At 39.7% G+C, this 554,152-nt stretch overlaps 3 protein-coding genes and 1 non-coding gene across 16 annotated transcripts; 2 read left to right on the top strand and 2 right to left on the bottom strand.

The window, feature by feature from the left end:
- Positions 1-8,541: 8,541 nt before the first annotated feature.
- PTPRO (protein tyrosine phosphatase receptor type O) lies at positions 8,542-282,921 on the top strand. 3 transcript variants are annotated; one of them, XM_008259342.5, is made up of 27 exons: positions 8,542-8,801; positions 154,377-154,650; positions 175,187-175,345; positions 177,093-177,245; positions 179,027-179,467; positions 181,996-182,157; positions 187,062-187,258; positions 191,893-192,013; positions 192,696-192,889; positions 193,834-193,945; positions 199,005-199,156; positions 200,673-200,793; positions 210,904-211,043; positions 213,227-213,359; positions 215,416-215,536; positions 221,286-221,354; positions 223,814-223,897; positions 232,220-232,255; positions 235,606-235,687; positions 243,720-243,810; positions 244,275-244,351; positions 245,271-245,405; positions 245,618-245,740; positions 252,313-252,467; positions 255,124-255,259; positions 264,269-264,389; positions 265,700-282,921. In XM_008259342.5, the coding sequence occupies exons 1-26, from the start codon at positions 8,727-8,729 to the stop codon at positions 264,371-264,373; spliced, it is 3,648 nt and encodes a 1,215-aa protein (XP_008257564.1). In that variant the 5' UTR covers positions 8,542-8,726; the 3' UTR covers positions 264,374-264,389; positions 265,700-282,921.
- On the bottom strand, positions 121,864-122,112 carry LOC127492142 (short coiled-coil protein-like). Of its 2 annotated transcripts, XM_089304860.1 has the most exons (2): positions 122,092-122,112; positions 121,864-122,007 (listed from the first exon to the last, which is right to left on the bottom strand). In XM_089304860.1, exons 1-2 carry the CDS (start codon positions 122,110-122,112, stop codon positions 121,864-121,866), a joined length of 165 nt encoding a protein of 54 aa, XP_089160986.1. The 2 variants fall into 2 exon arrangements, with proteins under 2 accessions (XP_089160986.1, XP_089160985.1); XM_089304859.1 differs by having other exon boundaries at positions 121,864-122,112.
- LOC127492222 (small nucleolar RNA SNORD77) lies at positions 249,160-249,227 on the top strand. The gene has a single exon (XR_007921381.1). It is a non-coding gene; the product is annotated as a small nucleolar RNA SNORD77 (small nucleolar RNA).
- On the bottom strand, positions 282,550-471,022 carry EPS8 (EGFR pathway substrate 8, signaling adaptor). Of its 10 annotated transcripts, none has more exons than XM_089303878.1 (24): positions 470,783-471,011; positions 453,474-453,610; positions 413,233-413,303; positions 402,318-402,511; positions 350,547-350,619; positions 348,758-348,834; positions 340,235-340,302; positions 339,026-339,187; positions 338,748-338,897; positions 335,978-336,060; positions 335,367-335,503; positions 331,255-331,328; positions 328,864-328,990; positions 326,738-326,826; positions 326,300-326,374; positions 323,155-323,303; positions 318,926-319,109; positions 314,447-314,577; positions 308,494-308,602; positions 307,565-307,708; positions 297,437-297,659; positions 287,867-288,047; positions 286,208-286,337; positions 282,550-283,811 (listed from the first exon to the last, which is right to left on the bottom strand). In XM_089303878.1, exons 4-24 carry the CDS (start codon positions 402,331-402,333, stop codon positions 283,698-283,700), a joined length of 2,496 nt encoding a protein of 831 aa, XP_089160004.1. In that variant the 5' UTR covers positions 402,334-402,511; positions 413,233-413,303; positions 453,474-453,610; positions 470,783-471,011; the 3' UTR covers positions 282,550-283,697. The 10 variants fall into 10 exon arrangements, with proteins under 10 accessions (XP_089160004.1, XP_089160007.1, XP_089160003.1 ...); XM_089303881.1 differs by lacking the exon at positions 402,318-402,511 and adding an exon at positions 412,624-412,785; XM_089303877.1 differs by lacking the exon at positions 453,474-453,610.
- Between the last annotated feature and the right edge of the window lie 83,130 nt (positions 471,023-554,152).

Genomic DNA, 554,152 nt, shown 5'->3' on the forward strand with positions numbered 1-554,152 from the left:
ACCTTGCTGAGAAAGCAGTACTAGTAAAATCATGGGAGAAGAGTCTGGACAAAATAGTTGGAAGAATAAGAAGGTGGCCGGCGCAGCGGCTCAATAGGCTAATCCTCCGCCTTGTGGCACCAGCACACCGGGTTCTAGTCCCGGTCGGGGTGCCGGATTCTGTCCAAGTTGCCCCTCTTCCAGACCAGCTCTCTGCTGTGGCCAGGGAGTGCAGTGGAGGATGGCCCAGGTGCTTGGGCCCTGCACCCCATGGGAGACCAGGAGAAGCACCTGGCTCCTGGCTTCGGATCAGCGCAGTGCGCCGGCTGCAGCGCGCCTCGGCAGCCATTGGAGGGTGAACCAACGGCAAAGGAAGACCTTTCTCTCTGTCTCTCTCTCTCACTGTCCACTCTGCCTGTCAAAAAAAAAAAAAAGAAAAAAAAAAAAAAGAATAAGAAGGTGTTGAGAAATGAGGACAGAGAGGGAGCCGTACCACACTGTGGAAAACACTGCTGTGAGATGGGAAAGGGAGAAGAGGCAGCAGACAAAAGCGCAAAGGCTCTATTGAAGGATTACTTCCTCTCAATATTTATTTATTTATTTAAGATTTTTGTTTATTTATTTGAGAGGTAGAGTTAACAGACAGTGAGAGGGAGAGACAGAGAGAAAGGTCTTCCATCTGCTGGCTCACTCCCCAAATGGCTGAGCTGAACTGATCCGAAGCCAGGAGCCAGGAGCCACCTCCAGGTCTCCCACACGAATGCTGGGGCCTAAGCACTTGGGCCATCTTCCTCTGCTTTCCCAGGCCATAGCAGAGAGCTGGATTGGAAGAGGAGCAACCTGGACTAGAGCAGGCGCTCTTATGAGATGCCAGCACTGCAGGCAGAGGATTAACCTAGGGTGCCACAATGCTGGCCCTGCTCTTAATATTTATGAGGATAAAAGCATGGCTAAAAACCCAAGGAATCAGAGCCATTAAAAGGAAGAAGTGGAGAAAAATAAAGGAAGGAATGAGCTCAGGAAAACGACCGGTGGAACTAATCTGACATGGTATTATAGTTTGGACGGGGTTTGTCCAGACCAAAACTCAAGTTCAAGCTTAACTGACAATGAAACAGTCTTGAAAGTGGTGGGGTCTCTCCTAGGTGCTGAGTCAGAGGGGCTCCACCTTCATGAAGGAATTTATGCCTTTCTCAAGAGAGTGGGTTAGGTCTCATGGGAATGAATTGGTTCTTGTGAGAGCAGGTTGTTATAAAGCTAATCTGGCATCTCCCCTTGATCTCTCTCACACATCTACTCTCTTCACATGTGTTCACTTTCCTTTCCACGTTTCTGCCATACAAGGAGTACAATGAGGCTTGCACCAGAAGCTGAGTGGATGACAATGCCATTGCTCTTGGGCCTTCAGAACTGTGAGTCAAAGTTTGAGCTGTGTTCTTAAATTTGGATATATGAAATTCATGAACTTTGTGTACCTTAAATAAAAGATTTCCAGGTAAAAGAATTACAAAATAGATAGATGCAAAAACAAATTTGTGCTTTCTTTTTAATTACCCAGCTTTATGTATTTTATTTTTAAGAGATTTATTTATTTATTTGAAAGTCAGAGTTACACAGAGAGAAAAGGAGAGGCAGAGAGAAAGAGAGAGAGGTCTTCCATCTGCTGGCTCGCTCCCCAGATGGCCGCAATGGCCAGAGCTGCGCTGATCTGAAGCCAAAAGCCAAGGGCTTCTTCCAGGTCTCCCACATGGGTGCATGGGTCCAGGCACTTGGGCCATCTTCCACTGCTTTCCCAGGCCATAGCAGAGAGCTGGATCGCAAGTGGAGCAGCCGGGGCTCAAGCTGGCGCCCATATGGGATGCCAGTACTGCAGGCAGCGGCTTTACCCACTACGCCACAGCGCCGACCCCCAACCTTATATATTTTATTACAGCAACAGAAAATGGACTAAGATACATGGCTGCTGAGTAGGAGCGGAGGAGCTCCTTGTTTTCAAGAAACACAAGGGGATACAACAGTCAGAGATATAACTGGATTATGTTTGCTTTCAGGGAAGATAAAGAAGTGTCACCTGATGGCCTTTAGTTCCTCTAAAGCAGAGACAAGCACAAAGCTCTGCAGGGGTCTAACGGAAGGAGCTTGGACTCATCAATATTAAGATGAGTATAAAAGGTTGGAAATAGTCATTGTAGCATGAGACAGTGAATCAACAGAGAATGGCCATAGACTTGACATATATTGATCTCTGACTGGATTTCACTCAAATCATCCTCTAAACATATGTTAAATGCTTACCCTTGTAATTTTCCCACATTATCAAATTATCAAACAAAACTGGTAGAATCTCTACATTTGATTTCTTTTCCCAACTTGCTCCTTTTCAGATATTCACATTATACAGACATAATGAGAAACGAGTGACTCCACTGTTTTGTCTTTTCTTTGTCCTTTTATGAGGGCAATGCTTCAGGCTTCCCTTGGGCACTTGAAGTTTTTACCAAACATTCATGCTTCTCTCAAAATTATTTTCTTGTAGATTCTTCTGCAAAGAAATTAACTCCAATTTATCAGTGGCATCCCCTACCTCTCTTCAGACTATTACCATCTTCATTCCTTCCTCACAATTAGACTTGAGAATACCATTAGCTTTTAAAACTTAGCATGAAAATTTGTGCAATTGATTTGAAGTATAAATATCAGTGCAATACTATTATACCTATCAGTAGAATCCTTAGTTAAAGTAGTGCATTTTCAAAGCATGGAATTAATGTTGTAACAGTTTTTATACAGCATCTGAAATCATCAACATCACTAAGTTGTCCATAATTATATATTTATAGCCACTTTTTAAGTGACTCATATGTAGATACTATTTTAGTGACATAGATGAGACTATAAATGCTGCACCATAGCTTTAATCTGAAGGGAAGTAAAGGAGGAAAGACAGGAAGAATCAGAGATATCATTTCCATTAGCAAACAGTATGCCATACTTTAAATTGTGTTCAGATTCTGTTCTTTTTTTGCCAAGTTAAAGTGAATCTTCCCATGCAGGATGTAAATACTTTAAGTTATAATTGATCAAGAAAACTTGTTCTGAAGAAAAGTTAAGTAAATAGATGATAGCAATGCTAGGGATACTCAGAAAAAATATTTTAGTAGCTCATTAGCCAGGGCATCACATATAAGAAAAATCTGGGATAAAATTACATAGCTTGAAAGATGTTTTATGTCTTTTATTAAAGTTTTAGGGGAATTAAAGGAAATGTTTGCAACAAATAAGTGTTCTAGAACATGACTGAAGAAGGTAAAATATCAAAAAATTATCTTCTGGCTTCCTAATTTAGGATTGTTTATTTATATCCTGTAATGTGTGTCCACTGATTAGTAAATGCCCACATTTTCTATATATGTTTCTTATTCCTGTAAGTAGATGATTTTGTGTTATGAAATGTATGTTGTAATGTAACATTCTTATTTGATTTGCCTTAAAACCATGTAGGAGTAAAGTTTAAAAAGATATTTTAATAGAAATTATTTAAGGGGATAAAAGAAGTAATGGGGTAAAAGTCTCCGCACGGAAGCAAAAAATGACGTTGCTTTTTTGTGTTTGGCAAGAATAATAAGTCTTGGCAGTTAGTATGCTATTCACCTGAGGGCTGTCAATTACTCTCATTTTGAAAGACAAAGAATTTATGAATTGTCAACATGTCTTTTAGGTTAGAAACCAATATTCATCAGGAGAAAAAAGGTAAAACAAATATTCAAGTAAACTGAAAATCAAAATGCTGCCTGGTGTTGCCTTAAGAACACAATACGCATGGCCGTTGCCATGGCTCAATAGGCTAATCCTCTGCCTGCGGCGCTGGCACACCAGATTCTGTCCCGGTTGCCCCTCTTCCAGGCCAGCTTTCTGCTGTGGCCCGGGAGTGCAGTGGAGGATGGCCCAGGTCCTTGGGCCCTGCACCCCATGGGAGACCAGGAGGGGCACCTGGCTCCTGCCTTCAGATCAGCGCGGTGTGCCGGCAGCAGCGCGCCGGCCTCAGCGGCCATTGGAGGGTGAACCAACGGCAAGGGAAGAAAGACCTTTCTCTCTGTCTCTCTCTCTCTCACTGTCCACTCTGCCTGTCAAAAAAATAAAAATAAAATAAAATAAAATAAGATTTTTTAAAAAGAACACATTACACAGGGCCGTTTCTGTAGTGCAGTGGGTTAACGCCCTGGCCTGAAGCGATGGCATCCCATATGGGCACCTGGCTGCTCTACTTCTGATCCAGCTCTCTGCTATGGCCTGGAAAAGTAGTAGAAGATGGCCCAAGTCCTGGGCTCCTGCACCGACGTGGGAGACCTGGTAGAAGGCCCTGGCTCCTGGTTTCAGATCAGCGCAGCTCTACCCATTGCGGCCAATTGGGGAGTGAACTATCAGATGGAAGACTTCTCTCTCTCTCTCTCTCTCTCTCTCTGACTTTCAAATAAATAAATAAATCTTTAGGAAAAAAAGAAATTAATATTCATCAAAAGAAAAAAGGTAAAACAAATACTCAAATAAACTGAAAATGAAAATGCTGCCTAGTGTTGCCTTAAGTACATATTACACATATTCTACAGCTCTTATGCTATAAAAGTGGTAATATGATGGACAAAATGGTGACAAACCAAATGGCTATTACTGCGCTTCTCAAGCACAATACAGTCTAGAGATCAATGGCTTGAGATAGTTTTCTGCATTCCATATAAAGGAAATCATTTGTCACTGAAAGCCCCCACATATACCACTGTCTAATGGTGAAACTGCTGACAATCTTATAGGCTGTTCCAGCGGTAGAATCTAGGACTAAACACACTGAACTACATTAGAGTTGGTCCCTAGGGCATAGAATTATGCTTCATTGGCAAGGGCACTGTAGGAGTTCCATTTGACTCCTCATTAAACCTCTCCTAGGGATTCCAGCTACTTCTCTGTGGCTGCTCTTGCTCCCTTTTCTAAGAGGAGATAGATGTGAACCCCATAGCGCTGATACATTTTTACATATTTAGGAAATGATCGCATTTCCTGATAAAAACTAGGTCTCTTACAAATTCTTAAAAAGACCTCACAGTTTCTTGATCAGCGATCACCAAATTACTGTTTTCAAAGAAAGTTAGAGAGCTTCATTTTGATTTATGGGAACTCATTTTTAAATGTCTGTCTCTGGCGTGTAAGAGATTCTGTTTTGTGTGTGTTTATCTTTTCTCCAGGAAAAGTAACACTGAGGGGAAGTAGTTGGTGATAATGATCTCAGATTTCTCTACCTAACAGTGTGGCTGTGAAAAAGAATAGAACAAACATGTGGACACAATTGGTGAAACAAATTATTATTCACACTATATGTTGCCTTTGGCCATTTTTGTTGATTTGGAGTCCTGAAAATAGCATAAGACATACTTTGTAAGTACTGCATTGGAAAACCAATCAATAGCTCAAGGAAACATACAACACAGTGCACAAATTGAGAACTCTCACTACTAGTGACACAGTATTCATATTCTTCAAGGGAGCTCCTTCTAAGGAAATTCACAAGACTGTTAATGTCTTAAGTGCAAAAAAATGAACCTATTTTATCCAGCAATAGCTATGCAAAATACTCTCTGGAGAGGAAATTTTCTGTGATTATGAAATAATACCTTCAGTCTTGAGGGCATGTAATCACAATTTACGAATCAAATATTAGTAATGCTAATTACAAATGCTTTATTGGTTAATCTTTATGGGTACTGTTCTCCCAAAGTGAGAGCTAAGCAAATTGTAATGTAGGTGAAAACACGTAGCAAAATATGATTATCATAAGATATGTATCATTGTGAAGGTTTATTTTGCATTTACAAGATTGAAATATGGCCTGAATTAGTTTCTTAATTTCCTACATACATCAGGCAAGCCTTCATCCATGCACATACATACATATATGCACACATCTACAGATACATACATGAATATCCTCAGATGAAGAATCATCAAAAAGGTCATGAAAAATGTGTACTATCAAAAACTATGCATGAATTTCAAACTTTTTGCACAAAAGCAAACATCTTTTTTGTGATTATTTATTTATTTTGAAAGCCAGACAGATAGGAAGAGAGAGACAGAGAGAGAGAGAGAGTCAATTCCCATTTATTAGTTCATTTACCATATGCCTGAAACAGCTGGGCTGGGCCAGGTTGAAGCAATGAGAAGAGAACTTGTTCTGTGTCTCCCACGTGAAAGCAAGAGGTCCAACTATTTGAACAATCATCTGCTACCTCCAAGAATGCACATTATCAAGAAGCTGAAATTGAGAGGGAACTGGGACTCAAACCCAGGGACTCTGATGCGGGATGGACATGTCCCAGGTGGCATCTTAATTACTACACCAAACACCTGCCTGCAAAACTAATCTTTTAAACTTCATATTCCATGAACTTTCAGATCCATAATTCACAACACAGGCATACATCCTTTAAAACTAATCACTATTCATAAGAGGAATTGTGGCATCCTGTGAGGGTGACTTTGCTGCTAGCCTCAACATATCTTTAGTTCTATATATTAGATCATTTTAGCCACTTTTGGAGGTGTGCTGGAATAAAATACTATTTTTAGAAATTTCAAAACCAAAGGAAAATATATCAAACTCAAGTGTCTACACATGCACTTCCAAGGTTACAGTTTCCAGGTATTCCATGAATTTGTCCCAGAAGGAAGGAGAAGCAGCTAATATTTTCCAAGGCAAAGAGAAGAAACAGACCAATAAAGGGTGGACAGAGGGCACTGAAGCGTGTGCAAGGAGAAAGAAAATGCAAAGAGAAGAAGTTGCTAAGCGATGACACCAAAGATAATACTCTCATATAAATTCAGACTATCATTTTCTATTTTATAAATATGAATATTTAGTACACATACTCAATCTAAAGCTTTCTCAGATGATTAGTGTTTGGTCATTGCTCATCTAGCAAAAGGCTGAGTAAACAAAGCCATGTTTTTTTTTTTAATAAAAAAATGCTTTTAAAATTCATTTATTTGAAAGGCAGTGAGAGAGACTGAGACAGCACACTCCCTTCCACTGGCATCCACTGATTCACTCCCTAAATGCCCCCAACGGCTGGCAGGAACTCAATCCAACTCTCCCGGATGGGTGACAGGAATCCAATTACTTGAGCCATCACTGCTTCTCCCCTTGGGTCTACATTAACAGGAAGCTGGAGCCAGGAGCCAGAGCTGGGAATTGAACCCAGATACTCTTTTATGAGAGGTAGGTGTCTTAAATGCTAAACATTCGATCCAGCCCTGAGTCTGTGAGACTGGGACAAACTGGTGCCTGAATGCCTGCATTCATGACCAAGGTGACCTTTCCTGTCTTCTGGTGCCCACGCATGTCTCAAGGATAAATCAGAAGTTCCATTACCAGCAGGACACAGCAAGGATAATTTACATGGTAATAAGAAATGATTTATACCTGAACAGTGTACCCATAGTTTATTTTGACAGACTTATCTTTGAAAAAAAAAACACACACACACACATTCAACAAAAGGGACAGATAAGTATACTGGAGACACACAGCTTGGAACTCATTGCTGTGGCTCTACAAAGTCTCAGGTTAATTATTCACAGATAATTCAGAATTGTTAAAAATGTATATCTTACAAATATATGTCAAACGTGGTTTTCCGGTTCTATATTCCTTTTCAGGTAATCTGACAAACTCGTATCAAAGATAGTCTTTGCAACATAGGAGAACTCCTAATTTCAAATAGAAAACATACATAATTGTGCTGTTTCTTTCTAGCTGACTATGGGACGTAGAAAGTGAGTGTTTAAACAGGATGAAGAGAATGGATGGGGTGGAAGAGAGGAGGGCAGTGGGGGAAACACTCCCCATCACACACACACACACACGCACACACGCACATTGGCATTCACACAAACGCATTCACACTCAGATACTCATACACATGTTCACACACACATTCTCACACTCACGTATGCTCATATACTCTCACTCTCATGCTCCCACACACTCACACACTCATGCACGTGCATTCACACACACACACACACACACACACACACACACACCGCACACTCCATCTCAACAGTCATAGTCATCCCAACGTCACCGGTCCTTTATAATAACTACAGCTGAGAGTAGACACAGGAAAATCGGTAGGGAACTGAAATCTGGACCCCAGGATACTCCAGAGGAGTCAAGGCCACCCGCTCAACTCCGGAGCCCAGAGCCTGTGGGAAGGGCTGAGGCGAAGCCTGGAGGGGGCTGCCCAGCCTTCCAGGGCGGCGGGCAGACCCTTGTGGGAGGCTCGCCAGGCAGCCGGCACTCCCCAAGCCCCCGGCCCCGCGGGGAAGCATCCCTGCAGCCGGCGGGCCGCGGCGCGAGGCACGCAGAGCCCCCGCCTCTCCTGCGCGCGGACCCCGCGCCTCCTCCGGCAGCCGCGGTGGCGGCGGCGGCAGAGCCTCGCCCACTCCAATCCCCACCCTCTCTCCAAGCTTAGCCATTAAAGCGCAGCGGCGCCCCGCGCGTTGCTGGAGGACCCCGGGCGCGGAGGAGGACAGGGAGACGGCGCAGGGGGACTGAAAAGGCAGCATGCGACCGCCGGGAGCAGCTTCGGCGCCCACCGTCTGAGGCTGCAGCCCCAGTTCGCCTTTGTGAGCGGCCGCCTGGGAAGCCCGCCAGCCCCGCGGTGCCCCACTCCCGGGTTCCCGTTCGCTCTGCGATGGGGCACCTGCCCACCAGGGCGCGCGGCCGCCGCCGCCTGCTGCCTCTGCTCTGGCTCTTTGTGCTGCTCAAGGTAGGGGAGCGCCCCAACCCCCAGCCTCGTGTCCGGTCTCAGCCGCGCTCGGGCGCCCAGACTCTGCCGTGCGGGAGCGACGCGCCCGGGGCGCGATGGCCGCGCAGCTGGGCGCGCGCTTTGTTGTCCCTCGGTGTGAGGGTTCCAGGGATCTGGAGGGAAGGGTTGGGTAGAAGAACAAGGGAAGTTTGCTCCCTCTGGCTTTTTTCGCCTAAGCTGAAACCCTCATCAAAGGTGGGCTTGGTGGGTAGAGCTTTTTCTAGCAAAATGAGGTCACTTTCCCTTGTGTCCCCTACTGCGACCCACCGCTGCCAGTTAACCTCCCGCCCTCCCCCACCGAAGTGTGCTGCTGCTTTGTCTTAATTTACCTAACGCTGGATTCACACTCGGGCGCTGAGCCCCCAGCCACTGTCGGACCGCGGGGGTGGGTGGAGGGCAGGATTTTCTGTAACGAGTTGGAGTGTCAGGTGGAGCCTGGAGTGGACTCCTCTCCGCAAGTCTCATCTCCACCCTGAGAATTCCTTTTAAAAAGTCTCTGGACTTTCTTCACTATATTTACAGAGGATGCTACCTATAACTGTAGTGGTGGAGAAATATAGAATTCACTTTTCCCCATCTTCTTTGGAATGCGCTTCCTTGGGGTTTTACTTTGAGACAAATGACATTTGCTTTTTGAAATTCCTAGTTTGGCGGCCATGAGTTTCTTGAAGACTTTTAGCTAGATGTTTTGCAAGGTGGCGTGGAGTTTTGAAGTGATCCTCTATCCCTTGGGTCCTCAGTGGATCTACTTTAGGTCTCCTCAGTCCATCTTTTCTCTTCTCCGCAAATAAAACCGGGGAACGTCGACAGGTGACGGGGAGCTATCCTTTCAGCACCACATTGATACCTACACTAGAATGGGTGAAACGCTACGGGTGCAAACGTTTCCTTAGCAAAGAATCACCTCTTGCTTACGTAGCATCCATGATGAATGTTTGACCAAGGATACAGTGGAACAGCACCAGTGGCTTAAGAACAGCATTAATTTTAAGTAATCCACATTTTCATTTATCTTAATAGAAAATGGAAAGAAATAATATCAGGGAGAAACAGGAACAGAGTTCATAAGTAAAGTTCTAAATTTGACTTAGTATCCTTTACATTTTCTTAAGATTTTAATGGTTGTTTTATTTTAAAATCTGTTAAGTAATGAGCTTAGCCATGTATTTTCACTGCAGGGAGTTGTTTTTACTGCACACCACAATGTGTTAGGCCTATTGAGTTCTCCACTATTCTTGCTCTGGTTTTCAAATTTTGTCACAGCTGAATGTATCTATGCAATGCTTCTTATGGACCTAAGTGTGAAATGAATTCACTGCATATTCTACTGCGTATCTAGTACTTACATATATGACATCTGCCTTGAACCTAACCACTGACACAACTTTAGGCTTTGACTTGAATTCTTCATAACGGATGCGAATTCCAAAAGTGAGAGAATGATTAGTTTGATCATGGAAGTAGTTTTCTGTAATTAAAATGTGGCATAATGTTGACTCAAAATTCACTATAGGGTTGAGAAAATGTAGTTAGTGGTGGTGTAGTGGCAATAATAGTTCACCCTGTTTCACGCACTAGGTATATTCCTGAACATTTGTCTGTAAATGACAATTATGGTAATTGCATCACTTAGTATTTACATTGACAAAGCTTGCCACTTAAAGCAATTTTGTAAGGAAAATCATTAATTTTCATTTTATGTAAATGCAATATTTGTATCACCTGAATAAAAATATGCAAGAAGAAGGAAGAGAATATATCTATATATCTATTTCTATATCTGTATCTGTAACTATATAATCTCATGTGTGTGTATATGACTCTACTATGGGCCAGCTTTCCAGGGATTTCACATGTTATTTCATTTAATCCTATTTTGTTGCAGTTGACAAGAGATGTTCAAAGTAGTGTGTTGGGACAGTGGTCTGATGTCTTACATTTAGGTGATAGGATATTATATGGTGCATTGGGCACATGGTATAATCTATTATAATTTGAAAATGCCTTTGAATTTAAGGTCCTAATTAAGTGCCAGGAAAATATATATGACTATGCAGGCAGTTACAGGAATCTAAAAACAAAATTCAATTATTAAATACCAAATTTCCAACAGGATCTCAATGATAAAAATCTAAAAAACTCCATGTGTGATGAGTCAGGATTAAATAATCCCTTTCTCTTCCCCCCCAAAAAACTTAGTTTTCCCTATGGCCAATACATTTTTGTTGTCCTCTGTGAGTATCCTCCATATAAAAGTGAAAATCTCTAAGGATTATAAGTCAGAGAAATTTAACTATGAGGCAGGATTTATAGTTTTACATTTTACACAACTCATGAACAAGTAACTGGATACAAATGGTGGGAAATGGGAAAAGTTTGAGTCTGTATGAATGGCTATAGCAAATTTCATTAAATGCAACTGGTCATGGAAATGTTTGTGCACTCCTGGTTTAGTGATGAACACATTTAATCAAACATGTCAGAGTGTCTAAATAATCTATTGTACATTGTGATAATATCTGCATAAGTGATGTTGTATAAACACATAGTTTGTTATGAAAATGTAAATCTAATACCAATATTGGTGTATTTAGAAAGCAGAAACAAAAATATGACTCTGGTATTGAATGGGAGCCTGCTAATCTCAAAATCTTCTATCTATTATTTCAAGTGTTTATCTGACGTGACTCCTTCTTGGGCATTGTCCCAAAATTTCCAGTGAAAACAGAGCATCTTTTTCCACTTTGTACTAACCTCTCCCTTAAAATGGCCTTCTGTATTAGTTCACTTGATATCAGAGCTTTTGTCAATTAAAATGCAAATTTTAGGAGGTGACACAGCAATTTGAAGTCTTCCTTTCCTGAAATATTGTCATTAGTAGTCAACTGGAATGTTCCCCTAAACACACAGATTTGGTGTGTACCCTTCTTTTCTTAACCTTTTTTCACCTTCCTTCCATTTCTGCCTTTATCTCAGATATCATCAAAGCACAATAAATATGAAGGTAACTGTATATTTTTCAAAAGAGGCTTATATTTAGTTGTATAAAGCATGAATGTTATGCCATAGCCATATTACTCTTATTCATGAGAAATATCCACTTTCTACAGACTATTGTACTTCTCTGTGGATCCCCATCTGTATCTCTATTTCTGTCTCCTAGGAGTTTCAGTTTCTTTATTGAGGTTTCATACATATATAATGCAGTTTTGACAGATGAACTGTATTCTTTTCATTTTTCTGGAGGAGCCTAGACCATCCTACACAATGAAGTTTGCTGCCCTTAACTCCTCTGTCAGTTGATTCCTTTGATAAATGACATTGCCAACCTTTTAGAGAGCCCTTTTCACAAGTTGGAGAGGCTCGCGGGGCTGTGTTTCCACAGGTGATTGAGTGATAATCCTCCCCACTGTGAGCATATGTTTGCTTTTCCTCCTTGTTATATGAAAAACTGCGGTTGTATGAAAGAGCTATTCCCCTGTCTCACTTTGGCAATAAGAAAATGCACACATATATACTTAGGTGATTAAAAATAATATGAGTTATACTTCATTTTAAAATGAAGCCCTGTTTCTAATGTCTAAGCGTCCAAATTGAGACCATTTAAACTTATAGTCAGATTGACTCCTGAGTTTTGTAAACATGACTCTAATTTGAGTCTTGATGATTTTTGAAATGGACTTTGGTGTTTGATACAGTTGGTGCACCTGTATAAACACTGTGATTGATAGCAGTTTAGTACAATAGAAGACTTAACAGCGATGACCCCTGAAACATATTCATCTTTTTCTCCCTAATTTAATGCCTTCAGGTACAGAGTGACTGTGCTGATTTTCAGAAGCGTAGCCCAATGCGATGATGAGCTTCACTGTAAAGCACCAATGCTTCCATCTAATTACTCTGAATATGCTGCAAAGTTTTTTAAAAGAATGCCTGTTGTATTTTTATTGTCTACCACTATGCCTGGTATTTAGTGTTAGGTATATTGCAGACACTTGATAAATATGATTCAAATTTTCAGCATCATATAGTTTCTGAGAATTATGAAATATTGAAATATTAACTTGTGAGCACATCTTTAAGGAAAACATGAGAAAATTATCACTTGATTAAATAATCGTAATTACAGTGCACTCACAAAACATAATAAAATTTTGCCAGTCACTCTCATATTAAGATATTATTGGAAGAGAGGAGCTGGCAGGCTCCAAACATAATGAAAAGATAAGGAAATGAAGTGCTAATTGCCTGATTTGATCCATTTATGCTGTTTACACATGTTGAAAAATTGCACTGTGCCCCATAAAATGGACAAGTATTACATGTTAATAAAAATTATAATAAAAATTAAAAAATTAAAAGGTCTGGTTAAAACATAAGTCAAAACACCAACATGTCATTTTCACTCAAAATGCAGTACTCTCAGTTGCTAATTTTTTCACCAGTTGCCTCATCTGCTATTTAATGCCATCAATTAAAAAGTAGCAATTGACATAGTAGGGGAAACAGTTCCCTTGCCTGTATATATGAGCTTAAACTTCAGGCAAAAACTAGACACACAGGTGGTATTTCTGCTTTCTCTTCCACATCACCACTCTCCTATGGTTGCTATGAACGAGAACTGACCAAAGTTTCTACATTAAAAGTAATAGAAATCCCTTTAATTATTTGACAGACATTATCCTTAAGAGCTGAAGCCTTTTTTACACCCCATTTTGGCTATATCCATGGTAGTGTTTAATCCAGGATCATAACTCAGTGAGTTAAAGAATTCTTCTTCACTGGTCTCAGAGACCATTTGATAACAGCTCATCTGCTGAAATAAACATGTGAGAAACTTCTTTGTGCACTAATGTCATTGATTAAGAAATGAAAACGAGGTTAATGTGGAACAAGTAGAGTCAGCAAGAGTGAATGGAGTGGGATGGGACTGAAGACAGCACAGACTCCTGTCCTTTTCTCTCCTGCTGTTGTGGACTCTCTCAGGTTCCATATGGTTTCCATCAGCTGTTAAGAAGAAGAGTGAATACCTGCTTACACATTTCTCCTGAAATCAGTAATCATTTGTTATCCCTGATGCTGTTTCCTTTTCTCAAGCTGTACTAGATCTCCAGAGCACCTCCCGTTCCATTCATAGTTCTTTCAATTTATTTTTATCAGTAGAAATATTTCTTATCCTTATGTCAAAAAATCATCCTCAACTCTTTCAGAATCAAATTCTCCAGTGAAAGATTTCTTTTTTCCTTAAGCATTCTAGTTGCTTAAAGGCCAGCTCCTTCTTCTTCTACATTTTAAAACCACCAAACAGAGAATATTTGAAACAAGGTTGTAGGGGTTTCATGATAAAATATTTTCCCATTCCTTTTTGTCAGGAAATTGAGAAGAAATTGAGAACAATGATATATATTTGGAAATTCTTTTCTGAAACAGAGAACCAGAATTGAAAGTAGGACTTTAAGCTTGAGAATTATATAAATTTAATTATATAAATTATATATAAAATTTATAATATATAATATTTTATAATGTAAGTATACAATTTCTTTAAGAACATAGAGAAAATTAAAGAATCAAATAGTGAAAGTTTGATGAAAATATGCTTTCCTTCTATAGATATGTAATAAATATGTATCCTTATCAAATGCTCTTCATATATCTTTTTATGCTCTACCTAAATAGAAATGTTCTGCAGTACATTTTTCTAACAAAACTGTTCCTATCTTAAGTAAATTCAAATCAAATGATCTTGTTTTTAAACTGATAATTTCTGTACATTTACTGGCAAATTAAGAAATAACAATTTTCTCTATTGTAAAGATCCAAAAATTGGTATTATATAATTTAATGGTGATGTATGAATATATGAAACTTTTTTGTTATCCCATTTAAGTGATTGCCAGATTGCTGAGACTTTTTTTAAAGATTTATTTTATTGGCCGGCGCCGCAGCTCAATAGGCTAATCCTCCACCTAGCAGCGCCAGCACACCGGGTTCTAGTTCCGGTCGGGGTGCCGGATTCTTTTCCGGTTGCCCCTCTTCCAGGCCAGCTCTCTGCTGTGGCCCGGGAGTGCAGTGGAGGATGGCCCAAGTGCTTGGGCCCTGTACCCCATGGGAGACCAGGAGAAGTACCTGGCTCCTGGCTTCGGATCAGTGCGGTGTGCCAGCCGCGGCGGCCATTGGAGGGTAAACCAACGGCAAAAAGGAAGACCTTTCTCTCTCTCTCTCACTATCCACTCTGCCTGTCAAAAAAAAAAAAAAAGATTTATTTTATTTATTTGAAAGACAGAGTTACAGAGAGAGGTAGAGACAGAGAGGTCTTCCACCCGCTGGTTCACTCCCCGGAAGGCTGCAACGGCCGGTGCTGCGCCGACCCTAAGCCAAGAGGCAGGAGCTTTTTCCGGGTCTCCCATGTGTGTGCAGGGGCCCAAGCACTTGGGCCATCTTCTGCTGCTTTCCCAGGCCATAGCAGAGAGCTGGATCAGAAGAGGAGCAGCCGGGACTAGAACCAGCGCCCATATGGGATGCCAGCACTTCAGGCCAGGGCTTTAATCCCTGCTCCACAGCGCTGCCTCCACTGAGACTTTTGTATTGATTTTTTTCTTTGTGTCTACCCACTTTTTTAAAATCAGTGATTTATGGGTGGGTGATAAAGTATCAAGAGTCTACTATTCCCTTAATACTGTTTGTTCATCATTATTCCTTATTGTCCAAGTGCAGAAGAGTTTCTTTCTTTCTCTCTCTCTTTCTCTCTCTCTTGCTTTCAAATTATTTACTTACTTGAGATGCAGAGTTACAGACAGAGAAAGGGGAGTCAGAGGTCTTCCATCTGCTGGTTCACTCTGAAAATTGCTGGGCCAATCGGAAGCCAGAAGCCAGGAGCTTCTTTTGGATCTCTCAGTTGGGTGCAGGGGCCTGAGCACTTGGGCCATCTTCCACTGCTTTCCCAGGCCAGTAGCAGGGAGCTGGATTGGAGGTGGAGCAGCTGGGTCTTGAACCAGTGCCCAAATGGGATGCTGGCACCACAGGCTGAGGCTTGATCTACTACACCATAACACCATCCCCACAGATGAATTTTTGCCCCTGGTTCTCTTTATCCTTAACATATACGATAGCCCATTCTGGGCCTGTGAGCTGATCTACATTATAATTCCTTCTGATTCTGCCCATAGGAGTGTCTGACTGGCATGAATAAACCACATGCCATAGATTCACAGGATCTTCAGTGCCCTGTGCATCTTTGGGACTATCTGAATCTGATTCCTAGCTCCTTTGTTTTCTGAATCAGGATCCTATTTCTATTAGCTCTACCATTCATACCTGCTTTTGGATCTTGGCTGTACTTTCTAATTAATTTTTCTGATTAATTTCTCCTTGCCTTTTAGTTTCCTTAAAAGAATGTACTGTAAATATCTTTGGCTTACTAATTTTTCCCCAAAACTAAAATGGCAACATTGAGAAGTTACTTTTCTTCTCCAATATGAAGAATGTCTTTTGGATTCCAGTTTGATTTAATGCCCAATTCCATTCAGTCCATCAAACACTTATTGAACCTATATTATGTTCCAGGAATTGAAGTTAATATTGTAAATACAGGAATGAATACCAATTTGTTGGATTCTAGCAAATGACATAGTGGTAACATAGACTCAGAAAAAAATCATCTAAAAATGGTCAGTTTTTTTAAATAGACGGAAATATGTGGTATGAGAGGTTACTTGAGAAACTATCTGATGGTCTAGGAGATGATTTCTTTTGGATGATGCTGAGCAGAATCTGGAGACATCGATATTTGTTAGGTTTAATAATATAGAATATAGCCGGCGCCACGGCTCAATAGGCTAATCCTCTGCCTGCGGCGTTGGCACACCGGGTTCTAGTCCTGGTCAGGGCGCCGGATTCTGTCCCGGTTACCCCTCTTCCAGGCCAGCTCTCTGCTGTGGCCCGAGAAGGCAGTGGAGGATGGCCCAAGTGCTTGGGCCCTGCACCCCATGGGAGACCGAGAGAAGCACCTGGCTCCTGGCTTCGGATCAGCGCAGTGCGCTGGCCGCAGGGCGCCGGCCGTGGCGGCCATTGGAGGGTGAACCAACAGCAAAGGAAGACCTTTCTCTCTGTCTCTCTCTCTCACTGTCCACTCTGCCTGTCAAAATATATATATATATATAGAATATAGGCAGAGAAAACTGCATGAGCAAAGGTCCAAAGATGTAAAATCATGGCAGTATTTAGGAAAATGCAAATGTTTGGGAAAGGAAATGAAGTAGTAAGAGCCAAATCAGGGAGATTTCTATGTGCTGTGGCAGAAAGTAGGACCTTAATTCTCTAGGATCCTTAAAGGGTTTGATCAAGGCATCAGTGGGCTAGAATTTTCATTTTAGGCAGAGTTCTTTATTTGCAAGACAAGCTATCCCAAAGGTGGAACAGGTGTGGAAGCAGTTACACTGTTAGGTTATTGTGTGACCCAATTAAGATATGGCAAATGTTGACACAAGGGTGATGGTTAAAGGAGCTAAAAGAAGAGAGGCAATGTTGGAAAATAACTAAATTGACAAGACTGATTAGATATGGGAAATTGGGGAGAGAGGGGGAGTCTAGGGTAATTTCCACCTGGAAATTTGACTTCTTTGCCTGGGAGAAAATGGTTCTTATGAAAGTGTGTGTGCTGGGTAGTCACTGTTCCCCTCAAGATCAGCTTACTCCCTTCTCCAGCCTGTTCCTAGGAAGCTTCCTTCTCTGTACAGTTTCTTCAAGCCCTTTTGCTCTCTAGTGGATTCGGCCAATAGGAGGCACTAGCAGAAAATTGCTAGGAGAAGGAGAGAGAAAGCAAAGCATTTACTCTCCCAGTCTCCATCCTGGCCAGCTCTTGTTAGGTAGTGGCTTCATTACCTCTTGCAATTCTATAGCTCATTTGGCAAGACTGACATTGTGATCCCATTCCAAAAAAAAAAAGTCCTTTTCTTTTGTCCCATGGTGGCAGTTACCTCTCAGTACTGCCAATCCTCTGGATAACTTCTCATCACCGCTTAATACTGCTGTTCCTGCTCCACACCTTTGCTAGTAATTCCTTCATTAAATGCTCTGGTATTTCCCATCTAAGTGTCCGTTGAGACCCCGATGGACATTGGGTATGACGGGGTGAGTGGTGCACCTTTGAGCAGAAGAGGTGGCACGCCTGGAGATGTGAAGAGAAATCCTAGTAGAAGAAGAGGCTGGAAAAGAGCAGTGAGCCAGGGAGACATCTTGAGGAGCACCAACATTTATTGGCAGGCAAACAAGGAACCTAAGCAGATAAAAAAAAAAAAAGGCACAGCCAGGGAGGCATAGATGAAAGAAGAATCCAGGAAATCCAAGGTCTGGGAAATTTTGAAAAGTGGAGGAATTTGACAACAGCATCAAATGCAACAGAAAGGTCCATTTAGCTAAGGTCTGGAAACTATTTGAATTGTTTTTTTTTAAAGATTTTATTCATATATTTGAGAAGTAGAGATACAAACAGTGAGAGGCAGAGAGAGAGGTCTTCCTTCCGTTGGTTCATTCCCCAAATGGCTGCAATGGCCGGAGCAGCGCTGACTTGAAGCCAGGAGCCAGGTGCTTCTTCCCAGTCTCCCACGTGGGTGCAGGGGCCCAAGGACTTGGGCCATTTTCTACTGCTTTGCCAGGCCATAGCAGAGAGCTGGAATGGAAGAGGGGCAGCCAGGACTAGAACCGGCATCCATATGGAATGGCAGCGCCGCAGGTGGAGGATTAACCTACTGTGCCACGGTGCTGGCCTCTGGAAACTACTTGAATTGTAAAACAGACAAGCTACTTGTCTCTGGAGCTGAAGAGTAAAGAAGTGGCTGCTTACTTGTTAAGAGTGTGGATATCAGTGAGACCTGATTCCAATCTCAGCTCTCTCAGCTCAAACACTTATCAGCAGTAGAATGGTGGGAAAATTGTTTCACTTCTCTGGGCTCCCTTTTGGTAATCTGTTGTCTTTATCTCATAGGAACATAAATAGTTCACTGCCCAGCATACAGTAAACATGCAATAAATGTTAGGTACAAAAATAAAGAGAAGGCAATAAATAGTGCAGTAAAACTAGACAAGAGTAGAGAACAGAATATTAAAAGTGTATCTAGAGCAGCATTTCCCAAAATGTGCTCCATGGAACATTAGAGTTGTAATGTCAACAGATGGTATTAAAAACAAGTAGGGGCCGACGTAGCGGCTCAGTAAGCTAATCCTCCACCTTGCGGCGCCGGCACACCAGGTTCTAGTCCCGGTCGGCGCACCGGATTCTGTCCCGGTTGCCCCCCTTCCAGGCCAGCTCTCTGCTGTGGCCCCGGGAAGGCAGTGGAGGATGGCCTAAGTGCTTGAGCCCTGCACCCCATGGGAGACCAGGAGAAGCACCTGGCTCCTGGCTTCGGATCAGCGTGGTGCGCCAGCCACAGCGGCCTTTGGAGGGTGAACCAACGGCAAAAGGACGACCTTTCTCTCTCTCTCTCTCATTGTCCACTCTGCCTGTCAAAAAAAAAAAAAAAAAGTAGGGATATTATCAGTTTAATTTTGTTTTCACTGGTATTTATTTATTAGTTTGTGTGTGTGTGTGTGCTAGGGTTACTCAGAACCTTTCATATGTTATATGCATTATGTCCTCCAGAGGGGAAGTGATGTGTATTTCCTGAACTTAATTGATTATAGTATCCTTTTCCTATAAGATTCATGGGAATAGTGAATTATTCCAATAAATAGCATTTATGCTCATACACTAGATGCTTATTTTCTATTTTGAAAAAGCAAAAAAAATGCATGCTTGACAATAAGAAAAATACAGCAAGAAGATAAACTACAAGTTAAATTTCAGAATCAGGAGAAGTTGCTTGGAGATCAACCATTCCAACTTTATTTATTTTTAGCTATTTTTTAAATTTATTTTTCCCCTGAAGAACCTCTTAGTAGTTTTTTTTATCTGTTCTACTTAATATGACTGGTTTAGATCTGTAATTGATGCACAGTTATTCTTAAGTGTTGAAAATTAACTGAAATGTGATCCCTGTTGAACATGGTGGTGGGAATGGGAGAGGGAAGAGATGTATAATTTGGAACATGCTCAGGCTGACTTGCCCCAAGTGGTGGAGTTGGAAGCATACCAGGGGATTCCAATTCAATCCCATCGAGGTGGCATGTACCAATGCCATCTCACTGTTCCAGGTGATCAGTTTCAGTTCACAGTTGGTCATGGTGAAGGGACTGGGAGTCAAAGGGAGCACATAGACAAGTCTAGTACCTGCTAACGCTAACTGATGGAGTAAATAAAGGGGAGAGTGATCCAACATGGGAAGTGAGAATCTCAGCAGACTCATAGAATGGCAGATGTCCTAAATAGCACTCTGGCCTCAGAATCAGCCCTAAAGGCATTCGGAGCTGGCTGAAAAGCTCATGAGAGTATTTCAGGCATGGAAAGCCAAGACACTCTGGCAAAAGATCTCTGCGAGTGAGATCCCAGTGGAAAGGACAGGCCATCAAAGAAGGAGGTACCTTTCTCTGAAGGGAGGAGAGAACCTCCACTTTGACTATGAGCTTGTCTAAACAAGATAAGAATCGGAGAACTCAGAGGGCTTCCATAGCCTTGGAAACTCATGACTGGAGCATAGGGAGATTACTGATGCCATAGACAGGAGTGTCAATTGGTAAAGTCAACAACAGGAGTCACTGTGCACTTACTCCTCATGTAGGATCTCTATCCTTAATGTGCTGTACATTGAGATTTAATGCTATAACGAGTACTCAAACAATATATTTCACTTTGTGTTTCTATGGGGGTGCAAACTGTTGAAATCCTTACTTAATGCATACTAAACTGATCCTCTGTAAAAAAAAAAAAAAAAAAAAAAGAAATTATCAATTCCCAACTTGACTCTCACTGGGATTAAACATGACAATAGGTCTGCTCTGATTTCATCATCATTTTAAAAAATCATCTATTATTTTTCACTTTATGTTTCTGTGTGGGAGCAAACTGTTGAAATCCATACTTAATGTATACTAAGCTGATCTTCTGTATATTAAGATAATCGAAAATGAATCTTGATGTGAATGGAAGGGGAGAGGGAGTGGGAAAGGGGAGGGTTGTGGGTGGGAGGGACGGTATGGGGGGAAAGCCATTGTAATCCATAAGTCGTACTTTGGAAATTTATATGCATTAAATAAAAGTTAAAAAAAAAAAAAAAGAAATACAAATTTCATATATTCCATAAGTACAACTTTAGGAGTATATTGATTCTTCCTGCCATACCCTTCCTCCCACACCTCCACTTCCTCCCTCTCGCATTCCCAGTTCCATTCTCCACTAAGATCCATTTTCGATTAACTTTATACACTGAAGACCAACTCTACTAAGTAAAGAGTTCAACAATTTGCACAGAAGAAAAAACCATAAAATCAAAAACAAAACAAAACTATTCCTCAATAGTGGAGACAAGGGCCGGCGCCGTGGCTCACTAGGCTAATCTTCTGCCTGCAGTGCCGGCACACCGGGTTACAGTCCTGGTTGGGGCACCAGTTCTGTCCCAATTTCTCCTCTTCCAGTCCAGCTCTCTGCTGTGGCCTGGGAAGGCAGTGGAGGATGGCCCAAGTGCTTGGGCCCTGCACCCACATGGGAGACCAGGAGGAAGCACCTGGCTCCTGGCTTTGAATCAGCACAGCGCACCGGCCATACCAGCCATTTGGGGGGTGAACCAACAGAAGGAAGACCTTTCTCTCTGTCTCTCTCTCTCACTGTCCACTCTGCCTGTCAAAAAAAAAAAAAGTCATTGCATCTTGAAGTTAATTTCACTCCTTTTTTTTTTTTAGAAACTTAATTAACGTTAATGAAGCACTCAAGAATGATACATCTTTTACAAGTGCTTAGATATGTATGATTATAATAAAACTCTTTGAGGACAGAGGTCCTGCATGGGAGTTAGTGCAAGGTGTCTCCTTTTGTTAATTGAACAATTAACACTCTTATGTATGATGTCAGTGATCACCCAAGGCTCTTGACATGAGCTGCCTAGGCTATGTAAGCCTTGTGAATCCAGAAACTCTGTCAGAATTTAGACAAGGCAATAAGCAAAGTAGAAGTTCTTTCCTCCCTTCAGAGAAAAGTACCTCCTTCTTTGATGACCACTTCTTTCCACCAGGGTCTCACCCACCGAGGTCCCTCATGTAGCACTTTTTTTTTTGTCACAGTATTTTGGTTTTTCATGCCTGAAATGCTCTCATGGGCTTTTCAGCCAGACCAGAATGCCTTAAGGGTTGATTATGAGGTCAGAGTGCTATTTAAAGCTATTGTAATTCTATGAGTCTGCTGTGTGGACTGCTTGCCATGTTGGAACCTTCACTCCTTTTTAATTCTATCTATTATTATTACCAGATCCTTAATCCTATGATCACTTTAATGCTTAAGATGGCATTTTTACCACTTAGCTTAAGGGCATTTGGAGTCCCATGGCAAGGTTTTAAACTATGCTCTTAGAAGTAAGTCCATAGGAATGTATGCAGAACTGTAAATAAAGCTTTACCGTTACAAATTTCATACACTTCATAATTACAACTTCGGGAAAATGGTGATTCTGCCCACCCTGCCCACACTCCCACCCATACTTCCTAATCCTCTTCCTCCTCGCTCTCTTATTCCCACCCTTATTTTTTACTAAGATGGAGCAAGGACAGTCTCTTCAAAAAATGATGCTGGGAAAACTGGATTTCCACATGCAGAAGTATGGAGCAAGACACCTACCTTATACCTTACACAAAAATCCACTTAAAATGGATTAAATCTGCAACCTGATACCATAAAGTTATTAGAGAACATTGGGGAAACCCTACAAGACATGGCATAGGCAAAGACTTCTTGGATAAGACCGCAGAGGCACAAGCAATCAAAGCCAAAATTGACAAGTGAGATTCCATCAAATTGAAACACTTCTGTATTGCAAAAGAAACACTCAGGAAAGTGAAGAGGCAACTGACAGAATGGGAGAAATTATTTGCAAACTGTTCAACTGATAAAGGATTAATAACCAGAATATATAAAGAGATCAAGAAACTCAGCAACAACAAAACAACCCAGTGAAGAAATGGACAAAGGACTTAAGCAGACATTTTTTCAAAAGAGGAAATCCAAATGGCCAACAGGATTATTAGAAATCAGGGAAATGCAAATCAAAACCACAATGAGGTTTCACCTCACTCTTGTTAGAATGGCTTCATACAGCAATCAGCAAACCACAAATATTGGTGAGGATAAGGGAAAGAAGGTACTCCAATACACTGTTGGTGGGAATGCAAACTGGTAAAGCCATCATGAAAGACAGTATGGAGATATCTCAGAAAAAAACCCTATGACCCAGCCATCCCACTCCTGGGAATTTACCCAAGGGAAGTGAAATCAGCATATGAAAGAGTTATTTGCATCCCCATGTTTCTTGCAGCTCAATTCACAATAGCTAAGACATGGAATCAATCCAAATGCCCATCAACTGAAGACTGGATAAAGAAATTATGGGATATGTACACTATGGAATACTACACTGCAGTAAAAAATGATATCCAGTCTACAACAAAATGAATGAATCTGGAAAACGTCATACTTAGTGAAATATGCCAGTCTTAAAGGGACAAATACCACATGTTCTCCCTGACCTGTGATAACTAATAGAGCACCTAAAAGGTAATCTGTAGACATGAAATTGACACTTTGAGAAGCCATGTATTGACTATTGAGGAACAGTTTGCTTGCTTGTTGTTTTATACTATTTGTTGAACTCAAACTTCACTGTTAAAGAATGATGTGCTGGCAAACTCTTTTTTTTTATCTTTTATTTAATGAATATAAATTTCCAAAGTACGACTCATGGGTTACAATGGCTTCCCCCCCATACCGTCCCTCCCACCCACAACCCTCCCCTTTCCCACTCCCTCTCCCCTTCCATTCACATCAAAATTCATTTTCGATTATCTTAATATACAGAAGATCAGCTTAGTATACCTTAAGTAAGGATTTCAACAGTTTGCTCCCACACAGAAACATAAAGTGAAAAATAATAGATGATTTTTTTTAAATGATGATGAAATCAGATCAGACCTATTGTCATGTTTAATCCCAGCGAGAGTCAAGTTGGGAATTGATAATTTCTTTTTTTTTTTTTACAGAAGATCAGTTTAGTGTACATTAAGTAAAGATTTCAATCGTTTGCACCCCCATAGAAACACAAAGTGAAATATATTGTTTGAGTACTCGTTATAGCATTAAGCCTCAGTGTACAGCACATTAAGGACAGAGATCCTACATGAGGAGTAAGTGCACAGTGACTCCTGTTGTTGACTTTACAAATTGACACTCCTGTTTATGGCATCAGTAATCTCCCTATGCACCAGTCATGAGTTTCCAAGGCTATGGAAGCCCCTTGAGTTCTCCGACTCTTATCTTGTTTAGACACGGTCATAGTCAAAGTGGAGGTTCTCTCCTCCCTTCAGAGAAAGGCACCTCCCTCTTTGAAGACCTGTTCTTTCCACTGGGATCTCACTCACAGAGATCTTTTTGCCAGAGTGTCTTGGCTTTCCATGCCTGAAATACTCTCATGGGCTTTTCAGCCAGATCCGAGTGCCTTTAGGGCTGATTCTGAGGCCAGAGTGCTATTTAGGACATCCACCATTCTATGAGTCTGCTGAGTATCTCACTTCCCATGTTGGATCACTCTCCCCTTTATTTATTCTATCGGTTAGTGTTAGCAGATACTAGACTTGTTTATGTGCTCCCTTTGACTCTTAGTCCTTTCATTATGATCAATTGTGAACTGAAATTGATCACTTGGAATAGTGAGATGGCATTGGCACATGCCACCTTGATGGGATTGAATTGGAATCCCCTGGTATGTTTCCAACTCTACCAATTGGGGCAAGTCAGCCCGAGCATGCCCCAAGTTATACATCTCTTCCCTCTCTTATTCCCACTCTTATGTTTAACAGGGATCACATTTCAGTTAATTTTCAACACTTAAGAATAACTGTGTGATAATTACAGAATTAAACCAGTCATATTAAGTAGAACAGACAAAAAAAAATACTATGAGGGATAATGTATTAAGTTGTCCATTAGCAGTCAGGGCTATGCTGATCAAGTCACCATTTCTCATAGTGTCCATTTCACTTCAGGAGGTTTCCTTTTTGGTGTTCAGTCAGTTGTCACCGATCAGGGAGAACATATGGTATTTGTCCCTTTGGGACTGGCTTACTTCACTCAGCATGATGTGTTCCAGATTCCTCCATTTTGTTGCAAATGACTGGATTTCGTTGTTTCTTACTGCGGTATAGTATTCTAAAGAATACATATCCCATAATTTCTTTATCCAGTCTACCATTGATGGGCATTTAGGTTGGTTCCAGGTCTTGGCTATTGTGAATTGTGCTGCAATAAACATTAGGGTGCAGACCGCTTTTTTGTTTATCAATTTAAACTCCTTTGGGTAAATTCCAAGGAGTGGGATGGCTGGGTCGAACGGTAGGGTTATATTCAGGTTTCTGAGGAATCTCCAGACTGATTTCCATAGTGGCTTGACCAGCTGGCAAACTCTTGAAAGAAAAATTTGTGAAGATTCTATTTTATGGATATATCAACCCTAGTTTTGTTCATTGTATATACAAAAGTTTCTTTAACTTTTAAATGTGAGAAAAACATTATTTTTAAATTAAACATCTTAACATATTTATAAAGTACCATGTGTATTTCAATATATGTATAGATTGTGCCATCTCTGATCAGAGTGAATATAGGTCTTCAAACATTTAACATATCTTGATGGTGAAAACATTTAAAATCCTGTCTTTTAGTTTAGTTTTTTTTTTTTTACAGAGAAATATGCAGCACATTAAGTTATCCTGCTGTATACCAGAGCCCCAAAATTGCTTAGTTCTATCTAAGCATAATGTAGTACCCATTAATCACCTTTTCTAACCCCTTCCCTCCCCAGCCACTAATAATCATCATTATATTTTTAACTTCTATGAGATCATATTTTTTAGACTCCATATTTGAGTGAGATCATGCAATACTTGTCTTTTTGTACTAAAATTATTTCAGTTAACATAATGTTTTCAGTTTCATTCATGTTGCTGCAAATGACAAGATTTCATCCCTTTTTCTGTGGCTGAGTAATATCCCATTGTGCATTTTTAACACATTTTCTTTATTCTTTCGTCAGTGGGTCAGTGAGTGGACACTTGGTTGGCTATTGTGAATAGTTCTACAATAAATAACAGTACAGATGCCTCTTTGACAGATTGGTTTAACTTCTCTTGGATATATATCCTGTAGTAGGATTGCTGGATCGTATGGTAGTTCTATTTTTAGTTTCTTGAAAAACGTCCATGCTGTCTTCCACAATGATTATGAAATTTATACTTCCACTAAGAGTGTGCAAGGGAAGATATACATTAACACTGTTTTCCAATGTGACTATCTTAACATATGACACAAAATAACAGTGTATTTTACTCAGAACATTTCCTCGTATCATAAACTCTTTAAAAAATCATCTAACTCAGAATTTAAGCTGATATTGGATATCATGTCTAATATCACTGCTAATTAGCCATAAGTGGTGAGCTTACTGACAACAGGACTATAGCTTTATTGATTTTGTTGTTGTTAGGTTTGGCTTGTTTTGGATGAAGTGTTTTAAGTTGTGGCCTTCACACATTACCTTATTTCCATTGGATTTTGAGAGAGCACCATGTGGTGACTGTGCCTGCTCTCATGCATGTTATGAATAACTGCTTTGCTGACAGACCTGACAGCTGATAAAGAAAGTGAGAAGCTTATCATTTTGATCTCTGGGCTTCAGACTCCATCACACCACCTTAAAACTGTTTAAACACTCTTGGTTTTCTGCCTGTTACCCTTGTCTTCTCTTCATGGCCACAAAAGCCAGTTGGGGGAAAGAAGCTCTCTATCTTTCCCGGGGGATCTCATGAGGGATGAACCATTGGGAATGCTAATGGAAGAAAAATACGTAATACATAGGAAGTACTATTAAAATACAGATCTGTTTCGGTATGCTATCTGCTCAACAGGCATATCTTCAGCATGTCTTTCCTGAACAGCCAATCTAAAATCATTCTGTCTTCTAAAATTTTACCATTGTTACCCAAGTTTCTTTTCTTCAGAGAATATATCACTCGCTACACAACTTTTGAAAAATTATTATCACTACTTAGTTCCTCCATTGGCAGACTTATTGGTTTCATGAGAACAAGAACCTTGGCCATTTTGCTTTGTTTATTTACTTCATTGCTGTATCTTCAACCTCTGGAAACATGTCTGGGCCATCAGAGATGTCCAATAAATATTCGTCAAATGAGTGAGTGTTGAATGAATAAGTAGATTGAAGGAGAGCAAACAGAAGTTATGGAACACACTCAAAACAAGGAGGTGCAGGATGCAAGTACACATGCGCAGGGACTGGAGAAAATGCGCAGCAAGATGAACTGGTGGGAGATTTTTAGATAGTGCTGAGCCAGGGGTTGGGGAGGCAGCAGAGTCAGGATGGGAGAAGTTGCAGGGATCAGGCATTTGGTGTGCTAAGACAATGTTTAAGATGGCTGCATGTTCAAGCCCTGGGTTGACTCCCAATTCCAGCCTCTTGCTACTGCATATCCTGGGGGTTAGTGGTGACTGCTTACGTACTCAAGGACCTGGATTGAGTTTCAGGTGCTTGATTTTGACCTGATTCGGCCCCAGCATCTGGAGTGACCCAATAGATGGGAGATTCATTCTCTCTCTCTTATTAAAATAAATTTAAAAAATTTAAATATGCAGTGTTAAACTGTTCTCTTGTAAGAAAAAGAATAATTATCCGGAGATGCTATATTGGTCTTGTGAAAGGAAGAGAGGTTTTATTACCTGAAGTAAAAATGAACTCTACTAGACATCGTGATAAAGTTCCTCACACCTTTCTCTTGCTATTTTATTAGGATAGAGTGAAATACTCAGGACAAATGATGGTTGTGCAAGTGATAAATGTATCTCCTTGTCTGAGGAGTTCTCATCTGTAATAATGAAGTGAAAGCTTAACTTTTCTGATCATTTATTCTCTATCTTATTCATTGTGCATACAATTTAATTTCTTTTTTTAAAAAAGATTTATTTATTTATTTGAAAGGCAGAGTTACAGAGAGAGTAAGAGGGAGGGAGGGAGGGAGAAAGGGAGAGAGGGAGAGAGACAGAGAGAGATGAGGAGGACAGGGAATGAGAATCTTCCATCTGCTGATTCACTATCCAAATGGCCACAATGGCTGGAATTGGGCTGACCTGAATTCAGGAGCCAGGAGCTTCTCTGGGTCTCCCACATGGACGCAGGAACCAAGCACTTTGGTCATCCTCTCCTGCTTTCCCAGGCACACTATCAGGGAGCTCGATTTGAAGTGGAAGAGCTGGGACTCGAACGGGCACCCATATGGAATGCCTATGTTGTAGGCAGCAGCTTTTCCTGCTACTCCACAGTGCTGGCCCCAAAATTTAAATTCTAAAACAAATTTTTGTGACTTTTTAAACTCTAAAAATATGCATTTTTGGATCTACAATTCAAAATATCAAATTGGAAATAAGTTGTGAAATAGTAACTTCTTTCTCTCACCATACATGTCACTGTACCTAGATTGGCTCCAGACAGCAAAAGGCATTTCTAGAAATGCACTCTACTAAGTGAATCACAGATGATAAATTACTGTTTTTCTTCAGGAACTTAAAGCTTTTATATTTCTCTTTATTTCTTAAAATTATATTTTTAAATTCTTCTCAATATGTATGAATATTTCACAGAAATTTTTAAATGACTTTTTTAAAATTGAATAGCTTTTCAGGAGATGCTTCCATCAAGTGATTTTATATTGGCATTAATGATAATTTTAATACTCAGTTGAAATATTAGTTTATGAATATTTCGCTATGCCACAAGGATAGTGAAGTAAACATATTAATTAAATTAACATTGCAGTCACTAACGTGTTAGTATGTATGCATCAAAACCTGAATGACCGAAACCCCCCACCGATACACACTGGTACCACAGCCTTCCCATCTGGAAGACGGTGCTGGCTACAGTTAAAAAAAACCTGAATGACCAAGATTTTGCAATGACTAAAATATAAAAATGTGCATGTAGGGGTTGGCATTTTGCTTAGGGCTTAAAGTGCTGGTTAAGACATCTATGTGTCATATTAGAACGCCTGGGTTCAAGGTCTAGTTCTGGCTCCTGTCTCCAGCTTCCTCCTAACATGTATTCTGGCAAGCAGCAGGTGATGGCTCAAGTACTTGGAGACCCATGTGGGAGACCAAGATTGACTACCTGATTCCTAGCTTCTAAATTCCATCTGGTCCAGTAGTGGCCATTGTGATCATCTAGGGAGTGAAGTAGTGGATGGGAGGTCTGGGGAGATCTGCCCATCTCTGTGTCTTCACTGGGAAAAATATTACATTATCTTGAAGTACACTGATCTATTTCCAGAGTTAAGTAAAGTGCTGAAGTTTGGATTCATTGTGATTGCTGGATTTACCTTTGTTTTTACTGATTAGCAATTTGTTATATCCTCAAAAGCAAACAAAGAGGAGAAATTCCTATGACTATGATTGTTTATATGGCAGAAAGGAGTTTTGCTTCTCTATTCCATGAATTTATGATAAGGAGAACTTCATCTGAAGACTGTAACAAGAACATTACTAATTCCTTGATTAATGAATCATTTTTCTTAAGTTTAATCAACTTCTTTCTTTAGTATCAAATAAAATTTTTGGAAAACTCAGAGAACACCTTTTACTCAGTTTGTTTTTATCTCTGGAGTGATTGCATTAGAATTGGGTTGATTTTCATACCTCACTCTGTCTCCAAGATAAACCAAGAATTCCCAGTTCAAGTCAAATTGAAAGTCCACAAAATAGATATTCTACTGTTTTCTATTGTATTCCTATTTGATATTGTGCTGGGAGCTAACATGTAATCTTAATAGCAGGAGTGTGATTGACAAAGACCACAAAATATAAATATGATACTTCAACAATAAATGCCAAAATTGTTGCCATAAGAAACACCTTCTTATTTGGACTTATTAAAAATTCTTAGATTTTTATCTAAGAAAAAAATTGGCTTCTATAGTTTCTGAATATTAAGAAGATTAACAAGGGATTATAGATTTCCTGTAATGTCTGATGAAATGTTGAGTTATGTGGTCTTCTCTTAAGATATAATAGAAAATACAGATTACTATGTATTGAAATACATTGGTACAATAACAGTATTTACATATAAGTACAGTGATGAGATATAGCCAATTTGTTTTGCATTGTCATGGGTAATTTCCTCTACAATTTTACCTAACTAAATTGTACTTTTTAATTAGCATCTCAGTAGTGACTGTAGGCTTCACTCAAAGTGGTTGGACTCTTGGGATTTGTAATATGGAAATTATGGTGTTGTCAAGTTTTGCTAGAATGATTGCAAGGACTTATAATTAGCTATTTTAGACTTGATTCTAAAAACTTAGAAATATTTTTTCTTTTAGCAAAATCTGTTAGAACTCAGCCATCTAATTATTATTATTATTATTTGTATGTATCTCATAAATACAACATTAGGAACATGGTAATTCTTCCCATCATACCTGCCCTCCCACCCACTCACTCACCTCCCTTCCTCCTCCCTCTCCTGTTTACTCCTAGAAAGAGAAAAAGAAGAGAAAAAAGAAAATATAAAAAATTAAGAAAACTGTTCTTCAACAATCTAGACAGGGGCTATTCAATGTTACTGCTTCTAAAAGGTGATTTCACTTTTTCTCCCTTCCTCTTTTCCCTTCCTTCCTCCCCCTTCTTTCCTTTTAGAAACTTAACTACTTTTAAAGAAGAATCCAAGAATGATACATCTTTTTAGAGCTCTTAGATATAACTGTAACTTATGAGACATAATAATATCCTCCATTTAATACACTAAAAGGAAGTGAGTCTTGAGTACAAGTTTTACTATTGAGTCTCATGATACTTCCTGCATGAGAAGTTAATGCACAGTGACTCTTGCTGTTTATTTAACAAATAACACTCTTTTTAAATTTTTTTTTATTTAACAGATAGAGTTAGACAGTAAGAGAGAGAGAGAGAGACAGAGAGAAAGATCTTCCTTCCATTGGTTCACCCCTCAAATGGCTGCTGCGGCAGGAGCTATGCCAATCTGAAGCCAGGAGCCAGGTGCTCCCTCCTAGTCTCCCATGTGGGTGCAGGGGCCCAAGCACTTGGGCCATCCTCCACTGCTCTCCCTGGCCACAGCAGAGAGCTGGACTGGAGGAGGAGCAACTGGGACTAGAACCTGGCTCCCATATGGGATTAACCAAGTGAGCCACAGCGCTGGCCCCACAAATAACACTTTTATGTTTGACACCCAAGTGATCACCCAAGGCCATTGACATGAACTGCCTTTGCTATGAAAGCCTTTTGGGTCTACTAGCTCGACAAGGCCATGAGCAAAGTGGTAGTTCTCTCTTTCCTCCAGAGAAAAGTACATCCTTTTTTGGTGGCCACTTCTTTTCTCTGGGGTCTCATCCACAGAGGTCCTTTATGTAGAAAATTTTTTGCCAGGGTGTCTTGCCAGCCCTCTTTTCTTTTGACAGGCAGAGTTAGACAGTGAGAGAGAGAGAGACAGAGAGACAGAGAGAAAGGTCTTCCTTTTTCCATTGGTTCACCCCCCAAGTGGCCACTATGGCCAGTGCACTGCGCCAATCTGAAGGCAGGAGCCAGGTGCTTCCTCCTGGTCTCCCATGTGGGAGACCTGGGCCAAGGACTGGGCCATCCTCCGCTGCACTCCCGGGCCACAACAGAGAGCTGGACTGGAAGAGGAGGAACCAGGATAGAATCTGGCGCCCTGACCGGGACTAGAACTTGGTGTGCCAGCGCCACAGGTGGAGGATTAGCCTAGTGAGCCGCGGCACCAGCCAACAATGTTTTCAATAGTTGATCATTTCCAGTCCTCTAATATTTAGAACATTAAGCCATAGGTCTGTGGATCACTTCTATCTAATCTTCAGATATATTTACATGAGTTAAGAATATAGATGACCACAGATATTGATCATAGCCATAATACGGGGATAATAACTTGCAAGTATGCCTCCTATTAGAATGACTATATAAGAATGAATGACATAGAAACACTTCAGATGCTATATTGACAGGCATTTGTTTCTCATTTGTTCCACAAGTAGATATCATGCATTAGAAACTAAAGAATATAGCCCTTCTATAAAAATAAGTTATAGGATTTCATTCTGGCTGAGTTCCTTGCTAGCAGGGTGGCATTGGCATTGTCCTGACTCTTCCTTTGAGGCAAATGACAATGGCTACCTGGATCACCTTTCCTTCAGGGTCATCACATCTATCATCCTCTCACCCCCAACCTGCTATTGTTAGAGGAAAATGACCCTTATGATATGAAGGGGGTACCATACCCCTACTTAAAACTCAGTATCATGTCCAAAGTGGTCAGTTAAGGGATGAATACCTTACCCAAGCTAAGCCCATTTTGAAAACTGTACCTCACTGGCAATGTCTTTAGGATTGGCCTGTGCTCAAAGTTAAAACAATCAGAATCCAGTCCCACAGCTATTTTCAAACAGGCAATAAGGGAAAGTGTTCTGCTCTCCAGTTGTGAAGTTATGACATCAGCTAAGACAGCGATCTAAGACATGAGCTTGAAAGCTGTGCTCAGCCATAAAACTGACTCACAGGAAGTAATATTTTTTAGCAGAAAGGAGCAAACGGGAGCAGTAGAGACATCAGCAAGATAATCTTTCATTTGCAAGAATATGCATTTGTCAAACTCAAAGGATCACAATGGAGGTACTCAGAAAGACTACAAAACAGCAATCTAATAAAATTCAATTCCATTACAGCTGAGCAGGCGTAACAAAGCTGCTTGGGATCTTTAAGTAATCTGAATCAGAGGGATTACGTCATTTATCATACCAACTGGAGCAGTGGTATGAGAGTGAAGGGATTATTATGCCAGGACAGTAGATACAAACATGCCTGTTCTGGGAAGATTAGAACTGGTGTCCCCCTCCCTGGGCATGCTGCAGACATGCCTTATGAAAGTTGTAGTCACAAGGGCTCATAGTCTTTCTCACCCAACTCTGAAAACTTCTGCTCTAAACCCAAAGTACAAAAGTAAGAAGAATAACAGTATAAGAGGATTGTAATTATTTTCCATCAAAACTCAAACTTGTACACACATGGTAATAAAAGCTTTCTCTCTATCAGGTACAAACTGAAAATAATCAAAGTGTCCTTCAGGGTGTAGATGATTAACAGACTATGGTATTGCTAGTCAGCAATGAAAAGAAATTCCATGTAGTGCTACTCAGCAGTGAAAAGGGATGAACCATTCATGTACAAAGCAACTTAAATGAACCGCAACAAAATTATACTGCATGAGAAAAAGCCAACTTCAAAAGGTTGTATAACTGTATGATTCCATTGTTGTAACATTCTGGAAATAAAAACATTATGGAGGCCGGCGTCGCGGCTCACTAGGCTAATCCTCTGCCTTGCGGCACCGGCACACCGGGTTCTAGTCCCGGTCGGGGCACCGGATTCTGTCCCGGTTGCCCCTCTTCCAGGCCAGCTCTCTGCTGTGGCCAGGGAGTGCAGTGGAGGATGGCCCAAGTGCTTGGGCCCTGCACCCCATGGGAGACCAGGATAAGTACCTGGCTTCTGCCATCGGATCAGCGCGCGGCCATTGGAGGGTGAACCAATGGCAAAAAGGAAGACCTTTCTCTCTGTCTCTCTCTCTCTCTCACTGTCCACTCTGCCTGTCAAAAAAAATATTATGGAGATGGAGAACAAATTAATGGCTATTGAGTATTAAGTACTGGGAAGGAGTAGTAAGGAGGTATTATAGAAGGGTAGCATGAAGAAGCCTTGTAATGAGAGAACAGTTAGATATCTTGATTATGATGGCAATTGTATGAAGTGATGTGTGGTAAAATCTAAGATCTACTAATGCATACAACTCAATGAGCAAAAAGCAGTAGGTGAAATCTGAATAAGTTCTATGGATTTCATAGTTTGGATATTTTCTTGTTTTGATTCTATTTGATACTATTTAGGGAAGCAAGTGATGGGTGCATGGGACTTTTCTGTTCATTTCCTACAACTTCTTTACATTTCCTGCAACTTCCTATAACTACATAATAATTTCAAAGGAAAAGTTTGAAAAACTTGGTGAAGTTTATTTTATTTTGTTTTGCTAAATATTTTTTTTTTTTTTTTTTGACAGGCAGAGTGGACAGTGAGAGAGAGAGACAGAGAGAAAGGTCTTCCTTTGCCGTTGGTTCACCCTCCAATGGCCGCCGCGGCCGGCGCACCGCGCTGATCCGATGGCAGGAGCCAGGAGCCAGGTGCTTTTCCTGGTCTCCCATGGGGTGCAGGACCCAAGCACCTGGGCCATCCTCCACTGCACTCCCGGGCCACAGCAGAGAGCTGGCCTGGAAGAGGGGCAACCGGGACAGAATCCGGCGCCCCGACCGGGACTAGAACCCGGTATGCCGGCGCCGCTAGGCGGAGGATTAGCCTAGTGAGCCGCGGCGCCGGCCTTGTTTTGCTAAATATTTTAACTTACTATTTGACAGATATGGTCTCTGTCCTTTAAGAACTGTCTCAAAAAGACAATTATTATACTTGCACACAAAGTAAGGATGTCCAAGATTTGTGAAAATATGTAGGGAAATAGAAAAAAATACCCAAGTACCTCAATGAAACATCATGGGCTTAAATCTCAATCCATTGTGAGGCAGATTGCATATTGAACTATATTCATACACGATCTGTCTAGCAGATTCTAGAAAGGGTCCAGTGTTAAGGGACTCCCATTCATTACATGGAAATTATTAGTATTAAGAGAGACAAGAGCTAAACATCAGTTGATGGAGAAATATTCTTTCATCCTTTTAGCAGTTATTAAATAGCAGATCTGGGAGTAATATGAGTAAATTTTTACAAAGTAGAAAGTATAAGACAAATTTAAAAGGTTTGTTTGAGTAAAGCCGGTGGGATAGATGGGGGACTGATGAAGCTGAATATATATGGCAATATTTGACCAAGCATCAAACATGCATTAAACTATCTGGGTAAGGAAGGTACTGCACTCCTCATGTTTAAGAGAATAAAACAATATTATACTCTCAGGAAGTCTGTAATGTGACTGAAAATAAAATAAACATACAACAAATTAAAGGGTAGTATATGGCTTAATACTACCAGAGAAGTCCTAAAGTAGTAACTATTAGGTTGAAAATAAATGAGATGGACAGCTATTTTCAAACAAGTACTCTCACACTCAGATAAAGGAGAGAGCACTTGCATTAAAAGAAAGCAACACTGGTCTCATGGAGGAAGACAAATTTTTAGCAGAGTCTTGCCTAGCTAGAATAGGTTAAGGGAAATGTCATATTGGAGAAACAGAGAAACAAAAATAGGAATGTTAGAAAATATTTAATATGCTTGAGAAAAACAGTAAATAGATTTAGGTCCTGAGAAGGATCAATAATTGGAAGTGAGGTTACAAAGGTAAATATCATCTCACCTAAGTTAGAATGGCTGGTACCAAAAAGACAAAAATAACAGATGCTAGCAAGGATGTGAAGAAAGAGAAACTCTCAAACCCTGTTGCTGGGAATATCAAATAGGTAAGTTGTTATGGAGAGTAGTATGGAGATTCCTAAACAAACAAAAAAACTACACTAAAATAGGATTATATGATCTGGGGATCTGCTAGTGGGCATATATGCAAAAGAAAAGAAAGTATTCTATCAAAGAGATAGCTGCATTCCAGTTCACAATAACCAAGATGTGAAATCAACACATGAATGGATAAAGGAGTCTCCATTACCAGATGAGTCAATAAAGAAAATGATAGAATATTATCTATCTGTTTTATTTTGACAGGCAGAATTAGACAGTGAGAAAGAGACAGACAGAGAGAAAGGTCTTCCTTTTTCCATTGGTTCACCCCCCAAGTGGCCACTATGGCCGGTGTGTTATGGCCAGCATGTTGCGGCCAGCGTGCTGCGCCAATCCGAAGCCAGGAGCCAGGTACTTCCTTCCGGTCTCCCATGCGGTTGCAGGGCCCAAGCACTTGGGCCATCCTCCACTGCACTCCCGGGCCATAGCAGAGAGCTAGACTGGAAGAGGAGCAACTGGGACAGAATCTTGTGCCCCAACTGGGACTAGAACCCTGGGTGCTGGCACTGCAGGCAGAGGATTATCCTAGCGAGCCACAGCGCTAGGCCCTCTATCTGGTGTTTTTGTTTGTTTGTTTGTTTGTTTGTTTTTTGTTTTGTTTTGTTTTTTTTAACAGGCAGAGTGGACAGTGAGAGAGAGGGAGAGAGAAAGGTCTTCCCTTTGCCGTTGGTTCAACCTCCAATGGCCACCACGGCAGGCGTGCTGCTGCCGGCGCACCGCGCTGATCCTTGGGCAGGAGCCAGGTGCTTCTCCTGGTCTCCCATAGGGTGCAGGGCCCAAGCACTTGGGCCATCCTGCACTGCACTCCCTGGCCACAGCAGAGAGCTGGCCTGGAAGAGGGGCAACCGGGACAGAATCCGGTGCCCCGACCGGGACTAGAACCCGGTGTGCTGGCGCCGCAAGGCGGAGGATTAGCCTAGTGAGCCGCGGCGCCTGCATCCTCTATCTGTTTTAAAAAAGGATGGAATCCTATCATCTGCAACAAAATAGATGGAATTGGAAGACATTTTGTTAGGGGAAATAAGTCAAAGAAAGACAACACCACATGTTCCTCCTTATATGTAGAAGCTTTAAAAAAGCCAATGTGAACACAAAGCAGTGAATGTTAAAAACTGGTAGAGGGGCCACCACCTGCAGTGCTGGCATCAGGTATGGGTGCCGGTTCCAATCCTGGCTGCTCCACTTCCAATCCAGCTCTCTCCTGTGGCCTGGGAAAGCAGTAGAAGATGGCCCAGGTCCCTGGGCCCCTGAACACGTGTGGGAGACCTGGAATAAGCTCCTGGCTCCTGGCTTTGGATCGGTGCAACTCACCATTGCAGCCATCTGGGGAGTGAACCAGCAGCCAGAGGATGGAGGACCTCTCTCTCTCTGCCTCTGCCTCTCTGTAACTCTGCCTTTCAAATAAATAAATAAATCTTTAAAAAAAAAAAAAAAACTGGGAGGGGTAGAAAGGAAAGAAGTTAAAGAGAGTTTGGATAATGGGTACCAAAACACAATCAGATGTACGAGATAATTTCCAGTGCTCCAGGGTATAGTGCAGGGAATATAGTTCATAATAATCAGTTTGCATTTTATGAAGAAATAAAGGAGGGGTGATCATAAGCTCCAATCATAAAATAATGATAAGAAAATAGAAATACCCAGTTATTGGTCAGTACATGTTGCATATATGTATTGAAATATCACACAGTACCTCATAGATATGTACAATTTTTACATGTTAAAATAAATACAAATAGTATAAAAAACCAGTGGTTTTTCCCAATTACAAGCTTCTTTTCACAACCTTCTGTTCAATAGTATTCTATAGACAAAGACTGAAATGAGCTTTAGCTCAGCAGTGGCATGCAGGGAAAAAATTATCATACCTCATTTTAGCTTTAATTGCTTTTATAATTCTGAACTTGCTGCTAAATGCAAATGCTTAATTCTAAATACGTGTGCTCTGTCTTAATTAGATAAAATAATCCTCTGTTGCTTGGGTAGTTCAGCAAATTAGTCCCTAGACTTAAACTCCCTTGGATCATGTTGTTTATGCATTAATCTGTATGCACTCTTAGAGATAAACGGAAAATAAATGGATTTTTTTCAGACACAAGTTGTTACTGTCAGCATCCTTTCAAATTTATATTCTCTGCATGTGACTAAAGAATTGCCATTGTTTAATAATTATTACTCATGTATATATACTTGTAGAATTTTTCTGCAGGCATATACCTTATTTTATACAAGATAAAATTACATTTTGCTAGCCAAAACTAAATAGAGAATCTAAAGCTCATTATTATATACATAAACATACTACCAACTCAACAATTGAGGTCTTGCTAATAGAGCTATATTTGCATGTAAGGTGTGTCCCAAAAGAAATAACTAATGTAAAACTCAGGCAGAAGTTAGATAGTACATTCTTCCATACCTCTCTGCTTCTTTGATGATAATAATGATGATAACATTGCCCACTGTCATCTATGGGTGCCTCCTGTTTACTGGGGACTCTCCAGTACTTTATATCCTGTCCTTATATAATCCTTTACAACCTTATCACCATTTCTTTTTTTTTTTAAGATTTATTTATTTATTTATTTATTTGAAAGGCAGAGTTACACAGAGAGAGAAGGAGAGGTAGAGAGAGAGAGAGAGAGAGAGAGAGGTGTCTTCCATCCTCTGGCTCACTCCTTAAACGGCTGCCCAGATCCGAAGCCAGGAGCCAGGAGCTTCCTCTGGGTCTCCCACATGGGTACAGAGCCCCAAGCACTTGGGCCATCTTCCACTGCTTTCCCAGGCCATAGCAGAGAGCTGGATCGGAAGTGGAGCAACCGGGGCTCAAACCGGAGCCCAAATGGGATGCTGGCACTGAACGTGGCAGCCTTACCTGCTGCGCCACAGCATTGGCTCCTCACCATTTCTATGATGAGGAAACTTGAGATACAGAGAGGCACTAAGGAGTTAGCAACGTAATCCTGGTCTGATTGACCAAAGAACCTGTGCACACTATACTAGAACAGGTTTTTATCTCCCAACTCACTAGCTTAAAACCTCTCCCCCTTCTTACTATGAAAATATTTTGAAATATAGGTGGCTGAATCAGCTACTGAGTCCTTGATCGGAAATGTCATTTGGACACAAATGGAATAGAGGCTACTCCTGGAGACAGTTGGTTCCTGTCCTTCCATCTTTCCTACAGCTTCTCCTGTCAGTCTGTCAGTCATGCTTCCCCGACAGAGCCTGCTCTTGGATTCCTATACATTCACAAGATTAGGTTTATACCTTCACTTATCACCTTTTTCAGTTTAATGTGTCTGATGCTTCTGTACTTTGTTGGATAATTACACAGAGCTGAATGTAATTTAATTGCTAATCTGCAAAACTCGTGCTTTCAGTTCTTGTAAATGCAGAGCTGTTATGGTCTATGATGTAAGTGTCCAGGCAGATGTATGTCCTGGCTGCAGAAGCCTGTATGAGATTTTGTATCTTACTGGGTTTGTGAGACGTTCACACCTCAGATAGGCCTTGTCCTATCTGAGGAAGATACCACCTGGACAAAGCAATTTTTACACTAATGTCTTCCTTTTGATTGCATTAGATTTGCAAATTAAACAGATTAATGGTAGTATTCTGTGTTCCTCTCAGCTCTTCTGTTTAATACTCTTATCTGACAAAGTGTAAATAGAAGACATAATTAATTACTCCTGACTTGCATGTCAAGTTGCATAAAATGTTACATATCCAGGAGGCTTATTATTAGATATCTGTTCTGTGAAATTAGTTTTTGCAAAGAGAAATCATACCTGAATATAAGGGTCTTGTTTGTTTTCTTTTCTTTCTTTTATGCATGAGAATACATGCAAAAACATGTGGAATAAACACATTAACTTCATCAAATTTTAGGGAGCTTATTTCATTTGCCCAAGGATATTTTAATTTTCCTTATTTTATTTTTAGTTTATAACATCCAAAAGTCTACATGTGTAGGTTATAGAGTGATGATGGTTTAACAGAGGAAGTTCCCAGAAAATAACTATGGCCTCCTTAGAAAATGTCCTACCAGAAGGGTTACCAACCAAGCATGCTATGCTATACCATCCCCTCTGTGAATCTGTCCCCCTTGAGATAGGACATGATTAAAAAAATAGAATACTCTTTGAGGCAATCCTTCTGTTTTATCTGCTGAGTAGATCTGAAGGAAGTGAGGTCTCTGCTTTCACAGGAGGGCGCAGTGTCTCAGGTTTAGCTCCCAGACTGTTTCGTGAGAATTCATGTAGGAACAGATGGCTTCTGACAAAATGGACTGTGCTGTTATTAAAGGGGAGCTGTCTCTATAGATTTCTGTACTTCTGAAGAAAAGTGATAGCTGCGAAGAATTTTTGCATGAACGGATCTTCTGAGTTTTTGATAGATGTTTTAAAAATGTAGTATATGCCTGAGATCAGAGAAAATCAAGTACCTGGTGAAAAAAAGATGATGGCTGTCAATGAAGCCTGAGCATGTAAAGCAAAGATTGCTCACCCACCATCACTTAGTCACTTCAGTTCTCTGTAAAGATGAGAATCACAATCACTTCTACCTCCCGGATGCCTGTGAGGTCTAAATGAGATAATTTGTGAAAGATTATCTTTGTAAACTGTAAAGCACAATTAAAATTCCTGACACCATCTCATTAAAATGATTACAGCACCTGTTTTATTTATGCTGGGATAAAGGTCTTTCTTCTCCACTTGTGTGCATCTGTGCATGTGTGTAGACTGCATCAGAGAAAGCTGTAATCAATACTCTAGTGCATTCTTTTTCTTTTCCAAAAGTATGGTTTTTCCATAACCAAGTTAACTCTGTGTCACCATATTAATGGAATAACAATATATAAAGTTTGTAAAACATATTTGTCTAATTGCAAATATTTTAATGTCCACTCTAATTCTTAGCTACTGGTAAGATCATTCTTGTTAAAATAGTTACCTAGTTTTGCACATATATTATCATCAAGTCTTCTATTTAAACAATATTTATGTCTATGATCAAGCATCATTCAGTCATTTTTTCTGTGAACACTTATTGATCACCAGTTGGTGTCAAGTCCAAAAATGCGTGCTAGTCATTTCATTGATTTGTCAGTATTAATGGTGCATATGTATAATACTCGTTTTGATTGTAGGGCAGTTGGCCCCATCAGTACACATGAGCATCATCCTTTTTCCTATAAAGTTTCCTCTTGTTTGCTGATCAGTGTCCAGTGAAGCTTTTGCTAGGTGACTTTACCTTTTCTGGGTATAATCTGTGCCCTTCCAGGTCCTACGTTTTCCTATTTGACATCTCCTCTGTTCTACAGGAGCCGCCGAGCACTTCTCTGATGCACTCAAAATAATCTCTCCCCTGAAAAACCAAAACTTACTTACTGGGTCGAGCTTATATTTTGTTTTTCCCCCTTCAAGATTGTCAGCTGTCAGTAGGTTTCTGAAATTCCTGTCCCACTAATTATTCAGGTGTGTCTAAATTCCATTTAGACACCAACTAAGATCTCTACTACACCTGCACCCCATCACAGTAACTGTATCAAAATTCACCTAGCTAATTTTATCTACATCTCATTTGTCTGCTTTCTAGTGGAGTTAAATAAAACAGTAGACAGTGAAACAATTAAATGCCTCATACTATGTAGGAAGAAAAATACATGAAGATAAACTAACTGAAAAAAAAGCCCATGCTAAATGCATCCTTCTTTGTGAACTCTGTAAAAATTTACAAAGTTACATCTTAGCTGAATATAAAAGCAGGTATAAGATCAAGTTTGATACTATGCCTCAAATATTTATTTCTAAATTTCACAGTAGTTGCAATATTACAAATTGTTGAAAACACCATTTACTTCAAAATTATCTGAATTTTACATGCAGTGTTTCAAATAAACAGCCATTTAATATGAATTCAAAATGAAAATTTAAACAATAAACTCATTGCTTAATATGAGTATATGGTAAGATGATGGAGAGTTTTCATTTGAGTCTGTATAATAACTATCCATGTTCTAACTAAAATAGAAGATACATATAGAAAGTAGGCTTTCCTTTGAAAAAACAGGAACTGTTAATAAAAATGTGCACCACCTTAAAATTCTTATGTTAGAACATTGTTATTGTTGAAATTCCAGAATTACAGGAAGATATGAAACATGTTATCCTGAGAGCACCGAGCTTGCTGATTGTGTCATTTTCGGAATCAGTAGTGAGCAGCATCCAAATAGCTTTGTACTACATTTATTTGAAAATTTAAATTCAAAGAGCAGATCATCTTCAAGTAGTATAATATATTCCACAAACATGCTAATGACTCTTCATAGCTCTCTTCCCCAAAGGAATGATTCTGGGTAACTAAATTCCACTAGATTTCCCTATAAAGGAATCTTATGAAATGAAGATGCATGCAGATAAATCAATGAAAGGAATGTAATTTTCTTCCTCCCAATTCAACAATTTAAGATTAATAGGACAACTTCTGAAAAGAGGTGAAAGGATATGTGGTATACATTATTGAAGTTGTTCCAGAGAGAAAATCAAAACATTTTAAGATGTGATCCTTCAGATCAGATAAAATTCATATAAAATTTACTTAATGAAATGCTCAGAGTATTCTACGCAGAAAGGGGGTTTTAAATGTCTGATTTCATGGCTCTTTTCATATGCTGATCTCAGTTCAATATCAAGTCTCTCTCTTTTCACAAGCCATCTGGGAGATTGACAAGTTGCATCTCACCAGATGGCCTCCCATACCAACCTCTTACTTCCATGGCACCATTCCTCCATGATAAATCCTGGGTTTATTACAATGTTCCTGTTCACAGAGGATTCCACAACCCATGTGGCATTAAGAACAAGTTCATCATTACCTTCTTCATTCCCAAACATTAAAATTGTATGACATTTCCACTGGTGTGAGATTGTGGTAGGACCTAAAAGAATTCAGTGATTGCAGCTAAGGACATCCAGCAACTGCCTGTCTTTAATTCCTCTTCTCATTCTATTTTTCCATCTCTCCTCCTTGGTTTCTACTATGGGAGAGAGAGAAAGAGACAGAGAGAGCATATACTTTCTTCTATATCTCTCTTTCATCGATATATGAATTGGAATGTATACTGTAAAGTATCGGAAAACAAGTACATAATTTATGAGTTCTGAGAGGGGGATTATTTCTTCCTGAATTTAGCATGCAAATGGCTTATGGCCTGCAACATAAATTTTAATTGCCCATATCAACTATTTTATAATATAACTACATATTTAAAAGATGCTAGGGCGGTTTGATGTAGCTGTTTTGCCCACATCCCATCTCAGATGGCCAGTTCAAGTTCTGGTTCCACTCCTGCTTCCAGCTTATTGCTAATGTGCACGTGGGATGGCTCAAGTAGTTGGGTCTCCAACATTGTTGTGGGAAAACCAGATTGAGTTTCCAGCTTTCAGCTTTGGACTGGCCAGCACCCACTATTGCAGGGATTTGAGACGTGAATGGACAAATAGGAGCTCTCTTTTTCTCTCTGTCTCTCCCCACTGTATGTGTGTGTGTGCATGTGTGTGTGCACCTTCCTCTTCTATTCCTCTGCCTTTCAAATAATAATAATAATAGAATAATAATAATATAATTTTAAAAATGTGACTGCCTGTTAAGAGGTTCTTAAGTTATTTCATACTCCTTTTGGGCTTTATAACTATCAGACAGGCACGAAAGAATTCATAAAATACAAGGATGCGAAAAACACTCTTTTTGTTCCCTAAACTTAGAAATCCAATCTGACCTTCATTTCTTTTCCCATTCCTTCCCTTACTTCTACCCTCTGAGCCTCTTTCACAAGTTTTATAGATTCTTCCAGCCATTTAGTGTTCATGAAGAAAATGTGACTCAGAAAGTACCAAATGTGATAGATCTCATTTCTCTAGAGTTTTGAGCATATTTCCTTTCACCTATGGAATTTTGGCTTTCAAGTTTTTTTGCCTTCTTTCTCTTTCTTGAGGTCTAGGCTTTAGTGCCTTTACATCCTGTGACAACCCTCCCTATAGTCTCAAACTCCTTTTTTAAATGTCAAGCCTGAGTGCCTGTTCAAAGTCTCTTCTAATTTAGCAGTAATTACCTATGATTAATGTACTATCACTGTAAGAACAAGCTGTATCACAAAGAACTTTTACTCCAGAGTCTTCATTTCAATTCTTTTATTTAAGTTTTCAACATGTTACCTTATATGAGGATGATAAAAGAATACCTGCATCATCTTTCTGTGTGTGTAGGTCTGCATGCCCTTCCCACTCTTCCAGATGCAGAGCCATAGGAAGTTGTCCACTGTCTCTTAGGCACAGCAAAAACCTTGGATCAATCCAATCTGCCATTGATCCCAGGCTTCCTGAGGTATAAGGCTTCCCTGAGGTATAACAGTCAATCTCTTCCAAGAATCCTGCATGGTCTGTTGTGGATTGAAACAGAAATGGGATGATCAAAGAATGAGGAGTTTCATGATATAGAAAGAATATACTAATTATAACAGGGAGGTAGAAATATGTTGTCTCATTTTCTCTCCCAAAGCCTTGAAGTTAGATGTGAGTTGGGAGTTTAGGACTGGTTCATGGGCTAAAGACTAGGAATTTGAAATTCATCTCCCTGTTGGTAACCTCCATAGCCTAAAACATTTCATATTCAAACCTTGGAGAAATCTCTTACTTGTAAGAGGTCATCAGAGTCTATCCTTAACTGTGCTTTGAGAGAAACTCACCTGAGAGTACACGAGAAGATGGCTCAGCAACACCAATGTGCTGAATGCCTGGTTAGGGTTGCTGGCAGATTGGCAGAGAACCATGGTGCAGGGATGCTTCCTGTGTTCTGCCTGATGGGATCAGAACCATGCTCCCATGCTCCCTGCCCATTAGGTCCTGCAGGTTGACTACATCAACAGCCAGCAAACATGGAAGCACTTTGCCATAGCTAGTTTTTTTTTTTTTTAACCCCTTAATGAGCATATTGACTCCCCCTCCCCCCTCCCCCATTTAGTTGCATAGCACTCATCAATTAGCAGATTGACAGCTTAGCCAAGGGAACAGGGGAAGGTTGGTGTTGCAACAAATTGTTAAATCTGGCTTGAATTTACTATTGAAAAATTAGAGACATTTCAGGAAAATGCTGCATGCTTCCTCACCCCCCGCCCCCCAGATTGAAATCTTTTTAGACAAGGTAATTGTCATCAAATGTTCTGATTCACCATTTCTTGAAACTGCTTGGTTACTGTACTAGAGGGAGAAGCAGCCACTAGCTGCAAAAGACTACCTTTGTTGTACCAGACGCACAAGAAGACATTTTCACCATTGCAGAACTATTTATACACAGCCAACTTCTGTCCTCAGTTCACATACACACACAACTCCCATTGATAGTATTGGAGGCTGCGGACATGTGGCTGCAAACAGAACTTGGCCCGCTGAGCTGTGAGGCTTGGCATTCCATTGCTCACTATGACAACCGCAGAGCTGGATCCCTTAGCACACAAGTGTCTAGAAAAAGAGTTCTTGATGCTCCCCCCTACTCCCATCTTGGCCTTGAAATACAAAATGAAAACTTAAGAAACTACTGGCAGCAATGGGTTTCTTGCATGGCATCGACAGTGTGAGGGCCTTGGAGAAACAGAGAACTCACAGGTTCCTGGATTCTAAAACTTGACAAAATACTTTCATGTAAGTGTGCTGCAGTTCCTGGGATTCAGACTAACAGCTTGACTTCACAGTCATCCTGGAAATAGAAGCAAAAGATGCCTCTAAAATGGCTTTTGAATGCATAAAATTCTTAAATTCAACATACAATTTACAAATGCCATATTCCAGAGAATATTTGAAAATTTTAACTCACATTGTTTCTTCCAGAAAATGTTCCTTCTCTAATCCAAGTGATTCTGGTGGGGCTATCAAAAGGGCCTCTGCCTCATTTGTCAGAGTACAAGAAATCAGCATATTTAATCCTCCTAGACACAAAGATTGATGCAGCCGTGAACCAAGGAAAGAGCCAGCATTTGCTGTTTCAGAGGTTGTAGGGGACTCTGTAAGCTCCTTTTCTGAGATCATGTGAAAGCATACAAAACCTTTTACCCTTCTATCACATAGAGAAAACTGAAAAATAATGAAACTGAGAGGAATGGAAAGAGGAAAGCTCATTTTTTCTTTTCTTTTTTAAAGAATTATTTTATTTATTTGAAACACAGACTTACAGAGAGAGGTAAGAGACAGAGAGAGAGGTCTTCCATCCACTAGTTCACTCCCCAGGTGGCTGCAACCGGCAGGAGCTTCCTCCGGGTCTCCCATGCGGGTGCAGGGGCCCAATCTTCTACTGCTTTCCCAGGCCATAGCAGAGAGCTGGATTGGAAGAGGAGCAGCTGAGTCTTGAACCAGCACCCATATGGGATGCTGGCACTTCAGGGCAGGGTGTAAACCCGCTGCACCACAGCGCTGGCCCCGAAAGCTTATTTTTTCAATGATATCTAAATACCTGGGCCCAGCCATGTCTTACTGGATTTCTCCAGTATGAAAGAAAATAAATTTCTCATTTTTTAAAAATTTATTTGACGAGTAGAGTTATAGACACTGAGAGAGAGAGACAGAGAGAAAGGTCTTTCTTCCGTTTGGGTCATTCCCCAAATGGCCACTATGGCCAGGAGCCAGGTGCCTCCTCCTGGTCTCCCCTGTGGGTGCAGGGTCCCAAGCACTTGGGTCATCCTCCACTGCCTTCCCAGGTTACATCAGAGAGCTGGCCTGGAAGAAGAGCAGCTGGGACTAGAACCCGACGCCCATATGGGATGCTGGCACCGCAGGCGGAGGATTAACCTAGTATGCCACAGTGCCGGCCCCAAATTTCTCATTTTTAATGATTTGAGTTGAATTTCTGATAACCTGTATCCTAGAAGTTTAATGAAAAACTTTGTTCCTTCATGTTCTCTAGAGTTTCTTTCCTCAAAAATATTTTTATCACATGCAAACATTCATATTTCACCAGCCCTATATACATATAGACTTTCCTAATTAAATAGCCCTGGGGAAAATATCCTGTTTGCAAATTATTTGGATTCTCTGCACACTGGAAAATATGCAAAAAGATCATATTAGAAAATGCAATGTATGGGGCTGGCATTGTGGTATAGTGGGTTAAACCTCTACCTGCAACACCAGCATCCGATGTGTACATGGGTTTGAGTCCCGGTTGCTCCACTTCTGATCTAGCTGCCTGCTGGTGGCGTAAGAAAGGCAGTAGAGGATGGCCACGTAGGAGACCTAGATGTAGCTCCTGGCTCCTGACTTCAGCCAGGCTCTGCCCTGGCCGTTGCTGCCATGTGGGGAGTGAACTAGCAGATGGAAGATTCTCTCTCTCTCCTCTCTTCTTCTCCCTGTAACTCTGACTTTCAAATAAATAAATAAATATTTTTAAAAAGAAAATGCAATGTATGCATGATGTCTCCACCTCTATTCCGTAAGAACAGGAAAGGCCAGTAGAAGACCTTGTTTGTTCATATATTGTGAGGAAAAATCCATTTGCCTTAACTACTTACTGTTACCTACTGAGGTGCCCCGATTGGGGTTGGGGGAGTCTAAGCACAGCATATGGCCCTGGAAATTGATATAGTATCAGGTAGAGGGTATTACAGCTCTCATTCCACATGAGCAACTACCAACTTCACATCAGTTTTCCAAGTCTTTAAGTATTAATTTTAGAAAAAGTTCAAAACTGGTCATGGCTGGGAGCTACTGAAGTCACTATTTTCAGAGACATGAACACCAAGAGGGAGATATAGGGTGGAATTTTCAGAATTGGCAAGGAACGGGAATTGCTTCTGCAATTGTGAAGTTGAACTGCTTAGCCAACCTAAAGATAGAACATGTTTCTTACTTGAAACACATGAATTGGAGGAATAACTTACATGAGCAGGTTTAATTACATTTATTTAGCATAGTGATAAATCATGCAGAACCTTAATAGTTTCTCTGTGCAATAGAATTCCATCAGTCTTCTAGAAATAGGTGTATGAGGAATAGGTATCCATTAACTACTTCCTGAAGAATTTGGTTGTTGAGGAAGTTATTTGGTTTAGCTTGATTTAATTTCTGACATCCTTATCTGTGTGTGCTTTCTCATATAGAAGAGCTTATTTTCCAGACATTCATTTTAACACTTCCATTCATTGCCACCTATAATATCCACTTGACATAGAAGTTCCGCTTGCCACACGTGAATACACATATTATAAAGCAAATAATTATTAAAGTCTAGGTAGCTTCACTCATCTAAGAAAAATCACTAAGCATTTGTTTGGCTTTAGGAGCATTGTGAAAGCTTATTCTTCTGTTTTAAGGTGAGTATTTTTTTCTTACTGAGTATCGTAAGAGAAATCATTTTTGAAGGCCTTACTTTGTGCTGTAATAAGCACCTTATACACACTGTCTTACTGAATATTCACAAGAGCCATATGAGATAAGACAACTTCCATTTTACAATGAAAAAATAGGACTGAGAGATATGAAATACCCAGATAAATGGGTTTGACTCCAAACTCCATTCTCATACCACTAAGTAAATTTCAGTGTATCGTTATGTATTTTAACTAAATTTTACAAAAGGGTCTCTAAAGAGCCAACTCCTCTATGCATTGCAAGTATGACCATTACACCAGCCTGCATTAGTCTATACTCTTACTTTCTAGTTCTCTTGTTTTACACATTCTAAGCAGTAAGAGAATGCAGCAGAGAGGGGACAAATGGGGACAGAGAGAAAGAGAGAGGGCACATTAGTTGCAATGAATTTAGAAGTTAAGACACCTATGACTCATGCTAGTGACATTTCCCTCTGCTTTCCAATGCTCTCATAAGATAGACCTTTTTTAGATTGGGTTGAATATCTGTTCTGCAGTTAGTATTGCTGCATCCTCACTTTTTTACAAAGGACTGAAGATAGCAGAAGTCCTCCTTCCCATCATTGGTTATAGATAGCTTCAGGATTTATACAATAAACTATACTATGTCTCATTTCCTTCTCCCGCTGGTCTGCACGTTCTTGTTTCCTTGGTCAAATGATTCAGCTGCCAATCTTCCTGATGCTGGTGAGCAGCCCCGTCTGTTACTATAATGCCCAGCAAGATCATTGCTAACCAGCAGTGTTGCCTTTACATACAAGACACAGGATGTAGGAACTGTGATCTCTCATGTATTGCCAAGGTGAATCCAAATCCTATTTCCATCTATTTCCCCTTCTGAAACGTTAAAAAATTCTTGAAACCTTTCACCTGCAAATAGAGCATTATCTCACCTTTTAATCTGAGCGCCCTATGTCTTCATTAAATTACCAAAGAGTTTTAAAATTCACTGGAGTGAAGCGTTAGGATTAAAATTCCTTGCCAGTATAGACTGAAGTTTTTCATGGCTAGTTATATTACTATACAAGAGAGAAATAACCCAAAAGTGCTTTTAGTCACTTGAAGAGGTAGCTGGTATTTGCTCACACAGGAGAACTGCCATATAATTAACTGTGTCAAAATGTTTTCTTTGTTCACAGTTAATCTAACTGCAGCTGCTCAGAGGCAGAATGCATAAATATGACTGTGTACTTTTAATTACAGAAAATGACAGGCGTAAGTTGTGACTGGAGCCTTGCCTGAGATTGTCACAGGCAAGAATGTTGCTCACAAAAATCACTGAATCAATAAATAGCCTTTTATTTTTTATGAAGTCAAAATTTTATTGATGTTCATAGCAATCAAAGTAAAATTCAGACTCAGAATTTTGACCGACGAATGGAAATGTGAATAAATTCGTGTAAGATATGTGGAAAAATACGGCACACAATAACCATTTTATATCAAATGTTATCCAAACAGTAATATTTCGTAGTCATGACTCGTAGAAAAAAAATGCTGCATATAAGTGAAATTTCTAGAACTACCTTTAAGCATTCAGTTCCTTCTCCCAAAGAAATTGCTCTCAATTTTCATTAGATGTTCTGTTAGTAATGAAGAGAAAATACTTCATGTCTGATGATTTTTCTGTTTTTGATAATATGTGGTAGTTAAGACGGAATGGATGGTGGTGCTGGGCCCTGGAGTTTCCTCTCCTCTTGTATTTGTACCTGTGAAATAGATTTAATGAGAAATAAAGGGGCACTTCATTATCTGAACTCTTTTTCTCCTTTCTTCTGAATGTTCATGAGATTTTATGTCAAACACCATGTTTTATATTCTTGTATCCCTGAGCACCATATTTAACCTCCCTTAACATCAGTTTATTTCTAAGTATGAAATAGAATAATCAATGCTTAAATCTTAAACACATCCATCTTTCTTTTTCATTTCTTTCTTACGTTTTTTTTTTTTTTTTGAGTCATCTGTCTTATTCTTACCCATCTCTTTTCTGCCCTGTATTAGACAGGTAGGGAGTGTGGTTTGGGTTAGGAATGTTTAAGGGGTCATGGTTAATGGATGAATGCTGTTCTCAGCTGCCTGTTTGCTTTTATTCCACTGTTTATCGCTCTCTGCAGTCACTGTGGGGGTGGTTGTCACCTTGGTGACAGCAATTTTGTGTAGTGCATGTGGTGTGAACACTGGCCCAGCACAGAGTGTTAACAGGTCTTACTGCCTCAAGTCATTCCTGTAAGCAGTCAGGCTACTGCTTTTGTTCTCTTCACAGCTCTGCTGCTGCTGAAAACCACTAATAATAGAACACATTCATTGAACTTGTGCCTCTCTCTCTAATTACCGCACACCAAAGTACCTGACTGCTACCACTTCTCCCCTAAAACTGATGGCTGTGGGTGATTGTTTTAGGTTGTGCACAAGAGGTTTCTTCTGCGCATCCTGCCTTCATCTCACTGCAGAGCATTTGTGATTTGACAGATTCATGTAAACTTTGTGAATGGTTTGAATGAAATAGAAATGAATATGAAGAACATATTTTCGGTGACTGGCATTTGGCTTAGTGACCACGCTGTCAGTTGGGACATCAGCATCCCACATGGGAGTACCTGGGTTCTATTCCCGGCTTTAGCTCTTCATGCCAGCTTCCTGCTAATGTGCACCCTGGGAGGCAGCGGTGATGGCTCAAGTAATTGGTTCTCTGCCATCCATGTAGGAGACCTGTACTGAGTTCCTGGCTCCTAACTTCAGCCCAGTCCTGGCTTTTAGGGAATGGCTTAACAAATAGGGGAGAGCCTGTCTCTCTCTTTGCCTTTCAAATAAATAAATAAATTTTAAAGACAATATTTTCAAAAGAAAGTGGAATAGTCATGGAAATTGTGTAAGTGAAGACAATCTATCTATTCTTGGGTCCAGCTTTGCTGATCTTACTGATGACAACTATTCAACTCCACCCCTATGCCTCTCTATTTCTCTCATCTCCATACGTTTTAGATAGACCCTAAACCATGATCCTGCTGCACAGTAAGCCATGATCAGTCCAGCTCAGAGTCCTAGAGACTCTAATCTAGTTTCTAAATTGTAAAAATAAAAAAAAAGGCTAATGCTAAATGAATTGTTGAAGATGCAACTGTAATTAAACCAAAGACAGAACAAACCTTTAGCTTTCTTGCATGTTGATCATGTATCCTTTCTGCTTCACTTCATGGTCTGTATCTTGCTTGTGAGTTCATGTAACAGAGATTGCTGATAAAATGTGCATATGAAATTTTTACCTGTACCCCCATGTTAATTGCAGTTCAATTTATAATAGCTACTATGTGGAAACAACCCAGATGTCCATCAACTGAAGACTGGATAAAGACATGATATATATACACTATGGATACACAGTGATAAAAAATGAAATCCTGTTATCTGCAACAAAATGGTTGCAATTGAAAACCATTTTATTTAGTGAAATTAGCCAGTCCCAGAATACCATATGTTCTCTCCGATCAGTGGTAACTAATAGAATATCTAAAAGGTAATCTATAGGAGTGAAATTGACACTTTATGATACCATGATTTTGAACAGCCCTTGTCTTAACTGTTGCGGAAAAAATGTATTTGTTTGTTTGTTTTTAATTTATTTTTTCTTTATACTACTTGTTGAACTCTCTATTTAGTGTAGAGTTAATCTTATGTGCATGAAGTTAACTGAAAAAAGATCTTTGTTAAAAATAAGAATGGGAATGGGAGAGGGCAGAGGATAAAGGTTGAGAGTATGGGCGGGAGGTAGGGTAAGAAGATTCACCATGTTCCTAAATTTGTATATATGAAATTCATGAAGCTTGTATTCCTTAAAAATATTTTAAAAGAATTTTAAAAATGTGAACAGAAGTTGTCAATGGCAGGTACAAACCCTAGGCCAACATGGAAAGTTTGCCTCTGCCAGAATCCCTGTTCAGCATTAATCACATCTGCTAGGGATTCCAAGTTCAGTGTCCAGGAATCTTCCAAAAGAACTTGGGCACTTTTAAATAATTTTGTTTCTTCCTGACCAACACATTGTAAGGAATGAGACCAGGATGGTGAAGGCTTGTACAATGTACGTATTTGTATACTCGAAGTCGAATTTTAGGTACATCTAGAATTTACTCTAATTCTTGAAATCTTTACTTAATGTATACTAAACTGATCTTCTGTATATATAGAAAATTGAAAATGAATCTTGATATGAATGGAAGGGGAGAGAGAGCGTGAAAGGGGAGGGCTGCGGGTGGGAGGGAAGTCATCGGGGGTAGGGGAGAAGCCAATGTAGTCCATAAGCTGTACTTTGGAAATCTATATTCATTAAATAAAAGTTAAAAAAAAAATCTCAGTTGGAATTGTGCTCTGCTCCAAAGCAAGTTTGATACAAGTGAGGTACAAGATGACTGTGTATTTTCCAGATTATGCAAATCTCTATATCTGAATAAGTATATTAACTCATAGACTACAAAAGGCAAACTGTAATTTAATGCATCAATTTGGGGGGGAAGGGAAAATTAACATATATGATAAAATTAGTTCCTAACCATGAATTAATATGGATGCATTTTCCATTTATTCAGGCATTCTTTCAGGTTTCCTTTATTGTTTTAATGATTTAATGAATTTCTTATTAGTTCCCTACTTTTTCCTTCTACCTTTTTAATCTCATTTTCTACAGGAACTCCCCCCACCAAGCTCTGCTTCAACAACACTGACCTTTCAATGGTTTCTAGACTTCCCTGAGTATATTCCTTTACTTTCCCTTCTCCCAGTCTTAAATGTCCAGCTCTTCAAGTGCTTACTTCTTTTTTCTTTATCTTTCAAGACTCTATTCAATAAGCAACATATTCAAAGAGGTTGTTCCTAACCAGACCCTCCAACATTGGCTCTCCATCTGTCTCATTTTAATAAAGTTTCTGTTTCTTCACAAAGTTTATCACAAGCTGGACGTACTTTATTTACTTACTTGTTTTCAATTTTATTTGAGTTTCATCAGCAGGGAGCTTACTAGTGTGGCCCAATGTTGTAGTCTTAGCACCTAGAACAGTGACAAATATTAGATGCTCAGAAAATGTGAATACAGAGTGACTTGAGACCAATGTTGAAGAGCTTTGGTTACAGAGGAAAATATACATTTCAAAGCATTTAAGTATTATAATAGATATGCATTCTAAAAGCACACAAATAATACAAACCCTAATAAACATCCATGACAAAGAATAAGTTTGAGATTTTTTTTCAAGTACAATTTCCAAGTGCTATGCAGGAAAAATAATATAAAGAGTAGCATGATATGAGCCAGCTAATATACATACATTCTAACTGATATAGTTACATGTTGAAAATATATACCAGTTGATGACCATGACTGAGATATTCAATAGATAGTTCAGGAGCCAAGTGTTCAGCTCCAGGGTTAAGACAACAGTTGGGATGCTTACATTCCACATCACTAACTGAGTTCAATACTGGCTCTGGCTCCTGATTCCAGGACTTCCTACTGGAACGACTCTGTGATGCAATGATGATGGCTTGAGTAACTGGGTCCTATCATCCACATGGGAGACCTGGTTTGAGTTACCGGCTGAGTACTGACTTGAGTTACTACCCAGTAACCTGGCCATTATGGGTATTTGGATAGTGGACTAGTGGATAGGAGCGCCCTCTCTCTCTCTCTCTCATCTCTCTCTTTCATAAATTAATAAATATATAAATAAATAAATATCAGTTCAGGTATTGTTTGTTGCTGAATCTCAGAAGACAAGTCCAACATAGAAGAACAGGGTTTATTTAGTAAAGGGTCATTAAAAGGCTGTGTTCTGGTAATCAATCTTGAATCTGCCACAGGAAAAAAAAAGTTATTCTGATCTGTCAAATAATTGTTACCAAGTACTTGCTATATCCAGCAATGCATTTGTTTTTGTTGAAGAGTACACATTATTACATGAGCAAATGAATTAAAAAGTTGAAGGTGCAGGTATTTAACACAGTGGTTAAGTGCCCACCTCTCATATCTGAGTGCCCAGGTTTGAGTCCTTGTTCCTCTTCCAGTTCCAGCTTCCAGCTAACACAGACCTTGATAGACAACAGGTGATGGCTGAAAATGTGAGAAATCCAGATTGACTTCTGGGCTCTGGCACCAGCCTGTGCCAGCATCAGCTTTTGTGGGCAATTGGGAAGTGAACCAATAGATAGGTGAACTAACTAACTAACTCTCCTCACACCCCTTCCCACCACCCTCCTTCACTGTGACAAATTTTAGAAATATATTTAAAAAGCATTTTAAGTTGAGTTAGGGGACAATAGAAGGAAAAGCTGTTTGCAAAGAGATTGGTCAACATGTGGAATGTTACAGTTTGATAGGAGAAATAAATTCTGTTGATCCATTGCACAGTTCCATCTTCCAAGCTTAAGAAATATCCCTTAAAGTCATTAAGGACTGTGAATTCATCAAAAACAATGAATGCTACCAACAATTATAGAGAATGCAATGCAAATGAAGTGCATTTGCATGGTTTGGATGGTAGGCAGGGAATTAGGTGTTGAACCCATATTTCTGATTCTTGGTCAGGCATCAACATTGCATGTGGATTTTGTACAGAAGTATTACATTTATTTTTATTGCCACAAGTGGAATATAATTCCAGTGTTACAAGTTCATCTATTCCTAATACTGTTTTATATCAGGTTTACTTTAATACACTAGACTTTTAGTGAGAAATCAATAAGTAGAAAATTACTGATAATTATAGGAAGTTTTCTTTTTAAAATTATTTTATTAAAAAATTAACAGACATAAAAGTTGTACATATTTTTGGGGTACTGTGTGCTGTTTCAGTACATATGTACATTGTATAATGTCCAATCAGGGTGAATATATCAATCTTTTTAAGCATTTAGCATTTCTTTATAGTAAAAATATCCATAGATCCCATCTTCCTGCTTTCTAATAGAGAAATATACAGTAAATTAACATTACCTATCTTCACCCTACTGTGCAATAGAACCCCAGAACTTCTTATGTTGCTATGACCTAACATGTGTCAATCAACCTCTTCCCTCCCAAGACTTGGAAACCACTATTAAATTTTTAGCTTCCATAAGATCACATATTATTTTTTAGACTGCGTGCATGAGACAGATTATGTGATATTTGTCTTTCTGTGTTTGAAATGTAACTAGGAAGCATTATATTAAGAGCTTTCCAGTAAAAATTAATATATCTTAGTATTCCATGGTTATAATTCTACAATATAGTTTACAACATTTTAGAATTCATTTGAAAATAGATTGATAATTATCAACTAATTCTAGTAAAATATAAACCAGCATGCCAAAAGGAATGATCTAATCTAAAACTGGCTTGAACTATGGTATAAATCTTAGTTCCACAAAGAAAAAGAAAAGAAAATGAAACACAGTATGCAGGATCACATGAATTAACGGAAAGTACATGAAATCTTTTATTTATTATTATTATTTTTTTTTTGACAGGCAGAGTGGATAGTGAGAGAGAGAGACAGAGAGAAAGGTCTTCCTTTGCCGTTGGTTCACCCTCCAATGGCCGCCGCAGCCGGCGCGCTGCAGCCAGCGCACTGCACTGATCTGATGGCAGGAGCCAGGTAATTCTCCTGGTCTCCCATGGGGTGCAGGGCCCAAGCACTTGGGCCAGCCTCCACTGCACTCCCTGGCCACAGCAGAGAGCTGGCCTGGAAGAGGGGCAACCGGGACAGAATCCGGCGCCCCTACCGGGGCTAGAACCTGGTGTGCCGGCGCTGCAAGGCGGAGGATTAGCCTAGTGAGCCGCGGGGCCAGACTGAAATCTTTTATTTTAAATGTAGATCTGACTTAAGTGTACTCACCATTATAGGTTAATACATACAAAATTTTCAAATTCAAAATTGAGAATGCTAAACCTATGTTTGCAGTTGAAACATTTTTTAAATGGTATATTTATTCCATTAAAACTTGAACTTTTTAAAGTTATTAACACACAAATTTTGAAACGCTTGTGAAATGTGATTGGCATGAAACTTAGGAAAAACAAGTCATAAATTCAAGAGAGCAGAAATTTAATTTCTGTGCCAACCTTGAGTATGTCTAGGGAGGAAAATTGGCAATCTCTTAACAAAATAAACTGGAGATTTGTTTCTGTATGGAACGAAGTTTAAAATGAATATGAAATGAAAGTAAATATTTAGAAGATTAATTCCTTGAGCTTCCCCAATATCTTAGTTTTGCAAGACTTGGAAATTATCTTCTCCAGGGACAAAAGAATGTAATTACCTCTCCTCCACTTGGTGCTTAATCATGCTCTATTTTTCCAAGAACAGCTGTGTAACACTGGCTGGGCTACAAATTAAACACACCTTCAACTTGCCTCGATTTAAAAGATAATGACTATGTTGGGTGACAGAATCTGAATTCAAAAAGATTTTAATGGTCAGGAGCTATAGGCTGAAAACAAGATGAAAGTAATCCAGGATAAATGTGTGTTCCTATACTTGGGGCCCAGAAGCCAAATGAGCAAAGACAGGGTGGAGAAGATGTGGCTTAATAGCAACAAAGGAAATCAAACTCTGCACAATTTAGAACGCTCATTAATAAGAACCTAAATAGGAGTTGGTGGGTTGCCCATGCTACCCACATGAAAACATTCAAAGTTCAAGACCTAACCTAGGGTGACACAACATAAAATAGTTATGAAGGACTGAAAACTCCTGGCCAAAAAAAAAAAAAAAAAAAAATGCCATCACCTTTGTTTTATTGTTTGTGCAAGCAGAGATAAAAAAATCCACACAGATTTAATGTTCATTTTCTTATTAGTTACATTAAAACTCCATGAATCCATTATGACAGAATTTCTAATTGCTTAGTAGGTACTAGAGGGCATCAGAATATTATTTATATCTTAATATTTTTGTACACCACACATAAATCAGTGAAGCAAACTGCATCCAAATGAGATCACACTAGTTAAATGTAGACTACCTTCATAGCTGGCAAATACTGACAATGACCGTTATGCAAAATATAGAAGGAAAACATGATTTACATAAAGCTCACAGAGGATCTAGGGATATGACATATAAGACATTTCAAGGCTTCTGTCCAGGGCATAAATTGTGCAACATAATACATTACCAAGAAATAAAGTAAATTTCTAAACATATGTAAAAAACAATGTCATTATTATCTCTGTGAATATTCGTTGTAACATGAATTGGTACATTTCCCAGGTAGATAAATTGTTTTCTTGGCTTTTCTTTCTACAAATAAATCATTGTAGTAAAGCCTCTCAAAGGAATGTCTGGTGAGTTTTCTGGCAACCTTTACCATAATTAATTTCCATGGGTTTCTAAATTATTTAGTCCAAAACCTCATTTATCAATATTCTATTTCATTGTAATAGCATCTTATGACTATACAATAACAGATCAAAGTGGTGCTATGACAAGGGGCCCCTATATTGGGAGAGAAGTGCATTTCAAACACCAGTCCAGCAATCCAGATTTTAGATTGTAATTAAACTTACAAAAGGGAGTGACTCTTGTTTGACAAGGAAGATGGTGGGATGATGTGTAAGATTTATTAAGTACTAACAATGCTGGATACCTACCTCAAAACCTTCTTTGAGTTTTTGCAGTCTGTACACATTTGGGCTAAATTAGAAAAGATTGAAAAATTTGTTCTCCAAGACAGTGGTATACATATTTATAAAACTGAACCACATACTGGGTCCCAGAATCACTAGTCCTATTCACTGAACAATTGAATATGCTTCTTGAAGAAATTAATAACCAAATTGTGTTATTCTAATATCAGTGGGTTGCAGTCCAAGATTTTTAGCTGTGGATCTATAAACAATGCTGTTGCTATGGATTGTTTGCTACATTTCCTACTTTCCTCACTTTGACCCATTCTTTTCTTTTCTCCTTCTAAATTTGACTCTTTTTCCTTTTCATGATTAAGTTTTGTACTTGCTCTACATCACTGCCTCCAGCTTTGACCATTTTCTTCTGTTTTGATGAGTACTCAGAACCTCATTTTGATTAAATTTATTCTACTGTGTTGTACATATTTCCTTAGCACTCCCTGGAGGGTCTTTGGTGGTCTTCCTTTCTTCCCCACCCTCCTGTGCCCACCTTTCCCCTAAATCTGGCCAATTCAAGAAATCATCCCATTTATGTAAATGAGACTCAAACAAAGCTTAGAAAATTTAGTTTTGAAAAGGGAAAAACCAAACCAGAGTTCATTAGAAGGAAAAGTCCCTAATGTTACACAGCATAGAGGTTAAGTCTACAGTTTATAATAACCTAGTGTATATTTTGTGAGCAATTAGAAGAAAAGAACTCCAAAGCTCCAAACACTAAGTACTGTCAAAAAGGGGGAATGTTGATCCTCTTGGTGTCATCAGTACATGCTTTAACTATCCCATCTAGCCCATAAATACGCACAATTATTGCGAGTAAATCGTTCCTTTGATTGCTACTCCTCGAAATGCATTCAGATCCTTTGGAATTCCAAATTTTGCTCATTGCCACATTTTTTTTTTCTTTTGTGGCCAATGGTTTTTTAAAACCTGAAAAGCTGGCTTAATGCCGTGTGTGTCTCTTCTGTAAAAACTAGACTTCACCTTAGTAAAATGGGAGCAGATGGAAGTTGTGTTTTATCCAAGTAATACATTTACATTAGAGAAAGAAGGCCTAAGGAAAATCCATTAAGATAAGCTAAATAAAAACCAAAATAGCTTCATGTAGCTGAGCTAATCCCTAGATGGTGCGATTTGCATCATATTTATCCTTAGGACTGCAGGTTCCTCTAGACAAGGTGCTACAACAGAGGCTTTCTCGGATGCATGCATTTGGCCATAGAAAGGCCCAACCAAAGTGTGGGGCTGGGTCACTGTGCATCTGTCCCTGGAACTGAAAGGCTGTGAAGGGCAGTGTTGTTATTAGCAGCAAAACATGTTGCATCTAAATCTTTTAGGAGAAGTGTTAATCCTGGATCCCATTAGATGTTGGAGCAGCAGTTGCCAACAAAATTGTTTCTACCTTCAGGTAGCTCAAAGCTAATTGAAATAATGTGTAAAACTACTCTTAGGTAAACTGAGAAATGACTATACTAACTTACCAGTACCAAAACTAGCCAGGTAAACCTTAAGGCAAGATAACAGTGAGACAACGCTCATCTTCAAATTAAAAGTCAGAGAAGCCAGCTTTGTGGCTCAGTGGATTAAGCTTGTGACACTGGCATCCGTTTTTTTATCGGGTTGAGTTTGTCCACTAAATTTCTGATGCAGTTTCCTACCAATGGGATTGGGAAGGCATCAGACGAGAGCCCATGTACACTGGGCCCTGCTACCCTTGTGGGAGAGCAGGATGGAGTTCCAGGCTCCTTTTTATTCATCTCTTCTATTGAGTGGCATTTCGCAGGAAAGATACGAGGGAACCTAAGGTCCCTAACTGAGTGAAGGGGAAAAAAACAATCATCAAGCTCAAAATTCATATTTTGATTCAGGGGCTGGCACTGTGGCACAGTGGGTTAACCCACTGGTGCAATATTGGCATCACAAATAAGTGCTGATTTGAATCCCAGCTGCTCCACTTCTGATTCAGCTAACTGTTAATGTGCCTGGGAAAGGAGTGGAAGATGGCCCAAGTACTTGGGGCGCCTGACACCCACATGGGAGACCTGTTCCAAGCTCCTGGCTTCATCCTAGCACAGCCCCAGCCATTGTGCCATTCAGACAGTGAACTAGCAGATAGTAGATCTCTCTATTTATGTCTGCCTTTCAAATAAAAATTTTTTTTATAAAAAATATTTTGATTCAGAATATTTCAACTCTAACACATTGAATATCTTTTGAAAAGCATAGTGGAAATTTGGAAATTTAATTTTTCATAATGTTTAATAAAATACCTATAGGAATTTTAGTAAAGATTTTGGTTATAAAAAGTTATACATACATATCTTTGGTTAAAAAGATATAGGTAACATCTGATCCTTGTTATTACTTAGAGAAACATTCTTGTTTGTCACCCATTGGAATGTGTGTGTATGTGTCAGTTCTATAAACAACTATCTAGTGACCAAAACTCTGATGAATGATATGGCATAAATACATGTCAAATCTAGGTCAGGTATCAAACTATGCTTATTTCATATAGTACCATTGGAATATTTTAATTAAACAATTCACTTTTAAATCAATCAAAAGCTTTTATAATTAAAAATTTCAGGGAATCCATGCAGAAAAAGGAAAGGTTACTCATTAGTGAAGAAATTTAATCAAAGAGATAACAAAATATCTCCATTCTAGAATACAAAGTAAACACTATTACTGGAAGCAGGAGAAGAAAGTTGTAATGATTCATTTCTTAAAAATAGTGCAACACCATCACAGCTAACTTAAATCAATATACATCTTTTTAAAGATTATTTATTTGATTGGCATATTCACACACACACAGAGAGGGAGAGAGAGAGAGAGAGAGAGAGAGAGAGAGAAGCTTCCATTCTCTGGTTCACTCGCCAAGTAGTTAAACAGTGCCTTCTTAGTGTGCCTTTTCTCGCCACTTCATTGTGAAGGCTTAGTGAGACCATCTCCACACTACTGACGACACTCCCTCGCTTGCTTAATTTGCTTCCTTAGCGTTCCTGCCACTGAAACACGGCCTCATTTGCTTATTAGTGGGTCTTTATTGATTGTCTCCATTTCTACAGTGTAGCTGGGGGTTTTGGCTGTTCCCAATCTAAACCCCAACACTTAGAACAGTAGTGCAGAGCCCAGAGAAACAACTCAAGTTTATTTGAGTTATTGTTCAACAAATGTGTCACTTGAAACAAATGAATAAATATTGAGAAATGTAGATAAATATGAAGTTATCGGTGAATGTTTACTTTCTCCCAGCACATTTGATTCTCTAATAACGTGTCTCCCCAAGTGTCATACTAGATTGGATACTAGGAATGTTACGTCATATACTCCATGCTTATTTCTGCACCTTTAATTCTCGGAAGCAACTAAGTGGGCCTGTTATATTTCTAAAATGACATAAAGGCTGTCTCTTTGTGAAGATAAAGGATATCTGCTGCAGGGGTCAGAGAGAAGAGATGGCAGAGGTAACTTCCCAGTCTCCTTTATATGCGTCCCCCTGGGGCTGTGAGATCCTGGAGTGGAGAACCACTGAGGTGGCAAATTCTCTGTCTGCCAAAGTGCTGCTTCATAAATTCTCTAACCACTGTGAAGATGTGAAGGAGGTTGCAGGCTGCTTTGAAATGAGTCTTAAGTGGGCTTTCTGTCAATGTAGTTTTCTGAATAAAATGAAAAAGGAATTCCTTCAATGGAAAGGCTCAATGATATGTAATCTGCAAGGGAAGTGTGTATTAAGGGAACAGAGCCTACAGTGAAAAGGAATTCCTAACTGAAAAGGTGCTCCAGGTGAGGAAAGTAGCCACCTCCCCTCCTTGGCCTGAGGCGCTTCAGTCCACCTGCTTTTACAGACACACCAAGCACCAGAAGCACAGAGCTGAAGGGGAACCTACCAGGGAGGATGTGAAACCTCAGTAGTATCCTCACAACTTATTTATGTTAAATAAATTACTCAGCTTTACCATCTCTGTAAGCCTCCCTAACTCCAAGCTAAGTGATGGATTATTTGAAGAAAATATTCAGTTGGAATTATGAGATCATAAATGGTTCAAGGACTCGGGTCCCTGACACTGTGTGGGAGACCTGTATTGATTGCAGGTTCCTGGCCCAGCATGAGCTGGTGTGGCATTTGGGCAGCTAACTAGTAGATGGAGTTCTGTCTCTCTGTTTGCCTCCCTTTGTCTCTTTCCCTCTGGCTCTCTGCCTTGTAAATAAAATTAAAATAAATAAGTAAATAAAAATTTAAAAAGCACTCCACTCTAAAAACAATGTTAGTAAGTGCAAGCATGAATAGCAACTTCAAAACTGTCATAAGCAATGATTATAAAGAAACTGAAAGCATCCTATGAAAAAAAAAATTGAAAATAAGAAAGGAAGAAGGAGGGAGGGTGAATTTGAGGGGCAGAGGGAGAGTAGGGTGGGAAGTGTAATTATGCTCTTAAAATTTTACATATGAAATACAAAATTTGTTTCATTTATAAAAATAAAAAGAGAAAAAAAAAACAAAAAAAAACATTAAAAATCCCAAATGATTGAAGAAACTATTGCAAATTAAAACTGTAAAATAGCTAAAATAAACTATACATGAATTTTTTTTTTTTTTTTTGACAGGCAGAATGAATAGTGAGAGAGAGAGACAGAGAGAAAGATCTTCCTTTTCCGTTGGTTCACCCTCCAATTGCCGCTGCGGCTGGTGCACCATGCTGATCCGAAGCCAGGAACCAGGTGCTTCTCCTGGTCTTCCATGGGGTGCAGGGCCCAAATACTTGGGCCATCCTCCACTGCCTTCCTGGGCCACAGCAGAGAGCTGGCCTAGAAGAGGGGCAACTGGGACAGAATCCGGCGCCCCGACCGGGACTAGAACCAGGTGTGCCGGCGCCGCTAGGTGGAGGATTAGCCTATTGAGCCGCGGCGCCGGCCACTATACATGAATATTAATAATTATAGTACCTAGAAGAATTCTGAAAGGGCATGGACATTTAAACTCTCAGCATGTCAAACTCATTATAAATAAATTTAAAGGTTAAAAAAAATTAAGGCCATCGCCGCGGCTCAATAAGCTAATCCTCCCCTTGCGGCGCTGGCACACCGGGTTCTAGTCCCTGTCAGGGCGCCGGATTCTGTCCCAGTTGCTCCTCTTCCAGTCCAGCTCTCTGCTGTGGCCCAGGAGGGCAGTGGAGGATGGCCCAAGTATTTGGGCCCTGCACCCCATGGGAGACCAGGAGAAGCACCTGGCTCCTGGCTTCGGATCAGCGCAGTGCACCGGCTGCAGCAGCCATTGAGGGGTGAACCAACGGAAAAAGGAAGACCTTTCTCTCTGTCTCTCTCTCACTGTCCACTCTGCCTGTCAAAAAAAAAAAAAAAAAAAAAAAAGAAAGAAAGAAAGAAAAGAAAAATTAAGGGAAAAGGAAGATTGCAGCATATGTATGACAGGTGCCTTAATTTTACATTGTGGATGTTCTTTACATAATATATTTTTGTAAGTCAATATAAAAGAAGAAAAATTCAATAGAAAAATAAGTAAGTGAATTAATAAGTGACTCCAAAACAGCAGATACAAATTGCCAAAACCCATGAAAATACATTCTGAGTATTCTTAAGGTGTGTGAACTCTTGTTTTTTTTTTTTTTTTTTTGTCTTTCAGGATCATAAATAATGAAAATAAGTCATAATTCTTTTTGTTGGCAGTGATACAATAAAACTTCTATAAGCTTCTCTAGAGCAAATAGAATTAAAAATCTAGTCTTGAAAATATGCATTACTTAATCCAGTAATTCCACTTAAGAATCTATACTAACAAAATATTCAAAGAAGAGACAAAGCTTTTATTAAAGATGAATGCAATGATATATATGAAGAATGTTCATTGAAACACTACCTAGGTTATAAAAAAACAAACTGAAACAGCCTAAATTTCCAACAACCAAAGATTGTAAGTAATAGCATATTCTTATTTCACAAACCCCAACCATAACACTTCGTAAGATACATATCATGAAAAATTCTCATAATATATTGCTAAATTAGAAAATGAGTGGACTACGTTATACTATAGTGCAGGTTATAATAATCTGGAAAGACTGCCACCAAACTATGTGAGCTTTTTTGAGTTAATGAGATAATTGTTAAATTTTCTGCAATGAGCAAGTATTATATCTGCAATTAGAAAAAGGTGGTATCTCTTAAAAACTGGCAGTATGTTACAACCAGCTGCTAACCCCTTAATGTAATCTTTGGTAACAGAACACTGGTAATCCTTAGGCAATCACTAAACCCGACATACATTGTGTTTGTGTGTTTTATTACATATATATGTAATAATTACATATATATATACATATATACAGTCTTTTTTCAAAAAGATTTTATTTACTTATTTGAGAGGTAGAGTTACAGACAGTGAGAGGGAGAGACAGAGAGAAAGGTCTTCCATCTGTTGGTTCACTCCCCAATGGCCACAGCATCGGAGTTGTGCCAATCAGAATCCAGGAGCCAGGATGTTCTTCCGGGTCTCCCTCATGGGCGCAGGGGCCCAAGGACTTGGACCATCTTCTACTGCTTTCCGAGGCCACAGCAGAGAGCTGGATTGGAAGAGCAGCAGCCGGGACTAGAGCCGGCGTGGCACCCATATGGGATGCCGGCGCCACAGGCAGAGGATTAACCTACTGCACCACAGAGCCGGCCCCTATATACAGTCTTTTTAACTGGTGTGTTGGTGTGTTTTACATGTTAAAAAAGTCTTTTTTAACCTTAAAAGTCTTTTAAGGTAAGTTTACCTTGAAAAGTTTTTAAAATTATGAGCTCCCTTAAAAGACAATTCTGGGGGTTGGCGCTATGGCGTGGGGGGTAAAGCCGTCACCTGCAGTGCCGGCATCCCATATGGGCGCTAGTTTGAGACCCAGCTGCTCTACTTTCGATCCATCTCTCATCAATGCCTGGGAAAGCAGTGGAAGATGGCCCAAGTGCTTGGGCCCCTGCACCCATGTGAGAGACCTGGAAGAGGCTTTTGACTTTTGGTTTCCAATCAATGCAGCTCCAGCTGTTGAGGCCAACTGGGGAGTGAACCAGTGGATGGAAGACCTCTCCCTCTCTCTCTCTCTCTCTCTCTCTCTCTCTAACTCTGACTTTCAAATAAATAACTAAATCTTAAAAAAAAAGACCTCTCTCTCTGTCTCTCCCTCTCTCTGTCTCTTTCTGCTTCTGCTTCTCTGTAACTCTGCTTTCAAATAAATAAATAAATATTAAAAAAAGAATTATATCTACAGAGCACACTGAATCTGTTAAAAACAATGAATTAAAATTTTTTTTAAAAAATTGCAATTCTGTTTTCTAAATGTTGCTCAAGAATTCTCAACATGTGCCATTTGTGGTATATTAATGGTTGTATATATCCCTAATGAATTACTTCCTCATGTATGCCAAGAATATTTTTCTTACCTCTTAGCATGTTGCGATGCAGTTTACAACTTGGAATATTTGTTTAAGATGAATCTTGGTTCCTAAGGTGGATAAAGTAGGATAAAGCTCTTATTGAGCTTTCTATAGTAGGAACCGTATGCACAACACTCACCATTCTCCAGTTCTGTAAAGTCTTTCATCATAAAGACTGTAAAGTACAGAGCTAATTTTGAAAACTTTTGCTTATTTTTAAAACCCATTTGACCTGAGCTATTGCATAGCAATGGTTATGTCTTAGATAACTCCTTGTTTGCTGTAGGAGAGGAAGTAAAGAGTAACTTCTCTAATTAAAACCATAATGGTTTGATGAAGTTTTATTTTTCTTGAAGAGGGAGGACAGTGTAATTACACAGACTGGAATGCAGCCAAAACATTAAGAAAGGCTAAGTGCCTGAAAGTGAAGTATCATGCAAGAACTTGTCCACTTAATGAACTGTTGGAGGCGGGGATTGGGTTGAGAAGGCTACATAGGACACTCCCCTCTTTGCTTCTGAATTGAACCTACCACTAAAGGTAAGCTAGACAGTGGTGTTGAAATATAATTCTCCGTTTTCCTGTATAATTTAGCCTGAGAAATAGATGGTCTTATTTAGTGAACAGAATTTTCTCAAGGCTGCAGAGGATATTATTTGTTGCCGGATTCAGACTAAACCTGGTGCAGTTAGGAGGACCTTCTGTGTTTGTCAGCTGATTAATTAGAAGTTGGTTCTGAATCAGTTAATGACATGACTATCACAAGGGCAATTATAGGACAGGCAGTTATTAGTGTCTCCAAATGTTTTACATGGAATCTAGTTAAAATACATGGGGAAAGTAGAAATAATTACAATATCCACGAGATGCTCTTACCATATTCAGATCCATATCCACAATGTTAAGCAAAGTGGGCACCAGAGCTTGATAGAAATCAGGATAATTATGGAGTTACTTAGTTGAATGTAAGCTTTGCCCCTTCGGATTATTAACACCAGAATGGGGATGACAAATTGTCTGAGGATTACAACAGACCCTAGAGGAAAGCAGTTTGGGTACTGAGATTGGTGTCAACAGTGAGGCCCCTGAGAACAAGGCTTCATTGGCTGTTTTATATCATTTCATGCTGACAGATTTTTGAAGAGGCAAATCTTTGGAGTGGTGGACATTGAGATTCCTGGAGTTCCCAAACTCTATTGCGAAACTGTTCTTAACTTCAGCTATTCTGTTTCATCTTTTTTCCCTATCAGTCTGCTGTTTCCTAAGTTTATGATGTCAGACTATTCTAGTTCATTATGGGGAGTAATGTTTATTATCAAAAGTTGAGGAACAGGGAAGTAGAAATAATATATGTAAAATACCATGTATCCAAAATGTAATTATTTAAATCTTTTGTACAAACCATTTTTATAACAGGGATTGAAGCTTAAGAGCCCTCAATAAATACTGCTTTCTCCTTTTTGTTTACTAGCAAGGATACATTTTCTTGTACAAAGAAAACACAGTGGGGCTGGCGCTGTGGCCTAGCGAGTAAAGCCGCTGCCTGATGATAGTGTTGGCATTCCATAAGGGTGCTGGTTTGAGTCCTGACTGCTCCACTTCCGATCCAGTTGCTTGCTATGGCCTGGGAAAGCAGTAGAGGATGGCCCACGTCCTTGGGCCCCTACACCCACGTGGAAGACCCAGAAGGAGCTCCTGGATCCTGGCTTCGGATCAGCGCAGCCCCGACTGTTGCAGCCAACTGGGGAGTGAACCAGCGGATGGAAGACCTCTCTCTCTCTTTCTCTCTGCCTCTGCTTCTCTGTAGGTCTGCCTTTCTGCCTTTCAAATAAATAAATAAATCTTTTAAAAAAAGAAAAAGAAAACATAGGAACAATGATGATCAATCAATGTAGCACACAATTCTAAGGGAAGAATTAATAATCTGTGCTCGAAGAGAGCTAAAGGATTAATGCCTATGAATTTTTTTTTTTTTATTTGAAAGTCAAAGTTAGGGGAGAGAGTTGTGTGTGTGTGTGTGTGTGTGAGAGAGAGAGAGAGAGAGAGAGAGAGAGAGAGAGAAAGAAAGAGAAAGTCTTCCATCCACTGGTTAACACCACAAATGTCTGCAACTGCCAGAGCTGGGCCACTCTGAAGCCAGGAGTCAGCAGCTTCTTCCAGGTCTCCCATGTGGTACAGGTGTCCAAGCATTAGGGCCATCCTCCTTGCTTTCCCAGGCACATTAACGGGGAGCTGGATCGGAAGTGGACCAGCGAGTACTCCAACCTGCACCCATATGGGATGCCAGTGTAGCAGATGGAGGCTTTACCAGCTGCACCACAGTGCCAGCCCCATAAACTTTGGTTTCAAATGTGTATTTGTTCTACTCACACATGTATATTTTTAGGGGTGAGAGTTCTTAGTATTTACCAAATTTTTTCGAAGATTCTGCCACACCAAAAATGCTGAGAACAACTGGTTGAAGAAAAGGAATGAAGATATTTAGTAAGTTAGAGAATATGCTGATTGTCACAGACACTGCTAATAACTGCATTTTGAACATATTTGAAAGCAATTTACTTATTACTCAGGTTTGGAATGGCACAGAGGCACTAGTGCTATCCTTAGAAAGAGTTTTCTTCTCTTACATGGAAACTGGATCACTGAAATACTTGCAAGAGAATAAGGTACAAATAACATTCAATGAAGGAACTTGGAACTTCTAGGATTTCAGTGTAATGTAAGTGTATACCTTCTTCGAAACATTAGGAAGATTATCCAAGTCACCTTTTCCAGAAATTAACCAAAGGCTTGCAACAATCTGAGAAGTGTTTGCTCAAGAAAAATCAGTGAATCCAGGAACAACAAAGCTTGTTTCTTTTAATTTAGCCTCTTCTCATCCCCCTCTCTTCAGGTCAGAAGTCTTGAAAACCAATAGTCTTTGAGCAGCAGGGGTGGCAGAATAAATTGAGTTTCTCAAATAGTTCCATCCACAGGGCACCCTCATTAATTAATGTGCCTTGAAGTTCTCTGGAAAAGCTCTATTGACAGAGAATTGCCATTATTTAGGCCTGATTCAGAGCACAAAAACCCAATCTCTAGGGAATTTGTTGGAAATAATCGCTATCAATTGTTTAATGTCACAGCTGATTACCTGTTGGAGTAAATAAGAGCCTGGATAAAAACATAAAAGGAAGATCTATCAGTGAGATGTCCATGGGGTTTTTGGAAAGCCCTGACAAACGATTTGCATTTAGAAGTCATGTATACAGGCATAAACAGCACTGTATGTATCCTGAGGAAAGACCAAACTGTCTTTCTCATCTCTGACATCACAAGGCCCAATACAAGTGGAAAGTTAAGACAAAGAAAGAATCATATATAAAGTTTCTCGTCATTGCTGCCATGCCCCAACACACACACTCTTCCTTGACAATGGAGACTTATTGGTTGGTTTAAGGCATTTAAGAAAATTTCTGATTAATCATTAACTTAGTTGATCTAACTGTGACTTCAGTGGTTGTCCACTATAGCAAATGCAGACTCTGCAGAATTAGTCTCAGCAAAAAATTGTGCAATAATAACAAAAATTAACAACAATTGAGGCAGGTGTTGCGCAGTAGGGTAAGCCACTGCTTGGAATGCCCACATCCCATATGGGATCACTAGTTTAAGTTGCATCTCCTCTGCTTCTGATCAGGCTTCCTGCTAGTGCACCCTGGGAAGCAGCAGATGATAGGCCACATGCTTGGGGCCCTCCCACTCATGGGGAGATCTGGATAGAGTTCATGGCTCCTTACATTATCCTGGCCCAGCCCTAGCTGTCGTAGGTATTTGGGGAGTAAACCACTAGGTTGAAAAACTCTCTGTTCCTCTCTCTCTCTTTCTCTTTCTCTATCCTCTCCCCCTTCCTTTTAAGTAAATGAGAAATAAATAAGTGAACTTTTTTTTTTAACTTAACAACAACAAATCCTGGAGAAGCAATATAAATTCCAGATTTACTAATTTCAACATTTCTTTGAGAGAACCCAGATTTTAGACTTATATTAGAAAATAACTTTAAACAAGGTGTAAAGTGTTAGAACTAAAAGGAACCTTTATAAACAACTAAAAGAAAGTATGACCACAGTAGTTCACCAAATAAAGAATATCTGTGAAGAAACAGAAATAACTTAAAAATGGATATTATACAGTTGTAAAATACAGTAATAGAAATGCAAAATTCAGTAGATGGATTCAGAAGCAGATCTGAGCTTGCAGAAGAACGAATCTGAACTCTAAGATAGATCAGTTGAGGTTAGCCAGTCTGAAGAACAGAAAGAAAAACATAAGATAGATGAATAAAGTGCCAGGGACCTGCATACCAAAATATGCATATTGGAAGTTTCAAAAGCAAACAGAGAGAGAGAGAGAGAGAGAAAGAGAGAGAGGAAGGGGAAGAAAAAATATTTAGAGAAATCATGGTCACAAACCTCTCAAATGTGATCAAAATCATCAATCCACACATCAAGGAGCCTGATGAAATTGAAATGAAGTCAAGAAGACTCATACCTATTCAGATTTCAAAAGACAAAGCATCTTAAAATCAGCAAGAGAAAAATGACTTATCATGTCAAAGGGGTGCTTAATGAAGACTTATCACAAACATGTGGAGTCAAAATTCAAAATGTTGAAGGAGGGCTGTTGGCCAAGAACCTTGTATTCATCAAAACCAAGGTAGAAGTTGAGATATTCTTAGGTAACAAAAACTGAGTTTGTTATTAGCAAACCTGCTCTACAAATTTATTTATTGAAGAGAGTCTTCCAAGCTGAAATAAATTAGGTAGTAACTCAAATGCACCTGATGAGATAGAGCATCAATAAAGATAATTAGACAGTTGGTTTAGTCCATACAGGATGCTGTAAGAAAATTATCATGCCATTTTGAAAGATTTATCTTTGTTGAGAGTAGTCATCCTGTTTCTTCGTGTGTGTGTGCGTGTGTATGTATGCGTGTGTTTTCTCTTCTTTTTTTTTCAAAAATAGAAATTTGTTACATTTTCAGTGTAATTTAATAGTTGAATTTTTAAAAAATTATTTTTATGATATATTTTATTTTTTTATTTTTAATTAGTTTTTAACAGATTCACTGTGATATATATAGATACGACTCTTAAGCACATAATATTTCTTTCCTCTCTCCTCTCCTCCCTCGCCCTTTCTCCCTCCCACCCTCCTTCCTTTCACCTTTATCTTTTGTTTTGTTCTTTTTTTAAATAAATGTAGCTCATACCAATTTTTTTTCTGGATACTTTTTTTTTTAAAAAGATTTATTTGAAAGAGTTACACACAGAGAGAAGGAGAGGCAGAGAGAGAGAGAGAAAGAGAGAGAGAGAAAGAGGTCTTCCATTTGCTGGTTCACTCCCCAATTGGCCACAATGGCCGGAGCTGAGCTGATCTGAAGCCAGGAGCCAGGAGCCTCTTCCAGGTCTCCCATGTGGGTACAAGAGCCCAAGGACTTGGGCCATCCTCCACTGCTTTCTCAGGCCATAGCAGAGAGCTGGATAAGAAGTGGAGCAGCCGGGTCTTGAACCATCACCCATTTAGGATGCCAGCACTGCAGGCAGCAGCTTAACCCGCTATGCCACAGCACTGGCCCCAATTGTTTTGTTCTTTGAGATAACATATTTTAAATGTACTTTACAGTAGAAGGGCTTATAATAGAATTTGATCCAAACCATTTGTATTTTTTTGAATGCTACAATTAAAATATTTCTGCATGCCAACAATTTTGAGTTTCCCCCAAATGGTAAAATTTTCTTCTATTAAAAACAGAACTAGGAGAAATAGAAAATATTATTATAATTCTAAAACCATTGTTTCCTTGTCAATTTTTCAGATAAACAATTTTAAATATTCATACTTTCTTAAAATTGTTGCATTTATAAGCAAGCAATTGCATCTACACATTTATCTGAATCCATACATAGTATAATAACCTTAAACTGAATATATGTCATTAAATTATTTTAAAGGAACTACCTGTGGTTGATTCTCAAATGATCATTCCTTTAATCAGTTTGGCAACTTTTAAGACTGAAATTTCTTTTTTTTTTTAAAGATTTATTTATTTATTTGAAAGTCAGAGCTACACAGAGAGAGGAGAGGTAGAGAGAGAAAGAGAAAGAGAGAGGTCTTCCTTGCGCTGGTTCACTCCCCAATTGGCTGCAAGCCAGGAGCTTCTTCTGGGTCTCCCACGTGGATGCTGGGGCCCAAGCACTTGGGCCACCCTCTACTGTTTTCCCAGGCCATAACAGAGAGCTGAATAGGAAGTGGAGCAGCTGGGTCTCGAATCAGTGCCCATATGGGATGCTGGCGCTTCAGGCCAGGGCGTTAACCCACTGCGCCACAGCGCCAGCCCCAAGAGTGAAAATTCTAATCAAAACTGAAATCCACTTTATTTCCAGTAATATGGCAGATTTAGTCTCCTTGATCCCTTCACATACAAAATACTTTAAATGTAACCTTGAAAATGAATTCATGAACTGAAGAAAATTTGGGAATTTCCTAATGTCTCAAGTGTGAAAGTTTGACCACTCTAGCAGAAGCCATAGTGTTGCCATGGATAGGGGAAATTAACAGAATAAATTTTTCTTTTTTTTTTTTCACATGTGATTTTTTTACAATAAAATTCCCATTATTGAAGTCATCCAGTCTTTGATAATTTGCTTCAGTATCCCAAATAGGCTAGGCCAGGGTCTATTGGTCCCTCATTGGCTTCCACTCCATCTCTTTTCCCAACCACTGTTGCTCTGACTAGTTTTGTTAAATGCTTTGGCAGGGTTTAGCCTCACTTTGGGCCTAGACCATGCAACTCTTACTTCTTGCAATGGAATTTCTCTAGTGTCATGGAGTTGAACACCCATGAGCCCACACTTGTCTCCCATTCATGCTCAAACAGAAGCACATTACTTAAGCACCAACTTTTCGTGATACAGATGGGGACCAAGATATAAACGCCTTCCCCTTTGGCCCCTCCAAGCCAGTGGTTCTCAGAAAATTTCAGAATATGCTGCTGTGAGGCTGAACAATGAATGGTTGCTCTCGTAGCCTATGTGCTTTTCCTCCTTCTTTGGTCAAAATCATGCCTTAGTGTGTCACCAGTATATTTCCAAGTAAACCACTTTTATATAAGCTTTGGTCTCAGGCTCCACTTTTGAGGGCAATGTGGATTAAAACAGAGCTTGAAGAACTTTTTGAGGGAAGCTTGTATTTGAAGACCTTCTAGAAGCATGAAGGGAGGGGGCCAATAATTCCAGTCTTCCTTTCATTTTCTTTTGAATGTGGGTAATTATAGTTGTGATAAAGAAAAATATCTGATATTAGAAGGGGAGATATTTGGATTGGGTTGATCAAAATTTAATCTCTGATTGTGGAATTGAATACACAGAGAGTTCATCCAGAAGCTGTTTAGCGTTAAATGTCTGGATTTAAAGTGAAAGGGTAGAACTCTGTGACATTATTGCTGTGAAAAAGATGATCTTATCATATTAAACAGGTAAGAGTTCTTAGAGTTGTATCTCTATATCACAGTGAATCTGTTAAAAACTAATTAAAAATTAAAATATAATATTGTGGCAGCAATATTTGGGGAACATGAGACAAAATATCTTCATTAATAAGTTCAGTCCCCTGAATGTGAACCAGAAAGAAGTTGTTCTGAGTATCATTCTACACCGTCACATTTGCTGTACCATTTCCTTTGAGAGTTTATGTCATTTCAATAACAGTCCCTAAAGGAAAAAAATCTGTCAAAATAGATCTTACTTCAAGAAGAGAGAAAGAATCATCCATTTTCCTTTGTTCAGTCAGTCACAATAAGGAAAGCAGTTAATGATAGTAGATGTCTTTCTAGAATGGAGAAAAGAACAAGCATTTCATTTGGATTTTATAAAACAAAATAAACATATGCATTATGTGGTTACTAAACATGAAAATCTTCCATCCAGTGATGGCAAACATTTCAGAGAATAAATTTATTGTAAAGAGCTTTACTGTTAATGTTTATGGATAAGCTCTCTGAAAAATAATATTTTTTATTTCTCTGAAATTGATCAGATAATTTTAGAAAAATATACTAAAACCACCACTGAATTTACATTAAAATTGAATATGCTATTATCTAGTTACTTTAAAGAAACTTATGGTGTATCTCGTAATCACTGGTTGATGCTGAATATTAATACATGAACTTTTTCTAATTAAACATCTATTCAACTCAGACACTTGCACCTTATCATTTTAGGAGTTACATTACTCTTTTAGCTTTTGGTGATGGCAGGGCTCTCTATTGACAAAGGCCTTTCAAATCTTACAACTTCAGAACATTTTAAAAACATGGAAAGAAGAAAAGCTTCAATGTCATTTTAATTCAAAAACAGAATTTTTCCATAATACTGGAGGTGGTTGGGTGGCTATCCCTTTTATGTTCTCCTGATGAAGTGTATAAAATTTCTATGCAATATTTATTACTAATTTCCATAATTTTTCCTTGAATTTGTTTTGTAATTTAAATTTGTCATGGATAATTCATGCTCTTAGACTAGTTTCTAACATGATGGAAATTAATCATACTTTCACCAGGAAGACAAATCTGCATGTTGCCTTTAATAGTTTAAAAATAATTTATGCTTGTACAGGAAAAACTTCCCTATCTCTTTGGGTATTCCCCTAGGTCTTCTACATTGGTCCGGCTGGAGATTGTTCTATAGAGGTCATTGTTTACAGCTAATTGGATCTCTTCTTGCTTTCCCTATAGAGTGTCAAGATTCAAATAAATCAAACTGTGAGATCAGGAGAATAATTAGCCTTGTAGATGTACAGCTGTAGAAAGATTCTGAGTTCTGGCATAACAATAATAACACAGAGATTGTTCTTCTAAGGCTGGTGTCATCAGGGAGAGGCACTTTTGGATTTGAAAAAAAAAACACAAATTAAGGTTTTTCTAGTTTGTTACACAACAAAATATTAGTGTTCCAGTAGTATGTCTCATGTTTAGATCACATCATTTGCTATTCAACAGAAATACAGAGTACCATGCTATGCTTTAAACACTGGTGTGCTCAGATGGCATGATCCTGACAAAGGAAAATTTATAGTCTAGTGGCAGAGACAGAGATATAAATGAAGTACTTACGGAGAGATGAACTTTGGCCCAACTGTTAAGGTGCTAGTTGAGACTCCCACATTGGATTGCCTGGGTTTGATCTTTGTCTCTAATTCCTAACTCCAGCTTCCTGCTGATACAAAGCTTGGGAGGCAGTGCCGTTGGCTTAAGTAGTTGGGTCCCTGTCACCTGTATGGGAGACTTGGATTGTGCTCCTGGATTCTGACTTCAGCACAGTCCAGTGCTGGCCATTGTAGGCATCCGGGGAGTGATCAGTGGATGGGAGCGATCTCTGTCTCTCTCTCTCTCTCTCACACACACGGTCAGTTTATCAATTTCACTCTGTGTGTGTGTGTGTGTGTACCTCTCAAAAACTTTTTTGAAGATTTATTTTAATTATTTGAAAGGCAGAGTCAGAGAGAGAGAGAGAGAGAGAGAGCGCGCGCGAGCCTCTGTTGGCTCACTCCCCAAAAGGCAGCCATGGCTGGAGCTGGGCCAGGCTGAAGCCAGAATAAGAAGATTCATCTGAGTCTCCCATTTGGGTGCAGGGGCCCAGCTTGGGCCATCCTCCGCTGCCTTCCTGGGCATATGACCAGGGAGCTGGATCTGAAGTAGAGTAGCAGGGAATTGAACCAGCTTCCATATGAGATGCTGGCATTGCAGGCAGCAGTTTAACCCAGTGAGCCACAACGCCAGCCCCTCGAAAAGTCTTTAACTACTAAGGGAGCATAGAGCAAAGAGCGTTCATTTCTTTTGGGGACGTCAAGGAGTGCTTCACTGAATTATCAATGTTTGAAGCAGACAAGTAAGCATTGTTAGGTGGTAAGAGCAGCTTACAGGCAGGGACACAGCGTGAGGAAAGGCCCGAGGCCCTGGAACAAAGGAACGTGTCTGGAAAAGCAGTTGTGTGGGATAAGGATGCCTTGTTTCCCACACCTGCTTTCTATAAACATGCTAAGGAATTTAGACTTTTCCTGGAGACAGTAACAGAAGGAGGCTACAGATCTAACTTGGTTGAGAAGTAAAGTTACTAGAGGGTAGAATTGGAAATGAGCAATGGGGGCCCATTTCAGAATTGTACCACAGAAGAGATGAAGACTTTGAAAGTGAGCAGTGGGCTAGTGTGGTAAGGCAGTGTTTTCCTTGATATGTGTGCATATACAGAACGGTTTTTCTTTAGGTCGCTCATATTATTTTAATTCTGAGACAGATTTAGCTTGTGAGAGTCCATGTGTGTTTCATAATTTGAAAATGCAAAGCCTTCTTAGCTCTTATTTCAAGCTAGTCTCCAATAGATATTTATATGAGGAGAGTCTACCATCAGGTGTTACTAAGAAGTGATGGTCTAGATAATGGACAAAGAAGGCATAGCTATTTCTGCAAGCAGGTTTGGGAGCAACAAAAGCTTTGGGTCCAGAGCCTTGCCTGTTAGGGAGGAAGATGGGAAGATAAAAGCAGATGGCTGATGAAGCCTGTGAAGTATTGAGCATCATTATCATGAGCAGAGGTGAGAGAGAGAGAGAGAAATAGAGAGAGAGAGATGAATCCAATCCCTGATTCACTCCCCCAAATTCCTGTAACAGCCAGGGCTGGGCCAGACAAAAGCTAGGAGCCAGGAAGTCCATCTGGATCTCCCACATGAGTTGTAGGGATCCATGAACCAGGACCGTCATCCACAAGGAGTGGCTTAACCTCCTGTGCCACAATGCCATCCCTAATTGGTAGGCATGTGCCTTAGATTTAGGATACCTGCACCCCATATTGAAATGTCTAGGTTTACTACTTGCCTCCAGCTCCTAATAATCACCTTCCTGCTAACGCAGAGCCTGAGAGGCAGTGGTGATAGCTGAAGTGATTGGGTTCTGCCACTCGTGTGGGAGACCTGGACTGAGCTTCCAGCTCCCAGCTCCAACCCTGTCCATTGTGGGTATCTGGGGAATGAACCAGCAAATAAGAATCAGCGTATCTCTCTCTCTCTCTCTCTCTCTCTCTCTCTCTCTCTCCCCCTCCCGCACACACACTACTGGCATATAAGCTACTGGCTGTATGACAGAAATGTAAGAATGCTTAGAGGAAAGGGATTATTTTTTGCCTCTATATGCAAAGCAAGCAATATGTGGCACATCTTCTACCCAATATGTATATATAGGCTTATTCATGTGACATTGCCTATATGGTACTTTTTGGCACATGCCATGGCAATTTCATGATGTTCAACATGATGCCTATAGGCATACATGTAAGGTTGTATACATATGTCAGTATCAAGTTGTAAATACATTTCGGGTTATATTATCAGAGACGAGACATCCTTTGCCAGAGCAGTTGAAACAGAAGAGCAGGGTGGGTGTTGAGAGGACTCTGCATGGACTCTGGGGAAATATTAGCAGTGGATTTTAGATATTTCAGTAAGTTGGCCATTGAAAAGAGAAAAAGTGAAGGGATGATGGCTTCAAGGGGAAGAAGAAACAGAGCAAAGCTGTGGTGGTCATTGGTGATGTTGTTTAGCACTGAGACAGTCTGAATAATTTTTAGTCAGATGACAGAGATGAATCAGATGTAAGAGATGTTAAAAAGACCCTTCTCTCCTCCCCAAAGCCTTCATTCTTCTCATTCCGATGTGAATAATTTGAAAATATTCCCGTAGCTCTCTCTTAGAATAGAACCTTTTGGTCTCTTATACTGACTAATTTTATGACCAGCATTTTAATATTTTTTTCTTATGGCTGCTAGCTGAGTGTAGTAAGATTTGCAAAACAATTAAAAACAAGGCCTTGGCATGAGAGAAGAAATATTTCCACAACTACTTTTCCCAAATTGAAGCTGTCCAAATTTGAATTACTATTGCTTTTGATGAGATAACAACCTATTTTTTCTTGTGTCTTAATTCAGGACAGTACTAAAGAATTAAAATCACACACACACTGATGACGAAAATCCTTGTACTATAAAATGGAATATTCTTGTGTGCCTGAAAAGATTGATTAAGCAATGAATCCCAGACAAGTATGTGGTTGTTTCAAAATAATCAGGCCTTTGGGAATACTTAAAGTTATAAACAGAAGCAAGTGTCTAATTCCTCATGAATGAATTTACCATAGAAAACACAGATAGCTTGTGTATGTATGTGTAGTGTACTATATTTAGAAAGACCTCTATGCTATAGGAATTGATTTTCCTTATTTTTTTCTATACAACAGGGTGCCTCCTTGGATGTGTTCTTGTGGAGATATGTCTAAATATATGTGATGTGTGATGTGCTTGTGTATGTGTGTATAAAATTATACAGAAACACACAAGTTTATATACATAAATGCATGTATTTGGTGAATATATTTGGATGCTTATATGTGGAAATTACAGTGTAACAATAGATATGAACTCAATTGAATCACACTTCTATATTCAAATATAATAAAAAGTTTTCTTTGAAATGTGGGAAAACAATTCAATTAGGCATGCAGGATTAACTTTGAGAAACCATAGTATTCTGAGTAATATTGTAGACTTAAATATTACTGAATTACTTTTTAAAAATTCAATTGAAATTATTGGGAAGAATTTATGTTGTATTAGCACTCTCTTTATAGTGAAGAATTAACTATCAAGCATTTGATATAATTCTTATGATGCAACAATAATGTTTGATGAGGGAAAATAAAAAATAAATTCATTGATGAAAGAATCCATAGAGTTGATTGAGGTATCCATAGGCTCATTCCCTAAATTTTCATCCATCAGCCCACTCTTCAAAATTGTATGGATTTTTATGATTCCACAGAGATAGAACAAAATGAAAATCAGGAAAGCATTTGTCTTAAGCCACTTAATCCTCTTAACATGATTTTCCCTTTGATCATTTACAATGAAGTGAACTTAACCCTTTGCCTTCTTGTGGAAGTTGCAGAAAGATTACTCATAACATACAGTAGTTTCATAACTGCCTTCTCAGAAGATAAGTTAGTTCTATGGCTGGTGTCATCAAGTTATTTCAGGGAGTTTCACCATTTTTGGATAGCCAAGTACTTGGTTTTAGCATGAGTTATTGGATATTTTTCTTTGCTTCTAATGCATCCCTAAATTCTAAAACTGTTCAATATTTGTCCTCCAAAGAAAGATACACTGCAATAATATAATATTTTAGCCACCGGCCTACCAAGAAAATGTGTAATCTGAAGACCGCATTTCTTTCTAATTAGATTTTCTTTCCTTAGACACTGAGAACTAAGCAATTGATAATATTTATATCTCTAACAACTGTGTTTTATTTGTACAAAGGAAGAACAGGATTAAGATTTCATTAAACAACAACTATGTGCCAGTCACTATGAAATATGTTTTCACATGTGTTGTTTATTCCTTGAATTAACCCTACAAGATTAACATCATTATGCCCATTTTATGCGTAGTACAGCCGAGAAGTGACATTTTGAGCCAGACCTGTGTGATCAAGAAGCCCCTACCTTGCTCTGGCAGAGAAAACGAGGACTTACTTCAGTTAGATTGGTTTGAATTGGCCTCAGTATCTAACATTCTTCAAAACAGCCACCGTTGAATGATTTGGGGTTTTACAAGCTCATTTTTACAAGCTCTAGCTAAGTGCAAACATGGTCCTGTGCAGTCCTCAATGCCAGTCCTTGGGAAAGCCAAATGACCCAGAGGGGACAGGATTTGTGGATTTTGTCCTGGTTCATTCATCCATTAGTAAACTTTATTGAGCACCTATGAGCCATCTACTATTTTAGGCACTGAGAACAAATCGTTAAAAAGTTCTAGCCCTTGTTGCTCTTCTATTCTGTTAGGCTCTGTGTGATCATGGAGAGAGGGAGAATGCAGAGAAATGTACAAATGAAGCTCAGAACACTAATTGGCCAAAACAAACAAATATGTCCTTGTTTGAGAACCTAAAGTGGAAGTTGAGGACATGCATTATCATGGCATTGGATTCCCATCTCCTCTGACCCAAAACCCTGCTCTTAATCACCTAAAGAGTTTAAGAATAAGGGCTGCTATTGTGGCACAGTGGGTTAAGCCACTGCCTGCAGCACTGGCATACCATACTAGCACCTGTTCAGGTCCTGGCTGCTCCACTTCTGATCCAGCTCCCGGCTAAAGTACCTGGGAAATCAGCAAAAGATGGCTCAAGAGCTGGACCCCTTCCACGCACAGGGAGGATCTGGATGATGTTCCAGGCTTCTGGCTTTGGCTTAGCCCAGTCCTGACCATTGCAGCCATTTGGGGAGTGAAACAGAATGAAAGATCTCTCTGTCTCTCCTTCTTGTGGAACTCTGCCTTTCAAATAAATAAATAAATCTTTGAGGAAAGGAATTTAGGTGTAAAACAAATAAATCCCAAGTCAAAAACAAAGTCCAGAAAATGCAACATGGAGCAAACAGGGGTTAACTGATGCTTCCAACACAATGCTGCTCCCATTGTTAATAAATATGAGAGAGAAAAGGAGAAATCTAAAGTGTTCATGATAGGACAGAAATAAATGAATGGTGAATCACTGTAAATACTAACAGCATCATTAGCACGGAAATAAGCCTTCTACTGTGTTGGTGAAGTAAGTGGTTCATAGAAGTACAGTATTGTTGAAATGTTCAAATAGTCTCTTAATCTCTCTCTCTTCTTAACTTCTCTCTATAACTCTCTCTGTCTTCTCTCTCTCTCTCTCTTTTTAATTTTATTTATTTGATAGGTAGAGTTATAGACAGTGAGAGAGAGACAGAGAGAAAGGTCTTCCTTCAGTTGGTTCACTCCCCAAATGGCTGCTACAGCTGGAGCTGCCGTGGTCCAAAGCCAGGAACCAGGTGCTTCTTCCTGGTCTCCCATGCGAGTGCAGGGGCCCAAGCACTTGGGCCATCCTCCATTGCCTGCCCGGGCCACAGCAGAGAGCTGGCCTGGAAGAGGAGCAACTGGGACTAGAACCTGGTGCCCATATGGGATGCTGGTGCCACAGGCAGAGGATTAACCAGGTGAGCCATGGTGCCGCCGCCCTCCCCCCACCCCTAAATATTTCTTTGGTACATTGAAGTCAAGTCTTATTCCCATGTGCATTTTTGCTTTTTCTTGTTACTTTTGGCCTTTGGTACTTTGGACACAGTGGAGGAATCCGATTTAAAATGTGTTTCAATTCCAGGGCTGCTGTTTATAAACTAACTAGAACTGTATTTTCTCAGAAAAATTACTCTCAAAATGATGTTTACTCTGCTACTTCATCTTTATGATAAGAACTCTACCATAGAGTATTGTGAGACTCAAAAGAAATTTCAGCTGCTTAAATGCATAAGTTGGCATTCAGTAAATTTAGTTAAGTGCCTTGAATGTCTGTTCTAGTTAGTTTATACTTTGTATAAACTTTCATTTTTAAAAAGAAGTGTTATTATAATGTATGTATTGCACATACTTATGGGATACACAGTGATAATTAAATATAAGTATACAATGTGTAACGATCAAATCAGGGCAATTAACATATTCATCATCTCTAACATGTACCATTTCTTTGGATTAAGAACATTCAAAATCCTTTCTTCCAACTATTTCAAAAGTGCTGCTAAAGTGTAATTGTTTCTGAATTAGGCGGGTTCATTGTCTGATGTTCAGGAAGCCCACTTTGTTTTCTTGAGAAGAGAAAGAATCTATTTGTATGGCTGCCTTGCAAAAGAGGCAGGAGGTACAGCTCAAGTCTACCTTCCCTAGCTGGGGTATAGGAGTGGTTTTAAGGAGTCAAGGGACAAAAAAAAAAAAAAAAAAAAAAAAAAAAAGAGTGTCTTAGAAGGATTTGATTGATAGCCCTGTATCAGTCCTGATATGGTGTGGTAAGCATCTGGTCAATGGATCTCTCAGTTCTGAAATGATTCTGACATACATGTTATGGTTATGCTCTGGTCTCCTTAGTTCCTGAGGGAAGAACTTGGGATCAGGTTTCCTCTTTTATGCATATTCGGGAAATGGGCTGTATTATACCACATTTGTAAAGGGGCTCAACAGCTTACTTTCAGAATGAAGTGTTTCAACATCTGACTTTCTAAATAGTCTGAACAAGTTTGAATTGGTTCTGTGGTTACATAGTCACTTTTCGCTGCTATCTGCTGTTGTTAACTATAATGGCCTTACTGTGGTATAGAACACCAGACCTCATTCCTCTCGTCTAACTTTATATTTGTACTTGATAACCAATCTTTTTTTCTCTTCCTGCTACCATTCATCCCAACTTCTGGCAACCCTTGTTTTTTACTTGTAGAAACTTTCTTAATTAAATGTCTGATTCAAAATGAGTCCTCAATACATACTTGTGGATTGAATACTCAACTTTATACTTCAAATATTTTCAAAATATACTTAAATTGCCTATGTATAGCTTATCATGTTTTAGGCATACTGAATCATTGCTCCAGGTGTATTGATTCAGGTTGGAAATGCAATCTTCTTCATTTATTTATTTTTCTTATACTTTGGCTCCTTGGTGGGAGAACTTTCTAACCATTAAAGCTGCCCCACAATGGAATGAATTGTATTTTTCAAAAGTAAGCTTCAAATCTCTGCTAATATTAACAAAGAGGCTAACTGGGCAGCCATCAGTAAAGTGGTAAGGATTTCCAAATCAGTTGGAAGTTTTCTCAGTTTTATTTCAAGATCTCTTCTTTCTCAATGATGTCATAATTTTAAATAGTATACAGAGTTACATTTAATAACAAGAAGGAAAAAGGCACCCTTGATTTTCTACTGCATAGTTCATGGGGTATTTTGAGCATGATTACATTACAGATTTTCTTTATAAATAATAACATCTAACAATGAAATCAGCCTACTAGGCATGAATACTTTTTACACATATGAACTTACGTAATTCTCACAACAACACTGTGAGGTAGGTGCGAATAGTATCATGATGTTACATGTAAGGAAAGTGAGGCAGGGAAAAGCTAACTAACTTGCAAAGGTCAAGTAAGTGAGTGATGGAGCTGGGGTTCAAATCCTTGCAGTCCATCCCTGAAGCCTACTACTGTGCAGTACCAAGGATCTCCCACCATTCAGTCTTGTTTCTCACAGGTCAGACTTTGACCCACTAGGCTGGAAGCTCCATTAGGGCTGGGTCCATGCATGTTTTTTCTAACCACTGCACCTGTAGTACCTGTTTCATTATTGCTAACCAATGAATTTATTTTAGTGTGTGAAGATTGCCTGGATCTTATTTTGCATGCCTTCTAGAAAACAGATAATAGAAAAGTGTGCTGCTTACTTTTTATAGCAATGTTGTTATTTAAAGGGAAGGTTTAAAGGTAAGGAGCAGTTCAGAATGTTCATACTACATTTAGTGCCAGAGACTCTCAAATGACATAACATGAACAGAAAAAAACTGGGGAGGATGACCTAAAATAGAAAAAAGAACAGAAAGTAAACTGAATGGAAGAAACATCCTGTGGATACAGATTAATATAAATATGCATGCTGTCTGTATAGTTCCTTCACATGGATGACACACTTGTCCTGAGCTTTTCAGCAGTCACAGGAAAATGGAAATTTGACCAATTATAATTTTATCTGATCATAAAATATAAAAAATTCTTAGGAGAAATATATCTGTCCTTACTATCAAACTTGGAGTACTGTCCAAGCATCTTAAGAGACCCTTGTAAGGAAATGGGCAAAGTCTTCCACAGCATTCTGTGTGCATGTCCTCTGGCCTGTCTTGTTATATGAGGGGCCGGTACTGTGGTATGGAGATTGGACCTCCGCTTGCAACATTGGTGTCTCATATCAAGGTGCCCAGTTCAGGTTCCAGCTGCACCACTTCTGGTCTGGTTTTCCTGCTGGTACACTTGGGAAGTCAGTGGAGGCTGGCCCAGATGCTTGGTCTCCTGTTTCTCATGTAGGAGACTGTGAAGTTGTTCCTGGCTTTTGGCATCAGACTTGCCCAAATCTTACTGTTGTGGTCATTTGGAAAGTGAACCAGCAGTCAATCTCTCTCTCTCTCTCTCTCTCTCTCTTCTTTATCTCTCTCCTCTCTCTCTCTACACACACACACACATGCACACATATATACATATATGTATTATACATGTATGCATACACAATTTCTTCCTCTCCCTCTTTTGCTCTGCCTTTCAAGTGAATAGATAAATCCTTTAAAAAAGGGAGTGAGACGCAGGGATCACACCAAGTCGCTTTACTGGGGATGAACAGTGCAGATGGCAGATTCTCTTTGTGTAACAGTTTTTAGTCTTAGCCAAAAAAGAAAGACAAATTGCTAAGCTTTAAATTGCATTTAATTATGAGTTAGAGGTAGCAGTATCTTGAAGCCATTCCCACTCATTTTCTTCCACAACAACCTGGGTGTAACTTTGAATCCCTTCAAGCAAGGAAATAACCATTTTCCTAGGCTAAAAACTAAAGTCTCTAATACGATTGACAGGGCCCTGCATGATTTGACATCTGACCAAGGTGTGGATTCAACCAGAACACTCTGTACCACTGTGTCTGTTATCTTCTGCTCTTTATCTATGTCACTGTCATTACTCTTTCATGCCAGTGTCATCTGCATGTCAGTTGCTCTGCACATGGCACTCCATTTGCCTGGAATATGTTCTTCTCTCCCCTACCATCATCCTTATCTAGTTGATTCCCTCTTCTCAAAAGACTCTCCTGCAAGGATGTGGCCTCTCTTTCCCTTAGATGACTATGCACTTCATGTCAGTACAGGCTGTCTCCACACTCTGTACATTTGCACTGTGGAAAGCATCAATATTTTTATTAGCTGTTTTTATTTCCTTCTATTTCTTAAATTCTCAATATTTTACTTACTTGAAAGGCAGAGAGAAAGATAGAGGTATTTCATCTGCTGGTTTTCTCCCCAAATGCCTTCAATAGCCATGGTTGGGCAGGGTCCAACCAAAATCAAGGGCAAGGAACTCAATCTGAGTCTCCAACGTGGGTGGCAAGGAGCTAGCCTCGTAAGGTTCACATTAACAACAAACTAGACTTGGGAGCAGAGCTGGGACTCAAGGCAAGGCACTCCAATATGGGATATGGTTATCCTAATCAGCATCTTAACCAATACACCAAATGCTGCTCCAGCTAATTCAATTTTTATTAATTTATTCAACAGTTACTTATAGGTGAGCATTTCCTTTACTCTGGGTACTTTAAAAAAAAATTTATTTATTTATTTATTTATTTGAGAGGCAGAGTTCCAGAGAGAGAGAGAGAGAGAGAGGGAGAGAATCTTCCAACAGCTAGTTCACTGCTCAAATGGCCACAATGGCCAAGGCTGGGCCTGTCTAAAGCTAGGAGCAGGAGCTTCTTCTGGATCTTCTATGTGGGTGCAGGAGCCCAAATACTTGGGCCATCTTCTGCTGCTTTCCCAGGTGCTTTAACAGAGAGCTGGAGTAGAAGTAGAGCAGCCACGACTCCAACCGGAACCCAATATGGAATGCCAGTGTTGCAGGCAGCAGTTTAATCACCATGCCACTGCACCAGCCCCACACTGGGTACTTTTTTAATCCTAAAATACAATAATCAATAAAATATCAAAAATCCCTCCAATATGTAGCCTTAATTCTCATGTGTGGCACTAGGTGTCTTCACTAAAATATAAGCTATGTATAGTCAGCAAATATTTATGTCTTGTTCTCTGATGCGTCCCCACACTCATTACAAAATGCATGTGGTATGTATCAGTAAGAATAGACTGAATGATGGTATAAAAACAACTCTGAAATTTTAGTGTCTTAAAGCAGTACAGAGCTTTAAAGACTGTTTATTCATTTATTTATTTATATGAGAGATGGAGACAGAGAAACAGATGGACATACAGTCACAGAGTTCTCACTGGCTGGTTCATTCCCCAGATGCCCACAATGGTCCCTGGCTGGGGCTGAGGCTGGGAGCCAGGAACTTAAGCCGATCACTTACGTCAGTGGCAGGGACCCAATCACTTGAACCATCACTGCTGCCTCCCAAGGTCTGCATTAGCAAGAAGCTAGAAACTGGAGCCAGAGGTTGTTATCAAACACAGGCCCTTCAGTAGGGGATTTCTGGCATCTTAACCACCTGTCTCATGTTTATTTTTTTTAAACTTTTATTTAATGAATATAAATTTCCAAAGTACAGCTTATGGGTTACAATGGCTTCCCCCACAGAACGTCCCTCCCACCTGCAACCCTCCCCTTTCCCACTCCCTCTCCCCTTCCATTCACATCAAGATTCATTTTCATTTCTCTTTATATACAGATCAGTTTAGCATACATTAAGTAAAGATTTCAACAGTTTGCTCCCACACAGAAACATAAAGTGAAAAATACTGTTTGAGTACTAGTTATAGCATTAAATCTCAATGTACAGCACACTAAGGACAAAGATCCTACATGAGGAGTAAGTGCACAGTGACTCCTGTTGTTGACTTAACAAATTGACACTCTTGTTTATGGCATCAGTAATCACCCTAGGCTCTTGTCATGAGCTGCCAAGGCTATGGAAGCCCCCTGAGTTCACCAACTCTGATCATATTTAGACAAGGCCATGGTCAAAGTGGAAGTTCTGTCTTCCCTTCAGAGAAAGGTACCTCCTTCTTTGATGACCCGTTCTTTCCACTCATGGAGATCTTTCATTTAGGGTGTGGTTTTTTTTTTTTTTTTTGCCAAAGTGTCTTGGCTTTCCATGCCTGAAATACTCTCATGGGCTTTTCAGCCGGATCCGCATGCCTTAAGGGCTGATTCTGAGGCCAGAGTGCTGTTTAGGACATCTGCCATTCTATGGGTCTGCTGTGTATCTCACTTCCCATGTTGGATCTTTCTCTCCCTTTTTTATTCTATCAGCTAGTATTTGCAGACACTATTCTTGTTTATATGATCCCTTTGGTTCTTAGTCCTATCATTATGATCAATTGTGAACAGAAATTGATCACTGGGACTAGTGAGATGGCATTGGTACATGCCACCTTGATGGGATTGAATTCGAATCCCCTGGTATGTTTCTAACTTTACCGTTTGAAGTAAGTCAGCTTGAGCATGTCCCGAATTGCACATCTCTTCCCTCTCTTATTCCCACTCTTATATTTAACAGCGATCACTTTTCAGTTAAGTTTCAGCACTTAAGAAGAATTGTGTATTGATTACAGTATTCAACCAAAAGTATTAAGTAAAACAAACAAAAAAAATACTAAGAGGGATAACATATTAAGTTGCTCATCAACAGTCAGGGTGAAGGCTGATCAAGTCACCATTTCTCATAGTGTTCATTTCACTTTAACAGGTTTATTTTTGATTGTTTTCTATGCTCATCAGATTGACCCAGATTTCTTCCCACCTTCTCATAATAGTTGTTAAGGAACAGCAGTCACCTCAGCTATTGACAGTCTGTGTATATGTGTGTGAGAGAAATCTTTCTGGAGTGTGGGGAGCAACTCAGACTATACTGTTACTGGAATTAAGACTTATTCTATACATCTGCTCTCCCACAATATGGCGCTGGGAGAGGAGCAAACAGCTTCTACCCAGCTGCCTCTCACCAACTTGACAAGCTGCAGGAGCTGCTCCTGATTGGAGGAGAGCAGCGTGCTCAGCGTGTGGGTAGCAGAGCACGGATTGGTGGAGAGGACTATATAGGAGGAGAGAGACGGCATGGTGGTGTGGGTTGGTTGGAGAGTGCGTTGGAGAGTTTGCGGGGAAGTTCGTTGCTTCGTTCTTTCTCATTTCTCTCTACTCATTCTTGCTTTGGGAGTTCGCTGTTTACTTATTCTTACTTTACTATAGAAAGGACTTGTAAAAAAGGGAACAACAAGCGTCCGGTCCGGTGCGGCTCCTCTGCGTGCGGAGGAGCAGCACTGGAGTGTTAACCAGGAGTCAAATACTCCATACACAAGACACTTCGGGTTACATATCACTGACCAAAAATGGTCACCTATCTGTATCCAATTACAAGTGGTCAAAGAACATCAAATATTTGAGAGCTGTGTTACTGACTTTAGCAGAAAGAGCTAATGAATATAAGAGGAAAAGGTTACTGAATCACAGTGAAGAGCAATTGTGACTTGCTTCTGTCTCTGAGAAATATATGCATACATATGCTGTACATAGTGTGTATAGATTAGGCTAATGGCAATTTTATTATTTTACAAATCTATTTGAGGTTAATTAAACTCAACCAGGAATTATAGATTGACTATTCATAATATATGAAGTAGATAACCTACAGAAAACTAACTAAAAATACAATATGTATTAAAAATTGATTCTAAAATATCTCATCAGTTGGGTTGCATTAGACTCATTCACATAACTATTCATACTTAAACACATTCTGCAGGGTTGAATGGAAAGTACGATATACTGCACATCTGGTTCTCATTGATGAATGTAATTTTGTGTTTTGCCTGAACATTCAATTTTCTATATTTAATTAAAAATTAATTAAAATTCATTAGAGTATAAATTGCATCTTATCATTTCATTGAATTCTAACTATGAGTCATGCTTTTTAAACACAATTCAAAGTGGAAGACTTGTTGGGATTATTTTGGACCCAGATGGGGATTTAGCATTTGTTTGACTAAATTCTGTCATTAATTTTGGCATGAACAGAGTCCTTGGGACGTAAATTAGAAGAGTCCGCCAAAGTGATAAGGAATCCCATTAGGAATGACTCCTTATACGGATTTTGTGAAATTTGTTTGGTTCTGCTTAGTGGAATTAACTACAAAATTTTGATGATTGTGAGCTTCTCTGATAGAAAAATACGTAGTACTATGCCTCAGAACAGTTCTTCCCATTTGAGGTGCAGGAACATCTTGTTAGGGGCCTGTGAGTTCTCTGTGTAAATTGTTAAATGCTATGATTCTATTTAATAGCAATCCAAATCTGTACCTATACATCTATTTCCATCTTGCTGCTTGGCTATCTATATCTATTGTCTATATATCTATCATCTGTCTTTATATCTAATCTATCTTATCTATTATCCATCTATCATTATTATCTATTTATTCTACATAATCAAGATGACAAATGTTGGCATGTTTCCTTTTACTTTGCTAACACCAAGCACTACCACTTTGGCTATTATAACTGTTGATTATATGGGGTGAATAAGAAAATAGTGCATTCAATCCTAGTAACACAAAAATGGCAAGCTAGGTAAAAAGATCATTTCAAATATACCAAATTGAGATTTGTGTTAATATATGTATCTAAAAAGAACCTCCAGTGTCATAGTAAGTGTTAAATAGACCTATCAAATGCAATACAGTGTCAGAAAAAATCATCAGCCTTGTTATATTGATATTGACAATTAAAATAGCTAACAACTAAAATTTTGTATTTTATTTGGTAAATTTTATATTAATTCTATATGTGCAGTAAAAATATGATTTTGCATTTATTTGAGTGTTTCTAAAATGATTTGACTTCAATGAGGATAAAATCCAAATCACTTACCAAGATCTGTGAGACCCTAAATGACCTGGCAGCTTCACACCTGGCCCAGTGCCACCTTGCCAGTATCCCTTTTAACCACTAGGCTCCAGCCCCATTGACGTTTCTGGTAGCTGTTTTTGTACTTGATGTTTCCTCTTCCTGGGCACTTTTTCAGACTCTTAACAAAGCTAGTTACTTCTAATTCTCCAATTAGTTATTGCCCCCATCTTACCCTTCTAATTATTTTCCATCAGAGTCCCCTGCTCACTTCGTTTGTGGTATTAGCTCAATTTATACATTTGTTGTTTATTTTGTTTACCTCATTATTGCCTGATTTCCCTAAACACCATACAGACAGATGCACACACCCGAGAGACACAACTCAGAATGCAACATCCATACACATAGTGATCACATCACCTTTTCTTCATTTGTAGAACTATAAGCAATATATGAACAAAATCCACCTCTTTCTAGTATCCAGAACTCTTTTTCAAGGACTTTGCTAACTACATCAGTGGAAAATGCATGTTATTGTTTTAATTTGCCTCTGTGTTTATTCATAGCACCAGGCATTTTCATGTTTATTGTTCACATTATATTTTTGTAATGAATTTAATCTACCACACTTCACCTAATTTTCTGTTGAAGGATCTTTTTATTTATTTGTGTATGCTATTTACATAATCAGGACATTAACTTTTAACCAATTTGCCTATTGGGAAAATATCTACACTTTGCTCTTAGGCTTTCAATATTTCATGGTATTTTTGTACCCAGTTGTTTCTTTTTATGACATGTATACTGTCAAGGTTTTTCCACTGGATGTTGTTAATCCTCTTTCACAGATGAGTAGCCTGAGGCAGAGAAAAAAAATTATAAATGACTGATGTGTGATAAGATCTATGTAGCTCCCCAACCCATATTCTTTATGCCCCACATGTACACAGTTCTACATTTAGAAAGCACCGTGTCTCAGGCTTGGCAGCAGGTTCTTGTCTCAGTTTGGTTTGCTTTACTAAAATACTGCGGACTTGAATGTATTAAACAGCAGAAATTTGCTTCTTACATTTCTGGAGGCTGTGGAGTCGAAAACCAAGGTGCTCATCAGTTCGGTGCCTGGTGAGGGCTGCCGTGTTCCTGGTTTGCAAATGGATGCCTTCCTGCTGTCTCTGCACATGAAAGAGAGAAAGACCTCATTTCTCTCAGGTCTCTTCCTCTAAAGGCACCGATCCCATTCGTGAGGGTTTAAGTGACATGAGCTAACAGCCTTCCCACTTCAAATACCATCACATTGGAGAATAATTGTCAACATTTGAATTTTGGGGAACACAGAAAGTTAGGGAAATCTATAAATATATATATATTTAATATTTATTTATTTGAGAGGTAGAGTTACAGACAGAAAGAGGGAGAGACAGAAAGAGAGAGGTCTTCTATCTGCTGGTTCACTCCCCAAATGGCCACAATTCTTATTATTTAGCTGTATATCATATTGTACTTTGGGAGAACAAAGGATTCTGAAGTGACTGTTTCTCCTTTTTAATTTATTATGTCAATTGATTACTAGTGATATAAATAATATATCCTGAACTCCTGAACTACAAGCTTTTTTCATACTAGAAGATGACTATTCCATTTCATTAATGGACCTATATAGTTTACAATAAAGACAGCCAAAGGAGCAAGCCATGAGGACACAGGGGAATAAATGTGGGGGATGTGAATATGGAATCTAACAATTATAAGATCAAGTGCAAATTGAAAATATTTTTATCTCTAAGGTAATCTACGTTTTGGATTATGTCATTTAGGTCACCGAACTTGTTATTACTAGGTAATTTCATTATTTTATTTTACTGTGTGGTTCAATCACATTGTTTTTGACTATCTTCCCACAAGAAGTCAATGGCAGTGTTCAGTGGTCACCTGAGTCCATTGTGGTATTTTTTGGAACCATAGTTCACTTTTTCTAATCCAAAATTTGGTTTGATTTCTAATAATCACAATTACAGGCTATCATCTGCTGACCATTGTGCATACAGTCATTGTACGTGGAAATTGTTAAACATATATGGCACAAAACTGGTAAAGCCACTATGGAAGACAGTTTGAAGATTGCTCAGAACCTGTATATAGCCCTACCACATGACCCAGCCATCCACTCTTTGGAATTTACCCAAAGGAAATTAAATTGGCAAATAAAAGAGCTGTCTGCACCTCAATGTTTATTGCAGCTCAATTCACAATAGCTAAGACATAGAATCAACCTAAATGCCCATCAACAGAAGACTGGATAAAGAAGTTATGGGATATGTACTCTATAGAATACTATACAGCAGTAAAAAAATGAAATCTGGTCATTTGCAACAAAATGGAGGAATCTGGGAAACATCATGCTGAGTGAGTCCCAAAGGGACTGATATCATATGTTCTCCCTGATTGGTGACAACTAACTGAGCACCTAAAAGAAAATTTGTTGAAGTGAAATGGATACTGTGAGAAACAATGTCTTGATCAGCTCTTGTCCTGACTGTCAAGGAACAACTTACTATTTTATTCCTTTTAGTATTTTTGTTCTACTTAATACCATTTTTTGAACTCTTTAATTAACACACAATTATTCTTAGGCATTTAAAATTAACTGAAAAGTGATCCCTGCACCCGCATGGGAGACCAGGAGGAAGTGCCTGGCTCCTGGCTTCGGATCGGCGCAGTGTACCAGCCACAACACGCTGGCCATAGCGGCCACTTTTGGGGGGTGAACCAATGGACAAAGGAAGACCTTTCTCTGTGTCTCACTCTCTCTCACTGTCTAATTCTGCCTGTCAAAAAAATAAAAAAAATAAGAGTGGGAATAAGAGATTGAGATGTACAGTTTGGCACATGCTCACTCGGACTTACCCCTAATGGTAGAGCTAGAAACGTACCAGGGGATTCCAATTCAATCCCATCAAGGTAGATGTACCAATGCCATCTTACTTGTTAAGTGATCAGTTTAAGTTCATAATTGATCAAAAACATAGGATTAAGTGTCAAAGGGATTACATAAATAAGACTAGTGTCTGCAAATAATAATTGATAGAATTAAAAAGGAGAGAATAATCCTACATGGGAAGCAGGATACACAGCAGACTCAGAATGGCAAATGCCCTAAACAGTACTCTGGTCTCAGAATCAGCCTTTAAGGCATTCGGAACTGGCTAAAAAGCCCATGAGAGTATTTCAGGCATGGAAAGCCAAGTCACTGTGGCAAACAAACAAACAAACAACAACAACAACAACAAAAACCCTAAATGAAAGATCTCTGTGAGTGAGATATGAGCAGAAATAACTGGCCATCAAAGAAGGAGGTACCTTTCTCTGAAGGGAGGAGAGAACTTCCACTTTTACTATGGCCTTGTCTAAATAAGATCGGAGTTGGTGAACTCAAGAGGCTTCCATAGCCATGGCAGCTCATGACAAGAGCCTCGGGTGATTACTGATGTCATAAATAAGAGTGTCAATTGTTAAATCAACAATGGATGTCACTTGCACCTACTCCCCATGTAGGATCTCGGTCCTTAATGTGTTGTACTGTGTGAATTAACAGTAAAACTACTACTAAAACAGTACTCTATACTTTGTGTGTCTGTGTGGGTGCAGTCTGTTGAAATCTTTACTTAGTATATACTAAGTTGATCTTCTGCATATAAAGATAATTGAAAATGAATCTTCATGAATGGGATGGGAGAGGGAGTGGGAGGTGGGATGGTTGCAGGTGGGAGGGAGGTTATGGGGGGGAAAGACTATAATTCAAAAGTTGTATTTTGGAAATTTATATTTATTAAATAAAAGTTGAAAAAAAAGAAAAAATATATTGCACAACACATGTAGGGTTACTTGCAGGAAATGGTTGCTGCAAGCCTAGAGAAGATGTAAAGAGACATGAAACTTCAAACAAAATTCATGTTTTGGAGCAGTCAAGTTAATCATGAACCCCACCAAGAGCATGCTTTGATTAGTAACAATTTTTCTTATAGTTTTACATACTATGGCCATCTTACATTATTCTTTTTTTTCAAATGAATTTAGGTATTTTTAGGTATTTATTTCCTCACTTTCTGATTAGGCTGTCTTAGGTACATTTTTTCTCAATGGACCTCCTTATCAAAACAAAGGCAGTGATGGTGTGGTCTTGGGTTATGTATGGTTATAACTGTGTCCTCAAAGTCTTGAAATTCAGGCACTATGAAAAATTCTATAAATGCAAAATGTCCTGATATCACTAGAGAGAACACAAAATTTAAGATAAATGATGAGACTGACAAAAGATTATTATAATAGTTCGTTGACAGAACAGGATGCAGACAAAAACAGTTTATTTGAAAGCTCATTGGAACTAATGTTTTTTTATTTTTTAAAGATTTTATTTATTTATTTGAGAGGCAGAGTTACAGACAGAGAGAGGGAGAGACAGCGAGAGAGGTCTTCCTTCCTTTGGTTCACTCCCCAAATGGCCGCAACGGCCAGAGCTGTGCCGATCCAAAGCCAAGATCCATGAACTTCCTCCTGGTCTCCCACACAGGTGCAGGGGCCCAAGAACTTGAACCATCTTCTACTACTTTCCCAGGCCATAGCAGAGAGCTTATTTGAAGAGGGTCAGCTGGAGCTAGAACTGGATTGGAAGAGGCACAGCCGGGACCATGTGGAATGTCAGCGCCACAGATGGAGGGTTAACCTACTGTGCAATGACGCCGACCTGGAACTCATTTTTTATATTTTTCCCCCCACAATTCAGTTGATCACCAATTCTGAAAGTATTGATTGAATCCCTGGAATTGAGTAGCATGTCTAATTTAGAAGATCCTCCAAAATGCTAGTCTTGGGGCAGTTCTGGGTCCTATCAGAGAAACAGAAAAATCAGAGGATATATGTTGTACTTTCGGGTAACTTGTCATCAATTGGGGGCACCAAACCAGAACAACGGAAAAAACAAAAATTGGATCATGGTACTTGCTGTAGTTAAAAGTTTGTGGAAAATGGAATTAAAAAATAAGCTTATTTTGATTAAAAGCATCTTTAAAGTCCATATGTAGGTTTTTGGTTTTTTTTTTTTTTTTTTTTTTTTTTTTTTGGACAGGCAGAGTGGACAGTGAGAGAGAGAGACAGAGACAGAGAGAAAGATCTTCCTTTGCCATTGGTTCACCCTCCAATTGCCGCTGCGGCTGGTGCACCGCGCTGATCCGAAGCCTGGAGCCAGGTGCTTCTCCTGGTCTCCAATGGGGTGCAGGGCCCAAGCACTTGGGCCATCCTCCACTGCCTTCCCAGGCCACAGCAGAGAGCTGGACCAGAAGAGGAGCAACGGGGACAGAATCCGGCGCCCCGACCGGGACTAGAACCCAGTGTGCCAGCACCGCAGGCGTAGGATTAGCCTAGTGAGCCGCGGCGCCAGCCCATATGTAGGTTTTTTAAAATAATACATGTTATTCCATTAGATTTCTGAAGACCTCTCATATGCATGAATTTCAATTTTTGCACCAAAATGATCTTTAATTTCATTTTGCACAAGCTTTGTGAAGTAACATCATTGGTGCATTAAATAACCAGAATATATACTATAACCCTTCATTAACCTCCAACCCAATTACGGAAACCCAATTAGAGCTAGGATTAACTTTTCTCTTGCAATAACTCAAAAATATTTTTACATCTCCTCACTGTAGGAAAATTATACCACAGAGAATATTTTTTAAAAAAGGGAAAGGGGTTGGAGTCATGGCGTAGCAGGTTTAGCTGCCACCTGCAATGCTGGCATCCCATATGGGAACCAGCTGCTCCACTTCCGACCCAGCTCCCTGCTAATGTTGCTGGGAAAAGCAGTAGAGGGTGGCCCTTGGACCCCTCCACCCACATGAGAGACCCAGATGAAGCTCCTGGCTCCTGGCTTTGAATTGGACCAGCTCTGGCCATTGAAGCCATTTGGTCAGTGAACCAACTGATGGAAGATCCTTTCTTTCTCTTTCTCTCTCAACTCTGCCTGTCAAATAAATAAAATAAATCTTAAGAAAAAAGAGGGAAAACCGACAACTAGGAAGGAAAGGCATATAAATGACCATTTGTTCACATTTTTCGTTGATCTTTATGTGAGAGACTTGACAATCTATCAGACTCAATCACTTTACCTTTTTAGCAGTTTCAAAGTTGACTGCTTTCTACAAGATAAGAAAGCCAAATGGCAAAAAGAAAGAAGGCAAGTAGGCATTGATGGGCCAGGATGAGGGATTACAACTGATTCTCCTTAAAATCCCAGACTCTAGCTCAGGATTATTGTCTTTTGTCTTCTTTCATTTGGTATCTAGTTATTATTATTAGTCTCTGGTTACTGAGTTACTTATTGTTCTAAGAAAGATCACATATTTTATGGTAGCCATATGAATATTTTCCTACTTATTTACAGGGATCTTAAATTTTTTTTTTGCACGGAATAATCTTTTAATTCTAATACCACACACTTTCTGAAGTATATGTATATTATATAACTAATTTATGTACTAACCCATAACCACATCCAAACCTGCAATTACAGCTACAATTTCTAATTTGGGGTAAGGGCATTTTTAATGATATTAGATATCTGTTGGAATCACCATTCTCATTGTTTTCCATTGTCCCATATTATAAAAAGAGAAATGTGGTCATTTTTACTTTACTATTATATGAAAGGCCCTATTTCTAGTCTTTCTCCCTAAATAAGATCAGTGTTACCCTATTTTAATAAATGCTTGTGGTGTTAGAGAGTAGATCAGTCGTGGGAGTTCCAGCTTTTCTATTTGTGTCATCTTGAGAGTTTTTTCAACTAGGTGGAAATCAGTTTTTATGAAGTTTTTTCACTAACATCATCTCTGAGATGCAAAATAAAATGCAAGCATTGTAATAAGAATACAGTAGTCAGGGTATTGAATATCAGATGGTATCATATTTTCTACTTTAAAAATGAAGTAGAACACTGTTAGTTTCTCTTGGTCTTTTTTTCCCTGTAAAATGGCAGTACTAATATCTACCTCCTTGTGCTGTAAGATTGTTGGATATTCATAAAGCACTAAGTTTGGCACATATAAGTTTGGCACAATAAATACTACTTGCTGTTGCTAGTCATATCTTAAATCTGCTTCCCCATCATGGTTGGATTCAAAATGTAGTGCCTTCCACAAAGAACCCAGTCCTTTGTGATTATTTGCTACTCTACACTATTTTCTAATTGTTTAACCAAATGCCTGTGTGTGGGTTCACACACACACACTCGTATGTATATAACAAGCTCAGAAAAATGTTATAGGAGATACTCACAGTAATGACTGCCTGATTAAGTTATAATAAAGAAATATTAATAAAAGAATAATGAGAAAAGATAAACAGAAATGAGAAAGAAGATTTATAGATGTAAGTAAAAGAACTATAAATTCACACAACTGTTGCTGTGGATTCGTTCTGAGAGGAGGAGCAAAGTAGGGGCAAGAGGTGCCGAGTCACCACACAGACACTGGGAGTCGGGTGAAAGTGGGCCAGAGGCAAGCAGCCCGCAGACTCGTTTATTTCAGTTGGTACAGCAGCTTATATAGCCAAGGCAGGCAATCCAGTCAAGGGGTGGTTTATGCCCTAACCAATCACAGCCTGTTGCCAGGCAGGCTCCTTTGCCAGGTGGGTTCCAAAGCCATTCCTGAGTAACTGACACTTGCTTGCCAGTGGCCATCTTGGCACTGCCTTCTCATTCCATCACACACAGCAATGACATAATAGTTTGAGAGTCATACATTCATATTTTCAAAATTTTATTTATTTAATTTGCTTGAAAGGCAGTGAAAGAGAGGGAGAGGGTAAGCTCTTATCTGTTTGTTCACTCTCCAAATGCTCACAATCATCAGGGCTGGACCAAGCCAAAGCCAGGAATCTGGAACTCAATCTAGGTCTTCCACTTGAGTGGTAGGCACTCAACTCCATGCATCATCATCTATTGCCTCCCAGGGTTTGCACTGGCAGGAAGCTGGAATTGGGAGCAGAGCAAAGAGTTGATCCCAGGTACAACTTGAACAGGTACCTTATGTGCCACATCAAACACCACCCCATGCCATAGTTAATTTTATGTGTCACTGTTTCAACAAAATAAATTTATCTTTTTAAAAATATGTGTGTATTTGAAAGGCAGATACAGAAAAGACAGAGATCTCCTACCTTCCAGTTCACTCCACAAATGGCTGCAAAGGCCAGGGCTGGTCCAGGCTGAAGCCAGGAGCCTGGAAGTCCATCTGGGTCTCTCATCAAGGTGGCAGGGGTCCATCATCCCTGCCATCCAGTAGCATTAGCAGGAAACTGGAGCAGAAATAGGGCAGCTGGGACTCCACTGGCACTCTTAGGTGGGGTGCTGGCATTGCAGGCAGCAGCCTGACCTACTATACCACAACACCAGCCCTGAAATGAACCTATCTTTTAATTCTGTTTTTCCAAGAACAATTTGAAATTTATGTATTTCCATCTTAATAGAAATGTCAGTATTGTGATAGAGAATTCTGTGGTCAGGAAGTTGACATTTTGGGTAGCTCACAGTGAAGAAATTATAGTAGAAGGAGTGATTTATTACCGACTTCTGTCTCCAATGTGGCTCCTCGTCGTTGACAAGATGGAAAAGATAGTCGTTTAAACCAGGGTACGTAGAAATTATGTGTCCCTGACAGCTAATTTTCCAGGCTGACATCAGTATGCTGTGCAATTAGCTTCCTAAAGAAATTACATGGACAATTATGCAGTATCTTTGGTAACAAGGAAATGTTAGCTCACAAAATTACAATCTGAAGGAAGTCAACTGCTATGAGAAATATGCAGTTTATTATTATCAAAAGATGTTTGAACTTATGTCAAAGATAATGAATGCCATTTATGTAATTCAATAATTGTAAAGATTACTTAATTAGAGTCAGAAGAATGGTCACTGAAGATTCAGCTTTACTTCCAGAGTCAAGTAAAATGATTGTACAGATGTTTATCCCAGTACCCCCACATTGTTATATTCAGATAGCATAATATTGTCCGAGTTAATTATTTTTCTTACTTCTTCTGGATGTTGGTTATGCATAGATGTTAGGCTACTGTTTTATGTGAAAATGAAATTGAGAGGTCCATGTAGGTCTTCTTCCTGCTGAGGCAAGCAGGTTTGCTATAGAGGAAGCAGTCCTATTTTTTTTCTTTAAATAATCTACTTTCCTATGCCTCCTAGGCACATGCCTTACCCTTAGAAAGGGAACAGGAAAAGTGAGAGAAGCTGGAAGCAAAGCAGTGGGGCTCTGGGATTATCAACGTTATCAACAGTAACTGTGTGTTGAGCAGAAGATTCTAAGGCCTGCAGTTTCAACCCTCTTTAAGAGCCTGATAGACACATTGGCTATTTAAATGAAGAGCCCGAAGGACAATACTAAATACTACTGTGATGTTAAATTAGGTCATGAGAATATTTTCTACAAGGTAGTAGTTAAATAACATTGCACTTTAAAAATGTTAATTAGTCAATTAATTAATTAATTTGATGGGTGGAGAAACAGAGTGGGGCTGGTCCAGGGAGTGCAGGGGGCAGAAAATGGCAGACAGACAGTGAGAGCTCTTCCATGTGCTGCTTCACTCCTGCAATGCCCATAACTGCGAGGGCTGGGCTAGGCAGAAGCCAGGAGCCCAGAAACCACCCCCAGAAACCATGAGGGTGACAGGGATCCAAGCACTTGAACCATCACCTGCTGCCTATAAAGGTGAGCACCAGCAGGTAGCTGGATTCAGGAGCAGAGCCAGGACTTGAACCCAGCGTGGCAATATGGAATGTGGGTGTCCCAAGCACTGGTTCAACTGCTGCACCAATTTTGAAAGTTTAATGCTCACTTTGTGGTTTGCCACCAAGACTCAGAGCATTGTTTCTCTTTATTTCACTTAGTCATATCACAATTTGTGGGAAAATAAGTTATATTGCCCAAGCAGCACACTTCAGGGAGTCAAAAATGATTCAGTTATTATCACAGAAAGAGAAAAGAAAAGCACCATGAAGCCTCATTGAGGGGCTTGTTGCAAAGCCTACCAAGTAACTCGTTGCCATGACCTGCAGCCTCTTCAGATCTGCGTGTCAGTAAATTGCAAAGCGTCCTTGGAGTCATTGCCACGAAGTTCAAACTCTGACTCCATTATCTGGAAATGCCAAATTTTCGGTGGATGGGGAGAAGCTTTGGAAAATTGCTGTCCTGTGTTTCTAAAGGTATTAAGGGATTATGTTGTTATTTTCTGTCCTTAGGGATACTGTGTCTTTGGAAAACCAGTTTTTAGAAATTAAACTTTTTCTAGTATGTTGTAGGCATTCAAACCAATGTAAAATGTCAGCTACAATATTTTATATAAATTTCAAGACAAATGAAACCTTTTTCAAACAGTTTTATAAGTAGCTCTTAAAGTGCTGTCAAAGTAAATACTCCAGTGTAAGAGAGACTATCATGGGACCAGTGAATAAACCACCAGAATATTTTTTCTGTTTAAGACATAGTAAGTTTAGCTGCTACTGCTGTTGAAATAAAGAAAACCCTAATTAACATGCCTGTAACTTCTGTTTTTTTTTTTTTGGGGGGGGGGTCATCCTGTTTATAGTTGAGTCATTACAATGAAGCTGTAATAAATAAACATCTTAATTATTTTTGGATAACATTTTATTTAATGTGTTCCTATAAATGAATGCTAGGTGATCTTCAAATTTTCCTGAAAGATTTACACTTTTTTTTTTTGACAGGCAGAGTGGATAGTGAGAGAGAGAGACAGAGAGAAAGGTCTTCCTTCTTCCTTTTGCCCTTGGCTCACCCTCCAATGGCCGCCACAGCTGGCGCACCGCGCTGATTCGAAGGCAGGAGCCAGATGCTTCTCCTGGTCTCCCATGGGGTACAGGGCCCAAGCACTTGGGCCATCCTCCACTGCACTCCTGGGCCACAGCAGAAAGCTGGCCTGGAAGAGGGGCAACCGGGACAGAATCCGGTGCCCCGACCGGGACTAGAACCCGGTGTGCCGGCGCCGCTAGGTGGAGGATTAGCCTAGTGAGCCGCGGCGCCTGCCTAAGATTCACACTTTCAAATGTGAGTCATTAATTAGGGAAAACACTAAGGCATTTTACAAAACACCTTTAGCACTTACAGAAAACGCATCTAATGGATAAAGTGCTTTTGGTGCCTATAGAAAAATACATGCCAGTTTGTTCAGGCCTGCTTGTGGAACAGTGGGGTAAATTGCTGCTTGTGATGCCGGCTTGTGATGTGTCCCTAGTGCTTGAGCCCCTCCCACTCATGTAGGTGACCAGGATGGAGTTCCTGGCTCCTGGCTTTGGCCTGGCCCATGCCTGGCTTTTGTGACCATTTAGGGAGTGAACCAATGGACAGAAGTGCTCGCTCTCTCTCTCTCTCCCCCCCCCCTCTCTTTCTCTCTCCCTCTCTCTCTTTCTCTCTTATTCTGTGTGCATGTGTGTGTGTGTGTGTGTGTATGTTTGTGACTCTGCCCTTTTTGTTTTTAGAAAAAGATTTATTTATGTATTTGAAAGGCAGATATACATGGAGAAGGAAAGAGAGACAGAGAGAGAGAGAGGGAGGGAGAGAGATTTCATCTGATGGTTCACTCCCCAAATCACTGCATGGACCAGGGCTAGGTCAGGCAGAAGCCAGGAGCCAGGCACTTCATCTTGATCTCCCAAGTGGGTGTCAGGGGCTGAAGAACTTGGGCCATCTTCTGCTTCTTTCCCAGGAACATTAACAGTGAACTAGACCAGAAGTGGACAGCGGCGACCCATAGTGCCCATATGGGATGCCGCCCTGCAGGAGGCAGCTTACCCTCATACACCACAGCTCCAGCCTCTCGTTCTGTCTTTTAAAAATATAAACAAATAAATCTTTTTAAAAATACACTAGTATATTTAAAGTCACATTCATTTTGAGATTTAAGAAAATATTTTAAAACACTGAAATATTTTTAAATGGAAAAAAAAGTACATCATTTGTGCCAATGTTTCCACAACTAAAAAAAAAAATTAGAACTACTGACCTAGGATCAAGCAACATATTGAAAATTAACATTTAAGTCTCAATAAATAAATTAAGTCTCAATTTATAAACATTTAAGCCTCAATAAATAAAATTAACATTTAAGTCTCAATAAGCTAAATAAAAATCTCATTTACCTAAGAAATACAAAGCAGAAATTACCAAGTTATTAGGAGGGAAACCGCAACTTTTGGCCATCTGATTTCACACAGATATTTATCCAGTTTAGCAGGTTGTTTAATCTAATAAGACTCTCCTAGGTCCCTTGTGAAAATAGTGATTCCCAGAAGTAATTTAAGTGATGACATATTTAGAGAAAACACTGATCTGTTTGCATTAGAGAACTGTTCTTCAAACTTTAAATTACATGTGAAAGTTGTCCATAACATTTGGGGACCTGTTTGAAATGCAGAGTTAGATTCATTTAGCATAAGCTCCCAGGTGATACTAACACTATTCTGCAGACTATGCCTGAGCAGCAAAGGATTCCAGAAGCACAGGAGCTCCCAGCCCAGGGACGCCCCTCCAGCACGTCCTCAGTAGATGTTTATGCTCAGTCAGCATCCAGTGTGGTGCGCTGGCGTAAAACATCTCCTTTCCTGCTCCTTCATTCTCCCTCTGCCTGCCCCAGTTCTGTGCATGGAAGCTATTTCATTTTGTCCTGTTAAATTAAGCGCTTCCATATCTATCTGTTCTGTGGAGGTGTGTTCTTCCTGATGGATATCCGGCTATGAGTCATCATGGTCTGATTCATCTTTCGGACTGTTTTTATTTCAAGTTTTAATTGATTTAGCTGCTTCAATTATAATCAGAATTTACCATTTGGATGTCTTCTTTCTTTCACTCTTACTTTGGCCTAAAACCTAATTGTGTGAATATCTGTTATAAAACCAAGGAAGTATTGACTAACATTTTATTTTTAAAAACACAGAGAAAGAAAAATATGGATCCCTTTTTATTGAAAGAGGAAATTTGACCACTTAATATCATTACTAAGAAATGTACCATTTCCAGATTTATTTTGAAGACTAAACTGATGTAAATCTATGCAATGATTATACTGTCCATTACTTTCTTCAAGAATAAGCCAAAAAGCCACCAAGCTCAAAATTCCACTAAGGTGATATGGAATCTAGAAAGTGTTTCATGCATGAGAATTCTACTCTCTCTCTCTCTCTCTCTCTCACACACACACTCTCTCTCTCTCTCTTATTTTCATCACTTTGCATAGTGAAAAGGTATTCCAGGCAAGAAGTATGGTCTGCACAAAATCTAGAAGTTGAGAATGCTTTATGGTGTTCCAAGCAATGGAGGTGCGAAGTCTTAGTTCCCAAAGACTGAGGCAGTGGGCACTGAGAGGGAAGTAGGGGGACTATAAATGAACCAGATTTCCCCTTTAACATACTTTTTATAAATCTAATGTGCTTCTAAACTTGTCTCTTTAACAACATTCATAACAAAAGCAATCCTAAAAACCCCATTTTCCCATGTCCTATATATATATATATATATATATATACAGTCAATTAAATAGTTTCATAAAAGTAGAAAAATTGTGATGCTTTTTTAAGCTTTATGAGTAAGATCTTGCATGACAGGTAGCACATTTTCTACAATGTAAAATTTAGAGCACTACTAATGCATATTAAATATTAAATCAGTCTTTCAAGCTAGAGTACACAGGAGATTGAAATAGATGCAATTTTGAAAGAACAAAGTTGAACTTGAAGCATAAAAGGATCATGCATAGATTAGCTACAGTTTTTAGCAAATATTCATGTATTCATTGAGAAAATTCTAGTTTCCTCTTGATAGTGCCAACAAGTTCATTAATCCTTTCTAAGATGCTCCAGTAAAGATGGGGGTGAAGAGCTAATTAATGTGAACTAATTTTTCAAACTCAGGGGTTTTGGGGAAAGGTCAGTGTGGCAGTAAAGCCACCCATTAAAACCATCATTTATAAACTGTCAGAAGAAAGTACACACCAGAGGATGGAGCCCTTCAGAGTCCTCCTTTCCTTTTCCAAGACTGCTGGAAATAAATGCTTTTTACGTAGGCGTGTAGCTAAATACTCACGGAATTTAAATCAAAATCATTTTTCTCTAACAATTCAGGTGGCCTTCTACATCACAAATAATGGTGATCTCAAAATTGACCTGTGAGAAATTTTTTAATTAATAAACAGACTACAGTAAGAAAATTACTTAATGAATCAATGTATGTAATGACCTGAAAAATCATAACATTGTAGTAGGCACTGTGCACAGGAGAGAGAAAAAGTAGAAAAAAGTAAAAGCTGTTCTTCTGTTTCAGGGAAAAGATAAGTAATCTCATGTTGAGTGAAATTCATCAAAATCAATATAAGGGCACTCAAATCTTGCATTCAACACACAAGGATATTTTCTCTTCTGACTTAAACTCTTCAGGATTGCTTCAATGCCTTTTTATAATTCTATCATATAATTTTATACTATTGTCACTTTTCTGCTTGTATCCTGGTAATGGTTCTTTCATAACTTTTGGGACAGTGCATCAATTCCATAGCATGTCCTGAAGACTTCCTGATCCAGGTTCTGCCTGATGAACCAATCTTATCCTACACTCACGACTAATCCTCTCCCAGTGCAACCACCAGCATTGGAATGCAACCCATCACTTTGCATTGGACAAGACTCACACACTGCCTGGAATGAGATCCCACTAGGCAACAGCCATTAAGTTACAGAAATTCAGCTCAGGCATCACCTCATTCCCACCTTATCATGTTTCTTGACCAGTCAATGCTAACCAACACTGATGGATCCTTAAGACTCAAATCCTGGGGAGAACATTTGGCAAAGGGGTTAAACTTTCAATTGGGATGCCCACATCCCATGTTGGAGTGCTTGTACTTGAGTCTGACCTCTACTGTACCTATTTGCCCAAACCAAGTCAATCCAGGTCTCCCCTGTGAGTAGCAGAGACCCAAGTATTTGAGACATTACCTGATGCCTCCCAGCAGGTGTACCAGCAAGAAGCTGAAATCAGAAGCAGAGCCAAGACTTGAACCCAGGCACTCTGACACAGAATGCAGGTGTCCCAAGTAGCATCTTAACTGATATGCCAAGCACCCACTCCATTTAATTTACTGGAAAGGTGTTACGTCATTTTCTGGGCCAAGTTGACAAGAAAGTAAAAATAAGAGGCTGTTATTCTGTGTAACATGGGTTCCAGGGTGTTTATTTTGGAGTCTATTGCTTTCCACCCATAATACTCTATGATATTATTTATCATTATTAAAAAATATTAAGTTCAAAACCCTCTGTGTGAAGCACAAGAGTGTCCAAAGTTTAAGCTTCATATTTTCTAGAGTCAAATTCTGACTTGGATTCCACTAACTCTGTGACCTGGTCAAGTGACTTAGTCTGTGTGCTTCAGTTCTTCATTGATGAAGTGGGACAGTGTCAGTCCCTACCCTTAGAATTGTCAAGAAAGCATGATATGCTGAGAACAATACCTGGTACATAATTTTTTAAAAATTTGTCAATTATTATTTAGATGCAATAGAACAAAGAAATGATACAACTATAGTGCTTTTCCATTTCAGAGAGAGAGAGAGAGAGAATTTCATTTAAGGTACATCCTCTGCCACAGCATTGAAAATGAAGCTTTGAAACAATTCCAAAATAGCCTACTCAGGGAAGGGAATTTGAATACTGCCAAACTGAGGATTTAAGATCCTTCTTGGTTATAATTCATCCTCAAATCTGACCAATGTGATTCCAAATGGGAAAAAAATATCAGTGTTATTAAGAAGTTCAAATTTTTTTAACTTACTATTTTTTAGAGCATTTGAGACAGTCTTTAAAATTTGCACATGGTACCCAATACATAAATATTAAATTGATGACTTTACAAAGATGGCTTTATAATGAATGAAATAGAAAAGAAGCTCTGAGAAAGAATTGTAATCTTAACCTATAATGTGCCAAATAGTTCAGTTATTAGATTGAACCAAGTAACACGGTCAATATTTGATGTTTTTGACCTAAGAAATGGTGAAGCGATAAGATTCAGAGTAAATACATCTTTTCCACTCCTCCAGATAGTGGTGGTCTCATTTTCATGGAGAAATTGCTGCTTGGAAAGATTATGGGGCTGGACTTGTATAAACCACAGGTTACAGTGTGACAGCAGTGACGCAGGTGCAGGTTTTCAGGCTCTCCTCGTTAGTGAGTAATTCCAACATGCTTTGCATATTTCCTGTCATGTAAATAATATAATATATAAGAAACTTTTGCTATTATAAGTAAGATACTGGGCATTAACATTAAATATTTAAAAGACGGTAAATATTGAGTGATTAATCAAAGGCAGCACGAAACATCCGCTGTTTTGGAAGATGTGCATTACAGACGTGAGTCCCATATCTCACAAAACCAGAGAGCATTCTCCTCCATATAAAAGTGACCTAATCACCAAGTATCAACTGTGTATTGCATTGTACTTTTCTCCTCTGAAATTCCAGGAAGTTGATCATATTGATATTCAAAGGGAATTCATCTGTTTAACTTTTTTCAGAGGAAGATGATAAAGAGGAAATATTACATATTCAAGGAGAGAATCTTTTTAGAAAAATTGAAGCATAGACAAGGGATGCCGGGGTCACATTGTGGAAAGCGTCCCATTGCTAAGAGAAAGCAGGGCTGAGCCCTTGACCTAAGTCCTCACTGATTGCAGTGAACTCAGGATAAATTCCTTATCCATCCTGGGCTTCAGATTCCTCCTGTATAAAGCAAGATGGTTGGACCAGACACTTTCCAAGTTTTCTTAGAGATTTTAATAATTATTATTCGTGAGAAATTATTATATTTTTAATTTTTATTTATTTAAGAGAGAGAAACAGAGAGAGAGAATGAATCTTCCATCTACTCCCCAAATAGCAGCAACAGCCAGGCCTGCACCAGACCACAGCCAGGAGCTAGCAACTCAATCCAGATCCCCAACATGGATGATAGGGATCCAAGCACTTGAGCCACATCTGCTGCCTCCCGTTGTGTGCTTTAGTAGGAAACAGGAATTAGAGCAGAGCCAGAACTGAAACCCAGCCACTCGGGTTTGGCATGCAAGCATCTCAAGAAGTGGCTTAACTGCTTTGCCAGAAGCCCATGCCCACTAATAGTGTATTATTTTGAACATATGTTTTGCAAATTATTAAGATGGAAAAAATAAACTAGTAAAACATGAAATAGCTGGGGTAGACCAGCATTGTGGCATTATTAAGTAGGGCCACTATTGGCAACGCTGGCATCCCATATGGGCACCAACTTCTGTCCTGGCAGCTCCACTTTAGATCCAGCTCCCTGCCAATGGCCTGGCAAGGCAGCAGAAGATGGCCCAAGTGCTTGGGCATTTACCACCCACATGGGAGACCTGGAAGAAGCACCTGGTTCCTGGTTTCAGCCATCTGGGGAATGAACCAGCAAATGGAGGTCCCCCACCCCCACCTCTCTTTCTGACTTTCAAATGAATAAATAAATCTTCAACAACAACAAAATGGGGAGTGCCAGCATTGTGACACAGGGGTAAAGCAGTCTCCTGTGATGCCAGCATCCCATATGAAAAAATATAACTGTAATACAAAATGTTTTCCATACTTGATTATAGGTTGTTTCTCACAGAAGTGTAACCTGAGGTGGGATAAAGTTAACCCATATTGCTTCAGGGTTTGTAACAGCAACAGCAGGAAGCTAGCAATTACTTAGCCCTTACATATTTTTGGCAATTAGATGTTAATTCAGTATATAATTCAGTATATATATTCAGTATATTTAGTATATATATTCAGTTTTACCAATTGGTTAAGCCCTAAGACCAATGCATATGTACTAAATCAATCAGATCTTCAACAGAATGTAGAAGACCTTGAAGTTTCTTTCTTTTTTCTTTCTTTCTTTTTTTTTTTTACACTTGTGCAATGCCATTTCAGGTTTATTTTGTTTCAGAGTTGCTTCTTTGCTTTCAACATCATGCTGAGAACAGCAAGTAATAAAATCATCATAGGTTCATCATAGGTTCACCTGCAACCATTACTTCTGCCGTCAATATCCTAATTACTTCCCTGACCCATTTAGATGACTCAGAGCCAGTGCCTCGAATACTGATGATGAGAGATGATGCCGGAGAGAGAGAACTTGTTGGAGTTCTTTCTGTCTCTGTGTTAGCATTTTTCCACTGAGTATTTAAGGGCACAAGAGGAGAGTCTGGTCACCAAAAGAGAATTCATTAACACTTAAAATAAGGAGGCATTAACTTGCCAGACAGCCTTACCAATTATCAGCATTTTCCCAGAACTTTTAAGTTATAATGGAATATTTTCAAATAAATGTTGCCAAAATATGAAGTGCAGCATATGTATTAGCTGTTCAATGAAATACATTTTAATTTATTTATATACAGTACATTCTAATTTAAATTTTACATTAACAGAGCATCAAAAATCACTTATTAGTAAGGTAATTTTTTTCAAAAAGATTTTCAGTGGAGTAAGAAAATGGAAATTTTTTAAATGATAAGAATTGATTCAGATAATATCTCATTAGGCATTAATATTCCTAAGTGTTGTATGATTATGTTTTAAGTAAGAAAGGATCTGCAGGGTTACAAGAGTGATTCCTGCCCATAATAAAGGGGCACAGCCCACACCCCTATAACAAAAGACAGGTCATCAACAGAAACAGAAGGCAGGGAGAGGGTCAGAGAGTGTCCCTTGTTTCTCAGGTAGCCTCTCAAGAACGCACCTTGGAGTATCATTTTCTGAGCCCAGCAGAACTATGAAAGACTGAAATCGATTTGTAATTGTATGTGAAAATCAAAAGGACATACTTTAAAATAAATGTACATCATTTACAAAGATTTATTAAGCCTCTGCCATGTGCTGGTCCTAGAGAAATTAAACAAAGATGTCCTTGGTCTTTAAAGAGCTTACAGTCTTTTGGGAGAGATATTATGGACACTGAAGATAAAACACATCAGGAGATGGTGAGTGCCATAGTTGACATATAAACAAAAAGAAATGTGACTAGTGAAAAAGAAGGATCTTATCACTTCTGAGAAGGGAAGGAAGACATCTCAGGAGGGCAGACACCTCAGCTGAATGTTGAAAGATGAAAAGACATTCCCAGGGGAAGAAAAAGGAGATATGCATTTCAAATAGAAGAGATAGTAACAGATTTTTTTTTTCGAAAGGCAGAGTTAGAGAGAAGCAGAGAGAGAGAGAGAGAAAGAGAGGTCTTCCATCCGCTGGTTCACTCCCCAAATGGCCACAACAGCCGGAACTGCACTGATCTGAAGCCAGGAGCCAGGTGCTTCTTCCTGGTCTCCCACATGGGTGTAGGGGCCCAAATACTTGGGCCATCTTCTACTGCTTTCCCAGGCCACAGCAGAGAGCTGAGTTGGAAGAAGAGCAGCCGGGACTAGAACCGGGGCCCATATGGGATGCCAGTGCCGCAGGCGGATGATTAACCTACTGTGCCACGGCTCCAGCCACTACCTCTTTTTTTTTTAATACCTGTGTTTTCTATCTCATGAAAAGTCAAGCTTTGCCCAGTTAAGAGATTATAAAAATAGCCTCCAAGAGACATTCTTATAAAAATTGTGTAGTTCTGTAACTTTTAGGTTTAGAGCTTTGATCAATCTGCAATTTATTCTGCATGATTTGAGTTACAAATATTCCTTTCCTCTAAAATGTTTTATCATTTATCATACAATTACTTCCCTCATATGATTTGAAATTCTAAATTTTCATATATACATGACTTTCTTTATATTCTTTGTTTCTATATTTTATTAATTTTCATATTTACATGGCTTTCTTTATAGTCTGCTTCTATATCATTGTTCAGTTTATCCTTTGTTTCACTAAAAGCACACTTATTGTTCCAACTACTGTTACATTATGGCACTGAGATTGATTAATGTTAATCAATTTTTCAAATTTTTATCCCTGTTATCATTCTCTTATATTCCAAAACTGTGTAGAATCAGCTTCTTAAATTCTTAAGTTATAAAACATTGTTTTTTTTTTTTTTTTTTAGGGGCAGGGAGTGAATTTGATTTAGAATACAATTAATTATAATTAATTTGAAGAAACTAATGTCATCAAAGTGATTATCTTTTCCACACTAGAATAGGGTGTTCTTCTGTTTATTGAGGTCTTTCTTGTACGTCATTCTATTTTTACAGTTTTCTTCTTACAGGCCTTATGCAGTATTTATTAAGCTCATCCCTAAGTGCTTTATCATTGTTTTCCACTTTTAATGAGATCTCAAATACCATTAAAATTTCTAATTGGCTCCTGCTGATATATAGAAAAACCATTAATGTTTGCATGTCTTTCTTGTATATAATTACTGTGCTAAATTTTCTTATTAATTCTAGTAGTTTTTTAATTAGTTATCTTGGAACTTTTTTCAGGCAGTCATATCCATGAAAATTGTTAGCTTTATTGGTTCTTCTGTAATGTTTACACTTTTAATTATATAGTCTCATCTGTATGTATGTATGTATAATGGAAATTATGGGTGATAACATCCTTAATTTTCTAATTCCTGGTTTTAATTGAAATGCTTTCCACGTTTCATCATTGAGATTGTTCTTCCACAGGAGTGTGACTTTTATTTCCACAGACTTGTTTCACTCACATTTCAATGACACAAGCCAAGGACTTTAGGTTTGGAATCCTTTGTTCTCAGAACTTTCTAGCATCTTTCCAGAGTCCTGAGTTTCAGAGATGTTGGATGCAGATCAGATGTCATTCCTTTCTTCCACCTTGTTAGAGCTCTCCACTCCTTCCCTTGTTGGTTTTTAGAATAGTGTTTATCTTGAAAGTTCAAAAATTTCATCCAACGTTGATTTAAATGCATGTAGACTTGAAGTTAGGACTGTTAACACCCTGTTTAATTACAGATAAACAACAACAACAAAAAACTATGTCCTAAATGTACATATTTTTATTTACTAAATCAGATATTCCTAATGGGGTGTTTATTATTGTTATTAGTATAATTATTAATACTGCTGTCACTCATTGGGCTCTTTTGAATTAAGTCCTTTATTCAGCTCAAATAAAATGTTTTGTGATTTCTTGATACAGTGTAGTAGGTCAGAAAACTGGTTTTGTTTTAGGTTTTTTTGTTGTTGTTGTTGTTGTTGTTGTTGTTTTTTTTTTTTTGACAGGCAGAGTTGCAGACAGAGGAAGAGACAAAGAGAAAGGTCCCCCTTCCTTTGGTTCACCGCCCAAATGGCTGCTACGTGCTGTGCCAATCCAAAGACAGGAGCCAGGTACTTCCTCCTGGTCTCCCATGTGGTTGCAGGGCCCAAGCACTTGGGCCATCCTCCACTGCCTTCCCGGGCCACAGCAGAGAGCTGGACTGGACAAGGAGCAACTGGGACAGAACCGGCGCCCCAACTGGGACTAGAACCCAGAGTGCTGGCACTGCAGGAGGAGGATTAGCCTAGTGAGCCGTGGTGCCGGCCAGAAAACTGGTTCTTAATATCCTAGTGTGTAATTTGTATAGTATTACCTTCATCCCCCAGACAAGTTGTTCCATATTTGATAATGTGTCTTTAGCTCATAGGTGATCACATGATAGAACAGAAAAAAATTCTAGTCTTATTTCACCTTTATTCTCTATTTTCTTCTTTTTGTTAAAATTGTAATACAATCTATAATCAAAAGCTTAATTCACCACTAACCATAATAATCTTTTGTGTTCCTTTCTGGTAAGTCAAATATTGGAAATTCTGAATCCCACATCTCATAACTTTTCAATTAAATTCTTATATTTCTGTCTTTTCAATTAAAGTTTTGTATTTCTAGCTTCTATTCTATTCTATATTTTGGAAGTTCTCCAGCTATATTAATTTTGTTATTAAGACCTTTAATGAACATTTTAAATTTTGTTATCACAGTTTTAATTTCAAATTTTTTTAAATCTCAGGTTATTCCTTTTTCACCGAAATTTGTTCTTTCTCTGTGACTTTCAAGTTCATTGATATTTTTGCATCATCTTGGGTTCCTCTCTAATTCTATTTGATTGTCTTTCTCCTTTTATTTAAAGGTTAGTTTTCTTCAAATATCTAGTGACCTTTGGTTGTCCATTCATATTTCTGTATTATTAATGATTATAAAGGAAGGATTGAGGTTTATCAACATAGATTCCTATAGTTGTTTTAACAATAGTTGTGAAAGCTGGCTCCTGCAATAGCCCTCTCCCCTAATTTGGAGAAAATTTGGGAGCGCTGACCTGCCTTTGGGGATGTAAGAAGAAAGAGGCACAACAGCTGGGTCACCTTCATGCCTGTGAGACCACGTGTTCCCTTGGGAAGCACTTTCAAGATTGAGTGCTTTAACAAAGGATAATGTACATTTTGGAGATAATAACATTATGGGTTTTAGACCTTGACTCAGAGCCATTAATACAAATGGTTCTGGTGCAAGGATATTTAACACTTAGAGTAATGTAGTAGTTCTCATTCTGCTTAACATTTTCTGAACAAGGCAAAGAGAGGTATACAGATCATGCATGGTGCAGTTTTCCATCTGTGGGAAGAGAATCTCTTTTCCTATTTTGATATCCAGCTTAGAGAGATTAGTAGTCAACATTGAAATATAGAGCTTTCCTGTGTGAAAATTTCATTTGTTTTTTTTTTAATTATTTATATGAAAGTCAGAATTACAGAGAGAGAGGGACAGACAGAGAGAAAGAGGCAGAAAAATTTGGTTTCTTATAAAAGCAACATTGGGACTGATGTCACAGCACAGTGGGTTAAGCTGCTGCTTGCAACACAGGCATGCCATATGGGAGCATGAGTTTGAATCCTGGCTGCTCTGCTTCTGATCCAGCTCCCTGCTTATGTGCCTGGGAAGGCATTTACTTGGGCTTCTACCATCCACAAGGGAGACCTGGATGGTATTCCAGGCGCCAGCCCCAGCCATTGTGGCCATTTGGGGAATGAACCAGCGCATGGAAGATCTCTTTCTCTGTCTCTTCTTCTCTGTCTCTTAACTCTGCCTTTCAAATAAATAAAATAAATATTTTAAAAATACATCACATATTTAAGTAGGCACAAAACTACTTTGTCTTATACTTGTAATTTCTATAAATTAAAATTATTTTATAAACATTTTTTCAAAATCAATGACTCTAAAATGGAACATTTTAATTGACTTGGAGTGGTAGTAAACGCAGAATACTAGTGCTTCAGATAAAATAGGGTTTTACCTCTTTCTCATCAGTGAAGTGTGCCTCTCCAGGGCTGAATGGTTCTTTCCCAGGTGCCAGAAGCCTGACCGCCTTCCGTCTTGCCGCTTCTTCAAGCACAACTTCCATTTTCATGATCACTTCATGCAGAATGTCAGAACTTCTGTCCATATTCCAGCCAGCGGGGAGAAGATGATCGGGAATAAAAAGTGCATTTTCCTTAAAGAACACTTTCTAAATGGTGCATATTCTTCCTACATTCCAGTGGCTGAGAACGGGCCGCATAATCATAGCTAGCTGCAAGGAAAGAAGTAAAGACAACCTTATGTCTTGGCGTCCATGTACCCACCCTAACTCGGAAATTGCCGCAGAAACTAGAGAATGAAGTGGCTGTCACAGCACCTGAACAGGGCAGCGTTGTGTGAATCTCATGAAGCTCATATTCATTCATGTGTTACAGATGTCCCCTTGTGCTTACCATGTACCAAGCCCTGTGCCAGAGCCTCAAAGAAAGATTATGAGAACCATACACATGGTCCCTGCTGTATTGGAGTTTTAGATTCCTAGGTATAGCATGCATTCATGAAGTGGTGAAGCAGGTTAGGACATCATTATAAGCAGAGAGACTGTTATGAAAGGAATTACCAAATACCATAAAATGTTTATTAGGAGGGCTTGCCTGAGTCAGGACAGGGTGGTAGTAATCCCTACGACTTTGCCTTTACTCTCTGAAAAAATGGATCTGAGTTTAACGGAGGAGTAGAGTTAGTGCCATACCTGTGCATCTCAGACAGCATTAATTAGTGATTTTACTCACTTTTGGAAGAATTTTCCCTTAAACATCGCACCTTTCAGAAACCATATCGTGTAATAATCATCTCTCTCCCCTCAACATATCATTAATCATTTAATTTTGCTCTCACTCAGTTTTCAGAGGTTTCACAATAAGGAACTATGTTGGATTATCTCCTTCTATAATTAAAATATATTGCTAAGTGAGCAAATTGCAAACTAAGAAAGACCTTTAGTATTTTAAAAGAAAATGTAAAAGAGAAAACAGTATTTTACACTTTGTGTTTCTGTGTGGGTGCAAACTGATGAAATATTTACTTAATACATACTAAATCAATCTTCTGTATATAAAAATAATTGAAAATTAATCTTGATGTGAATGGAATGGGAGAAGAAGCGGGAGATGGGAGGGGTGCGAGTGGGAGGGAAGTTATGGAGGGGAAAGCCATTGTAATCCATAAACTGTACTTTGGAAATTTATATTTACTAAATAAAAGTTGAAAAAAAGAAAATGTAAGAGAGAGAGAAAGAAAATCTGTCTGCTGGTTTACTCCCAAAGTGCCTGCAACAGCCAGGATTGGGGCAGGCCAGATACAGGAGCTCAGAACTCCACTTGAGTCTCCTGTGTAGGTGGCAGAGGTCCAAGAACTTGAGCCATCTTCTGCTGCCTCACAGGCTGCATTATTAGGAATCGGGATTGGAAGTGGAGTAGCTACAATTTGAACTGGAATTCCAATATGAGATGCAGGTGTCCCAAGAGACAGCTTAACCCAGTTAAGCCCTCCCCTTTAAATTAATCCTTTTCAGTCCCAAAGGCCTGGCCTTTGACATGGCTGGAACAGAACTCAAACAAGTGTCAACATCAGAAAGTGGAAAAATCTTAACTGGAACATATTAGCCAAATCTAAGTTCGATGAATTTATGCCATCTGAGATGGAAAACACTAATGAAATCGCTATTTGTAAAATATTATTTGTAGCATATTAATAAAAAGCATTAAGTTCTTAAGTAGTGAGTCACTTAGTACTTTAATACTTCATTAATGCAGTATCAGTCTATTTAAAAAAGTGCAGAATAATAATGTGCTTTTTAGTAGATTATTCTATTATTATTCCATTTGAACAGGAATAAATAATTCCAAATCTTTTACTTAAATTGTTACGTATTATATTTCAAATTGTGTAAGTTTTGTTATAATTGCAGTTTCAGCTTTGCTGATGTATCTACCCTTCTGGGACTAAAAACTAATGATCAAGCTAAGAGAGTTATTGTAAGAAGCAGAAGCAGAAAAAAAAATATCGTTTAACACCTTGTAGTTCCTTTCCTGTCCACCCAAGAAATAAAGAAGTACCCAGAAGGCATCCAAACATCATCTGCTATAGCACCTAAAATAATGAGAGTGTCATTCACTACTCCCTTGTTTCTGTAGGGAAAGTAGGAAAAGATCCACCACTACGTGAAATACCGCAGAGATAAATCCCATTGTGCCAGCCGAAAGTGAGCGCGAAGAGGGTTACTCTCAGTAAGCTCTGAAAAGCAAGCAAAGTTGCACTTTTCCATTTTCTCATCACTGAAAGAAAAAAATAAATAAATAAACCAAGACAATAACACCTGCAAAAAGCCTACATTACTCATGTTTGAGATAATTACCACATGTCATTTAGCCGCCCCTTCACTGCATGTTGGCACACAAGGAGCACTCCCACCTCCAGTGACTCCTTTGTGAATCATCAGGCCTTCGGCAGAAGGAGTCCTGGGGAGACCAGGATTTTATTGAGGTCCAGCATTACAAACTGATCTTTGGTTCTTACCACACAGGTATATGACAGGTGGAACAGGAAGACCACCATTGGTCATGATTTTCTCTTTGTTGATAGATGTCTGGGGTGGGGAAGTCAATAGAAATACAAGTCATGAAAGATTGAGTGTTCAGCTCCAAAATTGTTCTTAAGTAAACCTGGAGGAAAAAAAAAGGAAAAAAAAAAAAAAGACCACAACAGGCTCTTATTGCTCAATCCCAGCCCATTTGCTGAGAATAAAACGAAAAATCTATGTGGCTGAAAAGTAATATATCTACCTCAGCAGGAGTTTGTCACCTTGGCTTTAAGTGTTACTACATTTTATAAGTTTAACTGTTTTGTCACCAGTCCTCACTCATCTCACTTGATTAAGACAGAGGGAATTCTGATGAACAGGATGGAGAAAAATAAAAAAATAAAAAATAAAGATGGCACTGACACAAAATCAAATCTAGGAATAAGAAAATATACTCCATATTATATCCATAAGTAGATTTTCAAATTTGCCACAAACTCACGCCCCACACTATTACTTTCCGCCAAAGTGAAAAATGATTAAGAGCCAAATTTTCCAGTTTCATGATCGGATTGCATTTTATTGTCTTCAAACAAAAGAGACAATTAGAGGTGTATTGAATGGCTTGTTCTTTTGAAATGAATGGCTCCGTTCTTCACTGATTAATGGTTCAATATCTTAAATGATATTCATTTCAAAAGGTTTTCTCTTTCTGAGAGAAGTTGTGCCTGTCATGTCAGTCTTATCAGGAAATATTTATTGTAGTTTGAAGTATAATTCTGGTTGAGCTGCCTAGCAGAAGAAAGTCAAAATTGTTTCTGTTGTCATTGAGATAGAGTGATTTTAGTTTTCAAAAATTCAAGTTGTGCTTACTTGTGGTGACTGTGACCACAGAGTAATAAATTTGCAGCAATATTATATCAATATAGAATACTCTGAAACATATGCTATGCATTCCATTTTTTAGTCTATAATATATTGAAATGCCAAACATTGCATATGGATGTACTTCCCCTGCTTAGCACATCTCAATGTAAATCAACTACAGTGTATTTTAAAAGATTTTTTTCAATACTAAGAGCTTTCCCTATGGAATCTTACTCCAAAGAATCCACTCAGAATTACAGTTTTAGTGTCTTCACTATTCTATCTTCCTCTGCCTAGCCAAAGACACTGAATGTCAATTAGCAAGAAAAGATCAGAAAATAACACTAATGCATACGCTTATAGAAAGCCCTTGCAGAGTAGACACTCATCAAACATCTATTGACTGGTATCTATAACACTTTATCCCTGTTGAGGTGGCTATTATCAAAAAGTCAAGATATAACAAGTTTGGACAAGAGTATGAAGAAAAGAGAATCTTTGCAAATTGTTAGGAATCTAAATATCCCATATTGTATAGCCATATGGAAGACAGTATGGAGATTCCTCAAAAAATTTTTACCATATGATCTAAAAATCCCTCTTCTGGATAAATATCCAATGTAAATGAAATCAGTAACTCAAAGAGATGGCTGTGCACTCATGTTCATTACAGCATTATTCACGCAGCCAAGATATGAAGATGGCCTACATGTTTGTCCATGGTTGAATAAACAACTTGTGAGATATGTACAAAGGGATATTGTTTAATCTTAAAGAAAAGGTCCAGTTACTTGTAACAACATGGATGAGTCTGGAGGATGTTTTTAAAAAAGTTGAGTATAGCCGGTGCCGCGGCTCACTAGGCTAATCCTCCGCCTTGCGGCGCTGGCACACCGGGTTCTAGTCCCGGTCGGGGCGCCGGATTCTGTCCCGGTTGCCCCTCTTCCAGGTCAGCTCTCTGCTGTGGCCAGGGAGTGCAGTGGAGGATGGCCCAAGTACTTGGGCCCTGCACCCCATGGGAGACCAGGATAAGTACCTGGCTCCTGCCATCAGATCAGCGTGGTGCACCAGCCGCAGCGCGCCGGCCACGGCGGCCATTGGAGGTGAACCAATGGCAAAGGAAGACCTTTATCTCTGTCTCTCTCTCACTGTCCACTCTGCCTGTCAAAAAAAAAAAAAAAAGTTGAGTACATAAAGAGTGTAATGTGGTTACTAAGGATGGGGAGGAGAAATATAGGTCAAAAGATACAAGCTTACAGTAATATGGATAAATAAGTTTAGAGAGTTAATGACAGGAGGACTAATGAACTGTCTAATAGGTGTCATTAGTAATATTGTATTATATACCGAAAATATGCCAAGAAAGTATTCTCTTTCTACCAAAAGAATAATTATGGGAGGTAGTGGGTATGTAAAATTACTTAGCCTGATCATTCCACTCTAGGCTTATATGTAAAAACATCATATTTTACACTGTAAATTCATACAGTAAAAACAGCATTGTACCAAGGTTTTTTCCTGGTTTTTACAAGTGCACCATGGAAATATAAAAGGATACACTAGGAAAATTGAGTCAAGAGCATAGAGGAACCCGCTTGTGTTACTCTTTAAAGTTATTGCAAATAGAAAGGCCCTTGGTGCATGTGTTAGGAGTGTCACTTAGGGCATTTGGGATGCCCACATCTCACATCAGAGAGCCTGGGTTTCATGCCCTACTCTGCTCCAGATTTCAGTTACCTGCTAATGAACGTCTTGACAAGCAGCCGATGATGACTCAAGTAATTGGTTTCTGTCATCTACGCGGGAGACATTGATTGATTTTCTGGCTCCTGGCTTCAGCCTGACTCAACTACTGGCAGACATTTGGGGAGTAAATTTGGGGAAGCATGGTCTTCCCTACCCTCTCCCCCTCCTGCCTTTCCTTCTTCTGCTCTCTCCCTCTCCCTCTTCCACATTCCCTCTCCCAAATAAATAATAAATAAATAGGCTTTGTACTTAATGCTATAATCTCTAACAGACTTTCCCCACCATTTCCAGCACCCCCAGACAATAAGACTAAGTAACTTCCAAAATCCTCTAATATTAAATCTATGTTTCATGAAAGTATCACTTCCTGTGTGAAAGATTCTTCCATTTCTCCAGCTAAATACAATTTTTCTTTTTTGTTTCCCCCTCTCTGTCTTTCTTATCATGTTCTGTAAGTTTATCTGTGTCCACTTCTTGTTTTGTGATACATCTGCAAGTTCTCTGAGTGTTGCTGCGTGTCTGACTTGGTGTCTCACACAGTCCCATGGCAATGTCCTGAACTCAGGAAATCCTCTAATTGTTGAATTGCAATGAAGTAGAAAAGCAATATCGCTGTCAACACAGGGGTGTTATATTGTGGTTTATTAAGGTTTCCTCTCCGGAGTGATGGAGACGCTCTGCCAGAAGCAGCTTAGGGAAGTGACTTCTTCCCCAGTGCTGACCAACAGCTTCGTCTTCCTTTGCCACTCAGCCTTTCTTGTGCGAGTCATTATGATTTGATGGCTTTACCAAAACTTTCTTGTTTTATCAAATGCAAGAATATTAACTCTTTATGTCCATAGTTGTTTCATGTAATTCTTTAAAAGATGTATTTATTTATTTGAAAGGCAGAATTAGAGGCTGAAAGAGAGAGACCTTCCATCTTGTTCATTCCCCAAGTGGCTGCAAAAACTCCAGCTGGACCGGCCAAAGCCTGGAGCCTGGAACTCCAGCTGGGTCTTTCACATGGGTGGCAGGGGCCCCAGCAGGGTGCTGGATCTGTAGTGGAGCAGCCAGGACTCAAAACTAGCACTCCTATAGGATCCAGGCATTACGGATCATGATTTAATCTACTCACTGTACCACAAGCCAGCCCCTCTGTGTAATTCATAAAGTAAAGGCTTTCTTTCTTCATTATCTGTAGTTTATAAACTCTGTATCCTACTATTTTTGTATCTAAATCTGATTCATAGCTAATACAACCCAGAAAACATAATAGGTACAATACTCTTTACTGAATCTTTCATAAAACATTTCCATTTCCATTTAATTGTCTGCTATGGAGGTGGCTTTGAATTTTCTAGACCTAGGGTGAGAAATACAGTATTCTGGACACTTAAAAGATTCACTTGGGGCCAGTGCAGTGGTGTAGTAGTTTAAGCCTCCACCTGCAGTTCTGGTATCCCATATGGGTGCTGATTCAGGTCCTGGCTGCTCCACTTCTGATCCATCTCCCCGATATGGCCTGGGAAAGCAGTAGAAGATGACCCAAGTCCTTGGGGCCTCCCCACATCTGTGTGGGAGATCCAAAAGAAGCTCCTGGCTCCTAGCTTTGGATCAGCCTTGCTCTGGCAGTTGTGGTCATTTGGGGAATGAACCAGCAAATGGAGACCCTTTCTCTCTGTCTCTCCCTCTCTCTGTCTGTAACTCTACTTCTCAAATAAATAAATAAATAAATAAATAAAATATTTTAAAAAAAGATTCACTCACACAAATTTCAAACATGTGTTCATCTATGTGTGTATACATAAAAATCAAAATTTTATCTGCAAAAAAACTGTCACAAAAAACAATTTTTGTTTTCTGTATTTGTACCTAGCAAGAATGATTTAGAAAATCTAGATTTGGCCTGCACTGCGGCTCAATAGGCTAATCCTCTGCCTGTGGCGCCGGCACACCAGGTTCTAGTCCCAGTCAGGGCGCCAGATTCTGTCCCAGTTGCCCCTCTTCCAGGCCAGCTCTCTGCTGTGGCCAGGGAGTGCAGTGGAGGATGGCCCAAGTCATTGGGCCCTGCACCTGCATGGGAGACCAGAAGAAGCACCTGGCTTCTGGCTTCGGATCAGCGTGGTGCGCTGGCCGCAGTGTGCTGGCCGCAGCGCGCCGGCCGCGGCAGCCATTGGAGGGTGAACCAATGGCAAAGGAAGACCTTTATCTCTGTCTCTCTCTCACTGTCCACTCTACCTGTCAAAAATAAAATAAAATAAAATAAAAATCTAGATTTAGAAAATCTGGACCGAAGTGTTAGACAGTTCTTAATTGGATAGGATTTAATTAGAGGCTGCTCATATTAACTATGTAACAGGAAAGTTGTAGACAGTGGTTGAATTTCTTCTAGGCAAGTGATCAGATTGAATTTCCTGTGACAAATTCAGGCAACAACTTCATCAGGTAACATAACATAATATAGCAGATTACTTTGAGTGAACAATACATTTTTATAGCAAGCACAACCTAACAGATACTACTGTTTGTTTATCATGGTAAGAAAATAACATGGGAGCTGTTATCCTAAAAATTAAGTGTACAGTGCTGTAATGTTGACTATAGCACTGTGTTATATAGAAAAGTCATAAAACTTACTGTCTTGCATAACTGAAGCTTTATGCCAATTAAACGACAACTCCTCATTTTCCTTCACCCCTACCCCACTTCCTGGCAACCACTATTCTGTTCTCTGCCATGGGTTTGGTTAATTTAGATACCTCTTATTATGGTAATTATACAGTATTTGTCCTTCTGTGGCAGACTTATGTCAGTTAGTATAATATTCTGAAGGTTAAGCTATGAACAGGATTTTCTGCTTTTTTACACCCACTTTTCTTTATATATTCATCTGCCAGTGAACAATTAAGTTGTTTTTACAACTTAGCTGTTTATAATAATGCTACAGTAAGTGTGGAAATACAAATATCTGTTCAATGGGCAGGTGTTTGCACAGTAGTTAAGATGCTGGATCTCCACATGCAGAAGTGTGAAGCAAGACCTTTACCTTACATCTTACACAAAAATCCACTCAAAATGGTCAAAGACTTTAATCTACGACCCGATACCATCAAATTATTAGAGAACATTGGAAAAACCCCACGAGAAGTTGGCATTGTTCAAATGACATTGACATTGGCAAAGTTCTTGGAAAAGACCCCAGAGGCACAGGCAGTCAAAGCCAAAATTGACAAATGGGATTATATCAAATTGAGAAGCTTCTGCACTGCAAAAGAAACACTCAGCACAATGAAGAGGCACCTTACAAAATGCAACTTATAAAGGATTAAAATCACATAATTAATAATTAATATCAAATAATTAATAATCAATTAAATAATTAAATATCAAATTAAGATCTAATTCTTTATAACTGTTTTCTTCCAGTGGTGGCTATGTAAGGTCAAACAATCCATTTTCATATATATTCCCCAAAATATCTACTCTGCACTAGAGATCACACAAATTGGGAGTGAAAAACATTTGGAGTTGTTTCACTACTGTTTACCAAGTACCTTTACACCCTATTTTATTTTTCCTCAAGATTTTCTACTTTTAAACACACAAATGACTCGAACTCCTGTCTTTGCAGATACCAAGTAGATTATCTTGAACAAAAGGAAGCTTTTATCAATTCTGACAATTTACTTTCAAGGAAAAATGATTTCTTTAGCCTCCATCTGTTTTCAATTAATTAAAGAGAAACCAGCAATCCTATTTTATTACTAAATATCACAAATGACAAGCCCTAGCTGAGAAAGTATCTTATTTTGGTTAAGTTTAAATAATTAGGGTTCAGGCTGCATCACAGATGATTAACTATTAAAAATACTTTTACAAATGTCAAACTGTTGTCTTTGGGAAAGGGAGTGCGAAGGAAGAGGCAAATGGAGCCGAGGCACAACATGGTGGACAGGTACATAAAGCTGTGAATTCAGGACTTGATTTTGGTCACTTTTTCACAAAATGGTGGGTTTTTCTTGTATATCTTACTAGCCCTATAATAAAAGATAGTGCAAAGCCTATAAATCAAAGTAAATTTGATAAAACATTTTTCTTCAAGTGTCATAAATACATTTGCACATTTTCATAGACTAACATAATGCATAAACTTGTGGAAATCTCTAGTTAATTAGTTAATTTTGCCTACATCTGACAATATCTTCAGAAATACTCAGTGAAGGCCGGTGCCATGGCTCACTTGGCTAATCCTCCGCCTGTGGTGCCGGCACCCCGGGTTCTAGTCCCGGTTGGGGCGCCGGGTACTAGTCCCTGTTGCTCCTCTTCCAGTCCAGTCTCTGCTATGGCCCGGGGGAAGGGGCGGCAGTGGAGGATGGCCCAAGTGCTTGGGTCCCTGCACCTACATGGAAGACCTGGAGGCTCCTGGCTTCAGATCAGCGCAGTGCTGGCCGTAGTGGCCATTAGGGGAGTGAACCAACAGAAGGAAGACCTTTCTCTCTGTCTCTCACTGTCTATAACTCTACCTGTCAAATAAAAAAAAAATACTCAGTGAAGCCACAAATAAAGTACGTAACTTTTGGAATCTATCAAGGTTTTAAAGGATAAAAAAAGTCAGCAGCAATTCCATGAAACAGAAGGGACATCAATCCCCTACTTTATCTTGCCTTCTGTGTCCGTTGTTTGAAAAACACTGGAAGCTGACGTGAGGTTTTGTATATATTGTCCAAGAACTTGGTTTTCTGATTTAAGCTTCGGATTTTCTTCCTTAACTGTATCTACTCTTGCAGAGAGATCTTCAAGTGTGTGTTGGAGTTCCAACACTTGATAAATAAGTCGCGTTTTTTCCTCCAGTTCCACCTGATTTTCAGCATCAACTGCATCCATGTCAGCATTCATCATCTTGGATAACAACTTTTGGGCCTTGGATGCCAAATCCTTAATGAATGTTCCTCCTTTTGAGGTATTGGGAAAGGGGAGGGAGGTAACACTTTCAAGAACTTCCTTTGGCGTTGCTTTAAGATGAATCTGGTGATGATAATATCCCCTCAGCTTTCATTTTTCTTGGAAGGTCTTTATCACTGCTTTGTTTTTGAATGACAGTGCTTCCCTATGTAATATTCTTTGTTGGTGGTTTTCTTTCAGAACTTTGAATCTGTCATCCTACTCTCCTAACTGGCGAGATTTCTGCTGGTAGTTTTAGGATTATTCCCTTGTACATGATAAGTCACTTTCATCTTGCAGTTTTCAATTTTTTCTATCTTTAATTTTTGATAATTTTTTTTTTTTGCCACAATGTGGATGTCTTTGAGTCTATCTTATATGAGACTGTTGGGCTTCCTAGATGTGGAAGTCCATTTTCTTCTCCAGACTTGGATAGTTTTCAGCCATTTTGAAAAATAAGCTTTCTTTCCCTTTCTCCCTTTTCTTTCTTGGATTCCCAAAATGTATATGTCAGTCTCAGATCCCATAAGTTTCCTAAGCTTTCATAACTCTTTTTCATATTTTTTTCTTTTTATGTCTTCAGCTGAATACAATTTCCAAAGGTATGGGCTCAAGTCTGCTGATTGTTCTAGTCTGCTGTTGAACCTGTGTAGTAAATTTTTTATTTCATGTATTGTGCTCTTCGGCTTAACTATTTCTGAGCTGAGTTTGTGGTACATTTTAATGTTTTCTAGCTGTTGAAATTCTCACTTTGTTTATGAATAAGGTGTTCTCTTCACCTTATCAAGCATCATTATGAGAGTTATTTTGAATTCTCTCTCAGGTAAATCATATGTCTTCATTTCATAAGGGTTGATTTCTGAAGATTAATATCATATTTTTGTTTCTGTTGCAATTTCTGTGTTTATTTTACTTTTTTTTTGGTGGTGGTGTATCTTTGCATTAGGTAAAACAGCCACCTCTCCCTTCATGAAAAAGATTGAAACAAGGGAAGCCCTTCACCAGTCATCCTAGTCAGAGATTCTGGGGGCTTTTCACTGTTGTCCAAACCACCAGCTTTTTTTTAACTTTTATTTAGTATATGTAAATTTCCAAAGTACAGCTTTTGGATTACAGTGGCTTTTCCCTCCCCATAACTTCCCTCCCACTTGCAACCCTCCCATCTCCCACTCCCTCTCCCATTCCATTCACATCAAGATTCATTTTCAGCCAGCACCGCGGCTCAATAGGTTAATCCTCCACCTAGCGGCGCCGGCACGCCGGGTTCTAGTCCCAGCTGGGGCGCCAGATTCTGTCCCGGTTACCCCTCTTCCAGGCCAGCTCTCTGCTGTGGCCAGGGAAGGCAGTGGAGGATGGCCCAAGTGCTTGGGCCCTGCACCAGCATGGGAGACCAGGAGAAGCACCTGGCTCCTACCTTTGGATCAGCACGGTGCACCAGCCACAGCGCGCCAGCTGTGGTGGCCATTGGAGGGTGAACCAACGGCAAAGGAAGACCTTTCTCTCTGTCTCTCTCTCTCACTATCCACTCTGCCTGTCAAAAAAAAAGATTCATTTTCAATTATTTTTATATACAGAAGATCAATTTAGTATATATTAAGTAAAGATTTCAACAGTTTGCACTCACACAGAAACACAAAGTGTAAAATACTGTTTGAGTACTAAGTTATAGCATTAATTCACATTGTACAACACATTAAGGACAGAGATCCTACATGAGGAGTAAGTGCACAGTGACTCCTGTTGTTGACTTAGCAAATTGACAGTCTTGTTTATGGCATCAGTAATCACCCTAGGCTCTTGTCATGGGTTGCCAAGGCTTTGGAAGCCTTTGTTCCTAAAAGCTCACAGATGTCTAAAATTTACTGAGTCCTGCCCATACTCTGAAACAGAATCCACTCCTTCCAGTAGATCCTGGAAAACTTGAAACACTGTAAATATGGCCCAACTTTTTATCTTCTCAGAAAAAGCTGGAATTTGGGGCTTTTCTCCCATGTTCTCCATGCTGTGCCAGGAGCAGAGGCTGTAGTAAGTGTTAATATGCTAGTTCAGACCGCCACATTTACTCTCAGTGACTCTCCACTGTCTGAAATATTGCAAGTTGCCTCAGCACTTCAAGATATAGGAGGCAGAAACCAGTGCCTCAAGTAGTCCCCCCTGCCCAAAATCAGAATGTTGAACACACCTTCCAGTTCTTTTCTCCTCTCCTCAGGAAGGCAATAGGAGCTGGGCATTTTCTCCAATATGACACTTTGTCAAGAGTAGGCATTATGGTTAGAGGATATCTCAGAATGTCCTATCAGCTTCAATATGGCTGGATTTGTGCTCATCCAGAATGAAGGACTCTTTCAGCTAATTTAAGGATTTTTCAAGAAGAAAGAAAGAAAGAAAGAAAGAAAGAAAGAAAGAAAGAAAGAAAGAAAGAAAGGAAGGAAGGAAGGAAGGAAGGAAGGAAGGAAGGAAGGAAGGAAGGAATTGCTATCTATTAAATCATTGGGTCCAATGGAGAAGAGAAGGTCCAGTTCTCACATTTACTTCTAACTCTTTAATAGCTTCTATATAACAGAACACTTTTAGTTCAAATATTCCATTGCCATTTCTTAATAGTTCTAGACATTACTGAAGCTTAATGTATAAAACTGAGGGAAAATAAGGCTAAAAATAATTAATTGCTTTAACCTAGGTTATAAAATTACTACCATGATTTGAACTCAGATACTCAAAGTAGAAAATGTAGTGCTCGTCTACCTGGGATGTCAGAAGATTGGAGAACAGTGGGTGGCACAAGGATAGTGTTGTCCTGGGTTAATTTAAAAACTCTGAGCCTGGGGGCCAGCGCTGTGGTGCAGTGGTTTAAAGCCCTGGCCTGAAGCACCAGCAACCCGTATAGGCACCGGTTCTAGACCGGGCTGCTCCTCTTCCATCCAGCTCTCTGCTATGGCCTGGGAAAGCAGTAGAAAATGGCCCAAGTCCTTGGGCCCCTGCACCTGCATGGGAGACCAGGAAGAAGCTCCTGGCTCCTGGCTTCGGATTGGAGGAGCTCTGGCCATTGCAGCCATCTGGGGAGTGAACCAGCAGATGGAAGACCTCTCTCTCTCTCTACCTCTCTCTGTAACTCTGTCTTTCAAATAAATAAATCTTTAAAAAAATGAAATAGAATCTCTGAGCCTAAACTGTGTGTTACTCTAATGGTAGAAGCTGCAGTCTTACTAAGAAGGACTCAGAATAACTGAGTGTTATATCTATTTCTGTGCTTGAAAATACCTCCCAGTTAAGAGGAATGACTTTCTCAGGTTAGGTTTAACCTAGGCAGGTCAGGTTCTTGCTTGTGAATTGTTTATGTCTGAAACCTATGAATTAAAACTTTGAAAACCAAGGCCTTGTTATTAAAGGGTGTTCTGTAAACCAGCAACATTAGCACTTTTTGGACCTTTGTTAGAAATACAGAATCTCAGGCACTGTTCTAGACCTCCTTAATTCATGTCTCTTTAGTTAGAAAAGCCCTATAGGAAACACAATATTCATTAGAGACTTCTGTTATGATAAAATAGTTTTGACATCCATAACAAAATGCAATGGGAAAAGCTTTAATTTTTGAAATTTTCATTTTTTTGTTCATTTGTTGCAAAAACTGATAAATGATGAAGTCAATCTTTGTTTTTACCACTAGGAGAGCATTCAGCTGTTTAACAATAGCTTCACAATTGCAATCATTTACCTAACTGCCCAATTTGCTTGCATTTCTACAGCATGTACAGAAAACCAATTTACAGGGACTTTTATTCTTAAAAGAGGAAAAAAACAAATTGATTTGGCTGGTTTTTGAAGTTGAATCATTATAATAGAAATATCACTGAAGTGGATTCGAGAACTACATTTAAGTAACCATCAAGATACAGCTTGGGAGGATCCTTCCCTCCTGGGACTTGGGGTTCCTCTTATATATTATGAAGTTTGAAGAACGTAATTCTCAAGACCTCTCCCTACTCTCAACATTTGGGGCCCTTCTTATACTTCCTCAGTTGATCTTTCGTTGTTACTCTCAGCGTTTTTAATGCAACTATTTCCTAGTCCAATTCAATCTTAACTGCAGTTATCAATAAGCCCTCTAACTGGTTTGTTGCTCCCTGTTTTTCTGGTCTCTTACTTCTCCCAACCCACGGTCCTGAGTATCCCAGTATCACTTTTTCTTTTGTTCTCAAAAGGAAAGCTGAGCATGCCCTTCTCATGTTTAGAACACATTAAGAGCCTCAGAGTCAGGCCTAAATATCTAAACGGGACCTTCAAAGCCCTCCTGTTTCTTGAACGTGTTGACCCCCACCAAGTATTGCCTGAAATATCTTATGCACAAAAGTCTCCTTTATCTTGTTCATCTTTCAAGTCTCAAAGTTACTATCATTAAAAAGATGCTACCACAGTACTCTGCATCTAGTCTTAATGCTTATTGCGTCTTATTGTTATTGCATATTTAGAATTAATTCTTTTTCAGGGTTGAGACCATTCTTCCTTGCTTATAAGCTTCTTGTAGATAACCCTAAGTACGCTGGCACCGCGGCTCACTAGGCTAATCCTCTGCCTTGCGGCGCCAGCACACCGGGTTCTAGCCCCATTAGGGGTGCCGGATTCTGTCCCGGTTGCCCCTCTTCCAGGCCAGCGCTCTGCTGTGGCCAGGGAGTGCAGTGGAGCATGGCCCAAGTGCTTGGGCCCTGCACCCCATGGGAGACCAGGATAAGTACCTGGCTTCTGGCTTCGGATCAGCTCGGTGCGCCGGCCGCAGTGCGCTGGCCGCGGCGGCCATTGGAGGGTGAACCATCGGCAAAGGAAGACCTTTCTCTCTGTCTCTCTCTCTCACTGTCCACTCTGCCTGTCAAAAAAAAAAAAAATAAGATAACCCTAAGTAATCACTAAAAATTATTACTTGGATTATTTTTATTTAATTCATTGTCTGATATTTTCTAGTTAATAAATAATGTTAATAATTTCTTTAAATTAATAAAATAATTTTAATAATCTGTTTAAGATTGCTTTAAGGATTTGGTGTACTTTATGTAAAACATCTTGAATAATCATTGGCATATGTTAGGCCCTAAAGATATGCTATTATTATTATCATTCTTTTCTTAATTATAGCAGTCAAGGTGGGCTTAATTATAATTACTTAATGACTAAAAATCTTTCATATTTTGAATGCTAAATAGAGTACACAAAAAAGTAGACACATTAACCTACTAAACAGATGCATCAGGTTAATGGCATTTCTCATTCCAGTGAAACAGAATCACACTGCTATGTACTAAATATATATAATTAATCATATTTATTATAAATTATTCACTAGTATATTTGGAACTCTTGTATTGAATTATCATAAAGTGTTATTAAAGTCTACCAGCAAATGGTCTCTGATTTGTCTCCCTGAAGCTTTAGCAAACGGAAAGGCTTGGGAGAAATTGTCATTTTGAAGAAAACGTTCTGTATACTTATGACCTAAAAGGAAATTTGGCATGCATCTCTCAGTATTCTTAGGTATTACTCATAGGTTCAGCTTTTATTAATTCATAACTCTTCAAAGTTATTAATTGAAAGGGATTTTAAAGTCTAATCTCCCATCCAATATTTGAATATCCAACACAGTATCTTAGCCAAGTGAGTGGATGGCTAGTGCATGGACAGTTGTATGATTAAATCTGTATTAGTTTCCATAGCAACATATGATTTATTAATAGTTTATCTGTAAGTTTTTAAGGATCTATTCCCTGCAAATCAGAAACAAATTATAACACAGACACAGGAGGATAATACAGACATAGGAAGAAAAAAAGGGAAGGTTGCCACTGGATAAGGAAAAAAGTGAAATATTAATTAACGTCTTGCTAGATTTGCTTCTCTGTCAAGAAGAAATAACAACACAGGTAGGGGTCATGGCCAGCAAAGATGCAAAGTACCAGTCTTACTCTGTCACTGTTCATTGTTCGCTGTCACTCTTATTCCCAATTTACAAGTTTTCTTCATTGTCTCTCAACTATTCCTTCTCTATGTCTTTTGATCTTTTAATGACTCCCTTTTCTTCACACTCTAACTCTTTTTCTTTGGCCAAGCACTCTCATTTTCATAACACAATGATGCAGTTTTGTGTAAGTAACTTGGAAACTGAGCTATAAAAATAAATATTTCAGGGAGCAGGCATTTAGCCTAGTAGTTAAGATGCTGATATCCCACATCAGAATGCCTAAGTTCCATTCCCAGATCCAACTCCAGATCCCAGCTTCCTGCCAATGCAGACTCTGGGAGGAAGTGATGATGGCTCAATTGGGTTCCTGCCCACACGTGTGGGTGTCCTGCACTGACTTTTGGTTTTGACCCTTCTTCACCAACCTTGGATATTGCAGATATTTGGGTAGTGAACCAATGTGTGGAAATTCTCTCTCTCTCCCCTCTCTTTCTCTCTCTCTCTCTCTGTGTGTGTGTATGTGCGTGTGTGCATGTGTCTGCCTTCCAAATATGTAAAGAAAAGTTTTAAATAAATATTCTGGCATGTGAACATGAAATATGTGGTTAAAATTTTAGTAAATATAGGGCAGACAGATAATTTTACAAATATGTATTAAGTATCAAATAGAAAAGCATTGTGTTAGGTTCTGTCATAGAAGTGAAATTTAGTTTATTTTCCTGAGGAGGCTAACGTCTACCAGGAAATTTATGTGAAGAACTAAGCAAACATGGCCCAAAATAAATTATGAAAAGAAATACAAGAGAAGAACAAACAGAGGAAAAGAAGCTACTGAAGATGAGAGAAGGGAATATCTTAGAGAGAGAGGAAATTCAAGTAAAATAGTTAGCCAGTGGAAGATCAGTATTGATTGCAAGTATGACGTTTCAGAGTTTCTTTCAGCAAGAAGGAAAAGGCATGTTTATAAATTCAAGGGGATTGACACTGGCATTAAAATCACATGAGTCCCAAATGTAACTTTTTAAATTTTTATTATAAATTGAATAAACACTTCAGAGATATTTTGTTTCACATGGACAGTAAAGATTATTGTAAGTTGGCATGGTGAACTTTTGTCAGGCCACCAAAAAAGGTTATCTGTATTAACAGAGACTTTGAAACAATAGGCGAATTTGTGAAAAGAGAGATAAATATTTCTGTAAACAATCCTGTTGAAAGGATTCATCATTGTCATTAGATTCTGTATCCTCAAAATTTTCTAATGATCAAAACCAATTAAAAATTGTTTCCGTGATACAGAATCTTTATTTCCAGCTGCTAAAATTCATATCATAATGGGCAATAACAAAATATGTAATGATGAAAACCAACTGACAAGAAGTTCAGTATGTCAAGTAAAACTAGCAAGATTTCCTTAACACTCAGCACCACAGTGAGATTTATATAAATGCCCATCTTTCTGAAGAATGAGCTCCTTTCACTTGGTGCAGTAAATTGCATACTGTCTTTTTACAGCTGTTCCCAAGGACAAAGATATTTTTGAGCTTCATTTATAAAATATAAATATCAGATCGTTGTTCCAACCTTCTTGTAATTCAAAATAGCACCAGTGCCGGCTGAACATATTACTCATGCAATGGAAAGTAAAAATTGTGACAATTTGAAGTTCACATTGAAATGAAGATGAATGTGCACATGTTCTAGTTTTATTCTGTTTTATATGAAAAATCTGAGCATATTTCCTCCTGTTATATTGGTTTAAATAGATGCCATAAATATCTAGCTTGAGGATAGAAGGATTTTGGTAAAGAAGAAAGACATTTGGATTTTCTGCTGCTTACTGTAGGAGCAATCTGCCAGTTCCTGGATTGTGTGATCTTACGTACATAAGTGATGTGTCCTGAGGGAGATGTGGGTAGAGCGCTGTGAGATCACAGAAAGAAATAGAACTGATCTTACAGCTCTCCCAAGGACGGGGCGTATGAACAGAAATATAGTGCCAGACGTTTGAAGTGGATGAGGGGGTGTTTCAACCAGAGTCACAGGGAGCACTGTGGAGACAGGGGAGGGTGGTGGTTTAGTAGACTTTGTAATAAAGAGGTACTGGTAGATAAGATGGAAGGTAAATTGGGGACAAACTGAGGAGAGTTGTGAGTGATAGCCTAAAGAATATAGCTTTTGTTTGGTAATCAACATGAAGTTGAGTGCTGCCCTTCCCCCAGGTTTTTAGACATTGAGCATCCACATGATCAGAGCTGGATATTCATTGGACAGTTAGACTGCACTCAGCTATGCAGTTTACAAGGATTATCCACTGAAGTTGTCTCAGTTGTTTTCTGGTCCTCTGACAGAATGCTCAAGACCAAGTAGTTTACAAAGGATAGAAGTTTGTTCTGGCTCATGGTTCTGGGAGCTGGAAGTGCAAGCATCTTCGGAGGGCGACATGCTGCATGGTAGTGAGTAAGTAGGCACATGGAGAAGAGACAAAGCACAAGGAATGGCCTTGAACTATGCACCCTGCGATAACTAATCGTGTCCCGTAAGAGTGAGACCTCACTTCTACAAGAAAGGCATTTGTCCTACCTAATGACCTAGGCATCTCTTCATGGTCCCACTGCCCAGACAAGCCGTTTTCAATAGCAGCAACAGTCATCACCAAAGTATAGTTGAAGGAAATATTAAACTTATCTTCCCAGTACAAAAACTGAGTCTCAGGGCTGGCACCATGGCGCAGTAGGTTAATCCTCTACCCGCAGCGCCTGCATCCCATATGGGCACTGGTTCTGGTCCCAGCTGCTCTTCCAATCCAGCTCTCTGCTATGGCCTGGGGAAACAGTAGAAGATGGCCCAAGTGCTTGGGCCCCTGCACCCACATGGGAGACCCGGAAGAAGCTCCTGGTTCCTGGCTTTGGATCAGTGCAGCTCCGGCCATTGCAGCCATCTGGGGAGTGAACCAACAGAAGGAAGATTTCTCTGTCTACTTCTCACTGTCTGTAACTCTACCTCTCAAATAAATAAATAAAATCTTTAAAAAAAAAAAAAAACCTGAGTCTCAGAGAGGCTACATAATTGGGCAGTGCTCAAACAATTAAATGAATTTTCATAAAAATTTTATGCCACATTATCTATAGTCATCTATAGATAGAACTCTAGAACTTCTTTCATATTTTATTAACAATAATTTTATAAAATTTTGGATTTTATGCAAAATATACTGATCAAAACAGGATAACCAACATTTTTGACAATCGTATATGATTGGAGGATTGAAGCCTCTGTCTGTTTGTTCATACCCTATATACGTGGTTATTGTGAGCTACGTCTCCCCACTATGCTGTGTGACGTCAGGAACTTAACCCTTCTGTAAATGACTCTAGTTTGGTATCATAGCTAGCTAGAACTTAACATCAACTAGTCAGCCTTTGCCCATATCCCCCTCCCCTCAACACTCCCCTGCCTCTGGTAACCACTGTTATTCTTTTCGCTTCTATGACATCATCGTTTTGTTGGCTCCAAATATGCATGAGATCATGCAATGTTAATGTACTACATATTTCTCTATTAAAAATAGCGTTTTAATGTTTTTACCATAAAAAAGTAAAATTGTTTGAGAAGATTTATATTTACTTCTTTTAGGCATTGTGCAATGTATACCTGTATTGAAACAGCACTTCTTAACCCATACATTTCTATAATTATGTGCCTGCTAAAAACACTTGTCAAATAAAACAAAAAACTCATTAAATTGAAAAAGTAAAGCTAACACATTTATGACTATTATAAATTACTGGGATTACTAACGAGTAATCAAATGCTGAATCTGACATTGTGGCCTGGCAGGTTAAGCCACTGCCTGTGACTCTGGCATCCCATATGGGTGCCAGTTCATATCCTGGCTGTGGCATTTCTGAACCTGCTCCCTGCTAATGTGCCTGGGAAAGCAGTGGAAAATGGCCCAAGTGCTTGGACCCTGCACCCACATAGGAGACCTGGAAGAAGCTCCTGGCTCCTGGCTTTGGCCTGATCTAGCCTTGCAATCATTTGAGGGAGAGCAGCATTTGGGGGAATGAGCCAGTGCATGGAAGATCTCTGTCTCTCTGTCTCTCTCTCTGTAACTCTGTCTTTCAAATAAGTAAATAAATGCTTTTTAAAAAGAGTAATCAAATGCCAAGTTACAAATTAAACTTTGAAAACCTAATGAATGCTTCTTTTAAAATGCATACTTACTGCTCTTCATAACCTTGTTGTTTTCGTAACATTGTTAGATGCACCTTCATGATCCTGTTACTCATCATGACCCATTATTTTGAAGAATAGAACAATAGGAGAGTCAAGACTAATCTAGAAATAACATTTCTGCCTGAAGTATGTTCATTGCTATTCAAATAACAGCAAACCTTAGTTTCCACTGTTCCTGAAAATTGCGCACTGAAAAACTATAATTGTTACTTTAGAATTTTATTGTGATGTTGAGGGTTCGTTTGTAAGTGAAACTTTTAAATTCTCTTATTGTGTTATCAGTTTTCTTGTGTGATTCAAAGAGCTTTACAATACCTCTAACAACAGCCTCTGGCAAGATTCATTAGGTGTAATTTCCACGTTTTTAAAATCATCAAACCTTAGTAAATGTAAGGCACAACATATGGCAAGCATCCTAATTACATTATTTTCATTTTCATCTCAAAGCAATTTTGTAAGTAGGCATTCTTTCACCCACATTATAGATGGAGACACTAAGACCCAGAGAGGTTTAGTCTCTATTGCCATCATCTCCAGCCCTATTTCTTTTTAATTCAGTGCTCTTCCCACTACAGCTGAATGCCCTGTAAATCCCCTTGTAATGAAGATGAGTGATCTTAAGTGACCTTTATGTCTCTTGATTGAAAAGGAATAAGGCAGGGGCTGGCCTAGGGTGTAGTGGGTAACGCTGCTACCTGTGATGTCAGCATCCCATATGGGTGCTTGTTTAAGTCTCAGCCTCTCCTCTTCCAATCCATCTGCCTCCTAATATACCCAGGAAAGCAGCACAGATGGCCCAAGTGCTTGAGCTCCTGCACCCATGCGGGAGACCCAGAAGACGCTCCTGGCTCCTGGGTTCGGATCAGGTCAACTCTGGCCATTGCGGCCATCTGGGGAGTGAACCAGCGGATGGAAGACCTTTCTTTCTCTCCCTATGACCCTCCTTCTATGTAACTTTGACTTTCAAATAAATAAATAAATTTATAAAAGATTTATTTATAAAATACGATGTATTTATAAATATTCATTATAATATGATTTATTATAATATTTATAGATATTTATTATAATATTATGAATATTTATTTATAAAAACAGAAAAGGAAAGGAAAAAGGCAGTGTGTGGCACAAGCCTGAAGTATATGGGGTGCATCACCAATGTTAATGCATAGACTTTGGAATCAAAGACACATGAGGTTAACTCTCATTACTCCATCTTTTAAATTTTTTTATTTTTATTTATTTGAAAAGCAGAGATGCAGAGACAGAGAGATCCTCCATACACAGGTTCACTCCCCCAAATGCCTGCAAAGCCTGGACTTGACCAGGCCTAAGCCAGGATCCCAGAGCTCAATCTGGGTCACAATGTAAGTGGCTGGGACTCAGCTGCTTGAGTCAACTCCTGCTGCCTCCAAGGATGTGCACGAGCAGGAAGCTGGAGTTGGAAGCAGGCCTGGGGTTCAAACTCAGGCACTCTGACATGGAATGCAATGTGAGTGTCCCAGGCTTAGTCTTAATCATGCACCAGACATCTGTCCCTCAAATCCATCATCTTAAAAGCATGTGACTTTAGATGTGCGACTCGATTTTTATGAGGTTCTATTAGTATATCTCTAAAGTGAAAATAATCATATCTACTTCAGACATTTGTTAAGAGGACTAAGTGATATAATGCCTAAAAAGTACTTAACACAAAATAGACTCAATAAAAGTAAGCTCTAGTTAATAGCTCACCATGGTGTCTCTCTGATGGCTGCTGTGTCAGCTACCATTTCTAATCAATCACATCAAATTTTAGGTCCAGATCTGTCTTCAGGTTTTGAGATCCATTTGAGCCATCACCTATTTGACGTTTGCACTTGGATACCAAACTGAACCTAACTAATGATACATGTCACTCTTTTGGTTCCCTGCCAGCATCTGCTTGCCTGCACTCTTTCCTCTATGTGGTGGAGAGGTGTGTGTGCCTATGCAGTAGCAACACCAAAGCCAGCCCCTTGTGAGGATTATCCCTTCTACCTTTCTCCTGACATCACCCTGACCCAAACTGCCATCATTTTTTCCTAGGCACCTTCAGTCCTACATCCTTCCACTTATCCTTACCATCCAGTTCTCCATACTGTAACCTGGAGATTTTTCCTGCCCCTTAAGACCCAAATAAAACTAGCTTTAAATCCCATTCCACTTTAGTGGATGTTCAAATGTCCTGTGGGAGGTTTGCTAATTTGGTTGAGACTTTCATTATAAATGCCTCTTCCCTCGGGTAACAACTTCACAATTGCTGCTTCTGCGCCCCAACACATTGATGTGAAACTCAGCCCCTTCATGAAGTTTACAAATGACCCACCCATACAAAATGTTTGTATGTTCAGTAAATATTTGGATGGAGAGGATAGAGAGTTGTTTACTATTGAAAATGCTAATGGCAAAAAAAAAAAATTAAAAAAAAAGAAAAAAGAAAATGCTAATGGCAAATGGAACGTTTGTCATTTCCAGTTTCAAAATGCCCCTTGGCTTCCCCCATCTGGATATTTCCCTTGGCTGAGGTCCCTTCTACGTCCCAGCATCATTCCATCTTGCTACCTTTTCCTCTTGTGTTTTTCTTGTCCCCTTCTCTCCCCTCACCCCCACCGTTTCTGGAAGAAAGCCATTCTTTTACTTATAAACTGCAAACTAGCTTAGCTCACTATTTTTTTTTATTTTTGTTTATTTGCCTTGGTTTCTATACACACCCTGTAACAGTGTTTTATTCATTTACTTTTCCAATAGAAATTCACCCAACTAGAATTCTGGAACAGGTGGCATAATCTTTTTGTATCTATTAAAGAATACAAACCTTATCATTTCACTCCTCTTAATAATATGGCATCCCATTGCTTTTAGCATTAATGCTCAACATTTTTTGAAATTTTTATATGATGATGGCTCTGGGATCTGGCTATTGGCCACACTGATATTATTTTGGTTTCTCAGATATTTGTATTTTCTCCAGTATTCACATACGCTGTTCTTCATAGATTCATTCCTTCTCCAAACTCATCTACCCAACTCTTTCTAGCCCTTCAAGGTCAGCTCACCTGGTGCTCACTCTAGGTTAGATACTCCCGTTACGTGCTCTTCGATCATGTACTCAGCCATTCTTCTTCCATTTGTAATTATTTAGTTATTTAGAATCATTTATTTCTTCTTTTTCACTGTATACTCCAAAACCACCAGGCGGTGTTTGTTTTCTTAATAGTTTTCTCTGCATCAAGTATACTGTAGGTACTCAATTTTTAAAAATTTGTCCAAAGGGAAACATGGATCAGAGCCTATGTATACTGAATTTCATTTCACCGTCCTCCACTTCTACACTTTAGTGTATCTTGTGTGTAGGGATCAGTCATCCAGGAGAGCCATGCAACCCTAGTGATGGCAGAGGGCGATTGAAACCATCTGCTTTGAAGATCTGGCACTTCCGTTGTTGCCGATGTCAACAACTCCTCAAGGAGGGCTATTACAGGGCCGTTCTTACAAAAGGGCACCAGAGGCTTGCCTAAATATGCTGTGAACCTGGTAAATAGGCAGCGCCCTGTTAGCTCTCTTCAGGATTTAATTAACTCGTGTCACAGCTGGAGAGATACTCTATGCCTGGGGGGAAATTTGACTGAACTCATCCTAAAATAAATCATTAGCACCACCATCACTCACATTATCTTTCAGTAAGTGGGACAGTCACGTATTACAAGCATCTTTCTGAGGTGAAATCATTTTCACCCTATAAATAATGGTAAGGATAGAAAAGAAAGATGTGGAATAAAAGATTCATAAAATTATGTTTGTCAATGCCTCATTTATGCAAATAACACTTTTCACAGGCAGAATTAACCTGTCTCCAAGAAATTGTGCTTTCTGCAGCCTTTATATTAAGCACATAATAATGTGTTTTTCATAACCCATTAATGCAGAAGATGTTGTATATTTTTAGAATTTGTCTGATCATTGAACTGTTGAAAATAAGTGTCTGTGGCTTCCTGGGTTGTAGACACATCTCTGCAGTCAGTCATCAGCCAGGCATAGCTTCCAGATCCCTAAATTTCTCAGCACAGTGGGCCTAAAACTGTTCCCATGGTAACTGTCAGTCAAACAGTGTAGCTCAGGCTGTCATACACAGAACCACTGAAAAAAAAATGGCTGCTCCTGCTCACGATGCCACAGAGGAGTAACCCTGTTGATTGCATAAGTCAGAATGGTCATGGAAACATATGAGAATCCTGGTGTTATTGTCCTAAAAAATGATACAGTTGTCTACATTTGCATGTCCCTAAGAAAATCAAAGAGAAAAGTCAGAAATATTGTAGTAAAAAATCGGCTATTGCTTTTGGGGACTTTACTAAATATTGGTTGCTGAGATAATACAATTTCATCTGTCTCTCCCCAGAAAACCCCATTTCTAATAAATTTTAGTATTCTCATGATTCACTTGAACACAGTGAGGGCCAAAGAATTGAAATGAGAGACTCTCAATTAAGTGGAATTTGAGCTGGGGTCTGTCTCCTGAACTTCTGCTTTGTTCATGATACCACTCTTTCTGATCATGTATTGAGTACCGGGTAATCTACAGGAATAAATCATAGTTTGTGCTGAGGGAATTAGCCATCAATTAAGTACAGATATGAAAGGTAGCACTTAGGGAATCAATTTTGCCCCAGGATCTTATAATCTTGCCACTGTAATATAATAGTCACAAAATTTGTAGTTAGAGTTGCCTCAAGTGCCAGCTCTTCCACCTAATAATAGAGTAGCCTCGAGAAATCCATTTAATTTCTTTGACTCACAGTATCTTTATCTGTGAATTAAGATAGTAAGGGGAGGTTTTGAGTATTAACTGCAAAAACGTATTTGAAAGTGTTTTAAAAATGTAAGATAGGATATATACTATTATTACTATCCTACATATCACATAAAATTGTGACACATCTCCTCAGCATACTTTCTTTTCCCTGAAAAATACTAGGTTGAAAGCAGCCAGGTAGGATGCACACATCCCATCTTGGAGTGCTTGGGTTGGGATCCTGGCTTTGCTCCTAATTCTAGTTCCCTGCTAATGTGCCCTCTGGGTGACAGCGGGTGATGTCTTAAATAGTTGTTTCTCTGCCACACAGGTTGGATTGAGTTACCAGCTGCTGGCTTTATCCTGGCCCAGTCCTATCTGTTGTAAGAATTTGAGGGAAGTAGGGGTAAGCCAGCAAATAGGATCTCTCTCTCTCTCTCTCTCTCTGTCTCTCTCTTTCTCTCCCCCCATGCCTCTCTGTAGTAAAATAAAATATGGAAATAACCAGACAGAATTCTTTTCTCTAACATATTCTGTTTAATTTCCAAAATTAATTGTCTTGCAAAGCTTCCACTCCCAGACATATTGTAAGTCAATAAATAATTCCTGCTTTATACTATGGTATATGTTATCTAAAGGTTTGTGAAAATTAAATTAAAGATAAGTTTATTTTGGTGCAGATAGCATTTTGAACCCCATGCAATTGTGGGCTCTTCAAAAAAATGCATGTCATGAAAAATATATGCATTAATTTCAATTTTTTGCACCAAAATTAATCTGCCTTCTCATATTTTTCTGTGAGCCTTTTGGAGTGCACTCCTGTTATAATGAACTGCCTTCTTATGTATACACAAACATCTGACAACTTGATAAGAAAATATCATTTATGTATATTCTAAACTAATGTTTAATAGGTAATTGAGGTTATCTATCATTCTTCACTCTGGTTGGGCAAAGCAGGTACAGTAGGATTGGAAGTTGAAGGGCCAAAGCTGAACAATTCCAAAGGAAAGAACAGTGCAGTAAATTCAAGGGTTTTTACTGGCAGCCTCCAGGTTAAACTGGCTGGTAAATGTGTTTTCTTAGGCCAGCAAAGCTCTATTTTGTTGTAATTATACTTTCTAATGCTGCTTTTAGACAATACATGTACTCTCCTAGTCCATCATTCAGTGCTGGTACTTAACTAGCCCACACATCATATACCTGGCTGCTTCTCACACTTACATGAGGACTCTTCAAAAAGTGCATAGAAAATGTTTATTATGATAAAACCATGCATGCCTTTCCAAAAAATGGTGCACCAAAACAAACTTATCTTTTAATTCCAACTTGTATGAATTGTGGAAGACCCTCCTGTTACCTCACAACATCTTGAGTTTGGATTCCCTTTATCAGGTAAAAGACATAAGAGATGAGTCCTTTGTGTTCTGAAATCACATAGAAGTGAATGCATCTGAGCGCTCAAAGGAAAAGCAGAACAGTGTGAACCTGGGCTCCAGCATGCGTCACATTCCACTTGCAGAGAGAACTGACATACCCTAGCTGAAAATATATATATTTAGGACACAGAGAAAGAAGTCTGATGTTATACAGAAGGTTTTAAATATATTCATTCAGTAAGCATTTGTCAAGCACCTGCTGCATGAGTTCAGACCCTGCTGTATGAGATTCAGAGCAACTTATTCCATAATAAGCATTGTGGAAGCCAACATTTTTTTATGATGTCATCATAGTCAATGCTTTTAGGTCAGGTGCAATGCTAGGAAGGCCGAAGGTCCAGGAGACTTATCTTCCCCTTGCTCCCAATATAAAGTATCCCCAGTGTCTGCTCAGTTTTAGATGCTTTCATGTTGCTCAACACGCAGCAGCAGAATGATTGAGTAAATAATGAAATATAGGGGCCGGAGCCATGGCGTACTAGGTTAATCCTCCACCTGCGGTGCCAGCATTCCATATGGGCGCTGGTTCTAGTCCCAGCTGCTCCTCTTCCAGTCCAGCTCTCTGCTGTGGCCTGCGATAGCAGTGGAGGACGGCCCAAGTGCTTGGGCCCCTGCACCCACATGGGAGACCAGGAAGAAACTCCTGGCTCCTGGCTTCGGATTGGCTCAGCTCCGGCCATTGCGGCCATTTGGAGAGTGAACCAACAGAAGGAAGACCTTTCTCTCTGTCTCTCTCTCTCACTGTCTGTAACTCTACCTGTCAAATAAAAAAAAATAATGAAGTATAAGGGTCAACCATCCCTTGCCTTTGAGAGAGCATCATCCAAATAATGCTCTGGCAATCTCTGAGAGATGGTTGTGAATGATTCTGGGGAAGTATCGGGAAGAACCTTTGCAGGGCAGTCCTGGACCTTGACCTTCCTGAAGGAACTCAAGGGAATGCATATGTAGCTGGAAAAGAACAGGATGTGAAGAGGATGAAATTACATAGTATCTTCACATTGTCAGGGCCATAAAGCAGCACTGGACGTCATTAATAGCACTGGTTAAAAGAGCTGAGCATACTATTTCCTTCCTATGTTAACCTTAGCATGGAAGGCTTTCTCTTAAGTGTTCCTTTTAAGAAGCCCTCTAATGAATCATTTATGGGGTTTCCATCTGAGGCACTGAAAACATCCTGCATGCATGTCACACAGGCAGATTTGGTGCAGCCAGCCCTTGCTGGGACTGCCATTATATCTCACCTGAGCTGCTGCCCAGCTTCCTACTGTATACCACCTTACATTAGCACAGGTGCCGACTATTCTCCTATACCCCACTATACTTTCTTTTCTAAATGGTGATTTAATCATGCTGCTTTTCTAAATTAAAAAAGTTCATGATTTCCTTTGATTTAAAAAATATCGAAACTCCATGGCAAGGGGCATGTTGGAATTGGGTTACCAGCTGTCACATGTGAGCATGCTATCACCATGTCACCACTCCCTGGGACTGCATCCCTTTTCACCCCCCAACATTTGGCTTTTCTGACCTGTGTTCTCCTGGTAAGTATCTCGGCATCTCTCAGACATCACTTCCTTCTTGAAATGGCCCCTCACACCCATCTACAAAAGCAGAATTAATGCCTCCTTGTCCATGAGGGTTCTCCCAAACATTGATGGAAAACATGGTTCAGCTTTTAATACCATGTTCCCACAAACTCTTTGAAGTACGCTCATATATATGATCGCATTGAAAAATTTTCTTGCATTGGCCAGGATCTTTGGCTACAAATTTTGAAAGTTCAGCTTAAACAACTAAAGTAATAAGCTGGGACTTATTCACTCATGTCACCAAAGTGCACAGTGGCTGGACTGTAGGATGACTGCAGCCAGGACCACAGACCAAATGGGGACTCCACCTCCAGGAACTGTCTTTGTGGAGCAAAAATTACGGACACTGACCTCCTCTGTTTTTAATCTATACATAGCTGAAACAAGAGAGGGGGAAAAAAGCTCCTTCCCATTAACTCTAGTTATAAAACTATAGAAGAAGCTTTCTGGTTGGCCTACCCTAGTCCACATGTGCTTTAAAAAGGAGAAGGAACAAGAAACTATCACTCATGCAACTGAATTAAGGTGTCTGCTGGGACCTGAGAGTGGGTATCAAGATTGGCAACCATCATGACATTTTACTAACATCACAGTGGGAAAGAAGCAAAAATCCAAAAGAAGGGGTACAATCTAAGTAGGGGTTCCAGATAGGCAAAAAACAAACAAACAAACAAACAAACCATGATCAATTGGACTATTTTTCAATGTCTGTTGCTAGTAACTCCTCAGATTGTATCACAACTATATATTTGTGCCTCTCTCACTAGAATCTGAGCTCCTGCAGTTCAAGTGCCTGTCTTACAAATGTACCTATTGCTACTCCCTAGCACGATGGCTGATGCCAGCTTGGCACTTAGCTAATTTTGTTTGTTGTTGAATTAATAAATGGATAGCTCTCTAGTACCCTATGAATCAAACATCATGTGGACATAATTACAGAATACTACAGTGTTTTGAAGTTAGTTAAGCAAATATTTATAGAACTTCCGTAATCTAAATGTCATTGAATACTTTGAACTGAAAAGCAATAACCTTCAAAATACAACCAATATTTTTGAGTCCGTAGTGTTAGCATTTTCACAAAAGACAAGTCATTTTCACAAAAATCTGTGAATGACAGGATTACTCATGCTGTATAAATTAAAAAAATGAAGCTAAGAGATCCTTTGGTAATGGGCCACAGAGTGGGAATAAAAACCCAGGCCTCTAATTCCAACACTATTATGTCTGTGCATTTAAGCAAATTATTTAAACTTTCTGGATAAAATGAGGATAACAATACTTCTGAGTATTATTGTGAGGAGTAAGAAAACCATATATGAAATGCTCAGCACAAATCCTTGTCCTTATTAGGGGACCACTAGGTGATAGCTTTTATATTTGTTAGGCACAGGTGAAGACTTCCTGGGGTTCATGACAGGCACACATCTCTGGCCAGTCTTTTCCATGTCTCACAGTGCAGGGACTTGTTCTGTGATTTTCTTCTCTTCAGTGATCTCCACACTGTCTCCAGGAACCTGTCCCCCTCCAGGACTGGCTCTCCCCTGGGCTCCCACCTCCCTTGCTGAAGCTTTTTGCTGCCCTCGGTAGCTGACCTCTAGCCCAGAAAAGATATATACCAAGACGCATAAGGAGACGCGGCCTCTAGACCCATGTCTGCCATCAATCAGCTGGGTGGCATTTATACCACTGTTCTCACAAGTGTAAAATTACTACAAAATGACTATAGGACTACAGAAATCACTATGTTGAATTTGTTCATAGAAAGAACATTTAGAATCAGGCATGTTGTGCAGTGGGGTAAACCAACGCCAGCATTCCATGTTGAAATTCTGGGTTGAGTCCCATATGCTCTGTTTCTAATCCAGCTCCCTGCTATTATGCCCAGGAAGGTAGTAGATGGTGACCCAAGTACTTGGGCCCCTGTCACCCATAGAGGTGACCCAGATGGAGTTCTTGGCTCCTGGATTCATCCTGGCCTAGCTGCAGTTGTCATGGACACACACTCTCTTTCTTTTCCCCATCACTCTGCCTCCAAAATAGTTTTTAGAAAGAAAGTTTAGTAAAAATATTTTTATTATAGAGTCCAGTTTCTATCACTTTAATTTAATAGCAAGATTAGGAAATTTATAAGCAAAGGGAGTTTATTTTTGACTCACAGGTCTCCAAGCCTATGGCACAAGCACCTGCTTGGCTTCTGGTGAGGACCTCATCTGCTTCAACTCCTGGTAGAGGCAGGAAGACAATTGGGTGCCTACAAAAGCAATGAATTCAAAAGCCAGCCACAAGGTTTGGCACAGTGGTTAAGATGCCAAGTGGGATTTCTGCATCCCGTATTGAAGTGCCTGGATTTGAGTCCTCGCTCCACATCCAATTCCAGTTTTCTGCTAATACAACACCCTGGAATAAGCAGTTGATGACTCAAGTAGTTGGGTCTCTGCTACCCACATGAGAGCCCTAGATTGAATTCCTGGCTCTTGGCTTCATTCTGGCCCATCTCTGGCTGTGGCAGGAATTTTGGAAGGGAGTAAGCAAGTAGGAGATCGTGTTCTCTTTGTCTCTCTTTCAAGTAAAAGACAACAAATCATTTTTTAAAGAGCAAGGCTTGCTTTATGAGAACATACCTCTTGGTAAATAATCAAATCATACAAGAATAAGAACTACACAAAAGAAAAGCATGCTTCTACCCATGAGGGCTCTGCCTCCATGACCTAAGCACTTTGCTCCAAATCCCACCTCCCAACACTGCCATACTGAGGAATTAAGATTCCAGCACATGAACTTGTCTCAAAAATTTTTTAAAATATCCTTTTAGTTACCAAATAAGTCAGCATTGACCTTGCCTATGTTTATCAGACCCATTTCTATTGCTTTCCCCTATTGCTTATTGCTCTACTTCTCAGTGGGTATTTCCTGCCTGTAGGAATTCAGAATTTTCGTCTAGGAAAAGCCTAGCCAAAGAAGACAGACAAGAAAACAAAGAGCACAGATGCCATCTCTTTTAGGCTCACTGCCTGGCTCTCACTTGGCCAGCTGCCTCCTTCTCACTAGCCCCACAACGGAATCTGATGAGCCCACTCTGATTTATTCTGGGCATGATGAAACACATGGGCCAATGCTTATTTTCATGGCTGATATCATCATCCGCGAAGCTGTCGTCAGCTTTTGGAAGATCAGTCCCCTTCTCTGGAAGGCTTCACTGTCTATGAAGCATTGTGACACATTAGGCATATACTTTTTAAACATTTTACTAAATTGAGCCTGTTTATTCCTCTTATTATCATAACCACTTTCAACTATTGGCTGCCAAAACAGAAAGCAAACATTTCTTAATAATGATGAATTTTATATTTTCAAACTCATTGTTTTCTTTTTTTAACTATCTTTATTTTCTGATTTAAAAATTATATATATATATATATATATATATATATATACACATATATATATTATGGGCCGGTGCTGTGGCTCACTTGGCTAATCCTCCGCCTGCGGCACCGGCACCTCATATGGGCGCTGGGTCCTAGACCTGGTCCGGGCGCCGGATTCTGTCCGGTTGCTCCTCTTCCAGTCCAGTTCTCTGCTGTGGTCCGGGAAGGCGGTGGAGGATGGCCCAAGTACTTAGGCCTTGGACCCGCATGGGAGACCAGGAAGAAGCACCTGGCTCCTGGCTTCGGATTGGCACAGTGCCGGCCATTGCGGCCATTTGGGGAGTGAACCAACTGAAGGAAGACCTTTCTCTCTGTCTCTCTCTCACTGTCTAACTCTACCTGTCAAAAAAAAAAAAAAAAAAAAAGAGCTTTGGGCTGAGATTTCAAACAGCCTGGGACTTGTCAATAGCAAGTGAGCCCCTGACTTTGCAACAACAACAACAACAAAATAAAATAAATAATATATATATATTAAATATATATAAATATATGTGAAAGGCAGACAGGGGTAACGGGAATAAAGACTGCACTGTGCTATCACAGAGACTTGAAATTCTAATCAGAAACTCATTGTTTTCTCAGTGAATTGGCTTCTAGAATCAATAAGAAATAAAAAACAGAATTCAGTGCTATTGGACATTCATTGTTTGATTTATCTACATTTTGGTTAAGAGGTTTCCTGATGTATTCTAAACACTACGACTTATGTAGTAGCATGTACATTGTAGAGATGTATCTTATATAGTATAGGTTAATAATAAGGAAAACCATGACAAGATTTTGTTTCCAAAAATTAAACTTGCAGATATTGAGCACAATATACTTTATATCTTCCATCTATGTTTGGGGCCAATAAAATGTATTAGTAAGTATTAGATCACTGAGCTGAAAAATTCTAAGATTCCAAGTAAATAGAATTCAATATAAAAAGTTATCATGAAAAGGGTAGCATATTTGGGCAAATTTTTAAATAAGTTAAAACAAAAAAGGTTTTCCCGTCAATCCTTGGTTAATCTGGAAATTTACTTATAACCAGAATTCCCTATTCACCAAGCATTTCATGAATTAAACACCTGCTAACAACCATCAAACTAAAGTTTCCAGAAAACTGGACTATAATCTGGATCTCTATCCCTTAGCAAATTATGTGGTACTTGGAAGGTTCTTAGTTTGTATAGACTGGATGAGTATATCAATTAATAACTTTTATCAACAAGAATGTTATTATTCTTTCTTTGTTCTATAGTCTACCCTGCCCAATCAGGATATTCCTGCTGTTTCAAACCACTCCTTGTAAAGTTTGTCTATAGAGAATTCTAAGGAAAACAGAGGGAATAGAAGAGAATAAAATGTAAAATTTGCAAACAGAGATTTAAATAAAGAAGGGATGTTTCAGAAGTATATTTTGGAGATCTTGTGTACAGTAGTTGCTTGGGCTTTACTTTTGTTGTTGTTGTTTTAGTACCATAATTTTAATCAGAATTAGACTAACACTGATGAATTCTCTGTAAGAGGAATGGGAGATGATGAGGCAGGGGATGTTGGAGTCAACCTACATACTACTTGTTTTCCCCACCTGATCCCCACACACCAGGAGCTAAAGAGAAGGCTCTTGGCTTTGCATTAAATGAATTTTATTCCACACACTAAAACAAGGTGGGGGTGGTAGAGAAAGACCTGGTGACTCCAATGAATAAAGGATCCAGCCCTGCGAGTTGGTGGAAAGCAATAGAGAGTAGAGCAGCAGCAGGAGGAAGAGTTAGCCATAAGAGTACAGGGGAGAAGGAAGTGTCAAGAGCAGGTACATCCTTGAACAAAGGATGACTTAAGTAGAATGGTTATGTGCACCAGATACACCTTGGGATTGCCCAGTGTGGGCACAGTCTGCACTGATGGACTCTATGGAACAACCACAGAAGTAAGAAGGGCATGACACCTGCCCTGGAGGCCTGACACCTCAGGGTACACGCACATCTGTGACCCACCCATCCCATTATATTTTGGTCAACAAATGCTTCTCCTGTGCAGAGCACCCAAAGCTTGGTCCTGGGTTGACCACTGGCACCGCTATGCCCCGGGGGCACTTGCAGCCCGGCTACTCCAGGCTTCTGATGGCCAAGAAAACTCTTCCCAACCCTCTCACTCATTTTTCATACCCACTATTGACTCAGTATACCTTTGGGACACTGACAGAGTAAAGTTGGAGGGTATGGTTTCAGGACCAGAGTGGTAATAGGGCCATGAGGTGTTAACAAAGCAGTATTTCCAGATGTGGCAGAAGAAGCTAAGATGTGCTGGTGTATGTTGGCTAGTAGGTAAGACAAAGCTATCTTAAGGGAACAGAGATTAAGCCTCTACAGTAACAACCTGAGCCATTTTAGTTTTCTAAGGATACCGACAATTGCCTGAATTACAAGTAGAAGTCTATGAATCTCACATTGTAGTTGACAAAATGTAGTTTCAGGCATTTTTCAAAGGATGAAATACCAATGGGCCAACAGACACCTGAAAAAATGCTAAGGCTCATTAGCCATCAGGGAAATGCAAATAAAACCTGTAGTGAGATTTCACCTCAGCCCAGTTAGAATGGCTATCATCTAAAAATAATAAATGCTGGCGAGAATGTGGGGGAAAAAGTACCCTAATACACTGTTGGTGGGAATGTAAACTAGTACAAGCCATTGTGGAAGACAGTATGGAAATACCTCAGACCAGACTCCCCACTCCTTGGAATTTACCCAAATAAATGAAATCAGCATATGAAAGAGTATTTGTACCCCCATGTTTATTGCTGCTCAATTCATAATAGCTAAGACACAGAATCAATCTAGATGTCCACCACCTGATGACTGGATACAGAAAATGTGGTATATATACACTATGGGATACTACACAGCCACAAGAAAGAATGAAATCTGGTCTTTAAAAAAAATGGTTGCAGCTAAAAACCATCATGCTTGGTGTATCAAAAAGACAAATATCATATGTTTTCTCTGATATGTGGTAGTTAATATGGAATACAAAAACGTATAGAAATGAAACAAATATCTTGAGATTTGATTGTTGTGTTTAGCCTTTCTTTACATGGAACAGTGGTCTTTCTACTTCTTTTTGTTGAATATTATGGTTAGTGGTGCAATAAGCCTGTAATAATAGAGTGGATTGAAATAATGTTTTTACAAAAAATTTTTAAAAACATGAAGGAAGGAGGGGGATTGAGCAGAAGGTAAAGGGAGGAAGGAAGTATTACTTTCTTAAAATTGTGCCTATGAAATACATGAAATTAATTTTCTTTATATTAATAGAACTTAGAAAAAATGCTTTAGTTGAAAACATCAACTTTCTTTAAAACTAGTATACAGAAGAATAAGCCTAATTCAGTCCTGTCTTCATGTACATTGATGTTAGTCCTAACATATCACGTAGGGGATAATCTAGTATTTATTTTTCTTTTTAAACATTAGGAGCATTTGTGCATGTGTATGTAATTTGGGTAAAGGGCAGTAATAAGAAACAGTTGGAGAACTTTTTTGTGGCCATGTTCACCCACTCCAGTGAGGAACAACACACTTTCACTCATTCTATTCTAGGGAAGTTTTGTACAAAGCCTGAGATGGTGAGAATGAAACACAAAAATACTGTTTATCAAGGGGAATTAGGCATCAGTGCTGCTATAAATGTCGGATACTGCCACTCCCATGCCCCTTTGATCCTCTAGAAAAAGCTACTGGGGACTGCAAGGTGTCCGGTGCGTAACAAATCTTCCCAGGCAGACGAATCAATTAATTCACAGGCTTTTATTGGGATTCCACTCCCGGGCGAGGTTCCCAGGTCCCAACAGAGCAACAGAGCGGGGGCCGGGGAAGTCTCATGTCAGAGATTGGGGCAGCTCCTTTTATAGATTCAGGGCACGGTTGTTAAAGGTTGAGGCGGGTCTGATCCTCATTGGTTGACCTTTAGGCACCCGTGGGTGACAAGGACTTTTCTTCCCCGCAAGTACAGGTAGGGACTTCTCCATTCCCAGAAGTATAGACCTTCCCTCCTTGCGGCTCCCAAAGCTACCATCGACGAGGTTCAAGTGCAGAAGAAGCCCTTCCTCCGGATTGGCACTCAGACCCCAATACAGAAATGAAAGCTCTGGATTAACTGAGAAACAGAGAGAAAATGGATAGCGCCTCAGACCCCAGCAGACAGAAGGATCCTGCACCTCATTACCTTGTAGTTGGCCAACCAGCCAGCCTTTGCTCTCCTGAGTCCTGTGTGAATATTGACTTTTCTGTTTAATACAGAGCCTCCCTCCCCTCCACTGGAGGCACTTGGTTCCTTGCTATTTCCTTCCTTCCTTTCTAACCTTCCTGTGGAATTAGTGTCAGGGGGTGGGGAGAGTGGGTGGGGGAGGGTGTAGTGAGGCAGGGCTAGCTCATCCCTTCCACCAGGTTAGAGCAGCTTATCCTTTTAGGGTTAAGCTCAGAGGAAAGTGCTCTAGTCCTTGGCTTGACTTCTTCCCCCAGGCAGGGCGAAGACAGGTAGATGGTCCAGTAGCAAGATACAGTGATTTTGATGGGTGATGCCTTTAGTACTGATCAGCAAGGAAGAATGGTTCAGGTAGGGCATGTCTGGTGCTGGTCTCATTCTGAAGTCCAAAGACCGGCCCTGCAGTATCTTCACCCTCAGATAAGGATACCCATCGCCACCCAACAGTCTTGTTCACTGTAGCTCTGTGTTCAGAGGGACCAGGCAGCCATCACATATGAGTTCTCCTTTCTTTCACATGTCTGAGAATGAGAAACAATATAGGTAAAGGGATATCTTAGAATTCAATCCATGGCCGGCGCTGCGGCTCAATAGGCTAATCCTCCACCTGCGGCGCCGGCACACCGGGTTCTAGTCCCAGTTGGGGAGCTGGATTCTGTCCCAGCCACTCCTCTTCCTGTCCAGCTCTCTGCTGTGGGCCGGGAGTGCAGTAGAGGATGGCCCAAGTGCTTGGGCCCTGCACCAGCATGGGAGACCAGGAGAAGCACCTGGCTTCTGGCTTCAGATCAGCATGGTGCGCCAGCCGCAGCGTGCAGGCCGCAGCGGCCACTGGGGAGTGAACCAACAGAGAAGGAAGACCTTTCTCTCTCTCTCTCTCTCTGTCCACTCTGCCTGTCAAATAAATAAATAAATAAAAGAAAAAAGAATTCAATCCATAACAATTTTCTCATACTACTGAAATGTGCCCAGGATCACCTACATCATGGTCCACATTGAGACCTACTGCAGGTTTTTGGGTAGAGGCAACACTCTCCCTGGGTTCTAGTTATTTGGAAATCCCTTTTGCTCTTTAGAAGTTAAGAATTCATATGAGAATCGAATGTTTCATGGCTATAGTCTAAGGGTTCCCTCAATTTACGAAATGAAAAGAAAAACCTTCATGACAAAATAACTCAGAACATATTCAGTTCTAGAATCTCTCCTTTATTTTAAACAGTTTGTTTCTATTGTGAAATTTTATTATACTGTCTCATTCATTGTGAGCATAATTTTTTGCACTACCAAATGTAGTTATAATATCTAATTTAGGTCACTTTATTTGGGTCAGGAGTTTGGCACAGATCAAACTGCTGCTTGAGACACCCACATGCCATCTTGGAGAGTCTTGGCTTAAATCCAGGCTCTGCTCTCCATTTTAGCTTCCTTCTAATGCACACCTTGGGAGAAGGCAGGTGACGGCTCAAGTAGTTGGGTTCCTGATACCCACAGGGAAGACCTGGGTTGAGATCTATGTTCCTGCTTCAACCTGCCTCTGCTCCTGATCTTGCTGGTGTTTGGGTAGTGAACCAGCAGGTGGAATCAATATCTCTCTCTTTCTCTCCCCCTCTCTCTCTTCCTTTCATTCAAATAAAACAAATAAATAAATTTTTAAAAATTAGGTGCTTGTTTGAAACTTGAACATCTGGAATGTCTCACAGTTGATTGCTGTTGATTGTTTATTCCCTTGAAAATTTATGTTTGGTTCTTTTTATATTGGCTAACTTGAGGTTATTTCTTGAATGTTGTGAATATTATGTTGTGGAGACTATAGATGCTGTTACATTTTTCTGATTTAGTCAATATTTGTAGCTGAAAATTTATTTGGTTGACTGCAAATGAAGCACTCTTTCTTGTGGTGGCAGACCAGCACTTAGGACAGTTCCTTAGGATTTGGCTGGGCCACGTGGCATCTGCCCTGCATGTGCATGGTTCAGTGTCAGCTTGAGGCTTGGAAACACTTTAGGAATCATTCTCTTTGACTCCTTCCTTGTCAGGTTTCCCCATTTACTTGCAATCAGCTGTGGTTGCCCAGATTCAGTCACCTGTTGTGTCAAAACAGAAAGATTATGAGATTTTTTTCATAGTTTTAACCATTTCAAATGGTGATGAGTATAGCCTCTTTCCTTTGGCTATAAGCTAAGACAGAAGATAGGGGCCACCGCTATGGCGTAGTGGGTAGGGCCTCTGCCAGCAGTGCCAGCATCTCATACGGGTGCTGGTTCAAGTCCCAGCTGCTCCTCTTCTGAATCAGCTCTCTGCTATGGCCTGGGAAACCAGTAGAAGATATCCCAAGTCCTTGGGTCCCTGCACCCATGTGGGAGATCTGGAAGAAGCTCCTGGTTCCTGGCTGCAGATCGGCACAGCTCTGGCCATTGCAGCCATCTGGGGAGTGAACCAGTGGATGGAAGACCTCTCTCTTTCCCTCTCTCTCTGCCTCTCCTTCTCTCTCTCTATAACTCTGACTTTCAAGTAAAAAAATAAATCTTTTTTTTTATTTGACAGAGTTAGACAGTGAGGGAAAGAGACAGAGAGAAAGGTCTTCTTCCGTTGGTTCACCTTCCCCTCCCCCCAAATGGCCGCTACGGCCGGCACACTGCGGTGATCCGAAGCCAGGAACCAGGAGCCTCCTCCAGGTCTCCCACATGGGCCACAGCAGAGAACTGGACTGGAAGAGGAGCAACCGAGATTAGAACCCAGTGCCCATATGGGATGCTGGTGCCACAGGAGGAGGATTAACTGAGTGAGCCACGGCGCTGGCCCCTAAATAAATCTTAAAAAAAGATAGATAGATGGATAGATAGATAGATAGATAAAACAAAGTAACTCCTTCTGTGCTAATACCTTTCCCATGTGCCAACTGTTCTTCAGAGTCTGTCTGCTTTTTTCCTGTTGCAGAGTCTTCAGTCATTTATTTGTTATTTTGTGTAAGTATTCAGTTATTATCTGCCTGAGCTAAACTCTGTAGGCGTTTAAATGGCTGTAATTAAGCCAGAACCCATGGAAGCATTTTCCAAAAGAAGGAAAGAGAAAAGGGGGAGATAATACTTATTGATCTCCAGGGATGTGCCAACACAGCAAATGCTTTCTATATTTTTTCTTTTTCTTATTTCTCCTTTTCACCTAAACAATGAAATATTATTATGACCTTTATGCTAACCTCACAGATCCACATGGAGCACTGGCAGCATAGAACGGCTCACATTTTATGTTCGGTCCCAGAAGTGCAGCACTCAGCTTAGAAGCCTGCCCATATATCTGAGAATGAGAGACAATGTGGGTAAAGGAACATTTTCAAAGTCACTTCACAATGCATATCTCATATTACAGAAATCTGCCTAAAACCACCAACATCAAGTAGAACCTGACATATGCCAGACACTGATGGTGAAGCTGGAGATGCAGCTAGAAATAACATACAGAACCTAACTTTAGAGGACTTTCAGTCTAGCATGCTTCAGATATCATTAGAACTTCTAATTCCAGGTGTGGGGAGCAGCCCGGACTGGACTGAGTTACTGGAATTAAGACTTATTCTATGCATCTGCTCTCCCACAATATGGCGCTGGGAGAGGAGAAAACAGCTTCTGCACAGCTGCCTCCAGTTCAACCAATAAACTGTGGGGCTTGCTACTGATTGGAGGAGAGCAGCGTACTCGGCGTGTGGGCAGCCGAGTTAGGATTGGCGGAGGAGGACTATAAAGGAGGAGAGAGACGGCATGCACCGGGAACATCTAAGGGGAACATCTAAGGGGAACACCTGTGCAGCCCCCGAGAGAGCCGGCCGGCGGTGTGCCGCTCCCCCGCGGAAGTGGGGAATGTGGCAGGGGGAACCGCCCTTCCACGGAGGTGGAAGGGTTGGTAGCCAACCCAGGAAGAACCAGCAGCAAACCCGGGGAGGGCCGAGCAGACCAAAGAACAGCGCAGGGTCCTGTGTCGTTCCTCCATGAAGAGGGGGAGCGACACCAGGTATTCTTTTTCATTTATTTTTATTTTTTAAAAAGATTTATTTGAAAGTCAGAGTTACACACACACACACACACACACACACAGAGAGAGAGAGAGAGAGAGAGAGAGAGAGAGAGAAAGAGAGAGAGGGAGGTCTTCCATCTACTGGTTCACTCCCCAATTAGCCTCAATGGCTGAAGCTGTGCCAATCCGAAGCCAGGAGCCAGGAGCCTCCTCCAGGTCTCCCACATGGGCACAGGGGCCCAAGGACCTGGGCCATCCTCCACTGCTTTCCCAGGCCATAGCAGAAAGCTGGATTGGAAGTGGAGCAGCTGGCTCTCAAACCGGCGCCCATATGTGATGCTGGCACTTCAGGCCAGGACATTAACCCGCTGCACCACATCACAGGCACCACCAGGTATCTTCACAAGTGCTAGAGCTTATAAAAACTACATTTCTTTTTACTTTTTTAAAAAGATTTATTTATTTTATTTGAAAGGCAGAGTTACAGAGAGGCAGAGGCAAAGAGAGACAGAGGTCTTCCATCCACTGGTTCAATCCCCAAATGGCTGCAAGGGCCAGAGCTGCACTGATCTGAAGCCAGGAGCTTCTTCTGGTTCTCCCACGTGGGTACAGGGGCCCAAGGACTTGGGCCATCTTCTACTGCTTTCCCAGGCCATAACAGAGAGCTGGGTTGGAAGTAGAGCATCTGGGGCTCGAACCACTGCCCATATGGGATGTTGGCACCACAGGTGGCAGCTTTAACTGCTATGTCACAGCGCTGCTGGCACCCCCCCCCAAAAAAAACTACATTTCTTAAAAAAAAAGAAACAAGAAAATACATCAGGTTTAGACGAATAAAGCCCTTTTTAGGATATTGATGTGCATTATATGCTTAGCAATATGTGAATTATCACAGTCAATAAGTATATTTTATTAATTCTTAAGAAGCTAGTGCCTACATATAATTAATGCAATTAGCAGTTCTTTTATTCATTTAACAGATACTTATCAGTTATGTGCTGTGTGACAATGTTAGGACCATTGTCAAGAACAGAATAAAGGAGCTCATTTTGTGGACTTGTGACCTTGTGTAAGTGACTTAATCATTCTAAGTTTCAGTTTTCTCGGCTATAAAATGAGAGTGAAAATAAGAATACCTAATCATTGAGGTCTTTTTGAATAATAAAGGAGTTAATGGTATTTATAGAATGCCTAGTATGGTCCCTGAGTCCTCCTAGATACTTAACCAGTTTCAGCAATTTACCTTCACATTATTATAGACAATCTGACACTCAGAGCAGGGAAATGATTCACGTGCCCAGGACAGCACATACTTAGAAGATAAATTGAAAGCAAAGCAGAAAGTGTTACAAAGTGCATAGGTCTTCTTTGACAGTGGAGTGTAGGACTAACTCTGCGTGTGGAATCCAGGACAGAATCAGGAAGGAAGACTTAAACCCACTTCGCAAGTGTTCATTCTAACATTGTCCATAAATATTTATCTAGAGATTTGGAGCCAAGTGTTCAGCCCACCAAAAGCTGACTTTCTCAAAGATGCCTGCAGATTTTCAATCTGGTCACTTTTTCCTGTAAGATTTATTTAATTATTTGAAATGCTGAGTTCGAGAGAGAGAGAGACATAGACAAATACAGAGACTTCTTCCAACCACTGGTTTGCTCCTCAAATGGCCACAACAGCCTGAGCTGGGCCATGTTAAAGCCAGCAGCCAGGAAATCCATCAGGATCTCCCATGTGGCAAGTACTTGGGCAATCTTCCACTGCTTTCTCAGGTGCATTAGCAGAGATCTGGTTTGGGAGTGGAGCAGCCAGGCCTAGAACTGGCACTCAAATGGCGTGTCATTGTCACAGGTAGTGGCTTCACCCACTTCGCCACAATGCCAGCCCCTAGTCAATCCTTCATCATCTTACCTTCTTTTATTAAGGGCTGGCTAACCTTTAATGAAAAGGTTTGACACAGGCTTCTCAATCTTGACTTTTTTTTATTTGCAAAACTAACAGGTGAGAAATGAGAAAAGAAATAAATTCTATGAAACCTTCTCCTCAAATTTTCCCAGGAGTACCACTGCTCTCTCAAATGCAAAAGAGTATTTCTTCAAACTGTGTAACTTCTTCAAGACATTTGAGTTCATGGCCTTCCCAGGACCCTGAGTGTCAATGTAACTTTCATGCATCCGTTATTCACTAACTCACATAATATTTTCTTTATTTATTACAGGACACATAATATTTCCTTTATTTATTACATGACACAATCTATGAACTCGTAGCAGCTTTTCAGTGGAGAAAAATCTTTAAAGTAAAATTCTGAGATCATTTGTCATAAGAGGGATAATCTCTTGTCTCTCTGATTTCCCTTGTGTAACTGAAATACTTATGGAACTCAATATTTTCAGAAATAATAATTATCCTAATCATTGGCTTTAGAAACAAATCACTTCAGTACAATTTCATTGCTAATAACCTGCATTCGATTTCTTTTTCTTGTCTCTCTTAAACAGACTGCTGCAGCCTTCCACGTAACAGTCCGAGATGACAACAGCATTGTTGTCTCTCTGGAAGCCTCCGATGTCATCAGTCCAGCATCTGTGTATGTTGTGAAGATAACTGGTGAATCCAAAAATTATTTCTTCGAATTTGAGGAATTCAACAGCACTTTGCCTCCTCCTGTTATCTTTAAGGCCAATTATCATGGCCTTTATTACATTATCACCCTGGTGGTGGTAAATGGAAATGTGGTTACCAAGCCATCCAGATCTATCACTGTGTTAACAAGTAAGCATGACGTGTAATGTCTCCTCTGTGTTTCTTATCAGTGTGTTCTCATGGGACTGTCACTGAAAGAGAATAATCCCAAATGGCAAGATTGCTCACCAGGAAGTCAAGAGATGGATCCAAACTTCTGCATTATATTAAGAATACAACTTCTGGCCATATTTTGGCAATACTTAACTGTTTGCCTTTTGTAAATAAAAATCTGTTTTAAGTCAAAAATAGCAAACCTCATTAAGGTAGTATATTTTGAGACTGCATGACAACTTTTAAAATATTTAATTAATTTGAAAAGCAAAAAGATAGACTAAAAAACTGGGGCAAGTTGGGGAGGGGTTTTCCATTTGTTGGTTTGTTCCCCAGATGTTTGCAACAACCAGGGCTGTGCAAGGTCAAAGCCAGGAGCTAGGAACCTTTCCACTTCTCCAACATGGGTGGCAGGGTTGAGCCATTACTTGCTGCCTCCCCCGGGCTGTGTTAGTTGAGAGTTGTAATGAAGAATGGAGCCAGGACTCAAACCCAAGCACTCTAATATGGGATGTGGGCACCCCAATCGGTAGCCTAGCCACTGTACTAAATGCCCATCCTTGAATGACAATTTTGGATTCATGATCGTACCATGAAATTTTCTGCTTTATTACTTAATAATGTGATAATAACTTGTTGATTTTTTTCAGAATATACATTCTTATAGCAAGAAGTTTGGTTTTTGAAACAGTGAGCTTATAGTATGTTCAGCATACTCAAATGTAATAAGAGATATTGACCTAAACACCCTCAAAAGAGCCTTGGTTTCCAGTGTGCAAGAAAAATGCCTAGGAAAAACATCACTGGCATTTTAACCTTCAGTAGTTTGTATCCTAAAGAGTTAGGAAGTTTCTAGGCTTGATTTTAACTATATGTAATTTTTACTCTATTCTCTGACATCAACATGTAATCTCAAAGTATGAAGCAACACTATGCATATGTTAAGGTTTAGAAGAAAAAAATGATGTCTGGAAGAGAGTAGAGTTTATAACTAGAGCAATTTAATGGCTCAGTGAATTTCTATTTTTCCCATAATCTTCAGTGTACGTTTTTCAATGGCTGCTATTTTTAAAATGCTTGCTAAATGGGATCATTCTGACCACAATTAAGGGAGAAGATATGGTGATACTGTCTGTTGTGATAAAAAGAGAGAGAAGCAGGAATTCAGAACCAAGCTGGAAGACACTTTTTAAAAATATATCTGTCAAAACTTAATTAAAATCTCCATGGCAGAGTCCCAGAATCAATATGGAGTCCTAAAAATTAGAAATGGCACAGACTAAGACCTTCAAGATTTATACATATAATGAGTAAATCGAGCAATTAGTGGAATTAAAATAACTTATCTGCTAAAATACAGTCTTAAACAAGTTCTAGAAAAATACCAAGTGGGAGAGAGATTCAGACAGTAGATTTTAGGTATACAAGTGGCTGTCAAAAGTCCATTGAAAATGTGTATTATAAAAAAGACTATGAATTTCAAAAGTATTTTGTACCAGAATAATCTTTTAATAGCATTTTTCCAAAATGTTTTAAGGTACCCTCTTATAATACTTACAATATAAAATCAGAAATTCTGCCTTGCTCATTTTCATGTTTTCATAAACACCTAGCCTGAACCATATGCTTAATGGGAGGTTAATAAATATTAGTTCAATTGGTTGAGCAAGTAACAGGAGGAAGCCAAGAGAAAAAGACTCAGCATTCATTAGCATGCCCTTAACCATTCCTAACTAGACAAAGATGGAGGATTCAGCTATTTAACTATTGAATCATGAAGAGACATAATAAGTAAGTAAATCTGAAAAGACCTCTGGAATAGCTCATTGACATTTCAGCACTGGCAGTGAGTTCTATTAAAATTGTATTCTGTGTTCCTTTGTGATTTCTCCTTTGACCTCTGTGCACATGTCCAAAAATTTGAACATTTTGCAGAGATTTTTCTTAAATTGATTTCTAGGCAAATGGTGTGATCAATGAACATACTGTATAGGAGTTCAGTTATTTGAGAATGTTGAGATTAATCTTCTGGGCTCAAATATAATCTACCTTACTGTGTACTGTGAATATTTGTTGGGTGAAGCTTCAATAAATGTCATTTGGGTCAAGTTGCTGGGATAAGTCTTCCATACCCTGACTGATTTTCTGTTTATTTGTTCTACCAATGATTGATGGAGAAGTGTGAAAGTTTCCTCTTACAGCTATGGATGTGTCTCTCTTCACTTCCTTTAGTTTGTGCTTTACATGGTTTGAAGCTTTTTTGTAATGTTGTTGGGTGCAATACTTTCAGGATTGCTATGCGTTATTGATAATCTGATTCTTCTTTATCCACATGTAATGTTTCTCTTTATCCCAGGTAGTAAGCCTGATGTTGAAGTCTTTTTTGTCTGGTATTAATATAGCTATTTTAGGGGTTTTATTTGGTAAGTATTTCCATGGCATACTTTTACTTTCAACATATTTGTGTCCTTGTACTGTAAATGGTTTTTCTTTAGACAGCACAGCATTGGGTCTGGCCTTTTCTCCAATCTGAAAACTTTGTGCCTTTTAATGTTAATTATTTAGATCAGCCGTATTCAATAAACATGGAAATGTTAATTACATACATAATATCAAATTTTCTGGTAAACACATTTTAAAGCTTTTTGAAAAGGAGAAATTAATTTTAATAACATTTTCTAATCATAGCACTTATAATCTTATTATTTCCACATATAATCAATATAGAAATTTTTAGATTGTTTTACTTTTGATCATAAGTTAATTAAGGTTAAATCAAGTTTAGAATGTAGTTCGTCAGTTGCACTAGCCTCATTTTAAGTGTTCAATAGCCACTTGGGGCCAATGGCTACTGATTTGGGTATAACAGCTTTTGACCATTTATATGTCATGTAATTCTAGTCATGCACCACATTGACAATATTTTGGTGAACAATGGCACTCTCATAAGATCCTAATAGAGCTAAAAATTTCTATTGTCCAGTGATACCGTAGCCATCATAACACCCTAACAGTTGTGATGATGCTAATACAAACAAATCATGTGTTATAATTAACCACAGTATTCAGAAGAGTCCCATGCCGTACAGGTTTGTAGCTTCGGACCAAAAAGCTATGGCATATATACTGGGTGTACAGTAGGCTATACCATCTAAGTTTGTGCAGGTATATGCTATAGTGTTCCTACAACAACAAAATCACATAGCAATGCATTTCTCAGAATGCATCCTGCCATTAAACAACCATGAGTGTATTCATGAGGTTTGCTTTAAATTCACTATACTTTTAGGCTAGTAGTTGAGGGGATTGTGAGGGTAAGTCAATCTAATGAGTAGTTCAGCAGGCTTAATTTGGTTCATCACAGATTTGAAATCCTTCCAGTGGTAGGATGGTAGCAGTGATAGAAGATATTTCTGTTTTCTAGTTCCATCTGCAGTGTTCAGCAAGGTTAGAACACCTGTTCCACAGATGGTCTCCCCAGCAACAGACTGCTGTTTCTCTTTACCCAGTACTATTTCTTGGGTCTTCTGGTCCAGCCTCAGGTTTAGACAGCCCCTGTGATCTTGGGTGGGGCATTATCAACATTCCTATCCCCTGCTTTACAGGGACAGCTGAATTCTACCATAAATCTATGCTCCAGGTGGTTTCTTGCTTCTTTTCCAGTAGTAGCAGAGCAGTGGACAGAGGAACGTATGTGCAGAGGTTGGACAGAGCAGTTCTAACCTATTGTTTAGACCACACTCGACCTTGTGAATTCAATAAAAACCTTTACCTTCTTCTTACCTACCTCCTCTCTTCCTGCCATGCTCTGTCAGAGGTGAAACAAGGAGTCACTTCTCTCCTGGGATGGGCTTGTCTCTTCTTGTATTTGCTTCATTTGACTTTTTTGCAATTTAACCTCTCTGATAAACTCAATAATAGTTATTATTTCAGATTTTGTTGTTGTTGTTGTTTGGATTAAAGGGAGAGAATTAGCATCTTGAATATTTCTACATCTTCATGGGGATAGGAAACTTGCATCGATCTCACAAAAGTAAAATTAATGATGGACGTGGGCATTTGGAATAGTGGTTAAAAGCACCATTTGGGGCACCCACATCCTATTTGAGAGTACCTGGGTTTGAGTCCCAGCTCCATTCTCAATTCAAAATTCCTGCTGGTTCACATCTGGGATGCAGTAGGTGATGGCAAAAGTAGTTGGTCCATGCCACTCAATGAGAAACCTAGATTGAATTCTTGGCTCTTAGCTTTGGTTTGGCTCAGCTGTTGGAGGAATTTGGAGAGACAGAGAAGCTCCTGGCTCCTGGCTTCTGATTGGCTTTCTCTCACTTCCTTTCTCCCTTTCAAATAAGGAAGTAGAAAGTAATATATGTAGATATATAGATAGATAGATGGTTTGTTGTATCTCATCTCCTGCTCCAGTTTTAATTGCTTGATTACATTATCCCAAACTTCAGAGGCCATGATAAGTGAGGAATATAAGAACTGGGAATTAATGTACAAACATTTCTGTGATGTTAGGCGCAAGGTGGCATTATGTGACATTTGGGTTTCAGCTTCCTCCTTTATAAAAGGGGGAATTAAAGTACATGATGACTAAGATTGCTTTTGAGCTCTAAAATTACCATTATTTATCAGTTAATGATACATTTTTGCCATCTTTATCTTTTGAATAGAAATCTTTTTAGAAGTTTACAGTGCATTTGTGGTATTTGCTCACTGAGTTGACACATTGCTCTTGTAGTCATTTATTGTGTGTTAGATGCTTGTCTGGATGAAATGAGCAGTGACAAAGCAATTGGCCCCGGGGCAGTCCTTTGATATTTTGCTATAGTTGTTCTCAGTCTGCCAGTTTCAGAGAAAGCTGAGAAATTGGCAAAGAATAAATTCAGCACAAGCAAGTCATTTGGCCAGTTCAAAGGAGTTTCACAACCCTTAGGCTCTGGTTAATATTTAATTGATTGAGAACCTTGAATATATTGTGTGCACTTCAGAGGGAAGAGGTGGTCTTCCAGTAGATAAAACAGTACCTGGCAACAATGGCTTAGAAACTGGGGAAATGTTATATGCACACAGTTGTATAGTTCAATTGTGTCAGTAAATGTGTGGAGGTAGTAGCTATAGACCTTGCAGGACATTCATGGAGACGCTGTGCAGAGCTCATATTCTCCATGAATTGACTAGAGATAACAAAAATGCATGACTTTTATTTCATTTATTGGACACCTTCCCTGTGCTGTGTTCTCAGTGCCAAAAATCAAAAGTAAATAAAATTACAAAGTTGTTACACTACAGTGGAAAGGGCAAACAAAACTATTATGAAAGATACAAATGCTAGAAAAGAATTATGTAAGGGAGAGTGCCTTCCCCCTGGAGAAATTTGGGAGCATACCACAATTAAAGAATCATAAAAATTAATGAAAATTTTCCAAAAGAATAAAGAATAGGACATGTTACAGTTAGAGTTGAAAGGAACGTGTGTGCGGAAGTTGGAAGCAGGCAGAACGTGGCTTGCATGAGCTTTGTGAGGAGACACAAAGGCAAGCATCAGCCACTCCAGACAATTCCAGGAAAGTGCCTGGAAATGCTGGGAAGAGCCTGAAGTATCTCTTGAAGGTGTTTAGACATTAGCATGAAAGTGACGAGGACTGATGACAGATCAAAGAACATCATCAGATTTGACCTGGGAAATGCTCTCTTTTGTAGTAGAACTGCAAGCCACAAGATCTTGAATCCCGGACAACTTCTTAAGCAGGTGGGATAGTGGTTCAAAGTATATTCAAAGAAAAATGGAAACCATGTGTGTAGACTTGGGTAAAATACTATTTTCTCTAAACCTTAGTTTTCAAACCTATGAGGTAGCCCAGGAATGAGCAAACTGAGTTTTCAAAGGTGTAACCAATAAATATGTTATACTTTGCAGGCCATATGGTCTATATTGCAACTCTTCAATCCCACTGTTGCAGTACAAAAGCAGCTAAAGATATTACATGTACAAATTAACATGACTGTTCTAGTAAAACTTTATTAAATACACCAACTGTGAATTTTTAATATGAATTTCATGTATCATGAGACACTGTTATTCTTTTGATTCTTGTCAAACACTTAAAAATGGTAAATCCATTCTTAGCTTGGAAGTTGTACTTTTAAAGACAAGTGGGCCAGCATTTTGGCAAAGTGAGTTAAGCTGTTGCCTGCAGTGCTGACATTCCATTTGGGCACTGGTTCAAATCCTGGCTGCTCCACTTTTCGTCCAGCTCCCCACTAATGTGCCTGGGAAAGCAGTGGGAGACGGTCCAAATACTTGGGCTGCAGCACCCATGGGAGAGACCTGGATGGAGTTCCAGACTCCTGGCCTCAGCATGATCCAGTCCCAGCTGTTTTGCCCATTTGGAAAGCAAATCAGTGAGTGGAAGATCTCTCTATCTCTCCCTCTCTTTCTGTAACTCTGCCTTTCAAATAAATAAATAAGTATTTTAAAAAAGATTGAGAAGAAAAGTAGAAGTGCAAATTGACTTTGCTGATGTGATCTGTTATATAATTATATAATATTGGGAGTATTCTGTACCTGTTTAGTTTGTGGTATTGCGAAATAATGCAAAGGTTTTTTTTTTTTTTTTTTTTACTGTAAAATAGACTCCTTAATAAAGTAGGTAGCACATAGTATAAGATCAATAATGATAAACTATCAATGGAATTAAATGGAAAATCACACACAATCAAGGAGCATTAAAACAGATTAGGCAGGGAAATTTCAGTGTGGTGGCGACAGCTGGTTTAAGAGGGTGGCTCTTACTAAAGTGAGATTATCAGATGACCCTAAGCAGGCAGAAAGGAAAAAAAAAATGTATGATGCGACTGGAGGCAGAGAGAATAATTTAGAAAGCTGTTGAAATGTTCTGGTAGAGAAATGATGGAACTTGAACTAAGGCATTAGGTTTGATGGGCACCACTGCTCCTGGACCATGGATTGCTGCCAGCCCCATCTCAGTACCCCTCAGATATAGCTGAGGTGTCAGGTCAGGTCTCAAATCACCATCTAAACACAAGGCAGGTGCTCTGGTCCGGGATGCAATATTTGGTCTCTTTTTCCTACTCCCGTCCTTAGATGCAAGAGTCTTATCCCAGGTCTCTCACACTACTCAAAAGAACCATGTCAGAAGAGATACATTTTTGGGGCTGGTGCTGTGGTGTAGTGGGTAAAGCCACCTTCTGTAGTACCAGCATCCCATATGGGCACTGGTTCAAATCCAGGCTGGTCCATTTCCAATCCAGCTCTCTGCTATGGCCTTGGGAAGCAGTAGAAGATGGTCCAAATCCTTGGGGCCCTGCACCTATGTGGGAGACCTGGAAGAAGCTCCTGGCTCCTGGCTTTGGATCGGCACAGCTCCGGCTGTTGCGTCCACCAAGGGAGTGAACCAGTGGATGGAAGACTTCTCTCTCTCTCTCTCTCTCTCTCTCTCTCTCTGTCTCTGTCTTGCAAATAATTAAATAAATCATTTTTAAAACGAGATACATTCTTAATTCAACCACATCAGAAGAAAAGGTTCTTGATCCCTTTCCCAACTGCTGCTTGAGATAAATTTGTGTTTATTTATTTGAGAAACAGGAAGAAAAAAGACACAGAGATAGAGAGAGGACAGAGAGAAAATAAGAGAGAGAGCCCTCCCATCTACTGGTTCACTTTCCAAATGCCCACAATCCTTTAGTCAGTGCCAGGCTGAAACTGGAAGCTAGGAACTCAATCCATGTCTCCCAAGCTGCTGACAAGAACCCGGTTGCTTGAGCCATCACCTGATTCCTCTCAGGGTCTACATTCAGCAGGAGGCTGGAGTCAGGAGCAGAGCCGGGTACCAAACCCAAGCTCTCCAATGTGGGATGTGTCTTAACTGGTAGACCAAGAAGCTGCCACTTCCTGAGGGCTTTTTTGTTTGTTTGTTTGGACTTTATTTATTTATTTGAGAGGTAGAGTTACAGACAGAGAGAGGGAGAGACAGAGAGAAAGGTCTTCCATCTGCTGGTTCACTCCCCAGATGGTTGCAACGGCCAGAGCTGGGCCATCTTCTACTGCTTTCCCAGGCCATGACAAAGAGCTGGATCAGAAGAAGAGCAGCGGGGACACGAACCAGCATCCATGTGGGATGCCGGCCCCACAGGCGGAGGTTTATCCCACTATGCCGCAGCACCGAACTCATCTTGAGTTCTTAATCCAGGAACTCAGACGAGCCTCTGAGAACAGCACCTCTTAGCAGTGAGCAGTTAAACACAGGGTTGCCTTTGCTATCTTTCCACAGTGCTTGCTCTGCATCTGCTGTTTGTGACCTCTCTCAGATAATCACATCAGAATGTGAAAGAAAAAAATGTCTGTCAAGATGTTTTATGAATGGCCCAAAGATAATTAAGGAGCATAACATATTCTTAAATTTAAACATGAGTTTCCATTACGTGGGACACTTGAGTAGGAAAAATGATCACACTAAATATTTTAGGAAAAAATACTTTTTTAGCTATACATTTTTAGCAAATGTTAGGATTTCTAGTCAAAATATTTCAGGATGTTCTTGCTTGTCATACACTTTTTGCTTCTACCACAAAGCAAAAGGAAAACCAGAGGTTACTGCCAGCCTCACAAACAGGACGGTGTCTCTATGGATCAGAAACAAAACAAAAAGCTCCGAGTGGGAAAGCCAGCTGAAGTAAAACACTCACCGTGCTGCAAGTCTGGAAAACGCAGCATTGAGTGTGGTTCCCAGTACAGAAAGGACCCAAATGCTCCACACTGGAGAAGGCACAGGTCCAGTGTTATTCATGTTTGATAAAAGCATTCACATACGGAGGCCTAGGGGACAGGGGACATCAGTTTCAGTATCAAGGACCAAGCCTGGGCACGCTCTGACTCAGTGCATCACTCTGTTAGCCACTATATCATCCACAGTATCAACAATCCCAAAACTATGCTACGTGTCTTGTTTTAGACATGGAACCAAAAGGATGCAAAGGCTTAACTATCTCAAAATCAAGGGATAAACAAGCAATGGAGGAAGGGCATTTGGTTCAGTGGATAAAACTCCGCTTGGGATGCCTGCATCCTGTATCAGAACTCCTGGGTTCAAGTCGCTGCTCTGCTTCTGCTGATGAATACCCTGGGAGTAGCTGATGGTAGCTCCAGTCGTTGGATCCCAGGACTCTCACATGGGAGACCAATGTTGGGATCCAGGCTCTGGCTTCAGCCTGACATAGCCCCAGCTATTACAGGCCTTAGGAAGATCCTCTCTCCTCTTTCTCTCCTCTCTCTCTCTCTCTGTGTCTATATCTCTCTCTGTCTCTCTCTCTCTCACACACACACAAACATATACACTCACACCTTTCCAAATAAATAAGTAAATTAATTTTAAAAAAAGAAATGAAGAATGAAACAGTGTAAAATGAGCCTACACCATGTTTTTCAAAATCAAAGAAGAAACCTACATTACAAGCAATAGGCATCAAAACAACTGTAACATTTCAGATGATATTTTGAGTGGAAATCTAACAAAAAATTACAGTATGATTTTGATGCTTGAAGATATAAATGTAAGAATCACATCCATTTTAAAAGGTCAAGGAATAATTAAAGAAAATTGGCAGAAATAAAAAGGGCAGAATAAATAACACTTTTTTGTGTGTGTGTTGATTTCTTTTTTTAATTTTTTTATTTAGTAAATATAAATTTCCAAAGTACAGTTTATGGATTATAATGGCTTCCCCCCCCATAATTTCCCTCCCACTCGCACCCCTCCCATCTCCCGCTCCCTCTCCCATTCCATTCACATCAAGATTCATTTTCAATTATCTTTATATACAGAAGATCGATTTAGTATATATTAAGTAAAGATTTCATCAGTTTACATCCACACAGAAACACAAAGTGTAAAATACTGTTTGAGTACTAGTTATAGCATTACTTCACATTGGACAACACATTAAGGACAGATCCCACATGAGAAGTAAGTACACAGTGACTCCTGTTGTTGACTTAACAATTTGACACTCTTGTTTATGACATCAGTAATCTCCCTAGGCTCTAGTCATGAGTTGCCAAGGCTATGGAAGCCTTTTGAGTTCGCCGAATTCGATCTTATTCCGACAGGGTCATAGTCAAAGTGGAAGTTCTCTCCTCCCTTCAGAGAAAGGTACCTCCTTCTCTGATGACCTGTTCTTTCCACTGGAATCTCACTCGCAGAGATCTTTCATTTAGGTCTTCTTTTTTTTTTTTTTCCAGAGTGTCTTGGCTTTCCATGCCTAAAATACTCTCATGGGCTCTTCAGCCATATCTGAATGTCTTAAGGGCTGATTCTGAGGCCACAGTGCTATTTAGGACATCCGCCATTCTATGAGTCTGCTGTGTATCCCGCTTCCCATGTTGGATCCTTCTCTCCCTTTTTGATTCTATCAGTTAGTATTAGCAGACACTAGTCTTGTTTTTGTGATCCCTTTGACTCTTAGACCTATCAGTGTGATCAATTGTGAACTGAAATTGATCACGTGGACTAGTGAGATGGCATTGGTACCTGGCACCTTGATGGGATTGTATTGGAATCCCCTGGCACGTTTCTAACTCCACCATTTGGGGCAAATCCGACTGAGCATGTCCCAAATTGTACATCTCCTCCCTCTCTTATTCCCACTGTTATATTTAACAGTGATCACTTTTCAGTTAAAATTTAAACACCTAAGAATAATAGTGTATTAATTACAGAGTTCAACCAATAGTACTAGAACAAAAAAAAAATACTAAAATGGATAAAGTATTACATTGTACATCAACAGTCAGGGCACGAGCTGATCAAGTCACCATTTCTCATAGTGTCCATTTTACTTCAACAGGTCTCCCCTTTGCTGCTCGGTTAGTTGTTGCCAATCAGGGAGAACATATGGTATTTGTCCCTTTGGGACTGGCTTACTTCACTCAGCATAATATTTTCCAGATTCTTCCATCTTGTTGCAAATGACCGTGTTTCATTGTTTTTCACTGCTGTATAGTATTCTATAGAGTACATGTCCCATAATTTCTTTATCCAGTCTACTGTTGATGGGCATTTGGGTTGGTTCCAGGTCTTAGCTATTGTGAATTGAGCTGCAGTAAACATTAAGGTGCAGACAGCTTTTTTGTTTGCCAATTTAATTTCCTTTGGATAAATTCCAAGGAGTGGGGTGGCTGGGTTGTATGGTAGGGTTATATTCAGGTTTCTGAGGAATCTCCAGACTGACTTCCATAGTGGCTTAACCAGTTTGCATTCCCACCAACAGTAGGTTAGTGTCCCTTTTTCCTCACATCCTCTCCAGAATCTATTGTTGGTAGATTTCTGAATGTGAACCATTCTCACTGGGGTGAGGTGAAACCTCATTGTGTTTTGATTTGCATTTCCCTGATGGCTAGTGATCTTGAACATTTTTTCATGTGTCTGTTGGCCATTTGGATTTCCTCTTTTGAAAAATGTCTATTGAGGTCCTTGGCCCATCTCTTAAGTGGGTTGTTTGTTTTGATGTTGTGGAGTTTCTTGATTTCTTTGTAGATTCTGGTTATCAACCCTTTATCTGTTGCATAGTTTGCAAATATTTTTTCCCATTCTGTCGGTTGCCTCTTCACTCTCCTGACTGTTTCTTTTGCAGTACAGATACTTCTCAATTTGATTCAATCCCAATAGTTAATTTTGGCTTTGACTGCCTGCGCCTCCCGGGTCTTTTCTAGGAAGTCTTTGCCGGTACCTCTATCTTGCAGGGTTTCTCCAATGCTCTCTAATAATTTGATGGTGTCAGGTCATAGATTCAGGCCTTTAATCCATGTTGAGTGGATTTTTGAGTAAGGTGAAAGGTAGGGGTCTTGCTTCATGATTCTGCACGTGGAAATCCAATTTTCCCAGCACCATTTATTGAATAGACTGTCCTTACTTCAAGGATTGGTTTTAGATCCTTGATCAAATATAAGTTGGCTGTAGATTTTTGGGTTGATTTCTGTTGTTTCTATCCTGTTCCATTGGTCTATCCATCTGTTTCAGTACCAGTACCATGCTGTTTTGATAACAACTGCCCTGTAGTATGTCCTGAAATCTGGTATTGTGATGCCTCTGGCTTTGTTTTTGTTGTACAAGATTGTTTAGCAATTCGAGGTCTCCTGTGTCTCCATATGAATTTCAGCATCATTTTTTCCAGATCTGAGAAGAATATCTTCGGTATTTTGATTGGTATTGCATTGAATCTGTAAATTGCTTTTGGGAGAATGGACATTTTGATGATGTTGATTCTTCCAATCCATAAGCATGGAAGATTTTTCCATTTTTTGGTATCCTCTTCTATTTCTTTCCTTAAGGTTTTGTAATTTTCATCATAGAGATCTTTAATGTCCTTGGTTAAGTTTATTCCAAGGTATTTGATTGTTTTTGTGGCTATTGTGAATGGGATTGATCTTAGAAGCCATGGCATTGCCTGTGTTTACAAAGGCTGTTGATTGTTGTGCACTGATTTTATATCCTGCTACTTTGCCAAACTCTTCTATGAGTTCCAATAGTCTCTTAGTAGAGATCTTTGGATCCCCTAAATAAAGAATCATATCATCTGCAAAGAGGGATAGTTTGAGTTCTTCCTTCCCAATTTGTATCCCTTTAATTTCTTTTTCATTTTTCTCCTGCAGTCTGTTAATGTGGTGTATCACATTGATTGATTTGCAAACACTGAACCATCCCTGCATACCAGGGATAAATCCCACTTGGTCTGGGTGGATGATCTTTCTGATGTGTTGCTGCATTCTATTGGCCAGAATTTCATTGTGGATTTTTGCATCTATGTTCATCAGGGATATTGGTCTGTAATTCTCTTTCATTGCTGCATCTTTTTCCAGCTTAGGAATTAAGGTGATGCTGGCTTCATAGAAAGAATTTGGGAGGACTCCCTCTTTTTCAATTGTTCTGAATAGTTTGAGAAAAATTGGAGTTAGTTCTTCTTTAAATGTCTGGTAGAATTCAGCAGTGAATCCATCTGGTCCTGGGCTTTTCTCTGTTGGGAGGGCCTTTATTACTGTTTCAATTTCTGTCTCAGTTATGGGTCTGTTTAGGTTTTCGATGTCTTCCTGGTTCAATTTAGGTAGGTTGCATGTGTCCAGGAATCTATCCATCTCTGATAGATTTTCCTGTTTGCTGGCATACAAGTCCTTGTAGTAATTTCTGATGATTCTTTTTATTTCTGTGGTGTCTGTTGTTATGTTTCCTTTTTCATCTCTGATTTTATTGATTTGGGTCTTTTCTCTTCTTTTTTAGTTAGTTGGGCCAATGGGGTGTCAATTTTGTTTATTTTTTCAGAAAACCAGCTCCTCGTTTGGCTGATTTCTTGTAGTTTTTTTTTTTTTTTTTTGATTCAATGCTGTTGATTTCTTCTCTGATTTTAATTATTTCTCTTCTCCTACTAGATTTGGGTCTGGTTTGCTGCAGATTTTCTAGATCCTTGAGATGAATTGAAACCTCATCTATTTGGTGCCTTTCCAATTTCTTGATGTAGGCACCTATTGATATAAACTTTCCTCTTAACACTGCTTTTGCTGTATCCCATAAGTTTTGGTATGTTGTGCTGTTATCCCCATTTACTTCCAGAAAACTTTTGATTTCTCTTTTAATTTCTTCTATGACCCATGTTCATTCAGGAGCATGTTGTTCAATCTCCATGTGTTTGCATATGCTCTAGGGATTCCTGAGTTGCTAATTTCCAACTTTATTCCTTAATGGTCTGAGAAGCTGCATGGTATGATTCTAATTCTTTTGAATTTGCTGAGACTTGCTTTATGGCCTAGTATGTGGTCAATCCTAGAGAAGGTTCCATGTACTGCTGAGAAGAATGTAAATGCTTTATGTGTAGGATGAAAAGTTCTGTAGATATCTGTTAGATCCATTTGGGCTATAGTGTCATTTAAATCTACTGTCTCCTTGTTGATCTTCTGTCCTGTTGATCTATTTCTGAGAGTGGAGTATTGAAGTCCCCCAGTACTATTGTATTGGGGTCTAAGTCTCCCTTTAAGTCCCTTAACAAATCTTTTAGATAAACCGGTGCCCTGTTATTAGGTGCATATACATTGATAATCATTATATCTTCCTGTTGAATTGATCCCTTAATCATTATATAGTGCCCCTCTTTGTCTCTCTTAACAGTTTTTTTTTTTTAAGTTTATGTTGTCCGATATTAAGATTGCTACGCCCGCTCTTTTTTCATTTCTGTTGGCATGGTATATCTTTTTCCAGCCTTTCACTTTTAGTCTGTATACATCTTTACTGGAAAGGTGTGTTTCTTGTAAGCAGCAAATAGATGGGTTTTGTTCCTTAACCCAATCAGCCAATCTGTGTCTTTTAACTGGACAGTTCAGGCCATTAACGTTCATTGTGACTATTGATAAGTAGTAACTTTGCCCTGCCATTTGCCAAAGATATTTTCTAATATATGCTTTGAATTCTCTGTGATCTTTTGCTGCGAGGTTTCCTTCCTTTACTTTCTTTCATATTGATGACCATGTTTCTGTGTTTCTGTGTGTAACACATCTTTAAGCATCTTTGGCAGGGCTGGATGAGTGGCGAAACACTTTCAAAATTGGAAATTGCAATTATTAAATTCATTAAATTTTAATTGATTAAGCTAGTTAAAATCAATTTAACTAAGTTTCAAATTAATTGAAAACATCAACAGATGGAAGAAATTATATAGGGATAACAAGTAAAGATAGTAAATGAAAAGGTTACAGTGAGCAGTTGCCCCATAATTTAGCCCTGAGAGACAATCCGAATGCATGGGAGTGGGACAGACTCTAGATAGGAAGACTTAGAAGTTCAACAAAAGGGGAGCAGAGGGAATAATTGGACATGGCATTAGAAGGGACAGTTATAAGAATCTCCAAGATGTGGAGGTTGATGTGACTCCACACGTTGGCAGAGAAATCCAAGTACCTGATATAGGGTTTTTAAAAAAAATAATACCAGCCCTAAATATACAACGATGAAACTGCAAATGACTAAGGCTGAATAAAAACAAGGAACTGAACTTAAAAGGTACTAGAAGAGGAAAAAATGATAGTATCTACAAGGGAATGTCCATTGGATAGACAGAGGAATGCTTTTCTACTGTAACTGGAGCAAGAAGACATTGAAACATCTTCAAAGTACCAAGGGAAAAATCTATGTCTCAGATGCTTCAGGAATGAATGAGTTACATCAAGAATAAAGATGAAACAATGAAAATTTTGTAATACACAAATCTTAGGATAACTTTAAGCACCAGAGCCTAACTTAAAGAAATATTAATAGGTATATTTCAGCAAGACAAAAAAAGTGACCCTGGAAGAAGGCACTTGGAACAATATAAAGATGACAATGGGAATGTGATATGTGACAAAGACTGTGTTACAAATTAGCAGAGGAAGATGGAAAAATATCCTACAAACAAGCAAAAGAGTCAAATAATTCTAAGGGACACACAAAAAAAACATAAAAAAACCCTCATCAACAGGAACTTAAAGAGACAAAATTTTTCACACCTTAGAGCAGCAAAAACTTAAAAAAATATTGATACAGGAACTTTCATTCACCACTGATATGTAAATCAGCATAATCAAGTTAAAGAGCATTTTGACAATATCTGATACAGTTGAAGATGTGCATACCTTGCTATCTGGGATTTCCAACCTAAGGTGATGGGTCCCAAATGTTTATTGCAACAGTATTTATAAGAGTGAATGATTTAAAGTGACCTTTTTACCAAAAAGAATAACAGATAAATTGAGCAATTTGTGTAGACACTAAAACAAAGTTCCTAAAGATGCTTGTAGCAGGATGAATCCATCTCAAATCTCTTAGCAACCTGCAGAATGATATGTACAGTTTGCTACCATCAACATAATATTTTAAAACATGAAATAATGTTGGATACATACAAGCATAAAAGTAAAATATGGGGCCTGCGCTATGGAGTAGTGGGTAAAGCCACTGCCTGCAGTGCCAGCATCCCATATGGACGTTGGTTCAAGACTTAGCTTCTCCACCACTTCCGATCCAGCTCTCTGCTGTGGCCTGGGAAAGCAGCAGAAGATTGCTCAAGTCCTTGGGCCCCTGCACCCGTGTAGGAGACCCAGAAGAAGCTCTTGGCTCCTGACTTCCGCTCAGCTCAGCTTCAGCTGTTTCGGCCCTGAGGAGTGAACCAGCGGATGAAAGACTTCTCTCTGTCTCTGCCTCTCTGTAACACTGCCTTTCAAATAAATAAATCAATCTTTGAAAAAAAAGTAAAAGAAAAAAGATGTATTTGACAATATACACAAAATTTGGAATAGTAGTTCACCTGAGACCGTGGTAGGGGAAGGATGGGGTGCATATCAGTTATATGTCAAGTTTCAACTCTATCTTATAATGCTTTATGTCTTTGAAAAATCAAAAGACCAGAAGACAAGAAAATAATTAATAAACAATGATGATAAATGATTCCTATTGTCTTGCAACCCCCTTACCCTGTCCAGTACAGCATGGTTCTTAAAGCAAAAAAGGAAGTACAGTGGAGTGACTGGCAGGGAAAATATTGAATTAGTCTAGGATTTAACCTTGTCATCACTAAAATGCATTGAGTAATTGTAGCTCTGGTTCATGCAACACCACTTAATTTCTAAAAGGAAAATTAATAAGGCAAGAAGCTGGAGTCAGAGCAAAATATTTTTAGACCGTGTTTTTGAGTTCCTTCGGAAACATTAATTCTTTGATTGACTATGCATCAATTATGTCTGGGGCAGGACTTTGGGATTGTGTTGAAGCTGAGTGAAATATATAAATCAAACATGTACACAGCCATTTAAGACTTTCTTTTTAAGTTTAAGTAGCTTGCTTCAATGTCCCCCTCTAAAAAAAAAAGAAATTTTAAGAATCCTCATGGATGTGTTGAGTTTCAAAAACTGGTGATGGCTCTGATGTGCAGCCATCAACCTCAAGGACATGAAAGATGGAGTGGCCCTCTAACTTAACATGTGAATTCTGGTGTGGGTGGCGAATGGGTGAGGCATGGAGGAGCTGAGCTCAGTGGCTGCTTGTTCTCTCCGATTCAGGGCCAACAACTTGGTTCGGTAGACTGCTTAAGTCGTAATTAGGCTGAGTTGAAAGAAAAACTTTCAAATCATTCGAAATTTCTTTAAAGGAGGCAGCTGTTTGAGCTGGTGGTTGATAGGCCCATATAGTGGCTGGGTTTGATACCTGCCTTCAGCTCCAGCCCCTGAGTCCAGCCTCCTGTTAATGCAGGACCTGGGAGACAGCAGTGATGGCTCAAGTAGTTGGATTTCTGCCTCTATCCATGAGAGGCCTGGATTGAGTCCCTGGCTCCTGACTTCAGCCCTGGCCCAGCCCCAATTATTATAGGTTGCTGATGGGATCTCTCTCTCTGCCTCTCAAGTAAATAAATATTTAAAAGTAAAAGAACAGGGGCTGGCACTGTGGCACAGTGGGTAAAGCCACCACCTGCAGTGCCTGCATCCCATAGGGGCACCAGTTCTATTCCTGGCTGCTCCACTTCTGATCTAGCTCTCTGCTATGGCCTGAGAAAGTAGTGGAAAATGGCCCAAGTCCTTGGGCCCCTGCACCCACGTGGGAGACCCAGAAGTTCCTGGCTTCTGGCTTCTGATTTCAGATCGGCTCAGCTCTGGCTGTTGTAGCTATCTGGGGAATGAAACAGCAGATTGAAGACCCCCCTCCCCTTCTCTGCTCTCAGTAACTCTGCCTTGTAAATAAATCTTTTTAAAAAATAAAAGAACAAACTTCTCTGGGAGTTTTCAACTCGAAGCTCAGTAACTCAAAGTTCAGTCTTCGAGGATTTTGTTTGTTTCCATGGAATCATAAATGAGTTCACTATGAAGCATTACCTTGTTTTGGAAGGGCAAGGATGAGAAAAAAAATACAAAGTTTTTAACCAGAGAATATGATAGCACTTCAAAAGTCGATAGAAAAAGTGGAATTGAAAGATGTTTATTTTGGTGCAAAAAATTGAAATCCATGCATTTTCCATGACTTTTTAAAATACATCATATATGGGGCTGGTGCTGTGGCACAGCATGTTAAAGTCCCAGCCTGCAGTGCTGGCATCCCAAATGGGTGCCGGTTCAAGTCCCAGCTGCTCCACTTCCAATCCAGCTATGGCCTGGGAAAGCAGTGGAAGATGGCCCAAGCCCTTACGCCCCTGCACCCACGTTGGAGACCAGGAAGAAGTGCCTGGCTCTTGGCTTTGGACCGGCTCAGCTCCAACCATTGTAGCCATTTGGGGAATGAACCAGAGGATGGAAGACACCCCCCTTCTCTATATTTCTATCTCTCTCTCTAACTGTTTCAAATAAATAAATCTTTTTAAAAATATTTCATATAGCACTTTTTTTTTTTTTGACAGACAGAGTGGACAGTGAGAGAGAGATACAGAGAGAAAGGTCTTCCTTTTGCTGTTGGTTCACCCTTCAATGGCCGCCACAGCCAGCACGCTGTGGCCAGCGCACCACGCTGATCTGATGGCAGGAGCCAGGTACTTCTCCTGGTCTCCCATGGGGTGCAGGGCCCAAGCACTTGGGCCATCCTCCACTGCACTCCTGGGCCACAGCAGAGAGCTGGCCTGGAAGAGGGGCAACTGGGACAGAATCCGGCGCCCTGACCGGGACTAGAACCTGGTGTGCCGGTGCCGCAAGGCGGAGGATTAGCCTGGTGAGCCGCGGCGCCGGCCATATAGCACATTTTCTAAACAGATCCAAAAATATACTGCTTTGTGAAGACCCTCTCAACTTTTCCATAGATGAATTATTTCTCATAGATGTTGGCATGATTTTCCAGAAAAATATCAATGCTTTAACATGTAGCATCAGTTCTCTTTGGATCTCTTCAATCAAAAGCAAGAAATGGTTTAAGAACTTGAGTAACAGAATTTAGTAACTACAGGTTGAGACAAACTAGAAAGTCAAGAACTATTTGTTGAATGAACTCAGTCAAATTTTGTTTGTTTATTTTTATCTATTCAAGAGGTAGATACACAGAGCTCTCATCTATCTGCTGATTCACTACCCAAAAGCTCACAATGGCCACAACTAGGCCAAAGCTAGGAGACAGGATCTAATCCAGGTCTCCCATGTGGGTGGCAGGAACCTACTTGAGCACCACTACTCCTCTTGGGGTCTGCATTGGCAGGAAGCTGGAATTAGAATCCAGAGCGAGATATTGAACACAGGTGTCTTAACTGGAGTGTTAACTGTTGGGCTACACAACCACCTCAAAACTGAAATCTTATTCCTTTTAAAGATTTGCTGATTTATTTATTTATTAGAAAAGCAGAGAGAGAGAGAGAGAGAGAGAGAGAGAGAGAAAGATCTTCCATCCACCAGTTTCCCCCCCAGAATGACTGCATAGCTGGGGATGGGCCAGGTCGAAGCCAGAAGCCAGGAATTTCATTTTAATCTCCTATGTGGATGACAGGGACCCAACTACTTGGCCCATCTTCCACTGCTTTCTCAGGCACATTGGGATACCTGCATCGCAGGCAGAGACATAATCCATTGTTCCATAACAATGGCCCTGAAACTGAAATTTCAAAGTGTAAAATTTAATCTAAGGATATTGTTTTAGTTTAGGCTGTAGATGATATTTATGTATCCTCTTAATTCTAAACCCTTGAATAAAAATTGTTTTTAAATAATATAATTGTTGACTTTAAATCAAAATATTTAAAATTCTTTCTAAATAAAATGTAGGTTAAAATTATCCTACGGCTTTTTCAGAACATTGAGGGAAACCTGTTATTTTATAAGAATGTTGCTGAAGAGTGGGGTGTGGAATATATGTAGACACTAATCAATCATAATTTTAAAATGTGTATTTTTAAAGTTTTGTGATGAATTAACAACTCAATCAAAAAAGAAATAATGTGTTTTAAACTTCTGTAAAACAGTTGCTTGATAAACACCATAAGTTATAATTTTCACATCACTGGATGGGTTGCAATTTTATACTTTATGTAGAAAATATTATCTAGGTTCACATGAAGAAATAAACAAATGCTTATCATGCTCAAAGTCAAAATGTGTTTTCCGTTACTGGTCTGTCATTACCACAGATTTTCTTGGCATGGGGAAAATGAGTGAGAAATCTGGAGATACAATGTTTCTCATGCATTTGTTAAATTTGCTATAACAGGTAATTTATAGCATCTGATTTATCATTGTGTTTGTCAGTTGAATGGAGATAATCTTTCCTCTTTTTAGATCTTGTGGTTGTTGCAAAAGGCAAATGGAAAAATTTATATAAATGTTCTTTAAAAAGCCAGAAGTCCCATATAAAATTACCTTATTAATTACTGTCAGGGAAAACTCATTTCACAGGAAACAGAGAGAGTAAAAACGTGTGTGAATTCTTCTAAGTGTAATATTTGGCCCTTCCAAGTGTTGATGATGCCTTTCTCTTTCCCTTCTCCCCTTTCTGCATTTACTTCCCCTCTGTAGAACCTCTACCTGTAACCAGTGTTTCAATATATGACTATAAGCCTTCTCCTGAAACAGGAGTCTTGTTTGAAATTCATTATCCAGAAAAATATAATGTTTTCACAAGAGTGAACATAAGCTACTGGGAAGGGAAAGCCTTCCGGACAATGCTGTACAAAGGTAAGCAGTAATGGAAGGCAGAATGAACAAGGACTCTTCCTTCTTACAAGACTTCTCCCCACTGGTCTTTCTTGGTCTAAGGAGGTTTTATAACTCACCTTCCAACCAATATAAACCATTAAAAACAGTATTGATTCACAAATTTTGGTTGTGAGGAGTCATAGAACATCTTGTTCATTAGTTAAGAATTATGAGTCATTCCCACACCATGAGAAATACTCAAATTATGTTTCCTTACCTGTTATTCTTGCCAAAGGCAGCAAATCTGGTGCCTGAAAACAAATGCAAACAAGGTGAGAAGCCATCTCACCTGTCTCCTTCTCAGTCTGATAGAAGGGCACCTCTAAGACTGGGAACTACAGGGCTGCCTTTCACAAAGTTGGAGCCGCTCCAAGAGTATTCTCAAATGCAAAAGACAGTACTTACCCATAGGACCAGTTAAATGATTACATTACTGTGCAAAAAGCGATTCTTCCATTTTTGCTGACTTGGTGGGGACACTGTAAGAAGAGGGAAGAAAGATCAGGGAATTAACAATTCAAATTATTCATTCAAATGAATGAAATCTGGAGATTTGAGTAAACTTGAGGGATAGGGAGGAGGAAGAGGAAAACCTAGAGAGAGCAATCCTTCAGCCTCATTGGGAGTGAATCCAAATTGATGCATTTGAATAACCTCCAAACACAACACCACAGCAGTTCTTTGTAGTTAGAGTATATACTGGTATCAAAAATTGAACAGCTATAACTTGGAACATAGGTGAGGTGGTGGAGAATGGGCACAAGTCACATAAGGCATGGTATCCAGAAGTGTCACTTGTTTTGCTGCTTTTACAAATTCTTTTCTACCATGTAATTTTTCCTTTCTAGAGACACTGGTTACAATATGTGCAGCAGATGTAGAATTTTAAATTTCTTTTTAAAAAAATCAAAGAAACATAAGCATGAACTCCATGATTTATTGCATTCTTTGTTTTCAAAGGAAAAATTCTGTAAACTAATGAATTGGACCTTATTTTCTTATAGATCACATGTAAATACAAATTCATGAATGACCACAAAGCAATTACCAAAAATTTCATTGAGTTAAAAACCAGGAATTTAAAAAACAAGTGAATTAATATGCTTCCATGTTTAAATAATTTGAAAACTATCTTTAGCTTTTAATTTAACAAAGTGGTACTTTTAGTTTCTTTCCCTCATTTTTTACTTGAATTGGATTTTTAAATTTATCATGATTTTATTTAATGTTTTCCAACTAGAATCTAAACCAATATTTTCTTCTTTTTAAGCAAGCACTAACTGCCAACTAGCAGATAAAACAGGCTACTTTTAAAAGAGGGTAGTTTTTGTAAGTGAAAACATTGCTCATAAAATTGATATTTATTAAATCATAAATGGCAAAATACCTTGGTTTTTAATCTTTTTGTGCAGAGCTAGCACAAACCCAATCTCTGCGTTTCCATTTATTGTCTCCATTTAATACTCCAAAAAAGGTTCTCACAATAAAAATATAACCCAGTTGTGTCCAAGCTCCTTAGGAATCCTGGTAGAAAAAGCCTTTCAGGGTTGAGTCTTAAAATACAAAGTTTCAAGCCTAGCCTTCTACTAATTTTTTATAAATGACCTGCCAGAAGTTGGGGAAATATTATTTTATGGATATTTAACTGGAATTATTTGACATTTTCTAGAAGCATGTGATATTTAGAAGACAATAATGTTAATGTCAGTAACTTTTCTTCTCCCAGATTTCTTTAAGGGAAAAACAGTATTTAATCACTGGCTGCCAGGAATATGTTATAGTAATATCACCTTTCAGCTGGTTTCTGAGGCAACTTTTAATAAAAGTACCCTTGTGGAGTACAGTGGTGTCAGCCATGAACCGAAGCAGCACAGAACTGGTAAGTCTTCTGAAGAATCAAACTCAGTGTATTAATAAATAAGTTACATGGCGCTGTGTGTTTAGGTTTATCTTTCTAAGAAATATGAGGATACTTCAAAAAGTTTGTGGAAAATAGAATTTAAATAAGTTCATTTTGGTGCAGAACAATTTGAAATCTATACCTATGAGGGGTCTTCAAAAGGTTCATGGAAAATGCACTTTGTGAAACAAACATATATTGATTTCAAATTATTTTTGCATGAAAATAAACTTGTCTTTTGATTTTATTTTCTATTTGAAGTACTCTTGAATTCTATTCCAAGTCTAAGAAAGTAAATATAAATACTTTTAATCATTTAAAACAAAATTTCCTGTCAATGGAGAAGGAACTGAGCAAAATATTAAATAAGAAAAATCTGAAATGTGTCTATGTAATCACTGATTTATACTTATTAAACTAAAAGTTATGTGACACTACCAAAAGTTATAATTAAGTAACTTAACTAGATGTAGTTTACATCAGTTGACAAATGCCAACATAGCAGAAAAGCAGAGGGAAATATTCTAGCACTAATCATCAGATTATCAAAGGAAAATACTGGGATGCAGATATATCTAAAACTCACAGTGCTTAATTTTAGCTTATTATTGGTGTGAAACACTATTAGAGAATGGATGGACAGAAGGAAGAATGGATGGGTAAAATAAAAATATACCTACTAAATACACTTTGCCAGCAAAGACTATACTGAGAGTGCCTAATGTGCCTGGTACCTGCTTGGTTGCTGGAGAGGCCACTCACACCAGCACTGGGGATTGGTTATGATAGACCACACCTAGAAAGTCATGCTTCTTCTTTACTAAGGCCAAAACAGACTCTTTCTCATGTCACATTAAGATTCTATTTGTATTTTTCATTTTGTAGTTCAAGTAAAGAAACATCCTTACCCGAGCAACTTCTACTTGGGAACTCGGGGACTCTGCTTTCAACAAATGTAGTACAGGTTTTGCACAAATGCCAGTCATACAAGGCAGAATGAGATACCTCTTATAAAAAAGATATAAACTTACTTAAAAGCACAGGGGAAGGAGGGATTAATTTTTATTAGAAATTCATGGATGAGATCTTAGTTGAGCTGCTGTTGACAGTTAGGTAGAAATTGTTGCAGACAGAGACCATGCAGTGTCTTCGTAATTTTCCACTTCTAGAAAAGTGTGCAAACTCATTTTGTGCTCAGATGTCTCATTTTATGTACATCGGAAGGTAAGACATATTTCCAACATGTGTGTTAAGATCTCCAAAGGCAAATCATGCGTGCAACTCTCCTGGGTGCAGCTGTGTCACATGGAGTATTTTTATCTTGGTACTAGTTATAAGTATACTATTGTTGAGGGATTTTGTTTTTTGTTTTTTTAATGTTTTTGTTTTTATAATAAAGATCAAGATACAGAGACACTTTTCCTGTAGTGAAGGTATGATAAAGTGAAAAATATTTTCATAACTTTGCTTTAGAAGTGGTTAAGTTACTACTTGACAAATACAAGATATTTTAAGTGTGATTGGTGATATGTTAGTATACACATATGTACATTTTGTGGATGACATGTCACTCACAAAATATTAGAGATATGTATACTTAAAACCACATTTGTTCTTCACATAAGTTTGTCTGTATACTAGAATTGAATTTTTAAAATTAAACTATTTAATACATATGCTTCTGTATTCAATTAATAGATTAAGTATTCAGTATAATAGATTTTAAAATTATTTGAAAATGAGCATCCTTTCTTTTACAGCTCCTTATCCACCTCGAAATATTTCTGTTCGAATTGTAAACTTGAACAAAAACAACTGGGAAGAACAGAGTGGCAGTTTCCCAGAGGAATCATTCATGAGATCACCAGAAACAATAGAAAAAGACAGAATCTTCCATTTTACAGAGGAAACTCCTGAGCCATCTGGAAACATTTCTTCTGGTTGGCCTGATTTTAATAGCAGTGACTATGAAACTACGTCTCAGCCATATTGGTGGGACAGCGCATCTGCAACTCCTGAAAGTGAAGATGAATTTGTCAGTGTACTTCCCATGGAATACGAAAATAACAATACACTCAGTGAGGCTGAGAAGCCCACACCAGCCCCTTTCTCTTTCTTCCCTGTGCAAATGATATTGAGCTGGCTACCCCCAAAACCCCCCACTGCCTTTGATGGGTTCCATATTCACATAGAGAGAGAAGGTAAGGCCATAGGAAATCAGAGGAATTCAGAAACGCTACAAAGGAATGGAAATTGAAATGTTTGTATTTTTGTTTAATTTTTACTTATTTATTTGAGAAACAGAGAGAAAAAACTCTGGTGCACAGATTCACTTCCCTAAATGCTCCCAAATGCCAGGCCAAACCCAGGATTCAAGAACCCCATCCACATCTCCCATGTGGGTGGTAGGGATCCAACTATGTGAGCCATCACCTGCCGTTTCACAAGGTGAACATTGGCAGAGATTCAAACCCTTAAACTCCCATGTGAGATGTGGACATCCCAACTGATGGCTTCACTACTAGGCCACACATGCACCCTAGGAATGTTTTTCAACTTGAGTTTAGAAAGAAAGGATGATTGGTAGACAGTTGATATCTAAACGAAAGGTAAAGAAAGAGGAGTTTAATTGAGTGTTCCTTGCAGACTAAGAGCAGAAAATAGATCAGAATCAAGTTTGTGTGATTGATGAGTTACAATCACTAGCAACTGTATACACTTCACTGCCCAACATTTCATATACACCAGGCTACTCAAGAAAACTTTATATTCAAAAATATTTTGGGTGAAATATCCGACCATTACAAATATTGTAGAATGTTTTTGAGAAATTTTGTTTTCTCGTATGCAAATGTGTGAAATATGCAGAAAATAATTTTTCTAACAAAATATACCACCAAGAGTGTGAGAACTGTGTCCTGCTTACCTAGCTACTCTGAATCCTCTTATGGTAAGCTCTCTGGAAGCAGCACCTACATTTTCCTAAAGAGGAGTTCATAGTCAAACAGATAATACACAGCAATTAATATTTCCACTGTGGCTATTCTTTGAGGCTTCCAAAAGTTTGTGGAAAAATGGAACTAAAAGATCAAGCACATTCCATGAACCTTTTTTTTTTTTTTTTTGACAGGCAGAGTGGACAGTGAGAGAGAGAGAGAGAGACAGAGAGAAAGGTCTTCCTTTTACCGTTGGTTCACCCTCCAGTGACCGCCGTGGCCAGCGCGCTGTGGCCGGCACACCACGCTGATCTGATGGCAGGAGCCAGGTACTTATCCTGGTCTCCCGTGGGGTGCAGGGCCCAAGCACTTGGGCCATCCTCCACTGCCTTCCCTGGCCACAGCAGAGAGCTGGCCTGGAAGAGGGGCAACCGGGACAGAATCCGGCGCCCCAACTGGGTCTAGAACCTGGTGTGCCGGCGCCACGAGGCGGAGGATTAGCCTAGTGAGCCGCGGTGCCGGCCCCATGAACCTTTCAAAGCACTCTCATGATATATCATGTATTCACTTATGCAGTATTTGGAATTTATTCTTCATATTTTAGTCCACCAATTTATGAAAGCAGAGCTATGGCATTCAGCAACTATGGGTCATATATCGTACATAATATCTCAATTGTTGCTTGATATATTTTTACTAAATCATTTTCTATTTTCCAGTTTAGTAACTTGGGCCATGAATCATATACCACTTGTGTTTAGTAGGTTTTTGTATTCATTTCTTTTTTGTTTTGTTTTTACAATAACTACTTTATTTTATACTTTGCAGTTAAGTAGTTTGGGTGACAAGAGTTGTCAGGTTGCCAAATTTGAATTATAGTGACAGCCTTATTGTCAGGATACGACATTAGAATCATGTAGTCTCACATGTGATGTACTTGTTTACTCCTATTTTATTAACAGAATGAGATACAATGCCTGTAGATTCTTCTATGCTTGGTAGTAGAGCAATCAATCATATCAAAATGTTACATAAAACTCAAATCCTTCATCATTTCCAATTATTTGAGTGAAAAGTAATTTGCCTGGGTTGCTTTATAATTTAAAAAAAAAAAAAAAAGCCTCCTTAGTCTGTTCTGTGGAAAATAGGATCTTGAAACAGAATATTTCTTGCTACTTTCAGGAAAGTTCCATCACGCTTTTATCTGACCACAGTGTGTTCTTTCAAAGGCTGCTGTAGTCACCAACTGATGATAACAACTTCAAATGAAGGGATAAACAGCAGGAGATGGGCAGTGAAGCCATGCAAAACTTAAAATTTCTGGAAGCAAGTAAATGAAGGATAAATAATGCAAATGTCCAAAAATATATACAGAATAGTTATTTCTATGAGAAAGTATTTAATGTATTTTAAAGCATTTCTGGGTATTTAATGCTACCACAAAGAACTTACAAAACATTTTATGCGAATTGTTTTTCTTCCAAAGCCAATGATTACCATCTTCTCAGAATGCTCTACTTCTGTTTTATGCACAGAATTTTGTTAGGGAAGAGTAGATAAGCATACAAAGTCTATACCCATTCCTAGCTTTATTGGTTTGAGATCATATTTTAGTTTTTTTTAAAATGTTGAAATGTGAAAATTTTGAGCTGCCCTTCATCTTTCTTGTTTTTGGTACCTTCAGAGGTGTAATTAACAAAAGAAGTAATTTTTAAAATAATTAATTGACTGGCCCTACAAGGAGGTGTTCTTTCATACATATATATATATTTTCCTTTTTATGTTTGGTTTAGAGAACTTCACTGAATATTCGACAGTGGATGAAGAGGCGCATGAATTTGTTGCAGAACTCAAGGAGCCCGGGAAATACAAGTTATCTGTGACAACCTTTAGTGCCTCAGGATCTTGCGAAACTCGAGAAAGTCAGTCAGCAAAATCACTAAGCTTTTATATCAGTAAGTAGCAAAGAAATTATTTTGCACTTACAGGAGGAACTAGCACAATGAAACTGGTGAGATTAATGATACTTGGTGGTCAATTATTCACAAACCTTAGGGACCCTGAGAAATTTTCAAGTTCAGGAGAGGCCCAGCTCCATGAGTATCTGACAGCAGAGAAAATGTAGGTATGTTTGATGGTAGCAACCCTATTCAGGGTATCTGACTTGAAGATGTTTTTATTGCTGTGATAATTGAACATTTATTAAACTGACCTTCTATTCTAACCATAACAAAGTCTCCAAGGACTTGGACATATGGTGTGGGAAATACGACTTTCTGTTTGAGGGCATAATGAAATCTGATATTACAGGATTGTGTGAAATATCTCAACAGAGTGTTGGGTCTGTAAAGCTGAGAAGACAGACAAGGATTTAAGCATAGTTACACCCAGGTGGAATCCATAACGTTGGCAGAAGACAAAGAGCATACTAAAAGCCACACGTTCAAATTTTAGGGCAACATTTACTGATTCCAGAAAGGATAACGGCAGAGAGAAACCAGATCTCTACAGCCTGCACAAAGAGTGCATGTCCCTAGATTGTTTTTACCTCAAGTATGGTTACTAAAAGTTGAGGTTAAAAATCATTTTCCTAGTTTATCAGCAGTTACACGTATGTCTCCATCAGCACAAAGAAAATGAGATGGCAATGGCCAAAACTTGTTATCAGGAAAGAACGACCACCATATACCTGATTGCCTTCTCTAAAGGCAAAATAAAATAAATAATCATCAAATAACCCTCAGTGGTGGGCTAGGGGATAGGGATGTGGACCTGGGGTGGGGAAATGAAATCAGTTATTTAGAAGCTTAAAAATGTCCCAAATTCCCCTCCCTCCATGTAACATTTTGTTTAGGAACCCAAAAATCTTACCAGGAGTGAAAGTCCTGAAAGACCCATCAGACACGCAGAAAGGGCATTTGTGACTGCCTGGTGTGACTCTGGTGCGGGGACCTTTGCCATGAGAGCGCTTGAGAGTGGGAGTGAAGTGGAGTGTTCAGTTCTTCCCACAAGGCTGAATGTTTCTTTGGGCCGAACTGTGGCTCACTTGGTTAATCCTCCACCTGCGGTGTTGGCATCCCATAAGGACGCCGGTTCGAGTCCCGGCTGCTCCTCTTCCAATCCAGCTCTCTGCTGTGGCCTGGGAAAGCAGTGGAGGATGGCCCAGGTTCTTGGGCCCCTGCACCCACGCGGGAGACCTGGAAGAAGCTCCTGGCTTTGGAATGGCACAGTTCTGGCCGGTCCAGTCAATCAGGGAGTGAATCAGCGGATGAAGAACCTCTCTCTCTCTCTGCATCTCCTTCTCTCTCTGTGTAACCCTGACTTTCAAATAAATAAATAAATAAATAAATATTTTTTAAAAAAAGCAAGCCAAGAACAAAAAAATTTAAATATGTATATATATATGTATATATAAATTCTGCAGACTAAATACTTAACTGGGTAAGTGAGCAACAAATGAAGGCATATTAGTTTCACTCAACACAGAGTAGTCACACATTAGCTAAATTATATTTGCAGCACATTGTTTCAGACATTCTGATACCTGAATTGCCACATAATTACCTTAAGATTTTTGTTTAGGCTGGTGCATTATGATTCATATTTATCACAAATGTGATAGTCTTTCCACCAGAGATGATAATTTAGGTCACTGTTTACATTAGGCACCCAACAGCCTTATGAAGGGACAGGACCATTTTTACCAAGTTTAATTCTTCTTTTACATTTTTAAATATTTACTTAATTTATTTGAAAGGCAGAGAGACATAGGAGATAGGCAGCTCTCTCCTTTCATCTTAGGCACTCCCTAAATGCCTACAATAGCCAGGGCTTGGCAAGGCCAAACCAGGAGGTGGGAAATCAATCCATGTCTCCCATGTGAAAAGCAGGACCCAAATATGTAGGCCATTCTCTGCTTCCTTCCCAGGTCTGCATTATCAGGGAGCTGGAATCAGGAGCAGACCTAGGTGTCAAACCCAGGTGTTTTGATATGCTATACAGACAAACCAAGTGATGTCTTTTTATTATTATTTTATTTTAAAGGCAGAGTTACAGAGAAAGGGAGAGACACAGAGAGAGAGAGAGAGAGAGAGAGAGAGAGAGAGAAATCTCCCATCTGCTGGTCAATCCTCAAATGGCTGTAGCACCCAGAGCTGGGCCAGTCTGAAGCCAGGAGCCAGGAGCTTCCTCTGGGTCCCCCATGTGGGTGCTGGGGCCCAAGCACTTGGACCATCTTCCACTGCTTTCCCAGATGTATTAACAGGGAGCTGGATCAGAAATGAAGCAGCTGGGTCTCAAGCAAGCACCCATATGGGATGCTGGCATCCCAGGCAGTAGCTTAACCCTCTATGCCTCAAACCAGCTCTACCAAGTGGTGTCTTAACCACTATACCAAAAGCCCACTCAAACGAACATTTTTATTATCCTTATTATCCCCTATTTGCATGCGGGAAAAATACTGAGTTACAAAATGTTCAGATGCTTCTGTAAATGTCAGAATGCAGACTAGAATTTAGGATTATTTGATAACAAAGTCCATTTCTGTGTAGCTTGCAATGACCCATTATCTTGGGTTGATTTTTCAGGTCAGCCTTTAAAAACTATTGAGTGCTTGAATTTGTTTGATTGACTCCTACTTTTTTCTGTCTGTGCCCTACTAGACCAGGAATATTCCTAATAGTAATAGCAGTTCAGTTATATAGTTCTTTACTATACACTATTTCATGTGATCACAACCACAGCCTACTGGAGATTAAGCAGGTGCTGTTATGACATGTTGTCACAAAACATTGACTTGGGAGGCAGGAGTTCTGGTTAGGTCACAAGAAGTTACTAGCTCTAGGACAATGGGCAATGTCTATGGGACTCAGATTCCTCACCCACAAAATAATTCTTTCCAATTCTAACGTTCCAAGATATGTCCATTTGGCAGAGCAAATGAATGAAATTCAGAAAAATTTGATCACTTGTCAAAGATTACACCACTAATTGTAAGCATAAGTGGGTCGTGGGCCAATTTTCCACCTCCAAACTGATGCTTTCACTATTTCATGGTGCTCCAGGAAGTCTCGTAGAGTTCAGAGCCTGGATTTTGGAATCATACTTCATGTGTCTGAATCCCAGCTATACTTGTCCTATTCCTGCCTCCATTTCTTCATATGAAAGGGAGATTTAATAATAATACTTGTCTCGTCAGCCGGCGCCGCGGCTCACTAGGCTAATCCTCCGCCTAGCGGCGCCGGCACACCGGGTTCTAGTCCCGGTCGGGGCGCCGGATTCTGTCCCGGTTGCCCCCCTTCCAGGCCAGCTCTCTGCTGTGGCCAGGGAGTGCAGTGGAGGATGGCCCAGGTGCTTGGGCCCTGCACCCCATGGGAGACCAGGAAAAGCACCTGGCTCCTGGCTCCTGCCATCGGATCAGCGCGGTGCGCCGGCCGCAGCGCGCCACACCGGCCGCAGCGCGCTGGCCGCGGCGGCCATTGGAGGGTGAACCAACGGCAAAGGAAGACCTTTCTCTCTGTCTCTCTCTCTCACTGTCCACTCTGCCTGTCAAAAAAATAATAATAATAATAATAATACTTGTCTCGTCTGTTTATTATAAAAATTAAAGGATTCAAATACTTGAACACATGTAAACTTAAAACAGTGCCTAGCATGTAATTGACTCTGCTCATCATTATTATCTTTTTTAATTATCATTTCCCTTGCACCATTCACACTGAGCATGAGTCTGCCCCCCGCATCTTCACCCCAGCAGAGCCACTTGAGCCCTTTCTTCTCCTGTCCCGGGATCCAGCCTAGGAATGGAGCTTCCTGTTAAGGAATTTAGAAATGCATCCTAAGCAAATAAAAAGAAGGTACACATTTGCATTTCAACAAAGAATTTCTGTAGTTAATAATCATCTTAACATTTCTTAAATCCTTAGTTCTCAGGCACTGTGCTCGAAACCACTTTAGACCCAAGTGAACAAGACCAGCTTTGGGCCCTAACATGGATATATTTTATAATAATACAAACCCCCCACATCCATCAAATTATCACCCAGGTTTTAGTTGGTCCTTTAATTGACCAGCTTGTTGTCTGTTCCTTCTCTCACAGTCATAGCCTATCTCCTTGATCCCATGGTTGCCAAATCTCACTTTTTCCACAAGACTGCAGTAGAGGCTGTTTTTGTTTTTGTTTTCGTTGTTGTTGTTTTTTGACAGGCAGAGTTAGACAGTGAGAGAGAGAGACAGAGAAAAAGGTCTTCTTTCCGTTGGTTCACCCCCCAAGAGTCCACTACAGCCAGCACGCTGTGCTGATCCGAAGCCAGGAGCCAGGTGCTTCCTCCTGGTCTCCCATGCAGGTGCAGGGCCCAAGCACTTGGGCCATCCTCCACTGCCCTCCTGGGCCACAGCAGAGAGCTGGACTGGAAGAGCAGCAACCAGGACTAGAACCTAGGGTGCCGGTGCCGCAGCGGAGGATTAGCCTAGTGAGCCACAGGGGCTATTTTTAATCTCAAGTAATTATTTCTGGAGACCAAAAGTCCTGGTAGCAAAGGAATTTGAAACACTGCTATTTCCACTTTGTTGAATGTAAAGGAAAGTCTCCCTACTGAAGATTCTGTCAGCATGCCCGTGACCACTGAGGTGGGACTCTTGTCTCTGGGTAGAAGTATTTTGTTGTTGCTAAGGCTACGGTTGTTCAGATCAGTGGGGTGCTCCTAGAGCTATAACTGGACAGAGGTTCTGAGAAGCTACCGGTTTTACTGCCAGTCTTGCTTTGATTATCTTTGTTAGGGCAAATGGAAAACGACATGATTTGTACAGCTAGCATCTTACCATCTGCAACTTTTCTTTTGTTCTGATTTGAAACATTCAGGTCCTACAGGAGAGTGGATTGAAGAGCTGACAGAGAAGCCCCAGCATGTGAGCGTCCATGTTTTAAGCTCGACCACTGCTTTGATGTCCTGGACATCTTCCCAGGAGAACTATAACAGCACCATTGTGTCTGTGGTGTCACTGACCTGCCAGAAACAAAAGGAGAGCCAGAGGCTTGAAAAGCAGTACTGTACACAGGTAAAGCACAGGGCACGTAGCCAGGCGCACCCGCCCTACTGAGGCAGAGCCTCACAGGGCAATGCAAGGAGGTGATGGCTAGAAGCCCTGCTGAGGTCTCCCAGGCAGGTATGTTGCAAGCAGCATCTGCAGGAGCCAGGAGAGGGACCAAGAAATGCTACAAATGGCCCTTCAGTTACACCACCATCTTCCATTTCCTTTCTAGGAGGACCATGTATGTGCCTTTCACCTTCATTCTTTATTTGAGAGAATTTGCTAAGCACTAACAATGTTTCAGGCAGTAGGAAACATGCTGGAGATCTAGATAACGTTTAAACATCCTGCTCTTGGCAGATCCTGTAATCTAAGAACAAGGGGTATGTGAACACATGATGACTGCACCATATAGAATAAGGCCTAGACAGAAAGTGAAAGACAGCAACGGGGTCTGAATTTACAGAAGTGAGGAGCTGGGCATGAATGATACAACTTCAGGAGACAGAAGATGTAGAAACTGGTCAGAAAAAAACATTGCCAAGAGAGGAGAGTTTGAGGATTTTTTGGCTTTTCAGTTTTACTTTTCCCTATTCTTTTCATCTTTGCCTATGAAAGTAATGCATGCTTGCTGGAACAACAATTGAAAAGCCCAAAGGACATAAAGCAAAAAACTCCTCCCCATTAATCACAACTGAGAGGAGGTGGGAGGGATTAAACATGAGTTAGCTGACCTGGAAGGGGAGCCAGGTTGGGGACAGGCAGAGGCAGCATGCCACCATCATCTTGAATGACTGCAGAATGCGTGCACACACCCCTCACCTGTCCTGAAAGAAACTGTACAACCCTGAGCCAGGAGGAGCATTGCTGTCAGGAGCCCTGAGTCCCCAGGCCACGCCCTGATCTCCTAAAATCTGGCTTCATTTTTTCATAAGGTCGTATTTGAGAGTTCCTGGTGTTTTACAAACACATTTTCTTCACTGCAGGCAATTCAAGTAGAGCAATTCATGTCGATTGATGTGGAGCAGGTTGGAAATGTAGTACTCAGAAGAATGTTTGCTATGGGAAAGTTATTTGGAGTGTTTTCATTCTGCCTAGGAAAATTAGGCATTTAGTACAATTCAAACAGTGGGAAATTTTAAATTTATAAGGCGGATGCAGGAATCAAGGCCCCCAGAGCACTAGAAGGCAGTAGAATGCTGAGATCAGACCATACTTGAAGGTGAGGCTACCCCTTGACTTGAGTAAATTCCCCAGTAAATGAGCTGAACTGATTACCTGCTAATCACAACTCAATGTGCAGCCTATCCTTCCCTAAGCATATCCAAGGAGACTGGCTCTTTACACCTGCAGCAATGTACCATTTCTCCCTTGCCCCAGCTAGTGCACATGTTACATATCATTCATGTAGAAGGAGCAAGGGGAGGGGATGAGGAAGGGGAGGAGGAAGGGGAAAAAAAGAAATGAAGAGACAGAAATGTGAATACAGGTTTGCAGATCAGCAGAAACTCAGAAATTGATGAGAAATTTTGTGCTTATAATTTGTCACCAAGGCAGGTAGTTTGTAATACTATTGCCCTCTTGTCACTCTTTAATGGATATTTGTCTACAAAGCTGCTTCTTATTTAAAAAATACAGCTTTCCTTGGATGAATTTATTATACTGGCAAATTTAAATGGCTGTGACTCCAGGTATTCATTTGAATGGACAGAATCAACTTTTGCCAAAAATATTGGACAACTACAGAAATTTTAGCACCATCCTGAAACAATCTACACTCTATGTCCTGTGTCATTTTAATATTCTAAACAAGCAAAATGGGTGATTAATTAACTAGGTCACCATTGATGGTTATGGGGGGATGTCTACAATTTATTCTTGAGTTTAAGGAAAAGTTTGGAGCAATATTTATGCAAATAGCACATATTCAGATTGGTATCATAGTATTTATGTATATGTGTTAGAGCAGGTCTAGGAGAATTCTTACCACAATGTCAGGATTTGTGGAAGGAGAACTCGAAGTTTTTCAATTTATTTCATTGTGACTCATCTACTATGTGAACTATTTTTACAATGAGTGTGCTCACTTTATCACTTAGAATGCATTTTGTCATTATTGTTGCTATTATTAGTTTAAAAGGCAGTGGGGAAAAATATCTAGAGAGCTCACATCCTTTGGTTCACTCACCAAATGTCTAGGCTGGGCCAAGCCATAGCTGGGAATACAATCCAAGTCCACATGGGTGGCAAGGACACAATTACTAGAGTCATCACCACTACCTCCCAAGGTCTGCATTAGCAGGAAGCTGGAGTCACAGTCCTGAGCCAGGTATCCCAGACCCACGTATTCTTGTATAGGACGCAGGTATCTTAGCTACTAGGCCAAACACCTGCCCTAGAAAGTTTTTTAAGGAAATAAGACAGTACTGCTTAGTAGAGGGTAGCATGAATGTTCTTATTCATGCTTAGTGTCATTTGGAAATGCTGTATCAGATGAGGACTTCCAGTTGATTAGCTTTGTCAATAAGGATTCCAGTAGAATTAAAAGTCTAAAACATGGGTAGAAATCTTGATAAGAAAGAATATAAATAGGAAAGGAAGGGTGGAAATGCTAACCTGTTAATTCAACTAATCTTCTCTGATAAAGCTCATTTAAAAGAAATTTGATATACACTGTTCCTTCCACTTATGTGTACGAGTTGTCCAGATGTGAATCATAGAATAATTCTGTGTATAATGAGTTTCTGATATTATAAAACTTTCAAATTCATATCATATAATCAGTAGTATTTTTATTCTCAAAATATTCATGAGACTTTTAGAAAATTGTATGGGGCTGACATTGTGGTTCAGCAGGTTAAGCTGACACTTGCCATATTGACATCTTACATCAGAGTGCCAATTCAACTCTTGGCTGCTCCAGCTTCCTGCTAATGCACCTGGGAAAGCAGCAGGTAATGGCCTAAGTACTTGGGTCCCTGCCATGCATGTGGGAAACCCAGATGGAGTTCTTAATTCCTGGCTTTGTCCTGGATCAGCCCTGGCTGTTGCAGGTATTTGGGGAGCAAGCCAGAGGATGGAAGAATGCTCGCTCTCTCTTGCTCGCTCTCTCTCTCTCTCCCTCTCTCTCTCTCTCTCGATATGGGTGTCTGTCTGTCTCTCCCTCTCTGTATCATTCTGCATTCATAATAAATATGTAAGTATTTTTAAAAATTTACAACATAAGTAAGTTGTCAACCAAATTGTTATACATTGATTTGTGTTCTTCCTGCAGCAATTCTGCAATTCTGTGTATCCCAAGTGACAAAATGTTGGTAAGATTTAACATTTATTGTTAATTTGGTTGACACAGTCTTAACAACTCTGTGAGACATATATTACTACTATTTAGCAATGAAGAGAACAAGATAAGAACTTCAAATAAAACATAAATAAATCCACATGCTTGATTTAAGGTGTTCTGAAAGAGAACCTATGTTATTCCAACTAAGCAAGACTGTTTTACATAATAAAGACACTAAAGATCAAAGAAGCACACTTCTTTTTTTTTAAAGACATTTATTTATTTGAGAGGCCGAGTTATAGATAGAGAGAGGTCTTCTATCCACTGGTTCACTCCCCCCAAATGTCTACAACATCCAGAGCTGGACCAACCTAAATCCAGGAACTGGGAGTTTCTTCCAGGTCTCCCATGTGGGTGCAGGGGCCCAAGCACTTGTGTCATCTTCCACTGCTTTCTCAGGTGCATTAGGAGGGAGCTGGATCAGAAGAGGAGCAGCTGGGACATGAACCAGCACCCATATGGGATGCCAGCACCAGAGGTGGAGGCTTACTACACCACAGTGCCAGCCCCAGAAGCACTCTTCTTAACATGTTAGTTGGATCATCAATCCTTCTGTATACCAACACTCAATTTTAATAAATGCATCTTATTCATCTATAGGTTTATATGCTTTTTAAAGAACAGTAATTATGAAAGAGCTCATTTAATAAGAAATGTTCTATACAACCATATTTCATGGGATTACAACAGCCTTGAGGGGTGATGATCACTGTCTTGATGCTCAGCCCAGTGACTTGTTCATAGTATACATTAGAAGGCACATTGCTAGGTTCTAGTTCCAACACTGAATCTAAGTATGTGACCTTGGCCATTCTTTGGCTTTATTTTCTCAATCTATTAAATGTGAGATTTGTCCTAGATAATCTCTGAGGTCATTTATGTCTCTATAATTGGATATTATATGCCTCTAAGTCATGAGAGACAAGACATCCCTGCACTGATCTTTGTACATAATCAGCTGACACTACAATTTAGGATGTCAGACTACCCTATGGTATTGCTGATTTGATTACGGCTAGAGGCTGGTGTGTCTGTCATGTGCATAGCTACAAATGACATTGATGGGTATAAAGCAGTTCACAGCAGGTCTTATTAAATCCAGCCATAGAATTCGAATGTTCTGGTTTCCTTTCAGTGTTTACATAAACTATAAATCATCCTGCTTTTAAAATCTGACCTTCCCCACCGTGAGGAAAGGATTCTGAATTTCAAAGTCCTCCGTGGTTCTACAAAAAGTCCTTGAACACAGCTTCAGCCTTGCTGTCGCATTCTTCAAGCCCAACTCTAAATAAATTTTTATTGGGTGTTTGATTTAAAGGTGAACTCAAGCAAACGTATTATTGAAAATCTGGTTCCTGGTGCCCAGTACCAGGTTGTGATGTACCTAAGAAAAGGCCCTCTGATTGGACCACCTTCAGATCCTGTGACATTTGCCATTGGTAAGTCCCTTGCCTTAAGAAAATGACTTATCTTTGTCAGGGTATTGGTTGGGAGGATGCAGTGTGCAAGCTTAAATCTTTATCATTGTCTGTGGAAGATCTATTCTAGTTTACCAATATTCCCTCTTCAGATTTCAGCCATCCTTTAGTGTCCATGGGGTGTTGGTTTCAGGACCCCCCTGCATATATCAAAATCCTCAGATGCTCAACTGCCTTATCTAAAATGACGTATTGAATTTGTGTATAACCTACATACATCCTGCCATCATGAATACTTTGAATATCTCTAGATTACTTATGATACATAAAACAATGTAAATATTATATAAATAGGTGTATAAACATTGCTTAGGGGATAATGACATGAAAGAAAGACTATGTATGTTCAGCACAGATGCAATTTTTTTTTCAGATATTTTCAACCTTGAGTTGGTTAAATCTCTGACATGGAAATCTATAGACGAGGATGACTAGCAGTCATAAATAACTACAATTATATAATTGGCAAACTATAATTATGTAGTTGGCAAAAATATAGAATTTACCATGTAGGGGGAAAAATCAGAGGCAAATGCATTTACTTTGGTTTTCAATGGTTATAAAGTAGTAGTTTCAAGTCATTGCTAAGATTAAACTTTCCTTTCTGGCTTTATTTTTTCACACCCATCTCTCTTCTTTTTAGTGCCCACTGGAATAAAGGACTTAATGCTTTATCCCTTGGGTCCTACAGCAGTGGTTCTGAGCTGGACCAGACCTTACCTAGGAGTGTTCAGAAAATACGTGGTTGAAATGTTTTATTTCAACCCTGCAACTATGACATCTGAGTGGACCACCTACTATGAAATAGCCGCAACTGTCTCCTTAACTGCTTCCGTGGTAATCTTCCTTAGCCGCCGCCATGCCACCATGGGTTCCTGTGTTGCTCTGTCAAAACTGTCAGAAAAGTTACCATTTTGTAGCTACACACAAGGGGTCTGCTGCACACACATGTTAGTTGTCTTGCTACTAGGTTTTTTTGGGTGTTTGGAGTTCCATTTTTGTTATGAGAGGGAGAGAGAGAAAATTGTGGCCAAGTACTAGAGGGAGAGAGAAAATTTTGAGGATGTAGTTTTCACTACTAGTTGAATTTGTTAGTCAACAATTCGTCCTAAGAAACCTGCTTAAGGCTGAGGGGAGCTATCAAGTGCTCTCTCTCTGCTCCTGAGTTTTCCCTCAGGCACTCAGTGGTTCACTGATGCTGCCTGACTAATGATGGCTCTTCTTGACAGCTACAAATCAGTTAAGCACCTGTAATGTCAGCCTATTAGAGAATGGTTGTCAGGAGAACAGGTAGTGATGGCTCTTTCTGGGACTAGAATATTTTTTTATAAGTATAGGTTTCACATAGGTATGCATGAAGTACGATTGTCCTCTGCCCAGGTGGATTCTAGGAAGCGCCACTCACACGGTCTCCTGCTCATGGTCCACCTTGGAATAATGCAAGCTGTGAGTTATCCGTCTTAGACAGGGGGATAGGTTCATCCAGTCACTTACTAATAAGTGTTATTTCACTTGCATAGTATAACAGGAAGTTGCAAAATGAAACAAAAGTCAGAAATATTGGGATCTTATTTTGAATCACCTTTTAAAAATTATAGTTTGTATTTCATTTTATTTATGCCTCACTTCATTCTAGAAAGAATTTTTTATGGACTATTTACTAGACATAAAAAGGTGCCCCAAAAAGGAAAGAGAAATTACTTAAAATGACCTAGTGGACATTACCAAAAATACTATTTTTCCCCTTTGTTCTCTGTCTCTTTTTTTGTTTCCTCATTCAGAGAATAGCTAATCTGTTGCCAGCATGGTACTACAACTTTCGGGTAACCATGGTGACATGGGGAGATCCAGAACTGAGCTGTTGTGACAGTTCCACCATAAGCTTCATCACAGGTGAGTGGCACTTGAGAAATGGTGCCACACTTCCAGAAAGCTTCAGCTACCCACCCAGCACTGACTGAGCATCAACTTCACGGAAGAGAATGTGCTTGTTTCTAATCATTATTTGTTTAGCTGATAATCTTTAAAAACTAAAATATCACTTTTATTCTGCATTCCTGCCCTTGGCTGATTTTTATTCTGAGTCACTGCCCTGGACTTGTGTGTTCCATATTGGGATTGATTGGAAAAGAAAGGTGGCAGGCAGAGTCGTCAGCTTCACATCACACATGCCATTGATTTCAGTCATGTGATGATTATATTTGTTAGATTGCTTCTATTTCCTTATTTATTAAGCCGTTTAATAAAGTTACCAACTGACTGTAGTAGGGTCCATTCAGCTGTTAAAAACATAGGCTCTGGCAGTGGGCATTTGGCCTAGCCATTGGGGCGCCTTTTGGAATGCCTGTGCCCTGTGTCAGAGTACCTGGGCTCAGAACCCTATTCCAGCTTCCTGCTAATGCCCATTGTAGAAGGTGTTAGGTGATGGCTCAAGGAATTGGACCCTTGTCTCCCAGGTGGAGATTGCATTCCTGGGGCTTTGGGCTCCACCTTAAACAAGTCCCAGTTGTTGTGGACATTTGGATGGACAACCAGTGAGTGGAAGCTCTCCATGTCTGTCTTTCTCTGTTATGTCTAAGTATCCATCACTATGTCTCTCATAAATAAATAAACATCTTTTTTAAAATTTTTTTTATTAGACAGGCAGAGTTAGACAGTGAGAGAGAGACAGAGAGAAAAGTCTTCCTTCTGTTGGTTCACCCCCCAAATGGCTGCTACGGCCAGCGCGTTGCGCCGATCCGAAGCCAGGAGCCAGGTGCTTCTTCCTGGTCTCCCATGCGGGTGCAGGGGCCCAAGCACTTGGGCCATCCTCCACTGCCCTCCCAGGCCAGAGCGGAGAGCTGGACTGGAAGAGGAGCAACCGGGACTAGAACCTGGTGCCTATATGGGATGCCGGCACCGCAGGCGGAGGATTAACCAAGTGAGCCACGGTGCCGGCCCCAAGAAACATAATTTTAAAAATAGGCTCTGAAGGCAGATAGTTCTGGATTTGAGCTGGGGCTCTGCCATGTACCACATGTAACCTTGAGCAAGCTAACTTTTCTAAGACTCAGTCTTGTAGACATGTGAAATAGGGATGATAATGAAAAGGGGCTCATTTAACAAACACTTGGCTATTTCAACTAAGATTTTGAGAACTTCTTGCTGGACCTCAAAGCTGTAGTTAGACTTGTACTGAGAAATCAGGGGAGAAAAATGGTTAGATGAAGAATAATTTTGGCAAAGTAGCATCCTTACTGAACATCCAATTTTGTTGAAACTTATCTGTTAAAAACATGGAAATAAATCTATCCCATGAATTTCTTAGACAACTTAGACGGTATGTCACGTTTCTGTACAACCCAGTATCCAGAGCACTCTCTGCTCTAGATGTTAATAATATTAGAAAGGAAAAGTTAAAGAATACCCCAAAAAAGAGAAAATACCATAAGCTCCTGACTACATACTAATTACATGTTTAACTGTAATTAAATTTCACCATATCAATAAGCCTTCCAGCTCATCACTGCTGAGGTTTCCTATCTGAGAACACTCCTTCCTCACAGATGGGACAACTGTCTGGAAAGGGCCCAGACGTAGCAGCTACACCTGGGCCTGCTCACTGTTCACAGTGGAGCTCCCAGCAATTATCTTAATGATCGCAGACTTCTATACCTACTGACAGCTGACTAATGGAGCAGACTGTCTCCAAACACCACCCTGACAGTCTTTGGTTTGTCTCAGAAGAAGGATGTCAGACTTTAAATATTAATAGAATTTGGTGCTCTGGCTCATAGCTTAATAAGTGCTGGAAAAGGTGGGGAAGTGACTGAGATGGGTTAGGTTTGAAACAATTTAGGTGGACATAGAAGTCTGGATAAATAAACTGTGATTTATAAATAATCTGTTTACCTTGGGAAGTGGTCTATTGTTTCCAATCAATTCATCTTTGAGAATTTCTTATCTTTTCCTGAGACAAACAATTAAGTCATGCTTAAGCAGTCTACAGTCTTATCTAAGCACATTGACACAGGTGATCTCAAATTCTCATTTCTATAAACTGGGTATCTTATTATCTCATAGAACAGTGTCAGAATTAAATTATACAATATAAATTACTACTAATGTGTAACTTTAATACTTTTTAAAACAGGTTGAAATTCTAGTGTGTGGGTTTTTTTTTATTTTTCATTTGTTTGAGGGGAGTTTTTTTTTTTTTTGCTATTATTACCTCATTCCAAATAAGAGTCTTATTTAAAAAAAATAAAGTTCTTATGCTTTGAATATCAGTCCAGATTACCAAATTTTGTAATGTAAAGAGATACAGAGGCAAACATATTTATTAAATATTATTTATTAGGACCTCAAGTCTATTCTCTTTGTTTGGCAACTTGGCAAGCCAAACTCAGTAATTATGCTAATATACCAAATGATGACTAATAAACAAATAGTGACATCTTGTGGCCTTTTAGTAATATGCTTGATTTTAAAGCAACACACAGTATGAAAATCTGAAGACTGAGAGCATATGACAGAAAGGTATGCGTTTCTGGCTTTGTAATTTTAAAATATTTATTGTCCTCTCTACAAGTAGAACATGTAAAATATACTTTGAAGTGTATGTATGTGTATATGATGAAACACTATTGGACTATATTAAGAGACTATAAAAAAGACAAATTTTGTGGGGAGCAACTCGGACTAGACTAAGTTACTGGAATTAAGACTTATTCTATGCATCTGCTCTCCCACAATATGGCGCTGAGAAGGGAGAAACAGCTTCTACACAGCTGCCTCCAGTTCAACCAATAAACTGTAGGACCTGCTCCTGATTGGAGGAGAGCAGCGTACTTGGCGTGTGGGTAGCAGAGTTGGGATTGGTGGAAGAGGACTATAAAGGAGGAGAGAGACAACATGCACCAGGAACATCTAAGGGGAACATCTATCTGAAGGAACACCTGTGTAGCCCCCGAGAGAGCTGGCCGGCGGTGTGCCGCTCCCCCGCGGAAGTGGGGAAAAGTGGCAGGGGGAACCGCCCTTCCACGGAGGTGGAAGGGACGGTAGCCAACCCAGGAAGAACCAGCAGCAAACCCGGGGAGGGCCGAGCAGACGAAAGAACAGCGCAGGGTCCTGTGTCGTTCCTCCACGAAGAGGGGGAGCGACAAAATTTATTTTCCTTTGTAGAATATTCTGAAACATGATGTGGATTTGTGTTACTTTTTAGATATATTGTTGGTATTTCAAGTTTTTATTGTTGAACACTATAAAAATGCTACTCCCTTGGGGGCCGGCGCCATGGCTCACTTGGTTAATCTTCCACCTGTGGTGTTGGCATCCCATATGGGCACCTAGTTCTAGTCCCGATTGCTCCTCTTCCAGTCCAACTCTCTGCTGTGGCCCGGGAGGGCAGTGGAGGATGGCCCAAGTGTTTGGGCTCCTGCACCCGCATGGGAGACCAGGAGGAAGCACCTGGCTCCTGGCTTCGGATAGGCGCCAACACCGGCTGTAGTGGCCACTTGGGGAGTGAACCAACCTTTCTCTCTGTCTCTCTTTCTCACTGTCTATAACTCTACGTGTCAAATAAAAAAAAATTTAAAAAAAGAAATACTACTCCCATTACACCTGAAACAAATGCTTTTTTTTTACTTTATATAAATGCTTCAGTGAAAAATTGTTTTGAAAGTATAGTTACTTTGTGAATGTAATAACTATTAGCAGAATATTAAAGAAAATAATTCTTTATTATTTATAGAAATCCTCCTCCAAATATTTTACATGACTTTGGTTTGAATTTCAGAATGAAGCATTTGCTTATCTTCCAACCAATTTATGTGTAGAATTTAAACTCAACTGTGTACTATATTCAGTATTTTTTCATCTTCAGCATTATCTATAACTTGAAAAATAATTAAAATATGCTTTCAGAGCTCATCTATTATAAAGTTTGTGATAAACTGCCTCCCAAGTAGCAAAGTTTTCACATTTTAAATGCAGGGCCGGTGCTGTGGCACAGTGGGTTAAAGCCCTGGCCTGAAGCGCCGACATCCCATACGGGTGCCGGTTCAATTCCACTGCTCCTCTTCCAATCCAGCTCTCTGCTATGGCTGTCCTTGGGCCCCTGCACCCTCGTGGGAGACCCGGAGAAAGCTCCTGGCTCCTGGCTTTGGATCGGTGCAGCTCCGGCCTTTGCGGCCATCTGGGGAGTGAACCAGCTGATGGAAGACCTCTCACTCTGCCTCTCTCTGTAACTCTGTCTTTCAAATAAATAAAATAAATCTTTAAAAAAAAAAACAAATTTTAAATGCATAAGAGTATAAAATAATGTCAGTGTTACAATTTAGTTACGTGACAGGATAAAAAGTAAAGTCGTTTCCTTCCTTCCCCTACTACTCCCTTCAGCAGCATTTATGAAGAGCCTGCTTGCTACAGAGCCTGGACCAGACAGTGCCAATGACACCGCCTGTTATGTTATGGAACCTACATTTGTCTTCCATCCTATTTATAATACTTTTGTCTTCTACCCCTCTATCCCACTGCTCTTTATTCCTGTAAACTTTTCACTGCCCCTCAATGAAAGAACACACATTTTCAAATACTGTTTGGGTAATAATTTTACCAATGTCTGTTAATATTAAATTAACTAGTGCAATAAATGTACCTGATCAAGTAAGTGAATAGTGTAAGAATCTTGTAACTGTAAAATTTATATAAAAGATCATGCTATACCCTCAGGCATAAATGGGTCTGGCTTTCTTGTGTATGAGATAAGCAAGGTGGGGTCCCCTGGATAAAAAACCTACCCTGTACCACCCACCTACCCTCTGCTGTGCAGAAGTCCATTAGACCCCAGGCCAACCTGTGGTGTGAATTTTAATCTCTAATTTAACTCTACATGTGATTTCATGTTTCACTGAGAAGTATTTTAATTTTCATTAGTGTGTTACACTAAATTATCCCGTTTTCTCCCTTCCAGCCCCAGTAGCTCCAGAAATCACTTCTGTGGAATATTTCAACAGCCTGCTATATATCAGCTGGACATATGGGGACGACACAACAGACCTGTCACATTCTAGAATGCTACACTGGATGGTTGTAGCAGAAGGAAAGAAGAAAATTAAAAAGAGTGTATGTTTCTTTGAATTTCAGCATTAGGCATCTGAAAATATAGTTGTGTGAACTATCAAATATCATTACATAAACATTTATGGAGATATTGAACAAATATTTGTATGCCAGATGGCACTGCTTTAGGCTCTGGAGATTGGACAGTAAAAATTAAATTCTTCCTAGCCTAGAGCTTACCTTGGAGTCTCTTAACAAGGTATTGAAATATTTGTAACTACTGATTTTATTTACATTTAAGTGTAAATACTCTCCCTATATATGTGGGTATTTTGGAAATATTGATTCCTTTTCTTCTGGTACATTAGACTTTTCAACATTATATTAATTAGGGTTCAGATGAAACTACCGTAAAACAACAAACAGACAAACAAAAGAAAGCGACTAAAACACAATATAAGCTTATGTTTCTCTTGTGATAGCCCAGGGCGACTAAGGCTTTTCTGTTGTAAGCAGTCATCCAGGAACCCAGCTTCTATTCCTCCATCTGCCACTATGTGGAGTCCTCATCTACACAGGGAAGTCATTGCAGCCAATTCCAGCCTGCAGGGAGGGATAAGAGAACGTTGGAAGTCCAGCACTTACAGGACGTAATTTGAACTCCAAGTTGTGCATGTGACTTCTGGTTAAAATCCATTGGTCGGGATTGTGTCACGTAGCCTCTTTGCTGCGGGAAGGATGGGATGTGTAGTCAGGACACAATAGATGTACAGGCACTGCTCAGTTTCTCCTGAATGTTCTATAACAACCCAGAAATCCCCTTTGCTTTCTTTTTCTTAAGATTTATTTTATTTATTTACTTATTTGAAAGGCATAGTTGCTGAGAGAGAGGGAAGGAGAGTCAGAGAGATGTTCCATCTGCTGGTTCAATCCCAAATGGCTATACCAGCCAAGGATGGGCCAGCTGGAAGCCAGGAGCCAGGAGTTTCTTTGGTTCTCCCACATAGGAGGCAGGAGCCCAGGGACTTGGAGCATCTTCCATTGCTTTCCCAGGCACACTAGCAAGGAGCTGGATGGGGAGTGGAGCAGCAGAGATTTGAACCCACACCCATATGGGGCTCAACCTGCTGCACCACAGTGCAGGCCCCAGCAACACCTTTTCCTAAAACCTGCTGTGACTATGTGGAAAACAGAGGAATACCCTTTTCTAAATAAGGAAATTTACTATCAAATTATTCTATCTGATATGTATTATTAAATTTTAGTGCTGCCTGGCATTTGGCTCAGTTGTTAAATTTATAGGGGCCAGTGTTGTGGTGCAGCAGGTAAAGCTACCATTTGTGACGCCCATATCTCTTCTGTTTCCGTCTCTCTACGTAACTCTGACTTTCAAAATAAATAAATTTTTCAAAAATAAATATATATAGCGTTCAGAGGATATACTGTGTTCATAATATAATCCATTATAGACTGCAGCAGAGAGGAAATATCTGCTATGGCTCTGTGTCTGTTGGAGTGTGGGTGGGCGCTGGCTCATTCACTAGAAAGATTAAGCTCTCAATTTTCAATATTCTTGCAGGTAACACGCAATGTCATGACCGCAATTCTCAGCTTGCCTCCAGGAGACATCTACAACCTTTCAGTAACTGCTTGCACGGAAAGAGGAAGTAATACCTCCATGCTCCGCCTTGTCAAGCTAGGTAACAGGGGTGAACAGGTGTGGGTGTGGCAGTAATCATGCTAAGAGAACAGATGCTGCATAGGTGGATTCAGCACAGGCTTGCCTCCATTAAATAACAACAAACCACAGCTCATTCTCTTTTCTAAGTGGAAAATAGACGTTTATACTACCAAGACAGAGCAGTTTCAATTATATATGTTTTTGTGAGCAGAATAGATACCATACTGGAAGACAGAGGTGCTTACCATCTTATTAAGGTGAGAGGAAGCAAGTAATGGTAGGATTTTAGAGATGGAGAGAGCTTAGAAAGTATCTAGTGTGATATTCTCTCAACATTACATTTTCAAATAGATACTACTTTAAATGTTTCTTGAACTTTTCAGGAAGGAAAAACAAGTTTCAAAAAAATTACTTCTACTGAATCATAGCACTGGGAATCAATAAGCTGTTCTCCAATGATATCTTAATGTTAGGTGAAATTTTGTCTTTATACTTCTCCTGAAAACATGACAATCTATATATAATGCAACTGTTTGTATATTTCTTCCTAAAAACTAAATAACTGTATATTTTATCCTATTGTCAAAAATTCTATTTTCTATTCTACTAATCATGTTATTGTGTTTTATAAGCTCTTTCAACTTTCTGTAACACAATGCTTTGCCACCTGTAACTGCTCAAAAGATACTGTTAAATTGAGTTGAAATTGCTGATCTCAAAGTGTAACATAATATTCCAGTTAATATATAACCAAAAAACAAGTGTCAGCTTTTAGGGAAGTAAAATAACATTTTGCTTTAGTAATAACTGAATTATGATTTGCAGTGCTTACATTCTAGTCATTTTAGCTTTCTGCACAGCATTCAACTTGGCATACGTAGAAGTCATATTAATTCTACTTTACATAAAAAATATAATTTTGGCACACAGATTTTTCAGATTGTTCCAATCAGAATGATATCATTAAAGCTATCACCACAACTGGCCCCTGTACCCACGTGGGAGACACAAATGGAGCTCCTGGCTCCTGGCTTCAGCTAGTCCAACACTGGCCATTGCAGTCATCTAGTGAGTGAACCAGCAGATGAAAGACCTCCCTCTTTCTGTCTCTCCCTTTTGCTTTGTAACTCTAACTTTCCAAATAAATAAATACATCTCAAAAAAAAAAATCCTATCTCACAGCAAAGTGCTTGGGGTTCCATATCTGACTTGGCTCCAGGTACTTTTTTTTAAAGATGTATTTATTGATTTATTGATATTTTAAAGATGCATTTATTGATAATCACGGTTACAGAGAGAGGAGGGGGAGAGAAAGAGACAGAGAGAGAGAGAGGAAGAGAGAGACTGGTGCTGCGGCGTAGTGGATAAAGCTTCTCCTTCCTTCTCTCTCTGTGTAACTTTGACTTTCAAATAAATAAATAAATCTTTAACGAGAGAGAGAGAATCTTCCATCTACTGGTTCACTCCCCAAATGGGTACAATAAATGGGTACAATGGCCAGAGCTGGGCCTATCCAAAGTCAGGAGCCAGGAGCTTCTTCTGGGTATCCCATTTGGGTGCAGGTGCCCAAGCACTTCGGCCATATTCTGCTGCTTTCCAGGTGCATTAGCAGGGAGCTAACTTGGAAGCGGAGCAAACAGGACTCAAACCAGCACCCAAATGAGGTGCCGGCACCACAGCAGGTGTCTTTTACCTGCTCAGCCACAATGCTGGCCCCTGGCTCCTGATTCTAGCTTTCTGGTAACACAGACCTGACAGGATCTCAGCTCTTAAGTGGGAGATCTAGATTGAGGTTTTGGCTGTTGGCTTTGGCCCTGGGCAGGTGCAGACATTTGGGGTATAAACCAGCTGATAGAAGTGTGCTCTCTCTCTGTCTCTCCCTCTCTCTTCCTCTCCCCCCCTTGTTCTCTCCTTTCTCTCCCTACTCTCCCTCTTCTCTTTCTCTCTCTCGCCCTATCAAATAAATAAGTAGAAAAACTAAAAGAGGAGTACATTTGGGATAAAGAACAAGGATTCTTCCTTGGATACACGAAGTTTGAAATGATTTGTGGACACTGAAGAGCAGATGTAAAGACATCATTGATCCATGTGCCTGGAAATAGGGAGAAATGCAGAGCTACAAATAAAACTTGAGAGTATCTGGATTATATCACAAAGCCATTGATAGCAACAGAGTAGAGAAGAGAAGCACTGGACGTAGGCTAAAAGAACCACTGCAGCATTTAGAGGTGGAGCAGAGGGGGAGGCAGCAGCGAGAGAAACTGAGACGAAACAGACAATGAAGAAAAAGAAAACCACAGAACGGAATTTGCACACCACTGCTCTGAAGCTTCTGCTTTACCCAGACCACAATCATATTCCAGCAGGTTCTGGATAAGGAATCCCTTGATCTCAGTGATTGCAGAGAGTTTGAGGTAATTTACTGCAATGTCCTCATTTGAGCAAGTGATCTCAGAGAAATATGACCCACTTTACACATTCTAGAGCCTAGTTATAAAACAGAAGTTTTATACTTTTACTCCATCTGTTATTTACATTTTCCTGGATTGGGGGTGTATTTTTTTCTAAAAATTTCAATTTTCTATGAACATGTTCAACAGAGCAGGGAGGAGCCCTATGGTTTTCTGTTCCCTATTCTTCTTCGTCGTTTTTAGATTTTAGTGATTAGGACAGTGGCTTGATTTTCTTAATCTCAGTTATGAAAACTTTTATATAGATTATAAATATTTAAAACATAATTTTGCTATAGGCAAGAGAGAATCAGAACACTTTGAGATGTTAGGAATTTAGGAAATATTAAATCTAGTTTTTTTCTGTTTCTTTCACTGTCATCTCTCATAATATTTTAGTAGATTATAAATAATGATAGACATTTGGTGAAATGTAATTTCTGACTTTAGGAAAACCCATACATTACATAGTGCTGCCTTTTATGGTCCTACTCCCAAATGAGGCCATTGCTTGCTATTGTGTAGAAGTTGGTGAGTTTACAGTTTTGGAAACAGTTGCTTGGATACATGTAGTCCCTATCTTTGGTAAGTGCTGTTAAATCATAGCACTGTCAAGTTTGACATACCTCTCCCTATCCACCCTCTTCTTGAATCCTCTGCTAGTGTGACAAACTTACTACCCTGTTTTCGGCCCCCACCCAAAAAATGAGTCCAATGAGATAGGAATGTGAATAAATCGTGTTAGGGTAGTGCAAAGAGAAATAAAGGACGATAAATGGATGAATGGAGAAAAGGGAAGAAGAAATATATATCCATTCTAAATGTAGAAGAGTAAGTCAAAAGGTTCATAGAAAATGGAATTAAAAATTAGGCGGAGGATTAACCTACTGCGCCACAGTGCCGGCCCCTGCAGAAAAAGTTTAATCCATGATTTTTTTTCCATAATATGCACTTTTCATTACTTTTCTAAGATCCCAAAAATGCAAATTTTTGTATAGGTGATGTTGGAGTTCAAGCCTGAAGCAGGTGAGTGAGCCAGGGGATGCCTGGGAGGAATTCTGTAAGCAGAGGGAAACCCAGGTGCACAGCTCTGCAAGCAACATGTGTCTGACAAGTTCAGAGAAAAGACAGGAAGTCAGTGTGGATGGAGTGGAATGAATAAGTCAGGGAGTAGTAGGTACCACGGCAGAGAGATAACAGGGGCAAGATCACGGCGGGCCATTGTAAAGACATTTTCACCCGAGTGAGAAAATATTCCGTGGGAGGGATTAAGCCAAGAAGTCACATGACCAAATGTGTTTCATAGAATTATTCTGGTGCAAATAGACGATTTGGGTTAAGAGCAAAAGTAGGAATCTAGTTAGATGAGATCACCATACATCATAATTGCCTCAAACAATACTGCATGACATCGATTATGGATCAGTTAAAAGCTAGTAATCCTCTCTCTGGCATCCTTTGCTTTTCAAGAGCATTTCAGTTTGGACACTTTCTGGAAATTACATCATCAACATTTAAGTTAGGGGATGCATATATCTGTCCTTGCTTGGATTGAGCTGGTAGCTGCAGAGGTGATTAAAAGTGATCAAATTAAAAATTTTTTTGAAGTTAGAGCTGAGAGAATCTGCTCACGGTTATGGACGTTGGCTATGAGTGGGTGTACAAAACCTAGGGAGACACCATGACATAGAGCCTGGGCAATTGGAAGGACAGTGATGCTATTTATTGAGTCACAGAAGATTATGAGAGAGATTGGTTGTGGAGGAAAATCAGTGGTGCAGGTTTGAAAGTGTCAATATTTGAAGGTGCCTATTAAACATTAAAGAACAGATACTGAGTAAGCAGTTAGATAAAGTTGCCTGAACTCTATGGAGACTTCACAACTGGGAATATAAATTTGGTGCTAGTTAGGAAATACATTTGATGAGTATCTTAGCCTGTTTTCCACTACTTAACAGAATACCACATACTGAGCAATTTGTAAACAATAGACATTAATCTGGTTCTGGAGGCTGAGGTCTCACAGGGTGTTGACACTTGATGAGGCTAGCATGCTGCTTCATCCCATGGCAGAAGGCAGAAGAACATAAAAACACCAATCAGACCCAACCCACAAGGCTCATTTTAAATTAATTACCTCTTGACAGGGCCTATCTCAAAATGCAGTCACTATCTGAAGTGCTGGGATTAGGGTTTCAAAGCATGAAATTTGGAGATACACAGTTTATCACATAAAAGAGGAGACCAATCACAATACTTTGGCGTGTCATTGCATTCCCTGTAATATGTTATTGCCTAAACATTGCTAATCCATTAACCACCTTTAGTTCTGTTCCTGAGGATGAAAAGGTGAATCATCTAAACCATCTGAGGTTTTGGAGCTGGGTTGATCTTGGCTTGTCACAAGAGGAGAAGTGGAGGAAGGGCTGCTCCACCTTCTAACAAGAGTAACCAGACTTCTGCTGTAGCAAACTGGAAGGAATGTTCTAATTCAAGGTAGCCAGCTGAAATATAAGGAGAGTTATGTATGTAATTTTTCTATTTTCTAATAACTACATTAAACCTTAGTAAAAAAAATAGGTAAAAGTGAGTTCAATACACTTTATTTAAGCAGATATATCCAATGTAGTATCATAGAACTATTCCAACCTGTAATCAATATGAATAATTATTGATGATATATTTTATTGCTTTTTCATGCTAAGTCTTTGAAATTCAATTGGTAATTTACATTGACAACACCTCTCAATTTGAACTAGCCACATTTCAAGGGCTCAATATATTTAAGACACAATGCTGTCTCAAGTAGTGAAATTTAAGTACAGTTCCCACCAAATCTAATAAATGATAATGCTCTGTACATATAAGAGAAAGTTATGGCCCTGACAAAGCCTCTCAGAAGTCAAGAAATTTATTTTGTCAACATCATCATTATAACAAAGGCAGAGAACATAAAAATTGAGCCCTCATATGTCTGTCTTGACTGATACTTGAATCCTGATGCTATTAATTAATAAATCTTGACTCATATTCTAAATCAGCTAATCAATAAGATTGCATGAATGCCTAAAGGTGGATAGTTAAAGGTGAAGACAAAATACTTTATAACACATTGTTCTTGTTCTTAAAGAATCTACGAGGATCAAGTAGAATCAGGACTTTAAACAAATTAAATAGAAATTTTTTTAAGAGCAGTAGGAGATCAGAGAAGGGATAGTCTATCAGGAAACAGACAAGGCTCTGTCTTGATCTTAGAATGAGCAAAATAAAGAGTACACTAACTCAGTGTACTTGAGAAAGGACTAAAGGTAAGAAAGTCAGTGAAAATACTGCCATTGCTAGGGGCAGCATGTCTGTTGGGAGGAATGCTGGTGAAGCTAGATGAGAAGCATGTAGCCAATTTAAGTAAATCTTTAAAACTTGGCATGTGCATGGACAATGCACAGGTAGGTTAGGGTTCAACATGAATTGGATTTGAAACTATCACTGTCCAAATGGAGAATGAACATTTTTGAGGCAGGCAAAAAGGAAAAAGAATTATTACAATGATCAATGAGTATGATGTCAAAAGTCTGGACATGTAATAAAAAAATTTAAAGAAAACAGGAACTGTAAAAGATGTGGGACTGGGAAGTAACAGGAAGGCCTTAAGATGATTGGCTTAGACAATTCAAAGAATGGTGATACTTATAAGACAATCAAGAGTAGTTGGGCTGACTGAACACCAAAAAGGAAACCTCCTGAAGTGAAATGGACACTATGAGAAATGGTGACTTGATCAGCATAGCCCTGACTGCTAATGGACAACTTAATACATTATCCCTCATAGTATTTTTTTTTGTCTGTTCTACTTAATATGACTGGTTTAATTCTGTAATTATCACACAGTTATTCTTAAGTGTTGAAAATTAACTGAAATGTGATCCCTGTTAAACATAAGAGTGGGAATAAGAGAGGGAAGAGATGTATAATTTGGGGCATGCTCGGGCTGACTTGCCCCAATTGGTAGAGTTGGAAACATACCAGGGGATTCCAATTCAATCCCATCAAGGTGGCATGTGCCAATGCCATCTCACTATTCCAAGTGATCAATTTCAGTTCACAATTGATCATAATGAAAGGACTAAGAGTCAAAGGGAGCACATAAACAAGTCTAGTATCTGCTAACACTAACCGATAGAATAAATAAAGGGGAGAGTGATCCAACATGGGAAGTGAGATACTCAGCAGACTCATAGAATGGCAGATGTCCTAAATAGCACTCTGGCCTCAGAATCAGCCCTAAAGGCACTCGGATCTGGCTGAAAAGCCCATGAGAGTATTTCAGGCATGGAAAGCCAAGACACTCTGGCAAAAAGATCTCTGTGAGTGAGATCCCAGTGGAAAGAACAGGTCTTCAAAGAGGGAGGTGCCTTTCTCTGAAGGGAGGAGAGAACCTCCACTTTGACTATGACCTTGTCTAAACAAGATAAGAGTCGGAGAACTCAAGGGGCTTCCATAGCCTTGGAAACTCATGACTGGTGCATAGGGAGATTACTGATGCCATAAACAGGAGTGTCAATTTGTAAAGTCAACAACAGGAGTCACTGTGCACTTACTCCTCATGTAGGATCTCTGTCCTTAATGTGCTGTACACTGAGGCTTAATGCTATAACGAGTACTCAAACAGTATATTTCACTTTGTGTTTCTATGGGGGTGCAAACGATTGAAATCTTTACTTAATGTACACTAAACTGATCTTCTTAAAAAAAAAAAAAAGAAAAAAAAGAAATTATCAATTCCCAACTTGACTCTCACTGGGATTAAACATGACAATAGGTCTGATCTGATTTCATCATCATTTAAAAAAAATCATCTATTATTTTTCACTTTATGTTTCTGTGTGGGAACAAACTGTTGAAATCCTTACTTAAGGTATACTAAGCTGATCTTCTGTATATTAAGATAATCGAAAATGAATCTTGATGTGAATGGAAGGGGAGAGGGAGTGGGAAAGGGGAGGGTTGTGGGTGGGAGGGACGGTATGGGGGGGGAAGCCATTGTAACCCATGAGTCGTACTTTGGAAATTTATATTCATTAAGTAAAAGATAAAAAAAAAAAAAAAAAAAAAAGAGTAGTTGGGGCTGGCGCCGCGGCTCACTAGGCTAATCTTCCACCCTGCAGCGCCAGCACACCAGGTTCTAGTCCCGGTCGGGGTGCCGGATTCTGTCCTGGTTGCCCCTCTTCCAGGCCAGCTTTCTGCTGTGGCCAGGGAGTGCAGTGGAGGATGGCCCAAGTGCTTGGGCCCTGCACCCCATGGGAGACCAGGAGAAGTACCTGGCTCCTGCCATCGGATCAGCGCAGTGCGCAGGCTGCAGTGCGTCGGCCACGGCGGCCATTGGAGGGTGAACCAACGGCAAAAGGAAGACCTTTCTGTTTCTCTCTCTCACTGTCCACTCTGCCTGTCAAAAAAAAAAAAAAAAAAAAAAGAGTAGTTGGAAAGTAGAAATGATTTGTGAGGAGAGGATGCCAGGTTCAGTTCTGACACTGTGAAGTTTGATTGTAATAGCAGTAAGATATTAAAGTAGGCATACATAATAAATGAATGGAAATGCAAGCATAAAAAGTCAGATCTGGAGATTAGAATTTGGGCAATGTTCAGACTGTATCACTAGGCTGATTTTATCTATTCTATAAGAGGAAATATATAGACAACCCAGGGAATTTGATCCTAATCCAAGAATTTGATCTAATCCAAGAGACTCACTTTGAGGAGCAGTTCTTGGTGTTATTTTTAAGGGAGGAAAAAACCCAGGCTCACAGGAACTAATCATCCATCTCTGCCCCAAATAACCTCACCCTTGCTTCCAGACCCAAGTTCTCCATGAGTCACAGTCACTGGAAGACTCCTTCCCTGACTCACAACCCTGTTAACAATGACAGTTTTGAAGAATGTGGGAAGAGGAAATGGACCTCTATGTTTCATCTGTGGTCTTCTTCAGAAGAGAAATGGGACAATGTCTGGAGGAGTAGATAATTAATTGCAAATGAAAAGGGGTTCCTGACGCCTACCATGAATTTTTGATTGCCCAAGACTAACTCACTTCTTCATTCCTTCAGCCCTTCTACCTAATCTTGTCAGGTTGTCTCTGGAAAAAAATACACTTTTTAGTTGGACATAAGCTTAGCATACATGAGATAAATCATGTCAAGAGTTATTTTTGACATAATCCTTGGTTCTGGACAGGACCATGAGTGGTGCAGACTAGAAAAAGATCATAATCTTCTCAGGACTTTCTTCAAGCACCACTAAAATGAAGCCAGGCCAGTCTTGGGAGAATGGAGCAGAAAATGAGAAGAAATACGAATAATAAACGATGGGTAGTTGTCTGATATGGGCATGGATGTGGGCAGAATAGGTTGTTCTGTAAACCTGGCAGCAAAGATACATGCCAGACAAGCAATGTCAGGGAAGTCTGACAGCAGCCAGCAAGGCACTGGGCTTAAGATTTTAGATCAACATAGTACTTTCCATGCTAGAGGAGCCAGAGGGATGGCAAGATCTGAAAGATGCCATCAAAACAGAAGACCCAAAGAAATTTAGGAATGGAGGAGCAAGACAGCAAACCCCATACTAGAATGGAGGAGAGAGAATAGGTTTGTCTTAAGCCAACAAAACCAATGACCCAATTGCTGGAAATGGGTATGAAGGGCCACAGGCAACATGGCTTCCTTGACTAATGCAGTAATTCACTGATCAAGATAAAATGTTTGGGGCCGACGACGTGGTTCACTTGGTTAATCCTCCGCTTTGCGGCGCTGGCATTCCATATGGGTGCCGGGTTCTAGTCCCAGTTGCTCCTCTTCCAATCTAGCTCTCTGCTGTGGCCCGAGAAGGCAGTGGAGGATGGCCCAGGTGCTTGGGTCCTGCACCCACATGGCAGACCAGGAGGAGGCACCTGGCTCCTGGCTTCGGATTGGCCATTGCGGCCATTTTGGGGGTGAACCAGCAGAAGGAAGACCTTTCTCTCTGTGCCTCTCTCTCTCACTAACTCTGCCTGTCAAAAAAAAAAAAAAAAAAAAAAAAAGATAAAATGTCTAAGACTACGAATCTGCCTCCAACATTTTTTAAATCATCCAATCCCTTTCTAACAATCTTTTCCTTAAAAAAGAAAGTCATCTGTTCAGCTCTCAGTTTTTCCTGAATTTTCAAGAAGACAGTCCTCTGCCTGAGCTATTACAAAGAGTCTTCAGAGAAAGGAAGACAGGTTATTGGCCAAGTACCAAACTCAAAGTCTCCATTAGAAGGGAGGGCATCACTTTTATTTTTCTCAGTCATTTTTAAGTACAGATTTATGTTTCTCACCCTGGAGGTTCTGTATTACCAGAGCAATGCTAACTCCAGTGCAGATGACACAAAAGCTATTAATAGAGTATGTCAATAATAAAGCTGAAGTAGAAAACAGAAGTGTCCCAAAAGGAGAAGTATCAAATGGAAGAGGGAAAAGGCAAAATATTCTACTTTCCTACTCAGATGATTGTCTATCTTCATGAAAGGATTTCTTTCCAAAGCAATATTAAACCTTATGGTGCTCTTAATTACCTACATTTGGATTTTTTATGTTTACTCCAATAACTAATGATATGAAAAAAATAAAACATCTAATTAAATTTTTAAAACATTCTTTCTTTACTCAGAACCAGCTCCTCCAAAATCACTCTTTGCAGTGAACAAAACTCAGACTTCAGTGACTCTGCTGTGGGTGGAAGAGGGCGTAGCTGATTTCTTCGAAGTCTTCTGTCAACAAGTTGGCTCTGGTCTGGAAACCAAACTCCAGGTATTGTACATCTTGATACTCTTTTCATGAATTAATTTTGATTAAGACTAATTATCTGAGAAAAATAACTCTTTTATTTCCTTGAACTATGGAAAATGAAAACCATTTGTTCTTTTTCTGTTTCAGTAATTAAAATTAACAGTGTGCTTTGAAAATAAGCCCAAAAGATGTGAGAACTTGTATCTTTTATTTTTAATCTTTTGTTCCTGCTCCTTAGCCACTCCAGAACATATGAAAGGGTAATGCAAGGTTCATTTTTCCTGTTGACCATTACATTGATCAAAGGGATGAAGATCTTGCCAAATAAATATAATTTAACAAATATAAATCAGTCCAAAAGGCAATGTGTAGAATGTAAATGGTATAATCAATGGTCTCCTTCAAAAATGTATAGTTGTAGATATTACATAAGTATAAAAATGAGTAAAGTAAAATATAAGTGCCACAAGAGAGACCCATACTATTAGAAAATTTCTTTTAAAATAGCATGCTTATCTTGTTAATAAAAAGAACAATTTTGTTGAAAAACCAAGCTGAAAGGTTATTGCTAAGCCTTAGAATAAAAAAAAATCAAAGAAATGATAAGTATTGGGTTGTTCTTCAGGTTGTGCTTAATGGAAGGACAGAGATGAACCAGCAGGTCTAAGGGTAACAAAGTCATAAGAAAAAAATGTTTTACAGCCAGAGGAGGAAGGAAAGGGGCAGTCTTGGGAAGCCCTTCACGTAATAATGGTATATGGACTAATACTATGAACATGAATAATTGATGCCTTTTAAATAATGAAGTTCATGAGATTGAGAAAAAAAGAATTGCCAGGAATATAGATCTTTTCATACTGAATGCTAAGATAATTTGCTTTGATTCTTTTCCCCTCTGGATAGTCCCTTCTACAAGCTTATCTCTTTTTAATCTGTTCTGAACAGCTGAATCTTTTCTTTATTCTAAGAATCCTTTTTGAAAATAACTGTTCTGCCAGTAATGGATTCTTTTCTCTGTAACTCCAGTGATGTCTTCCTTTAAGATCACAATGGTTAGTCAGCGGCTTATTATAAGTGAGCCCTGTTAGCAAAAACCTTTCTTTCCTTAGGATCATTATTTTTATAGAATAGTGAAAGAAGTGCTGATGGCTGTCATCTCTTTAGCCAGGGATGTTTCAGATCCTTGTTTTGAAAAAGGGTGTTATGCTGACTCATCTTTTTACATTGTACTGTAGTCCTTGTCACCCACCTGGCCATCAGTCTACCAAATTAGCAGCATGTTCTACTCAAGAATGGGATAACGCTAAGTGTTTCAGAGCACAAAGAGTCTCCATGCTTTTAGCGGATGCTATATAAAAGCTGAGGCTGTAGAAAAAAATTGTAGTCTTCTGTAGTGTTCTTAATGTGTAAAAAACTGCTACGAGTCAAAGAGGTAAAGAATAGTGCCGGCTTTGTTTCCCAGTGAATTAAGCTACCGCTTGCAATGCTGGCATCCCATACAGGAGTACTGGTTGCAGTTCCAGCTTCTCTGCTTCCAATCCAGCTCCTTGCTAATGGCTTGGCAAGGCAGAAGATGAAGGTCCGAGTACTTGGGCTCCTGCAACCCCTACATGAGAGACTCAGATGGAGTTCCAGGCTTCTGGCTTCGGTTTTACCCAGTCCCAGCTGTTGCGGGTATTTGGGGAGTAAACCAGTAAATGGAAGATATTCTCTCTCTCTCTCTCTCTCTCTCTCTCTCTCTCTCTCTCTCTCTCTCTCTTTCTCCATTGCCTTTCCTTCTTTCTACATCCTTCTTTCAAATACATAAATAAATCTTTAAAAAGGAAAAAGGAATAAAACAGCTTAATCTGTACTGATGTGGGAAGAGAGGCAAACATAGTGATAACTAAGGTAAAATCTAAGGTAACAAAGTAAACAGAACCATATGTAACCTATGTCATCACTTACTTTTTAAACTATGTCTTATATATTTATGCAATGGTAAATATATATGGGAAGGCAAAAAAATCCTGATGATGATTGCTGCTTCCATGGAAGAGAGTTGAGTAGATTGGGAGAAAGGAAAAAAGGAAACCGTTTCCCTGCTAACCTTTTTCATTTTGTGAATTTTTTTACTCTGTCTATAGATGACTTCAACCATGAAAAATAATTAAAAAGCAAAACAGATTAAGATAATAAAAATTTATTATTTTCTGTATCTGTAGGAGCCAGTTGCTGTTTCTTCTCATGTTGTGACCATCTCTAGTCTCCTTCCAGCCACTGCTTACAACTGTAGTGTCACCAGCTTTAGCCACGACAGCCCCAGTGTTCCTACATTTATAGCTGTCTCAACAATGGGTAATTATATGTTAGTTGAATCTGGCCTTTGCAAGTTATTTTTCTATATTGTCTACATATATTACATATACATATATATGATATATATTTTATATAATCTATCATTTTAATGGTATCAATATATAATCTATATATTATATATTGTCTATAGTCTATATATAATCTATATATATTATATATATAATCTATCCTTTTAGTGGGGCCAATGCTATGCTGAAAGATCTTAAGCTTTACAGTGCATGGGGTCATTCATTTCAATCCCAAAATGCACTTACCACTATTTGGTAGTTATTGTCTCTGAGCTTTTGTTTTTGTGTTCACCTGTAAAGTTGGACTAATAATAATATGTAGTTTTTTAGGTTGCTTTGAAGTTTAGAAATAAAATACATAAAACTGTAACATCTACTGTCCAAGTGCTATTTGCTATCATCAGCTTCATCATCATGGCCATCCTCATCTTTCACAGCTAGGCACAGTGCCCTGATGAACTCAGTTTCATCTGTCTTAGCCTTGCCCTCAACTGTCAATGATCGAGTAATGGCAATGCTATACTAGGTGAAAGCAGGAAAGTTTCCAATCCAGCAGAAAGAGTAGATAGGAAAATTAGAAACTAACTAAAGTTCTACCAAATTTTGTTTGTTTCCTTGTATTTTTTTTCTGAGTTGTATGATAGGATAAGCCCATGAAAATGGATTGAAGTGATGTTTATTTTGATACAAAAAACTTGAAATCCATGCATAGGAGGAGTCTTCAAAAAGTTCACAGAAAATGTGTATTATGAAAAATCTATGCATGGATTCCAATGTTTTTTGAACCAAAATAAACTCACCTCTCAATTCCAGTTTTCGTGAGCTTTTGAAGGTACTGCCCTATGCATTATCCTTTGGTTGGTTAGAGTCTGACTCTGTAGTCTGAGAACCTCTATGAAGCCTCATGTAGTAAAATTACTCCTACTATCACATTATCCATTTACAGAGTTCAGTTTCTTTCCTGTAATTTTAATCATATATTTAGCTGTTACATTCACTGATGGTTATAATGACCTCATTGCTGTAATTTTTATTTTTTGGTTGGTTGGTATTGGTTTTTAGTTTTAATTTTTGTGTTTTCAAGAAAATACAAAAATGGAGCTCAAAGATATTTTAATGTTCTTTTATTCATGCTTCCTTCTACACTTTTCTAATGCTACTTTTATGTCCATCATTTCTCATTACCTCCACAGCAACCAAGGGCAACAGGTGATATAATTAAACTTACTTGTAAGTGAGGTACATAAGCCCAAAAGAGTAGAAAAATGGCTGACCAGTTCCGTGAATTTATTATCAATGTAAAGAATGGCCCACCTTTAAGAGTTGTATAAAAATATCTAATATACTTTCCTGTTCAATACCATGTGAAGAACTAGGCACTGTGTTAAGTTCCACAGTAGCCTTCTCATTACATACAGTGGATGAAAACAACAGCCCCTATTCTTAAGGGCCCTACAACTTATTAATAGGTTTAATCTCTTGAGTTGTGCAGATGGAAAACCCCTAAACATATGGTCACAGATTATCCGAATGCCTGTTCTAGGGATGTGTTAAGTGATGTGACAGATGGTGGCTTGCTAATGCCTTTTTCATATACATTATTAGTTGTGAATATACAGTTGTGCTTTCTGAGTCTGAAGTCATAGGCATAAAGTGAGAACCTGCCACCCTTGAAGGTTTTTAAAATGTTAAGCAATGATAAAACATGATAATGACTTTTAGATCTTTTCATTTTCAAATGGATTTAAACTGTGGCACATGCATTCTTTATATTTTATAGTTTCCCCATATAAGAACATCCTGAATGTTGTAGACCATGAAAATGGACTCCAGGCTTCCAGACACCAGAATACCACTTACCAGTCTACTTTGTAGTTATAACTGACCAGAAAGAGCTCATTGTTGACTTGAGAGATATTTTGTCCTCATAAACTCACTGTTGTCAAGATTAGATGAAAAACAACTAATAGTTCTGTTAGTTCCCACATAGTGGAACCTGATAACAAATGTATGACTTCTTTTTATAGTTACAGAGATGAACCCTAACGTGGTAGTAATCTCAGTGCTGGCCATCCTTAGCACACTTCTAATTGGTCTGCTGCTTGTTACTCTCATCATTCTTAGGAAGAAACATCTGCAGATGGCTAGGTAAGCTACATTTTGTTCACCTTTTATCCATAATCGTATAAATATTTTTACTTATTATACATGTATGGTTTCACAGACCTAATTTGTATAAGTGGCAAATCTGATGTCAGTTCTTAATGTCAATTCTTTTTAAAAAATTTTAATTATTTATTTGAAAGGCAGATTTACAGAGAGGAGAGAGAGAGAGAGAGCGAGAGAGAGAGAGAGAGAGAGAGTCTTCTATCCATTGGTTTACTCCCCAGATGGCCTCCATGGCTGGGTGGAAGCTCCTGGCTCCTGGCTTCGGATCAGCACTGTGCGCCGGCCGTAGCAGCCACTTGGGGGGGGTGCTGATCTGAAGCCAGGAGCCAGGAGCTTCCACCCAGCCCCCCATGTAGGTGCAGGGGCCCAAGGACTTGGGCCATCTTCTGCTACTTTCCCAGACCATAAACAAAGAGCTGGATTGGAAGAGGAGCAGCCGAGACCAGAACCGCTGCCCATATGGGATGCCGGCACTGCAGGCAGCGGCTTTACCCGCTACACCACAGCGCCGAGTCACTCTCAATGTCATTTCTACTTTGTGAGTTTCCTAACTAGGCTTTTCAATCTCATTTTAGAAAATGCTTCCAGTGAAATAGTAAAGCAAAGTTTGCTTGTTTACACAAAGCCAGACCTCTTGCTATTGATCTTGGCATTTTAAGTAACACATATATAGAAGGCCTTTACTTTTGGGTATTTTTAGACACAAGTAGAGTTAAAGAAAGGTGTAAGTCTGTTCAATATGATAGTGAAATGAGTCAATGAAAATAGAGGTTAGAGAGAGATAACCTCTCACTACTTCTTCTTTTTTTTTTTTAGAATTATTTTATTTATTTGAAAGAGTTACAGAGAGAGGTAGAGACAGAGAGAGGTCTTCCATCTGCTGGTTCACTCCCCAGATGGCCGCAATGGCCAAAGCTGAGCTGATCCGAAGCCAGGAGCCAGGAGCTTCTTCCAGGTCTCCCACATGGGTGCAGAGGCCCAAAGACTTGGGTCATCTTCCACTGCTTTCCCAGGCCACAGCAGAGAGCTGGATTGGAAGAGGAGCAGCCGGAACATGAACTGGTGCCCATATGGGATGCCAGCGCTGCAGGCTGGAGCTTTAACCCACTGCACCACAGTGCCAGCTCCCTCACTACTTCTATTAAGCTGTAAATCAGAAAGCATTTATAGTGTTTATGGTGGCCGGCGCCGCAGCTCACTAGGCTAATCTTCCGCCTGCGGCGCCAGCACCCTGGGTTCTAGTCCCGGTTGGGGCACCGGATTCTGTCCCAGTTGCTCCTCTTCCAGTCTAGCTCTCTGCTGTGGCCTGGGAAGGCAGTGGAGGATGGACCAAGTGCTTGGGCCCTGCACCTGCATGGGAGACCAGGAGGAAGCACCTGGCTCCTGGCTTCGGATCAGCGCGGTGCGCCGGCCGTAGCAGCCACTTGGGGGGGTGGACCAACGGAAAAAAGAAAAACCTTTCTCTCTCTTTCTCTCACTGTTTAACTCTGCTTGGGGGGGTGGACCAACGGAAAAAAGAAAAACCTTTCTCTCTCTTTCTCTCACTGTTTAACTCTGCCTGTCAAAAAAAATTTTTTATTATTAAATATAGTGTTTATGGTTAGGTTCATTAGAGGTCACTGTTAGTTTTCTTCCTGTTGTTCAAAGTTGCAGCTAGTTTAATTTTTCTTGCAGTTAATAAAGCCTTTTGATTTATTATCTTAGTGCTTCCTTATCACAGCACATTCTTAAGTACTTTCTGTAGTCCCTTATATGTTGTCAGAACAATCCATCAGTTCCCTTAAGAGAGCTTTGTGATGTAGCAGGCAAAAACCTCTGCCATCTGTGACACAGGCATCTCCTATGGGTGCTGGTTTGTGTCCTAGCTGCTCCATTTCTGATCCATCCCTCTGTTAATGACCTGGGGAAAGCAGCTGAAGATGGCCCAAGTGCTTGGGCCTCTGCCACCCACATGAAAGATGGATGGAAGATCTCTCTCTTGGTTTCTCCATCTCTGTCTGTAACTAACTTTCAAATAAATAAATATTTTTAAAGCATTCTTGTTTGAATACTACCAGTTTTGGGAAATTTGGTTCAAATTTACATATTTGCCCAATGTTAGCCTCCTGAATTGTTCAACATCCTTCTCTGATTTAAATGTTCTATCATTCACATATTCATAGATAATGTCACTTAATATTAATGTAATCAGTGATTAATATGGCATATCAAAAAAATCAGACATTGAAGTCATCCATTGGGAACATACAACCTCACTTGAGATATGTACATGAATGGATACATTTAAAAGAATAAGCTGACCTATAACATAAGCAAGATAGAATTGAGAGCTATGAGACAAGGAAGATTAATTCTCAATATGAAATTCAATTTTGTGAAGATTGGCATTTGAATAAATCTTATAAGGACATGGAGGGAGGTGGAATTGCACCATGGCTATAGTGTTGAGCTCTGATATTACATTCTGTGAGGTCAAATATTAATTTACACTCTATGTAAATGCATGCAGGTCATTGAAACACCATCCATTTAACAAATAGAAAAGTATTTCCAAAAGGTAATGGAAGTAGAATTAAAAACTAAAGCCATTTTGATGCAAAAGATTGAAATCTATGCATAATTTTTCATCATATGCAGTCCATAAAGTTTTTATATTTGACACCTGCTGTCTGATGTCAGACTCCTCTGGTTGCTTGGGACAGGGAAGAATGTGAAACAGACAAAATGTTATATGTTCAGAGAGGTTATATTCTAATGAGAAAAGAAACAACAAACAATAAAGACTTAAGTAAAAGGGTCACATAAGTAAAAGGTTATAAGAATAAATACTAGGGGCCGGCACTGTGGCGCAGCGGGTTAAAGCCCTGGGCTGAAGTGCCGGCATCCCATATGGGCGCTGGTTCTAGTTCCGGGTGCTCCTCTTCTGATCCAGCTCTCTGCTGTGGCCTGGGAAAGCAGTAGAAGATGGCCCAAATCCTTGGGCCCCTGCACCCACATGGGAGTCCCAGAAGAAGCTCCCGTCTTCTGGCTTCGGATTGGCTCAGCTCCAGTTGTTGCAGCCATCTGGGGAGTGAACCAGTGGATGGAGTCACCGCAGTAATTTGGGAGGAGATGGTGATATTTCAGTTCAGAGTAGTAGCAAGGAACACAGAAAGAAACTTCCTGATTCTGGATATATTCTGAAAATAAAATAACAGGATATGCCAACAAACTGGGTGAGGAATGGGAATCAATAAAGAAGAAAAGAGGACTCTGGGATTTTGGCTCTAGCAACGGAAAGGATGGAGTTGTCATCACCTGGCACAGGATTCCAGGTGAACAGAGTTAGGGGACCATCAGGACTTCAGTTTCAAAAATACTAAGTTTGAGATGACTTTCAAGTGCAGGTGTGGAGGAGGCAACTAAACATGAAAGTCTGGTGTTTGGGAGAGAAATATTGGCTGAAGGTGAGAATTTGAGAGCTGTTAGCATATAAATAATATTCAAAACAGACTGGATGAAATCCAGGAAGTAGCTGCAAACAACAAAAAAGGGTCCTGTATTAATCACTAGAACAATCTAATATTGAGACTTTTCAGAGGGAAAACAAGATAACAGCAAGAGATTGACAAGAGGCAGTCAGGGTAGAAGGGAAACTAAGAAGTGTGAGGCCTTTCTGGAAGTCAAGGAAAGAGTGTGTACAGAGAAGAGACAATAGCCTCACATTCATGGGTAGTTAGGAGCAGTAGTGTGCAGAAATGACAGTCTTCAAAAAGTCCATGGATGGGGCTGGCACTGTAGAGTAGTGGGGATAGCTGGCACCTGTAGTGCTGATATCCCATATGGGCACCAGTTTGATTCCTGGTTGCTCCACTTTCGATCCAGCTCTCTGCTATGCCCTGGAAAAGCAGTGGAAGATGGCCCAAGTGTTTGAGCCCCTGCATCCATGTGGGAGGTCGGGAAGGAGCTCCTGGATCCTGGCTTCAGCTCTAGCCATTGCGTGGCCATTTGGGAGTGAACCAGCAGATGAAAGATCTTTCTCTGTCTCTCTCTCTCTCTCTCTAACTCTGTCTTTCAAATAAATAAATGATCCTTTTTTAAAAAGTTCATGGAATATATCTTATGAAAATATGCATGGATTTTAATTTTTTTTACCACATGAATTTTTAATTCTATGTTTCCATGCACTTTCTGAAGGACCTTCATACTCAGCTCATGGGAAGGAGGCCGTAAGTGTTAGCTCCCAGTAGTAACTGAGGAGGGAATGGTAATAGATATGGTAATAGAAACAGTAGTGTTTATGAAGGCATCATTGCAGGTGCAGATGATGACTGTAATTGTCATGAAAACAATGATTCTTAACATCTTGTTTTTTTGGGTGCCATGATCTTCTTAGGGAGTATGGTGAAATCTGTGGATCTCTTTAAGAATAATGCTTTCTTTTTTACATAAAATAAAGTATATAGACTTATAAAATTATATTGAAAAAGTGAGCATAATATTTCTAAACTGTTATATGCTTCTTTATTAGTACATTAAATATCAACATTTAACAATATATCTGGTAGCTCATATCATCTTAGTAATGAATATAAATAATATGTCAAGATATCTGTAACAAGTCTGTGAGTATTATGTAAAAATATCTGTAAATTCTATTGTTAGCAAGTGATGGGTACTGATATTAGTGTTTTGCTGACTACCACTGCTAAATTTCAATTACAAATTGTGAATAAAATTAAATTACAAATTATGAATAAAAAGATGTACTTTCTCTGATATGTTCTTAAAGTCCTAAAATTTATCCTTAGGCCCCAGATTAGGAACCTCTGAATAAGAGGGTAAAATAATCCCATAAATAACAAATTGACATAGAAAAATTTATTGATGGTGCATAATTGATAATACAATATGATATTATATTGGTGTGTTTTTCAAAAGAAGAAAGCTATTCTTAGAACACCCTAACTTAAAGAATAGGCACAGAGCTGAAGTAATAAGCACATCAAAATCTCTCAAATTGAGAAAAAGTGAGATGCATGAGCCCAAGCTAGCCATGTTATTTATGCATGATGTTAGTCAAGACATTGAAAAGATATGAACAATGAGCATATGCTTACCTTTTTCCCCACTCCACTTCCAGGAGGAAAAAAGCTCTAGCAGTGTTTTTACTAACAGATTAATGAGCAGCATTCTGGATAAGAAGCATGGCAGAAGCCCACCTGTCTCAATACACATCACTCTTTGATCTCAAGTGATGAACAGTGTGGACAACAGGATAGGAATGAAAGAGTTAAGGAAGCAAACAATCCAGTTTGAACCATTATCTATCTATCTATCTATATATACACAGTAAATCAAAATACTTTAAAACAAAATCCCACAAAGAAATTTTTCTGAAAGTTGAAAAGCCTCAGGTTTTGTAAGAGTTTCTAAACATTACTTCTAAATGTTTTATATAAAATATTATACTTAAAAGTACAAAGATTTATTTTGGATTTATTTGGAAAAGATTGTGAATTGAATACAGTAGACCTCAACTTGATCAGCAACCTTGCAAAATATCATTTCTTTTTTTTTATCTTTTTGTTTTGCTAAGTTATATACAAAAGAGTACCAAATGGAACTTAGGTTTGCCTTTTCTTTTCATCTTTTAATGATGTGATGATAAACCATAAGGCACTCTTATGTCAAGATGAAAAATGTATTGTCAAGCAATCATCTTGATTTTGTGGTTCTCTTCAAACAGGGAGTGTGGAGCAGGAACATTTGTCAATTTTGCATCTTTAGAGAGGGATGGAAAGCTTCCCTACAACTGGTGAGTATTGGGGATTTTTAATATAAAAATCACCTCCTTATTTCTTTTTATGTCAGTTTGATGAGTGAATGTTAATACAAAATAATTTTTAAGGAGGAACAAAGTTAAAAACTTAAATGGAAAGATAGTCTTTAAAAGACAAATCGAACAATTGTGTCTCTTGACAGATGTTAAGACCCCCATGGCTGAGTTTATATATTACCAAGTTACAAGTCTGTAGAGAGCTCAGCTATGATGTGAGTGCTTCAGACTGGATTTTACTGTCTTGTGAGAATAAATGGTTTTGTCTGGTTTTCCTTCCATAATTTCAGTGACAGTGAACTTTCAATGGCTAGATCTTTACAGGATATGATGGCTTATATACACTTAATACATAGAGAAACTGTCAGTGTCTGCTCCAAATTTTCATTATTAAACAAAGTATTCCAAGGGACCCAAAACATACTGAAGAAGGGCATAAGTGCAGGAGACACACTGAACAGGTGATAGGTGAAGGCGCAGGAGGAAAAACTCCCTGGAAGTAGGGTAAGATGAGAAGTATCTGCACTTGAAACTCACATAGCAGTACCTGAGGACGGAGGCCACTACTGTCTTAAAAAATGAAGTGCAAGTGTACAATGCAGGGCATTCAATTCTACTTACAGGTATAGGAATGTCAAAGCTGGGCAAATTCCATTAGAAAACATGGCTTCACTTGTCTGAACTTGCTTGTTAAGGACCTACTGGGAGGAGATGTTTTGGCAATTAAAAGAGTATTGTCAAGAGATTAAATTGGTTGACATTTTGTCAAGAGATTAAGTTGGTTGACATTATACCTAATATTGACACAGGTGAATGAACACTCCTATTCAGTTTAATCAATATCCAGCAAAATTACCAATTGAGTAAACATTCATCATGAAGTCAGCACAACTTAATCTAGTTTGTTTCTTTTGCAAGTAATCATGAAAAGAGTATTTGAATATAGATTTTTTGTTTTCTAACCTTAAAAATGGTTAACATCAAAGAAATAGACTTGTGAGACTGAAAAGTTAACTCTACAGAATCAAAGAGGGAAGGAGGGCTTTGTTTAAAATATCAATTCTACTTCTCTGAGCGTAAATGATGCCTCTGCTACATGAAAATCTAGTTGGAACAGGATTCTTTTGAATAAGACAGTGTGCTGTACCATTTCTAAATTTTATCATGAATGGAACTTTGCTATTAAAATCAACCCAACTGTGAAGAAAGAGAAACCCATCCATTCTTAATGAAAAATGAGGAAATGTAACTAGGTTTGTTCAGCTCTATTAGCAGCCTTTCCAATATTTAGGCCCACCCTTAACAAAGGCATAATCGAAGAGCAGTGGTGGTTGGCCTATCAAGGAACTGACCCATGGTCCTTATGACTCAGGGCAGCTATGTATTAACTAACTTCATAGTCAGCCAGTTTGGAGAGTTTATGGGAATTCAGTTATGGAGGAACTGGGGCAAAAGAGAATGCACTTTACGGCCTTTCTGTAAAATCCAGCAAAGTCTCCTGCAGCTCTTGGCAAAGACAATTTTGCTGTAATAGCATTTTCTGGCTGTGAATAGATATCTCAGTGGGAGTTTGTAATAACTAAAGTGGCAAGGTGACAGAACTTTTTCTCTAATTCTCAGAATTATTATAGATACAGACACAGACATATTTTAACTCTACATTAATGGAAGTTTTATTTTGTAAGTGGGCTGAATGTCTGAAACTGGATCCAAACCAGGCATTTTAAATCAACAGACTGAATTAGAATTACAGCTAAACTAGATAAATTGTCTCCCACTCAGCTGAGAATCAGTGAGATTACAGAATAGGCAGTTGATGAACCACTTCCTTTCAATGAATGATACCTGGGTATCATACCATATTTCTGTTTTAAGGGATATTTTTAGAAATTACATAGGAATTTAAACTAAAAATAATACTGAAAGCTGCACCTAGAAGAGCAACTTTACAAGAATGTATTCCTAAAGCTTATTCTTCAAAAGGATCAGTGCACACAAACCAGCCATTTCTATTCCCTCACCTAACTTCCTGTTCAGCTGTCAAATGATCTTCTTAGAGATTTCTTAAAATAGACTTAAGCTCTGGAAGGATACTATCCAAGAATAAGTTGCAAGATAGCTAATGAGGCGCTTAAGAGCCTCACTTAACGGAATACAAAATGCAATCACCTAATAGCAGACTAATTGACACAAAGCAAGTTGAAAGAAATATATCTGATTATAGTAGAGATCATGTGTGAATCAAACTGATGTCAATGTTTTAGCTCTTAAGCCCTCATATTTAAATCTTGCAGAATGGAGTAATATTTAATTGTAATTAAAGTGCTTGTCATATTAATTGATCATAGGAGGTAATTTACTGATATCAGTTCACGGTTTGTATTACTAACTCTTTCCACTTTTTCATCTTTACATCTATTGTCTATTAATGCTCACAGGCGTAGAAGCATCTTTGCTTTCTTAACTCTGCTGCCTTCATGTCTTTGGACTGATTATCTTTTGGCATTTTATATTAACCCTTGGTAAGTGATTTATTTTACTGTTTAACCTAAGACAAACTCTTTACAAGTTATCTTTCAAAAAGTAACCAAAAAGGAAAATTTCTTTTTGACTATTTCATGTGTTTGGCAGCATCTAAAAGTATTAATCACATACTGAAATGGATTAAAGAAGTTAATGGGATCAACATGCTAACTAGGTTTTCCCAATTAAATTTTCTTACTTTGATGTTCTTAACAAACTTTTCTTCCACTTATTACCAGTCATCGTTTCTTCATTCAGTCAATCTATTGGCCTCACACCTTTGTAAGTGAGGCTTTCCTTTTCCTTTTTATCTCCACCCAGTAAAGAGCCCCATGTTTCCAAGAAGGCAGAAATTCAAGTAGAGAAACCAGAGTCTGTGCTCTCTACTTGATGCCTTCTGGCTTTTATAATGATGGTAACTCAGACCAGCTATGTGCAAACCTCTTCATATAATTACTTAATTCTCTCCCATGATATTGCAGAGAGTATGAATAGCTCCATTTTAGATATGTAGAAATAGAGACTTAGGAAGATTAAGTGTCACATACTATCACATAGTAAACCCAATTCCAAACCCAGGTCTCTAAAATCTATTCTTTCCTCTACCTTAAATTTCTTATTGTCTTGATTTCTAAATCATTTTAATGATCAAATCTTGAAAGCATCTTTTTTCTTTCTAATGTATACTAATCATAATAATAACCTTAACTTCTGAAGCTAAAGAATCCAGATAGAAATATTTTCCTGAGATGTAAGAAGAAAGGTGGCAGTTTCCCAGGAAACTGACAAAAACGTCGTTAAGTATCAATATATGGTGTCTGGGGAAGGACCCAAAAATGTGGATAACTTGAGAAAGACCCAGAAGAAAGCAATAAAAATAGCTCATGGATTGAGGAAAAATGAGAGTAAAATGATGAATAGCAATCTGCAGAGTTATTTATTCAGAAAGACAATTGATCACATGTTCTTCAGCTCCTTCAAGGACAGAATAAATACAGCTGGCAGAATTTAGGATTTCAAGTTGCAATGGAGGAAATATTTTAAAAGGACTTTCTCAAGATAGAGATTGTTAAGACCTAAATTTTTACTTTTAAAATAAGACACTAGAGGAATGCTTTTGAAACAAGGTACACAATGATATGTAAGTAATAAAATTAGAGTACAGCAAATAATGGGGTCCTTATTCTCAGTTTGTATTTTTTTTTAAAGATTCATTTATTTATTTGAGAGTCAGAGTTACAGACAGAGAGAGGGAGAGATAGAGAGAGAGGTCTTCCATCCGCTGGTTCACTCCCCAAATGGGCTCAACAGCCAGAGCTGGGCCAATGCGAAGCCAGGAGCCAGGAGCTTCTTCTGGGTCTCCCACATGGATGCATTGGCCCAAGCACTGGGGCTATCCTGCACTGCTTTCCCAGGCTATCAGCAGGGAGTTAAATCAGAAGTGGAGCAGCCAGACACAAACCGGTGCCCACATATGCTGCCGGCACCACAGGCAAAGGCTTAACCTACTAGGCCACGGCACCAGCCCCTGTTTGAGTTTGTTATTATTATTTTTGTGTTTACCATAGGGTGTCATAATAGTCCACTTGATATTTTCAATACTCAACATTGTATAGTTTTTAGTAAGAAAACATAAATTCCATTTTGACCTTCAAAATATCCCCTTACTCAGCATCTTCTCATCATCCTCAACTACTCTACCTATGATTAGAATACTTGAGGCAAATACCCTAAAGTGACCTCCACACATTTACATTAAGACAAAGGAAAAATTCATATTCACTTCTCTACTTAACTCTCACAGACTTTCTTATTTTCCATACTTCGTTTTAAAGCTTCTATCAGTTGGGCATGTGCTTATTTGCATATTTTTCTTAGTAGTTTCTTAATAATCTTCAAATTAAAGCAACTCTTTCAAGGTTGCTATTTATAATGTTGATCAAATGGCATGAGACTCAAGTTCAGGTGGGGAATACTCGTCAGTAGTTTTATCTATCTGTCCATCTATTTTAGAGACAGAAAGCAAGAAACACAGAGCAAGGGAGCATCTTTCTACTACTTACCGAATGCCCACAATGGCCAGGCTGGGGCTGGGCCAGTCAGAAGTCAGGAACTTAATCCAGGTCTCCCAAGGGGGGAACAGGAAACTGATTATTTGAGTTATCATTTCTGTCTCCCAAGGTCTGCATTATCAGGAAGCCAGAGGCAGGTTCTCCAATATAGGACACATATGTGCTACCTGGCATCTTTAAAAAAAAAAAAAAAGATTTGTTTATTTATTTGAAAGTTGGAGTTACACAGAGAGAGAAGGAAAGGCAGAAGCAGAGAGAGAGAGGTCTTCCATCCGCTGGTTCACTCCTCAATTGGCCAAAATGGCTAGAGCTGCGCCAATCCAAAACCAGGAGCTAGGATCTTCTTCCGGGTCTCCCATGTGGGTGCAGGGGCCCAAGGACTTGGGCCATCTTCCACTGCTGTCCCAGGCCATAGCAGAGAGCTGGACCGGAAGTGGAGCAGCCAGGACTTGAACCGGTCTTGCCCGCTATGCCACTACCTGGCATCTTAACCACTAAGCTAAACACTTGCCTCTCTTCAGTAGTTTTTTAGGAGAATTGTCCTGCGATTGTAAATAGATATCCCCAGGTGAGAAAGTAAAACAGTTTTCTGTCCCTTTAAGTAAATTTTACACTTATCAACCAATGAAAATATATTGAGTGTAAACTGTGGTCTCAGCCTTAGGCTTGTGCTGCAGTGGGATGCAAAAAAAGTAGAAATCATAGTCCCCCCCCCCCCCCCTGCTCTGTATTCACACACGGACTCCAATTCCCTACTGTTTGCATCACCTAATAACTTGGGGATATTTCCCTACTCTTATTTGTTAAGTAGCCCTCTCAAATTCTTCTTCAGATATGTTTGTCTTCAAATTTCACTTAGCGCTGTGGTTAACAACAGCCACAAATAGCAAAGCATTCCCCTCCCCACACACTTCCTGATGCAATGTCCACCTTTCTCTGGGAACTCTTAGTTTCTTGGAAGAATATGTTTCTAAAACTTTCCTGGGAGCAGGCCTTTGGCATCGTGGTTAAGCCTCTACCCCACCTTAGAGTGTCTAGGTTCAACTCTGACCTCCGAATCCTCACTTCAGCTTCCCACCAGTGCAGAACCTGGGGGCAGCCGTGATGGCTCAAGGAATTGGGTTCCTGCCGCTCACACAGAAGCCCTGCCTTGTTTCTCAGTCCCAGCTTCAACCTTGGCCCTGGCCTCAGCCTTGGTGAGAATGTGGGGAGTGAACCAGCAAATGGGAACACTCTCCCTGTCTCTTCATCTCTCAATTATGCAGAAGTTGGCTAAAACAAATAAAAAACCCTTCTGATGCCTTTGGTGGTTGGTGTGGCAACCAAGAGATGTATAGTGTAGCTCAGATCTTTCCCACAGTAGTAGCTAAAAAAAGTGTGCAGTGCCAGTACCCAGTTAAGTTAGTCTCAATTTTGAATTCTACAAGGATTTCTGACTGTAATGAGCTTAGTATGTATTTCCTATCTAAAGAAATGTAATTGGAACTAGCTATACCTAGCTTCAAGATTATTTTTTTTTTAAACCACTGTAGCCACCCTCATGCCATATGCAAGTACTCATCTTGTAGTGTAGCGGATTAGGCCTCTGCCTGCCACACCAGCGTCCCAGAAAGGTGCTGGCGGGAGATCTGGCTGCCCTACTTCCAATCTAGCTCCCTGATAACATGCATGAGAAAGCAGCGGAAGATGGCCTAAGTGCTGGGCCCCTGCACCCATGTAAGAGACCCAGAAGAAACTCCTGGCTCCTGACTTCGGTTTGGCTCAGCCCTGGCCATTTGGGGAGTGAACTCATGGATGGAAGATCTCTCTCTCTCTCTCTCTCTCTCTCTCTCTTTCTCTTTCCTCTTCACTCTGTAACTCTGACTTTCAAATAAAATTTTTAAAAATCTTTTTAAAAAAAGCTTGAGACAATGTTTAAAGTTCTCACTTTCACTCATGGTCATTGCATGTACTATTTGGAGAATAATAAAACCTTAAAGACCTTTTTTATTTTAAGATTTGGGATGGCTTCAGTTTAACTCATGAAAGAGTATGAAGTATATGAAAGAGTTATGAAATTGAGGACTTTTAAAGTTCTATTCTGTTTAACCAGGAAACATCCATGTCTCCATGTCTCTGCCATTGCCTCATGTTCTTTGGGATGAATTCCCGTGTATCTAACTTCCCAAGACTGTCAGAGCTATGAAGAACCTATGGAGACTGCACCTTAATTTCTTTAAGTCATTAGGGTATTATAGCTTACAAGTATTAGTGAAAGAAAAAAAATTAAAAGAAGTTTATGATGCTGTGTGCATATGTACTGCATTTGGATAGGTGTTATCTATCAGTTATTTGGAAAATTTTTTTGCAATGGGAAGGTGATATCCTGCACATTGCTCCAAATTTTCACAGGAATATCTACCAACACTGCCTCTTTCCAAAATGTGCTGAAGTTAAAATTGCTAGCACTGCCCTTATTTACAAGTTTCCAGCCGAATTTCCTCCAGGATTTTAGTCTTGGAATTAGCATAGCAGTGAAAAATGTAGGAAACCCTTTCAGTGTCACTGGGAAGTCTCATAACCCAGTGCTGTCAGGTTATGCAGTGTTAGGATATGGGAACCCTTTGGAATCATCAAGAATTCATACAAACCTAATAAAAAATGCTAAGAGTTGTACACAGAGCATGAAAATATGCAATATATGACAATACATCATACAAAATATGTGGTAGAATTTGATGTTGAAAGTTCACTCAATAATAAATGGGATTGAAAGAAAAAAAGTGTGTCTCTCCTCCATGAATCAGGTTTCCACACAGCTGCTGAGTAGTAGCAGCTTCATATTTCAGCACTGAATTTATTCAGTGTCATCGTCTCACATGCATTTGTCTCTTTCTAGTTTCCCTTGCAATCTGCTCAGATAGGAAAGTATTTTTTGTTCACTCCGGATTACAAAATATGTTGGCCTCCTCCTGACTTTACCAGAGCTGGTAGCCATCTAGGCTGCTGTTCCACTTTCCTAAAGCACTGGAGTCATCCACTCTTACTACACCGAGTAAATGAAGGGTTTCTAAAGTCAGTTAAATTATTATTAGAGGGGCCGTCACTGTGCATAGTAGGTTAATCCTCTGCCTGCAGTGTTGGCATCCCATATGAGCACCGGTTCTAGTCCCGGCTGCTCCTCTTCCGATCCAGCTCTCTGCTGTGGCCTGGGAAAGCAGTAGAAGATGGTCTGAATGCCTGAGCCCCTGCACCCTCATGGGAGACCAGGGAGAAACACCTGGCTCCTGGCTTCAGATTGGCACAGCTCCAGCCGTTGCAGCCATTTGGGGAGTGAACCAACAGAAGGAAGACCTTTCTTTCTGTCTCTCTCTCTCTCTCTCTCACTGTCTGTAACTCTACCTCTCAAATAAATAAATAAAATCTTCTAAAAAATTATTATTAGAAAAACTGAATAAAAAGTGGGCTCAATAGACATTCCTCTGGTTTCCAAATGACTAAATAAGGTATCACTAGAATCACTGTGTGTGTGAGAGAGAGAGAGAGAGACAGAGACAGAGACGGAGACAGAGAGAGAGAGAGAGACAGAGACAGAGACGGAGACAGAGAGAGCTCCTATCTGCTGTTCACTCCACTTGCCCTGAACTGAGCTCCATTCAGGTCTCCCACATGGGAAGCAGGAACCCAGTGACTTGTGCCAGCACCACTGTATGCCATGGTTTGCATCAGCAGGAAGCTGGAGTTAGGAGTGGAGCCAGGCATCAAACTCAGGCATGCTGATGTGAGATGTGGCCATTTTTTTTATTTGCCAGGTAGAGTTATAGACAGTGAGAGACAGAGACAGAGAGAAAGGTCTTCCTTCCGTTGGTTCACTCCCCAAATGGTCGCTGTGGCTGGCGCTGCACCAATCCGAAGCCAGGAGCCAGGTGTTTCTCCCTGGTCTCCCATGCGAGTGCAGGGGCCTAAGCACTTGGGCCATCCTCCACTGCCCTCCTGGGCCACAGCAGAGAGCTGGCCTGGAAGAGGAGCAACTGGGACTAGAACTGGTGCCCATATGGGATGCCGGCACCACAGGTGGAGGATTAACCAAGTGAGTCACTGCACCGGCCCCGATGTGGCCATTTTTACATTTAAACCACTAGACCAAATGCTGTGTCCAATGTTGCAGTGGGTTTTTGAGGGGATGAATGAGAGGCAGAGTGAAAACAGGGATGTTTCCTACCTCTAAGTCCCAAATGTGGAAAATAAAAAGGATGAGGGAGAAGAGAAGAAGTAGAACAGCGACTACTGAACATGGGAATAAATGAGAACTACCTGAAAACCACAAACACCACGTGCCTTTACAAATGTTTCTTTACCTTTCCGCCTACATTGCTTCCTCTCCATCCACACATCCATTTCCCCACTGGAACCTGACAAGTCAAGTATCAATTTCTTAACTGAACTTGCAAGTAAAATTGTGAAGTAACATAATAAAAATATTTGGTTTCCAATCAATAAGACAAAAATTTAATGGCCACCCATGTGTATTCCACAAACTGTGTTCAACCCTGGAGGAAACCCTTTGTCTAGGAAGGAGGGTATGTACAACCAAGAATCACACAGTGTGAAAAACACTTCGTTTGCAAAGGGCTCTGAAAGCATGGATGAAATAGAGCTCCATTCTGCTGAAGGTGTTCCGGAAGTGGAGGCACCCTTACATCAATAATTTATATTTAAAATATAGTTTGGTGCCTGAGAGAACTCAGATCACAGCTGGTTCTTTACTACAGACTACTTATTTTCTGAAAACATGGAGCTTCCATGAAAAATATTTAAAGACCTTTGAGATATACTTATAAAAAAAACTTATTGGCATGTCACTTATCTATCATTTATATAAGACAATAAAAACATGACAACAAAGTATTTCAACAGACACTATCTCAGCATTAACTAATTTATCTTGTATGAAAATATCCTCTTCCATGCCAAAGCATTTATCAGCATTTCCTGTGTTTGAGCTTACACACACTAGTCATGAATTAAGACTAAGCAGGGGCAGGGCCAGCACCCTGGCACAGTAAGTTAATCCTCCACCTGCGGCACCGGCATCCCATATGGGTGCCGGTTCGAGTCCTGGCTGCTCCTTTTCCAATCCAGCTCTCTGCTATGGCCTAGAAAAGCAGTGGAGGATGCTGTACCCGCATCTTCACCAGGAAGAGGCTCTTGGCTCCTGGTTTCAGATCGGCGCAGCTACGGCCTTAGCAGCCATTTGGGGAGGGAAGACCTTTCTCTCTGTCTCTCCCTCTCACAGTCTGTAATTCTACCTCTCAAATAAATAAATAAAAATCTTAAAAAAAAAAAAAAAAGAATAAGCAGGGGCAGGGGAGGAGGATGTGGTAGGGGCTGGCACTGGGCCCAGTAAAGACACAGCTTGGGGTGCCTGAATTTTGTATCAGAGTTCCTGGTTTGAGTCTCAGCTCCTCGGCTTCTGATCCAGCTTCCTGCTCATGTTCCTCCTAGGTTTCAGCAAGCAATGACTCAAGTACTTAGGTTTCTGCCCAAACATTCATAATTGGGTCTTGGGCTCCTGACTTTGGCCTGTTCCCACCCTGGCTGCTGTGGGCGTTTGTGGAGTGAACTAGAGAATGGACGATATCTGCCTCTGTGTGTGTCTCTCTGCTTTTCAAATCATCTGAAAATAAATAAATAAATTGTACAAAAGAGCAAGCATGTCCAGTTTTTGAGATAGCATGAGAACTAGTTCAAATTTGAGTAAGAACAATGCCATGGTAGAATTTCATAAGATACATGCCTACTCTGATAACACAAATTCACATCCCCACTGAAAATGTCAGAAAAGGTTACTTTAGTCCCTGCAAACCAGCGTTGTCTCTCATCATTAGTTCTCACTTCTCTTTTCCAGTTCTTCCTTCTTGACTGTGCAGCTGGAATATTGAGGCATTAGGTACTTCTATATGTTTACAAAATGCTTTAGCAGCTCAATCACCATTAACTAAAAATTGTATTTCTAGAACCTAGTTTTCCCCAAAATGAATAACAAAATACAATTATGTTCCTATAATTTGTAGTTTTTAAAATGAATCTGAAATTATTATCATTATCTTCACTTCTAAAGAAAAGTAATTAAACAAACTGGAGATATGTTTGATGAAAATTAAATAAAATTGAAGTCCCTGACATAATTATTTAAAACTCTTCAAGTATAATCATTACATTAATCAATTATTTTGCCCAGATAAATTTGTCATTTTTTTTAATTCTCAGGAGTAAAAATGGCTTAAAGAAGAGGAAACTAACTAAGTAAGTTTTTCTTATGATTTCATTTAAAAGAATGTTTACCATAATGATCTTCACTTTCCAATTAAAAAGATTGCTTGACTTCAAATACAAGGGATGCCTTAAAAACAGGCTACTTTAGATTGTGATAGCTAAGTGCAGTACATGGTGGTGTGGCAGAGATCACTAAAGAGAGAGCTGTCACAGAAGCCAATCAGGGATGAGGACAATCCTCTCCATACAAAATCTGAAAAAGAATAGCTTGTTAACAGTTAGGAAGTCTTACAGGTATTCTAACTATTTTCAACTCTTATACTGAGCTATATCAAAACTATACAAAATTTTTTTCCATTTTGTATTGTGAAATTCTGTGCTTATTTCAGGAAGTCTTTTACTCTATCTAATGTTATAACAAATACTTTAATAATGTTGTCTCCAGAAACCTTTATAATAAGTGGAAAAGATAATTAGCTAGCCTGTGGCTTTACTTATCTACTGAACTGTAAAGTCATAAGATTTATGATTCTGGTGGATGAAAATTAACCATCAGTTGATTTCAAAATCCTATTAGAGATTATCACCTCCAGGCCTTTCCTTACTTAAAACTCCACACATAAAGAGTGGAACATTTTTTATAAATGGAAATCATTCTTAATACTTGCCTAGGGTAGGACATTGGTGAATTAGCACAAGGAAGCAATTAATGGAGCCAGCTGGGTCTATGGCAGCCAGGCTAGTGAAAAAGAAATCATAAAGGAATCTATGATGTAATCTAAAAAAAAGTCAGTGCAAAGTGTATTTCTATTTAGCATTGAGTGGTGCATAATTTTATGAACATTTAGACATAGAATACTCTTACTGAAGCCTATTTTGAGTCAGTGTACATTCTGTTGGCGTACACCAACCAATATAGAAGAGACAAGATCAGCCTAAACTGAAGAGGGGCTGTGTCACCTAGAAAGGTGATTTGAAAAACAGACTAACCGGTCCCCAGTAGCTCACCGTGATCATATAGTGGTTAGTACTCCGCGTTGTGGCTGCAGCAACCTCAGGTCAAAAGAAACAAACTATTGCCCAAACGTGTTGATTAGGTTTGTTAAGGGAGCTAGTGAGGCATAGGTTGAGTATTTAGAAGACAATGTCTCTGGACAAAAAGGGAGCCTCTATCAGGGTTTGTTGCTTTCCAGACCCAGACAGAGATGAAGAGATGCAAGACTTGGACCAGAGATCCGGCAGAGTTTAGGAGTACTCAAACCTTCCCACAATGCAGAACCTCACATCAAAGCAGCTTCCTCCTTTCCTCTCCTTACTTCCTTCAAACCTCCCTCCTTCTTGAGAAGCCATTTCTTTGGGGGGTTTCCTTTCACGTCCCATGTTCAGTGCCCTTTCTCTTTTACTCCGAATCCACCCCCTGCCACCCCACTGCTGTGTTCCCTTGGCTCCCCTTTCCTCTCTGGTTGCCTTCATGCCATCACTCATGCCTTCACCTTCTCTCTTCCCCTTTCCCTAGCAATCCTTGTCCCGCTGTTCTCTGCTTCAATCTGGCTTTCTTTCTCTCCTCTTTGTTATCCTCTTCCCTTTCCCTATTTATTCTTCCATCCCTGGTCCTTCCTTTGTCTCCCTTTCCCCAATGCTTCCTACTTCTGCTTTTCCTAATCCATAAAAAAAAAAAACTTTTTTGTTTGTCTTCCTTATACCAGCTCACATTTTCCTAGTAACAAGATAAAAACTAGGATTGTTCAATCCAACAGTAAGGTCAATGCACTGCTCAAAGACAGCAGCCGTAGAGGACAGTCCTGATGGAGTTCATTGGAGGACAGGACACCCACCTTAGCTGTTCTTTTGGAAGGATGCAAGCTTGAAGTGGGTGAAGCTTTGAACTCAGACTCACTCTCCTGGGGTTCCAGTCAGTGTTCTACCCCTCTGTAGCTCTGTGGTGTTGGAATATTCACGCACTTCCTTAGCCTTGGCCTTCTCATCTGGAGCATTTGGCTGCTATTATCCATGACTACCTCCAGATTCAACCAAGAAAGATAACATAAGGAAATATTTATTAACTGTAGTGCAATTCATGCATGAGTCACGGTTATTATTATTAAGTAAAACATTGAGGTTTCTTTGTGCCTTCCAGAAAGTATGAGGATACTTCAAATAGTACATGGCCAATTGTATAAAGACATATGACATGGGTGCAGTCTCTGCTTATATGACCCCATCAATAGGTGCCCACTGATTCTCAAGGTTGCACCTTCCATCCTGCCATCACATTAGAAAGCTTTTATCTTTATGCACCAAAATGAACTTATATTTTAATTTCATTTTTTCATTGACTTTTTGAAGTACTCTCCAACACTGTCCCTTAAAGTCTACTAAAATATAAACATCACTTAATTATAAAATTAGCTAATCAACAACTTAAACAAGTATCTATTAAATGGTATGTATTTTCTAACAATACATAAGGTCACAATCTTATAGATGACATGAGCTAAGTAGCATGCCACATGACTCAGAAAAATTTGAATGACATGGGCTCCTCCAAGGTAGAAAGGCATCCTGCAGAAGCAGAGAGCAGGGTGAGGAAGCAGGTTGGTGGAGGTAGACACTAGGAAAGATAAGTAACTTTAGAAAATTTTAGACTTAATTCTGATTCACCCAAAATAAGAAAAATGAAAACCTCCTCCACAGGTGCAGAAACATAAACTCAGGTATTTTACTTAACAGTATCACCGAGCCATTTCAGTGCCTTTCTAGATGTACAGACCGCTAAATGTGACTCTCAGGTTGGACCCAGGAGCTTTCTGAACAAGGGTGTCATCCCACTGGCTCAGGGAAGATTGTCCCTGGCAGCACAATGCCTTCTATGAGCAAAGTCATTTAAATATATAAATATTAATTGTCAATTTTGTGAGATAGTATTGTGAGATGCATGACTAAACCTTATGAGATAGAGCCAGAATGTTTTATAGGTGAGAACATTGAATCTCAGAAAGTTAAGTGATTCTCCAAGATAATATTGTAAATAAAGTTAAACTGTAACTCAGGTCTTTGGAATCTTTTTTCTTTCCCATACACATGCCAGAGTTTTCTAGAAACAACACATATACATGAATCTATATGAGAATGCATGTATGTAATATTTTATCGCTAGAATAAGAGCTAAGTATAAATCTAGAAATTTCCCCCAGTTCTAGGAAGTTTGATATGGAAGCCCTTCATTGTAATTACAATGGATTAGGGACTGGTGGTGAGTGCTAACCTTTGAGAAGTAGAACGTTACCTACTCCAGGAAAACTGCCAATGTTTGAAAATTTTGATGTGTAATATTTATCAACAAGATTTATAAAACATGTATTTTTTTGTGTTTGTCAAAGCCCAGTTCAACTGGATGACTTTGATGCTTACATCAAGGATATGGCCAAAGACTCTGACTATAAATTTTCCCTTCAATTTGAGGTGAGTTGGATAAAGCATTTCCTTCCTTCTGTCATAAACAGGGCATGAGGTTGTCAGGTTTGTCTTGGGATCGTTCCCCTGTTCCCCAGGTAGGCCTTGGGATGTGCTTTTCCAACTAAGCAGGATACGTGGGAAGGTAGCCTCAGGGTGCGTAATCTTCTGGTTCAGGTCAAGAGTCATTAGCCCTTGGTTAGTCAGCCAGGGTTTTGATGGTTAAAAAAAAATATGAAGGGAAAGAGAGAATCAATGCTATGATTGGGTTGAGCAAACATTGGTGTAGAGAAGCCGTTGTTGAAAAACCAGAAGATGGGAGATTCCAGTGTGGGAGAAGCAAACTGAGAGGATTTCACTTTCTGGGAGTTTGGAGTGTGTTTCTCAGGCTTTACTGTAAAAGGATGGTGGGTGGGACTAATTCCCTTTGTTTTCTGGACATATAACAGCTACAGGATTCCTGTTATGCTACTTAAAATGTCTTTGTGCAGCTCTTATCTCCTTGGAGAAACGCAGAGAGTGAGTTACAGGGGACTTCTGAAAGTAAAGAAAAAAAATATTGTCAACACCCCTTTCTTTCCTGACGTGTACATACATGTTTCTTTGAGTTTAAAAGCCTGCATCATAGTAGAAGGAAATGAGGAAGCCTGGGATATCAGCAGTGGAAGGAATATCACTGGGCTTGACTTGTTCTTCCCCTTATTTCATAGCTCATAACAGTCTGAGTGGGCATCACATCCTTCAGATTTCTACAAGAGGGCTTCAGGGGACAGGGATTTAGAGTAAAGGGGAAAATTGGCTGATTTTTCTAAATTCTGTAGACTTTTTTTTAAGATTTATTAATTTATTTGAAAGCTAGATTTACTGACAGAGAGAGAAACAAGATCTTCCATCCACTGGTTCACTCCCCCAAATGGCTGCAACAGCTGGGGCTAGACCAGGCCAAAGCCAGGAGCCAGCACCTCCATCTTGTGTCTCCACGTGGGTGGCAAAGGCCCAGGCATTTGGGCCATTGTCCACTGCTTTCCAAGGTGCATTAGCAGGAAGTAGAGCAGCCAGAACTCCAGCCAATGCTCAGATGTGGGTGCTGTCATCTAAGAGGTGGATGCCACAGGACATTTTAAACTTAATTGTTCTTCCCTGTTGAAGTAGTAGTTTTATTCCCGATTCTTCTTCCATTTTTTCTTCCTGTTCAGCCAAGCACAGCTTTAGTCTGTGAAATGCACCATTAGCCATGGTGTAGATTTTCTAATTAATTTGAGGTTGAGAAGAATCTTAGACACTGACAAATGCAAGTGTCCTTGCTACCACCTGCGTCAGGAGAAACTCCACACAGAAAGTGCCTCTTACCGATTGCATACAGGTGAATAAGAGACTATGATGCTACACCAAATGCTAAATCTCAAAGACAGAAATTCCATTTGAATTGGAGATGTGTGGTGAGGATGGCATCTCAGAAAATTGTACCAATGAAAGAAAGTGTTTAATAAGAAAACACAAGCCAAAACTCCCAAAAAAAAAGCTGATTTTGATAATGGTGATAAAAATAATGATGTCACTATGCCAACCTTATTGGAGCCACACTTTTTAACTTTCTCAGGATTATATGCCCTTGGTGGCACAACTGAGAGCATTACTTCTGCTGCACATTCTCAGCTGATACCATCAGACCCAAAGTTAACTATTTCTGAGTGTCTGAAAATGGAATAATTATAAAATGTAAATCTGGTATGTCATTTTCTGGTGGAAAGAATGTTCTTTTTATTTGTATTTATTTATTTGAAAAGCAGAGAGACAGAGATCTCCCACCCACTGATTCATGCTTCGAATGACCACAGCTGGTGAAGCTAGGAGCCAGTAACTTAACTTGGATCTCCCTCATGGGTGACAGGAACCCAAGTATTAGAACCATCAACTGCTTCCCAGTGTGCGCATTAGTAGGAAGTTAGAATCAGAAATGGAGCCAGAACTCCAGCTAGGCACTCCAGTATGGGACGTAAGCATCCCAAGCAGGGTCTTAACTGCTACATCAAAGGCCCACCCCCAAAAGATTATTTTAATTATGAGTGACAGAAACATAATTCAAACTAGTTTAGACCAAAGGAAATTGGGATTTATTCAAAGGGCACTAAGGAATGTCATGCATATAATGGAAGGGAGAATTAAGGAGCTGCACCAAGAGGAAGGAGGTAACGTAGCTGGTAAAACCGCCACCTGCAGTGCCAGCATCCCATATGGGCGCAGGTTTGAGTCTCGGCTGCTCCACTTCCGATCGAGCTCTCTGCTCTGGCCTGGGAAAGTGGTAGAAGATGGCCCAGGTCCTTGGCCCCTGCACCCACATGGGAAACCCAGAAGAAGCTTTTGGCTCCTGGTTTCGGATCAGCACAGCTCCGGCTGTTGTGGCCAATTGGGGAGTGAACCAGCAGATGGAAGAGTTCTCTCTCTCTCTCTGTCTCTCTCTGCCTCTCCTTCTCTCTCTTTGTAACTCTGACTTTCAAATAAATAAATAAACCTTAAAAAAAAAAAAAGAGGAAGGAAGGGCTCCATCTCAGAAATGATGGAAATCAGGATAGAGCCCCTAGGGGCCCCTCTTTTCGTTCCCACTCTGGTTCTCTCTGTCTTGGTGTCACTTTCTTTAACCACAAGCCAACCTCTTTTTTTTTTTTTATCATGGAAAACACAGCCATCAATCACCCTCTGGGTGCCAAGTGCTCTTATTTATGCGGTTTGCCTCAGGAGCTGTTGATTCCCTTTCTCATTTGCAGTATGAAAAATATCAGGGGAAGATTTTTGATTGGTCAATTTGGGTCATGGTGCCTATTTCAAATCAGTTGCACCTAGGACAGAATCATGTAAGCTCCTACTTCAGGGGCTAAAGTGACTAAACTATCTAAACCAAGGAAGTGCATTTTCAACAAATACAGCATCCTGGGAGAAGCAAACAGTAAATTATTAACATATCAGCTTCATATTTGTGTATTTGAATAGCAGAGTGACAGAGAGGGAGAGACAGACAGAGATCTTCCATCTGCTGTTTACTGCCCAAAAGGCTAAAACCAGAAACCTGGAAATCCAACCAGGTTTCCCACATGGATTGCAGGAACCCAAGCACTTGAGTTGTCACCTGCAGCTTCCCAGAATGCATATTATCAGGAAGTTGGATTTGGGGGCAGAGTAGCTAGGATCTGAACCAGGCTATCTAATATAAGATGTATGCATTTCAAGGGTTGACCAAAGCTACTAAGCCAAATGCCTGCTCCAGCATATTAGCTTTAAATCCTACAAAAACTTGAAAGCAGGATTGTAAGTTTTATATGCTACTAAATGTTCGATTTACAATATAATGAAGGTTTTTATACATTCAATCTGTAAGTGAACACATTAAAGTTTATTTTTTCCATTGCACTCTTTTTCTAATGTTACTTTGAAAAATTAATACTATTATTTTAATTGTAAATATTTATGGAGTACAGTGTGATAAACTGATATATGTATGCAATGTCAAATGGACAAATCAGGTTAATGAGCATTTCCATCTCTTTAAATGTTTTTTTATTTTTTATGAACACTTAATAACTGCACATATTTGTGGGGTACAGTGTGATATTTCAATAAATATATGCAAAGTGTACTGATCAAATAAAATCGGGATTATTAATGTTTCCATCTTTGGAAACTGTTATGTTTATTTTATGGATTTATAATGCAGAAAGGTACTAAACCGGAAATTTAAAGTCCTGGGTCCTCAACATCATTTTGCTTGTAGTTTGTATTTAAAAAGAAATCACATTCTTCATCTATAAAACAGTAGGTTGAACTAAATCATTGGTTCTTGCCTGTGCCAATGTCAGTCAGTCCCCTAGGGGGAGTTTAGGAGTTCAGGAGTGTGTGAGAGTGCTTCAGTTGGTTTTGGTTGTTCTAACAACTTGGGAGGAGGGTTCTAGTCGTGTTTAATGGGTAAGAGACAGAACAGATCAATATTTTCCATAAGTAGGGCAGTCCACACAACAAGGATTTGCCACAGGCCAGTAATGGTCCATTGAGAAGTGTTGGACTAAGTATGGGATGAGGATACAACCAAGCTTTATAATCTATGAGTATTAGGGTTCACCAAAGAAACCAACAAGATATATATAAGAACCAACAGGACACAAGTGTGAATAGATTTATTTTAAGGAACTGGTTCATGGAAGGGTGGAAGCTAGCTGGTCCAAAATCTGTGAGCTGGAGACCCACGGAAAGTTTATGTTGCAGCGTTGAGTCTTCCATCCTCCTTGGAGGACCTGTCTTTTTTCCCTTCAGGGCTTCAGCTGATGGTATGAACCCACCCACATTATTAAGGTGATCGTCACTCAAAGTCTACTTATTTAAAAATCCACAGTATTTTTAACATTAGACTAGTGTATGGCCAAGCAAATGGGCACTGTAGCCTAGTCACATAGACATATAAAATTAATCACAGCATCATTTGAAGACATTTTTAGTATTTTAAAATCTATTATGAAGTCTTCTCCAATTTTTACTCTTAGATCATCGTTGATTATATATTGGTAATTTATCTTATGCCAAGTCCTGACACTGAATTCATGTTCCAACAGGAAAATACAACTTTTTCTCTTGGGAGTCTGTTTTAAATCACGGGCTTGCTTTGTGTATTTTGGACCAACACTCCAAGCCACAGTGCACTGGCCTGACTCACTTTTGTTTCCAAATTACAGTCTCCAGGCATTTCCAAACCCTTGCTCCACCGCACCCATTTTTAGTCTCTGGTAGCCTCAGGGTAGCCTGGCTGGTAGCTGCATTGTTCCAGTCTCTGCCTCCATATGTACGTGACCTTCTCCTCTTATTCAGAATAATCTCAGAATATCCAAATACATCTGCCAAGACCCTTCTTCTAAATGAGGTCACAATGGACAGGCTCTGGGGGTGAGGAAGTGGACGTATCTTACTAGGGGCCACCATTCAGCCCAGTACAGATAGCTATGTAGCTTTGAAAACAACAGATGATAAATCATTGAAATAAAACTGGCAAAAGGAAATTTAAAAATGATTTATGTTGGTTTCACCCCGCACTTTGCTTCTAGGAAGATTTAAGCTTCTGGGTTTCCATATGTTGGAAAGAGAGTAACTGAAAAACTCCTGAGCTGGAAACAGAGTATTTGATTTTCTACTTAGTGACAGGCTAAATTACAAAGACCGCAGAGCATTTGGTGTATACATGCAGTTCCAGCTTTGCTCTAATTCAACTTTGGCAATTTACATTTACAGTGTTCAGCCAATTAAACCTCCCTTATCAACTCAGGGCATTTACAGCAGGGAGGCAACATACAATTAAAGTCCTATCAGTTAGTCAGCTTCCATATGCGCGCCAGTTCTTAGCCTCAATCTGTTTGCACAGTTTCTTTTGTACATGGGACTTTTCCTGTGGCTTATCAATCTGTCTCCAAAATAAGGGGACCGAGGGGAAGAGCTGTTGGTCTGTTAGCACAATTGGCAAAGGAGGGAGAAATCATGGCGCTGGGCAAAGCAAAACAAACAAGGACTCATAGGAGGAGCACTTCGCAATCATCCATGGTCCTGTTTTGGTGTTTGTTCAGTTTAATTATTGTATTTGGTAGTCATTATAAATAAGTGAAGTATGGAGAAATTAGCTTTTATCTTACAGATAATTAAACTGATTTCAAAGACCATGCAGATTATAAGGGGTACAGCAAATTAAGTGAGATATTTTGATAAATGATCCTTCAGAATAAGCAATGAAAGTATCATATGAATAAGCCTGTTACTGCCAATAGGAACGAACCTAAAAACAACACTAATCTGCTACAAGCCTGCTAAAAATAAGTTTTTGTTTCTGACAAGAACTCTTGAGAACTCTTAAAAACTCAGCTGGAAAGTAGCAGTGACAAGTTTGTGCTTCAAGGCATTTGGCAAGCGAGGGTTTTGTCTGAGGTGGAAAACTTCTCATTTTGTGAGCTGAGGGTCAAACTTGACATAGTTTGTCTTCATGACTGATTTCAACTTCAGCCGAAGAACTTGAGATTTTGTGATCTTAAAAAGGTAAAAATGCTGGAGAATCAAACGGGAAGAGAAATCTGGGAGATTTAGGTCAGCTTATCCGTGTTGACTGCAGGCGTGTGACCCTATACCATTAAGCACAAGGGAAGTTGCTACCGAGGACTGTTTGAAAGTAGAAAAAGACTCAAGACCTTGATTTCTAACACGAATCAAGATACAGGGAGGAAGCAGGAGCTATCCCTGTTCAATCTCTCAGAACATCATTAAATTCTACAATACCCTTCTAAGATTCTCAATTTCTTTCCCCAGAAAAGTATTCTCCAGCTCTTGAAATCATTATTGGGAGGCATTAAAAAGAGTAAAACTTGTGGGCAATTTTAACATCTTTTGAGTGTAAACAAAATTGATAGCAGATGGTTTCTCTACTGCCTCACTTACTAGTTATATAGAAGATGCATATCCTATAGGTAATCCCATTTGTAGATGATTATAAGTGCTGTGTATTAATGTTCCTCTAAAATTCTTATAGGGGCATAATTAGATCTACTGCCAGGGCTGTGCACTGTCCAACTTCAGTGAGCACCATTCACATTGCCCACAAGGTGAATATGCCTCCAGGAAATTCAGGTGGCCAGACTACAGCTCCCTCATTTCCTATCAGACACATGGCTAGCAGCTTAGAAACCTCCTTTTCCCTTAGCATCAACTTTTTGAAGTGTGATGGCTCTTTATCTAAATAGAAATTGTCCTATCAGTGCATTTCCTGATAATGGCATTTGTAAGAGTACTGATACATCCAGGCAGATATTTGTATTGTTTTAAGATTTTTTTTTTTTTTTTGACAGGCAGAGTGGACAGTGAGAGAGAGAGACAGAGAGAAAGGTCTTCCTTTGCCGTTGGTTCACCCTCCAATGGCCGCCGCGGCTGGTGCGCTGCCGCCGGGGCCACCGCGCTGATCCGATGGCAGGAGCCAGGTACTTATCCTGGTCTCCAATGGGGTGCAGGGCCCAAGCACTTGGGCCATCCTCCACTGCACTCCCTGGCCACAGCAGAGAGCTGGCCTGGAAGAGGGGCAACCGGGACAGAATCCGGCGCCCCGACCGGGACTAGAACCCGGTGTGCCGGCGCCGCAAGGAGGAGGATTAACCTAGTGAGCCGCAGCGCCATCCTGTTTTAAGATTTAAATTCAAAAGGCAGGGCACTAGACAGAGAGAGACAGAGATCTTTCATCCACTGGTTCACTCTCCAAATGGCTGAAGCCAGCAGCCAGGACCTCCATCTGAGTCTTCTACATGGATGGAAGAGGCCCAATTATTTGAGGCCCTATTACTTTTTCTAAGATTCATTGCCTCCAGAAAAAATACTTATTTTTTCTCATAAAATATAAAATATTTATGCAAGCCTCATAAGTTTCAGTTACCCTATTCCTGCAAAAAATCTGAGAAGCATATCTGTTTTCATATTTTTCACACCCTGTCTCAGGCACATAGTTTTTACTTCTCCAAATGATCAATCACCAAGTTATCCAAGGTGTTTGTGAGTTGTATTAGACAGCTATTTTTGCAATAATACTAAAGGAAACAACACCGAAATCTTGGTGGCTTACAACCACCTCTGTTTATCCTGCCTGTGGGTCTGTGGGACAAGCGAGGTGCTCCTGCCTCTGGCTGTGGATGAGAATCAGGTTTCCATATGTCTCTTCATGCTGAGACCAGCAACTCCCCTGAGCATATTCTTGTCATGGCAAATGGCAAAAGTACAAGAGGGCAAGCCCAACCAAGCCAGTGTATTTAAAGCTTCTGATGAGATATGAGTTCTGTGATTCAAGCAAGTTAACAGTTGGGGTAAAGTAAAATCTGCCCCAAGAGGGAGCTATTGCAACATCATATTGCAAGGAATATGTGACAGTTCTACTACCTGCAGGGAATGGAGTAGAATCCAATGTGAACAATCAGCCAATATGATCAATAAGCCAGCCTACAACGTTTATGGAAATCTCAAATCCATTCTGTATCATTTACAGGAGTTGAAATTGATCGGACTGGATATTCCACATTTTGCTGCCGATCTTCCACTGAACCGATGTAAAAACCGTTACACAAACATCTTGCCATGTAAGATGGCCGATAGTGGCAATCCTACTCACGTCTTTTAGGGGATGGAAAAATGTGACTGCAGATTTATCAATGCCGCTAATCTCTGACTAGAGCCAGCTGTGGTGTGGTTCTTAAGGTCATCTCTGGGGATGCATTAATCTTATTTCAGCTTTGATATTGTTAGATTCTATGCTTTCAGAGAAGATTTAATTATATGAAATGGAATCCATGTATTTAAGTTATATATTGTAGCTTTCCATACAATCTCCCAGATATTTTAGTTGTTGTAAATATTTTTAACAAGTTCAGTAAAAGAAAACTGGTGGTAGAAAATAATATTTGGGAGATATTTATGTATTTATTTCAGTAAGCAACTAGCTATCTCTTATGTGACTGAGTGCCTTAATATTGGAGAGAGAGGGTAGAGATAATCTTCCCACTGACCTGGTTTTTAAAAATTCTCTTCTCTTTCTTCTTTATAGATGACTTTAGCCGAGTGAGATTACTCTCCATGAATGAAGAGGAAGGTGCGGACTATATTAATGCCAACTATATTCCTGTAAGTAAAATAAAATGTCAGATATCCAAATGCTAACCCATCCAGGGAAAGACTATTAGGACCATATGGATGAGCCAGTTAAAAAGAGAGTCATTCTCCCAGCAAACAATAGTTTCCATTATTTCATTCCAGGAAGAAGAATGGTGTTAAAAAAAAAAAAAAGCCTATAGATTAGTAATGATGGTATTGCTTTGTAAAAGACTAGAGAAAGCAACAGTAGACAATTGTGTTAAAGATCATACTAGTATGGTATTTAAATGTCAATCTCGGCCAGCGCCGCGGCTCACTAGGCTAATCCTCCGCCTTGCAGCGCCGGCACACGGGGTTCTAGTCCCGGTCGGGGCGCCGGATTCTGTCCCGGTTGCCCCTCTTCCAGGCCAGCCCTCTGCTGTGGCCAGGGAGTGCAGTGGAGGATGGCCCAAGTGGTTGGGCCCTGCACCCCATGGGAGACCAGGATAAGCACCTGGCTCCTGCCATCGGATCAGCGCGGTGTGCCGGCCGTGGCGGCCATTGGAGGGTGAACCAACGGCAAAGGAAGACCTTTCTCTCTGTCTCTCTCTCTCACTGTCTACTCTACCTGTCAAAAAAAAAAAAAAAAAAAAGTCAATCTCAGCAACCAAACTGCTCTACCTACACACCTGCACTTTTAAAGTATCTGTGAAGTAGTGATGGTTGTCATAAAGGGGTATGGATGTGATTTTATAGGCAATGCTTCAAATCACAGATGTATGGAGTCAGTTACTCTTTTTGCTTCTTTGAAAAGATAAAAACACTACATAGCTGTGTGATCCTTGCCAGTTTTATCACTAGTAAATTCTGACCTTCCTCTTTCCCCCATCCCGCCCCCTACTCCCTTGTTGATATGGAACAACATTTGCTGTTGATAGTGGCTGGGTAAATGACATCATTTATCTTTCAGGGGTACAACTCACCCCAGGAGTACATTGCCACCCAGGGGCCGCTGCCTGAAACCAGAAATGACTTCTGGAAGATGGTCCTACAACAGAAGTCGCAGATGATTGTCATGCTCACTCAATGCAATGAGAAAAGGAGGGTGCGTACCTGATAGGGCTGTTCCCACTCAGGCCCCAAACTCGTCCCAGCCCCTGTCACTGATGAGTTGCTCACTGTGTAGCAGAAACTCCTATACTTGTATTTTTCTTCCTATGCAGTTCTCGTAAGGCAGTCCCTCAGTTTTCCCTAAGCAAGCACAGCCCACATTTGTCCACTGGCCTGCTGTGAAGAATTGTGCTGTCTTCACTCCAGGTGAAATGCGACCATTATTGGCCATTCACGGAAGAACCCATCGCCTACGGGGACATCACTGTGGAGATGATCTCGGAGGAAGAACAGGATGACTGGGCCCATAGACACTTCCGGATCAACTACGTGAGTCACAAGACTGACACCTCCACCCCATCCCCATCCCACCTCCTCATCTCCCTGTGCCTGTAAGTGTCAAGAGACCAACCCTCCACCACTTGAAACCAGGAGCTCTTCCAACATCGGAGCACTTCCTCCTTCAAGAGAAAAATCTCTTTGAGTATATTTACATTTTACTGTAGTTTTGGTCCCATTTCATGGAGGGAGGTATGGATGAAGTGGCTGGCCTGGGAGGCTGTAAAGATAAAATTTTTTTGAAAAAATCTGTGCTGAGGCCAACGCTGTGGCTCACTTGGTTAATCCTCCGCCTGTGGCACTGGCATCCCATATGGGCACCGGGTTCTAGTCCCGGTTGCTCCTCTTCCCCTCCAGCTCTCTGCTGTGGCAATGGAGGATGGCCCAGGTGCTTGGGCCCCTGAACCCATGAGGGAGACCTAGAAGAAGCACCTGGCTCCTGGCTTCAGATCAGCGTAGCTCCGGCCATAGTGGCCATTTGGGGGGTGAACCAATGGAAGGAAGACCTTTCTCTCTGTCTCTCTCTCTCCCACTGTCTATAACTCTACCTGTCAAAGAAAAAAAGAAAAAAATCTGTGCTGTTCTATCTCAAATTAGCCCAGGCCAATAGAAGACAACATTAATCACTGCTTTATCAGGGAAGACTGAGGAAGGAAGTCTTCTCATTATTTATATTAACCATATATGAGTATAATTAAGATATACAAGGCACACTGACATTTTAAATTAAACATTTAAACTATGTGTTAGTCATTTGGGGCTTGTTTATTTGGTTTGTTTTTCCTTATTTTGTTCTCATTATTTGGAAGATACTTCTGGCCCTAATTCATCATGGTTCCATGTATTTCTTCAAGTCCTATTTACTTCCGTTTGTTGGAATGTCAGCGAGTCTATTTATCTAGCAAGGCCTGCTCTCTCTCACATGACAAGTTGTTGAGCACATGTGCAACCTTTCTGTGCCAGGCTTAGGTGCTAATTTTGACCAAAGTCCCGTGTTGCTTTCTGCCTGTAAATAGTCCATAGAATATAGGAGAGAGTTTTACTAGCATTCTATGCTTGAAAATGCTGTCTACTAAAGACAAAATTAAATAGAGTAGCCTCACTGGAATATTCTTCCATTCTAGAAACATTTCATCTAGATGTGTATCCCAGGAGATGGCTAAGAGTGACCCATGGACCACATTGACCCTCTGCCTGTTATTTAGTGCATGAGCTAAGAATTAATTTTACATTTTTAGTGGTTGAAAAAAATCAAAGACTATTTCATTTAAAATAGTATATGTAAATTTTCTGAAATTCTAATTTCAGTGTCAACAAATAGTTGGACTGCAGGTCACATATGCGTGCGTGTTGTCTGTGACTACTTTTGTGTAGTATCAAGCTTCAGTAGTTGCAACTGAAACTCTATAACCTGCAGAACCCAAAATATTTACTATCTGGCTCTTTCCAGGAAAGGTGGCTGACACTTAATATAAATAATGGAAACATACATTGTCCATATCAATGACAACATAAGCACTCAATAACCATCTGTTTATTAATATTTGTAAGAGACAAGTGACCTCTTTTTATTCTTTGATTTATAGTTCACTGTATGGGGTACAGTGAAACAATTCACTACATATGTTCTCTGGGTGATCAAATCAGCTTAGTAATTAGCATTTCTGTAGCATTTTTTAAATTTGCTTAATATTTAATAATGAATATATATATGGAGTACAGCATGATAAATCTTTTTTTTTTTTTATTTTTGACAGGCAGAGTGGACAGTGAGAGAGAGAGACAGAGAGAGAAAGGTCTTCCCTTGCCGTTGGTTCACCCTCCAATGGCCGCCGCTGCAGCCGGCGCACCGCACTGATCCGATGGCAGGAGCCAGGAGCCAGGTGCTTTTTCCTGGTCTCCCATGGGGTGCAGGGCCCAAGCACCTGGGCCATCCTCCACTGCACTCCCTGGCCATAGCAGAGAGCTGGCCTGGAAGAGGGGCAACCGGGACAGAATCCAGCGCCCCGACCGGGACTAGAACCCGGTGTGCCGGCGCCGCAAGGTGGAGGATTAGCCTATTGAGCCACGGCGCCGGCTCAAGCATGATAAATCTTTTTAACCACTGGTAATTAAAGGTGGCTTTAAACTGGGATGAAAATGTAGGCAACTCTCTGCAGACCTGAACAGATCATGCTTCACGCTGTTCCACTCCTTTGGAATGCCCAACTGCTCTTTGTTCTTCTAGCACATTTCTACTCACGTGGTTTTAGCTGAAAGGTCACTTCCTCTCTCAGCCTTGCTGTCTCAGAGGCGTCAGCCCCTTCTTTCCACCTGCACTGCTTCTTCACAGCGCACTGCAGATGCTAACAAGTCCGTCCTCCTGTCTGCTTCCCTCAGTATCCTGGGAGTCTCAGGAGCAAGTACTCTATCTTCATGGAATGGATAAATCGGAGGATGAGTTATTTCAAAAGAATGAAGCATTGGTAAAGCATCAGCAGACTTCCCATTGGAGGAAATATTTCACATTGTTAAGGTCATTTAAACTAAGCTTTCTGGAATGGGCATTTGGCCAAGCCCTGAAAATGCCTGCAGCCCATATCAGCGTACTGTGGTTCAATTTCCAAATCCAGCTCCTGACTTCAACTTCCTGCCATTGAAAACCATGAGAGGCAGCGAAGATGGCTGCTCCAATAATGGGGTTCTGCCACCCATGTGAGAGACCCAGCTTGCAAGCCTGGCTCCCAGCTTCACCCTAGCCTGTCTCCAGCCATTTTAGGCATTTGAGGGGCTAAAGCACTGGATAGGAGTTCTCTCTCCTCCTTTTACTCTCAATCTTTCTCTTTCAAATAAAATTAAATAATCAGGGAAATCTTTCTTAGCCATTTCATCTAGAAACCCAGTGCCAACTACTAGGGAAGGAAGCAGCAAGTCTTTCCCTAGGTTTGCATCTAAGAGAAAAAAATTGCAAAGCATAAATGAGAGTCTGTTCCCATGTCTGTTCCCTCGACAAGGAAGAGTCTCATAGATCACTGCACGGTCAGTACTATGCTTCTTGTCCTTTGTCTTAAATGATGACCTGTCCGGAGGGAAAAACTTGTGAAGGGATTAAAAAATAGGAACAGAGCACTGAACATCAGTGTTTGCTTGTAAGGCATTGATGCAGAGGTTACAAGCATCTGGTACCAGAGTGCCCCCTTTTGGCCATAAGCATCCAGAATCTAAATTGTAAACTATTCTTCAGGCTAAGTTGCCTAAAAACTATTGTATGGTGTAATGGATATATTTTTCTATTTCATTTTTTGTTTGCATCCTTCTTTGTTTATATTCATATGGAGAAATGTTCAAGTATCAAAAGATAAAATTACATAAATGAGGAAATTAGGGTAAGAAACTTGGGAATGATTAAGTAAAATAAAAACAGAAGGGTTATACAATGATGGTGGTGTGGGTCATCGGATCCAACTCTGAAGAGATGGATCATTGGTCTGATGTATCCGGGGAAAAGAAGAAAACAGAAGGGTTTTCTTATTTAACAACACAGAAGTACATTACCTTACCACAGAACTTGCTGCTTTCCAGTATTTGGCACTTGGCATGAGCTGATAAGAGCTGGCAAAAGCTTGTTTATTTCCAAGGCTGTTAATGCCTTACAATGCAGTTGATACATCTGACTCCAATTGTAGGACCCCCACTTTGTAGCTGTGGAGAGATTAATAGCAATCTAATGGCTTCCAGATTTTTTTAAAAGAAAGTTTTATTTTATTTATTTGAAAGAATTCCAGAGAGAGAGAGAGAAGGAAAGAGAAAGAGAAATATCTTTCATCCACTGGTTCATTCCCCCAAAAGGCTGCAACAGCCAGGGCTGGACCAGACTGAAGTCAGGAGCCAGGAGTGTCATTTGGGTCTCTCATGTGGATTCAGGGGCCCAAGGGCTGGGGCCATCCTTTCCCAGGCCTGTTAGCAGAGAGCTGGATTGGAAGTGGAGCAGCTGAGACTTGAACTGGCACCCATATGCTATGCTGACATTGCAAGCAACAGCTTAACCCATTATGCCACAATTTCTGATTTTAAACTCCTTGTACTTTATAGCTGAACACATTTTCAGATTAACTGTACTGCAAAAGAGATAGAGATAGAGATAGATGTACAGATAGATAATTCAAAAGTTTATAGGAAATGGAATTATAAGCTTATTTTGCTGTAAATTTTTTGAAATCTTTGTGTGTGAAGTATCTTCACAAATGTAATGGGAGAGCACGCATTGTGGTGCAGCAGTTTAGGCCACCACTTGAAGACTCATGTCCCACGTTGAAGTGCCTGGGATCAAGTCCCATCTCCACTTCAGATCCAGTTTCCTGCTAATGTGCCTTGGAGACATCAGAAGATTGCCCATGTACTTGGGTTCCTGCCACATGATTGGGAAACCTAGATGGAGTCACTGGCTACCAGCTTCAACATGGTACAGCCCCAGCTGTTGCAGGCATTTGGAACGTGACCAGTGGATTGAAGATCTCTGTCTCTGTCTCTCTCTCTCGCTTTCTTTTCCCCTCTCTCTCCCCCACCCCCGTCATTTTGCCTTTCAAATAATAAGTAATGTTAAAAGGTTATGGAAAGTGCATATTTTGGAAAAAAAACTGCATGGCTTTCAAAAAAATCTTGCACTAAACTACTGTTGTAATTCCATTTTCCATAAACCTTTTGAAGTATCCATGTATTGGCTACCATGCACACATCTTATGCTAATTATGGTCAGCATTTAAACAGAGCATTTTTGGAAACATTTCTGGACAATTAAACGTATCTGATATCTGAGTACCCTTAAGTCCTTCAGGGTATTGAAAAAGTAAGTTATTTGGCACAATTCACTCTGTATGCCGTTAAGACAGAGCCTCTATCATAGCTAGGGAGGCACTGCATGCTCCTTAGGGGTGTATGACCCTGGTTGCCAAGGGGACAATGGGTATAGTTAAAGTGACAACTTATTTGCATTTATACAACTTTCATTATATATTTATTTATGCATTATATTTATACATTTGTTTATTTGGATACAAGTTTTACTCTGTCCAAGACCACTGACTCTGAAATTCATTTGTCTTTAATATTCGAACTTAAACTTCAGCACCAAACTCAAATCAGCGTCAAACGCTCCCAGATTATGGTAGAGTGTTCTATTCTCCAAGTGCATTCTAAACTCTTAGCAAGTTTGAAGAATAGGAGGTGAACCAAATCTTTGTGATGTCTGGGTTTGGAATATTGCTGATAGTTGATAACAGAAGAGAAGAAATCCTTCTTACAAATTAGTAGGGAGTAAAACAAGTTAACCCCAAAGGACCCAGCTCCTGACTGGTATCTGCTCAGAGAACACAGCAATATATTTGATGCACAGGTTACCATGAATGGGATTAATATACAAAACACACCAGAGGCCGGTGCCGCGGCTCACTAGGCTAATCCTCCGCCTTGCGGCACCAGCACACCGGGTTCTAGTCCCGGTCGGGGCGCCGGATTCTGTCCCAGTTTCCCCTCTTCCAGGCCAGCTCTCTGCTGTGGCCAGGGAGTACAGTGGAGGATGGCCCAAGTCCTTGGGCCCTGCACCCCATGGGAGACCAGGATAAGTACCTGGCTCCTGCCATCGGATCAGCGCGGTGCACCAGCCTCAGCGCACTGACCGCGGCGGCCATTGGAGGGTGAACCAATGGCAAAGGAAGACCTTTCTCTCTGTCTCTCTCTCTCTTACTGTCCACTCTGCCTGTTAAAAAAAAAAAAAAAAAAACACACACACACACACAACCCCTGGTATAGGTAGAAGTCCAGCTTTTCTGGGTAAATGAAGACTGAAGCTCAGTGAGTTTGTCTTGGGTTAGGCTCTCTAGTAAAAAAAAACCCCAAGGTAGAGATGGTAATGTATTTGATTATTTAAAAGTATATTCTTAGGTAAAAATCTATAACAGAGCAAGGGAAGCAGAAACAGGGAAGAAGCTACATAACAGTGGGTCCAGTTGGAGTCTCGCTTCTCTGCTGGATCTCAGAGTGGTGGGGTGTGAATGGCACCACAGTGTGGTCCTGTTCTGTCCCATTCTGGCATGGGGCTGGATTCTTGTTCCTTGGTATCAGAATATCGGTAACTGCGGGCTGCCCTCAGACATTTTCCAGCAAGGCAGCTAGCTCCCCGCAGCAGAGAGCGGCTATCAGGAGGGCTGTTCACGGCAGCTGGAAAAGGAGATCTGCGGAGGGCATCCACAGCAGCTTCCACGGGGTTTAATCCATTGGTTGATGAAGCTTCCAAGTGACAGAGCCAGGATGCAAACCTTATCTGCATAAGCTGTTGCCCTTTATATGCAGACAGATTAGCCTAACTGTCCTACTATTCAAAGCTTTTTACAAGTAGTCTTTCTTTTTTCAGGGCCTACTTTGTGCCAGACACAATACTCAGAACTCGGAAGGGAAGTGTACTGGCCAGGAGTGCAGTGACGTTCGATCTTCTTGCACCGTCAACGGGATCGTCATTGGAGGGCTGGCTGGGCAGCCCTGACAGTGCACCCAGAGATTAATGCTGGATTTTGTTTCTTTCCCTAAAGGCTGATGAGATGCAGGATGTGATGCATTTTAATTACACTGCATGGCCTGATCACGGTGTACCCACGGCCAATGCCGCTGAAAGTATCCTGCAGTTTGTACACATGGTCCGACAGCAAGCCACCAAGAGCAAAGGCCCCATGATCATTCACTGCAGGTGAGCACATGCGGCACATTTGCTGTTAGAAATCAGAGTTTGCTTACATAAAGGAAATAGCCCACCATTACCTAAGTGCTGATCAGGTGTAACTGACAATTAAATGAGATAATTTTTAAAAATCTACAATTAACTGATGTCTTACTATATACATTATTTACTTATAACATGGCTACCTTATGTCTCTTGCCTATGAGATGTTGTTATTCCCATTTTCAGATGAAGAAACTCAGTAGAGAGATTTATTTACACAGGTTCATATACCTAGAAAGTGGAGGAATTAGGATTCAAATCCAGGCATGTCAATCTCCAAAGGCCATTCCTTTAAGGACTATGTGATGCATCCTCCCCCATCAAGGATTCTGAATGGCTGTAACATGGGAAAACACAAGGCCAAATTATAATAGCTTATCACAGCTTGGAATAATGTAGGTAGAAACAAAATCAAGAAGAAAAGAAAAAATGAAAATATTCCACATATTAAGATAAATAAATCTATAATTTATTTATCAATTTACAAAAATAAATGGATCTGTAATTCATTTCTTTATAAAAAAGTGAAGGACCACATTAATTCTTTTTGAAAAAAGGGATTGATTGATTTATTTGAAAGACAAAGCAACAGAGAGAAAAGGAGAAAAAGAGGGGATGGGGAGAGAATCTTTTGTCCACTAATCCACTCCCCAGTGGCTGCAACAGTCAGATATGGAGCAAGTCTAAGCCAGGAGCCTGGAATTCCATCTGGATCTCCCACATGGGTGCAGGGTCCCAGGGACTTGTGCCACCTTCTGCTGCCTTCCCAGGCACATTAGCAGGGAGCTGAATCAGAAGTAGAGCAGCCAGTACTGAACTGGCACTCTTATAGGATGCTAGCTTAATCCACTGCCCCACAAAAATCTTTATGGGAAGAATTATCTTTGAATTCAGCCTTATATTTGCATCAAATGAACAAAGTTCCATGAACATTCATCCCTGTGATATAATATTATTGTAATTTTGCATACAACTTCGGAAGAACAAGGTACATAAAGAACAAGGGAAGCATTGGCAGCCACACCAACCTGAGCAAATAGATCTATAATCTCAAGCTTGCATCTTGGCCTTCGTGAACTAGAAGGACCAGTGTGTGTGTGTTTGTGTGTGTATGTGTGTGTGCACTCATGTGCACACATGCATTCATATGGGATGTGTCGCTCTTTTAAAGAAGGGTGCGTCTCAAGCTACTAAATTTCTATTTAAGGAAGGTGTCATTGCTGTCAATCCACTTTCTCATTCGTAGGTTAAAAGCTGTGCTTTAGCCAATGAAATTATTCCCAAAATGGTTCTTTCCAAGAATAGAAAACAAAGCTGTTCAACCATGAGGTCAGACCCGTGGATTCCTTTCATGGCAGCAGGCAGGTGCAGTTCTGAATGTAACTTCACAGGTGGTCAGCCAGTGGCAGATCATTTGATCTGAGAAGCTCTAGGGGCCAGCAGAGAAAGCCTAGTAGAAAAAGCCAGCTGAGCTCTGGACTCAGACTTTGGTGTTGGATTCTTCTCCTAGCTAATTCTTCAAATAAATTAACTTCAGCTTTCTGTCTTCCTATAATTCAGAATTCTGAATTCACCATAATTCAGAATTTGGAACCATTTGACTCTTCAATCTAGGGATGATTGGAAGGAAACAAGAGATGGATTTAACGTGGAGAATTAGTGATGGTGGGCAGCTGGCTAGACCCTGGCAGTCTTCTGCTGATTCTCATAGCATTGGGATTAGGGGACTGGACGAGATTGGGTCCAAATATTTAATTTGGTCTTAAGGCAGCTACCAAAATCCCTGGGAGAATAAAACAGGCCTGTGGCCCGCTGGAAGGGCAAACATGCCACACGGAGGCCTGGGATGATGAACTGAGCCCAGGGTGGCTGTGAGCCCAGAGCTAGAGTTAGGGTGGAGGCATCGCCACTGGACTTTGGAGCTGGATGGTAGGGCTCGACTCTGAGAGCATTCAGAGGATGGGGCACTGAGTACGTGTTCCAGCTCCCTAAGGGCAGGAACCCACTCTCCTGGGTGCTTAGTAGAGAGTCATTACTTTTCTCAGAACGCAGAGACCTGGGGGAGGGCATGGCCACCGCAGTGCAAACCTTATCTCTTTAAGGAAAGGAGAAGTAAAGTCAGAACTGTAACACCAGAAGGAGCACAAACCTCACCTGCATACTTAAAAGTCAGCTAAGTGAGGTGGACATTTGCTGCAGTCCTATCTCATTTAGGAGTACCTGGGTTCCAGTACTGGCTCTGCTTCCACTTCCAGCTTCCTGCTAACGGGTACTCTAGGAGACAGCAGGTCATTGCCTGCTCTAGTACTTGGGCCCCTGCCACCCATGTGGGACAGTCCGATATGGTTCCAGCCCTGGCTTTGGCAGGCATTTGGGGAGTGAACCAGCAGATGGAAGACCTCTCGTCTGTCTTTGTTTCTGTCTCTGTGCGTCTCTCTGCCTTTCAAATAAAATGAAAATAAACAAATAAATACTCTTTTAAAATCAGCAAAGTGGAAAATACCATCAGGAGTTTAGCCTTTTTGCACAGTGGTGCCCCCTGTGTTTGTGAGCACTGCCTGTTTATTTCTGACAGTGAGGAAGCACTGGCTGAGTAACATGCTGTCTGACCCTTCTTTTGCAGCGCTGGAGTGGGGAGGACAGGAACCTTCATTGCCCTGGACAGGCTCCTGCAGCACATTCGGGACCATGAGTTTGTCGACATCTTAGGGCTGGTGTCGGAAATGAGGTCATACAGGATGTCTATGGTACAGACAGAGGTAGGAACGGAATCAATATGTATTTTTAAATTGTCCTTGGCTGAGAAACTTGGCCTGATTCAAACTCATGCTTCAAAACAGTTGCCCCAACTATTAGTGCATCTGCCTTTCCCATTTCCTTATTGTATATGTTCAAACTGTCTCAAGATATAAAAGGAATAGGCATTGGCTTGTAGACATCCCCAGTGTGCAGAGATGAGTCTTTTATGGGTGTCACTTGCCCTTCCGGCATGCACAGCCCATGGGTGTATCTGTAATAGAGCACACTCTCCCACAACAGACTGTGAGGGAGTCACAGGTAACAGCCACTCTGGGTAAGTCCACCAAATACAGACTATGCAACTGCTGTGATTTAACTTATATTTGAAATGTTGAAGTTGATTCAATAAGTTTCCTATTAGTTTGTCCTCTATGTGACTTCCAGTTGCAATTCACTTTGCATAATGATCATGGTTGGATTTGCATTTTCTGTTCCCAATGATTTTAATGGTTCCCAGCCCCCAACCTACCAGCACTGCCTGTTGCCTTAATCTAAATAAATGGATTTTTTAAAAAAATTATAATCTATTTGAGAGGTAGAGAGACAGAAAGAGAGAGATAGAGAGAGCACTCTTATCTGGTGATTTACTCTTCAAATACCTGCACAGTTCAGGAGTGAACTAAACTAAATCCAGGAGCCTGGAACTCAACCCATGTCTCCCCTGTGGGTAGCAGTGACCCAACTACTTGAACCATCACTAGTGCCTCTAAAAGTCTGCATTAGCAGGAAGCTGGAATAGGCAGCCAGACCTGGAAGTTGAGCCAGTTATTCCCATGTGGGTTGAGAATATCCTAACCAGAATCAACTGCTAAGCCAAGATTCCGCCCTGGGTTTATTATTTTAATTATGGGATCAGCCCCAGACTATCCAGCCCTGGTATATGCTCCTCTTCTCTTCCCCGACTCCTCCTTTCCCTGGAAGCCTGGGAATTCACCCTGTTTGGAGAGGCAGCCCAGGGTGGTGCCTGCAGATAGCACCACACTGTCTCTGAACAGAGGTGGGAGTGCACGTGTGTGGGTGCAAAACCCAAGTACGATAGCTTATTCATGATCCTAGTCACCCAGACCTTCTTGTGACTTCTTACCTTCAGGCGTAATGTCCTTTCCCTGAAGGTGTGTGTGTGTGTGTGTGTGTGTGTGTGAGAGAGAGAGAGAGAGAGAGAGAGAGAGAGGAAGTTAGAACACAACCTGGCCTGACCTCTTAGCAAGATTAAAACACGCCTACACAGTAGATTCTTCCTGTAGGTCCCATCTCAGGTGTATGAGGTCAGGCCACAGAGAAGCAGGGACTTGCTATAGAGTTACTCCAAAACCCCTTTAAGCCTGAACAGCAGAACTTTGTCCTTGTCCCCCTGCTTTGCAAATACAGGTGTCTTCGCAAGTTGTCTGGGAACTCCTGTTACTCCCAAGGTAGCTCATCCTGGTAACATTGACTCATGTTATGTTTCTCTGAATGTCTGAAAAAACTCATAGGGGCTGGCACCATGGCTCAACAGGCTAATCCTCCACCTAGCAGCGCCGGCACACCGGGTTCTATTCCCAGTCGGGGTGCCGGATTCTGTCCCGGTTGCCCCTCTTCCAGGCCAGCTCTTTGCTGTGGCCAGGGAGTGCAGTGGAGGATGGCCCAAGTGCTTGGGCCCTGCACCCCATGGGAGACCAGGATAAGCACCTGGCTCCTGCCTTCGGATCAGTGCGGTGCGCTGGCCACAGCATGCTGGCCGCGGCGGCCATTGGAGGGTGAACCAATGGCAAAGGAAGACCTTTCTCTCTGTCTCTCTCACACTGTCCACTCTACCTGTCAAAAACAAAAACAAACAAACAAACAAACAAAAAACAAACAAACAAACAAACAAAAACCTCATAGGAATTCAGAAGACCAGAATGAAAGGTTTTCGGCCATAGCAGAACATTATGCAGTTTCATTGAATAGTCAAGCTCATTTGCATTCTAGTGAGGTGTCAAGTATATATGGGGCCGACGCTGCGGCTCACTAGGCTAATCCTCCGCCTTGAGGCGCCGGCATACCGGGTTCTAGTCCCGGTCGGGGCGCCGGATTCTGTCCCGGTTGCCCCTTTTCCAGGCCAGCTCTCTGCTGTGGCCAGGGAGTGCAGTGGAGGATGGCCCAAGTGCTTGGGCCCTGCACCCCATGGGAGACCAGGATAAGTACTTGGCTCCTGCCATCGGATCAGTGCGGTGCGCTGGCCACAGCGCGCCGGCCGCGGCGGCCATTGGAGGGTGAACCAATGGCAAAGGAAGACCTTTCTCTCTGTCTCTCTCACTGTCCACTCTGCCTGTCAAAAAAAAAAAAAAAGTATATATGTAAGGGACATTCAGGAAGCTCACAGAATATGGAATTAAAAGATACCGTGTGTTTTCTAGAAACGTTTTGAAACCCTTCATTTCTGTCAGTATTCTGCTGTTATTATATGGTATGAGTTGTTTTAAATAGTGGAGAACATTAATGGCTTTTAAAGAATGTCTCATCAATTATTATCTGAATATAATTAAGTCTTCACTGTGATGGAATATGGCTACAGCAAAGTACCATTACTTTCTTGAAATTATTAACTAAAATTAATTTCCAAATATTCACCTAGTAATATTATATTAGTAATTATATCTTTAACCAGATTAATTCAGTTGCTAGGCAAGAGCCTTCTATTTTACACAGAACCTTTCTTATACAAAAAGTAATGAGTCTTCATAGTATCATTTGAATTCATACACACATGCATCAAGACACACATGAGGATATGACTGTCAAATGTGTAATATTGAATATGTCCTTTAAGAAATAAATGATTATCAATAATAATAATAAAAAAAAACACGCCTAGGTGTTTCTTGCTTTTCCTATATACTACCACTAGATGTCAGCATAACTCAAAAAGCCCAGAGTAATGGCGGCATCTCTTCAGTCCTGTGTGCTTGTAGATTTCTCCTTTCTCACTTTCTACTTTTCTTTCTTCCTACTTCCTGGAGGTGAGTCCATTCTCATCTGACCAAAGACTGACACGACCATTCCAATCTATTCACTTGCGGGCTGGAACAGGATCATATTCCTTTGGAAGGATGCAATCTATTAATATTCAGTTGTCTCACTGATAATTAGGAAGCACTTTCTTGGGCCCACTCCCATCCCAGTCCTGCTGCCTTCTAATTTACTGTCGCGGGGACATGAACATTACCTTGTTATCATAAGTTCAAAACGTCTGGTTCCCCCAGAGAAGCCGCTAACTAGTGATTAAACAATGCTTTATTAATCGGTTCTTACTTTTGGCTTTCACTTCTATAAATTTCCAGGCTAATGTGTGATTAAAATGCCTTGTGAAGTATATTAATCCCCAGGCTTCAAAGAGCCACTCCTTTTGTCACATATTTTGGGTTTGCCCCATGTACTTAATGTATACCTTTTCTAACTTTATAGACTTTGATGCTAGCCCATATGCTTTGGACTTTTTTTCCAAGGACAGAACCTTAATCCCTTTTTAAAAACTACCTTCACCTGGTGGGCCTCTTGTCCATTCTCAGTCCCATCATTTCTTTTGGGTGTGGAAATCACACAGAACTGGAGGTGTTCTGCAAAGGCAGCAACAACAACAACAAAACACTTCCCTTTTTCTCCCTTTCTTTACTCAGATTTTGGTTGCTTGGCTTCCTTGTTCGTGGCAGCATCTCAGGTAGACACTGCCAGGGAAACCGTTTTGTTGAAGTACTGTTAGCTCTCAGGGAACTTCGTAAGGGCATCAAGTCAGCTTAGGGGGCAGCGACCACTCAAGGTCTTGGGTTTGCTTCCCAGATAACTTGTGTCTGCTTGGTTAGTTCTGCCTTAGAACACCTAACACCTCGTTTGTTTACCATTATTTTTCTTCATTCCTCTTCATTCTCCATGGTTCAACCTGTGTGTCTCACATACAGGTTTGATGTGCCTAACATTCTAAGTAAGCCAGTTGCTTCCAAATCCTGCTGTCTTCTAAATTACTGATATTCATGAGTAAGGAACAAAGTCAAAATGATTCTTCTCAAGTTTATCTTCCCAGAGTATCCCCGTGACACGAATGATTTTCAAAAGGATAGAGTGATTCTCTCGCTGAGTCGGGTCTTTATGTAGATAGCCCATGAATTGTATACCACATTTCCTCCCCTGATGGGTTTCTGATTTTCCAACCTTGTCTACATTGCCCACCACCTTCATCCGAGCACCTCATGTGGCCTAGAAGAGAGCAGAACTGATTAAATCAGCCATGTTCTCAGACGCATGTTTCAGTGTCTTTGCAACATGTTTCATGGGCTGAATTATTTATATATTTAAGAGGCAGACATAAGCAGACAGAAAGAGAGAGAGTTCCCATGACTATTTCATTCCCCAAATGCCAACAATGACCAGAGATGGCCAGGCCAAAGCCAGGAACTAGAAGCTCAATCCAGGTCTACCATGTGGGTGGCAGAGACCCAAATACTTGAGCCATCACCTGTTGCCTTCCGCGGTGTGCATTAGTAGGAAGCTGAAATCATGAGAGGAGCCAGGACTTGAACCCAGACACTTTGATAGATGATGTGGACATCTTAACCAGTACCCCAAACTTCCACCCCTGCATGGGTGGCAATTTTTTACCTGCCTGTTCTTTATCATCTGATGAAATACACTTCAGGGGCTTCTCTCACAAGTAGAGGGAAAGTTAGAGAGAGAACCAGACCCTAGGAGAGAGCCTGCATCACAGCTCTACCACTGCTTCATTCACACCACCCCCCACCCCCACCATTTCCAGTTCTCAGCCATGCAGTGACCATGACGACATCTGTAAACTGTTGAAAGCATGCACAATGGTAATAGATGAATGCTTCCAAACTGAGTGCTGCCTCTGGATGGCATTCACCTCTCTTGGGCCACTTCTATTCTGATGGAATTTGTGGACTGGTTTGTTTGTAACAGCCTTTCCATGGGGGTCAGGATGGGTTTTGCTTTGAGCAGCCTGTCCTCCTGACTGGTAGCTGGGGTTTCTCAGAGACTCGCCAGGATATGTTTTCTGTAAATAGTATTTTACTTTATTTACTCGCCTGTGGACTTTTTTTTTCTTTTTACACAAAGTGTGGCCACTGGATCCTTGTGGAGTGAAAGCCCAGACAATTCTTGGCTGTCTCCATTTCCAGCAATGACACCAGAAACAGTGGAGTAAGGTGTAAAGACCCCAGGTGCAGCGATAGTGTCACCTTAAAGGAGTGTATAGCTGTATTCTCCAAACCTGGTTGAAAAGCACAGGATAGGCTGAGGCATCAACTCAGTGTGGTTAGAAGTTATGAGATTTTTTTTTAAAGATTTATTTATTTATTTGAAAGGCAGTGTTACAGAGGCACAGGCAGAGAGAGAGAGAGAGGTGTCTTCCATCTGCTGGTTCATGTCCCAGAGGGCCACAACAACTGGAGCTGGGCTGATCTGAAGTCAGGAGCCAGGAGCTTCCTTTGGGTCTCCAGTAGCATTGCAGAGGCCCAAGCACTTGGGCCAACTTCAACTGCTTTCCCAGGCCATAGCAGAGAGCAGAATCAGAAGTGGAGCAGCCGGGGATTGAACCGGGATGCTGGCACTGTGGGAAGTGGCTTTACCTGCTACACCACAGCGCCGGCCCCTCAAGTATGAGTTTTATCTTTGGTATAAAGTTGTTACATGTGGTGTCTTCAAAAATTCATGGAGAATTCATATTATGGAAACATTGTGCCCGAATTTCAATTTTTTGCACCAAAATAAACTCATCTTCTTAAACACTTTGATTAATTCACTGATTTGAGAGGCGGAGAGCTCCTATCCACTGGTGTACACTGAAAATGCCTGCAGTGGCCCTCATGGGCCAAAGCCAAAGTTGGGAGTTGAGAATTCAATTCAGGTCGCCCATGTGGGTGGCGGGCACCCAGTTACTTGTGACATCATCACAGGCTGCCAAGGTCTGCATTTAGCAGGAAGCTGGCATTAGGAGCCTGGTATTGAATGCAGACATTCGCTATGGGACTCAGGTTCCTCAAGCAGTAGGCTAAATACCAGTCCCTAAGCTTATCTTTTAATTCCCCTTTTCTACCAACTTTTTGATGTATCATTGTACAAGAGGCTACTTCAAATCCTGTGGATGTCTTGACTGGATCTTCTTTAGAGGTTATTTCTAATGGTGTTACTCATACAGAAACTAGGAAATACAGAAAAAAGAGAAAGGCCACAAAATTACCCCTATTTTATGGCACAAAAATAAACTAACCTTAATCTTTTGATGGTTTCACCTCAGCTTTCATTGAAGTGTAACTCACACAATTGTGTTCATAGGCTATGTATATATTTAATTTTTTACACACACATATATATATTTCACTTAGCATTTTACTATGATCATCACAAATTGCCTAAAACTCTATGCATCTCATTTTAAGGTCTAATGTTTTGTTACAGATACACCATTGCTTACTGAAAGCATTCTCCTTTTTATGGAATATTAAATAAGATGCTTTCCCTCTTTGTACTCAGAACTGTGCCCATATCATTTATTCGCACTTTATTAATTATACCACCACCAGATAGTTGACTGCTTCACCAAACTCAAGTTGTCACCAAACATTACTTTTTTCTCTAGCTTTACTCACTTCATAGATGGAATATACTTGTTTTAATTTACATTTCTATCTTTTTATTCACCTTATGGCCTTTTTTGCATGTCTTAATAATTTCTCAGTTTACTTTAAAAATAATCTAATAAACACAAACTAAATGCTATACATTAGGAATGAAAGCATTGCCTCTACTTTCCAGTAATACTTGGTCTAGTGCTTGATGTTTGTTATTTATTTGTCTATTTGTGTGTTTTACTGATATATGGCTTTCTAACAAAAGTAAAGATGTAAAAGTGTTTTCATAATTCTAGGAACTGTTTTTCCCTTCCAGTTTTTGATTTGCTCTTCCTTTTGTCCTTATCTTTTTATGTACAGTTGTTTAAATATTTTTATTTGTAGTTTATTCCATTGCTTTAAATTTTAGAAATTCCTTCTCAAAAGTAGAGAGGAATTAATCACTTATTTTCCTCCATATTTCTATGACTAACTTTATCAAACTTTCTAGAACTTATTTCAGTATATGATGTGTCGTGCACTTTTTTCCAATCTAGCCCCATGATTTATTGATTGAATATTGGTTGCTTTCAGAATTAAGTAGTGATGCTCTGTTATCAAGTAAAGTTATTATAGTTACTAACACTGTGTTGCACATTGATCTTTGCTAAAAGAGTAGATCTTAGATGTTCTCACTACACATATACAGAAGGTGATAAATGTGTTGATTAATTTGATTGTGGTAATCATTTCACAATATACATCAAATTACCACATCAAACACCACAATTTTTTTTAATTTTTTTTTTATTTTTTTTTCTCATGTAATTTTCTTTTTTTTTTATTTTTTTTATTTTTTTTTAACTTTTATTTAATGAATATACGTTTCCAAAGTACGAATAATGGATTACTATGGCTTCCCCCCCATACCGTCCCTCCCACCCACAACCCTCCCCTTTCCCACTCCCTCTCCCCTTCCATTCACATCAAGATTCATTTTCGATTATCTTAATATACAGAAGATCAGCTTAGTATACATTAAGTAAGGATTTCAACAGTTTGCTCCCACACAGAAACATAAAGTGAAAAATAATAGATGATTTTTTTTAATGATGATGAAATCAGATCAGACCTATTGTCATGTTTAATCCCAGTGAGAGTCAAGTTGGGAGTTGATAGTTTCTTTTCTTTTCTTTTCTTTTCTTTTCTTTTTTTTTTTTTACAGAGGATCAGTTTAGTATGCATTAAGTAAAGATTTCAACAGTTTGCACCCCCATAGAAACACAAAGTGAAATATATTATTTGAGTACTCGTTATAGCATTAAATCTCAATGCACAGCACATTAAGGACAGAGATCCTACATGAGGAGTAAGTGCACAGTGACTCCTGTTGTTGACTTTACCAATTGACACTCCTGTCTATGGCATCAGTAATCTCCCTATGCTCCAGTCATGAGTTTCCAAGGCTATGGAAGCCCCTTGAGTTCTCCGACTCTTATCTTGTTTAGACAAGGTCATAGTCAAAGTGGAGGTTCTCTCCTCCCTTCAGAGAAAGGTACGCGCGCCTGTAGTCCCAGCTACTCGGGAGGCTGAGGCCGGAGGATCGCTTGAGTCCAGGAGTTCTGGGCTGTCGTGCGCTATGCCGATCGGGTGTCCGCACTAAGTTCGGCATCAATATGGTGACCTCCCGGGAGCGGGGGACCACCAGGTTGCCTAAGGAGGGGTGAACCGGCCCAGGTCGGAAACACCACAATTTTTTTAAAGATTTATTTATTTATTTGAAAGTCAGAGTTACACACAGAGAGGAGAGGAGAGAGAGAAAGAGAGAGAGAGGTCTTCCATCTGATGGTTCACTCCCCAATTGGCCGCAGTGGCCCGAGCTGCGCTGATCCAAAGCCAGGAGCCAGGACCTTCTTCCGGATCTCCCACGTGGGTGCAGGGGCCCAAGAACTTGGGCCATACTCTACTGCTTTCCCAGGCCATAGCTGGATTGGAAGTGGAGCAGCCAGGTCTTGAACCAGCACCCATATGGGGTGCCGGCGCTTCAGGCCAGGGCATTAACCCACTGCGCCACAGCGCCAGCCCCAAACACCCCAATTGTATACAAGTTTTATTTGCTATATACCCTAGTAAATATTTCAAAAAAATTCCACTTCCAAAAATAAATTATTGATGTTCTAAGTTCTATTATTAATCAAAGTACTTTTACTCTTGATTCTCTTGAATGTTCCAGTTATAAAAATCATGTCTTTATAAAAACTGTATCACTTATACATGATGAAAATGGCTTCCTTTTACAGCAGATCTTGATCTTTAGAACTGTCATAGCATTGCAGCGCGTATCTTTGCTCACGTCTCACTGAAACATGCTTTTGTCTTTTGCTCCAGGAGCAGTACATTTTTATCCATCAGTGTGTGCAGCTGATGTGGATGAAGAAGAAGCAGCAATTCTGCATCAGTGACGTCATATACGAAAATGTTAGCAAGTCCTAGTTCAGGATCCAGAGCAGTGAGTAGAGAAGAGTCCATCACAGGGGCTGTGTCTTGGGGAGGGGAGGGGATTTGACAGGATCAGTGGCAACCATTGGGATTGACTCTGACTTCACACTAGGATTTTGCACCAACTCCTGATGATGTAAAGTTGGTCATAGTGAGTAACCAATACCATGGCAGACCCCTGAGCTTCAGTGCACTGAGGGTGGTGGCAGGAAGAAGCAGGGGTCTCTGCCACTCATGATGATTGTACTCCATGCTCCCTGCCCAGCACCTTACATGATTCAGAGATGGGAACTGTGTTTTCCTGGGAACTGCTGTCATACAGCAAACCACCTTCCAAATGTATTTAGACATTTTGTGCAAATGCTTTATTGACTACATAGGAGTTTGAGATGATACCCATAGGAAGAAAAACAATGTTAACTTTAGAGTTTCGGGATAGCAGTATCTAACAATGTCTTTTTTTCCTAAAGATTTTATTTATTTATTTGAGAGGTAGAGCTACAGACAGTGAGCGGGAGAGACAGAAAAGGGTCTTCCGTCTGCTGGTTCACCGGAGCTGCACCAGGTGCTTCTTCCTGATCTCCCACGTGTGTGCAGGGGCCCAAAGACTTGGGCCATCCTCCTCTGCCTTCCCAGGCCATAGCAGAGAGCTGGAATGGAAGAGGGGCAGCTGGGACTAGAACTGGCGCCCATATGGGATGCCAGAGTCACAGGTGAAGGATTAATCTACTGCACCATGGCGCCGGCCCCCTAAAAATGTCTTATCTCACTGCTCACATAAGCACTCACTTGAGAGCCTCATGAAAAACATTAGTAACATCATGAGTACCCTGAGCTCCAGTGTTGACAGGAACAGGAACAGAACAGATTTTCGAAGGTTTAAGTATTCTCAACTGAGGTGACCTTGAATAAGCCCAGTGAGCCTCATAAACAGAGTCTGGAATATCTGAAGATAGTGCATTGGAGACATTGACAGGTTAGGGAGTGGATAGTGGTGCACTGTGGGAAACATATGTAAGGAGAGGAAGCAAAGACCTGTGAATAGCAGAATGGGACTAACACTACCTTTTACTCACCAAGAAAGTGAGACAGAGAGCATAGTGGGCAAGGAGGATAACGGGTAGGACAGAGGGAGACAAATGTGCAGGGAGAGGGAATGATATTCAGAGCCACAGAAAGGAGAAGACGCACAGAGAAATGCAGAGAAATCCCCAGCAGCATGCCTGGGTTCTGGAGTTGAGTATGTGAAAGTGGTAAAGAAAAGAGGAGGCTGCTGACGTGTCCCAGGCCATTCACTGGCTTTCTCTCTCTCATTCACAGGAGAGGACGTGATCTGCACCCATCCTCCCTTGCTTCCAGACATTTTGGGGAGCCCTGCTAGTCATTTTGCTAACAGGAGCCCCTGCTTTGTAGTATGTGGCCAAGGAGATAATTTTATCTCATAGAAGCACTGAGAAGACTTAGCCTTAAAGAGCCTACAGTGTCTTTTGGACTCTTTCACTTCTGGAAATTTAATAATGGACAAACCCAACAGAACACCTGAAAGGTCAAGATGCACTCTGCAAAGGGCAGCAAGTATGGCACTTCTCAAGACTTTCAGGCCCTTTGCTAGTTGGGCTGAGTTTTTTGTGTTCATTTTTTTAAAGTGCAATAATTTCTGTATATGATTTTATCAGACAGTTGAATTGTTTTCTGCCCACACCATTGACCGACCCCATAGCCCAGGAAGGAACAGGCATGGTTAGCATTGAATTATACCTCATTGTTCAAAAAAGCATGGTCACACATCAAGAAATAGCAATTCTACTTCAAGTAAATGGACCCAGCAATGTCTGTACTGCAAACCTAAGCTACCAGATCAGAAGCGGGGAGGGTGGATGGGTAAGAGAGAGGGCTTCTACCCACAGATCAACCACAAATCTTTTCCTATTCAAAATATGAAAAGCTGTAATTTAACTTCAAAGTAGAATAGAAAAATATTTGTATTAAGTGGTCTAGTTCTTGATGGTTTTCTTCCTTATTAACAGTTCGATGTTTTTTCCTTGGCCCCTTTGGAATAATGTGACTGTCCAGGTTCTTTTTCAAGAAACCAGATCTGGTTCAGAAGAGCGTCAAGTCTCATTCTCCAAACTCTGTTGCTGTTTGAGCAATCTTGGTGCCTACACTTTGTATTCCTTTCTCTGTCACTTGAACACCTGTGAAAGCTATTTCTTTGTGAACTATAGGCTGTGAAAATGCACTTTCTTTCCCCCCCCAAAGAGCTGGGAATTTATGAAATTATGACAAAGCATGCTAGGACAATTCTTTGGCTACATTTCCTGTAATATTGTCAAGTATCTCTATGGATTACCAAGGAGATTTCTTTTTTGTTATTTCTGTTTGACTGTCAGTTTCATTTTAAGCAATGTAACTAGTAACATTTCATTCTTTAGATTTTGTATAATTACAGTACATGATTGTGTATTGTGACATGAATGCTGTCAAAATGGACATTGATGGCATTGTGAAGCCTGTTCCTTTGTGTCACTTCCTGAGAAATAGGTGGTGGTATAGATATACCAAGGAAAACATTTGGAGTGGAAAGTAAACACAAGCTGGCCGCTTCCCGGTGGCTGTCATAGGAAGCCTTGCTTCTCTGTGTCTGATCACTGCCCATTCCTTGGCTTCCTGCCATTCCCGATCACCTTTATGAAACCGGGTATACAGGATAAGCTTAATGCGCTATCAGAGACGTTAGTGATGGTGAACGATGCCAAGTGAACAGCTCTGCACCCCACTGTCTCTCGTCCCGAGAAACCCTGTCCACAACAGACCTTGACAACATTCCTGGCAAGACGGTCAGTGAGTCCCAGTGTCACCTCGCAATGTGATTGGCAGAGGATGTGCACACCCTGCAGGTTAACAGCTTGGGCTCCTCGGGGATTGTCACTTCTCACTCACCCTTCCTCTACTTCATGCTTCCCTGCTGCTGCTTCCTCCTCTTCTCACCCCACTCCTTTATTTCCCTTCTTGGACATTTTAATCATCTATCACACCATACTCAACAACAAACATGATTACAGAAAGGCGGCAAATGTATGTGTGACATTCTTCTGTTATCACACAAGGATAGCCCAAGAGTGGAGCCTGTGACTTCGGAAGAGCTGGTGCTGTGTGTGGTGTGGGGTGGGGGTGGGAGAGCAGAAATGCAGTTCCAACACTGCCACACAGGAGCTTACAGAGGTTGTGTAACCTGGAACTTTACTTCTTGTGAAATAAAGCACTTCATAAATATTTCATGGTTTTTTTTTTTTTTAGCCCCCAAACAAGGTAGGGATCGAATTGTGCCAGATCCACATTCCCAAAAGAAAAGATGAAGTATCCAGAATTTGGACTTAAGACTCAGAGTTGAGAACTACAGGAAAGTCACACTAAAGTACTTGTCCAGAGCCTTCTTTCAGGGGTCTTTATGGTCATCACCTGTTCACTGGGACATTGACCCTCAAATTGTAGATCTTGTGATGGAAAAAGCATCCATCTATGGGAAGACATAGGCTATCACCTTGATGGTGATTTTGGAACTTGCCTCTGGAGAGTCTTAGTTAACAACTGTAGGGGAACCTAATAATAGCTCCATATTTTGCAGGAATAGGGAATATCAGATATAAAAAATCTCCCAAAGGTGCCTTTATCTTGTTCCTTCATATACTTAAGGCTACTCTAACCAGCTATGTTCCCACCCCAGGGTTCAACTTTACACATTCAGAAGGAAAGCTTCCAAGACCTCTTTATTATTAATTATTTTCTATCACCTGCGCAGTGCTTTGTGTGGAATGAAAACAGAGACATTTGCACATGCCGTTCATAAATAGCCTGTATGGCACATTGGAAGAGTTATAGAATCTAGAATTACAAAATATTTAACTCTGAGTGCTACTAAGATCAAATTCCTTGGTTATAAGAGATAATTTGTGAAGTTATTTGAGAAACCTCCATTAGGGTCTAATTTATAAATATAATAAACACCAGGATATATACCACTACATATTATTTAATTTTACTTAACTTAGAAAGAAAGAGTGATACATGACAACATTTATTTGGACAGCATTCTAATTCAGAGTCAATGGTTTCCCAATGCAGAAGACAACATTGCCCCCCAAAATTAATTTATGTCAGATTATATAATGTCTCTCTTTTAATGTCAGATTATATAATGTTTCTCTTTTCCTAAAAGCTGTTCTTACCCTCCCTTGTCCCCAAAAAGGGATATTTCTTTCAAACAAGGCTGTGGTGTCAACATGGAAAATAGAAGCCACAGGCTTTGGATCTGAATTTTTTGCAGGCCACATGAGAGCTGCCTGATGGAAGATTGGTCCTTAGCCAGGGAGTTAAAGTTACTGAGTCCAGTCTCTAAGAGCCAAAATTCTCCCTGCTTTCTAGCAAGGAGTCCTTCCTTTACACCTCAGGAAATGTCTGATGCAATGTGCTTCAAAGAGCTGGCTGGCTTCCTAGCTCACAGATCTCTAGTCTGGTACTTGGCACAGGCATGGAGACCAGGAGGCATGCCATGTTTGACTATAATATTCTCTTTGGCCAAAGGGGTTATAAAGCAACAAAAACATAGCACGCAAAAACTGCAAATGTCTACCCCTGGTTTTCAAGAGCCCCATTTAGATGCATTTGCTGGAAATTTCAACCGGGTACATTTCTGACCCCCTGGCCTTCCAGAACAGTAGGATTTTTGTTTTCAGGTTCAGCTGGTGCTCACCACAAGACCTCATGAGTTGGTGGATCACTTGATTAAAGACAGTGTGTCATGTTTAGCTCTGGGAGCCGCATTATAAGAGGGGCATTAACAGACTGAAGGCTGTCCTGGGCAGGGACACAAGAACCATTAGGAATGTGGAAAAACACAGGTCACGGAACAAAATCTGGGAAAACCGAGGCAATTAAACCTGCAGTAAAGGAAGAGTCATTCATTCAACAATGCTTGTGTACCTAATCATGCTGAGAGAATCGATCAATCAACGAAAGAGTTCCTGACCGCCTGCAATACACTGGACTCCATGATGAGTACAGACGGAGCAACGTGTCGGATGTTAAAAATACGTTAAGGTCAAAGCTTTTCTGTTGTGGGAAGGATACAGAAAGCACGAGTCAAGTTTTGGTCAACATTTTCTACTGTCTCCCAGCCACCAAGATCATGATATTAAGGCTTTTTTTTCCTCTTACTCTCATAGAACAGAAGCAATAGGTACTCATTGTTTTTGTCACCCAATAACCACCAGGCGCTCTGACATGCGCTTTCTTCCCTGGTAGAAATCCCCACGCCCTTTCTCACCCTCAGTACAGGGCTCGCAGCTCTGTTCCTGCTTGATGGCTATTTTGTTCCTACTGAACCCTTCCAGTGTGAGAAGTTTCTACCTCGCAGGGCAACACATACCTCCATCTTTCAGAAAGCATTTCTGCCTTTGTTTTTTTAAAAACATTTACTTTATTTATTTGAAAGGCAGAGTTAGAGAGAGACAGAGACAGAGAAGTCTTCCATCTACTGGTTCACTTCCCAAAGGGCTGCAATGGCTGGGGCTGCGCCAGGCCGAAGACAGGAACCAGGGGCTTCTTCTGGGTCTCCCACGTAGGTGCGGGAGCCCAAGCACTGGGGCCATCCTCTGCTGCTTTCCCAGGTGCATTAACAGGGAGGTGGATCAGAAATGGAGCAGCTGGGACTCAAACCGGTGGCCACAGGGGATGCCAGTGAAGCACTCGATCCTGTGCCTCTGGTTTGCACGTTGAAGGACCTTACTACCATTCAGAATGAATGAGTCTGTGTCTGTTATGGGTTCCAGCTTGAAGGTCAGACCTACTTCCCCATCTTGGTAAGTGGGCAGGTGCTGTGTGCACACTGCTGCCTATGACTGCTGGAGTAGAGGACAGGCTTCTCTCTTAGGCAGCAAAGGGAACAGCATTTACCCTGAACCCTGAGGAGAGCAATGGTGGCTTTTTCCTAATGTTCTAAGTCCTTCATATGCAGTGCTGTTAGTCTCAAAACATTGTTATGACATAAGAATAGACAGATTTGAAAGGCAGAGTAAGAGCATGGCTTACAAATTACAACTACTGGGTTACAAAGATGCAGAAGAAGGCTGACTCCAAAGCACACTTTTATCGACAGGTCCCTGCAGATGGCTCCTACCTCTGGGGAAAATCCAACAGACTATTGCAAAAGTGACAGTGCACATTGTAGCTCCAGTTTCCAGCTCCTCTGCAGTTGGGGCGGGACCATGTGACTGAGTTCTGGCCAGTGAAAAATGGGGTTCCTAGCTCCTGCCCATGAAAAACGCTCAGATGCAACCTTCTAACCTTCTCTCTGTCTCTTGGCTCATCTTTTCCTTTCCTCCCATCAGAGATGATGGTGCCAAAAGCTATGAGGAACCTGAGTTCCTGAGAGTCTGTTTAGAGGGACACCTGCCTGCCCTGTCCATGAGGCAATCAAGGAGATTTCTGTTGTGTTGTCACTGACACTCTGATATTGTCTGTTACAGTAGAACCTGCCCTTACTTAAATATGGCAGCACAAGAACATAACCATTACATTTCAGTTAAGATGGGAGTTTTCCCGAGCAGAGGTGTGTGACTAAGAAAATTCCCAGAAGACAGGTTAAAGAAGAAAGAAAGCAGAGCAAGGTTAATCACCAAGAAAAACAAGGATGCAGGAAAAAGGCTACAGAAGCCAAGGATGACTCTTTAAACAAATAAACTTTCTTGTGAAAATACACGTGTTCCTCTTCAGCATTGGTCTTCCTCTGAGCCAGATTTCTCCTAATCATTGTTACTGCTTTCCAACCCCCAGAACAAGGCCGTTATTTAGGAAACCTGCTAGAACTTTCCAGCCTTACATTAGGCTATCAGTTCTGACTCAGAGTCTTGGATTCCAACTACAGTAGACCCTAGGGTGATTTCCTATCAATAAAATCCCAAACATCAGGAGGCCATGGGGCTAGGCACGAGGCCTGGCATGTGGCGTGATGCTGGGCAACCAAATCCTTTGCTTTACTTTATGTGTGTCCTGAAGGGCTCCAGGGCTATGACCAGGAGGTGAAAACCAGCTGACAAAACACTTTGTTCAGTTCTGAGAAGACCAAAAAGTGCAAAGGGCTATTAGGAAAAGTCAAGTGCAACTGTGACTTCTTTTACCAGTGTCAAATAGAATGGCCTTGGAAGGATTCCTTTACATCCAAAACCAAACTAGATCATGTGATCCCTGAACTAGCAATCTTGGGAAGCAGCACAGGGTTGGGCCCTGTAGCAGAGCAGAGCAGGGACATTAGGATGAGGGACTGTGGATGGAGAGAGACTCAGCAAGACTGCTCCTGACCATGACTCAGTTGTCTAATCTATGGTATGGATGTTGTGAGGGTACCTTTCTCACTGAATGTTTCAGTCGGTTTGGACTATTGATAAAATACCATGTATTTTATGTATTAGGCAGCTTTTTGTCACTGCAGTTAACTACCTGAGACAACTAAGTTTAATACCAAGGAAAGATTTATTTAGTTCCCAGTTTCAAAGGCTCAGTCCAAGTTAGGCAGTCCCACTGGGTTGGCAGGCGATCAGGGCAATGGACGGCAATGGTGGAATGTGCATGGAGGAAGGATCACATGGCGAGCCAGTAAGCAGACTGGCTGGGCTGCACTCAGGCTTTCATAAACCACCCCGATGTAAGAGTTCAAGGGCATCATTTCAATTACCACAGATTCTCCCACTAGACCATGCTTCCAAAGAAAATAACTGAATACTTCTACTCTCTCAGTGCTATCAACCTGTGACTTTGGAATTAAAACATGAGCTTGGGTGCCACATCCTGCTTAGATTACAGCAGATCTGGTGGCATATAATCAAAAGAAATTGATATCTCACCATTCTGAGAGCAGGGTGCCTGTGAGCGTGGTGCTGGTGAGGGTCTCTACCACGCTGCCCACTGCTGACTTCTAGCTGTGTTCTCACGTGGAAGAAAGAAGGCAAGAGAGCTTTCCGGGGTCCCTTTGTTAAAGACACTAATCTAATTCACAAGGATTCTACTCTCATCACATAGTCCTATCCCTAAGGCTCTACCTCCTAATATCATCAGATTGGCAGGCAGAAGTTCAGTGCATGAATTCAGGGGGATACAGCCAGTCACTGAATAGGACTCCCAGAAGATATAGATGACACATATAATGATGCAAAAGCACTACCTGAGATAATTCAGGATATACCACATGACTCCATAGGACAAGCCAACCTCCCCAGTCTCCAGAGCCATCCTGGAATTCTACTACTGAATGGGCATGAATATCTGAACCTGGGATGTGAGCTGGGCTGACTTAGTTTTGCCAGGGTGACATCTGAATCCTATCCCCCACCCTCACAGTCACAGACCTTGGACTGCAAAAGATGCACCGTGTGATCATGCGTGGACCTTTGTGTTATTGTCACACAGTGTCAAAGCTGGAGTCGTTCATCCACATGAGAGTCCTAGCTTTGTGCTTCAATGCCCTGCTACCAAATGCATCAGCAGGGTGTGTGTCTGTAAACCCACACAAGTGGGTTTCCCAGCAAAGCAATGCTAGGGCCCAATTCACAATCAGTGAAAGTATCTGCAGTTGTACACATGATCTATGCAAATTCACTGCCCCAAAACTATATCTAAGAAGCTGGGTACTTCTAAAATAGAGAAGCCAGTTTGTACAAACCTTAATAGTTAAGTGTGATGGGTCCAGCTGAGAACAGAAACACAGAGTGAGCAGGCACCCCATGTGAATGCCACTTAGCCGCTCTGTGAACTGGTTTCCTTGTCTATTGATGGGAATAATCAGAGCTTCCTCCTCAGGGCTGCATGGAGGATTAGTGTAAAGCCCTTGGCACAGGGCCTGCTGGTTAGCAGATGCAGAGTGGCACAAAAGATCAAGTATAGTCCTTAGAGTCACAGACCCCGGCGTGCTGATGCTTACTGCAGTGTGACCTTGAGAAGTCACCTGCCATTTCTGAGTGTAAGTTCCCCCACAAAAAAAGTAGTATCTACTTTTTAAAGTTGTGGCAACACTGAGGACTGGCTTATAAAGCACTAGCTGAGTCAGCAGGGAAATGATGCTGTATCATTCTCCACATCTATGTTTGTCTCTGTCTCTCTCTCAGCATATTTAGACCCACAAAGCATCATCCAACCGTCAAGACATAGTCAGGGTAAGCTGCCGGCTTAATTCCCCCATCAACCATGGGCACAGCATCCACCAGGTCTGCAGCCCCAAGCAGCAGCAACAATCCCAACTGTTCCCTGCTGTCAAGCTTAGAGTCAGCAGAGGCCTTGTCTGCAATTATGATGTATATAGTGCCGCACAGTGGTACAGGAAATTCAGCTGGACTAATGCTAAAAGAAGTTGGAAGCATCAAGGTAATCACGGATCACTACTTTAATTTGCATTCTTTAAATTCACTGCATCATGAATGCATAAAACTAGTCATTTCTCCATTTTTTAAATAAATAAAATAAATAAATAAAATGAATTACCCAAATGCGTAAATTCTGACCTACAGTAAGATTGGTCTTGAAGATGAAGCAAGGAAAACCCCCCATGCTGTTTTCCTAACATGAAATGTTCTCTTACTGGCTACAGGATAGTGGGTTGCTATGCGTTATTAATGCTCCCAACCTTTTCACCTTGCAAAGCTGTATTTTGTGAGTTAGCAAACAGTCTATGTTCACTGTCTTTGCCTGGCAGCCAATAGCTCTGTTGTTTCTACTCATTGAGTAGTGCAAGGCAAACTGAGCCTTTACCACATGCCTCCCAGGAGCTGGAGAGCAACTTGTCATCACATTTTCTGGATAAACCACATCACAGATATGCTTGCAGCAAATGGGTACCTATTCCTGACTTTGGCCTATCACAGGGCAGACTGGGACTAGTATCAGTTAGTTTTTCCCCTGATTTCTTGGTATTTTATGACATTTTTACTCCAAGGCATAATTGAAGGACAATGAGAGGTTGTCTGAACATGTTTTTTCTATCTAAGCAAAAGGGAACTAGGGGGTGATCAACCATATTAAGATGTACATGACTGCTGAGACTGACAGCAATATTTCCTGATCTGCTATTAGGGAACCACCCGTGCCCAGTTTGCCTTCAAACTGACCTATGAGGGCCTTCATGGAGAGACCTGGCCGGACCAGTGAGTTCCACATGAGAGACCAAGCCTTCTCTCTGCAGCCTCGACCAAAGTCTGATTGACACAGTGTTATATCACAACTTATGCACTCATTTCATACAGTGCAATAGGGTGGCATAGTATATAAAATTTCATTTAAAAATATCTTTTCTGCTTAATTTTTAAAATACATTTATCTATCATACCTGAAAGATTCTCATGATATGGAACTCCAAAAGAGTCCAAATTTAGTTGTTTCATGTCTTGTGTGACCTCTTACAAGCCATGTAACTTATCTGAGCTCAGTTTCATCACTTGTAAGGTGGGGAGGATTCTCAGCATATGTGAATTCCGTTTTTTTTTCCCTTTTCCTTGACAACAGGTAGAAGGGTGAAGTTCTTAGCATATGACACCAGCTGAGAGTAGGAAATGATAAAACAGGTCTGTGAACGACCTATAGACTAATTCTTGTGTGTGTGTGATCATCAATTTTCCATGGACTGAAAGGGCCTGCGTGTTCATTTTCAGAGCTAACAAGAATGATGGATGCTGGGGAAATTCTCTTCCACTCCACAGACAGGTTTCAGGGAGGAGACTCATTCAGGGCTTTTTCACTCAGAAAAGCCCAGAAAAAGAGCAGGAACTGGACCAAGTACCTGGGGTATGGTCAGGAAGAAAACAGCCCATGGGGTCAGCCTGGGTCAGACCATGGGGGCCTGGCAGAAGTTCATTGCCTGGCTCACTGCCCACCTCCTCCCAGCCCCAGTAAAGTCAGGGTACCTAATGCTCTTCAGGAGGCACTTCAGCTGTTACATATCCAAAATCACACAGAAATACAGATCCATGGTCTTCATCCTCCCCCGAGAGCTCCTGATAGCCACCTCTCCCCTCAAATCAGCTTCATGTCTGCTGTATAGTTCTCAGGAATGCTGCTTATCACAACTTCACTGGCTTTTTAATCTTTCTTTCACAGATGTGTTGAGATACACAGGAACATGTCCTGCCTCTGCCCCACCGCAAATCCTGAGCACAGACCTTATTCATGTCAACTCTGAGGAAACAGGAGCTGAAAGGCAAGTAAAAGAAGCTGCGAGGTGATCTGGGACTGGAGAACTGGACCACGATGAGAGTGGGATGGGGGATGGAGGAGAGATCTGAGCACAAATTGAAATTCCTGTATGGGACCCAGACCAGCTGGGAATACCACCTTTCTCCGGGAGCCTCTGCCACCTACAGCAACCACACTTGAACTCTTGGTGTTTTCTTATGTGTTGGTTCAAAGGAATATAACAGAGTAAAACATTCATTCACAAGTGCTTCAAAAAAATGAAACTAAGTTTATTTGGGTGTAAATTTTTTGAAATACACACATGATTTTTCATAATTTGCATTTTCTATAAACTTTCTGAATATGCTTCATATACTCCACAATGTCAAATATCCAATAAAAAATTGACACAAATTTGGGAAAGGGCAGTAATCAGCAGAAACTGATCATGAGGTGGCTCAACTGCTGGACTTGTTGGGTGGAGATTATAAAGATGCTTTTATAAGTTATAGAAGTTAAAGAAAATATGTTCAAAGAATTAAAATTGGAGAAATAGAAGCTTTATAAATGCTAAATGGGTGTGCACATTTGGTTTAGCAGTTAACACACTGCCTGAGATGTCCACGTGCCATATCAGGATACCTGAGTTCCAATGCTGGCTCCACATAAGATTCCATCTTCCTGCTAATCTGCACCCTGGGAGGCAACACATGATGGTCCATGTAGTTGTGTTCCTGCCACCCATGAGGGATATCTCTACGGCATTCCTGGCTCTCACCTTTGGTCTGGCACACTTCCGCCCTTTGCAGGCATTTGGGGAGGGAATTAGCAGATGGGAGTTGTGTGTGTGTATGTGCCTCTCAGTATGACTCTCTTCCTCTAAAATAAACAGAAATAATTTTTTAAAAGAACTAAATTCTAGAACTGAAGATACACAATGATTAAAACAAAATATTCTAGGAATTGGTTTAACAAAAAATTGAAAAGCAGGTAATATAGAATAAAAAGAGCTGATGAAACTGATAGCAACAGAAATTTTAAAATTTGACAAATAGGGGGAAACATTTTTCAAAAATTAAATATTCAGGAATTTTAAGGGTGATATGGAATAGCCTAATATACATACATGCAATAGGAGACTGAAGAGAGGAAGAAAGAGTAAGAAAGGAGAATAAATATTGGTGGGATAAGGTTTTCTAATACTGGGAAAAACTGACATATGAGGTATCTGAAAAAAGTTCCTATAAAAATACAATTATTGTGCACATTTTCCATAACCTTTTGGAAGACAAACTTCTATATATCCAGAAACTCACTGAACCCCAAATAGGATAAATAAAAAAAAACCTACCATCTACTAACTTTATAACCAAGCTGTCAAAAACAAATGATACAGAAAAGCATCATGAAGGGAAACACATGGATGACGGCTGACTTGCCATCTGAAAAAACAAGAGCAAAAGCCAATGGAAGTGCTGTGAGCAAGGGGGTGCTAATGCAGGATTCAACTTTGAGTAGAAGACGCTTTAAAGAGCAACTTACTGTCACTTTTGACGAAAGTGGGGTCGGAGGGACTGGATTTATTCTCCAGCATAGAGAATTTTTGAAAATCAAACAATATATTTGAAAGAACAGTTTCAAGATCTTGGACACTAGGCAAGGGATGACAGTGATCATTGACAAATAGATCAAGCATGATCAAAGCCCTAGGATTGCTCCATTTTTCTGCCTGAAGAGTGTTTCCAGCTGCAATGCAGAGAGAACCTCAAGTCCAGCAGATTCCTTGGGAGGAGAACACAAACGTTATGGTGTGAGGACAAAGGAAGTAAAGTTCAGAGCAGAGAGTAGTGGAAGGGGGAAAGCTGCACATAGGGAGAGCTCTGAAGATCGGTACAGGGTGGTCCCAGTAGAGGCTACAGATGAATACTGATCAGTGCATTCAGATGTGAAAGCTACCCAGGGCTGAGAAAGAATGAGAGGGAACAACTCTCAGAGCTCAACTGGAACAGGAATTTTTCTCATTTCCATCGATCAGAGTGGAAAAACATTATAATTTATTGAACAATAGGTGTAGTATTCACAAGGGATTTGATTCAATAGTGGTATAAAATTAGCTCTAGTACAAATGTTGCTTTGGTATCATCTAACAAAGAGCTTATGAGCAAGATGAAGAAAGGATCAAACTATTTCCAAGGAAATGAACAGCATCCCACAATAAAGCTTAATAATACTTACAAAATACTTTGAAAATACAAAAATACCCAACACTTAAAAAAGGTAAAACTCACACAAAAAATTGTGAGGTATATAAAGCAGCAAAGAAATAAGTCATTTCATAATGAAGGGAAAAAGTCAATTTAAACAAAAGTTGAAAAGATGTTTGACTAAACAGGAAAATTAAGATAGATTTTTTATTTTTAAGATTTATTTGAAAGGCAGAGTTACAGAGAAAGAGAGAGAGACAGAGAGAGAAAGAGAGCACTTCCATCCTCTGGTTCACCCCCCAATGACAGCAGCCTCATCTGGATCTCCCATGTGGGTGGCAGGGGCCCAAGCATTGTACCATCTTCTGCTGCTTCTTCCAGGCCATTAGCAGGTAGCTGGATTGGAAGTGGAGCAGCTGGGGCTTGAACCGGCATCAAAGGCAGTGGTTTTACCCACTATGATACAATACTGGCCACAAGACAGATTTTTCTTGCAATACTGTATTGTCATAAAACATATAAAATATTTATGACTTTAAGTGTGTAATTCAGAGTTATTAAATACATTTGGTGCGAGCATCCTTGCCATCATTCCCCAGAACAATTTTTACCTTTAAAACTTAAACTCTATACCCATTACTCTGGATATTAATCCCTTATCAGAAACGTGATTTGCAAATATTTTCTCCCACTTGGTGGGTTGCCTTTTTTAATCTGTCGACAGTGTGTTTTCTATGCCTTTGGTGTCATATCAAAGAAATCACTGCTGAAACCAATACTGTTAAACTCTTGCCCCCATATTTTAAGAGTTTTATAGTTTTATGTTGTACAATTGTATCATGAGCTTATTTGAATTAATTTTTGTATACAGTGTTAGAATATATGGATACCCAGGCTGGCACTGTGGCATTGTAGGCTAAGTCACCAGTGGCCAGAATCCAATATGGGCCAGTTTGTGTTCTGGCTGCTCCTCTTCTGATCCAGCTCTCTGCCTATGGCCTGGGAAAGCAGTGGAAGGTGGCCCAAACGCTTGGGCCCTACACCTGTGTGGGAAACCAGATGAAGCACCTGGCATCCAATCAACTGGCTCCAGCCATTGCAGCCATTTGGGGAGTGAACCAGCAGATGGAAGACCTTTCTCTCTGTCTCTCCTTCCCTCTGTCTGTAGTTCTACCTCTCAAATAAATAAACAAAATCTTTAAAAAAAAAAAAGGATATATGGAAATCCAGTAACTGCTTGCCACAGGACTGGGGGCTTGGAAGTGTAGCTGCTACTGTGCTGAGCAAATTTTTATTGTTAATTTTGGTTGTTGACCAAAATCAACTACAATTTGCCATCTAAGTCTTCTGGAAGTTAAGAACTACTGCATTCCAAACTACTTGCATCAAACAGACACTGTCTTTGAAATTATTGCCTATATGGGAAGACAGATTTCTGTGCTAGCTATTGTGTTATCTTCCCAAAATCTCCGTTAAGACTGTTTTAACAGCATTAACTACATTGAAATACTGAGCAAGTAAAAACATGGAAGATAATTTAGACAACAAATTGAGGGTGGCATTTGGTGCAGTGGTTAAGATAGCACCTGGGACACCTGCATCCCATACTGGATTTCTGGAGTTTCAGTCCTGGCTCAATTTCTCATTACAGCTTCCTGCTAAAGCACATTCTAGGAGAATATGCTGGGGAGTATATCAGATGGAAGATCTGTCTCTGTCACTCTGTGTTTTAAATAAATATACATGTAAAAAAGAAAACCATGTAAAACTTAGAGACAAAAACAATAATGTCTAAGATGACAAATTACAATGGAAGTAAATGTACAGTACCTACCCAAAATGAGACAAAGAAACACAATGATAAAAACAGAGCATTGGTTGGGGCCGTCGCTGTGGCGCAGCAGGTTAATGCCCTGGCCCAAAGTGCCGGTATCTCATATGGGCGCAGGTTCGAGACCTGGCTGCTCTACTTCTGGTACAGCTCTCTTCTATGGCCTGGGAAAGCAGTAGAGAATGGCCCAAGTCCTTGGGCCCCTACACCCATGTGGGAGACCCGGGAAAGGCTCCCGGCTCCTGGCTTTGGATCAGCACAACTCCGGCCGTTGCAGCCAACTGGGGAGTGAACTATCAGATGGAGGAACTCTCTCTCTCTCTGACTCTCCTCTTTCTCTGTGTAACTCTGACTTTCAAATAAATAAATAAATCTTAAAAAAATTAGAGCATTGGTGAGATTGGGAACATTTCAAATGGGCTAACATACATGAAATTGGAAGCTCTGAAGAAAAGGAGGCAGGAGGGCCAGAATAAAATATTAAGCAACAATGGCTGAAATTTTTCCAGCTTTAATAAAAAGTATAATCTCATAGTTCCAAGAAGATCAAAAAAGAACACTACACACAGGCACACTAAAAGCAAATGGCTGAAAACCAGTGAAAAGAACAGATCCATATTCTGGAATCAAGTCTGACTCCAGTTTCTAGGTGGTTTAGAACCACCTCGGCTGCACCTACTCAGAGATGAGTCTCAAGTCCCCTCAAGGATGTCTGTCCCAGGGCTCCATGGGGCTCCGCTCTGTGTACCCCTCAGATACCAGCACCGACACGGACAGCCCCCTTCATCAGGTGCGAGCACAGCCTCTGTAGTGTCCTTCCTCAGGCTTCTCAACACTGATGTGCTCAACTCTCCCATTTGCTCATCAGCAACAGGCAAAGAGCTGCTTCCTGTATTAGCACCGATGCGATGTTTTAGTGTTCTCTTCTTGCCTATTTAACAAGTTCTTTCAAGAAATACTCTGTATTAGGGGGTGGGAATTTGGCACAGCAGTTGAAATGCTGTTTGGGACACCTGCATCCCATAACAGAGTCCTTGGGTTGGAGTCTTGGATCCAGTCCTGATTCTAGCTTTTCCAGTTAACGGGTCCCTGGGGATGCAGCAGGGGATGGCTCCAGTACTTGGGTTCCTGTCATCCATGTGGGAGACCCAGATAGAGTGCCTGGCTCCCGGAACTGACCACGTCTGATCCAATCTCAGCTTCAGCTGTTGCTGGTATTTGTGGATGAACCAGTGGATGAGAGATATCTGTCTCTTTTATTCTGCCTTTCATATAAAAATAAATTTTTTACATGCTCTGTATTACTGTTTAAATGTCAGAGGATGATTACATTTTGTTAGAGAAAACTGCAACTGTTTTATAATTGTCATATATAATTTAAAAAACATAGAGGAGGAAGTGTAGAGGCTAAACAGGCAGAAGCCAGAATGTGGTGGTTATGGAGTTGCTCTCTCTGCTTCAAATCCACCTGTATTCTCATCTTGGTGATTCCGGGTTTTGCCTGTGGGTGCCTGATAGATTCCACCCAAAATATGTGCTACAGGGAGGTAGAGGGCCACAGAGGGTGACAGGAGGACCAAGCGACTCCTCATTCCTGTTTCCCGTTGTGTTCCTACCAACATCACCCTGCACCTAACTCTTCACTCTGCAAGCAGAAATGATTCTCGGTGGCAGCAGTGTCGGTTTCAGGAACCAGTCTGCTTTCCCCCATGTCCCAGAAGTCTCTTGGTCCTGTCTTTTAGACATCCAAGCACCAGCTGGCTGCATGGTCTCCTTGGAGCTCCAAATTCCAGCTCCATGGGTTTTCTGAAAAATTTTCTGAATTCCTGAGGCAAGAGTGCCAATTAGGCCTTGCCCTGCTCTCAGAGGTTTGCTTTCCTTCTCTATAGGGTTTTCCTCCAAACTTGTGGGGCACTGGTGAGCACGCGCCTCAGATGTCTGGATCCCCACTCTGGAGTGCCTCTCTTGCAGGTAGCTACCTCCATTCACCTCTTCTCTTTGTGCTCACAGTCCTTGGTGAGGTGAATGCTTCCAGCAATCACTACTCTGGGGGAGACTTTCCTTTGCATAGGGATGCAAGTTGGACCTATCAGTTTCAAATCAGATACACTACTTTAAACACAGGTTATGTTCATTTTAAATCCTTTTCTTTTGTCACCTCCATGTATTTTCAGAGTTTTACTTAAGGACTAAGTTCTCAACATGTATCAGTGCTTATGAAATATAAAAGATCTAAACTTATACTCCTTTCTCATTCTCACATATGCCGCACTTAGTCCAAGGGGAGGTATAATGGAGACACTGAGATGGAAGGTGAGAAACTTCCAAATCTTTCATGATTTGGAATAAATTAGCCTCTAGGAAACTACACTTCCTTACTGATGAAAGTTCTAGGGTGCTTCAGAAAGCTCATGGAAAATGGATTCAAACACAAGCTTATTTTGGTGCAAAGTTCCACTCTGAAATCCATGCATAGGGAGGATCACAAAAAGGTCATGGAAAATGCATGGTATGAAAAACTATGCATAGATTTCACATTTTTTGGATAAAAATACACTTACCTTTTAATTTCACTTTCCCACAAGCTTTCTGAAGTCTCCTCATATAATTTGGAGTTATTTGTAAATGTTTAGTAAAGTATTTACATGAAGGCATTTAGCTATTTTAAGTGCTATATAAATTTAATTCTCACTACTATTACCAACTGTTACTAGGTGGTTGAAAGAAAAGTTGTTGAAATAAACACGGTGGAAAGAAAATAAACAATTGGAGAAAGTGTTCCATAGCAATTTTACCTACTCAGAAATTAGCAGAACCTCATTAGAAAAAAAAATGTAGATTTTTACATTTTCCAATGCATTCCATTCAGTACTAAACTCCAGTCTACACAGCAAAGATCCCCTTTGTTAATGAAACAGAAGCCATTTATTAACATACAGCAAATACTGTTTATTGCAGACTTTCCACCTGACTCATGTGAAAAGGCACTATGAAAATTAATGAATCTAGATCATCTTTCTAGATGGATTTATGTTAAAATATACAACATTCTTACATAACATCTGTTTTATATATGTGAAACAATATAACATTTAATGACAAAAATTGTGTTTCCAAAAATAACATTTGTTGAAGGTTAGGTCTTTCTCTTTCTTCTATCTAGAATCTTCCACTAGATTAAAATATTTGTAAATTAAGTGTTTCTTATTACCAAAAAGACTTGACACAGAAAAACACAATAAATGGCCCCAATTTCCTTTCAATTACTTCTATCAATATTCAGAACAGAGGCCTCCATTAAGCAAAATACTGTAACACATACAAATGCAGGCTCTTTCCTTCGATAGATTTTGATTGTATATGACCTCTTTCTGACTTGTGCTTTCTCACATATAGGAACACAGTATCACATCACAAGCAGAACATAAACTAAACCATTACACAAACTATGCAAGGAGTTGTGATCAATAGAGCTGTGATAAATAAAATGTCTCTAGAATGTTCCATAGCTTTACATTTGCAGTGCAAGGCTTGGCTGTACTTTACAGTTTATTCAAATGTTTCAATTTTTTTTAACTGTTGGCATTAAGAACTTTAAATAAACCTAAACAGTCTGTCATTGAGTATGTCAGAGACCTAAGTAAGCAGGGGCTCATATAATGAGCACAGACTTCACATTCACAAGCAAAACTGCAATTGCTTAGATTTCAAATCATTGACAACATCTTTGCTTTGTTGCAGTGAATTCAGTTGCCACTGTCAAAAAATTCCTGTGTATACTCTGAAATGTGGATTAAATAACCTAACAAAGATCCACTGTGGTCAAGCAGGAAAAGTATTTCCTGAGGGCCAAAAATTCAGTTTAAGATTTTTCAGTCTTAATAAAAATAATGGTCCCACAAACAAGTCCTCTGCTTACTCAGGTTTGCATTGCTTTTTTTTCTGGCGATAAATTAAGTAGGCCAAGAAAAAAAACAAATCTGACATTCCCTTCAAGGCTTCTTAAAACAAAGCATATTGGAATAATGTCAAGATTATGGAATTTAAAAACAAACACATACACACACACAAATTAGTGGCTGCTTCCCTCATCAAAAGATTCCACTCCTGAGTCACTAGCAGCGGCACTGATTTTTTCCTGTCGTCTTCGCATGATTTCTTGCAATTCAGAGCTGCCATTGCTATCCTGAGAAATAAAACATGGTGCAGACGAGATGGTTACTGGTTTGCGATGGCTGCAGGACGTGTAATGAAAGGTTCAGTGTCCAAGCCCTTTGAGGTGTTTTCTAGTATCTCTAGGAAAACCAAAGGCTGCCTTTCAGATAAGTGGCATTTGGGGCTTCACTAACGTGTCACATTAGTGCCTGTTAATTTTATTCAATCACTGTGCCTCCCACTTGAACAAGCTACAGACAAATCAGTCATACCTGTGGAAGGCTCTGGGTTCCCCGGGAGAAAGAAGATACATGCACATTAAGCACAACAGCATGGTACATTGCCCAAGAACCTTTTCTCCAGTTAAGCAAGATCCTGGTCTGTCTGCGGATTTTAATTGAGGGGGTTCAGAATACAGCAAGGGTCCCTTGGTTCCAAGGAGGCATTTAGGACCCTCTGACTTTCCCAGGCCTACCTACATCCTTGGGGCCCCTTCTCCTCCTCCTACTCTCATCATCAGACTGCTCTGGCTGCCCAGGTGAGGAATATGAAAGGTCATTCCTGCTCACTAGAGGGGGAGGGCTGAGGCACATGAAGAGCCTCAGGGAGTCAACCTCTGCCTCAACTCCCATCTGGAAAAGAGGCAGCAAGAGGGCCAGATGAAGTGGGTGGGGGAGGGAAAATGACCAATTCTGGTCACTCCTCCATGAAGGAACTCGGAACCTGCAACTTTTAAGAATAAGGAAGTTTTTTAAACGTATCCTTCAAAAATAGTTTACACGCTCTCAGTAAAATCAGAGTGTATAAAGGGAACAAAACTGCTTGATGCAAGTTAGAATCCTTATTCATAACCAACACATAGAAAGCAGTCACATCAAACCCTAATACACAATACCCAAGATTAGTGTGGTAGGGAAAACATCTAAGGGAAATACAGTTTTTCTGGATTGAGAATGGTTATAAGGGTTATATGCATAAAGCTATTTTACTCTGAGTTACCTAACTAATGAATCTATATAATATACCTGGCTGGAGATAATTGTGTGTTAATTTCATGCCCAAAGCCTTTATCCTTTCATCTGAGTCCAGGTATAATTTTCATGAAACCATTAAGAACTGTCAGAGGTGACACATGGAAGCTACTACTCTTACATAGCCTGCTTTAAGAAGAGCAGGACACAGGCAGCTTAAATATATCACCAAGAGAAGCATTTATTCCCCTGCATTCATACAGAAAACTATAAGGCAATAATTATACTTTAGGGATCTCTATTTTCAGTGATCTCTACCTGATATTTCCATTCCCAATACAGTCAGTGAGCAGAACTGACACTTTGAGATTTGATTATAGTTTGTAGCTTTTGTCTACACTCTTAGGAAACAGTGGTTTTTCTACTTACTACTTGTTGAATTCTTTATTTAAGTGGAGGGTTAAACTTATGATTATGAGGTAAATTGAAAATATGTCTTTGTAAATATTAAAAGAAAAATAAGAAAAGGAGGAGGAGGAGGGTGGGAGTGAGTGGGGAAGGGAAGGATGGAAAGAGGGTAGGGTAAAAAGTATTATCATGCTCTTTTTTTTTTTTTTTTTTTTTTTTTTGACAGGCAGAGTGGACAGTGAGAGAGAGAGACAGAGAGAAAGGTCTTCCTTTGCTGTTGGTTCACCCTCCAATGGCCGCCGCGGCCGGCGCGCTGCGGCCGGCGCACCGCACTGATCCGATGGCAGGAGCCAGGAGCCAGGTGCTTTTCCTGGTCTCCCATGGGGTGCAGGGCCCAAGCACCTGGGCCATCCTCCACTGCACTCCCTGGCCACAGCAGAGGGCTGGCCTGGAAGAGGGGCAACCGGGACAGAATCCGGCGCCCTGACCGGGACTAGAACCCGGTGTGCCGGCGCCGCTAGGCGGAGGATTAGCCTAGTGAGCCGCGGCGCCGGCTATCATGCTCTTAAAACTGTATATATGAAATACGTGAAATTTGTTCCCTCTATATAAATAAGAAGTAAAATAGTAAAAAAAAAAAAAAAAGACTTCATAAGCTATACCCTATTAGAATCTACCAATAAAATATTAAGAACAGTCTTCCAGACTCTTAAGAGCTTTACTCACTCAGAAGTTAATTACTATTATTGTGTCAAAATTGAAATTCCTATAGAAGTAGTTAATGCACATAAAATGAGGACATTTCTCTTCACTAAATGTCCAAAAGTATATGCTCAAACTTCGTGTTAAGTGAGCATTTATAAATTCATTTCCCTGCAAATGGTCACTGATGGTCAAATGATGAATTTACACAAGCTGTGTCAGACTTAATACAGCTCTGTAAGAAAGGGAAACTGGCCAATATGGACAGGAACAGTTATTTCCAGAACTTGCAATTTACAGTGCACACTAATGCTAGAAGCCATCCTGCTGGGCTGACAAGTCATACCTCTAATGCGGCTTTTTGTACAGTGATTTGGCTGAAGACTCTGGCCCCTTCAGGACAGACTGTCCTCAGCTCATCTTTATTGAGAGAGAAAAGCTGCGCACCATTTAATACTCCAAGACTGTTGACAGTCCTGAAAAAAAAAAACCAAAGAAATGAACAACATTAAAAATACTTTCTCGAGAAAACTTCTGTTTCCACCAGTAACCCCGCCTTCCCAAGTGCTCAGTACACTGAAGTCTGAGTAGCACCACAGGCTTACTCAGTGCCTTGACAGGGACTCTGCTGGTGACGAGGAAGCAACAAAAAGGAACAATTCTGTGTAGTACCATTACTGTTTATATTATTTCCTTGAAATCTGTTGTTTCATAGATGGAAGGAATAGGTAACGTTTTAGTAACCTGGCAACTGACTAACCATTATACTTCATTTTTCAACCATGCTAGCGAGTTTACAGTATGTTAAGGTCCACTGAATATGTATTATTCAAGTAGTTCATTGTAATAAATATACATAAGATATGCATAGACTTTTAGATTACAGATAAACAGAAGCTTTATCGTGAGTTTACTAAAGGAAAAGCTTTATTAAGCTTATAATTGGGGATGGGCATTTGACCTTGTGGTTAAGATGGTGGCTGAGATGCTCACATCCTACATCTGAATGCCTGGGTTCAATTTAGACTTTAGCTCCTGATTCTGCCTTCCTGCTAATGCCAATCCTGGGAGGCAGCAGTTATGTTTAGCTCAAGTGGTTGGGTTCCTACCACCCATGTGGGAGATCTGGATCTAATTCTTGGCTCTTGGGAGGCCATTTCAGGCATTTAAAGTGTGCACTAGTCAATGAGAGCTATCTCACCTTCTCTCCATTTTTCTGCCTCTCAAATATAATTTTTAGAAGGCTCATTTACTTGAAAGGTAGTTACATACAGAGAGAGATAAGGAGGGAGGGAGGGAGGAGGGAAAAGAAGACATGGAGAGAAAGAGAGAGAGAGAGAGAGACAGAGAGACAAAGAGAAAGAAAGAACTGTTATCTGATTTGACTCTCCAAATGGCCACAATGACTAGGCCTGGGCCAAGCTGAAGCAAGGAGCCTAGAACTCCATCTGGGTCTCCCATGTTGGTGCAGGGACCCAAGTTCTTGGGCCATCTTCTGCTGCTATCCCAGGTGCATTAGCAGGGAGGAGGGTTAGAAGTGGAGCAGCTAAGACTCGAATTGGTACTCAAATGGGATGCCAACACTGCAGGCATCAGCTGCGCCACAACACAGGCCCCTCAAATACAATTTTTAAAAAGATAACTGAAGATAGGTAAAATCTTCTATTTGCTATTTGCCTGCAGCAGGAAAAAAGCCTATGCCTTATGTCCTACATAATCTGGGGAAACCAACTAAAACCATAATACTGATAACCTGCTGAAGGGACCAAGGATGAATAGGTACTACCAACTAGAAAACGGGTGGCAACAAACGACACTTATTTCTGGTTCTTCCTTTTTTTTTTTTTTTTTTCTTTTTGCTACGAATAGCCACAGTTGTATCCTGAACGTGGAACAAAGAATGCAGTCTGGACTCTAAGATTTTTTAAGAGTGGTTTGTAACATGTAAGTGACCAAATTGCAAACAATATATGTTTTACACACAAAACTGCAAAGGAAGGCTTACACAGGGTTGAATCCCTTGGACTGCAGCCATGTCTTCACATCCTCGGGTGTGGAGTCATAGGTGATGTTGACAACTGGCACGTTCTGCCGTGGCACGTGGAACTTCTTCTGAGCAGCACTCCGACCAATGGTCAGCCTGTGGATGAGCTCGTCCTGCACTTCCTCCATCTGAGACTTCCTTCCTAGACACCACCAGAGAATATGGCATTTTTTGAAATCATTAACATTATAATCCCTCTCCACGGAATCTCAATCCCAATAATCCTTTTCCCCCAAACAGGATTTATAATATAATATTTCTACCATCCATCTTTGCTTTTATCCACACCCGTATGAATTCTATGATCAATGATTAAAATAACTCGTTCACTCTTTTCTCTCTTCATGTACTCATTTGGCAACTCATTTAACCCAACCCTTAAGAAGAACTTAGCTGTTTCTGTGCCTGCACTGCACTGCTGAATAGAATACACTAACGTTGACTGGATGCTGTCATGTGAAATTCATGATTTTGAACCTCAACTAGTTTGTTAATGTTCCAGGATAATCATAGTACATTTGCTGTTCAAGTGGTCCTCAACTAGGGACAATTTTGATCCCAGGAGACATCTGGCAATGACTGGAGATGCTTTTGGTTGTCACAACTAAAAGATGACAAGGGGGAAGGCTGCTGTTGTCATGCAGTAAGGGCAGGCCTGGGATACACACAACAATCCACAATGCACAGGCAGTTCTCAGCCTCCTACAGCAGAGACTAATCCAAACTCAAATGTCAAGAAAGCCCAGGCAGAAGAACCCTGCCCTGCACCACATGAGTGTCAACTACCTTGGTCAAGTATTTAGTATTTTCTATTTTTTATGCAAACTTCTCACCTTATCCCCCAATCTTCACCCTGAACTGATGACCTCACTTGTTGATTTCTGAATAATAATAATAAAAGAAGTTAGAAAAGAGCTTCTGCAAGTTTCCCTAGAGGTTTCCTGCTTGCTACCAGCACTTCCCCTGTATACTCTGCCCTCCTTCCCATTACAGTGTAGATGAACTGTTTCCATGCTCCCAAAGCCAATCCTATGTATATATTAGATCCCAAGTTTTCCATCTATTCCAACACTTTAAGGAGATTTCTCCCCTACTTATCCTGTTATCAATTGTCTCCCTTTACTTGATCATTTCATCAGCATTCAAACCTGTTATTTTCTGATTTCTCCCCCTTTTAAAAAGTACTTTCTTACCATATCCCTCCCAGTTACTGTACATTTCTCTGTTCTCTCGAGTGAAAGTCAATGAAAATATAGAAGTTGACTGTAATCCTCATTCTCTTATTTTCTCTTTTTCTATATTCTGTTTATTTCTGCTCTAATCTTCACCATTTACTCATTTCTTTCTTTGGGCTCTTACTTTCTTTTAAATTCATGGCAATTTAATTCATTAGTTTTGCCCCCACCTCTCCAACTCTATCTTTCCAAACTCTAGGTCAATTCCTTCCCAGCCATTATCTCATTAAACCTGTCAGTGATACATACAGCAGGTGACTCCTCCTCAAAACACTTATGATCTCCAGAACACCACCCTCTCATATTACTCCTGTCTCACTGTCCACTCCTTGTCAGTATTACTGTCTGGATCTTATTATCTCTCCAACTAAGTCATGTTGAATTGCTCCAGGGCACAATCCTTGGGCATCCTCTCTGCCTACACTCATTCCACAAATGACCATTGTGACTATGCTCAGGGCCAATTATTTCTCCAGTCCTGGCTATTACTCAGAACTCTACATTCATTTATGCTGTCTACTTGAGATAGTCATCTGAGTATCTATTAAATATCTCTAACAAATTTCAAATACAACATGTCTAAGCCTGAATGCCTGATCTTCTTCCCAAAGCTTGCTTTTATGAAACTTTTATACTTCCCAACTCAGCTAATTGCAATCTATTCCTCCAGTTCCTCTAGCAAAAAGCCATGGAACTGGGGCAGTTGTGGCACAGTGAGCAAATTAATCCAACGCTTGGGACATCCACATCCCATACTGGAGTGCTGGTTTGAGACCTAGTTGTCATTCGGATCTGACTTGCTGCTAATGAGCCTGGGCCCTGAAACCCATGTGGGAGACCTGGATGGAGGTTTTGGCTGTTGGCTTTAGCCTGGCTGCTGTGTGTATTTGGGGACAGAATCAAGAATGCATTATCTCTGTGTATCTTTACTACTTTGTCATTCTGCCTTTCAAATAAAATAAATCTTTAAAAAAATACCATGGAGCTACATTTGAATCCCCTTTGCCTTATACCACATGTGATCCATCAGCCAATTCTGTTTGCTCTACCATCAAAATGTTTCCAAATCGAAGTACTTCATTTTTTTTAAGTAGATTTAAAAAAAAAATTATTTGCCAGAGTGAGACAGTGAGAGAGAGAGAGAGAAAGGTCTTCCTTTTGCTGGTTCACCCCCCAAATGGCCGCTACTGCCGGAGCTATGCTGATCTGAAGCCAGGAGCCAGGTATTTCTTCCAGGTCTCTGACACGGGTGCAGGTGCCCAAGCACTTGGGCCATCTTCCACTGCCTTCCCCGGGCCACAGCAGAGAGCTGGCCTGGAAGAGGAGCAACCGGGACTAGAACCCAGGGCCCATATGGGATGCCAGTGCTGCAGGCGGAGGACCAACCAAGTGAGCCACAGCACTGGCCCCACTATTTTTTTTTTCTCTCCAGCTTGATCTGAGTCACCAGCCTATTAACAGGTCTATCTGATCCCACTCCTACAACCCCCACCCCCACACACATCCCTTTCTATTCATCAACATTACAGATAAAATGATCCTTTTAAAATAGAAGTCAGACATTGCAACTCTTGTGCTCAAAACATTCCCACGTGATCCAGATTCTTCTTCATATGAGGTCCTTGTGACTTCCTCCTCCCCAGTGCCTGGACCGTCTCTACACCTGCTGACAGTGGTTCCATGGTGCTGCCCATATTTAAGGGCTGTTCTAGTCCCCTTTACCTGGACTGCTTCCCCCACACACCCACATGACTCAGTCCTCTCCTCCTCTAGGTTTCCCTTGGCCTATATAAAACCACAACTCTCTCCCCAACAGCACTCTGTTCCCACCGCTTTATCAGTCTCCAAACTTCTTCCCACCTTCTAAAATTCTGTCAACCCAGTTGCCTGATTTTATATCTCTTTCCATTAAAATATAAGCCTAAAAATAAAAAGAGATTTCCTGTTTGGTTTGCTTCTATGTCCTTGGGACCTAGAACAGCATAGTCACTCAATTAATACTACTTAAATACAAGAATGCATGAGGCAATCTTCTGACTTTTCACTGAGAGAGACCTCGAATATCAACATCATCACAAACCAACCCCTTAAATAACCAGATAACAAAATGGAGGCCAAAGGAAAATGAGCTGCCCAAGTCACATTGTTAATGATTAGAATCCAGCTGGCACTGTATCATTTGACTTTCAGCTTAAGGCTGTATCTCAAAGTCACCAACATCATCCTTGATGAACTTGCTCACCAGCCTTCTCATTTCATGCTGATGGGAAAACTGTATATATGAACATACAGTTATGAGAAAAATGGAAAAGAAGTCAAAGTATGGGAGAAGAATAATACTTTTGTGTGTATATTTTTAAAATATGTGTTTATTGGACAGGTGTTTGGTGCAGAGATTAAGCTTGAGTTCAAGTCCTGGCTTTGCTCCTGATTCCAGCTTCCTATCACTGCAGCTTCTGGGAGGCAGCAGATCATGGCTCAAGTAGCTGGGTTTCTGCCACCCACATGGCACACAAGAATGCGTTCTCAGTTCACAGCTTCTGGTGGCCTAGCTCTGGTTGTTGTGGACAATTGGGGAGGAAACCAGCAAATTGAAGATCTATTTCTATATTTCTGCCTTTCCCATAAATAAATAAAATTAAAAATGTGTGAATATATAGGTATGCTAAATTATTTGGCATGTAACTTTTGGGGTCGGCGCCATGGCTCACTTGGTTAATTCACCGCCTACGGCACTGCCGGATTCTGTCCCTGCTGCTCCTCTTCCAGTCCAGCTCTCTGCTGTGGCCTGGGAAGGGCAGTGGAGGATGGCCCTAGTGCTTGGGCCCCTGCACTCGCATGGGAGACCAGGAGGAAGCAACTGGCTCCTGGCTTCGGATCAATGTAGTTCCAGCCGAAGCAGCCATTTGGGGGGTGAACCAGCAAAAGGAAGACTTTTCTCTCTGTCTCTCTCTCTGTCTAACTCTATCTGTCAAATAAAAAAAAATTATTTGGCATGTAACTTTTAAGAATTAGGAAAGAAGGACTGATTTATTAAGCCAACGAACTTACAGCAAGCATGACCAGGCCACTTAAGGGAGCTTTCTGTGACAGTGTTCTATGATTTTTTTCTTTCCTTTTTTTATTTTAATAAAGTGTTTTACAAGCATTTAGTGGCCTTGGGAAGTAACTGAAAGTGTGAAATAATCAGTGTTCTAATTTTTTTAAATGCCTCATGTATTTACGCAACCTTTTGAAGAAATTAAGAGGAAGGTGGGAGACCACCACAGACTGTTACTGTTACATTTAAATAATACATTACATGCATTTCATTAGTTAACGAATCACTACATTATTTTTAAAAACTACATTAAAAAATTATGACATGATGGCACCATACAGCCCATAAGTACATCTCAGAGGAGTAAACAAGAAAAAGCATCAGCATAAATGATCTATTTTCTCACCCACTGACTAAGCCACAACAGTGGGTATTACTAGTCCTCAGCACAATCTTTTCTGGACTACAAACCTCTTTCCAAAGTGCTCCTGGCTTTTGGTGTCTACTTTCAATGCTCTATCACACAACAGCAAATCAGACTAACTTTATACTTTTCTAAAATAGCACTTCTGATTACAACAGTTTAGGTTCCAATCAAAGGACTAGCATTTCAAAGGAAACCGGAGAAATGCAAAGCAACTTGGTATCTTCAAAAGTGATAGGAGGAGGTTTGGATCCTGCAATAAAGGGATTGGAATGCCTGGCATGACGGAGGGCTCCAGGCAGCAGGCAGCGTTTTGAATAGGCTTCCCTGTTAGCAGCAGGTGTGTCACTCTTGACACCTGCTACATTTCAGAAACAGCATCCTCTCCCTCCCTACCGTGTTCATGGTTATTTGATAATATTTCGATCAGTACTCACTTCCTAGTTCCTTCTATTTTATTTTTAGATTAAGTTTAGGTAGTAAGGAGAGAATAGGTAGCATGAATAGGTTTATTTTTGAGAGTGATCTGGCCATCAATAAATATACACTTAAACATGCCTATCTGGTTCTAAGCCTGATGAGAAACCATAATGGTTATTTAGAAAAAAAAAAAAACTGTTCCCCAAAAACATGTTGCAGAAGCAGCTATGAAAAGCATCTTTTTAATTAAAAAAATCTATTGAATGTAAAACTATACTTTTGAGATAGCCTAAGAAGGAACTTTATATTAAGTAACTAGTTTTATTATTTTAAGAAAACAAATATATATGTTAATTTTTGGAGAGATGCTACTGTTTTTATATACCAATGAGCCCTTCGCCTAAGAAAAAAGAGACTTGCAAATGATGAGTCACAATTATCAGGAGAGTCCTCTATCTTTTTATAAGTATTCAAGCTATGACTTTCCCACTTGGTTATTCTTGGTTTCTCAGAACGGGACAAAGAACACACTGTCCCAACCCACACACTGTTCCAAATGAGGACCAGATGCCCATGACCTCTGCTCCCAGGCCTGCAGCAGGGGCAGCACAGTGTCAGGGATCATCGTGCTGACACGTCGAAGGAAGGGGGATGGCAGAAACTCGTGGGAAGAAAGACGAAAGGAATGGTCATTACTAAGTACAATTTTCCTTAGGGAAATAAATAAAAATATTTATAGAACTTTCTCATCTTAAAACTATGTCTTTTGTGTCTTTGGGGAAAAAAGCATATTTATAAAAACACACATTAAAAAATTTGTTTGGGGTCTGGTTCTGTGGTACTGTGGGTAAAGCCACTGTCTGCAGTGCCGGCATCCCATATGGGAGCTGGTTCGAGGCCCAGCTGCTCCACTTCCAATCCAGCTCTCTGCTATAGCCTGGGAAAGCAGAAGATGGCCCAGGTCCTTGGGCCCCTGCACCCACATGGGAGACCAGGAAGAAGCTCCTGGCTCCTGGCTTTGGATCGGCGCAGCTCTGGCCACTGTTTCCATCTGTAGAGTGAACCAGCGTATGGAAGACCTCTCTCTTTCTCTCTCTCTCTCTGCCTCTGCCTCTCTGTAACTCTGCCTTTCTAGCAAATAAATAAATCTTTAGAAAAAAAAATTGTTTGTATCCTATAGTTAGACACACACACACACACACACACACACCCCACACACAGCTGTTTTGGCCACACAAGAGTCAACTGCTTTTCCAAGACTTCATTTTTTGTTTTATGACAAAGTCAAGGTATGGATACAAAAGTTACTTTAATTGGGGGAGAAATTAATGTATATAGCCAGGCTTGAGCTTATTGTATTTAACCAGAATTTCCAGACCAGCTGAATAGTAACAGTTATACAAGTACCTTTTTTTTTTTTTTAACTTTTTAATTTATCAAGAATGACTACAACTGGAGAGATATAACTATAATCTACTAAGCTAAGAAAAACAGTAGGATGAAAATGGGAGTCAAAGATTCAATAATTTAGTTTTAGGGAGCAGGCATTTAACCTGGTGGTTAACATACCCACATCCCACATCAGAGTACACAGATATGGTTCTCAGCTCCAGATCCTGACTCCAGTTTCCTTCTAATACAGACCCTGGGTAGAAGCAGTGATGAAGTATTTGTGTTCCTGTCACTCGTAGGAGACTAGAATTGAGCTCCTAGTCCTTGGCTTTGGGCTGACCCATTCTCAGCTGTTTGTCTCTCAAACAAATAATTTTTAAAAATTAGTTTTGAACATGAATCTTGGACATCTAATCTCAGATTTAAGGTTAATTGTACAACACATGTGTCTGGAAGTCAGAAATGAGATTTGGTCTGAAGACTAATGTGGGTTCATTCCTTTTCCAACAATATAGATAGCACTGAAAGAAATGGAAATGAAATGATCATATATAATAAAAATTCATTTAAATATTGAAAGAATGCAGAACCCTAGGAGACACACATAGTCACAGAATGACAGGATATCCATTAAACACACATGCTTATACCCTTCTTATATTTCTGCCATATTAAGGAAATTTGAAAAATCTTCCTGGCTCTAGTTTTCAAAGCGTTTTTGTATATCAAATAGAGACAGGGACAGGTGTTGTGGCACAGCAGGTTACATCAACACTTGGGATGCCAAGATCCCAAATCGGAGTGCATAGGGGTCAAGCCCTGTATCTGCTTAGGATCCAGTTTCCTCCTAAGGTGCCTGAGAGGTGACAGATGAAAGCCCAAATACTTGGCTTCCTTCCACACACATGTGAGACTCAAATGTAGTTCCTGGCTCCTGGCCTCAGCCTGGCCCAGCCCCTGTTGTTGTGGGCACTTGGGGAGTATAAACAGTGGACGGAATATCTCCCTCTCTGTCCTTTCCTCTCTTTTTCACTGTATTTCAAACAAATAATTAAAAAAAATAACATCGCATATCAGAGTGCCTGGGTTTGAGTCCCAGCTCTGCTTCTAATTCTAGCTTCTCATTAATGTGTACCATGAGAGGCAGCAGGTGATGGTTCAAGGACTTGAGAGAGTCCCTGCTACTTTTGTGGGAGATGCAAGCATTTGGTAGTGAATCTTTGCTGTGTGTTGATCTCTATCTCTCTGTCTCTTTGCATTTCAAATAAATATGAAAATAAATAAAAATTCTAATACATACAGCAAAGTAATTTTACAATACTTTAAAACATAAATTGGAGATTATACTTAATAGACATTCCATAATACAATGTAAAACAAGTTAAAAATTATCTTAGGAGGCTACCTCCTGCAATGCCTGCATCCCATATGGGTGCCAGTTCAAGACCTGGCTGCTCCACTTCCGATCCAGCTCTCTGCTATAGCCTGGGAAAGCAGTGGAAGATGGCCCAAGTCCTTGGGCCCCTGCACCCACGTGGGAGACCCTGAACAGGCTCCTGGCTCCAGGCTTCAGATTGGCGCAGCTCTGGTAGTTGCGGCCAATTGGGAGGAACCAGCAGATGGAGGACTTCTCTTTCTCTCTGTCTCTCCTCTCTGTGTAAATCTGACTTTCAAATAAACAAATAAATCTTAAAAAAAAATATCGCCGGTGCCGTGGTTCACTTGGCTAATCCTCCACGTGCAGCACCGGCACCCCAGGTTCTAGTTCCGGTTGTGGCACCGGATTCTGTCCCGGTTGCTCCTCTTCCAGTCCAGCTCTCTGCTGTGGCTCGAGAAGGCAGTGGAGGATGGCCCAAGTGCTTGGGCCCTGCACCGGCATGGGAGACCAGGAGGAAGTGCCTGGCTCCTGGCTTCAGATCGGCGCAGCGCCCCGGCCGTGGTGGCCATTTGGGAGGTGAACCAATGGAAAGGAAGACCTTTCTCTATGTCTCTCTCTCTCTCTCTCTCTGTCTAAATCTGCCTGTCAAAAATAAATAAATAAATAATCTTAGAATTACATTCAATTTTCAAAATATCTACACTTCTATTCTATAGCAGTAACAAAGATAATCAAAATTAACCATTATATCCTTTAGTTTTTTTTTAAATATGGTTTTTATAGGAAACTCATGTGAAAAATCAAATTTAAATTTATTTAAATATGAAGTTGAAGTCTTTCTTAATCGCCTGAATCTGACTTGGGGGGTGGTAAATCTGAGTGCAGTGGCAGGTGGTGACGCTGGTATGACTATGTTTATATGTGAGAACAGCAGATATCAGGAAGAGAAGTAGGAAGATTATGATGACCACAGTGATGACACTGACAATGATGACAGCAGGGAATACTGACTACTTAATAATGTATCACACATTGGTCAAGATCAATCAAGGCTTTTCAATGTCCACACCACTGATATTTTGATCCAAAGAATTCTGTTGTGGTGAGGGGTTCTTCGTAGTGGGATTTTGCTAAACATCTCGCAGCACTGTCCCCACGTGGCAATCTAAAACTATCTCTAGAACATACCAAATGTCCCCCCGTTGAGGGGTCAGACATCAAAATCACCCCGGCTTTACCTGCATAATCACATTAAATCATCTCACTTATCCTGTGAGGCATGCAGCTTCAGTTTTCTCCCACGTACAGAAAGAACTATTAAATTGCTGAAGGTCACAGGGCCAGCAAGTGACGCTTCACGATATAAATTCCAGCAGGCCTGACTCTGGAATCTGTATCCAACCACAAGGTATTGGAAAATGAGTGGAAAGACATATGTCAAAGAGTGGACAGGATTTCTTCCCTCTCAGAATTACTTAGAGGATGATGGAAATAAAGTGAAAATCTCTATAATCTATGAAATGCTGTGCAAGTATAAGGCCTATGATTTATATTTACTACCAGTAGAATCAATAAAAACAAACGTATGTTAGTAGAATTCTTATTTGCAGAGGAAACTTCCTGGCCTCCTGTGGAAACTTACGGTCCACTGGAAGTTGTTTGTGTCTCTGGCTGTCTCGAACAATACTGCCGCCACTCTCGCTGGAGCTGCTGTTCTGCCGGGTTATGCTGGCTGGGACCTTCGACACAGGAGCAGGTGCAGGAGCAGAAGGTGGAAGGGGAACAGGAATAGGAGCTGGCGCAGGAGGAGGTGAGGGTGCAGAGGGAGTATCTGATGCTCTTGGACCATACTCCATCCTTTGTTTCTAGAAAAAGACAAAAAATGAACTTGAAATTTTAGAAAAAATAAACGTACACTAAGAAAAAATCAGACTTTGATAGGACATTGTTGGTTGCCATTTATTTGTGTGCACACACACACATGCACATCCTACTGGCTACATCAGTACCAAATATAATTATAAATGCTGAGAAAACTAAATTCAAACTTGGAATCACATGAGACCAGCATAGGTCAAAATATTTCTGATTAGATTATAATGTACGATTAATCATAATTTCTAATTTCAAATTGTACTAGAAGTCTGCATGTAAATACTATACTCCTTAATTTAAAAACATGTTATTTCAAAGATGTTTAATTATGCTATTTTCAAGTAATGCATTAAACAAAGGGGCTCTGTTTCAGTTTTAAAAAGGGACTATGCTTTAAAATAAAGAATTTAAAAATGCTATTGATTTTTTCAAGGCACAGCCCTTTCAGATATCACATCAATGAAAAAAGTAAAAAAATTTGTGTTGATATGGGATTTCTATAGGATAGCTGGGTAATGGAATGTCATTTAATTAAATGTTTATGCCCACATTTCCCAAAATGTACTAGAAACAAAGCACATGGGGATTTGTATTAAACAGGTACATGTGATAAAATACACAGTATTTTCCAATAATTTTAAAATCATGATTATTAAGCTATTACAAAATGGCATTTATGTATATTCCTTATTGAAATACAGCAGTTCGAAGTTTAAACCTAAACTAAATAATTTTAATAGACAACTAGAGTGTAAGAGGCTCCAAATTCTCAAAAGGAACATTTTCTTTGCAGAACCAAAATACAGAGTGATGACTTGGAACTGAAGTAAAGTTTAGATATTGCACTGGCACAATTTTAGTTACCCTAAATTTTAGGATTAGTACATAAAATGCAAAAAAAAGACCTTTTGGTAATATGGTCCTTTGATTAGAACAATACTTTTCAGCTCCAAATTGGCCCAAATATAAGGTAATACTGATTTTGAGTCCTCCCAAATTTCTACAGAGATCAAAAACATAGCAAATACATACCCCATCTATTTTACTTTCTAATTAAATTACTCAAAAACCCTGCATCACAGTTGTCTTCACAGCAAATGATTACTACCTGTGGAGACCTGCATGAGAAGGAGCCCTCATGGTCTTCTGTTGTCTTTCTAGAAGTCACTGCTCACCCTCACCTTCAGTGGGGTGGAGACAGCAGGAAGGGTGTGGGGCAAGGATGGAAGGGAGCTGAAAGAGCTGTTTGTGGTGCTGCTGGGGGAGGGCCAGGGCACGGAGGACAGAGCAAGGAGGGAAGAGGAGAGGGACAGGGAAGAGTCCCAGAGCAAGTTGTGGAGTCTGACAGGTTACGTGGGGGCAGAAACACAGACTGATAATCCCCTCGGCATTCAGAGCCTAGAAATGCTCCTAATCCATCCAATAATGTATTAGAAGGTATTGTTATCATATGACACCCACAAGACGATCTTCCTATATTTGGGCCAATAAAAATATTTAAAGCAATCAAAATACAGCAAACATCACCAAAACATAATTCCCAGCACACACCAAAGTCATCTGATGATGTCTATGCAATGTTCCCTTGCATGCCATTTCATGAAGGGTTAATGAATTCTCACACTGGTGTTTCCAAAGCGTGTCAGACTTTAAATTGTTGCTTTAAAAGCATAAACACAGAAATGCCATCATCTCTGCATTCCATGATATGATTCATATTTTCTGCTTTCATAAAGACAAGCACAGCTAGTGTTTTGCTTTCCATCAAGTAACACCGTGAAAACCGAATACACTGTGTGTTATTGTCACACTCAAGCCGGAAGACAAGCTCACCAAATGTCCTGTGCCTCGTTTTACTTGTCTGCCACTGCTGCCAAGTGCACTTTTATCAGGATGACTTCACGGAATACTAGGTTTTTACAAAATAGGTTTAAAGTAAACCTATTTGATTAAAGAAAACCAATATAAAATTGTTTATGACTTACACGATAAATTATATTTACTTGCATATTTTCCTCTTGCCTGATGCTTTCAGCTCTGACAGGAAAAGGGGAGGTGCCCTCCTCAACTCATTATAAACCATTCTGAAATGGTAGTCGAGATGGCTTTCTGTGGACACTGGTTTGCAATTCTTGTTGTGGAGGAAACAAAGTCACTTTTCAGTGTCCCTTGCCATTATCTCCACAGCTTCTTACCTAAAGCCTACCACCATTTACTCTTGACCATTTCTGTCTTGTGGCTGGTTCTGGTCAACAGCAGAAAAATGATGACATCTGTGTATCTTCAACTTGCAGAAAGTCTTGGAGAACAGGACTGTATCCTAAAATTGTTCTTTTGAACTGAAGAGGCTGAAGCTCCAAACCCATAAAAAGAAATTTTGACCAAATCTTCCCAGTCTGCCTGGGCTCTTCTCAGGAATTGTCACCGAAAGTCCCATAAATACTTCATTTGAGGGCAAAATAGGGCGGTTGGTCAATCTAACATGGATCTATTTTTTATTGTGTATTACTTCGTAAGTCTTGCCTGTTATTTGCCATCAATATAAAGTTCTGTTAACAACAAATTATTTCTTTGAAGGAGGTCAGAATTAGTAGAACTCATAGGACATACACTTGCCTATTGATAACTAAATGGGACTGACTGACTTTAAGAGCTAAAGCTGAGTGGGTATTTCCAAGGATTAATGAAAGCTATTGAGAGAACTCTTGATTCATGGAAGACACTGCTGGAGAGGGGAAATTATGCAAGTAAGCCCACAAAGCCATGAAAATTGAACTATTCTGAAAAATTTAACCTACTCTGAAATGCACATTTTCCCTCTGAGTTTGGTCTCTTTGGAACTCTTCAGTGAAAACTTAGCACAGCTGGAACATTTGGAAGGTGTTAAGTCTAGAGACTGAATCCAAAAAACTATATTAAAAAGAAGTGCCATGAGAATGAATGTAGGTTACCTCTGACAGCTCACCAAGTAATTGCTATTAGGAGAAGGGAGCAAATCACATCAAATGAGAAAATGAACACAGGCAATGGAATTAAGATAATGTCAATTAGAATTCACACAAGATACCCAAACACATGAGCAAATTAATTTCTGCCAGTAAAATTACCTGCCCACAAATCAATCAGTGAGGGAGCCTTTAAATATATAAATAACTTCGAAAATTCCTCTCTAGCCATGTAAAAATAATCATGTCGATTAGACTGTAGTAAAACAGTGGAGAGTATTTCAGTATTAACTGTCTAGTAAAGTACTAGCTTAAAAAATTAAGATGTAGGTTCATCTCATTCTTAAACTTTATAAAGAATGCAAATTAGAGTTCATTAAATATAAAGCTAATTCCAGTTTAATAGCTGATTTTAAAAAGGAATTATACATCATGGTGTGGCTTTTAGGTAGCTTTATTTCAAACTTGTAAGAAGTCCAAATAGAGAACATGTGCATACATATATACATATATACACACACATATATAATTATAATGCTATATATGCACTGTATATACATGGGTGTATACATATATGTATATATACATATATGCATACATATGTGTATATGTATATGTACTGTATATATATGTATATATACAAATATGTATGTATGTCTAGGGCAGGTATTATCCAAATTATCACAAGACATTTCTGGAAAAATGTCAATATATGAGGCACAATGAAAAGCAATCATTGTTAAGGTCAAATACAGAAAAAGAGTGAATATAAAAGGGGTTACCAAGGTTGGAGTAGTGAGAAACAAATGAGAAGATACAGGTTAAAGGATGCAAAATAGCAAGCATGAAGTAAATCAAAAGATGTAATGTACAACATGAGGACTGCAGTTAATACCAGTAATTGTATTCAGGGTTCTTGCTAAATGAGTAGATTATAATTGCTCTTGGGGTGTGGAATAGGTCACTATGTGAAATGATGCATATGTTAATTTGTGCCACTACAGTTAACTATTTTACTTTACTGTGTATGTATCTTACAATTCCATGTTGTACACTTAAAAACCATGCCTTTAATTAATGAACAGAGTCTTCTAAGATTAATTTATAAACTTTTTTCTAAAGAACTAAATATTATCAGGAAGTTGGCCTGGCAGGAAGAACCTGAAGGCCTTCTTAGTAAAATTGTCTCACTCTTTGGTATCCAATGGTGGTACCAATGGTGGTATCCAATGTTTGGATGGAGCTTAAAAAGCAAAACATTTATATCTCATTTACAGCATTAGTACTTCAGTAATCAACTGTAGAAAATATTTCAACTTCTAATTTAGAGCTATTTAAACATGTCTACAGAGAATAATACAATTTTATATCTGGGCTGAATTATGGATATTACATAACCTGAATTCTTCTATTTCACAGCTGAGCAAACTGGAGCACAGATAAATAAAATCCTTCCTTTATGACTTCATAAAGGAAGTTAGTGTCAGGACTAGGACTAGAATCCTTGTCTACCACTACCTAGCTTGGGCTTACTTCTTCTACAGTACTCCAACATCTCTTGCAGAAAATGGAGAAGATGAGAGAATTTATAAAGACTGGACTTTCTTAATTATTTGTATCTCGGTAGAGTAGGAACATCTACAATAACCATAAGCACATATATGCAATCAATAGCAGACTGAAGACTTCTTTAGTCAGGACACTGGGTATGTCAGAAAGCACAGTAGGCCAGCAGAGGAGTTCTGCTCCTAGCTCATAGCAGGAGAATCTACATGGGCAAAAGGGTAACAGCAGTAGATGCACAGTCACAGTGTGAGATGCCTGGAGTGGAGGCAAAAGATCTATCAGGAAACTTAATGTGGCAAGCAGGTCCCGGGTCAGAGAAAGCTTCCAGGGTGTCCATCTGTTGTCCACTAAAATACAACAAAGCCTGGAACGCTCCAGACTTCTATCAAAAGACTTGTCATCTTCCATACTCTCTCATGAGCATTTATTTCCTTTTCTCTGTGGCTGCATTCAATTATTTCAGTGTTCCACATCTTGGATAAATGCTTTAATGCCTCCATTTCTTTTATTTCTAAAACTTTGCTGAAGCCATAGGGGAAACACATTAGGTGGGAACAGCTGCCTGTAGAGAGCTGTTAAAAATCACTCCAAATGCGAGGATATTAAATAGTCTGGACTCTCTGGGAGGCTAGGTGGCAATTCAACACCTATTCCCTGCTGGTGTAGCTATGAGTGTCCCTGCCATCAAACACAATCTCTGAAAAAAAAAAAAAAGTGTGAACAATAGGCAAGGGCTATCCTGTGATACAAGGACAAAATACAAGCTCTCAAAAAGCTTGCAGAAAATGGAATTAAAATTAAGTTTATATTGGAACAAAAATTTTTTGAAATCCATACATATGAAGTGTCTTCAAAAAGTTCCTAGAAAATTCCTATTATGGAAAAAAAAATACTATCCATGGATTTAAATTTGTTTTTACCAAAACAATCTTATCTTTCAATTCAAATTTCCATGAACTTTTTGAAGTCCCTCATATACACTTCTTCGCAGGAAGTGTAGGAGATAAAACTAAGAGTCAAACTATATGCATTTTAAAATATTTGGGGGGTGGGCTTTGGTGCAGCAGTTAAGATGCCACTTGGGATACCCACATCCCATAACAAAATGCCTGGATTAGAGTCAGCTATACTTTCAATTTCAGCTTCTAGCGTTTTCTCTCTCTTTTTTAAATCTTTTTCTTTTATAAAAAAGAAATTTTGGTGCAAAGTTTTTTTTTTGAAATCCAGAGGAAGGATTTTATTTTTTTTTTTAATTTACTTGACAGAGTTATAGACAGTGAGAGAGAGAGAGACAGAGAGAAAGGTCTTCCTTCCGTTGGTTCACTCCCCTAATGGCTGCTATGGCTGGCGCTGCGCTGATCCGAAGCCAGGAGCCAGGTGCTTCTTCCAGGTCTCCCATGCGGGTGCAGGGGCCCAAGCACTTGGGCCATCCTCCACTGCCCTCCCGGGCCACAGCAGAGAGCTGGACTGGAAGAGGTGCAGCCGGGACTAGAACCGGCACCCATATGGGATACCGGTGCTGCAGTTGGAGGATTAACCAAGTGAGCCACGGCAAAGGCTCCCTCTTTTTTTAATCTTAAATATTTATTTAAGGCACAGTGAAAGAAAAAGAGGGGGGAAGAGATGAAGAAAGAGAGAGAGATATCAGGATCTTTCATCCATTGATTCACACCCTACACCCCAAATGGCTACAACATCAGGGGCTGGACCAGGCTGAAGCCAGGAGCCAAGAACTCCAACCAGGTCACGAATATAGAAGCAAGTACCAATTTCTTGGGCCATTTTTCTGCTGCCTTCTCCAGCACATTAGCAAAGTATTGGATGGTAAATGGACCAGCTGGGATTTGAACAGGCACGCAATATGGGATGCTGGTATCACAAGCAGCAGCTTAACACACTGTGCCAAGACACCTGCCCTCAGCATGCTCCTACTAAATCCCCTAGGAGGCAGCAGGTGACAGCCCAAGTATCTGGGCCCCTGTCACCACCTGGGAGATGAGGACTGACTTCCAGTCCTGGCTGTTGCAGGCATTTGGGGAATAAACTAGCAGATGAAAAATCACTGTCTCTCTTGCTCACTCTCTCTGACATTTTACCTTTGAACTAAATAAAAACATATTTTTTTTTTTTTTGACAGAGTGGACAGTGAGAGAGAGAGAGAGAGAGACAGACATAGAGAAAGGTCTTCCTTTTCCGTTGGTTCACCCCCCAATGGCCGCTGCGGCCGGCCAGCTGCGCTGATCCAAAGCCAGAAGCCAGGTGCTTCTCCTGGTCTCCCATGCAGGTGCAGGGCCAAGCACCTGGGCCATCCTCCGCTGCTTAAACAATGCCTGGCAGAGTATGAGCATGGACCACTGGTCTCCTTTGGAGTGCAGTGTCATTGCTATCTGTGTGCACAGAGCACATTTCAGTAAGGCACGCTTAAGTGTTTTGCTGGAGGACAAGAATCTAAAATTTTTTTTGCTATAAACTCTTCACATTTCTTCAAAACTGTGATATCACTGAACAGGAAAGACAAAAGGAGAAAAAAGTGTACATATGCCATCTGAGGAGGGGAGACACGGTCCCTGCTCTCAACCCAGCAAGAACAGGAGGAAAGGTTGTCCAAATGATCTGCCATGTTTGGAATTTAGCTTTCCGTTGTGCTTTCTGTCAAGTACACGATGTTTACATGCAAATAAATGTGGAATGAATAAAATTCTGTGTCTTACTCGTCTTTTCATTCAATCTCACAAAATTTTAGAAGCTTAGGTTATTAGGATCACTGAAATCTTATATAAAGACAGTGGATCTTTATTGTCATTTGGAAATAAGCCACAGGAGTTTTCTTTATAGACATTTAAGGTCTAAGTTTCTGCTGACACCCTTGCAGAGATATGAAAATGAGTGGCACACATTTCTAAGCATGTTTCCTTTTCCATCTTACTCTATCCCTCCCTTTTTTTTTAATTTAAGAAATGTTATAAATGCTTGAGAATAGAAATCTTTTCAGAGTGGGATGTGTGCCAGATAGCAGATTTTTGAGTTGTTTATTAAAATTTTACAAGATCTTGCTGGTTTTGTTGAGCTCAGCCCAAAATTTTCAGGAGGTGTTAAGAAGCAGATTGTTTTTAATATCCTCTAAAAAGAGAGCTTCAACCTAAACAGTGCGTGCACACACACAAACACACACAGAGAGAAAGCTTTGATACACATTTCTATACGCATCACTGCGTTCAAGTTGCATCTGGAAATTTTCAGAAGACAGTGAGATAGTGTGGAAAAGTTTAAAAGGAAATAGCCAAAGTAGGCAATCTCATTCAAGGACCACAAGTTTCTATTTACTTAAAGTAGCAAAACACACTCTTGAAACTTGTTAGCACTTGAAAAAATTCTTGGTTGTGCCAAAGTTGACAAAAATCTAAGATGAAAGTCTCTACAATATAGTAGTAGATCTTATGCTTTCTAAAAGTACTCTCAATACTGATGACATGTATTAATAGTCTTGGTTCAGTTTTAAACAGAAATATTTTCCGAAAAGTCAACTTATGGCTCAAACCAGGAATCAGAATTGAAGAGAAAGACATGACAGAACAGTAAACAGAACATTTAAGAGACATTAAACTCTTGAATTAAAATGTTTCAAAGGTCAGAGACTAAACTTTTTCTAAGGAAATTTCAGATGGAAGAAAATACAGAATTTATATTATATGCTAGCTTAACTACTTTTTTAGAGTTTGTTTCTTCCTTGCAAGATGCACCGAAAGACAGGTTCTGATAATTGTTAAAACACATAAAATATATTCCCTTAGTTTCTTCTCACATATTAGGAATTAGGAATGTCTTCTGTGAGCAGTGCATCTTAGACCTCATCATGAGTTCAACAGTAAACACAGTTCATGCAGCTCACAGGGCATATACTCTCCTGGTCAAGGCATACGGTTCAAGTGTATAATTGATCAATGTTTAAGAACAAGGTCAAAAGCACTATGGGAAAGAAAGTACAGGATTCACAAAGCAAACAGAAACCTATGTTATGCCAGGTTACCACATTTCAACCTCAGAAAAGTTTGGAACTTAGGAAAGAAAAAGGTAATAAAAACTAAGTTGGAAAGTTCACTTCAAAAACCCATGCGGAATGGTGTAGATCATACCTTGAATAATTCAAACTCCTTCTTTGGCATCAACAGCTAATGACAAATATGAACATAAAATAAATGCATACCATACATGCTCTTCAGGCCAGAATGCAAGAACAGAAAACAGAATTTCTAGAATTCTGGGATTTCAATCACTTTCCATTACTGAGATATAGAAACTATGCCCTTATTTTTTATTTTAAATGTTTGTCTGATTCATGGATTCTAATGAGGCCAGGCCCCTATGGATAAATGCATGACCTAATCTTCAATGTCAGGAGGAACGCAGAGTTCTTAAATGAATCATCAAGGCAGCAGGAGGAGGACCACAGTTCTAGAAATGAGCAATCTGTATTTTATTAAGCCTGGACCTGGCATAAAATTAACTATGCCAATGCACAGTCTGTGTAACTTCTACTCAAAATTCAGGGCAGCAATACAGGGTCAGTTGCCATCTTCTTCTCAAGATTCTGAACACTAAAGGAATTCTATCCAGGAAAATAAGTCACCCAGGTTTAGAGGCTGCCCATGGGATGTCTATTCATTCTGTCTCAGTTGGCAGATCAGACTCCAGAGCGCTTCTCACAGCTCTAAAACCCCAGGAGTTTAACAACGAGTGAATTCATATATTAGGGTGAATGAGATGACCAGGGTCCCTGAAATCCTGGAAATGTGGCATGGGCCTCCAGGACTATTCAAGGATCAAGGAGAGAGCCTGACTGATCAACTCAACACTGTTAAGGGTATTATAATCTTAGAGTCAAGAAGTGGAGACGGTGTTACAGTCCAACTGAACCAACACTTGTGTGTTGGTGTAAGGACAGATGAGTGCAGACACAAGGCTGTTCTGTGACAGAACACTGAAGACACTGACAGCAGAGGCTGGGGACTTGCTGGAGTCTCCTGCCACTGTCTCAGGGTCACCCTCTGCAAGAGACCACTGGTGGACGGGAGAGCTCTGGGAAAAACGACAGAAACACTATTTCTCCAGTTATCAGAAATATTATAGGGAAAGAAGAAAAGCATTTAGAGAAATAGTCACCCATTGCCACACATTTTAAACTATTTCCTAAAGAGGTAAATGAGAAAATACATGTGTAATTCTTCCCTGTGTCTCTCATCACTGCCACCCAAGTACTCTCAAAATAATATGCAACCTATAAAATCTCAAAATAATGACACCAAAAGAGTTAAAATTCTGTTTAAGAGTGATATATTTAAAAACGGGTAAATATTAGTTTTGCTGAAGAAGAAAAGCACAATTACCTGTATGGTGTGCGTATATGGCGGGTCAGCACGCCCTAAACCAGACTCTGGAGGTCTCACGATATCCAAAATGTTATTTGGCACAAATCCAGAGTCTCCACTTGCATTTCGAACTTTCCACCACTGCTTCCTATCATCAAGTATCTGTCAGTGCAAGAAAACAGAGGCATAATTACCATATAAAAATCAGTCTATGAAGGAAGTTGGGTTATTTTTAATCCTAGACTTCAACCTCCCACCCCAAAATTTTCACCCCTGAGAGTTGACTCAGTGTCAACATAATGCTGACAGAATGATTCCCAGGAATCACATGAAGAATTATATTTATTAAAACAAAACAGGTACGGTATCACTAAGGACCTTATTCCCTCGCAAATGTACATCTGCACGATCTGAAGACTGTACTCCAGAGTGTTAAGATGACTCTCAGTAAGTCCTACCGTCTGTGATTTTGGAACAAAAAGGAGAAGTATAAATACCATGTTTCTTTACAAAATTTGTCTTAATTCATCTTATGTATTCAAAGAGGTAAGCCCTCAGTTATAACCTAAGAAAGGTATTTGTCACAGTAGACTTGCTAACACTAGTAGCTCACTGCTGAGTACAGCTCGGCAAAGATACTAGGATAAAAGAAGGAAATATTTTCCCTTATTAATATATTACAGTGCATCTATGCATGAACTGATAACTAGTTTTGAAGAAAGCCTGAAAGAGGAATGAATGTAAACCCAGAAGAAATCTACCCCTACCCCCTCTTAAGACAGATAAGCAAACATAGTCTCCAGTACACTGGACCCTTAGTGACATGATATGCACTAAAATAATTTCTTGACCTCAGTAGTCCTTTGAGGAAGGTTTAGATAGATACCAAAAGAAGAACCCAATAAATATACTTTATTAAGAGTATAAAAAGGGCACAATGCTATTACCTCTAAAATATCATCCTTTAGGACCGACAGCTCACTGTTGTTCCTTGCTACAAAGTCGTACTTGGATTTGGCATATTTCTTGGGTTGTGTTTTCACTGGGTCATAATTTCTGTTAAAAAGAAAGAAAAATGATGACCATTCTACAAGTTCTTACTAAACGCTGAAAACAAAAGTTAAAACTTTAAGGTAAGCCAAATCGTGCTAGAAAACTTTGTGACAAGTTATTTAGACAGTAGCTGAGTTTTATTATATTATATTTTATAAAACCTGAGAAATAAAAAGAATTGTAGGGTTCTCCCTATTAAAATGAGCAAACTGGATGACTGTGCCAATCCAAAGCCAGGAGCCAGGTGCTTTCTCCTGGTCTCCCATGCGGGTACAGGGGCCCAAGCACTTGGGCCATCCTCCACTGCCTTCCCAGGCCACAGCAGAGAGCTGGACTGGAAGAGGAGCAACTGGGACTAGAACCCGGCGCCCATATGGGATGCCGGTGCCGCAGGTGGAGGATTAACCAAGTGAGCCACGGCGCCGGCCCCCAGCATTTTTCATATAATTAAAGATAAGATCATTTCCGTGGCAGTTGATTTGTTATATGTTGATTTCACTAATGTAAATAATGTCTCTGATTCAAATATATATATATATTTAAATTAAATTAATAAATAAATAAACTCACTGTAAAGTTCTTAAAATATTGACGACACATATACGGGGTCACGATTTTTAAAAAATTCTTTTTTTGGGCATGGTATTGTGACACAGTGGGTTAAGACTCTGCTTGTGACACCAGAGTCCCATTTGGGAGTACCAGTTCCAGTCCCAGCTACTCTGCTTCCAATCCACCTTCCTGCTAACAGTGTACCTGGGAAGACAATGGAAGATGGGCCAAGTACTTGGGCCCCTGCCACGCACATGAGGAACCAAGACGGAGTACCTAGCTTCTGACTTGGCCTGGCTCAAAGCTGGCGGCTGTTAAAGCATTTGGTGGGTGGACCTGTGGTGGAAAACCTCCCTCTCTTTCTTCCTACCTTTGTTCCAAATAAATAAATTAAATTAATAAAAAAATCTTTAAAAAAATTCTTTTTTTTTTAACTTTTATTTAATGAATATAAATTTCCAAAGTACGATTTATGGATTACAACGGCTTCCCCCACATACCGTCCCTCCCACCCACTACCCTCCCCTTTCCCACTCCCTCTCCCCTAACATTCACATCAAGATTCATTTTCGATTATCTTAATATACAGAAGATCAGCTTAGTATACATTAAGTATGGATTTCAACAGTTTGCTCCCACACAGAAACATAAAGTGAAAAATAATAGATGAATTTTTTTTAAATGATGATGAAATCAGAGCAGACCTATTGTCATGTTTAATCCCAGTGAGAGTCAAGTTGGGAACTGATAATTTCTTTCTTTTTTTTTTTTTTTACAGAGGATCAGTTTAGTATGCATTAAGTAAGGATTTCAACAGTTTGCACCCCCATAGAAACACAAAGTGAAATATATTGTTTGAGTACTCGTTATAGCATTAAATCTCAATGCACAGCACATTAAGGACAGAGATCCTACATGAGGAGTAAGTGCACAGTGACTCCTGTTGTTGACTTTACCAACTGACACTCCTGTCTATGGCATCAGTAATCTCCCTATGCTCCAGTCATGAGTTTCCAAGGCTATGGAAGCCCTCTGAGTTCTCCAACTCTTATCTTGTTTAGACAAGGTCATAGTCAAAGTGGAGGTTCTCTCCTCCCTTCAGAGAAAGGTACCTCCTTCTTTGATGACCTGTTCTTTCCACTGGGATCTCACTCACAGAGATCTTTTGCCAGAGTGTCTTGGCTTTCCATGCTGAAATACTCTCATGGGCTTTTCAGCCAGATCTGAATGCCTTTAGGGCTGATTCTGAGGCCAGAGTGCTATTTAGGACATCTGCCATTCTATGAGTCTGCTGAGTATCTCACTTCCCATGTTGGATCACTCTCCCCTTTATTTACTCCATCGGTAAACGTTAGCAGGTACTAGACTTGTCTATGTGCTCCCTTTGACTCCCAGTCCCTCCACCATGACCAACTGTGAACTGAAATTGATCACCTGGAACAGTGAGATGGCATTGGTACATGCCACCTCGATGGGATTGAATTGGAATCCCCTGGTATGCTTCCAACTCCACCACTTGGGGCAAGTCAGCCTGAGCATGTCCCAAATTATACATCTCTTCCCTCTCCCATTCCCACTCCCATGTTCAACAGGGATCACATTTCAGTTAATTTTCAACACTTAAGAATAACTGTGCATCAATTACAGAACTAAATCAGTCATATTAAGTAGAACAGATAAAAAAAAACCACTAAGAGGGATAATGTATTAAGTTGTTCATTAACAGTCAGGGCTATGCTGATCAAGTCACCGTTTCCCATAGTGTCCACCTCACTCCAACAGGTTTCCCTTTTCATCACTAAATGAATACTGAGATTTTAAAACACAATTTAAAAACTACATAACACAATAAAACTTGATTCATTAAAATGTATTTTTCATCTATTGCAATAATAGGTAACGTCAATTCTTCTTTATTAATTTTACTCCCTAATCTTCTCCTCCATTTATTTTCCCACATTTCCTCATACATCTCTTCAAAAGAAAAAGCAGAAAGAGATAGGATGTTGGTCATCCTACCCTTGTGCAGTGACCATTCTTTCTGCTGTCTACTAAGTTCTCTAGAAGTTCTCTAGAATGCTGAGTTACAACAGGGCCTGCAGGATGGTTGTAAGGCAATGCATTCGGTCATCCTAGGTGTACAGGTATGTACTATGTCTTCTATAGTAACTCCACAGGAGATGGGGGATGAAGACAAAGAAAAAAGATGACCTGAAAGATGTGCTATATATTGGTTACCTTTAAGAGATTTGATATATTTGTGTGTGTGTGTGTGTATATATATATATATATACAAACACATATGTATATATATATAATTACTATTAATAAACTGTTTATATTAATAAATAACAATTACTGTTAATGAATATATTATCATTTTATGGATGTAATTTCCTTTTCCTACCAATTTTAGATATGCACTATTAACAGTAATAATTAAAAAACTGTTTTCTGTGGGTTTCCTATTCCTCCTACCCCACTGGACAAGCTCTGCTTTTATCTACTTTACATATACACATGCCATTAAGATCTCATTTGGGAGATAAGAGGTTCAACGACCCCAAAAGTTAGGAGAAGAGTAACTTCAATTTTCTGTCTTTCTCTCTTCCCCCACGTTCTCTCCTGTGATCGGGAAACGAATCACAGCTAATAATGGACAGCTGAGTGTACCAAAACTAAGAGAATGATTGCCTGCCTCTAGTGATCTGAGTGGGTGAGATAAAAAGAAAAGTGTGCTGCAGCTGTCTTTGAAGTCTTTGCCATCTTGGATGCCTCACAGGTAGTTACCCAGCATGTACTCATTAAGTACTTTAGAATTGCAAATCTTTATAGTGGTTTCTTACCCTCTATAAACTTGGATATGACACCGACACTAGGTGTCAACTGGAAAAAAATGACACAGTTTGTAATTTCTCTGATGTACTAAAGTTTCTTAAGACATCCAGAATGTTTCAATGACAGAGTCTCTATTTCTAACCAGGAACAACAGACACGTCAATTGATCCAGGGCACATATGTAGACAACAATATTCTGAGACTTCTCCAAGAGACTAATTGCACCTAAAGTGCAGCAAACTGTAGTCACTCAAAGGTGAGGGACCTAAATTCAACAGATGGTCTCCTTAATGACATGGTAATTTCACTGAATAGTGAATACACTTCACTTGGTACCTATTGCATTCTGTACTCCTGTCATGTGGTAGAATGCAAGAAGAAGAAAAATAGTTATTAACGTTATCATTATTGTTATAATTCCAAACCTCTGTGTATTTCAGATTAACCCAGAACTCATGCACAGTTTTTAGCATAACAATGACAAATCATCTACAGAATACCAGAACTCTAGGTGGCTGTCAATCTTCCCCTCCAGCTGCTAAGCCAAATCATCACACCAGTGATGCTAGACCTCACTGATTTCTGGGTGCAGGACAGGGAAGCAGTGACTCTGAAATGTTGCATGCATGCTCATGTACTTACTCCATCGTTCACTCCATCAATCCAGTACATCTACACTTACTGTTCATGATATACTACTATGGTCTTAACAATGGAACGCGATAAAAGTTTTCTGGTAGAAATATATATTATAAATCTGAGCATCCATGAGAAATGCACTCAAATGGTTTTCTAGCTGCTTCGCTGTGGAAAATCATCCTGATTTACTGAAGTGACAAGACAAAAAGAAAATGTTAAAAAATACTAAAATGAAATAATTCCTAGAATCTTTGCATCCAACACGGAATGCAAGAAAGAAAATATCTGGACGTGCAGGGAGTTAGTCAAGAAGAGTTGCAATGAAGTAATGCTTAAGATTCAAAATTGATTTTCACCTGTATCTACTAAAAGACAATTCTAATTAAAAATTATTTCAGACATTTTCATTTTCAAAATATATTCCTCATTGCTGACTTTTCTTTGTCCTCAATGTTAGTAGTGCACCGAGAGTAATATCCACATAGTGACCACACCAACGACCAAAGTACTATCTCTGTCATCATCCCTGACAAAGAACAAAACATTTAAATTCCATCTGCTTCAGATTATATTACAAGTATATTGAAAACAAAGGGCATGTAACATTCATGAGAAGATAGGCTATGAGTTAAGAAATTACAAAAGCAATTTCTCTACTCCAGTTCATCTGAAAGACTATGCTTCTATATCCTTGCTACCAATAATCCACCTCCCTTTCTTTGTCTTTTGTATATGGGTTGACCTTCTTGTAAACCTAACTTGCTAGAAAGAGGGAGAAGGAGAGGGAGAGGGAGAGGGAGAGGGAGAGGGAGAGGGAGAGGGAGAGGGAGAGGGAGAGGGAGAGGGAGAGGGAGAGGGAGAGGGAGAGGGAAATATATAGAGAGAGAGAAAGAGAGAGGGAGAGAACTAGAGAGAAATTAGTCCCATTATTTTATTTCTTCTCCATCCCAATTCTCCATCTCTGCCATGTTAAGTTTTTTAGGAGTAAAAACACAGGAAAATGAATGAGATGTAAAACTGGAAAGTAAAGATAAAATATAAGAGGAAATGGCAAGCATAGAGTAAGGCCTTGACTGCAAATATTTAGTTGCAATATTTCTATCTAAAGGAAGGCTGTCTATCTTTGTTGGGTAAGAGAAAGATGGAAATGGTTTCCTTTAAAAGTTACAGAAATGGAAAGATCCTTAGAGACCATCTGGTGCACACTGATAGTTTCAAGTTCATTGCTTTTTCTTTATTTTTTTTTTAAAGATGTATTTATTTATCTGAAAGGAAGTCACACAGAGGGAGAGGCAGAGAGAGATAGAGGTCGGTCTTCCATCCACTGGTTCACTCCTCAGATGGCCACAACAGCCGGAGCTACCCCTATCTGAAGCCAGGAGCTTCCTTCAGGTCTCCCACATGAGCGCAGGAGCCAAAGGACCTGGGCCATCTTTCACTGGTTTCCTGGGCCATAGCAGAGAGCTGGATTGGAAGTGGAGCAGCTGGGACTCAAGCCGGCACTCATATGGGATGCCAGCACTGCAGGCGGCAGCTTTACCCACAACATAGCACCGGCCCCTCTTCTTTCTTCTTAATGCACAGATTTTTGTCAAAAGTATGTTTTAAGAAAGAGAAAATCCCCAAAAGGCATTGGCACCATGTGAGAGTTATAGACTGAAAATCCAGATAACTTTTGTTGTTCATCAAAACCAGTTCTGTATACTTACTGATGAAAAGTGTAAAGTAGTAGAATGCAATTTAGGCCCCATCACTCTATCAGTGCTAAATGAGGGACAGAAAACTACAGTGCTGCAAATGGTACTCATTAAACGTTACCTATCTACATGGCGGTTGGGAGTTGGCTTAAATGCAACAGCAGCTTCCCCTTGGTCCAGATGGGGCCCTCTCGTGTACATGTTGCTGTTGTATGCATATGCATCAGGAGAGTATTCCGATCCACTGGAGTGCTGAAAGACAGAGCAAGATGGAGTCAGGAGTCGCCAGTGACCACCTGAAGGAGTATTCTTCTCAGTCAACAAAAACCTGCTACCACGCTGTCATCAGCTTCCATTTTCAAGTGGCTGGCCATTATGTTAATAAATTATAAAATGAGAGGGATCCATTTAGACCAAGGCATACTTATAATAAGAAAAGTCATTAGTGCAAAGGCTAAATTTGAATTCTGATAATAACCAAATATAAAAGCAACACATTTCTTCAATAGGAATTTCAATAATACATGGCTTTGGTATTAGAAAGACTTTATCAGCTATATAAAATAAAGAGAGTTGGGAAGCAAAGCCTTTAACTCTTGCTCTCTGTTTGAAAAATACACCTTCACCATTCTACCAAGTCAACAGTGTCATATGAAAAATCACCTGAAGGGGGGAATGAGGGTTGGTGAAAAGTTGGTCAACAGCTTTACCAAGTTACAACTAAATAGGAGCAATAAGTTCTGCTGTTCTGGTGTAAATAGGGTTACTATCAATAATGATAATGTAGTATGTATTTCAGACAAACTAGAAAAATAAATTTTGAATGTTTTCAGCATAAAGAAAAGATAAATGTTTGAGAAGATGGATATATTGCTCCTGATTTGAACATTATAAAATGTGTACATATACCAAAACATCACATGGTACCTCATAAAAACATACAATTTTTATGTGTCAATTTTTAAAATAATTTAAATTTTTTCAAATAAAAATTTGAGGATGTGGAAATATGAAGCATAGCCTATTAGCAAATGTAAACTGGGGCCTGGCACCATGATCTAGCAGGTAAAGAAACTCCTGTGATGACAGCATCCGATATGGGTGCTGGTTTGAGTCCTGGCTGCTCTATTTCTGATCCAGCTCCCAGCTGATGTACCTGGGAAAGCAGCAGAAGACTGATCAAGTGCTTGGACCCTTGTAGCCATGTGGGTGACCTGTAGGAAGCTCCTGTATCTCGGGTCCTGGCTTTGGCCTGGCCTAGCCTGGGCCATTGTAGCTATCTGGGGAATAAACCAGCAGATGGAAGACCTTTCTCTCTGTCTCTCCCTCTCACTCTTACTAACTCTGACTCTCAAAATAAATAAATCTTTAAAAAATTAATAAATAATTTTAGCAACCTATTAAAATAAAATTATACCACCATCTCATTTTTCTCATTTTTAAATTGTACACAAAAATTATTTTTATTTTTTTAAATGGAAGCACTATTATCAGACTTGCTACTAAGGAAAACACAGAAGTCACAAATACATTGATTTTGAGAGTAAAAGAGTTCAGGATAAAATAAGACTGGAGTCCTTTTTTTTTTTTTTGCTGATAGTACCAGCCAAACTTGACCTACCTACCAGGCCAGGTGCTACAAGAGGGGGAGCTGGAAACTGTGGGTCCCATTGAGCACCATAGTTTTAAAGCTATAGAGAGTAAACACTCAGATTGGGAGGGGAAAAAAATAGAAACATTACCTTAAGATTTTCATATTGCTTGTTTAGGTAAAATTAAGTATGAGAGAAGCATGATGAACAATGAGGCACTGGAATTTCTGGAAAATTTAAATTGTTTATAGATTTACTAGGGAAAATATTTGAAATTGGGATGTTTTGGAAAAGTTGTAAATGCATGATTACTAAAGGTAGCAGGAGAAGGGTTGAGTTTAAACATAGACAAAGTACGTAGGGCATCATGAATGGGCCAGTGTTAATGCCAAAATACCCACAGTATATTATTATATATATTATATAATATATATTATATATACCCATACTATATTTAAAATATACACCATGATACTGCAATTCACACAACATAAATAATTTTCAGTCATTTAAATATCTGAGTTCGATTAATTCAGTTTATCATTTCCCTGTGAGAGAGCAGAGGCATTAAATTCAATTAGCAAATTTTAGCACAGGGAACTAAATTTGATCTGATTTTTTTTTTTTTAATTAAAGGCTGATCTAAAGGGAGGAATACAAGAAACTTCTATTCACTCACACCTTTTGCCCAGCTCTGAACATAACAGAGTGAGGTCAGCCAGTAGGAATTCACAGGGTACTGGGAGTGACTGGAGAGAAGAGAGGGAGAGCAACCATGGCGATGAGTAAGTGTGATGACTACACAGCCTTGCTCAGGGCCACGCCTGGTTCAGAGGAAGTACGGTGGCTGAGTACTGCCACCCACACCTGTCAGTCACATCACCCACTGCCTTTCAATTACACACAAAAATCACCAGATCCTGAATTGCCCAAGTCTTGTCGTAAATGTATTTATTATAGTAGCAATAAAGTGCGATAAAATCTCTCTTCTAAGAATTATTACATTTTTTGTGCATTGTACATCACCATTACTTGTCCTCTTTTCCAAAAAAAATTTCAAGGTATAAAATCCCCTAGAATCGCTAGCAGGCATTTTTCATTTCTTTTTTTTTTCTTAAACCTCTGAATGCACCTGAGCTACATAATGGAAAATGCTTTACAACAGGAAAATGATAACTCATTACAAGGAAGGGTTCTCAATATTTTTTTAAATTACTTATACAGTGAAGAGTAGACAAATTTATAACCTGGAAGACCAAAACATAGTGCTCTTTCCTTAAGTACACGAACTGAAAAAAGAACTCACAAAAGTGAATTTCTGAGGAATACATAACAAAATCTGGGCATATTAGCTATTTAAGATATGAAGACTACAACTGCAAATTTTATGACTTGAAAACAGTCAGCTGTAACTATAGGAACGGCAAGTGTATCATAATTTCATGCCTGATTACATCTGTTTTTTTCCTTCTAGAAAAGTTCTCCTCTAAATGGAAACAAAACTCATAGTGATGAGGTCTATAAAATACAGGCAAGGACACCTGCGTGCCAACCAAGGCCCAGAGCAGTGAGGTCATCTTAACTACTCACATACAGAGGAAAGGGCAGACACGAAATCCACCTCTTCCCTGAGATGCAGTCAGAGGGAGACAATACAATAGAAAATAACCTATTTCAAAGCAGTACATTTGTCTGACTTTGAAAATTTCAGGAATTTAACCAAACTGCTACAATAGTATTAATGTATAAAGAATAGATTCTGGAAGGGATTATTTTTTCCCAAAGGTTTTTTTTTTTTTTTTTTTTGACAGTTAGACAGTGAGAGAGAGAGAGAGAAAGCTCTTCCTTCCATTGGTTCACTCCCCAAATGGCCGCTACGGCCGGCACCATGCCAATCCGAAGCCAGGAGCCAGGTGCTTCCTCCTAGTCTCCCAAGCGGGTGCAGGTGCCCTCCTTGGCCACAGCAGAGAGCTGGACTGGAAGAGGAGCAACCGGGACTAGAATCCACACACCTATGGGATGCTGGCGCTGCAGTCAGAGGATTAACCAAGTGAGTCACGGCACTGGCCCTTGGAAGGGACTGTTTTAAGAAATTTAATTATTATACATGTTTCTCTTTAAAAGTGGTCATAGGGTATAATTCCCTATGGTTTGCCAATTCATTTGCTCCTATCATGCTTGCCACATTATATAGCTCTGTTTGAAAATTAAGGAATGGAACAAAGGAAAAAATTAGGACATTAGGAGGATCTATTCCTTGTTTACTATTGCCTCATCAAACTAGACCTCATTCTTCTGATTTATGGTCATCCTATTTGTGCTTGGACCAACTTTAATTAATGCTCAATTTTTTTTCCCCAGAACAAGAGTCACAGAAAACTCATTTTTAAGAGATGTGATGACATGTCCAATTTTGTGCCTTCCAGTTGCTCCCCAAATACATTACTTCATATGGTACAGCTTACTAAATTCTTAGAAGACATAATATATGTTAAGATTTCTCAAGGTGTCCTAGGGCTGTACATGACCATCTGCACCTGAGGACTAGTAGAAAAAGCTTTGGTTCTCTAGCCAGGCTGTCAGGGCTCTGGAAATTTAGAATTAGGCAAAAAAGAAGAATCTGGGCATTCAGGAAAGAGATGCTTGGGACAGGCTTGCAGGACCCAGGTTTAGAGGACTGTCTTGAAGGTCTGAAGACAGAAGAGGAAAAATAGCACGAAATCAACCAAAAGCACCAGGGACATTTGCTGACAAGGAAAAGTATGACACAAGGAGACTTAAGTCGCCAAGGCCCAGGGAGCAGGGCAGAAAGGGCAGGCTGGAGAGAATGGTGTAGGCTGAGGGACAGAGCGACTGTCACAAAAATGACAAAAAGGTGAGAGGGAGAGGGAAAGCATAATGTTCAGTCAATTGATTCTAGAACAATCTTCAGATCAAAATGGGAATGCTCAGAATTGCAACAGGACACACGGATTATCGCACTGAGAAGGGTAATGTTAAAAGACTACCTCTGTAGATAATCTTTTTATTTCCTGTTTGCGCTGATGTTCTGCTACGTTTGCCACGGACTCAGCCAGTTGATAAAGATCTTGCTCCATTGGTGCCCCCATGAAGTTCAGCATTGGTGGCTCCCAACCATTGCGGAAACGTGGGACATAGGGGGGAATAAACTGCTCTTTTGGCCACTCTGTTCTGCAGGAGGACAAGAAGACACAGAAGCAATAACATTAAGAAATGCATCCATGCTCACAATAATCTTCAGTATGCCTAGTCAAATCAAAACAAAAACACATGCCCAGCCTGCCCTCCAGTTATCCAAAAAGGGAAAGCAAACATGTTTATACTAATGGAATGAAATAAATATTGAATTCTGTGGCATGTTCTGTTTTCCCTAAACTGCCCCAATTCAATTCTCCACTAAACCAAACTTTTTTAACATGGATGTAGGTTTTTTTTTTAAAGATTTGTGTCAGGGAAGTGAGAAGGCACAGGTATGATAGTAGTTAGAGCATAACCTTCTCTAGTATCTAAAATGCTTCAGATTCTTATCTTTCCCCTCTCTCCTCTCCCACCATTATGAATTCCCCTGATATTACAGCTGTCTTTCAAAGAAAAATATCCCTGGGAGGATACCTGTCCAGCCATTAAGATGCTGCTTGGGAGTCCAACACCTCACTTCAGAGTGCCTGGGTTCTAGTCTTAGTGGTTTCCACTTTCAGCTTCCTGCTAGTGTAAACCCAGGGAGGCAAAAGTAGTGGTTCAAGTAGTTGGGTCCCTGCATCCCATGTGGGAGATCCAGACTGAGTCCTGACCTCCTGGCTTTGGCTTGACCCAGCCCTAGCTTGTGGGCCTTTGGATAGTGAACCAGTGGAGGAGAGCTTTCTGTCTGTATATCTGTGTGTGTATGTGTGTGTGTATGCACACGTGTGCCATGTGTATGTCTGTTCCTACGCCTTTAACAAAGAAAGAAAAACAGACCAGCATGTTCTTGGGGTTTATGTGCTTTTAAACTATGAAGTTCCCTAAAACAGATGACCAATTTTATTAATTAAATGTATCTACTTGGTTTTCATCAGTGAGGTCAACTAATCTGTAATCATAATCACTATCCATTCATCATCTAATGACTGAGTGAGATTTACTTCTACAAGCTCCTAATCACACATGAACCACAAAAATAACTAGGACAGAAAGTCTAACTTCATTTTTGTCAAAATGTGCTACTTTCTCTTTCCATACAAGATTTAACTCTTCATGTTATATTTCTAAAATGCTGAAATGAGTCACATTATTCAGATTAGTATGTACCTTTATGATTCTTTCCATCTTTGTTTCTACATTGGGACATTCATTTCCTAATATTTATAATAATTAGAGTCAGAAATTGCCCTTTTCTCATGTTAAGAGTTAACATATTTTCATCAGTTTGAAAGGAAGAAAGAGAAACAAAGACACACCAAGGGACAGACCTTCCATTTGCTGGTTCGCTCCCTAAATAATTGGACTGGGCCAGGCTGAGGAGCCCAGAACTCAGTCAAGGTGTCCCATGCAAGAGGCAGGAGTCCAGGTACCTGAGCCATCACCTGCTACCTCACGGGGTGCACAACAGCAGAAAGCTGTTTAGAAAGTGGAGTAGCCAGGACTCAAACCAGGTAGTCTGATAGCAAATTAAGGCATCCCAAGGGGTGACATAATTTCTGCACACACACTCTACCCCACATTTCCTTTTTTGATGCAATTTTACAAATGGTCATTGGTTTTTCCTTATTTTGAGGTAAGACCTAAAGAAACTAAAGAACCTTAGCTATTTTGGCACTATGAGATCTTATTAATTTAGTAGGCTATATGAAAAAAATTCAGGACAGCTCATGAAGGCTTATCATAAAATCACAGCCTGTATAAATCTAATATTAAGGAAATGTATTTAATTAGTTTATATATCATATGTATAGAAAATTACATGTATGAAACAAGGATACTTTGAAGTGTTTGTAGAAAAAATGGAATTGTTTATTTCAGCACAAAAAGTTTTGAAATCCATGAATAGTATATTCATAATAAGTGTTTCAATGAAGCTTTTGAAGAGCTCTTATCTGGATGGATTTCATATATTAATAAATAGATAATATACATAAATATTAATTGTAATATAAAAGCAACAACTGCAGTGCTTTCAAAGAATTTGTTGTTCAGTGAACCACTAAAAGTATAAATTATATCCCAGTACAAACAGTTGTCAAAGTTCAAAACATTTGGGAATGATTATTATATGTTTCAATAGGATAAAAAGAAAAGGAAAAAAATTATAGACTGGTCTATGACTAGCCCATTCAAAAACATTAGGAAGACAAACTTGTAAGCTATCATACTGAATGTTCTACTAACGAGAGAAGTAAAGACTTGAAGGCCAGAGCTGTGGCATAGTAGCCTGCAGCTCTGGCATCCCAAATGGGTGCCAGTTCATGTCCCGGCTGCTCCTCTTCCAATCCAGCTCTCTGCGTATGGCCTAGGAAAGCAGAAGATGGCCCACGTGCTTGGGCCCCTGCACCCATGTGGGAGACCTGGGAGAAGCTCCTGGCTCCTGGCTTTGTTTTGGCTCGCTGTTTGTGGCCATTTGGGGAGTGAACCAGTGGATGGAAGACCTCTGTATCTCCTCCTATCTGTAACTCTGTCTCTCAAATAAATAAATAAATAAATGTTTAAAAAAAGAGTTGGGTAAATGAACAGAATAAAAATTATTCACATATCATAAAATCAGAAATATTTTTATAACCTGCCTTGCTCAGCAAATGTCAGAAGTGCAATTATTACGTGTCTTCCACAATAATTTCATTGACAAATGTACAATTTTTTTAAAGTTTTTTTTTTTTTTGAAAGGCAGATACAGAGACAAAGAGAAAGAGAGATTTGGTTCACTGCCCAAATGCCTGCAACAGCCAGGGCTGGACTAGGCCACTCAGGAGCTAAGAACTCCATTCAGGTCTCCCATGTAGTGGCAGAGACCTAAGAACTTACACTGTCTTCCACTGCTTTCTCAGGCACATTAGCAGGGAGCCAGATCAGAAGTAGAGCAGCTGGTACTCAAACCAGCGCTCACAGCGGATGCCAGCATTGCAGGTGGCATTTTAACCCTTTGTACCACAATGCAGGCCCCAAATGCACAATTCTTAAAATTTCCACGCTTCCTTACCAATCCCACTCTGACTGTCCCAGTCCAAGAGAATAAACCTCTACTATGGCAATAATATTCCAAGAGCCTCTCTCCCTCCAGTTACTTTTCCCCTTGTTTTTGCTAGATTCAGCCATCAGGTTGATCTTTGTAAAACCTGATGGCATTATGTCACATTCCTGTTAACAACATTACCAGCCCTCCAAAACCCACAGGGCCACAATCCAACCTTTGGCATGGCAGTGGAAGTCTTCATAATCCAGCCCTGCTTTTCTTGGTCTGCCTCATTAAATGTCGCTCCTCTTCTGGCAACTATGCCTTTGCTCATATTCCATTCTCTTAAATTTCCTGCTTCAAGCACTCACTTGCACTTCACCCTCTACTGGGAAGGCCCTCTCCCTGCTATGCATTTGCAAAAACCCTAGTGATCCTGCTGAAAGGCAGTTTTAAGCCAAGTAGGTATGAACATCAACTCTAGAGCCAGATGGCCTAGGTTCATATCCCTGCTCCTTATTTACAAGTTGTGAGGCTTTGGGCAAAATACTCAACCTCTCTGTGCCTCACTTTCTTCATCTGTGTAACAGAATAACAAGACTACCTATGTGAAGTGTATGGTATGTAAATACTATATATACTATATATAGAGAGAGAGAGTATTTACATACACTAGTTTGTATAAGCACTAAATACACTATGCATGCATGTATACGTATACATAGTTGTATATATACATATTCCTACTAGTATTCCATATTCTTGATTTTAAATGCCAGCTCTTCTTTGAAAGCTAACTACCCTTCTCTCTACATCTTCCTCCTTATTATTCCAGATTGTCAACCAACAGCATTTATTTATGACTACTCATGGCATTCATTTTCTTATATTGTATGTATTTCTCTCTCTCCCATTAGATGTCTAGCTTTTTAAGGGCTTAGGTTTTTTCATACTACAAGATCTAGTCCTTCGTATACAGAAAATTAAATCAATGTCTCATTAGATCCGTGTAATAAGCAAAGAACCATACCTAAAAGCATTACAGGCATTAAATGCTGAATTCATATTGCTTACCTGGCTTTCATCCAGGCTTCTCCCAGTGACATCCACAACTGCCGTTCCTCAGTGTTGACAGTGTAACTTAAGAAGTCAATCGTGTCCTTAGTCAAGAGAGGACTAAGTACTGAACTGGCTAGGTCAGGACCTCCTGTTGCCTGCACCACCTAAAATAACAACAAACCATATTTCAGCAAAAAGATAACAATTACTGGTGTAATTTTCAAAATATGTAGATTAAAAACTCCTGCCAAAACCAGATTTTTTTTTAATCAAATTAAATCTTGGGAGCAGGCTTTTAGCTTAGAGGTTAAGACACTGGTCAGATTGCCTGGGTTTGAATCCTACCTCAGGTGCCTGACTCCAGATCCCTGCTCATGCAGACTCTGGGAGGAAGTACATGATGGCTCAAAAGTGATTGAGTTCCCGCCACCCACATGAGAGAACTGGACTGATTTCCAGGCTACTGGCTTTGGTCTTGGCCTAGCTGTTCCCTCCCTCTCTCTCTCTCCCCCACACAATTTTTATGTAAATTTTGATGTTGTTCAATGTACTACTGGGTAATAAACAACTTTTGCCAAATCAACTTGTTCAGCCCAACAGTGTCTTAAAATTCAAAATGAAAGCCAACAATTTAACACCTTTCATAGTATGTGCCTATTACTTGTACACAACTGTGCTTGCCCTGGAAAACACTGGTGGCTATGCAGAGAATTCTAAGTCAAGTGGTTTAGCATAGCTATTTTTCATACTGATCTGTGTATCTCTACCTGCACATCTCTTGTGCCACTTTTGAAAAATATCGTTCCAGGGCCGGCGTCGCGGCTCACTAGGATAATCCTCCACCTGTGACACCGGCACCCCAGGTTCTAGTCCCAGCTGGGGCACTGGATTCTGTCCTGGTTGCTCCTCTTCCAGTCCAGCTCTCTGCTGTGGCCCGGGAGTGCAGTGGAGAATGGCCCAGGTCCTTGGGCCCTGTACCCGCATGGGAGACCAAGAGGAAGTGCCTGGCTCCTGGCTTCAGATCAGTGCAGCACGCAGGCCGTGATGCACTAGTCATAGCGGCCACTTGGGGTGTGAACCAACGGAAAAAGGAAGAACTTTCTCTCTCTCTCTCTCTCTCTCTCTCTCTCTCTCACTGTCTAACTCTGCCTGTCAAAAAAAAAAAAAAAAAAAAAAAAAAGAAAGAAAGAAAGAAAGAAAGAAAGAAAGAAAGAAAGAAAAGTATCGTTCCAGAAACGAGACTCACATTCATAGTCTATGGCTGTGTTTACACAGATAAACAAAAATTAAAAAAAAAAATCCAGGGAGAAGGGAAAGAAGAATGAGAATTAATACCCTGAATCTATGGCATTTTTTTTCCCCCAGAATTCAATTCTAGGAAGTGGTCCTGATTTAACAGTGATATTATAATGACTAGCTGAAACAAATAACAGGTGCAACTGTCTGATAAGCAAGATGACAGTAAGTGGTTGACCAAAAACTGCTCCAAATCTATTTCTCAGGAGCTATGTCCTAGCTAACGATGGTAGTTATCTCCTAAAGCAGAAGCCAGAATCCTTTTCTAAAAATCTCCTTTTCTCATAAATGTGGCACAAGATGGAAGATATTCTGAATGGCTCCAGACCAAGAGTCAATTTCCCTCCTGCCACATAGGTCTTGTCAGCTGGTGATGCTGTTCCTTGATCTGTCTGCAAATACCATTCCCAGTCCCCAGGATGCTCATCCATCACTCAGAACAACAGGCAGGTACTACTACTTCCTCCTAACCATAGTGTGACTCCAATGCTCCACATCCTGCATCCAGTGTCCTAAAAACAATTCTTAAATATTTGTAGCTTATTACTTTATAATCTATGGTTTTTTTTTCAGTGTCCCCTCACTTGAGCACTTGGAATAAGACTTACTTGAATTTGACAGTACAGGAGACAGAGTCTTAGTAGAATGAATGAAAATACATGAAAGAGAGAATGGCAGATAAAGAAGCTGACTACCTGGTACAGCAATTTTTAATTTCTGAGTCCTACAGGCAGGACTCGAGCCCAGGCATTCTGATATGGGATATGGGTATCCAAGCAGCTTCTTAACCACTCTACCAAATTCCCACCTTCCCTCACACATTTCTACATAGTAGTCAGAATAACCCTTTTCTTCTATAAATACTCAAATTGTCAAAGGCCTCAAAATTCCCTAAAGGATCAAAGAGATGTGTCCTCCTGTTACCTTGACAGTCTCATATTCTTTTAATCTTTACTTTATTATTTTGTTGAAATCATAATAGGCACTAATTACAAGAACACGCTTTGTGTGTTAACACTCAGAGCATTTGTGTTAGCTATCCTCTGTCTGGAATTCTCTTCCTTAAGGAATTAGTCATATGGATTTCTAATGTCTTTTCTCCAATGACATTTTCTCAGTGAGATTTCCCTTTATGCAGCTATGCCACACACACACACACACACACACACACCTGGCAGTACTCGCTGTTCTCCTTCCTACTCTATTTTCCACATAGCATTTAATCTTTAGAAAACTGTATTATGTATACACTCATTTATCTTACTGACTGCCCCCCACATTATGAAGTAAATTCCAAGAGCATAACATTTTTGACCGCCTTGTTCCTGATGAGCTGTTATAATGCCAAGCACACGTAAAGCTCTCAATTAGTATTTGCTGGATAAATACATAATTGAACAAACAATTAAACCGGAGACCATTTAGGAAATGGAAGAACTGCTAATGAAAAGAGTATGAGTCTCTGATAATTCATGGAACAAAGCCATCCACCCAGCACTGCATTCCTCATGACTAACCTATGTGAGAAAGAGAAAGCTGTCTATATTATCCAAGTCACAATATCAATATATTTTATACTCGTGTATAATGAAACGCTAGTACCCCATAACTCTTTGTTTCTTCTTTGTATCTCCCTAGTTTTCTAAGGATACTAGTTTCCTCATCTGTAAAACAAGGTATTTGAATGAAATGATTTCTAAGGTTCTTTTAAACATTCAAATTTCACATTCTCAATGTTTGCACAGATACCAAGAGAATTATCACCCACACAAGGAAATGAAGAAAACTTTCTATAAATTAATAAAGACACTTGGGGTTAAAACCTACCCAGAATGATTACTTTACTAAGTCAAGAAAATCTCACCATATTCAAAGGAGTAAACAGAAAATGAACCAAATCTGCAGCACTGGGGTTTTGGATGTGAGACTTCAATTTGGCCTGCAACATTAAGAAAACAATACGATGATGATATAATTGAGCAAAACACAGACACTTTAAAAGATCCAAAATAGACCCTTCAAAAATATTTTCCTATCAGTTTTATTTCCATGTATTCATAACATGGGCCAAGAGAGATAAAGAGAAGTGAGTTTTAAGAAAAATAGGAGTTCTTCTTTTTTGCTTTCTTACCAAGTCTCCTGGATGTATTTTACTATCTGTTATTTTAAATAAAGACACATCAAAAACACACACCAAAAGATGCATTAAAAGCTGTTTCTTAATTTAATCAGTAGCATCTTGGCTAGAATTTGCTCTTTTTCATTTATTTCTTCTATTTCTATATAAATAAATTTCACTTACCAGAAGGTTAAATCCATGTTTAAATTTTTGGAAACAGTCAACAAATTCGTCAGGAGGTGGGGGTTTTGCCCTCAGTGTTAAGACACCCTCTATTGAAATAAATGAGAGGAGGGACACATGAGAGTTATTAAGTGAAAAAACTATAATCACATTTATGCCTGTAAATTTTTATGGTCAAACCAGGAAGGCTACCTAGTTACTCTATCGCATCCACAAAGTAAGGATTAGATCCAAAGTTTCAAATGATTTCCTCTATGAGACTATCAATTACTCATGCAATTCTATAAATACATACTGTAGCCCATCCTCGTGCCAGTGATTGTGCTTATCATTGTGAAGACTATAAAAGTGAATGAGTTACACTCTCAAGGGCCTGAAAAATCTAATTAAAGACATGAATCAGATAAATAACAGAACTGCCAACTAAGTGTTAGGAGAAGGAACTGCAGTGGTTGGGGCATAGGGAAATATATACCTAAAAGGTGCTTCCCGGGGAAAGCAGCTTTTACGGTGGTATTTGCAAAGTTTGCTTCAGGGCAACTGGGTGAGAAAAGCATCATTGTTGGACAAAAGCAGCATAAGTTAAAAACATGGAAAAAGAAAACTGCATGTACATGAAACAATAAACAGAAAAGCAGAGAGATAACAGAATGGAGGCATACATAAAGATTAGATTTTAGATGACCTTGATTGTCAGAGTGTGATGCTAGACTTAAATTGATGTAACATAGAGCTAACATGCTTTATAGCAGCATACAGAATGAAGAGGGTGACTTAGAACTTCATAAGAATATTCTCAAAGCATGGAAGAGTGGAAGCAGGAAGCTGCCTAATATGAAGACAGAAAGAACTATATGCTGGTTACAAAAAGGAAAAGGGAAATAACTAGGTAGAGGAGATATTGAGAAAATAAAATTGACATTTTCAATTAGGTAAAGAATGGAGTCAGAGAAGAATATATGGTTTTGAACCTATGTAAAAAGAAGATAATATACTCTTTATAATGAATGGAGGAGTAATAAATGGTTTGAGATTTCAGGAAGCAATAATGTCTAATTTCAGACTATAAGGACTAATTTCAGACACACATTTAGAAGATACAGCTAAAGGTCAGATGCTTCTTTTACAGATACAAGATGGAGGAAGATTGAAGTGTCATCTGTCATGGAAGAGATATTTATTTACTTCTCTTTTATGTACTTCAATCTTTACCATTTTCCCAGAAGCAGTATAAACATTACTTCTGTAATTATAATTTTATAAATGTTGAGGCTACTTAAAACAGCTGTACTGCAGTATACTTCGAAACTGCTTGTATGTGACTATGCACGTGGATGCAATACTCAGACATTTATGATTAAAAATTTCCATCCATTGACACTTTACAATATTTTAATGAGAAAAACCAACTCTTACTTAACAGCATAATAAAGTTCTATGTTTATAATAAAATAAATCCAAATATGAGAAGAACAGACTTACAGCTTTCCTCAATAGACACTAATTTCATAATTGATGAAAGCTATCAACAGATAGCTACCACATGAATCCCAGAGTGTCAGTGACAGGTAAAACATGCTAGGGTCTTTGTCTACCACAGGCAATCTCAAACCACAATGAACCCTTCCTTGGGCTCGCTGGAATCCTCCTTAAACCTCTGGTGCTACCCCAAAACTGAAAAATGGACCTTGGCCCAAAGTGAATGGAGTTTTGCTGAACAGCTCACAAAGACAGAAACTGCTTATCACTGGGGTTCTGAACAGTCTTTAGAGGATTAAAAAAATCTTTTTGTGTGTGTGCATCAGTTTTCCTGTAAATACAGTGTTTTGTTAAACTTTGCTTTATATATTTGTCAGACAAATTGCCAGTAAATATATACTGTGATAGTATTAACAATTTTGTGACTATTTTAAAATTTACATGATTAAAGTTAAACATTTTTTCATTTGATTATTGTTTATAGCTCTGGCCTACTTTCCTGCTGGACTGTGGTCTTTTTACTTTTTATTTCTTGACCTTTTTATTTAGTTGAGCTATGAGGCCTTGGAAGATAATGTAAATTAAAAATGTGGCATCTCAAAAATTAAAAATAATTAAATGATCAAAAAAAAGAAAGTCCACCTTACCTCCTGGTCCTTTCTTTTTACTTTTCTTAGTTTTCTTTCTTCTAGAAAGCTCAGAAAATGCTTCTGCTGCTTTTTGGAGTTTTGTGATAAAAAATTCAATGTCATCCAAGATGTGATTTAAGATTTGCTGGAATTAGAAATTATACAGTAAAATATTAGATAAAACAAAACTATTTTTTACTTTAGCTATATACTGTTAATCAATAATGAACATAAAGTATTTTTCCAAACAGAAAAAAAAACCAAAAAACCCCCACATACAAATTTAGGGTTTATGACTAATTCTAAGAAAAAGCATTACATTAAATATACCCGTGGATAATTCTGACATTTACATTTTTCTCTAGCTTAATTTTGCTCTATTATCAATGCCATCAAGAAAGCATTCACAATATCTACTCAGATTATTAATGATTTTCAATTACTCTAATTTTCTCCTAGTGTTCTCCCACTCAAAGTGAGGAGAAAAAAAAATTCTAAGAAACATTTTGTTAAAAGAGCACCAAACATTTTTGTTTTCTTAATAAATGTCCCAACAAAGCATTGACAATTTCTTGGAATTAAAGGTATATAGAATTGCGTGATAACTTAATACACAATAGCTAATCTGCAATATAGGCATTAATAAGCATTTCTAAAAAGCATAACAAACTAATAATGAATTCTGATTTCAAGGACCATTGGAACAATTGTATTTCATACACTACCAGTATGTGTACAATGTGACAATTTTCCAATTAAAAGACTAGGAATCAGAGTTAAGTAAGCATCTAAGCATAACATGTAACAGTGTGATGTAAAAATAAATTGTAAATTTTAACTTCAAAAGGAATTCAAATTCCTTTATGTATTCCCAAATAAGAAGTGTATGTGCAATATAAAAAGCAAATGTATCATATTAACATCATTTTTTTTTTTTTTTTTGGACAGGCAGAGTGGACAGTGAGAGAGAGAGACAGAGAGAAAGGTCTTCCTTTGCCATTGGTTCATCCTCCAGTGGCCGCCCTGGCTGGCGCGCTGCAGCCCGCGCACAGCGCTGATCCGAAGCCGGGAGCCAGGTGCTTCTCCTGGTCTCCCATGCAGGTGCAGGGCTCAAGAACTTGGGCCATCCTCCACTGCACTCCCGGGCCACAGCAGAGAGCTGGCCTGGAAGAGAGGCAACCAGGACAGAATCTGGCACCCCGACCGAGACAAGAACCCAGTGTGCCAGTGCCACAGGTGGAGGATTAGCCTTTTGAGCCGAGGCACAGGCCAACGTCATTTTCTATTGTTACATCATAGTGCATTGTCATTCTGCCAGTAATTTATTATGGGTAAATAAAAACAAATACAGTATACCTTTATAAAGTGTTGAATTTCAAGTATTTATTCTTAAAAATGTTCCTTATCTTACAGGCATTCTAAAATATATCATTTTTTAAAAAATTATTGTTTTTAAAGATATGTTTATTTGAAAGGTAAAGTTAGAGAAAACAATCTTCTATCCACTGGTTTACTTCCCAAATGGCTGTAAAGGCAGGGGCTGCACAAGGTCAAAGCCAGGAGCTTCTTCTGGGTTTCCCACGTGGGTGCAGGGACCCAAGGAATTGAGCCATCTTTTGCCACTTTCCCAGGCACATTAGCAGGGAGCTGAATTGGAAGTGGAGCAGCTGGGAATTGAACTGGCACCCTTATGAGATAGCAGCTTTGCAGGCAGTGGCTTAACCTGTTATTCCACAACTCCCCCCCCTAAAATATATTCTTCATAAATGGTAAAATGATACATTTTTACAATTCAAATTATGAATTACAAACTATATACAAAGGAAAACTGGACTCTCTCTCTCTCAAAAATGGTAATTCAGCTTAAGTTCCTTTATTAAATAGTTAAAATACTAGTTTTTCTCATTCAGCCCAAGTCCATGAACTAAATATGGGCACAGGAGCAAAATAGTTAAGGAAAAACACCGATTTAAAGGACATAACTATCATGGGAAAGAGAAAATACAGTATTCACAAAATACTGTTATATAAATTAACTTCATTTTCTTGTGGATTTTTATTTTCTTCTTGAAAAAAATAAAAGGCCAGGGACTGGAATTGTGGTGTAAAGGATGAAGCCTGAGCTTGTAATGCCAGAGACCATATTGCAGTACCAGTTTAAGTCCTGGCTGCTCTGCTTCCGGTCCGGCTCCTTGCTGATGTGCCTTGAAAGGTAGCAAAAGAGGGTCTATATGCTTGGGTCTCGCAATCCCTATGGCAGACCAGTATGGAAGTCCTGGCTCCCGGCTCACCATTTGAGGAGTCAATCAGTGGATGGAAGTTTTCCCTCTGTCTCTCCTTCTCTGTTGTTCTGTTCTTTAAAATAAATAAATCTGAAGCCAATGATCTAAAAATGACTGTTGCACTCACCACTTCTCTGTCAATTCGTGCCGCCATCATCTCGGGTGTTTCTTCCTGCTCATGATAGTGTCTTGGTTTCTCAACTAAAGAAGAAAAATCAGAAATCTTTCAACCATTGCTTCAAACAATTCCAACAGAGGACATGAAAACATGAAAATGTATGGAGGAAAGAGTGCCATCTGGGAAAGAAATACCTGCACTGGATACACAAATCAGAACAGGACTCAAAATCCACACAATGAGTCCTTGCCACCACAGCAGAAGCGCTGGGTGGAGCTGAAGGACTGCCTCCCCATTTTAGCACAATGTGTACTGACCCTGCAGTGCTCCTCTGTTTTTTCACTTCCCAGTATCAGCTCCTCGTGGAGTCAACTCTTAGCATCCTTTAATTTCTACACAAGAAATATACACCAGCATTTAAGCACCTATGTCTCAAAAAAACATCCAACTAAGTTCTAATGCAGCAAAGCTAAGTTTTCATACATTCCAACACTGATGAAAAGAAAGTGTTGCACCTTTGGATGGTATAGTGCTTTTTAAAATTCTAGTTGTAATTAAGCTTAAAATGTTCAATGTTGGGCTCAACTTTAAGCCACACTCCTTAAAAGCAGAAATGCCTATAAGAATTTGCAGTGAAGAATAAATGTCTCAAGAGAACACAAGGCATTGACATTGCTCAGGTGGCTGCGGCATCACGTTACTCATGAGGTCATTACCATGAGCTCTCTCCTGGCATGAAGTAGTTTACGAACACACATAGATATCTGGTACAAATACTTTATGGTAGACGACATTTTAAAATGCACTGGAGAGAACAAGAGGAATACGTCACCATGAATGGAAGTATAAATCACAATGTATCAGCATGGCTCATAATGTTCAATACAGAGAACTATGAAAAACTGTGAAAGCTCTGTGTTGCGATACCTGCTCTGTGCTAATTAAATGGAATACTTTCCAAAAAAAAGGAGAAAGAAAAAAAGAGAAAAAAATAAAGCACTGAGTCTGATGAAACTTAATTAGTGACTATTAAATGCCTTAAGATGATCAAAATTTATATGTATGAAATCTTGCCAGTTAGCTGCTGTTTCACACATGGTTAAGCTGCTACCTCACTATAGGGTACTACAGAAACCAGTAAGTTGAAATTAAATGATAGCTAATAAGAACTCCAGATAGATACCAAAATATTATCTGGAGGGCAGAGAAAGCACAAAATAAGGTGTTTCCAGGACTCCATCAGGTCTGAAACTACTGGGAACCCAGGGCCACTGCCACTGTTCCACAGAGATCACTTCGGATCAGCAGCAGAAACAGCTGTGCAGCCTGAGCCAGCCAGGGCCATGGGGAGGAGGGAGCCTTTCCACTTCAAAACTGCCTGGATCCAGACAGAGCCTCTTCTGATAGATTGTGTTCTATTTGGCCTAGGAGCAAATTAGAAGTTCTGAAAAACTTTGCGTCACTGTAATTTAAGTAGATGACACTACACAGTATATTACATAGCATTAGAGGGGGAGGGTTCAGAAACCCCTGGGACAAACTCTTGTAAATCATTTTAGGTTCAACCTGTTTTTATCAGTTTGTTAAGAATGTCTGTAAACCTAAGATGTCTTATCCCCCACCATTCAAGAGAGATAATTTTGACCTCTCAAAAAACCAACCAAACAACCCAGAAAATCCAGACCCCTGTCTGCAGAAATAACAACAAAAATACTGTTAAGTTAGACAAGGTAGCACACACTCTAAATTGCTCCTTAGTTTTTAAATATCAACTGGTTCAATGAATGCATATATAATCCTTGAAAACAGAAATTGTTTTAAAGTAGATAACTGTTACTTCACTTTTGAAAGTTAGAAGTTTAGAAGATCTCTATTTCTTTTTGGTGGCGAGGTTTACATGTAATTCCAAAAAAAATCAGAATTTGGCTAATGAGAACTATAAATTATACTTATAATCATTATTGGTTTTGGATTCATAGCAACCCATGAGTTCTTATCCCCACTTTACAAATGAGGCTTAGAAGCCGGCGCCACGGCTCACTAGGCTAATCTTCCGCCTTGCGGCGCCGGCACACCGGGTTCTAGTCCCGGTCGGGGCGCTGGATTCTGTCCTGGTTGCTCATCTTCCAGGCCAGCCCTCTGCTATGGCCCGGGAGTGCAGTGGAGGATGGCCCAAGTGCTTGGGCACTGCACCTTCATGGGAGACCAGGAGAAGCACCTGGCTCCTGGCTTCGGATCAGCGCAATGCGCCGGCTGCGGCGGCCATTGGAGGGTGAACCAACGGCAAAAGGAAGACCTTTCTCTCTGTCTCTCTCTCTCACTGTCCATTCTGCCTGTCAAAAACAAAACAAAACAAAACACAAACAAACAAACAAAAAAAAACAAACGAGGCTTAGATTAGAGACCTGACTTTCCAAGGTCACATGGCAGTGCCAGGACTTGCTTCAGAGACCGACTTTTAACCGGCCAGATTTGATGTTGAGTCTAATGTGACTCATTTTGATATCACACATGAATAATACTTTACTGGATAAAGGGTAAGTGATTTAAGTAGTCGCACTGGAGCTGGAGGCAAGAGTTGAGGCTCCAGAATACACCAAATCTGAACCTGCTCAATGATAACATCCCTCCTTAAAATTGAAGAAACCGGACCAAATATATTTAAGAAATATTCTGAGATTCTAATAAACCATTGAAAACACAGGAAATAAAGGCATAAATAGATAAATGAGATTACATCTATCTAAGAAGCTTCTGCACCTCAAAGGAAACACTCAACAGAGTATCAGTGGAATGGGAAAAATATTTGCAAACTATACATCTGATAAAGGATTCATATCCAGAATATATAAAGAGCACAGGAAACTCAATAGCAACAAAATAATCCAGTTACAAACGGCAAAGGACATGAACAGGCAGTTTTCAAAGGATGAAATACAAATGGCCAACAGACACATGAGAAGATCCTCAGGATCACTAGCCATCAGGGAAATACAAATCAAAACCATAATGAAGCTTCACCTCACCCCAGTTAAAATGGCTTTCATCCAAAATCAAAAACAAACAAGTGCTAGTGAGGATGTAGAGAAAATAATACTTTAATGCGCTACTGGTGGGAATGTAAACTGGTACAACATTTATGGAAGAAACACAGAGTCCTCAGAAATCTGAATATAGATGTACTGTTTGATCCAGCCATTCTACTTCTGGGAATTTACCCAAAAGAAAAGAAATAAGCATATGAAAGAATTATTTGTACTCCTGTGTTTATGGCAGCTCAATTCACAATAGCTAGGATATGGAATCAACCCAAATGTCCACCAACTGATGACTGGCTAAAGAGAATGTGGTATGTACACAAAATGGAGTACTATTCAGCCAAAAAAATGAAATCCTGTATTTTGCCAAAAATGGATGCAATTGGGTATCATTCTGGCTTTGTTAAATGAGCCAGTCCCAAAAGGCAAATATCACATTTTCTCTGATTTGTGATAACTATATATACATTAAAAAATAATATATATGAGTAAAATTGACACTGAGAAATTTATTATTTATAGCTCTTGTCTATACTCCTGAGGAGCAGTGGTTTTTCTGCTTGCTACTTGTTGGATTCTTTATTTAGTGGTTTTAAAGTAATTATAAAACAAATACAAAGTATGTCATTGCAAAAATTAAAAGAAAAATATAAAAGGAAGGAAGAGGCAAGGTAGGAGTGAGGGAGAGGGGGAGGATGGGGTGGAAAGTATCATTAGGGTCTTAAAATTGTATATATGATACATGAAAGCTGTTCCCCTTATGTAAATAAATAAATGGAAAGAATTTGAAGTCCAAGTTTAAAAAATAGATTAATTGTTATATATTCTATCACCGATTTTAAAATTATTGGTCACATGACCTCTCCTCTCTTGGTATTAAAAAAAGATGATTCCAATTTTAACAGTATATTTATTAAAATGGCTGGCATGTAAAAAAATCTTAACAGTAGTCAAGGCTTAGCTTTACATTATCTAAGATTTAGAGAAACCAGCAACAGAATTTTAAAGAAAGAACTGTCACAACTCAAAGAAGTGTCCAATAAATATTAACCCAAGAAAAGTAATAAAACTGGAAATACTCACAATCTCCTTGGTCAGCTGCCCATGCAGACCAGGCTGCCACCCGACTTCTAACGTCCACCTGTGTTACAGTCCCAGGAGGTACGGGGGCAGGCGCTCTGGGTGGAGGTGGAATGCCAGGGTCTGCTTTGGAAATCATCCTTTAAAACAGGGGAACGTGAGTTAAATGTTTACTCTGTTTTATGTTATTAGTTCAACCTCAAAAACTATATCAAGGGCAAAAAAGATTTCTAGCCATTCCATACATGTAGATTCATAAATGCATATGAGATTTTAAAAATGCAGATTTCTTTCTGGATCTCTCAAGGCTGTAGACCAACTATAGTGCTAAAGCCTAGTTTGTACACATTTAACCTACTGCTCGTTGCTCAAGACTCTCTGTGACTTCACACATAAGCAGAAGTCATATAAGGAAAAGATCCTAAACATGGAGAGAAAAAAAGGAGCAATCACGTAGTGATACACCTGGGAGAGCACACGAGGTGAGATTGCAGGTGGTAACCTGTGAAATACAACAATATACCTCCATCGAAAATAACTTCTCCAAACCCTTAGGTGGCAAAAAAAAAGACAAGAAAATGAATTTTACCCTTTAATTTTTTTAATGTGCTTACCTCAGGGCATCGGGCCGCCTCTTCTGTTTCCCTCCCTTACTGTCACTGATTGCACTTTCAATATCTTCACTAATCAGGTTGGCCTGCAATGAGAGACAAGTTACCTGGAGGACTATAGATTTTTTTCCCAAGCTTCAATATGGCCATTAAAACAGGGAAAGGGTTTAGGTTATTTGTCTGAATCAGTAAAGTGTCTTCATGAAAAAAGAAAGCCTTCTTTGAAAATCAAAATTGCTTTCAAAATGTGACTTGCAGATTTTTTAATGGTGATGTTTACAAGGACAGAATTTAGAAGCTGAAAGAATTTTTAAAGATCCAGAGCCCCTTGGTTCTAAACCAGATGTCCTTCCACAAGGCAAACATACAAGCACTTAGCATAGGCTGAAAGTACAAGCAGGCGCTATAAATGAAGCTGGCTAATTCTTTCCACCTGAGAAGAAACACGTTCATGTGGGGTAAATTTCCTTTCCTTTCTCCTCCTCAGGGCCCACTGGATACCCATCAACCCACTGAAACAAACCGCTGGGTCCCAATAGAGACCCTCTTATTTTAATGGCAAATTTACTGTACCCGTGGGAAGGTTCCCAACAGTAGGTTGTTTCCTTGGGGATAATCTCCTTATTTTGTCTTTTCAGGTAAAAATTTACTTTCTGCAAACAACTCTTGCAAAACTTTGGAACCAATGTGGGATTAACAGCTACAAAGTTTATTCTGTTTCATTTTCAAGTTTATTTATAGCCAGTGTTTAAAACTGGATATTAGATCATTGCTGAGATGTAGTCATCTGCTATGTCTGAATGCTCTCTGGAATTATGTATGTTTTCCTCAACCATGCATCCTATATATTCACTTACAGTGAGCACTGATAATCATAAAATTTGAGAACTGAATGGACACCTAACATTGATCTAATCCATTCTCCTCTTCTAATTTATGAAACTGAGGAATACGCATAAAGTAGACCTGGCCAAGGTCTAGCGCTAACTGGCAGTGTCAAGGTGCCCCAGTTCAGTGTTGCTGCCACAGGAACATCCTATTTTCAATGACATTGCCCACATCATCAAAGGCATTCTGTTATCTGAGATATCAAAACTAAAGATGCTCAGGAGCCTTGAACTTCTCATGGGGGTACAGGAGGATATTTTATTTCTCAGGAAAAAAAAGGACTACAAAAGTAAGCAACAGCATTGTGGCAGTGTGTGAAGTACCATGAATATTAACACTCTAAAGCAAAATGGCAAGATGATCACATAAAGGAGATTGCATCATATTCGCTGCACTTAATTTTTAATCAAGCAGCCAAAGGAAAAAAGGTCTCATGTGGCCTATGGCACAAATGAGCAAATATAGTTCTTAGTGGTGTATGAGCTTCTAGTTAGAGCAAAACAGTATTCAGTAAATCCATTTGAATGTATCACTATCACCACTCCACGTCAAATAAGGCAAGCACCTTGTTCTCAAAACTGAAATCCAGAAACTTTACTCAGCATAGTAACTATTAGCTCCCAGGAGGACTCTTATATCATGGATCCAAACACCAGATTATGAATGTCTTTTAACTTAGTCCTTTGTTTTTAAAATGTTTGAATTAAATTCACTATATTCTCAGAGCAAAATATTCACTTTAATATTCAGCGATTCAACACATCAAAGCTTACAAAATTCTTAATATACTTTGACTTTCAAAAGTCACTACACTATACAAAAATCTGATGAATAACACATATACAAATTATCTAAATGTCACATTCTTTGCAAATAAGATCATTAGAAGTCATCTATGGAATAAATTTAAATTAGAAGGAAATTATAAAATATACTGTTTACAGTCAGCCCTAATTTACCTATCATAGTTTAATGTCAAATACAGAAAAGATCAAGTGTCTCTTTATGATAATCTCCCAAAATTTTTTGTAAGATAAATGTTGCCTGAATATTTATAGTATACAATCAAAACAATAAATCACTACTTTGGCAAAGTATCAATCAACAGAAAGTGATTTCAATTTTAAAGAAATCAACTCAGGAAATAGACATTCAAGGGTGAACATAACTTCTAAGGTCCAATAAAGCATCACAAATTATAATTATTCAAAAATTACAGTGTACTTTGCAACAAAAATTTTAAGGAGATAGCCTGTTATTACTGGTAACTGTGCTCAATTATTTTCACATATCATTTGAGGATTACAAATTCTTAGCAATTACTCAAGTAACATAATTAAATGATGAACCTTATACCAATGTCAAGGGAACTATCTTAGTGCCTCATTACAATAATCCACACTAGGTGATTAGTGCAGAACAAAATTGGACAGTAGTATGATAATTTATTGTCCATGTGTCATTTTTTAACATTTGATTTTCAACTGTAAGTCCAGGCATTTGGTAAGAATTTATAATATTATCTACATGTTTAAGAAATAAACGATACATCTGATTTTTTTTAGTATCACTCAAATTTCCCCTTTATTTTCTTGGCTTGGAAATCCAAGGGAAAATACTATGATATTTGTTTTCTTGACAAAATCCTCAAAAAGTAAAAAGTTGGTATTCCAATGACATATGATTAAAATATGAGGGCACTTTACAAAATTCATAGAAAATGGGATGAAAAGATGTTTATTTTGGTACAAAAAATATAAGATCTATGCAATGTTTTCATGAAACCCATTATCTGAATTTTTTGAATACTCCATCATAGGAAGCTACCAGAATATCTGCTTAAAAGGTCAAAAAAAAACAAACAAACAAATTCACTGTCTTTTACCTTAATCTCATCACATTGGAAAAGATGAAGATCTGGCTTGTTCTGGGTTGGCTCTTTGCACACCAGGGCAAGAATTGAATCATAGCTGCATGAGTGCATCACCGCTTGGCAGTGCTGGATAGTATTTAAAGGAAAATTCTCCAGTTCGTTCTACAAGTAAAGTAAATATTTTATTTTGTAAGACTTTTGCCTATTGTCAAACAATCTGACCTTTCTGTAAATATGAGTACGTAGGGAGATTTTTAACAAATCAAACAGTACAGATTTTACGAACTTGCCTTTGACTCTAAATCAATGAGGCTCACAGCTCTGTCATCCACTTGAAGAATCATATCTTGAGTCCACACTTTGCCCTTGGCATCAAGCAATTTCAGCTTCCTTATTCCATCATCAACAGTTATCATAGCATCTTTGCGATCCAGAACAAAGGTAGTCAAGTGCTTACAATTGGCAAAAAGAAAAAAATATTTATAATGTACACAAATGTCTTAGTGCACGTTTTCCAAACAAAAGTAGAATTAACCTAATTGGGGTCAGAGAGCTGAAGGACAAATACAGTGTTCTCTAGAACTTCATGATTATTTTATCAAGAGAATGAGGTCAAGCAGGTTGAATAAAGAAAACGATGTCTTAACTCATAAGATATCCATGTCTATTTCATATTGAGCCATGCTGAATTAAACATGACATAAAAACAAAGTCTTAACAGCTTCAATAGCATTCTCTAAAAATAACCTCCCCAACCCCACCTTACTCTTTTATGGTGATTTACATGCTGAACAACTTACACGTCAGTTCCAAAACTGAGGAAGCTGACACTACAGACTGGCCGCAGCAATTCATTCTATAACAGCTTCTAGTATGCAGTCTCCTAAAACCACTTACCAAAACAAAACTGTTTAATTTTAGCTATGCATGCTTCAGATAATTAGAAAACTGAAACAGGAGCAATTCCAAAATTACCTCCATGCTTATTTTCTATGACAGTAGAGGTCATGTGGAAAGGCTTCATTTATGAGCAAATATCTTAAAGTTATGAGCAAATTATGAGCAAGAAGATTTCACCTGTGAGCCAACATCATAGAGGATAACAAGAGAAAAAATCTAATAACAAAACTGTTGTTTAAACAGAATTACAGTAGTAATGAACCTGAACTACTTGCTAAATCTGTAAGAAGTTTAACTTCAAGAAGGTTCTTACAGCAAAAAATAGAAGACTTTGCCTTTCCTTTGACTGAAACAAGGCTGACAGTGATCAGTGAGTATAGTTGTGATTTTAATTTATTCTCTATGAATGTAAACCCCGGGTTATTTATATAAAATACTTTATAGATAATATCTCAGTTTTACAAAAGCTGGAGGTCAGGTCAACACAACCTAAAATACAACACAGGAATAAAATAAAACATAATTTTGGATTTTACTTTCAATTTTTATGTTCCTGAAGAGTTAGTTTTAAATATTGGCAAATATTAGAAGCATCTTACTTCAACACGATACTGGGATACATCTGACACACTGCTGACACTGTCCCGTGCATAATTCTTCCTCTGTTCTAAAAGAGAAATTTAAAAAGCCATTATTTACTCAATAATAAATAGGCTGAAGTTCATATATGGTGTCATGTGGTCATTTTTAAAACTGGTCTACCTCACATATAAATACAGTACTTGATAAGTCACCATTGTGTGGTGTATCTGAAAACACCCATTATTCATAGTCAATCTAAAAGCCACAAGAAAACCAAAATGATATGCAGGAACAGTTTAACTCAATAAAATTTTTCAGAACTCCAAAGTTCATCAAGATTGCAAATAAATAAAATTATTTCATCTGAAGATTTTAATTAGGAATCTTTTGTCTGACAAAAAAGACAAAAATCAGCTTAAAATTTCATTTGTTCATGCATTGAGATCAAAGTAAAACTGCAAATATTGTCATAGATACTGTATTATATGAGTTAGACTACATTATTAAAATAATAGACAATATAACAAATATCTCCTTTTATAACATCCAAACTATGGACAGTGGTAGAGAAGATTCAAAACATGATTAAATCATGCTGGGTGCCATTCAATAGTTGCAATTTTCACATATTTATAGAACACACAGATACGCAGAATTACAGAAATAAGCTGTTAAGAAAAATGAGAAAGTTAGGTAGAAAGGTATTGCACCAAACTTACTTAAAGAGCTAAAAGAAATCTTTAAGTTTCTTTTCTGATATAAATGCTGCAAACCCAAAAATAATATTAAACTATGTTGGCAATATTTAGTATTTGTTACTTTTTAACAAAACAGCTTGCTTAATTGTAAATTTATAGTTTCCCTATTTCTTTTAAAGCAAGTGCTATTGTGAAAAATGAAAAAGAACTCTAAGGGGAACCCAAAGGTTTTTGTTCTAATTTAGCTTTGATATCACTACTTTCAACAGAAATTAAATTTAAGCAAGACATTTATTGTTCAGGGCCTTAGCATCATTATTGTAAAATAAAACAGTTACGTAAGATAACACCAAAGATCCTTAAAGCATTAAAGTTCTGGCATACATACACATATACACACACACACACACACACATATACATATTAGGGGTATGTGTGTGTGTGTGTGTGTGTGTGTATAACTTGGCTTCTAAAAATAAGTAATTTTTCGGTTACTATGGAAACCTTAGATAATCCTACAACATAAATCAAAAAATTCTGAGCATAAATGCAACGTATGTACAAAAATACAAACTACACAGGCAGACTTGGAATGTTAACCGTATTCTTTAGAAACTTCAATAACGTTTTGTTTCAAAATATATATTAAAGTAATTAACCTTTCATTTATATTTATTTAATAGTTTAGATGAAAAATCTCCATATTCCTTATTATCAGTCCTTTTATTACTCTGATACTATGGTAATATATTCTATTTTTGATTTTGCAGCATTAAAATTACTCAAAGACAAGACACACTACAAAGCCCATTCTGCTACCTTTCTTTTTTTGTTTGGATGATGACCTGAAGAAGTATGATCCATCTGGTCCTACCAAGATAATGTGATCATAAAGAAAGATCTGGTTTCACCATGAACATTTTTACAATATTCAAAAAAACCTTCACTGTCTAAATTGTTCTTGGGGAAATTTATATTACTCTTGAAATACAATACATAATTCAGGGATGTGTTTGACAAAACACTTAGAAATCATCTCTGTATAAGAATCACTAGCTCATCACATTCTCACACAATTCTCCATGGCAGACCTGTCACAGGAGGGAGGTTCTGTTTCTTTTGAGGGGACATGAGGGCATCATGGAATCCAGAGATGATAAGATAGCTCCAGGATGTCCAGTGTTTGACAGATTCTTTCAGATAAATGAATGGCAAACAACGGGAAGGCTCCAAAATAGTGTTTGTGCCTAGACATTCTTATATGAGATAGTAAGAATTTATTCCCCCAGATTTTCTAACACACAGTTTCTTATGCCCACAGAATCACAATGTACAGAAATGCAAAGGAACTATTCAATAGCACTTATGAAAGTATGGGTTTAAGCTGGTCACTCCGACTGTCATTTCTGATTATCCGGATTAGGAACTCATTTTCAGAATTCCTAAACTTCTTTCTTGCCCATGTTACACAACAGATAAGATGTATATTACATGAAATTACCTCTTAAAGATCCTAAAAATGCACAAATACCAGAAAACAGGTTGGCAAATAAACTAGTAGTTCCAGTGATTTTAAGTAAGTGGACAATAGTTAATATTAACTTTTTTTATTAGGCAATTTTGAGAGGAGGTTCCTAAAAGGCAACTGTAGTGGTACATTTTATGAGAAGCACATGTACTTACAGGTACAGTTGTAACAATTATTCTCCTAAACTAAAAATCTCCCCACCCTCAGACAATGTAAAAAGCCTAAGCCAAGTCTCTCAATACTACTCTAATGATGTTGATCACTGTCTTTTTAACACATATTAAACTAAGCTTAAAAAAAAAAAACTGAAACACTGTGTGGGTCACTCTCAAGATTCTCATATAATCCATCTAGAGTGCAGACAAGGTGAAAATCTCCATGCCAAATCTGTATAAATGCCAACTGACTTACTCTACGTTCTCTCTTCAAACACAGCTTTGCTTCCAAATTATGAGGGTAAATCATGGACAAATGTCATATTAAATAACAAATAAATGAATAATACTGGCAAGCTTTGAGTTTCGAGTAGGAGAGTGGCTCCCACTTCTCCTGGAACTCTCCTTTCCCTCTATCTCTCCCTCTCTCCCTCTCTCCCTCCCTCGCTCTCAGAATCAATTAGGACCAGGAACAAACTTCACTTACGTATGGTATCAGTGTTTGTATTTCATTAATTTTCTTATTAATTTTTATATCATGGACCAGAATACACAAACCCAAACAGACAGATTTAGGAGAGCTGAGTAACCAATGGTGAAAATACTTTACAAATCATTTTAGTATGATTGAGCTGCTTTATGCATGTTCTTTCAAAAATAGATATTCAACTTCTAGGTCAGAAATAGCAAATTTAGCTTTAATTTGAATAATTAGCATAACTAAAACTGTAACAAGCACACAGGTCAATTATATTTGACTCCCTTTTACCTAAATAAAAGGCATAAGCATAATATAGCAACATGAAACAGGTAATATCTAGAGTTTTAGCTAATATATGTAAAATTTTAATTTTCTCTTTCTCCAAAAACAGAGTTGCTTGGAAAATAAGGATTTGGCCATTAAAAAGAAAAAAGTAACATAAAAGCAGCTGGTGATTATTTCTCTCCAAATAAGTAAAACAATGGGCTACAGCTCATATTCCTTTATTCTTGCAAAAACTGTCAACCACAGAAGAGGAGAATTCCTTTCCCACTAGGTTAGTGCACCATTTCCAGAAAGGAGAGGTGCTAAAGGGAATCAGTAAGAGGAAGGCAGTGATGATTAGCAGCCCTCATGACCATGTAAGAATTAGCACAAGCAATGCAACCACAGCCTGACAGTGTAGTGTCTGAGACAAGCAGGGAACTGCAACCACTGACTGACAAAACACTATCTAAGGCTGCATTTAAAACACAAAGAGGTCACTTTTACAAACTACATTCTTTAAAAATTAATTTTAGTAGCCTGTTCAACAATGCATTAAAAAGGCTCAAATCATGAGGAGAGGGGGAGCTTCAAAATTTACAGTCAGGCTGGGAAAATGACCAGCCTGCCTCTGAGTCACTTGTTTTAGCAGTCTATTAGGCTGAATTTTTACTCTAACATTGCCTAATTTCCTGATATTTTTTCAATCATGAGTCATTTACTTCTTAAGAATTACAAAAAATGACATTTATTCTTTTAAAAAATTAAACATTTTCTCTAAGTAAAACACAAACTGCATAATGAGGATAAAAAAATGAGATTGTTTAAAAAAATTATTTTTGAGAAGCAGGGGGAGGGGAACAAATAGAGCTCCATCTGCCCGTTCACTCCTCAAATACCTACAACAGCCAGGGCTGGGTCAGAGCCAATGAAATGGGAGCTTGGAATGCAATTCAGTTCTCCTACATGGGTAACAGGAATCCAGTCACCTCAGACATCTCTGCTGCCTCCCAGAGTCTGCACTGGTAGGAAGTTGGAGTCGGAGCCGGGAAGTGAACCCAGATATTCTGATATGATATGCAGGTGTCCTAATGATGGGCTAAAGGTCTGCTCCCACAGCACCTAGCATTAACTCCCCAGTGGCACTTGAAACATGAAAGAGACTTGGGATTCAATTATGGCAATCAAATAGATTAGATCCAAAATAAGATCAGGAGGGAGAGGGAGACCAGAAAAATGGAGGTACAAAAAGAAAAATGTGTGGTGTGGTTATTGGCTAAGAAGAGTACCTATCATATTTATCCAATAATATAAATCTCAAAGTTAACTGTAAGTGTTGCTAATGACCATGAGGTCATTACAAATTGGTAATTCTGTGACACTTTGAGTTTTCTGGACATAACATTATACTGTATATATCTCTATTAAAAAAAAAAACTCTATAAGATTGAGTTTTGAATGTTTTCAACTATAAAGAAATGTTAAATGATTAAAAGGATAAATGTTAACCCTCATCAGATATTATACAATGAATACATATGATGAAACATCATATAGTGGCCAACGCTGCGGCTCACTTGGCTAATCCTCCACCTGCAGTGCCGGCACCCCGGGTTCTAGTCCTGATTGGGGTACCGGATTCTGTCTGGGTTGCTCCTCTTCCATTCCACCTCTCTGCTGTGGCCTGGGATGGCCCAAGTGCTTGGGCCCTGCACCCACATGGGAGACCAGGAGGAAGCACCTGGCTCCTTGCTTTGGATAGGCGCAGCACGCCGGTGCAGCACACTGCCCACAGCACACTGGCTGTTGCAGCCATTTGGGGGGTGAACCAACGGAAAAGGAAGACTTCCCTCTGTCTCTCTCTCATTGTCTAATTCTGCCTGTTTAAAAAAAAAAAAAAAAGAAACATCATATAGTATCCCATATATATGCACAATTTTATATGCCTGTTAAATTTTTTTAAAAAGACAAATTTTAATAAAGTATCTAATTATTTATGGCAAATAGTCAAACTCTACATCCAGCAGTATCTACTTTAGAGGGGAGTTACTTTTATTTTTTTAAAGATTTTATTTATTTATTTGAAAGGTAGAGTTACAGGCAGTGAGAGGGAGAGACAGAGAGAAAGGTCTTCCTTCCGTTGGTTCACTCCCCAAATGGCCGGAGCTGCACCAATCCAAAGCCAGGAGCCAGAAGCTTCCTCCTGGTCTCCCACGCAGATGCAGAGGCCCAAGGACTTGGGCCATCTTCCACTGCTCTCCCAGGCCACAGCAGAGATCTGAATCGGAAGAGGAGCAGCCAGGACTAGAACCGGTGCCCATATGGGTTGCCAGCACTGCAGGCAGAGGATTAACGTACTGCAGTATGGTGCCAGCCCCAAGGGGAGTTACTTTTCTAAGAAGGTTGGCTGACTGGTCTTAGAGATTTCACAACATCTTCACATTAAAGTTCCATTCCGCACTCTATTTCCCAGTCTACAGCTGCCAGAGGCAATGCTAGAAGCTCCAGGTTCACAAGGGAAGTGAACAGGCTTAGGACCCCACTGCATGGGAAAGCAGCCCCAAATACTCAGAAGGAAAGTGACACTGAATGACTTGGTACAAGGGTGAGGAATGCAGCCTTGGAGATGGTCACCATACATAACAGTGGGCACACCCTAGCCTTCTGAGTCACCCAGAGGTTGCAAGTGCCACACCTCGAGGGAAGGGAAGGTTTAATGCATTTCACAGCTACAAGAGAACTTCAAAAAGGTCACAGGAAATGAAATTGAAAGAAGTTATTCCAATGCAAAAAAAAAAGTTGAAGACAAATAAGGAGTCTGGCAAAAAGCACATCAAAAATGAGTATTAAGATTTATATGGTTTTCACAGTTTTTCGCATCAAAATAAACTTATCTTTTAATTCCATTTTCTGTGAATATTTTGAAATATCCTCATATTTCTCTTAAAGCATTTTTAAATTTTAGTGCTTAAAGATTTTAACAGGGATGGCACTTGGTGCAGAAGTTAAGTAACCACTTGGGATGCCCACGTCCAGTATCAGAGCCTACATTCAGGTCCCAGCTCTACTCCAAACTCCATCTTCCTGCTAAGACACACCCTGAGAGGCAGCAATGATTACTCAAGTAATAGGGTCCCTGCCACCCAGATGGAAGACCTGGATTGAGTTCCAGGCTCCTGGCTTCAGCCTGGCCCAGCCCAGCTCAACAGATGCAGCCATTTGGGAAGTGAACCAGTGGGTGGAAGATCTCTATTTTTCTCTCTGTCTGCCTCTGTCTTTTGAATAAAACGAAAATAAATAAAACTTTATAAATAGAATTTGACAACCAGGATGGCTGAAAAAAATATAAAATTTCCAGTCCCTGTTAACAGTATCTAAATGAAATGCTACTGTCTTGAAACACATAGATGAGAAGGAAATTTTTATTTTCCCAAGCAAGAGTTTTTACTAACACTACATAGTCATGGACATTAGTGATGTGAAGCCTTTCCATGCTGGCTTGGAAATTCCTCATGTAACAATGAAGAAATGAAAAAAACACAGCATTGAAAATTGCAGCATATTTAACAGATTTCCTTGAATAATAAATCAGTATATATCTCCAAAAAGTCAGATTTATGGTCATATAGAAGTATAGTTCACAATATATTTTATGGGGTTTATATAAAGATACTTCTAGAGCAATGTAGGGAGTGAACACAGCTTACAAATATACAACAAAGGCTACCTCTTGATTCTGTCAAGGTCTCACCATAACAATGTGTATAACCCAACTTGGAGGTGACACCAAAAATATTAAATTTAAGGGGCATGATGAATCTGAGGCCCAAGGACAAAAAGTGACTCTTCAATTCCATTCCCTATTTCCACAACAAGGCCGTTTCTTACATTTCTCATATAAATGGACAATATTATTACCATGCCTATTGTACAGATCATGAGACTGAGACCAAGAGGCTAAATCATTTGCTTGAAACAGCAGAATTTGGTAGAGGTGCCCTGAATTAATCACCAATCCCCTGGCCTCCAAAACCCATATTTAGGAAATATGTAGTTTTTCATAAGATAGATTTTCTATGAAATATCTAAAGATGCCCCTGTTGTATCCATGGATTTAAAAAATTTTCCATCAAACTATAATTCCGTTTTCCATGAACTTCATGAAGTATTGTCCTATGATGGGTCCTATTCTAAGTACAACTATAAAATAAGTACTTATTGAGTATATTCTCTAAATCTACAATTTACAACTATGAGGCCATGGTAAGAATGTCTCAATACAATACACAAGAAAAAACTTGAAACCAACACTAATCAGATTGACAGAGCCATATATACATGTATTGATGTATGGTATTAAATTCATTTTATGAATGTATGTATTTTTATAAATTCATTATTTGAATTTAAAGCCAATTCACTAAGAACACTGGCAGAAAAGGAATCAAAAAACCTCACAATTATTTATTCTACCATGCCAACAAGTTGTAGATCTAGATAATGCAAAAAGAAAAACTTCTACACTTGAGAAAATGTTGTTGGTTCCTACAGCACATAATATCAATGACAATAACTGACACAAATATTGTTTTCTGCTTGCAAAGAAACTATTCTAAGCAGCTTACATGTATTAATTCATTTAATACTCATTATCAACCCTCTGAGATACCCTGCTACCTATAGAACCAAAATGAGGTAGATACTGGTGAAGTAATTTGCCTAAGATAACTTAGCTAACAAATGTAGAACTGGATTTCAAACTAGACAGTCTGGTACCAGAATCTTTGTAAACAAGCCTACTAGTATTCTGATTTTGTTAATATTATACAATAATAGAAAGGACATGCCAACCCTATACAAACGCCTTCTAAAATATATATGATGTATTCAAGACTTCTCAATTTCTTCTCCATAATGACTTTCTATTTATATTTTAAGTTGAAAATCTTACATATAAGTGAGATAATCTAGAAAGGGCACTGGAAATAAGAGAAGGATTGGATAAAGCTAGATTATTCAGAAGTGTATAAGGGCTGCTAGTCATATTATAATACTATCTGAAAAGCTGAAGACTACATGGAAAAAGTTCTATCACTGTCAGCCCATGATCAACAAGAGTCATGAAAGTCCACAAACACAAACTGTAACTGGAAAACACACCTAAACCACTGGGATCACGCAAAAGACATTCAAAAACGCTGAAATACATTTCACCTGTAGTTAGAAATTGTATGACAGCAAGCCAGTTTGAAGCTTTGGTAGTATTTGCAAAAACTCTTTAAAATCATCCTTATCCAGCTTCACCACTTTCCACCCAAAGAATAAAAACTGTGGGATCAAATTATGATCCCAATGATGTAATCTGTAAAACATTTTTAGAAACAGACACAGTCCATTAAAACAAACCAACCTACCATAAAGGGCCTTTGCACTTGTTTTCGAAGTGTGCTCTCTGTCCATCTGAGAATAGGTGGGTGATAATCCGTAGCCACTGCAATAAAAAATGGTCATTGCATTGGGTTATAGTCCAAAGTAAGGAATAAACTCTCAGGACTAGAAAATACAAACGTCAATACATAATAATCATATTTTATACACATTTTGCCCTGGTAAGCAGCGAAGAAACAGAATACAAACCACTCAAACCCAGTGAGGACCAAAGTTGTGCAAATCACATTCTCCACTCAAGTAGCAAATCAGAACTGGGGCCATAAACATCCATCAAGGCTGAAACTCTTAGAAGAGAGTGAGTTTGCTACATTCAAGCATGTTCTAAGTAGCCGTACAGTTACAAGTTCCCAATGATTTAAGCATGAAATACACATTTTTTTACAAATATTTAAAATGCCATTAATTCAAATAACACTTTATCATTAAATCTGATCTACTTTATCTATAACTACCTTTCTGTTACTAATATGTTACATGAAATAAATACTGATTTATTTGAAACTTATTCATTTATTCATTAAACATTCATTAAGCCCCCAAACCTAGGAAAATAAGGAGTATGGGAGGGGAACAAATAATAAAAAGAGTTACCACAGAATTCCACATCTGGGTAAAACTAACAGCTGTTAATATGTTAAGATTAAAGGAGTAACTTTGCAACAAGTTGTCTAAGTCTTGACCACCAAGCTGAACCCAAAAAGAATGCAAAGAACTTCTGTAGACAGGTGGAGAACCAAGTGAGGAGAAAGCATAGGGAACTGACTCAAGAAGCAGCAAAGTGCAGTTAATGGGATGTGCTCAAGAACTGAGGAATGCATGGAGAAGAAAAGGCAGCCAGACTGAAGGTTTTTACATCATGCTTAAAAATAAGATCTTCATTCTCTCCATCTAGTAGTATCACCTGTCAAGGAAGCTGATTAGTGAAATATATCCCACAATAGCCAATATCAAGGACCAGGATCAACCACAATATATATGACAATGGTCACTTGAGTCAAGGTTATAATTTCAGGTTATACCTAGGCTGCTGGGATTATTTGTTTGCCTGATCTTTTTCATTTGTTTCATTTTATAGCCTGTTAGCTATATTGGTGTTAGCTATATTGGTGTTCTCATCTAAATGACATTTAATCCTCCTCCAATGCCAATATTGTATGAATAACAGTAATAGGATGCTTCAGAAACACTCAAAGTTCTGAAATAGAGTATATATTTGACTCTAAAAAACCATAATGGTAAAAATATCAGACTGAAACATCGCCCAATTCTGAGATCTCTGTCACTGGGGTTAATAATTACTTCATCATTTTACTCTTTATCAGAAACAGTAAACTTTTAATGATAACATGTTAGTACATATTAATGACATAAAAGTACATTAAGAAATGAAACATTTTCATTTAAAATGTAAACCAAAGTGCAGTCATTTGGCATAGCAGTTAAAACATTGCTTGGGATATCCTTATCTATATCCAAGTTCTAGGGTTTAAATTTCAGCCCCACTTCCAATTATAGCTTTCTGCTAATGCACAGCATGGAAGGAAGAGGTGCTGGTCCAAATACTTTGGTCCCTGCCATCCAGGAGGGAGACCCAGATTGAGTCTCCTGACTCTTAACCCAGCCCAGCTATTATCAGTATTTGGGAGTGAATATCTTTCTGTCTCTGTCATTCAAATAAATCAAAAATCAATTAGCAATTAAAATCACCAACTCAAATCCCTCCATAGAATAAATATAAATATTTCAACTTACTTCACTGGAGATGAGTACATTCCAAAACCACTGGGATGATTGGAAATATGACCGTTCATCCTATCTTTCACTCCTATGTTTGGAAAAAAAATAAAAGTTCACAGATTAAAGGTAATAAAAGCAGCAATACACTTCAGTCTCAAGTTATTCATTCAACAAATATGGGTCCCTTGCAGGGATGATACTAGAGACACAGAGTTAAAGATCTCCCCACTCAAGATCAGGCTCCAAGGGTAGAGGTGGACATAGAAGCAAAGACCCAATTGGTATTGAACGTTAACACACTAACATTTCAAGCAAATCTAGGTGAGTAAAAAAAAAATCTAAAATGTAGTCCTCAGTCCTCTAAGCATTGTATCATGTTCATATATACTCTGTCCAAACTTCTTACCAATTGTTTATGTTGTGAGATAATATTTTATTGCTTTATTGTAAAACAGAATCATGACATCTGGAAACTTGTACAGAAGAGCACAAACAGAAAAAATACCAGCCCGAGTCCGATCACTTAGAGATAAAATGGAAACGTCCTGTGAACTGCTCTCCTGGTTCTCTTTCCTGGCTCCTTCCTTCTTCCTTTCATTTCTCCCTGCCTTCAAAGCACATCTGCCAACATCCTATAAGCATACGCTTGAATATATCTTTTTTTCAACAAAGTGCTGATTTACACATTACTCTTTTCTCAAGAAAATACTTTTACAAATCAACGCCCGATATTTAACTTCAGAGACCATTTTTAAAATCTATTTTACAAGTGGAACAAGGTGTTTCATTCAAATGAATAATAAGTAAAACTTTCTTTCTGCCAACTGAAATGGCCTTTTCTTTTTTTCCTTCTAGACCAACACAGCTACACCTGGTTTATTTCTACTCCAGGATATTTGCTCTTCCCTGGGTTCTGTGTCACTAAATTTTTCTGAATCTTGTGTTTTCCTGACTTTTGTCTTTGTATACACATTACATTGTTATGCCCTCTCAATCACTAAGAGTTAGGCTAGATATGCCCTATTTTATTACAAGATAAGAGCAAAAGGAGTAGAAGCACTAACCAACAGGGCATGGCCATGTCAGGCTCTATGACAGCCACTAGGACTCCTAACGTGAACAAAACAGACATGGGTCCATAGGCCCAACTGTCTGGTGGAGAAAAACAGGCACTTAGTAAATAAATATAAAGGTATAAATTACAATTACTATTATAAAGAGAAATTCAGGCTGCAGAAGGGCAGATGGCCAGGAATTTATTTCAGATTGGAAGAGGATAGAAAGGCTGCATAAAAACATCACATTTGAGACCTGGTAAGTTGATTCTTTTCTTCAGCCCTCAGTTCAATCACAATGCTCTCAGGAATGTTTTTACTGACCTTCTTGAACAGATAAAACCCCACCATAAGAAACCCTCCACACTCTAAACAAATTTTTTCAAAGCACTTGCCACAGTCACAAATTTTCATTTCTTTAAATTCCTGACTCTTTGCTAGACTAGTAGCTCCAAAAGAACAGGTGATTTTGATTGACAACTGTTGTTTCTCAAGAAATAAGAAGGGGGGCAGGTGGTTGGTGCAAGGAGTTATGCCACCACTTGAGATGCCCCATTACATATCAGAGTGCCCATTTGAGTCCTGACTGCTCTGCTTCCAATGCAGTTTCTCCTAATGCACCTGGGAAGGCAGTGGATGATGGCCTCGGTGCTTCCATCCCTGTCATACACAGGGAAGACGCTGAGGGAGTTCCCTGGTGAGTGATCCAGTGAATGCAGGTTCCCTTCTCTCCCTCCCTGTCCTTTCACTCCTCTCTCCTCCCTCCCTCCCATCACTCTTTCAAATAAATAATCTTTAAAAAAAATAAGAAGTACACCAAGAATTGAATAGGTGTTCATAATATATTTTTTCTAAAATAGAGAAGTCTATTTCTCTGTTTTCAAAGGGTTGAGTGGTTTGTCAAAGGGTTTGTCCTCTTCAGGAGACAAAATTAATTCATGTGAGACAAATAGTAAATAAGTAAAACATGTGGCTCTGTTTTAAATCCAACAGAGGCTGAGACAAGGAAAAGCCCTGCAGACTGCCACAGCTCCTGGGAAGATCTGGGACTTGACCCAGTTCTTAAGGAATGATTTGCAATCATCCTCCAACATTCAAGTTGAAATCAAAGCTTTTTGGATAGTGCTGTTCTTAATTATTCACTACTTAAATGCAAACTTCTAAAGCAAGAAACTGAGAAATACTGACCTCTACCCTGGTAACTACTGCACTTATAAATACATGTTTGTAGTACATAGTCATAGTCTATTTTATTATTATTTTTTTTTTGCTTTCCTGCATCAGTCCAGACTAGATACAATAAACAGTGTGCTACAAACCTATGGGGAGTGGGGGTGGGGCTGATATGTCAGTGCTTACTGATTTCTACGGTATAAATATTCCCACAATGGCAGATTTCAAGCTATCAGCGGTTTAACGGCAGTTTACAAAATTCCAAAGCATTTCACAATTAGTTCTCATAAGCCTATAGGAGTACACCATTGCTGCATTCAAGAACTGGGGCCAAGAGGCCTGGAATAACATTATGGACCAAAGGCTAATGGGCTTATTAGGACGTAGGCAACTGCAATTAGAGACTGGAATTCTAACACTATTTCTGGCACTGAATGGCCTAGGCATGTCAAGCCTCTGGCTCAATCTTCTCATCAGTAACACAGAGGTAATTCTTGGTACGTCAAGCTCACAGAGCTGGTGTAATGATCAAACGAGACGGACGTGGAAGTTTGCTTCAAAGTTAACCACAACAAGAAAAAAAGTGTTCTTTCAAAACAAGGTGGCTCACTCAGTGTCTACATTAAAACTCCCTGGATCAATTTTGATCTGGTTTGCGTTTCAAAATCAGAGCAGCTGGTTTTCATGAAAAGTGATAGTCACAGCATCTCATCTTTTCATGTTTAATTCTACATGACAGTCAAATGGGTGTCTTGCATTTTGTTTTAAAATAGTGATCTGTCAGAATAGGAGAATATTAGAAAAGGGAATAGAAAATGTCAATTTGCTAAATTAAATTTTAAATATAGAAACTTCCCCCACTTGTCACAATTGTTCATGTGGCAACATGGAGGCTTTCAAATATTTAAACAGAGCAATTACAGTAAACACCTTGCAAAAGGAACAATTACCAATATTTGTCTTTTCTTCTTAGGCTTTTTAAAAACATGTAATTTATTCCTATATAGACTAAATATACAATCTAAAGAACAATCAATTCTTACCGAAAAATTAGGTGCTTTATTTTCATATTGTTCAAGCAACTTAAAAATGAGACCAAGTATTCTTTATCAGTTTAAGAACTCATAAGCAGTTAATTATACTAAATCAGTTGTTTAATTCTAACTAACAGTGTACATTAACACCATAAAAGCTCCAACTATCTGATCTGAAATAGGAGCACTTAGGCTCTCATTATGAAAACACTTCTTCTAAGCCATGGTTATTACAATTTTCTTCCCAATTTTCAAACAAAATAGCATTACTTGTCAATTACAAGCATACGATGATAAATTTTAATATCTAAGTTAAACACAGCAAAATTGTTAAAGCCTACAATTTTCAAAGAAAAATAAATAGAATGTGAGAAACCATTGTAAAAAGAGGAAATAAGGTCATAATAAGGCTAGAGCAGCAAGTTAAATTTGTATTAGAAAAGTTTTAGATTCCAAAATAGAAACAATTAAAATTCTGGAATGCCTTTCCTTTGCTTTTGTTTGCATCTGATAGCAATTTTCACAGTGAAAACGGAACGCATGGTCATGACTGCACTGGTTACAATTCAAACGCAGGAACAACTCTGACAGTTCTGTGTGCACTGCTGCATGTGGATATTCTGTAGGATGATCTTCAGCTGGGTTCTCTCATGTTCTTTCTCATGACTAGAGTGGATTTTCAGGTTTGGGGGAGGAAGTCCATGGAAATAACCTGTCATTCTTATTCCATGATATGCAGGGATGTGCTATTCGCGTGACTTCTCCCTGGTATTTTTAAGTCACTGACCAAGAAAGTGTGTGTCAGGTTACCCCACTGTATAGCGACCTCTGTGGCTAACACCATACTCTTTGAAAGGAAGACACTTAAGCACAGGCCATGCTTTAAAGGACAGAGTTAGGCTCCACTTCACTGAAGAGAGAGGCTTTGCACACATTATTTAGAATTCTGTTGTATGAGAGATCTATTCTCCTTCACTTATTTATTTATTCTGTGTTCAGCCTTTTTGTTTTCGAATTAAATTGAAATGATGGGGGCTGGTGCTGTGGTGTAGTGGGCTGAGCCTCCACCTGTGGTGCTGGTATCCCATATGGATGCCAATTCATGTCCTGGCTGCTCCTCTTCCAATCCAGCTCTATGTTATGGCCAGGGAAAGCAGCAGAAGACAGCGCGAGTGCTTGGGCCCCTGCACTCAGGTAGGAGACCTGGAAAAGAACTCCTGGCTTCAGATTGGCCCAGCTCAAGTCGCTGCAGCCATTTGGAGAGTGAACCAATGTATGGAGGACCTTTTTCTGTGTCTCTCCCTCTCTTTCTGTAATTTTACCTCTCTAATAAATAAATAAAATCTTAAAAAATGAAATGAAGGAAAAGCAATAAAGAAGGGCTCAAATTCATCAAATAGGAACTCTTGATGAATTCTGTTCTGTAGAACTGCTATTTCAGGCAATCCAGGTAAGAATTGAGCTATGCAGCAATTCTGTAAAAGGTACAAAGTACAGCTTTAAAAAAAAAAAGCAGAAACAAGAGAAATGAGGGCATAGAGACATAGAGAGACCCAGTTAACAAAGAACCTTGGAGAACACCACCAAAAGATGATCAGAATATTAAAAAGTAAACTCTAGCAAAGAAGTTGGGACATCCCCAGGAGAAAAATTGTTGGGGATGGATTCTTAGAAGAGGCAAAATATTCTCTGTGGGCATTTTCTCCCAGGATAGAAAGTAAAACTAGAGCATTCTTTTCTGCCAGTACAGTTCGCAATTGAATAGATTTCAAGGGACAAAACTTTGAAATAAGAAGTGGAGAAATCTATTCTACCTACCGTAGTGCATCACCAAATCTCTACTTTTTTGTAAATTACTCTTAAAAGAGAGCATTCACTGACATTCCAAGAACCATAGTGAATGGAAAGGTTCCCAAATTCAACTTTGTGTCATTGAGCAGAAATCTACAAAATCCACTGGAATGTTAGGGTCACACATTATTTTCATTGTTAGGCATTCTTTTCTTTTTTTAAAAAAGATTTTTTAAATGAATCTTTTTTTTATTATTTTTATTTGACAGGTAGAGTTATAGACAGTGAGAGACAGAGAGAAAGGTCTTCCTTCCGTTGGTTCACTGCCTAAATGGCCGCTATGGCCGGAGCTGCGCCGATCCAAAGCCAGGAGCCAGGTGCTTCCTCCCGGTCTCCCATGCGGGTGCAGGGACCCACGCACTTGGGCCATCCTCTGCTGCCCCCGCCAGCCCACAGCAGAGAGCTGGACTGGAAGAGGAGCAACCGGGACTAGTACCCAGCACCCCAACAGGGACTAGAACCCGGGGTGCCGGCGCTGCAGGTGAGGATAGCCAAGTGAGCCACAGCACCAGCCAAAAAAGATTTTATTTATTTATTTGAGAGCTGGAGTTACAGCAAGAGGGAGAGACAGAGAGAAAGATATTCCATCTGCTGGTCCACTCCCCAAATGGCTGCAATGGCCGGAGCTGGGCCAGACCGAAGCCAGGAGCTTCTTATGAGTCTCCCATGTGGGTGCAGGGGCCCAAGCACTTCGGCCGTCTTCCATTGCCTTCCTAGGCCATAGCAGAGAGCTGGATTGGAAGAGGAGCCATCGGGACACGAACTGGTGCCCATCTGGGATGCCAAGCGCTGCAGACAGAGGCTGAACATATTACACTACAGTGCCAGCCCTGCTAGACATACTTTTTCTGTAGTAGCACCCTATGCTAAAATACTAAAAGCCAACATATTTAAAAAGGCAAATAAATCAAGAGCTACTAGGGCTTGATATAACCTGACCAGCTGCAGAGAGGAGGAGTGGAGAACAAGCTATAAAATCATTGTTAATGAGACTGAAACTCCTGAATTCAAATTGCATTCTGATGTAATTAAATGGCCTCTAAAAATGGTAAATCATAAAACATTACAGGTATAGTTAGAAGAGTTCTAGCCCACAGATGAGATAAAACGTTAATATTTAACTATCTTGTTCACCACATGAGTACCTTTTCTGCATTACTTAGAGGAAAGAACATTAGATGGTAAACAGAATACAACAGGTGACTTACTCTATTTTCAGTAGAGCTCCTTAAGATTATGGATGTTTTACAAAATGCCCAAAAGATATATAAGTGGTTACAGCCTACAAAGCAGGTAATGTCACCTTCCAAAGACTGATATGCTGATTCTATCCTACTTTTCTAAATCATAAATACATCTGCCTAAGGTTACAACATGAAGAAACTTAATCTTTAAGCCAAAGAGGACATTTAGAAAAGGCAATGGAATTTTAGTCTTTAAAAAAGGTTAATTTGGGCCAGTGTTGTGGTATAACGGATTAAACTACTGCCTGCAATGCTGGCATCCCAAATGGGCACTGGTTCAAGTCTCAGTTGCTTCACTTGATCCCAGCTCCCAGCTGTACCAGGGAAGCAGCAGAGGATGACAAGTATTTGGGCTCCTGACACCCATATGGGAGATGCAGAAGAAGCTCCTAGCTCTGGCCTGGCCCAACCCTGGCCTTTGTAACAATTTGGGGAGTAAATCAACGGATAGGAGATCTCTCTATCTACCTCTCCATAACTCTGCCTTTCAAACAAATAAATCTTATTTTTTTTTTAAAAAAAAAAGGCCAAATAAAGCTTTCTATTGTATCATAATACACACACTTACAAAATTCCAAAACTAGTCCTCACTTATTTTATAAAAATCTTATTTCTTATCTCAGCTTTGTTCCTGTTTGCCATACTATTCAACCATCGATTATTTTGATGACAACAGAGAGGTATTATATCTGATCAAGGATTATTATTTTCATTTGTTCTATTTTACCAACATATGCTTTTATAGGCCCAACTGCCAACATAATGGTTATATGGGGTCAGGTATTTGCTCTAACAGAATACTTTGTAAACTTTGTTTAGAAATCAGAGTGTGGCCGGCGCCACGGCTCAATAGGCTAATCCTCCACCTTGCGGTGCCAGCACACCAGGTTCTAGTCCCGGTCGGGGCACCGGATTCTGTCCCGGTTGCCCCTCTTCCAGGCCAGCTCTCTGCTGTGGCCAGGGAGTGCAGTGGAGGATGGCCCAAGTGCTTGGGCCCTGCACCCCATGGGAGACCAGGAGAAGTACCTGGCTCCTGGCTTCAGATCAGTGCAGTGCGCCAGCTGCAGCAGGCCGACCACGGTGGCCATTGGAGGGTGAACCAATGGCGAAGGAAGACCTTTCTCACTGTCCACTCTGCCTGTCAAAAAAAAAAAAAAAAGAAAAAAAAAAGAAAGAAAGAAATTAGAGTGCATCAACGTGCATAATTTTACAAGTCCATGGAAAGTCCATGATTGGACAAGTGGACAAGTAAGATCAGATTCATTAATCTTTCTGAAGAGCTCCTTCTTCATATGACTCAGTGAGCTTTAACAGTTTGATCCCAAAGTTAAAGATGCACTCCTTTCAAAACACTATTTTTCACTTATTGTCAAGAACTTAGGTAGTTCTAACGTGCTATTAGAAAGTGATGCAGAGAAGAAGAGTCAAAACAGAACAAAATCCATTCCAGTAACACTTGGCTGAATACAAAAATAACCCAAATTTGTCAGTGGGTAATGCTACTAAGAATGCAAATCCCTGACACCTCATCCAAATGACGAAGACTAAAAAATCACCAAAACCTTTCTTGATAACTTTATTATTTTATGGAGAAATTTTAGGGCAAATGATAAAGCATCTTCAGAATTATGTCATATTGGGGGGGGTGTTGTGGGGAAGGAAGAGATACTCAATGGGTCAGGTACAGTGCAATGCAGCAAGCCCAAAGTCAGAATGCAAGGGTGCACCTCAGGCTGAGTAGGAAAGGGCATTCAGGGGAGAAAAGCCTACATGCAGAGTCCATAAGGCGTGAGCACGGTGGTGAGCAGAAGCAAAGCGAGAAGTGCAAAGATAAGACATGGCTTTGTCAACCTAGGAACAGCCACCTGCACAGTTTGGCGTGGCTGAGGAATAACTGACTTGGGAAAAGGTAATGAGGCATGAGACTGCAAGTGGAAGGAGAATCTGCATCACAGACAGCATGAGAGTGCTCTTTTCAAATCACTCTTAGACCAATATTCAGGGTTTACTTGTCTATGTAAATGCTATTCACAATATATTAAGAATGCATTGCCCTCTTTGAACAAAACTTTGTCTTCATTAATAATTATCATCCCCCAACTCTAAAGTTTCCTCTGCAGACTTCATTAATTTCAATGCTTTACTACTGACCAGGAGTAAAGCCTCCTTTAGCACATCTGAACATGATCTATTGTATCAGTATTCTGTCATGTTTCTCTCCCTGCAGGCCTTTCCCCCCAGGATCCCAAATGCTCTGCTCTGATCTCAGTGGATTCCTCTCTAGGTCACCTGTGCATCTCCATGATGAAATTCAAATTCATCATCCACCTTTGCATTCCTTTATCTTTCTCCTTGCTTCCTGGGTCCCAACTCTGTCTTTCATGCTTTCCCTTTCTTATTTTGGTGGAACACACTCTTAGGAACATCCTGAGGAGGAGTATGAGAATGGCACATTTTTGAAGCTTTACGTGACTGAAAACATGTTCATTCTGCCTTTATATGTGATTGACAGTTTGTCCTGGTTTTAAAATGATAGACTGGAAACCTTGTGCAGCACAGTTTTGAAGCCACTGCTGTTCTGTCTCCAGTGCTGTTGCTGAACGTCAGATAGTCATTGTGATTCTCAATCTTCAGGCTTTCTGAAATCCTCCTCTCCCTTCACCATCTCTATTCCTGCCAATTTTCTTCTTTTCTCTAGCTTTGCTTTGATTTCTGAATTGCATCAAATTTTGGGTGGTTTTTGGTCACTGGCCACATTTAAGATACAATACTAAAAACATGATCAGAAATTTGTGAAGAGGTGGGTATCTTAAGTAGTGGTTAAGATGCTTCTTGGGTCACCAGCACCCTGTACTTGAGTGCTTGTGTTGCAGGAGCTCTGGTGGTAGTGTTGCAGGAGTAGCGGCAGGAGGGTTCTGTGTCTTCTCTTGGAGAGAGGGGGCAGATTCACCTTTTCACCAAATTCTTCAGGAGCATCACAGCTCTCGTGTTACAGCTCTCTGCACTGGGGCACAGCTTCTCCTCTCTGCCAGATTTGGCGAGTATTACCATCTTCTGTGTTACCACTCCTCTCCTCTGCCAGGTTCTTTGTCTCGCAACCACAAAGAATGAGACACATGGATAAAACTGGAGTGAGGAAAGGTCTCTGGCGGCGGGGAAGGCCTGCCTGCCCTAGAGGGCTACCTGTCAAGACTGGCTCAGCCTTTTATGTGTTTTTAAAGAACAAAGTTTTCTCTGATTGATCAAGGTATATGCTAATCAGTCATTCTACATGAACCGATCAGGGACTGATGTTGTAGCAGACTGTTTTGTGCAGAAGTCTGCATAGTGCTCAATTATCTTCAATAACATCTGAAGATAACATTATGTTTCTCCCATCTCACACTTCCCCCTCCTTCAGGGCTTCTGGAGAGTTAGGTCAGGTATGTTTTTTTTTTTCTTTCACATGTTTTTCTTTCCTTTCCAGGGGCCCCTGGAGTCCCTATCACCTGCGTTCATATTCCAGCTCTGCTCACTATTCCAGCTTTCTGCTAATGTGCAGTGTGGGCCAAAGCAGGAGATGGTTTAAGTGCTTGTGTCATTGTCACCTGTGTGGGGGATACAGAATGAGTTACAGACTTCTGGCTTTGGCTTGGTCCAGCCTCAGCTGTTGCCAGCATATTTAGTGAGTGAATCAGTAGATGGGATATCTCTGTCTCTGTGTGTGTCTCTCTCTCTCAAATAAACACAATTAAATTTAAAAAATAGCCAGTATAGATGGATGGGAAACAGGTAGGCTTCACTATAGAACAATCCTGCTGGGAGACTGAACCTATCAGTATCCATGGTCTTTCGCACAGATAGATCAGGCTTTCCAAAGCAGCATCCAACAAATTAACACCTGCAGTATATGAAGCTGACTGCCAAACTTTGAAGATAAGTGGAAGAAGTGGGCTGGTGTGTCTCACTGTGTGGTATTTCACTAATCGTCCACCCTCTATCTGGGCCAAGCACCCCCAGCTTATAGCCCTCTGGTCCACATTCCCCATAGAATAATAAACCACCAGTACTACTACAGGATGGGAAGCATCTGAGATCTAAGTTGCTTAGATCTGAGCTATGCTCTCACTCAGCCTTCCTGTCATCAGCCTAGCCCTCACCAGAGAGCCTTTCAGAAATCAGGCTACTTTTCAGTGCCCCTTGCAAGTAGGTTAGGTTTCAGACTCTTAGGGCTGCCAGGTAGTCTTAATTATCCCCTTGTCTCACTGAGTTTCTGCATTTTTAAATGTCTAACTATTTGAAAGGCAGAAAGGGAGAGGAGGGGAGGGAAGGGGAGGGGAGATAAGAGGAGAGTGGGGCCAGAGGAGAGGAGAAGGGGAGGAGAGAAAGGAGAGGGGAAAAGGGAGAGGAGAGAGAGGAAATATCTTCAATCCACTGGTTAGCTTCCCAAATGCCTACAATAGCCAGAACTAGGCCAGTCCAAAATCAGGAGCGTGGACTCAACCCAGGTCTTCCATCTGAATGGCAGGGATTCATGTACTTCAGCCATTACTACCGCCTCCCAGGGTGTGCACAACCAGGTAGCAGAAGCAGAGGACCAGAAGCAGAGGAGCTTGAGCCAGGCCCTCCTATATAAGATTCCAAGCAGCATCTTAACCACTGTTGCAAAAGCCCCCCCTCCCCGCTTTATGCCTTTCTAAAATCCCTTTACTATTATTTTATTTGGAAAAAGTGAAACAAATGTATGTGCTAAACATATGGGCATTTTTCTGTAGTGTATTTTGATGACCTAACCTTAACAACAATGTGTTAATGAAAAATTCAAGTCACCTCTAATATGAACTTGAGAGGTTCATGAACTGTGAAATATGAGTACAAGTTTATAGTAAAAATAAAGGTACCAAATCAGCCAGAGTGAAAGTAACACACAAAAAAGGAAGGAAGTTTACATTAGATAAAGTCAGCTGATATTTTGGTAGTGCATGTTTCACTACATCTTGTTGTTTTAACAACATATGCTGTTTTCAAATCCCAGAAGAGAAACAACACTGTAGGGCACAGAAGTGAGGCAATACCCTCAACTCAGTTAGGCATTATTGTGCATGAAAAAACTTGTGATTTAATTGCTTATGAAACTTTCTTCTCTCAAGTTTACAGATTTACAATCATAAACATTAGAAGATGAACAGAAGTTAAATCCAATGGGCTAAATCCAATTGAGACCATTAAATTTTTTATTTAAAATGCAGTAAATATAAGCTTTAATTACAGACAGTATTACTTCTGAAAAAAAATGTTGCTAAATTACACAGGGAGTTCTCAAAAATAGCAGTAAATTTCCTCATAACCATGAAATCATCCCCTAAACTGGGGTAAATTATGGCATAATAAATTTACTACTGTAAGAATACCAATGTTGGGGACAGCATTGTGGCATAGCAGGTTAAGCTGCCCATGTCAGCATCCCATATGGGTGCTGGTTTGGGTCCTGGCTGCTCCACTTCTGATCCAACTTCCTGTAATGTGCCTGGGAAGGCAGGAGAGGATGGCCCGAATCCTTAGGCCACTGCACCCACGTCAGAGATCTGGAGGAAGCTCCTGGCTCTTGGCTTTGGTCCGGCCCAGCCCTGGCTATAGTGGCCATTTGGGGAGTGAACCAGAAAATGGAAGATTTCTGTCTCTCCCTTTCTCTGTAACACTGTCTTTCCAATAAATTTAAAAAATTTAAAAATTCTCATTTCATAATTATTTTAGTTTATCAGTCACTGTGCAAAATATCTTATGATTATTATCTTAGCTTTTACCACCTTAAGAGGTTCTAAGAACTTATTACCATATAATGAGCAATTTTGGACTTATAAAAAAGTTTAAGTAAAGGTAAACTGACCATGACATTGACAGCTAACATGCACCATGGTTAATATTGGGCAAGTTAAGCTTTTATTCACTATTATGTACTTTCTTTTTTATTCATTAATAAAGCCAATATTGTGAAGTGGGCTGGGGTAATGTCAACACCAATGAATTAAAAGTCAAACTGAGCTTTAAAAATGATTATTGAAACAACAGTCATTCAATATTGATTGGCATCAGCTGGTTGGAATATTAATTTATTCACTTGTTCGCTCATTTAACAAGTACTTACTATGAAACCATTATGTTCCCTTCACTGCTCTAGGCAAGCACCACCCAACACTACATTTTTCCATGATGGAAGTGTGCTAGTCAGTGCCAAGTGAGAAACTGAATTTTAAATTTTATTACACTTAACCAAATGGCTCCCATACTGGACTAGATAGCTCTAGATACTGAGGGCACAGTTAATAAAACAAACCAGTTCTTACCATTACAGACTTTATAATCTGGTGGAAAAGCAGCATAAAATAAACATAATTAACTTACGTTAATAAAAGAGATAGTATTTTTAAAGATACAAATTCAGGCTGGGCCGAATCTAGATATGAACTGCTACAAGTCTGGGGCTGACAGATTTACTCTAAACACTATCCCGAGATTTCCCCATTTAGATTCCAGAATAAAGACTGAATCAGCAAAACAAAGTATTTATGCATTTTATTAAAGTTTTTTTCAATGCTTCTAGATAGTCACAAAAAAAATTACACTGTTGACCAAAAAGTTATACAAAATTATTGTGAACAACAATGCTGTTATTGACCCTATTTTGGGTAACTGTCTGAATAGAAACAAAACAAAATGAAGGCTAGCAGGCATGCAGAAGTACATGCACAAACAAGAGAACAAAAATCTCAAATACTTACTTCAGGTAATTCATGTTTAAGAACTGGAATTTTATGAGAAGTTAGAAAAACTGAACTTCAATACCATTTGTCCAGAAATGGAACTTTGCTACAGTAGCATGTCCACTTTGGTACCAATTTATAAAACAACCACCCCCCTCCAATAAAATAAAATACATTTACCAGGAACTGGATCCCTGGACTTGAGCACTTGAAATTGAAACAGAGCAGAAACTCTGCTGATCATGAATTACTGGTAGGAAAGGCTGTTTGGATCAGCAGAGGAAGAGAGAATCACCCAAAACCTTCCAGTTCTGGATGGTATGGTGTGGATTTTATTCGGGAATTTCAGATGGATTTGCTAAGGGACGTGAGATATTTGAGGTCAGAAGGAAGAGGAAATTTTTTTAAAGATTTTATTTATTTATTTGAGAAGCAGAGTTACAGACAGTGAGAGGGAAAGACAGAGAGAAAGGTCCTTGGTCCATTGGTTCACTTCCCAAATGGCCACAACTATGCTGATCCAAAGCCAAGAGCCAGGAGCTTCTTCCCGGTCTCCCATGTGGGTGCAGGGGCCCCAAAACTTGGGCCATCTTCCACTGCTTTCCCAGGCCACAGCAGAGAGCTGGATTGGAAGAGAAGCAGCCAAGAGTAGAACCGGCACCCATATGGGATGCCGGCGCCGCAGGCAGAGGATTAACCTACTGCGCCAAGGTGCCGGCCCCAGAAGAGGAAATTTAAACAGGGAATTCTCACAAGGTCTGGTAATGTCACACTAGCATTTCTTTCTCTCCAGTTGCCAGAGATCCCATCTTAAAGCAACTAGAAAAATCGTCTATACTCTAAAGAAGGGAACACTTGGGCACCAAGTATGATTGGACTTAATTAAAAGTTTCTCAAATCAGTAAGTTTAGCTTTTCTAAATGATGCCAGTTCTTGATGAAATTAGCTGATATAACTGCTGACCACCAGCTTAAACCAGATTTTATATAAGTGACACACTTGGAAAACTGAACCCCTACTGCTGTTGCTAATAGTCATGAGAAGAGAAGGAGCAAGAGACTGAGGAACAGCGGCAGCTAAAGTTCAAATAAAATACATGCGTGTGTTATTTTGTTTTCATTATCACAGTGACTCCATGAAGTAGGAACCATTCTTACCCTTGCTTTGCAGATGACTTAAGCTTGGTACAAAGTTTAATTACACACCCAATGTCAAAGAAATAATAAGTAGAGTGAACTAAAATTTAACCACTTAGCCACAGAAAGGAAAATGAATACAGAGTTTTGTTTTTTTAATCCAAAATCATATGGTCACATAATATCTAAAAAGAGGTACAAGGGTTTTATTTTTCTCTTTTGTTATATGAAAACTCAACCCATACATTTACACAAACAACTGATGTGTTAGCTTCATGGGTAAGCAAGAAAGAAAATTAACCAGTATCTGGCAACATGAAGTAAAGGTAGGAGACAATCAGGACTATTAGAAATAGTATCAAGATACAGCAAAGGGACCAAAATCAAGAAGTGGCCCCTAGAGTTTCAAAAGGATCCTAAAATTCTAAAAGGGTGTGACATCATCTTGACTTCTGCTTTCAAAGATCAGGCCTGTCACAGCATAGTTCTCCTAGGGGACATTTTTCCAACTCCATAATAGCAACCAGGAAATCCAGAATTGACTTGTACATCCAACTTTAAGGCAACATATTTTATAAAGCATCAGGACATACTATGAAATGATATGAATGATTATGAAAGAAATATATGTACTAAAAGACTCCATGAAATTGTTTAATAGAGGTAAAATGAGTGCAATTACATTTTCATAAAGTCTTTCCTAAAAATTATGCTTGTGAATATTTTTTGACCAAATAAAGATGTTTACTTCAAATCTTCTTGTAAGAAAAGATATAAGGAAAGAATGTTCTAATGGCAAGAAAACCTCAGAAAGAAAGCATTTTAACTAGTTGAGTTATCAACAAAATATGTAGCATCTCAGTCTTCGAACCAGAACCACCACTCAAGGAAGAGAGAAGGCAGGTTCAGCTTCACTCAGGCCCTCTCTAAGTCACCCTTACCCACACCATAAATAGACGTTGCCCTCCTGCCTCTCCATCCTGACTTCTCTCATTGCCAGCCAACTTCTGTATTTTCCCCAAGGCAGTGGAAACATAAGTCCTTATCTAACTACATCCTCTTGACTCTCCAATCCGGCACACTCTCTAATGTGGAGCAACAGTCCTACCAAAACCAAATTCCTCATTTTATGAGTGTGAGGAAACAGCATTGCTGGACTTGTCATTGTGAATATCCCAGACACTGGTTTGATTTAGGTTGGTAGTGAGGTTACAAAGAACAAAGAATGTGGTAGTCAATGCTGTTCCTTGCTTTGACAATACTATTCCTACCTTTGCACCAGTGGACATGTCACTTACACTATGGGCTCCCAATTAGTATTGATTAAGCCAGAAACAAGGGCAGCTCTAAATGTTCTCTGTAGCTCCAAAATCCAGTGCATTAGCCCAATGAGTCAGTGACAAAAGCAAGCATATTAGCTTAGTGACCTGCTTCTTCCCACAGGAATGTACTTATGCAGACCATCTCTTGTGACAGGTAAGAGCAGGGCAGGAATAATGAGCACCCTTCATCCTAGTGGGGGTGGGAGGAGGCCACACAGTATCTGAGAGTACTGCAACCTCATAAGCACGAAGCTTGCATACACATAAGGCAGGCACGTGACACAGGGAATTCTGCCCTTTTTTGCTTTTTCTAAATAATTCAGCTTTATCGAGAAGCCTTAACAGCACACAACACACAGCAGCACACACACTCAAGTTGGTGGAAGAACACAAGGAATTTCCCTGCTCTCCTAAGAACTGAGCCTCTGGATTCTGGGAAGCTAAAGTAGACATTTCTCTAGGAAGCAAGTGTTTGAATTTTGTGAGATACGAGATTCAATGTTTACAAGAAGGGAGTTTAATCTCAACTGACACTGTTGAATTCTCAGGGAAGGCCAGTTTGTCAACAGACACATGGCTGATTCCCTGACATGAAGAAAATAGGATGAAAGAAAGTAGCATATTCTTGTCATGACTGCAGATGCCAAGACAGAAAATGAAAGATTTCAATTGAATCAAGGCCCAAATGCTTATGATAAATAAAATAAAAATTATCAACTATCAATGTAATACTACTCAACCTACTACTATAAATGCCAGGTGCTGGATGCCTACCACCCACAAGGGGTAGGTACTCAGATCTACTTGACTACACTTGCAGACTATACAGAGGCTCCGATGAAGTAATGCAGCATTAGAAAACATGGCCCTACTGCTCACCAAGAGGAATGGGAGAGCAAACAGGCCTAAGAGGCAATTTCTCAGCATCCACTTTCCTCTTTCTAAAATTAGCTGACACTACTGTTGAGAAGGAGAGTGCCTTTGGGTTGCTTTATCAGGGCAAAGAGAAACAATAAAAAGTCCCTGTGTATACTCCAATGCTTTAATTTTGGCATGGTGCAAACAACATAGTATGAAGATGGCAGCTCTGAGTATAATATTGGCTCTAACCACCCTCTGTGGCACCTAGGCAAGTCATTATCTCCTCTGAGCCTCAGTTGACTCATTTGTAAAACGAGAATAACACTGTTACGATGATCATAGGCAAAAGCATACACAGGTCACTTAAGATCTACTTCTCTGTCTACCTCCCTCCCTCCCTATTAGGTGCTTTATTTTCCTGAGGAATTGTACATATTGGTGAGATATAGTGGCATTGTCTTCAATTACTATTCCTAAATTGAAAATCAGTGAAGTAAAAACAAATTGCAATCAACTAAAAACTCAGAAGAAATACATGACAGAATAAATAATGTTACCAATTACACTCCCATTCCCCAAAACAAAACAAAACAAAAAAAACACAGAAACAAGAAAAACATCCCTCTGCTCATCAAGGTCTACTAAAAATTCGTCTAAAATAATTTCTCCAGGCATTTATACTCTCTCTACTAGTTCCCCATACAGAACCTCACTGTCTCACTACCACTGCACTCACCTCTAAGCACTATTTGCAGTCACTTACCTTCTTCAGGCATCTGTCCTCACCCTAAGTACACTTTCTACTACTTTACACTTCCCACCTTGTAATTTCTCAATCCCTCCACTCTTATGCTTTTCTTTCATTATTATTCTTATTTTTTTTTTTTTTTTTTTTGGACAGGCAGAGTGGACAGTGAGAGAGAGGGACAGAGAGAAAGGTCTTCCTTTGCCGTTGGTTCACCCTCCAATGGCCGCCACGGCCGGCGCACTGCGGCAGGCACACCGCGCTGATCCGAAGCCAGGAGCCAGGTACTTATCCTGGTCTCCCATAATCAATGCCAAGCACTTGGGCCATCCTCCACTGCTTTCCCAGGCCACAGCAGAGAGCTGGCCTGGAAGAGGGGCAACCGGGACAGAATCCAGCACCCCGACCGGGACTAGAACCTGGTGTGCCGGTGCCGCAAGGCGGAGGATTAGCCTAGTGAGCTGCGGCGCCGGCCTCTTATGCTTTTCTAAAGGCTTTCCTGATCAACCCAACATTAACAACATCTAGTTGGTCATTATTTATTACGTTTAACATTCTTTAGTGTGGCTTCAAAGAGCCACCATACTTAATTTTTTCGTATCTCCTACACAGCTCTGAGGTATGGAAAATTAGTCTTCTACAAAAGAACCCCTGTACTTAAGTTGTGCTACAGAGTTTTTATGTATGTGTGCTAAAAGAAAGTCATAGAATTGTAGTCACCAGTGTAGGTATTACTACCAACATAAATGCCTCTAAAATTTGCATACCACCACCTGACCCCACTCCTATCAGAAGCAAGGCTGGTATGAAACAGAAAATAATTTAGAAGTACAGAACTGAATTAAAATTTTAAAACAGAATTTATCTTACAGATTTTCTACAGTTACAATTATGTAAGACCCTCAAGTTTAGTTGAGTGCAAATATCAATGAAGGCACAGTTGGTGTGGTCATGTGTTAATGATAGTTCTAACATCTGACCCAAAAAGCAGAACTTTTGCTGAAAGTATGCCTATTTACATGAAGGAGGCTGAAAACTGACTCAGAGGAAAAAGTATTATCCTCTGACTCACCAAGACCACTTCCTGAAACACCCAATGTTTTTCTTGGAAGGAAGTCCATGCAAGTGCCATTTCTTTCGAGCACTGATTAGACAAAATTGAAGTCTAACACAAAATGGGCCTAAGACATTTTCCAAAGCCATCCAGGTTTCAAAGTAGAGAGCATTCCAAAAACATATATTATCTGGTCATAAAAAGAAACTCTAAAAACAGTACAAAATTGACAATCTGAGGTATATGACAAAGAATAAAGCACTGGCTACCTACACATATCCCTCTCTTTACCAAAATCTCTTAATGACAAAGGAACAACTTTACAATTTTAATCCATGAAATTAACTGATGTGTTGGACTTGAGCTTCAAAACAGTCATTTTTATTTTCAAGGTAATTCTTTTTTTTAGTTGAATCACCAATGTAACCAAATTTAATACTAATTTACAAGGGTGGGCGTTTGGCCCAGCACTTAAGACGAGGTTTGAGATGCTGGTATCCCATATCACCGCGCCAGGGTTCAAATCCCAGCTCAACTCCCAATTCCAGCCTTCTGCTAAATGTGCATCCAACAGTGATAGCTCAAGGAGTTGGATCCCTGTCACTCATTTGGGAGACCAATATAGAGTGCCCTGCTCCCAGCCTTCGTCTGACTCAGTCCTGGCTGCTGCAGACATCTGGCAAGTGAATCAGTAGATGGGAGCATTCTCATTCTCTCTCCCAATCCCCCTTTCTCCTTCCTTGTCAAATCAATAAAATGTGATAATTCAAAAAATAATCAATAACACTAAGTCCACATAGGTGCCAAACATCATTACAAATTCTTCATATGCATTAATTCACTTGCTCACAACTCCTCAATGAGACAGATATTATCAATACTTCTACTCTATAGATGAGGAAACAGGCACAGAACAATGAAGCCCCTTGCTCAATATCATATAATAAATGGTATGGCTCAACACAGGACAACCAACTCAAGAGCCTAAAAACCAACTCTCCATCTCTATGCTATGTAACTCTTGCCTGTGAAAGGCTCCTTAACAAACACACACTCACACACATGCACACAACTCACAGGTACAGATATAAATTAATAATTTATATTTACATAATCAATGCCTGGTTTCAGGTTTATCCTTATTGCACATTAGTTTATAAATTCTAATGTGACTATTGTATCAATAGGACTTATATATAAATAATACCACATCTTCAACCTGGAAGAACCACCACTTAGCTAAATTTTGGAACATTCCAATGTCTAGCTACATTTTTGTCAGTATCACTTGTTTTCAAAGTCTAAAACATTGGAAATAACTCACAGATTCATTTTAAAAAAATGATACTGCCTTGGACACAGGCCTTGGGGAGAAAAATACACATCACATTTCCTTCTTCAAAATAACAAGCAATTAAACTGAATCTTGCTGTTTGTTTCCTCTTGAGTAATCTACACTGGAAAGGGTTCAAACATCTGACTGTTGCAATTTTTTGCTCTCAGTTAAGAAGACCATGCTTTTTATATGTTAAGTCAGCTAATACATATTTACTCAAATCTATGGTTGCTTCATAGAAATTAGTTTAAATATTAATGACTAAATATTTCCGGCTCTAAGCTATGGAAAAAGACATTTCTGGGCAGCTAAGGAGGCAGACAAAATATGCCGATAAGCCATATCACCCCAACTTACAGATTAGCAGAGAACAAGAAGCATTAATTTATACCAAAAGGATTTTTTACCTCATGGATTTAGTCTACAGAAACAGAATTTTCCATTGTTAACATGATTTTGAAGGTGCTAAAGACTCAGAGGTACTCTTGGAAATCTGCATGCCCAGTGTGAATTTAGGGCCAAGAGAGAGTCACCCTGTTTCTTTAAAATATATCATTTATCTAAGTGATGCAGGGAATAAAATTCTATCATGAGAAATTAATTCATTCCTCTAAGAGTTTTCATCCCTAGGGAACCACTTTTAAATTGTAAACACTTTAAAAAAATTTTATTTTAATTTTTAATTAGTTTTTAACAGGTTCAAAGTGCTTTGTAGATACAATGGAAATAACATAATGATATTTCCTTCCTCCATTGATTTTAAATAGCTATTTATTTGAAAGGCAGTCAAACAGATCGAGGGAGAGAGCGAGCTAAAAGATCTTTCATCTGATGGTTCACTCTCCAAATGGCCACAATGGCCAGAGCTGGGTCAGGCAAAAAGCAGGAGCCAGGAGTTTCATCTGGACCTCCTGTAGGGGCCAAAGTACTTCCCCTGCTTTCCCATGTCATCAGCAGGGAGTTGAGTTGGTAGTAGGGCAGCCTGGACACAAACCAGTACCCATATGGGATTCTGGCATCGCAGGCAGCAGCTGTACCTGCTATGCCACTTTGCCAGCCTCAAACTGTAAACAATTCTGAGAGTAAAAATATATCATGTCATTAGTATTTAAGTATGAATGATGAGATGTGTCCTCCTAGGATATTAGGACTCTACGGTAACATGAGAATACTTATGAAGTCGGTGTGCCCAGAAATATAAAAAACCTGCATGAAGTCTCAGTAAGAGCAACTTAGGGAAGAAAATCATTTGAATGCTCGATACTTTTGCCTATATTCAGCAGATATATCAAGTATACGAATAATTACTGAAACTGTGAAAGAAATTTCAGCTATATATAGTGGTAAACATCCTACAGAGTGAACAAAACCACCTAAGAAACTCATTTAGCATCTCTGGGTCATTTATTACCAACAAGATGCTGTGCTTTGCATGAGGGCATAAGACAAATATGGTCTCTCTCCTGTAGGAGAACTTGGTTTAGCAAGATTGGTATATATGCAAACAGATCACTCCAATGCATTTTAGTGAATGCTATTATCATGGTGTGAACATAAACTATGACAGTGTTTACTTAGTGCAGGTGTCATATAAGAGGAGATACCAGAACCAGGTATTGAATGACACACAGGAATGCATGAATTGGTAACTGTATGGGCAGTCAGAGAGCACTCCAGATATACACAAAGCATTGTATATGAAAGGACATGATTTATTGGAAAAGTGAGATATTTTATTTGGTGTGGTTCCATGTGCAGGACTTGGAAAATGAAGATAAGATGGAAAAATTTTGATGCCAGACCGTGAGGGGTCCTGTGGAGCATGCAACTAAATTCGGACTTAGCCATTTTGGAAATGGTAAAAGAATAATCATCACATTACTAATGTTTAATAAAATAACTGGGGGGGTAATACTTCAGAAGGCATGTTTGATCAGGAAGCAAAGTTAACTAATTTTGCAATAACGTTATCTGTTTCCTTCATGCCCATGGAAATATTTCCAATTTAATTCTACTCTATATATTTTTTAAATAAAACTAAGACTGACATATGCCACTCCCTAATTACTTCAAGCTCCATAGTTTTCCAAATAGAAATGTATTTTAACTAATTTAAAATGTGCCTAGCAATAACCCATAAAAATAGCCCACATTTCTGAGTTATTAGTTGCATAAGAAATCTAATGAAGTTATATCATCCTACTTTAGAAAGTTTCATTTTAAAATTCTATAGACTAAAAGAACGGAAAGTTTGTATTGTTGCTTGTTTTGTTTTATATTTTAAAACATTCCTTTAATGGTACAACCACTGTGGATAACAGTATCATTGTTCTTTGAGAAGCAAACATAGAATTACTAAATAATCTAACAACTTTACTTCTGGGTATACACCTAGAAGAACTGAGAGACTCAAAACAGATATTGCACATTAATATTCATAACAGCCTTATTCACAATAGCCAAAATGTGAATGTACCCAAGGTACTGTCCATCCATAAATGAGTGGATAATATGGTTTATGGTTTATACATATAGCAGAACACTATTCATCCTGTAAAGGGAAAACAATTCTGAAACATACAACACTGGATGAACCTTGAAGTCACTCTGCTAAGTGAAATGACACAATCACAAAAGGACAAATACTATAGCTAGAGTAGTGAAATTCCCAGAGACAGAAGAGAGAATGGGGTTGCCAGGGGTAACGGGGGTAGGTAAAGAATAGGCACTTTTTCAATAGGAACAGTTTGGGAAGATAGAGTTTTAGAGATGGATGCTGCTGTTGGGTGCCTACCAATGTGAACACTCAGTGACGATATGCCAAGCACTTAAAGATGATTAAAATGATAAATTTAATGTTATGTATACTTTATCATAATCATAAATAAAAAATCTGAGAGATTAATGAACTACCTAATGTCTGCAAGCTCACCAGGTATACACCTGGTCTGTGAGCAAAAGCCTGGTGTATTGCAGCTGCCTCTGTAATGAGAGCAGACAAGAGAAACAAAGAATTTCTGCTTGTATAACAGTGTCCCATAAGATAGTAATGGAATAGAAAAATTACTGGCATCTAGTGATGTTGTAGCCAGGGTAACACCATAGTGCAAGGCATTACTCATCTATCTGAGGTGATGCTGGAGCCAACAAACCCAGCTTACTGCCAGTCACATAAAAGTATAGCATGTCCAGTTATATACCATACAGAATAATCACAAGATCATACACAATTGTTACTGGTTTAAGCATTTCCTATATTTTCTATCATTATTCCAGAGTGTACTCTATTTATCAAAAGAGTTTACAGCAAGACAGTGTTGCCTTGTTGCCCCAGCAGCCATCTCACTCTCATACATCTCTCCATTGCCTCATTTTGTCTTGTGCTTGATTTAATCTTGGGTTCTTTTGATCATCATGAACCTAGGAGATAGGCAATACCACATGATGTGCGTGTGTGTAGGGGTTATCTCACATAACCTAGGTGTGTGGTAGGCTATACAATTTAGGTTTGTGTGAGTGCCTTACATGATATTCACATGTGCAAATCATGGGCTAATGTCTTTCTCAAGAGTATGTTTCTGTTGTTAAGTGACACATGAATCATATATACAAATGTGTGTATAATTTAAAACCTTGGATTAAACTATATTATTACTATACTTTGATAAAGATCAAGAAGCACAATCCTCAATCTGCAAAAGCAGTAAACTGCATTGTATTATTAAATAAATAAACCTAAAAAATAATAAGAAAAGAGCACTTGTCCAGTCTTTACCAACCTCAAATTTCTGGTCCAACTCTAACACTGTTTGCCTGTACCTTTTGCAAATGCCATTTCTCACTGCTCCTAAATTTTCTCATTAGTCAAAAGACAGCAGGGCCCTTTCTCTATCCCAGCACAGCAATCTCACAGTACAATGAGGGAAAATAATTAGACAAAGTAAAATAACTGTAAAATTATACAATGATTTGGAGTAGGTATGGTATTTCATAAACAGATCTGTAGATCTATGAAATGATTTGAAGACTTAGTGAAATAACTTAGTCCCAAAAAGACAAATATCATATATTCTCCCTGACCTATAGTAACTAATAGAGTACCTAAAAGGTAATCTATAAAAGTGAAATTGACACTTTGAGATGCGATGACTTTGAATAGCCCTTGCCTCAGCTGTTGATAAACAGATTTTTTTTTCCATACTACTTGTTGAGCTCTTTACTTAGTGTAGGGTTAATATGTATATAAAGTTAACTGAAAAAAGATCTTAGTAAAAATTGAGAATGGGAATAGGAGATGGAGGAGGAGGAAGAAGGGTGGAAGTGCAGGTGGGAGGGAAGGTAGAGTGGGAAGGATCACTATGTTCCTAAATTTGTATTTATGACATGCATGAAGCTTGTATACCTTAAATAAAAGATTTCTAGGGAAAAAAGAATTTTTAAAAGTCTCTATTTTTCACTTTTTCATTGAATTTTTAAATAATCAAGTATGCATAAACATTTTTAAGAAAATATTTCCTGTACAAAATTATATGCATTAGTAACCTGAAGATGGTTAAAAAAAAAAAAAATCTGTTCAATAAAATGGTTTCAAAGGCCAAACTTTCAAAGTGATAAGAAAACATTCAGTCCGGCGCCGCGGCTCACTAGGCTAATCCTCCACCTAGCGGCGCCGGCACACCAGGTTCTAGTCCCAGTCGGGGCACCGGATTCTGTCCCGGTTGCCCCTCTTCCAGGCCAGCTCTCTGCTGTGGCCAGGGAAGGCAGTGGAGGATGGCCCAAGTACTTAGGCCCTGCTCCCATGGAAGACCAGGAGAGGCACCTGGCTCCTGCCTTTGGATCAGCGCGGTGCGCCGGCCGCTGCAGCCATTGGAGGGTGAACCAACGGCAAAAGGAAGAACTTTCTCTCTGTCTCTCTCTCTCTCACTATCCACTCTGCCTGTCAAAAAAAAAAAGTTTTGTTCAGATATTCCTGTTACAGTCACTCTATTAAATTCTATACCAAACACGATTAGTAATTACAGAGGTGGGTGTTTAGCCTAGTTAAAATGCACCCTTCCCATACTGGAGTACCTAGATTTGATCTGCCAGCTCTAAGTCATGACTCCAGCTGCCTGCTACTGCAGACTCCAGGAGGTAGCAGGGGGGATGGCTCAAGTGATCAGATACTTTCAACCACATGGGAGAACTGGATTGTGTTCAATGCTCACAGCTTCCAAACTCAGCCCAGCCATAGTGCTGAGGACATTTGAGGAGAGAACAAGCAGACCAGAGTACTTGTTCTGTTTCTCTCTCAAATAAATAAATATTTTTAAAAATAAGAATTACAAGTTATATTAACAAAAAATATTTAAAATTCTTATCTAAAAAGTCTAAGAAATATGCATGTAAATTCGTTTTTAAAAGTTGTTAACTTGAGAAGTAAACATTTGGCACAGCGGTTAAGATACCATCTGAGACTGGTATGCCCACATCCTATATCCTAGTGCTGGTCTGAGTCCCAGCTACTCTGCTTCCAATCTAGTTCCCTGCTAATGAGCACCCTAGGAAGCAGCAGATGATGGTCCAAGTACCTGGGCCCCTGCCACCCATGTGGGAGTCCTTGGACGCAGTTCTGGGCTCCTGGCTTTGGCCCGGCCTGACACAACCTTGGCTGTCAGAGCTTTAGGCAGTAAATCAGCAGATGCAAGACTGATCTCTGCACCCCCCACCCCGCCTCCAACTCCACAAATAAAATAAGTAAAAAAAAAAAATTAAGAAAGAAAGGTTGTTAACAGTTAACTTGATGTCTTATGGTAAATCCACTGTTCACTACAGTAACCAGCATATCCTCTCTACCTGGAAAGGAAGATTTTAACACTTAGAATCCATTTTAAATAATTAACTAAGAGTTTTTAACCCTTGTAGTTCTACTTATTCCCTCTGAATAACTTTGATAATCTTTATTTTGGGGGTATCTTTTTTCTCTTTGATCAAAACAAAATTTCCAACTATTAGCAAACACTTCACTTGCTAGCCAGTGTTGCCTTTCTGTAAGAAAAGACTTAAGACAGTAAGAAATTCCTCAAACTTCAAATTAAACTCCCAACGATCTACCAAAAGGTTAAAGTTTGTTAAAGTTCAAACTTAAGTAAACCATACACAGGTGTCATGAAATTCCTGTTTACTCAAATGTACGTGTGCTTTTTTTAACTCAAAGACCAGCATTTCAGAATAACTTTGAATATATTTTCTTTCCTTCTGTCTCCATCACCAATTCACTTTCTCACCTAATATCATCTCTCCTTAATTCTGTAAAACCACATTTTATCTCTACTTTATGGTAAACACCTTGTGAAATAGTCCCTCCCACAGCTGCTACAATCTTATTTCACAGACTTAGGAAATCAGCAATCCACTCATTCCTTTCTTTTTATAAATTTCTCACAGAGGTGGGCGCTGTGGCATAGTGGGCTAAGCTTCCGCCTGTGGTGCTGGCATCCCACACAGGCGCTGGTTCGATGCCCGATGCTCCCCTTCCAAACCAGCTCTATGCTGTGGCCTGGGAAAGCAGTAGAAGATGATCCAACTGCTTGGGCTGCTGCATCCCACGAAGGACACTCAAAAGCAGCTCCTGGTTCCTGGCTTCAGATCGGCCCAGTTCTGGCTGTTGTGGCCATTTGGGGAGTGAAAATGCAGATGGAAGACCTTTCCCTCTTTCTCTCCCTCTCTCTGTATCTCTACCTTTCAAATAAATAAATAAAATCTTTAAAAAAAACTCACAACCCCAAACATATAACTGAAAGTATTTAGAAGTTCAAATTTGATTTTAAAGAAATAAGCTCTGCTAATAGGAACCATTTGAGTACTTAACTTCTTAATGAAATCTTTAAGCCTGATTATCATGTGTTACTTGGTCACCAGGGATCACCCAGAGAACCAAGGATCATGTGGCTGGTTATTTTTAGAAGATGGCTATACTCATTCTATCAGATTTATTGACACTGTAATGTGCAAATTCACTTCCTTTTCCGTGGCAATTCCAGAGCATTCTGCATTCATTTCTGCTGCCTTTTCCTCTGCAGCCTGTCTGCAGGAGAAGCTCTATTCAGACACTTGGCCGTTAAGAAGGTCTGAGAAAGTCGGCTGCAAGAGACCTGGGGTAACCTCCTGGGGTAATCCTGGGATTACCAACAATCTGAGTAGGTTACTGTGTTTAGACTGGCCTGAGAGAAAGAGATACAGAGACAGAGAGTGACAGAGATAGTAGCCTTCCCCCAGGCAATCCCTATATTTGAAATCAAACATGAATTTCCCAGGGAATAGTCACGCATTTACTCACTGAAGAAGCCTTGCTGAGGACTTACCAGCAGGTACTATATTTACAAAGCTCCATATAGAATGATGAACAAGACAATTCCTGTCCTCAGATTTCTGAGTGAATACAGGGCCTGTTTTGATATTTCCTTGAATACATCAAGCTCTTTCCCGCCTCAAAGCAGATCCTACTTTGTCTAGAACAATCATCCTCTCTGTCTTTGCCAGCCCAATTCCTGCAACTCAGTTTAAAGGACCCTCCTTGGGAAGTCACTCCCTGACTTACCAATCTATCCTAGATTCCCTCATTACCTGTTTGCACAGCACCCTGAAATTTTCTTCATAAACATGATTAAATGGGCCAATATGTGTTTCATATCTGCTACCGGATACACTTTCTATTGAGGCAGAAAATATTTTTGTATTGTGTATGCTGCATTGAAAGTATTTTTTAAATGCCTTCTTTCCTTTGGATGAGTATTATTTTGACTTTTAATAGGAGACTTCTGTTCCTTATATTTTCTTTATCACTCATCATACAGTGAGTACAAAAATGTTCCTTCATGGGCAAATTTTTAATAAAATTACACAATTCTCCAGCCTATCTTTTTTTGTATGTGTGCAACTTGGTAATTTTTTAAGTACTTTAGATACTGGCAAAAGCAAGTACAAATGTCCCTATCTGGTAATAATTTAGAATTTTTTGAGTCAGAATTCTGAAGTCCACACTCACTTTTACAAACAAATTTTCCTTACCACTTCCTTATCTGGAGAGAGCCAGATACATAAAGAACCCAAGTATTTATGAAATGCGAAGCTTCCAGGCTTATGCAGCCTCCATGAGCCTGGTTTCTTCATTTGCAGAGTAGTTCTCAAGGGTATGAGAAATAAAGGAACACAAAACCCCTAACAAGATATCCTGCTAAATAAATATCAATTTCTTCCAACATGTGAAAAATGAGGGGTTTTTTGTCTATAAATGCAGAAGTCTGTGAAACACTGGAATATTTTACATTAACTAATCTGATTTCCAAAAGAGAACTGGTCTAACTTGTTTTTGCTTCATCAGGTCAGGAGATGAGTTTTCTGGAAAGGACCAGGTTGTAACTACATCAGGTTTTATATGGGTCACGTATGGTCTCTGTCAATAGTCTTTGTTCTTGTCTCTCTTTTTAATAAACTAAACATAAAAAATATTTCAGGTGAATAGAAAAAAAACAGTCCACTGGCTGTAGTTTTCCGACCTTCTGCTTCCAGTTCCTAACTACTTACCACTTCAACACCAAATTATCATATTACTTCATCTTACTTAACACTCAACTGAAGAACTAGTCTCTTACTATTTCTCAAAGTTACAGGTTAACAAATATAATTAAATACCTGCCCATGTGTAACTCACTGTTTTGTTTGTTTGTTTTTTGACAGGCAGAGTTAGAGAGAGAGAGAGAGAGAGAGAAAGGTCTTCCTTTTCCATTGGTTCACCCCCCAAATGGCCACTTCAGCTGGTGCGCTGCACCGATCGGAAGCCAGGAGCCAGGTGCTTCTTCCTGGTCTCCCATGCAGGTGCAGGGCCCAAGCACTTGGGCAATCCTCCACTGCACTCCCGGGCCACAGCAGAGAGCTGGCCTGGAAGAGGAGCAACCGGGACAGAATCTGGTGCCCCGACTGGGACTAAAACCCAGGGTGCCGGCGCCGCAGGTGGAGGATTATCCTGGTGAGCCAAGGCGCCAGCCACAACTCACTGTTAAAAAAATTACATCAATGCTACTGAAGTGAAAAGAAAGTCTTCCATAGGTGTCACCTAGTACCTTGTTCTTCCCACTGATTTGTCTGAGTCCACTGCTAATCAGGATTTACAATCACCAGTATATGCTGAGGGCCTCAGCTTACTGTAACTCTGCATTGAGACTGGTGGATTTAGCTCCTTTTAGGAGAATCTAATTAGGATTTTTGCATCATTGTACTGGAGGTCCTGAGTGCCCATTCTCCACCAGGGCTTTTCCTTTCAGTGCTAAAGTATTGTTATAAATTCTCCTTCCATTTTCTTCTAACATACAACACAATTGTTTCTTCCCATCTTGCAGTCTGGTTCACCTTTTGACACCTAATTCTCTAATTTTCCTCTCCTTTTTACAGATTAGTCCAAGAGAAGGAGCTCTGAATTAGGTGTCAGAATTCATTTCTGTTATTGCTTTGCCTTTACCTTTTTTTTTTTAGCCTAAATTCCTCTGTCTCTTAGTATATCACAGGGGTTAAAACAACCTGAGATGCCAGACACAGTAAGTGCTGATAAAAATAAACCCTGTGGAAGTTACTTATTTATTTACAAAGTGCTCTAAGAGACCATTAAGATCAAGACACAGAATTCCAACATGATTCAAGAACTGGCTCTACCATTTATAAGTTATTGACCTTGAGCACATTAATTAACTCCTTTTTCATTACCCTCTTTGTAAAATACAGATAGTAATATCTACTTTACAGGAATCTGTGATGCAATCCATGTCAAGCACTTATAGTATCTAACACATAGTAAAGGCTTATAAACATTAAACATAATTATTATTATTTAAGGATATTTTGTTTTATTCCAGAGACCTCGGGTTTTGTATGCTTATTTTTCAGGCTCTACTAACTTTTAAGCCTATTTATTCTCATCAGTATATTACCGCCTTTCTTCTGTAATGGCTGTTAAGTTCTCCGACACTCTGCTCTGTTGTACTGCGTTCCTCCCAACAGGTACTATTTAGTGTGCTTCTCCAATAAATGGGGGAAGAGAACAATCAGTTCATGTTCTGTAGGATACCAATGAGTACAGTCAGTTCTGTAATAATGTGATATGTGCCATCCTAAAAATCACAATGCTATGCAGAATCAATTAAATCTACTGCACTGATGGTAAAAATAAACTTAGAGACACAACATCCAAACACTATGCCAAGTGACACAGAAAGAAGACCCTAATAAAGACTACATCATAGTTTTAAAGATAATAAACAGCTCAAAAAGCAAATAAAATTACATTGTTATAAAACCTTAACTTCAGAACAGGCCTGAAGTTTGCTTATGGAATTCACTGTCAAAGGATTGTGGCTTGTGACCTAGTGGGAAACAATGAAAGGAAGGTTATCTGAACTTTGGGGGAGGACATAGAACAAAACGTGGGCAGGTGTGGCTGCTAACGTGCAGTGCAACAAGACATCCAGAAGGTGTTGGGAGGGTATCTGTGCATTTTGTGTATTCCTTTGCAGCCAGTTCAGCAGGTGAAATTTTCTGTTCACCCACCATTTCTCCAATGAAATCATGCATAAGCAAAAGTGAAATCTGCATTATGCTCAAATTGTTTCTAAATGTCAATCATACAGGAACAAATTCCCATTTTCAAAACAAGCATTATAGCAGAACTGAGTGTATTTATTCCTGAACTATGAACTCTGGAAAAACATTCTGAGTCATATCTGTAGTCTAAAAAGCCTGTATTATTCTTTCATTTCCTATCAGCCAAGGTCTTTACCTACAAAGAGCTGTTCTTCTCTGTCAGTATTGAGCCCCTGTGCAACAGGATCTAAAGCATTTCTGAACTGTGACTGTTTCTCCAGCTTTCCCGCTGGGGACAGCCCTGGTTTCAGACAGCCATGCCACATCTGTTTACATTTGTTGATTTCCTGTCCCCAAATGTCCATCTTAACAGAGGAATGAAATATCCCACAGTCAATAACTCACTGTCATTTCATACCATATACTCAGTAGCCAAATGTTTATAATGACCACCTACTAAATGCAAGACAGTATAGAAGAAATAAGATGGAATCACTTCGAATCCATCATGATTAGATAGAAAAGGTTAAAAAAATCAATCTTTACATTCAATCAACTTTATAGTAGGAGAAATATGTTATAGCACATCTGAAAAAAAACACAAGATAGAACAAAAAGGGGCTAGCATCTTGGTGTAGTGGGTTAAGCCATTGCCTATGACACCGGTATCCCATATGGGCACTGTTTCCAGTCCTGGCTGCTCCATTTCCAAGCCAGCTCCCTGCTAATGACTTGGGAAAAGCAGCAGAAGATAGCCCAAGTGCTTGGGTCCCTGCCACCCATTTTGGAGACCTGGAAGAAGCTCCTGGCTCCTGGTTTTGGCTTGACCCAGCACTGGCTGTTACAGCCATCTGAGGAGTGAACCAGTAAATGGAAGATACCTCTCTCTCTCTCTGTCACTCTTTCAAAATGAATGAATAAATAAATAAATAATCTTTAATAAAAGAACAGAAATCACTATAAGAAAATGCAGAAGGTATAAAATCAATGACTTTCAAAACTGTGAGAGAGAATCAAAAGAAATTTCATGGCAGTGGACAACAGCCCTTAAGGTTGGATATGAGGGAGACTTTCTAACTGCAGCATGAGTAAACAGAAAGAGGCAGGAAATGGGAGCTGGAAAGCATAGAGAACCAGAATCTTGGCCCTTACGACACATGACTATAATTAAGGTACAATACTGGACAGCAAATTTTATATGACAGGAAATCGGAAATTTACTGACAACCTTTAACCATAAGAATATGGCCCAAGTTATGAATAGACAAAAGAGAGTCCATTTGGCTTTCAGGAATCCAGGCTTTCAAACAGTCTTTGGAATGTTGGGCCAGGGCATCAGGTGGGCTTTCCCACGCCACACACTCCCAGACTTTGGGTGGAAGACATATCGATGGCTCACCTCAGTGGACACTAATTATGTCACTTGGTTGGAAAAAGTGTATGATATAGTGAAATAAAGAAAAGTTATCTGCATAATAAGAGAAACTAATCTTTTAGACTAAGGCAATGAAGGAAGATAAAGACTGTTATGGGGGCCTGTGCTGTAGCACAGTGGGTTAAAGCCCCAGCTTGAAGTGCCGGCATCCCATATGGGCACCGGTTTTAGTCCCAGCTGCTCCTCTTCCGATCCAGCTCTCTGCTATGCCTTGGGAAAGCAGTGGAAGATGGTCCAAGTCCTTGGGCCCCTGCATCCACATGGGAGACCTGAAAGAAGCTCCTGGCTCCTGACTTTGGATCAGCGCAGCTCTGGCTGTTGCAGCCAAATGGGGAGTAAATTAGCGGATGGAAGACTTTCCTCTTTCTCTCTGCCTCTGCCTCTCTCTGAAACTCTATCTTTCAAATAAATAAAAATAAATCTTTAGGGCCGGCGCCGTGGCTCAATAGGCTAATCCTCCACCTTGCGGCGCCGGCACACCGGGTTCTAGTCCCGGTTGGGGCGCCGGATTCTGTCCCGGTTGCCCCTCTTCCAGGCCAGCTCTCTGCTATGGCCAGGGAGTGCAGTGGAGGATGGCCCAGGTGCTTGGGCCCTGCACCCCATGGGAGACCAGGAGAAGCACCTGGATCCTGGCTCCTGCCATCGGATCAGTGCGGTGCGCCGGCTGCAGCGGCGGCCATTGGAGGGTGAACCAACGGCAAAAGGAAGACCTTTCTCTCTCTGTCTCTCTCTCTCACTGTCCACTCTGCCTGTCAAAAAAAAAAAAAAAATCTTTAAAAAAAAAACTATTATGGTACCTAGCAGTAATATCCGAGTCGTTATCAGAACTTTAGTCTTGGTTATTAGAATTATATAATTAGGAAAATTAAATAATAATACTGTTTTGAAATGCATCTAAATATTTGACACAATGTATTTTTAATTATTAAGAAAATGCACACCAGGGTGGGCATTTGCTACATAGGTTAAATCAGCTTTTGAGATACCCGCATCCCATATCACAGTGTCTGGGTTCCAGCCATTTAGTTCAGCTCCTGATTCCAGCTTCCTGATAACACACCTTGGGAAGCAGCAGGTGATAGCTCAAGTACTCAAGGATGATTCCTGCCATCCATCATGAGAGACAGGGACAGAGTTCCAAGCTCTGGCTTTGGCCTGGCGCAGCCCTGGCTGGAGCAGGCAGCTGGGAAGTAAACCGATGGATAGTGAACCAGTGGATGATGTGCCTTTCTTCTTCCCCCCTACCTCCCTCGCTGTCGCCCTCCTGTCCTCTTCCTTTCAAGTTAAAATGAAAATAAATGTTTTAATTTTGAAAAATGTAGACCAATCTTCTGACACCAAAGCCTTCTTGGACAAATGCTGACACACTATATATAGCAAGCTCAAGAATTCACATTTCATTCAGATCAGATTTTACATTATCAAGTACAAAGAAACAATATTTCACAAACTACTTTAACATTTTATAAAATATACTGAAGATTAAAACTACCACATATTTCTTCTAATCAAATTTACAAATCTAATTAATACATTCACATAAGAATCTATATATAAATGTAACAAATTTAGCCAAAATATGAAGTATCATTTCTTCATACAGCTGAAAAGTTAATTTTAAGTGCTTACATGTCAAAGTAAACAACTGAAAACACACAAATCTTATGTTAATAATGAAATTTTAAAATATTTAATTGTTTAATGAGAGATACCCTATAGGGTAAATGTTCTAAAGGGTATATGATAACCTATTTCATTACATATTTTACAAAAAGATTTTACATAATTCAACCAAGCTAAGATTTAAATGTGTAAAATATAATGAACTGTTTTGGTTACCTTAAAACTTCAAGGCATTCCCTTAACTAAACTTCATACTTACCTTTATGAATTAACAACCAATGTTGTCACTGAGAAGTAAACTAAATGAGAGACTTCTCTATACAAATGATTTCACAATTACTTACATAGAATTGAGACTAAACAGGCTATTCTCATACTGTGCATATTCCGCTTAAACACAATTTACTTAAATTGAAAAAACTATCTGCAAGGGTAGCTGCTGGGAAGCAGAAACCTCTTAGGTAAACACGCCAAGTGCAGTAGACGCAAGGATATGCCCTAAAAGTGAGGACTCCTGGGTCAAAGAACCAACTGTTCCACATATCATTTCCAGCACATGACATAGAGACTTAAACCCCACATGATACTGACGTTTGCCTTGGAATTTGGCCAGTAAAGTTGACTGAAACTTTATAGCAAGGATTAAGAACAAACCAGGCCATAGACATATCAAGGAACATCCCCTATTTAGGCTGCCAGAAAATGGCATACAATATTTGTATGAGTTAAAATCTGTGTGGAATAATAAATGGCACAGAAGAATCTCAAAAAATAACAAGCACGTTACAAGAAAATCAGCACGGCCAAGAACTTATTTCAATAAAGGACCAATACATCCATACTCGTGGCAACTAAAATGAAGAAAAAGCCACCTTTCCCAGTTCCAACACAGTCACTTGCCTGGTTATCCGTTTTTGTTCTCTACTTGATATATTGTGGTGAAATGTTATCAGTTCTTGTTTGTTGTTAAATAGTATAACTAGCCCTGGACTTAATTACTTGCAACTGAACAATGATAAAAAAAGATTTCCTTTGAATAAGATTAAATATGACAAATGACTAAGGATTACAAAATTAAAGACATAATTGACTTCTTTCTATTAAAGAATTACGTGTATGTCATTAAATTTTTAAATGTGGTATTTAAAAAATCACAATTACAAAACTGGTTTTGGAAAGAGCTGTTCTTTAAAAATGTCCAGTAATTTGACTAAACATTTAAAAGTTCCATTAATATACACGGACTTAAAAAAAATTTAAACACACACATTCAGCTACATCTCAGTTCCCAAGCAAAATGTTTACACAGAAAATTGGCAATGTTAAGTCTGTGGACTCAAAGCCAATAATAACCTAAGAAGGCTAAACCTGGTTAATAAGAAAATTTTCATAGTACAACTAACATTGTATAAACAGTTTAAGGCAGTCAATATTTATAGGATAATCACAGCATTTTACATGTAAGATTAATTTCAAAGTAGTTTTAAGAAAAACTGATGAGTCTATGTATTCCCAATGGTTAATAGTCAACAGACTCTTCTTAGCTATAATATGAGGGGGGAAATAATTCTCTTAAATACCATGACCCACAGGAAGGAAATCCTTTAAATCCTCATCTCTGTAGGCAAGAGGACAGAAGGCAGGAAGCAGGACCCTGTGGAAACTGGGTTACTTCCAATTTTGCCAAGTTCAGAATCCTCTTGGAGTATCAAAAGGGAATTATAAAAACTGCCAGAGTTTACTTGGACTAAAATTACTACTACATGTTGTAAGATCTACAAATATCTTCTATAATTCTGCCTTTGAGTGCCCTTCTTAGCAAGAAAAAATTCACAAATTCAGATTTACCTACCCACACAATCCAGACAAAACTCCAAGCGCTCCTCCAGGCAGTACTGAGAGGAGATTCCTCTGAGTGTGCTTATGTGCCAAGTGACCTTTGGCAGATCAACAGAAAGGGAGGGACCCCAAGCTTCAGTTTCAGCATTGTACTACACTGAACAAAGTTTCTCCTTTGGTTTCTCTAGGGCGTTAACTAAGACTTCCTCTTCTTGTTAAGCAAGTAAACATAGATACTACTAAGAGCTGGCAGTTCTTGCTTAAGGTGGTAAAAAGGCTATCAGATGATGCAAATAACAATAGCTAGTACTGATTCAGAACTTATGTGTACTCTAAATGAACACTTTCTAGATAAATACTATTAATTCTCCCATTTTAAAGACACAGAATCTGAGATATACGGGTTAATAACTAACTTACGGGATTTGCAGGTGCAGCAATATGGTTAACTGAGTTAATGAAGACTTTCCTCTGGAAACATTTTTGAAACATGAAAATAAGTAGAATAAAGTTAAATGCATAGCTTTACTTGCACTAAAGAAAATCTCCTGATGCCAAATCAAAGCTAGATCCAATGGTGAAAGATAAGTACAAAAGCAAATACTGTTAGCTCTGGCTGCCAGAAATGATCACTAATGTTTCTTTAGCACTTAAACCTAGATTTAAACTGATAATGAAATGCCCCTCAAGAAGAGTAGACCAGAAGAAAAGTAAACCCTCCCAAGGGCAGGGCTGTGGGTAGATTTCTGGTCCTGCTTTTTTTCTAACAGGGGAAAGAATTTACACAACTGCATATGGTAGTCTTATAAGCTGCAAAGGGACAGAAGAGGTCGTCAGCACACGAGATAGTCAGAGCTGTCATCCAAAATCTACAAGGACAGTTCAAAAGTAGTAGTGTCAGAAGCATGGGTGTAGAATAAAGTCATTCTTTGTCTTAGTAAGACTTTAATCAAGTGAGCTTGTTTTTGAGAACTGGGTTAAAAGGGTGGGGGAAATGTTACAGTCAGAAATTAAAATCCTAAACCTCTGACACAACAGTTTTTGAATTCTATTCAAATGAGACTCTCCAAGCCACGAAATTAAGAAACTGCAAGCTAAGAAATTAGTACCTGGTCCACTAGAGTATCTGAAACAATCAAACATAAAACCATTTGACAGTAACACTCCATAAAAAAAGACTACCTGGATTTCTACAGATAGAAAAACCAAGCAACCAACCAATCCCTATATAAGACAGCCTTATAATTTAGAAATTCAAAAGTATGTAAGAAAATGATCTTCTGTGATTGAGCACTATCAGATATACCAAACAGAAAATTTAGTACCCATTTTTTAATATGAAGAGTCAAAACAGCACATTTAAATTATTAAAGAGATGAAGGAAGGAAAAATAAAGAATAGAAAATAACAGAAAACTAAAATGTCAGGTAGATTTTATAAAAATCAAATAGGATGTATTTGCATAAAGATTTGTACATTTCTCTGTGTTAGAACACTAGTTTTCTTTCTATAACTTAAAAATGGAATGGCATCGTGACAGAAAGAATTTTAACAACTATTCAGAAAAGCAATAATAAGCAACACCATTCCATTGTCAGAACCTACTGCACTCCAAACACTGTTTCCTCCTATTTCTCAAGCTCTGGATTACTCTGCCCTGTAAATCCTCCCTGGAAATTCTGTCCGCCCCCCCCCCCCCAGGCCATTCTTCACCATCTCCAGCACTCCTGCAGGAAGATGGAGTGGAAATTGTGGTGTGGCCCCCAGATCCCCTTTAAGGACTGAGGGGCTTATTCCCCAGTTGCTGTACTGCTGCCCCCAGACAGAACCCAGTTATCAGCTCTTGGGAGAACTGCCTTGATTAAAGTCTCATCAGTCAATGTCACAGCCCCTATCACATCTCTTACCCAAAGACTGGTTGACACACAAAATCTTTGTCTTCCCAACTGGGGTCAATGGAGAAAGAGCCATCCTACCATCCCAGCCTTAGAGGTCTCCATGGAGTCACTGGGGAGAACAGCAGGAAGTACTAATACATGATGTCACTGAAGAGTATTAGAAGGAGAAGGGAAAGTCTTCAAAATGAACAACAGAAGAGCAAAATTCAAGCCCGACATTTCAGAAGAGAACTAAAAGTGACCGAACCCTTGTCATTTTTAAGATAGTGCATCTTAATCCCATGGATCTGCCAGATGCCAAAAAAATGCTGCTGCATGTCAATAGTTTCCTAGAAATAAGGTACCAGGCACAGTTGACATTTCCTGGTAAAGTCACAGAGCTCTGATACATCTTTTGCTTCTGAATCATTGGAAAGGATGGTAACAAGTTTTATGAAAGTTTTATGAAAGGCTAATTAGGTACAGAGTGGCATATGACTAATCACTGTCCAGAAAATGAAAAAAACCTGCATGTTCTGAAAACAGCTGTAATCATTCATATGCACACTCAGGATGCAAAGACATGAGTCAAACCTAAGTGAGACTCATGGGTACATCTCATTGATTTTGCCTCAGCCTTTTTTGTTTTTTTTCTTTAGTGATTAATTGACTTCAAAGCATCAGAGAGAGGGTGAGACAGAGAGAAATATCTGCCATCTGCTGGTTCACTCCCTCAGTGGCCACAACGCCTGGGGCTGGGGCTGGGCCAGACTGAAGTCAGGACCCCAGAACTCCATCCAGGTCTCTCACATAAGTGGCAGGGATCCAAAAATTTGGGCCATCATTTGCTGTCTTACCAGGCACATCAGCATGAAGCTGGACTGGAAGCAGAGCAGCCAAGGCACCAGTGCAGTGGCCCTACATGGAATGCCTGTGATTTAACCCACTGTGCCAGAATGCTAGCAGCTTCATCAGTTTTCTAAAATAGGGCAGTGTACAAGAAGTAGCCACATGAAACATATATTTGGAATGCGATAGATTTGGTTACTATACATTTTCTCAGTTTTTGAAGGAACCTTTAAATTCCACACCCACCCACATCTCTTCTGATAACTTTCCCTACATCCTGTATCTTGTAACCATCATACAAGGGGAAGATAAGACAGGCTACAGCAGAACCTGCCAACTAGGATTATCACATCCCAAATGACATGAGCTCATTTATGTAACTGTTAGGACAGCCAAGCAGAGTGGATCGCCAGTGTCACAATCCAGTCATCTTGGAAATATAAGCAGAACTTCACTTTCAGTTCCTGTACAGCTCAATCCCAGTTCCACATCTGTCTTTCATCCTTCCTCTCAAAAGATTCACTTTCTGCCCTGCCTTTGCTAAACAACCCTTTTTCTCCTTCTAATCTGAAAGCCTTTTGTAGTGGGAGTAAGACACTAATATACTAATAATATCAGAGTCCAAAAGAGCTTATTAGGAAAAACTCTAAACTACATATTGTCAAATTTCAACTATATATAAGCTAAGCTAGTTGAATTCATATGCACAGACTGGCCAACCAAATGCAGAAGGGCTAGGACATGTAATGTAATACACATTTGGGCAGAATCCTATTTAATGACTAGTATGTCAAAGGTATGTAAAAGGATAAACTTGCATGGCTTATGAGAAAGAGGAATTATGTTGTTCACAGCAAAAAAGATAAAACAGCTTACTCCGTGTTTGGAGCTACTGTGTGGTCAAAGAATCTGGATTAAAGGAAGAGAAAAAATGCAAGTAGGCACTTCTTAAGGTAAATATACATAAACAGCAGGATCAGTACAACTTATTATTTACACATGATATTTAGACAAGTGAGATTAAAATTAATCTTCAAGTTTATAGATAGCATGAGTCTAAGTGAGAGAAATATTGATTTGAGAAAGATGAACTTCAAAATGAGGCAATAGGGTAAATAAGAAAATAAAACTAGTTTTTCCTTAAATTGGAAAATTTTCAGAATACACTAGGGAAAATACCACATAAACCTACTAGATCATGGATTTTAAATATTTTCAATTTGAGAATCACTGTACTATTCCAATAAGACACATTCTTATTTGGCCATTTTTATTTAAAAAATCAACAAATTTTTGGGGAAAAAAAGGAAACAAAAGAAAAAAGTGATTTTTTTTATTTCCAATCATGTCCTATGACAAAAGACAGGTTGTAACATATAAATATCTTAGTACTAGGAAACCAAAGGCTAGGGTGTATGTACCAAGTCTGCCTCTCATCAGCTCTGTAACCTTGGATAACTAACTAACCTACAACCTATATTCCTCACCTATAAAGCAAGATAAGTTTTCAAGGTTTCATTCGTATGTAATACTCTAGAATGCTTCTCTAATTCAAACTTAAAAGGAGAAAATCTAGCTGAATAGATTTTGTCTCAGAGTAATAAGCAGTTGTATTATTTTCAATGGTAAATGGTACATTTTCAGAAAAACAAAATAACTGAATATTAAAAAAATAAACCTAAGATGAATAAGAAAAAAATTATCATCACTTTTAGGACATCTGTAAATCTACCTCACAACTTTTCATGAAACACTTTTCATAGATTCTCTCATTTCTACTAAAAAAAAGGCATTTAAGTAGACTCTTCTAAAACACAATGAGTAAAGAATTTCTGAGAGGCAGGGAAAGTAAAAGCTTTTGGAAGGTACAAAAGGCTCATGAAAAATGAAATTAAAAGATAAGTTTATTTTGGTGCAAAAACATTTTGAAATCTATGCATAACAGAGGTCATCAAAAAGCCCTTGGAAAATGTGTATTATGAAAAAACATGCAAGAATTTCAAAATTTTTGCACCAAATTAACTCATGTTTTAATTCCATCTTTACAAAGAGTTTGAAGTACACTAGCATCAATATTTCACATCTAAGGTCTTACTTAGACCTACCTGATTACACCTGAAGCAGATGGTACTAGCATTCCATTTGATAAATGTGCATCAAAAGAATGGACAAATTGTTCCTTATAGGGTGTCAGTTTTAGACTAATATTATTATTCCCCAAACCTCTTCTTTCCACAAGTGAAAGACTGAAAAAGGGAGCATTTTAGCTTATTAAAAATTAAAGTAAGACTTTAAAAAAAAGACGGTTTTAGCTTATTAAAAATTCTGAGTGTGTCTGTGGTCTTGAAGTGACATTTGGATAGCAAAGGGCATTTTATGTAAAAGTATCAATCTTCCCTAGAGTATTTTTTACCTCAACTCCATACTGCGTACAGAAAATTATCACATTAGCTCGACAATCAGACTTAACCTCTCCTATTTATAATCATGGGTAAGCACTGGACACTGAGGGAAGAAGAAAAGGAAGAGGGAAAATCATTGAGTACCATAAAGGAACATGCAGATAATGTATCTTACAAAAAATCAGGAGAAATGGCCAAGTTTAAGTCCAGAGAATGAAGCCAATGAAACACTGGAAAGAATCGTTACATATATTGGCAAGCTAATCCTGAGCAAACAGCCCTGAAAATTAAATCAGGAAGCATTACAATAGAATAGAATGCCTGCTTCCAGAGTTGGCAGTTCAGGAAAAGCTGAGCAAATAGTTGTTAGAATGATGCAGCTTATGTTACCCTTTGAAAATAAAATCTGCAATTAAATTTGCACATTAAATGATCCTCAAAGCCTGGGTGTTATCAATAAATAGGAATGATGGAGGGGACTTTGATCAGACCACCTGTATCAGTGACATATGGGAGACCCGTGGTCACAGGGGAAAGAATGTCAGGACGACACTTCAACATGAGCTAGAGCTGAACGTCCAGTGATATGCTGATGTTAAAATGCCTGAGGATATAGCATTTTTAAAAGTAGTGTAACTGGGGCATTGTTGCATCGCAGGTAAAGCTGTCAACTGTGAAGCTAGTATCCCATACAGGTGCTGGTTTGAGACCCAGCTGCTCTACCACCAATCTAGTTCCCTGTTAATGTGCCTGGGAAAGCAGCAGAAGGTAGCCCAAATGCTTGGACCTCTAGACCCATGAGGGAGACCCGAAAGAAACTCTTGACTCCTGGCTTTAGCATGGCCCAGCCCCGGCTGCTGCAGCCATTTGAGGAGTAAATCAGTGGATGAAGGCTCGCGCGCGCTCTCTCTCTCTCTCTCTCTCTCTCTCTCTGTGTGTGTGTGTGTGTGTGTCTTCTTCTCTCTGTGTAACTTTGACTTTCAAATAAATAAATCAATCTTAAAAGGGAGTGGCTGGGTTATATCCTCCTGAATATCACTGGACTAGGCAGCAGAATTCAGTTATGGCCTTTGGCTGAAAGTTGTTAATAAAGTGAAGGTTTACTCTACTGGGCAAAATATTAAAGGTCATCTTCAAGTTTGCTTTCCGTCAGAGGAGGTTGATTCCCCTTTGTTTGCTCTGCAGTTTCTAGACCTTGTAATGATGAGTCTAACACAAGTAGCAGGATGGTGGTGTATTGATCATTCTGCAGTGAGACCACAACCTCGTGTGGAAGATGGTCATTAGCAGTCATGCTCCAGAAACCATCATAAAAAACCACACAACACTCATAAAATTGGGGGCTTCTGTACAACCCATGTCATTGACCTAGCTGGAACTCTTCAATCTTGTTTGAATGCAATTATGTTAAAATAAAAGTTGCTTACCACCATCCATAGGTTCTGATCCCTGCCTCCTTGTCCCACTTCCTCCTCACTCTTTGTCCAAAGTGTGGCCTCCTTGGTAACTGTTTCCTTTGCCTGGTCCTCACTTTATCTGTCCCCCAGCACATCTCATCCTTCAAGCCTCAATGCAACCACCTGCTCATAGAAGCATACACATATAATTAAAGAACGAGACTATGAGTTCTCCTACCCAACTCAGGCTCTGCAATCTTCTCTACGTGACATTTCTCATTTTCTTCCTACCACTTACTGCAACTGGGGAAGTTGCATGCTCCTTCTTTCTAGCCTTTCCTCGCCATTAGAATATGTGCTTTTTGAGGGTAAGGGGTAGCCTTTGCTGTCTAACACTGTATGCCCAGCACAACAGCTGGCCCCTAATAAAGACAATCCCATATATGTCAACACCTACACAGTGAAAAGAACAGAAGAAAGTGCTATCGCTCAACCACCACTCAGAGGGAACTCGAATATTTCCTGTCATAATCAGTAAAAACTCACCTAACGGTGTCTGCCACATGCCATTTCCCATCCACCTGACATACAACAAGTAGATTATTTAAATTGACATATGGAACAACTTTCTTTTCTTTTCCTTTTTTTTAATCCTGAGTAGCTTGTCTCCAAACTCTTTTCCTAGGTGAGCTAAGTGCAAGAGAGCAATGCTGGGGAAACTGTACATAAAATACTCTATGTAAAAAAGATGTGTGGGGCTAAATCAAAATGTGATCCTTTTGAAGCAGCCAGTTCTGTGAACCAGTTAGACATAAAAATTCAGCACCAAACCATGGAGTGCTTCTCCAGCTGAAGGCTGCTATCACTTGGCCTGTCCCCCAGCATTCATGTGTTAGAAACTGAACCCCCAAATTCATGTGCGAATGGTATTTGCAGGAAGGGCCTTTGGAATGTTAAAAGACCTAGAGAGTAGGCCTCCTGTGATGGCATAAGCAGCTTTATACAGGGGTAGGTAGGGAATGTCTACTCTGTGGGCCATATATGGCCATGGTCTGGTCTTGCCAAGGCAACTGCAGGTAGGACTCAAAATCCAATAAACAAGGGTTGGTCTTGTGGTGTAGTAGAATAAGTGGCCACTTGCAGTGCCAGCATCCCATGTGGCCGCTGGTTTGAGTTCTGGCTGCTCCATTTCCATCCAGCTCCCTGCTAAGGCACCTGGCAAAGCAGTGGGGGATGATGGCTCAAGTGCTTCGACTCCTGAATCCACATGGGAGACCTGGAAGAAGCTCCTGGTTCCTGGCTTCAGTCTGGCAAAAGCTTGGCCATTGCAGCCATTTGAGTAGTGAACCAGCTGATAGAAGCTCTCTCTCTGTCTCTCCATCTCTCTAACTCTGCCTTTCAAACAAATAAAATGAATCAAAAATAAATAAATAAAATGAATAAATCCATAGCAGGCTAATTTTTAAGCTGATAATTTTATATTGCCCACAAATGATATATATCTCCAAATGGGCATTGAAGTAAAAAAAAAAAAAAAAGATTTCCCACCCCTAAAAAGAGGGTGGGTGTTTCGTGCAGTGGTTAAGATGCCATTTTGTACCCCCACATTTCAGGTCATAGTGTTTGGGTTCAAGTCCTGGTTCCACCTGCAATTCCAGCTTCCTGCTAGCATACACCCTGGAAGACAGCAGATGATGGCTCAAGTATTTGGGTCCCTGACACCCAGGTGTAGACACAGACTGAGGTCCTGCTTCCTGGCTTCAGCCTCACCCAGCCCTGGCTATTGCAGGCATTTGAGGAGTAAACGAGCAAATGAAAAAATCTCTGTCGGGTCAGCGCCCGGCTCACTTGGCTAATCCTCCACCTGCAGCACTGGCATCCTGGGTTCTAGTCCCGGTTGGGGCACCGGGTACTAGTCCCGGTTGCTCCTCTTCCAGTCCAGCTCTCTGCTCGGCCTGGGAGAGCAGTGGAGGATGGCCCAAGTGCTTGGGCACCTGCACCCTCATGGGAGACCAAGAGGAAGTACCCGGCTCCTGGTTTCGGATCGGCATAGCACCGGCTGTAGCGGCCATTAGGGGAGTGAACCAACAGAAGGAAGACCTTTCTCTCTGTCTCTCTCACTGTCTATAACTCTACCTGTCAAATAATAATAAAAAAAATTTCTCTCTCTCTCCCTCATCTCTTTCTCTTTCAAATAAAATACAAATAAATATATAATTTCTGGAAAATAATTAAAAACTATTAAGAAAACTCATGGATCATCCTATTGACAAGCAATAAGCTTTATATTCTACTTTTTGTGTTTTTCAAGTTTTTTTGTATACAAACACATTTTTAATTGAAAAAGACTACTGTCTAAACTGTTTTACATCTTTTTTACTTAAATAAATATCCAAAGAAATCACAACCAAAAAGAACATACTATCAACAGTTTCTCTTTTGTCTCTATAATGCTATTTTAAAAGGTTACTCAAAAAGTTATGTAACAATGTAAGAGTTCCATTGCTTCCAATATTTCTTTGTATAGAAAATCCATATCTTCCATCCTTGTACCAAAATCTTTATTCATATTCCTGTACACTTTCTTAGAGTAAAATTCTAAAGAAAGAAATGCCATGTGAAAAGGGTATGTGCATTTGCTCTCCACGGAGGTTACATTCTTAACCCCTTTGGGCTGCTATATCAGAGATAACTTACAATGGATAATTTATGAACCACAGAAATTTATTTCTCTTAGTTACAGAGGCTAGAAAGTTCAAGATCAAGGCACCAGCAGATTGGGTGTGTAGTGGGTGCTCTTCGTTTCATAGCCGTTAGCATCTGTGTGCGTCCTCACGTGGCAGAATACAGAAGGCTCCCTCACACTTCCCTGGTAAGGGTGATAGTCTCATTTAGGAGGGCTCTGCACTCAGGAGTTAATCACCTCCACCTTAAGGCTCCATTCCCGAGGTCAACATAGGAATTTTGTGTGAACGCATTCAAACCATAGGATGCTCCCATTAGATATCACTTGCTTTAAAAATCTCTGCCAATCTGATGAAGAATAAAATTATGCGTTACTTAGTTTATGTGATGGTAATCTCTCTATAAAATCATGTCACTTAACATTTAAAATACAGTCTTAATAACTATATACCTTTTAATAAATAAATATATATCTTTTAAATCAATAAAAATCATTCTATTAGTTGTCATCATAGATTTTTTTGGTTATATATGCAGGAGGCATAAATATGTATAAAATTTCTCTCTCAACCAAAATAAGCATATATCTTAGATCAATGTCTTCAGGGTCAAGTTGTAATGTAGACCTACTTTGTATCTACATGTTTTATAAAGGTAGATTAGATTTTTCTAGATCCTCAATAACAATGTTAGAAATTATCCCTAAATTAAAATCTACACCTGTTTGTATTTTTACAAAGCTCATGAAATTGGCAATCCTTTCTACATACTTCCCTAGATTATTCTAATAATTTTTCATCCAAAACCAAAAGTGCCTTTGGACAACTCCTAAGTAAGGTCATTTTATATCCAAGAAGATGAAGTTTGCACCTTCACCTACCGCTACCTCTCCAACTCAAAAGAGGATACACTTTAATTTTTACTTCAAACAATTAAGCTTTAAGATAACCAACAGATTGACTACCTAGTACTACAATATCACTTCATTTACATGAGAATGCATTCTGTTAATTGATTTTGTCTATTCATTGACTGAAAGAAAAGTTAGAGCATCTCAATATAAAATAAAAATATGAGTGATAGGTCAGCATTATAAACTTATGAACTTGAGAATATATGGCTTATGAACTTCCACAATTTGATGTCAACAATTCAATCCTCATCTCAGACTGCCAGAATAAGTTTTATGATTTATATGCATGATATGTTTAAAATACCAGTAAAAAGTCTCCTTTAATTTAAGACTTCAACATTTGGTCAATGTTACACTTAGATACAGAAAGAACAATGTGGTTTTTCTGAGTATGAATACATTTTATCAAATGTTTCTGTATTTTTGAGTAATAATGTAGAAATAAATTCAAATCAGCCATAACTATTTTAAAATTTGGCTGCTATGGTATAATAAGTACATACTAAACAGCCACTTTGTGTGGATTTTAAGATTTTTAAATGGATCTCTTAGAAAGACATACACATATGCATAACTCCCACATAAATTCTCAGCACTGCTCCGTTTTGTAAAGGGGTCTGTTTATAGACATCTCAGTGTCTGCAAGTATGGAAATAGCTTGATTTTTAAAATCTATCCATCTTCAAAGTTTTTTTCTCCAAAAATAAAATGCAACACAATTCATGAAATTAATGAGTCTTCACTTCACTTTCTGTCACTTTGATTCATCTGACAATGCAATAAAACTCAACATTACAGATCACTCACCCCTCGGCATCCAGATAAAAAACATTTTTTAAGAGCCAACTTTTTTAAATAGATGCAAATATTACACTACATCCCATTAGGATTTATGCCAATAAATCAGAGTAAGACAGCAGATCCAATACTTTCCTATAAGTCTGCTAAGCCAACTTTCACTCAATTACAGGGATGATCAGGAATTTCAGTGGTAACATATTTTATCTCCTACCACAAAATCTGTATCATAGGAAATCACTCTCAGAGACCTCAAGGAAAACTGTGTGTGTGTGTCTGTGCACAGACACATATTTTGTAGTTTATACTGCCTTTTCACTTACACTAGTCTTAATCTTAAAAAGTTATAACATGGAATCACACAATGGCTCCTAGTCATAGGGTGATTCACTCACTTCACAGTATTGACCTTTTACATCACACCTGTAGAGATCTCAGAACTATAGCCCTGATTCATTACCACCAAAGAACAAAGAGGTGGATGAAAGGAAACTATGAATGAGGAAAAAATATGAATTTTAAAAATGTATAAGCTCGGCCGGCGCGGCTCACTAGGCTAATCCTCCGCTTTGCGGCGCCGGCACACCGGGTTCTGTCCCGGTTGCCCCTCTTCCAGGCCAGCTCTCTGCTGTGGCCAGGGAGTGCAGTGGAGGATGGCCCAAGTCCTTGGGCCCTGCACCCCATGGGAGACCAGGATAAGTACCCGGCTCCTGCCATCAGATTAGCGCGGTGCGCCGGCCGCAGCGGCCATTGGAGGGTGAACCAATGGCAAAAGGAAGACCTTTCTCTCTGTCTCTCTCTCTCACTGTCCACTCTGCCTGTCAAAAAAAAAATGTATAAGCTCAGATAAATATGTATCTGTTACATATTTATTATGTGTGCATCTTAAGCATTTGTAGAAATTTGTCTCATATTAGTGGGTTAACTGGTTCACAAAAAGATATAGAGCTTGCCCTTTAGTTTCATGTGCTAAAAGTACAGATATAACTACACATATGAAAGCATACAAGTATACATTACACATGTATGCAATGAACTCCATAACACTGAACAAAACACAAATCTAAAAAGACTATACTTAACTATCAGGAAAAGATCAGAATAGTTTAATATGATGGTTCCCAAGAAATCCATCATAAAAACAAATAAACAGAAAGGTTTCAGGAAGCAAACTACTACTTCTCTTCCAGTAAGGTTAAAAACGCTTTATGAGAAGGTGATATCTGAAGATTATTGCACAACAGAATTAGCAAACAAAGCAAGAAGGACTGGAAGCTTCTTTTAGATGAAGGGCATGTTGAGGAAGAAAGAACATAAACAGAAAAACAGCAAGAAAGTAAAGGCATGGTTATATTGTCAAGAACGACAGAGGGCTGGCGCCATGGCACACTTAGCTAATCCTCCCCCTGTGGCGCCGGTACCCTGGTTTCTAGTCCCAGTTGGGGCGCCGGGTTCTGTCCCAGTTGCTCCTCTTCCAGTCCAGCTCTCTGCTGTGGCCCAGGAGTACAGTGGAGGATGGCCCAGGTCCTTGGGCCCTGCACCCGTGTAGGAGACCAGGAGGAAGCACCTGGCTCCTGGCTTCGGATCGGCACAGCATGCCGGTCGTAATGGCCATCTTGGGGGTGAACCAAAGAAAGGAAGACTTTTCTCTCTGTCTCTCTCTCTCTCCCTCTCTCACTGTCTAACTCTGCCTGTCCAAAAAAAAAAAAAAAAGAGGAGATTTGGAGAAAGGGCTCAATGGTGGAATACAAAATTCAGTTGCTGTGCTTGAGAGGGTGGATAAATCTGAAAAACAAATTGCTAGGTATGGCAGCACCTGCTCAATTATTTCAAATATCTGCCAAGGTCTAAGTAAAAGAACTGCAACGAAAGTTCCATAGTGACCCAAGCCAGGTAGTTCATTAAAAATGGTTGAGAGAGAACGGCCAGATTTTGACAAAAGATGTCTGTGTCGTGACAGCCAAGATGGCGATGCTTTCTCATCAGAGACATTAGTGAGAAAATGAGTATTTGACAAAACAATGAGATAGCTGTAAGAGACATATTTTGAAGAATTTTTTTTAATTTAGTGTGAACTGGTAGTTTTCCTGTTTCCCACCCCTTTGCCTCCTGAAAGAATATTTCCTGAGTGTCTGTTTCATGGTACACACTGTTAAGTAAAAGCGAAACCATATAATCATCTTAGATGCAGGAATGAGCATTTCACTTTCATCAGTGATGCAGAATCTTCATAATTCAGACTAATTTGATGGAAATTCATTTTTATTACTGACAGTTATGAGTTAGTTGAGAGAAGTCATAATCAGAACCGGGCTAATTTAAACTTTGTTGTGTACCACTACTTAGATTTAAATCATTAAACACACAGAAATGATAATGCAATAAATGGTATCTTTCCAGAGTTTGAAATTCACTAGCTCCCTTAAATCATCACTCTACCAAAGAAATCTTAGTAATTTGTGTAGTTAAATCTATGCACAAGTAAAAACAGTTTTACTGTTTAAGTTTTTCATGAAATCTGTCACATGTGGAGTGCCAATTGTTTGCCAGGATGATTTAAGTATCTTGGACTCTACCCACCTAGATTTGCTTTAGAAGCAAGGACCTGGAGTAGGTGGCCCTCATTATATCCAGTTTGACCTCTCAGCATATAGTACACACGTATCTCCAAACCAATAACTCATTTTTATCACTCCAAATTCATTGTTTTACTCGTGTTCATCCCTTCTCATCACTGTGTTATATTTTAAACCTACCTGAGACACTTATTGCTACAGCTTATATAAATACAGTAAACCAATGTACCTGAAATGTCACTCATTTTAAAAAGAAAGAAAGAGAGCAAGCATTTAATCTTACAGTTAAAACACCCATGTCCCAAACTGCAGTTCCTGGGTTCAACTCCCAGCTCTGGCTCCTGACTCAACCTTCCTACCAGTGCAGCAGATAGCAATGGTGATGGCTCAAGGAACTGAGTTCCTACCACCACTGTAGGAGACCTGGGTTGAGTTCCTCAGTTCCGTGCTCTGGACCCTGCTCAGCTCATCAATGCAGGCACTTAGGGTATAAAACAACAAATGGAAGTGTTTCTCTCTCTCTCTCTCTCTCTCTCTCTCTCTCTCTCTCTCTCTGTGTGTGTATGTGTGTGTGTGTGTATCTATTTCTCTGACTCTTCAATAAGAAAGGGAATGGAAAGGAGGAAAGGGGAGACAAAAGTGGGGAAGAAGAGTAGAGGAGAAGAAAATCTAGTCTCCTTTATCAAGATGTCTTTGTCAGTTCACTTCTGTTTGTCTCATAATACTTCAACAAATGATGAAAGATTTCTAACTGCACCATAGGATAATTTCCAACCAGTTCTGAATGCAAAAGAAAGGTTTAAAGCCATGTGAAGTGAATAAGTTCCTGTTAGTTAAATCTGAAAAGAAATAATCAACAAACCATAAGCACTGATGTAGAAATTCTACTAAATCACTAGTTTTGCATCCTACCTACTTTTTTAATGATGGAAATTTGACTGTTGCCCAGAGTGTGGTCAACTGCTAGTATGAAAACACAGGTGATCTAACCCAAAAGACTCATGCCAACTCTAAAACTAAGCAGACTATTCATTACCATGGTAATAACTCTGAAAAGAGGCACAGAAGCCAATTCACAGATTCCATTTTCAAACCAGGGGAAGGGATGATTTGGGAGTGTATGCATGTATGTAATTTACACAGTGTCCTTTGCCAAACTATTAACAATTCAAGAGATGAAGCTTAAAGACACCACAGCAGTGACTCTTACTAACACTGGGTTCTGAAGGATTTGTCACTATAAAAGAAACTTAGAGGATGTTACACAAACGTAGCAGCAATAATTTCTCAGGTACTATGTTTTTCATTGAATTTGAAGAGTCAAGTATCACTCCTAACAGTACCCAATCCACTTGAGAAGAGCACATATGTATAATTAACATGAACAATACAATGCCCAAGAACACTGATTTTGGGGGCCAGTGCTGCAGTGTGATAGGCTAAGCCTCCACCTGCAGTGCTGACACCCCGTATGGGTGCCAGTTCGTGTCCCAGCTGTTCCTCTTCCGATTCAGCTCTCTGCTATGACCTGAGAAAGCAGCGGAAGATGGCCCAAGAGCTGGGCCCCTTCACTGGCATGGGAATCCCAGAAGAAGCTCCCAGCTCCTGGCTTTGGATCAGCCCAGCTCCGGCTATTGAAGCCATCTGGAGAGAGAACCAGTGGATGGAAGACCTCTCTGTTTCTCCCTCTGTGTCTGTAACTCTGCCTCTCAAATAAATAATAAATCTCTAAAAAAAAAAAAAATAGATTGTGCTATACATAGTTCAGCCCAGTGTTTACGCTTTGTGACTTACTTTGAACACAAAAGATCATTACACAGCTGAAATTTCAGTAACTGAAAGTGCTAACATCAGAGATGCACCTCCCAGAAATATTTAAAGCACTATATATTTTGACATCAATCTTCAGTAGCAAAAGATTTAAACCAGTAAAAATATGCTAAAGATCACAATTGAGAAAATGATAAGTCATACACCTGAAGAGAATATGAAACAGAAAGGAAATATGAAATCAGGAAGAAAGTATCTATAAATCATGTTTACCATTTCTTGTAAGGAAGTATACTAGTGACAAGTGCCCAGTTGTGCTGGTGTTGTTACTTTGCTTGACAAAGTCTTTATGTCCACTTTACTACTGAAGAATAACTTTGCTGGATACAGAATTCTAGACTGGAGATTTTTTGTTTTTGTTTTCTACTGCTTTAATACACTCTTCTCCTCGTTTACAAGGGATGTACCATGTAATTCTTACCCTCTTTCCTCTAAAGGTCAGGTAACATTTTATCCCCCTCTGGCTTCTTTCAAGCTCCTTGTCTTTGAATTTCTATAGATTAAATGAGATATGCCTATTGATTGGTCTTTTTGTTTTGTTTTGTATTTATTCTGAGCTTGGTGTTTACCACTAATTTTCAGGTTCTGGGTATCCATCATCAATTCTGGAAAATTCTCAGACATTATTATTTCAAATATTTCTTTGATCCTTTCTTCTCTTTTTTGGATTCCCATTGTGCATTCAATACCCCTTTTATAATTGTCTCGAGTTTTACAGATGTTCTATTTCTTTTTTGTTTCCCATTCTTCCTTGTCTTTTTTGGCTTGGAAAGCTTTGATTGACCTATCTCCAGGCTCAGTGAGTCGTTCTCAGCCTTATACATTCTATTGATGGCCTCAGAAGAATCAAGAACATTCTGCATTTTGGATATAGAGGGTATTTTTATATTATTATTATTTCCAACACCGCTTTAGTTGTGTCCCACAAATTTCCATATATTCTGTTTTCATTTTCATTCTGCACGATTTTTTTTCTTTCTCTTCAGACTTCCTCCTTATCCTATGAATTAGTTAGAAATGTGTTACTTATATTCTAAGTGTTTGGAGGTATATCTGTTATCTTTCTGAGACTGATTTTCAGTATGGCTCCACTAGATTCACAAAATGTACTCTGCACAATTTCAATCTTTTTACAATTTGTTGATTACTTTTAATATCAAAGAATATAGTTTATCTTGGTGTGTACAGTGACTTCATTTAATGCTTTACTTAGAAACAATTCTCAAGATCTCTGCCCACATATCTTTTAAAAAGAACTTTCTGATTAATCTTTCCAAATATATATTCCCAGATACCTATTCAAAATACTGTTCCAAGGATCAAGAATCTAAAATAGTTCCTACTGGCTTCCACTGCACTGAATGCAGTTCGTTCCTCTCTCTTCCAAAGTCCATTCTTACCTGGAGCCCTCGCCATGATGTCAATCTCTTTTTATTTTAGCTCAAGATGTTTCCTAATCCAAAAATATCTTCTCTCACTCTACCCAAACTCTTTCTCTTCCTTTCTTCATCCTTTCAGGCCCAGCTCAAGTTTTATGGCTTCCACTGAAACTTCAATGGCTCTTCTGATACCTGGAGATTTCTTTTTCTGAAATCTGAACCACACCATTTGTAGTTACATACTAATTCTTTCAACATATATGGAGCATCCATACTCATTCTATGTTTTTACTTATATCATTTTCCAGAAGGATTTAAAGCAACTACAATCTGTGTAACAGAAGCTATTAATTTTTTAACAATAGTTCATTTAAAATAGTTCAATTAAAATAACATGGTTTAGGATGCCCACATCCCACTTCATAATTTGATTCCCTGGCTCCAGCTCCTGACCCCATCTTCCCATCAATGCAGACACTGGAGGCAGTTATGATGGCTCACGTAACTGGGTTCCTGCCACCAATGTGGAGACTTGGATTCAGTTCCTGCACCAGCCTAGCTCAGCCCTGGCCATTGCAGACATTCAGGGAATGAACCAGCAAATGGGAGCATGTGTTCTCTCATTTGTGTTCTCCATCTCCCTCTGTCCCTTCCCCTCTCCCTCCCTTCCTCTCAAAAGAAAAAGAAATGCATTTCCAACACTAAAGATAGTATCTACACATTAAATTTTTAAGTACAGCTTCTCTATGTTATTACAGTGTGGTTCTGAGATAACAGAATTTGTTTGGGCACTTCAATGTTGCCTACATTTGATAATCATATTGATAATTTTTGTTGTCATCTCATGAATACTTCTAATACACACACATACATACACACACACAGAGTCATTCAGCCACCTTTTGAGATAGGCATGAAGTCCTTGATTTTTACAACTGAGGGAATAAAGCTCAGAAACTTTAGTACTTCCCCAAGATAATATAATTTACGTGGCAGTGCCAGATTTCAAACTTAGATCTTCATAAGTCTAAAACTTCTGCTGCTGACCACTCATTATAAGAAACTGCAGCTTTTTCTTTTAGCACTTGATTTGCCCAATATCTTGGGGTACAAATTCTAAGCACTGAGCTAGATACTTGAAGACCACTTGAATAATAAAGAACTAGTAGGGGCCGGTGCTGTGGCATAGCAGATAAAGCCGCTGCCTGCAGTGTCCACAACCCACATGGGCACCAGTTGGAGTCCTGGCTGTTCCACTTCCGATCCAGCTCTCTGCTATGGCCTGGGAAAGCAGCAGAAGATGGGCCAAGTCCTTGAGACCCTGCACCCATGGGGGAGACCCAGAAGAAACTCCTGACTCTTGGCTTCAGATTGGCCCAGCTCTGGTCTTTGTGGCCAGCTGGGGAGTGAACCAGCAGATGGAAGAGCTCTCTCTCTCTCTCTGCCTCTCCTTCTCTCTCTGTGTAACTCTGACTTTAAAATAAATAAATAAATAAATCTCAAAAGAATTAGTAAGGTATGTAGGAATCAGATTATTCATGTCTTCAGGCAGCTTAAAAACTAAGGGGCTTGAAACAATGATGTGGCACAACAGGTTAAGCTGCAGCCTGCCACACTGGATCCCATATGGGTGCCAGTTCAAGTCCCGATTGCTCCACTTCCAATTCAGTTCCCTAGTAATGCACCTGGGAAGGCAGAAGATGGCCCAGGTGTTTGGGCCCCTGCACACACATGACAGACCCAGCTGGAGTTCCTGGCTCCTGGTGTCAGCCTGTCCCAGCCCCAATCATCACAGCCATTTTAGAAGTGATCTAGGCAGCGCCACAGCTCACTAGGCTAATCCTCCACCTGCGGTGCTGGCACCCCGGGTTCTAGTCCTGGTTGCTCCTCTTCCAGTCCAGCTCTCTGCTGTGGCCCGGGAAGGCAGTGGAGGATGGCCCAAGTCCTTGGGCCCTGCACCCCATGGGAGACCAGGAGGAAGCACCTGGCTCCTGGCTTCGCATCAGCGCAGCACGCCAGCCACAATGTGCTGGCTGTAGCTGCCACTTGGGGTGAACCAACGGAAAAGGAAGACCTTTCTCTCTGTCTCTCTCTCTCACTGTCTAACTCTGCCTGTCAAAAAAAAAAAAAAAAAAAAAAAAAAAAAAAAAAAAAACAAAAAAGAGAGAGAGAAGTGATCCGAGAGATGGAAGATCTCTTTTTGTCTCTCCCTAACTCTGTCTTTCAAACAAACAAACAAACAAACAAAAAACAACTAAGGGGCTTTAAGGCTTTTGCTGTTGTTGAATTTCTTGAGCTCTTTATAGATTCTGGATGTTAACCCTTTATCAGTTGCATAGTTTGCAAATAATTTCTCCCATTCTGTCTGTGGCCTGTTCACTTGCTGACTGTTTCTTTTGTAGTGCAAAAGCTTCTCAATTTGATGTAATTCTATTCATTAATTTTGGTTTCAATTGTCTGTGCTTCCGGGGTCTTTTCCAAGAAGTCTTCGACTATGCCAATGTCTTGCAGAGTTTCCCCAATGTTCTCTAGTAATTTGATGGTATTGGGTCATGGACTTAGGTCTTTGACCTATTTTGAGTGGATTTTTGTATAGGGTGTAAGGTAGGGGTCTAGTTCCATACTTCCAAACATGGAGATCCAGTTTTCCCAGCACCATTTGTTGAAGATACTGTCCTTGCTCCAGAGATTGGTTTTAGCTCCTTTGTCAAAGATAAGTTAATTACAGATGTGTGGACTGATTTCTGGAGGTTCTACACTTTCCATTGGTCTACATGTCTGTTTTTGTGCCAGTACCAGGCTCTTTTGATTATACCTGGCCTGCAGTATATCTTGAAATCAGGTACTATGGAATCTCCAGCTTTTTTGTTGTTGTTGTTTAAGAATGCTTCAGTTATTCAGGGTCTCTTGTGTTTCAATATTAATTTCAGCATCATTTTTTCTAGATCTGTGAAGAATGCTGCTGGTATTTTGATTGGACTTTTCTTTGTTTGGAGGTCTTTATTCCTGATTTCTGTCTTAGCTATTGGTCTGTTTAGATTTTCCATGTCTTCATGACACAATTTTGGTAGACTGGACAGGTCTACAGATCTATCAATTTCTTCCAGGTTACCCACTTTGTTAGCATGTAGCTCTTTGTTGTAATTTCTGATGATTCCTTTTATTTCTGTGGCACCTATTGTTATAATTACTTTTTCATCATGATTTTATTGTTTTGGGTCTTCTCCCTCTTTTTCTTTTCTTTTTCTTTTTGGTTAGTTGGGCCAATGGTTTATCAATTTTATTTTTTCAAAAAATGTTCTCAATTGTGTTTTTTCTCTAATTTTAATTATTTCTTTCCTCCTAATTTTGGGATTGGTTTGTTGTTATTTTTCTAGGTCCTTGATATGAACTGAGAGCTCATTAATTTGGTACCTTTCCAAATTCTTTATGTCGGCATCAATTGCCACAAACCTCCCTGTGAACACTGCTTTTGCTGTACCCCATAAGTTTTTTTTATGATGTATTGTTCCCTTCATTCATTTCCAGAAATTTTTTTATTTCTCTTTTGACGTCCTCTGTTACCCACTGCACATTCAGAAACATGTTGTTCAGTCTCCATATGTTTGCACATGATCTAGAGATTCTTAAGTTGCTGATTTCCAATTTCATTCCACTGTGATCAAAGAAGATACATGGTATGATTTTGATTTTTTTAGCCTGTGCTGAGACTTCCTTTATAGCTTAGTATATAGTCTATCCTAGAGAAAGTCCCATGGACTAATGAGAAGAATGTGTATTCTCCAACTGTGAGATAAAAAGTTCTGTACGTATCTGTTAGGTCCATTTGGTCCATAGTGTTGATTAGCTCTGTTGTTTCTTTGTTGATTTTCTATCTAGCTGATCTGTCCCTTGATAAGAGTGGGTAATTTTAGCCCCCCATTACTATTGTATTGGAGTCTGTGCCTCCCTAAATTTAGATCCATTAAAATTTCTTTTAAATAGCCAAGAGCCCTGTAATTGGGTATGTATGTACTTACTGTATCTTTCTGTTGAACTGAACCCTTAATCATTACATAGTGCCCTTCTTCATCTCTTTTAACAGTTTTGATATTAGGATGCAGCACCTGCCTTTTTTTGCTTTCCGTTAGCATGGAATATTTTTTTCCATCCTTTCACTTCAGTCTGCATGTATCTTTGTTGGTAAGATGTGTTTCTTATAGGCAGCAAAAAGATGGGTATTGTTTTTTAATCCATTCAGCCATCTTTTAACTGAAGAATTGAGGCCATCTACATTCAAGGTGATTGTTGCTAAGCAACAACTTGGCCCTGACATTTTTCCATAAATATTCCTATTGTTTACTTTGGATTCCTTTTGTACTTCTACTGGGAGATTTTCTGCCTTCACGTTCTTTCATAATCATAGCTATCTTTCCGTGTTTCTGTGTATGACATCTGAAAGCATCTTTTTAAGGAAATTCTTTCAATTTCCGCTGCTTATGGAAGGTCTTATTTCACCTTCATTCATAAATGAGAACTTTGCAGGGTACAGTATTCTGGGTTGATGGGATTTTTCTTTTAAGACTTGGACTATATCTTGCCATTCTCTTCTAGTCTTCAGGGTTTTTGATGAGAATCAGCTCTGATTCTAACTGGAGATCCTCTGAAAGTAATCAGGTAATTCCCTCATGTACATTTTAGAATCTTTTCTTTTTATGTTTTACTATGGAAAGTTTGAGTACAATGTGTCATGGTGAAGATCTTTTCTGGCCATATGTGTTAGTTCTATGTGCTTCCTCTACTTGGATGTCCCTTTATTTCTCCAAACTGGGGAAGTTTTCTATAATTATTTCACTAAATAGGTCTTCTAATCCATTCTCTCTTTCACACCTTCAGGAACTCCTAAACGCTTATGTGGTTTGTCTTATAGAATCCCATAAATCTCCAACACTCTTTTTAAGTTTTGTATTTTCTTCTTGTTTTTGGTCTGACTGTAATATTTTCACATTTGTCTTCTAGGTTGGATATTCTTTCTTCTGCTTCGCCAAGTTGGCTGTTAAGGCTTTTCCGCCACAATTTTATATGATCAATTGAATTATTTATTTCTAATATGTCACTTTGATTTATCTTTAAAATCTCAATTTCATGGGAACAGTTTTCATTCATGTCAATTGTGGTTTTCTTTAGGTCATGGATTTTCTTCTGATTGCTTTAGAGTAATTCCACGATTGATTTTTTAAATTCCATTTCTGGCATTTCCTTAATCTCTTCATCTTCACATTCTGAAATGTTCTTTTGTTCCTTTGGTAGAGTCATTTTGTCTTATTTTTGTTTCTTGAATTTCTGCATTTATTTTTAGGCATTTGTGAAGTTGATTGTTTTTTCTCCTCTGATGTCTTTTATCTTTGAGCTATGCCTCTGTTGCTTTGTGGAATGTCTCCACTTTCAGTGAATACCAAAAAGTGTGTGGTGGGTGTGGCCAGGGAGCTCTGGTTAGTGTTCCAGGGTGGAGCGAGTATCCCAGGTAACACCTAAGTTGGGCATGTAGATCTCCTTTTGTTAACAGAAGGGGAGGAATGGTCACCTCTGTTGGTGTGATCACCTCTTCACCAACTCTCCTCCAAGCTAAGCAATGCCTGGGTGTTAGCCCCCAGTGTGTTCAACACTCATCCATACTACCAAATGAACCACACAAATAATCTGCACAGGCCTCACTGTGAGCACAGTTCCCACTGCAATGATCTGCCATAGGCAACCAAGGAGCTTCAAGCATGTAGAGCCACACCCAGTGATTGCCCAGAGACTCAGCTACAGTCTGCCACTTCTCACATAATCACCGAGTCCTTGGGGTGCTGGCGCTGTGGCATAGCAGGTAAAGCCACCGCCTGCAGTGCCAGCATCCCATATGGGCGCAGGTTCGAGTTCCGGCTGCTCCACTTCCGATCCAGCTCTCTGCTATGGCCTGGGAAAGCAGAAGAAGATGGCCCAAGTCCTTGGGCCCTTGCACCCACGTGGGAGACCTGGAAGAAGCTCCCAGCTCCTGGCTTCGGATCGGCGCAGCTCTGGCTCTTGCAGCCATCTGGGGAGTGAACCAACGATTAAAGACCTCCTTCTCTTTCTCCCTCTCTCTTTCTCCCTCTCCCTCTGTGTAACTCTGGCTTTAAAATAAATAAATAAATAAATCTTTAGAAAAAAAATCACAGGGTCCCCACAGTCTCAGCACACAGGGCTTCCACATCACTTGGTACAGAGGTTTTGCTCTGCTTTGTCAGCCTGTCAGCCTTTGTCTAGGCAACAGAGAGGCAGATGTTCCCAAGCGAGCTCTGGCTTGGCACCTTGATCCTGGGAGCCTGGGGGCACCTTACAGTTCTACATGTGTGCCCAGCCACTTCCCAGGCAGGCTCAAAGTGAGTGGGTACTGCAGATTTTTCCCTCCTCTAGAATCTGGCTGAATATTGCTCTCTAGCTGCCCCTGCTGCCAGTACTGTGATAAACGCGTCCCCTCTATTTACACTGGGTCTACAGGCACCTGCTGACCCCAGGGCTCAAGTCTGGATTCACACCATGCTCTCCCTCCAGCTATATCACCATGGTTTGCTGCAGTCCAGTCTCACCTCCGTCTCCAAGCTGCTGCCTGCTCTGGCTCTCTGCTACTGAAGTCCTACATTCTGTTCATGTTCATGCTGTGTGTCTGCACCCACCACACAGGTCCACAGTGTTCCTCTTCCTCTTGCAGGATTGCCAGTGTCGTCTTCTATCCAATTCTCCCCTGAGAGTGCACTTCCTACACTTTTTTTTTTTTTTTTTTTTACTATTTATCCCTAGCCTAGCTAGTGCAGTATGTTATTCTGTAATCTGCCATCTTGGAATCTCACCTATATGTACATATTTTAGTGTCTTAAAGGCCTGTGTTTAAATGATAGAAATAATCCTTTTTGGATAGAATAATCAAAACACTCTAGGCAACTCTTACCAAGATTCTTAGCTGGTTTAGCCATCTCTCCTAAACAGAATCCTCACAAGCTCACAAACTTGGAAATGTCTACTCTTTTTAAAGGACTTTGAAGAATTATATTCAGAATATATGATTTTAAATAAGTTTTGTATGATTAAAAATGTTGACTGAGTCAGGGTTCTTATACCTCACATGAACTAAATGCTGAAAATTCAAAGAGCTAAAATATTTTCTCAATGGAAAACACTTCCTAGTATTCTCACATAAAAAGATTTCATTTAGTTTTCACGCAAAAGTAATTTCAATCATCCCTGTAACTTCTAGCAAAAATCCATTCAATGTGTTGTTATTCAACTGCTGTAGCTTGTACACTCATATTTTGAAATGAAAGAAGATAAAATCTGTGTGTGTGTGTGTGTGTGTGTGACCCAAAGGAAGTTGGATGATTAATCACTATATATACTTGTTTTTTAAGACCTGATTTTAGAGTGATTTTTGTCACCTTATCCAAACAAAATAAACACAAATTGAAAAGATAGACTTCTTTCTTTTAAAATGGTTATTGCTTTTTGTTTGAAAAGAAAAAGAGTTTAAATATAACTACCTACTTCTGGAAAACAGGTAAGTCTAAAGTTGAACTGTGTGTTTCATAAAATCAAACAGTAGTCCAAAAAACACAGCTCATTAGTGACCAATTAACCCATTTCCTAAGTCTGCAGTAATCTTAGTCAATCAGGTTGCTGCATCTCTGAGTCTGGACTTTTACATCTTAACTAAGATGAATTATCTTAGTGATCTACTTCAATAACAGCCCTTTACCAACACCAGATTCCATTCTGAGGGAGCCCATCTGCTCAAAACCACCTTTAGACTTTGCTACATAATCACAACAGTGGTGACAATAAAGGGGAAGCAAAGTCAGCAATGACACTCATTCCCTGAGCACTTACCATGCCCCTGTCCACACCAGGTGCTTTCTATATGCTATCATGTTTAATCCTAACAAATCACGATGTAGGAAACACTGTGCTGGTTTTACAAATCTGACATTTCAGTCTCGGGGGTAATGCTTCAGACCATATGAATGTTAGATGATGAAGATGATAAAACTAGGCCCTTCTCCCACACCCCACATTCACTATGTACATAAAAAAGGAATTGGTGAAACATGGGAAGCAGTCCACACAGCAGACTCATAGAATGACAAATGCCCTAAACAGCACTCTGACCTCAGAATCAACCCTAAAGGCATGAAGATCTGACTGAAAATACCATGAGAACATTTCAGGTATGGAAAGCCAATACATAGTGGCAAAAACTGTTCTGCATGAAGGATTTCTGTGAGTGAGACCCCAGAGGAAAGAAGGGACCATCAAAGAAGGATGTACTTTTCTCTGAAGGGAGGAGAGAACTTCCACTTTGCATGTGGCCCTGAGTTTGCAGACTCAAAATGCTTCCATAGCCCTGGCAGCTCATGTCAAGAGCCTCAGGTGGCCGGTGCCATGGCTCACTAAGCTAATCCTCCGCCTGTGGCACCAGTACTCCAGGTTTTAGTCCCGGTTGGGGCACCAGATTCTGTCCCAGTTTCTCCTCTTCCAGTCTAGCTCTGCTGTGGCCCGGGAAGGCAGTGTAGGATGGCCCAAGTGCTTGGGCCCTGAACTCACATGGGAGACCAGGAGGAAGCACCTAGCTCCTGGCTTCAGATCATTGCAGTGCGCTGGCCGTAGTGGCCATTTTGGGGGTGAACCAACAGAAGGAAGACTTTTCTCTCTCTGTCTCTCTCACTGTCAAACTCTGCCTGTTCAAAAAAAAAGAGCCTCAGGTGGTCACTGACTTCAGAAATAAGAGTGTTAACTACTAAATCAACAACAGGAGTCACTGTGCACTTACTCCCGATGTTGGACCTCTGTCCTTAATGAGGTGTTCTATGAGAATTAACAGTAAAACTTATCTTCAAACTGTACTTTACACTTTGTGTGTCTGTGTGGGTAAAAACTGTTGAACTCTCTACTTAGTATGGAGTTGGCCTTCTGTCTATAATGTCAATTAAAATGAATCTTAATGAAGAATGGAATGGAAGAGGGAGTAGGAGGTAGGATGGGAGTGGGGGTGGGAGGGCAAGAATGGGGGGAAGAACTACTATATTCCTAAAAGCTATACATAAGAAATTTGAATCAATTAAATAAAAACCTTCAAAGAAAAGTAATTGGTGAAAGTCCCCTACACCTGTTTCTCTGGGCTTCACCACCGTTTTTTGTGGAAGCCAACGAAGTGCTTCCTAGGCATAACTAAATAAGTTGTTTACTAAGTAACAAACATTTCTCAAATGATTTGCAATAGTATAAAAAGTACAAAAGTGGTTGCCAGATGATTCAGCCAAGCAATAATTTACAGGCTAAGTAGATATCAGGAGAATTAAAACTGTTGCCCTAGCTCTGAGGACTAAAGTGCGTGTTGCCAGTCATCATTAAAGGCCCCTAATGCAGCCGCATTGGTCAACAAGCAAGGAACTGAATAGTAAATTGCATGAGAAAAACATATTTTTTCTAAACTAAAATATAGAGATAATAGCTGCAACTTTAGATAAAAGATCACCAGACTATCTCACTGCACAGTAACAACCACCACATTGGAATGGGGAAATAACTAAATAGTAGAGTATACGAAGATAGAAGGTAATTTTACTACTATATGAGCAGTATTTCTTGCCCAAAACATAGTGACTTGGCAGGGGGAGGACAATACATTAATTCCAAATATAGTCCTAGCACCTTTAACAGAATAGGAAGATATGCAAAAAAAGATTCAGCCCAGAGATAAGAAGACATGTGCTTGGTGGGTAGAAGAAGAATACCAACAGAAATAAAGGAAATTAAAAAAGAAAAACAGCAGGTGTTTAGTCTAGCAATTAAGATGTCCCCTGCTCTCGCTCGTGACTCCAGCATCCTACCAGTGCAAACCCTGGGAGGCAGCAGGGATGGCTCAAGTAATTGAGTCTCTGCCACTCACACGTAGCAGACTAGGACTGAGTTCCTGGCTCTGCTCCAGCCCATCCTCAGCCCAGCTCCAACAACTGTGGGCATTTGGGGAGTGAAAGGGTCTCTCCCCTTCAAACAAAAAAATATCTTTTTAAGAGTTAATTTTTTAAAGAAGACCAAACAAACAAAAATTAATGAAGACAGAAGAAACACCCATTTTGTTTTACCAAGCACCATACCACATATGTCAACGTATATAGATGAATGGCTGAAAACAAGAAAAAGGAAACATTCAAAACTAGGCTTATTTCCACAGCAAGGAATGTAAAAATAATATAAGCAGATTAATAACTATAAATTATTCAGTTAATAACTGAAAATGCTGTAAATGGATTTTAAATGGCAATTCACTTACAGATGAACAACATCTTTAAGTCTCTCCTTGTACATACATGTAGTCCTAAAAAAGGCCAAGCCTTTGGCTTGCTTTCCTTCTCTGCTGCTTCTTCCTCTTCTTCTTCCTACTCTTGATTGTTTTCCAAGTTCTCAGAAACAAGATGACCCTGTCCTACTGGTGCTACAGTAGAAGCAGATTTAATAACAGTCAAAAATGTCATGCTTGAAAGATCCCCTACAGGTACCTGCTAATCTTCATTCATTTTATTATGAAAGCTCATAATTTTAATGCCTTTACTTTACATTTTTCCTAGTAAAACACTTTCAGGTCCATGAACTCAATTTATTCTCACAACATGTAACCCAGGAGGTACGTAGAACAAACAGCCTCATCGTTATTCCCTCTTTAAAAACAAGCACAGAGGCAACAGGGATCCGGGGCCAGAAAACCGAGGGCACCTGCAATGGGACACAGGTCCTGGCAGGGAGCTCCATGCACCGAGACACCACTCCCCACTACCAGCATTTCAGATATCTGCAATATTTCCCTGCATATGTGCAAATGTTAAAGTTTCTAAGATGCAGCTGACTGCTTAAAATTTACTAATTTTTCTACAAATGAACTTACCTCAAAAAAGAAAAAACAGGTCCAATTCTTATGTTTCCACTTCTGTCCAGTGAGGACTATGATAAGGTGTCCTATATGTAAAAATACAAGAAAACATAAAATATTCACTGAAGTACAATATGACTGCTTCATTCTCTCTTACCCTGTTGTGCTCTCTTTTCATATAGATTAAAAATGATATGGATGGAGATGACAAAGAGGAAAGAGATCACCAAGGATCAAATACTGTGAAAGGCACATCACTTGGTAACGCTATCTGATTTACTCCTCACAGGAACTCTGGCCAGTACTGAACAAACTAAGATCATAAAATTTGAGTCCATATTCAACACTAAACATCTTTTTATTTTGCATCTTTTAGGTATATTATGGCATTTTATAAATTATTGGTAAAATAAGCATTTTCATTTATTTGCTATATGTAGCTTGGTATATATATTCAGTTGGGAACCTATAAATAAACATAGTAACCAGGATATTTGTTGTAATTTAAATTTTTTCAACTTAAAAGTTGTAAAACACTTTTTTCTTTTTTACATATCAAATATATTTAATTTCCATTATAATCAAAGGCTTAACACTCCACTAAATAAAGAGTTCAACAAATAAAAAGTAAAAAGACCATAGATTAGCAGGAAAATAGGCAAGAGCTATAAGTAATAATCAAATGAAAATATATTCAAATTCACTCTCATATATTTTAAAATAGTCACAGATTAAAACTATAGTAGTATGTAATTCATTTGTTTGACAAAGATATAAAGCAAAGATTCAAAATCCATTCATGATAAAAAAAAAAAAACACCTCCATAAATTCACTATATAAGGAAAATCTCAAAATTATAAAGGCTATGTATGACAAGCTGCACAGGGACAAGTTGAAAGCATTTCCCCTCATATCTGGAATAAAAGGATGTTCCTTATCACCACTTTTATTCAATATAGTATTGAACGTATTAGAGAAATTACGGAGGAGAAAGAAATAAAAAGCTTCAAATTGGAAAGGAGGAAGACAAAATATTCACATTTGCAGATAACATGATGTTGTACATAGAAAAACCTACACATTTCACCAAAAACCTGTCAGACCTGGGGTCAGTGCTGTGGCATAATGAGTTACACTGTTGCTGCAGAGCCAGCATCCCATGGGGTACCAGCTGGAGTCTCCACTGCCCAACTTCCTATCTAGCTTCCTGCTAATGTGCCTGGGAAGGCTGGGAAGATGGCCCAAGCACTTGGGCCTCTGCACCCACATGGCAGACCCAGATGGAACACCTGGCTCCTGGCTTCAGTCTGGCCAGCCCTGGCCATTATGGCCATTTGGGGAGTGAACCAGTGGATGGAAGATCTCTGTCTTTGTCTCTCCCTCTCTGTTACTACACATTTCAAATAAATAAATAAATCTTTTTAAAAAACTTCTAGAGCCGACAAACATATTCAGTACAGTTCTAGGTTACAAAATAAACATATAAAAAAGAATAGATTTTATATGCCAATGATGAACTTGCCAAAAGGGGAATCAAGAAAGAAAGAAATTCTGTTCACAATAGCCACCCAAAGTATCAAATATTTAGAAATAAACGAAAGATCTCTATAATAAAAATTATAAAATATTGATGAAAGAAATCATTAAAGACACAACAAATGTAAAGATGCTTTGTTCACAGTTTATAATATAATTAAAATAACTATACTACTTAAAGCAATCTACAGATTCAATGCCATCCCTATCAAAATACCAATGACATTCTTTATAAAATTATTTTAAAAAATCATAAAATTCATATGGAATCACAAAAGACCAAGAATAGCCAAAGCGATCCTAACCAAAAAAAAAAAAAAGAAAATAGAGACAATAACAGACTTCAAAGCATATTATAAACCTATAGTAATTAAAACTAGCATAAAAACTGACACACAGACCAATAAAGCAAAACGGATCCCAGAAATTAATCCACATAAATATAGCCGACTGATTTTTGACAAAAATGTGCACACCATACTTTGGAGAAAGGATAATTTATTCAATATATTGTGCTGGAAAAACTGGGTGTATATATGTAATAACATGAAATTAGATCCTTACCTCTCACCATTTACAAAATCAATTCAAGATGGACCAAAGACTTAAATTTAAGACCTGAGACTATAAAGCTGCTAGAATAAAATGTAGAGGAAACACTTCAAGACATTGGTGTAGGTGATGATTTCTTAGATAATATCCCCAAACACAGACAACAAAAGCAAAACTAGACAAATGGGATTATATCAACTTCAGAAGCTTCTGCACAGCAAAGGAAACAATCAACACAATGAAAAGACTTCCAACAGAATGGGAAAAAACATTTTCAAGCTACTTATCCAACAAAGGATTAATATCCAGAATATATTAGGAAATAAAAAACAACAACAACAAAACAAACCATTGCAGTTAAGAAAGGGCCAAGGACCTCACAGACAGTTCTCAAAAGAAGAAATATAAATGGCTAGCAAATACAAGAAAGAATACTCAACATCACTATTCATCAGGGACATGCAAATCTAAACTAAAATGAGATAATAATCACCTCACCCCTGTCTGAATGACTCTTATCCAAAAGACTGAGAGCAACAAACACTGACAAGGATGTGAATAAAGGGAAATCTTACACACTGTTGAAGGGAATATAAATTAGTGCAATAGCTGTTTAAGACAGTATGGAAATTTCCTTAAAAACCAGAAATAGACTTGCCATTTGATCCAGCAATCGCACTACTGGGTATCTACCCAAAAGACATGAACACATTGCATCAAAGACATACCTGCACTGCCATGTTTACAACAGCACCATTTATAATAGCCAAAATATGGAATCACTCAAGGTGTCCATCATCAGAAGAATAGATAAAATGTAGAATATATACACAGAATATTATTCAACCATAAACAAGAATGGAATTCTATCATTTGTATCAAAATGGCTGCAACTGGTAGACATCATGGTAAGTGAAATAAGTTGGACACAGAAAGACAAATACTGCATGGTCTCCCTTTTATGTGGGAGCTAAAATTTTTAAAAAATAAAAAAAACAAACATGTACAATGTAATACTTTATCCATTTTAGTATTTTTTTGTTCTAGTACCATTGGTTGAACTCTGTAATTAACACACAATTATTCTTAGGTGTTTAAATTTTAACTGAAAAGTGATCCCTGTTAGGAATTTGGAAAACATTATGCTGAGTGAAATAAGCCAATCCCAAAGGGACAAATACCACTTGTTCTCCCTGATAGGTGACAACTAACTGAGCACCAAAAAGGAAACCTGTTAAAGTGAAATGAACACTATGAGAAACAGTGACTTGATCAGCCCTCACCCTGACTGCTGTTGAGCACCTTAATATGTTATCCCTCTTAGTATTTTTTTTGTTTGTTCTACTTAATACTTTTGGTTGAATACTGTAATCAATACACAATTCTTCTTAAGTGCTGAAACTTAACTAAAAAGTGATCACTGTTAAATATAAGAGTGGGAATAAGAGAGGGAAGAGATGTGCAATTCGGGACATGCTCAAGCTGACTTACCTCAAACGGTAGTTAGAAACATACCAGGGAATTCCAATTCAATCCCATCAAGGTGGCATGTTCCAATGCCATCTCACTAGTCCCAGTGATCAATTTCTGTTCACAATTGATCATAATGATAGGACTAAGAACCAAAGGGATCACATAAACGAGAACAGTGTCTGCAAATACTAGCTGATAGAATAAAAAAGGGAGAGAACGATCCAACATGGGAAGTGAGATACACAGCAGACCCATAGAATGGCAGATGTCCTAAACAGCACTCTGGCCTCAGAATCAGCCCTTAAGACATGAGGATCTGGCTGAAAAGCCCATGAGAGTATTTCAGGCATGGAAAGCCAAGATACTCTGGGGGAGAAAAAAAAAAAAAAACCAACAACCTAAATGAAAGATCTCCACGAGTGAGATCCCAGTGGAAAGAACGGGTATCAAAGAAGGAGGTACCTTTCTCTGAAGGAAGGAGAGAACTTCCACTTTGACCATGGCCTTGTCTAAATATGATCAGAGTCAGTGAACTCAGGGGGCTTCCATAGCCTTGGCAGCTCATGACAAGAGCCTAGGGTGATTACTGAGGCCATAAACAAGAGTGTCAATTTGTTAAGTCAACAACAGGAGTCACTGTGCACATGTAGGATCTTTGTCCTTAGTGTGCTGTACATTGAGATTTAATGCTATAACTAGTACTCAAACAGTATTTTTCACTTTATGTTTCTGTGTGGGAGCAAACTGTTGAAATCTTTACTTAATGTATGCTAAACTGATTTTCTGTATATAAAGAGAATCGAAAATGAAAAAAAAATTGTTAAGTCAACAACAGGAGTCACTGTGTACTTACTTCTCATGTGGGATCTGTCCTTAGTGTGTTGTCCAATGTGAAGTAATGCTATAACTAGTACTCAAACAGTATTTTACACTTTGTGTTTCTGTGTGGGTGCAAACTGATGAAATCTTTACTTAATATATACTAAATCAATCTTCTGTATATAAAGATAGTTGAAAATGAATCTTGATGTGAATGGAATGGGAGAGGGAGCAGGAGATGGGAGGGGTGTGAGTGGGAGGGAAATTATGGGGGGTGGGAGCCATTGTAATCCATTAACTGTACTTTGGAAATTTATATTTACTAAATAAAAAATAAATTAAAAAAAAAAACACAGAATTTACCCAAAGGAAATGAAAAAAAAACAAAAAAACAAAAAACAAAGAAATGCCTATATGTATCAGTTTTGCTACAGATGTAGTGTTTTGTAAAACACATTTTGAATATGTACTTACCCATTAGATATTTAAGGAATCTCCAAGTGCGTATTTTTTTAAACTAGGATAGAGCAAAATACCAATAATAGGTCAAGGACAGAGTTCGCTTTAAACCAAAGTGCCTATACCACATCATTTTAAAGGAGTCTAATAGGGCCAGCGCCACAGCGGCACCCCGGGTTCTAGTCCTGGTTGGGGCACTGGATTCTGTCCTGGTTGCTCCTCTTCCAGTCCAGCTCTCTGCTGTGGCCTGGGAGAGCAGTGCAGGATGGCCCAAGTGCTTGGGCCCTGCACCCACTTGGGAGACCAGGAGGAAGCACCTGGCTCCTGACTGGATCGGCACAGCGCGCTGGCCGTAGCAGCCATTTGGGGGGTGAAACCAACAGAAGGAAGACCTTTCTCTCTGTCTGTCTCTCTCATTGTCTAACTCTGTCAAAAAAAAAAAAAAAAAAAAGGAGTCTAATAAACAGTGCTAACTTCTTTGTTACATGAGTGTAGCAGCAATGAAAATGGACTTTAGAGTAGGGGAGATCAGATTTGAATCCATAAATATCTCTGAACCCACAGAAGGTAAGGATTATAGAGATCCTTCCCTAAGAAAATCTCACTTGCCTACAGACTACGCATGAACAATACTTCCACAGTGTCACAAGCATAAAACATCCATGGTTGCTAAGTAGATGTCAGAGGGTTGGTGAGTTTAACCTGCATTGTAGTCACAGATGTTTTCATTATTGGTTTTGATCTTTCTTAATCTTTAGGAAACTAAGGTTGAGGACATAATCAAAACAATTTGGTAGCTTAAAAAAATGAGACATAAGATACAAAGAAAACTGATAAAGCATCTTGAGAATATGTGATGTAGAACCACAAACCAAGCATATATCAGCCTCCACAGAGACACAATACTATAATTCAAATAAGCAGTATGTAAAATGATGAATTTATATTCTCTTATAAGCCTGGAAGTGCTCAACGCTTGTAAGAAATTATCATCTCAAATAGTTAAAAATACAAAAAAACTTCATATTTAAAGAAATGTACTTTAAATCATGTAGCTAGATGGCCAGGTTATTTACTCATCTGTGAATCTGAAAAACATATCCTAGACAAACATGACAGAAGAGATGTTAGCACAGTTAATGGAACAAATAGTAGGCAGCATAGGTCCCATAACTGGCATGAGGGTATTTCAAAAAGTTTTGGAAAATTAAAATTAAAGGTAAGTTTCTTTTGGTACACAAAATTTTGAAACCTATTCTCTTGCATGGATTTAAAAAAATTTTTGGCACCGAAATGAACTTATATTTTAAATCTGTTTTTCACAAACTATTTGAAGTATCCTTGTACCAAGCGGTATTAAACATAACAATATAGGGTGAATCTCTTCCCTCAAAAAGCACACACTTGAATGGAAAATGCTACACACATATAGATAAACTTGAACATATTTGGTACAGTAATAGAGGTATAAGCATACCGAACACTTGGTTGTCTCTCCATCTAAGGATATTCAAAGCTTAGATTCTTTAATTCAGTCAAGATTGCAAGATGTGACCTTACCAAATCTGGAATACATGAAAATGGTGAGATCGAATACACCAAAACCAAGACTTTGTGACAGATTTGAAAAAACAAAATCAAACATCAGAAGTTCCTTTTCTTCTTTCTACAAAGAAAAATAATGACAACAGCAACAGCAGTTGCCAAGAGCTTACTAAATACCAAGCATTTCTTTAAATGCTCAAAGTGTTATGACTGCCTCAATGCACACAACCACCCTATAAGAGAGGTAGTATTATCACCCTGATTTGATAGATGAGCTATGTTTTATGTTTACACATACAGACATTACACAACTTATCCAAAGTGATAATGGTAAGAATCAAAATCTGAAAACAGGAAGAATGTCTTCAAAGCTCATGCTCTTAACCATTATGTACTTAAGGATTAGCTAAATACCTCACCATGTTAACTGGCTTATACAAAGTAGACTTCTCAAAAACCTAACACATTGATGTTTGTTAAGTATTAGAATTGTTTAATACTCCTTTAAAACAAATTACCTTCCACTTCTGCTCATTTATCAATACCTGTTTAGGATTTCCCCTATATGAGGAAACTTCTAAAAGTTCATGGAAAATAAATTAAAAGATTATTTTGATGTGAAAAAATTTTGAAATCCATGCATTTTTCATATTAGACATATTTCATGACCTTTTGAAGACCACTCACAGTCTCCCTCCATTTTCTATACATATGTCAAAATTTTCCAATTGACTCCTTCCTTTAACAGCTCAGAAACTGGGTGCAACTTAGCTTAGTAGACACCCATGTCCCACCGTGGAATACATGGCTTCAATTCCCAACTCCAGCTTCCTGACAGCACAGATCCTGGGATGCAGCAGAGAGGGCTCAAGTAACTGGGTTCCTGCCATTTACATCAAACACCTGGATCACGATCCTAGCTCCTGGCTCTGGCCCTGGCTGCAGCCTCAGCCATGTTACTGTGGGTATTTAGAGAGTGAACCACTGGATGAAAATGTGCACACATACTCGCTCTGTTGCTCTCTTTCTCTATCCCTCCCTCTCTCTTCCTGTCTCCCAAATAAATTTTTAAAAATCAGTAAATAAAAATCCAGATACTGAGTATAAAGGATTTAGTCTGTTTTTTATACAAACTATATAATTAATTAGATACTCAAAATGTAAATGAGGGGAAGTTTTTCTTTATAGAAGCATTCTAAATAAAGAGAGACAAAATAACAATATATCACACTTTGCAATCCTTAATGAATTAAAGTATTAGTCATAATAGCAGCTGGCATCAAACAAGGGAAAACAACCACACATGAGGGTATTCAAAAAGTTCATGGGCCAGCGCCGCGGCTCAATAGGCTAATTCTCCACGTGCGGTGCCGGCATCCCGGGTTCTAGTCCCAGTCGGGGTGCCAGATTCTGTCCCAGTTGCCCCTCTTCCAGGCCAGCTCTCTGCTATGGCCTGGGAGTGCAGTGGAGGATGGCCCAAGTCCTTGGGTCCTGCACCCGCATGGGAGACCAGGAGAAGCACCTGGCTCCTGGCTTCTGATCAGCGCAATGCACTGGCCACAGCACGCCGGCCGCGGCAACCATTGGAGGGTGAACCAACCAACGGCAAAAAGGAAGACCTTTCTCTCTCTTTCCCTCTCACTGTCCACTCTGCCTGTCAAAAAAAAAAAAAAAAAAAAAGAATAAAAAAAAAGTTCATGAAAGGAAGCATGCATTATTGTTTCATAATATGCATTTTCCACAAACTTTGTGGAACCCTCATACACATGGATTTCAAAAAAATTGTGCCAAAATAAACTGATCTCTTAATTCCATTATCCATGAACTTTCTGAAGTACCTTTGTATTATATGTCACCTTAAGGAAGAAAAAATATCACCCAAATAGTAGGAAGTGAAGGGAAGGGCAGGGCAAGAGAAGGAAGATAAGAAGGCAAAGAATGAATAAAAGAGGAAATAAGAAACAGGGAAGAAGAATCTGAACTTGGTTATGCCTCCAGATTTTTCTACCAATTTATATAACATACACAGGTTAGAGGAACATGCTAAACTATACAACATAGAGATAACCAGCAACACCTGGCAATAGAAAATTCTACAGGGCAAATTTCAATAAATAAACTGCAAAAAGGGGCCTGCATTGCGGCTTAGTGAGTTAGGTAGCTGCTGGGGACACCCACATCCCATATCAGAGTGTCCAGTTAAGAGTCCCAGCTACTCTGCTGGGGATCCAGCTTCCTGCTAGCATGCACCCTGGCAGGCAGCAGGTGATGGCTCTAGTACTTGTATCCCTCCCAAGATTGAGTTCCAGGCTCCTGGCTTCAGCCTGTTGTAAACATCTGGGGAGTGAACCAGATCGATGGCCGAGCTATAGAGTGAACAAACTCGCGCACACTCTCGCTCTTGCTCTCTCATAATTTCTTTCTATTACTCTGCACTTTATAGAAATAAAAATAACCCCCCAAAATTGCAAGAATAAAAGTTGAAGGAGAATATCTGTATTTTAAAAGACATTAAACATATCAATGAGTCATAAACGACATTATCAGGATACTGGTTTAAACAAAATATAAAAAGTAATTTATGAAACCACTGACAAATTGAACACTGCTATTAAGGAATTATTGGCTTTTAGGCACTATAATGAAATTAGAATTATGTCTTGACAGTAATTTTAGCTTTTATAACATACTGAAATATTTACAATGACATGGTATACCTGAGTTTTGCTTTGCTTCACCAAGAAGGGGAACAAAATGGGGATGGAATGAAACAATATTGGCCAAGGGTTAATAACTGCTGGAGTTAGATGACAGCTATATGCCACTTATTAGAATATTCTCTGTGTTACTTTGTATACTTAAAATTTTCCACAATACTAAGTTAAAAAAAAAAACTAAGAAACATGATACATCAAAAAAAAATGGTACCTCAAGTTTATAATAGAAATGCTTTAAAGAACAATTTAAAATTTAACTGGATGTTCCCACAAGGAAAAATAATGTTTTGATTAAATAATAATGCTAACTGATGTCTCAACCAGTAGATATTTTTCCTCAATAGCTTCACTAAAATGTTATGTCTGTAATGTATCACATACAGCTAGTACCAAGAAAACAGTAACTTCTCTGAAAAGTAACGACAGTTTCAAACTACTAGCAAGTTGGTAGACTTTATTTTTTTAATATTTATTTATTTGAAAGCAGAGTTACAGAGAGAAAGATTGAGAAAATTTCTTCTATCCCCTGTCTCACTCCATAAATGATTATAACAGCTAGGGTTGGGCCAGGCTGAAGCCAGGAGCTTGGCACTCCATCTGGGTCTCCTTTGTGGAGGCATGGGGCCCAGGAATTGGGCCATCTTCTGCCCTTTCCTAGATGTACTACAGGGAGCTGGTTCAGAAATGGAGTAGTCGGGTCTTGAACCAGTGCTCATATAGGATGCCAGTGTGACAGGCAGTGGCTTAACCTGCTATGCCAAAACATTGCCCCCAAATTATTAGAACTTTAGATTTCTTTTATTGCTTCCAAGATTGTACTTACTTCTCCTGACATTAAAGACAAATGGGAGATTCTGGCTAATATTCCTCAAGCATGTAATGCATTTTTAGCTTATTATATTATCCACCATGCTAGATAAGAAACAGTCATGGTTAGCATAAAATTATAAAATGTAAAAAAAAAAAGTTCTAAAATTTTATTTTGGTACTACCATCTATTGCTTTATATTATGTCAAGCAAGTTCTAGATCCTTCATCTGTAATATAAGAAATGTAATTTCTTCCACAAAATGTTATGACACTTAAATTTTAATTATTATACATAAAATATACTTGGTATATTTTAATCTTTTGTATAAACTGCAGAAGCATACATACATACATACACACACACACACACACACCACCACTGCTCCTGGTGCCACTAATTATTCCTGATGATGTTTAGTAGCTAATCTTCTAATTGTCAACATCTAATCATTATTCTGCTAGTCATTATTTTTATGTTAATTAACATTAGTCTTACTTTTTCTCAAATTCCAACAATATTTTCCATAAGCAAAAATGATCACTTGGAAAACACATCAGCTCTGAGAGCTAAAATATCCTCTCAAACAGTTATGAACAGTATTTTTGTAATCAGTAAGACTTAGCCCTGGGGCTGGCGCTGTGGTACAGTAGGTTAATCCTCTGCCTATGGCACCAGCATCCCATATGGGCGCTGGTTCTATCCCGGCTGCTCTACTTCTGATCCAGCTCTCTGCTGTGGCCTGGGAAAGCAGCAGAAGATGGCCCAAGTCCTTGGGCCCCTGCACCCGCATGGGAGACCAGGAAGAAGCACCTGGCTCCTGGCTTCGGATTTGCGCAGCTCCAGCCATTGTGGCCATCTGGGGAGTGAACCAACAGAAGGAAGACCTTTCTCTCTGTAGCTCTCACTGTCTATAAATCCACCTCTCAAATAAATAAAATCTTTAAAAAAAGAAAAAGACTTAGCTCTAGCTTATTTGACCAAGTTATAAAGCTTGAAAATAAATCATATTGTTAGAAAAATATATAGGCTTTTTTCAGTTAAATATCCAAAGTTAAATTATATTTTCAATGTGGTTGGTATTCGAAGGATCATGCTATACCCTAAAATATCAAAATAATTCATTAAACTTACTTATAATGCTCCTACTATAAGAAAATTCTTACCCTTGAATGTAAGTAACAAAGAACTGCTTCCTTCAAATTCACTTATAGCTTAAAGCATCTCCCAAGTTGCGTAAGTCACTTAGTTACATATATGTCTCAAGGTTGGAATATAAACTCCAAAGAGACAGAGGCAGCCTTACTTATGTTTTTGTAATACCATCACTTGCAACATGCCTGGAAGTAGCAGATGCCTAATAAATATTTGCATCCACACATAAGTATACATCTTCCCTCCAGGGACTAATCATATCACTAAGAATTCCATAAATACAACATGGTGGAAATAAATCTACAACACTTGGGACCAGAATCCCAAGAGACTTTCACTTCGGTCTTACCCTTACTCCTTAGTCCATGGAGTACGTGTATCTTGTACAGATCACTATAATTCAGCACAGACTATATCCTTGGGTTAGTTTTCCAAGCCTGGAGCCTTCAGGCTGTAACAGTAGCTGACACTTATTGACAGCACTCTAAGTGCCAGGTACTATGCCAAGAGCATCATGAACCTTACCTGTTCATGTGACCTTCATAATAACCTGGAAGTACTGGTCCTATTTTACGTGAGTAGATGCTGAGGCTTAAAAAGGTTACAAAACTTGTTCAAAGTCCCAAAATCAATGAGAAGACCCAAGATTTAAGCCAGGTTTGTCTAACAATAGAGTTCACATTCTCCATCACTGAGTCTCTTGAACAGGTTTGATGGTGAATTTTAGGAGTCAACTTGATTGGATTAAAGGATACCTAGGTAGCTGATAAAGCATTACTTCAGGGTGTGTCTCTGATGGTGTTTCTGGAAGACAGGGGCATAGAAGTCAGTAAACTGAGCGGGGAAGACATACCCTCAATGTGGACAGGCACCATTCAAATGGTTGAGGACCTTGATGGGACAGAAAGTCAGAGGAAGCATGAATTCTTTTCTCCAAATCTAGGATTCCCCCCTTCTCTTGCTCAGGGACAGCAGGAACTCCAGGTCTCCTGACTTCGTACTCTGGGACTCAAACACAAGCAGCCCTCCAGGCTCTTGGGCCTCTGGCCTTGGTTCTCAGAGTTTCACCATAGGCTTCCCTGATCCTGAGGCTTCCAGATTTGAAATTATGGATGCTACAAGTTTGCAGATTGCCTATCATGGGACTTCTCAGCTTCCAAAATTACATGAGCCAGTTCTCCCCTCCATCCATCGGTCCATATAGATACCTAGACAACCTATTGGTTCTGTCCTCCAGAGAACACAGAATACAGAAGGCTACTAACAAACAAAATTTTTGAAAGGAGCTGTAAATGGTCCCTTGAGGTCATTTAGATGCTTTTTAGATGAGCTTTTAAATACCAAAATATTAGATTCCTTATATGAGTCCATCATTTATCCCTTCCCCCTCTGACGCACAGTGACCCTTCAATAGAGAAATCAGAACCAACAGAAGTTACTGACATGACAGGAGACAAAATTGAGGACGGAAATCATGCTCAAAGAAGGAAATCTAAGCAGTCTTGATATCCTGGAAGCAAAAGCTTGGGGGAAAAAAATCAAACTGGTAGGTATACAATCTTATTGCATAAAGATCTAGATCCATACTGAGGACTGCAGTTTGCACAGGGCATAAAAACACGGAGCACTTACATGTACACACATTGAATTCACTAAATGGAAAGTTCTTGTGCCATAACGCTGCCACCAGAACACAGGTGTCATGTAGACCTGATGCTAAAATTCATTAGCGGCTACCAGGAATAGCTGAAGCTAAACAGTTAGATGGTTTTGCCCAAATTTAAATGTCAGCTCTGTCAATTACTGCATGACTTTAGGAAAGGTATTTTTCAACCATGCTTAGCCACAGAACCCAGGAATGTAAAATAGAAACAATACTACCCCTCTTGTAGGATAATTAAGAAAAATGGAGTTAGTTAATACATCATGATGTCTAAAGTCATTATGTCAGGTGCATCTATGTGGACTAGAAATCATAGGGGGAAAGTAACATTCTCCTTTTTTAAATGATGCCTTTTGGAGACCTGTATGTTAAAAAGTGGCAGCAACTTAGAAATTAAACAATAGAGAGCTGTCCTTAAGTTTGATTCACAGGCAGAACTGGAGTCCCTATGTGGGGAACCTGCCCAGACAGGTGCATCTGAAAAAGCTTTCTTCACAAGAGTACGTTTCATGGCCATGCACAGGGTCTTAAGCACCAAAGGGCCATGACCTTGATCTGTGGTTATTACCTTGAAATTTATAATAACTACATTCTTGAATCTCTGTGTAGTATAGTTCTATCCTTAGCAATCGCCCTGCTAGGGCCAATAACTGGGTTGCAGGGAGGACAGTTGAGGGTAGCATTAGCCATCCTCAACTTGAAACTTCTAAGTGGGTGACTCAGTGAGGTGCTTTTGCCCCCCAACTGAGGTACCAAACAAATCCTAGCATTCTCACCTGGACATTGGCCATCTGCAATTTGGGGCAGTAGTAAATGGGAAGGGGACATCCCACCCTAGCTGGACACTCACATTCTCTTTTGACTTTTATCCCTACAAATGATAAAGCCTGCCCTACCCTTCTCTTTGTAATGGCAACAAAAACAATGCCAACAACAGAAGTGTGTTTGGGTAATGCCCATTTTCCTTTAAGGTGCAATGGCCACTGTCAAAACAATTTGCTACTATTAACTTAGATTAATGAAATGATTTCATTTATACCAACACACTGTGGTCAAAAACTTTGTTAGTGACTAACGAAAAGCAATTTTCACCTAGTAAAGAGCTGAACAAATACATTAATAGCACTTGTGACCTAGGGCTAGCCTTCTGCTACTTCACTCTAGAAGATACTTTATGGTGCCTTATTCCTCTGCCTCTTTCCTTACTAATTTCCACAGTGTTCTAGGTCTAGGTATACAAGGAAAAACCATGATGGGCGGAAATGACGTATAGGAAAAGCTATAGCTACTATTTGAGTACTTCATAGCTACTATTCACTGCTTAGACCACTAGTGAGAAGGAATCTTAATACATATTTCTATTAAAAAAAAAAAGATGCTCTTTAAAAGGGCTTTACTCACTTAACTCTTAAAACAATCACATGGAGGTAAGTAGCAGAAGTGTCCAATTTTAGAGTTGAGAAAATTGAAACAAAAATTTGAATGACTTGTTAATCCACATAGCCATTAAGTGGTGAAGGCTGTTTTCAAACACAGGCAGGTAATTATAACACATTACAGCAAATGCTAGAGCATTGGTTAAGGGCTGATCTGCAATCAGAAATTTAAGTAAACCACATAATAATGGATGTTAATAAATATATTTAAAAGTCTTTCATGGATTAGCCTGAAAACGGAACCATCCACTATTTCAAACATTATACCTTCTCCAAAGAACTGATGTGAAAGGAAAACTCTAAATACCATACAACTGGCCATTAAAAGCTAAGTTAATCATTCAATGGATTTCAGTTTCCTCAAGTGGGAAACAAAAGAGGCAATTTTGATCGGGGTAGCAAATCCATAGATTTGTGTAGGCACTCCCCACTTCAATATCCATTAAAAAAACAATAGCTCAGTAGTTACCACTGAACCAAGAGGTGCAGGATTCCTCCTCCACTCTACTCTAAACTGTCACTAACTAATAAAGTCAGGAGAGAAAAGGAAACCATGTGTTATCCCCAAATGGGACAATCTGCCTGGACCTACATCTGGGTCTTCCACATGGGTGGCAGGGTGGGCCACCTTCCACAGCTTTCTCAGGCACGTGAGCAGGGAGTGGAGCAGAAGGGACTTGAACAGGTGGTCCAATAGGGGCTGTCAGCATTGCAGGCAGTGTCTTAACTCACTGCACCATGATGTCAGCCCCTGGCCCCATCTTCCAAGTTTTTAAAGACCATATAGGTTATAGCTCAGGGTCTCCATCTTTCAGTAGAGACATCAAAAGCTGTTATATGTGGATTCACCATACATGTAATTTTAAAACATCAAATGATGGATAACTAGGGCAAATACACTGACCAAATGAAACTGATTAATATTATTAAATTGAATCACAATCATGATGATAAATGTGATCACACCATAAAACCTCACAGAGCCAATGAAGAGTAATACTGTATTTCTGTAACACATGAATTTCACATGGGGTTGCACATTAAACTAACACTTTTATTGGAGAAACAGAAGCATCATACAATTATACAACAGGGTCAGTGAGGTCTTTTTGAGGTCAGCAGCTTGCCTATACCAGCTTCCTAACCCGCTGTTTCATTCAGTGACACATTTACAGATGACGAGTTTTTTCTTGAAGCAGCAGTCAAATCACAGGGAGACTTTTTAGAATAAAAGTGCTCTCAGAGGTTCTGTGTGAAAGAAAGAGTCCTATTTCTTTTAAAAGATTTATTTATTTGAGAGGCAGTGTTACAGAGAAAAGGAGAAATAGTGAGAGAGGTCTTCCATTTGCTGGTTCTCTCCCCAAGTGGCCACACTGGCTGGAGCTTGCCTCTTCTGGTCTCCTAGTGGGTGCAGGGGCCCAAGCACTTGGGTCATCTTCCACTGCTTTCCCAAGCCATCAGCAAAGAGCTGGATCACACGAGCAGCCAGAACATGAACTGACACTCATTTGGCATGCTGGTGGTGTGAGCAGAGCTCAGCCAACTACGCCTCAGCACTGGCCCAAGAGTCCTATCTTGCTATCCTACTAGTCAATCCTCATTACCTGCAAAGCACCTTGAACACCTGCAACAGCAGCCTCATGCTGTTGTCTGCCTAATAAAACATTGCTCCTTGATCTAATTCATGCAAAATGGAAGCTGATTTTCCTCGCAGGTTTTCTCTTCAAATTCTCTGATTTACTTCAATGCCTTTCCTCTTTCCCTCACTCTAAGCCTTTCTGATTCTTCACAGAGGTGGGGAATGTCCAGCCCACAAACCATAAAAAGCCCGCAAAATCATCTGGTGTGGCCCTGCCAAGGCAACCGCAGGTGGGACTCAAAATTCAATAAACCCATAACAGGCCAGTTTTTAAGTTGATAATTTTGTATAGCTCGAGTGATGTTATAAATATCCAAATGACCTTTGGCCAAATAAAAAAGGTTCCTATGTATTGCACCTCGGGCTTGGATGATCAAGAAGTTAACTGGGTTTCCTACTTCAAACTTCCCTGTAGGATCAATTCTCTTTTTCTAAAATGGAGAATTTACTAAAAAAGCACTGCTTTTTCATCACTGCTTGCTCAGAAACAATGGCAACACAGCATTGCACACTAGAAGGAACTTCAGGCTTATTAACTAAGGAGCCTGGGTTCCAGCTCCAGTTCTTCCAGTAACTTGAGCAACTCCATCTGGTTTTCTTATCTGGAAAACAATTACCCTGGATTAGGAGTTTCTGGAATTCCTTACTTTGAAGAACAACAAACTTCTTATCCTAGAATTAATGGTCCACCATAGTTTATAATTAACCCAACCCCATCGACAGCCATCCCCCAAAACATATTTTCTTAGCATAACGACCTCCATCCATTTTGTTGAAATAAGCCAGACCCAGAGAGACAAATACTACATGGTTTCTCTTATTTGTAGAAGTTTATATAGAGTATAAAATTGCATGGATATCATATTATTTGGTATATAGTTATAAATATTGCTTCACTGAATTATACCATGTACATAAAAATATATCCTTCTTTTCCCCATGTTATCATTATCAAGAGTCCCATTGTGATATTAATATCTCTGTGTTCAAGAAATAATATATGTGTACATGTATATAATAGATACACTCTAAGTGAATATGGCAAAATGTTAAAAATTGTTAAACTTGGGCTGGCGCCGCGGCTCACTAGGCTAATCCTCCGCCTAGCGGCGCCGACATACCGGGTTCTAGTCCCGGTTGGGGCGCCGGATTCTGTCCCGGTTGCCCCTCTTCCAGGCCAGCTCTCTGCTGTGGCGAGGGAGTGCAGCGGAGGATGGCCCAGGTGCTTGGACCCTGCACCCCATGGGAGACCAGGAAAAGCACCTGGCTCCTGGCTCCTGCCATCGGATCAGCGTGGTGCGCCGGCCGCAGCGCGCCGGCCATTGGAGGGTGAACCAACGGCAAAGGAAGACCTTTCTCTCTGTCTCTCTCTCACTGTCCACTCTGCCTGTCAAAAAAAATAAATAAATAAAAAAAATTGTTAAACTTAAAATTTTAGATTTTTTTTTTAAAAAAGCATATTCTGTTACTCTCAGGCCCTGTTCACATTCTCCGAAATTATCACTCTACTTCTGTACTCACTAAAAAATTTATTCTTCTAAAATGACTTCACTCCTACCCTCCTACCTAACATGTTCTCAGGGGATTAAAAAATCAGGGATTATTTTCTCATCCTTTTCAAATTATCTGCAATCAATACATGTTATATATATATATGGGAAACATTCAGAAAAACAAACTTCCCAAACTAGAACTACAAAGTAAAATTATCTCAACATATGAAGTCTAACTTAGTAACCCTGAATAATATATCCATTGCCTTCCTAGGGATTTTATTTGCTATACACATTTGGCCCTGTTAATTTTCCTTAAGCTATGTAAGCTGTGGCTCCAATGCAAGAACTCGACACTTAATAAACTCTTTTTTTTTTTTTTTTGTTCTCTGGAGGGCACAGTCTAACTTATTAATGTTCAATTGAAGGGGACATTGCATAAAGCTAATGTGTACTTTATCTTCCTGCATTAGTAAACTCATTCTCCATTTCCTAGAAACCCAAAGTATCTTTAAACATCATGATGCAGAACTGTATGAGCAGCAGGTTAGCTCCAACTGCAACAATTCTAATTCTATATGGGAAATTATTTCATGAACTTATCTGAGAACCCTCAGTTATCAGCAACAACAAAGCCTTAGAAAGAAAGTGGCAAATGCTGAAATAACTCCTGGGAAGCCCCAAACATATTTTCCTCTCTCCCAGCACTCACTCACCTTACAGAAAAAAGAAATCAATTGTCCAGAGATTTAATGCAATTCTCCAAAATATTCACTGAGCTGATGTCCATTTAATATAGAACAATCATATTTTTAAAAAGTGGTGCCTTGGCCAGCGCCGCAGCTCAATAGGCCAATCCTCCGCCTGAGACGCCAGCACACCCGGTTCTAGTCCCAGTCAGGGCGCCGGATTCTGTCCTGGTTGCCCCTCTTCCAGGCCAGCTCTCTGCTATGGCCCGGGAATGCAGTGGAGGATGGCCCAAGTCCTTGGGTCCTGCACCCACCCACATGGGAGACCAGGAGAAGCACCTGGCTCCTGGCTTCGGATCAGCGCGGTGCACCGGCCGCAGCATGCCAGCCGCAGCGTCCATTTGGGGGTGAACCAACGGCAAAAGGAAAACCTTTCTCCTCTCTGTCTCTCTCTCACTGTCCACTCTGCCTGTCAAAAAAAAAAAAAAAAAAAAAAGTGGTGCCTCATACTTACTTACAAGGGCATAGGATTTGTTATCAAAAGACCTGAACAAAACCTCACTACTTAATAAACCATAGTTATCATCAAGTCTTGTAATTGCCCCTCCTCATAAGCCTTATCTGCAAAATGAGGGTGAAATAATATCAACTTTGTGTGCTATAGAAGGGGTCTTCACCAAGTTCATGGGAAACATGTCTTATGAAAAAATACGTTTGGATTTCCAAAACTTTTGCACCAAAATAAATTTGCCTTTTAGTTCCATTTCTCCACAAACTTTTTGAAGCTTCCTGGTATAAGACCACAGAGGCTCAAATAATTTCATAATATTAAAATGCTCTGAAAACTTTAAATTGCTTCATATATAAATAATTATGTTAAGCCATACTCACAAGTCAAATGCTCACCAACTTTAAGTATTTGCTCTCAGACAAATCCAACTCTTGGGAAAACTAAACAGATGAGGATTAGATAGGGAAGAATTATCCTCAATAACATCTACTTTTCTAAGTCTGTGTTTTTATACGCCTTGAATTTTTAAAGTAAGACTCACAAAACTCTGCACAAGCAATTTCACACAGTTAAAGTGTCAGAACACTTTTTTATAAAGATCTCCAGGGACAGAAATTTCACAGCTCCCTTGGTGTTTAGCACTCCGGAACTGAGTAACTCAAACAAGGTATAAACAAATAAGCTCTCATTTCTCCCATCAGACACACAAAAAAAGAAAATATACCCTTGGTTTAAGGAGGAAACTTTACATATAACATTCTATTTTGCAACAAGTTTAATGGCAGGTGAAGGAAATTATCCAAGGTATAACAGACTTAAGTTTTGGCTCTTTCATTTACATTTTCTGCTTGCAGAGGTAGAAATGTCCCTTGCTTTCCCCCCCTACCCTGCCAAAAACACCTATCCAATGTCCTAATTTTCTTAATGGAATTCTAACTTTGACCATTTGGTCTTCTCTTTCTTCCATACCACAGAACATCAGGACTTCATGCACTTGTCACATGTTACATTAAACTCTTGACAAAAGCAAAATAACTAAGATATTGATACTAGAGAGTGAGAACTTGTGATCCACATAACTACATTTTTGCTTTTATTTTTTTCTGAACCACACTTTTCAAGATCCATTCTAGAATTCTTCTGGAAGAGCTGAATTAAATACTGCTTCCATTGATCACAGAATGTATTGTTTACTTGACTGTTTAAGGTTGTACCTTAGGCTCTCATTGAGGGTTAACACAAGAAATGAGCACAAGAAATGAATTAAAAGAATATTTTTATCCTAATTTCCAATACTGTCTACTATGTTTTTCAATATATTTTATAACCAAATCCTCCTAGAGTATTTCCCATCTGTAGCATTTCATTGACAACTCACACACTATAATTTACTGAAATTATTATTTGTTTGTCAGTCACCTCCCCTGGACAGTAGCCAACCTCAAGAGTAGAAACTAATTCTTGTTCCACTTTATTTCTCAAATGCTGATAACAAAGAATGGCAACCAACAAAGTTCAATAATCATTTGTTGAATTAGTAGAACATTTACTATGATTATTTCTCAAAAGTGTGTGCTCTGCCCTAAGTAGATAATAATGTCTTTCAAAGAAGAAACCACATCTTTTCCTCCACTCCTCCTGGAATTGTGCCTTGGTCATAGGAAGGATTTGATCAAAATTTGGTGCTGAAAATAACAATGGTTATGAGAGTGGTAGCATTAGGAAGATAAATTAACCTCATAACACAACACACAGCATATTGTTCATCATTAAAATAAAAAAAAAGTCAAGATGTTGAGATTGTCGATAGTGACTTTCTTTCCTATTTTCTGTTTTTTGACTTTGGTTAAGGGATTTTACTTGTGTTCCAGCATATCAGTAAGCATAAAGAATCAGTTCCCTATGTGAGCAAAAGCTCTAGGCTATAGGGATTCAGCTAAGAAAGAGGACTCTGACCATAGGATACACACATTTCATAAACCTTAAGACCTCTGCCTTTTGCCCCCTATGTCCAAGATTTCAGAAAATAACTTTCTTCGCTTTCTTCCTGCTGAGGACAAACACTTTGAGAATTGGCCTCTATCTTTCCATACCTGCTGGCTGCTTGGATGAAGATAAGGTGAAAGCAGGGAGCCAAGAGTGACAATGATCTCCCACCCTGTAGAGGACACACCTGCTACTCCGGGGCTCAGTGTGTGCTTGAATACATGAATAGCAAGCCTGGCTTGACTCTATCCTATGACAGAATACATGCCCCTACAAAAAAGCTCTACTTGTATATGAAAAAACGTTTATTGCAAACCAGGGTGACGGATCCCATAAGCAGTCTAAGCACTCAATGAAGACAGAACCTGAAGAAATTCCTTTATGTGTATCTTTCAAGATAAAATCTCTTCTAATTTGTTCTTTTGGGTTGTACTCTAGATAGATTTCATTTTCCCATAGTAAAAATGCTTGAAAGGTACACATCCTGATGGCCCTAAAATGAACAATGCTTGATTGCAGAGGTACAGGTAACTGAAGAGGTGAATCTGATACCTAGAAATCCTCCCTCTGGTGCCAGATTCCAGGAGCCTCAAGCAATGAATTATTGCTTAACACCACAGGATGCAAAGCAGACCAGCAAGAACGAACACAGTGCATGCCTTTCATCACTTTTTGGAGTACTTAAAACCATGACCATTATTCATATAATATAAAATAGAAATGTACTTCTGGTATTCCTGTGTATCCTGTGTATAAACATGGTGATGATCCATACCAGCAAGATTTTCAGAGCATGTTTCAGAAACAGAGCCACCCATATATACAGTGGACTTGCTATTCTAATAAACACAACTCCCACAAAATTTTACATATCAATTGTCAATATGTTTTGCAATTGGATAAGATGGGGCTAAGTGTATCCTTGAAATAATTGTATAACTATTCCTTTGCCTGACCTGAGACAAGCAACCTTTGAGTGAGGAGGGAAGTTTATAAAATGGGGAAGGGAAATAAATCAATAACAGTTCAAGAACAAAACTCTTACTATATTAGATATCAAAGTAAATGATAAGATACAGAACTCTGCTCTCCTTGTCAAAATAAAGACCTAGCCCTTGGGTCAGCATTTAAGATTCCATATGATTGATTTCAGCACTGTAGCCTCAACTCCACTAATCCCAAAATATATTCAATCATGCAGCAAAAATTTTGGAGCTATAGCAGAAAGCTAACATGAAAGGACCCTCTGGTCAAATCAGTCAAAATTCAGTGTGTTCCCTAAACATTCACTCAACACATATTGACTGTTAGGATAAATGCTGGTCACAGTTTCGGATCCTAGTGATACATGTTTTATTGCCTTTAAAAGGCCACAAACTAGCAAATGGATAAATAAATGCACCTGTCATTTGTACTTCTCCTTTCTCCTCCATCCCTTAGTCTCCTCCTTAAAATCAGTCCTTCTGGGACAAACATTGTGGTGGAGGCAGGTTAAGAGCTGGTTCAAGTCCTGGTTGCTCTGCTTCTGATTCAGCTCCCTGTTAATGTGCCTGGGAAAACAACAGAAGATGACCCAGGTACTTTGGTCCCTGCCACTCACATGGGAGACCCAGATGGAGTCCCAGGCTCTTGGCTTTGGCCTGGCCCATCCCCAATCATTGCAGCAATTTGGGGAGTGAATCAGTGGATGGAAGATATTCATATTCTCTCTCTCTCTCTCTCTCTCTCTCTCTCTCTCTCTCTCTCTGCCTATAAAACAAAAATACAAATCTTTTAAAAGAGAGATGTAAAACGTAAGAATTCTTCTTACATCACAGTTCAGGTAACATTTTAGTGTGAACTAGACTGCTACTAGAGAGCTGAGACTCAGCAAGGATTTGGTCTAGATGTGTGCACATGGAAGAGCAGGCAGCAGCAATGCTGAAGAAATCAAAGAGAATTAAGGGATCCTGGGCATGTTTACAAGGACAAGACAATGAGTCAATTTAGGAAATCAGTGACTGGAGCCAAGGAGCCATTGAAGACTTCACCACAAAAGGAAGACAGAAACCCAGACACCAGACTGGAACCCAAAGTTAATACAAAACCAGCATCAATGGTACTTGCTATCCAGAAAACAGCTCTTAATCAGGAATCTTAGAATTCTTCCCAGGGCAAAGCTGGATCCCCTGAACTGGGCAGAGCCTGTAAGCAGGAAGCAAATACTCTCCTAATGCTCTGGGAAAGCTTCAAATTGCTTTACAGAATTCACAGGATTGAAGCTTTCATACATCCAGCACAACCATATTGTTAGAACTAAAAACTATGTAAATATTAAGCAACAGTGAGAGCAACTACTATCTCTGCGGGATTACTCTTGTAAGGAAAGGGACAGCTGGGCATTTTATCCTAGACCCAAGGAGGTTGAGGAAAGGCCAGAATCAATGGTTCACCTGCTAGGCTGCCATCTGGCTTGGGACCAAACAGAACAACAGAGCTTGGCAGAGTAGTTACTGTGTTGTGTCTCCAACTGGGCATTAGATTTATCCCAATGGACACTATTGGGTACACAGTTTCACACCATTCTTCCCTATGAATTCTCTCTGTGTGCCAGGGAGGGGGAGGAGAAGATTCTGCCACACTAGGTGTTGGCCTGACCTCAATTAAGACACTTGTTCCATTTGTTGGGGTTTGGGGCAGAGTTTAAATGACTACAATTCTATAAACTCCCAAAGAGTCCAGAACCTAAACCAAAACTGCAGACAGATGAAGGGAAAGATGGAGTTGGCTGGGGTCATGAACTTGGCAGGAAAGGCGAAAGCATGGATGGAAATCCTGAATCTCTTCACACAGCACCACTGTAGATGTGAAATACACAGGGAAGTCACTCAAGGAGAATGAGTCACATAATAACATATTGCTGTTTTATTTAGCAACTGATCTGAGGGTAGCGTCCTTGGCATGCCTGGGTACTAAATGAGAAATAAGTGAATAGGTATTCATCCTCAGGCCCCAGGCAAACAGAGCAACAGTCATGGATGCCAGCAGAGACAAAGACAAGCAAATAACCCACAGCTTTTTCCACGACTGGAAATTTTTTCTCCTTTCCCTGCACACTGAACCCCATGTACTCCAAGCAAATTGTAAGATTTAGCTAAAATGTGAAGCAAATGTGGGAAAGAAATGAAAAAAACTCTACAAAAAAAACCAGTATTACCTTTCTTTTTACCCTAGGGTTAGGGACTGTAGGTGAAGGCTGGCTGAGCAATGTGTAATGCAGCAGTTGTGATAAGACATGATCAGGGCGATCATTAAGCTCCCTGGGTATTTCTGCTACCTGGTTACTTTCTTTTCCGTCTCTCCAAGGTACAAAGGGAGGGAGGCAGTGCCACTACTCCCCTGTGGAAGCATAAGCTCTCGGGACGACAGTTCCTCTCCATCATGGCATTCTCTACAAAAGCACCTCACTGGCCTGACCTGCACCTGCCCAGAAAGCTGCCCAGACGTCAGATCAGCCTGATGTCAGTGGCTACAGATGTCAGATGGAAAATGTACTTACATTTTACATCTAACAAAGGTGTGTGTAGATGACATCACTCACACATAGGCACACTTTCAGAGGCTTTTCAAAGCCCATCAGTCAATTCCTTCTGTTTTCTAGTTTCTGGGAAACTGAGCCTTCTTCCCCTCCTCCATGACACTTAAAAGTATTGTGCAACCACCTGAAGCAGTGCTCTCTCATTCTATAGGCTCCCTGCTAGTAGGTCCCATAAGGGGTCTCTATTTCATAAGGGCCCAAACCCACAACTCCACTTCAAAAGTTAAGAAGCATACTCTCCACCTCCTTCCTGGTCTTCCAGAAGGATCCCTTCCTGTCCCTCCATTAACTCTTTACTCTGCAGTTTTGCTCCACTTCTTAAATAGATCCTCATTCTTTCACATTCACCCCCACACTCCCAGAGTCAAACACATAAGTCTCCTATCACCACATGCCTCTTGGAATTGTATACTGAAAGTCATTTACATTGTGGTTGCTATTTCCCTATAGAGATAGCATTACCCTTACATCTTCCTGTGGTTCACACAGCTGCGATCACGCAGCTGCTGTACATAAACTAAGGTGCACCGTCATTTCACTTAGCAAAAGTTGCTTTCTGATTTATTTTACTAAATTGTCTATTGATCCATCCACTCCCTTGTGGGATTTATCCTAAACCAAAGTTACCTGGGAATAAATTCTGCTAAATGTTCAATCTGAGGACGAGGAATAGGGGAAAGTGTGTAGCTCACAAAGGACTTAGATATACCCAGCTTGATGACATCTGAAAAGGAGTCTAACCAGCAGGATCTCGCCAGAAGGAGAATGAAATGAAATAAGTATGGGGCTTACTTCTTCTCATTAAATTACATGCTGTACCAAGAACTTTAAATAGAATTTGGGACATAAAAAAATAATCAATGTAAACTTACCACTTTAAAACAAAAAAGAAACTACATGTGATCTCATTCTTGTATCTCAGAGCCAAATAAACAAATGAGAAAGAAAACTATGGGTTCTTATTGGCAGAACAAATTTGAAAAGCCCAAATACTTAACTCTGATCTATTCTATACATTTTAAAGTAACAGGGATGATAAAGCTTGGGTCATCTGTATAGAATGAGTGGCCATCACATTACTCAAGTGATCAAACATCACCCGTAAGTCACACTGACATGACATTCTTCCTAATATGATGCAGCAGGAAATGCACACCATCAACTATACGCTGCTTCCACCAGAATGTTCTAACCTGTGTATGAGTTATTTACCACTGTGTAACAACTTCCCCAAAACTTAGTATCTTGGAAGGACAATAAAAAAGCATTAGCTCTAACAGATTCTGTGCATAAGGAATTCAGACAGACTTTAGCTGGCACAGCCTGTCTGCCTCTATGTCCAAGACCTCAGCTGGAAGAATGGAAAGAGAGGAGATGAAATCATCTAAAGGCCCATTCACTCACATTCTGGGAATTGAGACTTTAGCTGGAACTGTATAACATCTTCCACAGTCTGGGCTGACTTCCAAATGTAAGCAACCCAAGAAAGGGTGTCTTAAGTCACAGAACATAACTTCTAACTTGCTTCACGGGTCACCTGTCCTAAGTCCTCACCCACATCCAAAGGGAGCACAAAGATTTTACCTTGCAGGTGAAGAAATGTCAGTTACATTTCTAAGCAAGATTGTGGGATGAATACAATACACAGATGCAGCTATCTCTGGAAGAAATTATCTGCCACAACCTGAATCTAATCATAAAGAAACAAGACAAATCTGTAATGGGGAACATTCAACAAAGCAATGGCTTGAACACTACAAAATATCAATTTCATCATAGACCAAAAAAAGGTAGAGTGTTCTAAGGGCTGGCACTGTGGCACAGCAGGTTAATGCCCTGGCCTGAAGTGCCAGCATCCCATATGGGCACCAGTTCTAGTCCCGGCTGCTCCTCTTCCAATCCAGCTCTCTGCTGTGACCTGGGAAAGCAGTAGAAGATGGCCCAACTCCTCGGGCCCTTGCATCCGCGTGGGAGACCCAGAAGAAGTTCTGGCTCCTGGCTTCGGATTGGCACAGCTCTGGTCATGGCAGCCATTTGGGGAGTGAACTATGGGATGGAAGACCTCTCTCTCTCTCTCTCTGCCTCTCCTCTCTCTGTGTAACTCTTTAAAGTAAAATAAATAGATCTTTGAAAAAAAGAGTGCTCTAAATCAGTGCAAGAGACCTCTCTGTGATAATGGAAATAGTATATACTTGCACCATCCAATAAAGTTGCCATTATGTACTTATGGCCAGTGAGCAACTGACATGTGGCTAGTGGGACTACCAACTGATTTTTTAATTGTAATAAATGCTCATCAATTCTAATTTAAGTGGTTGCATGTTCTAATGTCTACCAACCCACACAGGACAGATATAAATTGAGGAGATCTGTCCTAAAGAAACAGGTCAATCAGATAACCAAACATAATGTATCGGACTTGATTAGACTCTAGCTCAAACAGAACGCTATGAAGGGCAATGTTCATATGATGACAAACTTGAAAACAATCCACATAGTGGATGAAGATATTGCATCAGTGTTAAGACTTTTGAGTATGAGATGCTATAGTAGTTACTTAGGAGAATGACCTTGTTCTAAGGAGATATATAATCAAACAGCAAAGGGTCTTGATGGCTTCAGCTGACTACCAAGTAGGGGGAAAAACAAGCATAAAGGGAGATTTGAAAAAGTTCATGTGGAAATTAAACAATAAATTTATTTTGGTGCAAAAAAAAATTTGAAATCACTTATTTATGTATGCGTACATCTACACATGGGGCCCTGAGGTGGAGAGCAAATTCAAATGTAGTGAGTCACTAAAATTTGGTGATTTGAATGAAACATATTGTGTTCATTATATAGACAACTTTTTCATAATTTAAATTATTTAAATAAACATATGAAGGGGAATCAAACTGTCTTTTCTAATACATAGCATACTTCATCTATAAGCTGTATTATCAAAATTAGGTTATGCCATACTATTTTATTACTTACATTGAACATCCCCCATATTTTCTTTTGGTTTCATAATAACCAAAAGTATGATGAGACACCAAAAATATCCCAAGAAACATATTTTGATTAAGTAATTAATTTAAAAAGGAACACCTTGGGGCTGGCACTGTGGCATAGCAGGTAAAGCCATTAACTGCCCTGCTGGCATCCTAATGGGCAACGGTTCGAGACACGGCTGCTCCACTTCCAATCCAGCTCTCTGCTATGGCCTGGGAAAGCAGTAGAAGATGGCCTAAGTCCTTGGGCCCCTGCACCCACGTGGAAGACCCAGAAGAAGCTCCTGGCTTCAGATCGGTCCAGCTCCGGCTGTTGTGACCATCTGGGGAGTAAACCAACAGATGGAAGTTCTCTCTCTCCCTCCCTCCCTCCCTCTCTCCCTCTCTCTCTCTCTCTCTGTAACTCTGCCTTCCAGATAAATAAATCTTAAAAAAAAAGGAACATCTATTAATTCACCCAGGATGTAGAGGATTTCTTGCCAAATAAAGTTATATCATGTTTTGAATGTAGCAATGAGATATTTTTCTATAATTTTGATCTAATTCAATATAAAATTGATTTCATGCAATAAAGAAGTATTAAAATGACTATCTATTGAATTCAATCTTTATCCATCGAGAAAGATAATAGCACCAACAAATTAAACATTCATATACAAAAATGTTCTGAATGTTTTATAAATTTCAGGAGGGAAAATGGAATTCCAACTGTGATTGCTTCATTAAATTTTGGTTAGATATTTGTAATATAGATTTGTGTTATATTTTTCAGTAGAATATAGGAATTGTATTTGTTTGGTTTTCTCCTAATAGGTCATACTCTACCTAGATAGAAGGGAAAATAGATATGTATGCTTACAATTAATAGAAATATCTAACGGCTAAAAAAATGAAACTTTCAAGTTGACTAAGCAAAAAACAAAACAAAAAGGCAAGGCAAGGAAATGAATTGTGGAATAAGATTTTTTTTTTTTTTTGACAGGCAGAGTTAGGGAGAGAGAGACAGAGAGAAAGGTCTTCCTTTTCTGTTGGCTCACCCCCCAAATGGCCACTACGGCCAGTGCTGAGCCGATCCGAAGCCAGGAGCCAGGTGCTTCTCCTGGTCTCCCATGCGGGTGCAGAGCCCAAGCACTTCAGCCATCCTCCACTGCCTTCCTGGGCCACAGCAGAGAGCTGGACTGGAAGAGGAGCAACCAGGACAGAACTCAGAGCCCCAACCAGGACTAGAACCCAGGGTGCCAGCGCCACAGGCGGAGGATAAGCCTAGTGAGCCATGGCACCGGCCGTGGAATACGATATTTAACTACCATAAAAGATTGTACACCTGGATAAACTCCAAACTAAATGAAGAGACCATGTGAGATGCAGAAACAGCCTGACTGTGGCCTTAGTCTCCCAATAACGGGTTAAGCAGCAGGGGCAGAGTTGACATGCAAGGCGACTTACCATCCTGCACCACAGTTACTGTGCTGGTTTCACAACAAGGGGCCTCTGTTAATTAAAGGAAAAGACTCAGAAATTCTCAACTTTAAACAGTATTCACAAAGGGAATTATGCTCTCCTCAAACGAGATGATAAATTTGGAAAAAGATATAAACTCACAAGGCTAAATACATGTGCACATGCTACATGCACTCTTCTCTCTCTGCATCCCATTTCAGTCTGTTCTGAAAAATGCAGCTCTTATATGCCACAAACCAGTGTCCTAGTTCAGATGTCAAAGTCATGAATTCCAGAATTTCACATGTAGAATATATTTATCCCAGGCCTCTACTCAATTATATCCCCATGATTTTTATGAATATGTACAAAAATTAATTATCTTCCAAGTAGATCTCTTGCTATTGTGAACACCATGACTTTTCTATTCAGAGTGATGCCCAGCACCATATTTGTACAAAGCTCAAATATAAATAATACTATATCAGAAAAGTCAGAAGCTACAGGATGAGAGGTAAAAAGGAAATCTGGTCAAGTCTACAAGTTCCCAGACAAAAGTGAATTAAGAAATATCCCAGGATCAGGAGAAAGGCAAAAATACCAGGAAAGTGCTATTAAAACCAAAAATAAATTTTATGTACATTATAAAACCAAGAGGTCTCAGGAGAGCCTTTTTCTCTGTAAGTCTATGACTATATATCTTAAGGATCATATGTTCTGGGCTTGGTGAAACTTCAGCTAGATAAAGTAATATCTGAACTTCAGAGACAAGAAATTACAGTTTACTAACTTAACACTTCTCCATCAATACCCAAGTCTAAATATAGCAATTCTGAGAAGCTAGATCCTAGGGAGAAGAGCTGGAACCTAGGAAAAAAGCTCAGGTTAGAAAATCTGACTAAAACCCTAAACTCTTAACCTCCTATCTTGGGGTAAGAAGATAAAACCTTATACTTTCTATGGCAGGAGTCAGGCACTTTTTACAAGCAACTCAATTAAAAGAAAAACAATATCTAAAACCATGGCATGTAAGCATCTTCAATATCAAATACAGTATTGCTTTCCAGAAACAGTAGACTATTAATCATTCACAACATATTATTTTACACTGAAAGTCAAAAACATGCTTTCTATAAACTGAGGTTAAGCCATATTTAATGATATCTATCAGGTTATAATTAAACTTGGCAGCCACTCAAGTTAAGGGGTTCACAGCCAACAGAATTCCCAAAGAAATCAGCTAAAAAGAGGCAGAGCCAAGTTGAAGCATTAGCTTTTTCAATTTGCAAAGCAAACCTCATGTTGGCCAGACTTTCCATACCAAAAAAAAAAAAAAAAAAATGACCTGGAAAGAGTACACAAATGAAATAAAACAAGCAGCAGGTGTGCCTAGCTGGAGTTCTGAGTTCTCTGCTTTCTATCCAGCATCTTGCTAATGCATACCATGGGAGGCAGCAGATGATGACTCAAGTGCCTGGGTCCCTGACACCCATGTGGGAGATCTGGATGGAATTATGGGCTCCTGGCTTCAGCCTGGCCCAGATCTGGCCATTGCAGATGCTTGGAAAGTAAATCAACAGATGGAGGATCTCTACACCTCTCTCTCTTTCTCATTCTCACTCTCCTCCTCCCTCCCTCTATTCCTCCCTCCCAAATAAATTTTTAAGAACTTCTAATGAAATAAAACAAGCCTTTCTACAATGATTATTGTACAGTACTGTTTCTTTACTTTATATGTAATCATAATATAATAAACTGAAGACTACAAGTAAGTCTCATATATAAATACTTCTAAGGAACACAGGTGTACATTTCCATGCCTGCACTTATCCCCATGTCAAGTGCTGTTCAAACAGATTTTAGAGCAGTCAGATGTTAAAAAGAGTTTGAGAAGCAAGCCCTTGCTGAGAGATTAACAAAAGAAAGAAACTTCAGTCCCCAAAACAAGAGAAAGATTAGGAAACTGTACCCTTTGCTAGCTTTCAGTAAGGGAAAAAATAATAGATTTTTTAAAAATTATTAGAACAAAAGTATAAGATACTTAGATGATTGGGGATGAGGGTAGGGGAATAACACAAAGCTACACAACACAAAGTAAGTTGTGTGCAAAATTAGTATTACAAAAGTGATTTTGGAAAAGTCTACAGGGAATTACAGGAAATAGAAAAGCAATGTATAAAGTAACAGTATTTAGGTTTTAGATACACATATACACTTGGAGAAAATTCTTAATGAATGCTCTTGAATTTGAAAACAATACTCTTCAGTTATTTCCATGTCAAAAAATAAGTGAAAGGAAAATACTAATATATTGATGACCATGAAACCCTTGTACTAATTAAACTTAAATAAACAAAATTAATTTCCAGTTAGGCTTACCTAGACTCTGTGGATTCAACCATACAACTAAGGTGAACCTCTGAAACAGGCCAAAGTTATCCAGTCATTTCTATCAGAAGGGATTAGTCTTAATTTTTATAATGATCCATAACATTTGCTCCAACTTTAAATATCAGGTATTACATTTTAAGAGTCTCAGACTTATACTCTTCAAATATTCTTTTTTTAACTTTTATTTAATGAATATAAATTTCCAAAGTACAGAATATTGATTACAATGGCTTCCCCCCATAACGTCCCCTCCAACCCGCAACCCTCCCCTTATCCACTCCCTCTCCCCTTCCATTCACATCAAGATTCATTTTCGATTCTCTTTATATACGGAAGATCAGTTTAGCATACATTAAGTAAAGATTTCAAAAGTTTGCTCCCACACAGAAACATAAAGTGAAAAATACTGTTTGAGTACTAGTTATAGCATTAAATCTCAATGTACAGCACACTAAGGACAAAGATCCTACATGAGGAATAAGTGCACAGTGACTCCTGTTGTTGACTTAACAAATTGACACTCTTGTTTATGGCATCAGTAATCACCCTAGGCTCTTGTCATGAGCTGCCAAGGCTATGGAAGCCCTCTGAGTTCACTGACTCTGATCATTTTTAGACAAGGCCATGGTCAAAGTGGAAGTTCTCTCCTCTCTTCAGAGAAAGGTACCTCCTTCTTTGATGACCCATTCTTTCCACTGGGATCTCACTCGTGGAGATCTTTCATTTAGTTTTTTTTTTTTTTTTCCCCCAGAGTGTCTTGGCTTTCCATGCCTGAAATACTCTCATGGGCATTTCAGCCAGATCCTCATGTCTTAAGGGCTGATTCTGAGGCCAGACTGCTGTTAGGACATTTGCCATTCTATGGGTCTGCTGTGTATCTCACTTCCCATGTTGGACCATTCTCTCCCTTTTTGATTCTATCAGCTAGTATTTGCAGACACTGTTCTTGTTTATGTGATCCCTTTGGTTCTTAGTCCTATCATTACGATCAATTGTGAACAGAAATTGATCACTGGGACTAGTGAGATGGCATTGGTACATGCCACCTCGATGGGATTGAATTCGAATCCCCTGGTATGTTTCTAACTCTACTGTTTGAGGTAAGTCAGCTTGAGCATGTCCCGAATTGCACATCTCTTCCCTCTCTTATTCCTACTCTTATATTTAGCAGCGATCACTTTTCAGTTAAGTTTCAGCACTTAAAATAATTGTGTATTGATTACAGTATTCAACCAAAAGTATTAAGTAGAACAAACAAACAAAAAAAATACTAAGAGGGATAACATATTAACCTGCTCATCAACAGTCAGGGTGAGGGCGGATCAAGTCACCGTTTCTCATAGTGTTCATTTCACTTTAACAGGTTTCCTTTTTACAATTCAGTCAGGGAGCAATCTCTGGCATTGTAATACAATTATTGATGACATAGAATATGGTGGTTGTGGTAGAGATGATGGAGATGTTGATGGAGAAAAATAATTACAGCAGCTAACATTTTGGGTAGACTTGGCAAATAACAGTGAACAGCAAGAGATTCCATCATAATCTAATATTCCATGCAAACACACACACACACACACACACACACCAATTTCTTTGTGTGGTTAAGGAGAACCTAAAGATTATTATTTAAAATATACCTCCATGCTAACAAGAAGTTTGTGAAATAGAAGAATAAAACTTAAATAGAACCATGGAGTTCAACCCCTACCTTTTTCATAAATTAATTTTATAGGAACATACTAGATCTACTGAGGTCTGGTTACTACTGTTCACAAATGACATTTGACAAAAAAATTTAAAAAAAAAACTGTTTCAGCTATAAAATTTGTTTTGAACCTTTCTGTTCTAAAGCCTTAACAGGCTACACACAGAAAAAAAAAAAGATACTGATGGCAAATAGTGCTACAAAAATAATCCTAGGGGACATTCAGTTAAGACTCCTGGTTAAGTATATTTTGGTGAACCTGGGTTTCAGTTGCAGCTCCAGCCCTGGTTTCAGCTTCCTGCTAATGCAGACTGAGAGGCAGCAGTGATGGCTCCAGTAGTTGAGTGCCTGCAGCCTCCAAGGAGAGAGACAGACTTTCTTAGCTCTCAGTTTCCTTCTAGTCCAAACCAGCTGCTGCACACAGTTGGGGAGTGAACCAGCAGATAGGATCAATGGATCGACGGATCTCCCTCCCTCTCCCTCTTCCTCCCCCTCCTCTCCCTCTCCCTCTCTCTCTCTCTGCCTCTCAAATAAATAATTTTTAAAAGTATTTCAAAAAAAAAAAAAAAAACCACAAAAGCCTCTGCTAGCAATACTCTACCAAATGAAAGAAAAATTCACATAAAAACTCATTTGTCAGTTTCAGGCTATTTGGAAACCTGTTTTCCCAAGAGGATTTCCTAAAGTTAACATACTGCAAGTGGAAAAAAATACTCTTTCCCCAGAGAATAAAAGGTAGGTATTTTTTGGTTGCTACATACATTACAAATAAAATTTTCCACTCAACTTAGAGCTATGTAAAGAAACTGTAAATGTTACCATAGAAATTAGACTCATGCTACCCTTTCATTGCAGTTGAGAACTGACTTGAGTAAAAAATCATGGTCTAGGCCAGCGCCACGGCTCACTAGGCTAATCCTCCGCCTAGCGGCGCCGGCACACCGGGTTCTAGTCCCGGTCGGGGCGCCGGATTCTGTCCCGGTTGCCCCTCTTCCAGGCCAGCTCTCTGCTGTAGCCAGGGAGTGCAGTGGAGGATGGCCCAGGTGCTTGGGCCCTGCACCCCATGGGAGACCAGGAAAAGCACCTGGCTCCTGCCTCCTGCCATCGGATCAGCGCGGTGCGCCGGCCGCAGCGCACTGGCCGCGGCGGCCATTGGAGGGTGAACCAAAGGCAAAGGAAGACCTTTCTCTCTGTCTCTCTCTCTCTCTCTCTCTCTCGCTGTCCACTCTGCCTGTCAAAAAAAAAAAATTAAAAAAAAAAATCATGGTCTAACAGACTGTTACAGTTGGAAAGGAACTTGGAGATACTCAGTGGATGGATAGAAGGAAGTAAGGAAGGAGGAAAGCAGGAAAGGAGGGAGAGAGGAAGGGGAAGGGGGGAGAGGGATTGATAGGTGAAACTGTTCTGGATTATACAATTAACTACTGAATAATCCTGGGGAAGGGGGAAAGTGGATTGGGATTTAAGAATTTTAAGAAGAAATGTGATAAAAATAAGTTTCTTAACAAATTACACAAAGGTAACTGAGTAATATTTACCAAATATTAATTAACAGGAATACCACATTAAAAGTTGGATTTCTGATAATTTAAATTTCAGAATTACCAGAAGCAAGTTTTTTAAAGGAGGGGGAAGCAAAGACCTTTTTCAATGTTAACCTCAAATAAATATGATCTCCTTGCACAGGGTAGGTTAACACTGGTTAACATTAAACAATATTGACACTTGTCTCGTCAAGTCATCTTGTAATGATATCAAGGAAAATATGAGCCAATAATGAGCAAAAACAAAAGGATGGATCTGGCATTCTCTGCCAAGTTCTCTGTATTTACATGGCATGTAATCCCATAGAAAAAGAAAAAAGAAAAGTGAAAAGGACCAAAAATCGTTTCTTAGAAAGGCTATTTTCATCAAACCATACCTTCAATATTTTACAGATGATATTAAAATCACATGAACATTTAAAAACTAAAACATACTAGCTATAACTATAGTAATTCCTAATTGCAATGGCCAACAGTTCTTTTAGAAGGTACTTAAATCATTTGCAAAAAAATAGCTCTCTGCTTTCCCCCATGCTCTCAAGGCAAAACTAATCACTGTTATTCATTAAAATCTCAATTTATATTCTATTAACCAAGATGGAAAGAGAAAAAAAAAGAGGAGTTTCTGCTTCTATAAAATAATGTTGGCAACATAAAAGGACATGTGTTCAACAAAATGCACAAGAGATATGACACACAAATGTTATGTCATTTTTTTCATTGTTAATTGCGAATGTTATCAACTCATTAAATTAAATGCCATATTTGGTATTCATGTATAAGCAGAACAAGAGATAAATAAATGAAAACTGTACTTCCTTGGACATATTTAACAGAATCAGTCAGAATATTAAGTAAATAAAGCAAAGTAAAATATGGATATTAATCAACTTTCAAAAGGTTACACAAATATGATACTATTTTTTGCAAATCCTAGAACATTCTCAAAGAAATATCTTAAATATCATTTAAGATATTAAACGATCCATTAATTAAAATAAATTCTGTAAAATTATTCCACACGTCATGAGAATATCCAATATTATACTAAATCCTTCACCAACAGTAACCAGATATCTCTAAACAATAACCATATTTTCAATCTTTTATCTAACACTAGCATCTACAAGAATCTGATTATAGAGCAACATAAATGAAACGCAGTACAAAAATTTCTTGAGCTTTCTGACAAAGCCATGTTTTATTATTTTTCAAATGGATTCTTCTGCACTTATTTTATTCTTAGCAGCTGAATAATCCAACAAATACACACAGTGCCATCATCATTTGAATATTTTAGTTAGGTTTTATTAATTAAAAATACCTGGATTAAGAATTACCTAATAAATAATATTCAAGCAAGCGATAATGAATACAGTTCAGTTTACCCAAGGAAATCACACAAAATGAATTATAAAGAGCCAGGAAAGGAAGAGCTAGCATTACCCCCACTATGGGAAATAGTTGTAATTACAACCAAGCCCAGTAAGTACAATGTGCTAAAGCACAGCATTTCAGGCCCCTTTCACGAGGGTTTGGCTAATGAAAGCATCAGAACAATCTCTTCCTTTTAGTCATAAATTGACTTTTTACACCAACCTTGACATTTGTGACCAGAAACAAATGAACAGAAAAGGCAAGTGTGAGTTTGAAATACTCCCATCTCTCTTGGCTTTGTAAGTTAAGAGTTGGAGTAATACTGTCACACATCTCATGATGGAAGATGTAAAGCAAAAGTTCACTTATTTTCTCATTTAACAAACATGCATTAACCATCTATCACACACAGAAAAAACACTCTAGGCCTTACATACCAGTGAAAAGTAAAAATCAGATATGCAGGCCACTGGGGAGACACTTGATACCCAACAGCAGGTAAGACATATCTACATACATACATACATACACACACACACACACAGAGAGAGAGAGAGAGAGAGAGAGAGAGAGAGAAGGAAATAAGTGCCTGAGAGATCTCCTGCGATGAGGAGGTTTAAGAAGTTAAAGATTATTCTATAATGAAAGACAAACTGGACCTTAGATGACAGACTAGGTTTGTACATGAAAATCAAGATACTCCACGTACAGACAAGGAAGACACTACATGCAGAGAAACTGGAAAGACCTAAGTACTCAGGGAGCAGTGTATAGTACTTCACATGGCTAAATCAGACAAATTAAAATGAAAAGAAAGCACCAGGTTGGGGAAGACCTAAAAGGAATCTTCTTCAGTCAGGAGGTTTCCAAGTAATGAACTGATATCATCTGAACTTGGCTTTGGCAAGACTAGTCTGAAAGTAGCAATTAAATGAATTGAAGTACAATGAAGGCAGATAACAGAGACATTCGGGAAGCAACGATTTAAGAAAATGGTCATGTGTCTCTAAAATGATGAAAAATGGAGCCACAAGGACAAAGACAAAGGTTACCTAAAGTAACCTTTGTGAAAACCTGTGAAAGCAGCAGGATCTGGCAACCAATTGGAAATGGCAGGTAAAGAAGAAAGGGTCGAAGATACGTTCTTCTGATGAGCTACAAATTCTCCTTAGAATTGAACTCTTTCTGAGGCCAACTCATTATAAAGTATTATTTGTGGCAGTATTGAGAGCTAATTTGAGAATGCAAAATAAAGGGCAAAGAAAAAAAAAACTATGATTTAATCATGAACTCAAGTCATTCCACATTTCCTTCACACATTTTCTTCCCTTTTAATTTTTTAGCTTTGGAAATGAATTGGAGAAAACACACTTGGAAGTCATCCAAGTGGCAAAGGAAACACAAAACTCAAGTGTCATCTGATCATAACTTTCCTTTTGAACTCCAGACAGTAAGCCACTGAATGGAAGAGTAAGCTTGGCCCAAACACAAAGTGCAAACTACAGAAGAAAAGCAGGGGAAAGGCAAATGGAACAACATAGCAGACACACTGCATTTATCTCACAGTTGTATCTCTGCTTTCTCTAAGAAAGGACGGGAAAATGTCAGATAGCGGACAAATGGATTCTGCTCGGTTTTTCTATCCTATTTTATTGACACATACAGTAGGGATGGGAATCTCAGCAGGACCAAAATTCATGGTAAGCATTCATTCAACGGATATATATCAAAACAAAACTCAAGTAAACATGGTGTGCTCCTCACTCTGCTAAGGTCCAAGAGAAGCAAAAGATTACCCAGCCATTCTTTCTTGTAAATGTCCATAGACTGGTTGGAAAGAAAATAGTACATAAAACCATACAATGCAACGTAGTTAACTGCTTTGAAGTAAATATGAAATACCAAATGGGCACTTTCCCAGAAAGGGATCAGGAAGGTGAACCTAAAATACTGCGTAGATGCCATGTGAACAAGATGATAAGGTTGAAAAAGAGGAAACTCCAGGCAGAGAGGAACAGCACATGCAAAGTCATGGATGATTGAAGCTTCATGTGTTCAGGGAACTGCAATAATTATGGTGTTTGTGGACCCTGTGAGTGAAAGAATGAGGCTGGAAAGGAAAGCACAGGCTATGTTCCACGAGGCCTTCATCGTGTGCCACTGCACAGAGGAATGAGCATGGAGTTGAGGGGCGGGAACATAGTGAAGAATTTTAAGCAAGATTAGCAGTGAGATAAGCAAGAAAGGAGAGCCCAGATATTTAAAATACTGATGAACAGGGTGTGGAGACTGCTCATTTAATGATGGAGCAACATGGTGGATAAGAGAGAGAAAAAAAAAAGTCCAGGAAAAAATCAAATTCCTGAGATTGTCTTCTGGTTAACAGAGGCTTCATTTAGAGGGACAGGAAAAGAAGCCAGGGGAGTGGAGTTTGGAAAAAAAATAAATTTATTTGGGGAAACGTGATGTCTAAGGGACCTATTTGGCATCCAGGCACAGTCATAACTAAAGGGTTAGAGCCCAGGAGAAAGGTACCAGCTGAAGATAAGGAATTGAGAGTCAGTTGCCTTGACTGAAACTATGTGAGTAACTAAGGTCACCTTCAAAGAGAATGAAACAGAGAATGTCACATGAAAGGATACGGTGGCTGAGAAAAGAATTCTGAAAAATTCAGAAACTTCTCATCTCATGCATGTTGAGATAATGCACAAAACAACGAACCGAGGCAAAGGGGAAAAAAAAGGCATTGGCTCCAAGGCTACCAACAGATGGCGCTAGAATTTGCAAAGTTTCACTTCTGAACAACTCTTAGGGATCTATTCTATCCCAAGGAAAAGTTTCCAAGTGTAGACAAAAAACAAAAGAGAGGTAGATGTGCATCAAGAAACAATAACACCATGGGAGCCACACAAATCTATAAAATCCTGGAAATTCTAGCTGATTAAAATTCAGTTGTGAACAAAACACAATTCACATCTTCAAAGGCTTCAGGTAAGTGCTTCAGTAAAATTAAAGTAAAACCTGAACATCATCCCTTTGGTTTGGTTCAGAGATGTGAGCTCTGGCCCCAGGATACAGAGGGTTGACAACCATAGAAGTGAGGAAGAACAAACAATAGCTAAGAACTTCTCTTCAAGAATCTTAGCTGGGAAGAAGTCAGAAATAAGGCAGCAGCAAGAGGACACTTAAAGAGAATGTTCCAGATATGTAGAGTATCACACTAGGAGACAGGTGAGCCCCAAATGCCTACAATATAAACACTTGGGCATAGACATGTAAATACAAGGGAACTTCAAAAAGTTCATGGAAAATATCATTATGAAAAAACTATGCAGGGAATCCACCAAATTAAAATTTTTAATTCCATTTTTCCAGGAATTTCTGGAAATATCTTTGTATAAAAGAGAAAGCATTTAAAACCAACACCATAATACATTTCACAATAGACAGAGGCCTAAATTTTTTAATGACAATCCAATGTTATTAATTTTAATTATTAATGATTCTTACTACACTCTGGTTTAAGTCAAGGTGAAAATTAGAAGGCAATCAAGCCACAGAACCCCAAGCATTCTCAGAAAAAGCAGTAAAATGGATGAACACACCCTGATACAAACTGGTATTAAAGATATGCATGGGACCATTTGTTTGTTAAAGAGACACGAAATATTTTAGGACTGCATTTGCCAGCCCTCTTAAGTTTTGCTGGAGATAGGATCAGGGTGGAAAAAGAGAGAAACAGTGTGGCAAAAGGAAGTAAATATTCCAAATACAAGTTCTTATTAGAAAAAATAATGTGATTCCACTAAGCCTTGCTTAAATAGGCTGCATCTGTTTTATAATTCCAGTAAACAACCTTGTATATTATTTTGATATAACATATTATACAAACCATAAGCATATCATGGGAAGACAGCTCCTACTTACGTCTAGCCAGTGTAAACAGGCAAGGTGGCAATTAGAAGTCAATGTCTGGCCAAACAAAAATACTTCATATAGTACCTACAATTCTCTTTCTTTTGCAATAGCAATTTATGGCACAAGCTGTGACTTTGATAGACATAATCAAATTTATGTATTAACAAATATCTGTTAAGTGACAGAAAACCAGCATTATTTATGTAGTTGAGCAACTGTCACCAGAAATGTACAAACTGACTGACTGCAGAATAAAAGCATGGAAATGATTCCATGAACTCTTACCAATATATTCACTCTTTTTCTTAAAAAGAAAAAATTTTCAAAAATAACTTTAGGAAGTCAGTGATTTAAAAAAAAATCTTCTGATTCACAAATAAGGTATACTAACTAAAATGAAGAAGCAATGAACTAAAGTTTTCTCTTAGAACAGAAGTGCTTGTATGGTATGGACTTGGCTAACCTGCAGAGATGGATTTATGGCTCCTTCTGCCCACTCCGCCCCTCACCAGGACACAAGCCTAGTGTTACTTAAGCCAACTACCCACAGTTATAACTCTCTAGTTAGGTAGACAGAGCTTGGAAAATTAGGTCACAAGGTTGCCACGGGGACTCCAACCATCTGTCTGGCAAGCGTGGGTGACTTCCTCCTCCCTGCAGTCCTGTTGTGCAGTATCCAACAGTCAAGATAAGAGAAAGGTTAGCAGCATTTTCTGTAGCAGCGACAAAAATTTTGATCCAAATCACTAAGATTGTGGGGAAACTCAGGCACTTTTCTCCTTCCACAGCCAACAAGGTAATCAGTGATTTCATAAATATTTACCTTGGACTTTCCATTGTACACAGAAGTCTTTTTGCTTTTTTTGTCAAAGTTCAGAGTCATTCGTGGTCCAAGGCACACAGGCTGATGTAGGATTTAAAAGCAATTCTTGTGATTCTGCTACTAAACAATGAAGCTTTCTGCGACACAAATAAAGAAGTTTTCTGAAATAGATAGTTATGAATCTTTCATTCATAGGAGCTAACTAGAAACACATGAGCCAAACCCATTGTGAGGATCATTTCAATGGTGTGTAATCTGAGAGGTGTGCTGGCTCTGCGTAAGGGGGAGGAGTATACATTCTCCTTTCTTGCAAGGGAAATGCAAAAGCGATTTTGCAACTGTGCAACTCATTTGGTAGTCTTCAAAATCCAAGATAATATTTTCCCCATCTCCAGAGTTTGACACTTTACAACCAGCCTGAAGTCTTTAGTGTGACTTCATTTTATGAATAATGGCTTCTTCATTCCTAAAAGTTTCCAGGAACAAAAAAAGAAACACTGAATAGTATATATGAAAAACACAAGCCATACTTGTATGATCTGATATGAAACTGACTTTAATAGCTGAAAGTCTTTCAAAGGAAGTATTTGTATACTGTAATTTTTCCCAGAGCTCACAAATAACAAATGTTCCTTTGTGCAGCTATTGTAAAATCATATATAATTTGGAAATAGACTTGTTTTATAAATCCATAGCATCAATGAATGTAGGACATCTTCATATTTTAATGAAAAAAATGAATTTTTTGAATATTTGAATGGGAAAATGTATTGAAATTAAGGAGAAAGAGAAGTCAAAGAGTTATCCTTTAATTTCCACATTTTTTTTTACCATTTACCTGGTCCAAAGACAATGCTTCTTTTTAGTGTTTGTACTGCCTTCAACAGAGGCTTTCTAAGACTGGGCACTAGTCCATCTTGTTCATCACAATATCCTCATTATAGACACTTATTTAATTTTAAATATTTCTTTATTGACAGATAAATTCTACTGAAAAAATTTATTTTCTTTCAAATATAGTTTGTTATGTCTATAACTGTGAGATCATATAACGCGACTGGGCTGCTTTCAGCCAATGGGCCTGCCAAAGACTTACTCCAATCCCTAATTCTGTATAATTTTCTCATCTGTGCACATCACGCAAAGGATGACTGAAGAGGCTGAAGTGAATCCAAGAGGACCTGGGGCCTCTACAACAAAACTCATCTCATCAACACAAAGAACAATTCTATATGTATTTTATTATATTCAATACACTATTGTGTATGCATTTTTCTTCTATGATTTTCCTTTTAAAGATTTTTTTTGCCTTGGTATTATACATTCTATTTTTTTTAAGATTTATTTTATTTATCTGAAATACAGAGTTATAGAGTGTGGGGAGCAACTGGGAGCAACTTGGACTAGACTAAGTTACTGGAATTAAGACTTATTCTATGCATCTGCTCTCCCACAATATGGCGCTGGGAGAGGAGGAAACAGCTTCTACACAGCTGCCTCTCACCAACTTGACAAGCTGCAGGAGCTGCTCCTGATTGGAGGAGAGCAGCGTACTCGGCGTGTGGGTAGCAGAGTTGGGATTGGTGGAAGAGGACTATAAAGGAGGAGAGAGACAACATGCACCAGGAACATCTATCTGAAGGAACACCTGTGCAGCCCCCGAGAGAGCCGGCTGGCAGTTTGCCGCTCCCCCACGGAAGTGGGGAAAGTGGCAGGGGGAACCGCCCTTCCACGGAGGTGGAAGGGATGGTAGCCAACCCGGGAAGAACCAGCAGCAAACCCGGGGAGGGCTGAGCAGACAAAAGAACAGCGCAGGGTCCTGTGTCGTTCCTCCACGAAGACGGGGAGCGACAATAGAGAGAGGTAGAGACAGAGTAAGAGGTCTTCCAACCACTGGTTCACTCCCCAAATGGCCGCAATGGCCAGAGCTGAGCTTATCTGAAGCCAGGAGCTTCTTCCAGGTCTCCCACGTGGGTGCAGGGGCCCAAGGACTTGGGCCATCCTCCACTGCTTTCCCAGGCACATTAGCAGAGAGCAATGTCGAAGTGGAGCAGCTGGGAATTGAACTGGCACCCATATGGAATGCAGGCACCAAAGGCCAGGGTTTTAACTTGTTAAGCCACAGTGCTGGCCCTGATATTATCCATTCTAGTAATCATTATGGTTGACAGCAGTAACAAAACTTTGCAAGAGTAATTAGAGAGAGAAGAAGAAGAAGATAAAATGATCACAACAAAAGTTTTTTTTTTTTTTTAAACTTTTATTTAATGCATATAAATTTCCAAAGTACAACTTATGGATTACAATGGCTTCCCCCCCATACCGTCCCTCCCACCCACAACCCTCCCCTTTCCCACTCCCTCTCCCCTTCCATTCACATCAAGATTCATTTTTGATTATCTTAATATACAGAAGATCAGCTTAGTATACATCAAGTATGGATTTCAACAGTTTGCTCCCACACAGAAACATAAAGTGAAAAATAATAGATGATTTTTTTTAAATGATGATGAAATCAGAGCAGACCTATTGTCATGTTTAATCCCAGTGAGAGTCAAGTTGGGAATTGATAATTTCTTTTTTTTTTTTTTTTTTTTTTTTTTTTTTTTTTTTTTTACAGAGGATCAGTTTAGTATGCATTAAGTAAGGATTTCAACAGTTTGCACCCCCATAGAAACACAAAGTGAAATATATTGTTTGAGTACTCGTTATAGCATTAAATCTCAATGTACAGCACATTAAGGACAGAGATCCTACATGAGGAGTAAGTGCACAGTGACTCCTGTTGTTGACTTTACCAATTGACACTCCTGTCTATGGCATCAGTAATCTCCCTATGCTCCAGTCATGAGTTTCCAAGGCTATGGAAGCCCTCTGAGTTCTCCGACTCTTATCTTGTTTAGACAAGGTCATAGTCAAAGTGGAGGTTCTCTCCTCCCTTCAGAGAAAGGTACCTCCTTCTTTGAAGACCTGTTCTTTCCACTGGGATCTCACTCGCAGAGATCTTTTGCCAGAGTGTCTTGGCTTTCCATGCCTGAAGGTGGCATGTACCAATGCCATCTCACTGTTCCAGGTGATCAGTTTCTGTTCACAGTTGGTCATGGTGGAGGGACTGGGAGTCAAAGGGAGCACATAGACAAGTCTAGTACCTGCTAACGCTAACCGATGGAGTAAATAAAGGGGAGAGTGATCCAACATGGGAAGTGAGATACTGAGCAGACTCATAGAATGGCAGATGTCCTAAATAAACAACAAAAGTTTTTAAAAGTTCTCTCAGGGGAAAAAAAAATACATTGCTGGTTGAACTAGTTTCTCTGGCAATAAACGTTTAAACATATTCTCAAGTAAGTCTTTGGAAAATTCTCCAGACTCCTAGGGCAGGTACTGTGGTGCGTGGGTAAGCCATGGATTTGGATGCCATCCTCTTATGAGTACCTGGTTTGGAGCCCCTACTCTGCTTCTGATCCAGCTTCTTGCAAATGCTCACCCCGGGAAGTAACAGATGATGGCTCAAGTTCTTGGGCTCCTGCCACCAGGTAGGAGACCTAGATAGAGTTCCTGCTCCTGGCTTTGGCATGCCCCAGCTCTGGCTTTTCTATTTGGGAAGTCAACCAGCAGACAGAAGATGGTATCTATCTCTCTCTCCTTCTCTCTCTCTTTAAAGTAAATGAAAACAAACAACATTTTCAAAAACCAACCAACTTCCTGAATTCCTCTGCAAGACAGAAAAACCTGATAGGCTTAGATGAGTTACCTAATCTAAAATGCCAACCACTATATTCAATCTATTGCCCCAGGAGCTAACACAGAGCAAGACTAGCCTCTATGAATTAGTAGGTAATGGTTACACCCAATGTCCAAAATCCAATTAGGGTCCATATTAGTCTAATAAAGCCAATGTTAGCTACAAATGTTTGGCTATTAAGTCTTGCAAGAAAAGGAATTTCCATGTTTGGAACTCAAAGTCTTTTCTGTTCATTTAATGAATAAATATTTAATACATATTTGTGTGAAATAATACATTGTTTCTAACAGAATATAATCAAAGATCCCTAGGTGTAGTAGAAATGGCTTATAGGAGTGCCAGCACTGTGGTGTAGCAGGTAAAGCCGCAGCCTGCACTACCAACATCCCATATGGGCACCGGTTTGAGTCCCAGCTGCTCCACTTCTGATCCAGCTCTCAGCTTAAGGCCTGGGAAAGCAGTGGTAGATGGCACAAGTCTTTGGGCCACTGCACCCATGTGGGAGACCCAGAAGAAGCTCCTGGCTCCTGGTGTCATATCGGCCCAGCTCTGGCTGTTGTGGCCATTTGGGGAGTGAACCAGCATGGTAAAGACCAATCTCTCTCTCTCTCTCTGCCTCTGCCTCTCTGTAACTCTTTCAAATAAAAAAAAAAAAATCTTAAAAAAAAAAAAAGGAAGAAAGAAATGGCTTATGGGTTCTATTTTAACACTTTACCCATTAGAAATTTATCCAATATTTTGCATCTCCATATAACAATAGCTTAATCACATAAATGGGCAGGCGCCACAGCTCACTAGGCTAATCCTCCGCCTGTAGTGCCGGCACCCTGCATTCTAGTCCGGGTCAGGGCACCAGATTCTGTCCCAGTTGCTCCTCTACTGGTCCAGCTCCCTGCTGTGGCCCGGGAAGGCAGTGGAGGATGGCCCAAGCACTTGGGCCCTACACCCGCATGGGAGACCAGGAAGAAGCACCTGGCTCTTGGCTTTGCATCGGCACAGCGCGCCAGCCATAGCGGCCATTTCGGGGGTGAACCAACAGAAGGAAGACCTTTCTCTCTGTCTCTCTCTCTGTCTAACTCTGCCTGTCAAAAATAAATTAATAAATAAATAAAAATAAATAATCATATAAATGCCTTGGAAACCCATAAATGTAATACAAAATGTCACCAGCAGTCACTGGATTAAATTACCCCATTTTTTCAGATCTATCCTGCAGTCCAGTGAGAACTCTCAAAATTATGCTTTATCTATTGCATTAACTGCTTGCTACAGACAAAAAGAAATAACTACAGGAAGCAGATATAAGTGAAGGAGGGAGGAGTAAAAGGAGAAACTACTATTCCTGTTTGAAAACCCTTTATGAAGTCAAGGAGTACCATATATAAAATTATTTTATATAACGTGCAACTTCACTTCAGGTATATTTTAATTAAAATTCTAAAATCTCTTAGGATAAGGAACTCCTACAAAAAAAAATGTCCAAAAGGAACAGGCATTTAAGCTAGTGGTTGAGATGGCTACATCCCTAATCAGAACACCTAGGTTTTATTCCCGACTCTGAGTCCTGATTCTAGCTTCCTGCTAATGAAAACCCTAGAAAGCAGCTGTGATTGCTCAAGTTCCTGCATCCACATGGGAGACCTTGACTGAATTCCCAGGACCCAGTTGTAGCCCAGTCCTAATCATAACAGGCATCTGATGAGTGAACCCATAGATGGGTCTGTCTCTCTCTCTCTCTCCTTCCCTCCCTTCCCTTCCTCCCTCCCCCCGCTCTGTGTGTGTCTACTTGTCCAACAATATGTTTCTTTAAGTGTAAAAAAGAAATCAGTACCATATATTCAAATATATGAACATAACCATGGTGTTCACAATTAATATAAAAACTGAATGGTGTTAAGATGCACTCCAAAGCTAAGCACTATTAGCATACTTACTCTGGATAAGATTTCCTTCTCTTCCTAACAAATTGTACTATTTCTTTTTTTTTTTTTTAAGATTTATTTATTTGAAAGTCAGAGGAGTTACACAGAGAGAGAAGGAGAGGCAAAGAGAGAGAGAAAGAGGTCTTCCATCTGCTGGTTCACTCCCCAATTGGCTGCAATGGCCGGAGCTGCGCCGATCCGAAGCCAGGAGCCAGGAGCTACTTCCAGATCTCCCACGGGGGTGCAGGGGCCCAAGGGCTTGGGCCATATTCCACTGCTTTCCCAGGCCATAGCAGAGAGCTGGATCAAAAGTGGAGCAGCCGGGTCTCGAACCGGTGCCCCTATGGAATGTTGGCGCTTTAGGCCAGGGCTGCGCCACCACCCCGGCCGCCTGTACTATTTCCAAAATAACTCACGACCTCTGATAAGATGAAGGTACTGGGAGCTTCAATAACTGCTCTGTTTCAAACCTCTAGTTGCCTAAGTTTCACCACTATGAGTGTTTCTTCTTACCCAAACTTCTCCCTCCACTACTGAGCTCTCACCAGGCTGTGAGAAAAATCTAGAACTGTGACTGGAAAGATTGCAAAGTTATGAAAATATGTATTTCAATCAAATTCATTTGGAAAAAGGCTTCCAGACACTAGGGCTGAAGACAGGGGCAAGGCGGCAGGAGGGCCATGCTTTGGAGTCTCGGGGACACCCCACGTGATCACTTATCTGCTTCCTAATTTTAACAGGGCTGTTTTCTTCATGAGACCATGAAAAGTAGCAAGTCCTACGACAGAGTGTGAAATATCTAAAATGTGGCCAAATGCATGAATCAGCTGTAGCAACCAATGCTGAAAATTTTTGTTTCAACAGTTTGGGTTAAAAAAAAAAAAAGATATGAAAATCTAAGACAACATACGCTTGGAACAATTTGGTGATTCCATAAGGACAGCAAACATACTAATATATAAAAAAATAATTTGATTCTTCCTTCATGTAATGAAGTTATGATTTTTCTATTATTCTTGATCAAGCAGTCTCCAAAAAGTTCATGGAAAATGTGTATTATTTTAAAAATAGGCATTGGTTTCAAAAATATTCTGCTTCAAAGTAATCTTACCTTTTATTTCCATTTTTCACAAACTTTTTCAGGTTCTCTTGTACACTGTTGTTCAGGCTTGGCTATTGTGGATTATTCACATAAAATTAAAAGTGGTGATACTTTAAGCAAATCTATAAATTAATGCATATTAAAGTCTTTACAGAGCTATTTTCCCTAATGATTAAAAACTCTAACACATATTCTTTGGTCACACATGTTAATCACACACCTTTATGAATTTCATGTGACTAATTCTACAAGAATTGGCCCAAGGACAAGATTTTTATCACAGAAGGAATTCCATTGCTTCTAAATTATTCAGAATCTAAGAAGGCCCTCACAAAGAGCTAAATAAAAAATACCAACAAAATTTAGCTCTCTTTTGACTAAAATGATCTTGGTACACAAAAAATTTGACACTGTAGTTGTAGTACATAATACTGAAAAAAGCCCATATACTAGAAGTTACCTGATCATGTAGATAACACATGAAAACGAGAAAAGACAACTCAATATAAAGATAGGGATTCTAAATTAACATTCCTAGATTAAAGAGTCACATACTAAAACTCCCAGCTACATATAGTTTATCATAAAAGAGTTAACATTGTGCAAATCTACTGGGAAGAGAAATTGGATACAAAACACACCTATAAACAGAAATATCCTGAACATGCTTCTGTGGGAAGAGGAGGGGAAAAAATCTATCTCAATTCAGTAATGTTCTATTTTCTTCCATATGTGGAAGGAACAATGAAATGCAGAGTTTGTCTGACTAAAAACAAGTCATTAACTTGCCAGCTTACCCACAAGTTGAATTTCATGAAATACAGGTCCATCAAAAAGAAAGCAAAGCAAGCTTTTAGATTATGACAACCTACCGTGGTGAAGCAGTATCTTCACTCTGGGTCACCACTAGCATAGCTTTCTCTGAATTTTAAAAGTCAGGTACTTAAAACTATCTTTTTATAAATTCAAATCTAAAATTACCATTAAACTCAAATGTCAAAATTATTGTTGAAAATTAGGTAAATTATATTCAATGTATTTTCAAAAGGAATGTTTACTGCTTTCTGGCCACCTTTTTCAACATTTTATTCTCTAAAGAAAAATATTAAAAATAACTAAAATATTAAAATACACCAAAATACCAGAATGTACAGGAAAAAATACAGTGTTTAATTATCACAAATTTCAGACTGGAAATATATTATTGTATCAGATCAACAAATATCTCAACAACACAGATGATATTTCTAGAACAGGGAATAGCTTAGGTAATATTCTAATGGTACTAAAACAAGATTTTCTAAACAAAATGAAATTCAACATCCTTCAATAACAGACTTTAAAAATGTTTATCCCTCCCTTTAACTACAAACTTCCCTTCCTTCTACTGGACTTCATTTTTCTTTTTCTATTTCTCTTGCTCTTTGTCTTTCTCTCCTTAGAGTAAAAACACAATTTTCAACTGCAGAACTCCAACCTCTCATCAAGCACACAATTCATTTCACACATTATTTTAGCACATTCCTAAGTATTGCTTCAAGGTCTGTTCAGAAAGTATTCATGGCTTAGAATTCTAGACTGGTGGGGCTGGTACTGTGGTATAGAGGGTTAAGCCTCTGCCTGTAGTGCCAGCATCAAATACGGATGCCAGTTTGAGTCCTGGCTGCTCCACTTCTGATCCAGCTCCCTGCTAATGTGCCTGGGAAAGCAGCAGCAGATGGGAAACCCAGAAGAAGCTCCTGGCTCCTGGTTTCGGCCTGGCCCAGCCCCGGCCATTGCAGCCATTCGAGAAATGTACCACCAGAAAGAAGTTCACTCGCTCGCTCTCTCTCTCCCTCTCTCTCTATCTCTGCCTTTCAATTAAATACATAAATCTTTAAAAAATAAATTAATAAAAGAATTCTAGACTGGCTCAAAGAGGACTAGCTTTTGCCTTCATAGGATATCACACCTTGAAATCACTATGCTAACAAACCTAAGAGTGAGAATGGTTTCAGACAGTCCCTCTGACATCATTCAAAAACATGCAAGTCCTCTTTAATATTTCCTATATAATCACTTGAGAATCACAGAACTCAAAAGGAGCACTACTATACACAGGGCTATATTTTGACAGCCACATGATTAGAGGGGAAGAATCATGCAATTCTTAAACAGGTTTGGTACCTTTATTCTCTCCTACTGCAACATAATGAGTAGTGTGTTGTAAGGTTACTTACAAAAATAAAAAAATAACTGGTTATTCATTTCTAACAATCCCATCAGCTCTAAATGTAGGAATATGCAGAATGTCTACTCCCATCATGCCAACACATTCTGCACATGCCACACAAATTCGTCTTTCTGCTTGGTACGCCCTAGTGTTGCACCTTAGACTCGTTCCAAGCCTCAAAAATTCATCCTGTAAAACTCAAATGTCATCTTCGCCAGGGAAGAAAATTCTCTCACTCCCTTGGCCAAAGTAAGTCTCTCCTTTCTACATGCACTGGAACATAAATTTATATACTATTTTTTTTTAATTTAACTTCCCCCCACAACAACTGTGTCAAGTAGGTTACTATTGTTATTCCCACTTCTTAGATAAGAAAACTAAATAGATACGGTCTCCCTGACTCCAAAGTCCATTGTTCACTTTTTAATGTGGACTTCCTGTAGCTCCACACTCTGCTGAAGAGCTTGTCTGGCTGCCTCCCATCTCTGAGTCTCCGGATGACAGAAGGCAGAGATCCTGTCTTAATTCATCTTTGTATTTTCTGTGGCTGGCACAGAAAAGATATGCAACAAATGCTTAATAAATGATGGATGAATAAACAAATGAAATGGAATAATGCTCAACTTCATTTTGGAGAAACACTCGTTCCCCTTCTAAATATTTAGTCTGTAAAAAGTATGATAATAAGTGCTAATTTCATTTCACAAGCACTTTGCAAGTGTATATCCCATGTGATATGCTGTGCTTGAGCACCACAGGAGATTCAAAGATAACTGAATTCCTTGCCCTTGAGAAACTTAAAATTCACTGGGAGAAAGGGATAAACAACAAGCTGGTTGCTACCATGACTTGTTTTATTTTTCCTTAATCCCCCACCATTTCCTCTTTTGAAGAGAACCTCACTCTTTGTAAACATGTTCCAACACCACACACCTCTGGTCAGTGGGATGTAGCTCAAACAGTGAACAGAAGAAAAGAAAGCAAATTTTACATACACAATCTTTTGAGTCATTCACTGTTAACTCAATAATCATTTAAGTGAAAGAATTTTAAAATCTAGGACATCCTGGATCCTGGCCTTGTACTTTTTCTTTCGTGAGAGACAGCACAGCTAAGTGGAAAGGGCAGGGTTATTGAACTCAAAAAGATCAAGGTTCCCATTCCAGCTCTGTTTCTTCCCATGGGAATCATGTGCAAGTTTATTTTTCTGAGCCTACTCCCTCTATACTATGGAGGGAATGAGACAGTAAAGAGTAAGAGCTCTTGATTAAAAAAGAGTTAAAGGAGATAATGTATGCAACACCTGCCACACCAAAGGAACTATTATGTCAGCCCCCCCTCCCCCAGGAGCCTACTTGAAAGCTGTTTGCTTTAACTTAAATGAATCAATATAAATACCTTCACCCCAGTGTCAATAACACAAAATGTTTGCCAAAAGACAGGTACTTGAAAAAAAGCCACTGGTGCAGGAGGAGTGCCAGGAGGTTAAGATTCAAGACCAATGCAAGTGCTGTTGTTAAGTTACAGTTAAGTCTTAGTTGAATTTCTAACCAGTGCAGGCATCATCTGTTCTTCCTAGCATACACCCTGCAAATTCCCTATTCCAGATACTCTTGTAAGAAAGAAAACTTTGTTTCCTATGGTTAAATCTAAAAGAACAGATGGATGTTACTCTGGACTAACTACACTTACACACAAAGAATCTCTCAGTCAATTAGGAAGAGGAAAATGAATCATGCAGAATGTCTAGGAACCAACCTCTACACCCAATGGATGTTGTATTATATTTTAATCCCCAAGGCATTTCTCAACTGTTCCTAGTAAGCAATTTTGCAGAACAGTTTTTAAACATCAAACTAAAACACTTTCCTGGGGGCAGTGTCAAGGCACAATAGGTTAAGGCAACACTTGCAATGCCAGCATCTAGCATTAGAATGCTGGCTGCTCCACTTCCAATCCAGCCCCTGTCACTCACACAGGAGACTCTGATGGAGTGCCTGGCTCCTGGCTTCATTCAGCCTGCCCCAGCTTGGGCTACTGTTGCCATTTGAGGAATGAGCCAGTCTATGGAAGATATCTGTATGTGTGTGTGTGTGTGTGCCTGTGTGTCTCTATCTGCCCATCTCTCCCTCCCACTCTTCCTCCCTTTCTCCCTCTGGTCACTCTGCTTTTCAAAAACATAAATATTTTTAAATAAATAAAAATGCTTTCTATTATAAACCTAATTTACAATCTATTCCCTTAAAAATCACCTTTATGTGTACTGGAGACATAGATCTTATACCTTTCACAAAAATTAACTCAAAACAGACCATTGACCAAAATGTAAAATTGCAAAGCTATGAAACTTTTCAAAAGAAAGAAAAAGGAGGATAAAACATAGGTAGTCTTAAGTTTAATGATGAGTTTTTAAATATGACACTAAAAGCCTATCCACAAAATTGGTAGTTGGTTTCATTAAAATCACTTGGGGCCAGCATTATGATGCAGTAGAAATAAGCCATCATCTGTGATGCTGGGATCCCATACTGGAGTGCCAGTATGAATCCTGGCTGCTCTGCTTCTGATTGAGCTTCCCATTAATGTACCGGGGAAGGCAGCAGAAGATGGACCAAAACTTGGGTCCCTGCCATTCAGCTGGGAGACCAAGATGGAGTTCCTGGCTCCTGGCTTCATTCGGCTGAGCCCTGGCTGTTGTGGCCACTTGAGAGTGAACCAACAGATGGAAGATGGAGATCTCTCTCTCTCTCTCTTGCTCATTCTGCCTTTCATATAAATGTGTTAAAAAATAAAAAAAGGGGCCGCGCAGTGGCTCACTTGGTTAATTCTCCTCCTGTGGCGCTGGCATCCCATATGGGTGCCGGGTTCTAGTCCCGGTTGCTCCTCTTCTAGTCCAGCTCTCTGCTGTGGCCCAGGAGGGCAGTGGAGGATGGCCCAAGTGTTTGGGCCCCGGCACCTGCATGAGACCAGGAGGAAGCACCTGGCTCCTGGCTTCGGATCGGCACAGTGCCAGCTGTAGCGGCCATTTGGGGGTGAACCAACAGAAGAAAGACCTTTCTCTCTCTCTCTTTCTCTCTCTTACTAATTCTGCCTGTCAAAAAATTAAAAAAAAAATAAAAATAATCTTCTCTGATAAAAACACTTAAGAGAATTTTAAGATAAGCCAGTCTGGGAGAAAACATTTGTAGAACATATATCTGACAGTGCTTATATATAAAGAAAAATAAATTTTTATAACCAACAAGAAAATAGACAAGTCCATTAAAAAGTGAGCAAAAGATCTGAACCATCATCTTACCACAGAAAATACAGATGGAAAACATGAAAAGAAGTTAACAATCTACATCCTTTGGAATTTCAAAATACTTATATTAGATATTGCATGTACCTATTAGAATTAATAAAATGCAAAACACTGATAAAATTAAATGTTAGCAAGGATGTGGAGCAACAGGTATTCTCCTACACTGCTGGTGGGAATTCAAAATGGTACAGCCACTTTGAGAAAGAGTCTGACACTCTCTTTTATAAAGCTAATCATAAGCGTATCATACAATCCAGCAATCATTCTCCTAGGTATTGACCCAGCTGGTTTGAAAACGATGTCTGCTCATAGATCTACACATGAAAATCCACGGTAGCTTTATCTATAGTGCCAAAAACTGAAAGCAACCAAGACATCCTTCACTAGGTAAATAAAGTGTGATACATCCACGATTTCAATATTGTTAAGTGACAAAAAGAAACTGAGTTACTGAACCATAAGAAGACATGGAGGCCGGTGCCGTGGCTCAATAGGCTAATCCTCCACCTAGCGGCGCCGGCACACCGGGTTCTAGTCCCGGTCAGGGCGCCGGATTCTGTCCCAGTTGCCCCTCTTCCAGGCCAGCTCTCTGCTGTGGCCAGGGAGTGCAGTGGAGGATGGCCCAAGTGCTTGGGCCCTGCACCCCATGGGAGACCAGGAGAGGCACCTGGCTCCTGCCTTTGGATCAGCGTGGTGCGCCAGCCTTGGCGGCCATTGGAGGGTGAACCAATGGCAAAAGGAAGACCTTTCCCTCTGTCTCTCTCTCACTATCCACTCTGCCTGTCAAAAAAAAAAAAAAAAAAAAAAGACATGGATGAACTTTAAATGTGTATAACTAAGTGAAAGAAACCAGTCTGCCAGGACTCTATGATTCCAATTATATGGCATCTGGAAAAGGCAATAGCACAGAGAAAGCTAAAAAAAAAAAAAAAAGAGTCAATGGTTGTCAGAGGACAAGTGGGAGGTGAGAGACGGGGACGATAGGGGAAGTATAGGAGATTTTTAATGCATTGAAATTATTCTGTATGGTAATTATGCTACTTATACTAATAAGTGTAACAAAGTATGCAACTATCAAAACTCACAGAACTTCAGCAGATAAAGAGTGAACTTTAATGTATGCATATGTAAAAAAATAATTTAGACGACCATGGGATCCCAAGATGGAATGCAGATTGCAACAACAGTATCTAACTGTATTATACACAGGAAGAGTGCAACATTCTCACCAGAGTGGACAGGAGGAAAAGGTGCTTGGCTAACTAACTTTGGAAATGAGTGGAGGCTTTGTAAAAGCAAAAGGAAGTGCACATAAGCACTGTCCTCTGGTTGATAAGAGTCCCTTCCCATGGAAGCACAGGTTAACAGCTCTCACACAGCTATACATGTATAATGCAAATGAACAATTAAGCAAATGGATGGCAGATGGTGGGAGCCAGATTTCTTCTCACTGCTGGAGTGAGTTTACAGATAAACAAGCGAAGACTACAATGATACAAATGTCAATGGATAAGGGTGAGAGACACTTGTGTGAATTCACATTGAGCTTAACACAGACACACAGTCACATGGAAATGTACATACATGTATGAGTAGCTTCACAGAAATATGTATAGATGCATGGGTCTGTATTCCTTGCTTTGTCAGATGAGGGAGTTTAAAGGCAATGACTACAGTAGCAAAAAGTACTTCTACCACTGAAATTTCAGCTTCGAGAACCATTTCCAAATAAAAGTCATCAAACTGGAGAAATGGCTGGTTTTAGACTGGCACAAGATATATACAAGATGAGCCTGGAGTATCTTAGAGTGCCAGAAAAGTAAAGAAATGCTTCAAAAGCAACAAAATTGACACCCACACTCACATTGACACTGGTGTGTCAAAGGGACATGGGGGCCAAGCAGCAGCAATTTGAACAACAAAACAAGACAGCACTTATTTCTACCCAAAGTAGGAAAACATCTCCATGAGTCTGAAGCAATATAAGCCAATGATTGAGTAAACAAATACAAAAGGGAAAAGAGGAAAATCTCCCAGCAGAAGCCTTCCAAGTACTTAATATATAACTCCACCCCCTCCCAGGGTGGGGGAAGCACAGTGACTTCCTTCTGAGAGCACAGCATGGAAAGGGGGAAAAAGAGAGAAAGTGTCCAGTGGGAACTCAAATATTACCTCTGCCAGATGACCAACGTAATCATCCGTGTTGACAAGGCAGTCATGCACCCTTTGATATGATGGGACACCAATGGCACTCTATCTATGATCTTCCTCTCACAAACCCACAATCACAGCCTCATCCTGAGAAAAATAACAGATAAATTCCAGTGGAGGGGCACTGTGCAAAATAGCCAATCTGTGCGCCTCAAAACCATCAATGCCATCGAAAACAAGAAAAGTCTGATGAGCATCACAGCTAGGAGGTCCCTGAGAGAGACATGATGATTCAATGTAACATGGTTTCCATTTGGTAGGTCCCACAACAGAAAAAAAGGATTGTGGGAGAAAATGATGGAAACATAAATAAAGTGTGAACTGTAGTGAATAATAATGTGCTGATACTAATTCATTACAAATACAAATTTGTAATTCATTACAAATATATGTACAAATTCTAAGGTAAAGTGTTAAGGGATGCGGGGGACTACTTTGGGAGCAGAAGTCACTGTGCTATTTCTTCAGTTTTTCTATAAATCTAAAACTGTTCTTTAAAAATACAGTCTACTTTTTAAAATCCCACTTAGGGAAGAATCCGGAAAACACTGAAAAAGGCTGTAGTGAAGCACTGAGAGCCTCCCATTTTCTTGTATACATTCAACTTAAAAATGCTTGCAACTATTCCATTACAGAATTTTTCTTAATATTTCCAATCACTAACAGCTGCAACCAATTTCACGCAACTCCCAACAGGGATATATTATAGCCAGAGTATTTTAACTAAATTTCCACATTTTCCCCTTACATACTTATGTAGATGTTTGAAAGTCTGCAACTTACCATCAACTTATATTGTAGTGTGTTGATCTGAATAATTAGAAAAGATGTATAATACAATCAGAAAAGCAATCTAAGTTTTATATTATTCAACTTTGTGCTAACATACTCATCCAATAAAGCGTCAAGAAAGCAGAAAGAATTTAGTATCCTGGATACTCTGTTTCTTTATACAAACTTGGTTTCAGTTAACTGCATAATTAAAACAGACAAATGAAGAAAAGAGAAAAATCAGAAGAAGAGTAAAATGCAGCAGGAGAAGGATGTGTAGGATAATATAAGGAAAGGACAGACTTGCAGGGTACCCAATGAAAACAGACAGGAGCAAGCTTGGAAAAGACTGGTATATGGTAAATATGGTATATGGTTCAAAACTTGCAGCAGGCATCTACCAGAAATAATGTGTGTGTGTGTGTGTAATGTTCACCTTTGACCAAGAAACTAAGTGTTGAAAATTAAGACATTAGGCTCCTGACAAAGAACAAAGGAAATATCACCCTAACCACGATTTCATTGAAAATATTCCCCATGATTAATAAAAGGCTGAAAATTAATATATAATGATGGTTAGTGACATTGGGAAGCGAAAAAAAGTTACAAAGTCACATATTGTGCCCAATGGTTATCTCAACACTGAAATAAAAGCAACTTTTCTTTCCCCTGCTGCAGAGCGAGTGACTTGTGGAATTTTTGAAGTCTTAATCTGTGTGTTCTACACTTAAGGGATTCTACAGGCATCTACCACATTTGTGAAACAGTCTGCACGCCCCTTGAAGTGGCAAATCTACAAAGTGTTTTCATTCTCAGATTCTGTGGGCTCATGACCAAAACTCTTCGACATCACAATTCCCAAGCTGCAACACTGTGTCCAGAAAGATGACACAACAGACTACCACATGAGCCGCTTTATGGGCGCACGCTTTCCAAGACTCAAGGAGCTGTACAAGAATGGCTTCCTTTCAACGGAAATAAATGAAAGCAGTATGCAACAGTTACTTTCGAGGCTGCTATATATATAAAGCCCCTCTGGAATCCTATCTCGCTCTTCACACAGCTGAAATCAAGTTTCATCTGAACTCATCCTAAAACATCAGTCTTACTCTTATCATCCGAGGCCAGAACAGAAACCTCAGAGGAAAAAAAACCCTTAACTACTCCGCTGAAACGCATTTTGTCAAGGATTCCTACTCTTAGTGCTCCGCCGCCCTGGACATCTGCGGACTTCAAACGCTAAAACCCCGCGTCCGGCTCCGACGAGACCCCACGCACCGCAAGGAGGGGACTTGAGGCGCAGCGCGCGCTGCCGGCGCACAGCTGCCGTGTGCGGGGGTCCGAGCCAGGAAAACGGCGTCGGGCAGCCCGCGGGGCCGCCCCGGGGCGCGGGGACCCCCCCTCCCAAGGCGTGCGCGGACGGCGCCGGGAGAAAGGCCGCGTCCCCAAAAGTAAAACGCTAGGTGGAGCGGAGCCAAGAAAGTCAACAACAGTCAGGGGCCGGCCGTTCATAAACAAGGGGCTACCTGAATTTGAGGCGGCAGACGATGGGGGGACCGTGCCCTAAAGGGTCACTTTGAAAGACCCTCCCGATCTCCACAACCGCCCGTGTGAGGGGCACGGGGAGTCTAGGATAATAAGCTGGGATCCGAAGAACACTCGGTTGGGAGTCGCCCCGGGCACCAGCCGGGCACAGGTGGATCTGCGAACCCAGGTTCCCAGAGGGCAGTGAGGGACGCCGTGGGTCCTCTCCGCCCACCTACCCCGCGTGAGCACCGAGCGCGAGGGGCCGGCCAGGTGGGCGCGGGTCGGGTCGGGTCGGGTCGGGTCGGGTCGGGTCGGCTCCGGCTCCGGCTCGGGCGCCGGCTCCCGCTCCCGCTCCGCGCGGCGCCCTCGCACACCTGGCTGCCAACACCAGTTGAAAGCACTCAAAAGTGAATGGAGGCGGACGCGGCGCCTGGCACCGCTCCGATCCCAGCACACAAAGGCGGATTTTTAAAACCCAGGGAGAGTCCAGGCAGCCGGACCCGTGGAGCTCTTACCTCGAAGCCGCGAGTGTTCCCGGAGGCGCCGTCAGCCCAGGCGAGGTGGGAGTCGGCCGGCAAGAAAAACCCCACCCCGCCCGCCTGCCTGCCGCCTGGCGCACTGCACAGCCGCCTTCCGCGCCCAGCCGGAGAGAAGCGATCTCCGCGCCGAGCACAGCGCCGGCCTCGTCGCTGCCGCTGGAGTCTGGAGCTGCAGCTCGCTCGCGGCCGCCGCCAGCCGCGCGCCGCGCATGCCCAGTGCCCGCGCCGGGGAAGGCGCGAGCGAGCGCGCGCCGGGCCGCCGGGAGCGGGCTGCGCGCTCCGGGTCTCGGCCGCTGCAGAGCCGCCGAGTCTCCGTGCGCCCTGGCGCTGCGGACTGGGCACCGGCGGCGGGCCGCGCGCCAAATTCTGAAGGCCGCGATCGGAGGCAGGCCGAGGCTGCGAACCGCCGACTGAGCTCCACAAGTACCCAGGCAGTGTGGCCGAGAGGCGTAGGGAAACAGAGTAGAGCCCGACGGGGAGGGGCGTCCCTGGGTGAGGGGTGACCCCCGCCAGAGCAAGGGGCGATGCCCCGGGTGGAGGGAGCGCTCCGGTCCTCGCCGGGAACCCGCGCTGCTGGGTTGGGCTCCGACCTGTGTGCCCCCTTCGGGCGCTTTCCTCGTTTGTGTCTCCTCAACCTCTGTGGTAAATGGTGGTAGCCACGGAGTCCCCGGGGAGGGGGTGGTCTCCACGGTGCAAGTCCTCGGCCCGAGCCAGCAAGCCCGGACCCGCCTCGCACGGCTGCCGCCTGGGATCCCATGTTTCACCGGCTCTTGCCAAGGAGAGTTTGATGTAGTTTGTGAAGCGGCGGAGGCCTCCTTGACTTTGTGCCTCTCGGCGCTGAACCGACCCGCAGGCACCTTCGCCTCGTCCCGGAGCTGCCAAGGAGCCTACGGAAGCCGGTCTTCTCCAGCACGCATTTCAGACAGCTTGGTGGTTGTCGGGGTCGCCTCCCACCCCCACCCTAACTTTAAAGTCAGTTGACACTTCAGAAGTCAGTGAAAGACTAAATTAAACTTCTTAAAGTGGGTGACCAACTTGCTATGTGAGGAAAAGAAACAAAAACAAAACGCAGGGAGGAGCGACGTAGCAGACCCAGGTGAAAATCAAAGCCATTGGGCTAAAACTTGAAATGAGCATCTGATTAAGCCCAGTCCCCTTCCTTACGTAGGAATCCTCGCCCCTGACCTTCCCGATGTTTCCACCAGACCTCCATCCACTTGAACATGTCCAACGTCGGAAATCTCTTTATCAATATTATGAGTAACCGTGATTATTTGTTGACTACCCATGCCAGGAGCTAAGCAATTTAAACCCATTATTTCTAATCCTTAAAATAGATAGGCCTCATTATACCTATTTAGCATTACTAGGAAAATGAAGCTCAGGATTTTCCATCCTTCTACCAAAGCCAATGCTGACATCAGACTTAAAATCCAGGTCTGCTTAACACCACAACCTGTAAGATTTGATTTATGAATGTAAGTATGAATAACTTACACAACTAGTGCTGTTGCTGCCCTTAGGAACCGCACGGAATTAATCGCATTTCTTGTAGACATTGCAATTCATGACACAGTTGAAACAAACTGTCAATTGATCACTAGATTTCTAATTATTTCTCTTTAATTTTTTTCCCTTTCACTGTTCCTCAAATAACACAGTAAGTCCTCCTAACCAGACTCCTTACCCTGCTTAAAATGTGCTTTTATTTTTCATTCTCTTTGTTAAATGGTACATTCAGAATACAATATTTCCATACAGTAGGGGAGACCTGAGTCATAAACTGACCAGCAGTCCCTTCAATACAAGAATACTCTTTCTGTTTATGCATGGAGAGAAAAAAAAAGGGGGGGACACCCAAAAATAGGAAATAGTATGGAGGCCAAAGGAGGAAGAAGACCAAGGCTGGCAGGTTGTGGGTTAGGAGAGTGGTCTAATCCTAAACCTGTATTGTGTTTTTCTTTTAGCAAACATAGTACCTAAAATCAAATAGAACACCCATGTCTTTCACACATAGTCTACACTTCTGTAATTCTGTAACTTTGGACCTTTTTTTAAATTTTATCCTTATTAAGTTTCTTTTTATTTGTTTGCGGATATAATTTTAAATAAACATTAATGGGAGCTGGAGTTGTGACACAGCAGCTTAAGCCACTGCCTGCAACACCAGCAACCCATGAGTGGCAGCCAGTTCCAATCCCAGCTGCTCCACTTCCAATCCAGCACCCTCCAGTCCAGCAGAAGATGGCCCAAGTACTTAGATCCTTGATGCCTACATGGAAGACCCCAGATGAAGCTCGGGCTGCTAGTCTTTGCCTGACCTAGGCCTGGCTGTTGTGGCCATTTGAGGAGTGAACCAGTGGGATGGAAGTTCTCTCAATCTCTCCTGTCAAATTTTATCTTTTAAATGCAGGGCTAGTTAAATAAGATCTGTTTTTTAAATTAACCCATTCTTGTATAAGTGCTCCCCACCACTAAAAAAAATGTGTATTTTTAGGAATTTGAAAGACGGAGACAGAGACAGCTGCCATCTGCTGAATCACTCTCTAAGTATCTGCAACAGCCAGGGTTGGGCCAGGCAGAAGCCAGGAGCCAGGAACTTCATCAAGGTCACTCATTTGCTGGGGCCGGTGCCATGGCTCACTTGGTTAATCCTCCACCTGTGGAGGATTAACTGTCTGTGTAGATTTGAGCACTTACTTAAGTTCTCTGAGTCTCAGTGTCCTCATCCATAAAGCTAAAGATATGGCTTCTGGTTTTAAGGAGTCACCTAAAGGTCAGTTGTAAAAAAAGGGGTTTTCGGAGCTGGCGCTGTGGCTCACTAGGTTAATCCTCCGCCTGCGGCACCGGCATCCCATATGGGCCCTGGGTTCTAGTCCCAGTTGCTCCTCTTCCAGTCCAGTTCTCTGCTGTGGCCCGGGAGGGCAGTGGAGGATGGCCCAAGTGCCTGGGCGCCTGCACCCGCATGGGAGACCAGGAGGAAGCTCCTGGCTCCTGGCTTCGGATCAGCACAGCGCTGGCTGTAGCGGCCATTTGTGGGGTGAACCAACGGAAGGAAGACCTTTCTCTCTGTCTCTCTCCCTAACTCTATCTGTCAAATAAAAATTAAAAAAAAAAAAAAAAAAAAGGTCACTCATGTGATAGCAGAGACTCATGTACTTAAGCCATCACCTGCTGCCTCCCAGGGTGCACATTAGCAGGCAGTTAGAACTGGAAGCTTCAAGACTTGAATTTAGCACTGTAACATGGGATGCATGGGTCCCAAGAGACATCTCAACTGCTGTGCCAAGTTCTTGCCCCGCTACCACCTCTTTTAAACTTAAAGCTATTTTTAATAATCTGGCTTACATTTTTGGTAAGAATCAATGCCATGCAGCTGTTTCTAGTACCACCATATACAAAGTATCCCTTTTTGAAAATCTGACTTGTTGGGGCCGGCGCTGTGACGTAGAGGGTAAAGCCAATGCCTGTTAGTGCTGGCATCCCATATGGGAGGCGGTTCCAGTCCCAGCTGCTCCACCTCCTATCCAGCTCTCTGCTGTGGCCTAGGAAAGCAGTAGAAGGTGGCCCAAGTCCTTGGGCCCCTGTATCCACATGGGAGATGCGGAAGAAACTCCTGGCTCCTGGCTTCGGATCGGCGCAGCTCCGGCCATTGCGGTCAATTGGGGAGTGAACCATCAGATAGAAGGCCTCTCTCTCTCTCTGCCTCTTCTTTTCTCTCTCACTCTTTCATGTAAAATAAATAAATCTTCAAAAAAATCTCATTTGTTAATGTTGTTCTGTGGGGTGAAAATGATAAAGGACAAATTGAAGATGGACCTATGGAGGGAATGGGACGTTCAAACTGGTGAGTGAAGTAGCAGAACTTGAAGAATGGATAGAATCTATTGCTGGATATGAAAACTAGATACAGGAATTGTGGACAGAGCATTATGACTGAGTTTTATCTAGGAGCAATAGCTAAAGATATCTGAACTACCCAAACATTGAGTATAATTTCCAAACAGCCCTCTCCATGCCCACTCCTGAAACTGACATATGAATATCATTTAGGATCTGCTGTGCATACCTCTGTAGACTCCCAGTCTTAAGGTCATATAATGCAAAACATATCTCCAGATAAAAAGATACTGTAGTTTAGTATATGATTGTTTTATGATCCAATATAAATCTTTTAAGTATCACTTGGTAGACAAGTAATTTCACTTTGGCCACCACCACTATTATTATTTTACATTGTTGGAGAAATGAGCCAAAATGCTTGGATTATTATATTTGCTTTTACTTTAGAGATATTGGGCTTGCTTCTCATTTTGTAATTGATGTTTATATTTGGGTAAAGAAATTCAGTTTTGCTTTGCTTTTGAATGCACACATGTTTCAGTTTATTATATATCATATACCTAGATGTGTGAAAAGTTCAAAGCATGATAGGATGTGAAAAATCGTTAACAAAGAGTTTTTCTAGTGTAACTCCTATTTTACCTACAAGCAATATTATTAGTCAAAAATAAATAAGTGAATATATAACATGAATGTATAGCACTTCTTACACATGGATTAAATCTTTAGCTTTTATAACTTTTTTGAAAATCAAGAATTCATTTTCCACAGGAAAGTATTACTTGAGCATGAAGCATCTAAAAAAATAAGTTGAATCTATTAAAAGAACATAATGCAGGGGCCAGCACTGTGGCATAGAGGATAAAGCCACAGCCTGCAGTGCCAGCATCCCATATGGGCACCAGTTAAAGTCCCGGCTACTTCACTTCCGAATCAGCTCTCTGCTATAGCCTGGGAAAGCAGTAGAAGATGGCACAAGTCCTTGGGCCCCTACACCTGCCTGAGAGACCCAGAAGAAGCTCCTGGTTCCTGGCTTCAGATCAGCTCAGCTGTAGCCATTGTGGCCATTTGGGAAGTGAACCAGCAGATGGAAGATCTCTCTCTCTTTCTCTCTCTGTCTCTCTATCTCTCTCTTTGTGTGTGTGTGTGTGTGTGTGTGTGTGTGTCTACTTCTCTCTGTAACTCTATAAATCTTTAAAAAGAAATCACTGAAACAGGTGTGTCGCTCCCCCTCTTCGTGGAGGAACGACACTAAACCCTGCCTAGGCTTCATATCCGAGTCACGGCACCATTATGTCGCTCCCCCTCTTCGTGGAGGAACGACACTAAACCCTGCGCTGTTCTTTCGTCTGTTCGGCCCTCCCCGGGTTTGCTGCTGGTTCTTCCCGGGTTGGCTACTATCCCTTCCACCTCCGTGGAAGGGCAGTTCCCCCTGGCCACATTCCCCACTTCCGCAGGGGAGCGGCACACCGCCGGCCGGTTCTCTCGGGGGCTGCACGGGTTCCCTTAGATGTTCCCCATAGATGTTCCCGGTGCATGCCGTCTCTCTCCTCCTTTATAGTCCTCCTCCGCCAATCCTAACTCGGCTGCCCACACGCCGAGCACGCTGCTCTCCAATCAGGAGCAAGTCCTACAGTTTATCAGTTGAACTGGAGGCAGCTGTGCGGAAGCTGTTTACTTCTCTCCCAGCGCCATATTGTGGGAGAGCAGATGCATAGAATAAGTCCTAATTCGAGTAACCTAGTCTAGTCCGGATTGCTCCCCACACAGGTGAAGTGTACATTAATATTTTAAATGAGCCTTAAATCAGCTTTAAGGTGATGAAATTAAATTTTTATTTTATCTTTATTTGAGAAGCAGAGAAACAGAGAAAGAGAGAGAAGAGAGTTCCCATCTACTGGTTCACTCTTCAAATGCCGAAAACAGCCAAGGCTGGGACAGTACCAGAGCCAGGAGCCAGGAACCAGGAATTCAACCCTGGTCTCTCATATGAGCAGCAGGTACCCAATTACTTGATCCAGTATTTCTCCTTCCCAGAGTATGCATAAGCAGGAAGCTGGAATCAGGAGCTGAAGCCAGATGTGGAATCCAGATATTCTGATGTGGGGCTTGGGTGTGCCAACCACTAGAACAAATGCCCACCCCATGAAACTAACCTTGAAAATTCCACATTAGCTGATTGTCCTAGAGAAATCAGAGTGGTCTCAGGTCCCTGGGCACCCAAGCTTTCAAGATAGATATATACAAATCCTCTTCAGAGAAAAATAGCTTCAAGTTGGTTTCTCAGAATTTCCCACAAATTAACATAAACCAAGTAAAATTCATCATCAAAGATCCCAAGACATATAAGAAAATTAATCACCATGACTGTCAGCAGAATAAACAAACATAATTAGATTTATGAGGCCAAAAACTAATTAACTATGATCTAGCTATTTAAAGAAATAAAAAATAAAATCACAAAAAAAAAGATGGCTAGGCATATATGAAAACAACTTATCAGAAATTTGGGGAAGTAAAAATAAAGTTGTTGATATTTGAAACTCTGTGGATGAGACAAAAATCCACTCAAAATGGATCAAGGACATAAATCTACAACCCAATACCATCAAATTATTAGAAAACATGGGGAAGACTTTATAAGAAACTGGCATAGGCAAAGACTTCTTGGAAAAGACCCCAGAGGCACAAGCAATCAAAGCCAAAACTGACAAATGGGATTACATCAAGCTGAGAAGCTTCTGTACTGCAAAAGAAACACCCAGCAAAATGAAGAGGCAACCTACAGAATGGGAAAAAATATTTGAAAACTATGCAACTGATAAAGGTAAAACATACAGAATTAACAACAACAAAACAAATAATCCAGTTAAAAAATGGGCAAAGAGGGAATGGTGCTATGGTGCAGCAGGTTAACACCCTGGCCTGAAGTGCCGGCATCCCACATGGGCGCCAGTTGGAGACCCGGCTGCTCCACTTCCAATCCAGCACTTTGCTATGTCCTGGGAAAGCAGTAAGAAGATGGCCCAAGTCCTTGGGCCCCTGCACCCGCATGGGAGACCCGGAAGAAGCTCCTGGCTCCTGGCTTCAGATTGGTGCAGTTCTGGCCATTGCAGATGGAAGACTTCTCTCTCTCTCTCTCTCTCTCTCTCTCTCTGTTTCTCCTCTCTCTGTGTAACTCTACCTTTCAAATAAATAAATAATTTTTTAAAAAATAAAAAGAAATGGGCAAATGATTTGAACAGGCATTTTTTAAGAGAGAAAATTCAAATGACCAACAGACACTTAAGAAAATGATCAGGATCACTAGTCATCAGGGAAATGCAAATCAAAACCACAAGGAGGTTTCACCCCACTCCAGTTAGAATGGCTCACATACAGAAATCAACAGATGACAAATGCTGGCAAGAATGTAGGGGAAAAGGTACCCTGATCCACTGCTGGTGGGAATGTAAACTGGTGCAACCACTGTGGAAGACAGTATGGAGATACCTCAGAATTCTGAATACAGGCCGGCGCCGCGGCTCACTGGGCTAATCCTCCGCCTAGCGGCGCCGGCACACCGGGTTCTAGTCCCGGTCAGGGTGCCGGATTCTGTCCCGGTTGCCCCTCTTCCAGGCCAGCTCTCTGCTGTGGCCCGGGAGTGCAGTGGAGGATGGCCCAGGTGCTTGGGCCCTGCACCCCATGGGAGACCAGGAAAAGCACCTGGCTCCTGGCTCCTGCCATCGGATCAGCGCTGTGTGCGGGCCGCAGCGCGCTGGCCGTGGCGGCCATTGGAGAGTGAACCAACGGCAAAGGAAGACCTTTCTCTCTGTCTCTCTCTCTCACTGTCCACTCTGCCTGTCCAAAAAAAAAAAAAAAAAAAAAAAAAAAAAAAGAATTCTGAATACAGACCTACCACATGATCCAGCCATCCCACTACTGAGAATTTACCCAAACCAAAAGAAATCAGTATTTTTTTTTTATTTTTTGCCAGGCAGAATTAGACAGTGTGTGAGAGAGAGAGAGTTATAGACAGTGAGAGAGAGACAGAAAGGTCTTCCTTCCGTTGGTTCACTCCCCTAATGGCCACTACAGCCGGTGCTGCGCCGATCCGAAGCCAGGAGCCAGGCACTTCCTCCTGGTATCCCATGTGGGTGCAGGGACCCAAGTACTTGGGCCATCCTCCGCTGCCCTCCCGGGCCACAGTAGAGAGCTGGCCTGAAGAGGAGCAACCGGGACTAGTACCCGGTGCCCCAACTGGGACTAGAACCTGGGGTGCCGGCGCCGCAGGCAGAGGATTAGCCAAGTGAGCCATGGCGCCGGCCAGAAATCAGTATTTGAGGGGCCAGCGCTATGGTGCAGCGGGCTAAAGCCCTGGCCTGTAGCACCAGCATCCCATATGGGCGCCAGTTCAAGTTCCAGCTGCTCCACTTCCAATCCAGCTCTCTGCTATGTAGAAGAAAGCCCAAGTCCTTGGGTCCCTGCACTCATGTGGGAGAACAGGAAGAAGCTCCTGGCTCCTGGTTTCAGATCAGCTCAGGTCTGGCCATTGCAGTCATTTGGGGAGTGAACCAGTGGATGAAAGACTTCTCTCTCTCTGGCTCTACCTCTCTCTGTAACTCTGTCTTTCAAATAAATAAAATAAATCTTTTTTAAAAAAAGAAATCAGTATTTGAAAGAATTATTTGTACCCCCATGTTCATTACAGCACAATTCACAATAAATAAGATATAGAATCAACCCAGATAACATCAACTATTAACTAGATAAAGAAATTATGATATATATATATATACATATATATACACTATGGAGTACTACTCAGCTGTAAAAAAAATGAAATCCTGTCTTTTGCAACAAGATTGTCAAAATTGGAAACCATTATACTTTGTGAAATAAGCCAATTCCAAAAAGACAATTATCACCGGCGCCGCGGCTCACTAGGCTAATCCTCCGCCTAGCGGCGCCGGCACACCGGGTTCTAGTCCCGGTCGGGGTGCCGGATTCTGTCCCAGTTGCCCCTCTTCCAGGCCAGCTCTCTGCTGTGGCCAGGGAGTGCAGTGGAGGATGGCCCAGGTGCTTGGGCCCTGCACCCCATGGGAGACCAGGAAAAGCACCTGGCTCCTGGCTCCTGCCATCGGATCAGCGCGGTGCGCCGGCCGCAGCGCGCCAGCCGCGTCGGCCATTGGAGGGTGAACCAATGGCAAAAGGAAGACCTTTCTCTCTGTCACTCTCTCTCACTGTCCACTCTGCCTGTCAAAAAAAAAAAGACAATTATCATGTTTTCCCTGATCCAATGCAACTAATAGAATACCTGAAATGTAATGTATTGGAGAAAATAAACATTTTGAGAATGGATGATTGTTTATAGGCCTTGTCTCTTCCACTGAGGAATGATTTTTTGTTTAGTTTTATTTTATTTTGTTTTGTTTTATTCCTTTTCATACTATTTGCTGAACTCCTTTACTTACAGTAGGGTTAACTATATGATCACTAAGTATAGGGATAATAGATCATTGTAAAAATTAAGAATGGGAATCTGAGATGAGGGAGGGGAGGGGTGGAATGTGGCAAGAAGGAGGGGAAGTCTCACTATGTTCCTAAATCTGTATATATGAAATATATGGAACTTTTATAACAAATAAAATTTTTAAAAAGACAATGGAAAAATTTTTTAATTTGAAAAAGAATGGATTAAACACAGCAAAAAGAATGATATAAGGTAAACATGAAGAAATTATCCAGAATGCAACATACAGGGGAAAAAAGAATTGGAAAATAACAGATGAATTAAAGATGGAAGATAGAACATCTAGATATAACATATATTTAATCAGAATTCCAAATTGAAAGACTTCCTAGAATGAAGTAGAGGCAAGAGGTAAGGAGACAAGAACTGGTGGGGCCAGCACTGTGGTGTAGTGGGTAAAGCTGCTGCCTGCAGTGCTGGCATCTCATATGGGAGCCGATTTGAGGCCCAGCTGCTCCACTTCCTATCCAGCTCCCTGCTGTGAAAGCAGTAGAAGATGGCACCTGTGCTTGGGCCCCTGCACCCACATGGGAGACCTGGAAGAAACTCTTGGCTTCGGATTGGAGCAGTCCTGGCCCTTGCGGCCAACTGGGGAGTGAACCAGCGAACGGAAGACATCTGTCTCTCTCTCTCTCTCTCTCTCTCCTTCTCACTCTGTGTAACTCTGACTTTCAAATAAATAAATAAATCTTTTAAAAAAAGAACTGGTAATGTTCTCAGATTAATAGTAGAGATGAATCCTCAGAAAGGAAATACTGGAACACACATGTATCAGGCAGGATACCTGAAAACAAAACTAGATAGAGGAAGTATAACATATACATGTGTAAATTAAGATACTAGAGAAAAAACAGCAAATCAATATGCATTACAGTGACACCTCCAGACACCAGAGGAAAAGAAGTCTTAAAAAGATCAGGGGAGGCAGAAAATTATCTATAAAGAAAAAACATGCAAGCTGAAAATTTTTCATCAGCAATAATGGTATTTAGAAGACAGTATAAAATCTTCCAAACGCTGAGTGAAAATGGCTGTCAACATAGCTTTGTGCCCAGAAAAATTATTTTCCAGAACAAAAATGAAATTAAGGCATTTTTAGATTAAAAAAAATACTGTCCTTTTTCCTACCTTCACTAGATGAGCTTCAGATGAAAAAAGAGACCTGGATGGGAATGTTGGGATACAAGCAGAAATGGTGAACAAATAAATTGATAAACACCTGGATTAATTGGAAGAAAACTTGTCCACACAAATTAATAAAAATATTAATAACATTGTAGAATGTGTGTCACATTAGAAAGCACAATTAAAGGGCCAGCATCATGCTGCAATGGGTTAAGTTACTGCTTGCGACGCTGGTATCACATGTTGGAGAGCTTGTTCAAGTCCAGGCTGCTTTGCTTCCAATTCACCTCTCTAATAATGGCCTCAGAAAGCAAAAAATGATAGTTGAAGTGCATGGACCCCAGACACCCACGTGAGAGAACAGGATGGAGCTCCTCTCTTGGCTTTGGCCTGGACAACTAGGGACATTGTGCCATCTGGAGAGTGAATCAGTGGATGGAAGATCTTTCTTTGTCTCTCTCTCTCTCTATCACTTTGCCTTTCAAATAAATAAATATTTTTTAAAAAGGAAATACAATTAAAATACTAAACAGAATATATAAATCAAGAGGTAGATGATCAGAGGTTCTTGTAGAGCTTTGAGGAGGTTGCAATACTAATTTCATAGAGAAATATACAGTACATTAACATTGCCCATCATTACCTTACTGTATGAACTCCATGTGGATTTTTTCCACTTTTTCACTGTAAAGAAATATTAAATGTTTGAAAGTATCACTATATTTACCTTGATTGGATATTACAGAATGTATACATGTAATGAAATATAATCAGTTTTTAAATGTCAAGATTTTTAAAGAAAAAATTAATTTAAAATAAGTTATTAATTTTATATGCCCTTAAGTAAAATAGTCACAGTAAGATTTTTTAAAAATAGTTATGTATTTATCTGAGAGGCAGAGTTACAGACAGGGAGAGGAAGAGACAGAGAGAGAGAGAGAGAGAGATCTTCCAACTGCTGGCTCACTCCCCCAATGGCCCCATTGGCCAGATCTGGGCCAATCCCAAGCCAGGAGCCAGGAGCTTCCTCTGGGTCTTCCATGTGGGTGCAGGGGTCCAAGCACTTGGGCCATCTTCCACTGCTTTCCCAGGACATAGCAGAGAGCTGGATCAGAAAAGGAGCAGGGACACAAACCTGCGCCCATCTTGGATGCAGGTTCCACAGGTGGAGGCTTAACCTACTATGCCACAGAGCTGGTCCCTAACTGTGAGATTTTAAAACAAACTTACATACAACATATAGATTCTCGGTATATATTAACTCATGTAACACACACAAACAGCAGCCATAAGTCATGCAGCTGTTAGATGATGATGTTGGGATTTGAAACTCAGGCAGTCTGGCTCCAGGGACATGTTTTTGATCATTATACTCTACATTATCTTCAAGACTCTAAAAGAATAGAAATAGGGGCCAGTGCTGTGGTGTTGTAGGTAAAGCTCTGCCTGCAGTACTGACAAACCATGTGGGTGCTGGTTCCTGGCTGCACCTCGTCTCATCCAGCTCTAAGCTGATGCCCTAGGAGGGCAGTGGGGGATGGTCCAAGTGCTTGGGCCCCTACACCCATGTGGCAGACCTGGAGGAGGCTCCTAGCTCCTGGCTTCAGATCAACCCAGCTCTACGACCATTTGGGGAATGAACCAGCAGATGGAAGATCTCTTTTTTTGTCTCTCCCTCTCTCTGTCTGTAACTCTGCATCTCAAATAAATAAATAAATCTTAAAGAAAAAAAATAGAAACAGGGTGTAGAAATTCCAAACCAGCAGAGAGAGGGAGAGGGAACAAAAAATTATAGCCCATCTTCTTTACTTCCTGGAAAAAAAAAGGCAAGAAAAGGAAAGAAGTGTAGGAAAAGGGAGATGAGTAAAAGCCATAAAGACTGGGGGCTGGCGTTTGTGCTGTGGCATAGTGGCTAAAGCCGCTGACTATGACGTCTGCATCCCATATGAGTGCTGCTTGGAGTTCCAGTTGCTCCACTTCCAATCTAGCTCCCTGGTAATATGCCTGGGACCGTAGTGGAGACGGCCCAAGCGGTTGGGCCCCTGCTCACATGGAAGACCCAGAAGAAGCTCCTGGCTCCCAGCTTCAGGCCTGCCCAGCTCTGGCCACTGCACCACTTGGGGAGTGAATCATCAGGTGGAAGATCTGATCTCTCTCTGTCTCTCATTCTCTCTCTGTAATTCTGCCTTTTAATAGACAAATAAATTAAAAAGACTGGGGGCAGGCATTCAGCCTAGTGGTAAAGACACCGCTTGAGGGGAGGGTGTTGTGGTGGTCTCAGTCCCCTGTACTTGGCTTCTAATTCAGCTCCCTGATAATGCACCTGTGAAGAAGCAGCAGATGCTTCAAGTACCTGGGTCCCTGGCACCCAGGAAAAAGATAGAGAAGAAGTTCCCTTCTCCTGGGCTAAGCCTGGCTTGAAGGGCATTTGGGGAGCAGATGGAATATCAATCTCTCTCTCTCTCTCTCTCAATCTCTCTCTCTGTCTCTTATGTTACTCTGCCTTTTCAATAAATAAATAAACCTAAAAAAAAAAGACTCTGCTTAGAATGCCCACGTTTCCTGTTGGAGTGTCTGTATTAGAGTTCTGGCTGTGCCTCAGATTCCAGCTTCCTGATGATAATTATTTTGTGAGGCAATAGGTGATGGCTCAAGCACTTGGGTCTCTGCCACCCTCATAGGAGACCTGTACTGAATTGATGGACACTGGCTTCCACCTTGTCCAGGCATGTATGTAGGGAATGAACCAGTGGATGGATGGGGCTCTCCTTCTTGCTCTGATTCTTGCTCTGCCTCTCAATTAATATTTTTTAAAAAGGAAGAGAAAGTAAAGACAGAAGGAGAAAATACTGAAATATGTAAAAAAAAAAATCACAATGTACACTTTCCAAGCTTAAAGACAACAGTTTTAAAAATATAAAGTGAAAATATTTTTCAAAGTACAAATTATTTAAAAGTATAGCTATATATTGTTTACAAACAATGTGCAAAATATTAGATACATCAGCTTTATAATAATGAAAAGAAGGTTGAAATTGCTATATTGACAAAATTCAATGGCATTTAGTATAGATAAACTTTATTGTAAATAGAAATGATAATGTTATTGGAAGATAATAACATTGTAAAAGAAATTGATAAATCTACCATCATGGTAAAGCTAATACAATGCATCCTGTCAAAAAATTTTTAAAAAAAGCTGATACAATGTAGATTCAACTTCCGATAAGTTCCTGACCTCTGTGTCTCTTTCTGTGCTTGTCTCATCTCTGCACTGATTTGTGTGTGTATGTGTGTGTGTGCATGTGTGTGTGTGTGTGTGTGTGTGTGTGTAAGCCTATGGCATACAGGAATTAGAGACACACTTCAAGATTTTGCATCATTTAGATGAATGGTCGGCCAGCTTTCCCTGGGAAGGGTGATAGTAAACACATTAGCATTTCAGGTCAGTGTTCTCTCTGGCAGGTACTGAACTCTATCATGGTGTAGCTCAAAAGCAGCCACTGATGATGCATAAACAAATGGACATGGCTGTGCTCCAGTTAAACTTTTATTTGGACACATTGAATTTGAATTTTATATCATTGGTGTAAACCTCAAGATATTATCTCTATTTTGTGCTTCTGACTCATTTAAAATGTGCCAATCATGCTCAGCTTGCCAGCCATGGTGGAACAGGTGGCAAGCTGGTTTGCCCACAGGCAGTGGTTTGCTAACCTCTGATGAAGACACATCCCTGTTTACAAGGTGATAGAGTACCACATCAATAGCAGATAGATATTTTAAAGATTAAAGTTTGAAATCAACCTAAATTTGAAATAAAATTACATTTTTATTTCTAGTGATCAATTTAAACAATTGTAATTTTCAGATTTCCAATTAACTCATGAATCAAAGAAATCATAACGAAAATTTTAAAATAATTGAATTGCAAGACAGAAAAGTATATTTTACTATATTCAGATATTGAAATATTCTATAGCAGTAAGTATGAGGAAACTACTGCTATGACCAACAGCCTAGATTGTTCTTAGAAAGTTGAGTGAAAAAAAGTCACAGAAGATTGTGTGAAATAAAATACCTGTTTACAAAGCTCAGAAACAAGCAAAACAAAACAGTCTGTGGTGAGGTAAACATTGTGGCACAGTGGGTTAAGCCACTGCTTGTGACACTGGCATCCCATATCAGACTGGTGGTTCATGGTCCAGCTATTTTCTAATGTACCTCAGAAGGCAGCAGAAGATGGTCCAAATACTTGGGCCTAGGCCACCTGTGTGGGAAACCAGGATGGCTCACCCCTGGCTGTTATGGCCATTTGGAGAGTGAACCAGTGGAAGAAAGATCTCTCTCTCTCTCTATCTCCCTCTCTCTGTCTGTCTTTCTCTCTTTCTGTCTCTCCCTCTCTGTCTCTGCTATTCTATCTTTAAAAAAAAAGTTGGTAGAAAGAATTAAAAGTTTATTGTTGTGCACAAAAACTTGAAATCCATGCATAATTTTTTCATCATATGTGTTTTTCCACAAACTTTCTGAAGACCACACATATATTTTGGAGCACACACATTTGCTAAAAACTATTTTATAAACAAAGGAATGTTTATCATAAAATTGGAATACTAAGTGTTTGGGAGGAACTGCAGGATGGACTGGGGAGGCTAAGATAGATGAACTGCCAAAGCATTGTACAGTGGATCATATACATTCACCTTAACTGAAGTCCTTGTTGCTGCAGGAGGGAAAGACTGTGGAACTGCATACAGTAAGAAGGACCTTAATTGAGGGAGACAGCTATAGAGAGGGCACAGCTAAGAGGGAGGAGAAGAGGGACAAAAGAGGGGCAAGGAAATGGTTGTTGTAATTTGTGGTCAAAGTGATGCAGTCACATCCTCCTAGTTACCTGACTGGACTCAGTTTCTCAGAATTCCTCATTGTACCTTTTTCTTGGCTTTTGAATAAGTGACAAGCTCTGGAGATAAACCATTCCTTTCTTCCTTTTTTTAAAAAAAATATTTATTTATTTATTTATTTGAAAGGCAGAGTTACGGCCGGCACCGTGGCTCACTAGGCTAATCCTCCGCCTTGCGGTGCCAGCATACCGTGTTCTAGTCCCGGTTAGGGCGCCAGATTCTGTCCCGGTTGCCCCTCTTCCAGGCCAGCTCTCTGCTGTGGCCCAGAAAGGCAGTGGAGGATGGCCAAAGTGCTTGGGCCCTGCACCCCATGGGAGGCCAGGAGAAGCACCTGACTACTGCCATCGGATCAGTGTGGTGCGCCAGCCACAGCACGCTGGCCACGGCGGTCATTGGAGGGTGAACCAACAGCAAAAGGAAGACCTTTCTCTCTGTCTCTCTCACTGTCCATACTGCCTGTCAAAAAATAAAAAATAAAAAAAGAAAGGCAGAGTTACACAGATAGAGAAGGAGAGGCAGGGAGAGAGAGGTCTTCCATCTGCTGGTTCACAAAGGCTAGATCTGAGTGAGAAAAAAATCATTGTGAGATAGGTACTGTTTTCAAGGGACAAATTTCCAGTTCTGTGGAATAGGTGGCACCATAATCTCCCAAAGATAAAAATGTTGTGTATCTTTCGCATTTCAAAGAGCATTTAGGCAAAAGATACACAACATTTTTATCTTTGGAAGATTATGGTGCCACCTATTCCACAGAACTGGAAATTTGTCCCTTGAAAACAGTACCTATCTCACTATGATTTTTTTCTCACTCAGATCTAGCCTTTGTTTTATTCCTGTGTGTCTAAGCAAGAAAGTCCAAGGGAATCAAAAGGGAAGTAATAAAATAGTAATAGGAAAAAAGAAAACTTCAGAAGATCATCTAGTTTAAGTGTATGGAGTGTGATAAAGACATAAAATGCAACTCTACATCTAGTGAAAAGAATGGGACAGTGATATTAACCACTAATTTGAATAGACAGCAAGATAAATGGTTATTAAATGGGAGAAAAGTCACATTATGATGGTACATGCATGTAGTAAGAATTAACTTATGTGGAAAAGAAGGAGAAAATGTAAGCCATCATTTTAACAGTATTTTTATGGCAGAGAAGGTGAAGTGTAACTAGGAGTTACTTTCACTATTTTAGATAAGATATTTCAATAATGTCTGGATTGTTTTATCTATGCACTGTATTATTTTGCAGCATAAAAATTTAACATGGTGTTTTACTATCCATTGTGAATGTTGTGTGTGTCTGAAATTCTTTCTTCCTGATAGAACTCAGGCAGATTTTCAAAAGTTCTGTCCCTGATGTCTAAAATTGCATTTTTGCGTCTTTAGGCTTGCTGAGCTAAATAAGTATGACATTACCTTAGGCTCTTTAGCAATTCCCTCTGGGCACACTCATTGGCATTGCTAACACACATTGTGCTTCCTTAGTTGGCACCCAAACTTTCTTCATCACTGACAGCAGAATTAAGGGGGGTAGGGAATAAAGCAAACACAACTCCTATTACAGAGCGGAAAGATGTATAAATGCTTATTCACATCAATGAATAGTTATCTCACTCAGATATCCCTAGTAAACAAGGTAACTCCAACCATCTCAGTAACAATTTCCCTGATCACAGTGCAGAAATCCAAATTTTAGCAAGGCAAGAGCAAGAATCCCCAAGGTTCCAGGTATAATTTCATCTTAAAGGAGTCAGAAACACACACACCTACCCACCCACACTCACACACATACAAACACAAAATATCTAAAGTGAACTACAAACACCTGTTGACTTTCCAACTACATCCCTTTGAGGAACACTTGGATAAAATGCAAAGCTTTCAAAGTGTTTTCCACATTTTCTTTCTTTTTTTTTTTTAAGATTTATTTATTTGAAAGTCAGAATTACAGAGAGAGGGGAGACAGAGAAAGAGATCCTCCATTTGCTGGGTCACTCCCCAGATGGTTGAAACTGCCAGGGCTGTTCCAAGCTGAGGTCAGGACCCAGGAACTTCATCCGGGTCTCCCCCATGGGTAGCAGAGACCCAAACACCTGGCCATCTTCCACTGCTTTTTCCAAGCCATTAGCAGGGGGCTGGATGGGAAGTAGAGCAGCCAGGATATGAACCAGCACGCATATGGAATGCCAGTGCTATAGGAGGCAGTTTTACCTGCTATGCCATAAGACAGCACCCACATTTTCTTATCTAATGAGGTATATTGCTACTTATCTTATTAACCACACTCATTATATAGGATTGTGCTATACAGGTACACCACCCTTTTCCAAAACCCTGGAGGCCAGATGTTTTTGATTTTGTAAAGGTGATGTGGTGCTTCTACCATATATTCATCATAACCCCAGCGGGCTCTGTAATGACATTATTTCTGCACATAAATTTAACAAATTCATAAGTAGTCTCCCAACAGTCAGAAAAGATCTGCTGCCAAGTAAGTGCAAGTCACGTTAGGATTTGTCACCAAATTGAGTTTGAAAACAGAAATCTAACTTTTAAAAATAAGTATTTTTAAAAAAGATTCATTTCTTTTGAAGGCTGACTGAGAGAGAGAGTCAGAGGGAGAGAGAGAGAGAGGGTTATCTTTCATCCCTTTGTTCATTCTCCAAGTGGCTGCAACAGCTGGGGCTGGGCCAGGCTGAAGCCAGGAGGCTGGAACTCCATGCGCGTCTCCCACATGGATGACAGGGACCCCAGCACTGGGCCATCTTCCGCTGCCCTCCCACTTGCATTAGTTGGGAGCTGGATGAAAGCAGGACGGCTGGTATGGGATGCTGGTGTTGTGTGCAGCAACTTTACCTGCTGCACCACAATGTCATCCCCCAAAGATGTGACTTTTGATTTGACATTGTAGATGAGCCTTGTGCACTTGCATAGTGGAGTCTATGGAATTAATTAAGGGGTTTGCCCTGGGCCGGCGCCGCAGCTCACTAGGCTAATCCTCTGCCTTGTGGCGCCGGCACACCGGGTTCTAGTCCCGGTCGGGGCGCCGGATTCTGTCCCCCTCTTCCAGGCCAGCCCTCTGCTGTGGCCCGGGAGTGCAGTGGAGGATGGCCCAGGTGCTTGGGCCCTGCACCCCATGGGAGACCAGGAGAAGTACCTGGCTCCTGCCATCGGATCAGCACGGTGCACCGGCCGCAGCGCACTGGCCGCGGCGGCCATTGGAGGGTGAACCAACGGCAAAGGAAGACCTTTCTCTCTGTCTCTCTCTCTCACTGTCCACTCTGCCTGTCAAAAAAGAAAAAAAAAAGAAAAAAAGATTGAAAAAAAAAAGGGGGGGTTGCCCTGCTCTTGGAGGCCCCAGTGCCTATCATTCTGAGTGTTTAATGTCTACTGCTTTAAAGTCTTTCTGCCTGCTCTGTGTGGTCTGGCATCTTTCCATCCATTTTATTGTTGTGACTCCCTCTACCACCTGTCCTGGACTGATAATTTATTGCTTTCATCTGCTGCGACTTTAAAAACTGTACAAAATTATAATAAAGTCATATATTAAATTAAAATGTTTTATCTTATGAATGCCAAAGTTATTTATGATAAGATAAATAAATTTCACTCACATTTGTGATATCTATTTTGATGATTCAGAGATGTTTTTGTTTGCTAATAATTCTTGACGGTATTCATAATTTTTGAGATTGTTATCCCAAAAAATAATTCCAATGTCTTGTTCTAAACCAGATATACTTGCAGGGACTGACTTATTGTGAAACCATGTCATTCTAATACATGCATTCATGTAGTTATGATCATATGAAAATAAGCTAAGATCTAAAGCACATTCATTCTTGAACAAAAAAACATAGGCAATGACAATAAATGTTAAAATATTTGTAAAACTTTAAAAATACAACAAAGTGACATTTCTAAATAATCAGTCAATTGTCAATAGTTTTCTCCACTGCTAAACTTGTAAATCCTTCCATACTCTGACCTCACAATAGTCAGTTAGCCTCATTTATAGCTTGCAGCATGAGTCTCCCCAGCTGCACTATGTGGAGCCCATCAGGGACATTGCCCCCACATACCACACTTATCAGTCCACACGCAAGAAACTTGGAGAACAGTAGGGTGTAATGATTGGACATCAACCCAAGAGTGTACATGCTGCAAGATTCCAAAAGGGAAATAGTCAAAGCTGGTAAGACACCAACATTAAGTGCTAAGAATCTAAGATGATAAAAGTTCTACCCAAGGGGCTGGCATTGTGGCATAGCAGGTAAAGCTGCCACTTTTGACATCCACATCCTATCTGGGCACCAGCTTGTGTCCCAGCTGCTCCATTTCTGACCCATCTCCCTGCTAATGACCTGGGAAAAGCAGAGGAGGATGGCTCAGGTACTTGGGCCCCTACCACGCACGTGGGAGACCCAGATGAAGCTCCTGGCTCTTGGCTCTTGGGTTTGGCCTAGCCCAGCCCTGGCTGTTGCAGCCATCTGGGGAATGAACCAGTGGATGGAAGATATCTCTCTCTCCTCCCCCAAACCTGTAGCTCTTTCAAATAAATAAATAAATCTTTAAAAAAAAAAAAGTCCTAATCAAGAAGGTGCTGAGAGCAGTAGAGACCCAGAAACCCAATCAAGTGACTGGAGCATAAGAAAGCACCTCTAGGGCTTCTGACTCACCCATTCAACAAAGGTTCAAGCAAGCACCTACCAAGCATAGGTATGGGCCCTGGGGATACAACAAGAAGTGCAAAATGGTCCCTACTCGGAGGACTTGCAGTATTAGCAATTAGCCAGATCTAAGCAAAATTGACAGCTATGCACCACTTTATAACAGTGCAGTGGGACACCAGGCACTATCTGAACACTGACAGATAATGCCCAACTCTGCAGTGCAGAATTGGGAGTGACATCACAGATATTCCTTCTCCTGCCTGTCACTGAATGTCTTCCAACCTCCCTGCTCTTCCCCGATTGCTCTGGCATGTGTCCATCATGGCACTTTAGCACTTATTGTGCCTTTGCCCTGGAAAGCTCTTCTTAAACACAGCCTTGCAGCTCATTTCCTCCATTCAGTGGCACCCATCTCAGGTTACCTCATTAGAAAAGACATCTCTGGACAGCCACCCTATTTTTTTTTTTTGAAGATTTTTAAAATTTACTTCCTTTAAAGTCCGAGTTGCAGAGAAAGAGGGAGAAACAGAGGCATCTTCCATATGCGGATTCACTCTCCAGGTGGCCACAATGGCCAGGGCTTGTCCAGGCTGCAGCTGGGAGCCCAGAGCTTTATCCTGGTCTCCTATGCAGGTAGCAGAGGCCCAAACAGTTGGATCATCTTCTGCTGCTTTTCCTAGCCCATTATCAGGGAGCTGAACTGGAAGTGGAGCAGCTGGGACACAAGTCGGTGCTCATATGGGATGCTGGCATTGCAGGTGGCGGCTTTACCTGCTATACCACCATGCTGGTCCCAGCCACTCCTATCCTGCCTACACACACACACTCCCTCCCTATTGCACTGCATTCCCCCCCACCTTCTTTTTTTCCTTTCACAACACTTATCACAATCTGAACATCTTGCTCAATTATTTACTGTCTTCTTTCCTCATATAAATTCTGTGGGCACAGGGATTTGTCAGTTTTGTTTATTACTGAATCTCCAGAGCTGGGAGAGTTGAACGAATGAATGAATGAATGAAAGGAAACTTGAGCTGAATTATGAAAAACATGCAGCAATTTGTCAAGAAAAAGGGTGCTGCGGGGGTGCAGAATATTCTGAGGCACAGTGTTAATAAAAGGAGCCAAGACATCTTTGAAGGAATTTAAAGAGGGAAAGGAAATGATCCATGACTAGGACACAATGGATTTACATTAAATGTTATTAAATAAATCAGGTAGTGAGTAAACAATTGAATTAATGATCAGGATGGTATTTCAGAAGGTGTGTGAGGATGGATTGCTGGAATGGAAGACAGGAGTGGTTACAGCTTCGAAAGTTGTCTTCTATAAAGAAAAAAATAATGAAGGCCTGGACTAAGAATGTGGGAATTGAGAAAAGAGAGCATTTTTGAGAAGCAAGTAGAATTGTCATATATTTAAATGTAGAAGAGGAAAAGAGAGGGCGAATCTGGATGTTTGGACAGGTGCTGTCAACTACAGAGCTGGTGAAAGGAGCCTGCCTGTGAGGAGGTAATCCACTCCAGGCAGGATGTTTGGGGATGGAATTTCCTTTGTAACTGGTGGAAACATTTAAAATGAAGTTGAAAGTGTAGACCTAAGAGAACTGTCAACGCACAAGATAGGTTTAGAACAGCCTGGATGCCTTCATCTTCAGAGCAATATATTAGAACATAAAGACAAAAGGTAAGAATCATTTAAGAGACCTAGAGGCAGAGAGAGGAATGGAAATCTCCAACAAAAAAGTGAGAAGCCACTAATTGGATAAGAGGGAAAGTAAGAGTATGAATCCTGTGGGAACACAATTGTGTTGTCATGTTCACTGTCATGTTCACACGTTCATGGCTCCAGTGTCCTGCTACATAGTAGACTCACAAGTGTGAAACAAGAGAGTTAGGGAAAGAATGAAAGAGGCAGAGATAAAGCTTGGGAGGAAGAAATCGGTTCACAGTAATACTACAAATGTATCAAGAATGATAGCTAAGAGTTCAAAATGTTGGGGTCAGCATCGTGGCACAGCAGGTAAAGCTGCCACCTACAATGCCAGCATCCCACACGGGTGTCAGTTCTACTTCACTTCCGATCCAGCTCCCTGCTAATGGCCTGGGAAAAGCTGTGGAATATGGTCCAAGTGTTTGGGCCCCTACCACCTACATGAGAGACTTGGAAGAAGCTCTTGGCTTTGGCCTGGCCCAGCCCTGGCTGTTGCAACCATCTGGGAGAGAACCAGTGGATGGAGGATCTGTCTCTGACTCTGTCTTTCTCTGTCTCTCTGTCTCTCTATCTCTCACACACACACACAAATACACTTTCAAATAAAATTTTAAAATGTATTTTGTTAAGGGATTATAACATGCCAGACAATGTTTTAAGCAGTTTCCTTGGCTTAGTTTATTCAATTCTCACAATCACTTTACGAAGGGATTATTATATTTCTTCAGTTTATAGATGAGAAAATGAGGCAGAGAGAGGCACACTTGCCCTGAGTTAAATAGGTAGTCAATGAGAAGTGCCAGACTGAAAATCCAAAGCCCCTGCTCCAAATGCCAATGGAAACCAAGTGAGGGCAAGTTCAATGGAGTAGCGTGCCTGAGTCCTGGGAAGGTGAGGGAACATTGAGGAGGTAGATAGGACAAAGGCAGAGAAGAGAGCAGGATGGAATAGTAGCTGGGAGGGAGCAAGGGAGTGCCAGAAGCTGCTTCACATGTTTAATGAGCAAGTCTGGAGCATGTGGACTGGATAGACTCTGTTTACATCGCACTCTAGAATTGCTAAGGAAAAATGAGGGGGTTGCAAGAAAAGACAAGCAAGTTCTTTCCAGCTCTGATTCTACTATTCCACAACTTGCAGAGTCTTTCTCAGGGTAGCCAGATGGAAGATTTCACTGAATAAAACTAGTTGGAAAATCATTTAATACACTTTTACGGAGGCCTTTAAATAGAAACTCATGGGCCTCTTTATTCTAATTTCCTTATAATTCATGAGCTTTTAATGTTTCCCCATCCTGGTTGGTGACATTTCTTGTCCTTAAAAGGAACATGAGGCCTTTGTTTTTAGATTGGGCTTCATGAAATGTTTCAACTTATGTTTCAAAGGTTGAGGAAAAAGGAGTCAAGGTCTTCTGATTCATATTCTTTTTCTTCCTTGCCTCTTCCCTTTTGTACTCTGCCCCTCCTTCCACAGGGGAAAAATATTTAGTGCAGCAATTATAAAAAAGCCATGTTTCTTCACAATATACCCTAAATGACAAATCACTAGTGTTATTTCCTGCAATTCTCTCTCTAGTAACTATCTGCTGACACACCTAAGCTTTTGTCTTAATGTGCTATCTTTCAATTATGCTAAACTTCTTTTATCTTTCTTCTCCCATGAGCAATTGCAATGGTCACATATCAAGCACAGAAATTACAACACCATTACACAAAGCCCTTTCTCAGTCCAAATCTTTCAATTCAACATATGTTTATTTCTTTCATGACTTCCTGTACAACTTTTCCTATCTCCAGTTGCTCCTTTTCCTATCTATACTATGTCAGTTTTCAATGATCCCCTAGTAGGATTGTAAAATGGGGAGGGATTGATGGCAAAAAAATATAGAATTTTTTTTCTGGCTTTGGAATGTGTTCTCATGCTTAACAAAATTGGCACATACACAGGCTTGGAAATCCACAACACTTCAAACAAAGCAAAGTTATCCTTGGAAGACATGTTTCAAAAGGAATTAGAGAGCTATCTACTTAGCAAATCTTTGCTCCTTGCTCATTTCTATTCTAGGCACTTTTCCATGCAATGGATGAATAGCATTATCTTTTAGACAAATGCAAATAATCAACATAGAGAGATCCTTATTTTCTTCTCTAAAGTATGGTATCTTTCTAGCTTACAATTCCCCAGAGCAAGGTGATAATTAGAGTGCTTCAGGTTCAAAGGCATTCTCTCTAAAAGTCCTGATGAGCTGGCTTCTGACAAGAATGGGAGTAAACAAGGGTGGCGATGCTATCATAAGTGGATCAGGTTATAATGTTAATAAGAAGTTGAAAATAAGATGTGTCTGCCTAGTATCAATCATTGACTTTATTCACATTTCCCTGAAACACATGAATCCAAATCCCAGTGTGCATAATAGAGGTTATTTTGGCAGGCGTATGTACCAAGCTGAGATGAACAGAGCATAAATAAAGATTCTCAGTCAGCACTGCAGCCTATACAATGATGGTACCTCATTATAGACCTAAAACATTTTGTCACAGCAGGCAACCCTTCTCTAGAAATAGCAGAAGTCTAAATATCTCTGAATCCAAATAATGATTTGTACCCTTTATCTTTACAGGATGTGCTTTTGAAACTATAAAATATTTTAGAATGCTCAGCAGTGATCTGGAGCAGCCCAAGTACTTCTCTATAGAGTCAAGCAATGTTTCCAGACACTGACAGCCTCAATGATTCCAAACCAATTTAAACAGCTTAATCAAAGAAGCAGGCCTTCTTTTTCATCTTGATAAAAATTACTTGACAGTATTTGATACAACCAAGACCAGTATCACAAGATCCCACTTCCATGTGGAGTCATTTCTAAAAAGGTCATCTCATAGAAGTTAACAGTATAACAGTAATGATGAGGCGGGTGAAGGAAGAGAACAGAATGGGGAAAGGTTGATTTCCAGGTAATATGTTATAGCTACACAGAATTTAGAAGTTTTTGGGTTCTAGTACATAACAGGGTTGCTTTAGATAAATTAATACACTGCATATTTCTCTATTAAAAAGAAACTAGAAAATAGGATTTTAGATATTTTCACCATAAAGAAATGTTAAATGTTTGAAGAGTTAGATGTATTGACCATGAATTGACACTATACAGTGTAAACATGTACTGAAATATCACATGGTACCTCATAAATATGTACAATTTTATGTGTCAAAATTCTAAAAAACTAATGAAAATTGTTAGGAAAGAGTCACTCTTTTGTTACATTTTTCCGTATGTCCTGTTTTTTTTCTTGGTTGGAGCAATGCTGAAAACTTTTTTAAACCAGGAAATTGTTCCATGGAAAAGGTCTAAATTCTAGGAAATTAGTTTCATGGAATACAGAACGTTTTAGCTTAAAACAATTAATAGGCAAATGAACAAGGCAAATGATTTCTATCAGAATTGTCTAACTATTTTCACAAAGGCTAACAAAAAATCCTAGAATGTTCGATTTCTGACATCTAGTAGCTAAATTCATCAAGTATGAGAATGTGAGATTCATGTGTAAAAGAAAAAATTTTCCTTGAATAAGGTTTTGAATAGATCCATTTCTTATATTCCTGGGGCACAAGAGTTTCTGGTTTCTTGACAACACTCATCTCCCAGAGCTTCTTAGACTCTTCACAGATGATCCATAAGAAAAGCGCCTTCTACCTTTTTTCTGGGAGAAAAAGTAGAGCAACTCCCAGGCTGCTATTTTCTCTCCTGACTTCCTATCCTTTCTTGCCCTGAACTCTCAAGAGTCCTGCCAAAGATTACCAATTAGTTTTAATTCAACTCCATTTTTTTTCTTTATTTGAAAGGCAGAAAGAGACAGATAGATACAGAGAGAGAGGTTATTCATCTGCTGGTTCACATCCCAGACATCTGCAACATCAAGGGCTGGGCTAGGCCAAAGCCAGGAATCCGGAACTCAAACTGGACCTTCATATGGGTAGCAGGGATCCAAGTATCTGCACTATCCTCTGCCGCTTTCCCAAGAACATTAGCAGGAGGCTGAATGGGAAGCAGTTTGCATTCAAACTGGCACTCTGATATAGATGCCAGTGTCACAATCAGGATTTGAACCCAGGCCCTCCAATATGGGATGTGGGCATCTTTACCACTGCATTAAATGCCTACCCCCAATTCCAACTTTTTAACTGAAGACTTGGAGAGGTAACTTAAGACTTTTAAAACTTTTCTTCCTTGTTTTATAAAACACAAGATAAAAAGCCTATTATAAAATATTGACTTTCAAATACTAAACTGCCATGGCTATTGCTTATATTGGCAAAGTACACAAGAGCACTGTGGTCCCAAGGCCCTTTAGGAAATGGGATGTTATTTGTGAAATTATTTTGGACCATAAGCAATATGTATAAGAAAGTTGTGTTTTCCTGCCACAGTGGAAAACATCTGTTTTGCTAATGGATTTGAGTCTGTTTGCCAGAATAACTTTCCAGATGTTTTTTAAGCTCTAAACAACCGCATCCTTTCTGATCAGCCCTGGCTCAAAAACTGTTCTGCTAGTAAGGCACATAGGTCTGTGATATAAATGAAAACAGTAATATTTATTTTCACCAACTCATAATACCAAAATATTTTAGACATGGCCTTGGATTGATGGCATTCTAGTTTCTTTTTCTTTCTAAAACATGCATGCAGACATGTAAACACATATTCTCTTGAAAAGGAATATAGTATGAATAGAAAATTATTTCCAGTCTTCTTGGTAAGTAACTGCTACTGGTAGACCATACTCTTTTGTGACTTTCTAAGCTTTTTCACTGACTTACCTGGCAGATTCCCTGGCAGGATTTATGCATGTCTAACACCTGTTTGGTCATCCTTTCTGTAAGAACTCTTCAATATCATGAAAATAATTTTATAATATCTCATGTTCAATCTTATGTACTTCCTTTTTCTTTAAAGGTTTTTATTTAATGAATACAAATTTCATATATACAGCTTTTGGGGATATAGTGCTTCTTCCCATGATTCCCGCCCTCCCAACCCCACTCCCATCCTACCTCCTACTCCATCTCCCATTCCATTTTCCATTAAGATTCGTTTTTAATTGACTTTATATACAGAAGACCAACTCTATACTAAGTAGAGATTTCAACTATTTGCACCCACACAGACACACAAAGTATAAAGTATAGTTTGAAGACAAGTTTTACCATTAATTCTCATAGTACACTTCATTAAGGACAGGGGTCCAACATGGGGAGCAGATGCACAGTGACTCCTGTTGTTGATTTAACAACTGATACTCTTATTTATGACGTTAGTGATCACCCGATGCTTTTGACATCAGTTGCCAAAAAGGAAATCTTTTGAATCCACAAACTCCATCGGTTTTTAGATAGGGCCATATGCAAAGTAAAAGTTCTCTCCTTCCTTCAGAGAAAAGTACATTCTTCTTTGACAGCCCCTTCTTTCCACTGGGATCTCACTCACAGAGATCTTTCATGCAGAACCATTTTTGCCACTGAGTCTTGGCTTTCCATGCCTGACATGCTCTCATGGTATTTCCATTCAGATCTGAATGCCTTAGGGGCTGAATTTGAGGTCAGAGTGCTGTTTAGGGCATTTGTCATTCTATGAGTCTGCTGTGTGGACTGCTTCCCATGTTGCAATCTTCTGTTGTTTCTACTCTAGTTACTTCTTCCTACTTAACTTCTAGCTACTCTTTTGTTATTATTATTACTTATTTATTTATTTATTTATTTATTTATTTAATGTTGTTATGTTTGTGATTAACTGCCAAATAATATAACATTTACTTTCTCTGCCTCACTACACCTAGTGATTTCAGTCTGTGAGCTCTATCCAAGACCTATTTAGATCTAAACCCTTTATGTTTTCATTCCATTTATGTATTCTACTCAATTTTTCCATTTTGTTCTTTACAAAGTTCTCTAAAAGCTCATACTACCATACCCAATATGATACAGAAATAAAAGAGAAAACCTATTGTGTATTAAAGTTCAGTATATACTTCTCCTTGTAAATCTTTGTCAATCTTTTTTATACTTGTTCATTTACTTTATACATAAGTTTCCAAAAACCAAGAATTTGTTTTGCGTTTTCCTTTGACTGTTAAAGCTGGGTCAGTCATTTCTAATAAGCACAATTTTTCATTTACTCCCTGTAAAATAGACTATAGCTTGTTCCTCTTTGTACTATTACCAGTGACTAAAGCAGAGAAACTGATCTGCATTCAATTACCATTTGTTGAATGAATCTAACATTTGCTTTCGGGAGGTGAGGGCATTATATCACCAGCACTGTGATAAGTAAATTTATATGTATAATATAATAGTTATATATTATAGAAATTTATAATATAATCTTTATAACATACATGGAAATATAATAGTTATATTTCCATACATATTTCCTGTAATTTTCTTATGAACTCTGTGCAGTAGGTATTATTATCTCCATTTTACAATTAAAAAAAAAGAAACAGGGAGAGAAGTAATACAAATATACACAGATAACAAGGTGCAAATTATATAGCTCTAAATATAGGCTCTTTGAATAACACAAAAGATAAACATTAGGTATACAAATTCCTTTCCTTTTTGTAAATTTTCATTTATGTATGTATTTATTTTACTGAGATGATAGGTGGAGAGAGACAGAGAGAGATTTTTCATCTACTGGTTTACCTCCCAAATGCCAGCAACAGTTGGGGCTGGGCCTGGCTGAGGCCAGAAAGTCAATATGAATCCAACTACTTGAACCCTCACCACTGGTCTCCCGGGGTGTTCATAGCAGGAGCTGGAATTTAAACCTATGCATTCCTATATGAGATGAGGGCATTCCAAGTAGCATTTTAACCATTGTACCAAATGTCTGCTTTTCTCTCCCATTTCCCTCTATTGTGACTATCCACAGGAAAACCTTAAAATAGAATGGATCTTCAGTAAATCTTTCCTAATTTCTGGTGCACAAGCCCTTGGACCTATCCTTGCCAACCAATAACAGAAGCGTCCACTGTAGACAACCCCTCCTTCATTCAGGGTCTACATGTTTTCATCTTTATCTCCAGCTATCTTCAGTCACACTAAATTCTGATTCTCCATCAATGCTTAACAGTACTTGAGCTTTTAAGATTGAAAACTTGCTAGGGTAACTATTCCTCTTTAACACTGGAAAACTAGAAGAGCTTAGAAAAATTACCTGACCATCATTTTTTTTGAGCAAAATGTCTCCATAATGAAAGTAAAGTGTTTAAATTGTGCTGAATAGGCTGGAGCCACGGCTCACTAGGCTAATCCTCCGCCTGCGGCGCTGGCACCCTGGATTCTAGTCCTGGTTGCAGCACCGGTTCTGTCCCAGTTGCTCCTCTTCCAGTCCAGCTCTCTGCTGCGGCACAGAAAGGCAGTGGAGGATGGCCCAAGTGCTTGGGCCCTGCACCCACATGGGAGACCAGATGGAAGCACCTGGCTCCTGGCTTTAGATTGGCGCAGCGCGCCGGCCGTAGCAGCCATTTGCAGGGTGAACCAACAGAAGGAAGACCCTTCTTTCTGTCTCTCTCTCACTGTCTAACTCTGCCTATCAAAAAAAAATTGTATTGAATAGGACCTTAGAGCAGCACCTTGGCATGAACGTAGTTGTTGACCTGCAAGCTGCCTTGGCTGGACTAGCTTGACCCCCAGTTTATTTCCTAAGAGGAATCTGAATTGAGATACATGAATGGCCTTCAATTTACATATATAACTTTCATGTTGAAGTTAAGGTTTAATGGTAAAGTCCAAAAGTGACAAAAAAGGCTGGTGCCGTGGCTCACTTGGTTAATCCTCTGCCTGCGGTGCCGGCACCCCGGGCTCTAGTCCTGGTTGGGGCGCCGGGTACTAGTCCCAGTTACTCCTCTTCCAGTCCAGCTCTCTGCTGTGGCCTGGGAGGGAGGCGGAGGATGGCCCAAGAGCTTGGGTCCCTGTGCCCTCATGGGAGATGGGGAAGGTGGCACCTGACTTCGGATCGGCGCAGCGCCAGCTGTAGCGGCCATTAGAGGAGTGAACTAACGGAAGGAAGACTTTTCTCTCTGTCTCTCTCACTGTCTGTAACTCTACCTGTCAAATAAATAAATAAATGTGACCAAAAAATCACACACACACGTGCACACACACTCACACCCCAAGCATACAGTTCTCCTTAGAAATGATGATGCCTGTTTTCTTGCACATTTCTGTAATGTAAATATGCTGACACTTGTTAATTCATTCAAAAAATAGCTATTGAATACCTACTGGAAAGAAGGTGATGGATGGTACAAAAGAGTGACCATATCCAGTAGGCAATATAAATCACACACACAATTGAAATTTAAATCATATGAAATTATTGTCCAAAAAGGGACAAAGTATATTGAGATGTCAGAATGGGGAAGAATTCTGAGTAGCTAGGGGCAGAGGGGCCAGTAGTGATTTTTGACATTTTAACTTTTTATTTTACTTATAGTAACAATAATCAAAGTTTTAAACAAGTGCTATTTTTCAGGCCCTGTGTAGCAATTTATAGCACTAATGAGTCAATTAGCTCTGCTCTTGTGGTATCAAAACACCAAATTACAGTTTGTTTAAACAATATGAGACATCTAGTTATTTCATTTGAAGAAAAAAGTCTGGAGGTATACAGTTCAAGAATAGGGAAAGTGGTTCAACAACGTCATAAAGAACACAGATGCTTCCATCATTTCCCTCTCCCAACTTTATGATTGCAAGAGGGCCAGAGGACTGTCTCTAGAACCGTGTAATCACACACACACTTTCAAAAGCAAGAAGAAAGGAGGTATTCTCCCCAAAGGCCTTTCTCTGTTACGGGTGAGGAAATCTCTCAATGTTCCCTGTTAACTTCCCCAGGTGTCTTTTGCCAGACTTCATTTACCTGCCCATGCCTAGAGCAATCAATGATGGACACTACATATTCTGTCTCCCAAGACCTCAATGTAAATAAGCCATATATATACACTGACAATAGAATTTTACAATTATTTCTTTTTATAGAAATATTATAGATGTTTGTTATTTGTCAGCCATGGATAAAGTCTCATCCTATAGAAATAATCTTATTTTAGTGGCTGAGAAATGAGCATGGTATAACAAACAGTGATTAATTAAGGTAAAGGTTTTTTAATTTCTTTTTTGCATAACCTAATCTGTCATCTTAAAATTTTTCTGCGTTTTTGAGTTCCACTTACGAACTGGAGAATGAAAATGGCACATATGAGGTCACTACTGTAGTGTCAGAGAAAAGTCCTTGGCCAGTAGAATTAAATTAATATGACTAGCATATTTGAAGACATAGTATCCGTCCATGTAGCGCTGTTTGAATTCAGTGTGTAAATTTCTTTCTCTCTTTTTAAATTTTTTATTAATTTAAAGATAACAGATTTCATATATTTCATATATACAATTCTAAGAAGTTAACCACTCTTGACTCCTTTGCTGCCTCCCTCAAACCCCTCTTCTTCTTCCCTTTTGTTTTTCCCTGTTATTTTAGCAATAACTTTTTGAATTTCATATATACAGTTTCAATAGCATAATGATACTTCCTCCCATACCCTCCCTGACTCCCATCCTCCCTTATTCTTTTTCAATTTTGCTTTTAATTTTTACAATGACATACTTTCAATTTTCTTTATAATCACAAGCTTAACCTTCCACTAACTAAAGAATTCAACAAGCAGAAAACCACTGTTCCTCAAGAGAACAGACGAGAGCTATAAACAATAATCAAATATGAAAATATTAATTTTCCTCATACACATCACATTTTTTGTACTTTGTATATTAGTTACCACAAATCAGGGAAAACATACTTGTCTTTTGGTTACTGGCTTATTTCATAAAGCATAATGGCTGCCATTGGCATCAGTTTTGTTGTGAAAGACAGGATTTCATTCTTTTTTATGACTGAGTGGTATTCGATAATGTATATATACCACAATTTCTTTATCCAGTCATAAGTTGGTGGGCATCTGGGTTGATCCCATATCTTAGCTATTGTGAGTTGAGCTGCTACAAACATGGGGGTACAAATAACTTTTTTCATATGCTGATTTCATTTCCTTTGGGTAAATTCTAAGGAGTGGGATGACTGGGTCATATGTTAGATGTATTTTCAGATTTCTGAGGAATCTCCATACTGTCTTCCATAATGGTTGTACTAGTTTACATTCTCACCAACAGTGTATTAGGGTACCTATTTCCCCACATTCTTGCCAGCATTTGTTATTTTGTAAATTTTGGTGATAGTTCTGGCTAAAACTTCCAGAACTATATTGAATAGTAATGGTGACAGTGGGCATCCTTGTCTGATTCTGGATCTTAGTGGAAATGCTTCCAGTTTTTCTTCATTCAATATGATGCTGGTTGTGGGTTTGTCATATATTGTTTTGATTGTGTTGAAGCATATTCCTTCTACACCCAGTTCGCTTAAGGTTTTTATGATGAAAGGATATTGTATTTTATCAAATTATTTCTCAGCATCTATTGAGATAATCATATGGGTTTTATTCTTCAGTTTGTTGATGTGTTGTGTCTCATTGATTGATTTGCAAATGTTGAACCATCCCTGCATGCCAGAGATAAGTCCCACTTATTCTGCACGAATGATCTTTCTGATGCGTTATTAGATTCAATTAGCTAGTATTTTGTTGAGGAATTTTGCCCCTATGTTCATCAGGAATATTGGTCTAAAGTTCTCTTTCTTTGTTGTGTCTATTTCTGGTTTAGGAATTAAGGTGATGCTAGTCTCACTAATATTTACCCAGAGTCCAATGATCTTCTTTGCTCAGATCAACCATTAAATCTGTAACAGTAGGAGAGGGTGTTGTGGTACAGCAGGTTAAGTCCCCACCTGTGAAGCCAGCATCCCATATTGGAACTCCAGGTTGATACCTGGTTACTCCACTTCCAATCCAGGTTCCTGCCAATGTGGCTGAGGAATCAGCAGATGATGGCCTAAGTACTTGGGGCCCTATCACTCATAAGGGAGACCAGTATGGAGTTCTGGTCTCTGGGTTTCAGTCATTTGGAGAGTGAACCACCAAATGCAAGATCTGTTTCTTTCTCCTTCCCTCTTTCTGTCACTCTGCCTTCAAATAGTAAAACAATTTTTTTTTAAAAAGTGGTAACTTATTTTCCATATAAAGTATGACATAACTGTTTTCATTGCTTTTTGAAAACCTTGTTTTTATATCACGTGACCACTGAAACTGCATTTCCAATTAACTGCAATCTTCATTTAAGAACTCTTCTTGGGGCCAGCACTGTGGCATATTAGGCTAAGCCTCTGCCTCTGGCACCGGCATTACATATGGGTGTTGGTTCATTTTCTGGCTGCTGCTTCTCTTCCAATTTAGCTCTCTGCTTGTGGCCTGGGAAAACAGTGGAAGGTGGTTCAAGTGCTTGGGCCCCTACACCTATGTGGGAGACTTGGAAGAAGCTCCTGGCTCCTGACTTTGGATCAGCTCAGCTTTGGCTGTTGTGACCATTTTGGGAGTGAACCAGCAGATGAAACACCTTTCTCTCTGTAACTCTGCCTCTCAAATAAATAAATAAAATATTTAAAAACAACTCTTCTTCACTTGCTCTTCTTCTTCACCTAACAGTTCCAATAACCTTTTACCCCATAATAAACCACCACAAGCTTTGGGCTTCAGAACAGTCACCATTTATTTTGCTCATGTATCCGCAGTTTCAGCAGGAACTGGTTCAGATGATGAGTTTCTGTCCCCCAGAGCATCAGGTGATGTGGGGTGGCCTGATTGGGCAGAATCTGCTTCCAAGATGGTTCACTTAACAAAGCTGGTGTCTTAGCCAGTTGGGGCTGCTGTAACTTCACAGACCAGGTATTCTGAACACTTATTTATTTTTTTTTTTTTTTACAGTTCTGGAGGTTGGAAATCTCAGATCAGGATCCCAGCATATCTGGGTTCCTGGTGAAGGCGCTCTTCCCACTTTGTAGACAGAAGTCCTCTTGTTTTCTCCAGAGGGTGAAAAGACAGAGAGCACAAGACAGTGAACATGAGAGAGGGAAAAGGAAACACTCTATTTTCTCATAAAGCCCTAACACTGTCATGAGGTCTCCACCTTCATGACTTATCTTCTATTCCCATCTCCAAATACTATCACATTGAGGATGAGAGTTTCAATGTATGAATTCTGGGGTAACGTGAACATTCAATCCATGGAGCTTCACAAGTTATACTAGCTCTGCTACAAATTCATCCAGGAGTATTTTCTTCGTACTTTGGCTAATTTCCATGTGAATTCTTCTATGTGGACCTGTTCATAGGATTGCTTGAGCTTCCTTACAGTATGGCAATTGGGTTCCAGAAGGAACTAAACCAGTGGGAATTTTAGGACTTGAAGCTGTCCCAGCATTAGTCTTGCAATATCTGATTAATTAAGCAGTCACAGAGAACCCACCATGATTTAAAGCAAGTAGACATAAATTCCTCCGTATGATGAGAGAAGTGTCTAAAAATGTGGCCACATTTAATATATGTAGACTGGTAAGAAGATTTGGTTCTGTTTTCAAGATTTATCCCCATGGAAATATTTTGTTCTTTAAAATACTCAATTAGTAACATCAAATCTGAAAGCTATCATTTTTGTAAACAAAAATCACATAAAAAATGTAGCAGAGTTTAAGGAAAGATGTTACTATCACTTTGGGCCTTAAAATATTCTATATTAAGGCTTTAACTAGACACTTAATATACTCTAAAATTAAATTGTATAACATATTTTATAAATCATAACATGCAACTTATGGTTTATGTACTTATTTAGTTTGGGTTTTCAGTATTAGGAAGTCATAACTTGAATTATTTCTCTTTGAAGTTAGTTGGAAATTTTTGATAATTTGGAACTAAGAAAAATAATATTTTCTAATTATAAAATCCCAATTTTTTGAGTCTCCTTTCTGGTATCTATTTACCTTATAACATATACTTTGAAAGATATTTTTATAGCACTTTTCTAAATCATAGAACAAAGACTAGGGATGTCAAATAATTTTTTTCAAGAATTTTAAAAAAATACTATCAGTAGAATTAGGCTTCAAAGTTAGTGTTTTATGAGTGTTTTTCTATTAAAAAATACAGAAATAAAGCTTTGGATTAAATAATTCTTAATTGAGTAAGATGGTTTTTCTCCTAAAAAAGCAGTATTTCAATATCTGTTCAATATTTTTAAATTATACTTTGATAATACAGTTTAAAGTAAACTAGAATAGGATTTTTTTCTGTTTAGAGTTCAATGGAACATAACAGATAACTTCTTATGATAAATAAGTGAAAATTTTTATTACATTGTGAGAGAATAGTTCCCAACTCTTTTGAGGCACTCTGAGATGCTTTTCAATCAACTTTTCCTTTTATGAGATAATGTGCTTGGACTTTATAGAAACTGAATGATTTCATGACACAGTAAATGCAAATTTCAAGGTTTTCCCTTCTATTTATCACTATGCTGCTGAAAATGAGGATGCCGTTCCATCTCTTTGATTTGTGAGAAAACTGTGTTCTCTAGTTTTACAAGTCTCATTAATACTGCTTGTCAGTTATTGTTCAACAACAATGTGCAAGGCTAGGCATAAACAGCAGTGAAGTGAGAGTTGAAAAAATGAGTAGGCCTTTGTGTTGGTATCACCCTTCTTCTCAAGGACATGCTGTCCAGAGATCCTGATGCTATCATTCATAAGACTAATTCTTCTTTGAAAAGTTTTGTGATCTTTCTTTTTTCCCACCTGGTTTTTATTTTATCTACCCAATGGCTTCGTCACAATCTCTGACAGTCTTATACCTTCTTTCTATCTCAAGGGTGTCAGTGTTCTGCACTGTGCTGCTTCTGGTCCTCTTTTATTACAATTCTACATTTCCAGATCACAGTTCCCAATGTTTGTCCATCTAATCAAAACTTTCTACTTAATGCTATGTCTTTAAGCCAACCTTTTTATCTGTGTACATCCTATAGGCATCTCAATATCATCAGCCCCCAGTTAGAGAGACCATCACTCTTCCTTAATCACTGCGAGTTACTCCCCTTACATCACTAGTTCCTATCAAATCCACCTCAAAATACACCTGTTTACCCCTTTTCATCTCCTTCACCAGTAACATGTTTCAGGCCTTTATTATTACTTTCCTGGGTTGTTACAAAGGTTCCATTTGAGGCCAAATCACTTCCAGTTTCATTCCAAGCCATCCTCAAAAATGATGCTAAACTGATTGTCATAAAAATACAAATAAAGGCCGGCACCACGGCTCACTAGGCTAATCCTCCGCCTTGCGGCACCGGCACACTGGGTTCTAGTCCCGGTTGGGGCGCCGGATTCTGTCCCGGTTGCCCCTCTTCCAGGCCAGCTCTCTGCTGTGGCCCGGGAAGGCAGTGGAGGATGGCCCAAGTGCTTGGGCCCTGCACCCCATGGGAGACCAGGATAAGTACTTGGCTCCTGCCTTTGGATCAGTGTGGTGAGCTGGCCACAGCGCGCTGGTCGCGGTAGCCATTGGAGGGTGAACCAATGGCAAAGGAAGACCTTTCTCTCTGTCTCTCTCACTGTCCACTCTGCCTGTCAAAAAAAAAAAAAAAAAATACAAATAAAGTCATGTGACTACCAAATTTAAAATACATGCTGTATTGCTTATAGTGCCGAATCCAGTTGACTGAATGATATTTTCCCACCATAATCAGATATAATCAACTCTCTAGGTTATACCTCTGCCTTTCTATCTGTTCCATTTTGCTCTACTGACACTCCAATCTATTCAGTGTTTCCTGAAAAACCCATTTTATTTCATGAGTACACACACACGCACACACACACACATCTCTTCTAAATGGAAAGCCTTCCCTCTCCTGGTTGGCATAGAAAGTGTCTCTGTTTGCCAAGACGGAATACAAACATGGATTTCCCTTTGAAACTTTTTCTCACTCCTCCTCCTCTGTTGCCAGATGGTTTATACTCTGTATATTGTGATACCATTTGTGCCTACACCAAATATAACTTTTATTATTGTACTTACAAGATTATATTGCTATTGCCTTTTGCACGTCTGTCTTCTGTACAAAAATAAAAATTCTTTGGGTTGGTGTTGTGGCATATTAGGTAAAGCCACTGCCTGCAATGCTAGTATGGACAGCAGCTTTGAGTTTTGGCTTCTACTTCTGATGGAGCTCCCTGACAATGTACCTGGGAAAGCAGTGGAAGATAGTCTTAGTGCTTAGGTCCTTGCTCCCATGTGGAAGACTGGCAAGAAGCTCCTGGCTCCTTGCTTCAGCCTGACCCCGCCCTGGCTATTGCAGCTATTTGGGGAGTGAATATGTTCTTGCATATTTGCCACTCTGGGCCTAGAAGATTTGCATGTATTCTTTCTTTTAGGAAATGTCATGCAGGCTGGAGGCTGGTTTCTCCTTTAATTTGTATACTAACTTGATGAAAATTGAAAATAGTGAGGAGTCCAGAAAGGAATTAAAAAAATTTTTTTCACAATGTTTTTGTTTTCCTTCCTTAGTTATATTTGTTGTTATTATGGATTCTTTCATGGATTACATGCCTTAAATTAATCATACTTAAAGCATTTCCAAATGTTTAGAATTATAGACATACTCATATTATTTGTTGCTCTCACCATGGCTGCTAAAAGAGGTATACTTTTCTTTTCATGTGCCCACTGATTCTCACAGTAAACTTTTCTAGTACTCATTTGATACACATACAAAAAATAGGTATATTTTCCCCTTAAATAAGGTACAGCATTTGAAATAAAGAAGAGCACTTCAGAGATAGATTTTGATTAATTCTCCCAGTCCACACCAACTGTGACAACGTAGCTCTTTGTAAATAAGTCTTTCCATGGATATGTTATTTTCTGGCATTGCCATTTAATTCATAGAGCAATAGAATATATTGACCTGATCCTTGACCTATGACTCAAATTGCATCACACTTTTAAAAGAATTTGAATTACAGCAGTCTATAATAAATATCAGGTTTGGTTTTTAAACTTAAATATATTTTTACAGAACAGATTGTTTTCTCTGGAAGTTCTGTCCCAGATTTTATGATCTCTCTATTTTAAATTATGGATGGAGAGCACCCACTCTCTTCTGTGTCTCATTGTTTCCGATTCTACTATTCTGCTAGTATTTCATTGCATAATAATGGGAACAGATGATTCACCAATAATGTTGACAATCTTATACACCCCTTCCTTCTAATTGTGAAATAGATGTCTTACGTTTTTATGTGCTTACGTTAACAATCTGTTAACAGCTTTTTCTCTTTATCACTGATTGAATGACTATGCTTCTTGCATCACGTTCTGTGCAATTTTGTCCTAAATATGTATGAGAAAAGGAATTAAAAACATTCTTTTTTCAACACTCATCCAAGTCACTAACAACAGGATCTATATGCCATCAGCCTCCATATCAAGATTTAATTTACAAGGATTTTTGATTTTTTTGCTCTTTAATTATAAAATACTTTAGGCACTTAAAAAGGCATAGAGATGATTAACAGATGAAAAGACATCCCAAGTAACTGTTATCAGAAAAATGCAAATCAAAACCACAGTGAGGTACCAGTCACACTCAATAGGATGGCTCTATTCAAAAGGACAGACAATAATGTGTTGGCAAGGATGCAAAGAAATTAGAACCCTCAGATTGAGAAACTGATGCATCTGATTTGGAAAACACTTTGGCAGGATCTCAAAATGTTACACCCTGAGTTTCCATATAAGCTTGCCATTCCACTCCTGTGTAATATGAATATATATTCACATAAGAACTTGTATATTTTCATAGCAGTATTATTCATAATAGCAAAAGCAGAACAATGCAAAACACCCACAACTGAAGAATGAACAAATGAAATATGAGAACATCCAAATAATGGAATAGTATTTGGCTATAAAAATGAATCACACTGGTGAACCTTGAAAACAGTGTGCTAAATGAAAGAAGTCAATTACAAAGTTCCATATGCTGTATGATTCTATTTATCTAAAATATTCAGAACAGGCAAATCTATAGAGACTGTTAGCAGATGAGTAGTTGCCTAAGGTTGGTGAAAACTGAGTAGTGACTGCTAGTGATTGCATCATTTCCTTGGGGATGATAGAATTGTGCTAAAATTGATTGTGACAGTTGCACTGTTGTGTGATTATACTGATACTATTCAATTTTTTACTTTTTATTTTTTAAACAATTTTATTTATTTATTTGGGAGGCAGAGTTACAGACAAAAGGATGGAGAGACAGATAGAAAGGTCTTCCGTCCATTGGCTCACTCCCCAAATGGCAGCAATGGCCAGAGCTAAGCTGATCTGAAGCCAGGAACTATGAGCCTCTTCCAGGTCTCCCACGTGGATGCAGGGGACCAAGCACAATGAGCCATCTTCTACTGCTTTCCCAGGCCATTAGCAGGGAGCTGGATCAGAAGTGAAGCAGGGAGGACATGCACTGGCACCCATATGGGATGTTGACACTACAGGTGGGAGGTTAGCCCACTATGCCACAGTGCAAGCCCTTCAATTTTACAATCTAAATTGAGGGCCACAGATGGCTTTTCAGTAAATTAAATTCCAGTAAAACTATTAGAAAATAAATGAAAAAACACTATACAATAAAATAAAGAATATCTAGTAGACACCCATTAAATTTCCTCCAATTAGAGTGCCCGATTCAAGTCCTGGCTCTGCTCCCTATCCAGCGGAAATTCCTAGTAATGTATGCTCTGGGAGGCAGCTGGTGATAGCTCAGGCACTTGGAGCCCTGCAACCTATGTGGGAGTCCCAGAATGAATTCCCAGCTCCTGGTTTCACCTGGCCCAGCTCCAGCTGTTTCGGAAATTTGGGGAGCAAGCCGGTCCACAGAAGTTCTCTCTCTTTGTTTCTCTGCCTTTCAAATAAAAAGAAAATTTAAAAAAAAATTAATTCCTCCATGATTTAAAAATACATTGTTTTGTCGATTTTGCACCAGGTTTTTAAAAAAGAAACAGTTATAAAATAAGTTGAATCCCCTGGTCTTCACATTGTCCACTTTACCTAGAAACAAACACTATCATAAAGTAGTTGCACATCATCCCCTGTATATTTTTGTTCATTTACTACTGATATGTATATCCAAAAATAAAACACGAATCTATTTTTATTTTTTACATTTTTACATAAATATATAATAAAAATAGGTTTCATAGCTTGCTTTTTTACATTTTGAATGGTGCTTAAATATTTTTAAATGTGTCCATGCAAACAAATGTAACCCTAATTCATCTATTTAAGTTTTATTACCCTTTCATGATGTTGAAAATAACACAATAGTTTTTGTTGCAGTAGCAAACAACTGTTTGAAAACTTTGAGTACTACCAAAAAAAAAAAAAAAAAAAAAAACCTGGGAAAAACTCATTACTTGAATATGTTCCTGTGAGCATATCTGCAAATATTTATCTAGGGATATACACCTGAAGTTGATAGTTCCTGGGTTAGAAGTTAAAACTAGTTTCAGCAGAGCTAAGCTTAGGGGTGAGCATTTAACCTAGTGCTTACGATACATACATCTCACATGAAAGTGTCTGGGTTCAATTTCCAGCCCCAGCTCTTGGTTCCAGATTCCTGCTAGTGCAGAACCTAGAAAGCAGTGGTAATGACTTCTGTAATTGGGTTCCTGCCACCCATAATAGAGACCAAGCTCCTGGCTCCTGCCTGGCCCAGCCCTAGCTATTGTGAGCCTTTGGGAAGTGAACCAACAGATGAGAGTTTGTTCTGTTTCTCTGCTTTTCAAACAATGAACATAAAAAATAAGCTTATTCTAAAACATTATACCAAGTTCTATCCTTGCTGTTTCTTCCCAGCACAGCCATCAGTAAGTATTACTACTTCAAAGAAATAATTTTTGTCAATCTGATGCTGGTGACATACTATCTAACTGAATTTTAATTTTATTTTCTTGAATTCAAATGTAACTTTTTCACCCATCCTTTGTGAGAATTATGCATATATTCTAGATAATAATCCTCTGTTAGTTATGTGTATCTCAAAAACTCTTTCCCAGCTCTGATTTGTATTCTATGTTTTTAATGACACCTTTGTCAAATGCAGGCTTTGATTTTTTATGTCATTAAATTTTAACAATCTATTTCCTGAAGGGGGGGGGTGCTTTTAGTGACATAAACATATTCTGCTATTTTTTAAAAAAACATTTTGAGGATTTGATTGTCAAAAAGAAAAAAATTTTAAAAACCCAGAACAGAAAGAAATGCCTGTGCATATCATTATTGGTGCAAATTCAGTTTTGCCAAACTTTGTTTTATGTCTTTGTCAAACCAATGATTAAGAATGATATACTACTATAGTTTTAGTGATCTGTGATTATTTTAAAATTTACTGTATATGAGTGAAATGCTCATCTTTCCATTTGATTATTATTTATAGCACATTCTTACATTCTTGCTGAACCATGATCTTTTTACTTTTTACTTGTTGAACTCTTAATTTAATGGAGCATTAAGCTTTTGACTATAATGTAAATTAAAAATGTTATCTCTAAAATTTAAAAAGAGAGAAAACAAGATGGAGGAAGGGAAATATAATTATATTCTTAGAATTGTATCTATGAATTACATTAAATCTATTCTCTTTGCATTAATATCACATTAATGACCTGCGCCGAGCCTCATTAGGCTAATCCTCCTCCTTGCGGCGCCGGCACACCAGGTTCTAGTCCCGGTCGGGGCGCCGGATTCTGTCCCGGTTGCCCCTCTTCCAGGCCAGCTCTCTGCTGTGGCCCGGGAAGGCAGTGGAGGATGGCCCAAGTACTTGGGCCCTGCACCCCATAGGAAACCAGGATAAGTGCCTGGCTCCTGCCATCGGATCAGCACACTGGCCGTGGCGGCCATTGGAGGGTGAACCAATGGCAAAGGAAGACCTTTCTCTCTGTCTCTCTCTCTCACTATCCACTCTGCCTGTCAAAAAAAATAAAAAAAAAAAATAATAAATCACATTAACAAGAGAATTGTGAAAAAATCATTTGGAAGTTACTTTTTGTATTATATGAAAAAGGGAAACAGTGTATCCTTTTTCTTAAATAATCACTTACTGCAGATCCTTTTCCTGTAGATTTATAGCTGTTATATATCAAGTACACTATGTAGTTTTCAGTTTCTAGATTATTTACTCATTCCTCCTTTCCTTGTGTTAATGCAATGCTGTTTTAAAGGTTATTTATTTATTTTTATCTTTTACAGTGACAAAGAAGGTGAGAGAGAGATTCTTCCATCCACTGGTTGACTCCTCAAATGTCTGCAACAGTCAGGAATGGGCCAACCCACAGCCAGAAGCCAGGAACTCCATCCAGGTCTTCCATGTGAGTGGCAGGGAACTACACACAGAAGCAGGACTTTATTCTAGGCACTGTTATGGGATGTGGCTGTCCCAAGCAGTGACTTAACCCTCTATGCCAAAATGGCCACCATTACAAAGTATTATAGTACAGTTTTAGTTACTGTATATGTCTTGCTATCTTATTATTTTCTTGTACTGTATCAGCAATTGCATTGGCCAGAAAACACCTGTAAAGCAGAATAATTGGGAAAATAAATTTCTTAAAATGATAAGATGTTGGAATTAGTTCTGGAATGTTATTTAGAATAATTCACAGTGGTATCTGTTAGTGATATGTGCAACTGTCTGAAAATGTTCTGAATCATGACCAAGTGCTATGATTTTAGTCTAAAAATAACACTGTCTTTTTTCTTTGAGTACTGTATCTACTAGGTGGAAATATTTTCACCAAGTTGCATAGAACTCTGCTAAAACATTACTGCTATAAGAAGCACATACAGGATTTTTTTTTAAACAAAAATTAAATCGTGCATCCATGGTAAACTTTTTAAAAGATTTATTTATTTAAGAGACTATGAGAAAGAGAGAGAGAGTGAGCAAGAGAGAGATATTCCAACTGCTGTTCACTATCTAAATGGCTGAAACAGCCAAATATGTTCTATGCTGAAGCCAAGAACTAACTCCATTCTCCCACATGGGGGTGGGGTAGAGGGCAGGGGCCCAAGTACTTGGACCATCTTCCCAGTCAAATTAGCAGGAAGCTGGATTGGAAGCCAAGTTGCTGAGACTGACACTGCTGCTCTGATATAGGATGTTTGCATTCAAAATGGTGGTTCAAAAACAAAATTAAATTCTAGAATAGTTAGGCATATTAATAATAAATATGAGTACTGATGATTCATAGCAAACATTCCCTCTTTTCAAATTTTTTTTCTTATGAAAAGGGAAAAATCTCATATATATAATGTATGTATATATATATATATAGTTTTAAAAGCATAATGATATTTCCTGCCCTATACTCCCTCTTTCTTTTCTTATTTTTTTAAATTTTTACAACAACATACTTTCAATTTTCTTTATAATCACAAGCTTAACCATCCACTAAAAATTCAACAAGTAGTGCCTGGCACCATGGCTCACTTGGCTAATCCTCCGCCTGCCGTGCTGGCACCCCAGGTTCTAGTCCCGGTTGGGGCACTGGTTCTGTCCCAGTTGCTCCTCTTCCAGTCCAGCTCTCTGCTGTGGCCCAGAAAAGCAGTGGAGGATGGCCCAAGTGCTTAGGCCCTGCACCTGCATGGGAGACCAGGAGGACGCACCTGGCTCCTGGCTTCGGATCGGTGCAGTGCACCAGCCGTAGCAGCCATTTGGGGGATGAACCAACAGAAGGAAGACCTTTCTCTCTCTCTCTCTCTCACTGTCTAACTCTGCCTGTCAAAAAAAAAAAATTCAACAAGTAATAAGTAGAAAAATCAGAGTTCCTTATGAATACAGACAAGGGCTATAAACAATATTCAGATCCCAAAGTGTCAATTTTGCTCGTATGCATTGCATTTTCTTGTTCTCTATGTATTAGTTACCACAAATCAAGGAAAACATATATTTGTGTTTTTGGGACTGGCTTATTTCATTAAGCATAGTGGTCTCCAGTTGCATCCATTTTGTTGTGAAAGATAAGATTTTATTCTTTTTTATAGCTGAGTAGTATTCCATCATGTACATACACCATAATTTCTTTATCCAGTCACCAGTTGATAGATATCTGGGTTGCTATTGTGAGTTGAGCTGCTATAAACATGGAGGTATAGATTACTCTCTCATATGCTGATTTAATTTCCTTTGGGTAAATTCCCAGGAGTGGAATGGCTGGATAATATGCTAGATCTATTTTCAGATTTTTGAGGAATCTCCATACTGTCTTCCATAAGGGTTGTATGAGTTTACATTCCCAACAATATATTAAGGAATCTTTTCCCCCGTATCCTCACCTGCATTTGATGCAACCTTTCTAACAGGGATGAAGTGAAACTCATTGTGGTTTTTATTTGCATTTCCCTTACAGCTCACAGTCCTGAGCATCTTTTCATGCAGCTGTTGGTCATTTGTATTTCATCCTTTGAAAAATACATATTCATACCCATACTCCATTTCTTAACAGGATTGCTTGTTTTGTTGTTGTTGAGTTTCTCTCTCTTTTTAAAGATTCATTTATTGATTTGAAAGTTAGAGTTGCAGAGAGCGAAAGAGAGACAGAGAGAGAGAGATTCCATCTACTGCTTCACTCCCCAGATGGCCCCAATGGCCTGGGATGGGCCAGGCCAAAGTAAGGAGCCAGGAGCTTCTTTCTGGTCTTCCATATGGGTAGTAGGGGCACAAGCACTTGGGGCATCTTCTGCTGCTTTTCTCAGGCCATTAGCAGGGAACTGGATCGGAAGTGGAGCAGCGGGAACACAAACCAGTGCCCATACGGGATAACAGCATTGCAGAGGGCAGCTTTACCCATTAAACCACAATGCTGCCCCCTGTTGCTGAGTTTCTTGAGCTCCTTATATATTCTATATATTAATCCTTTATCAGATGTATAGTTCACAAATGCTTTTTCTCATTCTATGGATTGTGTCTTTTCTTTGTTGAGGGTTTCCTTTGATGTGCAGAAGCTTCTTAGCTTGACGTAATATCACTTGCCTATTTTTGCCTTTATTGCCTGTGTTTCCGGGGTCTTATCCAAGAAGTCTGTGGCTATGCCAATGTCTTACAGTGTTTCCCCTATGTTTTCTTCTACCTGCTCTATGATTCAAAAATTCATTGAATTACTGAAATGTACAAATAAAGAAATTAAGAACATGGAAAATATTTTACCGTTTGGAACTATTTTAAATGCAACCCCTCCGACTCTAAATTCCTGCTACCCTTCCTGTTGGGAAATTTCATCTGAGTATAACACAATTAATTTAAAATGCAACATTTCTCAAAATTATTTGTTTCTATATCACCTTCCCTTCTCAACTTCCGTATTTCTTTTTCACAGTGTCTTTGCAGTTTCCTGATTTCAAAAGTTGGAGCTATTCTTGGTTTATTTTACTTCCATATACTCCTCCTACAGTGGGCAGAATAACGACCATCCCCCTCATCAAGGAAGTGTTTGTCCTAATCTCTGAAACCTTTTGGGGGCGGTTGTATCACATGGCCAAGAAGAGTTAACATTGCTAATCAACTGATCTTGATTGTTTGGGTGGGCCCAATGTCATGACCCAAATCTTTCACTGCAGAAGATGGGAACAGAGAAGTTGGTGTTAGAGTGATGCAGCTTCAGAAGGGCTCAATCAGGCATTCCTGGCTTGAAGCTGGGAAGGACCAGGAGTGAAGGAAAGGAGGTAACCCCTAGAAGCTGGGAAAGCCAAGAGGCAGATTCTCCCGGAGCCCTCTTAGCAGGAATGCAGCCTGACACCTTGACTGTAGCCCAATGGACCCTTTTCAATTTATGTTATTCTAAGTCATCAAGTTTGTGGTAATTTGTTAGTATAGCAACAGGAAACTAATATGCCATCCAGTCACTAATCATATATTCATTGATTTTTACTTTTTACTGCCTCTGTAACATATGTTTTATCTCTGTTGCAAATGGCAGTAACTAGGCCTTCATTCATTAGCTCTCAGCTATTATAATAAATTCTTAATAGTGACATATGGCTAGAGTCCTAAACTGTGAGCACAGGTGTGAGTTCTAGTCTGTGCTAGTAGCCTGTGACTTCAGGTAACTTCTCTGCCAACCTTTCTTGCCCTCCACTTGGATAATTCATTGTACAGAATTCCTGTCACATCCCACTAGCATAGAATTTAGGGGTGGTGAAAATGAAAAGGGAAATACTGAGGAGATGGACACCTGTTCCAGGAACCATTTAACAGAATCAAACCAATGAAATAACCTGTCCCGTCCTTATTTTTATTTAGTAACTGACTATGGAAACACCTTAAAACTAGTTTCACGCAATCACAGCCACTTGTTAATCGGACTCTGAAAGCACAAACGTGCCAATGAACTTTCTTTCATAGTAACTTAGATAGGCATCTCTGTTCTAATAAAACTCTCAATCTTCTCTTTGTTGTGTAGACATAATGAAGGCCACCTCAGCCTATGCACCTGTATCCAGGATTCCAATATTATTCCTTATTCCCCAAAACAGTTTCCCCTACTGGAAACTCACCTCCATATTTCTATTTGGTTTTGACTGCCCCCCCCAACACACTCACACACACTAGAAATGGAGTAAACTGAATGAGATGATTATTAAGTTCTTTATAGCACTATATATTGCCTTTCTTTTACCTCCTTATAGTTTATATCCATTCTATATATAGATTCAAAATTATTCTTACATACTTCTTGATATGTTATACTCATATGCAGAAAACAGCATTGACTTTTAATTGCTTAGATACTAATAAGCACTTTTTTTTTTTTTTTTTTTGGACAGGCAGAGTGGATAGTGAGAGAGAGAGACAGAGAGAAAGGTCTTCCTTTGCCATTGGTTCACCCTCCAATGGCCACCACGGCTGGCGCGCTGCGGCCAGCGCACCGCGCTGATCCGAAGCCAGGAGCCAGGTGCTTCTCCTGGTCTCCCATGGGGTGCAGGGCCCAAGCACTTGGGCCATCCTCCACTGCCTTCCCGGGCCACAGCAGAGAGCTGGACTGGAAGAGGGGCAACCGGGAAAGAATCCGGCGCCCCAACCGGGACTAGAACCCGGTGTGCCGTCGCTGCTAGGTGGAGGATTAGCCTATTGAGCCATGGCGCCGGCCCTAATAAGCACCTCTTAAAAACATTTTATAATCTGCCACTGCCTCCACCACCCCCCCCTTATCTTTGCAAACTTTTATCTTCCCTACAGTTCCCTACTCATCTTAGTAAACCATGTCTGCTCAGTCATCCCTCAGTTATGGTATGTCTAGGCTCTTCTTATTCCTGTGATATTCATCCTGTGCAGTCATCACAGCACTGTTCTTGCTGCAAGATGCCTGGTACCTACCACTCTCTGTCATTGTTCCTTCCTCACATTTACTGCCTGTACTGTGCTGTTTAAATTAAATTATGATGGGAACTTATAAATTATCTAAGTTTTCCAATTCAACACAAGATAAAGGATGGTATACATAGGACAAAAGAGGGATAAAGGACAACAGAAACCAATTCAAAGAAGGTACAGTTTTATCTTTCAAGTTTCTGGAAGGAATAGGGCAACAAATGTGTTTGACACTGATCTGTTTTGTCATTTCTCCATGTACAGCTATGCCTTGTCTCCCAAAGCATAAGCTCTTAATGAGAGAGTTATTTCTGGTCTTTCTTTTGATCTCCGTCATTTAAAAACATTTTTATGTCATGGGCTGGTGCCCAGATGTAGTGGATAAAGCTGCCACCTGCAGTGCCAGTATCCCATATGTCCCATATGGGCGCCAATTCAAGTCCAAGCTGCTCCACTTCTGATCTAGCTCTCTGCTATGGCCTTGGAAGGTGGTGGAAGATGGTTCAACTCCTTGGGCCCCTGCACTCGCGTTGGAGAAGCTCCTGGCTTTAGGTCAGCCACGTCCACCTATTGCGGTCATTTGGAGAGTGAACCAGCAGACAGAAGACTTGTCTTTGCCTCTGTAACTCTGCCTTTCAAATAAATAAATAAAATCTTTTAAAAACAGGGGAACAACCAGTTACTGTAATCTTCCTAATGTAGTGGGATTTAAAACATTTTATGTTTTACTAACAGAAGTTATTTACTTGTTTGCTCAGTGTGGTAATACATAAATTATAATGACATTGACATACCAAACCCCATTTTAGATTCCATTATTTTTATAAGGACATAAAATACTTAACAAGTACTTAATCAGTGAGCTCATCAATCATGTGTTTATTAAAAGCATACATGAGCTCAGTATATATTAGTCAAATAATTCCCAGTGCTAGACCATGTAGATTCTTACTTAATGGCCCTCATTTCTTGGCCTCCAAGGTTTATCTTCCTAGCAGCACTTTTTGGTATGTGCCAAATATGACTCATAGTTCTCTCATTCATCCTTCTTGAATATCTCTCTGGTTTCTGGGAAGGAGTTCCTCCCACCCAGGAACCAAAGCCTTGTTCATTGCAAGCTGTATAGTCATAGCCATATGGCCTAGTTGTCAGCTTCAGCCAATGGGGCAAAGCAGTGACCTTGAATGGATCCCAGAGGTGACTTGTTTTCTAGGAAGAAGGGAAATTCATTGAGTAGCTAGGAAGCTATGGAACTTTATTTTTTATTTTTGACAGGCAGATTTAGACAATGAGAGAGAGACAGAAAGAAAGGTCTTCCTTCCGTTGGTTCACCCCCCAAATGGTTGCTATGGCTGGTGCACTGCGCCGATCCGAAGCCAGGAGCCAGGTGCTTCTTCCTGGTCTCCCATGCGGATGCAGGCGCCCAAGCACTTGGGCCATCCTCCACTGCACTCCTGGGCCACAGCAGAGAACTGGCCTGGAAGAGGAGCAACCGGGACAGAATCCGGCGCCCCAACCCGAACTAGAACCTGTAATAGTGCCTAACCATATTTTTACTTGAAAGTTTCTTGTCCAAACTATCTAGTCAGTCAATATTTGCAATTCTGACTACAGCATCATCTCCATAGGAGGTCCATAATTTTGCCCTTGTATTTGAAACCAGAAGGACTTCAGTACGGTTTATTTACATTCCTAAACTCCTAGACACTAGCAGCTATCACCATGGAAGTAGCTCTTGGCAGAAGCTTTGGATAATGATTTGAATCCAAGGTAAACCTGAGTACTCTGTGAAATCCCAGACACTATGTGAGCACATACCCATCCTTGAGAATCTAACACAATAATGTTTAAGAAATGTTACAAATAGCTGTTTAATTTTTTCTATGTGTTGTTCTATCTCTACAGTCTACCTATTCCAATGTTCTCTTTTATTTTTCCCTCAACAATTAAATTCAATTCCACACACACAACAAAGGCATGTCAAAAGTACATGAAGGCCAGCGCCGCGGCTCAATAGGCTAATCCTCCACCTACCAGCACTGGCACACCTGGTTCTAGTCCCGGTCGGGGCGCTGGTTCTGTCCTGGTTGCCCCTCTTCCAGGCCAGCTCTCTGCTATGGTCCGGGAGTGCAGTGGAGGATGGCCCAAGTGGTTGGGCCCTGCACCCCATGGGAGACCAGGAGAAGCGCCTGGCTCCTGCCTTCAGATCAGCGTGGTGCGCCGGCTGTGGTGGCCATTGGAGGGTGAACCAACGGCAAAGGAAGACCTTTCTCTCTTTCTCTCTCTCTCTCACTGTCCACTCTGCCTGTAAAAAAAAAAAATGGAATTAAAAGATAAGTTTATTGGGTACAAAAATTTGTTTCAAATCTGTGCATATAAGTGGTGTTAAAACAGTTCATGAAAAAAATGTGCATTATGAAAAAAACAATAGATAGATCTCAAAATGCTTTGCACCCAAATAAACTCATCTTTTATTTCTATTTTCCCATAACATTTTTAAATGCCCTTATATTGTGCCAACTGTCAGAACATGCTTTGCCTTGTCAGTAACATAAATTTTCTCTAATATAATCTGACAAGGGCATTGTATTGGAAATGTCATTTATTTCTTTCATTAAGTCATGGATTTTAAGTCTCTCTCAAAGACTGTATCTTCCTCATACAAACACCTTTGCCTATATAACATTTTTCTTTCCCATCCGGAACACACATTTCTATGTGACATAAAGAAGCTGATAAGGAAATGTTGTTTCAGTTTCTTAAAAATATTATAGTATCTTAGACTTAATATATCATGAATAAGTTATTTCCACCAAATACCTGTAAGCATCCATACAAATATGGGCTTTCAGAAAGTCCACAGAAATTGTGTATTATGAAAACAACTATGCATGGATTTCAAATTTGCACCACAATAAACTCACTTTTTCATTTCATTTCCCTCACAAACTTCTGAAGTTCTCTCCCACACATACAATACATAGCCACATTTAAACCACATGCCTTGTTCAGACTCATTCACACACAGCCATGTATGTAATTTAACTGTTGTTACATAGCCACGCTTTTACATTTCTATTTATTCCCACTATTTCCCCCTCCTACTTAATAATGTGCATCACCATCAAGACAATGGCATACTGGGTAACCTGGATTTTGTACTCAATGCAAAAGCATAGTGCAAAATATGCCATTATTTCTATATTTTATAATATTACTTGAGGACAGAGAATATGCCTCACTTTCAAGTTCCCTTTCTTCTAAGAATCCTCAGTTCTCTTCTCTACTATCTTCCAGCACTGTTCCCTCCACTGCACAACATACTACCTCTGTATTTTTAATTAAATTTTACTGATTTATTTGAAAGCCAGGGACAGAGAGACAAAGATCTCCCGCCCTCTGGTTCACTCCCTAAATACCTGCAACAACCAGAGTTGGGCCATGCTGAAATCAGGAAGAGGGAACTCAATCCAGGTCAACCATGATGGGTTCTCATCCAGGAGCCCAACTATTTCATCCATCACCTGCTGCTTCCTGAAATACACATACGCAAGAGGCCAGAATTAGGAGTGGAGCTGGGATTTGACTTCAGGCAATTCCATATGGGATGCAGGCATCCCAAGCAGTGACTTAACAGCTAGGCCAAATGCTGTCCTGCTAACTGCATCTTGAGGAAGCAAAGGTGAATTGTAGCTTCTTACAGTTATTGCTTAGATGTCTCAGAGTATTCAGAAGGGAGGAAATAAAATACATACCTTTCTCCTTCTAACACTAGTCACTATTTAAGAAAAATTTCAAGGCACAACTATGCTACAAAGAACTAGAGGTGAGAATAGAGAAATAAAAGAAAAATAACATAGTCCCCTCCTACAACAAATATGTAACAGCTAGCTGGGCATAGCAGACACAGGTGCCCAGAGCATTGAAGCTCAGTTGAGGGTGACCTATACTAAATAATGGCTTGAGTGTGGGTGTTTGGCACAATAGATAAGCCCCTGCTTGGGATGCCCACATCCCATCTCAGAGGGCCTGATTCAAGCCTTGGCTCCACTTCTGATTCCAACCTCCTGCTAATATGCAGGTAGCAAGTGTTGATTCAAGTATTTGAGTCAGTGCCACCCGTGTGAGAGACAGATTGTTACAGGCTCCTGGCTTTGCACTGGTCCAGCCCTGGCTGATATAGGCACTTGGTGAGTGAATCAGAAGATGGAATCAATCTCTCCCCCGTCCCCTTCTCTCTCATCTGCTTTTCAAATACGATGAAAAAGAAATAAATTAGATCTGTAATTGATGCACAGTTATTGTTAAGTGTTGAAAATTAACTGAAATGTGATCCCTGTTGAACATGGTGGTGGGAATGGGAGAGGGAAGAGATGTATAATTTGGGACATGCTCAGGCTGACTTGCCCCAAGTGGTGGAGTTGGAAGCATACCAGGGGATTCCAATTCAATCCCATCAAGGTGGCATGTACCAATGCCATCTCACTGTTCCAGGTGATCAGTTTCAGTTCACAGTTGGTCATGGTGAAGGGACTGGGAGTCAAAGGGAGCACATAGACAAGTCTAGTACCTGCTAACGCTAACTGATGGAGTAAATAAAGGGGAGAGTGATCCAACATGGGAAGTGAGATACTCAGCAGACTCATAGAATGGCAGATGTCCTAAATAGCACTCTGGCCTCAGAATCAGCCCTAAAGGCATTCGGAGCTGGCTGAAAAGCTCATGAGAGTATTTCAGGCATGGAAAGCCAAGACACTCTGGCAAAAGATCTCTGCAAGTGAGATCCCAGTGGAAAGAACAGGTCTTCAAAGAAGGAGGTACCTTTCTCTGAAGGGAGGAGAGAACCTCCACTTTGACTATGACCTTGTCTAAACAGGATAAGAGTCGGAGAACTCAGAGGGCTTCCATAGCCTTGGAAACTCATGACTGGAGCATAGGGAGATTACTGATGCCATAGACAGGAGTGTCAATTGGTAAAGTCAACAACAGGAGTCACTGTGCACTTACTCCTCATGTAGGATCTCTATCCTTAATGTGCTGTACATTGAGATTTAATGCTATAACGAGTACTCAAACAATATATTTCACTTTGTGTTTCTATGGGGGTGCAAACTGTTGAAATCCTTGCTTAATGCATACTAAACTGATCCTCTGTAAAAAAAAAAAAAAAAAGAAATTATCAATTCCCAACTTGACTCTCACTGGGATTAAACATGACAATAGGTCTGATCTGATTTCATCATCATTTAAAAAAAATCATCTATTATTTTTCACTTTATGTTTCTGTGTGGGAGCAAACTGTTGAAATCCATACTTAATGTATACTAAGCTGATCTTCTGTATATTAAGATAATCGAAAATGAATCTTGATGTGAATGGAAGGGGAGAGGGAGTGGGAAAGGGGAGGGTTGTGGGTGGGAGGGACAGTATGGGGGGGAAGCCATTGTAATCCATAAGTCGTACTTTGGAAATTTATATGCATTAAATAAAAGTTTAAAAAAAAAAGAAATAAATTGCACTTTAAAAGTAAAATAAATAATGGCCTGAGCAAAAATCTGACTGGACTTACATTTTAGGCCCAAATGGGTCAGTTCTTTAGGTAAGAAAAATATACCTCATGAGTCATCGGACTTGGAGAAAATTGTCTGGGGAAATCTTGAGGAACCCAGCACAGTCTTTGCCATAGCAGTACGACTCCTGGTGTGCATGCAAATTCTGACCAATGCATGAGACTTAACAAAAAAGATGTAAATAGCAATGAAGATGCAGCAACAATGAGGATAAAAGCTAAAAATGAGGAAGAGGCCAATGCAAGCTGCAAGGTAATGTTAACAGTCATTCGGGAGTACGAAAGCAAGGCTAGGGTGAAATCTCTCAACCAGTAAGGCTCTTCCCTATCTCAGAATGCAGGCCCTGTAAGGGTAGGAACCCAGGGCTTTGCCGGGAGAGACAGTCTACTGAGGAGCCCCAGGAGTCCCTGCACGGTCATGCTGGCTCTACCAAGAATGCAACACTTTCATTTGCCTTTATGGGGCCATTTTTCAGGGTTGTTTTTGTAGCAAGCAGTCTTGAAGTGATGAGGCAACATCTCTTCTCCGAGACAAAGAACAGCCTTGTACTGCTCACTGTGAAAGTGAAGAATTCTCTAAGCACAGTGTTCCTCTCTCCAGTGAATGTGTAGGCATCCATATAGCACCTCCCCACCGTATCACTCCCATGAAATTTAGAGGGCCTGGGAAATTGACATGCGTACACATGAAGTTCATGCTACCTGCTGTGCCATGACTAAGAAAATCTTTTGTCTCTCACTCAAGAGTCTCCCAGCCTTGCCAGCATTCATTACACAGTAACAGGCTAGCCATTAGCTTGAAAGTACAGTAAAATCCCAGATCATTCACAGTACTTAGTAGCTCTGTCTCTAGCACTTACAATAGTTCTCAGCAAAAATGGGTTTAGTAAATGAATTCCTAACTTAATAAATAGTGGAATTCAGTTTACTTCATTTATAAGCACTAAATACATCAATGTATACTTATACAATCATATAACATGTTTTATTACTAATTAAAAGTTTGTGCTACATGTTTGCTGCTCACATTCAAATAAAATGGAGTTAATAGAAATAGCATTAAGAAATTATTCTAATAAATTCTGAATATTTGTGAAATTATATGCTAGTCAATTATCATAGAATTAATTGTATTACATACAGCATTTTAAGTTCAAGTGTTTAATATAAAGAATAGCTATTTTATGAGGATAGGAATACCAATTAATAAGGAATGAAAAATACCTCTAGCCATTAACTTTTCTGTGTACCCAGACCAGAATCCAGATAAGAATGCCTTGGAAAAATAACTCAATTTTCTCCTTTACCCTAAAGATGACACTGATTTTAGTTCCTCTGAGTTCCATTAAAACCTCAGGGATGGGGTGGGCATTTGCCACAGCAGCTAAAACATTTGTGTCCTATATCCTAGTACCTGGGTTTGATGCCCAGCTCTGGCTCCTGATTCCAGCTTCCAGCAATGCAGACCCTAGAAGGCACCTGGTGATGACTCAAGTAGTTGTGTTCCTAGGGAGACCCAGATTGAGTTCTTAGCTCTTGGCTTCAGCCTGGTCCAGTCCTGGCCGTTGCAGGCATTTGGGAGTGAAACAGGATGGAATCTCTCTTTCTCTCTCTCAAAAAAAAAAAAAAAAAATGAATTGAGATGAAATAAAAAGCATCATTTAATTCTGTCACTTGTATCTAGAATTAATCAATAAAATAAATAACCTCTAATTCGTGACAACTTTCAACAGCATAGTTATCCACTTATATACTGAAGAACAGAATATTTTGGACTTAAACAAACTTTTTGGAACATGTGTTGTACACCACTCTGTGTGCTGGGTACTTTCACATAGACAGTGATGTATAATCTCTTAGTAACACAGGGCCAGTGTTAATTCTCTGTAACTAGTTCATTGTTTTTTCTCAATATGTTTGCATGTGAGTGTCATGCCTTTCTAAATACTTAGTAATTTATGGGCTAGGCAACTTTTTTTCCTTTTAGTTCCCAGTGAAAGGTTGGAGAATTTGTTTTAACTGAATACAAAACTTCCTTTTCATTTCAAATTATGCAAAACTGTAAGCTTTCAGCAGTAGCACAAGTACATTGGAACAAAAGTTGAATGAGCAAAATTGACCACTGATGTTTTCCCATCTTTAAAAAACGGTGATTGCTTTCAAATGTCCTAATGAATAATCTTCTCTAGATGTCTACAATTATATTGAAGATCAAAATCATTTTATTATAAAGAGAGAACGGATCCTGTAAAAACTCACTATAGCTTTTTACCACTACTTTTTTCAAACAATTCACCCAGATAGGATCCTGAAGCCTTGGGATTTGGACTCCTATGGCAATTAAAATCTCCTTTCTGTAAATGAATATCAAAGAAGCCCTTTAGATTATTGAAAACATTACTTGTGGCTAAAAATAAATTCCCTTTTAAGAAAAAGAAACTTAGAGAAACCTGAATACTTCTAGCAGGTGTTATGCCTAATAACAATGCAAGACATCCTAAAAATGTGTACGTATTTCCTGAAATAGCATAACCAGTATGAAAAACATTATGCTTCACTTGGGTTCTGAATTTTTAGCAATGATCAATGATCTCATGACAAGTAAATAAAATTGCTGCTCTTTTATCTTCATTTTCTAGAAAACATTTTTTGCATGTCACACCCACTGCTGTCTTGGATATTCTTTCTACATTTGCCATACGTAACAATCACCTCAATAGTAGTCTTTTAGCACTACTGGATAACTGAAGCTCCTTGACAGTAGAGATTATTTCTTATTTTTAAGTAATTTTATATAACTGTGCTTAGCTAAGTGACTGGAACATCATAAATTATTAGTAAATGTTGGTTGCATAGATAAATATGTATATTCAATCCTCAACTTAGAGCTCTTTCATCTCTCCACAAACTCTGTTGACTTCCACCTATATGTTGAAATCATCTGTGTACATCTGTCATACACCCTCCCCCCACTCTGGATCTTGAGTCTTTCAGCTCCAACAGATTGCTGCAGATTTCTCTCTGGATGTGCTGCAAGCTTGTGATCTCAACTCATGCAAAAATAAATCCAAAATGTCCACTCGACTTCAAAACTACAATTCAAAAGCTAGTAGTTGCACATGCCTAGGAAACAATGCACCATCCCAGGTAGTGCAGGTGAGACGAATAAGACTGACTCCTGTAAGCTCTTGAGAAGCTTATAGACTAGTAATGGGAAATGAGCACTTTCCAAGTCCAGCAATAGGAGTATGATATGAGAAGTACAAACTCAGGACTGCAAACTCTGGAATTCTCACAAGCAGGAACTCTTTAGGGACAGGACAGCTTCACCGAGAGTTAGATATGAACTTTAAAAAATTTTCCAACAACAACAACAGGCTGGCGCCGTGGCTCATTAGGCTAATACTCCACCTGCGGTGCCAGCACACCAGGTTCTAGTCCTGGTCAGGGCACTGGATTCTGTCCCGGTTGCCCCTCTTCCAGGCCAACTCTCTGCTATGGCCCGGGAGTGCAGTGGAGGACAGCCCAAGACCTTGGGCCCTGCACCCTCATGGGAGACCAGGAGAAGCACCTGGCTCCTGGTTTCGGATCAGCGCGATGCACGGGCCGCAGCGCGCCAGCCAGGGCGGCCACTGGAGGGTGAACCAACGGCAAAAGAAAGACCTTTCTCTCTGTCTCTCTCTCTCTCACTGCCACTCTACCTGTCAAAAAATTTAAAAAAAAAAAATTTCCAACTTGCTGTGTTCCACATTTACCATTGTATCATTTGTTGATTCTTCACCATTGACCTAGTTATATCCAAAATTTTTACCATAGTTCTTGAATCCTGCCACATTTTCCCACCAGTCCCACATTCTTTGCTTTACCATGCTGAAAGTTGTCAATGAAGATTGGTAGTCTCCTCCCTCTTAGCCACTCCTTGCTGTCTCAAAACTGTGGCACCCTGGCTGCTTCCCATACTCCCATTCTGCCTCAGGTTGCTTTATAGCATGTAAGATATATGTGAAGAAAAAATAAAAAATAGTATTTCATGACTTTATGAAACAGTTGGCATTTAACTTAAATATTAAAGGGCAGGTTTGATTCGAATAAGTCAAGACAATGTCAACTATGAAATTGCAAAGCGTGTTTGGAAGTCAGATAATAGAAATGTTCAGCGGGTGATAAGGATTCCTTAAAGGGATTGGTGATATTGTGTTTTGTCATAGAGCTATTTTTTTTAAGAATGTCGTGATGGAAAGGGAAAATCAACATAAATGGTAGCCATTTATAAAGATAGAATATTTTCTCTTTGTTTTCCTGTTGAAGGGCAGTGAGAGCTCTCTTCAATATGAACTGAGAATTTTCATCTTGTGGTCTTAACACAGATAAAGGAGGGAACCTTTTAAACTAGAGTAGGCAGTGAAGACCCTTAGCACAGTTCGAGTCCCCAGGCATAGTTAATGCATTTACTTTGGTAGCCAGCAAGATGGTATTTAACAGGGACAGAGTCAGTCCATACAGTCTTCTGAATGAAAAAAAAGATACCCATCCATTGATATGGGCATAAGCTCTGTCAAGCATATGGTCTGGCAAGCCAAGTGTGAGCTGAAGGTAAACCCACTTTTCCTTCATCAGGTGCCCTTGGGTAGTGTCCAACCCTCACCAGAAAACCAGGAAGTCCTCAGGTTTAAGAACTAGCTTTAAAATGAAAATGAAAGACCCCATTCCTGTCTTCTGTCTGACATGAGAAAAGATAAAGGTTTCAAATGACAATTAGTCTATTTTCTGGTGCAATGAGATACAAGCCTGGATTCCCTATGCCCATGCCTATTTTTCCTCTGTTTCCTTGAGATTACATTACTTGTAGCCGTGAGTGTTTAAAAGAGAAGACAAACCTATTTATTTAATGTCACGATCAATATTGATCTCAGGGCTATCAACAGAATAGATTCTCTGCAGGTAGTGCTCAACGACAGCTTTCAGGAGTTCAGGTAGAATTTGCGAGCACAACTCTTTTTTCAGTTAGAAAGGATACGGATTCAAGATGCACTAAAATAACTGAAAAAAATGTAGTGCTCTACTTCATGCATGCAAGATGAGCTTGTGTTTACTAGGTGAAGAATTTATAGCTCTGAGAAGTAGATTTCAGCTTGTAAGAATTTCTTTCTTTCAACTCACTCCAGTAGCTTGTTGTAGAAAACTGGTTCATGACTCAAAAAATGAGAAAGTCATAAATAATTGCATTATAACATTCAATTACTAGCTTTTTTTTTTTTTTACAGGCAGAGTGGACAGTGAGAGAGAGAGACAGAGAGAAAGGTCTTCCTTTGCCGTTGGTTTACCCTCCAATGGCCGCTGTGGCTGGCACGCTGCCGACAGCGCACCACGCTAATCTGAAGCCAGGAACCAGGTGCTTATCCTGGTCTCCCATGCGGGTGCAGGGCCCAAGCACTTGGGCCATCCTCCACTGCACTCCCTGGCCACAGCAGAGGGCTGGACTGGAAAAGGGGCAACCGGTTCAGAATCCGGCATCCCGACCAGGACTAGAACCCCAGGGTGCCGGCGCCGCAAGGCAGAGGATTAGCCTATTGAGGCACAGCGCTGGCCCCAATTACTAGCTTTTGCAACTAATGAAACTGCCTGTATGTTCTAATGCAATTTATAAATAACCATTTAAAATAAATTCTCCTCTTACATATTTTGAAATATAACTTTGTAGACAGGCTATTACAATAGAAAGTGGCTACTTATAGATCATGCTTTCTACTTATAGACTTCTAGAAGTCAAAGGATGGACTCAAAAGTACTTTTTCTGTGTAATTATAAGACAAGGTCATGCATTTTATACTTTGTAACATATTTTAATTAGATGGGAAGCTAATACCCTCATTTTGTCTCTAATATTCATGATCATATGTTAAGGTGAGCCAATTTTTTTAAAGTTGTAAAATAACTGAAAAAAAAAATTAGGTCCTATGTTAACACTTTGTGCTATGACACTGATCACATTTTGTTTTGTTTACTAATTGATTCAAATGGATTTTTTAATCCTCATTACCCTGTGAGTTTCTGCACAAAACGAGAACAATAATGATTAAATTCTTTACCACTCTCTTCCTGACATAAATCCTTCATTTTCCTCTCCTTGATGTTTTGTTGAGCAGGTCAGGATCAATTCTAAAAGCAAACTGTACCTCCCTGAATATCTTCTTTTGTACTCTCTATCTCTCCACATCCTACCAATAGTACAAAACTATCCCAAGTATCCCTAGCAAGCCCCACACCAACCTGTCCTTCTTCCTTCGAGCTCTTACATCTCTTAGACACTTGTACTCACATAACTAATTCTGATACAATTCTATGCCATCTTAATTATGTCTGTCTAATGTGTATGATGAGCCTTGTTTCCCTAGCAACACTGTAAGCCCCTGAATAGGAAATGAGGCTTATCTCATTTTTGTTGTTGTGCAGAGCTTGGTTAGAGCTGAACACAGAATTGGTGCTACTCAATTTAACTTCATACATTTGAGTTGCTTTCCTTTCAACATACAGGCTGCGTGAGTTCACAGGAGGTTGCTCCCTTTCCACCACTACCAACCATATGTGTGAGCATATAGATATTGATTTTAAACACCAAACACACCAAATTCTATTACTCTAAAATTACTCAACCTCAGTTAAAGATCAAGACACAGGGGCTGGCATTGTGGTGTAATGGGTTGAATGCCACCTGCAACACTGATATCCCATATGGGCACCATTTTGAGTCCTGGCTGCTCCACTTCTGATCCAACTCTTTGTTAATGCATGTGTGAAAGCAGTGGAAGATGGCCCAAAAGTAAAAGATGAGGCTGGCACTGTGGTGTAGTGGTAAAGCCGTGGCCTGTGGTGCTGACGTCTCATATGGGTGCCAGTTTGGGTTCCGGCTGCTCCACTTCTGATCCAGCTCTCTGCTATGGCCTGGGAAGGCAGTGGAGGATGGCTCAGGTCCTTGGGCCCCTGCATCCACATGGGAGACCTGGAAGAAGCTCCTGGCTCCTGGCTTCAACCTGATACATCCCTGGCCATTGTGGCCATCTGGGGAGTGAACCAGCAGATGGAAGATTATTCTCTCTCTCTGTCCTCCACCTCCTCTCTGTCTCTCCCTATCTCCCTATAACTCTTCTTTTCAAATGAATGGGATAAATCTTTTGGAAAAAAAGGCACAATTAATTAAAATATGCTAAAGGAAATTGAATTAAGATTCAATTCCCTCAAGTGACTTATTAATACTGTGGAAATTAAAAGTGTTTGACAAAGAGTTCCCAGCACCCAGGGTTGGTCTGGTCCAGCCCCAGGTGTTGTGGCTATTGGGCATATGAACCAGTAGATGGGAGCTCTGTATTTGGGGCATGAACCAGTAGATGGGAGGACTGTTTCTATATCTCTCTTTCTGTTAAATAAATTCTCTCTCTTAAATAAACTTTAAAACATAATTTAAAAAAAGAAAAGTACATAACCTGGAGAACGTTGTGTTGAATGCAATATGCCAGTCACAGAGGACAAATACATGATTCCATTTATATAAAGTATCTAAAATAGTCAAAGTCAGAAACAAAGAATAGAATAATCATCATCAGAGTCCAGGGGAAGGGGAAATGGAGAGTTGATGCTCATGGATATGAAGCTTCAGTTGTGAAAGATGAATACATTCTAGAAATTTCCTGTATAACACTATGTTAATAGTTTGCACTGTACACTTAGAAATGTATTGAGATTAGACCTCTTGTTAAATGTTTTTAATACAGAGATACAGTTATAGACAAGAAACTTTGCAGGTGGTAAACAAGTCTTTTGTTTGCTATCATGGGCATATATGTATGTCAAACTCACAAAACTGAAACATTGAATATGTGCAGGTTTTTTATAGCAGTTATGCCTCAGGTAAGCCACACATACACATACTCCAGGAATCGAAACAGAGAATGAAAGTCGATAAATATTTCCTGTACATCTCAGGATTAGAATAAAAAGAATTTGCTGTGGTTTAGATATTAGTTTGAATGTTACCCATAGGTCTATGAGTTAAAAGAGTTAAAAGCTCATGCCCAACATAGTGCCATCAGGGGGTGGTGGAACCCTGAGGAGATGAGGCATAGGGGGAGGTACATAAGTCATTAGGGGTGTGCCCTTGGAAGGTAGTCTCACTTGACCTCTTGAGATCTCAGGAGAAGATTCTTAATAAAGCCTGAGTTTAAGCCCACTCATTCTTTCTGCTTTCTGGCATGCTGTGGGACCATTCCTCCCTATGTGTTCCACCACTGCCTTCTGTCACCCTCACCAGATACCAAATTAATAGAGACAAATGACCTTGGACTTGAACCTCAAAACTGTGAGCTAAATAAACCTCTTTTCCTTCATAAGTAGTTTGTATCAGGTATTTCAAGTAATGAGAAGCTGACTAACTTAGAATTCAAGTTACTAATCTTGTTCTTGAAAAGTGGTCATTTAAGATTTCATATTTTCGGTGTGGTGTCATGTTGTAGCAGGTTAAGCTACTGCTTGCAATGCCAGCATCCCATATTGGTTCCAGTCCCAGTTACTCTGCTTCTGATCCAACTTCCTGCTAATGAGTTGGGGAAGACAGTGGAAGATGGCCCAAGTAGCTGGGCTCCTGACACCCATTTGGGAGACCTGAATGGAATTCCTGGCTCTTGGCTTTAGCCCAGATCTGGCTGTTGAGGCCACCTGGGGAGTGAGCCAGTAGTTGGAAGCTTGCCCTCTGTCTCTCTCCCTTTCATTCTCTTCCTCTTGCTCTCCCTTTCCTCTCCTCTCTCTGTCACTCTTACTTTCAAATAAATAATTTAAAAAAAATATTTCATATTTGGAGTTACTCTACATTAATGTATTTCTCCAACTTGCTGGTATTTTACTTATTAAAGTCCAGGGAGACTGAGATCATGGGAAAGAGTTCAACAGATTGTCTCATGACTGACTCATAAAACTTGGCAGCTATGAATTTGTTTGTCATGTATATAAGATCATCTCTGTGTTGAGAATTCAAATGCTTAACTTCTGGCCCACATATCATAGATAATTTGAGCATCAGTTCCAAGGTTTTGGGATACATTCCAGTGTAAGCGTATGTTGTCTGAAATTTGGAAATTCGCCTATACTTTAAAACTTCTCTCTTTGTGCTTGAAGAATTTGTGCATCATGCTGGTATAACTTAAAATCTATTTATATGAATCCAGAGATGGCTTTACATCATTTGTAAAAATAAATGACTCTTGGAGATATATTTGTTGGATAGTTTAGTCCTTGGCTTTTACAAAATATAAGTGATCTTGACCATTTCAGGATTCCAAGTATTATGATTGAAATGTGCATTTAAATCTACTCTGACAGTTAAGAAAGATTCAGCATGCCACAGACTGATTGCTGTAGGGTTATCACTGACATTTCAGCATTACAGAAAGATACTGTATAAAGGAACTGGGTATTTTCTCAAGTATGCTAGTGAGAAGAAGGATAGAGAATTTTTATTCATGTAAAAAATTTAGTTATGATCCTCATGAAGGATAGTTTTTAAGGCAATGGGCTTTTTTACATTGGTTGTGAACTTATCATAATTAATATTTTAATTTTTAAAGCAAATATATTTGCTTTAGAATAGAGAAACAGTTCAACATTCAGTTAAATAAGATTATCTTTTCAAAAAACTTTTAAAAATCAACTACATTTCCTAATTTAAACCTCTAGTTCTTACTTGAGGACACTTCATATGTATGGAACCCAAAATTCATTTGCACCAAAACTAACATTTTTTCATTTCATTTTCATTTTCCACGAAAATTGATCATTTGAATTCCAGTTGTCTTATGCTTATAATATTCAAGGTTTTTAATTTTAGTAGAATGACTGTAGTGAGTAGGTTTACAGAGGTATTTTAGTCTAATTTTCACTAATATTTCCTTTTAATTAATATTTCCTTTAATTAATATTTCCTGATATACACTTTTTCATATATTTTGCAGATGTTTAGAATTCACCTTTGAGAAATACTCATTTAAGTCTTTAGCCCATGTTTAATTGTTTCTCTTTTGCTTATTGAACTTTTTTTTTTTGACAGGCAGAGTTAGACAGTGAGAGAGAGACAGAGAGAGAGAGAGAAAGGTCTTCCTTTCCATTGGTTCACCCCCCAAATGGCCACTACGGCTGGTGTGCTGCGGCCGGCACGCTGCACCGATCCGAAGCCAGGAGCCAGGTGCTTCCTCCTCGTGTCCTATGAGGGTGCAGGGCCCAAGGACCTGGGCCATCCTCCACTGCACTCCCAGGCCACAGCAGAGAGCTGGACTGGAAGAGGAGCAACCGGGAGAGAATCTGGCGCCCCAACCAGGACTAGAACCTGGAGTGCCGGCGCCACAGGTGGAGGATTAGCCTAGTGAGCCGTAGTGCCAGCCAGAACTTTTTTTTATATATATTGTGGATGCAAATCCTTTATCAGAGCCATGCATTGTGAATATGATCTACTAATTTGTGGGGTTTTTTTGTTGTTGTTCTCTGAGTGGTATCTTTTAACAAAATTTGTCAGTGTTAATGAACTCTGATTTACCAATTTTGTTTTCTTATGGCAAATGTTTTGTGTATTAAGAAATATTTGCCGTGCCAATGCTTGTGGTTTATTATTAATTTTTATGTATGTATGGTGTGAATTTAAAAAAAAGAAAACTCCACTTTAGCCCTTAAAAAAACCTCTGTACTTTGAAAATACAAAGGCTTTTGGAAAAATGAGCAAAAAATGCAATTAAAAGATTATTTTATTTTCATACAATAAAACTTGAAATTTATGCATACAAGGAGTCTTCAAAAAGTTCATGAAAATGTGTATTATGAAAAATCTTTGTAAGGATTTCAAAGTTTTTTTTTCACCCAAATTAATTTATCTTTAATTCTATTTTCCACATATTTTTGTAATACTCTCATATCCTGCTTTAGAAAAGTAGAGACTCATTGTTTGTCAAGAAGCATGGCACCTTTTGTTTATAAAAATATTACCTTCAGAGACTCCAACCAGCAGTTTATAAAATCAAATTGGGTAAAGCTTTATACTGATGTCTAACAGAAAGTCTACTTCCTAATTTGATACAAATATAGGAAACATGTTGTCCTTGGATGGTTCTAGAATGTCTAAAGTGTAACCATTAAATGTTGAAAGATCATTTCCTGTTAGGATGACTTGTGGCCCACTAGACTTCTGATACCTGGGTACAGAGGATGAAAATGGACTCAGACGCAGAAAAATACATGGAACATATGAGAGTCCTTGAAAAACCTTAAAGAAAACACAATGAAAAGATATGTTTCTTTTCTTTCCTTCTTAAGAAATTTATTTATTTATTTTTGATAGGTAGAGTTACAGACAGTGAAAGGGAGAGAGAGAGAGAAAGTTCTTCCTTCCACTGGTTCACTCCTCAAATGGCGTCAGTAGCCAGAGCTGCGCCGATCTGAAGCCAGGAGCCAGGAGCTTCTTCCGGGTCTCCCACATGGGTTCAGGGGCCCAAGCACTTGGGCCATCCTCTACTGCTTTGCCAGGCCATAGCAGAGAGCTGGATTGGAAGAGGAGCAGCAGGCACTAGAACCGGTGCCCATATGGGATGCCAGCGCTTCAGGCCAGGGCTTTAACACACTGCGCCAAAGCGCTGGCCCTGATAAGTTTATTTTCATATCAAAAAAAATATTGCAAAACATTCATACAAGAGGTATTCAGAAAGTTCATGAAAAAATGCATGTTAATGGAGTGAGAATTTTACCTAAAGGTTAAGATGCCTGTGTCTCACATCAGAATGCCTGGGTTCCAGTTGCTGAATATAGCTACTTGCCAACGCAAACCTTTGGAGGCAAGGATGATGACTCAGGTAATTAGATTTTTATTATCCATGCTGGGAGACCTAGATTACACTCCTGGCTCCTGGCTCCTGGCTCCGGGCTCCAGTCCCAGTTCAGTCTCAGATGTTGTGGCCATCCAGAGAGGGAACAAGAGAATTTGCCCTATTTGTTTTCTCTCTCTCTCTCTTTTCTCTCTCTCTCTCTCTCTCTCTCTCTCTCTATCACTCTCTCTCCCCCTCCCATCTCCCTCCCTCCCCCTCCTCCTCCTCCCTCTGCCTCGCCTATTATTTTTCAAGTCAAATTTCTTCTAGTTGCTTTGTGAGCCTCATTATTTTTCTACTTCTCAGGTCCCCAAACAGAATTCTGCATCTTTCCTAAAGCACCAATGTCATGTACCACACTTGAAATACCTCAGAGTGATCCTAGACCCCTCTGTCTTTGCCGGAGTGGAGACACCAACTCTGCTGCTAAAAGCTTCCAGATGTTCACTGGGTCCCTCCCTTTTGCTTCACTCCCACTGCTTTGGCTTTGAAACAAACTGTGATCACCTTGGAAACATATAGAGCCTCCTCCTAATTGGTCTCCCTGCCCTCACTGTCACAATATCTGTCCTCCCCATACCCCCAGCCAACTTTTAATCTTCCAGATGACCTAAGATACAAGTCCTATCTTTTTATTTCCCACTAAGTGATTTCCTATTGCATAAAAACAGACTTCAAACACTTTAGCATAACATGAAAGGTCTTTCTGATTTGGGTTCTGTTAGCTCAACAAGCTTCTTTTCTCACAGTTTCTCCATGTACAGGACATATTTCTCACACTTTGATGCTGTTCCCACATGCTCTTCTCTCAGCCCACAATCTCTTTTGCTCTCTTGTATCCTGGAGCAATCTCTAATTTCCCTTCTATTTGTCCCAAATGTTTATTCAGTCAATCCCATTTCTTTCATTCATCCATGTGCAAACAACTATTAAGACACAAAGCAGCTCAATAGGCTAATCCTCTGCCTGCAGCGCCAGCACCCCAGGTTCTAGTTTGGTTGGGGCGCCGGATTCTGTCCCGGTTGCCCCTCTTCCAGGCCAGCTCTCTGCTGTGGCCCATAAAGGCAGTGGAGGATGGCCCAAGTGCTTGGGCCCTGCACCCGCATGGGAGACCAGGAGAAGCACCTGGCTCCTGGCTTCGGATCAGCGCAATGCGCCGGCCACAGCGGCCATTGGAGGGTGAACCAACGGAAAAGGAAGACCTTTCTCTCTGTCTCCCTCTCTCACTGTCCACTCTGCCTGTCCAAAAAAAAAAAAAAAAAAAAAAAAAAAAAAAAGACACAAAGCTGCAAATCCCATTTCCCCATTCAACATCTTATTACAAGGATGTTCCATCCAAATTTGTTTGTTCAAAAAGGTGATGTTTAGCATTAGACACCCAGCCACTCTTCCTTCTCCACCCCCTTGCCCTGTCAAAAGCTAAGTTTAAGTACTTTACACATAAAAGTTTATTGTGCCAGCGGAATTCCTGTTGGAGTGGCAACTAAATGCAATATGGGGTTTTTGATTTACTGAAGTGTCGCTCCCCCTCTTCGTGGAGGAACGACACAGGACCCTGGCTAGGCTTCATATCCGAGTCACGGCACCATTATGTCGCTCCCCGTCTTCATGGGGGAACGACACTAAACCCTGCCTAGGCTCCATATCCGAGTCACGGCACCATTATGTCGCTCCCCCTCTTCGTGGAGGAGCAACACAGGACCCTGCGCTGTTCTTTCTGTCTGCTCGGCCCTCCCCGGGTTTGCTGCTGGTTCTTCCCGGGTTGGCTACTATCCCTTCCACCTCCGTGGAAGGGCAGTTCCCCCTGGCCACATTCCCCACTTCCGCAGGGGAGCGGCACACCGCCGGCCGGCTTTCTCGGGGGCTGCACGGGTTCCCTTAGATGTTCCCCATAGATGTTCCTGGTGCATGCCGTCTCTCTCCTCCTTTATAGTCCTCCTCCGCCAATCCTAACTCGGCTGCCCACACGCCGAGTACGCTGCTCTCCTTCAATCAGGAGCAGGTCCTGCAGCTTGTCAAGTTGGTGAGAGGCAGCTGGGTAGAAGCTGTTGCCTCCTCTCCCAGCGCCATATTGTGGGAGAGCAGATGCATAGAATAAGTCTTAATTCCAGTAACTCAGTCTAGTCCGGTTTGCTCCCCACACTGAAGGACTTTCATTTATGGTAAGTAGTTTAACAATTTTATTGACTTGTTTAGAGTCTTTTACAGTTTCAAAAGAATTTTTTCTCATTTGTATTGCCTAACTTGAAGTTTGGAATGTAGCTTCATTTCTTTAGCTGTCCAAGCTAGGATCATCTCACCCTAAACCCACCTGTACAGATTTCCTATAACTATAGGAACCAGCATAAGCTTGAGGATGGCTTTTGTTAAAACAATATATTACCCATAAGCTATCCTCATGTACAAAAATTTGTGACACTAATCTATTTTTGATACAGAGGTTTTCTATCTTCTCTGAAGCAATGTATTCTCCTTGGACCAGCTTGAAAATGTTTTTTTATGGTCAAAAATATTAATGGATTAATGTTAATAACTAATAAATTAAGGGAGGAGACTTGATGTAATTATGGTGAAAAAGTGGGCCCTAGTGAGATGTCTTTAGGTCACTGGAGGCTTGCCTTCAGAAGATAGTTCTTGCAAGATGGTGGGTTATTTAAACCTAGTTCACCCTGCTTTCCTTTCTGCTTCCTGTCTTGCCACATGATAGTTCCTTCACACAAATTCTGCCCTTGCCAGACTCAGCCAGACACTGAATTAATAAGGCAGCAGCATCTTGGGCTATGGATTTCCAAACTGTAAGCTGAAATGGACCTCCTTCTCTCCTAAATTGCTTCTCTCTGATGTTTGAGTTAAAGTAAAGAAAAATTGCATAAAATAATTCTTGGCTCCTGGCTTCAGCTTGGCCCAGCCCTGATCATTGTTGGCATGTGAGAGAGTGAAGCAATGGATGGCAGCTCTCTCTAGCTCTGTGTGTGTGTGTGTGTGTGTGTGTCTGTCTGTCTGTCTGTCTCTCTTTCTCTCCCCCTGTATCACAAATAAATAAAAAAGAAAAGAATCTTGGGTTTGGAGCTCAGTGGAGATATAATAGTCAGTTGACATGGATACTTGGAGCAAGCAAGTGATGAATGGGAATGTATTCCATGGATACAGAGGAGAGAAACAAAATGATAATTTTTGCCTTTGCATCCTATTGGCATCTTTCTTTGCAAAGAACAGAACAAAACAAAACAAATACCTACAGACCACAAATCTGATCAAATACAATGTTTACATTATTCCATGTTTAAATTTATCATTAACATAAACATAGTTAAATGCAACAAAGGCATTGCTGTAACAGCATACAAAGCTAATGCATTTACTCCTTTACTGTGTTTTGCTAGGTACTAACATTCAACAAATACTTGTTTCCTGTATAAACATGATATTGAAATTTGTTTATCTTTGTTATTAGACTTTATGTTTTCCTCTGATTCTTTTTCTTTTATTTATTTTCTTGAAAGTCACAGCTACAGAGAGGCAGAGAGAGAAACAGCGAGAGAGGTCTTCTATCCACTGGTTCACTCTCCAAATGGCCGCAACGGCCAGGGCTGGGCCAGGTTGAAGCCAGGATCCAGGAGCAAGGACCCAAGGACCTGAGCCATCCTCCACTGCCTTGCCAGGCCATGGTAGACAGCTAGATCAGAAGTGGAGCAGCCTGTACCTGAACTGGCACCCATGTGGGACACTGGTACCTCAGGCAGCAGCTTTATCTTCTAGGCCACAGTGTCGGCCCCTTGTTCTGATTCTTAATGAAATATTTTTTTTCCTTCTATGTACTTTGACTCTCTTTACAATAACTCAGTCACATTTCTTTTATAGTGTAGCTTGCTGCTTAGTTAAAATACTCCATGAACAAACAAACAAAAATACTAAGAGGGATAACATATTAAGCTGCTCATCAACAGTTAGGGTGAGGGCTGATCAAGTCACCGTTTCTCATAGTGTACATTTCACTTTAACAGGTTTCCTTTTTGATGCTCAGTTAGTTGTCACCTATCAAGGAGAACAAGTGGTATTTGTCCCTTTGGGATTGGCTTATTTCACTCAACATAATGTTTTCCAAATTCCTAACAGGGATCACTTTTCAGTTAAAATTTAAACACCTAAGAATAATTGTGTGTTAATTACAGAGTTCAACCAATGGTACTAGAACAAAAAAAAAAATACTAAAATGGATAAAGTATTACATTGTACATCAACCGTCAGGACAAGAGCTGATCAAGTTTTTTTTTGTTTGTTCTACTTAATACTTTTGGTTGAATACTGTAATCAATACACAATTATTCTTAAGTGCTGAAACTTAACTGAAAAGTGATCGCTGTTAAATATGAGTGGGAATAAGAGAGGGAAGAGATGTGCAATTCAGGACATGCTCAAGCTGACTTTCCTCAAATGGTAGAGTTAGAAACATACCAGGGGATTCGAATTCAATCCCATCAAGGTGGCATGTACCAATGCCATCTCACTAGTCCCAGTGATCAATTTCTGTTCACAATTGATCGTAATGATAGGACTAAGAACCAAAGGGACCACATAAACAAGAATAGTGTCTGCAAATACTAGCTGATAGAATCAAAAAGGGAGAGAATGATCCAACATGGGAAGTGAGATACACAGCAGACCCATAGAATGGCAGATGTCCTAAACAGCACTCTGGGCTCATAATCAGCCCTTAAGGCATGCGGATCCGGCTGAAAAGCCCATGAGAGTATTTCAGGCATGGAAAGCCAAGACACTCTGGGGGAAAAAAAAAACCTAAATGAAAGATCTCCACGAGTGAGATCCCAGTGGAAAGAATGGGTCATCAAAGAAGGAGGTACCTTTCTCTGAAGGGAGGAGAGATCTTCCACTTTGACCATGGCCTTGTCTAAATATGATCAGAGTCGGTGAACTCAGGGGGCTTCCATAGCCTTGGCAGCTCATGACAAGAGCCTAGGGTGATTACTGATGCCATAAACAAGAGTGGCAATTTGTTAAGTCAACAACAGGAGTCACTGTGCACTTACTCCTCATGTAGGATTTCTGTGCTTAGTGTGCTGTACATTGAGATTTAATGCTATAACTAGTACTCAAACAGTATTTTTCACTTTATGTTTCTGTGTGGGAGCAAACTGTTGAAATCTTTACTTAATGTATGCTAAACTGATCTTCTGTATATAAAGAGAAATGAAAATGAATCTTGATGTGAATGGAAGGGGAGAGGGAGTGGATAAGGGGAGGGTTGCGGGTGGGAGGGACGTTATGGGGGGGAGCCATTGTAATCCATATTCTGTACTTTGGAAATTTATATTCATATTCTGTCTTTGCTACTTGCAAATAAAGATGTCAAAAAAAATACTCCATGAAATACTGTAGTGACATTTGCCCAATAGCATTATGTGATCTACAATTACCAGTGAATATGCAGAGTAGCTGCCTGCCCTACCACATATCAGTGTTCAGTGACAACACAATATTTCTTTTGAAATTTGAAATTGCCATTTTTCAGGGTTAAAGGTTAAAAGTTTTGCATATTCCAAATATTTTCCTTCCTGCTGGAATACAGTATTAAGTATTTACCTGAACCAAATAAATCAGATTCCTCACAAAACCATCAGTCCTTTATTGATAATGTATACTCACCCAATTCCCCTAACACAGATTTTATTATAAACAAGAGGTGTCATTTTATCTCAGCAAATGTCAGCTAATAGGGTACTTCTAGTTGGTGGGGTTAGAGAAAGAGATCCAAGAAACACTGGTACTGGGCTGTGGTAAATGGGTTGGAAGCAACACCAACAGGACTGACTGAGCAAATAGAAGGAAGTCTAGGAAAATTTCACAAAGGTGGGAAAGTTCAAAGCATAATCATGGCCCTGCTATAACTGAGGAAGACTATAATAAGTATGTATAAAAAGGAATTTTAGGAGTTAAAATTGAAAAGCTAAGTTGGAGCCAGGACACGGAAGCTCTTGAATAGCACGCTGTGGATATAGATGTGTTTTCATTTTTTTTTTTTTTGAAAGAACAGAAATAATACAATCAAGGCTGCCTTTGAAAACAGATTAACCCGGCAACAACATTTTCATTGAATTGGAGTGGAGAGAGCTAGAGGTGGGGGACTTCTGTGGGAAGCCACCAGTGCGTGAAGCTAGTGAGTCAGAGCAGTCACACTGAGAATCCAGAGAAGGGGTAGAAAGAAAAGACAGGGTGGAGATGGACTCAACAGAACCTACTGCCTTCTAGTTGTTTGGATCTGGAAGACAAAAGGAGAAGAAGCAAATGTTGAGAGAATGGTGGTTCAGTAAGGTCAGAATGCATATGTTCATTCTGGAATAATCTATATCGCTGAATTTGAAGCATCAGTAGATCATTCAGACTGAGCTCTCCCAAAGGCACTTCACCAGTTTGGACCAGAAATAAGGAAGGAGATCAAGTCTGGAGATTAGGTGGTGTGGCAGTCATGAGAATGTGCTCAACAAACTTATGAGCATGTGCATCCCATAGACAGTCTCCAGATGCAGTGGAAACACTGAGGCAGATCAGTTCCCAAGAAGACAAGGAATTCCTTTGTCAGTCAGCTTTGGCTCCCAGACTCAACAATAGCTTTGCTGGAACTTCAGTTGATTGTAAAACTGTCTAGAAGGCTCCCAGATAACCTTCCTCCAGTCCAGTCTTTCCTTCCTCTCTCCGTCACTTGGGATCAGACCTGCACCATGGTCTGACCTGTCTCCCAGCCTTTTCTGTTTTTTTATTTATTTCATAAATAAGAGATAAATATGTAAAAACAAAAACAACAATAACTTCAGTATATTACAATCAATTTAGCAAACACTTTTTTATTGTTGGTAGCAAATAATTAAAGTTTCTCCAATGCAATTGTTTCAAAAGATAATTCATGTTCTCTAAAAAGATATGACTTCGGGGAAGGTGTTGGGCACATAGATTAAGTCACCACTTGAGATGCCCACATCCCATATCAGGTTGTCTGTATAGAGTCCCAGCTGCTCCACTTCTGATCCAGCTCTTTGCTAATGCACAGCCTGGGAGACACCAGGCGATGACTACAGTACTTGTGTCCCTGCCTTCCACCCAGGAGATCTGGACTGAGTTCCCAGTTTCTGGCTTCTCCCTGTCCTAGCCCTGGCTGTTGCAGGAATTTGGAAAATAAACCAGCAGATGGAAGACGTCCGTTTGTCTCTCTGCCTTTCAAGCAAAAATAAATAAAAAGACATTACTTAGAATGAACAAAAAGAAAAAATAGCTTAATCAATGTAATAATTAGGCATTTAAATCAATCATGCAAATATGGTTTCAGTCTTATTGATGTGAGTATTGTAAAAACCAATGTAAGATAAGTATTGTGTTGGTTGCTATAGATATAAAAGGCATCTCTTTGGATGTTTGAACTTCAAAGAAAATACTGTATGTAGAAGTCTTTACTAAAAGGGCTCAGTGTTTCTTAACATTCTAAAGAATTGTTTACTTTCTCTTTTGTATTACTCTATGGTTTGGAAATCTAGTATATTGTTAATTCTGCCTCCACTGGATGCTTTTTGACTCAAGAGACTAGCAAACAAAGTTAGGGAGAACATCTGTTGATCTTTTGAAAGGTAGCCAAAGATTTGTAGTTCCCTTGGCCAAACAAATCATGGGATCAGAGCCCAGCACTGAACTAAACTTAAGGACAATGAGACTAGTTCTGACATCTAGAAAAAAGACCTGAGAACATGGAAAAATGCTAGATTAATAAAAATTAATATTGCCTGATTTTTTTCAAAGTTAAAGTAAATGGAAAGTTAAGATCAGGGCTAGCTCGAAAGATTGTAAAAACTTATATATCAGGGGCCGGCACTGTGGCATAGTGGGTTAAGCTGCCGCCTGCAGTGCTGGCATCCCATGGGTGCTGGTTCAAGACCCGAATGCTCCATTCCCAATCTAGCTCTCTCCTATGGCCTGGGAAAGCAGTATAAGATGGCCCAAGTCCTTAGGCCCCTGTACCCATGAGGGAGACCTGGAAGAAGCTCCTGGCTCCTGGCTTCAGATTGGCACAGCTCCCGCCATTGTGGCCAATTGGGGAGTGAACCAGCAGATGGAAGACCTCTCTCTCTCTCTCTCTGTCTCTCCTACTCTCTCTGTAAAACTCTTTCAAATAAATAAATTAATTTAAAAAAAATACCTTATATGGGGCTGTGGCACTGCAGGTTAATGCCCTGGCCTGAAGCACCGGCATCCCATATGGGCGCCGGTTCGAGACCCGGCTGCTCCACTTCTGATCCAGCTCTCTGCTATGGCCTGGGAAAGCAATAGAAGATGGCCCAAATCCTTGGGCCCCTGCACCCGTGTGGGAGACCTGGAAGAAGCTCCTGGCTCCTGGCTTTGGATTGGTGCAGCTCCAGCCGTTGTGGCCCATTGTGGAGTGAACTAACGGATGGAAGACCTCTCTCTCTCTGCCTCTCCTCTTTCTGTGTAACTCTGACTTTCAAATAAATAAATCTTTAAAAAAAGCCTTATATATCCACAATTAAATAAAAGGCTGAATTATTATGTGGAAAGTTGGATCATATAAAACTTCACCCCGAAAAAAAGACCAAATATTTGGCCTGGTATTGCTCAAACTTGATGGTTCATTGACTATAGAATTATTAATAACTTTCTTTAATATTAAATACCTTAGAGTAACTATTTTGGGAAATACTCTACTTCTCATTCAGACTAGTTTTTAATAGTGTGGCTTACCTCTTTATAATACAGCAGATTTCAGTTCTTTCCAGGTTTTTCTTATTACTTTAATTCTCCACCAGAAGTTGACCATGTCATCAAAGTTATTTTATTAAATGATCTCTCATAGGCTTTCGATTCCTTGCAGATCTCTATTCCTTGTGCTATTATATTGATCATTGGTAATAATAATAGCTCCCATGGCTTTAACTGCTATTTATATGAATTTCATGCATGTACCACCATTCTGTCCCAAACCAGCTCTTTGCCCCTATAACTCCAACATCTCAAGTTCCACACCCAGCCACCTTAAATATTTTTTTTTAATTCAAAGAGCAGACAAACAGAAGTCCAACCTGCTGGTTCATTCCCCAAATGTCTGCAATAAATAGGACTGGGCTAGGCTAAATCCAGGATGCAAGAACTCAATCTTTAGGTCTCTCATGTAAGTTTCAGGGACCCCACTACTTGAGCCATCACCACTGCTTCCCAGGGTGTTCATTAGCAGGAATCAGGAGCTAGAGCTCAGAATTAAATCTAGGTACTTTGTTATGGAATTCAGGCATCTAAGCCAGCATTTTAACTGCTAGGTCGAACAGATCTGCCCCAGATATGCTTAATTGTCTTGGCACTATAACATTCTACTCTGTGTCATGACTGCACCTTATATGTAAAATTTATGTCTCAACTATACTTTTAATCTCTTAAGGCAGGTATATATGCTACATTTTTATATCCTCCATATTTAAAATCAATTCGATTTTATCTTGATCCTAGTAATGTATAACATTATCTATACATGTCTATTTTAATGCATTTCTACAAAATAAAATATAGTTAACTCAGACAGATGCCTCATCCTTAAATTACTCTCTTCCCCTGCATTCTTTAGCACCACAATCTCTGCTCATTCTGCCACTTCCCAGATGGTTTCTTTCATATCAACTTTGCTAACTTCTCTATACAGATTCAAATATCAGGGTTCCTTGAGGGTTTTTTTAGGTCTTTTTTTCTCATAAATCCCTCGATTTTAGGTGATTTATCTCTATAGCTTATATTATCTTGTGCTCAAATGTGTAAGTTTTATGATATGATGAAAATTCTTTTAGCATTTCAACTGCCAAAATAAGTAGGATTCCAATAATATTATAGACATTAGGAAATGATTAATTCCTTGGTATTCACTGGTCATCACTCTCTGGGAGTAATAGGAGAGCTCGTGTTGAGTCACTTTCTGGGGGCCGGTGCTGTGGTGCAGCGGGTTTATACCCTGGCTGGAAGCACCGGCATCCCATATGGGCACCTGTTCATGACCCAGCTGCTCCACTTCCAATCCAGCTCTCTGCTATGGCCTGAGAAAGCAGTAGAAGATGGCCTAAGTCCTTGGGTCCTTGCACCCACGTGAGAGACCCGAAAGAAGCTCCTGGCTCCTGGCTTCGGATCGGCATAGCTCCAGCCGTTGCAGCCAATTGTAGAATGAACTATCAGATGGAAGACCTCTCTCTCTGACTCTCGTCTCTCTCTGTGTAACTCTGACTTTCAAATAAATAAATAAATCTTTAAAAAAAAGTCACATTCTGCTGGAATTTTCAGGTCACTGTTTAAGTTATCTATTACTTCATAACAAACCATGCATAGTATCAGGGCTGGTAACACCAAAAATTCTTTATTTGGCTCACAAATCTGCAATCTGGGCAGGGCTCAGCCTGGGTGGCTCAGCTGGAGGCTGGAAGAAAACTCCACTTTCAAGATGGCTCACTTATGCACCTGGCTTGTTGCTGCTGGCTGACAACTGGGAGGTCAGCTGTGACTGGCCAAGAGCCTCAGGTCCTGTCCATGTGGATCCCTCCATAGAAATGTTGGGCATCTTTACCCCATGTTTGCTGTTTAATAGAGATTATCCCAAGACCATAAGATGATGTGCATAACATTTTTATTATCTTATCTTATTTGAAGCAATCACAACAACCTGCCCAGGTTGAAGAATGGGATGTTGATTCCACCATTTGGGTTTTAGGAGAGCATGTGGATAGGAGATGCCACTGCAAATATCTTTAAAAAATCAAAGTCTGCTACAGGGACTAAAGCAGCAAGTCACTCTCTGTAGGTTAATTCTGGATCATCCACATAATCCAAATGACAGCCCATATGCCTCTCCAATTCTAATCAGTGCAACTCTTTGTCTGTCCTCTACCCAGATGTTTAAGGGTTGTAGGAAATTTCTTTCATTTCTTACATTGCAATACCAAATTTAATGTGTGTGAACACATATTACATATTTAGATATGTTTATACATGAAACATATATATTCCCATATTCTAATGTGTTATGTTCAGGGAGTAGCATAATGAGTAGAGATTGTGGTACTTAAGAATGCAAGCAAGGAGAGTAATTGAAGGATGAGGCATCTGCCTGAGTTGATCATATTTCATTTTCTTAGAAGTGATGATTAAAAGTAGGTATGTTGCATAGATAATGCTATATATTATAATAGATAACATATTACTTGTATATAATACATAATATATTAATTACATATAGTAGACTATATATTACCAGGATAAAGATAAAAATCAAATTGATTTTACATATGAGAGAAATAAAAAATTGCATATATACGTGTATCTGCTTGTTAAAAGATTAAAGGGAAGCCGGCGCCACGGCTCACTTGGCTAATCCTCTGCCTGTGGTGCCAGCACACCAGGTTCTAGTCCTGGTTGCCCCTCTTCCAGGCCAGCTCTCTGCTGTGGCCTGGGAGTGCAGTGGAGGATGGCCCAGGTGCTTGAGCCCTGCACCTGCATCGGAGACCAGGAGGAAGCACCTGGCTCCTGGCTTCGGATCAGTGCAGTGCGCCAGCCACAGCACGCTGGCCACAGCGCGCAGGCCGCAGCGGCCACTTCGGGGGTGAACCAACGAAAAAAGGAAGAGCTTTCTCTCTGTCTCTCTCTCTCTCACTGTCTGACTCTGCCTGTCCAAAAAAAAAAAAAAGATTACAGGGATAGTTGAGAAACAAATTTTATGTTTCCTGGGACAGTTATAATACAGAGAATACATTCCCTCTGTGATATCAAATCTAATGTGTGCCAGAGTGAGTGTTACATATTTCATATGCATAGAGATTCCCTGAGCAGTATGTAGGTTAAGTGTTTGTTGTTAGACAAATCTATATCCATGTTAGTCAGTCCATGTACCATTTCCTCCCAGTCCCCTGCCCACCTTTCAAGGAAAACAAAACAAAACAAAACAAAAAAAGAAACAATCTCTCCAATATAGGCTTTGAAGAATAAGTATGACATTGGTGAGACAGTCAAATGATAATGATATTCAGTTCATGTCTTTTCTGCTGAGATGGTCAATTTTCAGAAAATAAGCATCTATTTCCTAGAATATGAACTTGCTCCTCAATTCACTTATGTTAAAACACAAACTTTAAAAGACTGGAAAGAATTACAATTAGTCTCTAAGGAAATCCAAGTCAGTGATCCTCAGAATCAGTCCTCAGGGTCTCATTTTCAAAATGTGATGTGGTCTTACCTTTAACTTATCACTACCAAAATATGGTTGAATGCACCTGTTAGAATCATCTGTCTCATGCAGAAAATGATAACTACATCAACCTATGACCATGTTACATTGCCAGGGTCATAAAAGATGACTGCTTAATATAACACAAGAGAAAAATGTTATTTTGTTATTTCCTCCCAAATGTAAATTATACAAAATAGTATTTTGTTTTCGGAAGAAAGCATTTTCCCAAATCTAAAACTCACACATTGGGTTTCCAGGAAGAGTCTCGATTCTGTGTGCAAGCACCTGTCCAGGTGGTGGAGCTTTTGTTGCTCTATAAGCTTAGACTTGTAGATTTCCTGTTCTTAGCTGGATGGTCTAGGGGAAGAGTTTAAAAAGTGATTCACTTTCATTTTTTGTCTGTATATATATACATATATATGTGTATATATATACACATACATATTTATTTTATGATAGCAATTTCAGATGAAATAAATAAAATGCTCTAAACAGTAAACTAAGAAATATATAATATACTATATCCTAAAAACTTGCACATTCTTAAATTTGGTAAGCTCTAATATTCTTCTCACAGTTTTAAGATTTTTTTTTCATTATGTGCATCTATTTTGGGAATGATGCTACAAGTAAGATTAATGTGGTGAGAGTTGATTAGTTGGTATAGAATACCAAAAGAATGAAATGAAAAGAGAAAACCACAGCTAATAAGCTGATTGTCTTTTTAAAGTGCACAAAACCTCCTTAAGAGTGTGTTCTATACTTGACTGAATTGGGTTCAAGTCCCAGGGGATGATTAACTGTACCTGTCTTTTAGGATTAACAGGATTAGATGAGAGAATTCCTTTAAGTTCTGTTAATACGGTGGCTGGCATAAGTTTACATTGATGACTATGACACAGACAGACCTTGATGGCTATGTGTCATTATTACTATTGCCACGCTCAGCTGCCACCTCCTTTGTGAAGCTCACCTTTCAGATTTTCCCCCATACTGGAAGGAAAACCACCCTTCTGTGTCCATACTACTTCAGCACTTTGTTTACACCTCTCTTGCAATGCTTCTGCTGTAAATTGTAGTTATTAATACACATCTGTCTTTGTCCCTGGAGATGAGGTTCCACACCATGTCTTCATCATGTATTTTTCTCTGAGCGCACACTCCCCCCAATACCTAGCACCAGGTTTACACACACTGGATGACTTCACGCGAATGCTGACCAAGTTAAGGCAACAGGTTCCTTCTCTTCCCATTTTGAGTCTCATGTCAAGTATCTCTTCTGCTAACTCAGTCTAACTAAGCCTTGCCACTCTAGCTCACCAGCCCCACCCTGACACTTCTATCATACTGTCCTGCTTCATTTCTGCCACAGCATTATCACTTTAAGAATTTATTAAATAACATCTGTACTTGTTTATTTTGTGTCTCTCCAGACAGAATATTATCACCATGCTAGAGGAGCCCTTGACTCCTTAGTCCAGGATGGAAACCATCCACTTACATGTTCAGGAAGTAGTTTTTTTGTTTGTTTGTTTGTTTGTTTAAGATTTATTTATTTGAAAGTGACACAGAGAGAGGAGGAGAGACAGAGATCTTCCCTCCACTGGTGCACTCTCAAAATGGTCACAACTGCTGGGGCTGGGCCAGGCGGAGGCTAGGAGCCAGGAGCCAGGAGCTTCTTCTGGGTCTCCCACAAGGGTGGCATTGGCCCAAGGACTTTGGCCATCTTCCACTGCTTTCCCAGTGCATTAGCAGGGAGCTGGATCAGAAGTGAGCACCCATACTACATATGGGATGCCAGCACTGAAGATGGTGACTTAACCTGCTGTGCCACAACACCAGTCCCGGGAAGTAGTTCTTATATGAATCCTGACACCTCATATGACCAGATATGGCAGAGGTAATAGAAGTGACGTATTCCAGGGACAATTGCTTAAAGAGCTAGGAAAGTTTCTGATGACCTTTGAATATTGGAATGGTGATACAGGAAGGCTTTATTCACTGTGTGTCTGCTCCACTAAAATATAACCTCCATGCAATTAGAAGGTTTTGTGTGTTTTGTTCACTGCTCTATCCCCAATCACTAAAACATTGCCTGAAATACAGTAGCACTGGCTAAATATTTTTGAATATGTTTTAATTATATATTTCTGTGACCCTTCTCCAGACTCCAAGTAAAAGCTGTGTGCTAGTCATCTTAGTGCTTGCTCCACAAATGTTCTTTGACTGGATTAATCAGAAACGTAAAAAGAAATCTATAGTTGTGTTTTTTTTTCAAGATTTATGTTATATTCACACGTAGTAGCAATTAATTACACAATATGGTGCCATTTCAGAGTTTGAACAGATTACAAAAACAATTAAAAACCAAACAATACTCATGTTAAATACTGACTTATAATCTTCTGATTTTAAAATTAAAATCATGAAATGTACCAAAGGACTAGGACACTTACTTTTCTTGATTGTGAACCCATATGTTTTAGTTTGATGCAAAATTTAGGCTTCTCAATCTTGTATTTGAATTCCATTTTTTTCCTATTTCTGTATACGGAGGATAAAGGGAAACATTCATCCCCTCTGAATGGTGCAGCATACAGAAGCGAGGAGGGCTGCACTGGAAGAGGATTAAGCGCACAAAGAAGATAATTAACTTGCTAAGGCCGCACTGCAGACTGCAGAATCACAAGAACAGCGTTTCGAATTTCTGTTATATTAAGAAAGATTGATTCAGACAAATAGATACATTTCCATGCTTCAGGGTTCATCTGTAGCCCTGTGAGTTAACATAAATTAAAAAAAATTAATCCTAAGGAAATAAAATATTAAAGGGTGATTTTAATTATAAGTTGATGTCTAGTTTCAGACCAAAACACACTGTATTTTTGTTACTACCTTTAAAATTATTCATAATAGCAATAGAACCATAAATAAAATTTCACCAGGGAAAATGATAAGAATGCAGAGATATTAGACTTACATCATTAGACATAAATGGTACTAATTGGTTTTATAACCAGTTCTAGGAGACTTTGCTTGGTTTGAGGAAATAATTATGAATGACTTTTTCTCCTTTGAGCTTTTAAAGTACTCTAAAAATTTTATAAAGAACATGTATTCTGTAATCAGAATAATTATAAAATTATTATGTTTATTACATTATTTTCTAATGTGTTGTAATTACCATTGAATGTAACATTCAGCCTAAAAATTTAGACACTAGAAATGCATCTCACGTGTCCAAAAGCAAAGAACCCAGTTGGTCTGGCAGAAAATCAACTCTGAGTCTACCAAATTTGATTCATTCCCTGAGTACTGTTTATTGTAAACTAGAAATGTGATACCAGGCATACGTGTCATCGTCCAACTAAAGTGAAATATGAAGAGGAATCTATTAAACATTTTTTATTTATTTGAAAGGCAGACAGAGAGACTGAGACATAAGACAGTTATTTAAGAGATAGAGAGACAGAAGACGGAGCAAGAAAGCAAGCTACCACGTATTGGTTCGCTACCCAGATTTGCCCACAATGCAGCCAGGACTGTGCTAGGCTGCAGCCAGAAACAAGAAGCACAACAAAGGTCTCCCATGTGGGTGGCAGGAACTCAGTTACTTGAGTCATCACTGCTGCCTCCCAGGGTTGCATTGGCAAAAAGCTGGAATTAGGAGCCGGAGCCAGGAATCAAACGCAGGTACTCTGGTGTGGGACGCAGGAGTCTCATTTGCTAGGCCAAATGCACTTGCTCCTGAAGAATCATTTTGGCAACAATCAGACTTTGGGGAAAGAGGACTGAAGAAGGAGAACACAGTTCAGGAGAGGAGTGGAGATTTCTTCCGCCCCTGTGTATTCTATATGCAAAGAGTGGTAGGAATGGTGACAGCCGTTTAAAAAAAATCTTACTGAAGGATCTATTATCCTCTAAAATCTTACATGTATTCATTAATATCCCTAGATACATTATTTCAAACAAGATTTAGAATCATTCTGACACAGAAATATCTCCTCTCTTGCCCTCTAACCTTTGACTCCCCATGAATGCCTTTTCTTAGGTCTCTGCCAGTGTTGATAGATTGATAGAATTAGGAGGGTGGCAACCTCATTAGGTTTGACTATCACTAGTTATAATAAGTACTTTCTGTGAGTATCATCTGCAAGTTCACAGCCTAAAGTAAGAATAAAAAAACAGGGGCAGACATTCGGCTTAATCATTAAGATGCCTGTTTCCCATATCAGAGTACCTAGTTCAAGATTTGCCTCTGGCTTCCAATTCTAACATTCTTGACAACATGGACCCTGGGAGGCAACAGGTAATGGGTTAAATAGTTGTTTCCTTGCCACTCACGTAGGAGACACGGATTGAGTTTTCAGTTCCTAGGTTTGTTCTGGCCAAGTTCTAGTTGCTGCATTTGGAGAATGAATGAGTGTTAGTGCTTGGTCTCTCTTTGTCAATCTCCGTCTCTCAAATTAACTTTTTAAAGTTAAAGAAAAAAAGCAAAGAGAAATTCAAATTTATGCCAACTTTTAAGTATTGGAGCTAACTGAAAATAGAACATGTAGTGATGACACCAATAAATTTGATGTTTATGAAAAAAATGATTTAAATTTTAGATTATGAAAAAATACATTAGCAAGTATTGAAATATCTTCTAAATATAAACAGTATTATAATTTGTTAGTTGAAAAATAAAAATATGCATGTTATTTGTGCACAATCTTCACAAAGATATCAGCATTATAAATGGAGTGATGTATGTGAAAAGACTACCATCTAGTGGCCAAAAGGAAAATACATTTTGTGTGTTTGGGAGGAGAGCAAATGTTAGTATTCCTCACTACCCTATTTCAATAATCAAATTCTTCTATCTTAACTCAGGAATCAAAAAAATCCAGATATGGAGATATATTTGGTGGATTTTTAAATATGTAAATGATTTTCCCATAATTCATGATGTTATTTTTCTGCTTAGAAATAGTTGTATATGTAATTACAGAAAATCTACAAGCTACAGAAAAGTATAGAGAATAAAAAAGATTTATATAATCCCACCACCTAGGGACAATAACAGCTAACATTTAAAAAAATATTTACTTATTTATTTGAAAGGCAGAGTCACAGAAAAAGCGGGAGAAGCAGAGAGAGAGAGATCGAGAGATTGATCTTCCATCTGTTGGTTCACTTCCCAAATGGCTGCAACAACTGGGCCTGGGCCAGGCTAAAGCCAGGAGTCAAGAGCTTCTTCCAGGTTTTCCCCATTGGTGACAGGGTCCAAAGACCTGGGCCATCTTCTGTGCTTTCCCAGGTGCATCAGCGAAGAGCCAGATTGTAAGTGGAGCAGCTGGGACTCAAACCAGTGCCCATACAGGATGCCTGCACTGCAGGCAGTGGCTTAACCTGCTGTGCCACAGTTCTGACCTTGATCAATCACCTTAAGGACAGCTTCTACTTGTCCCTTGGTGCCAGGTCAGATTTGACGTGGTTGTTAATCTGGGCATTCATAGGGAGAGAAGTATTTGATGTCCAGGAGATAGTGTCAAAAACCTCATAAGCCACATTTAAGAAACAAAGAAGTTTTAGAAGTGGTCCCTAGGCAACTGCAACTAGAGTCCAGTGTTAAACTTCACTTTATCTGTTGTATAGTCACAAGGCATCCTCTCCAAGTGCCAGGCCAGCACTATCTCGCTGTGAGATGCACTTGTGTAGAATCCTGACAGGTATTATGCGTGAATCTCACAGAGGAAAATATATAAAAAGCCAACAAGAACGTAACAAATCAAGGTTGTATGTTGAAAACACTGAACAAGGTTACCCAATCACCAAACAGAAAATTCTCAAGGTTAGCAAATCTGAAACAATTGGCATTCACATTTCAAAGAAAGTGTTGTTTTAATTTGCTGACTATTTGTATTAAGCACATTAGCAAAAGATGTTTTATCATAGATATGCCAATGTTGTCAACTCTATCTTGTTATGATAAGAGGAGATTCTTATTGAACTCATGCAAATAATCACATTGCCACAAAAAAGCACAAAAATCCTTAGAAAATTTTTGCATTTTGGAAGAATTAAAGAATGAATTAAATAATTGATTAAATTTACAAAACTAGAACAAAACAGAGAAGAGGAAAACATTTTCCTGAGCCTAGAAAACAAATACAGAACTTACAATATTTTAAACAAAAGGCGCAAAATCTACAACTTTATTAATTTACCTTGTCTTAAGTAACTACTTTTGATTTATTTGCATAAACAATTTTTTTATTTTCCTCTGAGTTCTGGAACTTTTACCTAGTCCACTGATCTCAAAGCTATCAGAAAAACCTATATTTGAGAATATTTATGACGGACAGCCAGCTCTGGGGTCCTCTCCCCCTGTCTTATGATCTGAGAGCTCTGCTGTTGCTTTCTCCTTGCTTCCTTTGTTCTCTCACTTACCTAAT

This window comes from Oryctolagus cuniculus, chromosome 9 (assembly GCF_051225735.1).
Source record: "Oryctolagus cuniculus isolate XC-2025 breed Fujian yellow rabbit chromosome 9, ASM5122573v1, whole genome shotgun sequence".
Taxonomy (NCBI): Eukaryota; Metazoa; Chordata; class Mammalia; order Lagomorpha; family Leporidae; genus Oryctolagus; species Oryctolagus cuniculus.

Coding starts and splice junctions, on each gene's coding strand:
- PTPRO (XM_008259342.5), top strand. CDS start 8,727: ATGGGGCACCTGCCCACCAGGGCGCGCGGCCGCCGCCGCCTGCTGCCT. Junction 243,811..244,274: donor TTACACAAACATCTTGCCAT/GTAAGATGGCCG, acceptor TCTTCTTTATAG/ATGACTTTAGCCGAGTGAGA. Junction 244,352..245,270: donor TTAATGCCAACTATATTCCT/GTAAGTAAAATA, acceptor TTTATCTTTCAG/GGGTACAACTCACCCCAGGA.
- LOC127492142 (XM_089304859.1), bottom strand. CDS start 122,112: ATGATGAATGCTGACATGGATGCAGTTGATGCTGAAAATCAGGTGGAA.
- EPS8 (XM_089303877.1), bottom strand. Junction 326,827..328,863: donor TAAAAAGAAAGGACCAGGAG/GTAAGGTGGACT, acceptor TTATTTCAATAG/AGGGTGTCTTAACACTGAGG. Junction 286,338..287,866: donor TCCAAGGGATTCAACCCTGT/GTAAGCCTTCCT, acceptor TTTTTTTTTCAG/GACTGTCAACAGTCTTGGAG.